At 44.0% G+C, this 576,716-nt stretch overlaps 2 protein-coding genes across 2 annotated transcripts; one reads left to right on the top strand and one right to left on the bottom strand.

Moving 5' to 3' along the window:
- Positions 1–137,187: 137,187 nt before the first annotated feature.
- Positions 137,188–381,620, top strand: LOC140467037 (metabotropic glutamate receptor 3-like). Its single transcript, XM_072563086.1, has 7 exons — positions 137,188–137,255; positions 137,927–138,078; positions 289,388–289,981; positions 298,496–299,354; positions 350,453–351,519; positions 376,324–376,498; positions 380,897–381,620. Exons 3-7 carry the CDS (start codon positions 289,508–289,510, stop codon positions 380,971–380,973), a joined length of 2,652 nt encoding a protein of 883 aa, XP_072419187.1. The 5' UTR covers positions 137,188–137,255; positions 137,927–138,078; positions 289,388–289,507; the 3' UTR covers positions 380,974–381,620.
- Positions 381,621–396,336: 14,716 nt separating this feature from the next.
- On the bottom strand, positions 396,337–522,785 carry elapor2b (endosome-lysosome associated apoptosis and autophagy regulator family member 2b). The gene is made up of 22 exons (XM_072563084.1): positions 522,525–522,785; positions 460,131–460,251; positions 456,032–456,224; positions 453,753–453,900; positions 451,626–451,712; positions 449,771–449,876; positions 446,119–446,271; positions 440,242–440,330; positions 435,224–435,404; positions 433,920–434,048; positions 432,144–432,234; positions 431,938–432,040; positions 428,200–428,337; positions 427,852–428,115; positions 422,731–422,904; positions 421,118–421,307; positions 416,113–416,209; positions 415,165–415,266; positions 413,628–413,754; positions 410,763–410,941; positions 407,642–407,807; positions 396,337–400,760 (listed from the first exon to the last, which is right to left on the bottom strand). The coding sequence occupies exons 1-22, from the start codon at positions 522,627–522,629 to the stop codon at positions 400,701–400,703; spliced, it is 3,003 nt and encodes a 1,000-aa protein (XP_072419185.1). The 5' UTR covers positions 522,630–522,785; the 3' UTR covers positions 396,337–400,700.
- Between the last annotated feature and the right edge of the window lie 53,931 nt (positions 522,786–576,716).

The following is a 576,716-nucleotide window of genomic DNA, read 5'->3' as shown; positions in this document are numbered from 1 at the left end:
ACTATCTGCTCCACCCTCCACTCTGATCTGTCACTATCACCCTCCGACCTCCATCTACCTATTGCACTCTCAGTTACTTTCCCCCAGCCCTAGCCCCTCTTCCTTTTTATCTCTCAGCCCCCTCGTGTCCACCTAACCCCCACACATTCCTGATGAAGGGCTTTTGCCCGAAGTATCGATTCTCCTGCTCCTCGGATGCTGCCTGACCTGCTGTGTTTTTCCAGCACCACACTTCTTGACTCCAAAACAGTTGATGGCATTCCATTCACTGAGGAGACACTTTGAAGGTCAAGCCTCAATGAATTCACCAAAAGCCTCACTCTCCCAGTAGCCACCTCACTGTGAAGTGTATTGTTTTATTCTTCACAGTCTCTACTGAAGTTACATATAACTATTTTTGTACTTCAATCCTATTTTCATCACCATAATCTGATACATTCAAGGACAGTGTAAAGTAAGGCAGTAACCAAAGTGGCAGTTCATTAGTTTTTTTCATATGATATTATTGTGTGATGAGTGTGCTCATAACATGAATAAGATAAAATAAGATTCAAAGGACAAGGAGTGTAATCACATTATCACAGGTACACAAGATCTAGAGCTTCTAAAACGCAGAAACAAATCTCTGTGAATTTTCATACCTCATAAAATAATAACTGATTTTTTTTCCTCTTTAAATGATATTTACAGGCAAGTTAAACATCTGTGTGTCACCAGCTCAGCACAGAGGATCATGGTATAGGGGAGGTGTTTACTTGGGAGTCTCACATGATTTCTGGGCTATCTGTTCGCTGGGCACAGTGAGAAAATCTTATAGGTTAGCTTTGTCCTCTCTTAACAGATCCTAGGGTTATTTTCTTTCCATTTTAATATCCTGCTCGCAAATTCTCACTCCAACCAGGGGCTTCATATTTTTAAGATGACTTTACACTCATTTTATCATTTTTGCCAAAAGCAATGTGATAAAACTCTCAAACTGAGTTTTCTTTCACATTCAGAGCTGCAAGAAATCATTCTTACTCACTGCCAGCTCAGTTCAGACAGATATCGTTCCTGAACCTTCTGGCTAATTAGCTGAAAGTTTCCCAGTATGAGCTCAAACCTGAAAGAAAGCTTTTGTTTGTTGTGTAAGTTGAGCTCACAATTCAGACTCAAAGCCAAACATCACCAACTTGAGATTATTTAAAATTCAGTAGAACGAACTGGAAAATTGAAACTCTGGATCTGACTTTACCTATGGATCCTTTCGAATTACAACTGATCACAGTAGCTCCTTCCTGCTTTCCTCTGTTCATGTTGTTTTTGGGGTAGGGAACATGCATCAAATTTTTGTGTCCTCAATATGGCTAGTCGGAGTTGGGGGCTTTCAAAGATGTGTAGGTTAGGTTGATTGGTCATGCTAAATTGAGCACAGGCTAGGTGGGTTAGTCATGGGGAATGCAGGGGTAGGGGGTGGCTCTGTGTGGGATGCTCTTTGAAGGGTCTTTGTGGACTTGATGGGCCAAATGGTCTGCTTCCACACTGTAGGGATTCTATGATTGCCTGGCCTGGCATCCGGACCTCTGGCAAAGTCCCCCAGTGGGATGGGATTATCCCAGTTGGGATGGTGGGAGCAGTTACCAGAAAGTTTCAGGCAAGCCAATCCCTGGAAGTTTCAGAGACAGCCACAGTGGGCTGTCTAAAATTTCCGTCCATGCGTTATGGGACTATGTCCCATGCAAAAAGATCCTCCAGCCCTCCACCATTACAACCACCTACACACTCCCCAAACCACCTCATCACAACCACCCACATACTCCCCAAACCACCTCATCACAACCACCCACACACACCCCAAATCACCTCATGACAATCACCCCACATACTCCCCAAACCACCTCATCACAATCACCCCACATATTCCCCACAAACCACTTCATCACAACCACCCCACATATTCCCCAAACCACCTCATTACAACCATCCCACATACTCCATAAACCACCTCAACACGATCACCCCACATACTCCCCACACCATCTCATCACTATCACTACACATATTCCCCAAATCATTTCATCAATCACTACACATACTCCCCAAACCACTTCATCACAATCACCCCATATACTCCCCAAACCACCTCATCACAACCACCCACACACACCCCAAACCACTTCATTACAATAACCCCACACACTCCCCAAACCACTTCATTACAATCACCCCACATACTCCCCTAATCACTTCATCACAATCACCCCACAGACTCCCCAAACCACCTCATCTCAATCACACCACATACTCCCCAAACCACTTCATTACAATCACCCCATATACTCCCCAAACCACTTCATCACAATCACCCACACACTCCCCAAACCACCTCATCACAACCACCCCACATACTCCCCAAACCACTTCATCACAACCACACCACATACTCCCCAAACACCTCATCACAATCATCCCACACACTCCCCAAACCACTTCATTACAACCACCCCACATACTCCCCAAACCACCTCATCACAACCCCCACACCACATACTCCCCAAAACACCTCATCACAATCACCGCATATACGCCCCAAACCATTTCATCACAATCACCCACACACTCCCCAAACTACTTCATTACAATCACCCCACATACTCCCCAAACCAGCTCATTACAACCACCCTACATACTACCCAAACCACCTCCTTACAACGACTCCACATACTCCCCAAACCACCTCATCCCAACCACCCCACATACTCCCCAAACCACCTCATCACAACCACCCACACACTCCCCAAACCATTTCATTACAATCACCCCATACACTCCCCAAACCACCTCATCAAAACCACCCCACATACTCCACAAACTACCTCATCAAAATCATCCCACACACTCCCCAAACCACTTCATCACAACCACCCCACATGTTCCCCAAATCACTTCATCACAATCAACACACAAACTCCCCAAACCACCTCATCACAATCACCACATATACTCCCCAAACCACTTCATCACAACCACTGCACATACTTCCCAAAACACCTCATCACAATCACTCCACATACTCCCAAAACACATCATCACATTCACTCCACATACTCCCCAATCCACTTCATTACAACCACCTCAAATACTCCATAAATCACTACATCACAATCACCCCACACACTCCCCATACCACCTCACCGCAACCGCCCGACATACTCCCCAAATCACCTCATCTCAATCACACCACACACTCCCCAAACCATTTCATTACAATCACCCCATACACTCCCCAAACCACCTCATCAAAACCACCCCACATACTCCACAAACTACCTCATCAAAATCATCCCACACACTCCCCAAACCACTTCATCACAACCACCCCACATGTTCCCCAAATCACTTCATCACAATCAACACACAAACTCCCCAAACCACCTCATCACAATCACCACATATACTCCCCAAACCACTTCATCACAACCACTGCACATACTTCCCAAAACACCTCATCACAATCACTCCACATACTCCCAAAACACATCATCACATTCACTCCACATACTCCCCAATCCACTTCATTACAACCACCTCAAATACTCCATAAATCACTACATCACAATCACCCCACACACTCCCCATACCACCTCACCGCAACCGCCCGACATACTCCCCAAATCACCTCATCTCAATCACACCACACACTCCCCAAACCATTTCATTACAATCACCCCATACACTCCCCAAACCACCTCATCAAAACCACCCCACATACTCCACAAACTACCTCATCAAAATCATCCCACACACTCCCCAAACCACTTCATCACAACCACCCCACATGTTCCCCAAATCACTTCATCACAATCAACACACAAACTCCCCAAACCACCTCATCACAATCACCACATATACTCCCCAAACCACTTCATCACAACCACTGCACATACTTCCCAAAACACCTCATCACAATCACTCCACATACTCCCAAAACACATCATCACATTCACTCCACATACTCCCCAATCCACTTCATTACAACCACCTCAAATACTCCATAAATCACTACATCACAATCACCCCACACACTCCCCATACCACCTCACCGCAACCGCCCGACATACTCCCCAAATCACCTCATCTCAATCACACCACACACTCCCCAAACCATTTCATTACAATCACCCCATACACTCCCCAAACCACCTCATCAAAACCACCCCACATACTCCACAAACTACCTCATCAAAATCATCCCACACACTCCCCAAACCACTTCATCACAACCACCCCACATGTTCCCCAAATCACTTCATCACAATCAACACACAAACTCCCCAAACCACCTCATCACAATCACCACATATACTCCCCAAACCACTTCATCACAACCACTGCACATACTTCCCAAAACACCTCATCACAATCACTCCACATACTCCCAAAACACATCATCACATTCACTCCACATACTCCCCAAACCACCTCATCACAACCAGCCCACATACTCCACAAACCACATCATCACAACCACCCACATACTCCCCAAACAACCTCATCAAAACCACCCCAAATAATCCCCAAACTACCTCAACACAACCATCCGACATACTCCCCAAACCACTTCATTACACTCACCCCACATACTCCCCAAACCATCTCATCACAATCACCCACACACTCCCCAAACCACTTCATTACAATTACTCCACATACTCGCCAAACCATCTCATTACAACCACCCCACATACTCCCCAGAATAACTCATCACAACCACCCCACACACTCCCCAAATCACATCAGCACAACAACCCCACATAGTCCCCAAACCACCTCAACACAACCACCCCACATATTCCCCAAACCACCTCATCACAATCACCCCACATACTTCCCAAACCACCTCATTACAATTACCCCACATACTCCCCTAATCACTTCATCACAATCATCCCACATACTCCCCAAACCATCTCATCACTATCACAACACATATTCCCCAAATCATTTCATCAACCACTACACATACTCCCTAAACCACTTTATCATAACCACCCACACTATCCCCAAACCACTTCAGCACAATCACCCCATATACTCCCCAAACCACCTCATCACAATCACCCCACATACTCCACACACACTCCCCAAGCCACTTCATTACAATCACCCCACATACTCCCCACACACTCCGCAATCCACTTCATTAAAACCACCTCACATACTTCTAAATCACTTCATCACAATCACCCCACACACTCCCCAAACCACCTCACCTCAACCACCCGACATACTCCCAAACCACCTCATCTCAATCACACCACACACTTCCCAAACCACTTCATTACAATCACCCCATATACTCCCCAAACCACCTCATCACAATCACCCCACATACTCCCCAAACCACTTCATCACAACCACACCACATACTCCCCAAACCACCGCATCACAATCACCCCATATACTCCCCAAACCACCTCATCACAACCACACCACATCCCCAAACCACCTCATCAAAACCACCCCACATACTCCCCCAAACCACCTCATCAAAATCACCCCATATACTTCCCAAAACACCTCATCACAATCAACCCACATACTTCCCAAACCACTTTATCACAATCACCCCACACACTCCCCAAACCACCTCATTACAATCACCCCACATACTCCCCACATACTCCCCAAACCACTTCATCACAACCACCCCACATGTTCCCCAAATCACTTCAGCACAATCAACACACAAACTCCCCAAGCCACCTCATCACAATCACCACATATACTCCCCCAAACCACTTCATCACAACCACCCCACATACTCCCAAACCACTTCATCACAACCACACCACATACTCCCCAAACCACCGCATCACAATCACCCCACACACTCCCCAAACCACCGCATCACAACCACCCCACATACTCCCCAAACCACCTCATCACAATAACCCCAGACACTGCCATAAACCACCTCATTACAACCACCCCACGTAATCACCAAACCACTTCATAACAATCACCCAAACACTCCCCAAACTACTTCAAAACAATCACCCAAACACTCCCCAAACTACTTCAAAACAATCACCCCACATGCTACCCACATACTCCCCAAACCACTTCATCACAATCACCCCACATACTCCCCAAACCACTTCATCACAATCACCCCACATACTCCCCAAATCACTTCATTACAATCACCTACACACTCCCCAAACCACTTCATTACAATCACCCCACATACTCCCCAAACCACTTCATCACAATCACCCCATGTACTCCCCAAACCACTACATCACAATCACCCACACACTCCCCAAACCAATTCATTACAATCACCCCATATACTCCCCAAACTAACTCATCACAATCACCCCACATACTCCCAAAACCACCTCATCGCAACCACCCGACATACTCCCCAAACCACCTCATCTCAATCACACCACATACACCCCAAACCACTTCATCACAATCACCCACACACTCCCCAAACCACTTCATTACAATCACCCCACATACTCCCCAAACCACCTCGTTACCATTACACCATATACGCCCAAAACCACTTCATCAAAACCATACCACATACTCCCCAAACCACCTCATCACAATCACCACACGTACTGCCCAAACCACCTCATCACCATCACCCCAAACACTACCCAACATACTCCCCAAACCACCTTATCACAATCACCCACACATACTCCCAAAACCACCTCATCACAATCACCCCACATATTCCTCAAACCACCTCATCACAACCACCTGACATACTCCCCAAACCACTCCATTACAACCACCCAAACACTCCCCAAACTACTTCATTACAATCACCCCACATACTCCCCAAACCACTTCATCACAATCACCCCACATACTCCCCAAACCACTTCATCACAATCACCCCACATACTCCCCAAACCACTTCATCACAAACACGCCACATACCCCCAACCCACCTCATCACAACCACCTTCACACTCCCCAAACCACATCATTACAACCACCCCACATACTCCCCAAACCACCTCATAACAGTCACCTTATATACGCCCCAAACCACCTCATTACAACCACCCTACATAAACCCCACACTACCTCAACACAACCATCCGACATACTCCCCAAATTACTTCATTACAATCACCTACACACTCCCCAAACCACTTCATTACAATCACCACACCTACTCCCCAAACCATCTCATCACAATCACCCCATATACTCCCCAAACCACTTCATCACAACCACACCACATACTCCCCAAACCACCTCATCACAACCACCCTCACACTCCCCAAACCACTTCATTACAACCACCCCATATACTCCCCAAACCTCCTCATCACAATCACCCCACATACTCCCCTAATCACTTCATCACAATCATCCCACATACTCCCCAAACCATCTCATCACTATCACAACACATATTCCCCAAATCATTTCATCAACCACTACACATACTCCCTAAACCACTTTATCATAATCACCCACACTATCCCCAAACCACTTCATCACAATCACCCCATATACTCCCCAAACCACCTCATCACAATCACCCCACATACTCCACACACACTCCCCAAGCCACTTCATCACAATCACCCCACATACTCCCCACACACTCCGCAATCCACTTCATTAAAACCACCTCACATACTTCTAAATCACTTCATCACAATCACCCCACACACTCCCCAAACCACCTCACCTCAACCACCCGACATACTCCCAAACCACCTCATCTCAATCACACCACACACTTCCCAAACCAGTTCATTACAATCACCCCATATACTCCCCAAACCACCTCATCACAATCACCCCACATACTCCCCAAACCACTTCATCACAACCACACCACATACTCCCCAAACCACCGCATCACAATCACCCCATATACTCCCCAAACCACCTCATCACAACCACACCACATACTCCCCAAACCACCTCATCAAAACCACCCCACATACTCCCCAAACCACCTCATCACAACCACCCCACATGTTCCCCAAATCACTTCAGCACAATCAACACACAAACTCCCCAAGCCACCTCATCACAATCACCACATATACTCCCCAAACCACTTCATCACAACCACCCCACATACTCCCAAACCACTTCATCACAACCACACCACATACTCCCCAAACCACCGCATCACAATCACCCCACACACTCCCCAAACCACCGCATCACAACCACCCCACATACTCCCCAAACCACCTCATCACAATAACCCCAGACACTGCCATAAACCACCTCATTACAACCACCCCACGTAATCACCAAACCACTTCATAACAATCACCCAAACACTCCCCAAACTACTTCAAAACAATCACCCAAACACTCCCCAAACTACTTCATTACAATCACCCCACATGCTACCCACATACTCCCCAAACCACTTCATCACAATCACCCCACATACTCCCCAAACCACTTCATCACAATCACCCCACATACTCCCCAAATCACTTCATTACAATCACCTACACACTCCCCAAACCACTTCATTATAATCACCCCACATACTCCACAAACCATCTCATCACAAACACCCCACATACTCCCCAAACCACTTCATCACAATCACCCCACATACTCCCCAAACCACTACATCACAATCACCCACACACTCCCCAAACCAATTCATTACAATCACCCCATATACTCCCCAAACTAACTCATCACAATCACCCCACATACTCCCAAAACCACCTCATCGCAACCACCCGACATACTCCCCAAACCACCTCATCTCAATCACACCACATACACCCCAAACCACTTCATCACAATCACCCACACACTCCCCAAACCACTTCATTACAATCACCCCACATACTCCCCAAACCACCTCGTTACCATTACACCATATACGCCCAAAACCACTTCATCAAAACCATACCACATACTCCCCAAACCACCTCATCACAATCACCACACGTACTGCCCAAACCACCTCATCACCATCACCCCAAACACTACCCAACATACTCCCCAAACCACCTTATCACAATCACCCACACATACTCCCAAAACCACCTCATCACAATCACCCCACATATTCCTCAAACCACCTCATCACAACCACCTGACATACTCCCCAAACCACTTCATTACAACCACCCAAACACTCCCCAAACTACTTCATTACAATCACCCCACATACTCCCCAAACCACTTCATCACAATCACCCCACATACTCCCCAAACCATCTCATCACAATCACCCCACATACTCCCCAAACCACTTCATCACAAACACGCCACATACCCCCAACCCACCTCATCACAACCACCTTCACACTCCCCAAACCACATCATTACAACCACCCCACATACTCCCCAAACCACCTCATAACAATCACCTTATATACGCCCCAAACCACCTCATTACAACCACCCTACATAAACACTACCTCAACACAACCATCCCACATACTCCCCAAATTACTTCATTACAATCACCTACACACTCCCCAAACCACTTCAATACAATCACCCCACATACTCCACAAACCATCTCATCACAAACACCCCACATACTCCCCAAACCACTTAATCACAATCAAACCACATACTCCCCAAACCACTTCATTACAATCACCACACCTACTCCCCAAACCATCTCATCACAATCACCCCATATACTCCCCAAACCACTTCATCACAACCACACCACATACTCCCCAAACCACCTCATCACAACCACCCTCACACTCCCCAAACCACTTCATTACAACCACCCCACATACTCCCCAAACCTCCTCATCACAATCACCCCACATACTCCCTAAACCACTTCATCACAATCACCAACAGACTCCCAAAACCAATTCATTACAATCACCCCACATACTCCCCAAACTAACTCATCACAATCACATCACATAGACCCCAAACCACTTCATCACAATCACCCACACACTCCCCAAACCACTTCATTACAATCACCCCACATACTCCCCAAACCACCTCATTACAATCACACCATATACGCCCAAAACCACTTCATCAAAACCACCCCACAAACTACCCAAACCACCTCATCACAATCACACCACATATTCCTCAAATCACCTCATCATAACCACCTGACATACTCCCCAAACCACCTCATCACAATCACCCCAGACACTCCCATAAACCACCTCATTACAACCACCCCACATAATCACCAAACCACTTCATAACAATCACCCAAACACTCCCCAAACTACTTCATCACAACCACACCACATACCCCCCAAACCACCTCATCACAACCACCCTCACACTCCCCAAACCACTTCATTTCAACCACCCGACATACTCCCCAAACCACCTGATCACAACCACACCACATACACCCCAAACCACTTCATCACAACCACCCTCACACTCCCCAAACCACTTCATTTCAACCACCCCACATACTCCCCAAACCACCTGATCACAACCACACCACATACTCCCCAAACCAATTCATTACAATCACCCCACATACTCCCCAAACAATTTCATCATAATTACCCCACATACTCCCCAAACCATCTCAGCACAATCACTCCACATACTCTCCAACCAAAGCTTTACCATCACCACACATACTCCCCAAACCACCTCATCACAACCACACCACATACTCCCCAAACTACTTCATCACAATCACCGCACACACTCCCCATACCACCTCATTGCAGACACCCGAAATACTCCCCAAACTTCCTCATCTCAATCACACCAGATACTCCCCAAACCACTTCATTACAATCACCCACACACTTCACAAACCAATTCATTACAATCACCCCACATACTCCCCAAAGTAACTCATCACAATCACCCCAAATACGCCCATAACCACTTCATCAAAACCACCCCACATACTCCCCAAGCCACCTCATCACAATCACCACACGTACTCCCCAAACCACCTCATCACAATCACCCCACATGCTCCCAAAACCACCTAATCACAATCACCCCACATACTCCCCAACATTCTCCCCAAACCACTTCATCACAATCACCCCACATACTCCCCAAACCACTTCATCACAATCACCCACACATTCCCAAACCAGTTCATTCCAATCACCCCACATACTCCCCAAATCACTTCATCACAATCACCCACACACTCCCCAAACCACTTCATTACAATCACCACACATACTCCCCAAACTACTTCATCACAATCACCCACACACTCCCCATACCACCTCATTGCAGACACCCGAAATACTCCCCAAACTTCCTCATCTCAATCACACCAGATACTCCCCAAACCACTTCATTACAATCACCCACACACTTCACAAACCAATTCATTACAATCACCCCACATACTCCCCAAAGTAACTCATCACAATCACCCCAAATACACCCATAACCACTTCATCAAAACCACCCCACATACTCCCCAAGCCACCTCATCACAATCACCACACGTACTCCCCAAACCACCTCATCACAATCACCCCACATGCTCCCAAAACCACCTAATCACAATCACCCCACATACTCCCCAACATTCTCCCCAAACCACTTCATCACAATCACCCCACATACTCCCCAAACCACTTCATCACAATCACCCACACATTCCCAAACCAGTTCATTCCAATCACCCCACATACTCCCCAAATCACTTCATCACAATCACCCACACACTCCCCAAACCACTTCATTACAATCACCACACATACTCCCCAAACTACTTCATCACAATCACCCACACACTCCCCAAACCACTTCATTACAATCACCACACATACTCCCCAACCCACCTCACCACAATCACCCCACATGCTCCCAAAACCACCTCATCACCATTACCCCACATACTCTCCAACATACTCCCCAAACCACCTCATCAAAATCACCACACATACTCCCAAATCCACATCATCACAATCACCCCACATATTCCTCAAACCACCTCTTCACAACCACCTGACATACTCCCCAAACCACCACATCACAACCACCCACACACACCCCAAACCACTTCATTACAACCACCCCACATACTTCCCAAACCACCTCATTTCAACCACCCCACACACTCCCCAAACCACCGCATCACAACCACCCACACATACTCCCCAAACCAACTCATCACAATCACCCCAGACATTGCCATAAACCACCTCATTACAACTACCCCACGTAATTACCAAACCACTTCATAACAATCACCCAAACACTCCCCAAACTACTTCATTACAATCACCCCACATATTCCCCAAACCACTTCATCGCAATCACCCCACATGCTCCCCACATACTCCCCAAACCATCTCATCACAATCATCCCACATACTCCACAAACCAACTCAGCACAAACACCCCACATACTCCCACACCAATTAATCACAACCACCCCACATACTCCCCAAACCAATTCATTACAATCACCCACATACTCCCCAAACTAACTCATCACAATCACACCACATAGACCCCAAACCACTTCATCACAATCACCCACACACTCCCCAAACCACTTCATTACAATCACCCCACATACTCTCCAAACCACCTCATTACAATCACACCATATACGCCCAAAACCACCTCATCACAACCACCTGACATACTCCCCAAACCACCTCATTACAACCACCCCACACACTCCCCAAACCACCGCATCACAACCACCCCACATACTCCCCAAACCACCTCATCACAATCACCCCAGACACTCCCATAAACCACCTCATTACAACCACCCCACGTAATCACCAAACCACTTCATAACAATCACCCAAACACTCCCCAAACTACTTCATTACAATCACCCCACATACTCCCCAAACAACTTCATCACAATCACCCCACATACTCCCTAAACCACTTCATCACAATCACACCACATACTCCCCAAACCACTTCATCACAATCACCCACACACTCCCCAAACCAATTCATTACAATCACCCACATACTCCCCAAACTAACTCATCACAATCACACCACATAGACCCCAAACCACTTCATCACAATCACCCACACACTCCCCAAACCACTTCATTACAATCATTACACAAACTCCCCAAACCACCTCATCACAATCACCCCATATACTCCCCAAACCACCTTATCACAATCACCCCACACACTCCCCAAATCACTTCATCACAATCACCTCACATACTCCCCAAACCACCTCATCACATTCACTCAACATACTACTCAAACCACCTCATCACAACCACCGCACATACTCCCCAAATTACCTCAACACAGCCACCCGACATACTCCCCAAACCACTTCATCACAATCACCCTACATACTCCACACATACTCCTCAAACCACCTCATTACAATCACCGCAAATACTCCCCACATACTTCCCAAATCATCTCAGCACAATCACTCCACATACTCCCCAACCAACTCATTACAATCACCCTACATACTCCCCAAACCATTTCATCACAACCACCCCAGATACTCCCCAACCCACCTCATCACAATCACTCCACATACTCCTCAAACCACCTCATCACTATCACTACACATATTCCCCAAACCACCTCATTACAACCACCTCACATACTCCCCAAACCACTTCATCACAACCACACCACATACTCCCCAGACCACTTCATCACAATCACCTCACATACTCCCCAAACTAGTTCATCACAATCACCCCACACATTCCCCATACCACCTCATCGCAACCAACCGGCATACTCCCCAAACCACCTCATCTCAATCACACCACATACTCCCCAAATCACTTCATTACAATCAATACACATACTCCCCAAACAACCTCATCACAGTCACCCCATATATGCCTCAAACCACTTCATCACAACCACACCACATACCCCCCAAACCACCTCATCACAACCACCCTCACACTCCCCAAACCACTTCATTAGAATCACCCCACATACTCCCCAAACCACCTTATCACAATCACCACATGTATTCCCCAAACCACCTCATCACAACCACACCACATACTCCCCAAACCACCTCATCACAACCACCCACACACACCCCAAACCACTTCATTAGAACCACCCCACATACTCCCCAAACCACCTCATTACAACCACCCCACACACTCCCCAAACCACCGCATCACAACCACCCAACATACTCCCCAAACCACCTCATCACAATCACCCCAGACACTCCCATAAACCATCTCATTACAACCACCCCACGTAATCACCAAACCACTTCATAACAATCACCCAAACACTCCCCAAACTACTTCATTACAATCACCCCACGTACTCCCCACATACTCCCAAACCATCTCATCACAAACACCCCACATACTCCTCAAACCATTTCATCATAATCACCCCACATACTCCCCAAACCATCTCATCACAATCACCCCATATATGCCCCAAACCACTTCATCACAACCACACCACATACCCCCCAAACCACCTCATCACAACCACCCTCACACTCCCCAAACCACTTCTTTAGAATCACACCACATACTCCCCAAACCACCTCATTACAATCACACCATATACGCCCAAAACCACCTCATCACCATCACCCCACATACTACCCAACATAATCCCCAAACCACCTCATCACAATCACCCCACATACTCCCCAACATACTCCCCAAACCACCTCATCACAATCACCACACATACTCCCAAAACCACCTGATCACAAACACACCACATACTCACCAAACCACTTCATCACAATCACCCTATATATGCCCCAAACCACCTCATTACAACCACCCTACATAAACCCCACACTACCTCAATACAACCACCCCACGTAATCACCAAACCACTTCATAACAATCACCCAAACACTCCCCAAACCACTTTATTACAATCACCACACATGTTCCCCAATCCACCTTATCACAATCACCCCATATACTCCTCAAACCACCTCATCACATTCACTTCACATACTACTCAAACCACCTCAACACAACCACCCCACATACTCCCCAAACCACTTCATTACAATTACACCACATACTCCCCAAACCATTTCATCACAATCACCCTACATACTCCCCACGTACTCCCCAAATCATCTCAGCACAATCACTCCACATACTCCCCAACCACCTCATCACAATCACCCTACATACTCCCCAAACCACCTCATTACAACCACCCCACATACTCCCCAAACCACTTCATCGGAACCACACCACATACTCTGCAGACCACTTTATCACAATCACCCCACATACTCCCCAAACTACTTCATCACAATCACCCCACACATTCCCCATACCACCTCATCACAACCACCCGGCATACTCCCCAAACCACCTCATCTCAATCACACCACATACTCCCCAAACCACTTCATCACAATCACTACACATACTCCCCAAACAACCTCATCACAATCACCCCATATATGCCCCAAACCACTTCATCAAAACCACCCCACATACACCCCAAACCACCTCATCACAACCACCTCACATACTCCCCAAGCCACATTATCACAACCACCCCACATACTCCCCAAACCACCTCATCACAACCACCTCACATATTCCCCAAGCCACATCATCACAACCACCCCACATACTCCATAAACCACCTCATCTCAATCACACCACATACACCCAAAACCACTTCATCACAATCACCCACACACTCCCCAAACCACTTCATTACAATCACCACACATACTCCCCAAACCACCTCATTACAATCACACCATATACGCCCAAAACCTCTTCATCAAAACCACCCAACATACTCCCCAAACCACCTCGTTACAATCACACCATATACGCCCAAAACCACCTCATCACCATCACCCCACATACTACCCAACACACTCCCCAAACCACCTCATCACAATCACCACACATACTCCCACAACCACCTCATCACAATCACCCCACATATTCCTCAAACCATCTCATCACAACCACCTGACATACTCCCCAAACCACCTCATCAGAACCACCCACACACGCCCCAAACCACTTCATTAAAACCACCCCACATACTCCCTAAACCACCTCATTACAACCACCCCACACACTCCCCAAACCACCGCATCATAACCACCCCACATACTCCCCAAACCACTTCATAACAATCACCCAAACACTCCCCAAACTACTTCATTACAATCACCCCACATACTCCCCACATGCTCCCCACATACTCCCCAAACCATCTCATCACAATCACCCCACATACTCCACAAACCATTTCATGATAATCACCCGACATACTCCCTAAAAACCTCATCACAACCACCCTCACACTCCCCAAACCACTTCATTTCAACCACCCCACATACTCCCCAAACCACTTCATCACAACCACACCACATACCCCCCAAACCACCTCATCACAACCACCCTCACACTCCCCAAACCACTTCATTTCAACCACCCCACATACTCCCCAAACCACCTCATCACAATCACCCGATATACTCCCCAAACCACCTCATCACAATCACCCTATATATGCCCCAAACCACCTCATCACATTCACTCCACATACTACTCAAACCGCCTCATCACAACCACACCACATACTCCCCAAACCACTTCATCACAATCACCCTACATGCTCCCCACATACTTCTCAAACCACCTCATTACAATCACCGCAAATACTCCCCACATACTCCCCAAATCATCTCAGCACAATCACTCCACATACACCCCAACCAACTCATTACAATCACCCTACATACTCCCCAAACCATTTCATCACAACCACCCCACATACTCCCCAACCCACCTCATCACAATCACTCCACATACTCCTCAAACCACCTCATCACTATCACTACACATATTCCCCAAACCACCTCATTACAACCACCTCACATACTCCCCAAACCACTTCATCGCAACCACACCACATACTCTGCAGACCACTTTATCACAATCACCCCACATACTCCCCAAACTACTTCATCACAATCACCCCACACATTCCCCATACCACCTCATCACAACCACCCGGCATACTCCCCAAACCACCTCATCTCAATCACACCACATACTCCCCAAACCACTTCATCACAATCACTACACATACTCCCCAAACAACCTCATCACAATCACCCCATATATGCCCCAAACCACTTCATCAAAACCACCCCACATACTCCCCAAACCACCTCATCACAACCACCTCACATACTCCCCAAGCCACATTATCACAACCACCCCACATATTCCCCAAGCCACATCATCACAACCACCCCACATACTCCTCAAACCACCTCATCACAACCACCCACACACACCCCAAACCACTTCATTACAATCATCCCACATACTCCCCAAACCACTTCAGCACATTCACTCCACATACTACTCAAACCACCTCATTTCAATCACACCACATACACCCAAAACCACTTCATCACAATCACCCACACACTCCCCAAACCACTTCATTACAATCACCACACATACTCCCCAAACCACCTCATTACAATCACACCATATACGCCCAAAACCTCTTCATCAAAACCACCCAACATACTCCCCAAACCACCTCGTTACAATCACACCATATACGCCCAAAACCTCTTCATCAAAACCACCCAACATACTCCCCAAACCACCTCGTTACAATCACACCATATACGCCCAAAACCACCTCATCACCATCACCCCACATACTACCCAACATAATCCCCAAACCACCTCATCACAATCACCACACATACTCCCAAAACCACCTCATCACCTTCACCCCACACACTACCCAACATAATCCCCAAACCACCTCATCACAATCACCACACATACTCCCACAACCACCTCATCACAATCACCCCACATACTCCCCAAACCACCTCATCAGAACCACCCACACACGCCCCAAACCACTTCATTAAAACCACCCCACATACTCCCTAAACCACCTCATTACAACCACCCCACACACTCCCCAAACCACCGCATCACAACCACCCCACATTCTCCCCAAACCACTTCATAACAATCACCCAAACACTCCCCAAACTACTTCATTACAATCACCCCACATACCCCCCACATGCTCCCCACATACTCCCCAAACCATCTCATCACAATCACCCACACACTTCCCAAACTACCTCATCTCAACCACCCCACATCCTCCCCAAACGACCTCATTACAACCACACCACATACTCCCCAAACCACCTCATTACTGCCACTCCACCTACTCCCCAAACTACTTCCACACTTCATTTCAACCACCCCACATACTCCCCAAACCACTTCATTTCAACCACCCCACATACTCCCCAAACCACTTCATCACAACCACACCACATACCCCCCAAACCACCTCATCACAACCACCCTCACACTCCCCAAACCACTTCATTTCAACCACCCCACACACTCCCCAAACTACCTCATCACAATCACCCTATATACTCCCCAAACCACCTCATCACAATCACCCTATATATGCCCCAAACCACCTCATCACATTCACTCCACATACTACTCAAACCGCCTCATCACAACCACCCCACATACTCCCCAAACCTCTTCATTACAGTCACACCACATACTCCCCAAACCACTTCATCACAATCACCCTACATGCTCCCCACATACTTCTCAAACCACCTCATTACAATCACCGCAAATACTCCCCACATACTCCCCAAATCATCTCAGCACAATCACTCCACATACTCCCCAACCAACTCATTACAATCACCCTACATACTCCCCAAACCATTTCATCACAACCACCCCACATACTCCCCAACCCACCTCATCACAATCACTCCACATACTCCCCAAACCACCTCATTACAACCACCTCACATACTCCCCAAACCACTTCATCACAATCACCCCACATACTCCCCAAACTAGTTCATCACAATCACACCACACATTCCCCATACCACCTCATCGCAACCACCCGGCATAGTCCCCAAACCACCTCATCACAATCACATCACATACTCCCCAAACCACTTCATTACAATCACTACATATACTCCCCAAACAACCTCATCACCATCACACCATATATGCCGCAAACCACTTCATCAAAACCACCCCACAAACTCCCCAAACCACCTCATCACAACCACCCCACATACTCCCCAAGCCACCTCATCACAACCACCCCACATATTCCCCAAACCACCTCATCACAACCACCCCACATACTCTCCAAACTATCTCATCACAACCACCCCACATACTCCCCAACCACCTCATCACAATCACCCCAGACACTCCCATAAACCAACTCATTACAACCACCGCACGTAATCCCCAAACCACTTCATTACAATCACCCAAACACTCCCCAAACAACTTCATCACAATCACACTACATAATCCCCACACTACCTCAACACAACCATCCCACATACTCCCCAAATCACTTCATTACAATCACCTACACACTCCACAAACCACTTCATTACAATCACCCCACATACTCCCCAAACCACTTCACACATTCACTCCACATACTCCCCAAACCACCTCATCACAATCATCCCACATATTCCTCAAACTACCTCATCACAACCACCTGACATACTCCCCTAACCACTTCATCACAATCACCCCACGTAATCCCCAAACCACTTCATCACCATCACCCGACATACTCCCCAAACCACCTCATCACAACCACTGACACACTCCCCAAACCACTTCATTACAAACATCCCACATACTCTCCAAACCACCTCATTACAACCACCCCACATACTCCCCAAACAGTCTCATTACAACCACCCCATACACTCCCCAAACCACCTCATTACCATCACCCCACGTACACCCCACATACTCCCCAAACCATCTCATCACAATCCCCCCACATATTCCCCAAACCATCTCATCACAATCACCCACACACTCCACACTTCCGAAACCACCTCATCACAATCACCCCACATACTCCCTGAACCACTTCATCACAATCACCCCACGTACTCCCCAAACCACTTCATCACAACCTCCCCACATACTCCCCAAACCACCTCATCACAATCACCCCACATACTCCCTGAACCACCTCATCACAATCACCCCACGAACTCCCCAAACCACTTCATCACAACCACCCCACATACTCCCCAAACCACCTCAGCACAATCACACCACATACTCCCCAAACCACATCACAATCACCCCACATACTCCCCCAAACCACCTCATCACAATTACCCCACATACTCCCCAAACCACCTCATCATAATCACCCCACATACTCCCCAAACCACCTCATCACAATCACCCCACATACTCCCCAAACCACTTCATCACAACCACTCCACATACTCCCCAAACCACCTCATCACAATCACCCCACATACTCCCCACATACTCCCCAAACCACCTCATCTCAACCACCCCACATACTCCCCAAACCATCTCATCACAATCACCCACACACTTCCCAAACCACCTCATCTCAACCACCCCACATCCTCCCCAAACCACCTCATTACAACCACACCACATACTCCCCAAACCACCTCATTACTGCCACTCCACCTACTCCCCAAACCACTTCCACTCAACCACCCCACATACTCCCCAAAACACCTTAACACAATCTCTCACATCTCCAATGGTCCGTCATGCTCCCGTGCCAAAGTACAAAATGTGCAAAACCCCACCCTACCCCAAACACCTGCAAGAATCTTCTGGATCCTATTCCAGGCTATCCAATTGCCCGCACTCCCATAACAACCCCTGTGGCCCCGTCATACTCTCAACGCCAGCCATGGGATTTCTGTGACCATAATAGTTTGACTTCAGTGGTTATGAGGACAGTTAATATTAATTTGGCTTGCTCTCTCTAGACCTTAAAAGGTTGAAGACTGATCTGATTAAAATCTTCAAGATATTAACAGGAAAGATTAGGGTAGATAAAGATAAACTATTCCCACTGGCTGGGGACTCTAGAACATGGGCACAGTCTGAGAATTAGGGCCAGAGCATCCAGGAGAGGTGTTAGGAAGTACCTCTACACACATGGTGGGAGAGGTTGGGAAACGGAAGTCGATGCCAGATAGAGTCATAGAGTCTTAGAGATGGACAGCATGGAAACAGACCCTTCGATCCAACCCGTCAAAGGGTAACTAGGGAGAGAATAGGACCCTTCAAAGATCAGCAAGGCGGCCATTGTGTGGAGCTGCAGAAAATGGGGGAGATACTAAATGAGTATTTTGCATCAGTATTTACTGTGGAAAGCAATATGGAAGGTATAGACTGTAGGGAAATAGATGGTGACATCGTGTAAAATGTCCATATTACAGAGGAGGAAGTGCTGGATGTCTTGAAATGGCAAAAGGTTGATAAATCCCCAGAACCTGATCAGGTGTACCCTAGAACTCTGTGGGAAGCTAGAGAAGTAATTGCTGGGCCTCTTGCTGAGATATTTGTATCATCGATAGTCACAGGTGAGGTGCCAGAAGATTGGAGGTTGGCTAACATTGTGTCACTGTTTAAGAAGGGCGGTAAGGACAAGCCAGGGAACTATAGACCAGTGAGCCTAATGTCAGTGGTGGGCAAGTTGTTGGAGGGAATCCTGAGGGACAGGATGTACATGTATTTGGAAAGGCATGGACTGATTAGTGATAGTCAACATGGCTTTGTGCGCGGGAAATCATGTCTCACAAACTTGATTGAGTTTTTTGAGGAAGTAACAAAGAGGATTGATGAGGGCAGAGCAGTAGATGTGATCTATATGGACTTCAGTAAGGCATTCTACAAGGTTCCCTATGAGAGACTGATTAGCAAGGTTAGATCTCATGGAATACAGGGAGAACTAGCCATTTGGATACAGAACTGGATCAAAGGTAGAAGACAGAGGGTGGTGGTGAAGGGTTGTTTTTCAGACTGGAGGCCTGTGACCAGTGGAGTACCACAAGGATCGGTGCTGGGTCCTCTACCTTTTGTCATTTACATAAATGATTTGGATGCAAGCATAAGAGGTACAGTTGGTAAGTTTGCAGATGACGCCAAAATTGGAGGTGTAGTGGACAGCGAAGAGGGTTACCTCAGATTACAACAGGATCTGGACCAGATGGGCCAATGGGCTGAGAAGTGGCAGAGGGAGTTTAATTCAGATAAAGGCGAGGTGCTGCATTTGGGAAAGCAAATCTTAGCAGGACTTAGACATTTAATGGTAATGTCCTAGGGAGTGTTGCTCAACAAAGAGACCTTGGAGTGCAGGTTCATAGCTTCATGAAAATGGGGTCGCAGGTAGATAGGATAGTGAAGAAGGTGTTTGGTATGCTTTCTTTTATCGGTCAGAGTATTGAGTAGAGGGGTTGGGAGGTCATGTTGCGGCTGCACAGGACATTGGTTAGGACACTGTTGGAATATTGCATGCAATTCTGGTCTCCTTCCTATCAGGAGGATGTTAGAACATAGAACATAGAAAATAGAACAATACAGCACAGAACAGGCCCTTCGGCCCACGATGTTGTGCCGAACCTCTATCCTAGATTAAGCACCCATCCATGTACCTATCCAAATGCCGCTTTAAGGTCGTCAATGATTCTGACTCTACCACTCCCACGGGCAGCGCATTCCATGCCCCCACCACTCTCTGGGTAAAGAACCTACCCCTGACATCTCCCCTATACCTTCCACCCTTCACCTTAAATTTATGTCCCCTTGTAACACTCTGTTGTACCCGGAGAAAAAGTTTCTGACTGTCTACTCTATCTATTCCTCTGATCATCTTATAAACCTCTATCAAGTCACCCCTCATCCTTCGCCGTTCCAACGAGAAAAGGCCGAGAACTCTCAACCTATCCTCGTACGACCTATTCTCCATTCCAGGCAACATCCTGGTAAATCTTCTCTGCACCCTCTCCAAAGCTTCCACATCTTTCCTAAAGTGAGGCAACCAGAACTGCACACAGTACTCCAAATGTGGCCTAACTAAAGTCCTGTACAGCTGCAACATCACTTCACGACTCTTGAATTCAATCCCTCTGCTAATGAACGATAATACTCCATAGGCCTTCTTACAAACTCTATCCACCTGAGTGGCAACTTTCAAAGATCTATGTACATCGACCCCAAGATCCCTCTATTCCTCCACCTGACTAAGAACCTTACCATTAACCCTGTATTCCGTATTTTTATTTGTTCTTCCAAAATGGACAACCTCACACTTGGCAGGGTTGAACTCCATCTGCCACTCCTCAGCCCAGCTCTGCATCATATCTAAGTCCCTTTGCAAATGACAAATGCCCTCCTCACTGTCCACAACTCCACCTATCTTCGTATCATCTGCAAATTTCCTGACCCACCCTTCGACTCCCTCATCCAAGTCATTAATAAATGATGTTGTGAAACTTGAAAGGGTTCAGAAAAAAATTACAAGGATGTTGCCAGGGTTGGAGGAATTGAGCTATAGAGAGAGGCTGAACAGGCTGGGGCTGTTTTCCCTGGAGCGTCAGTGGCTGAGGGGGTGACCTTATAGAGGTTTACAAAATTATGAAGGGCATGGATAGGATAAATAGACAAAGTCTTTTCCCTGGGGTGGGGGAGTCCAGAACTAGAGGGCATAGGTTTAGGGTGAGAGGGGAAAGATATAAAAGAGACGTAAGGGGCAACTTTTTTCACACAGAGAGTGGTACATGTATGGAATGAGCTGTCAGAGGAAGTGGTGGAGGTTGGTACAATTACAACATTTAAGAGGCATATGGATGGGTATATGAACAGGAAGGGTTTGGAGGGATATGGGCCAGATGCTGGCAGGTGGGACTATATTGGGTTGGGATATCTGGTCAGCATGGATGGGTTGGACCGAAGGGTCTATTTCCATGCTATACATCTCTTTGACTTAAATGTTAATTTTACATCTGAGATAGATAACTTCTTTGCAAGGCAAAGGTATTAAGGGATATGGGCCAAAGGCTGATATATGGAGTTAGGCCATAGATCAGCCATGATTCCTTTGAATGGTGGAACTAGCTCAAGGGGCTGAATGGCCTGCTCCTGTTCCTATGTTCTTTGTCACCCACTGTATATTGCATAAAAGCAATGAACCCTAAAGTGACAAATGTGTGTGAAAAACGAGAAACATTTTAGAAGAGACACTCAGTCATTGTTATTAAGTTAACTCCTTTTCACTGCATGTGAATAAATGTCAATCATTCAGGCCCGTGGAAGTTTCAATAGCTGAAACTGCAGGCACTTGAAATCATTTAAACTTGTGTAACTAACCATAATGAAACAGACAGAGATCAGACAGCCAGAGCTGTCAATCAAGGAGGATCTCAGAAGTTTCCGAAGAATAAGAAATGCATAGTGAAGCTAATAATTCCGATTTATATTTGAAGCTTGAATGAAGACTCTCTGGCTGCTGAGTATACAGGAATAACAAGCAAAAATGTCGCTATTTTTACAACTTCGGCTGTATGAGCTCTCAGGCTGCTTTGAAATCCGAGCTGAAACAAATACTGCCTGTCCTGAGTTACAAATGTCTCCTCCCTCTTCACAGGACCCAATCTGAGTGAAAAATTAATTAGAAAGTTTTCAGGCAGCAAATCTGTAGCTAATTTTAAGAAGTAGCCAATGAGAGGGGAGACAATCGCCTTGTGTTACCATCGCCAGACTGTCAGTGCAGAGACTCAGGTAATGCTCCAGAGACCTGGTTACAAATCCTGCTGTATCAGATGTTGAATTTGAGTTCAATAAAAATCTGCAATTCGGAGTTGAATGATGGCTATGAAACTACTGTTGATTTGTCAGGACTCTCCCCCCTCCCTCTTCCATCTGATTGATTAATGTCCTTTCGGGAAGGAAACTGCCATCCTTACCTGGTCTGGCTGACGTGCGACTCCAGACCCACAGCGACATCGTTGACTCTTAACTGCCCCATGGGCAATTAGGGATGGACAGTAATTGCTGGTCTAGATACTGGGGCTCACATCCTGTGAATTAACTTTGGAAAAAGCATTTTTTTCCCTCAAGACTGCAAGTAAGTAAATCTTTGTACTTTTAATCACCTTTGAAAAGAATTCACCACAACTGAAAATTCAAAACTTTGATTTTAATTCAATTTCTATTCTTTGTACTCCAACTTTCTGAACTTTGCCACAACAATACATTGAATGACACAGTACTAATTATTCAATAAGCTTTAGCTATGATGTTGATTTTTTTCGTTTAGATGTTAATCTGAGTCATAGCCATGTGAACAAAGGTATAGATGATCTGGCAAAGGCAGTATTGATGACAATTCTGTCAGTTAAATTGATGAGTATTCTGATTTTCCAGTGGCAATGTCATAAGAAAGTTGTCTTATGAAGTGTTTGGGATATGGTGCTGCAGAGATCTCAGCAAATCAGAAACCTGGTAGCCAAGAGCAGTACTCACTCATGTGAAAGCAAATACATAGAAAGGATTCTATCAGCTTGGTACGGCAACTGCTCTGCCCAGGATGGTAAGAGCCTACAGAGAGTTGTGAACACAGCCCGGCCCATCACTGAAGCCAGCCTTCCATCCACTGACTCCGTCTGCCCTTCTTGCACCCACAGGAAGGCAGCCAACATCATCAGCGACTCCTCCCCCCCAGATATACTCTCTTCCACCCTCTCCCCCCCAGATATACTCTCTTCCACCCTCTCCCCCCCAGATATACTCTCTTCCACCCTCTCCCACCCAGATATATTCTCTTCCACCCTCTCCCCCCCAGATATATTCTCTTCCACCCTCTCCCCCCCAGATATACTCTCTTCCACCCTCTCCCCCCCAGATATACTCTCTTCCACCCTCTCCCCCCCAGATATATTCTCTTCCACCCTCTTCCATCGAGCAGAAGGGACAAAACACATGTACCAACAGGTTCAAGGAGCAGTTTCTTTCCCACTGTTGTTAGATTTCTGAATGGACCTCTCAAATTTCCAATCTAATGTTGATCTTGCCTTTTGTGCACCTTTTTTGCAGCTGTAACTCTGTATTCCTCTGTTCAACCAGCCCATGATCTTTGTATGTTATGATCTGCCTGTACTGCACGCTGTTACAACACGGCAATGAACCCCCCTGTCAATTAAACTAAACACCCAGAAAAGCTCACCTCGCCCCGTAATCTATTAGAACATAGAACATAGAAAAGTACAGCACAGAACAGGCCTTTAGGCCCATGATGTTGTGCTGAGGTTTAATCCTAATGTAAAATATAGTAACTTAACCTACACACCCCTCAACTCACTGCTCTCCATGTGCATGTCCAGCAGTCGCTTAAATATCCCCAATGACTCTGCTTCCACCACCACCGCTGGCAACGCATTCCATGCATTCAACACTCTCTGCACAAAGAACCTACCTCGGACATCTCCTCTATATCTTCCTCCTACTATCTTAAAACTATGACTCCTCATGCCAGTCAATCCTGCCCTGGGGAAAAGTCTCTGGCTATTGACTCTATCTATTCCATTCATTATTTTGTACACCTCGATCAGGTCTCCTCTCTTCCTCCTTCACTCCAGAGAGAAAAGTCCGAGCTTATTCAACCTCTCTTCATAAGGCAAACCCTCCAGTCCAGGCAGCATCCTGGTAAACCTTCTTTGCACCCTCTCCAAAGCCTCTGTATCTTTCCTATAGGAGGGCGACCAGAACTGGACACAATATTCCAAGTGTAGTCTCACCAGGGTCTTGTAGAGCTGCAGCAAAACCTCGCAGCTCTTAAACTCGATACCTCTGATAATGAAAGCCAAAATACCATATACTTTCTTAACAACCCTATCCACTTGGGTGGCAACTTTGAGGGATCTATGTACTTGCACACCCAGATCCCTCTGTTCCTCCACTCTGCCAAGAATCCTGTCTTTAACCCCATAGTCAGCATTCGAGTTCGACCTTCCAAAACACATCACTTCACATTTATCCAGGTTGAACTCAGTCTGCCATTTCTCAGCCCAGCTCTGCATCCTGTCTGTGTCACGCTGCAGCCTGCAATAGCCCTCGATGCTATCAACGGCACCTCCAACCTTTGTGTCATCCACAAATTTACTAACCCACCCCTCAGCCTCCTCATCCAAGTCATTTATAAAAACTACAAAGAGCAGAGGCCCAAGAACAGAGCCCTGTGGGACCCCACTCAACACTGACCTCCAGGCAGCATACTTTCCATCTACAACCACTCTCTGCCTTCTGTCAGCCAAGCAATTCTGAATCCAGATAGCCAAATATCCCTGTATCCCATACATCCTGACTCTATGAATGAGCCTACCATGGGGAACCCTATCAAATGCCTTGCTGAAGTCCATATACACCACATCTACTGTTTGACCATCATTGACCTGTCTTGACACCTCCTCAAAGAACTCAATAACCTGCCCCTCACAAAGCCACGCTGACTGCCTGTAATCACACTATGCTTTTCCAAATAGTCATCAATTGTATCCCTCAGAATTCTTTCCAAATCTTTGCTGACCACAGACATAAGACTGACTGGTCTATAATTGCCAGGGATTTCCCTATTCCTCTTTTTGAAAAGAGGAACAACATTCACCTCCTTCCAATCCTCTGGTATGACTCCTGTGGAGAGTGAGGAGGCAAATATCCTCACCAATGGCTTAGCAACCTCCTTTCTCACTTCCCTGAGCAGCCTGGGATAAATCTGGTCTGGCCCTGGGGACTTATCAATCTTAATGTTTGCCAAAATTTCCAGCACATCAACTTCATCAATAGTAAGTAAGGAAACCCTCTTGAACACAGCCGACAAAAATGGCTACATTTTTCCAGAATCTGCCTGCCTATGAGTTCTTCAATCTTTCTACTGTGATTAGGTGGTCTGTAGAAAACCCCCAGTGCGGTGGCTGTTCCCTTGCTGTTCCTAACTCCCACCCATACTGACTCAGTAGACAAACCTTCCTCAATAACCTTCGTTTCTGTAGCCATGATGCACTCTCTTATTAGCAATACTACACCCCCTCCTCTTTTTCCACCCGACTTGTTCTTTTTGAATGTTCTAAACCCTGGAACATCAAGCAACTATTTCTGCCCCGGTGAAACCCACATCTCCGTTATCGCCACAACATCGTAGTCCCAAGTACTGATCCATGCTGTAAGTTCATCATTCTTATTTCTGTCACGTCTTGCGTTAAAGCAGAAACACTTTAACTGATCCCTTTGTTTCATCACGTGAGAAACCTTCCCAATAGATTCACTACATCCTGTCACTGTCCCATCTGCAACTATTCCCCTCTCAGACATGTGGCTTTGATTCCCAACCCCCTGCCAAACTAGTTTAAACCCTCCTGAATCACACAGGCAAATCTCCCACCCAGGACATTTGTGCCCCTCCAGTTCAGGTGCAACCCCTCCTTCATGTACATGTCCCACCTTCCCCAGAAGGTATCCCAATGGTCTAGGTATCTGAAGCCGTCCCTCCTGCTCCAGGCTCGCAGCCATGTGTTAAGCTGCATTCACTGACTGTTCCTCACCTCACTATCTCGTGGCACTGGCAGCAAACCTGAGATCATTATTCTACTCGTCCCACTCTTCAGTTTCCAACCTAATTCCTCCCTCACACCTCTCAGCAAATGGAGACCCCAATTCCTGAGGTAAGTGTTTTAAACAGTTAGATTCACCTTCCCAGAAGTCCTTCACTCCTCCTTCACACCTCTTGGCAAATGGAGGCCCCAACTCTTACGATGTGAGTGACAGAGAACTCCCAAATTCCACTATTTAAAGATTCCTCTCTCTCTCTCTCTCTCTTTCTCTCATATATATATATATATATATATATGTATCGCTGTCTCTCTATCTCTCTCTATACATATCTCTATCTCTTGCTCTCTCTCTCTCTATCTTTGTCTCTCTCTCTATCTCTCTCGATGGTAGTTACTCTCTCTGAATTTCAAAATGCCTGTCTTTTTCATATCCCCAACATCAGATCGTCTCATTGGTTCAACGTTAGCAAAATAATAAATTCAAACTCTGTTGGGTTTTTGTATCCTGGGGCATAATTTCAATTGATTGGATATATTTGAATTGTTGTCAAAACAACAACCAACTCAGGTATCCATTTCACAGCCAAATGTTACATATTTCAATTTACCAGTACACTCTGAGACTGCCATCTAGTCATATCACACAGAAACCTTTAATCTCTCAGTTCAGAACAGCATTCATTCTCTCTTAAAGATACAATAAAAGCCTTCAACTTCATCACAACGCAAAACAAAACTTTTCACTGTACGTAATTACATGTGACAATAATAAGTCAAATCAAATCAAATGAAAATATTGTGCATGCTGGAAATCTGAAATAAGCACACAAAATGCTGGAAAAACACAGCAGCTCTGGCAGTGTCTGCACAGAGTTTAAGAGAGTTGACATTTGGTCAAGAAGAGTCATTTCAGACTCAAAATATAAACTCAGTTTCTCTCTCCACAGATGCTGGAAGTCCTCCTGAGTTTCTCCAGCATTCTCTGGTTTGTCATCACATCAATTCCTTGTTACCTGTAGCCAAGACTAGTCTAAAACATTCACAGTCAGCACTGCAATCTCCTCTCCTAAACCGCAGGTCATCCAAATGTTTCTGTCCATATCCTAACTCAGCGCAAGTCCCATTCATCTGTCACCACCAAGCTCACTGAGTAAGCAATGCCTCAGTATCACAGTTCACAAAATGGATTTTTTCAAATCTTGCCATGATCTCTTCCTCCCCTCTGTCTGTAATCCCCTCCAGGTGTACAAACCTTCAATATAAAATAAAACAAAGACCTGCAGATAATGGAGATTTGAAGCAAAAACAGAAATTGCTGGAGAAACTCAGCAGGTCTGGCAGCATACACAGACAGAGAAACAGTTAATGTTTTGATTCCAGTGACTCTTTCTCAGAGCTAAAAGCAGTTGGGAAAAGGGTGGTCTTTATGTTAATAAAGGGGCATGGGGTTATGGATGGGGTAATGAAGGAGTGCCAAAGAGAGATACAAAAAAGCAAAAGCAGACAGAGGAATTGCTGTTAATATCCTTCTCAATAGCATCCATTCAGCATTCTCTCCCATCTTATCATCAGCAATCCCTTTGTCTCTTTCACTTTCTGTCCTCTCTCTCTCTCCGAGGATGCCTGACCTGTTATAGGAAGGATATTATTAAGCAGAAGAGGGTTCAGAAGAGATTTACCAGGATGTTGCCAGCAATGGAGGGTTTGAGTTATGTGGAGGGGCTGGATAGGCTGACTTTTTTTTCCCTGCAGTGTAGGCAGTTGAGGGGTGATCTTATAGAGGTTTATAAAATCATGAGGGAGATAGATAAGGTGAATGGCAAGTATCTTTTCCCCAGGGTGGGAGATTTCAAGGCTACTGGGCACATTTTTAAGGTGAGAGGAGGAAGATTTTAAGTCATGAGGGATTTATTTTGTACAGAGAGTGGATCACGTGTGCAATGAACTTCAAGAGGAAGGAGCAGTTGAGGGTATAGTTACAACATTTAAAAGACACTTGGATAAGTTCATGAATAAAACATTATTGGAGGGATATGGGCCAGGAGCAGGCAGGTGGGACTAGTTTAGTTTGGGATTATGGTCAGCATGGAGTGTTTGGACTGAGGGGCCTGGTTCTGTGCTGCCTGACTGTATGACCCTGTATATAAAACCAGACCAGCTTATATACATAAGGTCAGTTGCTAAATTTTACACTCTATCGAGTGACAGAATTGCCAACTGTTTTAAAAGCAAAACTAAAAGGAATTGCAGCCAGTGATGAGTGGCAGGAAGACTAGTGTACTCAAGTCAATTCCAGCATCAAGTTGCTCCTGGAAATAACCCTGCCTATTGGTAACCATGGCAATGCGCTTTTCAAAGAAAGATGTTGACAATAAGGGAAGTGTAAGGTCTCTTCTGGCAAACTTGAATGCTCAGACTGGACAGAGCGGGGAGGGGTGGGGGTGGGTAGGCGTGCCCTCTGTCAGCTGGTGAGAGCTTATTGTAGGAGAAAGTGAGGACTGCAGATGCTGGAGATCAGAGTCTAGATTAGAGTGGTGCTGGAAAAGCACAGCAGGTCAGGCAGCATCCAAGGAGCAGGAGAATTGACGTTTCGGGCATGAGCCCTTCTTCAGGAATGAGCAAAGTGTGTCCAGCAGGCTAAGATAAAAGGTAGGGAGGAGGGACTTGGGGGAGGGGCGTTGGGAATACGATAGGTGGAAGGAGGTTAAGGTGAGGGTGTTAGGCCGGAGAGGGGGTGGGGACGGAGAGGTCGGGAAGAAGATTGCAGGTTAGGAAGGTGGTGCTGAGTTCGAGGGTTGGGACTGAGACAAGGTGGGGGGTGGGGAAATGAGGAAACTGGAGAAATCTGAGTTCATCCCTTGTGGTTGAAGGGTTCCTAGGCGGAATATGAGGCGCTCTTCCTCCAGCCGTCATGTTGCTATGGTCTGGCGATGGAGGAGTCCAAGGACCTGCATGTCCTTGGTGGAGTGGGAGGGGGAATTGAAGTGTTGAGCCACGGGGTGGTTGGGTTGGTTGGTCCGGGTGTCCCAGAGGTGTTCTCTGAAACATTCCGCAAGTAGGCGGCCTGTCTCCCCAATATAGAGGAGGCCACATCGGGTGCAACGGATGCAGTAAATGATGTGTGTGGAGGTGCAGGTGAATTTATGGTGGATATGGAACGATCCCTTGGGGCCTTGGAGGGAAGTGAGGGGGGAGGTGTGGGCGCAAGTTTTGCATTTCTTGCGGTTGCAGGGGAAGGTGCCAGCAGTGGAGGTTGGGTGGATGGGAGATCCCCTGATCTTACCTGCCCTCAATCTCTTCATAGCCAACTGCCGCCATGACATTAACCGCCTCAACCTCTCCACCCCACTCACCCACTCCAACCTCTCACCCTGAGAACGTGCAGCCCTCCACGCCCTCCGTTCCAACCCCAACCTCACTATCAAACCGGCAAACAAGGGAGGCGCGGTAGTAGTTTGGCGCACCAACCTTTACACCACTGAGGCTAAACGCCAGCTCGCGGACACCTCCTCCTACTGCCCCCTTGACCATGACCCCACCTCCCACCACCAAACCATCATCTCCCAGACCATCCATAACCTCATCACCTCAGGGGATCTCCCATCCACTGCCTCCAACCTCAGTCCCACAACCCCGCACTGCCCGTTTCTTCCTCCTGCCCAAAATCCACAAACCTGACTGCCCCGGCCGACCCATTGTCTCAGCCTGCTCCTGCCCCACCAAACTCATCTCTGCCTACCTCGACACGGTCCTGTTCCCCTCAGTCCAAGAACTCCCCACCTACGTTCGGGACACCACCCACGCCCTCCACCTCTTCCATGATTTTATCTTCCCTGGCCCCCAACACCTTATCTTCACCATGGACATCCAGTCCCTGTACACCTCCATCCCCCATCCCCTCAAAGCCCTCCGCTTCTTCCTTTCCCGTCGTACCAACCAGTACCCTTCCACTGACACCCTCCTTCGACTGACTGAACTGGTCCTCACCCTGAACAACTTCTCTTTCCAATCCTCCCACTTCCTCCAAACCAAAGGAGTAGCCATGGGCACCCACATGGGCCCCAGCTATGCCTGCCTCTTCGTCGGATATGTGGAACAGTCCATCTTCCGCAGCTACACTGACACACCCCCCACCTTTTCCTCCGCTACATCGATGACTATATCGGCGCTGCCTCGTGTTCCCACGAGGCGGTTGAACAGTTCATCCACTTTACCAACACCTTCCACCCTGACCTCAAATTTACCTGGACCGTCTCAGACTCCTCCCTCCCCTTCCTAGACCTCTCCATTTCTATCTCGGGCAACCGAATCAACACGGACATTTACTATAAACCTACCGACTCCCACAGCTACCTAGATTACATCTCCTGCCACCCTGCCCCCTGTAAAAACACCATCCCATATTCCCAATTCCTTCGTCTCCACCGCATCTGCTCCCAGGAGGACCAATTCCAATATCGTACAACCCAGGTGGCCTCGTTCTTCAAAGACCGCAATTTCCCCCCAGACGTGATCAACGATGCTCTCCACCGCATCTCCTCCACTTCCCGCTCCTCTGCCCTTGAGCCCCGCCCCTCCAGTCGTCACCAGGATAGAACCCCACTGGTCCTCACCTACTACCCCCCCAACCTCCATAAACATCATATCATCCGTCGTCATTTCTGCCACCTCCAAACAGACCCCACCACCAGGGCTATATTTCCCTCCCCTCCCCTATCAGCGTTCCGAAAAGATCACTCCCTCCGTGACTCTCTCATCAGGTCCACACCCCCCACCAACTGGCACACCTTCCTCATTCCTGAAGAAGGTCTCATGCCCGAAACGTCGATTCTCCTGTTCCTTTGATGCTGCCTGACCTGCTGTGCTTTTCCAGCAACACATTTTTAAGCATAGAGCAGGTCAGAATGGTTTGGGACTATGTGTGTACAATAGTAGTGCAAACATATTCTTGAAACCTAAGCTACAACTATACTGTAAAACTGTATTATTAAAAATAACACAGCTTTTTTTTTAGATTAGATTACTTACAGTGTGGAAACAGGCCCTTCGGCCCAACAAGTCCACACCGCCCCGCCGAAGCGTAACCCACCCGTACCCCTACATCTACATTTACCCCTTACCTAACACTACGGGCAATTTAGCATGGCCAATTCACCTGACCTGCACATTTTTGGACTGTGGGAGGAAACCGGAGCACCCAGAGGAAACCCATGCAGACACGGGGAGAACGTGCAAACTCCACACAGTCAGTTGCCTGAGGCGGGAATTGAACCCGGGTCTCAGGCGCTGTGAGGCAGCAGTGCTAACCACTGTGCCACCGTGCCGCCCACAGCTGCTGGGAATCTGAAACAGAAACTGAAATTGCTGGAGAAACTCGGCAAGTCTGGCAGCATCTGAGAACAGAAAACAGAGTTAATGTTCTGAATCCACTAACCCGTCTAACTCTGCAAAACCATACTGATGCATTGAATAAAGCACATTTATACCAATGTAGGCAGTGTGCTCCTTTACCTGCTTTAATGTTTTTTTCTTCACTCATGGGATGAGGGTGTCTCTGGCTGGCCAGCATTTACTGCCCATCCCTAGCTGCCCATCCCTAGCTGCCCATCCCTAGCTGCCCATGAACTGAGTGGCTTGCCAGGGCATTTCAGAGGGCAGCTGAGAGTTGACTACACAAGAATAACTGGGAGCAGGAGTAGGCCGTCTGGCCCTTTGAGCACGCTCCACCATTCAATATGATCATGGCTGATCTTTTTGTGGACTCAGCTCCACTTACCCGCCCTCTCACGTTAACCCTTAACTCCTTTCCTGTTCAAAAAATTATCTATCTTAGCTTTAAAAACATTTCCTGAGGAAGCCTCAACCGTTTCTCTGGACAGGGAATTCCACAGATTCACAGCCCTCAGTCCTAAATCTGTCCCTCTATTTCTGAAGCTATTCCCTCTTGTCCTAGTTTGACATACCAGTGGTAACATCCTCTCTACTTCTATCCTATCTATTCCCTTCATAATCCCCCCTCATTCTTCTAAATTCCAATGAATATAATCCCAGTCTACTCAGTCTCTCCTCATAAGCCAACCCCCTCAACTCCAGAATTAACTGAGTGAACCTCCTCCACACCCCCTCCAGTGCCAGTATATCCTTTCTCAAGTAAGGACACCAAAACTGCACACAGTACTCCAGGTAGGCCTCAGCAGCACCCTATATCTGATGAAGGGCTTTTGCCCGAAACATTGACTCCCCTGTTCCTTGGATGCTGCCTGACCTGCTGTGCTTTTCCAGCATCACCCTCTCCACTCTGATCTCCAGCATCTGCAGTCCTCACTTTCTCCCACACTGTTTAAACCGCAGCATTACCTCTCTGCTTTTAAACTCATTCCCTTTAGCAATGAAGGACAAAATTCCATTTGTCTTCTTAATTACCTGCTGCACCTGGAGAACAACCCTCTGTGATTCATGCACAAGGACACCCAGGTCCCTCTGCACAGTAGCCTGCTGCAATTTCTTACTGTTCAAGTAATAGTCCTTTTTCCTGCTCTTCCTACCGAAATGGATGACTTCACATTTATTCACATTGTACTCCATTTGCCAGACCTTTGATGACTCACTTAAATTATCTATGCTCCTCTGCAAAATTTCACAGTCCTCTGCACACTTTGTTCTGCCACACATCTTAGTGTTATCCGCAAACAATGACACACTACACATGTACCCAACTCCAAATCATCCATATAAATTGTAAATAACTGCGGTCCCAACACTGACCCCTGAGGCACACCACTAGTCACTCATTCCGGCCAGAATAGCACTCATTTATTCCCACTCTTTGCTTCCTGTTGGTTAACCAATCCTGTACCCTTGCTAATACTTTACCCATAACACCATGCATCTTTATCTTATATAGCAGCCTTTTCTGCAACACCTTGTCAAATGCCTTTTGGAAATCCAGATATACCACATCTACTGGGTCACCGTTGTCCACTGTGCTCGTAATGTCTTCATAGAATTCCAATAAGTCTGGAGTCACATGTAGGCCAGACCAGGTAAGGAAGACATCTTCCTTCCCTAAAGGGCATTAGTGAATCAAATAGCCTTTTCCAACTTTCGACAATAGTTTCAGGGTCATCAGTAGGTTCTTCAGTCCAGGCACTTTTTTATTGAATTCTAATTCCACCATCTCCTGTGGCAGGATTCAAACCCAAGTGCCCAGAACATTATATGAGTTTGTGGATTAAGTACATTATTCCTGAAGAAAAGCTTATGCTTAAAATGTTGACTCTCTTTCTCCTCAGATGCTGTCTGACCAGCTGTGCTTTCCAGCACCACACTCTCAAACTCTGGATTAATAGTCTCGCGATAATACCATGAGACCATCACCTCCCCTATAAATGATTTCCTTTGCTTTCACAATCAGTTTGCACTGGATTCGCAACCAGAAGAAATAGGAGCAGGAGGAAGAAATCTGGCCTTTTCAACCTGGTCTGTAAATCAACAGGATCATGAAGATGGTTGATGGATCTGTTTCAATTTTCCAAAATTCCCTAGATTCAGATAAATTTCCATAAGAATGGAAACTACAAAAAACAAAGAAAATGTGCAGCCCAGGAACAGGCCCTTCAGTCTCCCAAGCCTGAGGCGATCCAAATGTACTGTCTAAACCTGTCGCCCAATTCCTAAGCATCTGTATCCCTCTGCTCCCCACCGACTCATGCATCTGTCCAGACGCATCTTAAAATGAATCTACCGTGCCTGCCTCTACCACCTTTGCTGGCAACACATTCCAGACACCCACCACCCTCTGTGTGAAGTCCTTGGCACGTGTAACCCCCTTAAACCTTTCATCTCTCACCTTGAAAGCGTGACGTCTCGTTATTGAATCCTTCACCCTGGGAAAAAGCTTATCTCTGTACCCTGTCAATACCCTTCATGGTTTTGTAGACCTCAATCAGGTTTCCCCTCAATCTCCTTTTTCTAATGAAAGCAACCTACTCAACTAGTGAATGTAACTCCTCTATTCAAATAAGGAGATGGAATTCAAGTAACTACAGGCCAGTATTCATAGAGAGGATGTTAGAAATTATTATTCAAATACATTACAGCTGGGGATTTGTTGTCCATCCCTAGCTGCCCTTGAACAGAATTTCTCAGAAACCACTGCAGAGACTTAAGGGTCATCCACATTATAGCAAGTCTGGAGTCACCTATAGATCAGACCAGATCTAGACAACAGATTTCCTTCCCTAAAGGACATTAGTCTTCATGATACATTTTTACACCAATTGCTGATAGTTTCATGGTCACCTTTACTGGAACAAACTTCAATTCCAAATGTATTAATTCAATTTAAATTCTAACAGCTGCCATGGTAGGATTTGTATCTGGTTCCAGTGTTTTGTAATCCAGTGGCCTCTGGATTACAAGTCTAGTGAGTTAACCTCAATTGTGAAGACAGTTACAAAATAATTCCAAATCTCTCTCATTTTCCTTTTTCTCATTTTATTAATTCTCAAGTCTCAACTTCTAAATGGCCAATTATCACTTCCATTAATCTTTCTTTTTCAATCATTGCAGAAGCTTGATTGTCTGTTATATACTTCTTGCTATTTTTTCTATCATATCTTAACTTTGTCCTCTTTGTTTTTTCCTCATCATCCTTTACTGATTTCTAAAAATGTTCTTATTTTCTGGCCTACTATAATCTATGTAGCATTGTGCATCTTTTCTTACAACTTGATAACATCCTTAGAAAGTCACAGACGATGCAGCCCTCTTATAGATTGTTTTCTTTTCAATGGAATAAATTGTTGTTGAGAGTTATGCATTGTTTCCTTAAACGTCTCGCACTCTTTCTCTATCATCTTAGTTTTTAACATATCCTCCTGGTCCATTTTAGCCAAATCCATTTTTGTATTCGTGAAATTGTCTTTATTTAAGATTAAGACATTTGTTTCAAATGCCCATTTCTCGCTCTCAAACTGAATATGAAATTCTTTCCTCCTATGATCACTCTTTACAGAGGATCCTTTACCATAAGATAATTAATTAATCTTCTTGCATTACAAATTATGAAGTTTAATATAACCTGTTTGTTATCCGATTCCTGAATGTGTTGTTTAAATAAATAGTCTGAAATATACTCTATGAACTTACCCTCTTCAAAACTACTTTTGGCAATTTAGTTGTCCTAACTATAAGAAGTTTAAAATCACCCACAATAATTGCGTTATCTTTCTTACAAGCCCAGTTAATTCTTGATTGACAGTCCGTGTTAGATTACAGTTACTGTCAGGGCCGATGAACAGTCCTACTAGTGACTCCCTTCTTTTACTACTTGTTATTGTCATCCAAACTGATTCGACATCTGGAATTGCAGAACTAAGATACATGCTCACTGCTCTGTTGATCTCATCCTTTACTAACAGAGCTTTTCAACCTCCTTTTCCTTTCTTCCTGTTCTGAAATATCCAAGTTCCAACCTCACTCACTTTACAAATTTTGTACAGGACATTGGTGAGGCCTCTTCTGGAATAATGCATCTTGTTCTGGTCATCCTGTTATAGGAAGGATACTATCAGGCTGAAGAGGGTTCAGAAGAGATTTACCAGGATGTTGCCGGGTACAGAAGGATTGAGTTACAAAGAAAGGCTGGATAGGCTGGGATTTTTTCACTGGAGCAGAGGAGATTGAGAGGTGACCTTAAGGAAGTTTATAAAATAATGAGGGGTATGGATAGAGTTAATGGTAGTTGCCTTTTCCCTAGGATGGGGGATTCAAGACTAGGAGGCACAGTTTTAAGGCTAGAGGGGAGAGATTTTAAAAAGACATGAAGGACAATGTTTTTATACAAAGGGTGTATCGCATGTGAAATGAACTTGCTGAGGAAGTGGCAGATGCGGGTACAGTTGCAATGTTTAAAAGACATTTGGATAAATCATGAATAGGAGAAGTTTAGAGGGATATTGGCCAGGAGCAGGCAGGTGGGACAGGGTTAGTTTGGGATTATGTTCGGCATGGACTGGTTGGACCAAAGGATCTGTTTCCATGCTGTATGACTCTATGACTCTATGACTCTATGACTCCATGACTCTATGACTCTATGACTCTGTGACTTGATGACTCTATGACTCTATAACTCTATGACTCTATGACTTGATGACTCGATGACTCTGTGACTGACTGTGTGACTCAATGAAACTATGACTCAATAACTCTATGGTTTGATGACTCGATGACTCGGTGACTCGATGACTCTGTGTCTTTGAAATGGCTGTTAAGTTGTACTCATTTATTTCTGGTTGCACTTAGAGATGTGACTGTCACTGGGAGCAAAGTACCCAGGTAAATCTCTCTTGAGTGATACATTGGAGTTTCAGAAATGTGACTCATCAATTCAGAGCCAAAATCCTTCATATTGCAGACACTGACTGTGGATGTGGTTGGTTTCGATCCCAGCAGTGGTCAGCAGCTTCCACATGTTACACCTGCCCTGACATTTTCATTGTGTTTTATTTAGTTAGTTTTTAAGTTTTGGATGATCACTGAACAATTATTTGCAGTTATATTAAGCACCTTAGTTAAACAATCAAATTAATACAATATGTAAATCCTCCCCCTTCCAGATAAACCTACTGCCCAGTAAAATAGTCACTCCCAACTTGCTTGCCTCTTCTTTTATTCATATACTTGCTGCTTTTTATTATCTACCTGAATTTTTAAATTTTTCATCTTTGAATTTAGAGAAAGAGCAGGAAAATTATTCACCAAACATTTACTGGTTTCTCTTTGACATTGCCAATTTATTTTCTAAAAATACCCATCCATTCTAACCTATACATTTTCCTTCACCTCTCTCAACTCTGGCACTCTCTGCTACTGCTTTTTAACGCTTCCCAGTCATTTTGCTTTGCTTTCACTTGGCAATTGTGCATCGATCTTGAACAATACTTTGTCTTGTACACCTGAAACCTATTTCCCAGTAAGATGTGTAAATATTGTAATATTCGTTCATGCCTCAGGTGAGTTCCCAGCTGATCTGGCAGCATCTGTGGGGAGAGAAACACAGTTAATGCTTCACATCCAATAACTCTTCCATGGTACTGAGGGGGTTAATTTAAAAGGGGATAGATTCCCCTCTCCTTACCTTGTTGTAACAACTATGAACAAAGTAATTCGTGAACAAATGACTGACAACTTCAGGCACAGGAGTTGTGAATTCCCACAGGGTAAAAACAATGACTGCAGATGCTGAAAACCAAATACTGGATTAGTGGTGCTGGAAGAGCACAGCAGTTCAGGCTGCTCGTTGGATGCTGCCTGAACTGCTGTGCTCTTCCAGCACCACTAATCCAGTATTGTGAATTCCCACAGCCAACTTTTCAGAAAAGAGTTTCAAAGAAGTGTTACTGGACTCAAAAAATTATCTGTGTTGCTTTCGTCACAGAAAATGAAAAATTGCTGAGCTCCTCCAGCACTTTCTGTTTTTATTTAAGGGAATCATGTACGTTCACTGTTACAAACAAACTGTACTTTCCTGCTTTGTGTTCAATTTCAGTGACACAATGTCTCAGTGGTTAGCACTGGACCCTGGTTCTATTCCAGCCTCAGGAGACTTTCTGTGTGGAATTTGCACATTCTCCACGTGTCTGTGTGGGTTTCCTCCGGGTGCTCCAGTTTCCTCTCATAGTCAAAAGATGTTCAGGTTAGGTGGATTGTTCACACTAAATGTGCATAGTGTGCGGGAAAGGGCAGGCTCGGTAGATTAGTGATTGGATAGGGTAGAGGGAGTGAGTCTGGATGGAAGCTCTTCAAAGGGTTGGTGTGGACTCGATGGGCTGAATGGCCTGCTTCCATACTGTAAGGATTCTAAGACTTCAAATTCAATGTGAAAATAGTACTACAAAGGCTGAAGTAGGATTAGTGAAAAGAATTAACTAACAAAAATCCCCTAACAAACTATGGGGATTCACAACATGTTTCCTTTGAGTGGTGTCGCTGGTAAGTTGTTCATTAATAGGATTGTTACAACTAGATGGGGAGAGGGAAACTGCTCCCCGTCTTTAGTTAACCCCATCTTGGTCAGTCATAACAAATGGTGTAATTTTGTTTTTAGCACACAGTTATCACACTTCATTTAAAACATAATTAACTACATCAAAGTGAAGGAGGCAAATTACAAGGATTTCTTGAATGTGGTAAGGAAATATTTAATTATTCACTGAACCCCTCAAAAAACTAAAATGCAACATCAAACACATGGACACAAACATAGTTCATAAGTTCAAAAAGGAGAGTGCATCTGGTATTGGCAGAAAAAAACAGGCTCTCTGTTTTTAAAACAAAATGTTCTTCGAATCTTTAAACTTAAGGTCTGTCATTTCATTCTTGGCACATATTCTGCAGCAGTGGCAAAGTTTGTAGATTTTAAGTCCTCAGAGAGTGATTTTGTTGCTTTTTCACCAGGAACTGACTTCAAGTTGGATGAGGCAGGGTAAGAGAAACTTCAGTATCTTGGCTTTTACCAGGAGATTCTCTTTTCTCTCTCTGCTTTCCTGCTCAAAGCAACTGCACATATTGGTCCATTTATACATTCCTGAGTCTGTTCCATTGTCTTTCTAAGCTGAATACTCCACAGGCAACCTTTCATTCTCCAATACAAGAATTTATCAGGCAAATGGAAATTAAACAAGAGATAACGACATTACTAACACTGACTCAGGTGGCAGTCTTTAGATAACGTGTCATCTCAATGTAATCAGTTTCCAAATATGATTCCTGAGCTTGCTTCCATTTGCAGTCAGAGTTCCCAACAGCTATTTTTGGTCAATACTTGTCCTTTTTAAAACCATGGTTCAGCCCATGAATGATCTAGCATTTAACAATCAGATGTTGAATTCCTAATAGTGCATTTTTACTATGATTCTAATGTGCACTCACTATTAGTTTCTAGAAAGATTTGTTCTATTTTTCTGGAAATACTGCTGTAGAATAAGGTTTAAAATCTGCATTCAGCAAGAAATACTCAAAAATGTTTAAGACGAAAGGACTGAAGGAAGAGTGGCATTTTAACTTAGGAAATAGGATCATTTTGACTTCAAGACGGATAATAATGAGATCATAATTGGTAGCATTAGCATATCTACTGACCCGTCCCCAACCCCACTCTACCGGGTAAAGGTCCTGAATGAATTAATATTGATTTTGCATTAAGCATTACACAATCCTGTAATATTACACAGTCTTTGGGTGGTTCTGCCCCACTAACTGAAAGGTCCAAATGTATTTTGTACAGCTTATGAGAATCCGCAGTAATTGTGCTTGACTACTAATGTAAAGTGTACTTCCTGCTATCATGTCATTGGCCATCTTGCAATCACAGATACATGTCATCTCTGATAAGACTCACCAGTGATCCATCTTCTACAGCTGATAAACAGGCACTAGTCACAGTGTAGACAAGGGAGGATTGGTCACAGTGAACCACCTCAATCAGTCACAAACAAAATCTTAAACTGAAGGGGCAAAAATGTCCTGGGCAGGATGTTAGAGCACTAAGGGAGGTTTAAACTAGTCTGGCAGGGGGATGGGAACCAGAGCTACAGATCAGAGGAGAGGGTGGCTGTTGAACGGGCAGAAATAGAATGCAGAGAGTCTGTCAGGAAAGATAGACAGTTGATAGGGCAAAGGGATGAGTTAAAGTGTTTCTGTTTCAATGCAAGGAGTGTCAAGAATAAGAGTGATGAACTTAGAGCATGGATCAGTACTTAGAACTACAATGTTGTGGCTATACAGAGACATGGATTTCACAGGGGCAGGAATGGGGGCTGGATGTTCCAGGGTTTAGAACATTTAAAAAGAACAGGGAGGGGGTAAAAGAGGAGGGGGAGTAGCATTGTTAATTAGAGAGTGCATCACAGCTTCAAAAAAGAAAGTCGTTGAGGAGAATTTGTCTACTGAGTCAGTATGTGAGGAAGTCAGTAACAGGAACACTTTATTGGGTGTTTTCTATAGATTCCCCCAGTAGCAGCAGAAAGGGAGAAGAACAGATTGGACAACAGATCTTAGAAAGGTGCAGATGTAACAGAGGTGTCCCCAATATCGATCGGAACTTCCTTAGTGCAGATGGTCTGGATGGAGCCGATATTGTCAGATGTGTCCAGGAAGGATTCCTGACTTGATATGTAGATAGGTCAACTGTGAGAAGGCCACATTGGATTTGATGAGAGACAACGAGACAGGCCAAGTTTCAGATCAAGAGCATTTCGGTGACAGTGACCACAGCTGCCTCACCTTTATCATCGGAACAGACAGTATGGGAGGTATTTAATTGTGGGAGGGAAATTATACTGCTATTAGACAGGAAGTATAAATTGGGAAGAATTGTTCTATGGGAAATGCAAAACAGAAATGTGGGAATGTTTAAGGAGCAATTGTTGCGAGTGTTGGATAATTTTGTCTCACTGAGACAGGCAAAGAATGGTCAGGTGAAGGAGCCTTGGGTGACAAGAGAAGAGGAGCTTCTCATCAAGAGGAAGAAGGAAGCTTACTTAAGGTTGAGGAAGCAAGAGTCTGGCACAGCTTTAGAGGATTACAGGATAGCTAGGAAAGAACTCAAAAATGGACTGAGGAGACTTAGGAAGGGGCAGGAAAAAGCCTTGGCAAGAAAGATTGGGAAAACCCAAAGGAGTTCTATACATACGTGAGGAATAAGAGAAGGATCAGAGAGAGAGTAGGGGTGATCAGGGATAGTGGAGAAAACTTGTCCCTGGAGTCTGAAGATGTAGGGGAGTTTTTGCTTCAGTATTCATGAGAGAGAGGGACCTTGTTGATAGTGAGAACACCATGGACCAGGTTAATAGGCTTGAACAGATTGATATTAAGGAAGTGGATGTGCTGGAAATTCTGGGAAGCATCAAGATAGATAAGTCCCCAGGGTCATATCAGATATATCCAAGGTTACTATGGGAAGCGAGGAATGAGATTGTTGTGCCTGTGGCGATGATACTGGGAAATTTGGCTGTCTGAATACGGAATTGGCTGGCTGAAAGAAGACAGTGAGTAGTAGTGGATGGAAAGCGTTCTGCCTGGAGGCTGGTGACCATGGTGTCCCGCGGGGATCTGCTCTTGGGCCTGTGCTCTTTGTAGTTTTTATAAATGACTTGGGTGGGGTAGTATATTTGCCAATGACACAGAGGTCGGTGGTGTTGTAGATAGTGTCGAGGACTGTTGCAGGCTACAACAAGACAGGATGCAGAGCTGGGCTGAGAAGTGGCAGATGGAGTTTAACCTGCATAAATGCGAAGTGATTCATTTTGGAAGGTCGAATTTGAATGCTGAATACAGGCTTAAAGACAGGATTCTTGGCAGTGTGGAGGAACACTGCGATCTTGGGGTCTACATATATACATCCCTCAAAGTTGCCATCCAAGTTGATAGGGTTGTTAAGAAGGCGTATGGTGTGTTGGCTTTCATTAGCAGGGGGTTTGAGTGTAAGAGCCACAAGACTTTGCTGCAGCTCCATAAAACCCGGGTTAGACCACACTTGGAATATTGTATTCAGCTCTGGTCGCCTCATAATAGGGAGGATGTGGAAGCTTTAAAGAGGGTGCAGAGGAGATTTACCAGAATGCTGCCCTGATTGGAAGGGCTTGTCTTATGAAGAGAGGTTGAGTGAACTAGGGCTTTTCACACTGGAGAGAAGAAGGAAGAGAGGTGACTTGATAGAGGTGGACAAGGTAATGAGAGGCATAGATAGATACCTTTCCCCAGGGCAGAAATGGCTGTCATGAACGGTAAACATTTTAAGATGATTGGAGGAAGGTTTAGGGGAGATGTCAGAGGTAGGTTCTTTACACAGAGAGTGGTGGGTGTGTGGAATGCACTGCCAGTGGTGGTAGGAGAGTCAGAGACATTAGGGACATTTAAGCGACTGCTGGACCAGCACATGGACGGCAGAAAATTGAGGGGTGTGTAGGTTAGGTTGATCTTGGATTAAGATGAATGCTCAGCACAACATTGTGGGCCAAAGGGCCTGTACTGTGCTGGACTGTTCTATGTTCTATGTTCTATGTTCTAAAACAGAAATTGCAGAAAAAGCTCAGGAGGTCTGGTAACATCTGTGAAGAGAAATCAAAGTTAACACTTTGGGTCAAGACTCTTCCTCAGAACTGTCAATCAATATCTGAATCACTCCGAGCCCAGTACCAAATACTCACAGTGGTGGCAAATACCATTAACCCCTGCATAACACTACATCTTGGAGGGGCAACATGTAAATTAAACTATAACTGGAGAGCAGTGCAGGAAGAAAGGCAACAATTAGCAATGACGTTTACACTCACTCTCTTAAACAATGCTGGAGCAGTTGCAGACAGTTCACAAGGCAATAGATCTGGTCCTGATGAATTGACAGGACTAAAGCTTCCTCAGGATATGCAACTAAAGGCCCATATTTATATCTCTCCACGTCACTAGAGAAATCAATTAACAACTACAGGGACATTATTGTGTCCCATTGTGTAATTGGGATTTATTTTTAAACTGTACAATAAATACTGTCTGTCTTTTGAAGACCAGTGGATGTAATGTGCTCAGTTGGAATCAGAACTCCAATAGTTGTTCAAAACATTTCTAAAGGAATTAATGCTGAGGTTGCTCTCAACAAGACAAACTCTTTTGCCATGTCCGATTCAAACCTTCTGTATTTTAATATGGAGCACAGTTTCAGTTCTATACAGGTAAAGGACATGCTCAATCTAACCAAGGTTTACTATAAGATAATAAATCTTGGCAAATAGGATTAAAAGCCTTGTATGGACGAGATGGAAGCTGTGCTATTAACAGATTGATGCTCTGCATGAGGGGAAGTCTGGAGAAAACAAACATTGACGTAAAGAATAGTGGAATCAGTCGGATCTCGGACTTGTAAAGAGTTGGCCTACAGACTCTGACTGCCTTCTTTCACAGGAACATTCATCCTTGAACTAATGGGAAATTTTAGATCTTTTGCCTTCTCAGCATGTGGTAGGTTTGCAGACTGGATTTGTTCTCAATGGAATTGATTCCAGTGTCAGTGCCTGTGACAGAATCACGTTGAACTCTAGCAGGCTGACTGCTCGAGAGCCACACAAAGGATTCTTTATCTGAGCAGCCAAGTCTCAGCAGTTCACAGATGACAGGAATGCATCTTGAAGAGCAAATTCAATTTCATAGGGGCCTTGGAAAAGAAAAATATGAGGCATTGAGCTTAATAGAACATCCAACTACAATCACCTTATACAACGTATTTGTAACCTGCTTTGTTCTGTTTTTGTTAAGCTTCAAGTAGCGCCACACAGGAAGAGGTTGTGAGATTCTCTATAATTACTGCAGCTGGATTGTGGCAGAAAGGGGACATCCGCTTCCAGGCCTGACCCGACATTCACCCCAATGAATGTTTCCAGCTTGTTTACTAAGCGCGGGCTATCAGCCATGCACTGGAGCTGAGCTGCTAAATGGGGAGGGGACAGATTAAAAAACTCTGCCACACAGCTGGGGGGACGATAACAGCAGCAACTGCATCTGGTTTCAGTCTCTCAGAGCAGCAGTCAGACCCAACACACAGTCAATGGTCATGCCAACCTCACACCCATCAAAGAACATCTAATGCCACTGCACCATTCCTTATTCAAGTACATCAGATGGTACATTTGGCAGAAAATTCCACTCTTCTGAATCTTGGAGGGCGTCCCATAACAGCTCATTCTGCTAAGGTCTCTGTCATTGATGGTTAAGGACTGTTTCGGAGTCAGAGATGGAAGTTGTGTTTTCAATCTCCTCATCATCAATAACTCAATGACAATCCACCATGTAATGGTGATGATTATAGCTTCATAGCAGAACAGTTCAAACTTGGTCCCTTTTCAATAAGATCTTGACTGTGCTAATTCCTTGCTCAGCTTTCCATTGGCTTGGGGATATTGCACTCAACCTGTGATATGAGTAAAATCATGTTCACGTGTGAATCCCTTCCAGTGTTCATTGTCAACCACAGACCATTATTACAACAGCCAGAATACTGTGAACTGAGGAGACTATGCTCAGTGATTCTAGCACTGTTTCTGCTGGATATCTTTATAAACAGTTTACCTCCATCTACGAGTAGTAATCAATGATAATAATGAAGATCTTGCATTTGCACTTGAATAAATCCATTTACAAGTGCTTCCACAGTCTTGATGCATTGGATATAGAAGTTGGGAGGTCATGTTGTAGCTGTACTATTGTTTAGGCCACTTTTGGAATACTGTGTTCAATTCTGGTCTCCCTTCTATAGGAAGGATATTGTGAAACTTGAAAGGATTCAGAAAATATTTACAAGGATGTTGTCAGGGTTGGAGGATTTGAGCTATAGGGAGAGACTGAATAGGCTGGAGCTATTTTACCTGGAGCGTCAGAGGATGAGGTTTAAAAGGTTATGAGGGGCATGCATAGGGTAAGTAGACAAGCTCTTTTCCATAGGGTGGGGGAGTCCAAAACTAGGAGGCATAGATTTAAGGTGAGAGGAGAAAGATTTAAATGGGGCCTAAGTGCAACATTTTCACACAGAGGGTGGTACGTGTATGGAATGAGCTGCCAGAGGAAGTGGTGGAGGCTGGTACAATTACAACATTTAAAAGGCATTTGGATGGGTATATGAATAGGATGGGTTCAGAAGAATATGGCTTAATATTGGCAAATGGGACTAGATAGATTTAGAATATCTGATTGGCATGGATGAGTTAGACCAAAGGGTCTGTTTCCATGCTGATGATTCCTGCTTTTTATTCATATGTTTGGGTTTCTTTGGGTTGGTGATGTCATTCCCTGCTCTTTTTCTCAGGGAGTGGTAAATTGGATCCAAGTCAATGTGTTTGTTGATAGAGTTCTAGTTGGAATGCCATGCTTCTAGGAATTCTCATGTGTGTCTCTGTTTGGCTTGTCCTAGGATGGGTGTATTGTCCAATCGAAGTGGTGTCCTTCCTTATCCATATGTGAGGATACTAGTGAGAGAGGGTCATGTCTTTTTGTGGCTAGTTGCTGTTCATGTATCCTGGTGACTAGTTTTCTGCCTGTTTGTCCAATGTAGTGTTTGTTACAGTCCTTGCACGGTATTTTGTAAATGACATTAGGGTTTGCTTGTTGTCTGTGTCGGGTCTTTCAAGTTCATTAGCTGCTGTTTTCGTGTGTTGGTGGGTTTGTGGCCTACTATGATGCCAAGGGGTCTGAGTAGTCTGGCAGTTATTCCCAAGATGTCTTTGATGTAGGGGAGAGTGGTCAGGGTTTCTGGATGCTTTTTGTCTGCTTTTTTGGGTTTGTTGCTGAGGAATCAGTGGACTGTATTCATTGGGAACCCGTTCTTTTTGAATACACTGTATAGGTGGTTTTTCTCTGCTCTGCGTAGTTCCTCTGTGCTGCAGCGTGGAGTGGCTTATTGGAATAATGTTCTGATGCAGCTTCGTTTGTAGGTGTTGGGGTGATTGCTTCTGTAGTTCAATATTTGTTCTATGATGGTCTCTTTTTTAAGTGTTCACCACTCAAAAGTGCAGTTATTGATCACTTCTTGTATGGAGTTTGTAATCCCTAGCCATCACACTGACTGTTGCATCCTCACAAGTCACTTTGTCATGTCTAATTAACCTTGATGAAATCTCAGAAGAACCTTAGGTCTAAGTGCTCTTGGTAGTACTTATCTCTGACTGAAAACTCATGAGTCATCAATAACAGAGAGCTGTCTATGCTACTCTCACTTTGATGTACCTTGGCATTATTTAGTGTACAGTCTGACCATTATTTACTTATCTGATTATATTCTGCATCTCACTGTTGTGCCTACTGGACGTTTTGCAGTTCTCTCTCTGTCACCATTAAAAACTTTGCTTCATCTGACATGTTCAGCTTCAATCTCTTCAATGGAGTTGAAATCTGTTCTCTCTGCTGGACTCACTGACATTTTTGATAGCGTGTCTGCTGTCATCTGGCAATTCCCCTACATCGATGCTGTTTTTGAGTCATACCTCATTCACCTCAATTTGAACTGAAATCCTGGGCAATGTTTGAGCTATTTCTCAAGTTAAAATTCTGCCCTAGGTCCCGCTGCAATGTTCTGATGAAGTTCAACATGTGCTGGAGGAAGAGCATCACATTTTCCAAAATCTGCAAACAACCTCACTTCAAGATTCATTTCTTAGTCAGCATCTGCAATCTCATCAGCTTCGTAAATCAGGTTTAAACATGCATTCCTGCTTCATCCAGAAAACTCTTGATTCTGGATGGCGAATTTACAACTTCTCATCCCTTGTCTTTTGATGGGAATTGCACTGATTTTCCTCCAGTTTCATTGAGGATGGTTGTAACTGAATCTTTTTAAGCCATTTTTTCTGGTCTGGTAACACTGAGACATTTGCTCCAGTGTGTAGTTCTATCTCCACGGTGATCCCATACACTACTTGGTTCACTCTCCAATATTCATTCCCGGAACCATTGATTTCTCCCAGAACTGAATTTTCTGCTGCTCAGGTCTCTGCTTTCTTCAACTGTTGCATGGTCAATATTAATTATTTGCGCCACATTGAAGTATGTTTTGAATATCAAGTCCCTCAACACTTTTCATATAATAAATAATTTACAGTGAGTCCCCGTCTCGCAACTATATCATTCATAACGATTCCCATCATATAGGATAAAGGGCTGACCTGGCTCTCTTGCCCTTTCTTGTCCAAGCTTGAAACTGTTTGAAACTTCACAAATCCTTTTCTCCAAGAAATGAAGCAAGAACTAGCCTCTATGCCTCATTTCTACCCAAGAACTGCTCCTCCATTTCCAGCTTCTCCCTACAGCTCTGCCTGCGTTCCCCCTGCTCTCTGGTCTCTGGGTTGGGTTTTTCTCAGCCTTCTTATGCTCCCACAATGTCTTAGTTAGCTTTGAAAAGTTTCTTTTTCCCTATTGACCACAGATTCAATGGGTGCATTCAACATTTGTAAAAAAAACACAGAAACTAGGAGCAGGCATAGGCCATTCAACCCTTCAAGCCTGTGCCACCATTCAATATGACCATGGCTGATCCTCTATCTCAATGCCACATTCCCATGTTCTCCCCATGCCCTTTGATGCCTTTTTTTTTGCCATTTTACCACGTTTCTAGGATCGAACTACCTTTAGATTTTCAACTGCAGCTTTTGAATCCAATATGCTTTCCTTAAAACTTGCTATTTACAGCAGTATCAGTACACCCATTCTCTTCGTCTCTGGTATATCTTATGCCTCCTTGCAGATCTTCTTACATATTCATGCATTACTACATCTTCTTTTCACTGTTGGACACCACCACCAGTGTACATTCTGCATTACCTCATTATTCATTACAGGAATGAGGACCACGAGTGTGAGATGGACTGCATCAACTTCCCCCCAAACCGTTTCTCACCCCACCCCCCATTCCCCCACTCCCCCTACTCATCCCACTCCCACCACCAAGCACAGGACTATCCATGGTCTCCCTCTACCAATCTGAGATCCTTTGTGCCCTCTCTACTGGTCCCCATTCCATCCTGAAACATTTCATTATGTGTCAGTCAGCTCAATCTACAACATCAATTATTTCCAAACAGGGATTGAGCATTAATACAAAGGTTTCTCATTTAGCATCTCCTAATTTACAGGCTCAATCCCAAATTTCAAAGAGGAGTATATTATTATAGCATTTACTCTTTGCCTGTTTTCGCAGCCTCTCCAAAATAACACTCAGTGAGTCTAACAATCCTAATGAGTTTACAATGAGTAATTTTCGACCATGCCTTAATTAAAAGTGGTCAGCCAAGTGACTAAAGCAATGTGAGATTTTTTCTCCCAACTATGGTTGTAAAGGTACCACCCAATGCAGTAGTAAGGCAGACAGACAGGAGAGTTTCAAATGTAACCACTGGACCTTTATATCTGATTATTGGGTATCAGATCTGTCTTTTTTTGTTCTTGTAGTTTTCCCTCAATTCCATCTCCTCCCCTTTTATTTTTGTTTTCCTCCATTGCTCTTTAAAGGCTTCCCAATCCTCTCGCTTCCTACTAATGTTCACCACATTATATGCTTTTCCTTTCGCTTTTCTGCTGTCCCTGACTCCCTTTGTCAGCCACCTTTGCCTCATCCTCCCCTTGGTATGTTTTTTCTTCCTCAGGATGAATTTCTGTTGTGCCTCTTGGAATTACCCCCAGAAACTCCTGCCATTGCTGCTCCACCATCTTCCCTGCTCAGCTCCCCTTCCAATCCACTCTGGCCAGCTCCTCCCTCTCGTGTCTCGATAATTCCCTTTACTCAATTGTAATCCCATTACATCTGATTCCAGCTTCTCCCTCTCAAACTGCAGGCTGAATTCTATCATACTGTGATCACTGCCCCCTAGGGGTTCCTTCACCTTCAGCTTCCTAACCAAGTCTGCCTCATTACACATCATCAAATCCAGAATTACCTGTTACCTATTGGGCTATATTGCCACCTGTTCAAAAAAAATGTCATAGGCATTCCACAAATTCCTTTTCTTGGATGCGCTACCAATGTGATTTTCCAAGTCCACCCTTTCACAGACATTAGACAACTTAACCAAATGCACACCAGCATGAAAAGCACAGAAAGGGAAGCATATGTACTTGACAGTCTCTTATGTATTACTTTAATGGCAATGAAACTTACAAAGTAATTGTGAAAATTACAGCTGTGTGACAAAAGTAATCACACACAAAGCAAATTGAATTCACTTTACTTCCATTTTAGCAATGACATTATTTATATGCATTTAATTATTGCTGGAATTATTGGGACCAGCATCATAAAACTGCTCACTTTAAATTAAAAATGTGTATTTTATACTCATTAAAGAGAGAAATGTTAGTGCTGAATTATGGAACAACTTCAGGCATCAAGTCACCCCCCGTTAATTACAGCCTGGTTAAGGCAAAGTGAGGCCAATCATAACAATGCCGAGTGAGTGTTCATTACATTGAGCATTTCAACCACATCGCTCCAAATTTACCAGGTCTGAAGATTACTTTCATCCTGCCTGCAACATCGTTCTCAAATTCATGAGGTTGGGCATTTCTGTGGGAGGTTTACTTCAGTTTCATACAGCACTGCCCTCCTGTGCCTTACACTGTGAGTGGTACAGTGGCTCAGTGGTTAGCCCTGCTACTTCACATCGCCAGGGACCCACGTTTGAATCCAGCTTTGGATGACTTTGTGAAGTTGGCACATTCTCCCCATGTCTGTGTGGGTTTCTGCCAGGTGCATTGCTTTCCTCTCATATTGGAAAGGTGTGTAGATTAGGTAGGTTAGCAGTGGTTAATACAGGGATGGGGGTCTGGGGAAAGGATGCTCTTGTTAAATGGTCTTTCTGCACTGTAGGGATTATACAAGACTCTATGATCAAAGCTCACTGTTGATTCTTATTCATTCACGGGACATAGTTGTCACTGGCCACACCATTATTTATTGTCCATCCCCAGTTGCCTCTTGAGAAGGTGGGGATGAGCTGCCTTCTTGAAACACTGCAGTCCAGGTGCAGTAAGTTAACCCACGATGCCCTTAGGGAGGGAATTCCAGGATTTTGACCTGGTGACAGTGAAGAAACAGGGATATAATTTCAAGTCAGGATAGTGAGTAGCTCGGAGGAGAACTTGCAGGGAGCAGTGTTCCCAGGTATCTGCTGCCCTTGTCCTTCTATATGATGGCTGCTGATAGAATTGGAGTTCAGTTAAAAATCTGGAATTACGAGTCTAATGGTAGCGATTGTCGATTGTGTTTTAATGAACTGCTGCTTAAGGGGCGTAGCCCACTGCCCTCTGGAATTATCCTAGTCTCAAGTGGACCAGCCAATATGTAGCCCCTTGGAGGGGGAATGAGTACAAGCTGCTTGCTGGTTTGAGCATGGGGTGGTGATTGGACTCAATAAACTGCAGACAGCGTCTGATTGTGGCCATGTCCATAGACTAGGAGGACAGCTACAGTTAGGTGCACCCCTGCCCCTTGTTTCTGGCTCCTGTTTCCTGCCATTTCCCCACCCTCACCCTGGAATCCATTTCCATTCCCAAACATGGCACCTTGCTCCAGGAACCAGCTTCAGGACAGTGTGATAATAGAACGGCTTTAAGAGGTGCGTCTTGTTCATTTTTTTATGAAGAGAGGTGCCAAGCAGTATACTCAGAGTCAATAAAGTAAACAGCTTGTGAGGCCATGATTTTTTTTTAAATAGAAGCAGCATGAAGAGGTGAGGTCCCACAGAGCCAGGATTTTTAGTTTGTGTTTTCAGTAGCAGTTGTTGCTGAGGTCTTGCAGCTGGATGTGGAAGCGACTTTTCCTCTCTCTGTTAAAGCTAATGGCTGGGAGTCCTGTTCCTGCTGCTAGAATTACATGTGAGACAATCTAATTTACTGAAGTTGCCTTTGTCAAAGGTGTGTTTATGGGCTGTCACTATATTGGAGCAGTTACTGTTTGGTCATTAAATAATCGATTGATCTGTTAAGTTACTCAAATTCTTTCTTTTGTTATATCTAACATAGAACACAGAACATAGAACAATACAGCACAGAACATGCCCTTTGGCCCACGATGTTGTGCCGAACATTTGTCCTAGCTTAAGCACCTATCCATGTACCTATCCAATTGCCGCTTAAAGGTCACCAATGATTCTGACTCTGCCACTCCCACAGGCAACGCATTCCATGCCCCCACCACTCTCTGGGTAAAGAACCTACCCCTGACATCCCCCCATACCTTCCACCCTTCACCTTAAATTTACGTCCCCTTATAACACTCTGTTGTACCCAAGGAAAATGTCTCTAACTGTCTACTCTATCTATTCTCCTGATCATCTTATAAATCTCGATCAAGTCACCCCTCATCCTTCGCCATTCCAATGAGAAAAGGCCTAGCACTCTCAACCTATCCTCGTACGACCTATTCTCCATTCCAGGCAACATCCTTGTAAATCTCCTCTGCACCCTCTCCAGAGCTTCCACATCTTTCCTAAAGTGAGGCGACCAGAACTGCACACAGTACTCAAAATGTGGCCTAACCAAGGTCCTATACAGCTGCAACATCACCTCACAACTCTTGAAATAAATCCCTCTGCTAATGAACGCTAATACACCATAGGCCTTCCTACAAGCTCTGTCCACCTGAGTGGAAACTTTCAAAGATCTATGAACATAGACCCCAAGATCCCTCTGCTCCTCCACCTTACTAAGAACCCTACCGTTAACCCTGTATTCCGCATTCTTATTTGTCCTTCCAAAATGGACAGCCTCACACTTGACAGGGTTGAACTCCATCTGCCTCTCCTCAGCCCAGCTCTGAATCATATTGAAGTCCCTTTGCAGCCGTCAACAGCCATCCTCACTAACCACAGCTCCTCCAATCTTCGTATCATCTGCAAATTTACTGACCCACCCTTCGACTCCTTCTTCCAAGTCATTAATAAAAATTACAAACAGCAGAGGACCCAGAACTGATCCCTGCGGAACTCCACTTGTAACTGGGCTCCAGGCTGAATATTTACCATCTACCACCACTCTCTGACTTCGACCGGTTAGCCAGTTCTCTATCCAACTGGCCAAACGTCCCACTATCCCATGCTTCCTGACTTTCCGCATAATCCTACCATGAGGAACCTTATCAAATGCCTTACTAAAATCCATGTACACTACATCCACTGCTCTACCCTTATCCACATGCTTTGTCACCTCCTCAAAGACTTCAATAAGACTTGTAAGGCAAGACCTACCCCTCACAAATCCGTGCTGGCTGTCCCTAATCAAGCAGTGTCTTTCCAGATAGTCATAAATCTTATCCCTCAGTACCCTTTCCATTACTTTGCCTACCACAGAAGTAAGACTAACTGGCCTGTAATTCCCGGGGTTATCCCTATTCCCTTTTTTGAACAGGGGCACAACATTTACCACTCTCCAGTCCCCTGGTACCACCCCCGTTGACAGTGAAGACGAAAAGATCATTGCCAACGGCTCTGCAATTTCCTCTCTTGCTTCCCACATAATCCTAGGATATATCCCGTCAGGCCCGGGGGGACTTGTCTATCCTCAAGTTGTTCAAAATGCCCAACACATCGTCCTTCCTAACAAGTATCTCCTCTAGCTTCCCAGTCCATTTCATACTCTCCTCTTCAACAATGTGGTCCCTCTCATTTGTAAATACAAATCTTTACCATAGTAAATTAATGAAGTGTGTTTTGCTTCAAGATTGATGGCTTGACCAATCAAATTGCATCCAGAACGCAAGACCTGGCACTTGCCTTTAAAAATAAGAGGAAGTTAGGGTCTAGGTGATCTTCTTCATATATCTTGAGGGGGTTTGATCTGGATCATAACACAGTGCCCTGTCCATGCTCTTTCCACTGTCTGAAGGCCAGGTGATAGAGCAAGCCTTCCTTTGAACAGTCATCCTGGGCAGCTGGATGCTGAGACAGCCACCACCCTCAGAAGACTGTGTCCACGTGGGTGCTCTCTCTTTAGTAAAATCAGATTCGTTGTACTACCTGTTCCATTCAGAGAAATCAAAGTGAACATAAGAACAGGAGTAGGCCATTCGGTCCATCAAGTCTGTTCCACCATTTTATGAAAACATGGCTGATTCATGGCTTAACTCTCTTGACCTGCCTTTGGTCCATATTCCTTAATGCCTTTGCTTAACAAGAGTATATCATTCTCCGGTATAAAGATAAGGATTAATAAATATTAAGACATCTCACGGCCACTATTTTTCAGTCCTCTGATCAGAAGGTACATGTTGGAAATTCCCCCACACACCATAAAACAGACTAATGGTGTAAATGTCTTATTTAATCGCTGAAAGGGATTTTTTTTTCTTTTTATGACAGTAATATCTGTAAGAATAGTAGGGTGGTTATGGTAGGGGATTTTAACTTTCAAAACATCAACTGGGACTGCCATTGTGTTAAAGGTTTAGAAGGAGAGGAATTTCTTAAGTGTGTACAAGACAATTTTCTGATTCAGTATGTGGATGTACCTATTAGAGAAAGTGCAACACTTGACCTACTCTTGGGAAATAAGGCAGGGCAGGCGACTGAGGTGTCAGTGAGGGAGCAGTTCGGGGACAGCGACCATAATTCTATTCGTTTTAAAATAGTGAGGGAAAAGGATAGACCAGATCGAAAAGTTGAAGTTCTAAATTGGAGAAAGGCCAATTTTGACGGTATTGGGCAAGAACGTTCAAAAGCTGATTGGAGGCAGATGTTCGCAGGTAAAGGGATGGCTGGAAAATGGGAAGCCTTCAGAAATGAGATAACAAGAATCCAGAGAAAGTATATTCCTGTCAGAGTGAAAGGGAAGGCTGGTAGCTATTGGGAATGCTGGATGACTAAAGAAATTGAGGATTTGGTTAAGAAAAAGAAGGAAGCATATGTCAGGTACAGACAGGATAGATCGAGTGAATCCTTAGAAGAGTATAAAGAAAGTAGGAGTATACTTAAGAGGGAAATCAGGAGGGCAAAACAGGGACATGAGATAGCTTTGGCAAATAGAATTAAGGAGAATCCAAAGGGTTTTTACAAATATATTAAGGACAAAAGGGTAACAAGGGCGAGAATAGGGCCCCTCAAAGATCAGCAAGGCGGCCTTTGTGTGGAGCCACAGAAAATGGGGGAGATACTAAATGAATATTTTGCATCAGTATTTACTGTGGAAAAGGATATGGAAGATATAGTCTGTAGGGAAATAGATGGTGACATCTTGCAAAATGTCCATATTACAGAGGAGGAAGTGCTGGATGTCTTGAAACGGTTAAAGGTGGATAAATCCCCAGGACCTGATCAGGTGTACCCGAGAACTCTGTGGGAAGCTAGAGAAGTGATTGCTGGGTCTCTTGCTGAGATATTTGTATCATCGATAGTCACAGGTGAGATGCCGGAAGACTGGAGGTTGGCAAACGTGGTGCCACTGTTTAAGAAGGGCGGTAAGGACAAGCCAGGGAACTATAGACCAGTGAGCCTGACGTCAGTGCTGGGCAAGTTGTTGGAGGGAATCCTGAGGGACAGGATGAACATGTTCAAAGTTTGGGAGAAGATTTGTAGCTCGGGTGCTCGTTGTTGTGGTTCTGTTTGCCGAGCTGGGAATTTGTGTTGCAGACGTTTCGTCCCCTTTCTAGGTGACATCCTCAGTGCTTGGGAGCCTCTTGTGAAGCGCTTCTGTGATGTTTCCTCCGGCATTTGTAGTGGTTTGTACCTGCTGCTTCTGGTTGTCAGTTCCAGCTGTCCGCTGCAGTGGCCGGTATATGTACATGTACATGTATTTGGAAAGGCAAGGACTGATTAGAGATAGTCAACATGGCTTTGTGCGTGGGAAATCATGTCTCACAAACATGATTGAGTTTTTTGATGAAGTAACAAAGAAGATTAATGAGGGCAGAGCAGTAGATGTGATCAATATGGACTTCAGTAAGGCGTTCGACAAGGTTCCCCCTGGGAGACTGATTAGCAAGGTTGGATTTCATGGAATACAGGGAGAACTAGCCATTTGGATACAGAACTGGCTCAAAGGTAGAAGACAGTGGGTGGTGGTAGAGGGTTGTTTTTCACACTGGAGGCCTGTGACCAGTGGAGTGCCACAAGGGTCGGTGCTGGGCCCTCTACTTTTTGTAATTTACATAAATAATTTGGATGCGAGCATAAGAGATACAGTTAGTAAGTTTGCAGATGACACCAAAATTGGAGGTGTAGTGGACAGCGAAGAGGGTTACCTCAGGTTACAACAGGATCTGGACCAAATGGGCCAATGGGCTGAGAAGTGGCAGATAGAGTTTAATTTAAATAAATGCGAGGTGCTGCATTTTGGGAAAGCAAATCTTCGCAGGACTTATACACTTAATGGTAAGGTCCTAGGGAGTGTTGCTGAACAAAGAGACCTTGGAGTGCAGGTTCATAGCTCCTTGAAAGTGGAGTCACAGGTAAATAGGATAGTGAAGAAGGCGTTTGGTATGCTTTCCTTTATTGGTCAGAGTATTGAGTACAGGAGTTGGGAGGTCATGTTGTGGCTGTACAGGACATTGGTTAGGCCACTGTTGGAATATTGTGTACAATTCTGGTCTCCTTCCTATTGGAAAGATGTTGTGAAACTTGAAAGGGTTCACAAAAGATTTACAAGGATGTTGCCAGGGTTGGAGGATCTGACCTACAGGGAGAGGCTGAACAGGCTGGGGCTGTTTTCCCTGGAGCGTTGGAGGCTGAGGGGTGACCTTATAAAGGTTTACAAAATATGAGGGTCATGGATAGGGTAAATAGGCAAAGTCTTTCCCCTGGGGTCAGGGAGTCCAGAACTAGAGGGCATAGGTTTAGGGTGAGAGGGGAAAGATATAAAAGAGACCTAAGAGGCAACTTTCTCACGCAGAGGGTGGTACGGGTATGGAATGAGCTGCCAGAGGATGTGGTGGATGGAGGCTGGTACAATTGCAACATTTAAGAGGCATTTGGATGAGTATATGAATAGGAAGGGTTAGGAGGGATATGGGCTGGGTATAGGCAGGTGGGACTAGATTGGGTTGGGATATCTGGTCAGCATGGATGGGTTGGACTGAAGGGTCTGTTTCCATGCTGTACATTTCTATGACTCTATGAGTCTAACTGGAACACGAGACTTTCCGTAGGCTTCTTAATAATCCCATGTGTAACATTCATGACTCAGTAAAAACAATGACTGCAGATGCTGGAAACCAGATTCTGGATTAGTGGTGCTGGAAGAGCACAGCAGTTCAGGCACCTGCTCCTCGGATGCTGCCTGAACTGCTGTGCTCTTCCAGCACCACTAATCCAGAATAACATTCATGACAGGCAAAAGTATTCTTCAAGCAAGTGGAAAACTAATTATCACTTGAGATACTACACACACACACACATATATACACACACACACACACACACACACCGTCACGCACAGTCAGGACGAGACACATGCACACAGCTCTGCAGAGCAATTACAATTGGAAACAAAAGGAAGATCCCATGGATCAAAGGTCCAAACTAAAAGAGTAGAATGCGGTGACTTTCTCCTGTTAGTCAGTTTGCAGATGACACCAAGATTGCAGGTGTCATGGACCACGAAGAAGGTTACATCAGATTACAACGGAATCTTGATCAGATGGGCCAATGAGCTGAGGAGTGGCAGTTGAAGTTTAATTTAGATAAATGCGAGGTGCTGCATTTTGGAAAATCAAATCAGAGCAGGACTTATACACTTAATGGTAAGGTCCTAGTGAGTGTTGCTGAACAAAGAGACCTTGGAGTGCAGATTCATAGCTCGTCACAGGTAGATAGTGAAGAAGGCATTTGGTATGCTTTCCTTTATTGTCAGAGCATTGAGTACAGGCGTTGGGAGGTCATGTTGTAGCTGTACAGGACATTGGTTCGGCTTTTGGAATATTGCGTTCAATTCTGGCCTCCTTCCTATCGGAAGGATGTTGTGAAACTTGAAAGGGTTCACAAAAGATTTACAAGAATGTTGCCAGTGTTGGAAGATTTGAGCCAAAGGGACAGGCTGAATAGGGAGACTGTTGAAGGCCGAGGGGTGACCTTATAGAGGTTTATAAAATCATGAGGGACTTGGATAAGATAAATAGATATGGTCTTTTCCCTGGGGTCGGGGAGTCCAGAACAAGATGCCATAGGTTTAGGGTGAGAGGGGAAAGATATAAAAGAGACAAAAGGGGCAACTTTTTCACGCAGAGGGTGGTACGTGTATGGAATGGGCTGCCAGAGGAAGTGGTGGAGGTTGGTATAATTGCAGCATTTAAAGGGCGTCTGGATGAGTATATGAAGAATTTGGAGGGATATGGGCCAAATGTTGGAAAATGGGACAAAATTAGGTTGGGATATCTGGTTGGCATGGACGAGCTGGACCGAAGGGTCTGTTTGCAATATGGTCTGGTCATAGATACTTTATGTCTGTATGACCAGACCATACTGCTGCTGGCCACAGAATGCGAGGAAACTTTCAGGCAAGATTTCAAATTCAGATAAGAAACAGGAGATTTGATGCTTCAAATTTTATGAGGTTTTTCTCAAAGTAATTCCCTGAGGGAGATATAGATAGTGCTACTTTCAATTCCTAACACTGAAGCTTGCATACTAACAGAGAGAGAGAGAGAGAGAGAGAGACATAGTGCTGTATGTCCTTGCAATTCTCTCAAGTGACTGCCCGCAGCTTCTCGATGTGGACTGAGAGAAAACAAATGCTCTGTTACTCAGCAAGGACAGCATTGACCTATTCGGGTTTTCCAGGTCCGTTTGCTCAACAGTTAAAGGACAAAACCTCTATCATTATCTCTCTCCAAAAAGCTTTGCTGGACATTACTTTACAATAACACTTTTTATTGTAAGCAACAGATAAACTACAATTTCCTTTTATCTTTTGATTTAGCAGTTTCAAGTAATCATGGGATAAATAATTTTACACAGAGTAATGTCTAAATGTCCATTTTCTTGTTTTTATAATCCATCGATGTACATGTTCCCTACATCATATAGCATCAACTCTTCATTACTCTTTTACATCAGTAAGAATGCCTGGCTGGACCAACATTCATTCTCCATCCCTAATTGCCCCTTGAGAAGGTGGTGGTGAGTTGTCCTCTGAAATCGCTACTGTTGACGAGGTCCTGCCCAAAACTTTGACTCTCCTGCTCCTCAGATGCTGCCCGGGCTGCTGTGCTTTTTCCAGCACAACATTTTATCAACTCTGACCTTTCCGCATTTGCAGTCCTCACTATCTCCATGGAGGCACATCACAGAGGTATTAGGAAGGGAGTTTCTTCATTTTAGCCTCTTGAGACTAAAGGAATGCATATCCCAGATGGTGTGTGGCTTGGAAGGGACCGTGCAGGTTTACAGAATGTTGTCAGAATGTTCTGACTATGATGGGAGGAATGCACTGGTTACCAAGCTCATTATTACACTCTATTTGCATACATTCAAAATCAAAATAGCTAATGTTTTTCCCTTTTATACTGCTATTCACAACACGAGTGATTTTTTTTAACTAGGTGTCTTTAATGAACTTAAGATAATCTTTTTATTGTCAAACAAAACTCACTTTTGAAAACAAGTGGCAAAACCTGGTTAACATTTAAACTATAATCTCGAATTAGAACTATATCCAGTTTTACTCCCAATGCAGACATATTCACACAACACAAAAGACTTTAGTTGCAGAGGGACCTGGGTGTCCCTTTGCATGAATCGTAGCAGGTTGGTCTGCAGGTGCAACAAGTAATTAGGAAGGCAAATGGAATTTTGTCCTTCATTGCTAAAGGGATTGAGTTTAAAAGCAGAGAGGTAATGTTACAGCTGTACAAGATGCTGGCGAGGCCACCCTGGAGTATGGTGTGCGGATTTGGTCTCTTTACTTGAGAAAGGATGTACTGGCACCAGAGGGAGTGCAGAGGAGATTCACTCAGTTGATTCTGGAGTTGAGGGAGTTGGCCTATGAGGAGAGACTGAGTAGACTGGGAGTATATTCATAGGAATGGAGAAGAATGAGGGGGCGTATCATACAGAAAAATATGAAATTATGAAGGGAATCGATTGGATAGAAATAGAGAGGATGTTTCTACCGATAGGTGAAACTATAATGAGAGGGCATGGCCTCAAAATTAGAGGGAACAGATTTCGAACTGAACTGAGAAGGAACTTCTTCACCTAGAGGGTTGTTAGTCTGTGGAATTCCTTGCCCAGGGAGGTAGTTGACACAACTTCAGTAATCGCTTTTAAACCTAAGGTAGATACTTTTTTGAAAGATAAAGGTGATAAGGGATATGGTGAAAACATGGGTACATAGAACATAGAAAAATACAGCACAGTACAGGCCCTTTGGCCCTCGATGTTGCGCCGATCCAAGCCCACCTAACCTACACTAGCCCACTATCCTCTAGCCCACTAGCCCACTAGCCCACTAGCCTATCCAATGCCCGTTTAAATGCCCATAAAGAGGGAGAGTCCACCACTGCTACTGGCAGGGCATTCCATGAACTCACGACTCGCTGACTAAAGAATCTACCCCTAACATCTGTCCTATACCTACCACCCCTTAATTTAAAGCTATGCCCCCTCGTAACAGCTGACTCCATATGTGGAAAAAGGTTCTCATGGTCAACCCTATCTAAATCCCTAATCATCTTGTACACCTCTATCAAGTCACCCCTAAACCTTCTTTTCTCCAATGAAAACAGCCCCAAGTGCCTTAGCCTTTCCTCATACGATCTTCCTACCATACCAGGCAACATCCTGGTAAACCTCCTCTGCACCCGTTCCAGTGCCTCCACATCCTTCCTGTAGTCTGGCGACCAAAACTGCACACAATACTCCAGATGCGGCCGCACCAGAGTCTTATACAACTGCAACATGACCTCAGGACTCCGGAACTCAATTCCTCTACCAATAAAAGCCAGTACGCCATATGCCTTCTTCACCCCACTATGTATCTGGGTGGCAACTTTCAGAGATCGGTGTACATGGACACCAAGATCCCTCTGCTCATCCACACTACCAAGTATCCGACCATTAGCCCAGTACCCCATCCTCTTGTTACTCTTACCAAAGTGAATCACTTCACACTTACCTACATTGAACTCCATTTGCCACCTTTCTGCCCAGCTCTGCAGCTTATCTATATCCCGCTGTAACCTGAAACATCCTTCCTCACTGTCAACAACTCCACCGACTTTCGTATCATCTGCAAACTTGCTCACCCAACCTTCTAGCCCCTCCTCCAGGTCATTTATAAAAATGACAAACAGCAATGGTCCCAAAACAGATCCTTGCGGAACACCGCTAGTAACTACACTCCAAGATGAACCTTTACCATCAACTACTACCCTCTGTCTTCTTCCACCCAGCCAATTCCTAATCCGAACCTCCAACTCACCCTCAATCCCATACCTCCGTATTTTTTGCAGTAGCCTACCATGGGGAACCTTATCAAACGCCTTACTAAAATCCATATACACCACATCTTCCGCTTTACCCTCGTCCACCTCCTTAGTCACCTTCTCAAAGAATTCAATAAGGTTTGTTAGGCACGACCTGCGCTTCACAAAACCATGCTGACTATCCTTGATCACATTATTCCTCTCCAGATGTTCATAAATCCTATCCCTTACAATTCTCTCTAAGACTTTGCCCACAACAGAAGTGAGACTCACCAGCCTATAGTTACTAGGGTTATCCCTACTCCCCTTCTTGAACAAGGGAACCACATTTGCTATCCTCCAGTCTTCTGGCACTACTCCTGTAGACAACGAGGACATAAAAATCAAGGCCAATGGCTCTGCAATCTCCTCCCTTGCTTCCCAGAGAATCCTAGGATAAATGCCATCAGGCCCAGGGGACTTATCTATTTTCACCCTTTCCAGAATTTCCAACACCTCTTCCCTACATACCTCAAAGCCGTTCATTCTAATTAATTGTGACTCAATATTCACATCGGCAACAATGTCCTGTTCCTGAGTGAATACTGACGAAAAGTATTCATTCAGTGTCTCCCCAATCTCTTCAGCCTCCACACGCAACTTCCCACTACTATCCTTGACTGGACCTATTCCTACCCTAGTCATTCTTTTATTCCTGACATACCTATAGAAAGCCTTTGGGTTTTCCCTAATCCTACCAACTAAGGACTTTTCATGTCCCCTCCTTGCTGCTCTTAGCTCTCTCTTCAGATCCTTCCTGGCTACCTTATAACACTCAATCGCCCCAACTGAACCTTCACGCCTCATCTTTACATAGGCCGCCCTTTTCCCTTTAACAAGGGATTCCAATTCCTTATTAAACCACGGCTCCCTCACACGACCCTTTCCTCCCTGCCTGACAGGTACATACTTATCAAGGACACTCAATAGTTGCTCCTTGAACAAGCTTCACATATCGATTGCGCCCTTGCCTTGAAGCCTACTTTTCCAAGCCACGCATCCTAAGTCATGCCTCACCGCATCATAATTTCCCTGCCCCCAGCTATAACTCTTGCCCTGCAGTGCACACTTATCCCTCTCCATCACTAGAGTAAAAGTCACCAAATTGTGGTCACTGTCCCCAAAGTGCTCACCTACATCCAATTCTAACACCTGGCCTGGTTTGTTACCCAGAACCAAATCCAGTATAGCCTCACCTCTTGTTGGCCTGTCTACATATTGTGTCAGGAAACCCTCCTGTACACATTGGACAAACATCGACCCATCTAACGAACTCGAGCTATAGCTTTCCCAGTCAATATCAGGAAAGTTAAAGACCCCCATAACAGCCACCCTATTACTTTCACTCTTCTCCTGAACCATCCTCGCAATCCTTTCTTCTATGTCTCTCGGACTATTAGGAGGCCTGTAGAAAACTCCTAACAGGGTGACCTCACCTTTCCTATTTCTAACCTCAGCCCAAACTACCTCAGATGGCGAGTCTTCATCCATCGTCCTTTCCACCACTTTAATACTATCTTTGACAAGCAATGCCACACCTCCCCCTCTTTTACCCCCACCTCTGACCCTACTAAAACATTTAAACCCTGGAACCTGCAACAGCCAATCCTGTCCCTGTTCTACCCATGTCTCCGTAATAGCCACAACATCGAAATCCCAGGTACAAACCCACGCTACAAGTTCACCTACCTTATTTCGTATACTTCTTGCATTGAAGTATACACACTTCAAGCCACTTTCCTGTTTACAGGCACCCTCCTTCGAGATCGATGCCATGTTCCTAACCTCCCTACACTCCAGGTCCTGCCCCCTAAAGCTACAGTCTAGGTTCCCATGCCCCTGCAGAGTTAGTTTAACCCCCCCCCAAGAGCACTAGCAAACCTCCCCCCAAGGATTCTGGTGCCCCTCAGGCTCAGGTGTAGACCATCCTGTTTATAGAGGTCCCACCTTCCCCAGAAAGAACCCCAGTTGTCCAGAAACTGGAATCCCTCCCTCCTGCACCATCCCTGTAGCCACGCATTTAACTGCTCTCTCTCCCTATTCCTCGACTCTCTATCACGTGGCACGGGTAACAAACCAGAGACAACAACTCTGTTTGTTCTAACTCTGAGCTTCCAACCTAGCTCCCTGAAAGCCTGCCTAACATCCTCAGCACTCCTCCTACCTATGTCGTTGGTGCCAATGTGGACCACGACTTTGGGCTGCTCCCCCTCCCCCTTAAGGACCTGGAAAACACGATCAGAGACATCACGTACCCTTGCACCTGGGAGGCAACGTACCAATCGTGAGTCTCTGTCGCCCCCACAAAACCGCCTATCTGTGCCCCTCACTATTGAGTCCCCAATAACTATTGCTCTGCTCTTCACCACCCTTCCCTTCTGAGCAATGGGGACAGGCTCCGTGCCAGAGGCCTGAACCTCGTTGCTTACCCCGGTAAGTCATCCCCCCCACAAGTATCCAAAACGGTATACTTGTTCTTGAGGGGAATGGCCTGCACTGGCTGCTTCCTCCCAGTCCCCCTCACTGTCACCCATCTGTCTGCAATCTTTGGAGTTACTACTTCCCTAAAGCTCCGATCTATGACCCCCCCCCCGCCTCCCGAATGATCCTAAGTTCATCCAGCTCCAGCTCCAGTTCCCTAACACGGTCTTGGAGGAGCTGGAGATGGGTGCACTTCCTGCAAGTGTAATCAGCAGGGACGTCCATGGCATCCCTCACCTCATACATGTTGCAAGAGGAACATTGCACTGCCTTCACTGTCATCCCTCTAAAAGTAACCTTTTAAAAAAAAACTAGGTCTAAAGAATAGAACAAGCAAAATGCAGCACTTACCTGCTTACCACAACGGGTCTTATTATTAGGTTAGAGGAGGAGGGCGGGTGGGAGGCACTACCTCAGGTTCCTCTCCTGTGCACTTTTATAGGGAACAAAACCTACCCAGGTAAGCTTGCGCTACACCAGCTTCCGGGTCCGTTCTGGGTAAGTGGAGTTGAGTCCATGAAAAGATCAGCCATGATCTTATTGAATGGCGGAGCAGACTCGAGGGACCAGGCGGCCTACTCCTGCTCCGAGTTATGTGCTTATGTTCTTTTGTTAATATGTTCTTAATTGGTCTACCTTTAAAAAGGGCAAATGAAAGAGCACCTTAATTGGCCAATTGTCTGAAAAACACAGACCAGAACCTTATGAATTCTCAAGGTTCCCTTGGCTTCTTGTTGATAAAATTGAATCATTGAGAGCCATAGGCCACAGGAAGATCTTCAAAACCAGGTGACAGTTCATTTGGAGATCAAGCTGGAAAACCTTTGGCTAGTGAACACAATTTCACTTTTGAGGGAGTAGAAGGTACTCAACCTATTGAGACGTGCTGACCCTATTCAACTGAAAGCAGAAGAGAAGCAACCTTATAGCAGTTATAGAGTCATACAGTCAGACAACACAGAAACAGGCCCTTTGGTCAACCAATCCATGCTGACCATAATCCCAAACTAAATTAATCCAACCTGCCTGCACTTGGCCCATATTCCTCTAAACATTTCTTATTCATTGCAAGGTTTGTGAAGGTTTGTAGCTCAGGTTGAGGTTTAGGGTGTAGGTTTGCTCGCTGAGCTGTCGGTTTGATATCCAGACGCTTCATTACCTGGCTTGGTAACATCATCAGTGGCGACCTCCAAGTGAAGCGAAGCTGTTGTCTCCTGCTTTCTATTTATATGTTTGTCCTGGATGGGGTTCCTGGGGTTTGTGATGATGTCATTTCCTGTTCGTTTTTCTGAGGGGTTGATAGATGGTATCTAAATCTATGTGTTTGTTTATGGTGTTGTAGTTGGAGTGCCAGGCCTCTAAGAATTCTCTGGCATGTCTTTACTTAGCCTGTCCCAGGATAGATGTGTTGTCCCAGTCGAAATGGTGTTTTTTTTTCATCCATGTGTAGGGCTACGAGGGAGAGAGGGTCGTATCTTTTTGTGGCTAGCTGGTGTTCGTGTATCCTGGTGGCTAACTTTCTTCCTGTTTGTCCTACGTAGTGTTTGTGGCAGTCCTTGCATGGACAAAACCAACGTCATCTACAAAATTCCATGCAAGGACAGGCTAAGCAAAGACATGCCAGAGAATTCCTAGAGGCCTGGCACTCCAACCACAACGCCATAAACAGACACATAGATCTAGATACCATCTATCAACCCCTCAGAAAATGAACAGGAAATGACATCACCACAAACCCCAGGAACCCCATTCAGGAGAAAGATATAAATAGAAAGCAGGAGACAACAGCTTCGCTTCACTTGGAGGTCGCCACTGATGATGTTACCTAGCCAGGTAATGAAACGTCTGGATATCAAACCTACAGCTCAGTGAGCAAACCTACACCCTAAATTTCTTGTTCATATATTTATCTAAATGCCTTTTAAACATTGTAACTCTATCCACATCCACCACTTCCTCTGCAGGTTCATTTCACAGTCAAACCACTCTTTGTATATAAAATTGCCACTCATGTCCTTTTTTAAATCTTTCTCCTTGTGCCTTAAAAATACGCCTTGAAATCCTTCACCGTAGGGGAAAGACACCAGCCATTCACCATATCTATAACCCTCATGATTTTATAAACCTCGATAAGGTCGCTCCTCAACCTACTATCCTACAGTGGAAATTGTCCCAGCCGATCCAGCTTCTAATAATAACTCAAACCCTCCATTCCTGGCAATATTCTGGTAAGCCTCTTCTGAACCCTCTCCAGCTTAACCCTCTCCTTCCTAATACAGGGCGACCAGAACTGGACACAATACTCCAAAAAAGGCCTCACCAATGTCCTGTGCAATCTCAGCTTAACATCCTATTGATTCGGTTGATCTCAGTTCTGCTGATTTTGGAGTTTTTCTTCCTTCTTCTTTGGTGTCTTTGGTTTCTAAGACCAGAAACCAAGTCCAGAGAGTGGTGCTAGGCAACCATCATTATAGGGATACCAAATGTCTCTTCTAAAACCTGATTTCCCAGAAACTAAGGGCCATAAAACCCCATCCCTTATCTCCCTAAAAGTTTGCTTGACTACTTTCCAAAGTTATTTGACTGTCTGTAATCATCGTGTGGATTATAGCCGACATTAAACTGTTGACCTTATTTCCTTCCAAACTCTTGGTTGAAAAAGAAAATCTTTTCTCAATCCAGAGAATATCCAAACAGTTCAAAATCTTCCTATTCTCTATGTAATCCAAAAATATAAGTATCTATTGCTAACATTGGGCATGTTGTTGAGTTGAAAATGTGTTGCTGGAAAAGCGCAGCAGGTCAGGCAGCATCCAAGGAGCAGGAGAATCGACGTTTCAGGCATGAGCCCTTCTTCAGGATTCCTGAAGAAGGGCTCATGCCCGAAACGTCGATTCTCCTGCTCCTTGGATGCTGCCTGACCTGCTGCGCTTTTCCAGCAACACATTTTCAGCTCTGATCTCCAGCATCTGCAGTCCTCACTTTCTCCATGGTGTTGAGTTGTTACAGTACATTCTGCAATTGTTCTTCTGGCTATAGTGTCCAGATATAATGCATGGTTATAAATTACTGTATGCAGTGTATCAAAATGCTGAGTTTAAAGAAACTGTTAATTAAGTAGCCTCCACTGGTTAGAAAGAAAGGAAGAGAGGATGAAGGAATTTGTGTTTCCACAGGAGAAGCACCTGGGAAACCAAAAGTAAATCTCTTTGCTATCGGTATTCCGTGTCTGTGTCCATAGTAACAGGTGCCATATTGACAATTCCCCTGGAGAAGAATCATAGAGATTGAGAAATAATACCTTTGTTGATGGAAGATAAAAATAGTGACCATGTTACAAGGGGGGCTCGGATCATTCCCTCTTCTCCCATTTCTATTTCACCAGAACAGACTTTTTAACAAAGAAATTTGTTTGCCAATTCAGTAAGTGTCTAACAGTTTACAATGCTTTGTTGATAAAAACACACCCTGACAGGTTTCCTGAGTGTGAAAAGGATAAAATAGCATTTATTGTGCTTTATCCAGTCTGAGTAAAATGCTCCAACTTTCATACATCCACACACATAATGTTCACACACAGACAGAAATAGGTTACACAGTGCAGGAAGGATCAACGAGCTTTAAGTCCAATAAAGTTAGAAGGTGAAAACCAAAATAACTGCGGATACTGGAAGTCAGAGGCAAAACCGGAACTTGCTAGAAAAGCTCAGCAGGTTTGGCAGCATCTGTGGAGAGAAATCAGAGTTAATGTTTTGGGTCCAGTGACCCTTCTGAGTGACAGTTCTGAGGAAGGGACCCAAAACATTAACTCTGGTTCCTCTCCAAAGTTAGAATGGGATTGGCTCTTAAAAGTTGATGATTTCCCTGCTATCAGGATGGATTTGGTGGCCTGGCTGGGTCAGCATTGAGTTTAAAGGTCTAGGCAGATGATTTATCTGTTTTTCTGGTGACAACATCTGCTAGACTGAGTTCAAAATGTTCGCTGAGCTTTCAGTGACAAAGGGTTAGCTGGTCTGTTATCTGATCCTTTCTGTCAAACTGCTGAGATACCCCAAGTACGTCTGTGACAAAGAAAGGTCTAGGTACATTGCTTACACAGGGAGATATTAACTTACATGTCAGGAGTAAGTGGGATTTGAACACAGACCTCCTGTGGCAGGAGTGGGGACATTACTACTGTGTTATAAGAGTCTTCATGTATCTAATTCGATGATATCCAGACAAGTCCCTTTCACAGTCTGAGTAACTTTGTTCAAATAATTGTGTCTAGTTCTTTGCCTCCATCCAGTTGAGTACCAGCTCATTAGTGAGGAGCTCTGCAATTGAATGTGGAAGATAGAGTAATGCAATTGTTTGGCCAGCTTTGATTGTGATCGCAATCATTGGAATGTGGCTTTAGACTTTTCAATCAGTTGTTTCCAGCCAATAAGTTCATAAATTCATCTTCATAGAGCATGGCTTAATGACAGGGAGAAAGATGCCTCAAAATCAGTAAGACTGTGGTTTGAAAATGACAAAAAACATCTTTATCCTACATTAATGAAGCAGTAAATTTAATTTCAGCTAGGAAGAAGAATAACTAAATTTGGTTACAGCGAAAGCAAAGATTTGGCATATTTTTATGCACAGATGATAAAAATAAGTGCTATCCATTGACCATGTTGATATACTCCATTTGTGAATGAGATGAGGTCCAATTTTTTCAATCAGAGGAAACTGACTTTACACAATGACTCACTGCTGGATATGAAATGTTAGTGAGCTGAGCTCATTAATGTGTTTGTAACAGACTCACAGTACATCTTGCAAGAGGAAAGTCTGAAAAATCTGAAAATCTGAAAAACACCTCCTCTAATAAAGCTGGTGTTACCTCTTTTTTCTCATGCAGAGCGATGTGGCTAAATGTGGAAAAGGAAATGCGTGTGAGAGCTGATTCCATCAATGTGGTGACAGGGGATATGCTGCCAGGGGTGAGACAGCTACAGAGGAGTCTCCAAACAAAGGCAACATTTAACACCCTTGCAAAGACAGACAGAGAAATGAAATGGTCATCTGGACCAGAGGACAATCACTGGATACAGTTGGTGAAAATGCATCCATTGAAATGAAAGGAATGCATGTTCCATCTATCTCTTATTCCTTGTTTATTTGGGGATGTGAGCATCACTGATTACTCCAACATTTGTTGCTCATCCCTAACTGACCTTGGTAGAATCAAAGAAACACCTTCAACTGTTACAGAATGCATGGCACACATAGAAACATATTGAACAGCTGCAGACTGTGTGTCACACACAGAAACACCTTGAACTGCAACAGACTGTGTGGCACACACAGAAACACATTAAACTTTTAGAGGCTATGTGTCACACACAGAAACACCTTGAACTGTTAGAGACTATGTGGCACACGCAGAAACAACTTGAACTGTTGAAGATTGTGTGGCACACACAGAAAAACCTTCAACACCTTGAGCTGTTACACACTGTGTGACACACACACAAACATCTTGACCTGATACAGACAGTGTGGCACATACACAAACACCTTCAACTGTTAGAGACTGTGTGGAACACACAGAAACACCTTGAACTGTTGCAGACTGTGTGGCACACACAGAAACACCTTGAACTGTTACAGACTGTGTGGCACACAAAGAAACACCTTGAACTATTGCAGACTGTGTGGCACACACAGAAACACCTTGAACTGTTGCAGACTGTGTGACACACACAGAAACACCTTGAACTGTTGCAGACTGTGTGACACACACAGAAACACCTTGAACTGGTACACACTGTGTGGCACACACAGAAACACCTTGATCTGTTACAGACTGTGTCACACACAGAAACACCTTCAACTGTTACAGACTGTGTGGCACACACAGAAACACCTTGAACTGCTGAAGACTGTGTGGCACACACAGAAACACCTTGAACTGTTACAGACTCTGTGGCACACACAGAAACACCTTGAACTGCTGAAGACTGTGGCACACACAGAAACACCTTGAACTGTGAGAGACTGTGTGGCACACACACAAACATCTTGTTGAACTGTTAGAGACTGTGTGGCACACACACAAACACCTTGAACTGTTACAGACTGTGTGGCACACACAGAAACACCTTGAACTGTTGCAGACTGTGTGACACACACAGAAACACCTTGAACTGGTACACACTGTGTGGCACACACAGAAACACCTTGATCTGTTATAGACTGTGTCACACACAGAAACACCTTCAACTGTTACAGACTGTGTGGCACACACAGAAACACCTTGAACTGCTGAAGACTGTGTGGCACACACAGAAACACCTTGAACTGTTGCAGACTGTGTGACACACACAGAAACACCTTGAACTGGTACACACTGTGTGGCACACACAGAAACACCTTGATCTGTTACAGACTGTGTCACACACAGAAACACCTTCAACTGTTACAGACTGTGTGGCACACACAGAAACACCTTGAACTGTTGCAGACTGTGTGACACACACAGAAACACCTTGAACTGGTACACACTGTGTGGCACACACAGAAACACCTTGATCTGTTACAGACTGTGTCACACACAGAAACACCTTCAACTGTTACAGACTGTGTGGCACACACAGAAACACCTTGAACTGTTACAGACTCTGTGGCACACACAGAAACACCTTGAACTGCTGAAGATTGTGGCACACACAGAAACACCTTGAACTGTTAGAGACTGTGTGGCACACACACAAACATCTTGTTGAACTGTTAGAGACTGTGTGGCACACACACAAACACCTTGAACTGTTACAGACTGTGTGGCACACACAGAAACACCTTGAACTGTTGCAGACTGTGTGACACACACAGAAACACCTTGAACTGGTACACACTGTGTGGCACACACAGAAACACCTTGATCTGTTACAGACTGTGTCACACACAGAAACACCTTCAACTGTTACAGACTGTGTGGCACACACAGAAACACCTTGAACTGCTGAAGACTGTGGCACACACAGAAACAGCTTGAACTGTTAGAGACTGTGTGGCACACACACAAACATCTTGTTGAACTGTTAGAGACTGTGTGGCACACACACAAACACCTTGAACTGTTACAGACTGTGTGGCACACACAGAAACACCTTGAAAACCTTGAACTGTTGCAGACTGTGTGTCACACACAGAAACACCTTGAACACCTTGAACTGTTACAGACGGTGTGGCACACATATAAACACTTTGAACTGTTACACACTGTGTGACACACACAGAAACACCTTGAAGTGTTACAGACTGTGTGGCACACACAGAAACACCTTGAACTGTTGCAGACTGTGTGACACACACAGAAACACCTTGAACTGGTACACACTGTGTGGCACACACAGAAACACCTTGATCTGTTACAGACTGTGTCACACACAGAAACACCTTCAACTGTTACAGACTGTGTGGCACACACAGAAACACCTTGAACTGTTGCAGACTGTGTGACACACACAGAAACACCTTGAACTGGTACACACTGTGTGGCACACACAGAAACACCTTGATCTGTTACAGACTGTGTCACACACAGAAACACCTTCAACTGTTACAGACTGTGTGGCACACACAGAAACACCTTGAACTGTTACAGACTCTGTGGCACACACAGAAACACCTTGAACTGCTGAAGATTGTGGCACACACAGAAACACCTTGAACTGTAACAGACTGTGTGGCACACATATAAACACTTTGAACTGTTACACACTGTGTGACACACACAGAAACACCTTGAAGTGTTACAGACTGTGTGGCACACACAGAAACAACTTGAAATGTTACTGACAGTGTGACACACACAGAAACACCTTGACCAGCTCCAGACGGTGTGGCACAGACAGAAACACCTTGAAGTGTTACCCACTGTGGGGAACACACAGAAACACCTTGAACTGATACAGGCTGTGTGGCACACACACAAACATCTTGAAATGTTAGACACTGTGTGTCACACACAGAAACACCTTGAGGTGTTACACAATGTGGGGAACAAACAGAAATGCCTTCAACTGTTACAGACTGTGCACCCGCACACAGACACACCTTGAACACTTTCAACTGTTACAGACTGTGTGGCACACACAGAAACACCTTGAATTGTTGGAGACTGTGTGCCTGACAGACAGAAAAACCTTGAACTGTTACACACTGTGTTGCTCACATACGGAAACAACCTGACCTACTGCAGACTGTGTGACACACACAGAAACACCTTCAACTGTTACACACTGTGTGGCACACATAAAAACACCTAGATCTGTTTCAGACTGTGCGACACACACAGAAACACCTTGAAATGTTGCAGACTGTGTGGCACACACAGAAACAACTTGAAACGTTACAGATGGTGTGACACACACAGAAACATCTTGAACACTTTGAACTGATACAGAATGTGTGACACACAGAGAAACTCCTTGATCTGTTACAGACTGTGTGACACACACAGAAACACGTTGAACTGATGCAAACTGTGTGTCACACACAGAAACACTTTGAACACCTTGAACTGTTACAGACTGTGTGGCACACACAGAAACAACTTGAAATGTTACAGACGGTGTGACACACACAGAAACACCTTGAAGTGTTACACACTGTGGGGAACACACAGGAACACCTTCAACTGTTGCAGACTGTGTGGCACACACAGAAACACCTTGAAATGTTACACATGGTGTGGCACACACAGACACACTTTGACCTGCTACACAGTGTGTGGTACACACAGAAACACCTTGAACTGTTGGAGACTGTGTGGCACACGCAGAAAAAACGTGAACTGTTTCAGACTGTGTAGTACACACAGAAACACCTTGAATTGTTGCAGACTGTGTGGCACACACAGAAACACCTTGAACTGATACAGAATGTGTGGCACACACAGAAACACCTTGGTCCACTGAGATGGTGTGGCACACACAGAAACACCTTGAAATGTTAAACACTGTGTGCGTGACAGACAGAAAAACCTTGAACTGTTACACACTGTTTTGCTCACATACGGAAACAACTTGGCCTACGGCAGACTGTGTGACACACACAGAAACACCTTCAACTGTTACACACTGTGTGGCACACATAAAAACAACTAGATCTGTTTCAGACTGTGCGACACACACAGAAACACCTTGAAATGTTGCAGATTGTGTGACACACACAGAAACACCTTCAACTGTTACACACTGTGGGGCACACATAAAAACACCGAGATCTGTTTCAGACTGTGTGACACACACAGAAACACCTTGAACTGTTACAGACTGTGTGTCACACACAGAAACACCTTGAACTGTTACAGACTGTGTGTCACACACAGAAACACCTTGAACTGCTACACACTGTGGCACACACACAGAAACACCTTGAAATGTTACAGATGGTGTGGCACACACAGAAACACCTTGAACTGTTACAGACTGTGTGTCACACACAGAAACACCTTGAACTGCTACACACTGTGGCACACACACAGAAACACCTTGAAATGTTACAGATGGTGTGGCACACACAGAAACACCTTGAACTGTTGGAGACTGTGTGGCACACACAGAAAAAAATTGAACTGTTTCAGACTATGCGGCACACACAGAAACACCTTGAAATGTTACAGACAGTGTGACACACACAGAAACACCTTGAAGTGTTACACACTGTGGGGAACACACAGAAACACCTTGAAATGTTTGAGATTGTGTGGCACACACAGAAACTCCTTGAACAGTTACACATGGTGTGGCACACATATAAACACCTTCAACTGTTACAGACTGTGCGTCACACAGAGAAACACCTTGAACACCTTGAACTGCTACAGACTGTGTGACACACACAGAAACACCTTGATCTGTTACAGACTGTGTGACACACACAGAAACACCTTGAACTGCTACAGACTGTGTGACACACACAGAAAAAGCTTGAACTGTTACACACGGTGTGGCTCACACTCAGAAACACCTTGAACTGTTGGAGACTGTGTGGAACACACAGAAACGCCTTGAACTGTAACAGACTGTGTGGCACACACAGAAACACCTTGAACGGATACAGACTGTGTGGCACACACAGAAACACCTTGAACTGTTACAGACTGTGTGGCACACACAGAAACACCATGCAGGTTGAGTCTGTGATTAAGTAAACATGCAGGTTGAGTCTGTGATTAAGAAAGCGAATGCAATGTTGTCTCTTATCTCAAGAGGGTTGGAATATAAAAGCAGAGATGTACTACTAAGACTTTATAAAGCTCTGGTTAGGCCCCATTTGGAGTACTGTGTCCAGTTTTGGTCCCCACACCTCAGGAAGGACATACTGGCACTGGAACGTGTCCAGCGGAGATTCACACGGATGATCCCTGGAATGACAGGTCTAGCATATGAGGAACGGCTGAGGATACTGGGATTGTATTCGTTGGAGTTTAGAAGATTAAGGGGAGATCTAATAGAGACGTACAAAATAATACATGGCTTTGAAAAGGTGGATGCTAGAAAATTGTTTCTGTTAGGCGAGGAGACTAGGACCCGTGGACACAGCCTTAGAATTAGAGGGGGTCATTTCAGAACGGAAATGCGGAGACATTTCTTCAGCCAGAGAGTGGTGGGCCTGTGGAATTCATTGCCACGGAGTGCAGTGGAAGCCGGGACGCTAAATGTCTTCAAGGCCGAGATTGATAGGTTCTTGTTGTCTAGAGGAATTAAGGGCTACGGGGAGAACGCTGGCAAGTGGAGCTGAAATGCGCATCAGCCATGATTGAATGGCGGAGTGGACTCGATGGGCCGAATGGCCTTACTTCCACTCCTATGTCTTATGGTCTTAACTGTTACAGACTGTGTGGCGCACTCAGAAATACCTTGAACTGTAACAGACTGTGTGGCACACACAGAAACGCCTTGAACTGTTACAGACTGTGTGGCACACACAGAAACACCTTGAACGGATACAGACTGTGTGGCACACACAGAAACACCTTGAACTGTAACAGACTGTGTGGCACACACGGAAACACCTTGAACTGTTACAGACTGTGTGGCACACACAGAAACACCTTGAACGGATACAGACTGTGTGTCACACAGAGAAACACCTTGAAGTGTTACACACTGTGGGAAATACACAGAAACACCGTCAACTGTTACAGACTCTATGGCACACACAGAAACACCTTGAACACCTTCAACTGTTACAGACTGTGTGACACACACAGAAACACCTTGAACTGTTACATACTGTGTGGCACACACAGAAACACCTTGAAGACCTTGAACTGTTACAGACTGTGTGTCACAAGCAGAAACACCTTGAAATGTTACAGACTGTGTCGTACTCACAGAAACAACTTGAACTGTTATGCACTGTGTGGCACACACAGAAACACCTTGAAATATTACACATGGTGTGGCACACACAAACACATTGTGACCTGCTACACAGTGTGTGGCACACACAGAAACACCTTGAACTGTTGGAGACTGTGTGGCACACACAGAAAAAATGTGAACTGTTTCAGACTGTGTGGCACACATAGAAACACCTTGAATTGTTCCAGACTGTGTGGCACACACAGAAACACCTTGAACTGCTGAAGACTGTGTGACACACACAGAAACACCTTGAACTGTTACAGACTGTGTGGCACACATATAAACACTTGGAACTGTTACACACTGTGTGTCACACACAGAAACACCTTGAAATGTTACAGACTGTGTGACACACACAGAAACACCTTGAACTGTTACAGACTGTGTGGCACACATATAAACACTTGGAACTGTTACACACTGTGTGTCACACACAGAAACACCTTGAAGTGTTACACACTGTGTGTCACACACAGAAACACCTTGAAGTATTACACACTGTGTGGCACACAGAGAAACACCTTGAACTGATACAGACTGTGTGGCACACACAGAAACACCTTGAACTGTTACAGACTGTATGTCACATTCAGAAACACCTTGAAGTGTTACACAATGTGGGGAACACACAGAAACCCCTTGAACTGTTACAGACTGTGTGGCACACACAGAAACACCTTGGCCCACTGAGATGGTGTGGCACACACAGAAACACCTTGAAATGTTAAACACTGTGTGCCTGACAGACAGAAAAACCTTGAACTGTTACACACTGTGTTGCTCACATACGGAAACAACCTGACCTACTGTAGACTGTGTGACACACACAGAAACACCTTCAACTGTTACACACTGTGTGGCACACATAAAAACACCTAGATCTGTTTCAGACTGTGCGACACACACAGAAAGACCATGAAATGTTACAGACTGTGTGACACACACAGAAACACCTAGACCCGCTGCAGATGGTGTGGCGCACATAGAAACACCTTGAACTGCTACACACTGTGGGGAACACACAGAAACACCTTGAAGAATTAAATACTAGGTGGCACACACAGAAACACCTTGAACTATTGCCGACTGTGTGACACACACAGAAACACCTTGAAATGTTACATAATGTGGGGAACTCACAGAAACCCCTTGAACTGTTACAGACTGTGTGGCACACACAGAAACACCTTGGCCCACTGAGATGGTGTGGCACATACAGAAACACCTTGAAATGTTAAACACTGTGTGCCTGACAGACAGAAAAACCTTGAATTGTTACACACTGTGTTGCTCACATTCGGAAACAATTGACCTACTGCAGACTGTGTGACACACACAGAAACACCTTCAACTGTTACACACTGTGTGGCACACATAAAAACACCTAGATCTGTTTCAGACTGTGCGACACACACAGAAACACCTTGAAATGTTGCAGACTGTGTGACACACACAGAAACACCTAGACCCGCTGCAGATGGTGTGGCGCACATAGAAACACCTTGAACTGCTACACACTGTGGGAAACAGACAGAAACACCTTCAACTGGTACAGACTGTGTGGCACACACACAGAAACACCTTGAAATGTTACAGATGGTGTGACACACACGGAAACACCTTGAACTGTTACAGACAGTGAGGCACACACAGAAGCACCTTGAAGTGTTACACACTGTGTGACACACACAGAAACACCTTGAACTGTTAAACACTGTGTGGCACACACAGAAACACCTTGAACTGTTGCAGACTGTGTGACACACACAGAAACGCCTTGAACTGTTGCAGACTGTGTGGAAACACTGAAACACCTTGAACTGCTGAAGGTTGTGTGGCACACACAGAAACACCTTGAAAAATTACAGACTGTGTGGCACAAACTGAAGCACCTTGAACTGTTGCAGACTGTGTGAGACACACAGAAACACCTTGAACTGTTGCAGACTGTGTGGCGCACACAGAAACACCTTGAACTGTTGCAGACTGTGTTGCACACACAGAAACACCTTGAACTGCTACAGACTGTGTGACACACACAGAAACACCTTGAACCGTTGCAGACTGCGTGGCACACACAAAAACACCTTGAACTGCTACAGACTGTGTGGCGCACACAGACACACCTTGAACTGTTGCAGGCTGCGTGGCACACACAGAAACACCTTGAACTGCTACAGACTGTGTGACACACACAGAAAAAGCTTGAGCTGTTACACATGGTGTGGCTCACACTCAGAAACACCTTGAACTGTTGGACAATGTGTGGCACACACAGAAACACCTTGAACTGTTACAGACTGTGTGACACACACAGAAACACCTTGAACTGTTGCAGACTGTGTGACACACACAGAAACACCTTGAACTGTTGCAGACTGTGTGACACACACAGAAACACCTTGAACTGTTGCAGACTGTGTGACACACACAGAAACACCTTGAACTGTTGCAGACTGTGTGGCACACACAGAAACACCTTGAACTGTTGCAGACTGTGTGACACACACAGAAACACCTTGAACTGTTGCAGACTGTGTGACACACACAGAAACACCTTGAACTGCTACAGACTGTGTGACACACACAGAAACACCTTGAACTGTTGCAGACTGTGTGACACACACAGAAACACCTTGAACTGTTGCATACTGTGTGACACACACAGAAACACCTTGAACTATTACAGACTGTGTGACACACACAGAAACACCTTGAACTGTTGCAGACTGTGTGGCACACACAGAAACACCTTGAACTGTTACAGACTGTGTGGTACACACAGAAACACCTTGAACTGTTACAGACTGTGTGGCACACACTGAAACACCTTGAACTGTTGCAGACTGTGTGGCACACACAGAAACACCTTGAACTGTTGCAGACTGTGTGACACACACAGAAACACCTTGAACTGTTGCAGACTGTGCGGCAACACAAAAACAACTTGAAATGTTACAGACTGCGTGGCACACACAGAAACATCTTGAACTGTTGCAGACTGTGTGGCACACACAGAAACACCTTGAACTGTTGCAGACTGTGTGGCACGAACAGACACACCTTCAACTATTACAAACTGTGTCAAACACACAGAAACACCTTGAACTGTTGGAGATTGTGTGGCACACACAGAAACACCTTGAACTGTTGCAGACTGTGTGACACACACAGAAACACCTTGAACTGTGACAGACTGTGTGGCACACACAGAAACACCTTGAACTGCTAAAGACTGTGTAACACACACATAAACACCTTGAACTGTTACGGACTGTGTGGCACACACAGAAACACCTGGAACTGTTACAGACTGTGTGACACACACGGAAACACCTTGAAATGCCGAAGACTGTGTGGCACACACATAAACAACTTGAACTGTTGCAGACTGTGTGACACACACAGAAACTCTTTGAACTGTTGCCGACTGTGTGGCACAAACATAAACACCTTGAACAGTGACACACTGTGTGACATACACAGAAACACCTTGAACTGCTAAAGACTGTGTAACACACACATAAACACCTTGAACTGTTACGGACTGTGTGGCACACACAGAAACACCTGGAACTGTTACAGACTGTGTGACACACACGGAAACACCTTGAAATGCCGAAGACTGTGTGGCACACACATAAACAACTTGAACTGTTGCAGACTGTGTGACACACACAGAAACTCTTTGAACTGTTGCCGACTGTGTGACACAAACATAAACACCTTGAACAGTGACACACTGTGTGACATACACAGAAACACCTTGAACTGTTACAGACTGTGGAACACACACATAAACACCTGGAACTGTTACAGACTGTGTGGCACACACAGAAACACCTTGAACATTACAGACTGTGTGGCACACACATAAACACCTTGAACTGTTGTAGACTGTGTGGCAACACAGAAACCCCTTGAACTGCTGAAGACTGTGTGGCACACACAGAAACACCTTGAAAACCTTGAACTGTTGCAGACTGTGTGTCACACACAGAAACACCTTGAACACCTTGAACTGTTACAGACGGTGTGACACACACAGAAACACCTTGAACTGTAACAGACTGTGTGGCACACATATAAACACTTTGAACTGTTACACACTGTGTGACACACACAGAAACACCTTGAAGTGTTACAGACTGTGTGGCACACACAGAAACAACTTGAAATGTTACTGACAGTGTGACACACACAGAAACACCTTGACCAGCTCCAGACGGTGTGGCACAGACAGAAACACCTTGAAGTGTTACCCACTGTGGGGAACACACAGAAACACCTTGAACTGATACAGGCTGTGTGGCACACACACAAACATCTTGAAATGTTAGACACTGTGTGTCACACACAGAAACACCTTGAGGTGTTACACAATGTGGGGAACAAACAGAAATGCCTTCAACTGTTACAGACTGTGCACCCGCACACAGACACACCTTGAACACTTTCAACTGTTACAGACTGTGTGGCACACACAGAAACACCTTGAATTGTTGGAGACTGTGTGCCTGACAGACAGAAAAACCTTGAACTGTTACACACTGTGTTGCTCACATACGGAAACAACCTGACCTACTGCAGACTGTGTGACACACAGAGAAAAAGCTTGAGCTGTTACACATGGTGTGGCTCACACTCAGAAACACCTTGAACTGTTGGACAATGTGTGGCACACACAGAAACACCTTGAACTGTTACAGACTGTGTGACACACACAGAAACACCTTGAACTGTTGCAGACTGTGTGACACACACAGAAACACCTTGAACTGTTGCAGACTGTGTGACACACACAGAAACACCTTGAACTGTTGCAGACTGTGTGACACACACAGAAACACCTTGAACTGTTGCAGACTGTATGGCACACACAGAAACACCTTGAACTGTTGCAGACTGTGTGACACACACAGAAACACCTTGAACTGTTGCAGACTGTGTGACACACACAGAAACACCTTGAACTGCTACAGACTGTGTGACACACACAGAAACACCTTGAACTGTTGCAGACTGTGTGACACACACAGAAACACCTTGAACTGTTGCATACTGTGTGACACACACAGAAACACCTTGAACTGTTACAGACTGTGTGGCACACACTGAAACACCTTGAACTGTTGCAGACTGTGTGGCACACACAGAAACACCTTGAACTGTTGCAGACTGTGTGACACACACAGAAACACCTTGAACTGTTGCAGACTGTGCGGCAACACAAAAACAACTTGAAATGTTACAGACTGCGTGGCACACACAGAAACATCTTGAACTGTTGCAGACTGTGTGGCACACACAGAAACACCTTGAACTGTTGCAGACTGTGCTGCAACTCAAAAACACCTTGAACTGTTACAGACTGTGTGGCACACTCGGAAACACCTTGAACTGTTGCAGACTGTGTGGCACGAACAGACACACCTTCAACTATTACAAACTGTGTCAAACACACAGAAACACCTTGAACTGTTGGAGATTGTGTGGCACACACAGAAACACCTTGAACTGTTGCAGACTGTGTGACACACACAGAAACACCTTGAACTGTTGCAGACTGTGTGACACACACAGAAACACCTTGAACTGTGACAGACTGTGTGGCACACACAGAAACACCTTGAACTGCTAAAGACTGTGTAACACACACATAAACACCTTGAACTGTTACGGACTGTGTGGCACACACAGAAACACCTGGAACTGTTACAGACTGTGTGACACACACGGAAACACCTTGAAATGCCGAAGACTGTGTGGCACACACATAAACAACTTGAACTGTTGCAGACTGTGTGACACACACAGAAACTCTTTGAACTGTTGCCGACTGTGTGACACAAACATAAACACCTTGAACAGTGACACACTGTGTGACATACACAGAAACACCTTGAACTGTTACAGACTGTGGAACACACACATAAACACCTGGAACTGTTACAGACTGTGTGGCACACACAGAAACACCTTGAACATTACAGACTGTGTGGCACACACATAAACACCTTGAACTGTTGTAGACTGTGTGGCAACACAGAAACCCCTTGAACTGCTGAAGACTGTGTGGCACACACAGAAACACCTTGAAAACCTTGAACTGTTGCAGACTGTGTGTCACACACAGAAACACCTTGAACACCTTGAACTGTTACAGACGGTGTGACACACACAGAAACACCTTGAACTGTAACAGACTGTGTGGCACACATATAAACACTTTGAACTGTTACACACTGTGTGACACACACAGAAACACCTTGAAGTGTTACAGACTGTGTGGCACACACAGAAACAACTTGAAATGTTACTGACAGTGTGACACACACAGAAACACCTTGACCAGCTCCAGACGGTGTGGCACAGACAGAAACACCTTGAAGTGTTACCCACTGTGGGGAACACACAGAAACACCTTGAACTGATACAGGCTGTGTGGCACACACACAAACATCTTGAAATGTTAGACACTGTGTGTCACACACAGAAACACCTTGAGGTGTTACACAATGTGGGGAACAAACAGAAATGCCTTCAACTGTTACAGACTGTGCACCCGCACACAGACACACCTTGAACACTTTCAACTGTTACAGACTGTGTGGCACACACAGAAACACCTTGAATTGTTGGAGACTGTGTGCCTGACAGACAGAAAAACCTTGAACTGTTACACACTGTGTTGCTCACATACGGAAACAACCTGACCTACTGCAGACTGTGTGACACACAGAGAAACACCTTCAACTGTTACACACTGTGTGGCACACATAAAAACACCTAGATCTGTTTCAGACTGTGCGACACACACAGAAACACCTTGAAATGTTGCAGACTGTGTGGCACACACAGAAACACCTTGAACTGTTACACACTCTGTGGCACACACAGAAACACCTTGAACTTTTACAGACTGTGTGGCACACAGGGAAACACCTTGGCCCACTGAGATGGTGTGGCACACACAGAAACACCTTGAAATGTTAAACACTGTGTGCGTGACAGACAGAAAAACCTTGAACTGTTACACACTGTTTTGCTCACATACGGAAACAACTTGGCCTATGGCAGACTGTGTGACACACACAGAAACACCTTCAACTGTTACACACTGTGTGGCACACATAAAAACAACTAGATCTGTTTCAGACTGTGCGACACACACAGAAACACCTTGAAATGTTGCAGATTGTGTGACACACACAGAAACACCTTCAACTGTTACACACTGTGGGGCACACATAAAAACACCGAGATCTGTTTCAGACTGTGTGACACACACAGAAACACCTTGAACTGTTACAGACTGTGTGTCACACACAGAAACACCTTGAACTGTTACAGACTGTGTGTCACACACAGAAACACCTTGAACTGCTACACACTGTGGCACACACACAGAAACACCTTGAAATGTTACAGATGGTGTGGCACACACAGAAACACCTTGAACTGTTACAGACTGTGTGTCACACACAGAAACACCTTGAACTGCTACACACTGTGGCACACACACAGAAACACCTTGAAATGTTACAGATGGTGTGGCACACACAGAAACACCTTGAACTGTTGGAGACTGTGTGGCACACACAGAAAAAAATTGAACTGTTTCAGACTATGCGGCACACACAGAAACACCTTGAAATGTTACAGACAGTGTGACACACACAGAAACACCTTGAAGTGTTACACACTGTGGGGAACACACAGAAACAACTTGAACACCTTCAAATGTTACAGACTGTGTGGCACACACAGAAACACCTTGAAATGTTTGAGATTGTGTGGCACACACAGAAACTCCTTGAACAGTTACACATGGTGTGGCACACATATAAACACCTTCAACTGTTACAGACTGTGCGTCACACAGAGAAACACCTTGAACACCTTGAACTGCTACAGACTGTGTGACACACACAGAAACACCTTGATCTGTTACAGACTGTGTGACACACACAGAAACACCTTGAACTGCTACAGACTGTGTGACAAACACAGAAAAAGCTTGAACTGTTACACACGGTGTGGCTCACACTCAGAAACACCTTGAACTGTTGGAGACTGTGTGGAACACACAGAAACGCCTTGAACTGTAACAGACTGTGTGGCACACACAGAAACACCTTGAACGGATACAGACTGTGTGGCACACACAGAAACGCCTTGAACTGTTGCAGACTGTGTGGAAACACTGAAACACCTTGAACTGCTGAGGGTTGTGTGGCACACACAGAAACACCTTGCAATATTACAGACTGTGTGGCACAAACTGAAGCACCTTGAACTGTTGCAGACTGTGTGAGACACACAGAAACACCTTGAACTGTTGCAGATTGTGTTGCACACACAGAAACACCTTGAACTGCTACAGACTGTGTGACACACACAGAAACACCTTGAACCGTTGCAGACTGCGTGGCACACACAAAAACACCTTGAACTGCTACAGACTGTGTGGCGCACACAGACACACCTTAAACTGTTGCAGGCTGTGTGGCACACACAGAAACACCTTGAACTGCTACAGACTGTGTGACACACACAGAAAAAGCTTGAGCTGTTACACATGGTGTGGCTCACACTCAGAAACACCTTGAACTGTTGGACAATGTGTGGCACACACAGAAACACCTTGAACTGTTACAGACTGTGTGACACACACAGAAACACCTTGAACTGTTGCAGACTGTGTGACACACACAGAAACACCTTGAACTGTTGCAGACTGTGTGACACACACAGAAACACCTTGAACTGTTGCAGACTGTGTGACACACACAGAAACACCTTGAACTGTTGCAGACTGTATGGCACACACAGAAACACCTTGAACTGTTGCAGACTGTGTGACACACACAGAAACACCTTGAACTGTTGCAGACTGTGTGACACACACAGAAACACCTTGAACTGCTACAGACTGTGTGACACACACAGAAACACCTTGAACTGTTGCAGACTGTGTGACACACACAGAAACACCTTGAACTGTTGCATACTGTGTGACACACACAGAAACACCTTGAACTATTACAGACTGTGTGACACACACAGAAACACCTTGAACTGTTGCAGACTGTGTGGCACACACAGAAACACCTTGAACTGTTACAGACTGTGTGGTACACACAGAAACACCTTGAACTGTTGCAGACTGTGTGGCACACACAGAAACACCTTGAAATGTTACAGACTGTGTAGCACACACAGAAACACTTTGAACTGCTGAAGACTGTTTGATGCGCACAGAAACACCTTCAACTGTTACAGACTGTGCGGCAACACAAAAACAACTTGAAATGTTACAGACTGTGTGGCACACACAGAAACACCTTGAACTGTTACAGACTGGGTGGTACACACAGAAACACCTTGAACTGTTACAGACTGTGTGGCACACACTGAAACACCTTGAACTGTTGCAGACTGTGTGGCACACACAGAAACACCTTGAACTGTTGCAGACTGTGTGACACACACAGAAACACCTTGAACTGTTGCAGACTGTGCGGCAACACAAAAACAACTTGAAATGTTACAGACTGTGTGGCACACACAGAAACACCTTGAACTGTTGCAGACTGTGCTGCAACTCAAAAACACCTTGAACTGTTACAGACTGTGTGGCACACTCGGAAACACCTTGAACTGTTGCAGACTGTGTGGCACGAACAGACACACCTTCAACTATTACAAACTGTGTCAAACACACAGAAACACCTTGAACTGTTGGAGATTGTGTGGCACACACAGAAACACCTTGAACTGTTGCAGACTGTGTGACACACACAGAAACACCTTGAACTGTTGCAGACTGTGTGACACACACAGAAACACCTTGAACTGTGACAGACTGTGTGGCACACACAGAAACACCTTGAACTGCTAAAGACTGTGTAACACACACATAAACACCTTGAACTGTTACGGACTGTGTGGCACACACAGAAACACCTGGAACTGTTACAGACTGTGTGACACACACGGAAACACCTTGAAATGCCGAAGACTGTGTGGCACACACATAAACAACTTGAACTGTTGCAGACTGTGTGACACACACAGAAACTCTTTGAACTGTTGCCGACTGTGTGACACAAACATAAACACCTTGAACAGTGACACACTGTGTGACATACACAGAAACACCTTGAACTGTTACAGACTGTGGAACACACACATAAACACCTGGAACTGTTACAGACTGTTTGGCACACACAGAAACACCTTGAACATTACAGACTGTGTGGCACACACATAAACACCTTGAACTGTTGTAGACTGTGTGGCAACACAGAAACCCCTTGAACTGCTGAAGACTGTGTGACACACACAGAAACACCTTCAACTGCTGAAGACTGTTTGACACACACAGAAACACCTTGAATTGTTGCAGACTGTGTGGCACACACAGAAACACCTTCAACTGCTGAAGACTGTTTGACACACACAGAAACACCTTGAACTGCTGAAGGCTGTGTGGCACACACAGAAACACCTTGAAAAATTACAGACTCTATGGCACACATAGAAACGCCTTGAACTGTTGCAGATTGTGTGGCACACACAGAAACACCTTGAACTATTGCAGATTGTGTGGCACACACAGAAACACCTTGAACTATTGCAGACTGTGTGACACACACAGATACACCTTGAAATGTTGCAGATTGTGTGGCACACACAGAAACACCTTGAACTGCTGAAGACTATGTGGAACACACTGAAACACCTTGAACTGTTACAGACTGTGTGGCACACACAGAAACACCTTGAACTGTTGCAGACTGTGTGACACACACAGAAACACCTTGAACTGCTGAAGACTATGTGGCACACACTGAAACACCTTGAACTGTTGCAGACTGTGTGACACACACAGAAACACCTTGAACTGTTGCAGACTGTGTGACACACACAGAAACACCTTGAACTGTTGCAGACTATGTGACACACACAGAAACACCTTGAACTGTTGCAGACTGTGTGACACACACAGAAACACCTTGAACTGTTACAGACTATGTGACACACAGAGAAACACGTTGCACTGCTGAAGACTGTCTGGCACACACAGAAACACCTTGAACTGTTGAAGACTGCGTGGCAACACAAAAACACCTTGAAATGTTACAAACTGTGTAGCACACACAGAAACACGTTGCACTGCTGAAGACTGTGTGGCACACACAGAAACACCTTGAACTGTTACATACTGTGTGACACACAGAAAAACACCTTGAACCGTTACAGACTGTGTGGCACACACAGAAACACCTTGAAGTGTTGCAGACTGTGTGACACAAACAGAAACACCTGGAACTGTTACAGATTGTGTGGCACACTCGGAAACACCTTGAACTGTTGGAGATTGTGTGGCACACACAGAAACACTTTGAACTGTTATGCACTGAGTGGCACACACAGAAACACCTTGAACAGTTACAGACTGTGTGGCACACACAGAAACACCTTGAACTGTTAAACACTGTCTGGCACACACAGAAACACCTTGAACAGTTGCAGACTGTGTGGCAACACAAAAACACCTTGAAATGTTACAGACTGCGTGGCACACACAGAAACACGTTGCACTGTTACAGACTGTGTGGCACACACAGAAACACCTTGAACTGTTACAGACTGTTTGGCACACACAGAAACACCTTGAACTGCTGAAGACTGTGTGGCACACACTGAAACAACTTGAACTCTTACACACTGTGTGACATACACAGAGACTCTTTGAACTGTTGCAGACTGTGTGACACAAACAAAAACACCTTGAACTGTGACACACTGTGTGACACACACAGAAACACCTTGAACTGTTACAGACTGTGCGACACACACATAAACACCTTGAACTGTTACAGACTGTGTGGCACACACAGAAACACCTTGAAAATTACAGACTGTGTGGCACACACATAAACACCTTGAACTGTTGCAGACTGTGTGGCAACACAGAAACCCCTTGAACTGCTGAAGACTGTGTGGCACACACTGAAACAACTTGAACTGTTGCAGACTGTGTGACACTCACAGAAACTCTTTGAACTGTTGCAGACTGTGTGACACAAACAGAAACACCTTGAAACGTTGCAGACTTTGTGACACACACAGAAACACCTTGAAATGTTACAGACTGTGTGACACACACAGAAATACCTTGATCTGTAACTGTGTGGCACACACAGAAACACCATGAACTGTTACTGTGTGGCACACACAGAAACACCTTGAACTGTTGCAGACTGTGTGGCAACACAGAAACACCTTCAACTGCTGAAGACTGTGCGACACACACAGAAACACCTTGAAATGTTGCAGACTGTGTGACACACACAGAAACACCTTGAACTGTTGAAGACTGTGTGGCAACACAGAAACACCTTAAACTGTTGCTGACTGCGAGGCACACACAGAAACGCCTTGAACTGTTACAGACTGTGTGGCCCACACAGAAACACCTTGAACTGCTGAAGACTGTGTGACACACACAGAAACACCTTGAAGTGTTACACACTGTGAGGAACACACAGAAACACCTTGAACTGATACAGACTGTGTGGCACACACAGAAACATCTTGAAATGTTAGACACTGTGTGGCACACACAGGAACACCTTGAACTGTTACACACTGTGTGGCACACACAGAAACGCCTTGAAGACCTTGAACTGTTACAGACTGTGTATCACAAGCAGAAACACCTTGAAATGTTACAGACTCTGTCGTACTCACAGAAACAACTTGAACTGTTATGCACTGTGTGGCACACACAGAATCACCTTGAAATGTTACACACTGTGGGGAACACACAGATACACCGTCAACTGTTCCAGACTGTGTGGCACACACAGAAACACCTTGAACACCTTCAACTGTTACAGACTGTGTGGAACACACAGAAACACCTAGACCCGCTGCAGATGGTGTGGCACACACAGAAACACCTTGAACTGTTGCAGACTGTGCGGCAACACAAAAACACCTTGAAATGTTACAGACTGCGTGGCACACACAGAAACACGTTGCACTGTTACAGACTGTGCGGCACACACAGAAACACCTTGAACTGTTACACACTGTGCAGCACACACAGAAACACCTTGAACTGTTACAGACTGTGTGGCACACACAGAAATACTTTGAACTGTTGCAGACTGCGAGGCACACATAGAAACACCTTGACCTTTTGCAGACTATGTGGCACACACAGAAACACCTTGAAATGTTACACACTCTGAGGCACACACATAAACACCTTGAACTGTTGAAGACTGTGTGACACACACAGAAACACCTTGAACTGTGACAGACTGTGTGGCACACACAGAAACACCTTGAACTGTGACAGACTGTGTGGCACACACAGAAACACCTTGAACTGCTAAAGACTGTGTAACACACACATAAACACCTTGAACTGTTACGGACTGTGTGGCACACACAGAAACACCTGGAACTGTTACAGACTGTGTGACACACACGGAAACACCTTGAAATGCCGAAGACTGTGTGGCACACACATAAACAACTTGAACTGTTGCAGACTGTGTGACACACACAGAAACTCTTTGAACTGTTGCCGACTGTGTGACACAAACATAAACACCTTGAACAGTGACACACTGTGTGACATACACAGAAACACCTTGAACTGTTACAGACTGTGGAACACACACATAAACACCTGGAACTGTTACAGACTGTGTGGCACACACAGAAACACCTTGAACATTACAGACTGTGTGGCACACACATAAACACCTTGAACTGTTGTAGACTGTGTGGCAACACAGAAACCCCTTGAACTGCTGAAGACTGTGTGACACACACAGAAACACCTTCAACTGCTGAAGACTGTTTGACACACACAGAAACACCTTGAATTGTTGCAGACTGTGTGGCACACACAGAAACACCTTCAACTGCTGAAGACTGTTTGACACACACAGAAACACCTTGAACTGCTGAAGGCTGTGTGGCACACACAGAAACACCTTGAAAAATTACAGACTCTATGGCACACATAGAAACGCCTTGAACTGTTGCAGATTGTGTGGCACACACAGAAACACCTTGAACTATTGCAGATTGTGTGGCACACACAGAAACACCTTGAACTATTGCAGACTGTGTGACACACACAGAAACACCTTGAACTGTTGCAGACTGTGTGACACACACAGAAACACCTTGAACTGTTACAGACTGTGTGAGACACCCAGAAACACCTTGAAATGTTACACACTCTGAGGCACACACAGAAACGCCTTTAACTGTTACAGACTGTGTGGCACACACAGAAACACCTTGAACTGCTGAAGACTGTGTGACACAAACAGAAACACCTTGAACTGTGACAGACTCTGTAGCACACACAGAAACACCTTGAACTGTTGCAGATTGTGTGGCACACACAGAAACACCTTCAACTATTGCAGATTGTGTGGCACACACAGAAACACCTTGAACTGCTGAAGACTATGTGGCACACACTGAAACACCTTGAACTGTTGCAGACTGTGTGACACACACAGAAACACCTTGAACTGTTGCAGACTGTGTGACACACACAGAAACACCTTGAACTGTTGCAGACTATGTGACACACACAGAAACACCTTGAACTGTTGCAGACTGTGTGACACACACAGAAACACCTTGAACTGTTACAGACTATGTGACACACAGAGAAACACGTTGCACTGCTGAAGACTGTCTGGCACACACAGAAACACCTTGAACTGTTGAAGACTGCGTGGCAACACAAAAACACCTTGAAATGTTACAAACTGTGTAGCACACACAGAAACACGTTGCACTGCTGAAGACTGTGTGGCACACACAGAAACACCTTGAACTGTTACATACTGTGTGACACACACAAAAACACCTTGAACCGTTACAGACTGTGTGGCACACACAGAAACACCTTGAAGTGTTGCAGACAGTGTGACACAAACAGAAACACCTGGAACTGTTACAGATTGTGTGGCACACTCGGAAACACCTTGAACTGTTGGAGATTGTGTGGCACACACAGAAACACTTTGAACTGTTATGCACTGAGTGGCACACACAGAAACACCTTGAACAGTTACAGACTGTGTGGCACACACAGAAACACCTTGAACTGTTAAACACTGTCTGGCACACACAGAAACACCTTGAACAGTTGCAGACTGTGTGGCAACACAAAAACACCTTGAAATGTTACAGACTGCGTGGCACACACAGAAACACGTTGCACTGTTACAGACTGTGCGGCACACACAGAAACACCTTGAACTGTTACAGACTGTTTGGCACACACAGAAACACCTTGAACTGCTGAAGACTGTGTGGCACACACTGAAACAACTTGAACTGTTACAGACTGTGTGACACACACAGAGACTCTTTGAACTGTTGCAGACTGTGTGACACAAACAAAAACACCTTGAACTGTGACACACTGTGTGACACACACAGAAACACCTTGAACTGTTACAGACTGTGCGACACACACATAAACACCTTGAACTGTTACAGACTGTGTGGCACACACAGAAACACCTTGAACTGTAACAGACTGTGTGGCACACACAGAAACACCTTGAACTGTTGCAGACTGTGTGGCAACACAGAAACCCCTTGAACTGCTGAAGACTGTGTGGCACACACTGAAACAACTTGAACTGTTGCAGACTGTGTGACACTCACAGAAACTCTTTGAACTGTTGCAGACTGTGTGACACAAACAGAAACACCTTGAAACGTTGCAGACTTTGTGACACACACAGAAACACCTTGAAATGTTACAGACTGTGTGACACACACAGAAACACCTTGATCTGTAACTGTGTGGCACACACAGAAACACCATGAACTGTTACTGTGTGGCACACACAGAAACACCTTGAACTGTTGCAGACTGTGTGGCAACACAGAAACACCTTCAACTGCTGAAGACTGTGCGACACACACAGAAACACCTTGAAATGTTGCAGACTGTGTGACACACACAGAAACACCTTGAACTGTTGAAGACTGTGTGGCAACACAGAAACACCTTAAACTGTTGCTGACTGCGAGGCACACACAGAAACGCCTTGAACTGTTACAGACTGTGTTGCCCACACAGAAACACCTTGAACTGCTGAAGACTGTGTGACACACACAGAAACACCTTGAAGTGTTACACACTGTGGGGAACACACAGAAACACCTTGAACTGATACAGACTGTGTGGCACACACAGAAACATCTTGAAATGTTAGACACTGTGTGGCACACACAGGAACACCTTGAACTGTTACACACTGTGTGGCACACACAGAAACGCCTTGAAGACCTTGAACTGTTACAGACTGTGTATCACAAGCAGAAACACCTTGAAATGTTACAGACTCTGTCGTACTCACAGAAACAACTTGAACTGTTATGCACTGTGTGGCACACACAGAAACACCTTGAAATGTTACACACTGTGGGGAACACACAGATACACCGTCAACTGTTCCAGACTGTGTGGCACACACAGAAACACCTTGAACACCTTCAACTGTTACAGACTGTGTGGAACACACAGAAACACCTAGACCCGCTGCAGATGGTGTGGCACACACAGAAACACCTTGAACTGTTGCAGACTGTGCGGCAACACAAAAACACCTTGAAATGTTACAGACTGCGTGGCACACACAGAAACACGTTGCACTGTTACAGACTGTGCGGCACACACAGAAACACCTTGAACTGTTACACACTGTGCAGCACACACAGAAACACCTTGAACTGTTACAGACTGTGTGGCACACACAGAAATACTTTGAACTGTTGCAGACTGCGAGGCACACATAGAAACACCTTGACCTTTTGCAGACTATGTGGCACACACAGAAACACCTTGAAATGTTACACACTCTGAGGCACACACATAAACACCTTGAACTGTTGAAGACTGTGTGGCACACACTGAAACACCTTGAACTGTTACAGACTGTGTGGCACACACAGAAACACCTTGAACTGTTGCAGACTGTGTGACACACACAGAAACACCTTGAACTGTTGCAGACTGTGTGACACACACAGAAACACCTTGAACTGTTACAGACTGTGTGAGACACCCAGAAACACCTTGAAATGTTACACACTCTGAGGCACACACAGAAACGCCTTTAACTGTTACAGACTGTGTGGCACACACAGAAACACCTTGTTCTGCTGAAGACTGTGTGACACAAACAGAAACACCTTGAACTGTGACAGACTCTGTAGCACACACAGAAACACCTTGAACTGTTGCAGATTGTGTGGCACACACAGAAACACCTTCAACTATTGCAGATTGTGTGGCACACACAGAAACACCTTGAACTGCTGAAGACTATGTGGCACACACTGAAACACCTTGAACTGTTGCAGACTGTGTGACACACACAGAAACACCTTGAACTGTTGCAGACTGTGTGACACACACAGAAACACCTTGAACTGTTGCAGACTATGTGACACACACAGAAACACCTTGAACTGTTGCAGACTGTGTGACACACACAGAAACACCTTGAACTGTTACAGACTATGTGACACACAGAGAAACACGTTGCACTGCTGAAGACTGTCTGGCACACACAGAAACACCTTGAACTGTTGAAGACTGCGTGGCAACACAAAAACACCTTGAAATGTTACAAACTGTGCAGCACACACAGAAACACGTTGCACTGCTGAAGACTGTGTGGCACACACAGAAACACCTTGAACTGTTACATACTGTGTGACACACACAAAAACACCTTGAACCGTTACAGACTGTGTGGCACACACAGAAACACCTTGAAGTGTTGCAGACTGTGTGACACAAACAGAAACACCTGGAACTGTTACAGATTGTGTGGCACACTCGGAAACACCTTGAACTGTTGGAGATTGTGTGGCACACACAGAAACACTTTGAACTGTTATGCACTGAGTGGCACACACAGAAACACCTTGAACAGTTACAGACTGTGTGGCACACACAGAAACACCTTGAACTGTTAAACACTGTCTGGCACACACAGAAACACCTTGAACAGTTGCAGACTGTGTGGCAACACAAAAACACCTTGAAATGTTACAGACTGTGTGGCACACTCAGAAACATCTTGAAATGTTAGACACTGTGTGGCACACACAGGAACACCTTGAACTGTTACACACTGTGTGGCACACACAGAAACGCCTTGAAGACCTTGAACTGTTACAGACTGTGTATCACAAGCAGAAACACCTTGAAATGTTACAGACTCTGTCGTACTCACAGAAACAACTTGAACTGTTATGCACTGTGTGGCACACACAGAAACACCTTGAAATGTTACACACTGTGGGGAACACACAGATACACCGTCAACTGTTCCAGACTGTGTGGCACACACAGAAACACCTTGAACACCTTCAACTGTTACAGACTGTGTGGAACACACAGAAACACCTAGACCCGCTGCAGATGGTGTGGCACACACAGAAACACCTTGAACTGTTGCAGACTGTGCGGCAACACAAAAACACCTTGAAATGTTACAGACTGCGTGGCACACACAGAAACACGTTGCACTGTTACAGACTGTGCAGCACACACAGAAACACCTTGAACTGTTACAGACTGTGTGGCACACACAGAAATACTTTGAACTGTTGCAGACTGCGAGGCACACGTAGAAACACCTTGACCTTTTGCAGACTATGTGGCACACACAGAAACACCTTGAAATGTTACACACTCTGAGGCACACACATAAACACCTTGAACTGTTGAAGACTGTGTGGCACACACAGAAACACCTTGAACTGTTACAGACTGTGTGGCACACACATAAACACCTTGAACTGTTGAAGACTGTGTGGCACACACTGAAACACCTTGAACTGTTACAGACTGTGTGGCACACACAGAAACACCTTGAACTGTTGCAGACTGTGTGACACACACAGAAACACCTTGAACTGTTGCAGACTGTGTGACACACACAGAAACACCTTGAACTGTTACAGACTGTGTGAGACACCCAGAAACACCTTGAAATGTTACACACTCTGAGGCACACACAGAAACGCCTTTAACTGTTACAGACTGTGTGGCACACACAGAAACACCTTGAACTGCTGAAGACTGTGTGACACAAACAGAAACACCTTGAACTGTGACAGACTCTGTAGCACACACAGAAACACCTTGAACTGTTGCAGATTGTGTGGCACACACAGAAACACCTTCAACTATTGCAGATTGTGTGGCACACACAGAAACACCTTGAACTGCTGAAGACTATGTGGCACACACTGAAACACCTTGAACTGTTGCAGACTGTGTGACACACACAGAAACACCTTGAACTGTTGCAGACTGTGTGACACACACAGAAACACCTTGAACTGTTGCAGACTATGTGACACACACAGAAACACCTTGAACTGTTGCAGACTGTGTGACACACACAGAAACACCTTGAACTGTTACAGACTATGTGACACACAGAGAAACACGTTGCACTGCTGAAGACTGTCTGGCACACACAGAAACACCTTGAACTGTTGAAGACTGCGTGGCAACACAAAAACACCTTGAAATGTTACAAACTGTGTAGCACACACAGAAACACGTTGCACTGCTGAAGACTGTATGGCACACACAGAAACACCTTGAACTGTTACATACTGTGTGACACACACAAAAACACCTTGAACCGTTACAGACTGTGTGGCACACACAGAAACACCTTGAACTGTTGCAGACTGTGTGACACAAACAGAAACACCTGGAACTGTTACAGATTGTGTGGCACACTCGGAAACACCTTGAACTGTTGGAGATTGTGTGGCACACACAGAAACACTTTGAACAGTTATGCACTGAGTGGCACACACAGAAACACCTTGAACAGTTACAGACTGTGTGGCACACACAGAAACACCTTGAACTGTTAAACACTGTCTGGCACACACAGAAACACCTTGAACAGTTGCAGACTGTGTGGCAACACAAAAACACCTTGAAATGTTACAGACTGCGTGGCACACACAGAAACACGTTGCACTGTTACAGACTGTGCGGCACACACAGAAACACCTTGAACTGTTACAGACTGTTTGGCACACACAGAAACACCTTGAACTGCTGAAGACTGTGTGGCACACACTGAAAAAACTTGAACTGTTACAGACTGTGTGACACACACAGAGACTCTTTGAACTGTTGCAGACTGTGTGACACAAACAAAAACACCTTGAACTGTGACACACTGTGTGACACACACAGAAACACCTTGAACTGTTACAGACTGTGCGACACACACATAAACACCTTGAACTGTTACAGACTGTTTGGCACACACAGAAACACCTTGAACATTACAGACTGTGTGGCACACACATAAACACCTTGAACTGTTGCAGACTGTGTGGCAACACAGAAACCCCTTGAACTGCTGAAGACTGTGTGGCACACACTGAAACAACTTGAACTGTTGCAGACTGTGTGACACACACAGAAACTCTTTGAACTGTTGCAGACTTTGTGACACACACAGAAACACCTTGAAATGTTACAGACTGTGTGACACACACAGAAACACCTTGATCTGTAACTGTGTGGCACACACAGAAACACCATGAACTGTTACTGTGTGGCACACAGAGAAACACCTTGAACTGTTGCAGACTGTGTGGCAACACAGAAACACCTTCAACTGCTGAAGACTGTGCGACACACACAGAAACACCTTGAAATGTTGCAGACTGTGTGACACACACAGAAACACCTTGAACTGTTGAAGACTGTGTGGCAACACAGAAACACCTTAAACTGTTGCTGACTGCGAGGCACACACAGAAACGCCTTGAACTGTTACAGACTGTGTGGCCCACACAGAAACACCTTGAACTGCTGAAGACTGTGTGACACACACAGAAACACCTTGAAGTGTTACACACTGTGGGGAACACACAGAAACACCTTGAACTGATACAGACTGTGTGGCACACACAGAAACATCTTGAAATGTTAGACACTGTGTGGCACACACAGGAACACCTTGAACTGTTACACACTGTGTGGCACACACAGAAACGCCTTGAAGACCTTGAACTGTTACAGACTGTGTATCACAAGCAGAAACACCTTGAAATGTTACAGACTCTGTCGTACTCACAGAAACAACTTGAACTGTTATGCACTGTGTGGCACACACAGAAACACCTTGAAATGTTACACACTGTGGGGAACACACAGATACACCGTCAACTGTTCCAGACTGTGTGGCACACACAGAAACACCTTGAACACCTTCAACTGTTACAGACTGTGTGGAACACACAGAAACACCTAGACCCGCTGCAGATGGTGTGGCGCACATAGAAACACCTTGTACTGCTACACACTGTGGGGAACACACAGAAACACCTTCAACTGGTACAGACTGTGTGGCACACACACAGAAACACCTTGAAATGTTACAGATGGTGTGACACACACGGAAACACCTTGAACTGTTACAGACAGTGAGGCACACACAGAAACACCTTGAAGTATTACACACTGTGTGACACACACAGAAACACCTTGAACTGTTAAACACTGTGTGGCACACACAGAAACACCTTGAACTGTTGCAGACTGTGTGACAGACACAGAAACACCTTGAACTGTTGCAGACTGTGTGAGACACCCAGAAACACCTTGAAATGTTACACACTCTGAGGCACACACAGAAACGCCTTTAACTGTTACAGACTGTGTGGCACACACAGAAACACCTTGAACTGTGACAGACTGTGTGGCACACACGGAAACACCTTGAACTGCCGAAGACTGTGAGGCACATACAGAAACACCTTGAACTGTTGCTGACTGTGTGATACACACAGAAACAACTTGAACTGTTAAACACTATGTGGCACACACAGAAACGCCTTGAAAAATTAAATACTGTGTGGCACACACAGAAACACCTTGAACTGTTGCCGACTGTGTGACACACACAGAAACACCTTGAACTGTTGCAGACAGTGTGACACACACAGAAACGCCTTGAACTGTTGCCGACTGTGTGACACACACAGAAACACCTTGAACTGTTGCAGACTGTGTGGCAACACAGAAACACGTTGAAGACCTTGTACTGTTACAGACTGTGTGTCACAAGCAGAAACACCTTAAAATGTTACAGACTGTGACGTACTCACAGAAACAACTTGAACTGTTATGCACTGTGTGGCACACACAGAAACAGCTTGAATAGTACAGACAGTGTGGCACACTCGGAAACACTTTGAACTGTTGCAGATTGTGTGGCACGAACAGACACACCTTTAACGGTTGCAGACTGTGTGGCGCACACAGAAACCCCTTGAACTGCTGAAGACTGTGTGACACACACAGAAACACCTTGAACTGCTACAAACTGTGTGACACACACAGAAAAAGCTTGAACTGTTACACACGGTGTGGCTCACAATCAGAAACACGTTGAACTGTTGGACAATGTGTGGCACACACAGAAACACCTTGAACTGTTACAGACTGTGTGGCACACAGAGAAACACCTTGTAAAATTACAGACTGTGTGGCACACATAGAAACGCCTTGAACTGTTGCAGATTGTGTGGCACACACAGAAACACCTTGAACTGTTGCAAACTGTGTGACACACACAGAAACACCTTGAACTGTTACAGACTGTGTGGCACACATAGAAACACCTTGTAAAATTACAGACTGTGTGGCACACATAGAAACGCCTTGAACTGTTGCAGATTGTGTGGCACACACAGAAACACCTTGAACTGTTGCAGACTGTGTGACACACACAGAAACACCTTGAACTGTTGCAGACTGTGTGACACACACAGAAACACCTTGAACTGTTGCAGACTGTGTGGCACACACAGAAACACCTTGAACTGTTGCAGACTGTGTGACACACACAGAAACACTTTGAACTGTTGCCGACTGTGTGACACACACAGAAACACCTTGAACTGTTGCAGACTGTGTGGCAACACAGAAACACGTTGAAGACCTTGTACTGTTACAGACTGTGTGTCACAAGCAGAAACACCTTAAAATGTTACAGACTGTGACGTACTCACAGAAACAACTTGAACTGTTATGCACTGTGTGGCACACACAGAAACAGCTTGAATAGTACAGACAGTGTGGCACACTCGGAAACACTTTGAACTGTTGCAGATTGTGTGGCACGAACAGACACACCTTTAACGGTTGCAGACTGTGTGGCGCACACAGAAACCCCTTGAACTGCTGAAGACTGTGTGACACACACAGAAACACCTTGAACTGCTACAAACTGTGTGACACACACAGAAAAAGCTTGAACTGTTACACACGGTGTGGCTCACAATCAGAAACACGTTGAACTGTTGGACAATGTGTGGCACACACAGAAACACCTTGAACTGTTACAGACTGTGTGGCACACAGAGAAACACCTTGTAAAATTACAGACTGTGTGGCACACATAGAAACGCCTTGAACTGTTGCAGATTGTGTGGCACACACAGAAACACCTTGAACTGTTGCAAACTGTGTGACACACACAGAAACACCTTGAACTGTTACAGACTGTGTGGCACACATAGAAACACCTTGTAAAATTACAGACTGTGTGGCACACATAGAAACGCCTTGAACTGTTGCAGATTGTGTGGCACACACAGAAACACCTTGAACTGTTGCAGACTGTGTGACACACACAGAAACACCTTGAACTGTTGCAGACTGTGTGACACACACAGAAACACCTTGAACTGTTGCAGACTGTGTGGCACACACAGAAACACCTTGAACTGTTGCAGACTGTGTGGCACACATAGAAACACCTTGTAAAATTACAGACTGTGTGGCACACATAGAAACGCCTTGAACTGTTGCAGATTGTGTGGCACACACAGAAACACCTTGAACTGTTGCAGACTGTGTGACACACACAGAAACACCTTGAACTGTTGCAGACTGTGTGACACACACAGAAACACCTTGAACTGTTGCAGACTGTGTGGCACACACAGAAACACCTTGAACTGTTGCAGACTGTGTGACACACACAGAAACACCTTGAACTGTTGCAGACTGTGTGGCACACACAGAAACACCTTGAACTGTTGCAGACTGTGTGACACACACAGAAACACCTTGAACTGTTGCAGACTGTGCGGCAACACAAAAACACCTTGAACTGTTACAGACTGTGTGGCACACTCGGAAACACCTTGAACTGTTGCAGACTGTGTGGCATGAACAGACACACCTTCAACTGTTACAAACTGTGTAAAACACACAGAAACACCCTGAACTGTTGGAGATTGTGTGGCACACACAGAAACACTTTGAACTGTTATGCACTGTGTGGCACACACAGAAACACCTTGAACAGTTACAGACAGTGTGGCACACTCGGAAACACTTTGAACTGTTGCAGATTGTGTGGCACAAACAGTCACACCTTGAACTGTTACAGACTGTGTGGCAACACAGAAACCCCTTGAACTGTTACACACTGTGTTACACACACAGAAACACCTTGAACAGTTACAGACTGTGTGGCACACACAGAAACACCTTGAACTGTTACAGACTGTGTCACACACACAGAAACACCTTGAACAGTTACAGACTGTGTGGCACACACAGAAACACCTTGAACTGTTAAACACTGTCTGGCACACACAGAAACACCTTGAACTGTTGCAGACTGTGCGGCAACACAAAAACACCTTGAAATGTTACAGACTGCGTGGCACACATAGAAACACCTTGAACTGTTGCAGACTGCGCGGCAGCACAAAAACACCTTGAAATGTTACAGACTGTGTGGCACACACAGAAACACGTTGTACTGTTACAGACTGTGCGGCACACACAGAAACACCTTGAACTGTTACAGACTGTGTGGCACACACAGAAACACCTTGAAATGTTACAGACTGCGTGGCACACATAGAAACACCTTGAACTGTTGCAGACTGTGTGGCACACACAGAAACACCTTGAAATGTTACACACTCTGAGGCACAAACAGAAACGCCTTTAACTGTTACAGACTGTGTGGCACACACAGAAACACCTTGAACTGCTGAAGACTGTGTGACACACACAGAAACACCTTGAACTGTGACAGACTGTGTGGCACACACAGAAACACCTTGAACTGTGACAGACTGTGTGGCACACTCAGAAACACCTTGAACTGCTAAAGACTGTGTGACACACACAGAAACACCTTGAAATGCCGAAGACTGTGTGGCACACACTGAAACAACTTGAACTGTTGCAGACTGTGTGACACACGCAGAAACTCTTTGCACTGTTGCAGACTGTCCGACACAAACATAAACACCTTGAACTGTGACACACTGTGTGACACACACAGAAACACCTCGAACTGTTACAGATTGTGCGACACACACATAAACACCTTGAACTGTTACAGACTGTGTGGCACACACAGAAACACCTTGAACATTACAAACTGTGTGGCACACACATAAACACCTTGAACTGTTACAGACAGTGAGGCACACACAGAAACACCGTGAAGTATTACACACTGTGTGACACACACAGAAACACCTTGAACTGTTAAACACTGTGTGGCACACACAGAAACACCTTGAAAAATTACAGACTGTGTGGCACACACAGAAACGCCTTGAACTGTTGCAGACTGTGTGACACACACAGAAACACCTTGAACTGTTGCAGACAGTGAGGCACACACGGAAACACCTTGAAGTGTTACACACTGTGTGACACACACAGAAACACCTTGAACTGTTAAACACTGTGTGACAGAAACAGAAACACCTTGAACTGTTGCAGACTGTGTGAGACACCCAGAAACACCTTGAAATGTTACACACTCTGAGGCACACACAGAAACGCCTTTAACTGTGACAGACTGTGTGGCACACACGGAAACACCTTGAACTGCCGAAGACTGTGAGGCACACACAGAAATACCTTGAACTGTTGCTGACTGTGTGATACACACAGAAACAACTTGAACTGTTAAACACTATGTGGCACACACAGAAACGCCTTGAAAAATTAAATACTGTGTGGCACACACAGAAACACCTTGAACTGTTGCCGACTGTGTGACACACACAGAAACACCTTGAACTGTTGCAGACAGTGTGACACACACAGAAACGCCTTGAACTGTTGCCGACTGTGTGACACACACAGAAACACCTTGAACTGTTGCAGACTGTGTGGCAACACAGAAACACGTTGAAGACCTTGTACTGTTACAGACTGTGTGTCACAAGCAGAAACACCTTAAAATGTTACAGACTGTGACGTACTCACAGAAACAACTTGAACTGTTATGCACTGTGTGGCACACACAGAAACAGCTTGAACAGTACAGACAGTGTGGCACACTCGGAAACACTTTGAACTGTTGCAGATTGTGTGGCACGAACAGACACACCTTTAACGGTTGCAGACTGTGTGGCGCACACAGAAACCCCTTGAACTGCTGAAGACTGTGTGACACACACAGAAACACCTTGAACTGCTACAAACTGTGTGACACACACAGAAAAAGCTTGAACTGTTACACACGGTGTGGCTCACAATCAGAAACACGTTGAACTGTTGGACAATGTGTGGCACACACAGAAACACCTTGAACTGTTACAGACTGTGTGGCACACAGAGAAACACCTTGTAAAATAACAGACTGTGTGGCACACATAGAAACGCCTTGAACTGTTGCAGATTGTGTGGCACACACAGAAACACCTTGAACTGTTGCAAACTGTGTGACACACACAGAAACACTTTGAACTGCTGAAGACTGTTTGATGCGCACAGAAACACCTTCAACTGTTACAGACTGTGCGGCAACACAAAAACACCTTGAACTGTTACAGACTGTGTGACACACACAGAAACACCTTGTAAAATTACAGACTGTGTGGCACACATAGAAACGCCTTGAACTGTTGCAGATTGTGTGGCACACACAGAAACACCTTGAACTGTTGCAGACTGTGTGACACACACAGAAACACCTTGAACTGTTGCAGACTGTGTGACACACACAGAAACACCTTGAACTGTTGCAGACTGTGTGGCACACACAGAAACACCTTGAACTGTTGCAAACTGTGTGACACACACAGAAAACCTTGAACTGTTGCAGACTGTGTGACACACACAGAAACACTTTGAACTGTTGCAGACTGTGTGACACACACAGAAACACCTTGAACTGTTGCAGACTGTGTGACACACACAGAAACACCTTGAACTGTTGGAGACTGTGTGGCACACACAGAAACACCTTGAACTGTTGCAGACTGTGTGACACACACAGAAACACCTTGAACTGTTGCAGACTGTGCGGCAACACAAAAACACCTTGAACTGTTACAGACTGTGTGGCACACTCGGAAACACCTTGAACTGTTGCAGACTGTGTGGCATGAACAGACACACCTTCAACTGTTACAAACTGTGTAAAACACACAGAAACACCCTGAACTGTTGGAGATTGTGTGGCACACACATAAACACTTTGAACTGTTATGCACTGTGTGGCACACACAGAAACACCTTGAACAGTTACAGACAGTGTGGCACACTCGGAAACACTTTGAACTGTTGCAGATTGTGTGGCACAAACAGTCACACCTTGAACTGTTACAGACTGTGTGGCAACACAGAAACCCCTTGAACTGTTACACACTGTGTCACACACACAGAAACACCTTGAACAGTTACAGACTGTGTGGCACACACAGAAACACCTTGAACTGTTACAGACTGTGTCACACACACAGAAACACCTTGAACAGTTACAGACTGTGTGGCACACACAGAAACACCTTGAACTGTTAAACACTGTCTGGCACACACAGAAACACCTTGAACTGTTGCAGACTGTGCGGCAGCACAAAAACACCTTGAAATGTTACAGACTGTGGGGCACACACAGAAACACGTTGTACTGTTACAGACTGTGCGGCACACACAGAAACACCTTGAACTGTTACAGACTGCGTGGCACACACAGAAACACCTTGAAATGTTACAGACTGCGCGGCACACATAGAAACACCTTGAACTGTTGCAGACTGTGTGGCACACACAGAAACACCTTGAAATGTTACACACTCTGAGGCACAAACAGAAACGCCTTTAACTGTTACAGACTGTGTGGCACACACAGAAACACCTTGAACTGTGACAGACTGTGTGGCACACACAGAAACACCTTGAACTGTGACAGACTGTGTGGCACACTCAGAAACACCTTGAACTGCTAAAGACTGTGTGACACACACAGAAACACCTTGAAATGCCGAAGACTGTGTGGCACACACTGAAACAACTTGAACTGTTGCAGACTGTGTGACACACACAGAAACTCTTTGCACTTTTGCAGACTGTCTGACACAAACATAAACACCTTGAACTGTGACACACTGTGTGACACACACAGAAACACCTTGAACTGTTACAGATTGTGCGACACACACATAAACACCTTGAACTGTTACAGACTGTGTGGCACACACAGAAACACCTTGAACATTACACACTGTGTGGCACACACATAAACACCTTGAACTGTTACAGACTGTGCGAAACACACATAAACACCTTGAACTGTTACAGACTGTGTGGCACACACAGAAACACCTTGAACATTACAGACTGTGTGGCACACACATAAACACCTTGAACTGTTGCAGACTGTGTGGCAACACAGAAACCCCTTGAACTGCTGAAGACTGTGTGGCACACACAGAAACACCTTCAACTGCTGAAGACTGTTTGACACACACAGAAACACCTTGAACTGTTGCAGACTGTGTGGCACACACAGAAACATCTTGAACTGCTGAAGGCTGTGTGGCACACACAGAAACACCTTGAAAAATTACAGACTCTATGGCACACATAGAAACGCCTTGAACTGTTGCAGATTGTGTGGCACACACAGAAACACCTTGAACTATTGCAGACTGTGTGGCACACACAGAAACACCTTGAACTGTTGCAGACTGTGTGGAACACACTGAAACACCTTGAACTGTTGCAGACTGTGTGACACACCCAGAAACACCTTGAACTGTTGCAGACTGTGTGACACACACAGAAACACCTTGAACTATTACAGACTGTGTGAGACACCCAGAAACACAGTGAAATGTTACACACTCTGAGGCACACACAGAAACACCTTGAACTGTTGCAGACTGCACGGCAACACAAAAACACCTTGAACTGTTACAGACTGTGTGACACAAACAAAAACACCTGGAACAGTTACAGATTGTATGGCACACTCGGAAACACCTTGAACTGTTGCAGACTGTGTGGCACGAACAGACACACCTTCAACTGTTACAAACTGTGTAAAACACACAGAAACACCTTGAACTGTTGGAGATTGTGTGGCACACACAGAAACACTTTGAACTGTTAAACACTGTGTGGCAACACAAAAACACCTTGAACTGTTACAGATTGTGTGGCACACTCGGAAACACCTTGAACTGTTGCAGACTGTGTGGCACGAACAGACACACCTTCAACTGTTACAAACTGTGTAAAACACACAGAAACACCTTGAACTGTTGCAGACTGTGTGGCAACACAAAAACACCTTGAAAGGTTACAGACTGCGTGGCACACACAGAAACACGTTGCACTGTTACAGACTGTGTGGCACACACAGAAACACCTTGAAATGTTACAGACTGCGTGGCACACATAGAAACACCTTGAACTGTTGCAGACTGTGTGGCACACACAGAAACACCTTGAACTGCTGAAGACTGTGTGACACACACAGAAACACCTTGAACTGTGACAGACTGTGTGGCACACACAGAAACACCTTGAACTGTGACAGACTGTGTGGCACACTCAGAAACACCTTGAACTGCTAAAGACTGTGTGACACACACAGAAACACCTTGAAATGCCGAAGACTGTGTGGCACACACTGAAACAACTTGAACTGTTGCAGACTGTGTGACACACGCAGAAACTCTTTGCACTGTTGCAGACTGTCCGACACAAACATAAACACCTTGAACTGTGACACACTGTGTGACACACACAGAAACACCTCGAACTGTTACAGATTGTGCGACACACACATAAACACCTTGAACTGTTACAGACTGTGTGGCACACACAGAAACACCTTGAACATTACAAACTGTGTGGCACACACATAAACACCTTGAACTGTTACAGACAGTGAGGCACACACAGAAACACCGTGAAGTATTACACACTGTGTGACACACACAGAAACGCCTTGAACTGTTGCAGACTGTGTGACACACACAGAAACACCTTGAACTGTTGCAGACAGTGAGGCACACACGGAAACACCTTGAAGTGTAACACACTGTGTGACACACACAGAAACACCTTGAACTGTTAAACACTGTGTGGCACACACAGAAACACCTTGAACTGTTGCAGACTGTGTGACAGACACAGAAACACCTTGAACTGTTGCAGACTGTGTGAGACACCCAGAAACACCTTGAAATGTTACACACTCTGAGGCACACACAGAAACGCCTTTAACTGTTACAGACTGTGTGGCACACACAGAAACACCTTGAACTGTGACAGACTGTGTGGCACACACGGAAACACCTTGAACTGCCGAAGACTGTGAGGCACACACAGAAACACCTTGAACTGTTGCTGACTGTGTGATACACACAGAAACAACTTGAACTGTTAAACACTATGTGGCACACACAGAAACGCCTTGAAAAATTAAATACTGTGTGGCACACACAGAAACACCTTGAACTGTTGCCGACTGTGTGACACACACAGAAACACCTTGAACTGTTGCAGACAGTGTGACACACACAGAAATGCCTTGAACTGTTGCCGACTGTGTGACACACACAGAAACACCTTGAACTGTTGCAGACTATGTGGCAACACAGAAACACGTTGAAGACCTTGTACTGTTACAGACTGTGTGTCACAAGCAGAAACACCTTAAAATGTTACAGACTGTGACGTACTCACAGAAACAACTTGAACTGTTATGCACTGTGTGGCACACACAGAAACAGCTTGAACAGTACAGACAGTGTGGCACACTCGGAAACACTTTGAACTGTTGCAGATTGTGTGGCACGAACAGACACACCTTTAACGGTTGCAGACTGTGTGGCGCACACAGAAACCCCTTGAACTGCTGAAGACTGTGTGACACACACAGAAACACCTTGAACTGCTACAAACTGTGTGACACACACAGAAAAAGCTTGAACTGTTACACGCGGTGTGGCTCACAATCAGAAACACGTTGAACTGTTGGACAATGTGTGGCACACACAGAAACACCTTGAACTGTTACAGACTGTGTGGCACACAGAGAAACACCTTGTAAAATTACAGACTGTGTGGCACACATAGACACGCCTTGAACTGTTGCAGATTGTGTGGCACACACAGAAACAACTTGAACTGTTGCAAACTGTGTGACACACACAGAAACACCTTGAACTGTTACAGACTGTGTGGCACACATAGAAACACCTTGTAAAATTACAGACTGTGTGGCACACATAGAAACGCCTTGAACTGTTGCAGATTGTGTGGCACACACAGAAACACCTTGAACTGTTGCAGACTGTGTGACACACACAGAAACACCTTGAACTGTTGCAGACTGTGTGACACACACAGAAACACCTTGAACTGTTGCAGACTGTGTGGCACACACAGAAACACCTTGAACTGTTGCAAACTGTGTGACACACACAGAAAACCTTGAACTGTTGCAGACTGTGTGACACACACAGAAACACTTTGAACTGTTGCAGACTGTGTGACACACACAGAAACACCTTGAACTGTTGCAGACTGTGTGACACACACAGAAACACCTTGAACTGTTGCAGACTGTGTGGCACACACAGAAACACCTTGAACTGTTGCAGACTGTGTGACACACACAGAAACACCTTGAACTGTTGCAGACTGTGCGGCAACACAAAAACACCTTGAACTGTTACAGACTGTGTGGCACACTCGGAAACACCTTGAACTGTTGCAGACTGTGTGGCATGAACAGACACACCTTCAACTGTTACAAACTGTGTAAAACACACAGAAACACCCTGAACTGTTGGAGATTGTGTGGCACACACAGAAACACTTTGAACTGTTATGCACTGTGTGGCACACACAGAAACACCTTGAACAGTTACAGACAGTGTGGCACACTCGGAAACACTTTGAACTGTTGCAGATTGTGTGGCACAAACAGTCACACCTTGAACTGTTACAGACTGTGTGGCAACACAGAAACCCCTTGAACTGTTACACACTGTGTCACACACACAGAAACACCTTGAACAGTTACAGACTGTGTGGCACACACAGAAACACCTTGAACTGTTACAGACTGTGTCACACACACAGAAACACCTTGAACAGTTACAGACTGTGTGGCACACACAGAAACACCTTGAACTGTTAAACACTGTCTGGCACACACAGAAACACCTTGAACTGTTGCAGACTGTGCGGCAACACAAAAACACCTTGAAATGTTACAGACTGCGTGGCACACATAGAAACACCTTGAACTGTTGCAGACTGTGCGGCAGCACAAAAACACCTTGAAATGTTACAGACTGTGTGGCGCACACAGAAACACGTTGTACTGTTACAGACTGTGCGGCACACACAGAAACACCTTGAACTGTTACAGACTGTGTGGCACACACAGAAACACCTTGAAATGTTACAGACTGCGTGGCACACATAGAAACACCTTGAACTGTTGCAGACTGTGTGGCACACACAGAAACACCTTGAAATGTTACACACTCTGAGGCACAAACAGAAACGCCTTTAACTGTTACAGACTGTGTGGCACACACAGAAACACCTTGAACTGTGACAGACTGTGTGGCACACACAGAAACACCTTGAACTGTGACAGACTGTGTGGCACACTCAGAAACACCTTGAACTGCTAAAGACTGTGTGACACACACAGAAACACCTTGAAATGCCGAAGACTGTGTGGCACACACTGAAACAACTTGAACTGTTGCAGACTGTGTGACACACACAGAAACTCTTTGCACTTTTGCAGACTGTCTGACACAAACATAAACACCTTGAACTGTGACACACTGTGTGACACACACAGAAACACCTTGAACTGTTACAGATTGTGCGACACACACATAAACACCTTGAACTGTTACAGACTGTGTGGCACACACAGAAACACCTTGAACATTACAAACTGTGTGGCACACACATAAACACCTTGAACTGTTACAGACTGTGCGAAACACACATAAACACCTTGAACTGTTACAGACTGTGTGGCACACACAGAAACACCTTGAACATTACAGACTGTGTGGCACACACATAAACACCTTGAACTGTTGCAGACTGTGTGGCAACACAGAAACCCCTTGAACTGCTGAAGACTGTGTGGCACACACAGAAACACCTTCAACTGCTGAAGACTGTTTGACACACACAGAAACACCTTGAACTGTTGCAGACTGTGTGGCACACACAGAAACACCTTGAAAAATTACAGACTCTATGGCACACATAGAAACGCCTTGAACTGTTGCAGATTGTGTGGCACACACAGAAACACCTTGAACTATTGCAGACTGTGTGGCACACACAGAAACACCTTGAACTGTTGCAGACTGTGTGGCACACACTGAAACACCTTGAACTGTTGCAGACTGTGTGACACACACAGAAACACCTTGAACTGTTGCAGACTGTGTGACACACACAGAAACACCTTGAACTATTACAGACTGTGTGAGACACCCAGAAACACAGTGAAATGTTACACACTCTGAGGCACACACAGAAACACCTTGAACTGTTGCAGACTGCGCGGCAACACAAAAACACCTTGAACTGTTACAGACTGTGTGGCACACACAGAAACACCTTGAACTGTTGCAGACTGTGTGACACAAACAGAAACACCTGGAACAGTTACAGATTGTATGGCACACTCGGAAACACCTTGAACTGTTGCAGACTGTGTGGCACGAACAGACACACCTTCAACTGTTACAAACTGTGTAAAACACACAGAAACACCTTGAACTGTTGCAGACTGTGTGGCAACACAAAAACACCTTGAAAGGTTACAGACTGCGTGGCACACACAGAAACACCTTCAACTGTTACAGACTGTGTGGCACACACAGAAACACCTTGAAGTGCTGAAGACTGTGTGGCAACACAGAAACACCTTAAATTGTTGCTGACTGCGAGGCACACACAGAAACGCCTTGAACTGCTGAAGACTTTGTGACACACACAGAAACACCTTGAACTGTTTCAGACTGTGCGGCTCACACACTGTAACTGCCAATGGCATTTCATAGACAGAGCTGAATATGTGTTGCTGGAAAAGCGCAGCAGGTCAGGCAGCATCCAAGGAGCAGGAGAATCGACGTTTCGGGCATAAGCCCTGACAGTTAAGGACTGACGATATATTTCCAGGTCTGGGTGGTGAGTCGCTTGGAGACAAACCTGTACGTGACAGTGTTCCCATCTATTTACTGCTCCTGTCCTTCCAGGTTGTAACATATCTGTTCTGACTCACCGACCATTTTGAGTCCATTTCCAACTCCTTCCATTTCCCTCCTGGGCCCAAGGCTTGTCAAATCTATCTGCTTATATTTACCTGTTTTATTTTTTCCTTTTTTTTCGTGATTTTTGGCAGAAGGCGATAGGAGGGCAGCTTTGTCAGGGTCCAGTGGGTGGTGGTATCTGGGGTGAGCCCACAGCAGGATTCAGGCAGCAACATCATGGAGGGGGCTGGTGGACGGGTGAGCATGGGTACTCGGTATTGGCTGTTACTTTGGCGAGATGGGGGTGGGGTGGACATCGGGGACTGTTTTGGGTAGCTGCAGTAGGAGCAGTGGCCGGTCCTCATAACCATTGCAGTCATGTCAGATGGTGATCTGCTTCAGCTATCTTCAGCGGCATTGCCTTAGAGTCCAGCAGCATGAACCAGCAGCAGCAACACAGTGAGGTGGGTTCAGCCCAACATCCAGCAGCCCAGGATTCCTTTGGGTGGCTGTTGTGATGTCTCCCTTCCCGGGATCAGTGTCGAGATTGACCCTTGATGTAGCTTCAGCAGCAGCTTGCGAACCAGTGTTCTCGGGACCCAGTATTCCAGTGTTCCCGTATTCCAACAGCCCAATATTCCAACAGCCCACTATTCCAGCAGCTCAGTGTTCCAGTGGCCCAGTATTCCTGCAGCCTGGTATTCCAACAGCCCGATATTCCAGCAGCCCAGTATTCTAGCATCCTGCTCTTCCAGCAGTCTGGTCTTCCAACAGCCTGGTCTTCCAGCATCCCAGTATTCTTGGGGCCCAGCAAGGTGGGTGTACAGCGAAATTGGATTCTCCTAAACCCAGGACCCATGAATTGAACTTGGTGGACTTTGCTTTATTTTTTTTTCTTGCCTTCTGTTATTAATATAGGTGCCATGTTTTTATTGTAAAAAGTACAAGTGATAATAAATAATAATTCTAGTCTACTACAATCCTGCACATTGTTTTTGTGTAAATTACCATCCAATGCCCTTCTTGAATGCATCACCTGAATCTGCCTCCACTCTTTTCTGTTCAGTGTATTCTATTCACTAAGTTTTCATTAATTTTCCCACTCTGTGACAAAGTTTATTTCTGGCTTTCAACAGTGCATTGTGTGTATTATTTTCATTCCCTTGTGGAATGGAGGTTCCTCAGGTGAGGAGAGTGTTTACCTTCAAGAGCACAGTGAGGACAAGCCTTCTTGAGCCAATGCTCCCAAAGTGCTGTCTGGACATTTCTGTCACATGTTGCTTCAACTAAGTGGCTTTGCCAGGGCCATTACAGAGGGTAGGAAAGAATCAACCACACCGCTGTGGGACAGGAAATAGTGTAGGCCCCATTACATACTTTCTGCCAGTTTACTCTTACAGGATTAACCCCATCTGAAGAAATTAATAAACATCAGGCTCCAGGAAGAAAGAAAGAGACAGAATCATCTGTCCTATTCTTTCAGTGATGCACTCTAGACAGGCTCCAACATCAAAGGCCCCAGAGGTGTTAGGCCCTACTACTGTTATCATTAGACTATTAATCCAGAGACTCAGCACTTGGGTTCAATTCTTACTCGGCAGATGATGGAATTTAAGTAAAGAAATTAGAGTCAAACAATGACCATGAAAGTGTTGCCAGTTGTCATGTGGTTCACTAATATCCTTTAGGAAAAGAAACTGCCATCCTTACCACTAACTCTTTCCCTGGTTGGGCCTACATGTGATTCCATACCCATAGCAATGTGGCCAATACTTAACTGCCCTATGGGCAATTAGGGATGGTCATAAACATTGGTCTAACAAGCAATGCTCAATCCTGTGAATGAAGTTTAAAAATGCTGTTTGAAAGCATCAAATTGTGGCACCAATTACTTTGATTGTTCGCCTTGTCGCCTGACTGAACCATCAGTAATCTCTGAGTCATTGTCCTGTGAGAGTCTGACATGCAGAGAAAGATATGCAACATTTTCCTGGACTGTAATCTACAGTGAATGGGTATTTATATGTAAGGAATATTCTCTGATGCCCCCAAACTTATCTCCTCTTTCTCTTCTCCCACCTCCTCCTTCCCAATTAGGAATAAAATAATTCCCATTGGGAAATCGATATTCCCCAGAGGACAATAACAATGTCTGAAAATATGATGTGGAGATGCCAGTGTTGGACTGAGGTGGACAAAGTTAACAATCACACAACACCAGGTTATAGTCCAATAGGTTTATTTGGAAGCATTAGCTTTCGGAGTGCTGCTCCTTCATTAGGTAGTTAGTGGGGCAGGATCATAGGACACAGAATTTATAACAAAAGATCAAAGTGTCACACAACTGATGTGATGTGTTGAACAAATCTAGATTGCTGTTAAGTCTTTAATTAGAATAGTTTGTCAGTTTCGATTGATTAATATGAAATCCCAAAACTACTTTCAAGTCACAGTCTCAGGATAACTTAAGGTTTTATATTAAAAAAGTGACATCTCAGCTCAGAAAATGCATTAAAGGTAGCTGTTATCCATTTGAGAGGGGAATCCTGGCTGACAGATATAACCAGGAGAGAGCCCATTTCACTGGGGGTCCCGTTATGCAGGTTCCTTTCCAGGCACTCTCTTTTGGCTGTTTGCTGTGTGTACTTTTGGAGGATGCTCATCTATTTTACTGCTTCTGTGTATTGTTTCCTTTCCCATTGGTTACCGGAGATTTGAGGTATCTAGTTTTCGTGACCCCATTTCTCTGTAGTTCATTGGTGGTTAAATGTTACTGTGTGTCACGTGAAATGTTAACTTATATAATTTTGAATTAGAAAAGATATAACCAGGAGATTAGAATCTGCTCAGTTCAGGGACTGACTCTGAACTGGCTGGCCACAGGCAGGGTACTGTTCACAGTCAAATGAAGGGTGACTTGGTGATGGAATACCAGCCTCTATGCAGTTATTTTACAGAGAAAATTATTTAATGACCAACTCCTGGCCAAAGTAGCCAGTAATTGGAAAATATCTGGTATTTATTAAGCCACTCTTTCCTCTGATTGGAGCAGAATGCTTCTCCATCCAAACCAAAGCCAGGGAGAGAGTTATTGGGATAGTGCAGACATTCTGATAGAGATGGTCATTGCTGAATTGTGACCTGGCGTTGCATGTCAGGAACATGAGGAAGTCCCAATAAAGCTAACTCTGTGGGAATTATCCCAGAAGTTAAAATCTCCTTGAGACAAGTATCTGGCATGAGGAACACTCTGTAAAAGTCCCTGACACTGGAGATTGTGGATGGTTCTGTCTCACCTACTTAGACCACAAGACATAGGAAGAGAAATCAGGTCATTCAGCCCATCAATTTGCTCTGCCATTCAATCATGGCTGATAAGTTTCTCAACCCCATTCTCCCCATAACCCTTGCTAAGAAGGGACAGGACAAAACACCATGCATTGGTCGGGAATCAAGCCTGGACCTTCTACTTGGCAGGCAAGATTTCTGCCACTGAGCCACCAATCATACAGGAAAGGCAAGAGGAATTAAAACCAAAAGCAATGCCCAGCTAACTTTAATAAGGTCTCCCATCCAACACTCATCACTAACACCCTCCATCACCCCCCCAACCCCCCTCCCCACCCCCATCTGAACTCCAACCCTTGACAAATGGACACATGCCTATCCCTGAAGGAGACCCAGACTTTACACACCATCCCCGGACCCAACCCTCCATGGGTCCAACCAGTCCTCAGCTACTTGATGACTCTCATTCCCTAAATGCTGCCCTGACCTCTGACAGCCTGTGTCCCAACACATCCAGCTGTCAAAGTGCCTTTGGACCTTTATAAATGTAATACAGCAGCTCCTGCTGTAAAAAGGGGCATATGGTTTCAGCACTGATTCTCTCCGCTGCTATCCGTGTGGATTCCACAATTCAATCAACACTGCTTCCATGAAGGTTCCTGGTCTCCAGATTCACCCAGAAAACGCCTCCAGAAAACGCCTCCGCAACTTCTCGCCTGCTGAAGGGCTTTTTCCTGAAACATTAATTCTCCTGCTCCTCAGATGCTGCCTGACCTGCTGTGCTTTTCCAGCACCACTCTAATCTTGACTCTAACCTCCAGCATCTGCAGTACCCCCTTCCGCCTAACTTCTCGCCTGAACTGACTGGAAACCGAGAATGTGATCCAGACCAGAAGATGTGGACCATTATAAACAATCCTGACTCTATCAAAATTATTCTGTAACAATTTTGCAGCAAATAAACTGCATTCCAACAGAATCATCTATCAATAAAAAAATATGAATTGGTAAAGTATCTTTATGAAAGTGAAGCATTACAATTAATTTCTTCTTGCAGTAGTGAACAGGGTGTTTGTAAGCTTTAAGTTACTTTGAGATGACCTTTTGGGTGGTCCTTAAAGAATAAAGAAGCACCAGCAATCTGGTTTTACAATGTGTATCATTTTATGTAGCAGATGCTTATGACATACTGTGGCCCATCCAGCAATAGCTCAATCCTCCTGTGCCAATCCGATTTCAGGATATTTGCAATAAAAGAGTAGAGAAGATGAGAAAGAATCAAATTATAAGCAATCTGATTCACGCAAGGAGCACTCAGAGAGATACTGGCTAATTCAGGCATTCATTTTTGATTAGAAAGTTTGAGTGATTCTGTCAGAAGCTGGAGGCCTTGTGAATCAATCTAACTGCCTTCATAAGGAAAATCTCCTGCGTCTCCACATTTGTTGGTGTAACATTATAAAAACGGGTAATAATCAGAATACAGAGTCCAAATATCCCTAATAAAAGCAGTGGAACAGGCCGAAGGGTAAATTTAATGAAAGCTAACTTTGTAGTAAGCTGCTTGTATAATTCATTGCCATGCAGATTCAAAGTATAAAATATATTACGAAACAAGGTGCCATGGTAACCAAAACAGGAAAGCAGTAGAATGTATGTTAACACAAGATGATCCAGTTTAAATTGTACTCTTATGACAGTGTAGTACAGAGCTACCACATAATGAGGATGAGGCAGCAAGTGTCAATGTGGTGTTTATACTGATACAAACAGCATAGTTTACATGTGGGATGGTCACTCAGTGGTTAGCCCTGCTGCCTCACAGCGCCAGGGACCCAGATTCGATTCCTGCCTCAGGTGACTGTCTGTGTAGAGTTTTGCACATTCTCCCCATGTCTGTGTGAGTTTCCTACAGGTGCTCTGGTTTCCTCCCACAGTCCAAGGATGTGTCGGTTGGGGTGAATTGGCCATGCTAAATTACCTGTAGTGTCCAGAGGTGTGCAGGCTAGGTGGGTTAGCCACGGGGAATGCAGCGTTATAAGAATAGGGGAATGGGTCTGGTTGGGATGTTGTTTGGTATGGACTCCTTGGGCCAAATGGCCTGCTTCCACACTGTGGGGATTCTAAGATTCTAAGAGTGAGCGTAAGGCACTGGAGAGAAGATGATGGCACTTATCCTGGCAGAGTGGAGAAGGTCATTGAGTTCCTTCCTCCAGCACTGGGCATTCCTCCAGATGGGATGACTGCACTGACCCAGTGCCAACCTCTGACCATGGTCTGGCCAAGTCAAATGGAATAACATCCTCTCCCAGTCCTGGGGCAAGAGGACGTTCCTCCTCTGCATTTCCCTCTCCATTTGGATCTCCAGATGACTGTCTGTGAAGTGAAGCACCAATTTCCCCTTTTCTGTCACATCCGAGACAAATATCACAAAGCATTCAGGGTCGGCTCCAGACAGACAGAGTTTATCCAGGTGCACCATGGCTTTTTAAGGACAGATGCCAGTCTATTCCAGGATATGCTAGTGGTGGTGAGTTCTTCTGGGCACTGTGAGAGGTTGATTTCTGCTAGTATTGGGCAAGTGGGCTGTCACAGGGACATGGTTGGTAGTTAATGAGGTTACAATGTGACAAAACCCATGTGGCTTCACATTGAGGAATTTTCTCTGAAACTCAAAAAAAAGACACATAGCCAAAAATCATAAGATTCAGCCCAAAGATTTTTATTCCTGACATTTGTCAGAGACTGGAGGTCTGACCCAAGCACAATTTCATCTTTCTGTCATTTTTACGATATCTTAAGCAAGTTGTTTGCAATACAAAATCTGACTTTGTATTAACAACTAACTACTCCTTTATTCTCTTCAAGAACTGGACGTAGTTATGCTTGCTGAGCTAGAAGGTTCATTTTTCAGATGTTTCATCACCATACTAGGTCATATCTTCAGTGAGCCTCTGGATGAAGCACTGGTGGTATAGCCCGCTTTCTATTTATGTGTTTGGGTTTCCTTAGGTTGGTGATGTCATTTCCTGCGGTGACATCTTTCCTATGGTGATGCCATTTCCTGTTCTTTTTTTCGGGGGCTGTAAATGGGATCCAAGTCAATATGTTTGTTGATAGAGTTCCAGTTGGAATGCCATGCTTCTAGAACTCTTCAAGAATTGTTTAAACTGTTAGCTGAACCAATCACTACTGACCTATCTATCCCTGCTCATCTGGTAACACATTTCCAATGGGACCAAAGCACAGAATATTGTAAAAACTTGAGGTTCTCAGTATTTCTCAAATTATTTAAATGTACTAAAAAGTAAAGAATAATTCGTAAAAGTGACGGTCAGAGCAACATTTTACCTAGTGTTGAAATAGTGGCATTGGTCGAGAAACTACAAAATTATCGATGTTTGTGATCTGCTTCTGCACAAATTAAATGACTCACAGAACAAGGCAGATGTGCAACTAAGTGAGGGTATGACTATTATGTTACATGAAATTACAGCAGATAATTCTTCAAAGTCAGGGGGAGAAAAAAATTGACTGTGAGGGCGCTGTTAGTGTGAGGATTCAAGATGGTCAGACAATTACTCCAGTTTGTTGTTATATTTATATATTTTGAAGTAAATTCACCCAAAATAAAGTTGTACAGAGTTTTTTACTTTGATGCAATCAGCAATCTGGGCTCACATTATGCTTGAAAACACATTCATTTCTCAAAGCTCAACTTTCTACCTAAACACTTTTGCATAATCACAAAAGTGAAATCTGTATAACAGTGATCGGGCAGTGTTGTTGACATCGTCATTTATTCTTTTCCTGATGTTAGAAAGTATCCTTTCATGTATCTAATATGGCAACCTGACAGGTTTTTATTAAAGCAATTGAAAATGGGTTTATCACAAAGTACAGGTATAAGCATTTTTAATAAAAGAATCTCGCCCACCAGCTGTGAGTAGCTTAATTTTGAAAAGCTGAAAATAACTGAAAGAAATTGCACAGAACCATCTATCGGGTACTGTTATTAGTTTCTTAGCAAATTGAATACTTCTTAATGTTTAAAAAGTTTTAGAACGTGCCAGTGAGAAAAATTGCGCCTAAAATCCTCAGCTTGATTGGAAGACCGTCCTCCAAAGGCACAATTCAGTGGACATCTACCACACTCATTTATTCCCCCTGAAATCATAGCTAGCCATATGTGCCAGGCCAGTTTGCAGTATGTTATACTCCGTTGTCAAGAGATTGCAGAATTACAACTTACCCCCAATGCAATCTGCACTTAAAATTCTGCAGTTCACAGGTTGTTTTGGTCAATTTCATGCCTATTCCCTTTGGAAATGCTGGACCAGTGATTATGAAAGTTGCTTTGACCCTGGAAACAGGGTGAAAAGAAATCTTGAACAGTTATTAGATAAGACATTAAAAATAATTTCTTCAATTAGCATGTGTTCTATGAGATCTAATCCATGTTCGTTAAAAAAAGGTTTCTAAATGGGGCGTGGCATCATTAGTAAACTGACCATAATATATTACCATGACAAATTACCCTGAATGACATTTCAGAGGGCAATTAAGAGTCAACACAATTGCTGTGGGCCTGAAGTCACATATAGACCAGACCAGGTCAGGATTACAGATTCCCTTCCAAAAGAACATTAGTGATAGATAGGTTTTTATAACAATTGGGAATAGGTTTAGGATCACCATGAATTAATAACTGAATTTAAATTCTGACAGCAGTTGTAGTGGGACTTAAACTCATGTCCTCAGAACATTATCCAGGGACTTTAAATTATTCATGCCCATTAACACTAACACTATCTCCCGCTAATACCTCATCCAATGCATACACCTGTCACGAACATTATCACAGAGCAATGCTTGTATATGCATTGGACACCCAGATACACAGAGTTTTCATGCAGAAGGGATACTATAAAATTTTGTGTGATTCATGACAATAATGATGGTTTTTACTTTTTTGCTAAATTTCTGGTAAAGGTTGTTGCAGCTCACTGACTACAAGCGCCTGCTGGGAATATGTCCCAACTTGCCGGTGTGGGTTCACCTCCAGCAGTGTTTTAGCTGCTGGAGTAATGTTAATGCTATCTCCTGTAACATATTGCAGTATTGAGGAATTCAACAGATTTTTATTACAACTGATGTTATACACACAAACATTGCATTTCTCAGGCACATAGGTAATGGGCTGATATTAAGATATTAGGTGAGTAGGTTGGTTTTGGGACTTGGTTGTATGGCTGATTGTATAATGATATGTTCCCTCAGTTAGTTCTATGGCTGATTTGCAACATGTAGTGACACTAAAGTTCAACACCTGCTCTGGCTGAGATCACTGGGAAGCTCCTGCCTTGACAATCTCTCCCCTCACCTGAGGCATGGTGACTCTCAGGTTAAGCTCACCACCAGTTATCTCTGTTTCTCTAATGAGAGGGCCGTTATAAGAGACTCTGAGACTACTAGCTCTGCCTTTACCTAGGTTATTAGGGGAGATGGTAACTTCACTGGACAAGTAATGATAAACACTAGGTCAATATTTTGGTGACATGGTTCAAATCCCACCACTACAGGGATGAAATCTGAATTCAATACGTTTAAAGAAATCTGGAATAAAATGCTAGCCTAATGGCAACTCTGTTGAGTCCAGTAAAAACCCATCTGATTCACTGGAGTCCTTTAGAGAAGGAAATGTGCCATCCTTAACTGGTCTGGCCTACATGTGACTCCAGACCTACAGCAATATAGTTGATTCTTAATAACCCTCTGGGCAATTAGGAATGCATAGTAAATGCTGTTCTAGTCCGTGATGCCCTCATCCAATTAACAAATTAAAAAAGAGGAGAACATGCATCCATTGGAGTGTCATGCTTCAAGTCACTTCACCTGATGAAGGGGCATTACTCCGAAAACTCGTGATTTCAAATAAACCTGTCAGACTATAACCTTATGTCATGTGACTTCTGACCTTGTCCAACACTGGGACCTCCACATCATGCTTCAAGTGATTCGAGGCAAGATGGAGTAAAAGATCTCCATACTTTCAGATCAATACCATGAGCATATCTTTTAAAGGTATACTGACCATGAGACAGAACCACTATCTATTAAATAAAGTTAACTGTTTGGTGTCATTATGTAGAAGATCCATGGTCAGGCATTCAAGCTGCTAAGTAACGTAAATATCCATTATACTAATGGAACTGCCTAAAACTCAGCCACAAACCATTATGTAGAATTATTCTTCTAGCAGCATCTTATGTAACAAATAAATTGTATGGTATATTAGTGTAATAATTATCACATTTAAATTGTGTAAAAACAAGGGAACTTTACAAAAGACTGATTAAAAATACCTTCAGGGTTGTGGGAATAAAGTGGGGAAAGGAGACTGACTAGGTTGGTGTGCTCGGCCACATTCATCCTATCAGCCAAATGCTCTTCCACTGGGCTACATTACCTTTCTAATTCTCTGTCTTACTCTCTTCTAGTGCTTCATGTGATCCAAGGTGTGTAATTTATTTATAGCTTAACTTCATTTATTTTATATTTTGAATTTTGAACTGTGTAGGTTTTACTCTGCATGTATGAAAGGTTTCAATGACTAACCTGTCAGTATTTCTGGAACAGTGAACTTTCTAAACTTTTTTTCTACTCACTCATGAGATGTGGGTGTCACTGGCTGGGCCCCTGGTTGCCCTTGAGAAGGTGGTGATGAGCTGCCTTCTTGAACCACGACAATCCATGTGCTGTAGGTTGCCATTAGGTAGAGAATTCCAGGATTTTGACAGTGAAGGAACAGGGATATATTTCCAAGTCAGAATGGTGAGTGGCTTGGAAGGGAACTTGCAGGTGATGGTTTTTCCATATACAGTCTGTTCCACTGTAACACGCGTTTCTTCATCGCAAATTGGCTTTAACAATATTGAAGAATTTACACAGTTATTTGTCAAATGTGAACGTTCCTTACCAATTGGCTATACCACGTGGCAATTACCACGTATTGGCTATAACGTGATTCTGATCCAATTAGTTTAAATGGTGCAGCTATTGCACGATTTTCTTATAACAAGAGATCACACGAGAACAGAACTATCACGTTAGTTTGGAACCAACTGTGTGCTATCCATATTTTTCTGGATGGTGGTGGTATAGGTTTGGAAAGTGGCATTGAAGGAGCCTTAGTCAGTTTCTGTAGTGCATTTTGTAGATAGTACACACTGCTGCTACTGAGCGTCAGTGGTGGACGGAGTGGATACTTCTGGATGTGCTGCCAATCAAGCCGATCTGCTTTGTCCTGGATGTTATCGAACTTCTTGAGTGTTATTAGAGCTTCACCCATCCAGGTAAGTGGGAATTATTCCATCACACTCCTGACTTGTCCCTTGTAGATGATGGACCAGGCTTTACGGAGTCAGGAGATGAGCTACTCATCACAGAATTCATCACAACCATCTCCCTATGTGTCAGGTATGACTCCAACCAGCAGAGAGTGTGCCCCAAAATTCCTATTGATTCCAGTTTTGCCAGGGCTCCTTGATGCCACACTCAGTCAAATGCAGCCTTGATGTCAAGGCTGTCCCTCTCCCCTCCCCTCTGGAATTCAGCTCTTCTGTCCATGTTTGAACCAAGGCTGTAATGAGGTCAGGAGCTGAATGGCCCTGGGGGAACCCAAACTGGGCGTCGCTGAGCAGGTTCTGCTTTATAGCTCTGTTGATGGCACCTTCCATCACTTTACTGATGACTAACTGGATTGAATTTATCCTGCTTTTTGGACATACCTGGGCAACTTAATGCATTTGACAATAAATAAATCAAATCAAAGATGTCAGTGTTGTAGTTGTGCTGGAACAGCTTGGCTAGGTGTGTGGAACATTCTGGAGCACATCTTCAGTAATATTGCTCAAATGTTGTCAAACCCATAGCCTTTGCAGTACCCAATGAATTCAGCCATTTCTTGATATCACGTGAAGTGAATCAAATTGGCTGGAATCTGGTATCTGTGATGTTGGGGATCACTGAAGGAAGCTGAGCTGGTCATCCATCACTTCTGGCTGAAGGGTGTTTCGAATGCTTCAGCCTTATCTTTTGCACTGATGTGCTAGGCTCTTACATCATTGAGGATGAGGATATTTGTGGAGCTTCCTCCTCCAGTGAGTTAGTTATCCATTATCATTTGCAGTTGAATGTGGCAGGAATGTAGAGCTTAGATCTGATCCATTTATGGGATCACTTAACTCTGTCTGTCACTTGCTGCTTATGCTGTTTCACATGCCAGTAGCCCTGGCTTGTAGCCTTCATCTATGACAGCGGGAGTAACTGAAGTAATAATGGGGATGTGTTTGCATTGGGGCAATTTTACAAGCAACAGAATAAACATTGAGGAGCATAATCTTGTTTTCTATTTTGAAGACTCAGGAATATTCTTTTGAAAAAAATCCATAGATTGGAAAGGTTGCGTTTGTCAGTTCAAATAAGACCTGATCAAAGTTAAATGGACAAAACTGTTTCTCCTAGAGAAAAGAGCTGGTTCAGAAACAAAGCTCCAAACCAGAAGTGTTTGGATTTCAACCTATATGGAGCTATTATAAGCTGAGAGAGTTTAAGGTCATCAAGATGTATTCATCAAGGAGGAGGCTACAAAACTCTCAAGACTGGAATTAAAAGAAACAGTTAAGTGAAATCTATAGATGTGATAAACAAGTAAACTCTCTTTGGTATTTCAATCCTGGAAAGTGATAGTGTTGGTCAAATAAGAATGGGCAATAAATGCTAGCCTAGCCAGCAACATCCACATCTCATGAATTAAATTTAAAAATTATAGTTAAATAGATAGGGTTATTCTATTTTATCATCTTTGCTTTTGAGTAATAAACTTCTATTTCATTGTTAAAACCAAATCTTAAACATGGCAAGCTTCAGTGAAACACCAGCTTGTTAAATAAAAAAAAACAAAATATGATTAAGCCAGATTTGGTCAGTAATATTATCAGCAGGGAAGGGATACACTTATTTCTTTCCACTTATTCTCCCCAGTTTGTCTTTCTGTCCCACCAGCCTTTCTTTGTGATTTCTTGATGGCAGTTTCAGAAACTGTCTCTTATCTAAGTGTAATCAATTTCAATCTGTTCTGACTTACTCTGATTACCCATGTTGACACAATTTGCACAGACATGTGATTAGGAGTCTCTGGGAATGGCAGTTCTTTCCTTCTTCAGTGTTGGTATATAAGCCAAATGATTATTCATCTACTTGATGGTACTAATCATGTTTAACTGCAAATAATGGTAATTGTATTAAACAGCAGAGTTCAAGTTAATCTCTTGGCAGCCTCTGCTTCAAAGATAGCATCAGCTTGAAAGGAATGGAATGTATCTTTATAACAGACAATTGAGGGTATAGCTGTGGGGGATGTTCTAACAGATCCTTTTGAATGAGTATTTCAAACAAAAATACAAAATTGCAACAGGTGAAAACAATTTTGACTCTCTCGGAATTTGCTGAATTCCAATCCAAAGATATCCCATGCTACGATCTCAACAGGTAGAAATTACAGAGTGAACCTTGGCTTGATAGGCCATAATTTTGAAACCAAAATATTTTCATTCCTGTGATGGTCAGTCATTGAATATATTTACAAGAGGATGTCAATATTCTTTGGAGTAATAACAAAAGAATATCAATGTTTATTACACACAAACAGAACAAAACGTGAAATATTTTACACTATATGAAACATTTGAAAAAGTCTTATTTCAAAAATCAGAAATAATGATTCAATCTTCTTACCTTCAACAGCCTGACACATACTCACACCTCAGTGAAGGATCATCCTATTTCCACATTAAAGTTTCTTGTTCAATAGACACAGCTATACTTGGTTTCCTTCTGGAAAACGTATGCATTCAATCAATGTCATCTTGTTTAGTTAATGTTTTATTATGACACTTAAACAAACTGCTAACAAAGCTTACTTACTCCTTAACATGTGCTCTTTAAACTCAAGCATTCAGCAGCCTCATACAATATAATCGTCTCTGAGACCTTAAATCCTTTTCTTCTGCCCTGACTGTTTGGAAACAACAAAAGATTACTAAGCTACACCACTGCTCATAAATATTTTCTTTCTGAATACCCTGCTTTCATCAGAGAGAAACAAACCCACTCATTAACCTTTCAGATTTTATTTTACATTCAACAGGCAAGGACTTTGCAAAATACTCATATTCAATACAAGCCTTCATGACGTCATGGGGGTGTCATTGAGGTGGCAGTGCTTGGAGGGGGGAATCCTGGCTGTAGTAGGCCCGGAGCCTGGGCTTTGTCGGCAGCGGCAGTGAGGTGTGGCCTGGAGCGGTGGCAGAGTGGGTACTCAAGGCTGAAGTAAGCCCAGAACGGGTGGTGTTGGCAAGACGGGCAGGGGGTGGGGGGTTGCTAGAATCTCCTGGGGCATCGGCGATATCGTTGCTGTACCTAGTGTGGGGACTCCTTGAGGTCAACTTTGGAGAGATGGAGCAGACCCAATTGGCTAAATTACTTCATTTCTGCTCCTATGTCTTATCTGGAGACATTGCAGAAGCTCAGGAGCTGTGTTTGGGACAGCAATGAAGATGAACTCTATTTCCGTACTCTCTTTTTATTCTTTATTAACTTAAAATGGTGCCAGATTGTGAAGACAAAACACTTTTCATTGTATCTCTCTAGATATATGTGACAATAACCCATTCCTTGATTCATTCAAGTCCATCTTGATTGGGACATTTGTTTATTTCCATATTTACAGTTGATAGTGTATTCACTCAGATATTTTCTCTTCTGGCTACATGAATCATTTTCACATTGCATGGTTATAGCATTAAATCTAATGAAACGTCTCAAATTCTCGGTATGAAATCTTGATAGAAATGTTATGTGCCATATAAATAACACCTCTGCAGAATTATTGGATATATGGATTTCAGAATGTTATAAATCCAAAATCAAACACAAAATACCTTTTTCCACAGATGAATGTTTTTGTTGACATGCATTCAGTTGTGTGAATAATAACTGACTAGTCATTCAATCCCCATCTCATCGTCCCGTAATAAAACTGCACCAACACCAATTTTGTTGCTATAAGTAGCCATTTTAAATGGTGTGGAATCATGTGGTGTTGCTAAGACCAGTGCAGCAGTCAGTACAGCTTTCAAGTTGTCAAAGGTACTCTGACACTTTTAGTCCACTCAAATTTCTTTCCTCTTCTTATCAGACTTGAGGTCCTGAAATTTGGACTGAACATTGATAAAATCCATTCCTACTAGTAGACTCCAAAATTTCACATTTTGTCTGAGGCATGAACAATTCCAAAATAGACCTTACTTTTGTTTTTCTAGTTGCTATTTAATTTTATCCCATAATGTGGCCCAAATAAGTGAAAACACTATTCTTATTCACATGTGGGACATGGGTATCACTCACTTGACCAGTGTTTATTAACCCGGAGAAGGTAGTGGGGAGCTGCCTTGCTGAACCACTGCTGTGGGTAGACCCACAATGCACTTAGGAAGGGAATTCCAGGATTGTGACCCAGCCACAGTGAAGGAACAACAATATATTTCCAAGTCAAAATGGTGAGTAGCTTGAATCTTAGAATCCCTACAGTGTGGAAGCAGGACATTTGGCCCGAGTCCACACTGACACTCCAAAAAGCATCCCACCCAGACCCTGTAAGCCTGTATTTCCCATGTTTAACCCACTTAACATACACATCCTGGACCTATGGGCAATTTAGCATGGCCAAGCCACCTGACCTGCACATCTTTGGACTGTGGGAGGAAACTGGAGCACCCAGAAGAAATCCACACAGACACAGGGAGAATGTGCAAACTCCACACAGACAGTTGCTCAAAGCTGGAACCAAACCTGTAGGGCAGCATTGCCAACCAGTGAGCCACTCTGCCACACTGAATGTTGGAGAGTTACTTGCAGGTAGTGTTGTTCCCATGTATCTGTTGTCCTTGTCCTTCTAGATGGAAGTGGTCATGGTTTAGATGGTGCTGTTTAAGGAGCCATAGTGAATTCTAGTACTTTCACTACAAGATGATAGTCCAATAATATGCACATTATTCAATATGTACCTATCTTAGCCTTTTCTGTTTCAGATGCCCTTCGAGTGCACCAACTTTATCACTTCCACCAGCTTGTATGAACACTGATATTAAAAGTTAACATGTTATTTTTTATAGACTATCACATCCACATCTTGATCCTCCATAGCCGAGCTCTCAAAAATAGCTGTGCACTTTTAACAATCTAACAAAAACTCTTAGCCTAGAACTTGCTCTCATGGTGCTGAAATGTGTAATAGCAGGATTGTTTGAATTTTCATGAGTTACAACACATGTATTCAAACATAGCCCTGAGTGGAATGGTCATTCAAAGATACAGGCTGCATTCTAAAAGATGACAACCAATATCCATTCATAATTAGAGCTGCAATAACACTGCAGAATCTTTCTCTAATAAGAAACAACTGAAGAAACTAGGATGGCACTTTCAAATTGTTCTTTTAATTAGTAACTCATCAGATTTAGTGACAGTGAACAAAAACAAGCAGGGATGTTGTCATCAGTCATAAACTCTGTCACTGCTGACATTGTCCGACGTGAAAGTCAAAGACAGAAAGAAGCGAGAAGGGTACGTTTTATTGTCTGGGTCCTTAAGTTTATGAAAGGTATTTTAGAGCTCAAATCAATTGGGATTGGATTAAAAACAAATTACATGTTTTATTCAGATAACACTTTAACTTAAATTTTCTCATCTAGTGCAAGCTAGTATTCCATATGACTCTCATTGTTTATGATATTAATTTCAGTAATTTGGTAAGTTCAGCATTTCCCATATTTTACTGGTCTTGATATCCCATTTGGTTTTACAGACAGTTTTTTTCTAGAACATGATGGTTGTGTTCTTGTGCAACCCACACTATAGAAAAATCCCACTTTAGAAACAGCGCTTAAACTGTTGGTAATGTAATTGCGCCACAGCCAAAACACATTTTAAAAGTTTGCGCTTTAGAAACAGTGCCCCAATTCATCAATTGCCTCACAGCGAACTTGCATTAACGAAACATGCATTGTAGCAGAACAACTATTGAAACTTCACATAACTTCATGATGGAGCCCTGAATATAAAAGTTGGCACATCATGTTGCAGCTGTACAAAACTTTAGTGAGGCCACACTTAGAGTACTGTGTGAAGTTTCGGTCAGCGCACTACAAAGAAGGATGTGGAGGCTTTAGAAAAGGTGCAAAAAAATGTTTACCAGGATGTTGCCTAGATTAGAGGGCTTTAGCTATAAGGAGAGATTGGATAAACGTGGATTGTTGTTGCTGGAGTGTCAGAGGCTGAGGGGGCGACCTGAAAAAGTATATAAGATTATGAGGGGCATGGATAGAGTGGATATTTAGTCTTTTTCCCAGGGTAGATATGTCAAACAGTAAGGGTTAGGTTTAAGGTGAAAAGGGGGTAAGTTTAAAGGAACAAAGACAGAAATTGCTGGAAAGGCTCAGCAGACATGACAGCTTCTGTGGAGAGAAATCAAAGTTCACGCTTTGGGTTCAGTGACCCTTCCTCAGAAGTTTAAGGAAGGTGTGCGAGACAAGATTTTTTACAGAGATAGTGGTAGGTGACTGGAATGTGCTGCTGAGGGAGATGGTAGAAGCAGATACAGTAGCTACAATTAAGGGGCATTTCGGCAGACTCAAGAATAGGGGGGGAATAGAGAGATACAGTCCATGTTCAGACAGATGGGATTAGTTTGGAATGCATCATGGTTGGTACAGACACGGTGCTCCCGTACTGTATTGTTCTATGTTCTATATTTTCCTCCCTTTTCCATGCATGTGTCAGCCACGAGGTCATTGGTAGCACTCTCCTTTCTTACTCAGAAAGATGCAAATTTAAGTCCCATTCCTCAGGTGCGTTTCAGTGCAAAACTGAGAAAGTGCTGAATTCATGAAAATGCCATCTTTCAAATGGACCTTAACATCCTTTGTTTTCCCATCTGGCCATTAATGGTCCAGAGTGCCATTTTGAGAAGAACATGCAAGTTATTCCTGGTGTCTTGATATATTTACTCCTTAAAAGCAACTTGAAAACAGGTCTCTGGTCATTATCATATTGCTGTTTGGAGGAGTTGTGTGGAAATTGACTGTTATGTGTCTTATGACGTAACTGTGTGTACACTTCAAGATTATTTAATTCGCTAGAAAGTATTCTGTGAGTTCATGAGAGAGTGAATGTGCGACATAAATGCTGCTTATTTGTTATCGTTGTAATAGCACAGTGAATTTTTAACAGAATGCTGGCTGATCACCTTTTACCACAAGAACTGATGGGGTCTTGTGGTATAGTGGCAATATCCCTATCTTCTTGATCGGGAAACCCAGGTTCAAATCCCACCTACACCAGAGGTGTGTTTAATATCTCTGAACAAGTCAGCTCAAATCCAAAGGAATGCTAAATAGTAGATTACTTGCACATGTTTCTTCAAATGTAACATTTGACTTTAGAATATTAGTTGCAAACCATGCAATTTGCTCCAATCTGATGAGAGTTGCAGTTTAGTTTGAATTGAGCACGTTCAGTTTCTGCCAGGGAGCTGGGGAAGGGTCATTAATCTACAGCACAGTTACACACAGATGCACACAAAACATCAAGCAAATATATGTTAAGCCTTTTTTACCCTGTCCACGATATCAACAGGTCTTAAGCTCGCATTATGGTAGACACATGCACACTGTCATTAAACCTGCCAGCGTTGACAATAACAACTTGCATTCATATCGCAGTATTAACGTCATTGAAAATACCAAAGCATTGATATGCATGGTCATTCCCACATATTATACCTCTCTGAGATGTCATAGCTTCCGCAGCCATTGGAACATTGGATGATGAGGGCACTCCACAATGTAGCATAAAAAGTGTGTTCCATTACTACCTAACACAGAAAGTCAGTAATGTATAGACCCTTGGGATCCCAATCTTTACACCAGTAGGGGTCCTCAGGCCCCCTAAGTGGAACCCATTAAACAAACTTTCAGCGAGGAATGAGGAACCTATCAACAGTCAGTTCCTATTGACTCTGTGCAGGAAGTGTTTTTTTCTTCAACAGGAATAGAAAACATTTGCGTTACCTGACACACGTTTTAAAATAAAAATAGCAAATGGACTGCTCGATAATGTGTGAGACCAAACAAAGCAGTTGGCTGTGTTTTAAGGAGGTAAAACTGGGGAGAGGGAAGGGGAGACAAGGCAAGGTTTAATTAGTATTGTGCACTGCATGTGAATTTTAGTGCTCAATATTGTTCTGTCTGTGGCTCACACAGAAAAAGGAACCTGCATTTATATCATGTCCTATCATTTTTTTTTCAGGCATACCTTAATTTGTTTCCAAATCATTGAGTTACTTTTGAATCGTAGACAGTTTAGCAGCAAGCAAGAAAGGGTGGCAGTATTGATTAAAAAGAGCATTAAAATGCTAAGAGTGAAACAATGTCCTGGAGGGGGCAATATCTGAGTCTATTTGGTTAAAATTAAGAAACAACATAAAAGGTATATTACACTATTGGGTGTATTCTATACACCAACAACAATTAGGAAAGATACAGAGGATCACATTTGCAAAGGTATTATGGCGAGGTACAAAAATTATATAGAGTGTGATAATGAGACATATCAATAAACTTTTTTAAAATTCATTCTTGTGATGCAAGCAACACTGATAAACGCAACATCTATTACCCATCCCTGTGTCCTTGAGATCACTGGAGTGAGCCATCTTCTTGAAAAATTGAATACAACTTGCTAGGCTATTCCAGAGGACAGGTAAGATTAGACCACAAGACATAGGAGAAGAAATTAGGTAGTCAGACCATCCAATCTGCTTAGCCATTATGGCTGATAAGTTTCTCAACCCATTCTCCCACTTCCTCCCCAGAACCCTTGACCCCCTTGATACTCAAGAACCTGTCTATCTCTGTCTTAAATATACTCAATGACCTGGCCTCCACAGCCTTCTGTGGGAATGAATTCCATAGATTCCTCACTCTCTGGCTGAAGAAGTTTCTCCTTATCTCCATTCTAAAAGGTTTTCCCTTTACTCTAAGGCTGTGCCTCGAGTCCTAGTCTCTCCTACCAATGGAAGCATCTTCCCAACATTCACTCTGACCAGGCCATTCAGTATTCTGTAAGTTTCAATTAGACCCCCCCTCATCCTTCGATTATAAAACCAAACACATTACTATAGATCTGGAGTCACATATAAGCCAAACCATCAAGAATGCTAGATTTTGTTCCCCTGAGGAGTATTACTGAACCAGATAAGTTTTTAACATAAATCTGACTGCTTCATTGCCATTATCAATGAAACTGGCATTTCCATTCCTGATTTAGGTATTGGATGTATGTTTCCCAGCTGCCCGGGAGGTGGGGGGGGGGGGGGGGGGGGGGGGGGGGGGGGGGTGGGGTGGGGGTGGGTGGCGGAGGGGGGTCGAGCCCATGACTCTCAAGTATGAGTCCAGGTGTCTGAATCACTAATATTAGCTTCTCACTACATCCCCCTGATATAAAATGGGATGATAATAATAATAATTAGGGCAGGGTCGGGGAAGAGTTTACAAAGCATTTCAGGAAAATTTTCAAAATCAGCATGTTTTCAATTCAATGAAGAGGGAGCTTTGCTGGTTCTGAGGAAGGAGATCAGTCATGTACCAGTTTGGGAACAGTGATCATATTACCACAGTATTTAGGTTGGGTATTGTAAAGACAAGGAAAAATCCAAAGCAAAATTTCAAGGGTGGAAAATGGATAGTTTGTGTGGGATGGAAGCAGATTCAGCCAGGCAACTTGGAATAAAGTTGGTCAGACGAGAATATAATGCAACATTGGACAGCCCTTAAAGAGATAAAGTTAAAAATCACACAACACCAGTTTATAGTGATCAGGTTTATTTTCCCGTTTCATCTAACTCTCTATTTCTTTCCTCGTCCTGGGACTTCTGACTTTGACTACCCTACCCTTCTCCCCACTTGGCAATTTACCTTCACTGTACCTGTATCATCTGTAAGCCATGATGAGGAGATGCTGGTGTTGGACTGGGGTGGACAAAGTTAAAAATCACACAACCCGAGGTTGATTTGGAAGCACTAGCTTTCAGAGCATTGTTCTGTCATCAGGTAGCTAGTGGGGCATAATCATAAGACACAGAATTCTGTTCAATACCAGCACCTCTTCATCATGGCTTACAGAGATAGTTCAGGTACAGTGAAGGTAAATTGCCAAGTCAGGAAGAGTAGGGTAGTCAAAGCCAAAAGTCCCTGGATGAGGAAAGAAGTAGAGAGTTAGGTGAAACAAGAAAAGGGATGTTAGGATACATTATCAGGTGAATAATATCAATGAGAATCAAGTTGAATATAAATAATGATGAGGAAGGTGATCAAGAAAATATGAGAAGCAAAGATGAGCTTGAGAAGACACTGGCAGCTAACATAACGGGGAATCAAAAAGACTTCTTTCAGCATGTAAATACCACAAAGGTAGGTAGAAATAGGTTGTTTAGGAACCATTAAAGAGCATCTACACGTGAAGGCAGAGGGTATGGATGAGGTATTAAAATAAGTACTTTATATCTTTACCACGGAAGAAAGTGCTTCAGAGTTATAATGAAAAAGGAGATTCTTTTCTCGAATGTATTCTTTCAAGGGATATGGTTGTCCCTGGGCTGGCCAACGTTTGTAATCCACCAGGAACTGCCCTTCAAATGAATGAGTTGCTCAGGCAGTTCAAAGGGTCAGTTAAAATTTAACCACATTGCTGGAGGTCTGGAGTCACATGTAGACCAGACACCAAAAGGATGACAGGTTTCTTTCCATCAGGATGTTAATGAACCAAATGTTATCAGTGATAGTTTCATAGTCACCAACACAGACCAGCTTTCAAAACCAGACTTATTATTTGAAATCATGTTCCATCAGCTGTCGTGACCCGAGAGCATTAGCCTGGGCCTCTGAGTTACTAGCGCAGTCATAGAAAGACTGGCTAGACCTAAGGCTGATGGCAACTGTTATGATCCCAGCTAATAGTATTGAACAAGCCAGATCCTAGAATGAAACTTATTGCTTGTTTTTTGTGGTTAGTTAATGTGGTGGTTAGACACTGAAACATTTCTTCATGATGCTGCTGATGTAATTTAACATCAGTACATATATTTAATGCACAAAGGAAAGAAAATTAACAGCCTGTATATAAAATAAAGATAAAATCACCATAATCCTACTGAACTATAGGGCTGCTCCCTCATTAGAGAGGAAGACATCACGTGACGGATTAACTTGAGGGTCACCATTCCTCAGGTGAGGGGAGAGGCTACAAAAGTGGGGTCTCCATAGTAACATAGAATCCCCTCAGCGTGGAAGCAGGACCTTTGGCCCAACAAGTCCACACTGACCCTCTAACCCACCCTGATCCATTCCCCTACCCTATATTTACCCCTGACTAATGCACCCAACCTACACATCCCTGAAGCTATGGGCAATTTAGCATGGCCAGTTCACCTGGCCTGCACATGCTTGGACTGTGGGAGGAAACCAGAGCACCCAGAGGAAACTCACACAGACACAGGGAGATTGTGCAAAACTCCACACAGACAGTCGCCTGAGACTGAAATCAAACCTGGGTCCCTGGCGCTGTGAGGTAGCAGTGCTAACCACTGAGCCACTGTACCACCCACGACCAACAGTGGAATTGAATCCCTACATTTCACATACACGTATCACAAACTACCCATTGAGCCAAGTGAGCTAACCAACCTCCCATCTTATATTGCAGTTAGAAAGATCTTACACAATCATCATATCAAAGTTTTGGACTGTATCCCTACACCAACCATCACAGAAGCTCAACTCAATTGCAATACATCTCAACTTTAAGGTTTCTACTTCACCCACTCCTTCCAGCTTCTTTCCCATGGACCGTGGAGTCAATTTGATCACTCCTTTGCTGGTCTCCTGATGTGGACTCATCACAAATTGGTGAACTTATACTTTCTCAGTTCCAATAAGCTGCAAATTTCTCTCCAAACTCTCATGTCTGGAAGCTACACAAAGCAACACTTCAATTAAGGCCTTTCTTTCAACAGAACTAAAAAGTATATTTCCAAACTCAATCCCTGATCCCTCCAAACTGAACTGTTTCCAAATACCCCTTCCCCCCACCTCATCCCAGATCCAACTTTCCAGCTCAGCACCACCCTTTTAAACTGCCCCGCTGTCCATCTTCCCTCCCACCTGTCCACTCCACCCTCCCCATCAACCTGTCACAATCACCCCCACCTGCATCCACCTATCGCCTTCCCACCTACCTCATCCCCAGCCCCACCCCCATCCCTCTATTTATCCCCCTTTGCCCACCCCACATTCCTGATGAAAGGCTTATGCCTGAAAAGGTGATTCTCCTGCTCCTCAGATGCTGCCTGACCTACTGTGCTTTTCCAGCGCCACTCTTTATCGACTCTGAACTGAAAACAAAGCCTGTGCCTTAAATCTTTTCAGACCACCTGAACATTGGGGAACTGCATTGTTTGAACATGTCAAATGGAAACTATGTCTGTAACACTCTCTCAATCAGAGATAAGTGTCAGTCAGGATTATGAATTTGAAGTCTTGGTTCATGATTTAATCATGATTTGACCCTAAGTGATGGGGGCAGTAGGAAGCCATTTGGCCCATCAAATCGGCTCCTCCATTCAATAAGATTGTGGGTGATGTGGCAAATTGTCACCTAGAGAGTTGTATCTGATTCATTAATCCATATTGTGACTGTGAATGTTCAACCATTTCCCTTCAGATAGAGTCATGGAGCACAGCAAAAGGCCACTCAAAATCATGTCAGTCAAAAACAACCGTCTAACTATTCCAACCCCATTCCCCAGCACTTACCCCATCACCTTGTGTGCCTTGGCATTGCACCTGCGTATTGACATACAGCTTTGATGTGATGGGGGTTCCTGCCTCTCCCACTCTCACAGGCAGTCAGTTCCAGATTCCCACCAGCCTCTGGATGATTTTGTTTTCCTCACATTCCCCTCTAAACCATCTTGACCCTTACTTTAAATCCATGCTCCCCTGATCATGGATCCCTCCATCAAGAGGAATGCTTTCTTCCTGTCTACCCTATCTATGTCCCTCACCATTTTATTTAACTCAATCATATCCCCCCCCCAATCTGCTCTGCTCTAAGGAAAGCAACGAGGAGAAAGTGAGGACTGCAGATGCTGGAGATCAGAGCTAAAAATGTGTTGCTGGAAAAGCGCAGCAGGTCAGGCAGCATCCAAGGAGCAGGAGAATCGACGTTTTGGGCCTGAAGAAGGGCTAATGCCCGAAACGTCGATTCTCCTGCTCCTCGGATGCTGCCTGACTTGCTGCGCTTTTCCAGCAACACATATTGAGCTCTACGGAAAGCAACCCCAAGCTGTCCAATCTCTCTTTGTAACTGAAACTCTCCAGCCCAGGCAACATCCTGGTAAATCTCCCCTGTGCCCTCTCCTGTGCTGTCACATCCATCCTAGAATATAGATTCCAGAACTGGACACAATACTCTGTACAATTCCAGCAGAACCCTCCTGCAATTAAGCTCTATTCCTTGCTAAAAGAGATAAGTATCTCATACCTCTTCCTCATCACTTTGCCCACCTGTCCTGCTATCTTAAGGGACAGTATACTTGCACAGTAAGGTCTCTCTGATCCCAGGGTCCTAGTGTTCATCCTGTACTTCCTTGCCTTGTTTGTCCTGCCCAGGTGTATCACCTCACATTTTTATTCTATTTGCCACTGATCAGTCCATCTGACCGGTGGAAGTGTGTACTGCAGATGCTGGAGATCAGAGTGTAGATTAGAGTGGTGCTGGAAAAGTTCAGCAGGACAGGCAGCATCCGAGGAGCAGGAAAATCGACGTTTCAGGCAAAAGTCCCCATAGATTTTACTGCTCCTGGATGCTGCCTGACCTGATGTGCTTTTCCAGCACCACACGCGTCCATCTGACCAAGCCATCTAGACCCTTCTGTAATCTTAAGGCTATCCTCTTCATTACTTACCACGCCACCAATTTTCATACCAGCTGCAAACTTACTGATCAATCCTCCTACATTGAAATCGGCATCGTTTAGATATTCCACAAACAACAAGGGCTGCTGGATCATTAATCCCTGTGGAACTCCGTGGACACACACTCCCAATCACAAACATCACCCACCGGTTCTGGCCAGTGTGTTAGTCCTGGATAGTTGCTGCTGTGCTGTGACACTGTTCAGTGTTACTGACCTCCCTCTTGACCTGGTTACAGTACCGCCCTGTGTCTGACCTTGGTCATCACGAGCTCAATGTGTGTAGATGCTCAAATTATTGTTAAACCCTCGCCTTTGATTTTAATTGCGCACAGATTGATTGTCCATTTTAATTGTAGATGTCTGTGTTTTATTTTTAAAGTTCACGCAATCCACTGAATATTGTATTTCGATCTTTTTTTGTCGGTCACCTCGGAGTGATTTCTGTCCGAGAACCTGGAGCCTTCTGTAAGAATTGCCCGGGTCAAACAAATCCTTGCCCCTCCCTCTGGCTGCGATGTCACGGGCCAATCAATCCTTCAGGAACTCTCCCACAATCCAGCCGCTCCCCCCCAACAAGGCCATGGGGCCAAAGCCTCGACTTGAGGCGCTATATAAATGCACGATGTTGGGTCGGTCTGCGGGTTTGGCTCCAAAACCCTTCCAGGAATTTACATTGCGTCGACCATTTCCTCTCTGTGTCACTGCCTGAAGCCGAGTGACCGTTCGGCCCCTCGAGTCCGTGCTAGAAATGTTTCAAATATTTGGGGGGTATTGGGGGTGAGAGGGAGGGTATAATATTTAAGACGGGAAGTATCAAAACACACCATTAAAGACAGATCCCATTGAAATATTAAAACTGAGAACTGCGTCGGAGCTAAACTGATTTGAAATTTGTTTTCACAGAGAATTTCATGGCCGTGACGAGAAATACTTGGGGACAGACTCTGACCCTCCGCAGCTTTACTCCCGGAGTTAGTTTTTGTTTGTAATTGGACTCACAAAGTACCTGGTTCAGCCCTGGCCGGTTGTTCGCAACTCACCGGTGACGAAAAGGCGGGTTTGTGTGCGCGAAGGTACCAATGGGCTTGATCATCTCTGATTCAATCCCTGAACAATCCTGCCCCAACACCCCCCACCTCCCCCCCCCCGGGCGGGGGGCAAGCTGCCCTGAGAGGGGTCAGAGAGCAGTGATGCTGCTATCCCGTGTGGGTGAGAGAAAGCGGGGGCTGAGCTCCCAGAGCAGCGCCAGGGGCAGGGGTTGGGGCTGGGGGGTGGTCTGAGAGTGTCCCGGAGACTGTGTGAATGAGAGTGTGTGGGGGCATGTCTCGGTATGTCCCCTACACACATACCCAGCATGCACACTCTCACACTCGTGCACACACTCCGACATACACACACTTACTCACACACTCTCACAGAAACTGTCTCACACACAGATTCTCACTCACTCACTCACTCTCACACAGAGACTTACACACACACACTCTCATTGTGTCTCTGGGGGACCCTGTCCCGGCCGGGGCAAATACTGTGCCTGACTCAGTGTGAGCGTGTCCCGGACCCTGACACAGACACAGACACAGACAGAGAGACTGACGGAGACACCTCCCTATCTCTGTCTGTGTGTGTGTGAGAGAGAGAGAGACAGAGAGAGGCGGGAAAGACGCTATAACACTCAGCCTTGGCCAATCAGATCGTGGTTTCCCAGGTAACCAGCTGCAGATTGATGCCGGTATCCAGGAGACGGCAGCATCCCCAGCTCCAATGGCCATTCCCCAAATCCATAAAGCTCCGGGTGAACCGCTCCAGCCGCCACTCAGCTCCAGCACAGCCAGGACCCGCTCCCGGTCCGAGCAGGTCAGTCACACCCCCCACCCCCTTCACTCCCCATTCCCCCCACCCCCAACCCTCTCACTCCCCATTCCCCCCACCCCCAACCCTCTCACTCCTCATTCCCCCCAACCCCCACCCCCTCACTCCCTATTCCCCACAACGCCCACCCCCTCATTCCCCCCACCCCCTCATTCCCCATTCCCCCCACCCCTCACTCCCATTCCCCACCCCGGGGGATGCTCACTGAGACACCCCTCTCACTCCCGGGACTGGCCCCATCACCCAACAGCCTGCCCTTAGCCCAGGAGCTACTTCAACAGCTCCCCCTTCTCCCCCTCCTACCCCCTTCTCCCCCGCCTTCTCTCCCTCTCCTTTCCCTTCTACCCCCTCCTACCCCTTTACCCCATCCTGTTCCCTTCTCCCCTCCTTTCCTCTCCTCTCCCCTCCTTTCCCATCTCCCTCCCCTCTTTTTCCTTCTCCCCTCCTTTCCCCTCTCCTCCATCCTGTTCCCCATCCCCTCCCCTCCCTTTCCCTTCTCCCCCTCCCCTCCTTTCCCCTCTCCCCCTCCCCTCTTTTCCCATCTGCCCCCTCCTTTCTCCTCTGCCCCCTCCCCTCTGTCCCCCGGTAAGTTACTGTTGCGAGTGAGCGGAGGAGACGGGGCTGAGTTGAATTGATGTTCTTGTGTGATGTCCCAGGGCGGAGGGTCCGCACCGAGATCAGGAATTCGCTCCGAGTTGGCTTTGGCGAACCGGGGATCGGACTGTGCGCTCAGCCATTCCCAATAAGGAGCTACAGAGTAACCGCAGGAACACCGGGCTCCTAGCACAACCAGCAGAATGAATAATCGGTAAGACCTTACAACTTTAATATGTAACAGAGTTTGCATTTGTCCTGAACAATCTGAATGTTAATAATGACAAGTGCTGAAGCTGAACAATACACTCAATTTCAAACCTATGCAGAAGACCTGACAATCCCCTGTTAAAGATGCTTTCTTTATTAGACTTAGAGACATTTGGAGATTGATTCTCGAGCATTAGCAATGCAATACTCCTTTGATGTCTTCAGCGAACGCTGCAAATGTCTTTGTAGAATCTCGTGGTTAAAATTTTCTGATATTTGAACGATCCTTACATTTCAATTCCGCGCAACGTGAAGCCAAATCAACGGGACATCAAGCGACTAGAGCGGGTTACCTTCTGAACTCTGTCGCTTTGTCCAGTAATATCTCAGGGCGATATTAACATTACGAGGTGAAAGAGTTACCCTCGATTTCGAGCTCATCCCTGTTTAATAACTGACATCTCATATTGCTAAAGACATTCTTTGTTAGCAGTTGCCTGTACTAATGGCTAAATTTATATCATTTTTACAATGTCTGCTTCCGTTGCTGTATTATAACACTCTGAAACCTGTGCCCCTAAGGGGGCAGGGCAACTGAAATTGCTTATTAAAATGAGCACTTCGCTTCTGGTTTATTTGACTGATTAATTAATAAATCAAGGTAATTTGGTCCTGGTAGATGCGAGTTACTTTCAGTGATTACTTGACATGTTGTGCAAATAGGCAAATTGAGACATTGAACATGTTTCGTTCAATTATTTTACCCTGAAAATAAAACATGATCGGCCAGGAATATCTGGGACTTCTGGGACTAAGAATCAGGAATTCTAAGCAAATACTGGCTTGCTGTTGCTCTGTTATTCTATCTGGATGTAAAGGCAGGAATACAAGACTCCCTCTGGTTGCTGTCTATAATATCAGAAAGCCTGGATAATAAAACATTGTTGTTATAAAGGGGTATGATCAGGATCCTAAAAGTGTTTCACAAACATCATTCTGTAACGCCGGACTCTATCCATTTTAGTGTTTAAATCTTCTCAGGAATGCAGCATCTCCAATCAGTTCATTTCCAATCCTTATACCTTTAACAACATTTTCATTACCCGACCAGCCCCTGTTTCAGAAACTTCTGCTGGTCTGATCTTGGATTTCTTTGATCTCAGAGTGGTTCAGTGCCAGCATGATAAGCAGTGAATGCTCTCTCTACCGCAGCAGTGGAGAATGAGGGAAAAGCATTGAAACAAAGGTTTAGGATGAGTTAAGGAATGTATAATTTGTATAGCATTCTCAAAGCATTTGAATCTTTTATCATTCTTCAAAATCAATATTCAGTTTGGTTTAGATTATGGAATGTGCTTTTCTATTCTGCTGCTCCGATTTATGAAGAACTTGAGGCAGCATATTATTAGAATCTTCGGCAGTGAAGATAATGAACTAGTCACTACATTTTTCTTTACATCTACATTGTCATGTTAAATTGTGGTTTCTATCTATTTGTACAGTGCTTTGACTGTTTCACAGAAGCACTAACCTTTCAATGTTCCTTTCTCATTCATGGAGCTACAGCGGGTGCAGTTCCCTCATGTTGTTATCCATTGGATACTATATAAAAGAGTGACAGAGATAGCACTGTAACAATAACTCACTGCACAGAATGTGTTTGTCAAAGATTTGGTCAGGCTACGATTTGTGAAAAGAGCCTGGGTTAGAATAGGATCTGAATAAAATGATCATTTACTTTTATTTCAGTGACAGATGTCACTGGATAACGTGCAATTAACTCTCATCTTACGCAATATAACACATTAGTACATGTGGATTTATTGATTTTAAGACAGCTTCATCAAAGTCTAAACCTTGTAGGCATGACCTGAACTGCCTTGCATGAAAAGAAACTCTTCTGCTTCTACTAATGTGACTAAGGTGGGCTTAACGAAATGGTTAGGAAATCAACAAGCTGTGTGTACTTACCTTCTGAGCTATATAAATTAAGAAGACACAAGGTTTGAATCTTAATTAGTGCTGAATAAGCTTCCATCAGTTAGGAATCCAGCCTCAAGTGACTGTCTGTGCACATTCTCCCAGTGTCTGCGTGGGTTTCCTCCGGGTGCTCCGGTTCCTCCCACAGTCCAAAGATGTGCAGTTAGGTGAATTGGCCATGCTAAATTGCCCGTAGTGTTCAGGGATGCATGGGTTAAGTGGATTAGTCATGGGAAATGCAGGGTTATAGGGTAGGGAGTAGGAGGGTTGGAGTGGATTTGTTGGGCTGAATGGCCTGTTTCCACACTGAAGGGGTTCTATAAAAAACAGTGACTGCAAAGAGGAAATGACTGACCTCAGTGAGTGTTTTGCTGAGAGGCAAATGGATCAGAATTCCTCTCGGATTGCTATCCCAGTTGGAAAGTAATCTGTGCATAGAAGGGGAGGACAACTTGGGCTTAGCTCTGATGCCTCACAAGTCAAATAGACTGGACCTGATTGTGTATGAATAGTAATCACTTGGCTGATTTAGCAAGATGGCTGGGGTCGGCGGGGTGCTGGCCCCTGGGACAACAATAGAGCAGGGAGAACTGGATGCTGCTGAACTAGGTAAGTTGAAGAGAAATTAATGACAGAAACAGCTCTGGTCACACAGTGCATTAGAACAGCCTGGTAAAGACATGGAGCGCACGGCCCTCTGAAAAACATGCAGCATTCCTTCCAAAGACGACAGAACATCTTGTCCAAAAAAAAAACAAAGAACTGCGGATTCTGGAAATCTGAAACAAGAACAGAAATTGCTGGAGAAACTCAGCAGGTCTGGCAGCATCTGTGGAGAGAAAGAGTTAAAGTTTTGGATCTAAAGATCCTTCATCAGAATGTGTTCTATGCTTCTCCTAATGGAGCTTTCTTCAAATTTAGTTCTTTATTCCTGAATATGTGTTAAGACAAAATCCAAATGCCTAAATCTTCAGACCCTGATTGTCTGCAGTATGTATATGCATTGGGCTGTGGTTCCCTATGTGTTTAAATACAGTATCAAAAATCCCCAAGTCACAGGGACTGGCAGGATAGAAGGTCTCGGGGTCTGGCCATATATTATGATGACCTCTCTCCCTTCTTTGTACAGCCCTATGTCCAGCCCTTCAATGTCTTTAAACCTGTTATCAACACAGACAACGCTGGACATTCATGATGGGTCTGTCAGCAATTGTGGAGAGAAAGAGAACTAATGGTTTAGTTCTAGATGTTTTTCTGCTGTGTATTTCCAGGATTTTCTGTTTATTTCAGATTCCCAGCATCCAAAATATTTTGCCTTTTATCTTTGAAAGTGCAGTTCCTCCCAAATCCGTTCTCATCTTTCCTGGAGTTGGTTAAACCCTTCTAATCCAAACTTCAGGACTTGTCAGAGTGTCGAGGTACCTCTGATCAACATCCTAGATGATGATGATGGATAGTGTGATGGTGGTAACCCATTCCCCCTTCATCCTTCTCAACCTTCTTGCAGTCTTTGACATGGTGAGCACACAATCGTCTTCCAATATCTCTCCACTGTAGCTGTGTCTGGGACTGGGGCAGTTCCATTCTTATCCATCTGATCATGGCCAGAGAATGATTTGTGATGGTTTTTCTTCCAGCCCCTGCACTGTTTCTGCTGGTGTCCCCTAAAAGGTGATCCTTGGCCCCACCATTCTACCCTTGTTGGTATTATCTGAAAAGCACAGTGAGAATCTTCACTTGTTCCCGATGATAACCAGCTCTGCTCAGTAGTATCTCTCTCTGTCCCTCCACTGTTGCTAAAATATCAGACTGATTACCCAGCATCTACTACTGGCTGAGCACAAATTTTCTTTTGTTAAATATTAACACAGTGTTTCATATTCAAGACCTCACAACTGTTTCTTTCTACCACCCCAACTCGTCATCCGCTGATTAGATTACTTACAGTGTGGAAACAGGCCCTTCGGCCCAACAAGTCCACACCGCCCCGCCGAAGCACAACCCACCCATACCCCTACATTTACCCCTTACCTAACACTACGGGCAATTTAGCATGGCCAATTCACCTGACCTGCACATCTTTGGAATGTGGGAGGAAACCGGAGCACCCGGAGAAAACCCACGCAGACACAGGGAGAATGTGCAAACTGAGGCAGGAATTGAACCCAGGTCTCTGGTGCTGTGAGGCAGCAGTGCTAACCACTGTGCCACCGTGCCGCTGCTTAAACCCTTATTCATAGCTGCACAAAGTCTTAACTAGATTATTCCAAAACACTCCAAAAATCTCTCACATTTTACCCTCCGTAAACTTGAGGTCATCCAAAAGTATGTCGCCCTTGCCTGAATTGACAGCAAGCCCTTTCACCTTCGTGCTCTGCTACATTGGCTTCTGGTTGTAATTTTGAAGTTTTCTTCCTTGTTTTCAAATCCCCCTATCACCTCACTTCTTCCCAAAGTCTGTTACAACCAGACAACAGGTAAGGTTTCCAACTTTTTACACTTCCAGAAGGGCACCCAAATTGTTAAGGTCTAGGTGAGGAGGGATGAATTGTCTCCCCTTTCTTATACACCTGTCCCTTGGTTGGTTATAACATGATTAACTTGACAAAGATTCCTCCATTGTATTTGTCTTTATCCCAGAACAAATATGTTTTAAAAAGAAACCAGTTCAACCAGCTTTCTAGAGTTACTGTTAAGAGTGATTTTTAGCTATCAGGCAGGGAGGAAAGGGTCGTGTGAAGGAGCCGTGGTTTAATAAGGAGTTGGAATCCCTTGTTAAATGGAAGAGGGCGGCCTTTGTAAAGATGAGGCGTGAAGGTTCAATAGGGGCGATTGAGAGTTATAAGGTAGCCCGGAAGGACCTGAAGAGAGAGCTAAGAGCAGCAAGGAGGGGACATGAAAGGTCCTTAGTTGGTAGGATTAGGGAAAACCCTAAGGCTTTCTATAGGTATGTTAGGAATAAAAGAATGACTAGGGAAGGAATAGGTCCAATCAAGGATAGTAATGGGAAGTTGCGTGTGGAGGCTGAAGAGATTGGGGAGGCGCTGAATGAATACTTTTCGTCAGTATTCACTCAGGAACAGGACATTGTTGTCGATATGAATACTGAGGCACGAATAAGTAGAATGGATGGCTTTGAGATATGTAGAGAAGAGGTGTTGGAAATTCTGGCAAGGGTGAAAATAGATAAGTCCCCTGGGCCTGATTGCATTTATCCTAGGATTCTCTGGGAAGCAAGGGAGGAGATTGCAGAGCCATTGGCCTTGATTTTTGTGTCCTCTTTGTCTACAGGAGTAGTGCCAGAGGACTGGAGGCTAGCAAACGTGGTTCCCTTGTTCAAGAAGGGGAGTAGGGATAATCCTAGTAACTATAGGCCAGTGAGTCTCACTTCTGTTGTGGGCAAAGTCTTAGAGAGAATTATAAGGGATAGGATTTATGCACATCTGGATAAGAATGATGTGATCAAGGATAGTCAGCATGGTTTTGTGAAGGGCAGGTCGTGCCTCACAAACCTTATTGAATTCTTTGAGAAGGTGACGAAGGAGGTAGATGAGGGGAAAGCGGTAGATGTAGTATATATGGATTTTAGTAAGGCGTTTGATAAGGTCCCCCATGGTAGGCTACTGCAGAAAATACAGAGATATGGCATTGAGGGTGAGTTGGAGGTTTGGATTAGGAATTGGCTCTCTGGAAGAAGACAGAGGGTAGTAGTTGATGGCAAAGATTCATCTTGGAGTGCCGTCACTAGTGGTGTTCCGCAAGGATCTGTTTTGGGACCATTGCTGTTTGTCATTTTTATAAATGACCTGGAGGAAGGGTTAGAAGGTTGGGTGAGCAAGTTTGCGGATGATACGAAAGTCGGAGGAGTTGTAGACAGTGAGGAAGGATATGGCAGGTTACAGCGGGATATAGAGAAGCTGCAGAGCTGGGCAGAAAGGTGGCAAATGGAGTTCAATGTAGCTAAGTGTGAAGTGATTCACTTTGGTAAGAGTAATAAAAAGATGGATTACTGGGCTAATGGTAGACTACTTGGTAGTGTGGAAGAGCAGAGGGATCTTGGTGTCCATGTACACAGATCTCTGAAAGTTGCCACCCAGGTAAATAGTGCAGTGAAGAAGGCATATGGCGTACTGGCTTTTATTGGTAGAGGAATTGAGTTCCGGAGTCCTGAGGTCATGCTGCAGTTGTATAAGACTCTGGTGCGGCCGCTTCTGGAATATTGTGTGCAGTTTTGGTCGCCATACTATAGGAAGGATGTGGAGGCACTGGAACGGGTGCAGAGGAAGTTTACCAGGATGTTGCCTGGTATGGTAGGAAGATCCTATGAGGAAAGGCTGAGGCACTTGGGGTTGTTTTCTTTGGAGAAAAGAAGGTTTAGGGGTGATTTGATAGAGGTGTACAAGATGATTAGGGGGTTAGATAGGGTTGACAGTGAGAACCTTTTTCCGCGTATGGAGTCAGCTATTACAAGGGGGCATAGCTTTAAATTAAGGGGGGGTAGATATAGGACTGATGTTAGGGGTAGGTTCTTCACTCAGCGAGTCGTAAGATCATGGAATGCCCTGCCAGTAGCAGTAGTGGACTCTCCCTCTTTATGGGTATTTAAGCGGGCATTGGATAGGTATATGGAGGATAGTGGGTTAGTGTAGGTTAGGTGGGCTTTGATCGGCGCAACATCGAGGGCCGAAGGGCCTGTACTGCGCTGTATTGTTCTATGTTCTATGTTCTATGTTCTAAAGCATATAATGAAATAACATTGTACACACACACATGCACATACTACAAAACAAATCCTAAAAAGATAAAAGAGGTACAGATCAGCTATTAGGGTGGTATGTGAAGAGTAAATAGTGAACTAGTGACATTTGAACAGTTGATTTTGGGATTCTTCACGTTGCTGTTTGTTGGAATCCTTTAACATTTGTTTCTTCCTGAGGCTGGTTAGCTGGCAGCACTCAACTCACTTCTTTTGCCCTTTTTCCTTGATTTGTTGATTGGTTTCTAGTGAGAGGATCCTTTTGCCTGCAATGCAGGGTGACATGTGGCCAGTTCTTTGTCTGTGACCAATTCGGTACACAAGCACTTGAAACCCCTTTAGTACACGATGGTACTCCCTAAATCTAATGCTGCCCCTTTCTCTACCTCTGCCCCTGTCTTTCTCACTCTCTTCCTTTAAGACATAAAACAGACTTCTATGACCAAGGTTTTGTCCATCTGATCTCACAATTTTGTTTTTCTGTGGCTCTGTGTCGTACTGTTTTATCATAGTCCTAAGAAAAAGATTCTGGAATTATGTTATATTAAAGACATTACAGGAGTTGTTAAATTGTTGAGACTAACATGTTAAACTAAACATGGGATTAGGAGTAGTGTGCTTTCATGGATGGGGAACTGATTAGCAGACAGGAAACAAAAGGTAGGGATGAACGGGTCCTTTTCCAAATGGCAAGCAGTAGCTAGTGGGGCACTGCAAAGATGATCCAACTATTGACAATATTTATCACTGGGAGAAAGTGAGGACTGCAGATGCTGGAGATCAGAGCTGAAAAATGTGTTGCTGGAAAAGCACAGCAGGTCAGGCAGCATCTAAGGAACAGGAGCTGCAATCTTCTTCCCAACCTCTCCACCCCCACACCCTCTCCGGCCTATCACCCTCACCTTAACCTCCTTCCACCTATCGCATTCCCAACGCCCCTCCCCCAAGTCCTTCCTCCCTACCTTTTATCTTAGCCTGCTTGGCACACCTTCCTCATTCCTGAAAAAGGGCTTATGCCCGAAACGTCGATTCTGCTGCTCCTTGGATGCTGCCTGACCTGCTGCGCTTTTCCAGCAACACACTTTTCAGCAATATTTATCATTGATTTAGATGTATGAACCAAATGTAGTGTCTCCAAGTTTGGAGACTACACAAAGCTGGGTGGGAGAATGGAGTGGAATGGCACAGTGGCTCCATGGTTAGCACTGCTGCCTCATAGCACAGGGCTTCTCCTGCTCCATAACAATTCTGAGAGTTCCTCTGCTTGACACACTAATTGATTTTGTTTTTACTGAGGTCAATTCTTGGAAATCAGTTGTTCAGTTTGACAATCCAAAAGAGATCTCCATGTGCTGGACTGATTGTAGAATTGACGAAGCTGCCTAATTCACAATCAAACGTGGATATGGCAGTAAATTCACTTCAAACGTTGTAAAGATCTCGTGCAAGAGCAATTTCTTTTTTAGCTCCTGTTTCAACCAAGTCTTTCCAGTTCTGTGATTTCAAAGCTATCATATATAGTTGTAATGTCTCATCTTGTTTTATTACCACTTCGACAGTTAGTTTTAATGATTTTAAGCACTGGATTTTGATTGGTGCAGTTAAGATGTTTTTAGCCAATTTTTTTCCTCACAACAAGAAGTGAGTGTTGGCAACAGATGTCATGAAAGATAATCTGTGGGTTGAGCTGATACTTAACGTGGAGCTTGTATTCCTGTAATGTGAGTTTCTAACACTCAGTTTGTGTAGATGTGGATTAACAAGCTCACTCATGATCTGTGATCGGTTAGGATTTCAAACTCGCATCATTATAAATAGACAAAAATCTAAAATACCCTTTTGCAATTGAGAATTCTTCTTCCTCTGTTTGTGAATAAGGTTACTCCAAGTGCACTACCAATCTGCTTACTATTGTGACAATTGTTTTAGCCATTCATGGGATATTGGCACCACTTGCTGGGCCAGCAATTATTGCCCATTCCAAATTACCCAGAGGGCAATTAAGAGTCACCACATTGCTGTGGGTCTGGAGTCACATGTAGACCAGGCCAGGTAAGGATGGCAGATTCCCTCCGTGAAGATATTAATAATCATCACAGGTATTGTTTATGAGACCAGATTTAATTCCAGATTTATCAATTGAGTTTAAAATTCAGCAGCTGCCATAGTGAGATTTGAACCCATATTCCACAAGCACTAGCCTTGGCCTCTGAGTTACCAGTCAAGGTTAGAGTGATGCTGGAAAAGCACAGCAGGTCATGCAGCATCTGAGGAGCAGAAAAGCAGAAGGCCTTCATCAGGAATCTCCAGCATCTCCTTACTTTCACCTCTGATTTACCAGTCTAATGTGCCTCTGAGTCTGCAACTTAGAAGGTAGTTATTTCTGCAGAAGGTAGACACAATCCTCCGAAAGGATTTATATTTGAAGCCTAGGTTTCTTATTTTGTATTATCGTCATCATCATTGTGAGGTTCTTGGGACAGAAATACCTAGGACTGTATCTTACAGCTTTGTTCGCTAAGTATCAGTTTTATTGAGTTCACCCTGGAGATCTCTATGACTCTCTGAGGCCAGGTGAGACCTCTTGAAGTATGTTACAAACTCATCTCACCAACAATTGACCTTGCCCCTATGGCACCACTCCTGTAGGATTCTCGAGCCATTGTACTACCTGTCATTCCTGGAAATACTCTCTCCACTGCTGAGATTTCCTGGAATTCACCGAATCCTGGTGCCAAGTTTAACAGCCCATCATGCACCTGGACAAGCACTGTCAGTCAGGAACTGCCCAGCATGGTTCCTGGCATTTACCCAGAACATGGCAGACCAGGAGAAATATGGTCCTTGCCTTGTGGTCAGGGACCTGGAGATCCTCATGGACGGGTGGCATTCTCTTTTCCCAAGACAAGATCACAACACCAGACCATGCCCACCTGAACCAAGGTTGCCATCCTGGGTGCCACGATGGTTCAGTGGTTAGCACTGCTGCTTCACAGCACCAGGGTCCCAGGTTCAATTCCAGCCTTGGGCGACTGACTGTGTGGAGTTTGCACATTCTCTCTGTGTCTGCGTGGGTTTCCTCCAGGTGCTCCGGTTACCTCCCACAGTCACAAAGATGTGCAAGTCAGGTGAATTGGCCATGGTAAATCGCCTGTAGTGCTAGGTGCATTCGTAAGAGGGAAATGTGTCTGGGTGGGTTACTCTTCAGAGGGTCGGTGTGGACTGGTTGGGCCGATGAGCCTGTTTCCACACTGTAGGGAATCTAATGTAGTCAGTCCAATCCCAGTCTTTAGGAGGAATGTCCATCAGTCGAGGAGTAAGGTCAATGATCTTCAGTCCACCTACGTAAATACCACTACATTCTCATGATACCTTACATTTTCTTCATAACTACCATTGTACCCAACTCCCAACATGGCATATGCTCTACTGCTGTTGCTGGCAACATCTTTCCCACTCGCCCTCACCCACCCCAAACCCGAACACCACTAACCCTCCTTGCCTGTCTTTGTGGTCCACTTACTCACTCAGGACCTCTCCCTCACCTGTACCAACAGTAACACCTGTGTCACCTACTTTCAGCCCACTCATTACCTGCCTTCTCACAGTCTCTGAAGAAAACGGCCCCCAGGAGGGGGAGAGAGTCAAGACACAAGCTGACCTGCCTGACATTTGGCTTCTCCCTTATCATGTGAACAGCGTCCTGACTCGGGCCACCCACAGTACTTTACCAACCAAGATCCAGCCTCCAGACTGACCGTGTACTAACCCCCAGACTGACCATGTCCTAGTTCCAGACTGACCGTGTTCCATACCCCAGACTGACCATGTCCCCACCTCCAGACTGACCATGTCCCAGCCCCCAGACTGACCATGTCCCAGCCCCCAGACTGACCGTATCCCATACCCCAGACTGACCGTGTTCCATACCCCAGACTGACCATGTCCCCACCTCCAGACTGACCATGTCCCAGCCCCCAGACTGACCATGTCCCAGCCCCCAGACTGACCGTATCCCATACCCCAGACTGACCGTATCCCATACCCCAGACTGACCGTGTTCCATACCCCAGACTGACCATGTCCCCACCTCCAGACTGACCATGTCCCAGCCCCCAGACTGACCATGTCCCAGCCCCCAGACTGACCGTATCCCATACCCCAGGCTGACCGTATCCCATACCCCAGGCTGACCGTGTCCCTACCCCAGACTGACCATGTCCCCCCCTCCAGACTGACCATGTCCCAGCCCCAGACTGACCATGTCCCCAACTCCAGACTGACCATGTCCCAGCCCCAGATTGACCATGTCCCAGCCCCCAGACTGACCGTATCCCATACCCAAGGCTGACCGTGTCCATACCCCAGGCTGATCGTATCCCAGCCCCAGGCTGACCGTATCCCAGCCCCAGACTGACTGTATCCCAGCCCTAGACTGACTGTATCCCAGCCCTAGACTGACTGTGTCCCAGCTCCAGACTGACCGTGTCACATACCCCAGACTGACTGTGTCCATATCCCAGATTGACCATGTCCCAGCATCAGACTGAATGTGTCCATACCCCAGACTGATCATGTCCATACCCCAGGCTGACCGTATCCCAGCCCCAGACTAAACATGTCCCAGCCCCCAGACTGACCGTATCCCAGCCCCCAGACTGACCGTATCCGATCCCCAGACTGACCGTGTCCCAGCCCCCAGACTGACCGTGTCCCAGCCCCCAGACTGACCGTGTCCCAGTCCCCAGACTGACCGTGTCCCATACCCTAGACTAACCATATCCCAATCCCCAGACTTACCATGTCCCAGCCCCCAGACTGACCATGTACCAGTCCCCAGACTGACCGCATTGGAGCCACAGACTGACCGTGTCCCAGCCCCCAGACTGACTGTGTCCCAGCCCCCAGACTGACCGTGTCCCAGCCCCCAGACTGACCATGTCCCAGCCCCCAGACTGACCGTGTCCCAGTCCCCAAACTGACCATGTCCATACCCCAAGCTGACCATGTCCATATCCCAGGCTGACCGTGTCCCAGCCCCCAGACTTACCGTGTCCCAGCCCCCAGACTGACCATGTACCAGTCCCCAGACTGACCGCATTGGAGCCACAGACTGACTGTGTCCCAGCCCCCAGACTGACTGTGTCCCAGCCCCCAGACTGACTGTGTCCCAGCCCCCAGACTGACCGTGTCCCAGCCCCCAGACTGACCGTGTCCCAGCCCCCAGACTGACCGTGTCCCAGCCCCCAGACTGACCGTGTCCCAGTCCCCAGACTGACCGTGTCCCATACCCTAGACTAACCGTATCCCAATCCCCAGACTTACCGTGTCCCAGTCCCCAGACTGACCATGTACCAGTCCCCAGACTGACCGCATTGGAGCCACAGACTGACCGTGTCCCATCTCCAGACTGACCGTGTCCATACCCCAGACTGACAATGTCCCAGCACCAGACTGACAATGTCCCAGCACCAGACTGACCATGTCCCAGACCCCAGACTGACCGTGTCCATACCCCAGACTGAATGTATCCCAGCCCCAGACTGACCATATCCCAGCCCCAGACTAACAGTGTTCCGTACCCCAGACTGACCGTATCCCAGCCCCAGACTGACCGTATCCCAGCCCCCAGACAGACCGTGTCCCAGCCCCCAGACTGACCGTATCCCAGCCCCCAGACAGACCGTGTCCCAGCCCCCAGACTGACCGTATCCCAGCCCCCAGACAGACCGTGTCCCAGCCCCCAGACTGACCGTGTCCCATACCCCAGACTGACCGTGTCCCATACCCCAGACTGACCGTGTCCCAGCCCCCAGACTGACCGTGTCCTTACCCCAGACTGACCGTGTCCATACCCCAGACTGACCATGTCCTTACCCCAGACTGATCGTGTCCCTACCCCAGGCTGACTGTGTCCATACCCCAGACTGACCGTATCCCAGCCCCCAGACTGACCGTGTCCCTACCCCAGGCTGACTGTGTCCATACCCCAGACTGACCGTATCCCAGCCCCAGACTAACCATGTCCATACACCAGACTGACCATGTCCATACCCCAGACTGACCGTGTCCCAGCCCCCAGACTGAACATATCTCAGCCCCAGACTGACCGTATCCCAGCCCCAGACTAACCATGTCCCATACCCCAGACTGACTTTGTCCATACACCAGACTGACCATGTCCATACCCCAGACTGACCGTGTCCCTACCCCAGACTGACCGTGTCCCTACCCCAGACTGACAGTGTCCCAAACCCCAGACTGACCATGTCCCATACCCCAGACTGACTTTGTCCATACACCAGACTGACCGTGTCCCAAACCCCAGACTGACCATGTCCATGCCCCAGATTGACTGTATCCCAGCCCCCAGATTGACCATATCCCAGACCCCAGACTGACCGTGTCCCAGCCCCCAGACTGACCATGTCCATACCCTAGACTGACCGTGTCCCAAACCCCAGACTGACCATGTCCATACCCCAGATTGACCATATCCCAGTCCCAAGACTGGCCATGTCCCAGCATCCAGGCTGACCATGTCCAAACTCCAGACTGACCCTGTCCATACCCCAGACTGACCGTATCCCAGCCCCAAACTGACCGTGTCCCTGCCCCCAGACTGACCATGTCCATTCCCCAGACTGACCATGTCCATACCCCAGACTGACCATATCCCAGTCCCAGACTGACCGTATCCCAGCCCAAACTAACCATGTCCCATACCCTAGACTGACCTTGTCCTTACCCCAGACTGACCGTGTCCATACTCCAGACTGACCATGTCCATACCCCAGATTGACCATATCCCAGACCCCAGACTGGCCATGTCCCAGCATCCAGGCTGACCATGTCCAAACTCCAGACTGACCCTGTCCATACCCCAGACTGACCGTATCCTAGTCCCCAGACTGACCGTGTCCATACCCCAGACTGACCGTGTACCAGAATCCAGGCTGACCATGTCCATACTCCAGACTAACCATGTCCCAGTCCCCAGACTGTCCGTGTCCCAGCCCCATGACTGACCGTGTCCTTTACTCCACACAGACTGTGTCCCAGCCCCAGAACGATCATGTCCCAGCCCCAGACTGACTGTGTTCCAGCCCCCAGACTGACTGTGTTCCAGCCCCCAGACTGACCGTGTCCATACCCCAGACTGACCGTGCCCCAGCCCCCAGACTGACCGTATCCATACCCCAGACTGACCGTGTCCCAAACCCCAGACTGACCGTATCCATACCCCAGACTGACCGTGTCCCAAACCCCAGACTGACCGTATCCATACCCCAGACTGACCGTGTCCCAAACCCCAGACTGACCATGTCCATGCCCCAGATTGACCATGTCCATACCCTAGACTGACCGTGTCCCAAACCCCAGACTGACCATGTCCATGCCCCAGATTGACCATATCCCAGTCCCAAGACTGGCCATGTCCCAGCATCCAGGCTGACCATGTCCAAACTCCAGACTGACCCTGTCCATACCCCAGACTGACCGTGTCCCAACCCCAGACTGACCGTGTTCCAGCCCCCAGACTGACTGTGTTCCAGCCCCCAGACTGACCGTGTCCATACCCCAGACTGACCGTGCCCCAGCCCCCAGACTGACCGTATCCATACTCCAGACTGACCGTGTCCCAGCCCCCAGACTGACTACGTCCATACCCCAGACTGACCGTGTTCCAGCCCACAGACTGATCGTGTCCCATACTCCAGACTGACCGTGTTCCAGCCCACAGACTGATCGTGTCCCATACTCCAGACTGACCGTGTCCCAGCCTCCAGACTGACCGTGTCCCAGCCTCCAGACTGACCGTGTCCTAGCCCCCAGGCTGACCGTGTCCATACTCCAGACTGACCGTGTCCCAGCCCCCAGGCTGACCGTGTCCATACCCCAGACTGACCGTGTCCCAGCCCCAAACTGACCATGCCTCAGCCCCCAGACTGACCATATCCTAGCCCCTGGACTTGTATTGGAAGCTGCCCATGACTGACTGAGGGGGTGGGGAGCTGCTGACCGGTTTCATTGCTGCACTTCTGTGGTAATAGTCACATGGCAATAGAATACAGTGAGCATTGTATCTCTGGCTGAGGGGCAAGGCACAAGAGTCACAACAAGGTATCCAGTCGGTTCAAACAGATCCTTCCTGGAGTTTCCCCTTTTGGGGAATGCCATATCTTAGATGGACAATTCTAAGAAATAATTTCCAAAACTTAGGACGAAGGAATTAAAGCATCAAGTCATGCCACATGTGGCACTACATTTGACAGTAATTTAGGAACATATCCGTTTTTTCAATCATCATAAGACCTTAAGACACAGGAGCAGAAATTAGACCATTCAGCCCATCAAGTCTGCTCTGCCATTCAGTCATGGCTGATTATTGTATCCGTTGCTCCCGATGAGGTCTCCTCTACGCTGGGGAGACTGGGCGCCTCCTAGCAGAGTGCTTTAGGGAACATCTCCGGGACACCCGCACCAATCAACCACACCGCCCCGTGGCCCAACATTTCAACTCCCCCTCCCACTCTGCCGAGGACATGGAGGTCCTGGGCCTCCTTCACTGCCGTTCCCTCACCACCAGACGCCTGGAGGAAGAACGCCTCATCTTCCACCTCGGGCATCAATGTGGACTTCAACAGTTTCCTCATTTCTCCTTCCTCCACCTCACCCTCGTTCTAAACTTCCAGCTCAGCACTGTCCCCATGACTTGTCCGGACTTGTCCGACCTGCCTATCTCCTTTTCCACCTATCCACTCCACCCTCTCCTCCTTGACCTATCACCTTCATCTCCTCCCCCACCCACCCATTGTACTCTATGCTACTCTCTCCCCACCCCCACCCTCCTCTAGCTTATCTCTCCACGCTTCAGGCTCACTGCCTTTATTCCTGATGAAGGGCTTTTGCCCGAAATGTCGATTTCGAACTGCTGTGCTCTTCCAGCACCACTAATCCAGAATCTGGTTTCCAGCATCTGCAGTCATTGTTTTTACCTTTGTGATAAGTTTCTCAACCCCATTCTCCCGCTTTTTCTCTGTAACCCTTGATCCTCTTGATAATCATGAACCTCTCTATCTCAGACTTAAATGTACTCAATGATCCAGCCTCTATAGCCTTCTGTGGCAATGAATTCTATAGATTCCCCACTCTCTGGGTGAAGAAGTTTCTCCTTATCTCCATTCTAAAAGGTTTTCCCTTTACTCAAAGGCTGTGCTCTCTAGTCCTAGATTCTCCTACCAATGGAAACCTCTTCTCAACATCCACTCTATCCAGGCTGTTCAGTATTCTTTATGTTTCAATTAGAAAACCCCTCATCCTTCTAAACTCAATCGAGTATACACCCAGAGTCCTCTAATATTCCTCATATGTTAAACTGTTCATTCCTGGGACCATTGTTGTGAACCTCCTCTGAACACGCCCCAGGGCCAGTACATCCTTGCTGAGATATGGGACCCAAAACTGAGCACAATACTCCAAATGTGTTCTGACCAGAGCCTTATAGAGCCTCAGAAGTACATCCCTGCTTTTTTATTCAAGACCTCTCAAAATAAATGCCATCATTGTATTTGCTTTTTTAACTACTGACTTAACCTGCAAGCTTACCTTGAGAGAATCCTGGACTAGAACTCCCAAATCTCTTTGCATTTTAGATTTCTGAATTTTCTCCCCATTTAGAAAATAGTCCATGCCTGAATTCTTCCCCCCGAAGTGCATGACCTCACACTTTCCCATGTGATACTCCACCTGTCACTTCTTTGCCCACTTCCTAACCTGTCCAAATCCTGCTGCAGTCACCCCACCTCCTCAATGCTACCTATTCCTTTACCTATCTTTATATCATCTGCAAACTTAGCCAGAATGCCCTCAGTTCCTTCATCTAGATCATTAGTGTCTAAAGTGAAAGGTTATGGTCCCAACACTGATCCTTGTGGATCACCACTTGTGGTGATCAGGCTGCTATCCTGAGAGGGACCCTTTTATCCCCATTCTCTGCTTTCTGCCAGACAGCCAAGTTTCTACCCATGCTAGCACCTTGCTCTCACACCATAGGCCCTTATCTTACTCAGTAGACTCCTGTGTGGCACCTTGTCAAAGGACTCTAGAAGTCCAAGTAGATAATATCTATTGGTTCTCCTTGGTCTAACCTGTTGTTACTTCCTCAAAGGATTCCAGCAGATTTGTCAAGCATGACCTCCCCTTGATGAAACCATGCTGACTTTTCCCTATTTTACCACACACTTGAGTATTCAGAAATCTCATCCTTCACAATGGAGTCCAAGATCTTACCCACGGCCAAGATTTTGCTAATCGATCTGTAATTTTCCATCTTTTGCCTCAGTCCCTTTTTCAGCAAGGGTGTCACTTTTGCGGTTTTCCAGCCCTCTGGAACCCTCCATGATGCCGGCAATTCCTGAAAGATCACCACTAATGCCACCTCAATCTCTTCAGCTATGTCCCTTAGAGCTCTGGGGTGTAGTCCATCTGGTCCAGGAAATTTTTCTAGCACCTTCTCCCTGGTGATGGCCACCATACTCAGCTCTGCTCCCTCACTCTTTTGAATATTTGGGATATTACTTGTGTCTTCTACCATGAAGACTGACGCAAAGTAATTATTCAGTGTCTCAGCCATTTCCTTGTTACCTACAACTATCTCTCAGTGTCATTTTCCAGCAGCCCAATGTTCACTTTTGCCTCTCTTTTCCCCTTTACGTATCTAAAGATACTCTTACAGCCTTCCTTTATATTACTGGCTAGATTACCCTCATATTTAATCTTCTCCCACCTTATTTCTTTTTTTGTTGCCCTCTGTTAGTCTTTGTAAGCTTCCCAATCCTCTGGTTTCCCACTGCACTTCGCCACATTATATGCTTTCTCTTTAGCCTTTTTGCTCTCCGTGACTTCCCTAGTCAGCCATGATTGCCTCACCCTCCCTTTATCATCTTTTTCCTGGGATGAATTGCTGCTCTGCCTCCTGAATTACTCCCAAAAACTCCTGTCATTGCTGTTCCACTATCTTTCTTGCTAGGCTCCTCTCTCAGCCAATTCTACCCAGCTCCTCCCTCATGCCTTTATTCAGCTGTAATACTGTTACCTCTGATTCTATCTTCTCCCTCTCAAATTGCAGACTAAATTTGATCATGTTATGATCACTGCTTCCTAAGGGTTCCTTCACCTTAAACTCCCTTATCTAAGAGGAGGCAGGGGTGGCCGTGGCTGATGAGGGAAGTTAAGAAACATATAAAGTTAAAAGAGAAAAAGTATAACGTAGCAAAGGTCGGTGGGAAAATGGAGGACTGGGAAGCTTTTAAAGAACAACAGAGGATTACTAAGAAGGAAATACGCAGGGAATAAATGAGGCACGAAGGTAAACTGGCCAAAAATATAAATGAGGATAGTAAAAGCTTTTTTTAGGTATGTGAAATGGAAAAAAATGGTTAAGACGAACATTGAACCCTTGAAGACAGAAACAGGGGAATATATTACAGGGAACAAAGAAATGGCAGAAGAATTGAATTGGTACTTTAGATCTGTGTTCACTGGGGAAGACACTGCAATCTCCCTGAGGTAACAGTGGCTGAAGGACCTGAACTGAAGGGAATTTATATTAGGCAGGAATTGGTGTTGGAGAGACTGTTAGGTCTGAAGGTTGATAAGTCCCCGGGGCCTGATGGTCTACATCCCATGGTACTGAAGGAGGTGGCTCTAGAAATCGTGGATGCGTTGCTGATTATTTTCCCGAGTTCGATAGATTCGGGATCAGTTCCTGCAGATTCGAGGGTTGCTAATGTTGTCCCACTTTTTAAGAAAGGAGGGAGAGAGAAAGCAGGGAATTATAGATCAGGTAGTCTGACCTCAGTGGTGGGAAAAATGCTCGAGTCAATTATAAAGGACGAAATTACAACACATCTGGATAGCAGTAACAGGATAGGTCAGAGTCAGCATGGATTTATGAAGGGGAAATCATGCTTGACTAATCTTCTGGAATTTTTTGAGGATGTAACTCTGAAGATGGACCAAGGGAGATCCAGTGGATGTAGTGTACCTGGACTTTCAGAAAGCCTTTGATAAAGTCCCACATAGGAGGTTAGTGAGTAAAATTAGGGCACATGGTATTGGGGACAAAATACTGACATGGATTGAAAATTGGTCGGCTGACAGGAAACAAAGAGTATTGATAAACAGCTCCCTTTCGGAATGGCAGATGGTGACCAGTGGGGTACTGCAGGGATCCGTGCTGGGACCACAGCTTTTTACAATATACATTAATGATATAGATGAAGGTATTAAAAGTAATATTAGCAAATTTGCCGATGACACAACGCTGTGTGGCAGAGTGAAATGTGAGGAGGATGTTAGGTGAATACAGGGTGATCTGGGCAGGTTAGGTGAGTGGACAGATGCATGGCAGATGCAGTTTAATCTGGATAAATGTCTGGTTATCCACTTTGGTGGCAAGAACAGGAAGGCAGATTACTACCTCAATGGAGTCAAGTTAGGTAAAGGGGCAGTACAACGAGATCTAGGTGTTCTTGTACATCAGTCAATGAAAGCAAGCATGCAGGTACAGCAGGTAGTGAAGAAAGCTAATAGCATGCTGGCCTTCATAACAAGAGGAATTGAGTATAGAAGCAAAGAGGTTCTTCTGCAGCTGTACAGGGCCCTGGTGAGACCGCACCTGGAATATTGTGTGCAGTTTTGGTCTCCAAATTTGAGGAAAGACATTCTAGCTGTTGAGGGAGTACAGTGTAGGTTCACAAGGTCAATTCCCGGAATGGCGGAACTATCTTACGTTGAAAGATTTTTGACCTGTGCAGTTCCTCAATTCTATCCACGCAGATTTTATACCATCTGACCCTATTTTGTTTCTTACTATTGATTTAGTTTTATTTCTTAATAATAAGGCAACCCCACCCCCTCTGCCCACCTGCAGGATGTATATCCTTGAATTTTAAGCTCCCAATCCTGATCCCCTTGCAGCCATGTCTCTGTGATGCCCACCACGTCATACCTGCTAATTACGACCTGCGCCGCAAGCTCATTTACCTTCGGCCTTATACTGCGTGTATTCCGATATAACACCTTCAGTCGTGTATTAACCGTCCCTCTTCTCATTGTCATTCATTTGTCCAGTGTGCTTGAAGTTTCATTGTTAATCCTTTACAGATACTTTGTCCTATTTGTGTCTGTGCTGGGGATTTTAATAACCTCTCCAGAGTTCTACACTCTTACCTCCTCCTTTAATTCAGGTTTTGTCATTTCCCCTATAACTGAGCACTCCCCCACCCTCCCCCATTTAGTTTAAAGCCCTGTCCTCAGCCCTGGTTATGCGACTCGCTAGGATTCTGATCCCAGCGTGGTTCAGATGAAGACCATCCGATCGGAACAGGTTGCTTCATCCCCAGTACTGGTGCCAATGTCCCATGAACTCAAATCCATTTCTACCACACTAGTCTTTGAGCCAGGCATTTTTCTGCTTAATCTTATTGACCCTGTGCCAATTAGCTCAAGGCTCAGGTAGTAATCCAGAGATTATTACTTTTTTGGTTTTGCTTTTTAATTTAGCACGTAGCTGTTCATACTCCTTTAGCAGAACTTTCTGCCCTAGTTTTATTGATGTCGTTGGTACCTACATGAACTATGATCACTGGATCTTTACCCTCCCACTCCAAACTCCTCTGCTGCCCAGCTGATATCTCGAACCTGAACACTGGGCAGGCAACACAACCTTCAGGACTCTTGGTTCTGCTCACAAGGATCAGTGTCTATACCTCTAACTAGACTATCCCCAATTACAACAAAGTTTCTCTTCTCTCCCCCGACTTGAACGGCTCCCCGCACAACGGTGCTGTGGTCAGTTGGCTCATTCTCCCTGCAGTCCCCATTCCTGTCCACAGAGGGAGCAGAATTCTTGAACCTGTTGGACAAGGACAGAGGCTGAGACTCCTGTAACTCTACCTCCTGGATCCCTCTACCTGCCTCACTCACAGCCACACCTTCCTGTCCCTGACCTCGGACCAAATTAGAGTCAGTTAGTCTAATAGGCATGACTGTCCCCTGAACACAGCATCTAGGTAACTCTCCCCGCCCCTAATGTTTTGCAATGTTTGAAGCTCAGACTCCAGCTCCTAGACTTTGAGCCAGAGTTCTTCCAGTAACCAACATTTACTACAGACATGGTCAATAGACAATAGACAATAGATGCAGGAGTAGGCCATTCTGCCCTTCGAGCCTGCACCGCCATTCAATATGATCATGGCTGATCATTCCTAATCAGTATCCTGTTCCAGCCTTATCTCCATACCCCTTGACTCCACTATCTTTAAGAGCTCTATCCAATTCTTTCTTAAATGAATCCAGAGACTGGGCCTCCGCTGCCCTCTGGGGCAGAGCATTCCACACAGCCACCACTCTCTGGGTGAAGTAGTTTCTCCTCATCTCTGTCCTAAATGGTCTACCCCGTATTTTTAAGTTGTGTCGTCTGGTTCGGCACTCCCCCATCAACGGAAATATGTTCCCTCCTGCCAGAGTGTCCAGTCCTTTCATAATCCTATACGTTTCAATCAGATCCCCTCTCAGTCTTCTAAACTCAAGGGTATACAAGCCCAGTCGCTTCAGTCTTTCCGTGTAAGGCAATCCTGCCATTCCAGGAATTGACCTCGTGAACCTACGCTGCACTCCCTCAATAGCCAGAATGTCTTTCCTCAAATTTGGAGACCAGAACTGTACACAGTACTCCAGGTGTGGTCTCACCAGGGCCCTGTACAGCTGCAGAAGCACCTCTTTGCTTCTATACTCAATCCCTCTTGTTATGAAGGCCAGCATGCTATTAGCCTTCTTCACGACCTGCTGTACCTGCATGCTTGCCTTCATTGACTGGTGGACAAGAACACCCAGATCTCTCTGAACAGCCCCTTTACCTAATTTGATACCATTGAGGTAGTAATCTGCCTTCCTGTTCTTGCCACCAAAGTGGATAACCAGACATTTATCCACATTAAACTGCATCTGCCATGCATCTGCCCACTCACCTAACTTGTCCAGGTCACCCTGTAATCCCCTAACATCCTCATCACATTTCACCCTACCACCTAGCTTTGTGTCATCAGCAAATTTGCTAATGTTATTGCTGATACCATCTTCTATATCATTTACATATATTGTAAAAAGCTGCGGTCCCAGCACGGATCCCTGCGGTACCCCACTGGTCACTGCCTGCCATTTTGAAATGGAGCCGTTAATCACTACCCTTTGTTTCCTATTAGCCAACCAATTCTCTATCCAATCTAGTACTTTGCCCCCAATCCCATGCGCCCTAATTTTACTCACTAACCTCTTGTGTGGGACTTTATCAAAAGCTTTCTGAAAGTCCAGGTACACTACATCCACTGGATCTCCCTCGTCCATCTTCCGAGTTACATCCTCAAAAAATTCAAGAAGATTAGTCAAGCATGATTTCCCCTTCATAAATCCATGCTGACTCTGTCCTATCCTGTTACTATTATCCAGATGTGCCGTAATTTCATCCTTTATAATAGACTCCAGCATCTTTCCCACCACTGAGGTCAGACTAACTGGTCTATAATTTCCTGCTTTCTCCCGCCCACCCTTCTTAAAAAGTGGCACAACATTAGCCGCCCTCCAATCCTCAGGAACCGACCCCGATTCTATTGAACTCTGGAAAATAATCACCAGCGCATCCACGATTTCCCGAGCCACCTCCTTCAGTACCCTGGAATGCAGGCCATCAGGTCCCGGAGACTTATCAACCTTCAGACCTAACAGTCTCTCCAACACCAAATCCTGGCAAATAGAAATTCCCTTAAGTTCAGGTCCTTCAGCCACTGTTACCTCAGGGAGATTGCTTGTGTCTTCCCCAGTGAACACAGATCTGAAGTACCCATTTAATTCCTCTGCCATTTCTTCGTTCCCAGTAATATATTCCCCTGCTTCTGTCTTCAAGGGCCCAATTTTTGTCCTAACCATTTTTTTGCCTTGGACATACCTAAAAAAGCTTTTACTATCCTCCTTTATATTCTTGGCCAGTTTACCTTCGTACCTCATTTTTTCTCTGCGTACTTCCTTCTTACTAATCCTCTGTTGTTCTTTAAAAGCTTCCCAGTCCTCCGTTTTCCCGCTTATCTTCACTAAGTTATACTTTTTCTCTTTTAACCTTATATGTTTCTTTACTTCCCTCGTCAGCCACGGCCGCCCATGTCTCCTCCTGGGATCTTTCTTCCTTTTAGGAATGAACTGATCCTGCATCTTCTGCATTATACACAGAAATATCCGCCATTGTTCCTCCACGGTCTTCCCTGTTAAGGTATTGAACCATTGAACTTTGGCCAGTTGCTCCCTCATAGCTCCATATTTCCCTTTATTCAACTGAAATATTGTCACATCAGATTGTACCCACTTCCTCTCAAATTGCAGATTGAAGCTTATTGTATTATGGTCACTACTTCCCAATGGCTCCTTCACTTCGAGGTCACTGACCAATTCTGGTTCGTTACACAATACCAGATCCAGAATCGCCTTATCCCTGGTCGGCTCCAGCACCAGCTGCTCTAAAAATCCATCTCTGAGGCACTCCACAAAGTCTCTTTCTTGAAGCCCGATACCATCCTGATTCTCCCAGTCTACCTGCATGTTAAAATCCCCCATAACAACTGTAGTAACATCTTTGCGACAAGCCAATTTCAGCTCCTGATTCAACTTACCTCCAACATCCAGACTACTGTTTGGGGGCCTGTAGATGACTCCCATGAGGGTCTTTTTACCCTTAGTGTTTCGAAGCTCTATCCACACTGACTCTACATCCCCTGACTCTAGGTCCGCCCGCGCAAGGGACTGAATATCCTCCCTTACCAACAAGGCCACCCCACCCCCTCTGCCCGTCAGTCTATCCTTACGATAGCACGTGTAGCCTTGAATATTCATTTCCCAGGCCCTGTCCCCATGAAGCCACGTCTCAGTTATCCCCACAATATCGTATCTGCCAATTTCCAAAAGAGCCTCAAGCTCATCCACCTTGTGTCTAATGCTTCGTGCATTCATATATAGAATTTTTAATTTGTTACTGCTCTCACCCTTCCCCTCAACCCTTATTTCACTCAACTTTACAGCATGATGCCTTTTCCAGTTTTCTGCCTCCTTGATACAGTTGTCTTTCTTGACTTCTCTTGTTCTAACTACCCCTTCAATTTCCTTTTTAAACATCCAGCTTGTCCCCTCCCCCCCGCTACTTAGTTTAAATGTAGCGGTGTTGCAGCAGAAAACCTGCCTGCCAGAATGCCGATCCCTGTTCTATTAAGGTGCAAGCCGTCTCTCTTGTAGAATTTATGGTTACCATAAAATATACCCCAGTGATCCAAGAACTTGAAACCTTGCTTCCTGCACCAGTTCCCCAACCACACGTTCAAGTCCATTATCTCCCTGTTTCTGGCCACACTAGCCCGAGGAACTGGAAGCAAACTGGAGATAACCACCTTGGACGTCCTGCTTTTTAGCCTTCTTCCTAGTTCTGCGAAGTCTCGCTGTAGTATGTTCCTCCTCTTCTTCCCGACATCATTTGTGCCGACGTGTACCACCACCTCGGGCTCTTCACCCTCGTCCTTGAGGATGTCCTGCACTCTGTCCGCGATGTCTTTCACTCTAGCACCAGGAAAGCAACACACCATCCTTAAATCCTGTCTGCTGCCACAAAAACCCCGGTCAGTTCCTCTCACGATGGAGTCACTGCGAACTACAATGGGGTCCACCAGTTCCCATATCATGTAGAAACAACACATCACCTGACCATCCATCCTTATTGTGTTTAATTAGTTTTGAATTTTTTTTTATTTTTAACTGTTTTACTGTCTCTGCTTATTCAAGTTGTAACCAATAAGTTAACAAGATTCAATTTAGCACAGATTCAAATTTAGCAGACCCCTTCTTAGCCAATCGAATCAGAGGCCTCCTGTAATGTCACCTTTCAGTTTCCCACTCAGGTTCAGAAACAAAGTCATCCTGCTTCCCAGGCTGCTCTCTGCTCCGTCCCGCTCAGCTCCAGTCCCAAACTGAAGGCCCCAAGCACACCTGGTGAGTTTTTATACCACTCACCTTCCCAGTGCTCTCCGCTCACCTCCTCTCCCAAAGTTGTACCAATAAGGTACAAATAGCAAAAGGAACAAAAATCAATCAGTTCATTGGAATTGTGGAAGCTATTAAATGACATCCAAAAATCTTACATCAAATATTATGTTCTGGGACAACTGCAATTCACGATTCATCCAACTGTGAGAAAAATTAAATCAATATATCATTTAAAAGTAATACATTATCATCAAGTCTTATGCTGTATTGAGAGGATAAGAGGGTAAGGAGTCACCCATTTAAAATGGAAAAGAATGAATTTCATCTGTCAGAGGGGAGTGAATCTGGAATTCTTTACCACAGAGAGCTGTTAAGGCTGGGTTAAAGCTGAGAGAGATTTTAAATCAGGAAGGGGTAAAGCAGGAAATGTGCAGCTGTGATCTCATGGAGTGGCAGAATGGACTATGTGGGTTTAATAGCTGACTTTGGATCCTACATCTTAAGGTCTTACAAAGGCAAATATACCCCAAGAAAACCCTATCCCTCGTACTGTAATCTAGGTGGGTACTACCTTTACTATAACCCCAAACCCAATGTGACCTCACAGGAATTTGTGTCTGTCTTGAAATGGTCAGTTATGAACCACATCTTTCGCAGATTGTTTCTAAAAAAAACAATCTATAAACTGAAACCTTCTTGGCAATAAGTGCTGTGGAAGAATCGCTGTACCTTGTGTAAATAGGGTATTTGACTGACCTATTATGATCATGATAAGATAATTTCTAGTCACTTAAAATTAGAACTACAAGAATAAACTTGTCAAGCATCTAAATCCATGGAGATATAAATAGATGCAAAGAATATTCAGGGTGAAAATTAGTGATTATTTACAGAAAAATTCAATTCATAATTATACTCCAGCATAAATGAGAAGTGCCCAAACTGTATAGCACTTACATTGAGGGATACTTCAAATGATTTCATTGTCTAGGTTTTTTTGACAGCAGAATATACTTAGGTTGTTTTTCTAAAGTGATACAAAAGCTGCTTCAGTCTGGTATGATTATGTTCAATTCAATACTGTCAATGGGAATACTGTCGATGCCCGACTGATTATTTACTGGAATCAAAATCTAGGGGCTGATTTGAGCCCCTAGATCTGAGCTGATGATTCAGAGAGATGAGTTCAAATTCCACCAGGTCACCTGAGGAATTCAAATTTGATTCATTAAATACATCTAGGATATAAAGCTCATACCAGTATTTTATTAATGACCTGAAGCACTTCATGAGGCACAAGCAACAGACTTTGACCCTAAGCCACAGGAGAGATATTGAGGAAAATCAAGTAATTGTTGGGTAAAGAACTAGATTTTAAAGGCACCCAGGGGGCAAAGAAGGTTTCAGGGGAGAATTCTCCAACTTAATGTTTTTGGAAGCTGAAGACATGGCTCCTAATGATAGAGAGATAAAAATCAAGGATGCACAAGAGGCCAGAATTAGAGAACACTGTTATCTCATTTGCTGGGGAATGGTTGCTGCAGTAAGGATGGGTGAAGCCAAGGAGGGATTTGTAATCAAAGATGAAACTAGTAATTCAGCACTTCATAACTTGCATATTACTTAAAAATAATCATTTTGTCAAAGCTTTCCATTTTGCACTCATCAAGACAATTTGCAAGAATACCAATTTAAGGGGGAAAAAAAACAAAATGTATACTGCATGAGAGGACATTTCTGAATGGTTGGCAAGAAGACTTTAATTGGAGAAGAATTGCCATTGGGATTATGATGATTGACAGTTAACTCTTTATTTACATTTGAAACCAGGCAGACTGACTCTGATTAGTAAAGGCATTGCTTTGAAAAATTAACCCAAAGTGGCTGTCACATATTTTGTTGAGTTGAAACAGGGACAGTGCATGTGCGTTATTCCCGTCTGTGAAATGTATGACTTTGTGTGTGAATGGATGCAATAGGGGAACAGGATTGGGTCTAGTCAAGGCAGAAACAGCAGAGTTTAGGATGACCTTAGGCAATGAATTTCAGGATTTCCTGGAATAATGAGACCACAATAGATTAGATACAATTCAGGATGGTGCATGACTTGGAGGGAAAATTCGCAGATAATGCTGTTCTCATGAGTTTTCCGCATTTGTCTTTCGGAACAAACTTGACGTTGGTATAGGAGAGCATGAATATTGAACTCTGTGAGGAGGACATTGATAAAACATTCTCCTCTCTTATGCGCTATTATTTTAAATTTGATGCTAACTTTTAAAATACTGTTTTGTGATTCTAGAGATGTGATGCCAATCAGTAAAGAATATTAGGCCACACAGGTTCACTGCGCCCACACCCTGCCAGCCTAATGTTCACATTAATGAGGTGTCTCTGAGCACCCAGTGGGTTACAGTTCACAAGTTACATGCTGTTTGAGTAGTCTCTCTGATCATTCCAATTGCAATATCATGCAAATGGTAACATGTAAGCAAGTTCGTCTTTATTCTGGGATAAAGATGAGAAGATTCAGAAATGATCAAAAGTGCTAGAATGCCTGGAGGACAAAAATTGGAAAAGGGAGATGAAAGGTTAGCTGGGTGGTTGTTTTGGATTGGCGTGTACATGATGGCCTTTTAGCAATGCTGTAGACCTCTATGAATCAATCCTGACTCCAAATAAGAGTGGGATGATAGAGTGTGGCTGTAGTTTGTAAAAAGGAGGTTTGAGAGATTAAAATGAAAAGAAAAAGCAGGAGCAAGTGGCTCATTTGACTTCAAGGTTGGTTCCATACTCTCTTTACTTTGCCATCCATCTTGGTCCAGAATTCACAAGATGGCTTCCATAGTTTCCCGGAAAGAAAAGCCATTAAAACCTGTCAATGATGACACAGTGTTTAGCGCCATTTGCAACTGAAGCAAATACAGCAAGGCCTGGAAATTATCGTGGTTTAGTCTGACAAGTGATATGTAAAACATTCATGCCACATGAAGGCCAAGAAATGACTGCCGTTAATGAGAGAATGTAGTCATCAGTCCCTTGACATTCAATGGTATCACCATCACCGAGAACCCTGCTTTCCACTTCCTGAGAGTCACTGTTAAGGAGAAACTGATCTGGTCTGCCAATTAAACACAGTGTCTACAAGAGTAGGTCAGAGGCTGGGAATCCGACAGCGAGTAACTAACTTCCTGACTCCCCAACACCTGTCCACCATCTACAAAGCACAAGTTAGGGAGTGTAATGGAATAGTCCTCACTTACCTGGATGGGTGCAGCTCCAACAACACTCAAGAAGCCTGACACCAACCAGGACAAAGCAGCCCGCTTGATTGGCACCACATCCAGAAACATCCACTCCCTCCACCACTGACGCTCAGTCGCAGAAGAGTGTACTATCTACAAGATGCACTGCAGAAATTCACCAAATCTCCTTCGACAGCATCTTCCAAACCCATGACCATTTCCATCCAAAAGGACAAGGGCAGCAGATACATGGGAACACCACCCTCGGCAAGTTCCCCTCCAAGCCATTCACCATCCTGACTTGGAAATATATTGCCGTTTCTTCACTGTCACTGGCTTGAAATCCTGGAATTCCCTCCCTAACAATATTATGGATCTACCTACAGCACATGGACTGCAGCAGTTCAAGAAGTCAGCTCACCACCACCTTCTCAAGGGGCAACTAGGGACGGGCAATAAATACTGGTCTACCCGGCAATGCCTACATTCCATGAATGAATGTAAAAAAGAAATAAAACATAAGGCCAGAACAAAGGAAAAAACTTTTCAGAAGAGCCAGAAGAAAGACAAGGTGGCACTGTGGCTCAGTGGTTCACACTGCTGCCTCCCAGCACCAGGGACCTAGGTTCGATTCCAGCCTCGGGCGACTGTCTGTGTGGAGTTTGCTCATTCTCCGCGTGTCTGCGTGGGTTTCCTCCAGGTGCTCCGGTTTCCATGGGGAATACAGTACAGGGATCAGGTTGGGGGGGGCGGGGGGATGGTTTGGTTGGGCTGCTGTTCATAGGGTTAGTGTGGGCTGAATGGCCTGCTTCCACACTGTAGGCATTCTATGAAAGATGAAGGACAGGGGGAAGGATGGAAATATTGTGGACCCACATTGATGAGGAAGTGTGGGTAGAGCAGAGCTCTAACTACAAGATGAAGAATCACTTTGTACATAAACTTTTAGCAAGAAGGAAGTAAAAGAAACCAATAGAAATGACTGTTGGAGAGGGGCCAGTCTATGATCCTGACAAACTGCTGGTATCTTATTCAACAGATTGGTGTCACTCAGACTGGAAGTGTTAAGTGGTTTGTGACTGTTGGAATGATAACTGTAGAATGAGAGCATCAAATGAAAGTGAAATGTCAGAGAGACTCCGGTGCTTGGAACAAACATGAGCCTAGCACATCCCTGTGAAGTTGCTCAGGGTGATGACCCAATAAGAAAGCCCTCGAGAGTAAGCTTGAAGCGAAATGATGGAATGATTCTCCTCACAGAAAAGCATAAAAACAGGAACTAGGATAGGAATAGGCCATTCAGCCCCTTGAGCCTGCTCCCTCATTCGATATGATTGTAGCTGGCCATCCAACTCCTTTCACTGTTCCCTTTTTTTGTCCTATAACCTTTTGATGTCTTTTGTCCTGTGAACTCCTAACTCATAGAGCCATAGAGTCATAGAGGTGTACAGCACAGAAACAGATCTTTCGGTCCAACCCGTCCATGCCGACCAGATATCCCAACCCAATCTAGTCCCACTTGCCAGCACCCAGCCCATATCCCTCCAAATCCTTCCTATTCATATACCCATCCAAATGCCTCTTAAATGCGCAATTGTACCAGCCTCCTCCACTTCCTCTGGCAGCTCATTCCATACACGTACCACCCTCTGTGTGAAAACGTTGCCCCTTAGGCCTCTTTTATACCTTTCCCCTCTCACCCTAAATCTATGCCCTTTAGTTCTGGACTCCCCAACTCCAGGGAGAAGACTTTGCCTATTTACCCTATTCATGCCCCTCATAATTTTGTAAACCTCGATAAGGTCACCCCTCAGCCTCCATTCAATGTTTTGGCCTCAGCTACATTCCACAAGCTCACTACTCTCTGGGTGAATACATTTCTCCCCATCTCAATCCTCAATGGCCTACCCCAATATCCTTTAGACCAAATCCCTTGGTTCTAGACTTCCTGATTATCAGAACATCCTTCCTACATTTACTCTCTCTAGTCCTGTTAGAATTTTATAGCTTTCTATAAGGTCAGCCCTCAATCACTAGAGTTTAGAAGAATATGGTCCTAACTGATCCAAACTTTCTTCTTACATCAGTCCTGCCAACTCAGGAATCAGTCTGGTAAAGCTTTTTACTCCCTCCATAGCCAGAACATCCTTCCTCAGACAAGGAGACCAAATTAGTGCACAAAAACTCCAAGTATAGTCTTACTAATCCCCCATATTAGTAACCCTGCTTCTGTATGCCAATCCTCTCTCGATGAAAGCTGATACACACTTGCCTCCTTCACTGTCTGCTGCTCCTGCATGCTTACTTTCAGCAACATGTACAAGGGCATCCAGGTATCATTGCACCTCCCCTTTTCCCAGTCTGTCCCCATTCAAAGCTGAGAGTTCAATGCAATGCAGAGAATCAAGATATGGAATTGCAGATAATAGATATGAAGCCAGATCCACTTATTTCAGCTGAGATGAGTCTAAGACTTTGAATAGTAACAGTGAATGTGCCAGAACAGACTTGCAGCATTTCACAAGCCAGAAGCCATTAACTGTTGAACGGATTCTAAAAGATTGCAAAGATATTTTTATACAGGTCTTGGATACCTTCCCAGTCAGTATCACTGTGGAATGGGATAAATGCTGCTGAGCAGCATTCCAGCTAACCTCCAGTCCATCCTGAAAGACCAGATCAAAGAACTGGCAAGTGTGGAAGTGACAACTCCTACAAAATGGGAGCACAAGAAAACCCAGAAAACTGTGCGTCAACGCAAAGGATCTCAATAAAACATTGAAGCTTTTGAAGCTAATCCCATGCCAACCTCTGAAAAAAAATTCGTCACAACTTGGTGAAGCAAATGTGAAAGATGGTGACCAGCAAGTAAAGCTAGATGACAGCAGCAATTTTCTAATTACATTCTGGACACCATTTGTGGGAGACAGATGGTTGCAAGTGACATTTGACTTGTCCATTGCTCCACTTTTTTCCACAATAAGCACGAACAGCATGAGAGAAAGTGAGTGACCGTCCCAGTGTGGAAGCTATCGTAAAGGATCTGTTTGCCTACACATGTGGAGACATAATGGAAGATTCTGATCATAAGGTTTTGGCATTGTAAGACAGAGTTCACCAGATGAAGCTGAATGAAAGAAAGGTTGAATTTGGAGTCAGCTGATATTAGTCACGTTCTGACAGTGAAATGACTTCACCTAGATCCTAACAAGGTAAGATCTGTAAGAGATGCAACAATCTACAGATGTGAAAGCAGTGCAACGATTTGTCGGATTTGTGAACTATTTAGCAAAGTTCTTGTTAATTTGTCATCAGAGTGTGAACCTCTACACAAGCTGAAAGCTAAACATGCCACAATGATGTTAGGACACAGAACAAGAAGCAGACTTCACCGGAATTAAACAACTAGTGATGGAAACACCAGTGCAGAGGTACCCAATGTCAGTGATGGAGTCACCTTGCAGTGTGATGCCAGTGATTAGAGTGGAATAGCAAGGACCAATCTGTTGTATCTGTATCCAGGGTGCTAACACAAACTGTACAATGCTGTTCTCAATTAGAAACCGAGTGCCTAGCTATTGTCTCCCTTTGAGCATTTCAATCTGTTCTGTTTGGGAGAGACAGAATGATATGGAGAATGACTGACAGATTAACAGCAAAAACACTTCAGAGCATCTTTCTCAATCTGCTTCTATCTGCTCCAAAACGTTTTCACAGAATATTACATTGCTTACAAAGGTATCATCTGGATGTGACAGACAAACAAGAGAAACAGCTGTAGACTGTGGAAGATGCTGTTGTGAGCAACACTCCCTATGATCACTGTACTAGTCAAATCTAGGTGAATCTAGCATCACCTCACTTCTGATTGGAAAAGTGAAGCTTTTGCATTGCTACAAAGATTTTAACCAGTAACCCAAAATTATCACACCAGCCAGAAAGCTATCATCGTGAGCTGAGGTCAACCCTGAGAAAAGGCCATAGAGTCATACAGATCAGAAACAGACCCTTGGGTCCAACCAGTTCATGCCAATCATAACCCCAAACTAAACTAGTCCCACCTTCCTGCTCCTGGCCCATATCCCTCCAAACCTTTCCTATTCATGTACCTATCCAAATGTCTTTTAAATGTTGTGACTGTGCCCACATTCATCACTTCTTCTGACAGTTCATTCCACACACAAACCACTCTCTGTGTAAAAATAATTGCCCTTCATGTCTTTTTTAAATCTTCTTCCTCTCACTTTAAACATACTCTTCTTCAAATCCCACATTCTAGGGAAAAGACCTTTGCTATTCACTTTATCTATGCCCCTCATGATTTTATAAACCTCTATAAGGTCACTCCTCAACCTCCCACACTCCAGTGAAAAAAAATCCCAGCCTTGCTTTATAACTCAAATTTTCCATTCCTGGCAACATCCTGGTAAATCTCTTCTGAACCCTCTTCAGCTTAATAATATCTTTCCTGTAACAGGGAGATCTTGATGATATAAGAAATAACTACCTCTGTGTGCACTTGCATCATCTATAACTACAGGTGAGGTGCCTGATAACTGAAGGGTGATTAATGTTGTATCTTTGTTGAAGAAAGGTTGTAAGGAGAAACCAAGAAACTATAGACCTGCGAGTCTGGCTTCAGGTGTGGGTAAATTGTTGGAGGTGATTATAATAGATAGGATTTTATGAACACTTAGAGAGGTAAAATGGATTAGGGATAGTCAACATGGTTTTGTGCAAGGAAAATCGTGTCTCTCAAACTTGACTGATCTTTTTCAGATTGAGGGCATAGCAGTAGAAGTTGTTTACTTAGACTTTAGTAAAGCCTTTGGCAAGGTTCTGCATGGTAGACTAATTAGTAAAATTAGGTCACATGGGATTCAGGGTGAGCTTGCCAATTGGATACATAATTGGCTTTACAGTAGGAGACAGAGGGGGGTGGTGGAAGGTTGCTTTTCAGACTGGAGACCTGTCACCAGCCATGTTCGACAGGGATTGATGCTGGGTCCTCTTTTGTTTGTCATTTATATCAATGATTTAGATGCAAATATAGAAGGCACGGTTGGTAAATTGAGGACAACACCAAAATTGGTAGTGAAGATGGGTTTTCAAAGATTAAAAAGGGATGTTGATCACATGGGTCAATGGGTTGAGTTTGGGAAGATGCAGGAGAAATCTCGCAGCGCCTTATGGAGAGAAACGCTCCGTGAATCTTGGCAAAGCTAGAACTTTATCAAAAATATGTAACATTCCATGTCAGTGGCTATTCTCTGTTAATGGCTATTCCCTGTCAATGGCTACTCCATGTCAATGGCTACTCCCTGTCAATGGCTACTCCCTGTCAATGGCTATTTTCTCTCAATGGCTATTTTCTCTCAATGGCTATTTCCTGTCAATGGCTATTCCCTGTCATTGGCTATTCCCTGTCAATGGCTATCCCATGTCAATGGCTAATCCCTGTCAATGGCTATTCCATATCAATGGCTATTCCCTGTCAATGGCTATTTCCTGTCAATGGCTATTCCCTGTCAATGGCTATTTCCTGTCAATGGCTATTTCCTGTCATTGGCTATTTCCTGTCAATGGCTACTCCCTGTCAATGGCTATTCCATGTCAATGGCTATTCCCTGTCAATGGCTATTTCCTGTCAATGGCTATTTCCTGTCAATGGCTGCTCCCTGTCAATGGCTATTTCCTGTCAATGGCTAATCCCTATCAATGGCAACTCCCATTCCTAGACGTGAAGTTACAGAGAACACCTAACGAAGAATTCACCACAAAGGTATACAGGAAAGCCACACACACAGACCAAGTCCTGAACTACAAAAGCAACCACCCCAACACACACAAAAGAAGTTGCATCAAGACACTATTCAAAAGGGCCACAACACACTGCAGTACACCAGAACTGCAAAAAGAGGAAGAGGAACACCTATACAATGTATTCGCCAAAAACGGATACCCCTGCAATTTCATCAACAGATGCCTAAGGGAAAGACAACGGGATGAGGGCATGCCACAACCCAAAGGACTAGCCACACTACCATACATCAGGAGCATTTCCAACTGACAACCAGACTACTACGACCACTAGGACTCATAACAGCACACAAACCAACAGCCACTCTCAGACAACAACTCACCAGAACGAAGGACCCGATACCCAACATGAGCAAAACCAATGTAGTGTACAAAATCCCATGCAAGGACTGCACAAAACACTACATAAGACAAACAGGAAGACAGCTAACGATCCGCATCCATGAACACCAACTAGCCATAAAACAACACGACCAGCCACACACGCAGATGACAAGCAACATGAATCCGACTGGGACAACACTACTATTATAGGGCAAGCCAAAAAGAGAACAGCCAGGGAATTCCTAGAGGCATGGCACTCATCCACAGATTCAATCAATAATCACATCGATCTGGACCCAATATACCGGCCACTGCAACGGACAGCTGGAACTGACAACCGGAAGCGGCAGATTCAAACCACTATAAATGCCGGAGGAAAGATCACAGAAGCACTTCACAGGAGGCTCCCAAGCACTGAGGATGTCACCTAGACAGGGGACGAAACGTCTGCAACACAAATTCCCAACTCGGCGAATAAAAGCTGTACTGCCTGTGGTGAATGTCCAAAGCTGAGAGTTTGGATTTTGAGGAGAGAATGTTTTTATTTTTAACCATTTTGCCTGAGGTGTGCAGTGAATTATTCTCATCAGGTCCCCAAGTTGTAAACCCAACTGAAGGAGCCTCTTCAAGTATTTCATATTAACTATCGATCAGTAGTTCTGTCCTACACCTATTGTTGAACCTTTACAGCTTCTGTGAGGACATTATTCCTGAGATTCAGGTGACAGCACAGTGTTATATCTGATTGAGGTGGGTTGTCTTTTGCAGTGGGTTGAGAATATCAAGATAATGGGCATTTTCCGAACTCCTTGTGCATCATCTTTCATTCTTCACATCTGTCATTCTAGAGGAACATCACATTGGTAGGAAGAGCATGGGGGAATAATATGAGATAAACAGCACTACTCTAAAGGTTGTGCAGGACTAGAGGAGCCTGTGCATGTATGTGCATAAGTCATGAAAAGTGACAGGACAGATTGCAAAGGCAAGTGATAAAACACAGTACCCTAGGGTGTATTACGAGGAGCTTGGAATGCAAAAGCAAGGAGGTGAGAGCTCAGCAATATTATTGCCAGACTGTTAATCCAGAGACCATGTAACATTCTGGGGACCTGGGTTCAAATCCTGCCATGGCAGATAATGGAATTTGAATTTAATAAAAATCTGGAATTAGGACTCTAATGATGACCATGAAACTGTTGTAAATTGTCAAGCAAAGCCCATCTGATTCTCTAATGTCCTTTTTCCTCAGATGGTGATGGCGAGCACGAGGGGACATAGCTTTAAATTGCGGGGAGATAGATATAGGACAGATGTCAGAGGTCGTTTCTTTACTCAGAGAGTAGTAGTGGGCGTGGAACACACTGCCTGCAACAGTGTTGGACTCGCCAACTTTAAGGGTATTTAAATGGTCATTGGATAAACATATGGATGAAAATGGAATAGTGTAGGATAGAAGCTTCAGATTGGTTCCACAGGTCGGCGCAACATCAAAGGCCAAAGGGCATGTACTGCACTGTAATGTTTTATATTCTATGTTCTTTACATGGTCAGACCTATGTGTGACTCCAGACCTACAGTAATGTGATTGACACTTAACAGCCTTCTGGGTAATTAGGGATAAGCAATAAATTCACATACAGTGAATGAATTTTTCACAAAAGATACTAGTTCAGCCTTTGGCTTATTTCTAGAGTTCTGGGGATCACATTTTAAGAAACATATGAAGATTTTGGAGAAAGTGCAGAAAGGATTCATGAAAATGGTTCCAAGGATGAGAATTTTCACTTACATGAGAGAGATTGAGACAGATTTCCTTGGAGCAAGCAAAGCCAAAAGGAAATTTAGATACAAGTATTCAAAACAATCGAGGCGTTTAGACGGAGAAGGTAGAGAGAAACTCTTACAACTCTGGAAAGGATTAAGAGCTAGCATGCATGGCCTGACAGTGTGTTAGAAGCAGATTCCGAGCTAAGCATTGAACAAGAATCGGAATGCTACCTGTAAAGGAAGAATGTACAGGGTTGCACACAGGCAGAAAGCAAGAGAATGGCACTGAGTGGAAGCTCTTCAGAGAGCCAGCCTAGACATGATGGGCCGAATGATCTCTTTCTACGCTGTAACAATCCTGTAAAAACCCCACTGGTTTTCTTGAAAGAAAAAATGCAAGGAAAAAATGGATTTTATGTATTCTTTCATTTTGTTTATATCCCAGTTATCTATCCTGTATTGCTGCTGAGTTTGTAAATTTATTATTGCAAATATGAAGCAGTTTGGGCAGGTGAATCCCCATTGGTATTATTGCTCGATGATTAATCCAGAAATTGCATGAAAGTTCTGGGGACCCGGGTTCGACTCCCATCTTGGCTAATGGCAGAGTTTGATTTCAACAAAAAACATCTGGAATTAAAGAATCTACTGATGACCATGAGACCATTGGTGATGGGCAGAAAAGCCCATCTTGCTCGCTGATGTTCTTTAGGGAAGGAAATCTGCCATCCTTACCTGATCTGGTCCACGTGTTGTGGTTGACTCTGAGATGTCTAAGCGATCCACTCAGTTGTATCAATTGCTACAAAGTCTCAATAAAGGAATGAAACCAGATGAACCACACAGCATTGATCTGGGCACCAGAAACAGCCCCATCAATCCTGCAAAGGTCTCTTCACTAACATCTGGTGGCTAGTGTCAACATTGGGAGAGCTGTCTCACAGACTAATCAAGCAACAGTCTGATGTAGTCATATTCACGGAATCATACCTTACAGACAATGTCCCAGACACCACCATAACCATCCCTGGTTATGTACTGTCCAACCAACAGGACAGACCCTGCAGAGGGGGCAGCACAGTGGGATACAATCAGGAGGGAGTTGCCCTGGGAGTGCTCAACTTTGACTCGAGACCCCATGAAGTCTCCTTCAGCTGATGAATCAATACTCGTTCATGTTGAACAATCAATAGTCATAGGTGAGGTACTGGAAAACTGGAAGTTGGCTAACGTGGTGCCACTGTTTAAGAAAGATAGTAAGGACAAGCCAGGAAACTATAGACCAGTGAGCCTGACCTCAGTGGTGGGCAAGTTGTTGCAGGGAATCCTGAGGGACTGGATGTACATGTATTTAGAAAGGCAAGGACTGGTTAGGGGTCTCAGTCAAATTCCATAGCAACACGACAGTTGGAGAAAGAGCACCTCATCTTCCGCCTAGGAACCCTCCAACCATAAGGGATGAACTCAGATTTCTCCAGTTTCCTCATTTCCCCTCCGCCCAACCTTGTCTCAGTCAAATCCCTCGAACTCAGCACCGCCTTCCTAACCTGCAATCTTCTTCCTGACCTCTCCGCCCCCACCCCACTCCGGCCTATCACCCTCACCTTGACCTCCTTCCACCTATCGCATTTCTAATGCCCCTCCCCCAAGTCTCTCCTCCCTACCATTTATCTTAGCCTGCTGGACACACTTTCCTCATTCCTGAAGAAGGGCTTATGTCCGAAGCATCGATTCTCCTGTTCCTTGGATGCTGCCTGACCTGCTGCGCTTTTCCAGCAACACATTTTCAGCTCTGATCTCCAGCATCTGCAGTCCTCACTTTCTCCTGGTTAGGGGTAGTCAGCAATGCTTTGTGTGTGGGAAATCAAACTTGATTGAGTTTTTTGAAGAAGTAACAAAGAGGATTGATGATGGCAGAGTGGTAGATGTGATCTATATGGACTTCGGTAAAGTATTTGACAAGGTTCCCCATGGGAGACTGGTTCTCAAGGTTAGATCTCATGGAATACAGGGAGAACTAGCCATTTGGATACAGAACTGGCTTGAAAGTAGAAGAGAGAGCGTGGTGGTGGAGGGTTGCTTTTTAGACCGGAGGCCTGTGACCAGTGGAGTGCCACAAGGATCGGTGCTGGGTTCATTACTTTTCATCGTTTACATAAATGACTTGGATGTGAGCATAAGAGGTACAGTTAGTAAGTTTGCAGATGACATCAAAATTGGAGGTGTAGTGGACAATGAAGAAGGTTACCTCAGATTACAACAGGATCTTGACCAGATGGGCCAATGGGCTGAGAAGTGGTAGATGGAGTTTAATTCAGATAAATGCGAGGTGCTGCAGTTTGGGAAAGCAAATCTTAGCAGGATTTATACACTTAATGGTAAGGTCCTAGGGAGTGTTGCTGAACAAAGAGACCTTGGAGTGCAGGTTCATAGCTCCTTGAAAGTGGAGTCGCAGGTAGATAAGATAGTGAAGAAGGTGTTTGGTATGCTTTCCTTTATTGGTCAGAGTATTGAGTACAGGAGTTGGGAGGTCATGTTGCGGCTGTACAGGACATTGGTTAGGCCACTGTTGGAATATTGTATACAATTCTGGTCTCCTTCCTATCGGAAAGATGTTGTGAAACTTGAAAGGGTTCAGAAAAGATTTACAAGGATTTTGCCAGGGTTAGAGGATTTGAAAACAGGCTGGGTTGTTTTCCCTGGAGCATCGGAGAGTGAGGGGTGAGAGGTTCATAAAATAATGAGGGGCATGGATAGGATAAATAGACAAGGTCTTTTCCCTGAGATGGGTGAGTCCAGAACTAGAGGGCATAGGTTTAGGGTGAGAGGGGAAAGATATAGAAGAGACCTAAGGGGCAACTTTTTCACGCAGAGATTGATGTGTGTGAGCTGCCAGAGGAAGTGCTGGAGGCTGGTACAATTGCAATATTTAAAAGGCATCTGGATGGGCACATGAATAGGAAGGGTTTGGAGGGATATGGGCTGAGTCTAGATTAGAGTGGTGCTGGAAAAACACAGCAGTTCAGGCAGCATCCAAGGAGCAGGAAAATCGACATTTCGGGCAAAAGCCCTTCATCAGGAATACAGGCAGAGAGCCTGAAGGGTGGAGAGATAAATGAGAGGAGGGTGGGGATGGGGAGAAAGTAGCATATAATACAATAGGTAAGTGGGGAGGGAATGAAGGTGATAGGTCGGGGGTTGAGGGTGGAGTGGATAGGTGGAAAAGAAAATAGGCAGGTAGGACAAGTCATGGGGACAGTGCTGAACTGGAAGTTTGGAACTGGGGTGAGGTGGGGGAAGGGGAAATGAGGAAACTGTTGAAGTCCACATTGATGCCCTGGGGTTGTAGTGTTCCAAGGCAGAAGATGAGGCGTTCTTCCTCCAGGCGTCTGGTGGTAAGGGAGCGGCGGTGAAGGAGGCCCAGGACCTCCATGTCCTCGGCAGAGTGGGAGGGGGAGTTGAAATGTTGGGCCACAGGGCGGAGTGGTTGATTGGTGCGGGTGTCCTGGAGATGTTCCCTAAAGCACTCTGCTAGGAGGTGTCCAGTCTCCCCAGTGTAGAGGAGACCGCATCGGGAGCAACAGATACAATAAATGATATTGGTGGATGTGCAGGTAAAACTTTGATGGATGTGGAAGGCTCCTTTAGGGCCTTGGATGGAGGGAGGAGGTGTGGGCGCAGGTTTTGAAATTCCTGCGGTGGCAGGGGAAGGTGCCAGGATTGGAAGGTGGGTTGTCGGGGGGGGTGGACCTGACCAGGTAGTCATGGAGGGAACGGTGTTTGCAGAAGGTGGAAAGGAGTGGGGAGGGAAATATATCCCTGGTGGTGGGGTCAGTTTGGAGGTGGCGGAAATGTCGGCGGATGATTTGGTTTATGCAAAGGTTGGTAGGGTGGAAGGTGAGCACCAGGGGCGTTCTGTCCTTGTTACGTTTGGATGGGTGGGGTCTGAGGACAGAGGTGCGGGATGTGGACGAGATGCATTGAAGGGCATCTTTAACCACGTGGGAAGGGAAATCGCAGTCTCTAAAGAAAGAGGCCATCTGGTGTGTTCTGTGGTGGAATTGGTCCTCTTGGGAGCAGATACGGCAGAGGTGGAGGAATTGGGAATACGGGATGGCATTTTTGCAGGAGGTAGGGTGGGAAAAGGTGTAATCCAGGTAGCTGTGGGAGTCGGTGGGTTTGTAAAAAATGTCAGTGTCAAGTCGGTCATCATTAATGGAGATGCAGAGGTCCAGGAAGGGGAGGGAGGTGTCAGAGATGGTCCAGGTAAATTTAAGGTCAGGGTGGAATGTGTTGGTGAAGTTGATGAATTGCTCAACTCCTTGTGGGAGCACGAGGTGGCGCCAATGCAGTTATCAATGTAGCGGAAGAAGAGGTGGGGAGTGGTGCCGGTGTAATTACGGAAGATCGACTGTTCTATGTAGCCAACAAAGAGACAGGCATAGCTAGGGCCCATACGTGTGCACATGGTCTGGAGGAAGTGGGAGGATTCGAAGGAGAAATTGTTAAAGGTGAGGACCAGTTCGGCCAAACGAATGAGAGTGTCGGTGGAAGGGTACTGTTGGGGACATCGGAAGAGGAAAAAGAGGAGGGCTTGGAGGCCCTGGTCATGGCGGATGGAGGTGTAGAGGGATTGGATATCCATGGTGAAGATGAGGCGTTGGGGGCCGGGGAAACGGAAATCTTGGAGGAGGTGGAAGGTGTGGGTGGTACCTAGAATATATGTGGGGAGTTCCTGGACTAGGGGGGAATAGGACAGTGTCGAGGTAGGTAGAAATGAGTTCAGTGGGGCAGGGGCAGGCTGAGACAATGGGGTGGCCATGGTGGTCAGGCTTGTGGATCTTGGGAAGGAGATAGAACCGGGCAGTGCCAGGTTCCCGGACTATGAGGTTGGAAGCTGTGGGTGAGAAATCTCCTGAGGTGATGAGGTTCTGTATGGTCTGGGAGATGATGGTTTGGTGATGGGGGCGGTAGGTGGAGGTGTCCTCGAGTTGACGTTTGGCTTCAGCGGTGTAGAGGTCAGTGCGCCAGACTACCACTGCACCCTCTTTATCCGCTGGCTTGATGGTGAGGTTGGGATTGGAGCAGAGGGATTGGAGGGCTGCGCGTTGTGAGGGTGAGAGGTTGGAGTGTGGGGGGGGTGGGGGGTAGACAGATTGAGGCGGATAATGTCCTGGCGGCAGTTGGAAATGAAGAGGTCAAGGGCGGGTAATAGGCCAACACGGGGTGTCCAGGTGGATGCAGTGTGTTGGAGGTGGGTGAAGGGGTCCTCGGAAGGTGGGCGGGAGTCCTGATTGTGAAAGTAAGCTCGGAGGCGGAGGCAGCGGAAGAAGTGTTCAACGTCACGTCGTGTATTAAATTCATTGATGCGTGGATGGAGGGGGATGAAGGTGAGTCCTTTGCTGAGGACTGATCGTTCATCCTCGGTGAGGGGGAGGTCTGGGGGGATGGTGAAAACTCGGCAGGGCTGGGAGCTGGGACCCGGTGTGGGTGTGGAGCTGGGAGTGGGGGCGGAGCCTGTAACTGGAGTGGGTGTGATGGTGGGGGAATGGGGGTGGAGTCATGAGCAGGGGTAGTGTTCCCCTCAGGGTTCTGAGGAGCGGGGATGGTGACAGTGGGATCTTTGGGGGGGGGCGTGTCAGCAGAATGCAGGTGAGTGGCGCTGGTGGGGGTTGAAGTGATGGTGACCACAGCAGTAGGGGTGGTGAAGTGCTGGCAAATGGGACTAGTTTGGGTTGGAATATCTGGTTGCATGGACGGGTTGGACTGTAGAATTCGTTTCCATTCTGTACATCTCAATGACTCTATGACTCTATAACACTTGGAGGAAGCATTCAGGTTGGAGAGGGCACAAAATGTACTTTGGGTGGGGGATTTCAGTGAGCACCACCAAGAGTGGCTCAGCAGAGGTGCTACTGATTGAGCTGGTGGTAAAGGACATAGCTGCTGGACTGTGTCTGTGGCAGGTGATGAGGAACCAACAAGGGACAACAATATACCTGACCTCATCCTTACCAATCTGCTGGCTGCTGATGCATCTGTCCATGACAGTATTGGTAAGAGTAAACACCGCACAGTCTCCTTGTGGAGACTAAGTCTCACCTTCACATTGAGAATACCCTTCATCGTGTTGTGCGGAACAATCACCTTGCTAAATTGGACAGACTTCAAATAGATCGAGCAACTGGGCATCGATGAGTTGCTGTAGGCCATCAGCAGTAGCAGAATTATACTCCAGCACAATCTGTAACCTGATGGTCCAGCATTTCCCCAATCAACCATTACCATCAAGCCAGGGGATCAATCCTGATTCAATGGAGAGTGCAGGAGGACATGGCAGGAGCAGTATCCTGCATACCTAAAGATGAAGAGTCAACCATTCTACCATGCCAAACAGCATAAACAGCAAATGATAGAGGTGGAGCTCAGTGATCCCACAATCACCAGGTCAGGTCCAAGCTCTGCAGTCCTGCCACATCCAGTCATGAATGGTGGTGGACAATTAAAAAACTCACTGGAGGAGGAATCTCCACAAATATCCCCATCCTCAATGATGGAGGAGCCCAGCACATCAGTGTAAATGACAAGGCTGAAGCTTTCCCAGCAATTTTCACCCAGAAGTGCTGAATGGATGACCCATCTCGGCCTGCTCCAGTGGTCCCCAGCATCACAGATACCAGTCTGCAGCCAATTCCATTCACTCCACGTGATATCAGGAAACGGTTGGAGACATTAGATACTGCAATGGCTACAGGTTCTGGCAATATTCCAGCAATAGGACTGAAGACTTGTACTCCAGAATGTGCTGCTCCTCTAGACCAGCTGCAACACTGACATCTACCCAACAATGTGAAAAATTGCCCAGGTATGTCCTGTTCATAAAAAGCAGGATAAATCCATCCCAGCCAATTGCTGCTCCATCAGCCTACTCTCAATCATCAGTAAAGTGATGGAAGGTGTCATCAACAGAGCTATCAAGCAGCACCTTCTCAGCAATAGCCTGCTCAGTCACACCCAGTTTGGGTCCTGCCAGGGCCACTCAGCTCCTGACCTCATTACAGCCTTGGTTCAAACATGGACAAAAGAGCTGGATTCCAGAGGGGAGGGGAGAGTTACAGCCCGTGACATCAAAGCTGCATTCAACTGAGCATGGCATCCAGGAGCCCTGGCAAAACTGTAATTGCTGGTCATCAGGGAAATCTCTCTGGTGGTTGGCATCATAACTGGCACATAGAAAGATGGTCATGGTTTTGGAGGTCAGTCATCTCAAGTCCAGGACATCTCTGCAGGAGTTCCTCAGGGCAGTGTCCTAGGCCCAACCATCTTCAGCTGCTTCATTAATAACCTTCCCTTCATCATAAGATCAGAAGTGGTGATGTTTGCTAATCATTGTGCAATGTATATCAACATTTGTGACTCTTCACATACTGAAGCAGCCCATGTTCAACTGCAGCTGGACCTGGACTGTTTGCAGGCTTGGGCTGACAAGTAGTAAGTAACATTCACACCACACAGATGCTGGACAATGACCATCTCCAATAAGTGACAATTTAGTCACTGCCCCTTGATATTCAATGGTGTTACCATCACCAAATCCCCCGCAAATGGCATTCTTGAGGTTACCAACTGGACTTGTCACATAAACACAGAGGCTGCAAGAGCAGGTCAGAAGCTGGGAATACCGCAGCGATTAACTCATCTCCTGACTCCCCAAAACCTGTCCACCACCTTCAAGGCACAGGTCAAGAGTGTGACAGAATACTCCCCGCTCACCTGGATTGGTACAGACCCAACAACACTGAAAAGGCTTGAAAATATCCAGTTAAAGCTGCCTGTCTGATTGGCACCAGATCCACAAACAGCCACTCCCTCCATCACTGACTCTCAGTACCAGCAGTGTGTACCATCTACAAGATGCACTGCAGAAATTCACCAAAGATCGTCAGACAGCACCTTCCAAACCCACGGCCACTTCTATCTAGAATGACGAGGTCAGCTGTTACATGAGAACATCACCACCTTCAAGTTCCCCTCCAAGTCACACATGATCCTAACTTGGAAATATATCACTGTTCCTTCACTGTTGCTGGGTCAAACTCCAGAATTCCCTCCCTCAGGGCATTGTGGGTCTAACTACAGCACATGAACTGCAGCGGTTCAATAAGGTAGCTCACTCCCACCTTCTCAAGAGCAAATACAGGCTGCAATAAATGCTAGTCCAGCCAGTTGCATTAACATTCCACAAGTGAATTATAAACAAAAAGTTAGCCCTTGCATTGTATCTACTTCATGCTTCCTTGGATTTTCAACACATCAACATAATTCTAGCTCCACACAGATATTGCATAAATTTTAGAATCTGCCCTGGATTCAGGGGTCATATAGTCTTCGTGTGTGCTGTATCATATCTAAGAATCTATTTTATTGTTATACAGAATACATTAAAAACCCAAACCTGACTTCATGGCTTTGATATCGAAAACCTAAGCCCTTTTGTAGCCGTTCAGATCTTTGTCAGAATACGCCTCTTTCCACTGGTTAGAGATGAAAGCTGAACACAATACTATGATCGTGGTCTGAATGTCATTTCATTGGACGTGCATTCTTTTCAATTAATTTGCTTGGCTCAAGAATCTTTCGTCTTTGTAACTGCTGAATTGTTCAGTGATGGTACATGAGAGCAGTTAATTTCCACAGCCTGACCTGTTTTAATGATGTACCCTTTTCATAGCATATCCCTCATGTTGAATTATGTGACATCTTAATACCATTTTCTGAAACCTTACACTTGTGAATACAAAGTATCCGCTATGCATCTGCCAAATTCCACTCCCTTTGAAAATCTTGTGTTCCCACAAAGCAAGATATGATCTACAAACATAATTTTATTTCACATTGCACTCATCAATTATTTATGAGCCTGAGGGATCCCCTGTAGTGCTGCTTGGTTGTACTGGGTCTGCATTGCAGTTTCTGAGTTCTCTGCAGCTTCTTTCCACATTTCAGTCCTTGCAGTGATGCAGTAACCCAAGAGGCAGTATTGCTTCCCCGAGCCTGTCTAGCATCTCAGCTAATGAGAAGGAAAGGATACTTAACTAATGATAAGGAAAATGACACAGAGGCTGTGAAGGAGATAGTGGAAGAGAGCACCATGAGTTTGATCAGAGCTGGTTTCTTCCAAGAAGGAAGAGAGGAAAGTGAGGAGGTGAAGTAGTTTATTAGAGATTTCCTTGGGAGGAGGCCTGGAGAAGTCAAAACACATTAACAGACTGAAAGGGGGAGGATGCTCAACAGGCTAGTTTCAAAAATGATACTGATAATCAATTTAGGGTTGTCAATCAAGCTCATAGTATGGTGCTCTTGCGTGTACAGTAATACAAGTTTCATTAATTAATACACAGAGCCCTATTCTTTACAGACACAAAGACCATGTATGTGTTCTGTGCCTGTTCCAACAAAACAAATGACAATTCCCAAAGCAAAGCCTGGACTAATCAAATTAACTGGTTTAAACTTTGGTAACTAACTGTCAGTCATCATTCACTAGTGTACTGCCCATATCAATGCATCTACTGTGAAGTATTGACCTCTCATACAATATAAATATTGTTTCCCCGTGTATTCTTGTGATTTGTCCTGTTGAGTGCAAATGAGAAGCTTCAAAAAAGTATTTTTTTCACCAATACTTGAATCATACTGTTCTTTTCTGATTTGTTCCAATAATAACATATCTTTATCTTCCTTCCCCATATCGTGTCAGTAGCATTTTGCAATTCTTCTTTCTCTTGTTAGTGGCTGGATTTTTGTTCAAATTGACTTGGACTGAAACATACAATTGGAAATAATTATTTCTCAGATGGTCAAAACATCCCGGGCCTTGCATGCAATTTAAAGTAGTGTTTGAGAACCATTGACCCACAGCATTAGAAAAGTGACTTAGATTGTGTTGTTTGAAGCCAGTGAATGCTCTAGGCTCTTGCTGTATCTCTAAGATGTTTACTGTCACCCAAGAGGCAGTAGTTTACCTTTCAAACTGTAAGCTGCTGTTTATTTCGGACACCTGGGTACATCAGGTACACATAGTAACAGATGAACCTTTGGCACTTTCTACTTGTCTTTGTTTTTGGCTAGCCTTCCAACATTCATTTGCTCAGGTTTATGATTTCCAATAAAACAGCTAACAAATGTAGAATCATATGAATGTAGTAACCCAGATTTTGCTGTAAATGCGTGTGTGAACATTACAAACAGTTACTAATGGGAAAATTAGCCAGCAGCTTTTGAGGAGGTTGGGAGTTCGCCATGAATTGTGAATCACCACAAGTTGCTGATCAGATTATGCCGATCAGTCTTGTCAAAACAGTGTTTTGTCTTAAACCCCAGTGATTATCATAAAGTTGTATTTGTACTTTAATTACCGATTCAACTCACTATAGAAACTTAATTTGTGTAATTAGTAAAGTAAGTGCCTTTTTAATGATAGGACAATTGATGACAATTTGCAATCGACCTCTGTTGCCCAGCAAGTAAACAATGATATGTGTGGAGTGTCAATCCTTCAATCCAAAATTTAAAAGGCACCTAAGGGGCAACTTTTTCACACAGAGGGTGGTGCATGTATGGAATGAGCTGCCAGAGGAAGTGGTGGAGCTTGTACAATTACAACATTTAAAAGGCATCTGGGTGGGTTTATGAATGGGAAGGGTTTAGAGGGATGTGGGCCAAATGCTGGCAAATGGGACTAGATTAATTTAGGATATCGGGTCGGCGTGAATGGGTAGAACCAAAGGGTCTGTTTCCGTGCTGTCTAACTCCATGACACGAAGTTGGTCAGACACCATTTCCACGTTCAAAATCTGCGCTGACTCTTCCTAATCAACCCTCTTTTTTTCCATGTGATCACTGAGTCTTACTCAAAGATTTCTTTCCATAAAACCCTCCACTGTTGAAATTAAACAAATTGATCTCTAACTGCTGAGATTATCTTTCCAACCCTTTTTGAACAAAACCATAAATTCCAACAAGCCAGTCACCAGCCCTCACTCTGTTTCTTTTTCTGCAACTGATTCAACAGTGGATTTACTGTCATTCTCAGTGTTTCCTGTCTGTTTCTCAATCCTTAAATCTCATTCAGTTAGAAGGATACAGTGAGGGCAAGTATGCATTTTACCGTGTAGTTGTCATTGTGCTGTTTGTAATTCGCATTTCTAACATTTGTGTAGGTAAAAATCGAAAGCAAGGTGGTTGTGACCACTGATGGATTAACCCCCATAGTAACTCACATCTTTCAACACTCTATCATTACCCCCTCTCAATTATTGCACCTCTGCATCTATATTATTCTACCTTCAATCCCCACAATTGATTTCCATAGCCTCCCTTACAGTTAGCTCAGTTGGTTGGATGACTGGTCTGCAATGCAGATTGGTGCCAACAGCATGGATTCATTTCCCACACCAGCTGAGGTCTCCATAAAGCACCCTCTCTTTGCCTGAGGTATAGTGACCCTCAGCTTAAACCCCCACTCGTGAGAGAGCAGCCCTATGGTTTGGTAACTTTGCATTACCTTTACCAAACCAGTGGCCCCTGAAAAACCATTCCCCTGTCCTTCGAGTCTCATTAGGCTGGCCCCTACATTAAATCAGATGGCAACACCAAACAATACTCTTGCCTGATTTCTGTGCAGCTCCCTGACTGTGTTTTCCCATGACTCCTGGACTGGATAAACTAGAGCTGCAGAACAGAATATGGCACATTCACTGGAGTGCAGATTATACAAATTCTGACCACCCTGAGCAGCTAAGAGACCATGTCTAAGCCCTGGATTGATATTGGATGATACCTTTGATGCATTGTTCTGGGAGCTCCTTCCTGAACGCTGCCTCTCTTGGCCTGACTGAGGATGACTCTCCTTACACTGGGAGACGTAGCTGCTTGGTTAAAGTGATGTTGCCGCCAATACTGCTGACACATGATGCAGGTGTGAAGTTGCCAGAGCACAATATTATACAACAAACATGTCCACCCCTTTGAGTGATCACTGCCCACCATGCTTAGCTACCTGGCACTGTGTCTGTGCAAAACTGAAAGACAGGACAGAAGGACTGTGAGCCATAAGGTCAGGCAGAGGGCATCAAATTGGACACAAAGTGAGTGAGCTGTTGGGAAGTAAGCAGAGAGCCTTGAGTGCTACCTGATCCAATCCATGGGTTGGAGCCTGACCTTGCAGCAGCATCCCAGTGAAAGGTGCTAGAGTGCTCCAGAGAGCAGCGTTGATGTGTAAGTGCATGAGAGATGTGCTGTGAGAGTACAGTGAGGGTGGTACCTGCCCAATGTCAATGTCTGTGAACAAGGTGAGGGAGCAGGGAGTTATAGGCAGTCACTGCCGACAGAGCAGGTCCTGAGGTGTCAGTAACTGCTGACAAGGTTGGAGGCTCACAGGAGAAAGGGGCAGGCTACAGTCACCAGGTCAGGGACTCAGACCATCAAGCTTCTATCCTGGGAGGAATATGGCCAGCAGGATGTTACTGAAGCAAGATTAGTGAATGAAGCCAAGCTAAAGCATGCAGACAGATGCTAATAGGCTCCTTGCTGCTCACTCACGAGATTCTCATCTCACTGTTCAATAGGCAGTTGGAGAATGGGATTGTTTGCCCTCGATGTCATTATTGCCAAACCCAACCTATTTCCCCAACTTTCTTGCCAAGCTCATTCATTCAGGAGTTGGGAAATCAACAGGATGAGCCTAGCTGCAGTGAAATCTGAGCCAGTGTTTGTTGAGGGATGTTACTACAATATTCATTTTACAACAAGAACTATTTCTACTATTTTCATGGGATTATGTCCCATCTTTTGTGAAGCAATCAAGCATCAATCTTCATGTTGTTGCTAACCAATGTAATTTACTTTGCAAATTGCAAATATTGTTCCACATGTATCAACACTTCAATCAATAATTTCTTGTGTTTGAGTCAAGGATATGCAAACAAAACTCATGACAGATTAATGCAGATTATACAAAAAGCCATTTAAAAACTTTGCCTACACAGTAAATTAAATAGCAGTTATTGCACATCATGCAAAATATAAACTGTAATCCTGCCACGTGTTTATTTTCCAACAGGTCAGTTTAATTAAAGGAATTTATAGTAAATAAACAAAGCAGCGTACAGCAAATTGTGTCAAAAATAAATGAGATTCCCAACATGTCCATCTTTGTAAGGTTTACATTCCAGGCTTTTGTTTCAAAATGAAACTGGTAGCAGCCCTAATTATGCAGTAAAATGTTCTGAATAATTTATGATAAAGGTCAAACATAACAAAAACTTAACCATTCAGAATTGGTGAGGGGGAAGGATCATCTACAATTTCACAAATAGCGTCTGCCAGGGGATAGAGTTCTGGAATGACAATGTAGCACATCATCAAATGTTGGCAAGAGTATTTAATACAGAGGGATAAATCTCTTGACAAGCAATTTTGAATTGAAATGGCAAGCATTTATTTTTTCAACAATATGATTAATTGCCAGCATTCTGTTTTGAGCTCATATTGATGTATTTGTGTTTTTTATTCCCCTGAGATGAGATATTTCTTGTGTAATTTGTTACTATAGCAGTCCATGTTGGTCAAACAATTTACTGCAGGCAACTTAGTCACTTTCACTCTTTGCACAGATCACAATCATGTGTTTGCCCAGCCTCTTACCTATAAGTGAAAAAATACACACGACCATACCTCCTGGTATGGACAACAAGAGCCATTTCTGGACAATTTGCTTAAGCACATGTTGAGGTGGTGAGTGTGTGACAGCACAATTGAAAGTTGGTACTGGTTTGCAATATTGAGGAATGGCTAGGTTCAATTCCCACACGGACTGTTTTCCATATTGGACATTGTTTCTCAATCTCTCTCCTTACCTGAGGTGCATGACCCTCAGGTTAAACTAACACCACTCAACTCTCTCGAATGAGATAGCAGCCCTTTGGTCTGGTAAAGCGAGAACAACTTTACCTTTTGTTTGCATTAAAAACTAAATCCTCTACAACTACCAGAAGGTACAATCTAGCGTGTATTTGTGCTGAGAGGTTAGAGGTTGGACAAATACTTGGCTGTGATCTTTATCCGTGCAAAGAGTGGAATCCCCAAAGCATAAGATAGTATCTGACAACTCCAGTTCATTGTTTGTTCCTCTGGACCTCCGCCTTGGACATCTGGCACCAACCTCTCAGACCACACTCTGTGAGCAGTGACTGGACACAGCCTGCATCCACAGTCATTGACATCTAGCGTTTACCAGCCTCATCAGATCATCATTGGCACATCTCTGATCCCCTTACAGTTGTGGTTTGCACTCCTGGCACCTTTCATTGGGATACAGCCAGAATTCAGGGCCCAGGTAACCAGCTGAGAAACCGGAGGAGGGATCATCACAGGGCACCTCATCTGTGCTCTCTCAGTGCTCACTCACTTTGTACCAACATCAGTCTTCGCTACATCCCTGCCTTGTCTTGCATTGCTTTGTTTTTTTTTGGCACTTTACCCACTCAGCCTGAGATTAAAGGCTCACGGTATTTGTATCCTGACTTCCCTTTCAGTGGAGACATTGAGCTGAACAGCTTGTCACGGTTGTCAGCAGTAATCAGGGCAGGGAGAGGACATGCAGCAAAGTGCCATTGAGCTACATCAATCTCAGACTTGCAGCTTTTGCCAGCAGCATGTGTAGCAATCACACTCAATGTCCTTTACCCATTGCCCAGGCCTCAGTCTAAGGGGAGCAGTCTCTGTCAAGTCCAGAGGGACCCTCTTCAGACAGGGAGCTTGGGCACAGGAGCATCATCCCACACCGATCCAGAGGCTTGGTCACAGTCGGTCAATCATTGAGGACAGTCAGGCTGAGGGAGTCGATACCTCTGCACTCTGCTCTGTTGGTGCACTCCAGTGTAAGCAGGCCAGGGAAGGGGAGGCAGTCCGGGATTTGTACAGTTATCAGTTAGGGGCTCCAGTCACTCATCCTTCAGGCCTGGTAATCCAAGTTGCTCAAAGGGGGTGGGCCATGGTCTGGCCTTGGGAGGGGGTCTGTCCACTAAATTCAAGTAGGTTTATGAGGGACCAATGCTGTGAGAGGGAAGTCCATTGTGGAGATAAGAGGCATCGTGCTGGGATGCAGAAAGGATTGTGATGGGGACAACTAAATCTATAAAGGTAGGGAGATGATAGAGCAATGCAGAAATGTTGTGAGAGGATGTGTCAGCAATGCCAAGGCCTCCATGAGGAGACAGGCCACTCCCATTGCTGGGGTCTGCCACTTTTATTCGATATGCCTGAAGCTGAGCTGGTCAAGTGGGCAGCTGAAGACCCTGCAAACTGGGTGGGAACTTGGGGAAGTTCAAAGTCTTTGTGATTGACAGGCAGATGGTGCCAAAGGGTGAACGTGTACGTTTCGGGATTCACCGATGGTAAGAGGCTGATCCTGAGACTCACTGTCTGAGGAATGACCACTATTTCCTTCCATCATGTTGTAATTAAGATGCGCAATGGAGCTCGAAATGGCAGCGACCTGCCCCAGAATGAGCGAGGTAAATGTTTTGTGCTGTGAGGTAGAGGCTTCACTTCTGATCATTGAGAAGCCCTTCAAAACAGCAAAACATTGTAATTGTACACACAGTCAGGCACACACACACACACACACACACAGTCACACAGATACAGACACAGACACACAGACACACACACACACATACACGCACACACAGACACACACACACAGACACACACAGACACACACATACACACACAGACACACAGACACACACAGACACACACACACAGACACAGACACACACAGACACACAGGCACACAGGCACACACACACACAGTCACACAGACACATACACACACAGACACACACATACAGACACAGACACACACAAACATACACACACACAGACACACACACAGACACATACACAGTCGCACACACAGACACACACAGAGACAGACACAGACTCACACACACACATAGAGACAGACACAGACTCATACACACACAGACACACACTCACACAGTCACACAGACACACAAACATACACACACAGACACACACACAGACACACAGAGACAGACAGACTCACACACACGCACACAGTCAGACACACACACAGACATACACACAGACACACAGAGACAGAGACAGACACAGACTCACACACACAGTCACACAGACACACAAACATACACACACAGACACACACACATACACAGAGACAGACACAGACTCACACAGACACAGACTCACACACACACATAGTCACACAGACACACAAACATACACATACAGACACACACACATACACAGAGACAGACACAGACTCACACACACACACAGACACACACACACAGACACACACACACTGACACACCGAGACAGACACAGACTCTCACACACACACACACAGTCAGGCACACACACTTACACACATACACTCACACACACAACACATACACACACACACACAGACACACAGAGACAGACACAGACTCGCACACACACATACAGTCAGGCACACACACACACATACACACACACACAGACTCACACACACAGGCACACAGAGACAGACACAGACTCACATATACACACAGTCAGACACACAAACATACACACAGGCACACACACAGACACACAGAGACAGACACAGACTCACACACACACAGATACACAGAGGCAGACACAGACTCTCACACACACACAGACTCACACACACACAGACACACAGAGACAGGCACAGACTCACACACAGACACACAGATATACACAGACAGACAGGCACACACACATATACACACACACACAGATATACACAGACAGACACAGACATACACACTCACATAGCCACAGACCCACACACTTACACACACAGACATACACAGACAGGCAGACACAGACCCACATAGTCACACAGACACATACATACACACACACACACACACACACACACAGGCACCCACTCACACACAGATATACACAGACAGACACAGACACACACACACTCACACAGCCACAGACCCACACACTTACACAACAGACATACACAGACACACACACACAGACATACACACACACATGGATATATACACACAGACACAGATAGACAAACACACAAATATACACACAGACACAGACAGACACACAAACTCACACAGATAGACACAGATACATACACACACTCATGCAGCCACAGACCCACACACTTACACACACAGACATACACAGACAGACACACACTCACACACATACACTCGCTGATATACGTACAGAATTGGTGAGAGATACCTATGAGTTATGTACTGAATGTGAACCTCAGGCATTAGCCTACTCTGTGCAGGGTGAATCCTTGCCCCTGGCTCTCTCCTCTACATCATGCAGCATCAAGGATCAAACTCAGTCATGGCTGTTTCCAAAGTTCCATTGCCTGCACGTGGTGCAGAGGCAGCTCACTCTACACCCTGCACCACCAAACCTCATGTAGCACCATGGCTTCATCCCTTCGATGTTGTAGTTGTTTATGCTGGATGAACATTCACTCTCACAGTTGATGAGAAAAAAGTGACATACATTTACAAAATTGGAGTATATTTACAATGAAGTGTCACCAGTGTGGCCTCAGAAAGTCACCTTCTTTCTTTACCTCCGAGTACATCTCAGAGCAGTCCTGGGTCCGACAGGGAGCCTGCCCCACAGTGGAAACTGTTGCCCTTGGTGTCTTGGTCACGTGACTCTCAGGGTATTTCTGTCCAGAGGGCCCAGGTATGTTCCACTTACTGTCCTGATCTTGTAGTTAGGTTGACCGCAGTTTGTCTGAGCCTAAGTAGCTTGTAGTTAGGCTGATCGGCATTTGTCCGGGCCTAGCTAACTTGTAGTTAGGCTGATCGCAGTTTGTCTGGGCCTAGGTACCTTGTAGTTAGGCTGATCACAGTTTGTCCAGGCCTTGGTACCTTGTAGTTAGGCTGACCGCAGTTTGTCTGGGCCTAGGTGCCTTGTAGTTAGGCTGATCACAGTTTGTCCAGGCCTTGGTACCTTGTAGTTAGGCTGACCACAGTTTGTTCAGGCCTAGATAACTTGACTGTTCTGTCCATGCGAGCAACAAAAATTAAGAAAAAGTTTGTGATCAAACAATAACACAGCAAGGTAGAATCTGAAATATGTGCTGCGGCTCAGTGAGTTTGCATTTATAGAGTTACAAAGTGGGGGGTTGAGGGGTGTCTAAAGTGGGCAGCATTTACCACATCCACTAAGATTTTCCTGGAGACTTTCACCATCCACTTCATTGTGACCCTCCGTGGCCCAAAACAAAATGAATGTATTTATATGAGCTTCTCCAAAACAATAAAACAGTCTGGGGCAAAATTGTGGTCATTCAATTTCAGAACAGGCTATTGAAGGCAGGTAGAGGTGTGATTTAATTAGAGCCAGTATAAAGACAGTGGGATAACTTGGATGTGACAATATGTAAAAGGAAGGTATCTGCTGCCTTATTGACCAGACAGCTGCCCTCTCCTTCAGAGAGAGAAACACTGGTGGGCGGGTGGTTTAAACTGAGGGTCACTACACCTTGGGTGAGAGGAGGGGTTGAGAAGGAGAGTCCGTCATACCAACCTCAGCCAGTGTGGGCATTGAATCCATGTTGTTGGCATGTCAATCTGCATGCAAACGTGCTGTCCAGCCAACTGAACTAACCAAACTCTCCCCTATCCCCAGCAATAGAGTGATTCCTAACCCTGACCACCAGCTCCCCTCCATCCCTACTCTCCCTGTAGCCAATCTCCCCTCCCTCCACTACCCAGCATCAATATGATAATACTGTTGATTATTTAAAGCAGACAAGAACAAGGTATCTTGGAAGAGAATTGACTTTGAGCTGTTGAATTGCTACTTCAAGAGGTACTTAACACTGACAATACAATGTCATAAACGAATCCTGTACTTCTTACATACAAACACAAAAGACCTTATGCTGCTGCTGCTGCTGCTTTGCTATTGAACACTCCAGTTATTTTTCCTTCTCTTTGTTCCATTTTGCCTTGGATGAAATTTCATTGCTGCTCGAGTTCCAGACACTTTCTTCGGTTCAGAGTATCCAGGCTGACAGATGGAAGGAGAAATGAGAAACTCTGTCACTGCAGTGAAGCCCAATGTTTGTACAGGTTCAGTGTAACTCATACAAGGGGCAGCGCAGGAGGAAGGTGAGGGCCCATTGCTATTATCACTGGACTGTTAATCCATAGACTCAGATAATGTTCTGGGGACTTGGGTTTGAATCCCACTACGGCAGATGGTGGAATTTGAGTTCAATAAATATCTGGAATTAAGAGTCTAATGATGACCAGAAATCCATCGTTGATTGTTGGAAAACCCCACCTGGTTCATTAATGTCCTTTAGGGAAGGAAATTTCCCGTCCTTACCTGGTCTGGCCTATATGCGACTCCAGACTCACAGCAATGCAGTTGACTCTCAACTGTCCTCTGGGCAATTAGGGATGGGCAATAAATGCTGCCTTGGCCAATGACACCCTCATCCCCTGAATAAATAATTTAAATAAATTGATTTTGAGCAGTCAGTTGTTTGCAAAACTTCCCATGCCAAACAATTACACAATCTACAAAATTATTGTTAAAAATATACTGATGTTTGTTAGCCAGCATTTTAAACAGCATTGACCTCAAGTTCTGCTGCAAACGCAGCCCTCCCACACACCTCGCAGAAAATGCAGATCCCAGTCCCGATACTGAACCAATTCAGATGAGGGAGGTTTGTGACCCTGGACAAGGTCTCTCCCCTGTAATAGAACACAGGTGAACATCAAAGCTTTATTCACTAACCAATCATTCTCTGGTCAAAGGGGCAAGTTAGCAATCAGCAACAAACAAAATGGAAGCAATGTTAACCTTTCCGATATTACTTTGAATTTCTACCTCTAAGCGTTCTGAAGCTAATATCAGCAGAAGGGGTGAACTCTCTGGTCAGAGTAAGTATTGGAAATCATCGTAGCCAAATATATTACTATCGAAGTCATAGTGATGCTGAAAGTATTTAGTTAACAAAGTGAGTTTATCAAACTAAAACTGTAAGCATTGAGGTTATATTACCAAACAATACTGTTCCCTTGCAGATTATTTGTATACTCGTATTAAAAGCCTGTGTGCTTTTTAGTACCAAGGTAAACGAATAGAAAATAGTTTTTCACGTGAAAGGATTATGTGCACACTGTCTACAATTTTCTGATCAACTAATCATTAAGTGCAAACTCAGTGGCGTAAGATCTTGGAAAATTATCACATGGGCACTTGCACAAAATGTGAGTTATTTGCTGAGTTTTTTTGAAGTTAAGTATCCACCCGTGTAGAAAGTGAGCACTGCAGATGCTGGAGGTCAGAGTCGAGAGTGTGGTGCAGATTAGGCAGCATCAGAGGAGCAGGAGAATCGACGTTTCGGGCATATGGCCTTCATCAGGAATTAGTATCGAAGTTTCAGGCATAAGCCCTGCTCCTTGGATGCTGCCTGACCTGCTGTGCTTTTCCAGCACTGCAGTGTCAAAGTATCCACCCCTATTTAGCAGGTCTCTCCAGAAGTTAGAATTGGGATTTGTACTACACTGGTCATATGAGCATTTTCTGAAATAGTGTTCCGCCACCGTCACCAATTCCAAGTAATTGGTGTCCTGCAGAGAGTTTCCAGGTGAGAGACAAACTGGCAGGTTTTACAGATCGAGCGCACATGCTCCAATGCATACAATTCTGCCAACAAAATGAGGCAAGCCCAAATTGTGATCATTGGCACTGTCTTAAAACACATTCTCAAGGCTTTGTCAGCTGTGCTTGTATCTCTTGCCCACTTTCTGATACATCTCCTCCTTTTCTGTACTGCCAAGATCCAGACCGGCATATCCTTGTGCCCATATTCAGAACATTGCTCTGTTTAAGGTTCTAGCTGTCCCCGAATTTGATCAAGGGTTGGGGTCTGGGGTGAATATTCAAGTTGAACTTCCACATCTTAATAATTTCAACCCATTATGTTTTCTCTCAGTGTTTCAACCTTGCATTACAGGAATAGAGCTCTCCCCTCAATGATCCTGGCAGATTCCTATTCTCCACAGCTGTTGAGTGGTTCCAATCCTCATTGGCCCATTTTCCTCCAGAAGACCATAAGATACTGGAGCAGAATTAGGCCATTCGACCCATTGAGGCTGCTACGCCATTAGATCATGGCTGATATGTTTCTCAAATCCATTCTTCTGCTGTCTCCTTGTAATCCCGAACCCCATTACCAAACAAGAGCCTATCTATCTCAGTCTTGAATACATCAATGACTTGGCCTCCACAGACCTCCGCGACAATGAGTTCCACAGATTCCCAACCCTCTGGCTGAAGAAATTCCTCCTCATCTCAATTCTAAAGGGTCATCTCTTCACTCTGAGGCTGTGTCTTCTCATCAAAGTTTCTCCTACTAGTGGAAACATCGTCTCCACGTCCATGCTATCCAGACCTCTCAGTGTTCTGTAAGTTTCAGTCAGAGCCGCCCCTTCATCTTTCTAACCTCTATCGAGTACAAACTCAGAGTCCTCAATCAATCCTCGTATTGACAAGCCCTTCATCCCCAGGATCAGACTTACAAACCCCCTCTAAAACCAGCACGTCCTTCCTTAGATACAGGGTATAAAACTGCTCACAATATTCCAAATGTGCTCTGACCAGAGCCTTATAAAGCCTCAGCAATACATCCCTGCTCTTGTATTATCGCTCTCTCAAAATAAATGCTCACGTTGCATTTCCTTTCCTAACTACCAACTGAACCTGTGTGTTGACCTGAACTAGAACTCCCAAGTCCCTTTGTGCTTAAGATTTCCGGAGCCTTTCCCCATTTAGAAAATAATCTATGCTTCTATTCTTCCACCCAAAATGCATATCTTCACACTTCTTTACATTGGGCAAAAAAGTGGCAGATGGACGAGTTTGTCTAAGTCCTTCTACAGCCTCCCTACTTCCTCAACACTTATTTTTGTGTCATCTGAAAACCTAACAACAGTACCCTCTGTTCCTTTGCCTTTAATGTTTAATGTGAATAGCTGTTATCCCAATATGGACCCATGCAGAACTCCATTAATTACTGACTGTCATCCTGAAAAGTCCCTTTATCTCCAATCTCTGCTTGCTGCCAGTCAGCCAATCCTCTATCCATGCCAGTACCTTGTCCCGAACACCATGGACTCATCTTATTTGCGATGTAGAGGTGATGGTGTTTGACTGGGGTGGACAAAGTCAGAAGTCACGTGACACCAGATTAGAGTCCAACAGGTTTATTTAAAATCACAAGCTTTCGGAGCGTTGCCCCTTCATCAGGTGAAGTCAGAAGAAGGAACAGTGCTCTGAAAGCTTGTGATTTTAAATAAACCTGTTGGACTATATTAGCTGTTGTCATGTGACTTCTGACTTTGTCTTGTTTAGCAGCTTCCTGTACGGCACCTTGTCAAAGGCTTTCTGGAAATCCAAGTGGATCACGACTACTGGCTCTTCTTTGGCTAACTTGCTTGTTACCTCCTCTAATTCTAACAGATTTATCAGGCATGACCAACCCTTGACAAAACCACATTGACTCACCCTATTTTACCATGCAGTTCCTTCATAATGGAGTCTACAATCTTACAGCCAAGGGTCAGGTTAATTGGCCAATAATTTTGGCTTCTATTGCTTCTTAAACAGAGTCATAGAATCATAGAATTATCGAGATGTACAGCACAGAAACAGACCATTCAGTCCAACCCATCCATGCCAACCAGATATCCCAACCCAATCTAGTCCCACTGCCAGCACCCGGCCCATATCCCTCCAAACCCTTCCTACTCATATACCCATCCAAATGCCTTCAAATGTTGCAATTGTACCAGCCTCCACTACTTTCTCTGACAGCTCATTCCATACACGTACCACCCTCTGTGTGAAAACGTTGGCCCTTACGTCTCTTCTATATCTTTCCCGTCTCACCCTAAACCTATGCCCTCTAGTTCTGGACTTCCCTACCCCAGGGAAAAGACTTTGTCTATTAATCCTATCCATGCCCCTCACAATTTTGTAAACCTCTATAAGGTCACCCCTCAGCCTCCGACGCTCAGGGAAAACAGCCCCAGCCTGTTCAGCCTCTCCCTATAGCTCAAATCATCCAACCCTGGCAACATCTTTGTGAGTCTTTTCTGAACCTTTTCAAGTTTCACATCATCTTTCTGATAGGAAGGAGGACAGAATTGCGCACAATATTCCAAAAGTAGCCAAGCCAATGTCCTATACAGCTGCAACATCACCTCCCAACTCCTGTACTCAATACTCTGACCAATAAAGGAAAGCATACCAAACGCCTTCTTCACTATCCTATCTACCTGCAACCTCACTTTCAAGGAGCTATGAACCTACACTCCAAGGTCTCTTTGTTCAGCAACACTCCCTAGGACCTTACCATTAAGTGTATAAGTCCTGCTAAGATTTGCTTTCCCAAAATGCAGCACCTCGCATTTATCTAAATTAAACTCCATCTGCCACTTCTCAGCCCATCTGGTCCAGATCCTGTTGTAATCTGAGGTAATCCTCTTTGCTGTCCACTACACCTCCAATTTTGGCGTCATCTGCAAACTTACTAACTGTACCTCTTATGCTCGCATTCAAATCATTTATGTAAATGACGAAATGTAATGGACCCAGCACCGATCCTTGTGACACTCCACTGGTCACAGGCCTCCAGTCTGAAAAACAACCCTCCACCACCACCCTTTGTCTTCTACCTTTGAGCCAGTTCTGTATCCAAATGGCTAGTTCTCCCTGCATTCCATGAGATCTAACCTTGCTAATCAGTCTCCCATGGGGAACCTTGTTGAACACCTTACTGAGTCCAGATAGATCACGTCCACTGCTCTGCCCTCATCAATCCTCTTTATTACTTCTTCAAAAAACTCAATCAAGTTTGTGAGACATGATTTCCCACGCACAAAGCCATGTTGACTATCACTAATCAGTCCTCGCCTTTCCAAATGCATGGTATTAAGTTAGCCATTTTCCAGTCCTCTGATACCCTCCCTGACTCCTTTATTCCTAAAAAAATCACCACCTGTGCCTCTACAGTCTCCTCAACTATCTTGGTCAGAACTCTGGAGTGAAGTCTACCTTCAGAATTTCCAGTTCTCCAGCACCTTCTCCTTAGTAATGACCACTTCACTTACCTCCTCTCCTGACTCTCTTGAAGTTCTAATACGTTGCTAGTCTCTTCCATGATGAAAACTGATGCAAAATACCTATTCAGTCCCTCCACCATTTCTTTGTTTCCCCATTACTACTTCTCCAGCCTCATTATCCAGTAGTCCAATGTCCACTCCCTTGCCTTTCTCTTAGCGTTTAGATATCTAAATAAAATTCTTGCCATCTTTCTTTATAATACTAACTAGCTTACTCACATTTCATCTTCCCCTCCTGTATTGCTTTTTTCAGTTATCCTCTGCTAGTTTTTAAAGGCTTCCCAATCCTATAGCTTCTCACTAACTTCTTAGGATCATAGAATCCCTATAGTGTGGAAGCAGGCAATTTGGTATATCGAGTCCATACTGTCCTCCCTCAAAGAGCTTTCATCCAGAACCTGTCACTGTCACCCTGCGTTTCCCATGGCCAATCTGCCTAACGTGCACATAGAATATTGAACATAGAACTTAGAACAGTCCAGCACAGTACAGGCCCTTCAGCCCATGATGTTGTGCCGAGCATTAATCTCAGATAACCTAACCTACACACCCCTCAATTTATTGCCATCCATGTGCTTGTCCCTAACGTCTCTGACTCTCCTACCACCACTGGCAGTGCATTCCACACACCCACCACTCTCTGTGTAAAGAACCTACCTCTGACATCTCCCCTATATCTTCCTCCAATCACCTTAAAAGTATGACACCCCATGACAGCCATTTCTGCCCTGGGGAAAGGTCTCTGGCTATCTCCTCTATCTATGCCTCTCATTACCTTGACCACCTCCATCAAGTCACCTCTCTTCCTTCTTCTCTCCAGTGTGAAAAGCCTGAGCTCACACAACCTCACTTCATAAGGCATGCCCTTCCAATCCGGGCAGCATCCTGGTAAATCTCCTCTACACCCTCTTTAAAGCTTCCACATCCTTCCCATAATGAATTGAATGAATTGAATTGAATTGAATTTATTGTCACGTGTACTGAGGCACAGTGAAAAGCTTTGTCTGATGCACCCAGAACTGGACACAATATTCCAAGTGTGGTCTCACCAGGGTTTTTTAGAGCTGCAGCAAAACCTCACAGCTGTTAAACTCAAGCCCCCTGCTAATGAAAGCCAAAACACCATACGCCTTCTTAACAATCTTATCAGCTTGGGTGGCAACTTTGAGGCATCTATGTGTGTGGCTCCCAAGATCCTGCTGTTCCTCCACACTGCGAAGAATCCTGTCTTTAGCCCTGTATTCAGCATTCAAATTTGACCTTCCAAAATGAATCATTTCGCAAATAATCCAGCCCAACCCTCTCTCTGATCATTCTCTTATTCCTCACGTGAATGCCTTTGGGTTTTCCCTATCCTTCCCGCGAAGGCTTTCTCATGACCCCACCTCCCCCCCTCCCCTCCCCCCCCCCCCCAACCCCCCCCCACCCCCAGCTCTCCTCAGTCCATTTTTGATTTCTTTCCTAGCTAACCTGTAATCCTCTAAAGTTGTGCCAGATCCTTGCTACCTCAACCTTAAATAAGCTTCTTTCTTCTCTTGATGAGAAGCTCCTCTTCTCTTGTCATCCAACACTCCTTCACCTTCCCATTCCTTGCCTGTCTCAGTGGGACAAAGTTATCCAACACTTGCAACAAGTGCTCCTTAAACAGCCTCCATATTTCTGTTGTTTGGACTATGGGAGGAAACCGGAGTACCCATAGGAAACCCAGACAGACATGGGGAGAATGTGGTAAAAACAATGACTGCAGATGCTGGAAACCAGATTCTGGATTAGTGGTGCTGGAAGAGCACAGCAGTTCAGCCAGCATCCAAGTAGCTTCGAAATCGACGTTTCAGGCAAAAGCCCTTCATCAGGAATAAAAAGGGCTTTTGCCCGAAACGTCGATTTCGAAGCTACTTGGATGTTGCCTGAACTGCTGTGCTCTTCCAGCACCACTAATCCAGAATGGGGTGAATGTGCAAATTCCACACAGTTAGTCGCCTGAGGCTGGAATTGAACCTGGGTCCCTGGCGCTGTGAGGCAGCACATGGCACAGTGACTCTTCACCACAGTCCTCTTGCTGCATTCTGTATTGCAATCATTGCACAGAGAACCTTATTTACTAAAGGAAAGATAATGCTTTGCAAACTAAAGGGGCTGAACCTTGGAGAAGATGGTTGTTATTCAAATTGCAATAAGATTGAATTAAATAAATGAATGAACTTTGACAAAAGTAATAAACTGTTTTCATTACTAAGTTTTTTTTTAATTTTCTTATGTTTAAAACAGGTCTATCATATAAGATGGCGTACTAACCAGTCTCTACCTGTAACAGTTATACAATATTTACATTTTTCCATCAGTTTAAAATATTAAGATCAAACAGTGAGTGCATGAAATACTGAAAGAGAAATGAACATTCCATGCACAATATCTAAATAATTATTGGACATCAAATTGTAACCTTGTGTCCCTGAAACTGCAACATGTCCAATGCTTGATCCATTTAGTGTAAGGTTCTCCCTTATCTATCTTAAAATAACATCCAAACCCCTCTTAAATATCAAGAACAGGAATTTCAGACAAACGTATTAACATTTTGCTGCATAATTTCAGGACTTGTGTTCAGAATCAAAAGCCTATCCTCATCTGCTGGTTCCAGTTTGATTTTAAATCATTGTCCATTGCCTTTAGTATCCTTTCCTGAGTTCAGACAATTTGTTGCAAATTTCTACCTCCAGGGTTCTGTTGCGTTTATTTTTACACTCAGTCAATCATTTCCAGCTTTTGCTTCCTTCTCTGAGCTGTTACATTATAATTCTAGTCTGATTATCCCGCCCCCATTCCACCAACTCAATTCCACCTCACACATTGAACACCCACAGAGTAAACTGTTCAGCTTCGAAACCACCGCATATGATCCTCCAGAAAGCCCGGGCTGCTAACCAGCTTGGACACTGCTGCTGCCACTGAAAAGAAATCAAAGGTTCTTGAAAAACATTATCTTCAAACCACTAGCTGGCTATTTCTGTTGTCTGAAGATATTCTCACACAACTACTACCGTATTTTATACTTGAATATGAGTATCTATCTTTTCCCTTTATTCCTGAGATTGTTACAGATAAACAATCACATTTAGAAATAAGGAGCGATCTTTAGTAGGACACGCTCTCTGTGTGTATGTAATTTGGGATTGCATCAGAAAAGCATCTCAACTTGGGAGGTGAACCCTATCTTTTTCTTTCACAGATGCTATGCATTTATAACTTCCTTGATTATACCTCTTTTTGGTTACTTAGAAAGATAGAATATAGGAGAAAAAGTAGGCCATTCAGCCCATTAAACCTGCTTCACCATTCATCTAAGTCAGTGCCAGAGAACATTGAGCAGTACAGCACAGTACAGGCCCTCCAGCCCTAGATTTTGTACCAACCTTTTATCGTACTCGAATATCAACCTACATACCCTTCATTGTACTATCATCCATGTGCCTATCCAAGAGTCACTTAAATGTCCCTAAAGTATCTGACTTTACTCCCACCGCCGGCAGTGCATCCCACACACCCACCACTCTGTATAAAGAACCGACCTCTGACATCTCCTCTAAACCTTCCTCCAATCACCTTAAAATTATATCTCCTCATGATAGCCATTTCCACCCTGGGAAAAAGTCTCTGGCTATCCACTCTGTCTATGCCTCTCATCATCTTGTACACCTCTGTCAAGTCATCTCCCAACCTTCTTTGTTCCAATAAGAAAAGCCCATCTCCCTCAACTTTTCCCCATAAGACACACCCTCCAATCCAGGCAGCATCTTGGTAAATCTCCTCTGCACCCTCTCTGAAGCTTTCACATCCTTCCTATATTGAGGTGATCAGAACTGAGCACAATATTCCAAGGGTGGTCTAATCAGGGCTTTATAGAGCTGCAGCATAACCTTGCTGCTGTTAAACTCAATCCCCGCTAATGAAAGCCAACACCTTGTATGCCTTCTTAACAACTCTATCAACTTGGCTGGCAACTTTGAGGGATCTATGGACATGGACCCCAAGATCTATCTGTTTCTCCACACTATCAGGAATACTGCCTTTAACCCTGTACTCTGCATTCAAATTCAACCTTCCAAACTGAATCACTTTTCACTTTTCCAGTTTGAACTCCATCTGCCACTTATCAACCCAGCTCTACCATCCTGTCAATGTCTCCTTGCAACCTACAACAGCCCTCCAAATTATCCATAACTCCACCAACCTTTGTGTCATCTGCAAACTTATTAACCCACCCTTCCACTTCCTCATCCAGGTCACGTATAAAGGTCAGCAAGAGCAGAGGTCCCAGAACAGATCCCTGTGGAACACCACTGCTCACTGAGCTCCAGGCTGAATAATTTCCATCTTCTATCGGCCAACCAGTTCTGTATCCAGACAGCCAGATTTCCCTGTATCCCATGCCTCCTTAGTTTCTGAATTAGCCTACCATGGGGAACCTTATCAAATCTTTCTGCAGCTGTGATACTATCCCTGATTAGCAATGCTACTCGCTCACCTCTTTTACCTCCCCCCATTCCTTTTGAATCATCCAACAACCATTCCTGTCCCTGTGATATCCAAGTCTCTGTAATGGCCACAACCTCATAGCTCCAAGTACTGATCCATGTTCTACGTTCATCGCCCTTATTCCTGATACTTCTTGCATTAAAATAGACATACTTCAATCCATTGCACTAACTGCTATCTTTGCCCTAACTGTCTATCTTTCCTCACAGACTCTCTGTATGCTGTATCTGCCTGTTCACCAGCTACCCCATCCTCTGATCTGTGGCTCTGGTTCCCATCTCCCTGCCAAACCAGTTTAAACTCTGTCAAAGAACTGTAGCAAACCTCCCATCCAGGATTTTGATACCCCTTCATTTCAGGTGCAACCCGTCCTCCTTGTAGAGGTCCTACCTTCCCCAGAATAGACAATAGACAAGAGGTGCAGGAGTCGGCCATTCTGCCCTTCGAGCCTGCACCACCATTCAATATGATCATGGCTGATCATCCTTATTCAGTATCCTGTTCCTACCTTATCTCCATAACCCTTGATTCCACTATCCTTGAGAGCTCTATTCAACTCTTCCTTAAATTAATCCAGAGACTGGGCCTCCACTGCCCTCTGGGGCAGAGCATTCTACACAGCCACCACTCTCTGGGTGAAGAAGTTTCTCCTCATCTCTGTCCTAAATGACCTACCCCGTATTTTTAAGCTGTGTCCTCTGGTTCGGCACTCACCCATCAGCGGAAACATGTTTCCTGCCTCCAGAGTGTCCAATCCTTTAATAATCTTATATGTCTCAATCAGATCTCCTCTCAGTCTTCTAAACTCAAGGATATACAAGCCCAGTCGCTCCAGTCTATCAGCGTAAGGTAGTCCCGCCAATCCAGGAATTGACCTCGTGAATCTACGCTGCACTCCCTCAATAGCCAGAATGTCTTTCCTCAAATTTGGAGACCAGAACTGCACACAATACTCTAGGTGTGGTCTCAGCAGGGCCCTGTACAGCTGCAGAATAACCTCTTTGCTTCTGCACTCAATCCCTCTTGTTATGAAGGCCAGCATACTATTAGCCTTCTTCACTACCTGCTGTACCTGCATGCTTACTTTCATTGACTGGTGTACAAGAGCACCCAGATCTCTTTGTTCTACCGCAAATAAAAAATACAAAGCAGAAAAACCTGACAAAAAAATTGCTGTGTTGGACAAAACTCTGCTAAATCCATAAGGTCTGTTCAGGAAAAGCTGCATGTCTCAATGTTTAAATCTTCTTTATTTTAAGAAAAGATTAGTCGAGAGGATTGGTACCTCTATGCCCAAGAAACTGGATGCAAGGCAAGTATTTACTGCCCCTGAATATCAGCTGTTGTACACCATTTCTACACTGGATAATCTAAAATGTGCTGATACTCATAACATATGCAGGCTGGATGTTACCAACCCACAGCCAATTATTCATTAATGTTTCATGTACAATAGAGAACCGTTTGGTATGCAACAAGAGCTAGAGAATGTACACTTGGCTGGTTTTCTTGCCAAAATAGAGCATTGAATACAACTTTTAATGGATTCAGCTCTGGATGGCATCATGGGAGGTCAGGTCGCTCATTGGCCAAAAGAAAAACAGATCCAAGTTGAAACTGGGCCATTGCGAGTCAGGTTTGAAAGAAAATAGTGGAAATGTTGGATGAAAACTTCTACCTATTCGAGTGCCACAATAACAGCTTGCAAAATGTCCCAAAGTGCTTCACAGAGGCAGTTTCCAGCAAGATTTGACAGCGAGCCACATGAGAAAGGTGTTCAGGCAAATGACCAAACACTTTGTCAAAGAGGTAGATTTTAATGAGTAACATCTTAAATAGGGAAGAAGAACAGAGATTTAGGAACAGAAGTCCTGGCCCAAGCCCAGGCAAATGAAGGCATAGCTAGCAATGATGGAGCATAGAGTCATAGAGATGTACAGCATGGAAACAGACCCTGCGGTCCAACCCATCCATGCCAACCAGATATCCCAATCCAATCTAGTCCCACCTGCCAGCACCCGGCCCATGTCCCTCCAAACCCTTCCTATTCATATACCCATCCAAATGCCTCTTAACTGTTGCAATTGTACCAGCTTCCACCAGTTCCTTTGGCAGCTCATTCCATACACGTACCACCCTTTGTGTGAACAAGTTGAGCAATTGATTTTATTTGTTTTTTTTATTCATTCAGAGGATGTGGGCATCATTTATTGCTCATCCATCATTTCCCAGAGTGCAGCTAACAGACCAACATATTACTGTAGATCTGGAGTCGCATATAGGCCAGAGCAGATAAGGACAACAGTTTCCCTCCATAAAGGACATTATTGAACCAGATTGGTTTTTGCGATGAAAGGCACAATTAGCCTTGTAACTTCAGATTCTTTACTGAATTCAAATTCTACCCTCTGATACAACAGGATTTGAACCCAGGTCCCCAGGACATTAATTGGGTCTCTGGATAAATAGTCCAATGATAATACCTGTAGGCCATCACCTTAAAGACACTCAGGAAGCCAGAAGTGGAGGGGCACAAATACCTGAGAGGGTTATAGTTTTGCAGGAGATGGGAATGAGTGAGGCAGAAGTGAGATTTGAAAATGAAGGTGAGAATTTTAAAATTGGGAGGTTATTTCTAGCCAAGAACCAGTGTAGGTTAACAAGCTAAAGGCTAATAACCAAATGGGACTTAGTGAAAACTATGAGCTTTGAATGACCTCATATTCATGGAAGCTTGGAGATGTTAAAATGAACAATTATTTCTCCGAACTGTTTACAAATAGAGGAGTTTAATGAAGAGCAGCAGGGCTGAAGCACATGTGAACATAACTTCAGTAATGCTAATGGTAAACAAGTAACTCATTTCTGCTTTCATTCAGGTCCAAGAAATATAAGCACATAACAATTCAATCATGTCGTCGTGATGTATCAGTTTAGATTTTGATGTGAGGCCCAACGTATCAATGTGAATGATAGTCTTTAATGAAAGCTGAATTCCCCAACTTTCTGCATCAGGAAACAACACTTCTTGTCAACTGAGGCAAGTTGACATTGAAGCTGCATTTATTCACCGAGTCTCTGAGGGAGGCTCATTGGTGAATAATTGTTTCAATCATGAATTAGTATTGGAATTTCAACAAAATAGTGTCTCTCATAGTCTTCCCTATTTTTATATCCTCCAGCCTACAAACAACCGTGAAATATTTGCAATAGAGAATAGTCTGAAGGTAAATATACTCAAACAAAGTCCTCTACCAATTGTTTCAATGGTTTTGATGTTGGGAATGCTAATTTGATAGAATGTCAAACAGGAGATGAGATTCATTACAGACACGTCTATGATGATTGTAACAAGGTCAGTTAGGTGGACCTTGTAGAATATGAATTCCCTGATTGGGACTGTTAATCTGGGCCAATCAGGGAGCCCTGGCTGACAGATATAAACAGGAGTGTCTGAAGTTCTGTTCACTCTGAGGAAACCAGACCAGTGTCATGTACTATACATGTGTAAATAAAAGGTGCCTTTCAGATGGGATACCAGCCTCAATGAAGTTATTTCACTGTCCTTCTCACTTTCTGGCAGTACTGGTTAGCCATACTAGCTCCCCCACACAAGGTCTGGTTGCAGAGGGTGGGACATGCAAGCTTCTGCTTGGCTTTGGAACAAAAGGGGAATATTGTTGATGCTAGAAATCCTTGATTCAGAAGCAGAAAGTGCTGGGGAGAGAGGATTCCAAAGTGGAGTCGTACTCTAATTGAAATGTTAGCTCTGTTTCTCTGGGTTGATAAAGCGTGGCGCTGGAAAAAAGCACAGCTGGTCAGGCAGCATCCGAGGAGCAGGAGAGTCAATGTTGTGGGCAGGACCCTTCTGGACTGAAGATAGACCATGCCTGAAATGTTGACTCGCCTGCCCCTCGGATGCTGCCTGACCTGCCGTGCTTTTCCAGCATCACACTTTTTGACTCTGACTCTCCAGCATCTGCAGTCCTCACTTTCTCCTACTCTGTTTCTCTGCCCACAGATAACATCAGACTGGCTGAGTTTCTCCAGCAATTTCACTTTTTTAATGTTTGATTTAGGAATGTCTTGTTTTCCAACAGAAGCTTTTAAAAATCAAGCCTCAGCTTGGAGCACATCTTTTGTACTTCTCATTGGACAAATTAAATGGTAAAACACAAACCTTTGCACTTCAGTACTGTGCTTTGTTTATTCCTTATCCTTCCATTTTGGTATTTTACCTTTTAATCCAGTTCCTGACCCACCATACATGGGCAACTGATCCTCAATGTCTTTCATATATAAATTCAGCATATTTACACATCCCACAACTTCCTTGAAAAATGTTTCAGACTGAATCACAACCAAGATCAAATGCAAGAGCTTTTGTTAAATAATGAATTGTTTCTAGATACCTTACTACTGTTAACAATTCACTGGCATCTCCTTAATTCCTGAATAAACTAAATCTCTCATGAATAACTTAACTTGAAATCAGTAGTTCAAAGGTTACCAATATCTCCTGAGATGACAAGGTAACATGGTAAATATTTCATGAGCGTGATGAATTAATGTGAGCATTTTATTTAATGATGTTACTTTCTGCCTTAAATATGAGTCCCTCAACCTTTATCTTCCTTTGGGGAATCAGAGCATTTGGAATCGCCCTGGTTTCTTCAGTGGCTTTCATCATTAACACAACAGGGAGTTTTAGAAGCCGGAATTAACATTACCTCCTTCTTCTATGGTAATGTGCATGGCAACTCTGAGAGAATCCACAATAGACTCACCCCGACAGGGAGCAATACCTTAACGCTACACTATATCTAATTTGCTGTCTGTTTTTTAATGTTTCCTCCAAAGTAGCAACAAAACAGAATCAGATTTAATGGAGTAGCACATCGTAAATGATGTATTTCAGTTAATCAGAATTGCATTGATTTATTAAATTAACAATTTTCAAGCAGAATCCAACAACAAAGTGCATAATTGGCTAAGGATGTTCAGTAGTGTTTCACACCTACTTCCATGTCTCATAAGAACTAACTTGTGCATTTATTATTCATTCATAGCAAGGGCATCATTTATTGCCTGTAACGTGCTAGACAATTTCACAAGGCAATTAAGTATCAGCCACATTATTGTGGATCTAGAATCATAAACAGATCAGATAGAGAGAGACAGCCGATTTTTTCCCTCAAGGACACCAGTCTACCAGATGAGCTTAACAACAACTTGGTTGTTGCTGGATCACCATTTATGAAAATAGCTTTTTATTCCAGATTTACCTAAGCAGTCAAACTTACATTTCCCACTTGTATGATGAGATTTGAACTTGGCCAGGCTGACTCAATTACTTGCCCAGTAACATAATTATAATGCTACTATATTTTAAGACATTTCTGGGTCAGGTGTTTCCAGTTCAAATGCAACTTCTTCCTTTTCAGTGTTATGTTTTTTGCATTCTCTCATTTCACAATTTTCTATCATCATACATCGCACTCTGCCCCATCCCCCCCACAGGCCAGGCTTTAACTCCCAGAATGAGTTGAAAAGTGTGGCACTGGAAAAGCACAGCAGGTCAGGCAGCATCCAAGAAGCAGGAGAGTCAATGTTTCAGGCATAAGCTTTTCATCAGAAATGTTTGGGGGGGGGGGGGTGGATGGTGGAAGGGAGCTGATGCATAGATAGGAGAGTGGAGCTGGGGCTGGGGAGAAGGTAGTTGGGAAGACAATTGGTAGGTGAAGGTGGAGATGATGGTGATAGGTTGGAGGGGAGGGTGGAGCAGATAGGAGGGAAGGAAAATGGACCGATATGACAGTTCAAGAGGGTGGTGCCGAATTGAAGAGTTGGATCTGGTATAAGGTGGGGGGAGGAGAAATGAGGAAACTGGTGAACTCAATGTTGATGCCATGGGGTTGGAGGGTCTCAAGGAGGAAGATGAGGCGTTCTTCCTCCAGGTGTTGGGTGGCTTTGATTTGGCAGTGGAGGAGGCCCAGGACTTGCATGTCTTTGGGGGAGAGGGAGGGGGAGTTGAAGTGGTTGGCTACAGGGCAGTGGGGTTGTTTGGTGCATGGGTCCCAGAGATGTTCCCTGAAACATTCCGTGAGTTGGTGTCCTGTCTCCACAATGTAGGGGAGACCACTTTGAGAGCAACAAACACAGTAGATGAGGTGTTTGGATGTGCAGAAAAATCTCTGCCGAATGTGGAAGGATCCTAGGAATCCAGATTGATCCAATCACATTGTCTTCTGTATTCCAGATACGGGCAGATACATCTTACAAACACCAGCAACTCCCAGCCCCACCCATAAGGGGCATAGTCTGAGAATGAGTGCCAGACCATTCAGGAGAGATGTTAGGAAGCACTGCTAAACACAAAAGTTGGGGTAGAGGTTTAAAATTGCAGTGGATGCTGATCAGTTGTTAATTTTAAATCTGAGATTTTTTGTTAAAGGCGTTCAGGGATATGGGCTAAATGCAGGTATATTGAGTTAGGCCACAGATCAATCATCATCTCATTGAACGGCAGATCTGACACGAGGGGCTGATTGGCCTCCTGCTGTTCCTATGTTCCACCTGAACAAAATTCCCCTGTTGAACCCTGCTACCTGGTGCAGATCAACAGCAATCTGCATCCCCAGCACATTTAGCAGCAGACAAGTCAAATCTATCTTCAGTTATGAAGGAGCACTATTCAACTACAAATTGTTGGAATTTCAAGAAAATATGTATACTAATGTTAGCAGTACACCCATCTTGTATCATCACACACTGAGGCATCCGCTTTTTGACACTTATGGATGAGTAATAAATGGATGGGTTCCCTCCCACAGTCCAACAATGTGCGTGTCAGGTGAATTGGACATGCTAAATTGCCCATTGTGTTAGGTGCATTAGTCAGAGGGAAATGGGTCTGGGTGGGTTACTCTTCAGAGGGTCGGTGTGGACTGGTTGGGCCAAAGGGCCTGTTTCCACACTGTAGGGAATCTCATCTAAACAATGCTGCATTCTCGCTTGGTCTCCAGGATTGTTGTAACAATTCCACAGCACCAGAGTTTTTGATGACATCTTTCAATATCCGTTACTTCCTAGTGCCTTCCTACAACTGTAATCTTTACATTTTAAATGTCCTTTTTCTGATCTGTGTAATAAGTCCCCACAGTCTTTTGGCCTTATTTATGCTGGTTTCTCTGTTCTCAAAGCACTGTTCGGGTGATAGTATTTTAAATTAAATCTTCCAGGCGCCTATCCTTTCTGTTTTTTAATAATATCATCTGACTGAGTGGTCACATTTGTCAGGACGTAACGGGAGAAAACCCTACTCTGCAAGCTAGACTTTGCAGAATCGTTGCCACACATCCCATTTTTAACCTGAGGGGATGGCACAGAGGGTCAAGGGGGGGGGGTGGGAGGAGGGTGGTGTCAGGCCTGATCGTCCAAGAAGTGTAGAGGATCCTACTGGTTCCTGAGGATGCAGAGTAGGAAGCTTTCTTTCTAGCTTTGGCACCAGGACCAAGAATCAAAATAAAAGAATGCAATATAAAACATTCCTCTAGCCCTTCCTCACTCCTTCACTCCCGATCATGTTGGGAGAACGTGAGGACTGCAAATGCTAGAAATCAGAGTCAAGAGTGCACTGCTGGAAAAGCATATTGGTCAGGCAGAATCCGAGGAGGAGGAGAATTGATGTTCAGGCATAAGCCTATCATGTTGCTCAAACCAACAACCTCTTACAAACTCTCTGTGTCTTGTCCTTTCCATCTCATGGCCCTTTACCCATTCACATGATCTCTCAAACCCACTATGCCTCCTCCCCCATACCCCTTTATGTATACCCCATAGCCCGGTATAGCTTCAATACCAACACATGGAAATGTTTTCAACCAATCTGAAAGGTAAATAGACATTTCACTGAGCTTCATATCTCTAGCAATCAGTTTCATACTGGGGTGTTTACCAAATGAGCCTTTTTATGGCAGATGGAGTTCAACCTGAATAAATGTGAAGTGATGCATTTTGGAAGGTCGAACTCGAATGCTGAATGTAGGATTAAAGACAGAATTCTTGACAGTGTGGACGAACGGAGGGATCTGGGTGTGCAAGTACATAGATCCCTCAAAGTTGCCACCCAAGTGGATAGAGTTGTTAAGGAGCATATGGTGTTTTGGCTTTCATTAACAGGAGGCTAGAGCTTAAGAGCCGCGAGGTTTTGCTGCACCTCTACAAGTCACTGGTGAGGCCACACTTGGAATATTGTATCCAGTTCTGGTCGCCCTACTATAGGAAAGATACAGAGGCTTTGGAGAGGGTGCAAAGAAGGTTTACCAGGATGCTGCCTGGACTGGAGGGCTTGCCTTATGAAGAAAGGTTGAATAAGCTCGGACTTTTCTCTCTGGAGAGAAAGAGGAAGAGAGGAGACCTGATCGAGGTGTACAAAATAATGAGTGGAATAGATAGAGACAATAACCAGAGACTTTTCCCCAGGGCAGGGTTGACTGGTAGGAGGAGTCATAGTTTGAAGATATTAGGAGGAAGGTATAAAGGAGACATCAGAGGTAGGTTCTTTACGCAGAGAGTTATAATGCATGGAATGCGTTGCCAGCGGTGGTGGTGGAAGCAGAGTCATTGGGACATTTAAGTGACAGCTGGACATGCACATGGATAGCAGTGAGTTGAGGGGTGTGTAGGTTAAGTTACTATATTTTACGTTAGGATTAAACTTCGGCACAACGTCAATTGGCCAATCGGGCCTGTTCTGTGCTGTACTTTTCTATGTTCTATCTATGTTCTATGTAGAGCTCGTACTGCTTATAGAATGAAATGTTTGTTTAAGGGATTAGTTGAAGGCACTTAATTTTTGTATTCACTCATGGATGTGGGTGTCGCTAACACAGCTAGTATCTATTACCCATCCTTAATTGCCCCAGGTGCAGTTAAGAATCAGGCACGTTGCTGTGGATCTGCAGTTGTATGTAGACTAGACCAGGCAAGAATGGCAGGTTCCATTCCCTAAAGAACATGAGTGAGCCTGATCAGTTTTTGTGATAACTGTGACAGTTACATTTTCACCATTTGGCTAGCTTTTCATTCCAGATGTTTAATTCTGTGTGATGCGGAACAATTAATTTCCTGGATGTTTTGGCACTAAGTCTGTCCCACCTGTCCCACCCTATAGGCAAAAGTGAGGACTGCAGATGCTGGAGATCAGAGTCAAGATTAGAGTGGTGCTGGAAAAGCACAGCAGGTCAGGCAGCATCCGAGGAGCAGGATGTGCTGCCAAAGTTATGCCAGGAATATTCCAGATCAGCTTCCAATTTCAAGCTCTTCATTTTTCAATCAGACGGGGATACGTATCACTGCAGACAAAACCTAAATAAATGTCAAACAAGTTCCAGGTCTGCTCCTAATGCTACAATAAGTCAGCAATTAAATGATCTTGCTTTGTTTTATTTCGAGAGCCTCACAAACCTCTTGAAGTCCTCCAAACCTGTTTGTTATTCAGACTGGATCAGCACTGTCCGCAGGCTGGTAAACGCTGACCACGCTTGCTTACTGGAGTAGTTCTCCAATGGTACATATTGATAAGTTGTTGCTCATGTGCTTATGGTAATAGAATTTCAATCAAAATAATACCTGTTTGATTATTCAGGGTCAGAACACATTCAAAGCAGTGGGCATGACAGAACTGACAAATAGTGCATGTGATGTTAGAGACCTTATCCCATCCAGTGTACAAGAATAACAGATGGGTTTGCTTCCTCTTTACAGGCAAGACAGCACGCATCAAGAAAATCAAATAGCCGTGTTGCTGCTGTCTGCCATTAAATCCCTCTGCCATTCCAAGTCAGTAGCGTTAACTCTTTGAACTCTGAACTCACATCTGATTAAAAAAAAGTCCTGAAACTAAAGGCTGTTCTGATATACTCTTTGACAGAAATATGCTGACACTTTATGCCAGGAGTGTCACCTGGAGTCTCTGCCTGTTCCACACAAGGTCATTAACCTACAGAATGGAGTGAAGGATTTGGAATGCCACAATCCAGTCACAAACAAAGCTATGAATGAAGAGAGGGAGCAGGACATTCAGCCCCTTGAGTCTGCCTGCACTGCTCCAAAAGCTTGTGATTTAAAATAGACCTGTTGTAATAGAACCTGGTGTTGTGTGACCTCTGACCTTGTCCATCCCAGTCCAAAACCAGCATCTCCACAGCCTGCCTTTAATAAGGATGTGGTTGGTCTGTTTGAGTTTCAAATTCCCCATTCCCACCATCCGTTTCCAGTCTGTGTCTGGCACAGGAACTCCTATGGATACAGGTCAACATGGGGTCCAGTCCAGGGGCAATACTAGCCATTCCTGTCAAATGCCAGAAAACCAGACAAGACCTTTCCACTGGGCTGTTAGTGAACTCAACAATCTAAGTGTTGTTCCCTAATAACCTGGTGTGTCATCGATGTACAGATTCAACATTGACAGAACCACTGTTTAATTTGTGTCACCTGTTTGACACAGTTTGCAGGGCAGAGTCGAGACAATCTGAGGCTAGATTCCCCTCTTTATTTGATCTTTAATTCCCCAGTTAGGTTGTCACTTGGTTTTGATTCAGATTAACTCTTGAGTTGCTGGTGTCTCCTGACTGCCTCAACATGACGAAAGCAAAGAGCTTATGGCTGCAATGACCGTTACTGATCTAGTAAAACAACAGCATCCGAAACAGACATTGGTACATTTGACTATCTTCAGTTGGGAGGGCAGGGTTGGATGAGATACAGGACAATTTTACTGGCACTCTCTCGTTTATTCTGCAGTTTTCTTTGTCAGGGTATCTAAATAGAGAGGGGCCCCCATTTTTCAAAGAATCACAGAACTTTCAAAAATGGGATTACTAAAATTTCCCTTTCAAATTTCCCTCCCCTGCCCCCACAACCTCTCAGTCTCACGGACACCCGCATTCATCATAGAAGTCTTCTGTAATGGATTTTAATAAAAGAAGTGAAAACATCTGCGCAACACAAAACCTATCCTTTTAAATGCATTTAAACTGAAGTGCAAAGGCAAATATTTTTGAATGTCTGGTGAATTAAGTGAATTTGAGCTTATCTGTAGGTTGTGGGTTCATAGTCACACCCCACAGAGCCAAGTGTTTAACCCAGGACACCCCCTTGGTTTCACTCTGAGACTGTGATGTACTGTCAGAGCTGTTGACTTTAGAATAACATCTTCAGCAGAGATTCTGCCTTCCCTTCCAGGTGAGTACAGAAGGTCACACAGCAATCTTTGAAGGAGATATCCCTCATGTCTCAGTTAACATTCCTTCCTTACCATTAAAGCAGAGAATCTGTGCTGATTTATTTCCTGCTGTCAGTGTATCGCCTGCTAGTTGTGTTCCTTACATCACAATGATCACTTCACTTCACTGTTAAAGATTGTAAACATTTTGGGACATGGAAAGAAAAAATCCAGCAGGTCAAGCAGCATCAGAAGAGCAGGATACTGCCTGTCCCACTGCGCTTTCCCCAGCTCCACATTTTATCAACTCTGATTTTCCAGCATCTGTGATTCTCACTGTCTCCAAGTTGGGACATGGAAAGCATTAATAGAATTGGGCATGGGTTTAAGAAAGGGAAATCATACTTAACTAATCTGCTGGCGTTTTTAGAGGATGTAACAAATAGAATAGATAAGGGACAATCAGTGAATGCGGTGTATTTTGATTTTCAGAGGCTTTCAATAAAGTCCCACAGAAGAAGCCTGTGGGCAAGATTAAAGCATATGGGAATGAATTAGCATCCACTGGTGTGGATCGAAAATTACTTGACAGAGTGGAAGTATAAACTGGGAAAGAATGAGTCTATTTCCTCACTAAATGTTTCTATTTTACTTAGCTATTAAAGGTTTTGCAGTCTGTTTATCAGTTTTATGTTTCATTTTGTTTTCATAAGCTCATTGTGGGTTTTATTAATATTTCTGAAATGGTTTCACTCAGAAGAGGAGTTTGGTTTGCCAAGTCGTTTTTACTGAAAGGCCAAGCTGAGATGTGACACCATATCTCACACAGAAATTTCAAAACACTATCATTTATTGTATTGGTTTTAAGATCTATGTCATGATTTCAAAGTCATGAAATGTATAAACAGACATATTAGGGACAAATGACTCCCACTTGTGAAGGGATTGAGAGAGAGGGCACAGATTAAAAACAGTTGGTGTAAAAACACAAAAGCAACATGAGGAAAACAAGACAATAAAATGACAAACTGTGGATGTGAAAGATCTGAAACAAAAACAGAGATTACTGGAGGAACTCAGCAGGTTTGGCAACCCCTGCTTTCTCTGCACAGGCACTGCCAGACCTGCTGAGTTTCTCCAGCAATTCTGTTTTGTTTGTAATGAGGACAAGAAATCTTCATGCAGTGGGTGTTAGGGTCTAGAATGCACTGCCTGAGAGTGTGATGAAGGTAGAGCCAATCGATGTATCCTAAAAGAAATCAGTGTTACCCACAAATGAAGAATGGACAGGAGTTCAAGGAAAAGATCCGGTAATGGCAATAAGGGAATTGTTCATTCCAAGGATCAGTGTAAGTACAATGGGCTCCTTCTGCTCTGTAACACTTCTGTGATATTGATTTGCTACATACTGATCAAAGACCTGCCCATCTCTTGAACACCTTGTCCAAAAAATATTTTCCAAAGCATTTTTTTCTCACTTCAGGGATTGCTGTGTATTTTAAGAGTCTCACTTGCAGTATTAGATTAGATTACTTACAGTGTGGAAACAGGCCCTTCGGCCCAACATGTCCACACTGATCTGCTGAAAAGCAACCCACCCAGACCCATTCCCCTACATTTACCCCTTCACCTAACACTGGGTAATTTACCATGGCCAATTCACCTAACCTGCACATCTTTGGACTGTGGGAGGAAACCCACGCAGACATGGGGAGAATGTGCAAACTCCACACAGTCAGTCGCCTGAAGCGGGAATTGAACCCAGATCTCTGGCACTGTGAGGCAGCAGTGCTAACCACTGAGCCACCATGCCACCCATTCTGCTTTGACTATTGCCCATTTTTGAGCTATTTTCACTGATCCCATCCAAATTAGAAACTTCCACTTGATCTTTCCCTATTTGTCTTTTGGATAAATGCAATTTGTGACATATTCACTTAGCTGGGTAGCATATTGCAAATACCCTTACTACTGACACTGTAGGTGAGATTTTAATTCATTCCATCTTGACGGACAGGGCAAAAGATACATAGGAACACCACCCCCTGCAAGTCCCCCTCTAAGCTACTCACCATCCTGATGTGGAAATATGTCACCATTTGTTGCTGGGTCAAAATGCTGGAAATATGATCCCGTTCCTTCACTGTCACTGGGTCAAAATCCTGGAATTCCCTCCCTCAGGGCATTGTGGGTCTACCTACAGCACATGGATTGCAGCTGTTCAAGAAGGCAGCTCACCCCACCTTCTCAAAGGGCAACTAGGGACAGGCAACAAATATTTACCTAGCTAGTGACACCCACATCCCACGAGTGAATAAAATATATTTCCAAACCCATATGCTTGCACAGATTCTCAATTGAGCTGTGTATTGCAGGCACCGGATCGCCACGTGTTTCCAGTTTCAATTTTCAATACACTCCAGCCTGTTACTGCTAACACCATCCGTAGTGAATCTTTCACTTCCTAACACTGCTAATGAATAGTCACTGTTTATTAGGGTGATGCAGAGTTCACAGCCTCTGTACGTGCTGCTAATCAAGACAAGCAGAGTTGTACAGACATGCAATACTTTACACTGATTGTGCATGGATGGGGAAAACGTTTGTGTAGATCTCTCTAGCAGATATTCTTAAGTAGCTTATTAAAGGGACACGGTCACTTAATTGACGAAAATTCTCAGCCAAAGACACCAGTTGTGTTCTGTCCAAATCAGAAGGTTATGGGTTTGAATATCAATGTTGGATTTGAGTGTATTACACGTTGAAGGTTCAGTGCAGGATAAAGGGAGGGTTACAGGGTTAGAGATGTGATTTTATTAACGAGGCAATCCATTGAGTACTGCTCTCAGATAGGGGCAACTTCCATAGAAAGTGCTTACACAGAATGAGGTAAACACACAGCACAGTAGCAGATCGCTTGGCCCAAACATGCTGTGCTGGTGTTTATTCCCCATTTGAGTCTTCTCCCATCTTTATGTTCTGAATTCCCGGTCAAAACCATTCCTTCCTCCCACAAGTGCGTGTCTAGCTTCCCCTTTAATACATCTCCATTATTGATGTCATTGAGAGAGTAGATGTGTTGTGCTGGTCTCTTCACTACCATTCTCTCTCAGCTGCCATCACTGTAAAATATGAATTAATTATTGCGCTCATTGCTCTTTGTCCAAATTTGCAGTGAGCAGATTGGCTGCACTGCTTGGCTATGCGATAATAATGACGGCCTTTAAAATTAGTTCACTGGTTGCAAAATGTTTTGAGAAACTTGATGTTTCTTGCACCTATGAATTGTAAAATCGTATCAGATTCTTAAGGGACTTGACAGGGTCAATGCTGAGCGAATGTTTCCCTTCATGGGAGAGTCTAGGGCCAGAGGGCACAGCCTCAGAATATAGTGGTACCAATTTAAGGTGGAGATGAGGAGGAATTTCTTCTCTTACAGGGTTGAAAGTCTTTGGAACTCCTTGCCCCACAGAGCTCTGGAGGCAGAGGCCTTGAAGTCTGAGATGGATAGATTCCTGATCAATCGAGGAAATCAAGGGTTACCAGGAAAGGGCAGGAAACTGGACATAAGGAATGTCAGATCAACCAAGATCCTATTGAATGATAGAACAGGCTTGAAGGGCCAAATAATCTGCTCCTGTTCCTATTATGGTCTTTTAAATTCTGCAAAGTATATTTGAATGATGTTACACATGAGAGTCAAAGTATCTCCCTAAACACACTCAATCTGCTCTAATCCACAGAGACACACACTACGTGGGGGGTATGTTCCTGTGCTGTTCTATGTTCTCTATTCTATGATATTTGCACCTGCAGTCTACGCTGTGGAGCACCTGTCGCCCAAATGGAAGCCGCAGTCTCCAGCCTACACTGAGGTTTTAGTCTTGATTAAGCTGCCAGAGGGATTGTTCACAGGGGCTGCATACATTATTGTGGGAGGTGCAGTAAAATTGCTTTGGCTGCTGCCTGCTGTCGCTCACTCATAAAATCTCATTGACATTCAGCACAGTGCTGTCTGTGGCCTAGAAAATTAAGGTTTTTTTTGTTTAAGTAAGATCACCTTTGTGAACTTTTCTTTTGAGAATTCTGGAGATGCTGGTGTTGCATTTACATAATATCATAAAACTGACCTGGTCTTGAAAGAAGAATTCTTGACTAGATTTATAGAAGGAAAGACCATTCAGCCCACACTGTTTCCACTACTCAAGTTTCTCAGTTAGTCTCACTCCTCTGCTCTTTCACTATAGCCTTACAAATATTTGGTTTTTAAACACATTTGAAAGTTGCTGATCAATCGGCTCCTATAACACTTTTGACCCATTTGTTTCAGATCAGAATAACTCACTGTATTAAAGAAAGCAAAGGCAATGTGATTTCCTCTCTGGTTGTTGGCCAGTTATCTAATTGTGTGTCCTCTGGCTGCCTATCTTTGAGGATATAGAATCACAGAAGGTTTTCAGAACAGGAGGACAGCATTTGGGCTGTCATCTGTAAGAGCCACTCAGCAAGTCCCAATGCCCCTCCATTTCCCTGTAATACTGTCAAGGCCAATCCTCAACACAACCCATCAGAGTGTGAGATCCATCAAGTAGATTTGCTGCTGTCATCCACTTTCTTGGTTTGACTCTACAGGTGGTTTAGTGAGGTGTGGAAGAAAGCTCTCGATCATCTAATGGGAAGAGGTTCTGTCTTAACTACTATGCAGGAGAGCACCACGTACAAGTTACAAGTTACAAAACTTACAAAAGTTCCAAAAGGGGGATACACGCAGAAAGTACTTTACACAGAGGGTGGTAGGTGCCTGATATGCATAAATGATCTAGAAGAGGACATTGTTGGTCTAGTCAGTAAGTTTGCTGATGACATGAAGATTGATGGAATAGCAGAAAGCATAGGGGACTGTCAAAGAATACAGGACAATATAGATAGACTGGAGAGTTGGGCAGAGAAGTGGCAGATGGAGTTCAATCCAGACAAATGTGAGGTGATGCATTTTGAGAAGTCTAATTTTAGAGTGAACTATACAGTAAAAGGAAGAGCCTTGGGAAAAGTTGATGGGCAGAGAGATCTGGGAGTTCAGGTCCATTGTACCCTGAAGGTGGCTGCACAGGTGGATAGAATGGTCAAGAAGGCATATGGTGTGCTTGCCTTCATCGGACGGGTTATTGAGTATAAGAGCTGGCAAGTCATGTTAAAATTGTACAAGTCATTGGTTCGGCTGCATTTAGGATACAGTGTACAGTTCTGGTCACCACATTACCAAAAGGATGTGGATGCTTTGGAGAGGGTGCAGAGAAGGTTTACGAGGATGTTGCCTGGTATGGAAGGTGCTAGCTATGAAGAGAGGTTGAGTAGGTTAGGATTGTTTTCATTAGAAAAAAGGAGATTGAGGGGGGACCTGATTGTGGTCTACAAAATCATGAAGGGTATAGACAGGGTGGATAGAGAGAAGCTTTTTCCCAGGGTGAAGGATCCAATAACAGGAGGTCACGTGTTCAAGGTGAGAGGTAAAAAGTTTAAGGGGGATACACGCGACAAGGACTTCACACAGAGAGTGGTGGGCGTTTGGAACGCGTTGCCAGCAGAGGTGGTAGAGGCAGGCACGGTAGATTCATTTAAGATGCATCTGGACTGATGCATGAGTAGGTGGGGAGCAGAGGGATACAGATGCTTAGGAATTGACCGACAGGTTTAGACAGTACATTTGGATCGGCTCAGGCTTGGAGGGCCGAAGGGCATGTTCCTGGGCTATATATTTTCTTTGATCTTTCTTTATCTCCTACAAGGATAGACATTGCAACAAAGCCCAAGGGCAAACTCAGCTGGTGGGACTCACTCCTTCTCAGTCCTAAGCTATTCTCCATTTGATATCATATTGGGCAATACTTCAGGCACTCCTCAGTATTAACCTTTTCAGATGCTTATACTTTTAAACAACAGGCAAATCTGTATTTTACTTCAGGTCCTCATCCAATTCTTCTCAGAAAGTCACAGTTGAGTTAGTTTCCTGATGCTCACAGGCAGACCAGATCCTAACACGCACTGTGCTACTCCTATTAATACAAGCAATACATTACAAATCCTAAAAATCTGAAACAGAGATTGCTGGAGAAACTCATTATGTTCAGCACCATCTGTGGAGAGAGAAACAGTGTTGATGTGTTGAGTCTAGCTTTTTCTATGCTTGTTCCTACTTCATGGTGTTTTTTGTTCAGTTCCCTTGCCCATTCTGTCCAGACCTTTTTACTGTTTTGAGCACCAACGAAACTTCCGGTTAAATAAGAGATAAGCTTCATGAGGTGTGGCTGGGAGGGTGGTGTCTTGCTGGACTACTCTGGGAGTCAGGTCCACTAGCCTCCACATAGAATCCTTCTTTAAAACTTGGGCGAGGCAGCAATTGGAGCAATTTGTTTTGATGAGATCAGTGTAATGGCATTTTTTTTTGTCTACCTTTGTTACACACTTGCTATCACATGTCAAAGAAAATTGCTGCTCCATGAACTATTTTCTAAGGAAAATGATTTGAATAACGGTCAAATTGATGCAACTTATAAAAGATGATGAATAATAACACTATAAGCATTTGGAACAGGAGGAGGCCATTTGGCCCCTCGAGCTTACTCCACTATTCAATATAATCATGGCTGATCCAACACTCTGAACATCCACTTTCCTGCCTTTTCCTTGTTACTCCTGATTCTTGATTGATCAAAAATCTATTTCATCTTTAAATATACACAAGGACTCTGCCCTCACAACTCTCTGTGGCAAGGAGTTCCAAAGACTCCCAAACTCTCTAAGAAAAGAATTTGTAGACCCCAGTCCAACACCGGCTCCTCCAAATCATGACTCCTTGTCTCAGGCTGCATTCGACCAGGTGTGGCATCAAGTAGCCCTAGCAAAACTGGAATGAATTGGTTTCATGGGCAAACTGTCCACTGGTTAGAGTTATACCTGACACATAGTAAGATGGTTGTGGTTGTTGGAGGTCAGTCATCTCAGCTCCAGAACATCTCTGCAGGAATTCCTCAGGATAGTGTCCTAGGCCCAACCATCTTCAGCTGCTTCAGCAATGACCTTCCCTCCATCATAAGGTCAGAAGTGGGATGTTTCCTGATGATTGCACAATATTCAGTGCCATTTGGTGCTCAGATACTGAAGCAGTCTTTGTTCAAATATAGCAAAATGCAAGTTTGGGTTGACAAATGCCAGGCTACAACCATCACCAAAACGAAACAATCTAACCACTGCCCCTTGACCATTTAATGATGTTACCATCACTGAATCCCCCACTATCAACATCCTTGGGGGTTATCATTGACCACCAACTCAACTGGATTCATCACATAATCACAGTGACTACAAGAGCAGATCTGAGGTTAGGAATACTGTGGTAAGTTAACTTACCTCCTGACTCCTCAGAGCTTGTCCACCATCTACAAGGCACAAGTCAGGAGTGTGATGGAATATTCCCGTCTGGATAAGTGCAGCTCCAACAACACTCAAGAAGCTTGACACCATCCAGGACAAGGCAAAAGTGAGAACTGCAGATGCTGGAAACCAGATTTTAGATTAGAGTGTTGCTGGAAAAGCACAGCAGGTCAGGCAGCATCCGAGGAGCAGGAAAATCAACGTTTCAGGCAAAAGCCCTTCATCAGGAATGGAGGCAGGGAGCCTCCAGGATGGAGAGATAAATGGCGGGTTGGGGAGAAGGTAGCAAAGAGTACAATAGGTGAATGGGGGTGGGGATGGAGGTGATAGGTCAGAGGGGAGGGTGGAGTGGATAGGTGGGAAGGGAGATTGGCAGGTAGGACAGGTCATGGGGACGGTGCTGAGCTGGAAGGTTGGAACTGGGGTAAGGTGGGGGGAGGGGAAATGAGGAAACTGGTCATGTCCACATTGATGCCCTGGGGCCGAAGTGTTCCGAGGCGGAAGATGAGGCGTTCTTCCTCCAGGCGTCGGGGATTGAGGGAGTGGTGGTGGAGGAGGCCCAGGACCTGCATGTCCTCAGCAGAGTGGGAGGGAGAGTTGAAATGTTGGGACACGGGGCTGTGGGGTTGATTGGTGCAAGTATCCCAGAGATGTTCCCTGAAGCGCTCTGCGAGGAGGTGTCCAGTCTCCCCAGTGTAGAGGGGACCACATCGAGAGCAACGGATACAATAAATGACATTGGTGGATGTGCAGGTGAAGGTCCAGGACAAAGCAGCCTATGGGCATCACATCCACAAACATCCACTTCCTCCACCAGTGACACTCAGTAGCAGCAATGTCTACTATCTACAAGATACACTGAAGAAATTTGCCAAAGATCCTCAGACAGCACATTTCAAATCCACAACCACTTTCACCTAGAAGGACAAGAACAGCAGATACATGGGAACACCACCCCCTGCATGTTCCCCTCCAAGCCACTCACCATCCTGACTTAGGAATATATCGCTGTTTCTTCAGTGTCACTGGATCAAAATCCTGGAATTCCCTTCCTAAGGGCATTGTGAGTCAACCTTGCTTAAGAAAGGTAGCAGGGATAATCCAAATAATTACAGGCCTGTGAGCCTGACATCAGTGATAGAAAAGCTGCTGGAGAAAATACTGATCGATAGGATATGTCAAGTTTTGAGAAAATTTGTAGCTCAGGTTGAGGTTCTGGATGTAGATTTGCTCACTGAGCAGGAAGGTTCATTTCCAGACGTTTTGTCCCCCTACTAGATGACATCTTCAGTGGGCCTCAGGTGAAGCACTGTTGACAATTCCTGCTTTCTATTTATTTGTTGTGGATCGGTGATGTCATTTCCTGTGGTGGAGGCACTTTCTGTTCTTTTTCTTAGGGATAGTAGATGGGGTCTAACTCGATGTGTTTGTTGATAGTGTTCCGATTAGAATGCCATGCTTCTAGAAGTGACTCCACCACAGGAAATGACATCACCACTGGAAATGACATCACCAACCCAAAGAAACCCAAACATATGAATAGGAATTATCAGCAGTGCTGATACAGAGAGTAGTAGTGGAAGGGAGTTTCCCAACATGGAGACCTGTGACCAGTGGTGTCCCACAGGGATCCGTGCTGGGGCCACTGTTGTTTGTGGTATACATAAATGATTTGGGGGAAGGTGTAGGCTGCCTCATTAGCAAATCTGCAGATGACACTAAGATTGGTGGAGGAGCAGATCATGAAGGGGACTGTCAGAGAATACAGCAGAATATAGACAGATTGGAGAGTTGGGCAGAGAAATGACAGATGGACTTCAATCCGGACAAATGCGAGGTGATGCATTTTGGAAGATGCAATTCAAGAGCGAACTATACAGTAAATGGAAAATTGATGTACAGAGAGATCTGGGTGTTCAGGTCCATTTTTTTCTGAAGGTGGCAACGCAGGTCAGTAGAGTGGTCAAGAAGGCACACAGCATGCTTTCCTTCATTGGACAGGGTATTGAGTACAAGAGTTGGCTGATCATGTTACAGTTGTATAAGACTTTGGTTTGGCCACATTTGGAATACTGCATACAGTTCTGGTCACCACGTTACCAAAAGGAAGTGGATGTTTTGGAGAGGGTGCAGAGGAGGTTCACCAGGATGTTGCCTGGTATGGAGGGTGCTGGCTATGAAGAGAGGTTGAGTAGATTAGGATAATTTTCATTCCAAAGATGGAGGTTGAGGGGGGACCTGATTGAGGTCTCCAAAACCATGAGAGGTATAGACAGGGTGGATAGCAAGGAGCTTTTCCCCAGAGTGGGGGAATCAGTTACTAGGGGTCACAAGTTTAAAATGAGAGGGGAAAGTTTCGGGGAGATATGTGAGGAAAGTTCTTTATACAGAGGGCGGTGGGGGCCTGGAATGCGTTGCCAGTGAAGGTGGTAGGAGCAGAAACGATAGTGTCATTTAAGATGTATCTAGACACGGTGGCACGGTGGTTAGCACTGCTGCCTCACAGCGCGAGAGACCCGGGTTCAATTCCCGCCTCAGGCGACTCTCTGTGTGGAGTTTGCACATTCTCCCCGTGTCTGCGTGGGTTTCCTCCGGGTGCTCCGGTTTCCTCCCACAATCCAAAGATGTGCAGGTCAGGTGAATTGGCCATGCTAAATTGCCCATAGTGTTCGGTAAGGGGTAGATGTAGGGGTATGGGTGGGTTGCGCTTCGGCGGGGCGGTGTGGACTTGTTGGGCCGAAGGGCCTGTTTCCACACTGTACGTAATCTAATCTAATCTAATCTAATCTAGACAGATACATGAATGGGCAGGGAGCAAAGGGCTGATGAAGGGCTCTGGCCTGAAACATCGATTCTCCTGCTCCTTGGATGCTGCTGACATGCTGTGCTTTTCCAGCATCACACTCTCAACTTTGATCTCCAACATCTGCATACCTCACTGTCTCCCAGGGAGCAAAGGGATACAGATCCTTCGAAAATAGGGGACAGCTTTAGATAGAGGGGCTGGATCAGTGCAGGCTTGGAGGGCCGAAGGGCCTGTTCCTGGCCTGTGAGGTTCTTTGTTCTTTGCCCTTACAGCACATGGACTTCAGGGATTGAAGAAGGCAGCTCACCACCACCTTCTCAGGGAGGCAATTAGCGAAAGGGCAATAAATGCTGGCCAGCCAGTGACACCCATACCCCATGAATGAATTTTAAAGAAGGCTAAATGGGTTGGGAGTCGACTCACTAGGGTTTAGAAGAATGAGGTGATCTCATTGAAACATTCAGGACTGGTGTAGCCTTGATGTCAAGGGCTGTCACTCTCCCCTTCCCTATGCTCACAAGACAATCCCTCCAACACCAGCTGTCATCCTAGTGAACCTTCTGTAAACTGCCTCCTATCAAATAATATCTTTCCTTAAATCAGAGGACAAAATGTGTTCACAGTACTCCAGATGTGGTCACACATGCACTTTGTACAGTTGCAGTAATGTTTCTGTCTGCATGTTCATACAAATAGATATTACTTCATTGGCATGAAAATGCCAGCTTGGAAAACAAAGTTAATTTAGTTACATAAATTATACTTCAATTTAATTGTAAAATTATTACAAGAGACCTCTCAGGGATTAAACACTACCAGAAGAGAGATTGTGTCTAATCTATAATTTATTTGTCATTTGCAAACTGATATATATAGAGATCAGAGCCTTCAATATCAATTTTTGTACATAACAGTTAGACATTTGTTCACTTCGATCAATAGGAATTTATCATTGTCTAACAAATGAAAATACTAGATAATAACTAAGCGCTGTGGAAACTCAGTCATTTAGCAACTTCAAGACAAGAATTAATTGATTTCTGAAGAGTAAAGACATCAAAAGATCTGGAGATACAGCAGGAAAGAGGCATTGAGACAGATGGTCAGCCAGCAACTATTTGTGGAGCTGGCTCGGTTGGCTGAGTGACCTCCTATGTTCCTAATAAAATTAACTGGAAAAATACACAACCACTGCAGTTCAGGAGGGAGAGCCCTTGTTAGACATTGGACAATGAAGATTTAATGGAATGAAGGGTGCAGCAATGAGTAAGTGATCCACTCTGCCCCTTCTTATGCTGAACAGAAACATTTCTTTTGTGTTTCTAATGTTATATCAGAATGTTATTTTAATGTTTTCATATTTTCTTAAATTAAGAGTTCTAGTCTCCAATTATTGTAATTTATTTCATTTTATGTGACTTAACAGTATTTCCTGCAATTTGGAATTTGCAAAATGTCTCATTGATATGAATGCACCTGATCTTTGCTTTCCCCATTAGTATATTGGAGACACAGGAAAGCAGTTGATGCCGCATTTGTCCTGGAGCAATGAGCCTTTCCAACTTCTGTTGGTGAAATTCATCTTTCCTCAATTTGACCTTGACTTATCACTGCAATGCACCTTTTTGTCAGCAAATACAACTTTGAAGAAAATGTCACAAAGTAACATATTCTCATTCATTCCAAGGATACAGAAAAGAAATAATTGTTCCTGTGAAGTGGCAGGTTTTCCTGCTTTATACTCAGAGCTTGAAACCTGCAAAAAGATCATAAGTCATGATTTTTGATAGCTGCAGGAGAAATGCAAAAGTGCTACTTTATTGGTTTAAACACAACAAAATTGATCTTAGTCAAGTTTTTTAAAGAAGCTATTGATTTAAAATCAAGACAAAAGACCAGCCTAACATTGATAAATTCTGCCATTACTTTTGGGTTAGTGAAGCCTTCTGTAATAATGGATAAAAATGTATCTGAAACAGAGCAGCCATTGGTCTTTCCAGCAGATGTTGGTCCCGACACTTGTGAAAGGAAACTGTCTGACTGTTTATAGATTAGACAAAGTAACTCAGGTTCATTTGCAGATTTAGTCAATGTACAAAACACAAGGGTAAGTAAAAGTTGGCTTTTCAGCCTTGATATGTTTTACAAGCGTATTAGCAAGTTTCAAAATGCAAGCACCAAAGCCTAGCCAATGGCTCAGTTTGTAAACTTGCAGCCAAATATAAACTGAGATAGGAAGACCAGGAAGATATCAGTCAACAAAAACAACAGAAACAAAAAAACAGAAACAAAGACAGAAATTGCTGGAGAAATGCAGCAGGTCTGGTGACATCTGTGAAGAGAGAAAATAGAGATAATGTTTCAGGTCTGGTTCAGATTCTGATGAAGGGTTGCTGGACCCAAAACATTAACACGGTGGCACAGTGGTTAGCACTGCTGCCTCACAGCGCCAGAGACCCAGGATCAATTTCCGCCTCAGGCGACTGTGTGGAGTTTGCACGTTCTCCCCGTGTCTGTGTGGGTTTCCTCCGGGTGCTCCGGTTTCCTCCCACAGTCCAAAGATGTGCAGGTCAGGTGAATTGGCCATGCTAAATTGCCCGTAGTGTTAGGTAAGGGGTAAATGTAGGGGCATGGGTGGGTTGCGCTTCGGCGGGGCGGTGTGGACTTGTTGGGCCGAAGGGCCTGTTTCCACACTGTAAGTAATGTAAAAAAACCTCTACTTTCTCTCTCCACAGATGCTGCCAAACCTGCTGAGTTTCTCCAGCAATTTCTGTCTTCGTTTCTGATTTCCAACATCTGCAATTCTTTTTGTTTGGGAAGATCACAGTATTTGATGCTGGCTTGAGTTTTTTAATTCATTCATAGGTTGGGAGTGTCGCTAACTGGGCCAGTATTTATTGTCCATCCCTATCTATCCCTTGAGAAGGTGATGGTGAGCTGCCTTCTTGAACTGCTGCAGTCCATGTGCTGTAGGTTGACTCACAATGCAGTGAGTGAAGGAATGCCAGGGGTTTGGACCCAGCGACAGTGAAGGAACGGTGGGATATTTCTAGGTCAGGATGGTGAGTGGCTTGGATGAGAGATTGTAGATGGTGGTGGTCCCATGTATCTGCTGTCCTTGACCTTCGAGATGGTAGTGGTTGTGGGTTTGGAAGGGGCTATTGAAGGATATTTGGTGAATTTCTGTAGTGCATCTTGTAGATAGTAAACACTGCTGCTACCGAGTGTTGGTGGTGGAGGGAATGGATGTTTGTGGATGTGGTGCCAAACAAGCCGACTGCTTTGTCCTGGATGGTGTCGAGCTTCTTGAGCGTTCTTGGTGCTGCACCCATTTATTAGATCAATAGTAGGTTTGTGAGGGATAAAGAGGAAGCTGTTCCCCCTCACCAGTGTTATCTCACAAAGTGTGTGAGTGCTAAGAAATGAGGCTAAGAGCAGTGTTTGCTGTGTCAGTGCATGAGCTGGGTGTATGTGCCAGTGTGCAGAGTCACCTACTAAGAGGCTGTAAGACCAGGATACCCCTGAGCCCCAAAGTGAAAGCTGGAGTGGATTTTGAGTTCATCTGCGAGTAGCCATGGTGATGTGGTGAGGCAGTTGGCTTGCTGACTGATTTAAGTGGATGAAGGAGGGAGGAGGACCCTGTCCTTGGCAAAGAAACATTCGAATGAAGAACCAGAAAAGAAAGCAGCAAGCTGCACCTGCCAGGTGACAGCTTTGATTTCAAAGGGGGGCACTTAGAGAAATGTGTAGAAATGAGGCAAAGTTAGCTAATTATAGGCAAGGATGGCTAATAAATGAATAGCTAATAATAAACGAGCCAAGGCTCCCTCATAATGAAATGCAAGCTCAGGGAAAAAGATAATCACCACTGATTAGTGTGATTCAGAACTCGCTATTTGCAATGAAAGTGGAAAATACAGATTTTTGTTAATGTCGCCATATTTTCCCATGTTTCTTACCATTGCCTACACCATATAAAGGCTGAGAAAACCCACACATCATTCCTGAATCTACGCTATCAAACCTTGTAATTACTTTGGTAAGTTTCAAGGAGCTCTCATTCTTCTCAATTCGAGGGAAAACAGGCAGGGCTTCTTCAATCTTTTCACCTGTAAGTTGAAAGTCTGGTGGAACACAATGGCGACACTTGTTGATGCCTTTCTGATTTTTATGACCTCTAGTGTTAGTCTTAGCAATAACCAGAAATAACTGAACCACCTGTCACACAATGCCAGGTGCATTCAATGTGATGCAACACGGAAAGTTACAATGCAGCCCATCAACATTTCCCAAAGAGGTGCCCTACAGGAAGGAGAGAAAGGGAGGCAAGAGAGGAGGGGAGTGGCATTTTTAATAAGGGATAGTATTACAGCTGTGCTGAGGGAGGATATTCCCGGAAATACATCCAGGGAAGTTATTTGGGTGGAACTGAGAAATAAGAAAGGGATGATCACCTTATTGGGATTATATTATAGACCCCCTAATAGTCAGAGGGAAATTGAGAAACAAACTTGTAAGGAGATCTCAGCTATCTGTAAGAATAATAGGGTGGTTATGGTAGGGGATTTTAACTTTCCAAACAGAGACTGGGACTGCCATAGTGTTAAAGGTTTAGAAGGAGAGGAATTTATTAAGTGTGCACAAGACAATTTTCTGGTTCAGTATGTGGATGTACCTACTAGAGAAGGTACAAAACTTGACCTACTCTTGGGAAATAAGGCAGAGCAGGTGACTGAGGTGTCAGTGGGGGAGCACTTTGGGGCCAGTGACCATATTCTATTAGATTTAAAATCATGATGGAAAGGGATAGACCAGATCGAAAAGTTGAAGTTCTAAATTGGAGAAAGGCCAATTTTGATGGTATTAGGTAAGAACTTTCGAAAGCTGATTGGGGGCAGATGTTCACAGGTAAAGGGATAGCTGTAAAATGGGAAGCCTTCAGAAATGAGATAACAAGAATCCAGAGAAAGTATATTCCTGTCAGGGTGAAAGGAAAGGCTGGTAGCTATTGGGAATGGTGGATGACTAAAGAAATTGAGGGTTTGGTTAAGAAAAAGAAGGAAGCATATGTCAGGTAGAGACAGGATAGATCGAGTGAATCCTTAGAAGAGTATAAAGGAAGTAGGAGTATACTTAAGAGGGAAATCAGGAGGGCAAAAAGGAGACATGAGATAGCTTTGTCAAATAGAGTTAAGGAGAATCCAAAGAGTTTTACAAATACATAAAGGAGAAAAGGGGAACTAGGGAGAGAATAGGGCCCCTCAAACATCAGCAAGGCGGCCTTTGTGTGGAGCCACAGAAATTGGGGGAGATACTGAATGAGTATTTTGCATCAGTATTTCAAATGGAAAAGGATATGGAAGATATAGACTGTAGGGAAATAGATGGTGACATCCTCCAAAATGTCCAGATTACAGAGGAGGAAGTGCTGGATGTCTTGAAACAGGTAAAAGTGGATAAATCCCCATGACCTGATCAGGTGTACCCGAGAGCTCTGTGGGAAGCTAGAGAAGTGATTGCTGGGCCTCTTGCTGAGATATTTGTATCATCGATAGTCACAGGTGAGGTGCCAGAAGACTGGAGGTTGGCAAACATGGTGCCACTGTTTAAGAGCAGTGGTAAGGACAAGCCAGGGAACTATAGACCGGTGAGCCTGACCTCGGTGGTGGGCAAGTTGTTGGAGGGAATCCTGAGGGACAGGATGTACATGTATTTGGAAAGGCAAGGACTGATTCGGGATAGTCAACATGGCTTTTTGCATGGGAAATCATATCTCATAAACATGATTGAGTATTTTGAGGAAGTAACAAAGAGGATTGATGAGGGCAGAGCAGAAGATGTGATCTGTATGGACTTCAGTAAGGTGTTCGACAAGGTTAGATCTCATGGAATACAGGGAGAACTAGCCATTTGAATACAGAACTGTAGAAGACAGAGAGTGATGGTGGAGGATTGTTTTTCAGACTGGAGGCCTGTGACCAGTGGATTGTCACAAGAATCAGTGCTGGATCCTCTTACTTTTTGTCATTTACATAAATGATTTGGATGCGAGCATAAGAGGTACAGTTAGTAAGTTTGCAGATGACTCCAAAATTGGAGGTGTAGTGGACAGCGAAGAGGGTTACCTCAGCTTACAACAGGATCTTGATCAGATGGGCCAATGGGCTGAGAAGTGGCAGATGGAGTTTAATTCAGATAAATGTGAGGTGCTGCATTTTGGGAAAGGAAATCTTAGCAGGACTTATACACTTAATGGTAATGTCCTAGGGAGTGTTGCTGAACAAAGAGACCTTGGAGTGCAGGTTCATCGTTCCTTGAAAGTGGAGTCGCAGGTAGATAGGATAGTGAAGAAGGTGTTTGGTATGCTTTCCTTTAATGGTCAGAGTATTGAGTACAGGAGTTGGGAGGTCATGTTGCAGCTGTACAGGACATTGGTTAAGCCACTGTTGGAATATTACATGCAATTCTGGTCTCCTTCCTGTTGGAAAAATGTTGTGAAACTTGAAAGGGTTCAGAAAAGATTCACAAGGATGTTGCCAGGGTTGGAGGATTTGAGCTACAGGGAGAGGCTGAACAGGCTGGGGCTCTTTTCCCTGGAGCGTCGGAGGCTGAGGGGTGACATTATAGAGGTTTATAAAATCATGAGGGTCATGAATAGGGTAAATAGACAAAAGCTTTTCCCTGGGGTTGGGGAGTCCAGAACTAGAGGGCATAGGTTTAGGGTGAGAGGGGAAAGATATAAAAGAGACCTATGGGGCAACTTTTTCAAACAGAGGGTGGTATGTGTATGGAATGAGCTGCCAGAGGAAGTGGTGGAGGCTGGCACAATTGCAACATTTAATAGGCATTTGGACGGGTATATGAATAGGAAGGTTTTGGAGGGATATGGGCTGGGTGCTGGCAGGTGGGACTGGATTGGGTTGGGATATCTGGATGGGTTGGACTGAAGGGTCTGTTTCCATGCTGTAAATCTCTCTGACTTTATCACTCTATGACTCTAATTAGAAAGAAGAGAATAGTTAGCTGCACTTTCCTGTTACTTGGCATGAAGGAGTAAAAGACAAGAGCCATCATTTTTAGAAAAAGAAACTCCTCTATTTTTAAAAATAAAGAGACGTTGGCTGGGCCACACGGTACACGGTCAAAGTGAAACACAAGCAATTACTTATATGTGAGGGAAGTAGGTTCCAGTGGGAGGGAAATACGTTCCAGTGTGAGGGAAATAGGATCCAGTGGAAGAGACGTAGGTTCCAGTGGGAGGGAAATAGGTTCCAGTGGGAGGGAAATAGGTTCCAGTGGGAGGGAAGTAAGTTCCAGTGTGAGGAAAGTAGGTTCCAATGGGAGGGAAATAGATTCCAGTGTGTGGGAAGTAGATTCCAGTGTGAGTGAGGTAGATTCCAGTGGGAGGGAAATAGGTTCCAGCGGGAGGGAAGTAGGTTCCAGTGGGAGGGAAATAGGTTCCAGTGGGAGGGAAATAAGTTCCAGTGGGAGGGAAGTAGGTTCCAGTGGGAGGGAAATAGGTTTCAGTGTGAAGGAAATAAGTTCCAGTGTGAGGGAAATAAGTTCCAGTGGGAGGGAAGTATGTTCCAGTGGGAAGGCAGTAGGCTCCAGTGGGAGGGATATTGGTTCCAGTGTGAGGGAAGTAAGTTCCAGTGGGAAGGAAATAGGTTCCATTGGGAGGGAAATAGGGTCCAGTGGGAGAGAAATAGATTCCAGTGGGCGGGACATAGGTTCCAGTGGGAAGGAAATAGGTTCCAGTGGGAGGGAAGTAGGTTCCAATGGGAGGGAAATAGGTTCCAGTGTGTGGGAAGTAGATTCCAATGTGAGTGCGGTAGATTCCAGTGGTTGGGAAATAGGTTCCAGTGGGAGGGAAGTAGGTTCCAGTGGGAGGAAAGTAGGTTCCAGTGGGAGGGAAATAGGTTCCATTGGGAGGGAAATAGGGTCCAATGTGAGGGAAATAAGTTCCAGTGGGAGGGAAATAGATTCCAGTGGGAAGGAAATGGGTTCCAGTGGGAGGGAAGTAGGTTCCAGTGGGAGGGACATAGGTTCCAGTGGGAGGGACATAGGTTCCAGTGGGAGGGAAATAGGTTCCAGTGGGAAGGAAATAAGTTCCAGTGGGAGGGAAATAGGTTCCAGTGGGAGGGAAATAAGTTCCAGTGGGAGGGAAGTAGGTTCCAGTGGGAGGGAAATAAGTTCCAGTGGGAGGCACATAGGTTCCCGTGGGAGGGAAATAAGTTCCAATGTGAGGGAAATAGGATCCAGTGGAAGAGAAGTAGGTTCCAGTGGGAGGGAAAAAGGTTCCAGTGTGAGGGAAATAAGTTCCAGTGGGAGGGAAATAGGTTCCAGTGGGAGGGAAATAGGTTCCAGTGGGAGGGAAATAAGTTCCAGTGTGAGGGAAGTAGGTTCCAATGGGAGGGAAATAGGTTCCAGTGTGTGGGTAGTAGATTCCAGTGTGAGGGAGGTAGATTCCAGTGGGAGGGAAATAGGTTCCAGAGCGAGGGACGTAGGATCCAGTGGGAGGGAAATAAGTTACAGTGGGAGGGAAGTAGGTTCCAGTGGGAGGGAAGTAGGTTTCAGTGTGAGGGAGGTAGATTCCAGTGGGAGGGAAATAGGTTCCAGAGCGAGGGAGGTAGGATCCAGTGGGAGGGAAATAAGTTACAGTGGGAGGGAAGTAGGTTCCAGTGGGAGGGAAGTAGGTTTCAGTGTGAGGGAGGTAGATTCCAGTGGGAGGGAAATAGGTTCCAGAGCGAGGGAGGTAGGATCCAGTGGGAGGGAAATAAGTTACAGTGGGAGGGAAGTAGGTTCCAGTGGGAGGGAAGTAGGTTTCAGTGTGAAGGAAATAAGTTCCAGTGTGAGGGAAATAAGTTCCAGTGGGAGGGAAATCGGTTCCAGTGGGAGGGACATAGGTTCCAGTGGGAGGGAAATAAGTTCCAGTGGGAGGGAAGTATGTTTCAGTGGGAAGGCAGTAGGCTCCAGTGGGAGGGATATCGGTTCCAGTGTGAGGGAAGTAAGTTCCAGTGGGAAGGAAATAGGTTCCATTGGGAGGGAAATAGGGTCCAGTGTGAGGGAACTAAGTTCCAGTGGGAGGGAAATAGGTTCCAGTGGGTGAGACATAGGTTCCAGTGGGAAGGAAATAGGTTCCAGTGGGAGGGAAGTAGGTTCCAGTGGGAGGGAAGTAGGTTCCAGTGTGAGGGAAATAAGTTCCAGTGGGAGGAAACTGGTTCCAGTGTGAGGGAAATAAGTTCCAGTGGGAGGGAAATCGGTTCCAGTGGGAGGGACATAGGTTCCAGTGGGAGGGACATTAGGTTCCAGTGGGAGGGAAATAGGTTCCAGTGGGAGGGAAATAGGTTCCAGTGGGAGGGAAGTAAGTTCCAGTGTGAGGAAAGTAGGTTCCAATGGGAGGGAAATAGATTCCAGTGTGTGGGAAGTAGATTCCAGTGTGAGTGAGGTAGATTCCAGTGGGAGGGAAATAGGTTCCAGCGGGAGGGAAGTAGGTTCCAGTGGGAGGGAAATAGGTTCCAGTGGGAGGGAAATAAGTTCCAGTGGGAGGGAAGTAGGTTCCAGTGGGAGGGAAATAGGTTTCAGTGTGAAGGAAATAAGTTCCAGTGTGAGGGAAATAAGTTCCAGTGGGAGGGAAGTATGTTCCAGTGGGAAGGCAGTAGGCTCCAGTGGGAGGGATATTGGTTCCAGTGTGAGGGAAGTAAGTTCCAGTGGGAAGGAAATAGGTTCCATTGGGAGGGAAATAGGGTCCAGTGGGAGAGAAATAGATTCCAGTGGGCGGGACATAGGTTCCAGTGGGAAGGAAATAGGTTCCAGTGGGAGGGAAGTAGGTTCCAATGGGAGGGAAATAGGTTCCAGTGTGTGGGAAGTAGATTCCAATGTGAGTGCGGTAGATTCCAGTGGTTGGGAAATAGGTTCCAGTGGGAGGGAAGTAGGTTCCAGTGGGAGGAAAGTAGGTTCCAGTGGGAGGGAAATAGGTTCCATTGGGAGGGAAATAGGGTCCAATGTGAGGGAAATAAGTTCCAGTGGGAGGGAAATAGATTCCAGTGGGAAGGAAATGGGTTCCAGTGGGAGGGAAGTAGGTTCCAGTGGGAGGGACATAGGTTCCAGTGGGAGGGACATAGGTTCCAGTGGGAGGGAAATAGGTTCCAGTGGGAAGGAAATAAGTTCCAGTGGGAGGGAAATAGGTTCCAGTGGGAGGGAAATAAGTTCCAGTGGGAGGGAAGTAGGTTCCAGTGGGAGGGAAATAAGTTCCAGTGGGAGGCACATAGGTTCCCGTGGGAGGGAAATAAGTTCCAATGTGAGGGAAATAGGATCCAGTGGAAGAGAAGTAGGTTCCAGTGGGAGGGAAAAAGGTTCCAGTGTGAGGGAAATAAGTTCCAGTGGGAGGGAAATAGGTTCCAGTGGGAGGGAAATAGGTTCCAGTGGGAGGGAAATAAGTTCCAGTGTGAGGGAAGTAGGTTCCAATGGGAGGGAAATAGGTTCCAGTGTGTGGGTAGTAGATTCCAGTGTGAGGGAGGTAGATTCCAGTGGGAGGGAAATAGGTTCCAGAGCGAGGGACGTAGGATCCAGTGGGAGGGAAATAAGTTACAGTGGGAGGGAAGTAGGTTCCAGTGGGAGGGAAGTAGGTTTCAGTGTGAGGGAGGTAGATTCCAGTGGGAGGGAAATAGGTTCCAGAGCGAGGGAGGTAGGATCCAGTGGGAGGGAAATAAGTTACAGTGGGAGGGAAGTAGGTTCCAGTGGGAGGGAAGTAGGTTTCAGTGTGAGGGAGGTAGATTCCAGTGGGAGGGAAATAGGTTCCAGAGCGAGGGAGGTAGGATCCAGTGGGAGGGAAATAAGTTACAGTGGGAGGGAAGTAGGTTCCAGTGGGAGGGAAGTAGGTTTCAGTGTGAAGGAAATAAGTTCCAGTGTGAGGGAAATAAGTTCCAGTGGGAGGGAAATCGGTTCCAGTGGGAGGGACATAGGTTCCAGTGGGAGGCACATTAGGTTCCAGTGGGAGGGAAATAAGTTCCAGTGGGAGGGAAGTATGTTTCAGTGGGAAGGCAGTAGGCTCCAGTGGGAGGGATATCGGTTCCAGTGTGAGGGAAGTAAGTTCCAGTGGGAAGGAAATAGGTTCCATTGGGAGGGAAATAGGGTCCAGTGTGAGGGAACTAAGTTCCAGTGGGAGGGAAATAGGTTCCAGTGGGTGAGACATAGGTTCCAGTGGGAAGGAAATAGGTTCCAGTGGGAGGGAAGTAGGTTCCAGTGGGAGGGAAGTAGGTTCCAGTGTGAGGGAAATAAGTTCCAGTGGGAGGAAACTGGTTCCAGTGTGAGGGAATTAAGTTCCAGTGGAAGGGAAATAAGTTCCAGTGTGTGGGAAGTAGATTCCAGTGTGAGGGAGGTAGATTCTAGTGGGAGGGAAATAGGTTCGAGAGCGAGGGAGGTAGGATCCATTGGGAGGGAAATAGGTTCCAGTGGGAGGGAAATAAATTCCAGTGGGATGGAGGTAGGTTCCAGTGGGAGGGAAATAGGTTTCAGTGTGAAGGAAATATGTTCCAGTGTGAGGGAAATAAGTTCCAGTGGGAAGGAAATAGGTTCCAGTGGGAGGGAAATAGGTTCCAGTTGGAGGGAAATAGGTTCCAGTGGGAGGGAAATAAGTTCCAGTGTGAGGGAGATAGGTTCCAGTGGGAGAGAAATAAGTTCCAGTGGGAGGGACATAGGTTCCAGTGGGAGAGAAATAAGTTCCAGTGGGAGGGCCATAGGTTCCAGTGGGAGGGAAATAAGTTCCAGTGGGAGGGCCATAGGTTCCAGTGGGAGGGAAATAAGTTCCAGTGGGAGGGAATTATGTTCCAGTGGGAGGGCAGTAGTTTCCAGTGGGAGGGAAATAGGTTCCAGTGGGAGGGAAGTAGGTTCCAGTGTGAGGGAAATAAGTTCCAGTGGGACGGAACTGGTTCCAGTGTGAGGAAACTGGTTCCAGTGTGAAGGAATTATGTTCCATTGAGAGGGAAATAAGTTCCAGTGGGAGGGAAATAGGTTCCAGTGTGAAGGAAATAAGTTCCAGTGGGAGGGAAATAGGTTCCAGTGGGAGGGAAATAGGTTCCAGTGGGAGGGAAATAGGTTCCAGTGTGAAGGAAATAAGTTCCAGTGGGAGGGAAATAGGTTCCAGTGGAAGGGAAATTAGTTCCAGCGGGACGGAAATAAGTTCCAGCGGGAGGGAAATAGGTTCCAGTGGGAGGGAAATAAGTTCCAGTGTGAGGGAGATAGGTTCCAGTGGGAGAGAAATAAGTTCCAGTGGGAGGGACATAGGTTCCAGTGGGAGAGAAATAAGTTCCAGTGGGAGGGCCATAGGTTCCAGTGGGAGGGAAATAAGTTCCAGTGGGAGGGCCATAGGTTCCAGTGGGAGGGAAATAAGTTCCAGTGGGAGGGAATTATGTTCCAGTGGGAGGGCAGTAGTTTCCAGTGGGAGGGAAATAGGTTCCAGTGGGAGGGAAATAGGTTCCAGTGGGAGGGAAGTAGGTTCCAGTGTGAGGGAAATAAGTTCCAGTGGGACGGAACTGGTTCCAGTGTGAGGAAACTGGTTCCAGTGTGAAGGAATTATGTTCCATTGAGAGGGAAATAAGTTCCAGTGGGAGGGAAATAGGTTCCAGTGTGAAGGAAATAAGTTCCAGTGGGAGGGAAATAGGTTCCAGTGGGAGGGAAATAGGTTCCAGTGGGAGGGAAATAAGTTCCAGCGGGAGGGAAATAAGTTCCAGTGGGAGGGAAATAGGTTCCAGTGTGAAGGAAATAAGTTCCAGTGGGAGGGAAATAGGTTCCAGTGGAAGGGAAATTAGTTCCAGCGGGACGGAAATAAGTTCCAGCGGGAGGGAAATAGGTTCCAGTGGGAGGGAAATGCCTCATAATGGAGCAGTTACCCAAAAACAAAATCCTTGAGCACTCCCTTTTTTCCAGACCAGAATTTACAAACAAATTATCAGAATAATGCTATACTGAAGTAGGAATACAAAATCCTGGTTCCTACTGCAATCCTGCATATCCCTAATTACTGAAAAACTGTCTTCAAGATTAATTTATGTAGCAGTTATGATTGCTTCTGCTGCTTGTTCATCAATTGATTGGAAAATATATCTTAAAAATGAACATTCGCTTGAATGCCCATTTGAGAATACTGAGTGCATTCAAAACAGCTCCCTTGCTTTCACCTCCTGTTTTTCATGCAAGACAATCTATCCCTTACCTCTTGGTCCAGCAACTGAACTGGACCATCCATATAAATAAAGTGGCTACAAGAGCAGGTCAGTCTCTAGGAATCCTGCAGCAAGTCGCTCACCTCTCAACTCGGCAAAGCCTGTCCACTATCTACAAGTCTCAAGTGAAGAATGTGATGGAATATTCCTCATTTGCCTGGATGAAGAACACTCATGAAGCTTGACACCAGCCAGGGCAAAACAGCTTCTTTGATCGGCACCACATGCAGAATCATCCACTCCCTCCACCACCGACGCTCAGTAGCAACAGTGTGTACTATCTACCTGATGCACTGCAGAAATTCACCATATATCCTTTGACAGCACCCTCCAAACCCATGACCATTTCCATCAATAAGGACAGGGGCAGCAAATACATGGAAACACCAAACACTGCAAATTGCCTTCCAAACCCCTCACCATCCTGACTCAGAAATATATCACCATTCCTCCAGTGTCACTGGGTCAGAATCCTGGAATTCCCTCCCTAGGGGCATCGTGGGTCTACCTACAGCACATGGACTGCAGCGGTTCAAGAAAGCAGCTCACCCCCACCTTCTCAAAGGCAACCGGGGACAGGGAATAAATGCTAACCCTGCCAGAGATTCCGACATCCCCAGAATATTTTTTTTTAAATAACATCTTGTCATTGATTTTCTACCTATACTCAGAAAACACTTCCAAAGATCTGGAATACAGACAAAATCTGCACATTTCTAGAGATTACCTGTCCTGAATAATTGTGACCACACTAGATTAGTCAGACAGGACCAAATGCTCACAACTCTATGATGACTCTGATCAGTTCATGCTTGTTGAAATACAGCAGGTCTAGAAATATAACTAGGTGATGGTATAGTGGTAATGGACTAATCCAAATCTAGAATAGGAGAAAGTGAGAACTGCAGATGCTGGAGAGTCAGAGTCAAAAAGTGTGTTGCTGGAAAAGCACAGCAGGTCAGACAGCATCCAAGGGGCAGGAGAATCGACGTTTTGGGCATCAACCCTTCACCAGGAATGATAAAGGGCTTATGCCCAAACCATCAGACTCTCCCACTCCTCAGCTACCGCCTGACCTGAAGTGCTTTGCCAGCGCGACACATTTCAGCTCTAATAATTTAGAATCCCAGGTTAATGTTCTGGGGACATGGGCTTGAATCCCACCATGGCAAAAGGTGAAATTTGCATAAAATGTCTGGAATTAAAAAAACTTGCTTGATGGTTACTGCATAACTAGTACCAATTATTGTAAAAAGACCATCTAGATCTGACCCTAGATCCACAGCAATATGATTGACAATTCAGAGGCAATAAACTCTAACCTAGCCGGTGATGTGTCATACCATGAATGGACAAAAATAAAAGTAATAGAATTTAACTGAGGGAGGCTATTTGGCCCATTGTTTCTGTACCGGCCGCTAAAAGAGCTGCCTAGCTAGTCCTATTATCCAGCACTATCTCTGTAGCCCTCTAAATTTAACATTTTAAATATGTCTCCAGCTCTCTTTTTAAACCTCCCATTGAATCTGTCTCTACCACTTTCCCAGACAGCACATTCCAAATCCTATCAATTCCCTGAGTAAAGAGATTTCTTCTTATCTCACTCCTAGCTCTCTTGCTGACAATCTTGAAATTGTGCTCCCTAGTTCCTGACATACCAGTTAGCAGAACCAGAATATCCTTGTTTACCCTGTCAACATTGTTCACTTTAACTACCGGATATTGGTTATCAATTTAAATAATGATATTTATCACAGAGGCCAAACAATTAAACGATAAATCTGTATGCGCCACTGATAAATATCGTGTAGTATGCTTCCATGCTCTTCTGAAGTGGAGAAATATGTTTTACAATCCTTTATACACATATTTAGTAATTTGAAAGACTGAAGCTAATGCGACAGCCCTTTCCAAACTTCCCATTTGAAGTCATAACACTTTCAATTCTGGTGTGATATCTTGTTTATTTTTATCCCATTTGTGTTCAAAAACTCCAGAATAAACTCCAAAATACTCCTGAAAACTGTATTAACGATTGCATTTTCTAAGTGGCAGTGTTTCACACCAATGACTAATAGTTTTGAACAAAAATTCCCTGTAGTCATTTTTAAAGTTGTAAAATGCAGAGGGAATTGAACACAGTCATGTTAAGCATTCATTCTCAAGCAGTAGTCAGAATATGAAACCAAAAGACTTTCACACGAGAAATGGCAGCGGATGGTGAATTATAGCCATTGAGTTACCAGACGGACTCCCAACAGCAATCACCAGGAAGGGTCAGCTTCCATCTCTCACCAGGGCAGGCCTGAGAACTGAATCCCTGCCTCATCTCCAAGAAATCATGGTGCTGGTGAGAACCTCATGAGAGAACACAAAGGGACTGAAATATCTCTCCACAATCAGGAAAGAGCTCTTAGAAAACAAAGCAGTGATGCGAAACAGATATTATAAGAAAGTAGAAAGCAGTCAAGATGATAAAATGCGTTTTCAACAATGCCAAGAGCATGACAAAAAATGACGAACAATAGTCAAAGCCTAATACACTGTCCTTTTGCCTTAAAACTTCCATTTAAGATTAGCCCAGATGAATGGGATGAATGTTTTTGCTCTATTCTGCAGGAATTGGTTTTGATTTTGATAATCTGTCATAAACCATGCATTGGAGTTTGACCTCTTGGTATAGAAAGTGCCCAATTTTTCATTTCAAAGCAACAGTAGGGGGTGAATGGCATAGAGGTAATATCACTCGACTAATATTCCTGATGAAGGGTTTTTTTGCCCGAAACGTCAATATTCCTCAGATGCTGTCTGACCTGTTGTGCTTTTCCAGCACCACACTGCCGACTAATAATCCAGCACCCAGGCTAATGTTTCAAGGACGTGGTTTCAAATCCCACCACGATAAATAATGAAATTCAAATGGAACTATGTAAAAGCCTATCAGGGTCACGAATGTTCTTTAGGGAAGGAAATCTGCCATCCTTACCTGGTCTGGCCTACATGTGACTCCAGGCCAACAGCAACGTGGTTGGTTCTTAACTGCCCTCTGGGTAATTAAGGATGGGCAATAAATACTGGAATAGCCAGTGATGCCTATGTCCCATGATTAAATGAAAGGAAAACAGACCTTTTGTTGACTTGATGTATAAGATAACAGAATAGTGTGATATTTCCAGTACTCATGAATGTGGGTCATAAATTTTGATGTCTCTTGAAATCATTATGTCACCTGTTTGTAAATGTTTTAAACTATTTTTGTGGGAATGGTATTAGATTTGTTAGGGCAGCTCTATCTTCATTCTCAAAGCTCATGAATACAGAACCACAACTGCATTTGACTGAAAACAGCCAACTTATCACTGGCATTTTCAGACATTAACCAAACAGGTAAAAGTAAAGTTGCAAGGTAAAACCATTAGAGAGAGAGAGAGAGAGAGAGAAAGAGACTGCTGAGGGTCACACACCTCAGGTGAGGGGAGAACTTTGAAAGAAATGACCTTCATGGTAACCTCCACTGGTATGGGAATATATGTTGTTGGCATCACTTTTCATTGTCCCACTCACAGCTGACCAATGCCATTTGATCAAACAGACCAGAGGATGTGGAGAATGGAAAATGACCACTGTACAATATACAGCAATTGAGATTGAACTAAGTTGAGGGTAACATTGTTGTCAGGGGTATGGAGACCAAAAAGAAAATCACATTGGTTTAATGTTACTTGATATACTGAAACATTTTTTATTCCAATTTGTATTAAAATGGGTGCCAAGAGTGGAAAACTATTGATTGCAAAGCATGGAAGCCTTTCATCATAAACTGTAAATATATGTGCAAAATAGACCTAAAAACACAGTCCAAACTCACTAATTTCTCAAATATTCTGATTTATCATGCAATTAAAGCATCCATTTGTTAAATTGACAACAATTGCAGTCTGCAGTGAAAGTTCTAATTTTACATTCAAACTAAATTAATAGTAAGATTTTGGGAAAGTTCAAAAAGACACCACAAATTTTACCTACTAGCTCAACAGGACAAAATCCTTGCTCAGAGATTATGGGGAGCAATAGTACAGAATTGCAGAACATTTAACCTTAATTAGAACATTCACTACTGTTTCTTATTCACACATCTGGGATTCTGAGGAGCTTGGAAATTGGAACTGGCCCATTTCATATCGAGAAGAGATGCTCTCTCCACGTCTTCAAGTACTAGACTGGGATTTGAACTCTCATCTCTTTCAGGCACAACAATCAAAAACCAGGATGACACTCAGTACTAAATGCAGCCTTGCCAGAACAATATGAATTACATGATAACAAAAGCCCTGAAGGAATTAGCTTGTTAATTCTAATTATAGCAGTTTATTATCACTTCAAATCCCGAATACCGACAGTTTCAAACTGGCTCAAAGATGTATGGTTATTCTTGCTAAATGTAACTGTAATGCTGGGAGCTGGATAGTCTAAAACATATTGGATATCACATATAAAAAATGAATATCAAAATTCAAAGTAATCATTTTGAGTAACTCAGACAAAATTTAAATGTACTTGATGAATTCCTCATGTTTGGGGGGAGATTTTAGCAAAAGCATTTATTTGTTTTATACCTGAGTTTGTTTTCTTTTTAACCGTGGATGTGAGTCTATTTTCAGTTCAATCCTTGACACAATTTTAATCAGGAAACATTGATGCTCCTACAAACAATCCAGAACTCCATAATTTAATAGTATAACGGGAACTCTGCTGTGAAAAACTGTAATTACTGAATTTGCCACAAGATATTGGAAGCAAAAACCAAATGTCATAGCAAAAGTAAATATGTATTTGAGGCATGATAATGCACAAGTCTACATTATTACAAGTTAAGGTGACTGCAAGGGAGTACTTTTAATAACTAAACTTCCCCTATAGCTAAGCAATATAAAAATGATTAGAAAAAGTTTGATTTGCCTTTCATCTTCCTTCTAGGAAAACCATTAGACATGTTTAGATACAGTGAGTAGCCATTTAATAGCTGTGTGGGAGTTCGGGGAAACTTACATTTCTATCATATCTTAACATGTCCTGAAGTTGTCCCGAAGTATATTGCAACCCAATGGGTTACTTTTGAAATGCTTGCGTCGCTATCAAACGAACAAGGACAGAAACCAATTTCCACATTGTTAGAACCCCCAACAACCAATGGATGAACAATGTTAATGGAATAATTAGTCATAATCCATGGGGGACCAGAGGCATCTCTCTCCATGAGAGAGACAGAAAACAGATAAAGAGCTTAAGAGGCATCATTTGACATCAATGAGGTAACGAGGCAGGTCTCCTCAACTGTCAGAATCCAGCCAGGAACTGAACCACACGATAAGCATCATCCTGTCTTACATACTTCACAGTTTCAATACCCAATATACTTCAAGAATTTCCGTTTGCAGATGTAAACTGTGAGGAGGATAGTTTTGAAATCAAAAAGGACCTACAATGGGTGGACGTGTGACAGATGAAACTGAATTCAGAGAAGTATGAAGCGGTGCGTTTAAAAAATGGGGCAGCATGGTTAGCTCAATGGTTAGCACTGCTGCCTCAGAGCGCCAGAAATCCGGGTTCAATACCACCCTTGGGCAAAAGTCTGTGTGGAGTTTGCATGTTCTCCCTGTGTCTGTGTGGATTTTCTCCGGGTGCTCCAGTTTCCCCTCACAGTCAAAAGATGTGCATGCCAGGTAGAATGGATGCTAAGTTGCCCATAGTGTCTGGGGATGTACAGACTGGGAGGTTTGCCCATGTAAATTTCAGGGTAGGGGGATAGGACACTCTTTGGCAAAGTAGTCTCAATGGTTATCAGTGTGGTCTTGATGGGCAGAATGGCCACCTCTACACTATAGGATTCTGTCATTATAATTCTATACTAGCCCTCCATCTGCCACAGCTAACCAACTCCCAGCAGTGCTATTGACAGAAGATAAAGCCTACTAATCAGGGATTCCAGTGAAATTCACAAATGGACATCTGAGCCAATTTCTGATCACAATGAAGAAGGACTGTTGCTAGAACTGTTCGCAGGCAGCTCAGTGAATGATGAAATGTTAAACCTATCCTTTCGGTAACATAGGTGATTCTATGGAGAAATTGAGGACTGCAGATGCTGGAGATCGGAGTCGAAAAGTGTGGTGATGGAAAAGCACAGCAGGTCAGGCAGCATTCCTAATGAAGGGCTTACACACGAAACATCAATTTTCCTGCTCCTCAGATGCTGCCTGACCTGCTGTGCTTTTACAGCACCACATTTTTCAACGTAAGAGATTCCATGACATTCATTGGAGCATAACACGAGAGTTTACGCAGCATTTTAGCCAATATTTATCCCAGCATCAAGCAGGTCATTGTCAACAGATGTGAAGCTGGAAGAACGCAGCAGGTCAGACAGCATCCGAGAAGCAGCAAAGTCAATGTTTCAGGCTAAAACTGGCCTGAAATGTTGACTTTTCTGCTCTTCGGACACTGTCTGACCAGCTGCTTTCTTCCAGCTTCACTATTGACTCTGACTCCCAGCATCTGCAGTCCTTACTGTCTCAAGCTTGTTATTGTTTATGGGACTTTGCTGTATACAAATTGACTCCTGTATTTTTTGTATTGAAACATTGACTGTATTTCAAGAGTATTCCATTGCTATAAAGCACTTTGGGATGTATTGAGGAAATGAATGGAACTTTATAAACAAAAGTTCTTCGACACTTTCCCTTCTAAGCGATTTCCCCTTTGGTGAATCCCAACAGCAATTCAGACTCAAGCTCAGATGTAAACCATTAGGGTTTCAAGTAAAGCAATTTGTCAGTTCATTTTGTTTTGCTAATTAGCAATTGGGTCCCAATTGTAGGATATTTTTAAACGACTTGTTTAGATGTGTTTTGTCATGTCTCCCATTCAGATGGGACTTTCCACACTAGCCAAAGGAACACTACCATTGCATCACAAGAGCCTTTTCCCAATTGTGACATGAAGTGTTATGTATTGACAAAGATCAGAATAAATTTTGAACAACATGAGTATTCAATGTCATTTTTTACAGCACCTTAGAATGAGGGTTAATGTGCAAGCAAGTTAATTCTCCCAACTTCTCTTTTCATTACATGTACAGAAACTACTTTTGAGAATGTTTCCATGGATGGGGTGAGCTGGATAGATTGGTAGAAGCCGGGATTGTTCTTCCAAGAGAAGAGAAGGCTGAGTGGACATTTGATGGAAATGATCAATCATGAGGGTCTGGACAGATAGCAAGAAACAGTTCCCATTGGTGGAAAGGTCGAGAATCAGATGACACAGCTTTAAGGTGAATGGGAAAGATACTAAACGTGAAATAAAGAAGAACATTTTTTAAGTAGCAACTGCTTAGGGTTTGGACTAAGCAAAAAGCCAAAATGTGATAAGGCCAGATTCAGTCATGGCTTTCAGAAGAGAATTGGATAATTATACTAATTATGCAAAAAAAAGATTAGCGTGTGTACAGGGAAAAGGCAGGGTAGTGAAACTAGCTGAAGTCCTCTTGCAATGAGCTGGCAGAGACACATTGGGCCAAATGGACTCCTTCAGTACTGTAACCATCCTTTGATTCTATGATTGTTAGGTCAGAGACCCAAGAAATGTTCTAGGGATCCAGGTTCGAATCATGCCTGGCAGATGGTGGAATTTGAATTCAATAAATCTAGAATAAACAGTCCAACGATGACCATGGAACCATTGTTGACTGCTGGGAAACACCATTTGGTTTATGGATATCCTTTAGGGAAAGAGACTGTCATCCTCTTCTGGTCTGGACGGTATGTGACTCCAGACCCACTGTGGTGTGGTTGACTCCTAACTGCCCTCTGGATGGGCAATAAATGCTGGCCTAGCCAGCAACGTCCTCATCCCATGAATGAAATTTGAAAAAATGATGCACTTCATAATTGTTTGGGGCAATATGATATATTAATGAGCATATAAATAAAAAATACTCAATGATAGTTAGTTCCCAATGTGATTTTGGAAATATGCTTCTATTATTTCCAACTTTCAGGTCCCATGGTTTGCATTTTTCAAGAATTACTTTCTGAAAAACCTATGATTAATCGCAACAACACCTAACCCCACAACAACAGATTGTATCACTGAATTTCCAGATCCATCATGTGCTAATCATGTACACGGTTCTCATCCTTCTGCTTAAATGAGTGATCGTTCTTTACAATCTTTCTGGAAACAAAACAATTCAAACTAGTGATATTAACACTAACAAATCTGTAAATGGTGTTTCATTATAAATAACATCTTTGATTTGAGCCATACTTCTTGCTGGTAACTTGAGTTACTCAGCATATCTTTATTTCATATTACAACAGCTTCTTAACTACCTAAAGAACATGAGGCGAATCCTGATGTCTGACCACATGGTTTGACACTTGGCTACCAACCAACAAACATTCTCAATCTTTGCCAAATTTGTTTAAAGCAAGCTTCTAACAGAATCAGGCAGAGTTCCCAGGCAATCAGTTTCTCAGGAAAAAGCACTGCATACATTTTTAGATGACTAGCTGCATGGAAGAATCAAGTATGATCTGGCTGGATGAGTATTCAATATCTGATGGATCTGGTTAATGGAGGGTCAGACACCTCAAGACAAACTGATATAAAATTGTTCACTGGATGTTGCATATTGACTCAAGACAAAGTAGTAATTCAAGAGATTTTTACTCAGGTGTACAATACAGAAAGCAAGGTATAGTTTCTGATGGAGAAAGTCATCATCATCTTATTGGACCACTCATTAGAGAGGGAGCAATGAAGGTTTAACCTGAGGGTCACAATGCCTCAGGTGAGGCAGGAGTTTCAGAGGGAGACTCTTTCATGGTAACCTCAGCTGATGTGGGAATTGAACCCATGCTGTTGCTATGAACTCTGTATCTCAACCAGCCATCCATCCAATGGACCAAACCAACCCCTCTCATTTAAGTGTAATGAATATCTGAAAAATAACCAAAAGACACTAAGAGATAGGAGCAGAATTAAGCCATTCAGCCCATCGAGGATGCTCTGCCATGCAATCATGGCTGATGTGTTTCTCAATCTCATTCTCCTGCCTTCCCCTCATGACACTTGATCCCCTGAATAATCTGTCTTTATCTTCGATACACTCAATGACTTGATTCCCCACCCTTAGGCTGAAGAAATTCCTCCTCACCTCAGTTCTAAAGGATTGTCCCTTCACTCGAAGGCTATACACTCAGGTCCTAGTCTCTTCAAATTGTGAAAATATCTTCTCCACGTCCACTCAAAACACGCCCCTCAGTAGTCTGTAAGTTCCAATCCTTCTAAAATCCATAAAGTATAGACCCAGAGTCCTTAGCCACTCTGCATATCACAAACTCTTCATCCCTGGGATCACATGTATGAACCTTCTCTGGACTCCCTCCAATGCCATCACATCCTTCCTTAGACACAGGACTCAAAACTGCTCACAATATTCCAAATGCAGGAATATGTGACCAAATATCTGACCAAAACCTTAAACAGCCTCAGCAGTACATCCCTGCTCTTGTATTCTAGCCCACTGGAAAAGAATCAGGGCCACTCAGCGTATCGTTGCATTTGCCTTCCTGACTGACTGCCAACGGAACCTGTATGATAACCTTAAGAGAAACCTGAACTGGGACTCTCAAGTTCCTTTATGCTTCAGATTTTTGAATCCTTTCTCCATTTAGAAAATAGACTCAGCCTTTATTCTTCCCAACAAAGTGCATTACCTCACACTATCCCATGTTGTATTCCATCTGCCAATTCTCTACCCACTGTCCTAGCTGTCCAAGTCTTTCTGCAGCCTTCTTCAGCACTGCCTGTCCCTCCATCTGTCTTTGGTTAATCTGCAAATTTAACAACAATGCCCTCAGTTCTTTTATCCAGATCATTCATGTATAACAGATCTAACTTGCTCGTTATCTCCTCTAAAGAATCCTAATGGATTTATCAGGCTTTACTTTCCGTTGATGAAGCTGTGGTGACTCAGCCCTTATGTTACCATGTACTTCCAAGTTCTCTGCAAGTTTATCCTTAACAATAGACTCTAAAATCTTACCAACAACTGAGGTCAGGCTAACCAGCCTATAGTTTCCTGTCTTCTGCTCCCTTTCCTTCTGAACCAGCAGTGCTAAATAAGCCGTTCTCCAGTGATTCCTGCAAGATCACCATGACTGCCTTTACAGTCTCCTTCTGAACGCTGGGATGTAGTCCATCTGGTCTGAGTCATTGACCTACCTTCAGACTTTTCAGTTCCCCAGCACTTTCACCTTATTGATGGCTACTACACTCACCTCGGCCTCTGACTCTATTGAAGTCCTGGTATATTACTGGTGTCTTCCACTGTGAAAACTAATGCAAAATACCGAGTCAGTTCCTCCACCATTTCTTTGATTCCCCATTACTACTTCTCCATCCTCATTTCCCAGTGGTCCAATAGCCACTCTTGCCTCTCTCTTACCTTTTAATATATCTAAAAACAAACTTCACAATTTTTTAATATTATTATTGCTTATTCTCAAATTTCATCTTCTCCCTCCTTATTTTATTTTAAATTATTCTCTGGTGGTTTTTAAAGGCTTCCCAATCCTCTCGCTTCCCACTAATATTCACCACATCATATGCTTTTCCTTTCGCTTTTCTGTTGTCCCTGACTCCCTTTGTCAGCCACCTTTGCCTCATCCTCCCCTTGGTATGTTTTTTCTTCCGCGGGATGAATTTCTGTTGTGCCTCTTGAAATACCCCCAGAAGCTCCTGCCATTGCTGCTCCACCATCTTCCCTGCTCAGCTCCCCTTCCAATTAACTCTGGCCAGCTCCTCCCTCTCGTGTCTCGATAATTCCCTTTACTCAATTGTAATCCCATTACATCTGATTCCAGCTTCTCCCTCTCAAACTGCAGGCTGAATTCTATCATACTGTGATCACTGCCCCCTAGGGATTCCTTCATCTCAAGCTTCCGAATCAAGTCTACCTCATTACACATCATCAAATCCAGAATTGCCTGTTCCCTATTGGGCTCTACCACAAGCTGCTCCAAAAGAACCAAAGCAAACCAAATTATTGAAATTCCTTAGTGCACTCCAGTGACTCTTCAGTATTGCAGTATTCCATGAGTGCTGCGCTGTCAAAGGTGCTTTGAAATGAGATGTTAAACAAAGGTCCCACTTCAGATGGGTATAATAACATCCGTTACTTTATCTGAGAAAAAGACAAAAGTATTTTTCACAATATCTTGCCCAACATTTATCTCTCAACTTTGTCAGTATCATAACAGCAAAATACTGACCATTATCGTGCTGCTTTCTACCCTGCTGTGTTTTTCTCATTATCACAGGAACTGCAACTCAAAAGCACTTGGAGACAGTATGTGGTATAAATATAAGCTCTATTTTTTTGACACCACACTATCCAATCCCATGCAAAGTAGCAAGGTCCATGATATGAGCCATATGGAACAGGAATGGTGACATGTTTTTCCCCTTGAGCCATGTTGAATACAGTGACCCGGGTTCAATTGATAATGCCAACTGTTGTCCCTTTCACCGAAGTCAAAGCAGACACACACATGTGGGAGGGCTCCAGTCCACTGACCCAAGGAGGTCAAACCCAGAATGAGCTGACTCCTGCAGAAGAAGAGAGGAAAAAAATGGAAAAAAAAGTTCTTAAAAAATCCAAATCTATCCATCTACTAAAGTTAAAATTTTAAAATATTGGAAATCTGATACTGTACTTTAATCAAGATCAGAGTGGTGCTGGAAAAGCACAGCAGGTCAGGCAGCATCCGAGGAACAAGAAAATTGACGTTTCAGGCAGGAGTCCTTCATCAGGAATCATTCGGATTCCCTCGGATCTCTTGGATGCTGCCTGACCTGCTGTGCTTTTCCAGCACCACTCTAATTGTGACTCTAATCTCCAGCATCTGCAGTCCTCACTTTCATCTGTACTTTCAACATTTGAAGGATTACATTCTTAAACTTAAAGAATATTCGATACACCGTGATATTATTAATACAGAGAAAGAATGCAAGTGTTGGTGAAAATACCTTTTAGTTTCTTTATATGACCTTTAGAATATTTTATGTTTTTATCCTTTGCCATCATTTATTTGTGGCTGTTGATGCCCCTTGTTCAGTGTCTCTCATTTTGACATTATGGAATGCCAGGAGGACCATGGGATTGATTAGAATTAGAATCCCTACAGTGTGGGAACAGGCTCTTCGGCCCAACAAGTCCACACCAAACCTCTAAAGAGTAACCCACCCAGACACATTCCTGTACTACCTATATTTACCCCTGACCAATTCACCTAACCTGCACATCTGTGGGAGGAAACCGGAGCACCCGGAGGAAACCCACGCAGACATGGGGAGGATGTGCAAACTCCACACAGACAGTTGCCCGAGGCTGGAATCAAACCTGGGACCCTGGCACTGTGAGGCAGCAGTGCTAATCACTGAGCCACCGTGCCACCCGTTTATCAGATCAAACTGTAGCAGCCATCTACTCCCAATCCAGAGAGGAGGTAAGTTCAGAAGGAATTGGAGATAAATGGTTATGGGAATCAAGCAGAAATTAGCAAAGCGCATTCCACAGTAAGAGCGAACCAGAGGGAGATCAGATCAGAGTCGAGAGTGTGGTGCTAGAAAAGCACAGCAGGTCAGGCAGCATCCGAGGATCAGGAGAGTCTATGTTTTTGCCATAAGCCCTTCATCAGGAATGAGCCCAAAACATTGATTCCCCTGCTCTTCGAATGCTGCCTGACCTACTGTGCTTTTCCAGCACCACTCTCTCGACTCTAATGTCCAGCATCTGCAATCCTCACTTTCTTCCAGTAGATCAGAACAGAGTCAAAATGTATCTCAGCAGAGGAGGAAAAGCTCAAGGTGCAGAAGAGAGTCTGTCCGGTGACATCTCTGGCCAGTAGCACTAATAGTGGTCACCGTTAGACCCAGAGGACACAGACCTGACTGTGATAGCTACAATAAATTTCAGCACAGCACCCAGAGAAAGAGCAATAACGTGACTGAGCTTCACCTCCAAAACAAACAGTTGCTTTGAACCCAACTGATGTTCTAAGCAGATAGTAATTATGATGATACGATGAATAACAGTCAAAGCTTTCCGTTGTCACAATGGATTTCTCTGGAGCCATCTGTTTGGTGGAGACCATCCCTTGGCATAGCAGAGGCATTGAATACTGCAGCGAGTAACTCACCTCCTGACTCCCCAAGGTCTGTCCTCCATCTACAAGGTACATGTCAGGAGTGTGATGGAATACTCCTCACTTGCCTGGATGGATGCAGCTCTAACAACACTCAGTAAGCTCAACACCATCCAGGACAAAGCAGCCCGCTCTGATTGGCATCACATCCACAAATGTTTCCCTCCCTCCACCACTGATGCTCAGTAGCAGCAGTGTGTGCTATCTATAAGATGCATGGAAGAAACTCACCAAGGCTCCTCAGACAGCACCTTCCAAACCCATGACCACTTCCATCTGGAGGGACAAGCAGATACCTGGGAACACCATCCCCTGCAAGTTCTCCTCCAAGTCACTCACCATCCTGACTTGGAAATATCACTGGGTCAAAATCCTGGAATTCTGTCTCTCTGTAAGGGAATTATGGGAGTGCCTACACTGCTTGGACTGCAGTAGTTCAAGAGGAAGCTCACTAATACCTTCTCAAGGGCAACTAGGTCAATTTCTTTTTCTTTTATTCATGGGATGTGGCCATCTCTGGCTAGGCCAGCATTTATTGCCCATCCCTAATTTTCCAGAGGGTCATTAAAAATCAACAATATTGCTGTGGGTCTGGAGTCACACATTGGCCAGACCAGTTAAGGATGGCAGATTTCCTTCCCTGAATAACTTCACTAATGTTGGTTTTTCCCAATAATGATCGTCATTAATTCCAGATTCTTTATTAAATTCACCTTCCACAATCTGCAATGGTGGGATTCAAACCCAGGTCCCAAAAGCATTAGCTGAATAGAAATTAATATTCTAGCGATAATACCATTGGGCCTTTACCTCCCCAGTAGCACGCGCACACACACACACACAATGGTAGGTTGCTTATCAAGTTCCATCACAAAAGCCAAAAGCTCCCTCCATGGCCAACAAGTCCTGAACTGGGATTGAAATGTGGAATGTCTAGCTCAGAGACAAGATCATTACCCATTGTACCATAAGATGGACTATTGTTTAGGGAGCCCACTATAGAAAGGATAAATTGCAGATGATGACCCCATTTTATCTTGATATACCCCAACCACTTCTAGCAGTTCCATATGATTGTAATCTGAAACAATAATAACCTTGGTATGTTTGTAATGGTTAAAAAAATGTCATGTGAAGGATATGCTTTAAGCTGTTATTGAAGCAAGTGTCGTGCACCGATCACCTCTAAATGACTGCTGCAGAATGTAATGTTTCAGGCTACTTGCCAGAATAGATCTCCGGAATAACAAGAACTGATAGAGTAACATATGCAAAGAAGAATCCTCAATTAGCATATTGCATGACTTATTAATGTTACACTGCTTCCTGTAATGAGCACTATTAGCCTGACCATTCGAATGCACCAACACTGTTGTTTATGACATCTCCTGTGCATCCTTATGAAGGAGGGTGATTCTAAACATCCTGACTATTCTCACATGACAGGTTTACTGCAGCTGTTAATTTCACACAACATAAGTTATTCAGTACTGTTGACATCTGTGTGGTTTTATGGCCAAATGAAAACTCAGAATTACCTTCAATAAATATGAATCAGATCACTCTGCAAACAATCTTATTGCATCTTGCTCCTCAATGCTCAAGACTTGGAGAAATGGGCTGAGACATTAGACCCACATAACATCGACACCATACTGCACACTTCAGATGTTCAAATAACTGCTTTGTCTTGTCCTGCAGTAACACATTTAGTTTAAAGCAACAATTCTTTGGATGTGTGCAATATTGCAAAGGTAGTGATCAATACCTGTCTACAGTCACTGAACAAGCATCATGTATCCAGCTACACAGACAGCTCATATGGGCCACACCTGTCAAATGCTGTTCCTGAACGAGACTAAGTGACCAGGGAGGATTTTTAATAACAATCTGGCTGCTTCTGTGATTATTATTTTGGTACCAGCTCATAAATTATGATTTATTTAACCCTTCATTGACCAAATATGTTTTTCCAATTATGTACAGCTCACTGCTAGACACACTGTCAGTGAAACTGCACATGCTTCATTCTGATTATTTCAATATTAGTAAGAAAACAAATTGTTCTCATTTTACAAGTAGAGAACAAGTGGTTCAGGAGGCAGACTTTGAGATGTCCAGTCGAACCATACAATCCATTAAATCATTGATTTAATCTCTGGGTCATGCTCAATCATCCACTGTCAATTGGAAGGGTTTACAATTACTTTCAATGTCCAAAAGAAGAAATAAAAACCACAACTATTGCTGAATCCCAGGCCAAGTGTCTGTGATGGTAGGAGTGGGAGGTCACAGGGTCAGGTTACACTAGTGGTATCAGCAGCAATGCTCAGGACCTGGCTCCTCCCCTTCACAAAATCAGCTTCCTCACTCTGAGCCTGAATGCCTTTGTCCGAGGGAACCCCCTGCCCGGGGTTTTAGTCATCATGCTCCCTGCACAGTGCCCTACTGTACACAGCTGGATGAACACCTCCAGTGGTAGGATATTGCCCTTAAATTGACATTAACTGCACACTCATGACCTTTAACCAGTGGCAAGGTTCATGACTTGATCAGGGTGGAGACAGGGAGGTGGCAGGAAGTTTTCCACCAGTAACCCCCACTACCTCATTATTTGCCCCCGGCAGCAGTCTCACTCTGGGGAAGGTCACAACTTTCCAGCTGTGAGGACAGAAACACTCCATTTACATCACTGTCAGCACAAGCCAGATCAAGTTATTAATGATATTTCATGTGTCTGTATAAAGAAGGTGGCTTGTTGATGACATACCAAAATCACAAAATGCTGAGGAATTATACCTGTTTACTCTCATGTTACATGAAGTCAGTTTTAGATTTGTATTGAGGAATCCATTGCTCTCGATGATTGAACTCTCTGCGAATGATTCAGAATGATTAGATTAGATTCCCTACTGTGTGGAAACAGGCCCTTTGGCCCAACCAGTCCACACCAAACCTCCAAAGAGTAACCTACTCAGACCCATCTCCCTTGACTAATGCACCTAACACTACGGGCAATTTACCATGACCAATTCACCTGACCCGCACATCTATGGACTGTGGGAGGAAACCGGAGCACCCGGAGGAAACCCACGCAGACACGGGGAGAATGTGCAAACTCCACACAGACAGTCGCCCAAGGCTGGAATCGAACCTGGGACCTGGTGCTGTGAGGCAGCAGTGCTGACCACCATGCCGCCCTCTTCCAATGTGTTCTCCTCTTCTAACTCCCTACACAAACAGGTTAGTTACTCTCATGCAATGTTCCAACACACTGCTCCCTGCTGAGGTGAAAGGTCAGTCCCATGAGGAGACAGCACTGCTCCCAGCAGAATCTCTCAATCAAAGCATCTTCCCCTCCTAGAGTACCTCAACGCGAGAATGGACGAGCACCATGAGGCACAGCCCTCCTACTTCGAGGATCATGGCCTGGGAGAGTGAAATGTAGACAGACAGAGAGTGAGCTTTGCTGCTTTCTTGCTTTGCTTAGCTATCACCTTTTTTCGGAACAAGCCATGTCACAAGATGTCCCAGATACACCCAAGGTTAGCATATTGGCACCAGCTGAACCTTAACATCACCAGACACATAACTCGACAAACAGCTTTCACAACACACACAGTTCCCACATCTCTGACAGTGATATAGGTCACACCGTGGACTGTACCCAGATGAGGATGTGACTGTTGTTTTTTTCAGTTAAGGCCATCGTCACATAATCCCGGGTCATACAGCCTTCCCAGAAAACACAACAGTTCCTCAACTCAATTGAACCAAAGGTCTCCAGTGTTCCCACACTGAATGCAGAAGTGAAGTGGAACATACATCAAGACACAATCTCCAATTCCACGCTTCCAACATATGGGAAAGAAGACTGGGAAACGCTAACTGACCCAGGCTAACACAGGAAGCTCTCTGTGAAGCCAAACACCCTGACCTCAGGAATTACAAGAAAGCTCCAACAGACAAGGCCGTGGATGCATTCCAAGCTACTCAAAGTAAAGGCCAACTGACAACTGGGCAGTGTGCCAATGGGTACTGGCTACAACTCTGCTGGAACACCCAGGTCCCCTTCAATACAGGTAATGTGAGGAGCATGAGCAAAGGGTACATAGAGGCAACAGGTCCATTTGCAAAGAAAATAGCTCAATTGAAAACAAAGACAGGGGGTCATTGCCGATGGCAATGAACAGTTGGAGAGATGGATGGATGGGACATGAATTGCTTTTGACTCCAGGGAGAACAATGTCCCAGTGGAAGTTGTAGACACGTGAGAATGCCTTCCTATTGACCGAGTTGGCTATTAAACACACAGTGCAGAAGTTTCAATTTGCTGTTAACTCACTTGCCATGCGCAAAGTTTCAGGTGATGTGTCTATATCATCTGAACTCAGAGAGCATGGGGAAGTAGCAATGTCGCATTTCACTCTGCCCCCTGCTGGAGGAAAGGGGTGGTGCCCCAATAAAGGTGTGAATAGAGTCATGCTCAGCAGGGAGCAGTGTGTTGGAACATTGCATGAGAGTAACTGACCTGTTTGTGTAGGGAGTTAGAAGAGGAGAACACATTGGAAGAGGGTGGCATGGTGGTCAGCACTGCTGCCTCATAGCACCAGGTCCCAGGTTCGATTCCAGCCTTGGGCGATTGTCTGTGTGGACTTTGCACATTCTCCCTGTGGCTGATTGAGTTTCCTCCGGGTGCTCTGGTTTCCTCCCACAGTCCATAGAGACGTACAGCATGGAAACAGACCCTTCAGTCCAACCCGTCCATGCCAACCAGATATCGCAACCCAATCTAGTCCCACCTGCCAGCACCTGGCCCATATCCCTCCAAACCCTTCCTATTCATATACAAAGACAGATGCCTTTTAAATGTTGTAATTGTACCAGCCTCCACCACTTCCTCTAGCAGCTCATTCCATACACGTACCAAACTGTGTGTGAAAAAGTTGCCCCTTGGGTCTCCTTTATATCTTTCCCCTCTCATCCTAAACCTATGCCCTCTAGTTCTGGACTTCGCCACCCCAGGGAAGAGACTTTGTCTATTTATCCAATCCCCCTGATTTTATAAACCTCTATAAGATCACCCCTCAGCCTCCGACGCTCCAGAGAAAACAGCCCCAGCCTGTTCAGCCTCCATCTATAGCTCAAATCCTCTAACCGTGGCAACATCCTTGTAAATCTTTTCTGAACCCTTTCAAGTTTCACAACATCTTTCCAATAGGAAGGAGACCAGAATTGCATGCAATAGTCCAACAGTGGCCTAACCAATGTCCTGTACAGCCACAACATGACCTCCCAACTCCTGTACTCAATACTCTGACCAATAAAGGAAAGCATACTAAACGCCTTCTTCACTATCCTATCTACCTGCAACTCCACTTTCAAGGAGCAATGAACCTGTACTCCAAGGTCTCTTTGTTCAGCAACACTCCCTAGGACCTTACCATTAAGTGTATAAGCCCTGATAAGATTTGCTTTCCCAAAATGCAGCACCTCGCATTTATCTGAATTAAACTCCATCTGCCACTTCTCAGCCCATTGGCCCATCTGGTCAAGATCCTGTTGTAATCTGAGGTAACCTTCTTCGCTGTCCACTACACCTCCAATTTTGGTGTCATCTGCAAACTTACTAACTATACCTCTTATGCTCATATCCAAATCATTTATATAAATGATGAAAAAAGTGGACTCAGCATAGATTCTTGTGGCACTCCACTGGTCACAGGCCTCCAGTCTGAAAAACAACCCTCCACCACCACCCTCTGTCTTCTACCTTTGAGCCAATTCTGTATCCAAATGGCTAATTGTCCATGTATTCCATAAGATCTAACCTTGCTAACCAGTCTCCCATGGGGAACCTTGTCAAACACCTTACTGAAGTCCACATAGATCACATTTAGCGCTCTGCCCTCATCAATCCTCTTTGTTAATTCTTCAAAAAACTCAGTCAAGTTTGAGAGACATGATTTCCCACGCACAAAGCCATGTTGACTATCCTTAATCAGTCCTTGCCTTTCCAAATACATGTGCATCCTGTTCCTCAGGATTCCCTCCAACAACTTGCCCACCACTGCGGTCAGGCTCATTGGTCTATAGTTCCCTGGCTTGTCCTTACCGCCCTTCTTAAACAGTGGCACCACGTTTGCCAACCTCCAGTCTTCCGGCACCTCACCTGTGACTGTCGATGATACAAATATCTCAGCAAGAGGCCCAGCAGTCACTTCTGTAGCATCCCAGAGTTCTGTGATACACCTGATCAGATCCTGGGGATTTATCCACTTTTATGTGTTTCAGGACATCCAGCAATTCCTCCTCTGTAATATGGACATTTTTCAAGATGTCACCATCTATTTCCCTACATTCTATATCTTCCATGTCCTTTTCCATAGTAAATACTGATGTAAAATACTCGTTTTGTACCTCCCCCATCTCCTGTGGCTCCACACAAAGGCCGCTTTGCTGATCTTTGAGGGACCCTATTCTCTCCCTAGTTACCCTTTTGTCCTTTATGTATTTGTAAACTACAAAGATTGTGATCCTGCACAAAAACAAGGGTGAATACCATGAGATTGTAAGAATAATCAACGCTGAGTATCTCGAGTTAAATGTTAGCCTGTGTTGGCTTTAGAACAGACAGGATCTTGTCAAAGTGGCCAGTACATCAGAAATACTGTGCTCCAAGGGACCCCTTCACCTTCATCGATTTCAACTAGATGGTCCACCAAGTGAGCACAGCCAATCTGTTTAAACTGCTGGAGAAAACTAGCTACCTGTCAAAGCTGCTCAGGGTGAGGGGGGAAATATTTAAAAGGGACCTAAGGGGCAACGTTATCACAAAGAAGGTGGTACGTGTATGGAACGAGCTGCCAGAGGAAGTGGTGAAGGCTGGTACATTTACAGCATTGAAAAGGCATTGGATGGGTACATGAATAAGAAGGGTTTAGAGGGATATGGGCCAACTGCTGGCAAAAGGAACTAGATTAAGTTAAGATATCTGGTCAGCATGGACAGGTTGAACCAAAGGATCTGTTTCTGTGCTGTATAACTGTATGATTCTCTGACTCCATAACGTGACGGGTCAGGCCAGCTGTGACAGACCAACATCAGAATCCTTGGGATCCACCCTGGGATCAAACAGGTTTGTGCTCTGCAGCCAACACTTTTTCTCATTGACAAAAAGCAAGGAACTGTGAATGCTGGAGATCTGAATCAAAAACAGAAATTGCTGGAGAAACTCAGCAGGTCTGGCAGCATCTGTGGAGAGAAAACAGAGTTAAAATTTTTATTCCAGTGACCCTCCTTCAGGACTGAGCCAGGGAGAAAGAGAAGATGATAATAGGGAACATGAGTGGGTGAAAATGGGTTGGCTGTGCTGAAAGCAGCTGATGGGATGATTGGGCCTGGAATGCGGGGGGTGCGATGGGGGAGGGGGGGTGGGGTGGGGGGGCTGGGTGAAGAACGTGGAAGAAGATGCTCAGGTTCTAAAATTATGCAACTTGACTTTCTGTCATATTGGTCAAAACAATGACTGCAGATGCTGGAAACCAGATTCTGGATTAGTGGTGCTGGAAGAGCACAGCAGTTCAGGCAGCATCCAAGGCTCTTTCTGCCATATTGTCTTTGCCGTTATCGTCTACAAACATCCTGGAACTGACAGAAAGCTGTTCATCCTGGCTTAGCTGAGGTCCCAGCCAAAGGTGAAGACAAAAGTGGGAAGGTAGCTGAACCATTCTAAAGTTATGGGGAGCCCTGGCTAGAATTGAGTCGAGGTCTGATTGTCGCATTTTCAGAAAGGTGTGAAGGTCTTCGAAAGAAAGGCATATAGAAGATCATGCCAGATTTGGATCAGGTAGACAAGGAAAATTGTTCTCATTAGCTGTTGGTACACGGATGACAGGACACTAATTTAAGATGTTGGGCTAGAGATGATAGTGGCGGAGAGTGGTGGGGGGGGTGGGGGGGGAGGGGGGGGGAGGGGGGGGGAGGTGGGGGGGGAGGGGGGGGGAGGGGGAGTTGGTGGAAGCATGTGAGGTTGAACCTTTTTCCTCAGCAAGTGGTAATGACCAGGAACTCACTGAAGGGTGGGGGGGGGGGGTGGAAATGGAAAACAATCAATGACTTCAGAAGGAAGCTGGACAGGCATTTGAAGGAAATAAACTCACAAGGGTCTATGAGGATTGAGTAAGGGAGATGGAGCAACTAGATTGCTTTGCAGAGAGCCAGTAGTTACCTCCTATGCCATGAATGACAATCGAGTGCTCAAACTCAGCTTTCAAAATTCACTCCATTGTTTTACCTTAAAAGGAATTTCTATCTGTATTTTGACCGGAGAAGAATTATTTGACAGAGTTTTGATTACGTGGGATCAATATCACATTAAAGCCAAATTCTAATTGGTGGAAGCTTGAGTACATTTGGAGAAAATAGTGAATATTTTCTTTAGGAAATGTTAGGAGTAATAAATTAATAAATTAACAGCAGATTGTGGGCTTGGATTACAGATGATGCATCAGTTCTTTCGTGAAAAAGTGAATGATTTACATGCCTTTTACCTGTCAGGACGCCAAGAGTAAAACAATGACTTCCAATGTGGTTCCACTAAAATATTTTTGGGATAAATGTCTTTGGTTCAGCTGGATAACTGTACAAACCATATTGTAGCAAAACTAACAGATGGCTAATGGGGACCAAAGAGAGGAATAAATGAGGTCATTACGAAGAACTCAAGCATAATAAAATGGTGCTTTGTGGAATGGGAATTATACCACTTGATCCAAATTAAGGTGAATGAAAAGACTGCTTATTAATTTATAAATAACTCACTTTCAGAACTGAGGAGCAAATTGTGGGCTTGGATTAAAGTACAGATGATGCATCAGCTCTTCAGTGAAAAAGGAAAAATAATGATAGACTTGTAAACATCTATCCTTACAAAATAAACAGAGTATTTCTCTTCTTTAATCCCCTCACTGATAATTTCTAGTCTTTTAATCACTCCTAGGATATGGGCCATCATGACTGAGTTGGCATTTGTTACTGGGTGGCACGATGGCACAGCAGTTAGCACTGCTGCCTCACAGTGCCAGAGACCTGGGTTCAATTCCCACCTCAGGCGACTGACTGTGTGGAGTTTGCACGTTCTCCCCGTGTCTGCGTGGGTTTCCTCCGGGTGCTCCGGTTTCCTCCCACAGTCCAAAGATGTGCAGGTTAGGTGAATTGGCCATGCTAAATTGTCCGTAGTGTTAGGTGAAGGTGTAAATGTAGGGGAATAGGTCTGGGTGGATTGCTCTTCGAAGGGTCGGTATGGACTTGTTGGGCCGAAGGGCCTGTTTCCACACTGTCAGTAATCTAATCATATCACTAATTACCCCTTGGGAAGGTGGTGGTGAGCTACCTATTTCAACCACTGCAGTCTATTTGATGCAGAGTCACCTGAGGGAAGGAATGCCAGGATTTTGACCCACCAGCTCTGAAGGAATGACGATATATTTCCAAGTCAGGATTTCCAAGTGACTGGCTTGTTGGGGAACTTGCAGGTAGTATTCCGGAATTGGATAGATGGTCTAATCATAGAATAAATCATGATGGCTTCATGCCTGAGGAATAACATTCTTAATTGTCTCTAGCTCAGTAAGTGGCAGTGTTGGAAGGTGTGATATTATCTAAACAGACTGGAAAGTTACAAGTTCTATTCCTAGTGTGTGCTGCTATTACCGTAATTTGGAGGAAGGCTAATATCAAGTTTGAGATGACACAGCAATCGGCAGGAGACAAAAGCAGAAATCTGAAGAAGGGTCACTGGACCCAAAATATTAACTCTGCTTTCTCTCCACAGATGCTGTCAGACCTGCTCAGTGTTTCCAGAATTTCTGTTTTTATTTCTGATTTCCAGCATCCGCAGAGCTTTCAGTTTTTGATTGGTGAGGGATGCTGACGTGGGTACCTCTCATGTGAGAACAGTCTTATACTCAGCTGTGATGCTTCCTCAGTAAATATCCCCTAAAACATTCAGTCCACTGTGGCTCACTGGGAAAATCTGACACCTCTCAGTTAGCAGCTTGTGAGACACGATTCCTGCTCCAGGAATCAAGTACAAAAAACACTGGCTGCTGAGACCTGAGGGAGAGCTGCCAGTATTTAGGTGGGTGTTCAACAGAACATTTGTCTGGCCTGTCATAGAATCCCTAGAGTGTAGAAAGAGGCCATTTGGCCCACCAAGTCTGCACCAACCCATTGCTCACCCACCCAGCCTGCACATCTCTGGACATTATGTGCAATTTCCCATGGCCAATCCACCTAACATGCACATCTTTGGACTATGGGAGGAAACCAGAGCGCCCAGAGGAAACCCACGCTGATACAGAGAGAACATGCAAACTCCATGCAGTCACCCGCGGGTGGAATTGAACCCAGTTCCCTGGTGCTGTGAGGCAGCAGCACTAATTACTGAGAAACTGTGCCACCCTCACCATCATTGGGGTGCATAAGATACCATGGCCACTCCTGAGAAGGAGAGCAGAGACTTGTCCCTGAAGCCCTCTGCCAATATTTATCTCTTAATCAACATCAGGAAACAGATGACCTCATCACGTTGATATTGGTGTTAATAGATGCTTGTTGTGTGCAAAAGGAGAAGGAAAGAGAAGGGTAAAGAATGAAGAAACGGGACTAAAAGAAGAAAAGAGAGAGGGCAATGACAAGGAGAAATAAATAGCAAAGGCAAAGAGTTTGCTGGCTTTAATTAAAATGAAGAGTTTAACATGTCAATACAAACAGTAATTGATATGACTGCACCAACACACTATCATCTCAATTTAAAAGGTTTTTTTGGTAAACTGCATATAATGTCAAAGTTCCAGCAACTTTGGCAAAGCCTCCTCCCCAGCAGGTCAACGGAGGAAATAATCATTTGTCTTCCAGCTGAAGTAAGTAAAGGCAGCAGGTACCCCTGAGGCTGCTCTCTGAGAGAGGGAGACAACTGGTGGTGGTTTAACTGAGAGGTCACCACACCTCAGACAAGGAGTGAGGCTGAGAAGGTGAGACCTTCATTGTACGGGAATTGAATCCATACTATTCGCATCACAAACCAGCTATCCAGCCAGCTGAGCTAACTGACCCCCTAGGTTTGCAGGAGTAACAGCCAGGATGTTGGTGAATCCCTGCATAGTTGCTGGAAGTAAATCTTTATAGTATAGTGGCGGAGCATTTGACAGCTGGGTATTGATGTGCTCTTTGCAAGTTAAGGATTCTGGACAGTCTAATTGATTTACAAACTTGACCTTATTCCATTAATCTTCCAGCCACAAAACAAAGCGATGGCTTGTCCATATTTCTTTATTGAAATTTACTGTAGTGGGTGTATCAAATCTCAACATTAACCCTCATTAACGTTGGATTCTATGTGAAAGTAGTCATCCTTAAAATGAATAACATGTTGTAACACCAGCAATGATGCCATCATTTAGATTACCAGATCATTCCTCAGGCGCACTGCCACACCACCCCCCATTCCCCCGCCCCCCCCCAGTCAATCAAATAGAAATTTACATAATGGACTATCCAACAACATTTACTCATGGCCCTTCATGGCTCCTGACTTGCTTTCCTACTCACCAATCAAAGTGATTAAAACTTTTTCCACACAAATTCACAACTTAGCTTTAGTTCAAGTAATCGTTATTTCATGTGGACTTGTGTCAAACTTGTTATTCATGTCTTTGGAACATAACTTTGAAGTAACAGAAGCAAAAATGACTACTCTGATGATAAAAAGGTTTGTTAGATTTTAACTTCCTGCCTTTTGTGGGGGTGGGGGGAGCACAAAAATGAACAGAAAGTTGAGAGTGATGTTGATCACCTGCTCCTTCTCATTGTACTTTACGATCTCAAAAAATATAGGTTATCAAGATATAGATGAATCAGTGTTAGGGATAAATAACATCTCCAAAACAAAAGAACACTGATTAATATTTGTATGAACATGCAAACATACAAATTAGTTTCTGGCTAGCTTTCTCTCATGCTCTGACTTTTCTTCCCTTATCAATCTTTTCATCATTCTTTGAATTTTGTCCAATCCTCTTACCCACCACCATCTTTACAGTATATGCCTTTTTAACTTAGATATTATCTTAAACCTATTTGGTTAACAAAGGTCTTTCTTTGGCATTTTTCTTTCTCATTTGGATTATACTTGTTCCCTGTATTATGAGCTAACCTCTAAATATCTGCCAGCATATCTCTATTGACAAAACCCTTAGTTTAATTTGCCCATTCACTTTAGTGAGAGGTTCATTCTTCCTCATGTCCTCATTATTGCTTTTATTTAAATGTAAAGTACTAATCTCAGACCCATTCTTCTCTCCCTCAAACTGAATGTATCTGATGCTTTGGGGTGCCTTGGCTGTGAGGTCATCAAATGGTTCAAACTTGTTGCATTATGTTAGGTCCAGTACAGCCTGCTTGCTTGTTGACTCCAGAGTGTGCTGGTCTGCAAAATAATCCTGAAATTATTCCAAGAACTCCTCAGGTAGACTATCTTTTCCCATATTTTTACACTCTCATGTGAATTAAAATCATGAATATTACTGAACCTTTCCAACCAGCACCTATTATTCCTTCCTTTCTACTCCGTCCTGCGATGTGGTAACTGTTGAGGGGACTGTAAACCACTCCCATAAGTGACTTCTTGCCTTTAATCCTTTCTTATCTCTATTCAAACTATTCCCACATTCTAATTCTCTGAACGTAAGTTATTCTGTTCTATTATTCTAGTGTCATTATTAATTAACAGACCCTAAGTAACATATACTTTTCAATATCCAGGTCCCAATTAATATTAGCCTGCAACATTTTTTTCTCTCATTGCTGTCATATCATAATTACTTGTTTCCATTTCCTTCCATCCAGATTTGGAGATGCTGGTGTTGGATTGGGATGTACAAAGTTAAAAATCACACCACACCTGATTGGTTGTGCCACCTGATGAAGGAGCGGCGCTCCGAAATCTGGTGCTTCCAAATAAACCTATTGGACTATAACCTGGTGTTGTGTGATTTTTATCCTTCTATCCAGAGATTGATACCTTTTGAGGTTTTGTTTCTTAATGTAGTGTCTCAATCCTCAGACTGACTATGTCTGTCCTAGGAGAAACAGGGGACTGCAGAGTTGAAAAATGTGGCACTGGAAAAGCACAACAGGTCAGGCAGCAAGTGAGGAGCAGGAGAGTCAACCTTTCAGCCATTCCTGATGAAGACCTTATGCCTGAAACATTGACTCGTTTGCTCCCCGGATGCTGTCTGACCTGCTGTGCTTTTCCAGCACCATCCTTTTCAATTATGCCTGTCCTAAATCTATTCATAACATTAGTACCTCCATGGACCATGAAAACTGGGTCTTTCCCCTCCCACTGTATGTTCCTCTCCAGCCCTGAAGAGATGCCCTGAATGGTGGCCCAGGGCAGACGACAAGGATTCTCATTCTCTGCTGCAGAGAACAGTGTCAGACCCCCTCACCATACGGTCCCCTGCTACCACTACATTCCTTTATGCTTTCTCCATTTCAATGGCTACCTCCACCATGGAGCCATGGCCATTTAGCCTATCCACCCTGCAACTCTCACTCTCATGCAAACAAGCTGAACAAAACTCCAACCTATTGGACAATTTCACAGACTGACACTCCTGCCCTCCTGTGCTCTGAGACCCCTACGTGCCTCACGTACAGTCACAACCTCCTTCTCTGACCAGTAACCAAATCCCCGACCCAATCCTGTGGCTGTGCTGAAATGAAGTATCCAGGTCACTTCTTTCTGGCCAGAGGTGTCACAATGTCTGTAGTTCAACCTCCGCATCATAAAACTCTGAGCTAAAGCTGCCTGAACCTCAAACATACAATGCAAATGGATCTGCCATGGATCCAGCTTTGACAAAGGGTCAGTTAGACTCGAAACATCAGCTCTTTTCTCTCCTTACAGATGCTGCTAGACTTGCTGAGATTTTCCAGCATTTTCTCCTTTTTGGTTTCAGATTCCAACATCCGCAGTAATTTGCTATTATCTGCCATGGATCACATTGACATGTTGAAGCTCCGAGATGCTACAGCCATGACACATCACTTTTCCTACCATTCTTTAGGTGTTTTATAGAATCACAGAATCATGGAATTTTGCAGGACAGACAGAGGCTGTTTGATCCATCATGTCAAAACAGACTTCTGAAAGAGCTAGCCAGTTAGTCCCATTCTCCAGCTCTATCTCCAAAGCCCTCTAAATTTATCAGTTTCAAATATATATTCAACTCTCTTTTGAAAGTTCCTGTGGAATCCACCTGCACCACTCTCCCATGCAGCACATACCAAGTCCTAACAACTCTTTGAGTAAGGAAGTTTCTTCTCATCTCACTCCTAGCTGTCTTGCTGACAATCTTGGAATTGTGACCGCTAGTTACTGACATGCCAATTGGTGGAATCAGAATATCCTTTATCCTGTCAAAATTGTTCACAATTTTGAGTACCTCAATGTGGTCACCTCTTAATCCTCTCTGCTCCAAGGAGAATAAGCCCAATCTCTCTAATCTTCCCTTGTATCTAAAATCCCTCATTCTTGATATCATTCTTGCAAATCTCCTTTCCACTCTCTGCAAGGCTTTAACATCTTTAAATAAGGTGCCCAAAATCGAACACAATGCTCCAAATGTGGTCTGATTTGTAAAAGTGTAGCATCAATTCCTTGATTTTATACTCTATGCCTTTATTTATAAGATTAGAGTGGTGCTGGAAATGCACAGCAGGTCAGGCATTTCCTGATGAAGGGCTCCTGCCCGAAACGTCGATCTTCCTGCTCCTCGGATGCTGCCTGACCTGCTGTGCATTTCCAGCACCACTCTAATCTTGACTCTAACCTCCAGCATCTGCAGTCTTCATTTTCACCTCTATTTATAAGCCCAAGGATCCTGTAAACCATCTTAACAACTGTTTCAACTTGTCTGGTCAACTTCAGAGAAGTATGCACATAAACCCTGAGGTCCCCCTGCTCCTGTACTCCCCTCAAACTTGTACCATTGAGCCTGTATTGTCTCCTTGTGTTACTTCTACCATAAGACATTGCCTTGCATTTCTCTGCATTGAAATCCATCTGCCCATTTCCGTCCATTTGGCCAACTTGTCCATGTCTCTCTGAATTCACTCGGCGCAATCACCACAATTTACTACTCTCCCTAGCTTAGTACCATCTGCAAATTTAGAGACTTTGCCCTCAACACAATTTCCAAATCATTTATATAAATCAGAAAAAGCAAGGGTCCCAACACCAATCCTTGGAGAACACCGTTCAACTCATCTACAATCTGAGAAATACTCATCTACACCTACCCTCTGTTTCCTATCTTTTAGCCAACGTCTAATCTATGCTGTCAAAGATCATCAATCCCAAATATTTCTATTTTGATAATCAATCCACTATGTGGTTTTGAATCAAGTACTTTCTGAAATACCAAATATATAACACCTACAGTACTACCCTCATCCACTGCTTGTGTCACCTCAACAAAGAACTCAATTACATTTGTCGGATATGACCTACCCTTGACAAAGCCATGTTGACTGCCCAATATTATTTCTAAATAAATATTTACCTTATCCTGTAATATAGCCTCCATAGTTTCCAATTGTTGATGTCCAGCTGACAGGTCTGAAGCTTCCTGAGTTATCTTTTGCCCCTTTCTTAAACAACAATGTCACATTTCAATCCTCCAATCCCCTGGGACTAACCCTGTGTTCAGAGAAAGGTCTGGAAAATGTCTGTCCAAGGCTCTGCAATTTACTTCCTTACCTCTCTAAGCAATCTGGGATGCATCCCAATGTCTCCACAGGCGTTAGAACTAAAAAAAACACAGAAATGGCACAGCACAGACAAGGTTATTTGGCCCACCTTGTCCATGCCAACCCAAAGATATCCAGATGCCCTTTCTGATCACATCTTCCTGCACATGGCCCATAGCCCATACAGCAGCTTACAGCACTTAAGGTGCAGATCTAGGAACTTTTTAAAAAAGCTTAGAGTCTCTGCCTCCACCACCAACTCAGGCAGTGAATTCCAGACACCCACCACCCTCTGTGGAAAAGTGTTCTTCCTCACGTCCCCTCTAATCCTTCTGCCACTTCATTTGAATCGATGAGCCCTGGTTTTTGAACTCTCTGCCAAGGGAAACAGTTCCTCCTGTCTACTCTCTCTGTCTCCCCTTCACAATGTTGCATATCTCAATCACGTAACCCCGTCAGCTTGCTCTGTTCCAAGGAAAATACCCACAACTTCTCCAATCTCTCCCCCTAGCTACAATTAGCTGTAGGAACATTCTAATCAATATTGTCTGCACTCCCTCCAGAACAATTATATCCCTCCAGTAATATGGTGACCAGAACTCCAGTTGTGGCCTCACCAGTGCCTTGTACAGTTTCACCATTATATCCCTACTTTGTATTCTATCCCTCTGCCAATAAAGGATAGAATTCCATATGCCTTCTTTACAACTTTATCTGCCTGTACTGCTACCTTTAGGGAGCTGTGCACTTGCGCATCAAGATCTCTCCTACCATCTCCCCTTTCAGTTTATGCCGGTTTATTGTGTATTCCCTTTCACTGTTTGACCTCCCTAAATGCACTACCTCACACTTATCAGAGTTGAACTCTATCTGTCACTTTCCTGCCCTCTCCACCAATCCACCTCTATGTCACTTTGAAGTTTATGCTATCCAATAAACTATTCACAACACGACTAACTCTTGTGTCATCTGCACATTTCCCAATTGCGCCCTCTCGATGTTGAAGTCCAAATCATTAATATATAAAACAAACAGCATACTGTCAGACCTGCTGAGTTTTCCCAGCAATTTCTGTTTTGTTTTTGTTTTCCAACAGCTTCAGACCTTTGTTTTTTTTTCAGACACATCCCATCTGGGCCTGGTGATTTCTCTATCTGGAGTGCTGCCAATATTTTCAGCTCTTTTTCATCTATCACTATAACATAATAAACTCCTTCCTTGTTTTATTCAAATATTTATTTTCCTTCTGTGTATATATTTTGTTAATCTTGCCATCATTTCCTCTACTATTTTAAACTTTGGGGACAGAATTCGACTTTAACCTTTTGCCAGATTCTCATTAAACAGCTCATTTCTTCCCCTGTAATTGAGGAAGAATTTCTGCATAGCGTCATAGAGCACGGAAACAGATCCTTTGGACCAACCAGTCATTGCCGAACATAATCCCAAACTAAACTAGTCCCACCTGCCTGCTCCTGGCCCATATTCCTCCAAACCCTTCCTTTTCCAATATCGATCCAAGTGTCTTTTAAACATAATTATACCATATCCACCACTTCCTCAGGAAGTTAATTCCACGTGCAAACCACCCTCTGCATAAAAAAAGTACTTTTTTTTAAATCTCTTTCCTCTCGCCTTAAAAATGTGACACTCATCTTGAAATTCCCCATCTTTGGGAAAAGATAGCTACCATCAACTCTATCTATACCCCTCATTATTTTCTAAACTTCTCTCAGTTCACCTCTCAACCTCCTACACTCCAGTGAAAAAAATTCCCAGCCTACCCAGCCTTTCTTTATAACTCAAACCCTCCATACCCGGCAACATCTCTTCTGAACCTTCTCCAGCTTAATAATGTCCTTCCTATAACAGGGAGGCCAGAACTGAACACAGTATTCCTTTCATCACCAAATTGCCTTCCTCATCTTAAAAGTGACCCTGAGCAATAAATCACACATACATGCCTCTTTTTGTATGCTTTGAGTAGATGAACCCCAATTACAGAAAAAAAAACAGTTCCAGCTAATTTCCTTAATTAACTTACTTTGATTTTCTTAAGTAGAGAGCTTCAATATCTCTGCTAAAGCAGGAATTGAAGTTAGAATTCAAACAGTAAAATACAGTTAGAGTCTTGGAGTCGTACAGCACAGAGACAAGCCCTTTGGCCCAAACTGGTCCATGCCGACCAACATGTCCATCCACTCTCACCTCATTTCTCTGCACTTGGCCTATATTCTTCTAAACTTTTCCTATCCATATATCTGTCCAAATGCCTTTTAAATGTTGTTAATGTACCCACCTCAACCACTTTTGCTGGCAGCTCATTCCATATGTGTACCACCCTCTGTGTAAAATCGTTGCCCCTCAAGTTCCCTTTTATTCTTTCCCCTCTTACCTTAAACTGATGCCCTTTAGTTGTTAATTCCCCAAACCTGGGAAAAAAACTGAATGCATTCACCATATCCATGCCTCTCATGATCTTATACACCTCTATCGGGTAGCCTCTTCAGTCTCTTATGCTCTAAAGAGATAAGTCCCAGCTTGTCCAACCTCTTCCCCTAACTCAGATCATTGACTCCTGGCAGCATCCTTGTAAATTTCTGTCTATCTGTAACTCCACTTTCAGAGAACAATGCACCTGAACTCCAAGGTCCCTCTGTTCCACTACACAGGCTCTACCATTCATCATGAAACCTCTCCCTTGATTTGACATTCCAAAATGCAAGACCTTATCAATTTTAAACTCCATTTGCCATTTCTCAGCCCACTTCCACAGCTGATCAACGTCCCGCTGCAGTTTCTGAGAACCTTCCTCACTGACCACGATACTACCTATTTTAGTGTCATCAACAAACTTGCTAATCATGCCTCATACATTCTCATAAACATTAGAGTATTAGTCATTGAGGTTGACAGCACCGATAAAGGGCCCTTCAGCTTTCATATGGTCTTCTGGCCCACTGAGTCTGCTCCAGTCAAGACCAACTATTAACTATTCGAATCCCTTTTTCCAGCAGATAGCCTACAGCCTTGTATTCCTTAGCAGTGCAATGTGAGATAAAAACAAAATTAGATTTTTAGGAAGACGTTAAGACCTCCCTTACTCACCCGACTGCCAGCACTCTCTTCAAAATTGACAACAGGATTGTAGCTCAGAAATAATAGTAAGAAGAATCACAGGCTAGCGCTTAGAAAGTGAACTGTTTGGGCAAGTTAGATATTGAAAACAGCAGAAATTCAGAAGATGAAAATGATAGATAATTTCAAAATTCCAGGGTTAAGCAGAGAACTGAAAGGTAAGAGGCCAAATACCTCTTGATAGATTTCAGAGTCGATGGGTAATTGTTTCTTAATGTAACATGATAGAGCAAATGTTACCTGGTTGCTATAGATTTTGTTTTTGAGAAATCTGCCAAAAATTACTGGTAACTTGGAACAATGGGTTCTGGTGACAATTGTTTTGATGTTGTCATGTCCATGGGAAGGGTTCCACAAAGTATTAGGAAAAGAGAAATCATACCTGGAAAATCAGATGGAAATGTTACAGCTGCTTTCAAGATGGGAACAGGAAACAGATCTCAATGGCACACACACAGAAATGTAGCAAAATCAACAAACAATGTATAAATAATAAAGCAGTAAAAAGAATTTTAAAAGATTGAAGAATCAAATATTGATGATTGAACAAGAGGTCACTTGAGAATAATATGATAAATACTGCAGGAAAATAGACAACTAGGTTATAACTAACAAATTGGTCCAAAGGTAATCCATAGTTAATCCAGAAGACCTTAAGAAATAAGAGGAGTAGGCCACTTGGCCCCTCAAGCCTGCTCTACCATTCAATAGAATCACGGCTGATTCAACATTCCCCAAATCAATTTTATAGAACATAGAACACAGAAAAATACAGTGCAGTACAGACCCTTCGGCCCTCGATATTGCACTGACCAAAGCCTACCTAACCTACACTAGCCCAATAACCTCCATATGCTTATCCAATGCCCACTTGAATGACCATAAAGAGGGAGAGTCCACCACTGCTATTGGCAGGGCATTCCATGAACTCACAACCTGCTGAGTAAAGAATCTACCCCTAACATCTGTCCTATACCAACCTCCCCTTAATTTAAAGCTGTGTCCCCTAGTAACAGCTGACTTCATTAGCGGAAAAAGGTTCTCACTGTCAACCCTATCTAAACCCCTAATCATCTTGTACACCTCTATCAAATCTCCCCAAACCTTCTTTTATCCAATGAGAACAGCCCCAAGTGCCTCAGCCTTTCCTCATACGATCTTCCTACCATGCCAGGCAACATCCTGGTAAACCTCCTCTGCACCCGTTCCAGTGCCTCCACATCCTTCCTATAGTATGGCGACCAGAACTGTACACAATACTCCAGATAAGGCCGCACCAGAGTCTTATGCAACTGCAACATGACCTCAGGAATCCGGAACTCAATTCCTCTACCAATAAAGCCCAGTACGCCATATGCCTTCTTCACAGCACTATTTACCTGGGTGGCAACTTTCAGAGATCTGTGTACATGGACACCAAGATCTCTCTGCTCATCCACACTACCAAGTAGCCTACCATTAGCCCAGTAATCCATCTTCTTGTTACTCCTACCAAAGTGAATGACTTCACACTTAGCTACATTGAACTCCATTTGCCACCTTTCTGCCCAGCTCTGCAACTTATCTATATCCCGCTGTAACCTGCCACATCCTTCTTCGCTGTCCACCACTCCACCGACTTTCGTGTCATCTGCAAACTTGCTCACCCAGCCGTCAAGCCCCTCCTCCAGGTCATTTATAAAAATGACAAACAGCAATGGTCCCAAAACATATCCTTGTGGAACACCGCTAGTAACTGCACTCCAAGATGAACCTTTACCATCAACTACTACCCTGTGTCTCCTTCCAGCCAGCCAATTCCTAATCCAAACCTCTAATGCACCCTCAATGCCATACCTCTGTAATTTTTGCAGTAGCCTACCATGGGGTACCTTATCGAACGCCTTGCTAAAATCCATATACACCACATCTACTGCTTTACCCTCGTCCACTTCCTTGGTCACCTTCTCGAAGAACTCAATAAGGTTTGTGAGGCACGACCTGCCCTTCACAAAACCATGCTGACTATCCTTGATCACATTATTCCTATCCAAATGTTCATAAATCTTATCCCTTACAATTCTCTCTAAGACTTTGCCCACAACAGAAGTGAGACTCACTGGCCTATAGTTACTAGGGCTGTCCCTACTCCCCTTCTTGAACAAGGGGACCACATTCGCTATCCTCCAGTCTTCTGGCACTATTCCTGTACAATTTTCCTACCCTTTACCCCTAATCTTTGACTCCCCTCCTGATTGAGAATTTATCAATCTCAGCCTTAACTGTACACTAGGACCCTACTCCCACAGCTCTCTTTATCAAGAAGTTCCAAGGATTCTCAACCATCTGAGAGAAGAATGTCTCCTCATCTCAGTCTCAAATTGGCCCTCTTCATTGTGAGACTATGCCCACTGGTCCGAGATTCTCCCATGAGGGAACAAGTTCTCTCAGCATTTACCCTGTCGCAAGAATTTTATATGTTTCAATGTGACCGTCTCTCATTCTTCTAAGCTCGTGAATACTGTCGCAGTCTGTTTAACCTTTGCTCATAATACAATCTCTCCATATCAAGGATAATCCTCGTGAACTTTCTCCAGTGAAATATTTTCTTAAATAAGGGAATCAAAACCATTCACAGTGCTCCAGCACCTTGTACATTTGCAGTAAGACTTCTCTACTCTTATACTCCAACTGCTTCAAATGAGGACTAATTTTCCATTGGCCTTCCTGATTCCCTGGGTGCTAGTCTTCTTGCTTCATGCACAAGTTCCCCAAAGTCCCTTTGTGTTGCAGTATTCTACAGTTTTTCGCTGTTTTAATATTACTCCATTCCTTTCTTCTCCAAAGTGAGCAACTTCACGTTTCCCCATATTATACTCCATTTGCCAACTTTTGTATCCTATCAATATCTCTGTATAAACTGTTTGTATCCTTCTCACAACCTGTCTGGCCAACTACTTTTGTGCTATCTGCAAATTTGGCTACATTTCCTTCCTCCATGAATGGAGATATCATAGAATCCCTACAGTATGGAAACAGCCATCTGGCCCGACAGGTCTACAACAACCTCCTGAAGAGTATTCCACGCAGACCCATTCCCCAACACTCTATTTCCCCTGACTAATACACCTAGCCTGCACATCTCTGAATGCAATGGGCAATTTAGCATGGCCAATTCACCTAACCTGCACATCTTCAGATTGTGGGAGGAAACTGGAACACCCAGAGGAAACTCACACAGACACGGGGAGAATGTGCAAACTCCACACAGTCAGTCAACTGAGGCTGGAATCGAACCTGTGGCCCTAGTGCTGTGAGGCAGCAGTACTGACCACTGAGCTACTGTGCAGCCCTTAGATAGATAAAGTATTAAACACCATTTGGTTTTACAGATGAGGGATCTATCCATCTTAGTGATCTGACAAATCTATGATGGTTAATAAAGTGTGAATATCGAGAAAATCCAAAAATTAAATAGTTACATGTCACCTGATCTGAACAACATAAAGCCTAAAGTTTTCAAAGAATTAATTAGGAAATAGGGTTCATGTTATATGAATGGTTTCAATGTCTGAGAATTATGAGTATCATGAAAAGACAGCATTCATGATTTTAAAATAAACAGATTCTCATGCACAACTTTAAACTTTAATTAGATATTTGAATTAGTATCTAAGGATTTTTATATAGATTTTCAGGAAATTATTTGCTTATTGTGCCTCACATTAAACTCTTCCCTTGGTGGAGGATTTCATGACTACAGACCATGTTTTTAAGTTGAGATGGGAAAGATTTAATAAAGATATGAGGGGGCAACATTCTTTATCCAGAGAGTGGTTTGTGTGTGGAATGAAGTTCCAGAGGAAGTGGTAGATGAAGGCACAGTTGCAACATTTAAAGGATATTTGAATAAGTTCATGAATAGAAAATGTTTGGAGGGATAGGGGCCGATCGCAGGCAGGTGGGTCTGGTTTGGTTTAGGATTATGGTCGGCATGGTTGGAATGAAGGGTCTGTTTCTGACCTAAAAAAGACAAAGGTTAGTAACATTCATAGCAACATGAATGTCTAAGTGACTTATCTCAGAAGATTGGTTAACATTTGAAAGAACTTTGAAAAGGTTAATTTTAAAAGGTTTAAGTTATGTTCCTCACGGTCCCTTTTCCTGAATTCCATACCTATGTTCTCTTTTTCCAGAGAGAAGATCCTTCATTTGACCTCTTCCACTACCCTGCAGCTTCACACACAGATTGCCTTCTTTGTCCCTAATGGGTCCTACTCTTCTCTGGTTAACCTCTTCCTTCTATGTATTTGTAGAGTTTCATAGATATTTATTAGATAAAGTTATCAAAAGATATAAAACAAAGACTCCTGCTTCCAAATACATCAAATCCAGTTAATTTAATTCTGTACAATTCATTGCTAATGGTACACTATACTCATTCCAAAAGGAAAATTATTAATCGGTAGTTACAATATAGTAACAGTGCTTTCGACTCGTTACTTTGAAAATCAGAGCCTTAACTAAAATATAAAAATCTTGTTGTAATCTCCACCATGTTCATTATGTTCCAAAGAAATCTCCATGGAACTGCTGGTGTAGCTCAATGCCTCACTAAAGAGTAGTTTTATGATCAGTAGGTTCTGTAGAACTGAACTCTTAGCATTATTCTGTGCTGTTGCTCAGCAACACAAGGGACCATTCTTTACTGGAATAAAAATCTAATGAATATTTTCATCAATCAACACCCAAAGAAGGCCTTCTATTTTACTATGGTAGTTTTTCTTAGCAGTACAAGGACAAGATCAGCCGACATCTTACATTAATTTTATATGTGTCTACATGTAAATTCAGATGTGAATTCTGCCTAATGTGTTAAAATCTAAAGGGAACATTAACTGTTTCGTCTTGTTCCACTGCAGTGTTTCAAAGATTTAGCTGCTATTTTAATGCTCAGCTTTAAGTCGCTAAAGATAATACCTGATGCATAATAATGCAAACTGACCTTCATACAAATGTACAAATAGGTCTATTTACTAACATAATCATGAAATATGTCAAGGCTGTTGTGCAGTATCTGTAGGGCAATAGGGGGTTGGGTAGCTCAGTTGGCTGGACAGCTGGGGTTCACAATGCAGAGGGATGCCAATAGTACAGGTTCAATTCCTACACTGGCTGAGGTCACCACAAAGGACTATCCTTCTCAATGTCGCCCCTTGCCTGAGGTGTGGTGACCCTGCTGTTAAATTTACTGCCAGTTAGCACTTTGTTGGGAGAGTGGGACTGTGGCCACTTCACTTTGCAATGCAATGAAATTAATTTACAAATGAAACATATTATTGAGCTTTTGGATTGAAGTAAAGCTCTGATGAAGTCTATGGAGCATCAGTCAACACAGATTCAGCAATGTGCTTTTATTGTTTATCTGACTATGGTCAGGCGTTCTCTCTTCATTAGAAATAAACACTTACACAATTAATTGTAATTTAATGCCTCATTAAATATCCAGGACTTATACCAACATTCCTGTCCCACTATTATTTAAACATTAACTGGTTCTAATTAGGTGTTATTGAATGCCAATAAAGATTACAATAGCTGTAGTTCTATTTATGGCATCTACAGCCAGAACATCTCATTTTTAGTCCACTTAAATAGATGTTATTGTCTGTTTAAAATTCAGTTAAACTGAACCATGCATTTTAACTCATTCCAACTCTCACAGGAAATTGCAAGTACTTTAATTAATTCAAATATCTCTAACCCCCTTTCCCAGTCTCTTGTTTATCATTTTAAGGTCAGTAAAACCTAATTTCACACTGAACTTTATTTTGAATTTTAATTAAGTTAAATCCAACTAATTTGAAATTAAAATTTATACAATATAATAATGAATATATAATTTAAATTTTATATATATATAAAAATGGATTAGAGACTCTAAATCTTTGCACAGTAGAATATATACAACTGGCTTCTGATTTTCCTCATCATCAAACAATAATTCAATTTTATTGATAAATACAGTAGGATTGCCTGGAGGATATAAACACGATATAAACAATGGCCATCAGGGTAAAGGAGGGACTTAGTAGAAGAAGCCAAAAGTTTACTTAAAACGATATAACATGCGTCAGAAAGGAATTTGGAGAGACAAAGAGATTGCACTGGACTGATCATTGATCCAAATAATAGAACATAGAATATTACAGCGCAGTACAGGCCCTTTAGTCCTCGATGTTGTGCCTACCTGTGGAACCAATCTGAAGCCCATCTAACCTACACTATTTCATTCTCATCCATATGCCTATCCAATGACCATTTAAATGCCCTTAAAGTTGATGAATCTACTACTGTTGCAGGCAGTACATTCCACACCGTATTACTCTCTGAGTAAAGAAACTATCTCTGACATCCCTCAATATAAACCTATGTCCCTTCATGCTAGCCATCACCATCCGAGGAAAAGGGCTCTCATTGTCCACCCTATCCAACCCTCTGATAATCTTATATGTCTCAATTGAGTCACCTCTCAACCTTCTTCTCTCTAATGATAACAGCCTCAAGTCCCTCAGCCTTTCCTCATAAGACCTTCCCTCCATACCAGGCAACATCCTGGTAAATCTCCTCTGAACCCTTTCCAAAGCTTCCACGTCCTTCTTATAATGTGGTGACCAAAACTATGCACAATACTCCAAGTGCAGCCACACCAGAGTTTTGTACAGCTGCAGCATGATCTCATGGTTCTGAAACTCAGTGCCTCTCCCAATAAAAGCTAACACACCATATGCCTTCTTAACAACCCTATCAACTTGGGTGGCAACTTTCAGGGACCCATGTACCTGGACACTGAAATCTCTCTGCTCATTTACACTACCAAGAATCTTACCATTAGCCCAGTAATCTGCATTCCTTCCAAAGTGAATCACCTCACACTTTTCCACATTAAACTTCATTTACCACTTCTTAACCCAGCTCTGCATCTTATCTATGTCTCTCTATAACCTGCAACATTCTTCATCACTATTCACAACTCTACTGACCTCTGTGTAATCAGCAAATTTACTAACTCATCCTTCTATTCCCTCATCCAGGTCATTTATAAAAATGACAAACAATAGCAGAAGCAAAACAGATCCTTGGGGTACCCCACTAGTAACTGAACCCCAGGATGAATATTTCCCATCAACCACCACCTTCTGTCTTCTTTCAGCTAGCCAATTTCTGATCCAAACTATTAAATCACCCTCAATCCCATGTATTTTGTGCAATAGCATACCATGGGGAACCTTATGAAAGTCCATATACATCACATCAACTGCTTTACCTTCATCCACCTGTTTGGTCACCTTCTCAAAGAACTCAGTAAGGTTTGTGAGGCATGGCCTACCCTTCACAAAACCGTGTTGACTATCCCTAATCAACCTATTTCTTTCTAGGTGATTATAAATCGTATCTCTTATAACCTTTTCCAATACTTTAGCCACACCGAAATAAGGCTCACAGGTCTATAATTACCAGGGTTGTCTCTACTCCCCTTCTTGAACCAGGGAACAAAATTTGCTATCTGTCAGTCTTTTGGCACTATTGCTGGAGACAATGATGACATAAAGATCAAAGCCAAAGGCTCGGCAATCTCCTCCCTGGCGTCCCAGAGAATCCAGGGATACATCCCATCCAGCCCAGGGGATTTATGTATTTTTACACTTTCCAGAATTTCTAACACCTCCTCCTTGTGAACCACAATTCCATCTCATCTCGTAGCCTGTATCTCAGTATTCTCCTCAACAACATTGTCTTTTTTCAGTGTGAGTACTGATGAAAAGTATTCATTTAGCACTTCCCCTATCTCCTCTGACTCCACGCACAACTTCCCACTATAATGCTGGATTGGTCCTAATCTTACTCTCACCATTCTTTTATTCCTGATATATCTATAGAAAGCCATAGGGTTTTCCTTGATCCTATTCATCAATGGCTTCTCATGTCGCCTCCTGGCTCTTCTTAGCTCTCTCTTTAGGTCCTTCCTGGCTAAGTTGTAACTCTCAAGTGCCCTAACTAGCCTTCATCTCTCATCCTAACATAAGCCTTCTTCTTCCTCTTGACAAGACATTCAGCTTCCTTAGTAAATCACAGCTCCTGCACTCGACAACTTCCTCCCTGCATGACAGGTACATACTTATCAAGGACATACAGTAGCTGTTCCTTAAATAAGCTCTACATTTCAATTGTGCCCATCCCCTGCAGTTTCCTTCCCCATCCTATGCATCCTAAATTTTGTCTAATCACATCATAATTGCCTTTCTCCCAGCTATAACTTTTGCCCTGTAAGATATACCTATCCCTTTCCTTCGCTAAAGTAAACATAACTGAAAACTGTGGTCACTATCACCAAAATGCTCACCTACCTCCAAATCTAACACCTGGCCAGGTTCATTACCCAGCACCAAATGTAATGTGGCCTCGCCCCTTGTTGGCCTGTCTACACACTGTGTCAGGAAACCCTCCTGCACACATTGGACAAAAACTGACCCATCTAAACTACTTGAACTACAGTATTCCCAGTCAATATTTAGAAAGCTAAAGTCCCCCATAACAACTACCCTGTTACTCTCGCTCCTATAAAGAATCATCTTTGCTATCGTTTCCTCTACATCCCTGGAACAATTTGGAGGCCTATAGAAAACTCCCATCAGGGTGACCTCCTTTCCTGTTTCTAATCTCAGCCATACTACCTCAGTAGATGAGTCCTCAATTGTCCTTTCTGCCATCGTAATAAGCTCCTGGACTAACAGTGCCAAACCACCCCCTCTTTTACCATTTTCTCTGTTCTTATTGAAACATCTAAATCCTGGAACCTGCAATAACTATTCCTGTCCATGCTCTATCCATGTCTCTGAAATGACCACAGCATCAAAATCCCAGGTACCAACCCATGCTGAAAGTTCATCTACCTTATTCCGGATGTTCCTGGCGTTGAAGTCGACATACTTCAAACCAACCTCTTGCTTGTCAGTGCCTTCTTGCAATCTTGAATTCTTAGTTCTGACTTCACCATTCTCATCCTCCCGTATATTTGAACTACAATTTCCGTTCCCATCCCCCTGCTGAATTAGTTTAAACACACCTGAACAGCATTGGCAAATCTCCCCACCAGGATATTGGTACCCCTCTGGTTCAGGTGAAGACCATCCTGTTTGTAGAGGCCCCACCTACCCCAGAAAGAGCCCCAATTATCCAAGAATCCAAAACCCTCCCTCCTACACCATGCCTGTGGCCACATGTTCAACTCCTCTCTCTCCCAGTTCCTCGCTTCGCTAGCACATGGCATGGGCAACAAACCAAAGACAACAACTCTGTTTGTTATAGCTCTAAGCTTCCATCCTAGCTCCCTGAATTTCTGCCTTAGATCCCCATCTCTCTTCTTACCTATGTCATTGGTGCCTACATGGACCACGACTTGGGGCTGCTCCCCCTCCACCTCAAGGATCCTGAAAGCACAATCAGAGATATCATGAACCCTGGCATCTAGGAGGCAACATACCAACCATGAGTCTCTCTCATTCCCAAAGAACCTCCTATCTGTCCCCCTAACTATGGAGTCCCCAATGACTAATACTCTGCTCCTCTCCCCCCTTCCCTTCTGAGCAACAGGGACAGACTCTGGGCCAGAGACCTGTGCCCCATTGCTTACCCCTGGTAGGTCATTGCCCCCAACAGTATCCAAAACAGTATTCTTGTAGTTGATGGGAATAGCCACAAGGGACCCCTGCACTGCCTGGAATTCCCTTTCCGCCCCCTGATGGTAACATATCTAACTTCTTCTTTTACCTGAGGTGTGACTACCTCCCTGTAACTCCTCACAATAACCCTCTCCACCTCCTGAATGATCCGAAGTTCATCCAGCTCCAGCTCCAGCTCCAGTTTTCAAGGAGCTGGAGTTGGGTGCACTTCCCACAGATGAAGTCAGCAGGGACACTAGTGTTGACCCTTACCTCTCACATTCTGCAGGAGGAACATTCAACTGCCCTAAACTCCATCCCCACTATTCTAAGTTTCCAATGAGACAACTGAAAACTAGAAAAAAAGAAACTGGTCACTCTTTGCTTTCCATTCCATAATATGTTGGTCATATATCATGAAGTTAAGACTACAAAGTAAAAACTGTAAAACTCCCAACACTTTCTGAATAACCTCAACAGGCTGGAATTTTCATTGCCAATCAGAAAGGGGAGAGTTGACGACACAGTTTGAAAACTGTATACGTAGTGGTCGACAGTGTTTCTTGCAACCTCCAGGGCACTTTTCAGTTCTCAACGGGCTTGAAATTGGGAGGGAACAGGACAGCAGCAATGAATATTCATTTAACTTAAGGAGCTGGTTCATGGCTCTATCCAAAATAGAATAGGATTTTCAATCATTTTCCCAAACAAAGCTGACTATTAAAGTGCACAGAGCTGCTGGAGATGTCCTGGGCCAAAGGAAGTTTGTTTCCATCAGTGTTCATTATGAAATGCGGGTGGTTAGCTTGAGTTGGGTCACATATCCTTGGCCACATTGCCAAGTGTATTTATCCACTTGACCCTGCAGCGAGCTATCCGCGCACCCTCACTGTCTTCCACCACCATAGCAAGGCAGCAGCAGACCCCAATATGGCTGCCAACTGCCTTTGCCATCAGCACTAGATAGGCAGTTCCCACTGCTGCGGGCTTGTGGAGCCTCTGATTGGCTGCTGGACATTCTTCCAGCCCAATCAATCCATTTATACTTGACAAGAGCATTGTGAGAGCTATGAAGTTCAGGGATCAAGACCCAGAACTCACCCATTCTCACATTCATAATCTCACTTCAAAACTCCTGCCCCTATGATTTGGCTCCATCTACATTTGACAAGAACATTTGGTGCTAAGGTGATGTAGAATTTCAGATGTATGTGATGGTGCCATTATAAATACACATTCATTAACATTTTGCATTTCTCAGTCTGTGGTTTTATTTCTAGTTCATGATGTTGGCTTAAAATCCTGGAACTCTCTCCATAGTAGCATGAGAGTTGTACTTACACAACTCACAGATTATAACCATTCAACAAGGTGGTTATCGGCACCTTCTCAACAGCAATAAGGCAATGCATTCAGGCCACGCCAGTGATTTCATATTTTCTGTAATGAGCATAGCACATTTCTCAGCAATGATAAAACAAAGGATTGGTCTCCATTAGTATTAAAATTGGTACTAATTAAAAGATTGTTATTATGGTACTTGAGTTCTGTGTCTGTAATTGAGATGCAAAATAGCTACAATTTTTTGTTCATGTGAATGAATGTACACTAGCCCATCCTGCAAAATTTGTATTCTGCTTTAGTCAGGAAATGGCCACAAATAAGCAATTACTAAATTATCATCTCCGTCCAGTGTAACTGTCAAGAAACAGAAACCAAGCCCAATTCCTTTATTCGATGCATAAGAGCAAAAATACATCTCACATTATTTTGGGAACGCATAGTGAAAATTCCACAAGGAGAATAAGATTGATTTTTTTTTAAATTATGTAACCCTCTCCTTTATCATTCTGACTGCTGACTCATAGTCCACTCACTCACTCATCAGTTGCCAACCCAGATATTGTTTGAAAAATTAACTAAGCATTCCATGCATAGGAGACAACAGATCATTCTGTGCTGCACTGTATTGGTACCACTTTCTATAAAGTGGTTTAAATTGACCTGAAGCATGAGGAAATGTATATTGCCAAACTACACATTCCAGCCAAAGATTAAAATCAGTGTTTAATTGGCTGGAAACAGATGACACACCAGAATTACAGAAGTAGAATTTTACACTTCATTCAGCTCAGAATCTGAATGAGAACATAGTTTATTCAAACTCAACATGAATTCAGCACATACCTATTGTAGCCAACAGTGCAGAATATAATGGGATCACTATCACCTTACAAACATAGAGTTCATAGAGTCATAGAGATGTACAGCACGGAAACAGCTCATCCATGCCACCCACATATCCTAAATTTATCCAGTTCCATTTGCCAGCCTCTGGCCCACATCCCTCTGAACCCTTGCTATTCATATAACCATTCAAATGGCTTTTAAATGCTGTAATTGTACCAGCCTCCATCACTTCCTCTGGCAGCTCATTCCATACACGTACCACCCTCTGCGTGAAAACATTGCCCCTTTGGTCCCTTTTATATCTTTCCCCTCTCACCCTAAACCTATGACCTCTGGTTTTGGATTGCACTACCCTAGGGAAAATAGCTTGTCTATTCATGCTAGCCATGCCCCTCATGATTTTATAAACTTCTGTGAAGTTACTACTCAGCCTCCGATGCTCCGGACAAAACAGCTCCAGATAGAAATTAAATAGGAGCAGAAGTAGACCACTCAGTCCCTTGAACCAGCTCTGCCATTCATCAAGGTCATTGCTAGTATATTTATGTACTGAATTCCACGTTTCCATTTACTTCTGATAATTCTTGGCCTCTCAACCCACAAGAATCTCTCCACCTCTGCCTTAAAAATATTTTGAATGGCCTGTCCCCCACTGTCTTCTGAATCAACAAGTTTCAAAGTCACACACCCCTCTGAGAGAAAGCATTTCTCCTTATCTATGTCTTGAAAGGATGACTCCTAGTTTTAAATCAGTGTGGGCTGACTCACAAGAGGAAATATCCTTTCCTGACCCACCCTGTCGAGACCATTCGGAATGTAATTAGTATTTGTTCAGGTGATGTGAATGTCATTGGGAAGGTTAGCATGTATTTCTCATTCTCATCCTGAATTTCTCCGAACAAGCTGGTGGTGAGCTGTCTTCTTAAACTGTCAGAAATCCCACAACTCCAGATTATAGTTCAATAAGTTTATTTGAAATCACAAGCTTTTGAAGCATTGTCCCTTCATCAGGGAGTCACTTAACGAAGGAGCAGTGCTCTGAAAGCGTATATTTTCAAATAAACCTGTCTGTCTCTAACCTGGTGTCATTTGATTTCTGACTTTGTCCGCCCCACCTCCACATCACTCTTAAACTATGACAGTACTTGGAATGTGGGTGCACCCACAATGCTCTTAGGGGAGGGTGTTCCAGGATTTTTGACCCAGTGATGATGAAGGAATGGCGATAGAGTTCCAAATCAGATTGGTGTGTGACGTGGAGGGTACTCACTGTTCCAAGCTGCTGGCTGTCCTTCTAGCTGATGGAGGTTGTGGGTTTTGCAGTTATTGCCAAAGGAGCCTTGATGATTTGTGAAATAATTCCACAGAAACCAGTGTCCCATCACCAAGTCCCCCTTTATTTACACATGAAGAGTCCTTGACACTGATCCAGCTCCCTTAGAGCCAGCTCTGGCAGCAGAGTGAGCAGAACCTCAGACACCCCTGTTTATATCTGTCAGCCAGGGCTCTTTGATTGAACCAGATTAACAGCCCCAACCAGGGAACTCATATTTCATGGTTCCCTCTGACTGATCTCATTACAATCACTACAAATTGCTACAGTACACCTTGTAGATGTAATGCACTGCTGCTACTGAGCCTCAGTAATGGAGGATGTGATTGTTTAAGATGGTGGATAGGTGCCAATCCAATGATCTGCTTTGTCTTGGATGGTTTCGAGTGTCTTAAATGTTGATGGAGTTGGATCCCATCCAAGCAAGAGGGGCATATTCCTTCACACTCCTGGCTCATGCCTTGTAAATAGCTGATAGGTTCTGGGAGACAGAGATGAATCACTTGCTGCAGAACGCCTAGTCTCCGACCTGTTCTTGTGGCCATAATATTTATGTGGCAATTTATTTTCTGTTCAGTGGATGGTGATCGTGGGAGATTCAGTGGTGGCTTCATTGAATGTCGACAGGAGGTCGTCAGATTTTCTCTTGTTGGATGTGATCATTACCTGGCATCTGTGTGGCACAAATGTTATCAGTTTACACCCCAGTTTTCACAACTTGGCAATATGCCAATGTTAGTGAAAACCCGAAATGGAAGTTTGTTACATATCCTGTTTAACATTTTATAGGTGAAAGTATGAATCTTGATAATTTTACTACAGTAATTTTGAAAACACACTCTGCATATAATTATCACGTCATTTATGCAGCTTGTATTTTTGTTAAGATGGTTGTAACCACAGAGATATGTCGTACAGTGTATAGATCCTCCAGTGCAAGAGCTTGTCTCAACATGCTGTTTGTGTTATTCCTCTAACACAAGAACAATTCAATTAATTTGAAAGGTCCACAATGGGACCACTAAACCTAATTTGCAGTTTTGTTATATTTTAAAATATAACTGGCAAGTTATGACTTTTTTGTGTCCAGACACTGAAATACAAGAAGACCACAGAGAATAGAGCAGCAAAATTTAACAAGTTCATGAGAACATGTGGTTTGTTCTAACCTCTCCTGTTCATATGTTTGTAAGATTAATGGCGTTGTAATGGAAGCCCTGGATTTTGCTCAGCTGCTGTCAGTTTATCATTAGCCAACTTTGGTTGGGCACAGCTGGATGTAACAAAGGTAGTTTATCAAGACATAGAAAAAGAGGGTTATATACTATATTGGAAGAAATGTTGACAATAATACATAATTAGGCCTGTTTGAACAGCCTGGACTGGGTGTACAGCTGAGCAAGGCAACATGAGTCAAATGCATATTCTCATTCTCAGGACAGCCAGTTTATAAGTTACAGGCACACAGGGACAAATGTCACATTAGACACCCCTTTTGAGGCCAGATTGCTTCACTAACAAGTTATCTGAGTTTTGGTACTTAGTCAGCTTCTCATCTGCTTTCAGTTATCCTGGCTACATTTCTAAACGATTGTTTCAGTGTGTAATTGTGAACATTCATCAACCACTGACATTTTCATTGATGAACATTCCACCCCTACTTGCCTGGTTCTGCCTCTAAACTTTTCCCCAAAACATTTCATCCTCATCTCAAATATTTTCATCGTACAAGAATGTTGGGACTTGGAGAGCGGAAGCAGAGGCTGTCAATAATTCCAAAAGGAAGTTGGATTGTGCTTGAAGAAAATAAACTTAAATGATTATGGGGATAGAGTGGGAGAATGGAGCTGACTCCGTTGCTCTGTGGAGAACCCGCATGAAATTAATGGACTGAATAAACTCCTTCTGTGCCATATTGATTCTAACAATCTTAATTTTAAATCAAACACTCAAACATAAGAATTAGCTGCAAGAGTAGTCCATTCAGCCCCTTGAGTCATGCTATTTCATTCAATTTGTTCACAGCTTCAAATCTACATTTCCATCTATGTTCAATGGCCTTTTACTCCCTTGTTTGTCCACAATCTATTTACATATTCCTTAAACATATTCGATAACCTATCCAGAAGTGCAGAAGGAAGTTCCAAAGACTGTTGGCACTCTGAGAGATAAACAACTCCCTTCTCTAATTCAGGGACCTGATCAAATGTAGCCTAGAGCTCGGTGGAAAGTTCCCAGCGAAGTTATTGCTGGACCACTTACTGAAATATTTGTATCATCGATAGCCACAAGTGATGTGCAGGAAAACTGGAAATTGGCTAACATTGGTGCCCCATTTAGGTCAGTTGGTAAGGAAAAGCCAGGAAGCTATCAACTGGTGATCCTGATATCAGTGGTGGGCAGGTTGTTGGAGGGAATCCTGAGGGACAGGATTTAATTACATTTGGAAAGGCAAGGACAAATTAGACATAGTCAACATGGCTTTTTCTGTGGGAAATCATGTCACACTAACTTGACTAAGTTTTCTGAAGAAGTAACAAAGAAGATTGATGAAGGCAGAGCAGTTGACGTGATCTATATGGACTTCAGTAAGGCATTGGTTAGCAAGGTTTGATCTCTTGGAACACAGGGAGAACTAGCCATTTGGATACAGACTGACTTGAGGGAAGAAGACAGAGGGTGGTGGTGGAGGGTTGCTTTTCAGAGTGGAGGCCAGTGCCACAAGGATCGATGCTGGGTCCGCTACTTTTCATCATTTATGTAAATGATTTGAATGTGCACACAGGAGGTATTGTTAGTAAATTTGTAGATGACAATGAAATTGAAAGTGTAGTGAACAGCAAAGAAGGTTACCTCAGGGTCCAATGAGATCTTGATCAGATGGGCCAATGGGCCAAAGAGTGGCAGATGGAGTTTAATTTAGCTAAGGGTGAGGTGCTGCATTTTGGGAAAGTAAATCTTAGCAGGGCTTATACACTTAATGGTAATGTCCTGAGTTTGCTTTAATAATGCAAGATCGTTACAAAATGATGTAGATAAAATAGAATAATCCAAACTATACTGACAATAGAAATTCACGGACTTCAAATACACAATAAAAGTATAATTCCACTAATCTCAAATAAGAAGGAACAAAACAACTTTCACTGTACTTGGTACTGTTTCCGAAACCACTTGGATAATACCCACACCAGAATCCTTGTATCTAATAACGTGATAAGCTTAAGTCACTTGTTCCTTCAACTTTTAAATTGAAAATGCTGATAGCTTCTTATCTCAACATTTCTGGACTGGAATTAATGCTAATGTTTCACTCCAAAGTAATTTAATTCACTAAATTCATCATTGCTTTATCAGGAGCCCAACAGCGATCCTATTCCAAGGTCTTCACAGGATTAACCCTGCCCAAAGTTTAAAAAAGTGAAGTTAAACGTCTCTGTCCCTCAGCTATACCTTAAGTTTAAAACAGAACAGATTCTAGGACACTCTAGCAAATCTTTGAGACTCAATTATTCAATGTGGTGGATCACAAACACTCTCAAATAAATAAAGTGCATGCACGTACAAAACTCAGTAACTCTCCAGCCTGGTTTCTAAACTGTTTTTTTTAAAAGAAACTGCCATGGTTTCAGAAATGATTACAAGTTAATTTTTAACTTCATACACACAGATAATCCATCAGTTACTAGCTCAAAACCAAAATTCAAAGTTACAGTAGCTAGCATTAAAAATTATACCAGGAGAAAGTGAGGACTGCAGATGCTGGAGATCAGAGCTGAAAATGTGATGCTGGAAAAGCGCAGCAGGTCAGGCAGCATCCAAGGAGCAGGAGAATCGATGTTTCGGGCATGAGCCCTTCTTCAGGAATGAGGAAAGTGTGTCCAGCAGGCTAAGATAAAAGGTAGGGAGGAGGGACTTGGGGGAGGGGCGGCAGGCTAAAATAAGCTTTTATCTTAGCCTGCTGGACACACTTTCCTCATTCCTGAAGAAGGGCTCATGCCCAAAACGTCGATTCTCCTGCTCCTTGGATGCTGCCCGACCTGCTGCGCTTTTCCAGCAACACATTTTCAGCTTAAAAATTATACCTACAACTGCCAGAGTTTACATCACAACTGTCGCCCTGTCATGTGATAATCTTTGGACAAGCCAAGAAACTATTTGAATGAGCTAGTCTTCCATCATCGTGATTGTCACGGGAGGCCAACTCAGTGAAGGACAGTGGTTTCTTTATCTTCCCCATCAATTTCAAACCAAACACTGAAGCATCCAAATACTTTGTATGAGTAATCCTGAGTGAACATGAGAAGTTAATATTTAATATCCACTGTTGCCAGTATTCACTATTGAATCATTATTATCATCATCATTGTATGGGCTCCACCTTGATTCAGCCTAGAATCTCCATGTCTTTCTATCTTAGGTCAACCTTTTGATTTGCCCGAAATTTCCTTCACTTTTCAAGCTGTCGTACATTGATATTCTCTTTTTCCCTCTTTCTGATTTTCCTGGAAATCTTCCCTGCTTAACATCTCTTACAGACTTTTTCTGAAAATATGGCATGCCCAATCTTTCAGCCTTTCTCCTCCTTATGTACAACAAATGTCTTTAGTACTCCCACTCTCCATAGCACTTCTTCGTTTGTTACTTTGTCTGGCTAGCCGACCCTTCCCACTCTCTGTCAAAGCCTCTTTTCAAAGCTATTTAGTAAGTTGTCTCATCTGTCTGTAAGGCTACAAGTTGCTTTTTGAACCAGATTTATAATCAATAAAAAGCTTTTGTTACCAAATATGGTCTTTTCCATTGTTGTCCTTGGTCTTACTGTTTTGCTGAATCTTCCATAATCTGGTTCCTGTTCTGGTTCTCTTCCTTCTGTCAATGTCTGAACATTTCTTGTCATTTTGAGACATGCAGCACTTTGCTTTTGTCAATGTTCACTTTCATTCCAAAGTCCATGGTTGCTGTCACAAATCCATTTACTAGTTCTTGTCATTCTCCTTTGCTTGGCACAAATGCCTTGTCATCTCAAATCTAACTGAAGTTATCATTCCAATCCCCTGCTCACCCCAATCTTGATACCAGACCTTCAAACACTTCTTTGATCATTGTTTCTGTGTGGACATTGGAGAGCACTGATGGTAAACAACTCCATTGAAAATGGGACTAGAATAGAATAGTCAGGTGGTTGCTTTTGACCAGCGCAGACTCAATGGGCTGAAGGGTCTTTTTCTGTGCTGTAAACCTCTATGACTCTATGACCCTTGTTGATCTCCACTTCCCATTACAAATAGCTCTAGGTGCCCATTGGCTACTTTCACTATTACTGATGGCTCCACCTTTTATGAGTTGTGTAACTCTCCCATCTACTCCAATATCGAGAGTGTGATGCTGGAAAAGCACAGCAGGTCAGGCAGCGTCCGAGGAGCACAAGAATCAATGTTTCGAGCATAAGCCCTTCATCTGGAAGCCTGATGTCAGGCTTATGCCCAAAACGTCGACTCTCCTGCTCCTCGGATGCTGCCTGACCTGCTGTACTTTTCCAGCACCACACTCTCGACTCTGATCTCCAGCATCTGCAGTCCTCACTTTCTCCATCTACTCCAATGATCAACTACCATTTCACAACCTATCAAAACAAAGCATTATTTCTGTCCTAATTCTAAACAATTAACATTAACATTTTGACACGACATACATTTCTACAGTGATTATTCCATAGCAGTGATTGAGATAAAGGAATTTTATTGATCCAAATGAGGAATATCTCCGTTGGTTAAAATACCTGTTTGGGCTCCAAGCTACTTTGAAATGAATTGTCAAAACGTCAGCAGAGCTTAACTTTATTGGTTGCATTTTGGCAATAACAGAGTTAAATAAAGACCTTTCAGTCTATGCGACCTGGCCAAACTTGCACGTTACACACCACTCAAAAGTGAACCTCTCCAGGATCAGCACGAACAAAGTCCTGTTGGAAATCCAGCACAAGGGTAATCGATCTGATTATTATTATCAGATGTTGTGGAAAGTTTCAGTACCATCACACTGCAAGAGAAGAAAGTCTCTGAAATAAGAGCGGAATTGTAAACAATTATTTAAAGTTACACTATTTGGTGTTGGCTATTGTTCACAGAATTGAAGAATTCTTACAGCATGAAAAGAGACTGTTCATCCCAACATATTTGACCTGGCTCTGCAAATGTGTCCTATGATGTCACAGCTGATCCTGCCTCTGAGATATTTGCAGGGTGTGGATCCTAAGCACATGTTGTATGAGTGATATTTAAGATGTCTGAATGGGTTATCTGTTTTCACAGGAAAATTAAAGAAAAGACAGCTAACTTTAAAAACAAAATTCTAACTGTTCAATTAATTTATTTATTCTTTTAGGAATCAGATCCAGAATGCTTTACAAAATTCACAACTGCTCACAAGAATAACAGCTTTGACATGGCAGCGGATAAAACATGAGTTTTAGCTGTTCCCTGATCTTCCCTCCAGTCAAAGAAAATGCTGAAGATGTCTTCAAAGCTCCAAACAGTTGCCCTGATTCTAATTTCCAAAGGATTTCTGTTATTTTCTTATGGAGAGAGTAATTTTGGCAAGAAGGAAATCAAAATCGAAGGAGATTTGGTCCTGGGTGGACTGTTTCCTGTACATGAGAAAGGCTCAGGAGCAGAAGATTGTGGCAGAGTGAATGAAGATCGAGGTATCCAGCGTTTGGAAGCCATGCTGTTTGCAATAGATGAGATCAATCGAGACACTTACTTACTTCCTGGTGTGAAACTTGGAGTTCATATATTGGACACATGCTCAAGAGACACATATGCTTTAGAACAATCACTTGAATTTGTAAGAGCTTCTTTGACAAAAGTAGATGAAACAGAATATATCTGCCCTGATGGATCATATGCAATTCAAGACAACAATCCCTTAGTGATTGCAGGTGTGGTAGGTGGCTCATACAGTAGTGTTTCTATACAGGTAAGTGGCATATTATTTCAGTCAAACTTAAAATGGATTGCTGGAAGGTCTATATTTGCCAATTGTTTTTCTATAGTGGTTTAAACTCAATGGTAGCTGCATGTGATTTCCAATGCAGAGTCTGTATTTGTTAAATATTCCAGTAATTATTGGATGAGGAAGTGGTGCAGTCGTAATGTTACTGGACTAGTAATCCAGAACGGAGGTAAGAACAATGACTGCAGATGCTGGAAAGCAAATACTGGATTAGTGGTGCTGGAAGAGCACAGCAGTTCAGGCAGCATCCAATGAGCAGCGAAATCGATGTTTCGGGCAAAAGCCCTTCATATTCCTGATGAAGGGCTTTTGCCCGAAACATCGATTTCGCTGCTCATTGGATGCTGCCTGAACTGCTGTGCTCTTCCAGCACCACTAATCTAGTAATCCAGAACCCCAGGTTCATATTCTGTGTTCATACCCCAACATGGCAGATGGTGGAATTTGAATTCAATCAAAATAGCCTAATTATAAACACGAACCCATCTGGTTCACTAATCCTCTTTAAGGAAGAAAATCTACCATCCTTACTTGATCTGGCCTACCTATGACTCTAGACTCACAGCAAAGTGTTTGACTCCTAACTGCTCTCTGGGCAATTAGGAATGGTCAATAAATGCTGGCCCATTTTCTCATGAAAATAAAACATAACCATAGTGTTTTGGATTCCATGCTTCAGGTATTGGTCATAAATCATATTCCCTGTGGTGAATGTTTGAAATTCTCTCCAGAATAATTTGAGTTTGGAAAAGAAATGAAAAAAGAATATTTGGCTTTGTTAAACAAATGCACCTTTCACAGCAGTGATTAATGAAATACCTGATCACAGTGAAATACAGCATGTGATCCAAAGTTACAATTATAATAGCAATTACATTAATAATGATAACAAAATACTTATTTGTACATTGTAGAAGATATCCTGGTTGAAAGGCATATTACTGACTAGCACTTTAACATCTTTATTAGCTTGTTGGAGAATTTTATAAAATCAACCAATGTGAATGAATTATGTTCAGTAAATTTGGATAAAGAACAAAAGACTTGCATTTATATAGCACCTTGACTTGTATAGGACATGTCAGATATTGTTCAGCCAATGAAATACTTGTAAAGTGTAGTCACAGTTATAATGTACAAAATATGGCGTCCAGTTTGGATGCTGCAAGGTCCTACAAACAGAAGTGTAGCAATGGCCAGATGATTTTTCTTTAGCAATGTTGACCGAGAGGTAAGTATTGGCCAGAACATCAGGAGAACTCTCCTCTTTTTTGAAATAAGAACACAGAATATTTTGGGTTGATCTGACAATACAGATGGAATGTTGAATTAATGCCTCAGCTAAAAGACAGCATATCCAATAATGCAACAGTCCCTCAGTCTACACTGGTGCATCAGCCTTGATGTTTGTGTTCCATTTCTGCAGTGGGTCTTGAACCCAAGACCTTTCAACTTCAGAGTAGCAGTGCTACCCATTGAGTTATGCCTAATAAATTGCATTCCTGACCTCAGAACTGGTGTTGACACACAGTTGGTAAATGGGCAATTACACTCCTGTTTGACAATGAACAATCTGGTATTACATTTGGTCACAGCTGATTGAATACTACAAAATGAGAAAGTGATTTTGATTCCTGAGAAGAAATTCAAAGCAAATGAATCTCATTAACCACCTCTTGGATTTGATGTATTGTGAGACTGCTTGAGAGGAATATGAATAAAAGTTGGAACTTTCAATCTTCCCTGTCTCTTTTGTTTCAGAATAAAAGTAATTATTAAGTTGGATTTACTCACATTTTGAGGGTTCTAACTGGTTTTATAGCTTTTTCATTTCTTGTACAAACCTTTTTCAGTTTACACAGATTCCCACACTCACTAAGATTCAACTAACCAGAACATCACAATTTCAAAAGATATCCTTAATCAACCTCAACTAAGTTTCTTTCAGATTTGAATTGATTTGCTTTAATATTGTCATGTGTCCTGAGATTCTATACATGTGCAGTGGGGTAGTGGAACAGATGCAGGATACACTGTTACAGTTGCCAAGAAGGTGCAAAGAGAGATCAACATTAACATTGAAGAAATTCATTCAGAAATCTGATAAGAGTAGTGAAGAAGCTGGTCTTGAACCTGTTGGTACGCTTATTCAAATTTTTATATCTTCTGCCCAACAGAAGAGGGTGAAGGACAATATAACCAGGGTAGGAAGGATCTTTGATGATTTTGACTGTTTTTTTCAATGCAGTAGGAGGTATAGATGGAGCCAGTGGGTGGAAGACTGGTTTGTCTGATGGACTGGGCTGTGTTCACAACTCTCTGTAGTTACTTGTGGTCTTGGGCACAGCAGTTGTGATACCTCACTCTGATGCACCCAGATAGGATGTTTTCTATGGTGCATCTATAAGCGTTATTGTGGACATGCTGCATTTCCGTAGACTCCTGAGGAAGTAGAGATGTTGTTGTGCTTTCTTGACCGTCAACATGGGTGGACCAGGAGAGATTGTGGGTGATGATCACTCCCAGGAACCTGACCCTATCGACCATCTCCCCCTCAGCCCCACTGATACAGACAGGGATGTGGCCTCCACTCCACTTCCTGAAATTAATGACCAGCTCCTTCATTTTGCTGACGTTGAGGGAGAGATTGTTGTCTTTGCACAATGCTGATAGGCACGCTATGTCCTTCCTGTACTCCATGTCATCATTGAGATCTGACCTGCAACAGTGGTGTCATCAGCAAACTTGAAATTGGAGTTGGTGAGAAATTTGGCCATGCAGTCATGAGTGTATAAGGAGTATATTAGGAGCTGAGTATCCTGCATTGTGGGGTGCCTGTGTTGGGGATTATCATGGAGAAGATGTTGTCACCTATCCTTACTGACTGCGAGCTGTTTGTCAGGAAGTCAGGAATCTGATTACAGTGGGGGGGGAGGGGGGGAGCCAAGACCAGGTCTCAGAGTTTAGAGATGAGTTTGGAATTATGTTGAAGATGGAGCTGTAGTCAGTAAGTCAGAGCCTGATGTACGTATCCTTTGTATCCAGATGTTCTAGGGCTGAGTGTAGGGCCAGGGAGATGGTGTCTGCTGTATCAGGAGATGAATTGCAAAGGATCAAGGCACTTTGAGAGGCTGGAGTTGCTGTGGACCATGAGCAACCTCTTGAAGCATTTTCTAAAAGTGAAGGTCAGAGCCACCGGGTGGTAGTCTTTGAGGCACCCTGCATGATTTTTCCTTGACGCCGGGGTGATGGTGGTCTTCTTGAAGCAGGTGGGGACTTCAGATCATTGTAAGGAGAGGTTAAAGATGTCAGTGAATACTCCCGCCAGCTGGCCCATGCAGGATCTGAGTGCATGGCAGTGGACCCCATCCAGACCGGTCACTTTCCATGGGTTCAACCTCAAGAAATCGATCTGACATCTGTGATGGTGACCATGGGTGCGGGGCACCCGAAGCTGTTGGGATAGGTGATATCATTTCACTGACCCTGTGTTCAAAGCAAATGTAGAATGCATTGAGGCTCGTTGGGTAGGGATGTATTGTTGCCTGTAATTCTGTTTGACCTCGCTTTGTAACCTGTTATGTCATGTAAGCCTTGCCACAAATGACATGGTGTCCGTGCGGTTGGTTGGCCTGAGTCTCAAGCTGAGTTTAGTTTTGCTTCTTGGTGTCTCTAATGGCCTTACAAAAGTCGGACCTTGATTTCATATGTATGTCAGGATCATTCCTGATGAAGGGCTTATGCTTGAAATGTCAATTCTCCTGCTCCTCGGATGCTGCCTGGCCTGCTGTGCTTTTCCAGCACTACACTCTCGACTCTGACCTCCAGAATCTGCAGTCCTCACTTTCTCCTAGGTCAGAATCATCCAATATGTACACCTCAGAGCCAAACTTCAGTAAGGAGTGGATCTCCCAGTTCATCCATGGTTTCTGTTTGGAGATAACATCTTTGGCACATGGTCTTCTGCAAGCTTACTGATGAACTCATTTAGGTTGGCTGCTGAGTGCTTGAATAGTGACCAGTCCACGGACTCTAAGCTGTCCAGAAGAAGCCCTTCCATTGCCTGAGACTGAACCTGCACCCCATTCTCTACTGGGTCCTCACACTTCAGTTTCTGCCTGTAAGTGGGGAGGAGGAGCACAGAGTGGTGATCTGATTTGCCAAAATGCGGACTGGAGATGGAGTGGTAGCTGGCTTTGAAGGTTGTGTAACTGTAGTCAAGCATGTTGGGACCTGTGGCAGGGGGAACCGGAGACATGTCGACGGTATTTTGGGAGCATGTTCTTGAGGTTGACCTGGTTGAAGTCACGGGGTACGATGAACAAGACCTCAGGGTATTCTGTTTCATAACTGTTTGTAGCATTATATACTTTCACCAAGTGCACTCTTCACTTCCACATGAGATGGGATGAAGACCGTTGTCAGGATAGTTGACGTGAACTCATGAAGTAGGTAGTACTTTACTGCAAGATATTCTAGATCCAGGGAGCAGTAACTCTCCAAGGTCGCTATGTCTGTGTGCTAGGAAGTGTTCATTAGGAGGCAGACCCCGCTGTCTCTTGCCTTGCCCAAGGATGTCGAACATTCCATCTGGTGAACTGAGAAACTGTCAGGTTGTAAGGCACAGTCTGGTGTAGTGGGAGTGAGCCATGTCTGTCTGAGACAGAGCACACAGCAGTCTCTCAATTCCCATTGGAAGCTGCGTCTAGCTTTGAGGTCATCCATTTTGTGCTCAATGGCTTGGACATTTGCCAGGAGTATACTGGGGAAGGAAGGGACCTGAGGTTTCAGTCTCACCTGAAGCCCAGCATATGTTTACTGGGTAGGTAATTGCTCTCAGTCGATCCTGGGCGTCAGTGAGGGACATCTGCTGCTCCGAGAGGGATGTACACGCAATTGATGGGGTTTTGGGCACCACTCAATCTGGTGTGGTCAATCTGGTCAGGCTTCCTCAATGTCGGGTCACTGTGAGGTCAGCTCTTATTCGTTCGCTGGACAGGCCTCAGTTCCAGGTTTCTGTGGGGAGATGAGATTTGTGGTTCCAGAATCTGTAATCGGGCTACATTAGATAATCAAAGCTCAGCGTTTCCTATCAGTTGAAACTCAGCAAGATTTATATAGATAGTTCATGGTGAAATAATGAGCGGCACGGTGGCTCAGTGGTTAGCACTGCTGCCTCACAGCGCCAGGGACCCGGGTTTGATTCCCGCCTCAGGCGACTGACTGTGTGGAGTTTGCACATTCTCCCCGTGTCTGCATGGGTTTCCTCCGGGTGCTCCGGTTTCCTCCCAAAGTCCAAAGATGTGCAGGTCAGGTGAATTGGCCATGCTAAATTGCCTGTAGTGTTAGGTAAGGGGTAAATGTAGGGGTATGGGTGGTTTGTGCTTCGGCGGGTCGGTGTGGACTTGTTGGGCCGAAGGGCCTGTTTCCACACTGTAAGGTAATCTAATCTATAATCACGTCTAATTCACTACATTATGTTGATATTAGAACTCCTACATGTTAAGAATACCATAAAGAAGTCTGTGTTGCAGAAAGATGAAAAATTGTGATGGGCACAAATCTAGGAATCTTGGATGGAAACATACAGAAACTTTACTATCTCATTCCCAAGTCACTCTCTATTAATACAATATTCATGGAGATTGTGAAAGTAATTTGTTTGATCAAGTAGATGTTTTAGATTTCTGGAGGTGGCTCTTCCATTTACTGTTTAGATTGCCTACAGCATGGAAACAGGCCATTTGGCCCAACAAATCCACACCAACCCTCCAAAGAGTAACCCATCCAGACCCATTTCCCTCTGATTAATGCACCTAACTTACACATCCCTGATGGCCAATTCACCTAACCTGCACATCTTTGGACTATGGGAGGAAACTCATGCAGACACAGGAGGGAATGTGCAAACTCCACACAGTCACCCAAGGCTGGAATTGAACCCTGGTCCCTGGTGTTGTGAGGTAGCAGTGCTAACCACTGAGCCACCGGGGGAAGTATATGAGGTTGGAGCTCCCACTTGCTGTGTGGTTTTTCAGGCAGAATTTGGAGGCAGGGACAGCAACATGGGGTGATCATCCCTCAAACTGTAGCTTCATCCACATTGATGCCTGCCCAATTTTTCTTCATCATTTCCTGCAGTCAATGGAAGCCACCATCTTAAAGTGTCAGGTTGGTGGGTACCATTCTCAGCCTTCAATCAAGAGGAAGTGGGTTAAACATTGGTTCCAGGTGTGAACACAAATCTCAAGGCTAACACTCCACGTGCAGGACTGAGGGGGTGCTGCACTACCTGAGGTGCCACCTTTCAGACAAGATGGTAAAAGGAAGGTCTCTCTACCCTTTAGGAGGATGTAAAAGATCCCATGGAATTATTCAAAGAAGACAAGGGCATGTATTCCCAATATCCTGACTTGTATTTATCCCTCAGTTAAGAGAACAGATTACGTGATCATTATCACATTACCCTTCATGGGAGCACAATTGTGCAAATTGACTGTCTGTCTCCTACATTACAGGGGTGACTATACTTTTAAAGATATTTCATCACCTGTGAAGTGCTGTGAGATGTTCTGAGGTTGTAAGAATAAATGCAAATCTTTCTCTCTTGCCACCCTGAACTGTTTCAATTTATTAAGTGCAGGGGTAATTGGATGGTAATGGTCTATGCCTTGTTATTATGGTCTCCATGCTGGTTACTGATAATCTCACCAGTATAGAAGGGCCATCTGGGGTCTCTTGTGATGCAGTGGTAGTATCCTTACCTCTAGACTAGGAGGTTCAGGTACAGGTTCCACTGGGTCCGGAAGTGGCTAATAGCATCTGTGACAGGTTTCCTTTTGTACGCTGGTGTGGGTGCACTGACCGAGCTAGTATTTACTGCCCTTGAGCAGTGGTAAACTGCCTGACCCTAACCCTATCTCTGTGGCCCATGTTTGACTCACATTACCCTTCGGGAGGGAATTCCACAATTTTGATCCAGCAGCATTGAAGGGAAAATGCTTGGAAAATATCTACAACGGGGATCCAAGCTTGTAAGGCACTGGGGAAAGGGGGAAAATCAATTGAAAGGGCCAAGAACAGACAAACTAGTCCTCCGCCCCACTTTCCCAACCATAGTGACCCGGAGAGTTTTGTTTGGTGTTTCTTTTGGTCCCCATAATAAATTTGCCATCTTCCTTTCTACTATAAAGTGATGGGCTTCTTTGCATACCCCACCACCTCCCCCAACAGGGAACAAGTTGCTGGGAATTTCTGTTCCATATTTGTTTCCTGGAAGAGGAGAGAGGGAATGTGACCAGAGTGATATGTTGTAGTGCCAGAGACAGACAGCACCAATCCCCCTGCCACCTAAGGGTGCAGCCAGACTGCAAGGTGAACCTGGGTGGGGGGGGGGGGGGAGGAGCTGATGATTTGCTGCAGTAGAAAGGTGTTGGTGTGATTGATGGGTGGGCTTTGCAATAGGCAGTCGGTGCTCCCGAAAGAACCTTATTTACTATTCATTGCTGAACTGTTTCTGGAAGCCAGAGGCACACTGTCACTTCATCAAGAACATCCAGACAATATTGACTTTATTTTCAGCCGTGTGAAAAGCAGGAATATTTCTCACTCAAATCATTTCCCACACAGTCCCCCACTGACTCCACACCTGTCCTCTCAATCTGAACCTATCAGTTTAGCTCAGAGTAGGAGCAAACCAATTTGCTAACCTGTGAAACTGTCTGACAAAGATCCCCTTGGTGACTGCTGCACTCAGCCTGATCTTAATGAGACTCTACCACCAGGATGGTTTGGTTTGAACTTCTCCTTTATGTTATGGGGGTGATGAGTGTGTTCACCATCTGCTCCAGAGCAAACAAACATCGTCCAGCCCACCCCCCAGGTTCTGTGACCTCTTAGAGGACCATCCCTTTCTGGCCTCCCATTAGCAGGCAGACCTGCAGCATTCCAGTCTCCATATTCCGAACACTCGTTCCACCTCTGCAATTCCTGGCTCCTCCTTGAAACCAACCCTTTCAACCAAGTGGGAGCGAATTACTGCACAGGCTGGAATCTGAACTGAAAATCAAAAATGCCGGAGATCACAGTGGGTCAGGCAGTATTCATGGAGAGAGAGAGCAAGCTAACACTTCCTCATAGGCCTCCATGGATGCTGCCTGACTCACTGTAATCTCCGGCATTTTTTGTTTTCAGTCTTTGACCAAGTAGTTGGTCATTTGTGCTGAGGAAGGGTCACTGGACCCGAAATTTTAATTCTGATTTCTCTCCACAGATGCTGCCTGACCTGCTGAGCTTTTCCAGCAATTTCAGTTTTTGTATTTTCTCTCCTAATGTTTCCTCCTTTAACTTGACATCCATTTTTAAGCCTTGATAAAAGTAACATTAAAGATGCTGCAGAAATGCAGGTTATTTTTAATGATTTAAAACCATTAAGCACAAATGGTTTGTATTTAATTTATATTTTAATATCATCTACAGGTAGCAAATTTGCTTCGACTCTTCCAGATCCCCCAGATCAGCTATGCTTCAACAAGTGCAAAGCTCAGTGATAAAAGCCGCTATGATTACTTTGCGAGAACAGTCCCTCCTGACTTTTATCAGGCCAAGGCTATGGTAGAAATTTTGCAGTTCTTTAATTGGACTTACGTGTCAACCATCGCTTCCGAGGGCGATTATGGAGAGACTGGAATTGAAGCCTTTGAGCATGAGGCACGTCTTCGAAACATTTGCATCGCTACTTCGGAGAAAGTTGGCCGCTCCACCACAAAGAAGTCCTACGATGGTGTGATCCAGGAGCTGCTGAACAAAGCCAACGCGAGGATCGTGGTACTTTTCACACGGGGCGACGATGCCCGGGAGCTTCTCGCTGCGGCTAGCCGAATGAACGTTTCTGGCTTCACCTGGGTGGCCAGTGATGGATGGGGAGCTCAAGAAATCGTGGTGAAGGGGAACGAGCAGGTTGCCAACGGTGCGATAACCCTAGAGCTTGCCTCTTACCCCATCAAGCAGTTTGACAAGTACTTTCAAAGCCTCCACCCTCGCACCAACAAGCGGAACCCGTGGTTTAAAGCCTTTTGGCAGCAGAAATTTCAGTGTCTGCTCCAGAACAGTCGGTCACATCAAAGGGTGTGCGACAGGCGGCTCTCCATCAACAACTCTAACTACGAGCAAGAGACAAAGATAATGTTTGTTGTCAATGCGGTGTACTCAATGGCACATGCTTTACACAAGATGCAGCGTGTAATGTGTCCAAATACCACCAGACTCTGTGATGCCATTATGCCACTGGATGGGAAGAAGTTATACAAAGAATACTTAATCAAAATTAATTTCAGCGGTAAGAACTTTATCTGTGTCACTGTGAATGTGAGAAATGATTAGACAAAAGTTTATTGTTATTATGCTTTCTTGATCCACTACACTTTTCTGTGCTCTAGATATTGTTTCAAACCACAGTGAGTTGGAGCTTCTAATGCCCTGGGAACAGTATTTCACAGTATTTCATGCTTCGATATCTCTTAGAGTCATAGAGATGTACAGCATGGAAACAGACCCTTCTGTCCAACCTGTCCATGCCGACCAGATATCCCAACCCAATCTAGTCCCAGCCTGCCAGCACCCGGCCCATATCCCTCCAAACCCTTCCTATTCATATATCCATCCAAATGCCTCTTAAATGTTGCATGTTTGGCTCATTATTGCTGCAGGAATGTTACTTGCCTCTTGTCAGCATGGACTGGTTCACTTAGAATCATAGTAATAGAGTCATGCAACACAGAAGGGGCCCTTCAGTCCATTGAGTCTATACCGCCCTATCTACACTAATCCCACTTTGCTGCACTGGGCCCATAGCCTTGAGTGTTATGACATTTCAAGTGCCTCATTCAATTATTTTTTAAAGATTGTGAGGGTTCCCACCTCAACTACCCTCCGAGGCAGAGTATTCCACATCCCACCACCAACCCATCGAGTCTGACCTGCCATTCAATGAGATCATGATTGATCTGATTACTCTCAACTTCACTTTCCTCTATTTTCTCTATCACCCTTGATTCCCATAATGATTAAAAATGATTCCACTTCTGCCTTGAATTTCTTAATGACCCAGCCTCAACAGCCCCATCTGGTAAAGAATTCCACATATTCACTGGCCTCTGGGAGAAGGCATTCAATAGACAAGAGACAATAGGTGCAGGAGTAGGCCATTCTGCCCTTCGAGCCTACACCACCATTAAATATAATCATGGCTGATCATCCTTATTCAGTATCCTGTTCCTGCCTTATCTCTGTAACCCTTGATTCCACAATCCTTGAGAGCTCTATCCAACTCTTTCTTAAATGAATCCAGATACTGGGCCTCCACTGCCCTCTGGGGCAGAGCATTCCACACAGCCACCACTCTCTGGGTGAAGAAGTTTCTCCTCATCTCTGTCCTAAATGGTCTATCCCGTATCTTTAAGCTGTGTCCTCTGGTTCGGCACTCACCCATCAGCGGAAACATGTTTCCTGCCTCCAGATTGACCAGATTCCTCTTCATCTCTGTCTTAAATGTGCAACCCCTTATTCTGAGATGATATCCTCTGGTCCTAGACTGTCCCAGAAAGGGAAACAACCGTTCCCCATCTACCCCGTCAAATCATCGAAGGAGTTTGTATATTTCAATGAGGTCATCTCACAATGTTCTAAATTCAATGAGTATAGGCCCAACTTACTCCAATCTCTCCTCCTAAGGCAATCCCTCTCCATTCCTGGTATTAGCTGAGTGCACCTTGCCTGAGTGCTTCTAATCCCAGTTTATTGTAGGATCTATAACCTTTGGTGACCATGGGGTCTCGTAGTGACAGGAGAACGGTCTGGTGACCCTCACTCAGAAATATAAAAATCTTCAATGAAAACAAATATTACTGAGAAAACTTTGCAGGTCTGGCAGCATCTGTGGAGAGAAATCAGGGTTCATGTTTCAGGTCCCATGACCCTTTGTCAGAATCCTTCCCTGAAGCCAAAGTATTAACGACTCTGTCTTCCTGCAGATGCCGTCAGACCTGCTGAGCTTTTCCAGCAACTTCTGTTTTGTTTCTGATTTCCAACTGTTTCTGACCCAGTTCCTTGGGTCTTTTTTAATATGAAAACCTTTCTCTTTTGGTTGTCCTGCTCAGTACTGGAGGCAGCAACCTTGATTTCTCCCTGCAGTGCCAGCCTCTGAGTGAGGCTGCTTCCTCACAATCTAACAGAGGAACATTAGATTCAGCTGCCACCAACACCAATCTCAAACAAACTTTGGCTCAGAGCATATCCACATATGGTCAATGAACAGGGAACATCAAGCACTGAAACAATTTACCCACAAGGGGCACCACGCCATTGACCACTGCTGAAGGCCACTGACCAACTGTATGCACCTTAGGGTGAGGATGATATTACAAGCCAACAATTTGAGAGATTACAGGGTTCCAGGACTAGGGATCATGGTCTAAAGATAAAAACGAGCCTTCTTAGGACTGAGATGAGGAGAAGCATCTTCACCCAGAGAGTAGGAAGCCTGTGGAAATCGCTACCATAGATAGTGGTTGAGGCCAAAGCATTACATATTTTCAAGAAGGAGGAGATATAGCTCCTGTGGCTAGAGGGATCAAGGGATCTCGGCGGGATTAGGGTATAGAGCTCGATGATCAACCATGATCGTATTGAATGGGAGAGTAAGCTTGAAGGGCTGAATGGCTCCCTCCTGCTCCTGTGTTCTGTGTTTCTGTATAACTCTGTAATCCAGCACTCCATGCCCTGGCAACCTCCTGTGCTCCAGCACCCACAGTATTTTCAGACCTCCCTGAAGAGGCTCCACATCGATCTATATTAATAGTATTTTTTGTCACAGCTTGGACACTCAACTTCCTGGTTTGTTAATCTCCAATTGGAACATATTTCATCATTAGATATGTGATTGGCACAAGTCAAAGTGAGGTCTTTACTGAATTGTGGAATAAAGGAATAAAGGATGTGTGTTACCTTGTGTGGTCCAGCAAATCCTTTGATCAAAAATGTGCTCCATCCTAAAGCTGTGGATTAGGCTGGTGCAGGCTGAGAGCCACAGAAACATAACCTTCTAAACTTCCAGATCTTGTGACTCATTCCAACCTGGAATTCCTCCTTACAGAATTACACTGGACATGAGGGTGGCTCCGTGGTTAGAACCACTGCCTCTAGCACCAGGGACCTGGGTTTGATTCTACCTTTGGGTGATTGTCTGTGTGGAGTTTACACATTCTCCCCATGTCTGTGTGGATATCCTCCAGGTGCTCTGGTTTCCTCCCACAGTCGAAAGATGTGCAGGTTAGGGTGGATTGGCCATGCTAAATTGACCCCATAATATGCAGGTTAGGTGGGATAGCTGTGGGAAATGCAGGGTTTGAGGGTTCTTGAGGGATGCTACTCAGAGGAGTGTTGTGGAGTTAATGGGCAGAACGGCCCACTTCCACATTGTAGGGATTCTATCTGTGAGTGTTCTATCTGACAAAACAGTCAGTTTGATCATTAATAATGGCAGGCAGCAGATTGAGCAACAGCATTGGTTGTATAATTGCAACAGCATCTGGATCAGAAGCACTTTAAAGGACGGATAAAACTATCTGGCATAAAATATAAAAATACATTGCTTATCAGTGGTGATTGGTATCAATCTGTCTGTTGCCATCTTTGATGATGCTCAAGTGACCACTTCCTTTGCAGCTTACCTCGTAATGATATTTTGTCTGTCAGAATTCCTGGTTTCTATGGTGATATAATGCTGTTGCTATCTGGGTTTAATCTGGATTATGAGATCTTTTTGTTAAGAGATGATAAGAGATCAAATCCAATCCTCAAGCTAAGTGGTTAATGGCATCTCTCTTAACTAATACCATAATATTGATAGGTTAGTGTAGATTTTGTTCTGCACGAACTTCATTGTTCCTCTGCTACTGAACAAATTGTCAATGACATAACTGTGATAAATTGTTATGGAAACAGCACAGCCCCAGTTAGAACACGTGCTGCACATCTTGTGTTAACCTGACACCACCCATATAATGTATCACTATGTCTCCTTTTCAAAAGCTTATTTTTCTGTGACCTCTAGACTGAGTAGTTCCTTAACTTTCTCAAATCTTCCACATTCATACAATCTAAAGGTTATTAAATCACAATTCAGCTGCTCTTGATTGATTTTCATTTTATTTCTACCTGTTTCAACCTTCATGGTCTCCTGCACTATGGGTCATGACCCTTGCCCTGGAATCACAAATCCAATCTTTACTCTACTGGAGTACTGCGTCCAGTTCTGGTTGCCCTGTTATAGGAAATATATTATTAAGCTGGAGAGGGTTCTGAAAAAAAATTAAAAGGATTTTGCCAGGAATGGGAGTTATCAGGAGAGGCTGAGACTTTTTTCACTGGAGTAGAGCAGGTTGAGGACTTTATGGAGGATTAAAGAATCACGGAGGGGCATAGATAAGGTGAATGACAGATGTCTTTTTCCCAGGGCAGGGGATTTTAAGACTAGAGGGTATATTTTTAAGGTGAATGGAGAAAGATTTAGGAAAGACATTAGGGGCAATTTCTTTACACAGAGAGTGGTTCATGTGTGGACTGAACTTCCAGAGGAAGTGGTGGATGTGGGTACAGTTACAACATAAAAGACTTTAAAGCACGTGAATGAGAAATGGTTGGAGGTATATGGGCCAAGTGCAGGCAGGTGGGCCGAGTTTAGTTTGCGATTATGATCGGCATGGACTGGTTGGACCGAAGGGTCTGTTTCCGTACTGTATGATGCTAAATAAACTGCTAGAACCTGACAGTACCCAGGAACATTGAATGTACAAACTGTGAGAGAGAGCCTGCTGAGCACTTTCCCCCGAGAATGCAAAAGAACCATGAAATTCAAAACACAAATGATTGTGGTTAGCCAAATGACAAGTACAAACCAAGAGAATTACTTATTACAAGATTTGCTGCCATTCTTTTCAAAGGGTCCAGAATGTTACAAGAGAATTGTGTTTTTTTTAATTACTGGATTTAAAAGCTTAATGTAGTCTGACACAATGCAAGCTGAATACGTTGTGGAAGATGTTGTCAATACCTGTCAAGCCAACTATACATATCTCGATCTTCCCACGACATTTCAAGCAGTCTTTTATCATTGTGCATTCAGCTGGTGGCAGTACCAGTGAGAATTAAAGGGACTAGAACAGTTTCTATGGGAAATTGTGTGTGGCACATTAAAAGTTTATTTTAGTCATCGTTACTGATCCTGATTATTAAGTACGGAGCTAAATTTTAAACAGATTTGTCAATACAATCCTCTCTGAAAGCAATCTGCATTTTATCTTCAATTGCTTTTAGCTTTATTCCACTTCGTGTTTGGTACAAAAGCCGTGTTGAATTTAGATTTACACCACTAAACAATATGCCAACTTTGTTGACAATGTATCTAGTGTGTAGATCCAGTGTTAAAAAAAGTGTCAAATTTTCTCATTACCAACATCATTGTTGCCTATCACATCTACCCTAAGTCACTTATTTTCAGCAACTGCGCCATCTAACAATAAAGGATCTCATTTATTTATACACTATTTGTTGCTTCTGGAATACTGTGTCCAGTTCCGGTCCCCCAGTTATAGAAAGGATATTATTAAGCTGGAAGGGGTGTACAAGAGATTTACCAGGATGTTACCAAGTGTGAAAGGCTTGAGTTATAAAGAAAGGTTGGATAGGCTGGGATTTATTTCATTGGAGCCTAAGAGGTTGCAGGATTACCTTTTAGAAGTTTATAGAATCATGAGAGGTTTAGACAGAGTTAATAATAGTTGTCTTTTCCCTACGATGGGGAATTTCAAGACTAGGGGGCACTGGATGTAAGTTTGCTCACTGATCTAGAAGGTTCATTTTCAGACATTTTGTCACCACTAGTGAGTCACTAACACCAGTGCTTCACTGGAGGCTCACTGATGATGTTATCCAGTATGGGGACAAAATGTCAGAAAATGAACCTTCCAGCTCAGCGAGCAAACCTACATCCCGAACCTCAATCTGAGCTACAAATATTCTCAAAACCCGCCACTGGGGGGGCACATTTTTAACATGACAGGAGAGAGATTTTAAAAAGATATATCAGGCAATTTTTTTTACACAGCGGGTGGTACGTGTGTGGAATGAGCTTCCTGAGGATGTGGAGGCTGTGGGTACAATTTCAGTGTTTATAAGACATTTGGATAAGTACATGAATAGGAAAAATCTGGAGAGATCTGGGCCAGGAGCAGGCAGGTGGGTCTAGTTAACTTTGAAATTATGTTCAACATGGATTGGTTAGACCGAAGGGTCTGTTTCTGTGCTGTATGACTCTATGACAAGCAACATCATCTTTTCCTCAGTTACATTTCATTTATTATTTTACTGATATCAGTAGATTTTGCTTCTTTCTTTTATTTTCTACTTTTTCAAAGTGCCCAAACATAATATCTGACCTCTTCTGTCTTCATCGTGAAGCTGCACAGTTGTAAAATCAACTTGTCCTTCATAGTGGTTCACTGGTTAGCACTGCTGCCTTACAGCACCAGGGATCCAGGTTCAATTCCATCCTCGGGCGACTGTCTGTGTGGAGTTTGCACATTCTCCCAGTGTCTGTGTGGGTTTCCTCCGGGTGCTCCAGTTTCCTCCCACAGCCCAAAGATGTGCAGGTCAGATGGATTGGCTATGGGAAATGTTGTGTCAGGGATGTCTTGGCTAGATGGATAAACCATGGGAAATACAGGGTTGGAATGTGGGATGCTTTTTGGAGGTTCGGTGCGAACGCAATGGGCCAAATGGCCTCTATCTGCATATAGAATCAATGATTTAATGATTCCTTTTCAGATGTGCAGAATTGTGACTCTTTACTTCCCTGAATCGACCTTTGCAGATGAACAAAGAGTAAGATTAGGTCACTCAGCTGTTCAAGCCTGTTCCTCCGTTCAATAAGATATGTCTGATCTGATTGTGATCACAGATCCACATTCCTGCCTTATAGAGAAGCATAGAAATATAGAAGGTAGGAGCAGGAGTTGGCCATTCAATTCCCTAGCCTGCTGTGCCATTGAATATGAGCATGGTTAATCATCGAGTTCGATGCCTTAATCCTGCCCTCCCCCATCTCCCTTGATCCATTTAGCCATAAGAGCTATATCTACCTCCTTCCTGAAAGCACAAAGTTTTGGCCTTAACCACCTCTTGAATTCCACAGGTTCACAACTCTCTGGGTGAAGAAATTTCTCCTCATCTCAGTCCCAAAAGGTTTACCCTTTATCCTTAATCTATGATGCCTGGTTCGGGAATCTCCCACCATTACGAACATTCTTTCTGCACCTAATCTGTCTAATTCTGTTCAAATTTTACAGATTTCTATTAGATTCTCTTCAATCTTCTAAGCTCCATGGAATAATAATCCTAATGTCTCAAACTCTCCTCATACATCAGTCCTGCCATCCCTGGTAAACCTTTGCTGCACTCCCTCGAGAGCAAGAACATCCTTCTTCAAATAAGGAAACCAAAACTGTACACAATATTCCAGGTGTGGCCTGACCACTGACCTGTAGAACTACAGCAAAACACCCTTGTTCCTGTCCTCCAATCCTCTCACTGTGAAGGCCAACATACCGTTTACCTTCTTTACCACTTGCTGCACTTACTTTCAGCGACTGGTGTACAAGGATACCCAGGTGTCGTAGAATATTCCTTTCTCAGTTTATAGCCATTCAAGTCATAATTGTCCATGCTACTTTTGAAACCAAAGAGGATAGCCTCACAACTGTCTATGTTATATTTCAGCTGTCATGCATTTTGCCCACTCAGTCAGCTTGTCCAAATAACACCCCAATAACCTTTCAATCCCTTGTTTAACAAGATTTGGAGATACCGGTGTTGGACTGGGGTGTACAAAGTTAAAAATCATACAACACCAGGTTATAGTCCAACAGGTTTAATTGGAAGCACTAGCTTTCGGAGCGCTGCTCCTTCATCAGGTGGTTTAACAAGAATCGATCTACTTCTGTCTTAAAAAGATTTAAAGACTCTGCATCCAACGTGTTTTGAGGAAGAGACGTCCTCTGTGAGAAATTAAAACTTCTTATCTCTGTCTTGAATGTGTGGCCACTTATATTTAAGTGGTGACCCTTGGTTCTAGATTCTCCCTGAAGAGGAAACATCTTCTCTACATCTTCTAACCCCTCAGGATCTTGTATGTTTCTTTTCCCACTACAATCCACAGATTCTTAACTCTCAGGCATGATGTCACCAACCACATCTCTCTCTGTAACTTGTCATCACTGCTTCTCTTTTCTCACTTCATGCTTTGTCATGTTTCAGGAAAATGACACTTGCCCCTCAAAGAGACTAGCTGCCAGTTATATTTAAGATAGAAATAAATTGAGGCAATGTTTTATTGCTGACAACCACTAGCATTTTATATTTTATTTATGTTGGGTTTATTCAAAGAGAAATATATTGTATGGATTTGTTCTAATCATGAATTTGCTAATCATAGAAAAAGTCATGATTCAAATGACGGAAGGAAGTGTTGTAAATGGAGACAATATGACATCAAAAGTCCATTTTTAAAAAAGTCAGCACAAGACCATACAGAACCTTCAGAAGAAATGACAATATATGCTGTACAACCAAAGGTGACAACTAATCCATATAGTGTAAGCTGTCTAATAAATTTGAATACTATAAAATACAATAAGCTACCAATATTTGTTTTCATTCTATATTTTCTGCTAGCATTGTACTTTCTTTTTCTTAAGTCGATTGCAACAAAGTAATACTGCCTCTCACCGTGTGATGTTATTCAATTTGCATGAGTGGTCATAGGGTCATACAGCATGGAATTTTTAAAATTAGAATCCCTACAGTGTGGAAACAGGCCCTTTAGCCCAACAAGTCCACACCGACCCTCCAAAGAGTAACCCACCCAGACCCATTCCCCTACATTTACCCCAACTAATGCACCTAATCTACACATCCCTAAACACTATGGGTAATTTAGCATGGCCAATTCACCGAACCTGCACATCTTTGGAGTGTGGGAGGAAACCGGAGGAAACCCACACAGACACGGGGAGAATGTGCAAACTCCACACAGACAGTTACCCAAGGCTGGAATTGAACCCTAGCACTGTGAGGCAGCAGTGCTAACCACCGAGCTACCATGCTGCCCAGAAACAGGCCCTTCAGCCCAACCAATCCATGCCGAACATAAACTAAACTTGTCCCACCTGCTTGCTCTTGGCCCATATCCCTCCAAACCCTTTCCTATTCATGTACTCACTCAAGTATCTTTTAAATGTTGTAATTTCACCCACATCCACCACTTCCTCGGAAAGTTCATTCCCTCACAAACCAACCTCTGTGTAAAAGAAATTGTCCCCTCAGGTCTTTTTTAAATCTCTCTCCTCTCACCTTAAAAATGTACCCCCTAGTCTTGAAATTCCCTACCCTAAGGAAAAGACACCTACCATTAACTCTGTCTATACTTCATTATTTTATAAACTTCAATAACATCGCCTTTTAACTTCCTGCACTTTGGTGAAAAAGCCTTTCTCTGAAACACAAACCTTTCATACCCAGCAACATGCTGGTTTGTTGAAGATCTAGTGTCAAAAACACTTTTGGTAACCCTGGATAAGTGCCTTAATGTCTCAGTTATGAGTGTTTATACTTACAAACACAATCCCATACAGTGTTTAAAGTTAAAGATCAAATGTTTCCTGTACCTGTAAAAGGCTGTTTTATTTTGTCCTGCATTGCATTCTGACGTGTGTATAAATCAGCTTGCAAACTGACTCAGGATCAGAACATCTCAGCAATCCAGGGACAGCGTATATATTTTTTTCAACTCATCTGTGGGATGTAGGCATCACTGGTTGACCTGCATTTATTGTCCGTCCCTAGTTGCCCCTTGAGAAGGTGGGGGTGAGCTGCCTTCTTGAACCGCTGCAGTCCATGTGCTGTGGGTAGACCCACAATGCCCTTAGGGAGGGAATTCCAGGATTGTATATTTGCATTGTATAATCATGTCCAATTGTTTGATGATTTAGTAAAAAATCATCAGCATGTGCATAACAGGAGATCACTGAAAAGTAGTACATTTGATTTCTTCTTTACCAGAAAGTTTTACAGTTAAGATGAGGCCCTTTGGCCCATCAAATCTACACTGACTATCTACACTTATCCCACTTCTAGTTCTTGGTCCATGGCATTGAATGTGCTCATCCATGTACATTTGAACATGTTAAGAGGTATAGACTTCAACTACCGTCTCAGGCAGTGCATTCCAAATTCCCACCATCCTCTGGGTGAAAAACCTTCTCCTCAAATCTCCTCCAAATCTTCTGCCCCTCACCTTAAAATGATGCCCCCTCATTACTGACCCTTTCCCGTGGGGTAAGTGGAGCCACAGTATTGATGTGACCGCTCCAGATAAGTTGATATTGAATGGTAAACTCCTGGAGATATTGTTAGTTTCAGAGGCACTGAATCTAGCATCTTCCAGCAGGTGAAATTCAAAACATTGAATGTTTTCAAGCAGGAGGTAGATATAATTCTTAAGGCTAAAGGAATCAAAGTTTATGGGTGGAAGATGGGGAATAGGGGATTGTGTTGGATGATCAGCCATGATCAGGTTGAATGACAGAGCAGGCTGGAAGGGCGTATGGTCCTATTCCTCCTCCAGTATTTTCTATGTCTTAATTCTGATTGTCATAAAACATAAAATATTTACAAAACTTGGTAAGTCCCAGTTTTCTTTCTGACCGAGGGTGTGTAACTCCCTGCCCCCGTTCAGTCTTGCTGGAGTGATGGACCAAGGACCTGGATCTATATTTCCTTGTTAGCCTCAATATGTAGCCACAGCTTCTGTCTTAATCTTTCTCTGTGCATCGGGCCTTGCTCTGTGATGAAGACAAAAAGACTCAAGAAAATGTTGGAGCAACATTATGATGTAATATGCAAACAAGCAACAAGACTATATCATTCTCACAATTTGCATCATCAAATGTGACATCATTTGACTCCTGCATAAAGAGTGGGGGAAAGCCTTTTCAACCACTTTCTCACATGTATGCCAGCTCGATCGCTCAAAGTCGACTAGATTTGGGATGTTATTGTCTTCATTTGGAAAGATTTCAATAGATACTACCGCCTTGACAATATTGTAGTCTAGTCCGATACAACATATTCCCTTGAAGAGATTTTCCAGTTGTTCTTAACGTATCTGCTTCTTAAATTGTTAAATTTATGTGCTTGAAGCCCTCTGACTGATAGAAATGGGAAAACATTGAGTTGTTATCACACTTCCGAATACTCAGAGTAATTATCCTCAACCAGCTGAGTTCTTGTAGATAGAAATATTATGTACATCTTTATTTGTGCCTTTTAAAACATCCTTCTTAAGTCTTCGAATCCAAAATCCTCCACTAGTAATTACTATTAATTTAAGTTTGCTGGTTTCCTTCATTATCCATTGTTCAGAATAGTTTTAGAATGTTCATTTGTCTTTTTCTTGAATTCACATTTTTTTGTGTAATTCTTCTCTTTTACTAACTATTACTTTTCATTTAACCTCCTCCCCCATTTCTAAGATTTGCTCCTCTCTTGTCTTGTAAATCCACACTCATTTCAGGTCTTACTTGTTGCTTACCCTGTAGAGGAGGTGATAGCTCAGAGATATTATCGCTGGACCAGAGATCTGGATAATGTTCTGGGGACCTGAGTTTGAATCCTGCAAATGCAGATTGTGGAATTTGAATTCAATAAGTATCTGGAATTAAGACATTAATGGTGAACATGAATCCATTGTCAAGGAAAACACATAGACTATACAATAGGAAGATGCGGCAAACTGTTGAGTGATTTATTTTGTATTTAAAATAACCTGGGATGAGAAAAAAGATAGCAATCTATATTGACATGTTCTCAGAGCACCATAGAGTCATAGAGTCATAGAGATGTACAGCACGGAAACAGACCCTTTGGTCCAACCCGTCCATGCAGACCAGCTATCCCAACCCAATCTAGTCGCACCTGCCAGCACCCGACACATATCCCTCCAAACCCTTCCTATTCATATACCCATCCAAATGCCTGTTAAATATTGCAATTGTACCAGCCTCCAACACATCCTCTGGCAGCTCATTCCATACACGTACCACCCTCTACGTGAAAAAGTTGCCCCTTCGGCCTCTTTTATATCTTTCCCCTCTCACCCTAAACCTATGCCCTCTAGTTCTGGACTCCGCGACCCCAGGGAAAAGACTTTGTCTATTTATCCTATCCATTCCCCTCATAATTTGTTAACTTCTATAAGGTCTTTTCTGAATCTTTTCTGAACCATTTCAAGTTTCACAACATCTTTCCAATAGGAAGGAGACCAGAATTGCACGTAATATTCTAACAGTGGCCTAACCAATGTCCTGTACAGCCACAACATGACCTCCCAACTCCTGTACTCAATATTTTGACCAACAAAGGAAAGCATACCAAATGCCTTCTTCACTATCTTATCTACCTGCAACTCCACTTTCGAGGAGTGATGAACCTGTACTCCAAGGTCTCTTTGTTCAGCAACACTCCCTAGGACCTTACCATTAAGTGTATAAATCCTGCTAAGATTTGCTTTCCCAAAATGCAGCACCTCGCATTTATCTGACTTAAACTCCATCTGCCACTTCTCAGCCCATTGGCCCATCTGTTCAAGATCCTGTTGTAATCTGAGGTAACTCACTTCGCTGTCCACTGCACCTCCAATTTTGGTGTCATCCACAAACTTACTAACTGTACCTCTTATGCTCGCATCCAAATCATTATGTAAATGACCAAAAGTAGATGACCCAGCACCGATCCTTGTGGCACTCCACTGGTCACAGGCCTCCAGTCTGAAAAACAACCCTCCACCACCACCCTCTGTCTTCTACCTTTGAGCCAGTTCTGTCTCCAAATGGCTAGTTCTCCCTGTATTCCATGAGATCTAACCTTGCTAACCAGTCTCCCATGGGGAACCTTGTCGAATGCCTTACTGAAGTCCATATCGATCACATTTACTGCTCTGCCCTCATCAACCCTCTTTGTTACTTCTTCAAAAAACTCAATCAAGTTTGTGAGACAAGATTTCCCACACACAAAGCCATGTTGACTATCCTTAATCAGTCCTTGCCTTTCCAAATACATGTACATCCTGTCCCTCAGGATTCCCTCCAACAACTTGCCCAGCACTGACGTCAGGCTCACTGGTCTATAGTTCCCTGGCTTGTCTTTACCGCCCTTCTTAAACAGTGGCACCACGTTTGCCAACCTCCAGTCTTCCGGCACCTCACCTGTGACAATCGATGATATAAATATCTCAGCAAGAGGCCCAGCAATCACTTCTCTAGCTTCCCACAGAGTTCTCGGGTACGCCTGATCAGGTCCTGGGGATTTATCCACCTTTATGTGTTTCAAGATATCCAGCACTTCCTCCTCTGTTATATGGACATTTTTCAAGATGTCACTATCTATTTCCCTACAGTCTATATCTTCCATAATCCTTTTCCACAGTAAATACTGATGCAAAATGCTCATTTAGTGTCTCCCCCATTTTCTGTGGCTCCACACAAAGGCTGCCTTGCTGATCTTTGAGGGGCCCTATTCTCTCCCGAGTTACCCTTTTGTTCTCAATGTATTTGTAAAAACCCTTTGGATTCTCCTTAATTCTATTTGCCAAAGCTATCTCCTGATTTCCCTCCTGATTTCCCTCTTAAGTATACTCCTACTTTCTTTATACTCTTCTAAGATTCACTCGATCTATCCTGTCTATACCTTACATATGCTTCCTTCTTTTCCTTAACCAAACCCTCAATTTCTTTAGTCATCCAGCATTCCCTATACCTACCAGCCTTCCCTTTTACCCTGACAGGAATATACTTTCTCTGGATTCTTGTTATCTCATTTCTGAAGGCTTCCCATTTTCTAGCCGTCCCTTTACCTGTGAACATCTGCCTCCAATCAGCTTTTGAAAGTTCTTGCCTAATACCATCAAAATTGGCCTTTCCCCAATTTAGAACTTCAACTTTTCGATCTGGTCTATCCTTTTCCATCACTATTTTAAATCTAATAGAATTATGGTCGTTGGCCCCAAAGTGCTCCCCCACTGACACCTCAGTCACCTGCCCTGCCTTATTTCCCAAGAGTAGGTCAAGTTTTGCACCTTCTCTAGTAGGTACATCCACATACTGAATCAGAAAATTGTCTTATACATACTTAACAAATTCCTCTCCATCTAAACCCTTAACACTATGGCAGTCCCAGTCAATGTTTGGAATGTTAAAATCCCCTACCATAACCACCCTATTATTCTTACAGATAGCTGACATCTCCTTACAAGTTTGTTTCTCAATTTCCCTCTGACTATTAGGGGGTCTATAATACAATCCCAATAAGGTGATCATCCCTTTCTTATTTCTCAGTTCCACCCAAATAACTTCCCTGGATGTATTTCTGGGAATATCCTCCCTCAGCACAGCTGTAATGCTATCCCTTATCAAAAATGCCACTCCCCCTCCTCTCTCGCCTCCCTTTCTATCCTTCCTGTAGCATTTGTATCCTGGAACATTAAGCTGCCAATCCTGCCCATCCCTGAGCCATGTTTCTGTAATTGCTATGATATCCCAGTCCCATGTTCCTAACCATGCCCTGAGTTCATCTGCCTTCCCTGTTAGGCCCCTTGCATTGAAATAAATGCAGTTTAATTTATTAGTCCTACCTTGTCCCTACTTGCCCTGACTGTTTGACTGGCTTCTGTTCTCAACTGTACTAGTCTCAGGTTGATCTCTTTCCTCACTATTGCCCTCGGTCCCACTCCCCCACCTTATTAGTTTAAATCATCCCAAGCAGTTCTAGCAAATCTCCCTGTCAGTATATTAGTCCCCATCCAATTTAGGTGCAATCCGTCCTTCTAGTACAGGTCACTTCTACACCAGAAGAGATTCCAATGATCCAAAAATGTGAATCCTTCTCCCATACACCAGCTCCTCAGCCATGCATTCATCTGCTCTATCTCCTATTCCTGCCCTCACGAGCTCATAGCACCAGGAGTAATCCAGATATTACTACTCTCGAGGATCTCCTTTTCAAATTTCTGCCTCACTCTCTGTAATCTCCCTTCAGAATCTCAACCTTTTCCCTTCCTATATCATTGGCTCCAATGTGGACAATGACCTCTTGCTGGCCTTTCTCCCCTTGAGAACATTCTGCACCCTCTCTGAGACAACACACCATTCTGCTTTTTCGCTGCTGGCCACAGAAACTAGAGAGTCCCCTAACACAATTGATCTCTTGGAAGCCGACGTACCCCTCGTTGCATTAGAGCCAGTCTCAATACCAGAAACTTGGCTGATTGTGCTACATTCCCCTGAGAGTCCATCACCCCTTACATTTTCCAAAACAGCATACCTGTTTGAAATGGGTATATCCACAAAAGACTCCTGCACTAGCTGCCAATCTCTCTTACCCTTCCTGGAGTTAACCCATCGATGTGACTATATCTGAGGCTTTCAACCCCCCTTCCTATAACATCCATCACATACTGTTGCTGTTGCAAATTCCTAATTGCTTCTGTCTCTCCGACCAATGTAGGGATTGTGGCAAAATCAAAGTTCAACAAGGGTATAGGATAGCAGAATGGGCAGTTAGGTGGCAGATACAGTTTAATGTGAAAAAACAGCTGAAGAACTTAAATCTGATTTTTAATGTACATCAGAAATAACATTTCTTTGTTCACATGTGAGACGTGAGTGCTTCTGACCAGCATTTATCGCCCATCCAAAGCTGTTCTTGAACTGAGTGGCTTGCTAGGCCATTGCAGTGAAGAGTCAACCATATTGCTGTGGGTCTGGAGTCACATGTAGGCCAGACCAGGAGAGGATGACAGATTCCTTCCCTCGAGGACATTAATGAACCAGATGGATTTTTCTCACCCTGACAATTTACAATTGTTTTATGATTATTAGTAAATTCTTAATGAGATATTTTTATTGAACTCAAATGTTACCATCTGGCAAGGCAGGATTCAAACCCGAGTCCCTAGAGCATTAGTTCAGTTTCTGGATTAATAGTCTGGCAATAATACCACGACGCAATCACTTTCTCCAACGTGATTAAGTTTACCTGCCTCTTACTGGTGAGGCATAGGATAGGGGAGAACAGAATGGAAGGGAACCTGAGAAGTCTTCATAAATGTGAGATAATGCTCTTGGGCAGACAAACAGGCAAGGCCACAGATGATGAACAGTCAGACCCTGAGAAACCTGGAGGATCAGAGAGACCTTGGTGCGCAAGTATACCGGTCCCTTATCAGGACAGGCCAATAAAGTAGTTTAGAAGTATATGAGATACTAGCCTTTACTAGTCAAGGCATAGAGTTTAAGAACAGGGAAATTATGCAAGAACTAAGTAAAATGTCAGTTAGGCCACACAGCTAGAGTATTATAGGGAGTAAAGGGAGGTCATGCCTGACAAACCTGTTGGAATTTTTTGAAGAGGTAACAAGTAGGTTAGACCAGGGAAACCCAGTGGATGTGGTCTATCTAGACTTTCAAAAGGCCTTTGATAAGGTGCCACACGGGAGGCTGCTGAGCAAGGTGAGGGCCCATGGTGTTCGAGGTGAGCTGCTGGGATGGATTGAGGATTGGCTGTCTAACAGAAGGCAGAGAGTTGGGATAAAAGGTTCTTTTTCAGAATGGCAGCCGGTGACGATCAGTGTCCCGCAGGGTTCGGTGCTGAGGCCACAGCTGTTCGCATTATATATTAATGATTTGGATGAGGGAACCGGGGGCATTCTAGCGAAGTTTGCCGATGATACGAAGTTAGGTGGACAGGCAGGTAGTACTGAGGAAGTGGGGAGGCTACAGAAGGATCTAGACAGGTTGGGAGAGTGGTCCAGGAAATGGCTGATGGAATTTAATGTGAGCAAGTGCAAGGTCTTGCACTTTGGCAAAAAGAATAAAAGCATGGACTACTTTCTAAATGGTGAGAAAATTAATAAAGCCAAAGCACAAAGGGATCTGGGAGTGCTAGTTGAGGATTCTCTAAAGGTAAACATGCAGGTTGAGTCTGTGATTAAGAAAGCAAATGCAATGTTGTCTCTTATCTCAAGAGGGTTGGAATATAAAAGCAGAGATGTACTACTAAGACTTTATAAAGCTCTGGTTAGGCCCCATTTGGAGTACTGTGTCCAGTTTTGGTCCCCACACCTCAGGAAGGAGATACTGGCACTGGAACGTGTCCAGCGGAGATTCACACGGATGATCCCTGGAATGACAGGTCTAGCATATGAGGAACGGCTGAGGATACTGGGATTGTATTCGTTGGAGTTTAGAAGATTAAGGGGAGACTTAATAGAGACGTACAAAATGATACATGGCTTGGAAAAGGTGGATGCTAGGAAATTGTTTCTGTTCGGTGAGGAGACTAGGACCCGTGGACACAGCCTTAGAATTAGAGGGGGTCATTTCAGAACAGAAATGCGGAGACATTTCTTCAGCCAGAGAGTGGTGGGCCTGTGGAATTCATTGCCACGGAGTGCAGTGGAAGCCAGGACGCTAAATGTCTTCAAGGCCGAGATTGATAGATTCTTGTTGTCTAGAGGAATTAAGGGCTACGGGGAGAACGCTGTTAAGTGGAGCTGAAATGCGCATCAGCCATGATTGAATGGCGGAGTGGACTCGATGGGCCGAATGGCCTTACTTCCACTCCTATGTCTTATGGTCTTATATTCAGTTTTGGAATCCACATTATAGGAGGGATGTAATAGCACAGGAGAGTGTGCAGAGAAGATTTCCCAGGTGGCCTGGGCTGGGAAGTTTTCATAATAAAGAGAGATTGGACAGACTGGAGTTGTTTTCCTTGGAACAGAGGAGACTGAGAGGGGACATGATTGAGATGGATAAAATTCTGATGGGAATAGAGAGGGTAGACAGGAAGGAAATTTTACTCTGAGTGGATGGATCAATAATCGAGGTGGGGAGGCATAGATTTAAGAAAAGGGACATGAGATTTGGAGGGGACATAAAGAAAATGTTTTCACTCAGAGAGTGGTGGGGCATCTGGAATTCACTGCCTGTAAGGATGGGAGAGGCAGAAACCCTTGTCACATCGACAAAGTGTTTCGACCTGCAATGTCAAGGCTGTTGGCCAAGTGCTGGATAATGGGATCAGAATAGTTAGTTGGCTGTTTTGACCAGCACAGACATGATGGGCTAAAGGGCCTTTTTCTGCATTGTAGTCCTCTGTGACACTGTGAGTAAGAAGAGTTAAGGAAGTGTGGATGGTGAAATGAAAGAAAGGAGAAGTGAGAAATGAAAGGGTTTGGGGCAAGAAGACCGAAGTGTAATTTGAGGTGAAATTGAGGGGTGATTTGAGTGAAAATGGGAAGGATGTAAGGGAAGCTGCGAGAATGTGTAAACTAATGCAGAGATTCTCGGCTGGGATGGCTATAGGCATAATGGTGATGGAAGGGTGTGTCTTGGCTCAAATGAAGGTGAATTGTTTCCATTATTCTCTCCTCTGTTGGCCAGACTGTCCCCTCCCCTCTCTGCCTGTGTACACCCCAATACCATTTCATGGGGTAGGTGGCACCAGTCAACAACAGAGTAAAATGATTGTAATAGATGATCAGAGAATCAGGGCGGCGCAAAGTTCAGACTGCCAGGGAGCAGAAATCTCGGGTTAGCTGTGTGTTACAAGAGATGCCTGGTCAGGTCAATAGCTGCAGTTGGAGGTGGTTGCAATTTTCCACAAGTTTACCATGGGAGCCTTCACAAGAGCTCTTTTACAGAACTATACATGCATTTAGTACAAATCAATCCTATTCCTCACTTCACAGGAAACCATAAGACAATATGAGATGGGGACAAGAGTAGGCCATTCAGCCCCTCAAGCCTGGTCCACCATTCAATAGGAGCATGTGACATTCCTCACATTCACTTCCCTGACCTTTCTCTGTAACCCTTGATTCTCCAAGTGATCCAGAGTTTATCAATCTCAGCCTGAAACAGGTGCAAGGGCTCTGCTCCCACAGCTGTCTGTTCCAAAGAATGACAACCCTCTGAAATAAGAAATCTCTCCTCATCTCAGTCTTAAATTGGCGCCCCTTTATTCTGGGGCCTTCCCATGAGGGGAAACATCTGCTCAGTATTTTCCCTGTCAAGTTCCTTAAGGATCCTGTACATTTCAGTGAGATCACCTCACATTCTTCCAAACTCTGGTGAGTGGAGTGCCAATCTATTTAGCCGTTGCTCATAAGACGATCCCTCCACACTAGGGATCATCCAAGTGAACTGTCTCTGAACCACCTCCAATGAAATGACAACTTTCTTAAGTAAGGCCACCATTGATGCAGTTGCCCCTTGAAAGACTTCTTTGTTCACCAGCTGAGTACACATGGTCAGACAGAAAGCAACCCTGTCTCCATCCACTGTGAATGTGACCACAGTATATGGTTCCTTTCCACTGAGGATGGAAGCCAATGCAGTTTGTGTGTAACATAGTGAACCTCAGACTTAGCCAGGTCATCAAACAACCCCCTTCCCTTCACTGAAGCCCCATGATCCTTTGCTCACAGCACTCCCTGTCAACTGTGGGCAGTTTTTGCTCATGGGCATAACCTGAGACTTTGGTGCTGGATTTCCAAGGCAGAGAGCTCTGTGGTGATCATGTAGAGCATCTAGTGAGAACCTTTATGCATGGCCCAGGTAGTAGCTGCTATTTCTCTTGTTCTCTGAGCAGAGAAAGGAAATGTCTGACCTGTTCGTGATGCTTTTGAAAGGCTGTGTTGCTTTTAAAAAACAATTTTTGGAAGCAGCATAAAGTATCTCTAATATTTTCAGTTATAATTCGATAAGTTTAATTTGAGATGGAGTGTTAGGCATGCCGCCTGTCACCCTGTGCACTGTGAAGGACAGCTTTGGATTGGTTGGGATTAACCTGGTACATGGCCAGATTTTAAATATGTAGCCAGCATCAGGAATCCGGGAGGCTTGGGCCATGGTGAGGACTTTAAGAGCTGGGCACTATGAAGACTCAAAGTGTATCAATGGAGGCAAGGAATGGAGAACAGAGTGAGAAAACTCAGCAGTACTCATGGAGAGAACACTTCAGGTAACTCACCGAAATTGACACTTAGCTCATTTATGGTAAAATTCAGCCTCTCATCGAAACATAGAAATAGGAGCGGGGTAGGCCATTCGGCCTTTTGAGCCTGTTTTCCATTCAATAGGGTCATGGCTTGCTCAATACCCCATTCCCACTTCCTCACCAAAACCCTTTGATGCCTTTCGCCTTATAAACTCTATCCAACTCCCTGGAAATGTTCAATGTTTTGGCCTTGACCACTTTCTGTGGCATTTTTCCGATCCCACCATATTTGCCCAATGACTCGTCCCTGACCACATTGTTCAGGGATTGGGGAACCTCAGTGTGGAGAAAGCCAGTAAAAATTGAAGTCTATAAACAGTAACTCATGCTTGACCAATCAGTAATGTTTAGTTATCTTCTGTCTGTATGTCTCCTGTCAGTGTAGAAGATCTCTCCCTTTTCAGGCAGAACCGATGAGACTTGTTTTCTGGTCTCAGACAATTGTGTTTTTAGATTAGATTCCCTACAGTGTGGAAACAGGCCCTTTGGCCCAACAAATCCACACTGAACCTCCAAAGAGTAACTCACCCCCCCCTACTCCCTTCTAATATACCTACCACTACAGGCAATTTACCATGGCAAATTCACCTGACCTGCACATCTTTAAGCTGTGGGAGGAAACTGGAGCACCTGGAGGAAACCCACGCAGGCACAGGGAGAATGCACAAACTCCACACAGACACAGTCACACGAGGCTGGAATCAAACCTTGGACCCTGGTGCTGCGAGGCAGCAGTGCTAACCACTGAGCCACTGTTGTTGATCTGTGTAATTCTCATCCCGAGAAACAAATGGGAGCTGGATCACAGAATCAATTCAAGGCTGAGATTGATTGATTGTTGATGAATGATGGAATTTGCAGCCACGTGAAGCAAACAGGGCAATAGAGCTGACAGCAGTGACCTTTCTGAATAAAGGATGTGCAGCCTACAGCCCACAGGGCATTTATGGAGCATTTCAAACAGCCTAACTGGTGGAAGAACTTACAATTCATTCATAGAGTTTCCAGAATTAATCATCTCATAACCTTACACAAGAAGGATTGTAGACCAGGAAAACTAATGGAAAGTTTAAAATGTATTGTTTCTTGAAGTCTTTTTTGTTTTGTTTGTGTTTTTTTTAATCTGGATATTTAACTACAGGTAAATCATAAGTGGAATATATTACAAAAAGCTGGCTCCTTCAATCAGATGCCCATGGGTGCTGCTGCAGGCTTAACAATGAGCCAATGAGCTGCAAATGTGGGAGAGAGTCTGTCTGTGGTTAGAACCACAAGAAGCCTGAGGCCCAGAGCCACAAGGACGTCAAGGCCAGGAGCCATGAGGAGGCAAAGGCTTGGGGGCCATGACGAGGCAGAGGCCTGAAGCCTGATGAAAGTCTGCAGCCAGGTCTTGGGATAGGAACCTTTCAGGGAGTCTCTGGTTTAGAGAGGAGAGGAAGGAGATAAGAGTCGGCGAGAAGCTGATGAGAGTCAGATGGAGGAGGGAATCTGTGAGCCATGTTGTGACACTGAGGGAGTGATAGTTGGGTTGCTGCTGCCAATTTCTTTCTCAATTCATTTTTAAAAGACTTTTAGTCATAGAGTCATAGAGATCAATAGCACAGAAAGAGAACCTTCAGCCCATTGAGTCTGTGCCAGTTAAAAACAACACCTAACTATTCTAAACCCCCTTTCAACCATCTGGCCCATGAAGGGCTTTTGCCCGAAACGTCGATTTTCCTGCTCCTCTGATGCTGCCTGACCTGCTATGCTTTTCCAGCACCACTCTAACCTAGACTCGATTTCCAGCATCTGCAGTCCTCACTTTTGTCATAACCTTGTGTGCCTTGAACATCGAAATCCCTCTTCAATCTGATGGGGGTTCCTGCCTCTCCCACCCTCACAGGCAGTCAGTTCCAGATTCCCCACCATTCCCTGGGTGAAAAGACTTCTCCTCACATCTCCCAAACCTTTGCCCATTACCTTCAGTCTCTGCCTCCTGGTCATTTATTCCTCCATCAAGGGAAAGGTTTCTTCCTGTCCACCCTAGCGATGTCCTTCATCATTTTATCTATCCCAATCCTGTCCTCCCTCAGTTACCTCTGCTCCACTTAGCAAAGTGTATTTAAAACTCTCTGGAAAAGAAAGCTTGCATTTCAGCACAAAATGTTTGCTGATGGGGTAATGGAGCTGGTCGAAAGCTTTGGAGACCAGTGCTCTGTGGATCATTTTCCTGAAGTTATATGGTGCAGAGTATAACAGAGTGAGAGGGGTCAGAGAGAGGGGGAACAAAGGGTAAAGGGCACAGGGAGAGGGTTAGAAAAGAATGAGAAAGAGAGAAAGGGATTAGAGTGTGGGAGAAAGCCAGGGAAAGGCAGGCTGTTACAGGAGGAAACCCCAGAAAGACATAAGAACATAAAAACTAGGAGCTTGGAGGAGGCCATTCAGCCCCTTGAGACTGCTGTCATTTAGTATGACCATGGCTGATCTCAGCTCAGCCTTAACTCCGCTTTCCTGCCCACTCTCCAAAGCCCATCAACCTATTAGTCAGTACAAACCTGTCTATCTCCTCTTTAACTTTACTCAATGTCCCAACATCCACCGCACTGTGAGGGGAGTGAATAACACAGATTCACAATTCTTTGAGAGAACTAATTTCTCTTCATCTCAGTTTTAAGTCAGCCAGCACTTATCCTAAAATTATGTCCTCTCGTTCCAGATTGCTCCACAGGAGGAACCATCCTCTCTACATCTACTTTGTCAATCCCCTTTAGCATCTTACATCCCTCAATTATTCTACTCTCATTCTTCTAAACTCAAGAGAGTATCAGCCCAAACTGCTCAATCTCTCTTCGTAAAACCAACCCTTCATCTGTGGGATCAATCTAGTGAAGCTCCTCTGAACTGCCTCCAATACAAATTCATCCCTCCTCAAGTAAAGGGACAAAAACAGTGCATAATACTCTAGACACAGTCTCACTAATGCCACATATCATTGCAGCAGCTCTTCCCTATTTTTTATACTCCACTTCCTCACAATAAATGACCAGGCTGAAATTGAACTCACTTCTGAGCTCCACTATTGTGTGAAGCTTGCCAAGGCCAGCTCAGGTTCTGTCTGACCAAATTAGAAGTGGAAGAGTTTACAAGGAGCTGGCTCCTCCAATCAGAGGCCCATTTGTGCTGCTGCAGACCTTAACAATCACCCAATGAACTGCAACTGTGAGAGAGAGAGCCTGTCTGTGACTGGAACCACAAGAAGCCTGAGGCCCAAGCCATGAGGAAGTCAAGGCCTGGGGCAATGAGGAGGCCGGGTCCTGGAGCCATGAGGGGGCCGAGACCTGGGGCCTTGAGGAGACATGTCCTGGCACAATGAGGAGACCGGGTCCTGGAGCCATGAGAAGGCCTAGACCTGGTGCCACGCCATGAGGAGGCCAAGTCCTGGGGCCCCGAGGAGGCAGAGACCTGGACCCATGAGGAGACATGTCCTGGGGCCTTGAGGGGGCCTAGTCGTGGGGCCTTGAGGAGGCTGAGTCCTGGGGCCATGAGGATGCCGAGTCCTGGGGCCATGAGGAGGCTGAGTCCTGGGGCCATGAGGAGGCAGAGGCCTGGAGCCATGAGGAGGCAGAGACCTGGGTCCATGAGTAGGCCGAGTCCCGGGGCCATGAGGAGACATGTCCTGGGGTTATGAGGAGACATGTCCTGGGGCCATGAGGAGGCCGAGTTCTGGAGCCATGAGGAGACATGTCCTGGGGCCTTGAGGGACCCTGGTCCTGGGGCCTTGAGGAGGCTGAGTCCTGCGGCCATGAGGAGGCCAAGTCCTGGGGCCATGAGGAGGCCAAGTCCTGGGGCCATGTGGAGGCAGAGACTTGGGAGCCATGAGGAGGCCACGTCCTGGAGCTATGAGGAGGCCTAGACCTGGGGCCATGAGGAGGCCGAGTCCTGGAGCCATGAGGAGGCCGAGTCCTGGGGCCATGAGCAGGCCAAGTCCTGGAGCCATGAGGAGGCCTAGACCTGGGGCCATGAGGAGTCATGACCTGGGGCCATGAGGAGGCCTAGACTTGGGGCCATGAGGAGGCCGAGTCCTGGAGCCATGAGGAGGCCGAGCCCTGGGGCCATGAGGAGGCCTAGACCTGGGGCCATGAGGAGGCCGAGTCCTGGGGCGATGAGGAGGCCTAGACCTGGGGCCATGCGGAGGCATGTCCTGGGGCGATGAGGAGGCCTAGACCTGGGGCCATGCGGAGGCCAAGACCTGGGGCCATGAGGAAGCCGAGACATGGGGCCATGAGGAGGCATGTCCTGGGGCCATGAGGAGGCCTAGACCTGGGGCCATGAGGAGGCCGAGACATGGGGCCATGAGGAGGCCGAGACCTGGGGCCATGAGGAGGCATGACCTGGGGCCATGAGGAGGCCTAGACCTGGGGCCATGAGGAGGCCTAGACCTGGGGCCATGAGGAGGCATATCCTGGGGCCAGGATCAGTGTTAGTTAAACCCAACACCTCACTCAGCCCCAGTCACCACCTTTTCCTCCCCCAGCCGTTACCATGACACAATTTCTTTATCTCTCTCGAGCTCTGCTTCTTAATCAAGAAAGTATAGATTAACTGTTAACTGTATTATTATTTGCTTTAAGTTTGGAACTCATTGATGGTCACTTGTGTTAATTGCTCATCCAAATAATCAAATTACTGCTTTTGAATTTTTTTTTGATGAAGTTCACATTTACTATCTCACCTTTCTGAAACATTCTCACCGGCTTCTGAGGAAGACAGAAATTGAAATGTGTCCTGTCCCCACTCCCCATGTGAAAGGCTGACCCCCACCCCACCCCCCAGTCCTGAATGACAAACAGACTGAAGGCTTTATGTCTGTTCCTCAGTCCTATGTTGCCATCCTCATACCTCTGAAAATTCCTCTAACAGGTCACGACAGTGCAATTTGAGGCATTTTGTAGAGGAACCGTTCAAATTTACACGTCGATTTTGAGTTCCTAAACCTCCCTTCGAGCAATAGAATTAATTAAATTCTAAAGTCAAGCTGCTGGAGATTTCCTCAAATGGGAAATGCATGGACATTCTATATGTGTTTCCCGCTGGTTTGGAGTTACTGAACTGTTTAAAATGCATGAATTAGGTATGGAATTATCAAGGTTTACATTTTTACAATGTTAAATTCACAATGTTACCCTAAAAATAGGGTTAGCACTGCTGCCTCACAGCGCCGGAAACCTGGGTTCAATTCCCGCCTCAGGTGACTGACTGTGAGGAGTTTGCACGTTCTCCCCGTGTCTGCGTGGGTTTCCTCCGGGTGCTCCGGTTTCCTCCCACACTCCAAAGATGTGCAGGTCAGGTGAATTGGCCATGCTAAATTGCACATAGTGTTAGGTTAGGGGTAAATGTAGGGGTATGGGTGGGTTACACTTCGGCGGGTCGGTGTGGACTTGTTGGGCCGAAGGGCCTGTTTCCACACTGTAATGTAATCTAAATCTAAAAAAATACGAAAGGTCAGTATCATTCTCTTAGGAATAATTTCATCATCCATAATGATTATGACAGTAATATTGATGATTTGGAGGAGCTGGTGTTGGACTGGGATGGACAAAGTTAGACATCACACACCAGGTTATAGTCCAACAGATTTATTTGGAAGCACTAGCTTTCGGTACGCTGCTCCTTCATCAGGTGGTTGTGTACCACCTGGTGAAGGAGCAGCACTCTGAAAGCTAGTGCTTCCAAATAAATCTGTTGGACAATAACCTGGTGCTGTGTGATTTTTAACAGTGACATTTACCTTGATTTTAAGCTACTTTCCTTCATTCAGTTTTGCTCATCTCGCTAAGCATAAATATTCAAAGAAAAATGAATGGAAACAAATAAACAATTAAGTCAACAGGCAAAATTCATCCAAAATAGGTTTTGGGACAGAATTAGACTGCTGTGATAGTGAGGATTAATCTATACTTCTGAAGTAAATTCAGAGGGCACGTGCACATTTGTTACTGCTAATGATAACGATGGTGATGTATAGAACATTGCTTAAAGACTGACTCTTGAGTAACTGTAAACCTCAGCAGAATAACAAAGCTGTCAGTGCTTAAAAGCTCACCATAAACTACTTAACAGGAAGCATCAACTCCACTCCTCTCACTGCAGATGCTGCCTGACCTATTAAGTAATTGTTTTTGTGTCTTAAAGCCAGTCTGACACCCTTGAGCATGACTGCGTCTGACTGCGTTGAAGCAAGTGCAGTACATGTACAGACTGAAATAGGTGACACCCATTCCTCAGGGCAATGCCTTACCCAATTAGATTCAACCTGTCTGACATATAGTTTTAAACTAAACTTGGTGATTACCGTCAGTCGTCATTACATTGAACATTCCCCATGGCAATTCCTGGCGTAAACCAGAGTCCATTTTCCAATCAGTTAGCACTCTCCCCTTGTACAGTACAAATGTCATTTTCCTGTTCCTTTGCTATTCTTGTGAATTGTCCTGTTGAGTACAAGACAAAATGTATATCTTTTCGACAATACCGAGGTTCTAAGCTATTGATTATAACTGTCTTAAATGCTAATAATAATGAATGCTGCAAACTGTTTTTTTAATACCACACAGGGTCAGAAACTCCATCCAAGTGTGAGTCTCTGGCTGACTCCTCCAATTACTGAGAGATTTCCTACCTTACCCAGAAACCCCAGATCATTAATCATTACTGTGAACATCAGACTGTAGCAGCTTCACAAACAGGAGGTGTCTGACATTAGGACTTGCCTTTGCTGTAGTTTGCTGAACATATGTTAAACTATTTTAACTGCCTTGCAGTCAATAAATTCAAATGGGAAAGAAATTGCAAGTTAAAGCATTCATTTGATTGATAATCAAATGTATTAACTTTTACTTCGTCTTGTATTTTAGGAATTTTAAATGGAATATAGTTACTTTCAAATCAGTGGTGATTAAAGAGAGAATGATGACAGAAAACAGGTTAATAACGTGGCAAATTCTTTTCAAGTTTGCATTTAAGACACTCAGAATGATTAGAGGGCCCCAGTGCAGCCTGAGGGGGTAATGTGAGGGGTTGTGTGAGGGATACTGTGAGGGGCTGTGTGACAGAGTAGTTTGAGGAATATTGTGAGGGGTTGAGTGAGGGGTGATGTGAGGGGCTGTTGACGGGGTAGTCTGAGGGATATTGTGAGAGTTTGTGTGAGGGGTAATGTGAAAGGTTGTGTGAGGGATATTGTGAGGGTTTGTGTGAGGGATATTGTGAGAGGATGTGTGAGGGAATAGTGTGAGGGATATGTGAGGGGTTGTGAGAGGGGTGATGTGAGGGGTTGTGTCAGGGAATAGTGTGAGGAATATTGTGTGAGGTGCTATGAGGGACTGTGTGAGGGGTTAAATGTGGGGTAATCTGCAGGACAGACAGCATGTACCAAGGTCCCAGGAGTAACTGTAAATGGGACTATATCGACAGACAAAGGGAGTGCCCGAGTGACATTCATAAAGAACATTTGAGCCCCGCTCTGCCTTTCAATAACATCTTGGCTGATTCTCCATCTCACACCATAATCCTGCTTTCTCCCTCTTGACGTTTTGAATATCTCAAAATTTAATAAGCTTTTTCTTGTATATGCTCAGTGACCGTCTCAGCCTCCACAGCTTCCTGTGGTGGAGAATTCCACAGGTTCACTACCCTCTGATTGAAGGAACGTTTCCTCATCTCAGTCCTAATGGGTTCACCCTGTATCCCCTGGGACAGTGACTCTGGTTCGAGACACCCCCACCCAAGGGAAACATCTTCACTGCATGTAGTCTGTCTCACCCTGTTGGAGTGTGATACATTATAATCAGATCCTCCTCATCCTTCTAAACACCAGAGAATACAGACCTAGTCAAATCAATCTCTCCTCATGGGACAGTCCTGCCATCCCTATTAGCAGCTGAGCGAACCTCCACTGCACCCTCTCAATGGCAGATATAACCTTTCTTAGGTAGGGACACCCAAACAGCACAAGGGATGTACGTGTGTTTGGAAAGGCAAGGAATGATTTGGGATAGTCAACATGGCTTTGTGCGTGGGAAATCCTGTCTCACAAACTTGATTGAGTTTTTTGAAAAAGTAGCAAAGAATATTGATGAGGGCAGAGCAGTAGATGTGATCTATATGGACTTCAGTAAGGCGTTCAACAAGGTTCCCCATGGGAGACTGGTTAGCAAGGTTAGATCTCACAGAATACAGGGAGAACTAGCCATTTGGAGACAGAACTGGCTCGAAGACAGAGGGTGGTGGTGGAAGGTTGTTTTTCAGACTGGAGGCCTGTGACCAGTGGAGTGCCACAAGGATCAGTGCTGGGTCCTCTACTTTTCATCATTTACATAAATGATTTGAATGTCAGCATAAGAGGTATAGTTAGAAAGTTTGCAGATGACATCAAAATTGGAGGTGTAGTGGACAGCGAAGAAGGTTACCTCGGATTACAACAGGATCTTGACCAGATGGGCCAATGGGCTGAGAAGTGGCAGATGGAGTTTAATTCAGATAAATGTGAGGTGCTGCATTTTGGGAAAGCAAATCTTAGCAGGACTTATACACTTAATGGTAAGGTCCTGGGGAATGTTGCTGAACAAAGAGACCTTGGAGTGCAGGTTCATAGCTCCTTGAAAGTGGGGTCGCAGGTAAATAGGTGTTTGGTATGCTTTCCTTTGTTGGTCAGAGTATTGAGTACAGGAGTTGGGAGGTCATGTGGCGGCTGTACAGGACATTGGTTAGGCCACTGTTGGAATATTGCGTGCAATTCTGGTCTCTTGCCTATTGGAAAGATGTTGTGAAACTTGAAAGAGTTCAGAAAAGATTTACAAGGATGTTGCTAGGTTTGGAGGATTTGAACTATAGGGAGAAGCTGAACAGGCTGGGGCTGTTTTCTCTGGAGCGTCTGAGGCTGAGGGGTGACCTTATAGATGTTTATAAAATCATGAGGGTCATGGATAGGATAAATTGACAAAGTTTTTCCCTGGAGTCGGGGAGTCCAGAACTAGAGGGCATAGGTTTATGGTGAGAGGGGAAAGATATAAAAGAGACCTAAGAGGCAACTGTTTCACACAGAGGGCGGTACATGTATGGAATGAGCTGCCAGAGGAAGTGGTGGAGGCTGGTACAATTGCAACATTTAAGAGGCATTTGGATGGGTATATGAATAGGAAAGGGTTGGAGGGATATGGGCCGGGTGCTGGCAGGTGGGACTAGATTGGTTTGGGAAGCTGGATGGCATGGACGGGTTGGACCGAAGAGTCTGTTTCTGTGCTGTATATCTCTATGATTCTATGACAATACCCCAGGTATAGTTTCACCAAGGCCCTCAGACCACACAGGAGAGGCCAACTGATAATATCACTGGACTCCAGGTTAACGTTCTGGGGACAACGATTCGAATCCCACAATGGCAGATGGCGAAATCTGAATTCAGGAAGAATCCAGCCTGAAGGTAACCATGTAACATTGTGGATTGTTGGAAATACCCATCTGGTTCCCTACAATAGAATAGAATAGAATAGCCTTTATTGTCATATGTATCCAAAGAGTATAGTGAAAGGTTTATATATTGCCAATTACAGCACAGATACGAGGTACAGCTTCTTTTGTTACAAGGTTTTAGATAACACAGAAATAAAACGTCCAGCATTGAAGAAAAGAGTTCAGTACTTCAGACCACACTGGCACCTAGCTTCCAGTCTACATCGGGTCCTGGCTCCACACCACGCCGGCAACACGCCACGCTGGGAGGCCAGTACACCAGGCCGGGATTGTCACTCATCAGGCACCAGGGATCATTGCTCATCACCGGGGATCATTGCTCCTCACCGGGATCATCGCTCCTCACCGGGATCATCGCTCCTCACCGGGGATCATCGCTCATCACTGAGATCATCGCTCCTCACCGGGGATCATTGCTCCTCACCGGGATCATCGCTCCTCACCGGGATCATCGCTCCTCACCAGGATCATCGCTCATCACCGGGATCATCGCTCCTCACCGGAGATCATCGCTCATCACCAGGATCATCGCTCATCACTGAGATAATCGCTCATCACCAGGATCATCACTCCTCACCAGGATCATCGCTCCTCATTGGAGATCATCGCTCCTCACCGGGATCATCGCTCCTCACCGGGGGTCATTGCTCTCACCGGGATCATTGCTCCATACCAGAGATCATCGCTCATCACCGGGATCATCGCTCCTCACCAGAAGTCATAACTCCTCATCTGGGGGTCATCGCTCCTCACCGGGATCATCGCTCCTCACCGGGATCATCGCTCCTCATCGGGATCTCGCTCCTCACCGGGATCATCGCTCCACACCAGAGATCATCGCTCCTCACCGGGATCATCGCTCCTCACCAGAATCATCGCTCCTCACCGGGATCATCGCTCCTCACCGGGGATCATCGCTCCTCACCGGGATCATCGCTCCTCACTGGGGATCATCGCTCCTCACCGGGATCATCACTCCACACCAGAGATCATCGCTCCTCACCGGGATCATCGCTCCTCACCAGAATCATCGCTCCTCACCGGGATCATCGCTCCTCACCAGAATCATCGCTCCTCACCGGGATCATCGCTCCTCACCGGGATCATCGCTCCTCACCAGAATCATCGCTCCTCACCGGGATCATTGCATCTCACCAGAGATCATCGCTCCTCACCGGGATCATCGCTCCTCACTGGAGAACATCGCTCCTCACCGGAGAACATCGTTCCTCACCGGGGGCAATTGCTCTCACCGGGGGTCATCGCTCCTCACCAGGGAAGATTGCTCCTAACCGGGATGATCGCTCCTCACCGGGGATCACCACTCCTCACTGGAGAATATCGCTCCTCACCGGAGAACATCACTCCTCACCGGGGGTCATTGCTCTCACCGGGATCATCGCTCCATACCAGAGATCATCGCTCATCGCCCATCGCCGAGATCATTGCACCTCGCCAGAGATCTTCGCTCCTTACCGGGGGTCATCGCTCATCACCAGAGATCATCATTCCTCACCAGGGATCATCGCTCGTCACCAGAAGTCATCACTCCTCATCCGGGGGTCATCGGTCTTCACCAGAGATCATCGCTCATCACCGGGATCATCACTCCTCACCGGGATCATCGCTCTCACCGGGGTTCATCACTCATCACCGGGATCATCGCTCCTCACCAGAAATCATCACTCCTTACCGGTATATTAGCTCCTCACCAGGATTATCACTCTTCACTGGGGTCATCGGTCCTCACCAGAGATCATTGCTCATCACCGGGGGTCATCGCTCCCATTGGGGATCATCACTCATCACCAGAGATCATCGCTCCTCACCGGGGGTCATCGCTCATCACCGGGGTCATCGCTCCTCACCGGGGATCATCGCTCATCACCGGGGGTCATCGCTCCCATCGGGGATCATTGCTCCTCAATGGTATTATCGCTCCTCACCGGGATTATCGCTCCTCACCAGGATTATCACTCCTCACCGGGGTCATCAGTCCTCACCAGGGATCATCGCTCCTCACCAATATCATCACTCCTCACCGGAGATCATCGCTCCTCACCGGGATCATCCCTCCTCATCGGGGGGGTCATCGCTCCCCACCGGGGATCATCGCACCTCACCAGAGATCATGGCTCCTCGCCAGAGATCATCGCTCCTTACCAAGGGTCATCGCTCCTCACCGGGATCATCGCTCCTCACTGCGATCATCGCTCCTCACTGGGGATCATCGCTCCTCACCTGAGATCATCACTCATCACCAGGATCATTGCTCCTCACCTGGATCATCGCTCCTCACCGATATCATCGCTCCTCACTGGAGATCATTGCTCCTCACCGATATCATCGCTCCTCACTGGGGATCATCACCCCTCAGCGGGGGTCATCGCTCTTCACCGGGGGTCATCGCTCTTCACCGGGGGTCATCGCTCTTCACCGGGGGGGTCATCAATCCTCACCAGAGATCATTGCTCCTCACCGGGGATCATCACCACTCACTGGGATCAACGCTCTCACCGGATATCATCGCTCCTCACTGGGATCATCGCTCCTCACTGGGGATCATCACCCCTCAGCGGGGGTCATCGCTCTTCACCGGGGTCATCGCTCCTCACCGGAGATCATCACCCCTCACCGGAGATCATCACCCCTCACCGGGGATTATCGCCCCTCACCGGGGATTATCACCCCTCACCGGGGATTATCGCCCCTCACCGGGGATCATCACGCATCACCGGGGGTCATCGCTCCTCGCCAGAGATCATCGTTCCTCACCTGGGATCATCATTCCTCACTGGGGATCATCACTCCTCACCAAACATCATCACTCCTCATCCGGGGGTCATCGGTCCTCACCGGGATCATCGCTCCTCACCCGTCTCATCGCTCCTCACCGGGGATCATCGCTCCTCACCAGGGATCATTGCGCTTCACCGAGGATCATCGCTCCTCACCAGAGATCGTCGCTCCTCACCGGAGACCGGAGATCATCGCTGTTCACCGGGGATCATCGCTCCTCACCGGGGATCATCGCTCCTCACAGGGGATCATCGCTCCTCACCGAGAACATTGCTCCTCACCGGGGATCATCGCTCCTCACCAGAGATCATCGCTGTTCACCAGAGACTGGAAGTTGTCATCACAGGCTGGGACTTGAAGGGGGAGCAAAAAGAGCAAAGAAGAAAAAAAAAGCACTAGGAGAAAGAAAAAGAGGAGGGAAAGAAGGAAAGACAAAGATCGAGTGGAGTGACCATCTCCATCTGGTGGATCCTACTCTACCACCATCTTGTAGCGAACAAATATCCTTTAGGAATGGAAATCTGCTGTCGTTACCTGGTCTGGCTGACATTTGACTCCAGACCCACAGTGATGTGGTTAACTACCCTCTGGGTAATCATTCCTGGTCTAGCCAGTGATACTAATGTTGCATGAATAACTTTTTTTGATGAAGTCAGTTTGGATGTATGTCAGTCATCTGTCCCAGGTCCTTTACTTAACTGCATCCTCCCTTGAAAATACAGTATTGCCTGTCATAGCCCGTTTCCTTGACTATTGAAGTACAAAATACACTAGTACATTAGTCCTGTTAATAAGTTCACACTTGAGGTGATTACCAGCAGAACCAGGAGCAGGATCCAGGCTCAACATTAGAGTGGTGCTGGAAAAGCACAGCAGTTCAGGCAGCATCCAAGGAGCAGGAAAATCGATGTTTCAGGCAAAAACCCTTTATCAGGAATTGCTGATGAAGGGCTTTTGCCCAAAACCTCAATTCTGCTGCTCATCGGATGCTGCCTGACCTGCTGTAGTTTTCCAGCACCGCAGTCTCGACTTTGGTCTTTATAGCCCTAAGAACTGTATCTAACTCCTTCTTGATAACGTTCAATGTTTTGACCTCACCACTTTCTGTGTCCGAGAATTCCACAGGCTCCCCACTCTCAGGGTGAACACATTTCACCTCCTCTCAGTTCTCATCGGGTTATCCCTTGTCCTTAGATAGTTCTGGACTCCCTGCCATCAGGAACATCCTTCTTTCAGTTGCAACAACAAAACAGAAGTTGCTGTAAAAGCTCAGCAGGTCTGGCAGCATCTGTGAAAAGAAATCAGAGAAAATGTTCCGTGTCCAGTGACTCTTTCTCACAGGGTCACTGAACCCGAAACATTAACTCTGATTTCTCTTCTGAGATTCTGCCAGACCTGTTGAGCTTTTACAGCAACTTCTGTTTTCGTGCCCTTTAGAGAGGTCAGGTACTCCTGGGGAAATGCTCCCAGCACACCTTGTGGTGGGGGTGGGGGGTGGGGGGATTGGGGGGGGGGGGAGTTCAGGTCCTCTTTGTGAAAAGTACAGAAGAATGTGCCTGAAGATTGCATACTCCTCCTGGAACTGCCAAAGATGTCAAAACATTGTGTGGAGTAAAAACTTACAGAATTGGACATTTCAGTGTGACATAGCTCTGAGAGGGTTTGTGGTGAATGACTGATTTCTCAATGAATCATTTTCACAACTGGGTGTCTGACAAGTGAGCATTCACTTGGACGTCTACAACTGCTGAGTCAGCATTTGTCTCAAAGAGATTGATTGAAGGAATTTCAATGTATTGAATTATTTTGCAAGTGGAAGATTTTTAATCGCGATGTTTTCAACAGGTCCGTAACTTTAAATTCTTCCTTTTTACTTTTCTAAGATCCAGGCAACAATGGTGGGCCAAATATATTGTGCGTCCCTGATTGTCCATGAGATAGTGGCATTAAATGCTTTCTTCGACTGTTGGTGACCTTGAGGTGTGGGAATACCCATAGTGCTGTCAATGAGGGAATTCCAGGTTAGCCACTGATTCTCAGGAAAGGCAGTGCACCATTCATGCAATGCACTGCAGAAATTCACCAAGGCTCCTTCTACAACACTTTCCAATAGCCCTCTATCATATAGGAGGACAAGGGCAGCAGATACATGGGAACACCACCCCTTGCAAGTTCCCCTCCAAGCCACTCACCATCCTGACTTAGAAATACATTGCTGTTCCTTCAGTGTCACTGGGTCAAAATCCTGGGATTCCTTCCCTAAGGACATTGTGAGTCAACCCGCTGCACATGGACTGCAGCGATTCAAGAAGGCAGCTCACCCCCACCTTCTCAAGGGGCAACTAGGCTCAGACAATAAACGCTTACCCAGCCAGCAAAGCTTAAGTACCAACACTGGATTAAAAAGAACTCCGGGCATGATACCTACAATAAAACTGAGACCCAGGAATAAACTCTCTGAGATATCTATAAATCTACAAGGGTGTATCTCCTATGGGACTATGGTCATAAGCAATGTGGCATCTACAGAATCAGTCACTGTTTCATTTCCCTGTGATTATTCAATTCCTGTTCAAGGTCAATCAGAGGGCAGTTTTGGGCTCCATTTGCCTTTTTTTTGCTTTGTTTCTTAAAGAATGGTTGTTGCATGTGGAGAATTGTCTGAGGAAGGGCCTGTCAGTGTGAGGTTGATGTGTGTTATCCTGCTTTTCATTGGATATGTCTGATCCTGGAATGAAATGTTTGGCTTTGTTCCTTCAATCCGATGATTTGCATAAATGATGGCTGAGAGTTTCATTGTGCATTCAAATGATCAGCTCGCTTCCTGATTTTTAATAAAGATTGTTTGAGTGACTTTAAGCCAAATTGCTGTGAGAAATTTGACTGAAATATATTTGTCTATAATTAAATGTGACAGGGCAATACGGTACTGGAGATGGAAGCTGATTAGCGTTGTGACATTTATTACGAGCAGAATGAAGCTGATTCCACTTATACATTCAACTGTAACAGGGCAGGGATTTAAGCGAGTCGCTAGTATCAGCATGGTAGGAGTATTGTAACCAACATTAATGGCTTCAAACTCCATGCGTTTGAACTCAGAAGGTAGGGTTCTGTATAAATGTAGATTCCCCTGAATTGATCTCCCAAGGAACAACAGAATGGGAATAAGGATTAATTGTAACCTTAAACCATGGGGCTAAAGACCAGGGATGATTGGACCAGAACGTGCAAAGATCATTCCAACTCCATTGTAAAGTTAATTGTTATGTCCTTACTGATATTTTGGAGTGGAACTTTACTTTTAGAGCCACTGGGCAGAATCTAAGAGGAGTCAGAGTGACACAGACTGGTCCAAGGTTGGTTCCAGAATCAGTTGAGAAGTTGGGTGAGGCCCATCTCAATATTGAGAGAATTTCACTCACCAACTTTACTGTTTTTGACAAGTGGTGAGGTGAGTTTCTCACTAGATAGCAGCAAGTTGCCAATTAAAGAAGATTATCAACAACCAGACAGCCACATTAATATTCAATATCCTATTTTACCAAGTCGCTTGTTGAGAAAAATCAACATGGAAGCAAAGAATGGGAACCTGGTGAATTCAGCTCATCATTTGCCCTGAACAACTTCCATGTTGGACATTAAGCACCAAAATCCCAGGACAAGCTTCAAAGGGCACAAGATACAAACACACACACACACACACAAATAAACTATCATGTCAAAGTATAAAGAACAAAGAAAATATACAGTCCAGGAACAGGCCCTTCAGCCCTCCAAGCCTGAGGCGATCCAAATCTACTGTCTAAACCTGTCTCCCAATTCCTGAGCATCTGTGTCCCTCTGCTCCCCACCTACTCATGCATCAGTCCAGACGCATCTTAAATGAATCTACCGTGCCTGCCTCTACCACCTCTGCTGGCAACGCGTTCCAGACACCCACCACCCTCTGTGTGGTGTACTTGTCACGTGTATCCCCCTTAAACTTTCCACCTCTCACCTTGAAAGCATGACCTCTCATTATTGAATCCTTCACCCTGGGAAAAAGCTTGTCTCTCCACCCTGTCTATACCCTTCATGATTTTGTAAACCTCAATCAGGTCCCCCCTCAATCTCCTTTTCTCTAATGAAAACAATCCTAACCTACTCAACCTTTCTTCATAGCTAGCACCTTCCATACCAGGCAACATCCTCGTAAACCTTCTCTGCACCCTCTCCAAAGCGTCCACGTCCTTTTGGTAATGTGGCGACCAGAACTGTACATAGTATTCGAAATGCGACTGAATCAATGTCTTGTACAATTTTAACATGACCTGCCAGCTCCTATACTCAATACCCCATCCAATGAAGGCAAGCATACTATATGCCTTCTTGACCATTCTATCCACCTGTGCAGCAACCTTCAGGGTATAATGGACCTGTACTCCCAGATCTCTCTGCCCATCAACTTTTCCGAAGGCTCTTCCGTTCATTCTATAATTCCGTCTAGAATTAGTCTTGCCTAAATGCATCACCTCACGTTTCTCTGGATTGAAAACCATCTGCCACTTCTCCGCCCAACTCTCCAGTCTATCTATATCCTCCTGTATTCTCTGACAGTCCCTTATGCTTTCTGCTACTCCACCAATCTTCCTGTCATCTGCAAACTTGCTGATCAGACAACAGTGCCCTCTTCCAGATCATTTATGTATATTACAAACAACAGTGGTCCCAATACTGACCCCTGTGGAACACCACTGGTCACCCTTCTCCATTTCGAGAAATTCCCTTCAACTACTACTGTCTGTCTCCTGTTGCTCGACCAGTCCTTTATCCACCTCGCTAGAACACCCTGCACATCATGTGACTTCACTTTCTCCATTAGTCTGCCATGGGGATCCTTATCAAACATCTTACTAAAGTCCATGTATATGACATCAACAGCCCTTCCTTCATCTATCAACTTGGTCACTTCCTCAAAGAACTCTATTAAGTTGGTAAGGCACAATCTCCCCCGCACAAAATCATGTTGCCCATCACTGATAAGCCCATTATTTTCTAAATATAAATAGATCCTATCCCTCCGTACCCTGTCCAGCAACTTTCCCACCACCGACGTCAGGCTCACTGGTCTGTAGTTACCCGGAATATCCCTACTACCCTTCTTTTACAGGGGGACAACATGAGCAACCCTCCAGTCCTCTGGCACCTCACCTGTGTTTAAGGATGCTGCAAAGATATCTGTCAGGGTCCCAGCTATTTCCTCTCTCACCTCCCTCAGCAACCTGGGATAGATCCCATCCAGTCCTGGGGATTTGTCCACCCTAATAACCTCTAACCTACCCAATACATCTTCCCCACTTATGTCAACGTGATCCAGACTAATCAAACTTCTATCTCTAATCTCAACATTCATCATGTCCCTCTCCTCAGTGAACACTGATGCAAAGTAATCATTCAGAATCTCACCCATTCTCTCAGGTTCGACACACAGTCTTCCTTCATTATCCTATAGTGGACCAATCCTTTCTCTAGTTACCCACTTGCTTCTTATATAAGAATAAAATGCTTTGGGATTCTCCTTAATTCTGCTCATTAAAGCTATTTCATGACCCCTTTTCACCCGCTTGATTGCTTGTTTAAGACTGGTCCTACTCTTCCGATATTCCTCCAGGGCCCATTCTGTTCTTAGCTGCCTAGACCTTATGTACGCTTCCCTTTTCCTCTTGGCTAGTCGTACAATTTCTCCTGTCATTCACAGTTCACGAATCTTGCCCTTCCCATCCTTTGCCTTCAACAGGACATGTCTACCCTGCACTGCCGTTAACCTATCTTTGAAAGCCTCCCACATCTCAAATGTGGACTTCCCTTCAAATAGCTGTGTCCAATCCACATTTCTGAGCTCCTGCCTAATTTTGATATAATTGGCCTTAACCCAGTTTAGTATTCTTCCCTTAGGACCACTCTCTTCTTTATCTACGAGTATTCTAAACCTCACAGAATTGTGGTCACTGTTCCCAAAGAAATCCCCCACCGCAACTTTTACCACCTGGCTTGGCTCGTTCCCCAGTACCAGGTCCAATATGGCCCCTTCCCTCGTCAGACTATGGACGCTTCTTACAAATTCTACCCCATTCAGACCTCTGATGCTAAGTGTATCCTAGTCAATGTTGGGAAAATTAAAATCTCCCATCACCACTACCCTATTGCCTCTACATCTTTCCATAATCTGTTTCCCTATTTGTTCTTCTACCTCATGCTCACTGTTGGGAGGCCTGTAATACAGCCCCAACAGTGTAACTGCACCCTTCTTATTTCTCAGCTCCACCCATAATGCCTCATTACCCAAGACCGCCATAGTGTGCTCCTTTAGCACAGCCGTGATATCGTCCCTGACCAGCAATGCAACTCCACCCCACCTTTTACTTCCCTCCCTGTCCCTGAAGCGTCTATATCCTGGAACATTTAGTTGCCAATCATCATGCCCTTCCTTCAACCAAGTAAGTCTCTGTGATTGCTATAACATCATACTCCCAGGTACCAATCCAAGCCCTAAGTTCATCTGCCTTACCCACTATACTCCTTGCATTAAAGTAGATGCATTTCAGACCACCTTTTTTTTTTGCGCTCATCTGCTCCCTGCGTGGGTGACATGGTGGCACAGTGGTTAGCACTGCTGCCTCACAGCGCCAGAGACCCAGGTTCAATTCCTGTCTCAGGCAACTGTCTTTGTGGAGTTTGCACGTTCTCCCTGTATCTGTGTGGGTTTTCTCCGGGTGCTCTGGTTTCCTCCCACAGTCCAAAAATGTGCAGGTGAGGTGAATTGGCCATGCTAAAATTGCCCGTAGTGTTAGGGGAATGGGTCTGGGTGGGTTACTCTTCAGAGGGTCGGTATGGACTTGTTGGGCTGAAGGGCCTGTTTCCACACTGTAAGTAATCTAATCTACTCTTCCCTTTATTAATGTTATCTTCATAATTCTTACAGTCTCCAGTCTCCTCACTGCCTACTTGTTTTCTCTTCTGCTTCCCAGCCCCCTGCCACATTAGTTTAAAACCTCCCCAACAGCAGTAGCAAAAACTCCCCCAAGGACATTGGTTCCAGTCTGGTTCAGATGTAGACCGTCCATTTTGTAATCGTCCCACCTTCCCCAGAACTGTGAATCCAATGTCAGTTGTCAGAAAAACCCATCTGGTTCACTCATGTCCCTTAGGGAAGGAACCTGCCAAGCTTACCTGGTATGGCCTACATGTGACTCCAGAACAACAGAAATGGGGTTGACTCTTAAATGCCCTCTGGGATATTAGGGATGGGCAATAAATGCTGGGAATAACCAGCGATACTCTCAGCCTGTGAATGAATAAAAGAAAGCCTTAGATTGTCACGGTAATTCCAATTGTAATGCCACAGCAAGGATATTGTGTGCCACCCCTCATCCACCAGCTCAGGGACATCACTGGGCTGTATCTCCAGGCTCCTCACTCACTGCCGTAACATACACTTACTCTGAGCCTTCCCCAATGCCCTCACCATCCCTGCATTGCCTTGCCTACCAGACTCACTGTTGTCTCACCTTTAGATCAAACATTAATGGCTTCAAATCATTTAGCACCAACACTTACAAAGTGTTATTCAAAAATAATGATGCAAGGAGTATATGGCTGGATGGAAATATACAACCATTCTCCAGGTTATCCAACAGCATCTATAAGACCTATCATTTTCGAAATCTGATTTGATAAAACTTGTGGCTTATTATTCTCTTAACTAATACCAGTTCCTAGTTCCTGATTGTATAACCATATATAAAGCAATTAGGAGAAAGTGAGGACTGCAGATGCTGGAGATCAGAGTTGAGAGGGGGTACTGGAAAAGCGCAGACAGTCCGGTAGCACCTAAGGAGTAGCAGACAATTGCCTGATGCTGGAATTGAATCCTGGTCTCTGATGCTGCATGGCAGCAGTACCAACCACTGAGCCACCATGTCATTCAATAAGCTCTTAAAACTCTGACCTCCACGTGACTCCAGACCCAAAATAATGGGGTTGACTCTTAACTGCCTTCTGAAAGGGCTCAGTAAGTCACTGAGATCAAACACATTTGGGAATAGGTGATAACTACTGACTTTGCATCACCTCCCACAACCCAAGAAAGGCTTTTAAACATTAGTGTTGTCAGTGTCAACTTTATTCTCAATACAACCTACGGACAGTTATATTACACACCCAAAAAAGACAAGCCCAGTGTCCAATTTCACTCCAGCTCAGACAAAAGGTGGGAGAATATTTAAAGGCTAGTGATCACAATATATTGAGATTTACAGTCAGATTAGCTGTCAAAAACATTTTTGGGCAGAAAAAGGTCGCAAATTTCAGAGAAAAGGAAGGAGACCTATTCCAAACATAATCAGTTGCTTCATAAAGAGACTGACAATGAGAAATCACGAAATAAGTGATGGATACAAATATTCTAATCAATAAGAATGGATTTATTGTAAAAGTCATAGATAAATAAATAATTACTTCTGCAATCTTACAGCAGAAAATGGAGCAAAAGGTGACACATGATTAATGAGTTCCACTCTCTATATTTACAAAAGGTGAGGAAATAATTATGCTTTCTGAGTGAATTTCTTACACTAACGGCCTCTAGTTTTCTCATAAGAGGAAACGTTTTCTCTGCCTCCACGCTGACAAAACCTTTCTCAATTTTAAAGAGTTCTATTAGATAGCCCCTCAGCCTCCTTTTTGCAAGAGAGTAAAACGATCTGTCAAACCTTTCCCGATATTTAAGCCACACATTTATGGTATTGAAAAATTCTCAATATTCTGCTCCTCCTTGAGCTGGCCAATCTCACAGTAAATTTTTCTATCATGTAATATAGAAGCTAATTTCAATTTAATTTTTATTTTGAGCTACGCAAGATAAATATTGTGAAACCTGACCTGTGGTCTATTTTAATTAATTTCACAGGTTCATTATCCATAGAGCAGCAATTCCTTTGTTTTTAATCTATCCAAATCTGCAAATCAAACTTTGGAAATGAAGGAACTGTAATGAGAGTGAGCAAGTGGCTCAAAGTCAATGTTTGATTGATGACCTTAGAGTTTCATATCAAAGTACAAATCAGGAGCAGGAGCAGGTCTCTCAGCCCTTCAAGCGTGCTCTGACATGTCTGACTGCAACTTTCAATCTGCATTCTCAACAGCTTTTTCACTCCCTTGCTTAATAAGAAGCTATCCACCTCTGTCTTTAGATGCTGCTGCCACCAGCTCATAGTCATAGAGTCATAAAGCATGGAAGCAGACCTTTCGTTCCACACACACACACACACACACACACTCACACAGACACACACACACACACACTCACACAGACACACACACACACACACACACATACACTCACACAGACACACATACACACAGACACACACACACACTCACACAGACACACACACACACACCCACAGACACACACACAGACACACACACGCACTCACACAGACACACACACACACACAAACACACATGCACATCCACACCGACTATGTTTCCCAAACTAAAATAGTTCCATTCGCCTGTGTTTGACCCATATCCCTCCAAACCTTTCCTACTCAAGTACCCATCCAAATGTCAGAGTTCCAAAGACTTGGGACCTCTGAGAGAAAGATTCCATCCAGAGTCTGGTCCAAGTGGTTGACCTTATACAGTGATCCTTCTGCCTAGTACCACACTCAATTCTTTCGCCATTTGGCTAATTAAATGGCCTCAAAGGGAAACGTACACTGCGACAGTGAGAAAGATATTTGCAACTTCCCTTACTGGCTAAGTGCATAAAGCTAACAAAATCATATCAGATTGACCAATGGAATTAGTTGTCATGTAAAATTTAAAACAAATGTGAGAAATAACTCCACAGAGGCTGGTACACATGGATAATACATGACACTGACCCAGCTAGTTCGGAGCCAGAGTGATCACAACCCCTGAAACTTCTATTTGTATCTGTCAGCCTGAATGGACCAGGTTATCAGCCCCAATCAGGGAACTCATATTCTATGACATCTACCTGACTGACTTCATTACAATCATTACAAGACCAACATATACAGTTATATTCTATTAACAGTATGGCATGCAATGCACTAGCTGGAAATGTGGTGGAGATAGTTTCGGTTGAGGCATTGAGTGGTTATTGGGATAGAATTGGTGTGCAGGGATATGCAGATAAACAGGAGATTGGTACTCAGTAATACCGCTTGAGTGAAGAACCATTGCAGGCACAATGGGTCAAATGGCCTCCTTCTGTGCCAAACAGTTCTGTGATTTTGTAGCATGGTCAGGTACAAAGTAAAGATGATTCCATATGTTTGCTATCCCAGTGTGAGGACAGTTTCTACAGTTACCCTCCCCACACAGACCCAAATGTTGTGCTGAGCCCACGAGTCAGCATTCGCTCCACAGACAACAGACTCAATATCAGTTTGAATATCGTTAAAGTAAAATCCCCACATGATAAATCATCATCTTCCAGAAATGTGCCTCAGAGAAATGTCATTTCTGCCACAACAGAAAGATAGATTGCTGCAGGTGAATGCCAACATAAGGATTTTTGTTTAAGCCATACTCACTGTTCTTTGAAAGATTCAGGAACGCTTAAGTATTTTAGTTAATTTACAAATATTAAAATAGTCTTTTCATTACAAAATATATTTGTGTTGACTTGAATATGGTGTCATTGTCAGTTCACCTGCAAATGTGAGCACTTTAATTTGCATTATAAAATGAAAGAATTTCTGAAAAAGGGCGCAGTCTTCAGGACAGTATGAAAATCTCTCTGGCTTTTTGCTGTTGCAATTGCCCTGGCCCACTGGGATACTGAGCTTGAAATTCCCAGAATATGACAACATGAAAATTGTATGAAACTATCATCCATCCCAATTTGCCCCTGACAGTATGCTGTCCAGGATAAAAAACAAACCACACCAGATTCATTCAGTAACAATTTAAAAAAAACAATTTATTGTAACACTTTTAACTTTAACATGAGCGAAAAAAAAAGAATTTCTAATTTATATATCCTTCACTTTAACCTTTGTATAAAACACACGTGAGCGCGCGCGCACACATGCACTCACGCAGACACACACACACAAACACCACTCACCCACACATGCACATGCACACGCGCACATGCACACATACGCACACACACCCACACGCACACACACACACGCATGCGCGCACACACCCACACACACGTACCCACACACACGCACCCACACACACACACTCACCCACACATGCACACACACATGCACACAAACACACCTACACATGTACCCACACACAAGCACACACACACACAATCACCCACACACACACACAAACACACACACGTGCACATGCACACACACACAGACACACACGCATGTGCACACACACCCACACACATCCACACACACACATACCCACACACACGCACACACACACACCCACACATGTACCCACACACACGCACCCACACATACACTCACCCACACACGCACACACACACACACAAACGCACCCACACACGTACCCACACACACGCACCCACACATGCACACACACATGCACACACTCACACACACGCACACACACAACCACACACTCACCCACACACGCACACACACACCCACACACACACACACGCACGCACACTCATGCACACACTCACACAAACACACACTCACCCACACACGCACACAAATGCACACAAACACACACTCACCCAGAAACGCACACAAACACACACACACACACACACACACACACATGATAGAGTGGAAAGTATGAGACTTTTTCCTCAGGTGGAGGGGTCAATTACTAGCGGACATAGTTTCAAGGTGCAAGGGAGATGTTTAAAAGAGATGTGCGAGTCAGGTTTTTCACACAAAGGGTGGTAGGTGACTGGAACCTGCTGCCAGAGGAGGTGGTGGAAGCAGATACAATAGCAACATTCACAATGCACCTGGACAAATACAGGAATAGGAAGGCAAGTGAAGACAGTTTTAACATAGAAGGGCAAAATGTGTCAGCGCAGGCTTGGAGGGCCGAAGGGCCTGCTCTTGTGCTGCATTGTTCTATGTTCTTTGATTCCCATTAGGTCTGGGTTGGGAAGGGGGACCTGTATCTCTGAAAAAAAGATCAAATTCCCCCCTCCACCCCATTTCTCTTTAAAAAAGGAACTGAATGTTTTATCACACTGTTTCTGCAGTGCTTTAAAAACATTCAATGACTGTATATTTTGTCATTGCAAAAGATGATGAGTTGACTTTGTTGCTTATAAACAAGCTCCATTATTGACAACATTGAACAACATGCCCTACATTTTGCAGGTGTTAATGGGATTGGACTTTCTAAATTGATCTCGGCCATTCCAATTGGAATCTGGAATTGCTTTTATAAATGTTGTCGTTTGGTAATGTAAGTGTCGCAATGCTCAGCTGTTGATGCCAGATAATATAGATATGAACAATGAGGCTTCTTGTCCATCTGCTTTCATTTATCAAAGAAATAGAAAATAAAAGCAAGACAGGAATTTTCCAATTACGCACAAAGTGTTGACTTTTGTTGAGATGCTCATTCATTATATTTCCAACATGATGTGCAGATATACAAATCACTACTGTCTTACTGTGACTCCTGCAAAAAATATAAATCATCTTTTGAAACTAATCATCCAGACTTCACAGAGCATACACAACTTGATTATTCACAAATATCATTGGGATTCCCCACTGCCTCTATATATCCGGATAGTTAAATTAATCAGAAAACCAGAAGAGTTTACAAAGATAGTGTCAGCAAGAAGCCACATTTATCAGCTCAGTTTATCAAGAAGTAATTATTGCCAGTGGCAACCACCACTCCAGTCTGTAATTTGGGCCATATAACATCAATTAAAGTCTAACAATCTTCCATACGATGAGGCTTTTGCAGCGTTTTATAAATGTTGCTGTGAGCTTATTGCTCCTCGTAGAATCATAGAGTCATAGAGATGTCCAGCACGGAAATGGACCATTCGGTCCAACTCATCCATGCTCACCAGATATCCCAACCCAATCTAGTCCCATTTGCCAGCAATTGGCCCATATCCCTCTAAACTCTTCCTATTAATATACCCATCCAGATGCCTTTTAAATATTGTAATTGTGTCAGCCTCCACCACTTCCTCCGGCAGCTGATTCCATACACACACCACCCTCTGCCTGAAAAGGTCGCCCACCAGGTCCCTTTTATATCTTTCCCCTCTCACCCTAAACCATTGCCCTCTAGTTCTAGACTCCCCATCCCTGAGAAAATACCTTGTCTATTTATCTTAACCATGCCCTTCATGATTTTATAAATCACAAAGGATGTAGACATATTCCTGTGACTTCCCCAACTCCATAGCAGTCAGCCTGAGACACTGCTGACATTGTCAACGCTCAGCTTAAAATCTACCCAGTGCCTTTCTTTCTTCTTGTCAGTGAGTTTCTTAAAGGCTTTTCTGGAAGGTGAATGTGCTATTCTAATCTTCCTGTTGTGATTTCCTTTCAAACTGAACTCTTTGAGGTGTTGTTTCTTCTATGGCAGTAATGATTTTCATGTAATGATTTTCTGTCCTACCAACCAAGGCTGCTATTTTGTTGTCCTGACTGGGTGATAACTGAGTGACTCTGCCTCCTTTTCTTTATGTTCAGCAAGTGTTAAGGATAAGTCTGTCTCATTGATCCTGTTTCTAAAATGCTTTTATTGGCAGGGGTTTAACAGGTCACAGTATTTATAGAAGATCCACCACAAAGTCTGCAGAAGGTCAGCCAACAACCAATGGGATGGTTTAAATAACTGATGATAACATGATGATTGCAGTGGAGAGAAAATGATTGGTCAAATTATATGAGGTTAACATATGAGGTTAACACCTTTACATTCAGCATTTCATGTCTTCTAAAGACAATCTCCTGAAGGGAAATGGACTTGTTGAATTTTACACCCAATATTCTTTGGTTAATCACCTCCATCTTTATCCAATGCAGGAAACAACAAATTACAATCAACAAATAAATTGTTGTTAGTTTTGGAACCAATCCATCTGTTCCAGGTTAATAAGTGTTGTACATACACTATTTGTTACAATGATTATGTCTTGGACTGTCTTTTTAATTCAATGTAAAATGGACTAGTGAAGAGGGTCATGTGATCTGCTATGCATTCACCCAACAGCAAGCATTGTGATTTGGGCCCAGGATGAGAATTACTGACATCAAGGTGTAAGATTGTTTTGTTTTATTCACTTGTGGAATATGTGGGCAGCACAGTGGCACAGTAGTTAGCACTGCTGCCTCACAGTGCCAGGGACACAGGTTCAATTCCAGCCTTGAGTGACTGTCTGTGTGGAGTTTGCACATTCTCCCCTTGTCCACATGGGTTTCCTCCCACGATGCAAATACATGCTAAATTGTCCCATAGTGTTCCGGGATGTGTAGGTTAGGGGTAAATTTAGAGCAGTGGGTCTGGGTGGGTTGCTCTTCAGAGGGTTGGTGTGAACCTGTTGGGCTGAATGGCCTGTTTCCACGCTGCAGGGATTATGTGATTTATACAAGAAAATGGGAACGTGGACATGGCTGGCTGGCCAGCATGTTTATTAACCATCCCTATATTCACACCTGAAAGGAGGACAGAAGCAGCTGGCCTGTCTATGGACAGAGAGGTCACACAGACACTGAAAAGCACTGGTGTGGTCAGCAGTCAGGGAGTGACTGTGAGTCACTCTGTGAGTGACCAGGAAGAATATTGCCAGACAGATGGTCTCTGGTGCAAGGGATTCACCAAATGGCCATCTGAAAACTCTAAAAGATTGTTCTTGCTGTAGCCAGAAGAAAGAATTCTTGGAATGGGCCTTACTGCTGCTAGTCAGTTCAGGAATCCTCTGCTATTCATGTCTGCAGTTTAGAGTATTAGTTGATTTGTTACAGTAAAAGCCTTAAAACTTCAAATCTTATTATACGATTCCTTTAAGTTGGTCTTTGGAAATTCAAAGCTCTTGTTTAAAGATATCTCCACAGATATTGAGTCATAGAGATGTATAGGACTGAAACAGACCCTTCAGTCCAACTCGTCCATGCCTACGAGATATCCTAACCTAAACTAATCTCATTTGCCAGCATCCCGCCCATATCCCTCTAAACCCTTCCTATTCATGTACCCATCCAGACACCTTTTAAATGTGATTGTGTCACCCTCCACCATTTCCGTCCAACAAAGGAAAACGTACCAAATGTCCTCCCCAACATCCCACCCACCCACAACTCCACCCTCAAGGAACCGCCAACCTGCACTCCAAGGACTCTTAGGGTGAAATGCAAGGCTGGTAGATGTAGGGAATGCTGGATGACTCATAACAGAAAATTTGAAACAAAGAGATGTTTTTGAGCTATATTACTAAGATGGGATGATATGTATGGTGCCAAAACATTGCAAATATTCCACTCAGCTATCCTTAAAAGAGGCAAATCAGAAATCCTACTTTCCAAATCATCGTCCTTCAGATCATTGTGGTTTCCAAAAACCAGAAGTTTCTCTCAGATGTAAATGTACCATTCAGCCACTGGTAAACACAGAGACATAGCAAAGACACACAGATGTAGGCCATTCAGTCCTTCAAGCCTGCTCTACCATTCAATCTGGTCATGGCTGATCATCTAGCTCAGTCCTCTGTTCCTGCTTCCTCCCCATTCCCTTTGATCCCTTTCGCCCGAAGAACTATATTCAACTCCTTCTTGAAAACATTCAATGTTTTGTTCTCTGGGGCAGAGAATTCCATAGGCTCCCCACTCTCTGAGTGAAGATATTTCTCCTCCTCTCAGACCTAAACGGCCCACCCCCCCTCTCCCCTGCCCACCTCCATCCCTGCCCCAGTTGTGGACTCCCTGGTCATTGAGACCATTCTTCTTGCATTTATCTGAAAGTGGTTAAGGAATGGTGAAAGAACAATGCAGGTTCATTATTTGAAGATAAGATTCAGTACAGATAATGTTCACTTTGAGACTGTGTGCAGTATATCTGAATACTACCACTGCTGCTTCAGACTGACTGACAAATCATGAGACTAACATTTCATATCCTGTTGAGATGGGTAGTGATTGACAGTAGTTTTAAGATGTGTCCCTTACAGGTATATGCACAGCATCTCACTACATTCTGCAGTTATCTTCTTTCACCAAGTCACATTATATTTTGGAATGTACTTTTCATAGAGTTCAATATCATAAGCTCAGAGTGCCATCTACAGTTACTGCAGTCATTTTCATTCCTGATGCTTCACTACAATTTCTGGAATATATATTATCAACACTTTATGATCAGAGGTGTAAAGTGCTCTTAAAATGGAAAGATCAGCAGATGCTGTAGTTTTCCTCCAATTGGGAAACATAGACAGATCAGCATCTTGTTCACATTTGCTTACATGTCTGTAAAAGTAGAAGGCCAATGAAAAGTAAACATCAATCAAAGCAGATTAAGAAAAATGAAGGATTGCTCCGATGCTAGATCTGAGAATTTACAGACTGTCCAACTGAAATGTAACTCTCATTATGACAGCACTCTGACATCCCAGTGCAGAGGGTCTGATACCAGCCCCTCGGGCAACTGCTTACTACAAGTCTTCACAATCTCCAAATCACTTCGACCCAAACAGTGACCTAAGATATAATCAGGAGCTGAAGAGAATGGAAAATGGAAAGATCTTCAGATACTGGAAATCAGAAACAAAAACAGAATTTGCTGGAAAAACTCAGTAGCTCTAGCAGCATCTGTGGAGAGAGAAACAGAGTCAATGTTTTGAGTTCAGTGACCTTTTCTCAGAATGGTTCTGAAGATGGGTCATGGATCCAGAACACTAACTCTGCTTTCTCTCTCCAGATGCTGCCAAAGCTGCTGAGATTTTCCTGCAATTTCTTTTACTAAAAAGAATGGTCTTGCTTTGCACATGCTTCACTGTTTGCAATGACCATCGTGATATTGCCACCCCATGACAGTCTGATCTCGCTTCCCATCTTCTCAAATATTTACTCCCGCTCACTTCTAATGACTCAGTTCAATGACAGGAAAGAAACTAATTTCTGAATTCGATCTTCATCTGCCACTTATCTCTCTTCTTTGTCCTGGTGATTTGTTCCTGAGAAATTCTAAAAAAATGTTGTTACATTGACTACCAGGCGGTGAATAAACTTGGAGGTAAAGGTGGACCATTCTCACTCACCCTGGACACGACACCAGAAAACAGGGTGACTGTCCTTTAATCTGGCTATTCCTCCCAATATTTAAAGAGGCAACATTTGCCCTGTGCTTCAAGGAAACCCTGTTAGAGATTGAGCTGGAGGCTCAGCTGAATAACTTTAATGGTAATCATAGTCCCCCCACAGCATGAAGACAGGCTATTTGGTCCATCGAGTCCACATGGTCCCTCTGAAGAGCATCCCACCTGGACTCCCTGTAACCCCGCATTTCCCATGGCCAATCCATCTTGCCCAGACTGTGGGAGCATGCTGGGGCACCTGGAGGAAACCCCCGCAGACAAGGAGAGAATGTGCAAGCTCCACACAGACAGTCGACGATGGAATTGATCCCAGGTCCATGGCACTGTGAGGCAGCAATGCTAACCGCTGAGCCGCCGTGCCACCCAATATTAAATTTGATGTATTGGTATAACATCCATTCACTGCCACACCTTGATGTTACAGTCTGAAGGCCCAGAACCCACTCTCATGCTCACTGACTCCCCTCCCCACTCTCCCTAACCCCACTCTCCCCACACTCACCAAACCCCTTCCTCCCACTGTCACTAATCACCCTCCCCTCCCCCCACACTCTCATTAACTGCCCTTCACCCACTCTCACATACTCCCCTCCCCCGATGTTCACCCACTCTCCTCCCCCTCAACTCACCAGCCCCTCCCTGACACTCACCCACTCCCCTCCCCCCACACTCACAGACTCCATTCCCCCACACTCACCGTCACCCCTCCCCCTCACCTACCAACCCCCCTCCCCCCACACTCACTGACGCCCCCCCCCCACACACTCAGTGTCCCCCCTCACTAACTAGCAAACTCCAGTCAGAAGAGGGCTTTGTGGCTGGTTAATGGGGGAAGAGATTGACTGTATGACCACGTAATCCAAATCAGAGCAAAATGGAACTTAGGCTGTGTGTGTATGTAGAACATAGACCAGTACAGCACAGGAACAGACCCTTCAGCCCACAATGTTGTGCCAAACATGATGCCAAATTAAACTAATCCCTACAGCCAGTCTTTGGTCCATATCCCTCCATTCCTGGTATATCCATGAGCTTATCTAAAAGCCTCTTAAATGCCCCGATTGTATCTGTCTCCACCACCACCCCTGGCAGTGTGTTCCACACTCCTACCACTCTCTGGGTAAAACATCTGCCCCTCACACCTCCTTTGAACTTTCCCCCCTCACCTTAAATACATGATCCCTAGTATTAGACATTCCGACTCTGGGAAAATGACTCTGACTGTAAACCCGATTCATGCCTCTCATGATTTTACAGACTTCTATCAAGCCTCCCCCTCAGCCTCCAGAGAAAACAACCTGAGTTTTTCTAGCCTCTCCTTCTAGCTGATACTCTCTAATCCAGGCAGCATCCTGGTAAACCTCTTCTACACCCTCTCCAAAGCCTCCACATCCTTCCTATAGTGTGGAGACCAGAATTGAACATAATAGTCTAAGTGTTGCCTAATCAAAGTTTTATAAAGCTGCAACATGACATCCTGACACCTGTGCAGGAAGTTTCTCCACTATCTTTGAACAATTACTGTATAAAGGATCATCATGTAGGCTGACCTTTTTAATGTTGTCATTTTGCAGCCCCATTCCGTCCGCCCGGTGATATGGACAGTGAAGTCAAGTTTGATGAGAATGGAGATGGGATTGGTCGTTACAATGTCTTCAATTTCCAGAAGATTGCAGGAAAATACACCTACATCAAGGTGGGCCAGTGGGCAAAGTCTTTGTCTCTGAACACAGCCTTAATTCACTGGCCCAGGCATCATATCCCCACGTCACAGTGCAGCGATCCGTGTGCCCGGAACGAGATCAAGAACATGCAGCCGGGGGATGTGTGCTGCTGGATCTGTGTACCCTGTGACCCCTATGCGTACCTGGAGGATGAGTTCACATGCAAGGACTGTGGGCCGGGCAGATGGCCCAATGAGGACCTCACAGGTTGCTATGACCTACCGGAGGAGTATATCCGATGGGGAGATGCCTGGGCTGTGGGACCAATCACCATCTCGTGCGCTGGGATTGTCACTACACTGATGGTTGCCACTATCTTTGTAAAGCACAACAACACACCTCTTATCAAAGCATCAGGGCGTGAGCTCTGCTACATTTTGTTGTTCGGGGTCTTCTTTTCCTACTGCATGACCTTTTTCTTCATCGCAAAGCCCTCACCTGCCATATGCACTTTGCGCCGATTGGGACTGGGCACCTCATTTGCTGTGTGCTATGCAGCACTGCTTACGAAGACTAACCGCATTGCCAGGATATTTAACGGTGTGAAGGAAGGGGCTCAGAGACCCAGATTCATCAGCCCTAGTTCCCAGGTCTTCATCTGTCTGAGTCTCATCTCTGTTCAGATTATCATTGTCTCAGTCTGGCTCATGCTGGAGGCTCCTGGTACAAGAAGATACACTGTCCCTGAAAAAAGAGAGACAGTCATTCTGAAATGTAATGTAAAAGACTCCAGTATGCTAATGTCTTTGACATACGATGTGGTGCTGGTGACCCTATGCACTGTCTATGCCTTTAAGACTAGAAAATGTCCGGAAAATTTCAACGAAGCAAAATTTATTGGATTTACCATGTACACAACTTGTATTATCTGGCTTGCCTTTCTGCCTATATTTTACGTGACTTCCAGCGATTATAGGGTAAGTGATGAACTCTTTGTATGTTATCACCAGGTTTTAAGATCCAAATGTGTTCAGTCGTATTTATATTTCATTTTATTCACTCATGGGGCATGGGTGTCGCTGGCTGGTTCACATTTATTGCCCGTCCCTAGTTGCCCTTGAGAAGGTGAGCTACCGTCTTGAACTGCTGTAGTCCATGTGCTCCTTGTGATTTTCATAAATGACTAGGATGAGGAAGGGGAAGGGTGGGTTAATGGGTTTGCCAATGACACGAAGGTTGGTGGAGTTGTGGATAGTGTGGAGGGCTGTTGTAGGTTGCAATGGGACATTGACAGGATGCAGAGCTGGGCTGAGAAGTGACAGATGGGAATACAACCTGGAAAAGTGTGAAGTTATTCATTTTGGAAGGTTAAATTTGAATGCAGGTTACAGGGTTAAAAACAGGATTCTTGGCAGTATGGAGGAACAGAAGGATCTTGGGTCCATGTCCATCGAACCTTCAAAGTTGCCACCCAAGTTGATAGGGTTGTTCAGAAGGCGTATGGTGTATTGACTTTCATTAGCAGGGGGCTTGAGTTTAAGAGCCGCGAGGTGATGCTGCAGCTTTATAGGACCCTAATTAGACCACACTTGGAATATTGTGTTCAGTTCTCATTGCCTCAGTATAGGAAGGACGTGAAAACGTTAGAGAAGGTGCAGAGGAGACTTACCAAGATGCTGCCTGGACTGGAGGGCAGGTCTTATGAAGAAAGGTTCAGGGAGCTGGGGCTTTCCTCATTGGAGCGAAGAAGGATGAGAGGATGATAGAGGTGTACAAGGTGATGAGAGGCATAGATAGAATCATAGCCATAGACTTTTCCCAGGGCAGAAATGGCTATCACAAGGGGCATAATTTTACGGTGATTGGAGGAAGGTTCATGGAAGATGTCAGAGGTCGGTTCTTTACACAGAGAGAGAGGTGGGTGCATGGAATGCACTGTCAGCAGTGGTCGTGGAGTCAGATACATTAGGGACATTTAAGTGACTCTTAGATAGGCACATGGATGATAGTACAATGAAGAGTATATAGGTTAGTTTGATCTTAGAGTAGGATAAAAGGTCATTGAGGGATGAAGGGCCTGTAATGTGCTGTTCTATGTTCCATGTGCTGTAGGTAGACCCATAATACCTTTATGGAGAGTTTTCCAGGATTTGATCCAGAATTACTGAAGGAACGGTAATATATTTCCAAGTCAGGATGGTGAGGAACTCAGAGGGGAACTTGAAGCAGGTGGTATTCCCATGAATCTGCTGCCCTTGACCTTCTAATTGGAAGTGGTCGTAGATCTTGAAGGTGCTGTCTAAGGATCTTTGTTGAATTTCTGCGGTGCATCTTGTAAATAGTACACACTGCTGCTCCTAGGTGTCGCTGGTGAAAGGAGTGGTTGTTTGTGGATGCAGTGCCAATCAAGCACATTGTTTTGTCCTGAACCCCCAGGATGTTGACGGTGGGGAATTCAGGGATGGTAACACCATTGATGGTCTGAATGTCTCTTATTAGAGGTGCTCATTCTTTGGCATTAGTCTGATATTTACTTGAATGTTACTTGCCATTTGTCAGCCCAAGATCAATTTTGCCCAGATGTTGTTGCATATGAACATGGGCTGCTTCAGGAGCTGAAGAGTTTCTGATAACTCTAAATACTGGCAATATTATAATAGGTGTTTAATCGAAACAAAATAATTTAAAGGTCCAGATGAAAAAGCCCCAAAAAGATGTAAACTTATTTGTAAAGCCTGACCTGCTATGTCCTTTCAGATTGAGTGTCAAATTTGTGGCGTTTGCCATTGGTCACATATCTCCAATAGCATGTAGAAAATAGTATCAGCTCCCAGTGTTACTCTTTGTGCAGAGAGTATTGATTTGATTTCTCATCTCAGTTTGCATATCTGATCTGATAAAACGTTTTGTTTCCCTCACTATTGGATACGAGGATGATGTAAACCTCGACCTTAAATTAAATATGGATTTTAAATTCATTCACCAAATGATGACAATGGTGTCTGAAACTTTCTACATCATTCTGCATTCTCTCTGTATTACCCGCAAAGATTGTGTAGGAGGCATTAGTTTAATGGTATTATCATTATAGACTGTTAATCCCGAGACCCAGATAATGTTCTGGGGTCCCAGGGAAGATGGTGAAATTTGAATTCAATTTTAAAACATCTGGAATTAAGAGTCTAATGGTAACCAGGAATCCATCGTCAATTATTGGAAAAATCCATCTGGTTCACTAATGTCCTTTAGGGAAGGAAACTGTCACCCTTACTCGAGTTGAGTGCTAACCAATGTCTTTTTTACTGTCACCCTTACCTGGTCAAGATATGACTCCAGACCCACAGCCATGGGGTTGACTCGTAACTGCCCTCTGTACAATTAGGGTTGGGTATAAAATGCTGCCTCGCTGGTGAAGCCCTCATCCCATGAATGAATAAATAAATAATTCATAATCATAGAGATCTACAGCACAGAAAAAGGCACATCTGGGCTGGTCAAAAACAAGCACCTAACCATTCTAATCCCATTTCCCAGCACTCAGCCTATCGCCTTGTCTTCACAAAAGCACATCTAAATATGTCTTCAATGTGCTAAGGGTTTCTGTCTCTATCTCACTTACAGGGAGAGAGTTTCACATTCCCCACCACCCTCTGGCTGAAAAGCTTTATCCATTCCCCCCCCTCTAAACCTACTCCTGCCCCTTACATTCAATCTATGGCCCCTGGACATTGAACCCTCCATCACGGGGGCAAGTTTCTTCCTGTTTACCCTGTCTATGCCCCTTATCACTTTATACCTCTCAATCATGTCCCCTCTCAATCTCATCTGCTCCCAATGGACAGAGATCCCAGTCTGTCCAATCTCTCTGTGAGAGAGTCACACAGTCGGTCCAACTCGTCCATGTCGACCAGATTTCCCAAACCTGTCTGCTTTTGGCCCATTGCCCTGTTAACCTTTCCTAGTCATGTACCTGCCCAAATGTCTTTTAAATGTTGTAACTGTACCTGCATCCACCACTTCCTCTGGCAATTCATTCCACATACAAACCAGCCTCTGTGTGAAAAGTTTGCCCTTAAATCTTTCTCCTCTCACCTTAAAAATATGTCCCCTAATTTTGAACTCCCCCACCCTAGGGAAAAGATTCTTTTCTACTCACCTTATCTACATCCCTCCTGGTTTTACAAACCTTTATAAGGTCACCCCTCAACCTTCTATGCTCCAATGAAAAGAAGTCTCAGCCTATTCAACCTCTCCTTATAACTCAAACCCTCCAGTTCCAGCAACATCCTGATAAATCTTTTCTGCACCCTCTCCAATTTAGTAATATCCTTCCTAAAGGGAGAAAGTGAGGACTGCAGATGTTGGAGACCAGAGTTGAAAAATGTGGTGCTGGAAAAGTACAGCAGGCCAGGCAGCATCCGAGGAGCAGGAGAATCGATGTTTCGGGCATAAGCCCTTCTTAAGGAAGAAGAAGAATTCCTGAAGAAGGGCTTATGCCCGAAACATCGATTCTCCTGCTCCTCAGATGCTGCCTGGCTTGCTTTGTCATATCCTTCCTAAAGCAGGGTGACCAGAACTATACACAATACTCCAAAAGTGGCCTCACCAATGTTCTGTTCTACTGCAAATTCCAACTCCTATATTCAATGGTCTGAACAATGAAGGCAAGCGTGCCAAACATCATCTTCCCCACCCTGTCTATCTGTGGCACAATGTTCGAAGAACTGCTAAATGTACCTGAACCTTTAGGTCTCTCTGTTCAGCAATATTGTCCAAGCCTTACCATTAACTGCATAAGTCCTGCCCTTGTTTGTTTTACCAAAATGCAATGCCTCACATTTATCCAAATTAAACTCCATCTGCCACTCCTCAGCCCATTGATCCAATTGATCAAATTCTCATTGTAATCTTACTCAACTTTCTTCACTGTTGACTATATCACCAATTTTGGTGTCATCCACAAGCTACAAACCATGTCTCTTAAATTCTCATGAAAATCATTTATATAAAACACAAACAAAAATGGACCCAACTTTCCAGTCCAGGCAACATCTTGGTAAATCATTTCTCCACTCTCTCCAATGCAATTGCTGGACTCCAGAGCTGCACATGATACTCGAGTTGAGTGCTAACCAATGTCTTTTTTACAGTTCCAGCCTAACCTCAGTGCTCTTAAACTCTGTGCCTTGACTAAAAATAAGAATACCATATGGCTTCTTAGCCACTTTATCTACCTGTTCTGATAACTGAAGAGAAAGGTGTATAATCTCCCCCAGGTCCCAATGATCCTTGGTGTTTCCCAGGGTCCTGCTGTTCAGTATTCTCTTGTTTGTTTGTCCTGTCCACATACATCTCACCTTTATCTAGACTGCATTCAATTGCCAATGATCAGCCCATCTGACTAACCATCTATATCTGTTTCTACTCTGATATCCCCCTCCATTGATTACCACCCCACTGATTTTTGTTTCGTGTGCAAACTTACTCATGGACCCTCCTACATTCAAATCTAAATCATTTATATAAACCACAAGTTGCAAGGGACCCAACACTGATCCCTGTGGAACCCCACTGGACATAGACTACCAGTTAGAAAAATACCCCTCAACCATCAGCATCTGCTTCTTACTACTCAGCCAATTGTGGATCCAATTTGACAAATTTCATTGGCTATTAAAAACAATGACTGCAGATGCTGGAAACCAGACTCTGGATTAGTGGTGCTGGAAGAGCACAGCAGTTCAGGCAGCATCCAAGTAGCTTCGAAATCGACGTTTCGGGCAAAAGCCCTTCATCAAGAATAAAGGCAGTGAGCCTGAAGCGTGGAGAGATAAGCTAGAGGAGGGTGGGGGTGGGGAGAAAGTAGCATAGAGTACAATGGGCGAGTGGGGGAGGGGATGAAGGTGATAGGTCAAGGAGGAGAGGGTGGAGTGGATAGGTGGAAAAGAAGATAGGCAGGTAGGACAAGTCCGGACAAGTCAAGAGGACAGTTACTGAGCTGGAAGTTTAGAACTAGGGTGAGGTGGGGGAAGGGGAAATGAGGAAACTGTTGAAGTCCACATTGATGCCCTGGGGTTGAAGTGTTCCAAGGCGGAAGATGAGGCGTTCTTCCTCCAGGCGTCTGGTGGTGAGGGAGCGGCGGTGAAGGAGGCCCAGGACCTCCATGTCCTCAGTGGAGTGGGAGGGGGAGTTGAAATGTTGGACCATGGGGCGGTGTGTTTGATTGGTGCGGGTGTCCCGGAGATGTTCCCTAAAGCGCTCTGCTAGGAGGGGCCCAGTCTCCCCAATGTAGAGGAGACCGCATCGGGAGCAATGGATACAATAAATGATATTAGTGGATGTGCAAGTAAAACTTTGATGGATGTGGAAGGCTCCTTTAGGGCCTTGGATAGAGGTGAGGGAGGAGGTGTGGGCGCAGGTTTTACAGTTCCCGCGGTGGCAGGGGAAAGTGCCAGGATGGGAGGGTGGGTTGTAGGGGGGGCGTGGACCTGACCCGGTAGTCGTGGAGGGAACAGTCTTTGCGGAAGGCGGAAAGGGGTGGGGAGGGAAATATATCCCTGCTAGTGGGGTCTGTTTGGAGATGGCGGAAATTTCGGTGGGTGATTTGGTTTATGTGAAGGTTGGTAGGGTGGAAGGTGAGCACCAGGGGCGTTCTGTCTTTGTTACGGTTGGAGGGGTGGGGTCTGAGGGCGGAGGTGGGGGATGTGGACGAGATGCGTTGGAGGGCATCTTTAACCACGTGGGAAGGGAAATTGCGGTCTCTAAAGAAGGAGGCCATCTGGTGTGTTCTGTGGTGGAACTGGTCCTCCTGGGAGCAGATACGGCGGAGGCAGAGGAATTGGGAATACGGGATGGCATTTTTGCAAGAGATAGGGTGGGAAGAGGTGTAATCCAGGTAGCTGTAGGAGTCGGTGGGTTTGTAAAAAATGTCACTGTCAAGTCGGTCGTCATTAATGGAGATGGAGAGGTCCAGGAAGGGGAGGGAGGTGTCAGAGATGGTCCAGGTAAATTTAAGGTCAGGGTGGAATGTGTTGGTGAAGTTGATGAATTGCTCAACCTCCTCGCGGGAGCACGAGGTGGCGCCAATGCAGTCATCAATGTAGCGGAGGAAGAGGTGGGGAGTGGTGCCGGTGTAATTACGGAAGATCAACTGCTCTACGTAGTCAACAAAGAGACAGGCATAGCTGGGGCCCATACGTGTGCCCATGGCTACCCCTTTTGTCTGGAGGAAGTGGGAGAATTCAAAGGAGAAATTGTTAAGGATGAGGACCAGTTCGGCCAAACGAATGAGAGTGTCGGTGGAAGGGTACCATTGGGGACGTCTGGAGAGGAAAAAACTGAGGGCTCGGAGGCCCTGGTCATGGTGGATGGAGGTGTAGAGGGATTGGATATCCATGGTGAAGATAAGGCGTTGGGAGCCAGGGAAACGGAAGTCTTGGAGGAGGTGGAGGGCATGGGTGGTGTCTCGAACGTATGTGGGGAGTTCCTGGACTAGGGGGGATAGGACAGTGTTGAGGTAGGTAGAGATGAGTTCAGTGGGGCAGGAGCATGCTGAGACAATGGGTCGGCCAGGGTGGTCAGGCTTGTGGATCTTGGGAAGGAGGTAGAACCGGGCAGTGCGGGGTTCCCGGACTATGAGGTTGGAAGCTGTGGGTGGGAGATCTCCTGAGGTGATGAGGTTCTGTATGGTCTGGGAGATGATGGTTTGGTGATGGGGGGTGGGGTCAGGGTCGAGGGTGCGGTAGGAAGAGGTGTCCTCGAGTTGACGTTTGGCTTCAGCGGTGTAGAGGTCAGTGCGCCAGACTACCACTGCGCCCCCTTTATCTGCTGGCTTAATGGTGAGGTTGGGATTGGAGCAGAGGGATTGGAGGGCTGCGCGTTGTGAGGGTGAGAGGTTGGAGTGGGGGAGTGGGGACAACAGGTTGAGGCGGTTAATGTCCCGGCGGCAGTTGGAAATGAAGGGGTCGAGGGCAGGTAATAGGCCAGCGCGGGGTGTCCAGGTGGATGCAGTGTGTTGGAGGTGGGCGAAGGGGTCCTCGGGAGGTGGGCGGGAATCCTGATTGTGAAAGTAAGCTCGGAGGCGGAGGCGGCGGAAGAAGTGTTCGATGTCACGTCGTGTATTAAATTCATTGATGCGTGGACGGAGGGGGATGAAGGTGAGTCCTTTGCTGAGGACTGATCGTTCGTCCTCAGTGAGGGGGAGGTCTGGGGGGATGGTGAAAACTCGGCAGGGCCGGGAGCTGGGATCTGGTGTGGGTATGGAGCTGGGAGTGGGGGCAGAGCCAGTAACTGGAGTGGGTGTGATGGTGGGGGGAATGGGGGTGGAGTCATGAGCAGGGGTAGTGTTCCCTTTGGGGTTCTGGGGGGTGGGGATAGTGACAGTGGGGTCTGTGGGGGGCATGTCAGCAGAATGCAGGTAAGTGGCGCTGGTGGGGGTGGAAGTGGTGGTGACCACGGCAGTAGGGGGGACGGAAGTCACTGAGCATGTGGCATCAGTGATGATGTGAAGGGCGGAAGTGATGTCAGGTGTGATGCATGAGGAATTGTGAGGGGCGGAAGTGGTTGTGGGAGTGGCCATGATGGGGGCGGAAGTGACATCATCAATCAGCGTGGGGGTGGTAGCTGCAGCAGCCGCATGGCTAATGGTGAAATAGGTTCCGAGGCCAGGGGAATCTTCTGGAATGTTTGAGGAGCACTGGTTATGGAGGTGGGTGGATAAAAGTTTGTTGTACTTACACTTTTTGATGTTTGAGATGGAGTTGAAATAGAACGTAGAACATAGAACATAGAAGAATACAGCGCAGTACAGGCCCTTCAGCCCTCGATGTTGCGCCGATCAAAGTCCACCTAACCTACACTAACCCACTATCCTCCATATACCTATCCAATGCCCGCTTAAATACCCATAAAGAGGGAGAGTCCACTACTGCTACTGGCAGGGCATTCCATGAACTTACGACTCGCTGAGTGAAGAACCTACCCCTAACATCAGTCCTATATCTACCCCCCCTTAATTTAAAGCTATGCCCCCTTGTAATAGCTGACTCCATACATGGAAAAAGGTTCTCACTGTCAACCCGATCTAACCCCCTAATCATCTTGTACACCTCTATCAAATCACCCCTAAACCTTCTTTTCTCCAATGAAAACAACCCCAAGTGCCTCAGCCTTTCCTCATAGGATTTTCCTACCATACCAGGCAACATCCTGGTAAACTTCCTCTGCACCCGTTCCAGTGCCTCCACATCCTTCCTATAGTATGGCGACCAAAACTGCACACAATATTCCAGATGCGGCCGCACCAGAGTCTTATACAACTGCAGCATAACCTCAGGACTCCGGAACTCAATTCCTCTACCAATAAAAGCCAGTGCGCCATATGCCTTCTTCACTGCACTATTTACCTGGGTGGCAACTTTCAGAGATCTGTGTACATGGACACCAAGATCCCTCTGCTCTTCCACACTACCAAGTAGTCTACCATTAGCCCAGTAATCCATCTTTTTATTACTCTTACCAAAGTGAATCACTTCACACTTAGCTACATTGAACTCCATTTGCCACCTTTCTACCCAGCTCTGCAGCTTCTCTATATCCCGCTGTAACCTGCCATATCCTTCCTCACTGTCTACAACTCCTCCGACTTTCGTATCATCCGCAAACTTGCTCACCCAACCTTCTAACCCTTCCTCCAGGTCATTTATAAAAATGACAAACAGCAATGGTCCCAAAACAGATCCTTGCGGAACACCGCTAGTGACGGCACTCCAAGATGAACCTTTGCCATCAACTACTACCCTCTGTCTTCTTCCAGAGAGCCAATTCCTAATCCAAACCTCCAACTCACCCTCAATGCCATATCTCTGTATTTTCTGCAGTAGCCTACCATGGGGGACCTTATCAAACGCCTTACTAAAATCCATATACACCACATCTACCGCTTTCCCCTCATCTACCTCCTTAGTCACCTTCTCAAAGAATTCAATAAGGTTTGTGAGGCATGACCTGCCCTTCACAAAACCATGCTGACTATCCTTGATCACATCATTCTTATCCAGATGTGCATAAATCCTATCCCTTACAATTCTCTCTAAGACTTTGCCCATAACAGAAGTGAGACTCACTGGCCTATAGTTACTAGGATTATCCCGACTCCCCTTCTTGAACAAGGGAACCACGTTTGCTAGCCTCCAGTCCTCTGGCACTACTCCTGTCGACAAAGAGGACACAAAAATCAAGGCCAATGGCTCTGCAATCTCCTCCCTTGCTTCCCAGAGAATCCTAGGATAAATGCCATCAGGCCCAGGGGACTTATCTATTTTCACCCTTGCCAGAATTTCCAACACCTCTTCTCTACATATCTCAAAGCCATCCATTCTACTTATTCGTGCCTCAGTATTTATATCGACAACAATGTCCTGTTCCTGAGTGAATACTGACGAAAAGTATTCATTCAGCGCCTCCCCAATCTCTTCAGCCTCCACACGCAACTTCCCATTACTATCCTTGATTGGACCTATTCCAACCCTAGTCATTCTTTTATTCCTAACATCCCTATAGAAAGCCTTAGGGTTTTCCCTAATCCTACCAACTAAGGACCTTTCATGTCCCCTCCTTGCTGCTCTTAGCTCTCTCTTCAGGTCCTTCCGGGCTACCTTATAACTCTCAATTGCCCCTATTGAACCTTCACGCCTCATCTTTACAAAGGCCGCCCTCTTCCATTTAACCAGGGATTCCAACTCCTTATTAAACCACAGCTCCCTCACACGACCCTTTCCTCCCTGCCTGATAGGTACGTACTTATCAAGGACACTCAATAGTTGCTCCTTGAACAAGTTCCACATATCAATTACGCTCTTGCCTTGGAATCTACTTTTCCAATCCACACATCCTAAGTCATGCCTCAACGCATCATAATTTCCCTGCCCCCAGCTATAACTCTTGCCCTGTAGTACAGACTTATCCCTCTCCATCACTAGAGTAAAAATCACCGAATTGTGGTCACTGTCCCCAAAGTGCTCACCTACCTCTAGTTCTAATACCTGGCCTGGTTCGTTACCCAGAACCAAATCCAGTATGGCCTCACCTCTTGTTGGCTTATCTACATATTGTGTCAGGAAACTCTCCTGCACACATTGCACAAACACTGACCCATCTAACGAACTTGAGCTATAGCTTTCCCAATCAATATCAGGAAAGTTAAAGTCTCCCATAACAATCACCCTATTACTGTCACTCTTCTCCTGAATCATCTTCGCAATCCTTTCTTCAACGATTCTAGGACTATTAGGAGGCCTGTAAAAGACTCCTAACAGGGTGACCTCACCTCTTCTATTCCTAACCTCAACCCAAACTACCTCAGATGGCAAATCTTCGTCCATCTTCCTTTCCACCGCTGTAATACTATCTTTGACAAGCAAAGCCACACCCCCCCCTCTTTTGCCCCCACCTCTGACCCTACTAAAACATTTAAACCCTGGAACCTGCAACAGCCAATCCTGTCCCTGATCTAGCCATGTCTCCGTAATAGCCACAACATCGAAGTCCCAGGTACCAACCCACGCTGCGAGTTCACCTACCTTATTTCGTATACTTCTGGCATTAAAGTACACACACTTCAAGCCACTCTTCTGTTTACAGGCACCCTCCTTTAAGATTGATGCCATATTCCTAACCTCCCTACACTCCAGGTCCTGCACCCTAAAGCTACAATACTGTTTGTTGAGAGTATGAATTCTCCTGAGGATGTAGTACAGAGTGGGTCCTTTGCAATTCTGAGAGAGTGTGGCCCTCAGCTGAGGCAGGGCTGACTGTAGAGAGGTCAGGTGCCGGCGCATTGCTGCGAGCGTGGAGCGGAGGATCTTGAAGGAGAACTGTTGCTGGTGTTTTTGAAATTTCATTGGCTGCCAAGGGCCCTACTTTTGCTATCAGTCTCCCAGGTGGAACCTTATCAAAAGCCAAGCTAAAGTCCGAGTAGATGACATCAAATGCATTGCCCTCATCTACACATCTGGTTACCTGTTCGAAAAATTTAATCAAATTGGTCAGACATGAGCTCCCCTTAACAAAACCGTGCTGACTGGAATTGATTAATCCCTGCCTCTCCAAATGCAGATTAATTCTGTCCCTCAGAATTGCTTCCAATAGTTGCCCACCAGAGGTTAGACTGACTGGTCTGTAGTTTCCTGACGTACCCTTGCTCCCTTCTTGAACAGGACCCCCATTGGCTGTCCTCCTGTCCTCTGGAGCCTCCCTGTGGTCAGAGAGGAATTGAACTTTATTGCTCGTATCCCTGTTATTTCCTCCCTTGCCTCACTCAACAGTCTGGACACATTTCAACTGCCCCTGGAGATTTATCTACTTTTAAGACTGTCAGACCAATCAGAGCTTCCTCTCCCTCTCTATCTATGCTAATTTCCTAAATTGTATCATTGATCTTCTTCATTGCTATGATTTACTGTAAACTAACAGTGAGCATGAGATGGTTTAGTGCTTTATTCCTCAAACTTTCCAAATATCTTTTATTACCTTCATGCATTTCCAGCAACCTTTCCTCACTATTCCTATTTGCTAAAGTCTCTCTTTCTAGCTGGTAAATGTTGTCTCATGATAAGCAGAAAGCACTATTTGGTGACAGGAACACAACAGTGAGTCTATGGTTTTAGGCCAGGAACATTATTTCTTTTACAGCCTTCCACTGAGATTCAGAAACTTTTCATAAAAACACTTCCTTTTTGTACTTCAGGTTTTGAATGAATTCTGGAGGGTGAGAAGTTTAGTCTGAGTTTGAGTTCCTATTTTATACAGGTCAATTCTTCTACTAAAGTAGTCAAAAGACTGTATGTTGGCATTTCTTCCCCATGATCCAAAAGCAATGTTTACAGCAAAACAGTTTTGAGGTCAGAGCTGCTTTACTGCATTTCCTATTGATATATTATTTGAGTAATCACAGAAGTGATATTTCAAATAAGATCAAAGAAAATCCCACACCCATTTTTAAATAATTAATTCATGCAGTGCAGGTATCACTGGCTGGACCAGCATTTATTATCAAGCCTTAAGTGACCTTGAACTGAGTGACCTATTGGTGCAATTTAGAGGGTTCTTAGGAATCAACCAGATTGCAGTGGGTCTGGAGTCAGATATCGGCCAGACCAGGTAAGGGCAGCAGATTTCATTTCCTAAAGGACATTTGTGAACCACCTTGGTTCCTACATATAGCCACCATTAATTCCACATCTTTTTATTGAATTCGAATCTCACCAATCCCTGCCCTGCAGTGATTCATCCCCCATCCCAGATCATTAGCCTTAGGTTCCAGATTACTGGCCCAGTGATATGATTACTAAACTGCACCATCTCTTCAGTGTTAGCGAGACTTTGTCCCCACTACTCAGAGACAGAATAGTTTGTTTTTTTATTATTATTTACAGAAAGAAATGTTGTATTGATTGAGATCAATAAGTGATCAGAAATGTTCCATTGCAATGTTCACTAAAAAAAATAATCAAAACAGGTTTAGTTCTGCTTTGTTCTGGACTTTCTCACTGCAGAAAAATATTGAGCTGACTGCAAGTTTGGGTGGCATACTTATCCAAAATACAAAGAGAAAGTGCTGGTGAAATTCAGTAGGTCTAGCAATAACCGTGGAGAGAAAAGCAGAGTTAATGTTTGGAGTAAGACTCATCTTTGGGACTATATCCAGTTTGAATGAGAGACATATTATCATGTCCTCAGGGGGGGGGGTGCTTTAGCTGCAGTTGACATTATTCAGAGAAAATCAATTTCAAAATGGTAATAGATGTGGAATCCTGTTACATGAGTTACTGATGCCACTGAACAGAAAACCTACTTTAGCCTCAAATTTGTAGCAATATTTTGTTGACTTCATCAAAAAGGTGTAAAATGATTCAATTATTCTGCCTGATGAGGTACAATGTTGGTTTTGTCCCTGTCTGGTTCCTGAAAGTTGATCGTGGTCTGCTCAAGTCAACTAGAGACCATGTTGAACAGCTTTTCATTACCAACAAGACCAAAATTCACAATTAGTTATAATGAGTCCAATAAGCCACTTGGAAACCAGGTACCATTCCTGATACATGAACTCTAACTTCTATTAATGAAAGCTGATGTCAGATTCCATCAGTTGTTCTTTCCTATGACGCCAGTAATCCCACCATATGTGATGGCTGATACCATGTGACAACATGAATAAGATTTAAAATCACGGTGATTATAAGTAACACCCCTCTAAGTGCTCTAAACAGAAGAGATTGAGTTGTTACTGCTTGTTCATCCCAAAGCATCTCCAAGCCCCAATGTATTTATGCCAGTGGAGATATTGTCCTACCCAAACTACGTTAAGTCCTGTGACAAAAATGAAATGATCCTAATTCTGGTTCACTTCAACATTACAGCATTTACGAATGTCACTCAGAAATTAACTTTTAATAAGTAGGTGATGCAAATGCATCTGAATGCTACAAAGTAAAAGAATGCGGATCCAATCAACTGTTTAAATTGCTCAAAATTGACAGTCCCCGGTAATGGAGAGTAGTTAGCTCCATTTGCCCAGAACAGTTAGCTGCCTGGGTTCGGAGGAGACAGTGTATGTGAACCATATCCAAAGTGGGAACAAATGCTTTAAAATCACAGCATGACAACAGTGACTAATGTATCGGTACATTGTTATACTTTTCCTTTGTTTGAAATTTGAATGTAGGTGTTATTTCCATTTGTTAAAGTGGTGAACCGAGGGATTTTACAGGATCAACACTTTACAGAGTAGTGGGAGCGCGTGAATCCTAGGTCACCAGAACTCAATTGTCTCACTCTATTGCAACTCCTACTGAGGTGAGATAACTCAGTAAAATACAGTAATTAAACCTGTGAGCTTCTAATTTGTACAACTCTATATCACACCTTTCAATAGATTCTAGGTCAAGGGGAATGAAAGTTACTTATTCGCTGAAATCTGTGTCCTTTCCCTTTTGTGTGGGTTTACCCAACAGTGCCTGAGTTTGCAGACGGACTATCAAATACTGAGCAATCCACTTCACCTTTCTTTACAACAGAGATACGTCTCCATTATGTTTCAATAACATTTTGTTCTCGTGGTAAGTTATTCACAGGTAAATGGTTGAATCACCCAAGCCTCCAACACAGTACCAGCATTGTACATACAAATAGAATTCAGCACTTTCTTTTGCTCCTTCATGGGATGTGGGTGTCGGCATTTATCTCCAAGCCGTGATTACTCAAGAAGGTGGTAGTGAGCTGCCTTCTTCACCAACAACATTCGATTATTTCAGTTTTATTTTAGACCTTTTGTACAGTTTTGATTCAATGTGAGGTGCTGCATTTTGAAAAAGCAAATCAGAGCAGGACTTATACATTTAATGAAAAGGTTCTGGGGAATGTTGCTGAACAAAGAGATCTTGGAGTACAGGTTTGTCATTCCTTGAAAGTGGAGTCACAGTTAGAATAGGATAGTAAAGAATGTGTTTGGTACAATTTCTTTTATTGGTCAGTGCATTGAGGACAGGAGTTGGGAGGTCATGATGCAACTGTACAGGACATTGGTTAGGCCACTTTTGGAATACTCCATTCAGTTCTGGTATCCCTGCTATAGATACGATGTTAGCAAGTTTTGAGAAGATTTGTAGCTCAGGTTGAGGTTCTGGATGTAGGTTTGCTTGCTGAACTGGAAGGTTCATTTTCAGACATTTCGTCTCCATACTAGATAACATCTTCAGTGAGCCTCTGAATGCAGCACTGATGGCATGACCTGCTTTCTATTTATATGTTTGAGTTTCTTAGGGTTGATGATGTCATTTCCTGTGGCAATGTCATTTCCTGTGTTGATGTCATTTCCTGTTCTTTTTCTCAGAAGGTGGTAAATGGGATCCAAGACAATGTGTTTGATGATAGAGTTCGGGTTGGAATGCCATGCTTCGAGGAATTCTCATGCATGTTTCTGTTTGGCTTGTCCTAGGATGGATGTGTTGTCCCAGTCAAAGTGGTGTCCTGTATGTGTTCATGTATGCTGGTGGCTAGTTTTCTGCTTGTTTGTCCAATGTAGTGTTTGTTATAGTTCTTGCAAGGTATTTTATAAATGACATTAGTTTTGCTTGTTGTCTGTATAGGGTCTTTCAAGTTCATTAGCTGCTGTTTTATTGTGTTGGTGGGTTTGTGGGCAACCATGATTCCAAGGGGTCTGTGTAGTCTGGCAGTTATTTCCAAGATGTCTTTGATGCAGGCGAGAGTGGCTAGGGTATCTGGACGTGTTTTGTCTGTTTATTGGTTTGTTGCTCAGAAATCGGCGGACTGTGTTCATTGGGTACCCATTCTTTTTAAAGGACTCTATACAGACAGCAAGCAAAATTAATGCCATTTACATTACATGAAATCAACTAGCCACAAAAACGACATTACCCACTCTCAGTAGTTTCTTTACAAACGGATGAGGAAGGACACCACTTCGACTGGGACAACACATCGATCCTAAGCCAAACAGAGACACGCACAAGAATTCCTAGAAGCATGGCATTCCAACCAAAACTCTATCATCAAACACATTGACTTGGATCCCATTTAGCACCCCCTGAGAAAAAGTACAGGAAATGACATCGCTATAGGAAATGATGTCAGCACAGGAAATGAAATCACCAACCATAGGAAACTCAAACATATAAATAGAAAGCGGGCTATACCACCTGTGCTTCATTCAGACGCTCACTGAAAATGTTACCTAGTATGGTGACGAAACATCTGAAAATGATCCTTCTAGCTCAGCGAGCAAACCTATATCCAGATCAGCTGTTATTAAATTTGAAAGGATTCAGAAACGACTTATAAAGGTGTTTCCAAGGTTGGAGGGTTTGAGCTATAGGGAGAGGCTGAATAGGTTGGGACTGTTTTCCCTGGAGCATCGGAGGTTGAAGGATCATGTTGCAGCTATACAGGACATAGCTTATAGAGGCTTATAAAATCGTGAGGGGCATGGATAGGGTGAATAGGTCTTTTTGCTAGGGTAGGGGAATCCTTAACTAGATGGCATAGGTTTAAGGTGAAAGGGAAAAACTTAAAAGGGACCTGAGGGACAACTTTCTCCCACAGAGGATGGTGTGTGTATGGAATGTGCTGTCAGAGAAAGTGGTGGAGGCTGGTACAATGACAGCATTTAAAAGGCATCTGGATTGATATATGAATAGGAAGGGTTTAGAGGGATATGGGCCAAATGCTGTCAATGGGACTACATTTATTTAGGATATCTGGTCAGCATGGATTAGTTGAAACAGGATCTGTTTTCATGCTGTACAGCTCTATGACTCTGACTGAGTTGCTTTCTGGATCATTTCAGAGAGCAATCGAGAGTCAGCCACATGGCTATGGGCCTGGAGTCACATGTAGGCCAGATTGGGTAAGGATGGAAGTTTCCTTCCTTGAAAAGTTTCACTGAGCTAACTGTTTTCATGACCATCTGGTAGTCACCATTACTGGCTGGTGACTATTACACTATTAGCTTTCTATTCAAGAACTGTTTCATCTGAATTCTCCAGATAGCACTGTAGGATATAAACCCATCTGGATCATTCGTCAAGGCTTCTGAACTCTTTTAATTAGAACAAAACCTGGAAAAGCTCAGCAAGTCTGGTGGCAGCTAGAGAGAGAGAGAGAGAGACAAGTCAAAGTAAAATACTGAGGCTGCTGGAAATCTAAAACAATCTCAGAAAATGCTAGAGAAGCTCAGCAGGTCTGTCAGCACCTATGGACATTGAAAGAGAGTTCACATTCTGAGTCCAATATGACATTTTAGAACAGTTCAGAAGTGGAAAATGAGGTGTTGTTCTTCCAGCCTGCACTGAGCTTCCCTGGAGCACTGCAGCAAAACCGGGACAGAGATGTTGGCCAGGGGACAGGGTAGGGGGTTAAAGTGGCAGGCAACTGGAAGCTCAGGGTCATTTTTTTTTGCAAAAAGAACACAAGTGTTCTGCAAAGCTTTCACCCAATCTATGCTTTGTCTCCCCAATGCAGAGGAGACCACATTGGGAGCAGCGAATGCAGCAGACTAGATTGTGGGGAGTGCAGGTAAAGTGCTGCTTCACTGGAAGGTGTTCATGGGCCCTTGGATACTGAGGAAGGAGGAGGAAAATGGGCAGGTGTTATACATCAATTATACGGGTCATTCTCTATCTCTCTCTCTATCTCTCTCGGCTCCACCTTCGCCCATGCACTCGCTGTCTTCCCCCCACCCCTGACTTTAGCATATAAGTGACCTTTTCCTAGGTATAATCAGTTCTGAGGAGGGTCACTTGAAACATTCACTCTGTTTCTGTCTCCACAGATGTTTCCAGACCTGCTGAGTTCCTCCAGCACTTCCTGCTTTGGTTTGCCCTTACTTGATTGATTGATTTATTGTTGTCGCATGTACCAAGATACAGTGAAAAGGGTTGTTTTGTGTGTTCTGCAAGCAGACCGGACCATACATAGTGCATCAGGGTAACAGAACCGAGTGCAGAATACAGTGTTACAGCTACAGAGAAGGTGCGGAGAGAGATCATCACTAACATTTGAGAGGTCCATTGTAAAGTCTGATAATAGTGGGGAAGAAGCTGTTCTTGAAGTTGTTCATTCGTGTATTCAAACTTTTATATTTTCTGCCTAGCAGAAGAGGTTGGAAGAGAGTATAACCAGGATGGGAGGGGTCTTTGATGATGTTAGTTGTTTTCCCGAGGCACTGGGAAGTGTAGATGGAGTCAATGGGTGTAAGGCTGGTTTGTCTGATGGACTGGGCTGTGTTCACAACTCTCTGTAGTTTCTAGCGGCCTTAGGCAGAGCAGAGACCAAACTGCGCTGTGACACATCCACACAGGATGCACTGTCCTTTATTAAGTTCCCCTGCTTTTTCTCCCTCCCTAGTGTGAACCATATTCTGTTCCACGTCCTCAACATGCAGCTCCTGCCCTTCCCTGTCCCAGTGACTCTTGCCTCTACATGCTAGTTTGCTCCCTTCCTTCCTCCTGCCCATTTCTGTGCCCCCCAACCACCACATCCTTGATTTTCCATTGCCAGCCAATCAATCCACCTAGCCCGCTTTTCTGTCCACCTTTTGAGTAGATCTTCACTTGCCTGGCCCAATCAAGTCTGATGGAATCAACCAGGATGGGCCGGGCTAGCCTTCACCCTGAACAAAGCAGAGAGCTGATGACTCAGGCATGTCATGGGCTGGTGGATCTGTGAGGCTTCAGTCCTTACATTGAAAGTCTTTGAGCAAATAAATGGTTTGTTTACATTAGAATCATAGAATCCCTACAGTGTGGAAGCAGACCATCCATCCCATCAAGTCACACCAACCCTCTGAAGATCATCCACCCAACTCTGTAACCCTGCATTTACCATGGATAATCCATCTAATCTGCACAATCATGGACTGTGAGAGGAAGTCCAGACAGAGGTTTGGAGAATGTACAATCCCTACACACAACAGGGGCAGGGGTCACCTGAGACTGGAATTGAACCCAGGTCCCTGGTGCTGTGAAGCAGCAGTGCTAACCACTGTGCTACCATGCTGCCCACGTTAGTGAGGATGTTTCTATTCACCCAATCCTGGTGGGAGCAGTCTGCCTCAGCAGTTAAACACCTCAAAGCTATGAGGTGCATAAGCATATGTTTCCCATTCCTGACTGACAACCATTGTACCTGTTAACACAGTTCCACTCAGTTGAAGAGTTAATAAGCTTTATGACATTATCACCCTATTACAAAACTGCTTCCCAACTATTGGGAGACCTGACCCAACTGAAAAGTTGTGAAAATTAAACCAAAGCACTTGAACCTGTCATCGGGAAACGACATTTTTGTCTCCTTCCCATTAATGTTCCTGAGGCACCGTTCAGAAAGTATGAAGAATTCCAACCATTAACTCTGTTTCTCTCTCTCTTCAAAGATGCTGTCTGATTTTTTTTCTGTTCTTTTTTCAGATTTCTGGCATTCATAGTATTTAGTTTTTTTCCTGTACAATATTGGCCCAGTAACATAGCCACTATGTTGCTGAAACATACAATTAGCACATTAGAATAAAACTGTTTTGCACATTGTCATCAACTTAGTTTGACAAGTGATTTCAGACACTACATAATACAGTAAGCTCAGAGTCAAATTATACTTGGATCAGTTGGTATCTCCATGTAACATTACGAAGTGAAAATGTCACAGAGTCAATTTCAAGCCAAAATTCTAACATGAATTTGATTTCTTATGTCACAAAGCTGCTCCCTTTTTTTTCTAAAAGCTGTTCCTTGGCTCAAGGAGACTCTGTCCTTGATTATTTTCAGAGGGGTAATAAACCGGGCTGGGCTCCGATCAGTCTGGTTTGGTACAGAGATGGAATGGATTGAGAGGCCTTTTGTTTATATGTAAACAGATGAGATTTCAGGGCAAAGTGGTCATGTTTTAGAAGTGACCTGTATAATGAAAGGGGACTGGTCAGCTCTCTAGCTGAGCTGAGCAGTTTTAGTTCAGTCTTAAACTGGGAAATTCAACAGGGAGCTGTGTGGAAACTCTCGCGCTCTCTTTTCTGTCCTTTAACTTTAACCCGTAAGCATGTGTTCTATTTATACTGGTTTTTAAAGGGAGTTTGCTTATTGGGACTGTTGTGTATATTTGGAACAGAATAATTCAGTCTAATTGGATAGGCTGAATTCTGTAGGGGTTCTTTATTCTGTTCTTTGTGTTTCATTGTGTAATTTTGTGAATAAATTTTTGTCTGTTTTAAAATCTAGTAGTCTACCTAGCTATCTTACTCCGGGTAATTTTCACTGTACACTTACCGAAACAAATTGCAAAGTTAGGTCTAGGGCTGCGTGCTTTGAGTGGTCTGGCCTAGTCCATTACAGATTGGGGGCTCTTTGCGGGATTTTAAACAGTGAGTGGTCAGTGCTTGTGTCTTTATTTCAGGTGTTGGTTTGGTTGGTTAGACAAAGCTTGGAATAGTAAAGGCTCTTTCAGTCGCCAGAGGTTTTCTGGATGTGGATGCCGTGATTTTGGAAAGTTTTGCAAAAAGTGAATAAGACCAAGTTGCAAAAATAGGCAGAGAAGCTTCATTTGGAACTGCCTGCTTCTGTGAGGAAATGAGAGATAATTACAGCAGTAGCTCAATGTTTAAACTTGCTGGAGAAACCATCAGAATCTATAACGATGGCAAGAATTCAATTGTAAATGAAGCAGCTTGAGCAAGAGGTGAGGGGTAAGGAAAGGGCAGCAGAAATGAAACAGTTTGAGTGACGATTAAAAGCAGAACAGACAGAAAAAGATCAGCAGAAGAGAGGGAAAAAGAGAGAGCAGAGAAAGAAAAAGAAAGCTTTTGAACTTCAAAGACTGATACTTGAAAAGGCAAATCAGCTTAAAAGGCTGTCGATAAAGGCTGAGAGTCGGCTCAGTGAGGAAGTAGTGCAAACTTATGGGGAAGAGCAGAGAGTTAAAACAGCAAGGTTAGCAGCTGAAGGGGATGATGATTCTGAGCTGGTCCATAAAACACAGTTTGGCTTCCAGAATCAATCTCAGTCCATGAGGGATAGAAACTGCGGCAAAGAGAGATCCTCATGTGGAAAGGGAAAGGTAGATCTCAGTGATGATCAAAAGGAGAACTTACCACAGGGTGAAAAAGAAACTCTTGAGGGGGACAAAGAAGTTAAAAAAGCGCCTGTGTTTTCATTGTTATAAAGTGGGCCACACAAAACCACAGTGTTGGTGGGCTAGGAGAAAGCCAGATGTAGGTAAACCAGACAAGCCTGGGAGTTTTGTTGGACTAGTAATAAAAAGCACAAGGGAAGTTAGACAACTGCCTCAGAGTGTACAAATGATCAGAGGTTGGTTAAGGAGGAAGTGCCAGATCTGCTGAAAAAATGTACATGCAAGAGTAAAGTTTACTCACATAGGCCAAGAGCAGTAGATAAGGAGGTTACAATATGAAGGGACACAGGATATGTACTCCTGAGGGACTATTGCCAGGAAGGGTGCTGGTAACAGGAATTCATGGTGAGACAAAAAGTGCTCAATTATGTAAAGTGAGGCTAGAGAGTCCAGAGAAGAGTGCAGAATCTGTGGTAGGAGTACTGGACAAACCCTCAGCTCAAGGAATATAATCTGTCCTTGCAAATGATAGAGCTGATTCACCAATAGGTGGGCTGCCTACTCTAGTTGAAAAGCCAGTGGAGACATGGGCAACTGAAGACCTAGAGAATGTTTATCCAGGAATTTTCCTTGATTATATGATCACAGCATCGCAGAGACACAAGTTGAAGCAGGAGAGATCAAAAGGCACAGATAAGGAAGCTGATGTATTGTTACCTGAAACTTTCTTTGATCAGATAAGTGGAGCAGAGAAGATGCAAATAGGTAAACATGCCAATATTTTTAGCTCTGATTGAATTACAGTAGAAAGATGAGGAATAAAAACAGTTATATCAAAAGACATTTACAAAGAAAGAAAGTGAATGCATTCCTGTGTGTTATTACTTAACAAATGATGTCTTAATAAGGAAATGGAGACCATCACACATTCAAGTAGATCAGAAATGGGTAGAGATTCATCAAATTGTTTTGCCAGTAGGGTATAGAAAGGAGGTGCTATGAGCCGTGCATGAGCTACCACTTAGAGGTCATTTTGGGGTGAGGAAAACACAAGCTAAAATACAAAGATATTTTTTACTGGCCTGGATTACACAAGGATGTAATTGAGTTTTGTCAGACGTGTCATCCATGTCAGCTAATCGGAAAACCACAGGCAGTAATAACACCTGCACCTTTAATACCTACTCCAGCATTTGAGGAACCTTTCACAAGAGTCTTTATCAATTGTGTAGGTCCCCTACCTCAAACAAAAAGTGGGAATAAGGATTTATTAACAATAATGGATGTGTCGACTAGATTTCCATAGGCTATCCCATTATGCAACATCACAGCTAAAAGGGATGTAGAAGAATTACTTAATTTTTGTTATTAGATACAGACTACCAATAGTGATCCTGTCAGATCAAGGATCAAACTTCACATCCAAACAATTCAAGGAGGTTATGGATAACTTGGGAATAAAGCAATTCAAATCTACTGCGTACCATCCAGAATCACAGGGAGCGCTAGAGAGATGACATCAAACACTGAAGACCACTTGAGGGCTTATGGTCAGGATTATCTAGGCGATTGGGATAAGGGAGTTCCATTTGTACTTTTTGTGATCAGAGATGCACCGAATGAATCGACCAAGTTCAGTACATTTGAATTAATTTTGGGGCATGAAGTAAAAGGACCATTAAAATTGATTAAGGAGAAATTAATTAGTCAGCATTTAGAGACCACCCATTTGGACTATGTGTCAAATTTTAGAGAATGATTAAATAGAGTTGGAGAACTGGTTAGGCAACATTTAAAGGTATCACAGCACACAATAAAACAGGAAGCCAATAAAAAATCACATTCGCAATTTTGTAATTGGGGAATAAGAAATTGGTGTTACTTCCAGTAATAGGTGAGCCTTTAAAAGCAAGGTTTAGTGGACCTTGTCAAATTGAGAGGGAATTGAGTGAGGTGAACTACTTGATAAGGATTCCAGACAGGAAGAAATCTCACAGACTGTGTCATGTGAATACGCTGAAAAGGTATTTTGATTGGGAAGGAAAGCAAGAGGAGAAGGTATTAATGATTACAGCACAGAAGGAAGAGCCATGTTCAGAGGATTTTGAGTTATTTATTCCTCAAATCAAATCGGACAATGGGGAAGTTGCCAAAAATTGGGATAAATTTTTCAGTTACCTTCGACAAGAAAATCAAAATGACCTGAAAGACTTATTGCTATCTCATGGGAAGATAAGTGGAAATAAACTGGGAAGTACTAAGATAATTGTGCATGATGTAGAGATAGGAAATGCTATTCTGATTAAGCAACATCCTTATAGGCGTAACCCTCTAAAGTTGGCACAGGTTCAGAAGGAGATGCCAGTGATGTGGGTGCCGGTGCGGTGCTCCTGCAGGAGGATGACGAGGGAATAGAAAGACCCATCGGGTATTTTTCCAGGAATTTGAACGTTCATTAACAGAAATATTCAACAGTGAAGAGACTTTAAACTTGATGTTGACATTACAACATTTCAGTGTTTATATTACCAGCAATGCACCTGAGACAAACATATACACTGATCACAACCATTGACATTTGTGGAAACATTTAAGGACAAAAATACCAGACTGTTTGGATGGAGCTTGTTGTTGCAGCCGTTCAATTTGACAATTGTGCAGGTGGCAGGTCACGGAAACGTGATTGGCGATACGTTATCGAGTTTCAAATGAGATACGGAGGCATTCGGTGGTGGGTGTACCGCGGCCTGAATTTGCACAGGGTTGTGCATGTTTGCATGTTTATAGTTAGTATAGTGTATATGTGTGTTTAGACTACTAACAGGGTTTTACAGGGTTAAAGGTGAAGCCATCTTTTGGTATTGACGGTTCATTTTTCTTAAGGGAGGGGAAATGTCACAAAGTTAGTCCCTTTTTTTCTAAAAACTGTCCTTGGCTCAAGGAGACTCTGTCCTTGATTATTTTCAGGGGGGTAATAAACCGGGCCGAGCTCCGATCAGTCTGGTTTGGTACAGAGATGGAATGGATTGAGAGGCCTTTTGTTTGTATGAGACTTCAGGCCGAAGTGGTCATGTTTTAGAAGTGACCTGTATAAAGAAAGGGAAGTGGTCAGGTATTTAGCTGAGCTGAGGAGTTTTAGTTCAGTCCTGAACTGGTGAGAAATTCAACAGGGAGCTGTGTGGAAACTCTCTCTCTCTCTCTCTTTTCTGCCCTTCAACTTCAACCTGTAAGCATATGTTCCATTGAAAGGGAGTTTGTTTATTGGGATTGTTGTGTATATTCAGAACAGCATAATTAAGTCTCGCTGGATAGGTTGAGTTCTGTAGGGATTCTTTATTCTGTTCTTTGTGTTTCACTGTGTAATTTTGTGAATAAACTTTTGTCTGTTTTAAAATCTAGTAGTCAACCTCGCTATCTTACTCCAGGAATTTTCACTGTACACTTAGCAAATCAAATTGCAAAGTTATGGTCTGGGGCTGCCTGCTTAAGAATGTTTTGAGTGGTCTGGCCTAGTCCATAAAACTTTGAAAACAAAGGCAAAAATTACCATTAACATTGTAGCCATTGTAAATATCGCAACACAATCGTCAAACTGCTTGAGAATTGTTACAATTCAGACGGAGGCCATTCAGCCCACCGTGATTGCACCGTTTGTCTGAGCATTGACTCAGTGGCAAACTCCTGTCTTTTCCCCGTAACCATGCACATTATTCTATTTAAACAATCAGCCAATACCCTTTTGAACACCTTAATTGAACAAACACATTGGCTGTTCCAAAGATAGCAATATCAACAGTAATTTATACTCTATGGCTTTTTGAAAAGTGAGATTGATTTCAGAACACCTTGATTCCTGGATTCCCAATCCATGGAATTCCCTCCCTAATGGCATTATGGATATACCCACAGCATCTGGACTGCAGTAGTTCAAGAAGGCAGCTCACCCCCACCTCCTCAAGACACAACTAGGGATGGGCAATCAATGCTGGGCCCAGCCAGCAAAACCCACATCCCCTGAATGAAAACCATGTCAGGAAAACTAACTCTTGATTTTGATCTGGAACAAGCACCTTTATAATTTGGGGTTAGTTTTATCTCCAAGCTATAAGAATGAGTTCAAAAGTTTAATACTTGCTTTTGTTCTGCAGGTTCAGACGACGACCATGTGCATCTCCGTCAGTCTGAGCGGCTTTGTGGTGTTAGGCTGTCTCTTTGCACCAAAGGTGCACATTATTGTGTTTCAACCACAGAAGAATGTAACCAGCCACAGACTGACCATGAACAGGTTCAGTGTCAGCGGAACTGTCACTAGTCACTCACATTGTAAGTAAATAAAGGGGGATAATTCCATTGCTTTTCTGTTTGTTACCTGCACCTTTGGCAGCAGAACATGTGAAACCCTGAAATAACAGACATCAATGCTGCAGCCACCACCACTCAGAAGTTTTTAACCTGTATAAATTACCATGAAACCTTCTTCAATCATCCTCACCACACACAAGGTTTTAGATCAGAGTGGTGCTGGAAAAGGACATCAGGTCAGGCAGCATCCGAGGAGCAGGAGAATCAACATTTTGGGCAGAATACCTTCATCAGGAATAGAGGCAGGGAGTCTCTGGGGTGGATAGAGAAATGAGAGGGGGGTGGGGTGGGGGAAGATAGCAAAGAGTACAATAGGTGAATGGGGGTGGGGATGGAGGTGATAGGTCAGAGGGGAAGGTGGAGTGGATAGGTGAGAAGGAAGGTTGGCAGGTAGGACAGGTCTTGGGGACGGTGCTGAGCTGGAAGGTTGGAACTGGGTAAGGTGGGGGGAGGGGAAATGAGGAAACTGGTCACGTCCACATTGATGCCCTGGGGTTGAAGTGTTCCGCGGGGGAAGATGAGGCGTTCTTCCTCCAGGCATCGGGTGGTGAGGGAGCGGCAGTGGAGGAGGCCCAGGACCTGCATGTCCTCGGCAGAGTGGGAGGGGGAGTTGATCTTTGGGGCACGGGGCAGTGGGTTGATTGGTGCGGGTGTCCCAGAGATGTTCCCTAAAGTGCTCTGCGAGGAGGCGTCCAGTCTCCCCAATGTAGAGGAGACCGTATCGGGAGCAACAGATACAACAAATGACATTGGTGAATGTGCGGCTGAAACTTTGATGGATGTGGAAGGCTCCTTTGGGGCCTTGGATGGTGGTGAGGCACCGTCCCCATGATCTGTCCTAGCTGTCAATCTCCCTTCCCACCTATCCACTCCACCCTCCTCTCTGACCTATCACCTACATCCCCACCCCCATTCACCTATTGTACTCTTTGCTACCTTCCCCCACCGTCCCCTCTGACCTATCACCTCCATCCCCACCCCCATTCACCTATTGTACTCTTTGCTATCTTCTCCCCAGCCCCACCCCCCCCCACCCCCCCCATTTATCTCTCCACCCTGGAGGCTTTCTGCCTCTATTCCTGATGAAGGGCTTTTGCCCAAAACATCGATTTTCCTGCTCCTCGGATGCTGCCTGACCTGCTGTGCTTTTCCAGCAACACTCTGAACTAAACTCTGGTTTCCAGTATCTGCAGTACCCACTTTTGCCTAGTTGATCCTCCCCATTCACAATCCCACCGACATTTGTGTCCTCAGTTAAGTTGTAAATATTATATTTTATGCCCTCATTCTAATTGTTGATATCCATGATGAATAATTGGGGCGCAGTACTAATCTCTCCAGCATCCCAGAAATCCATTCCGAAAATGAACCATTTATTACAAATCCCTGTTTCCTATCCATGAACAAGTTCTTAATTCATGTCAGTATTTTACCGCCCATCCTATATGCTTTGATTTTATACCATAATTTCTTCATGTGAATAACTTTCCGAAAATCAAAATATATCACATCTTCATGATTCACCCTCATCTACTCATTATCCTCAAACAACCCCAGTAGATTTGTCAAACATGATTTCTCTTTCGTAAACCAAAGCTGACTCTATGTGACACCATTGATTTTTTTTTAAGTCTCCTGTTATTTCATCCCTTTATAATAGACTCCAGCATTTTCCCGACACTGATATTAGGCTAAAGGTTATGTAATTCCTGTTATTCTCCATTCCTCCCTTTTTAAATAGTATTTACATGTGCAATGCTCCAAACTATGGGGATTATTACAGAATCTACAGAATTTTGAAAGATGACAACCAATGCGAACAATATTTCCAGGGCCACCTCCTTTATTACCCTGGGATGTAGACTACCAGACCCTGGAGATTTATCAGCTTCCAGTCACATTAATTTCTTGGCACTGCTTTTTACTAATTTCCTTCGATTCTTCCTTCACAAAAACCTTTGCTTTCTGTGGGAAGGTTTTTTTTTACTTCTTCTGTGTAGACAGATCAGAAGTTACTGTTTAATTACTCACATGTTCCCTTTATTCTCCATTATCGATTCTGTAATGGGTTGACATATGTCTTCAATAATCTTTTTATTTTTACAAATTTATAGATGTTTTTACAGTCTGATTTTATGTTCCTTACACGTTTACTGTCATATTCTACTGTTCCTCATAATCAACACCTTGATCCTCCTTTGCTGAATTCTAAACTGCTCCTAGTCTTCAGGCTTGCTACATTTTTGAGCAACATTATCGATCTCCTCTTTGGATCTGATACTATTTTTAAGTTTCTTTGTTAGCCATGGCCATTGTGGGGTTTTTTGCCTGAAGTGGATGTATAAAAGCTGGAGTGCCTGCAATTATTGCTTAAATACTAACCATTGCCCTTAGGTAATATTATCTAGTTTATTGTGATATCAATCATGATTGGATGTTGGACCAGACTCAATGAGCCAATGGCCTAATTCTGCTCCTATATTTTATCGTCCAACTCACCCTCCATACCTTTGAAATGTCCTTGTTTAAATTTAAGGATCCTAATTTTGGAATGAACGACTTGACTTTCAATTCCAGTGAAATCATGTTATGATCACTTTTTCCTAAAGGACCTCTCACTTGAAGATTTAGCCTTCTCATAGCACAAAACCAAATCTAGAAATGTCTGTTCTTGAGTTAGTTCCACAATCTACTGACATAAAAAAAACATTGTATACACTCCAAGAATTCATCTGCTACTGTTTTATTACTAATGTGGTCTCTCCAGTTTCTATGTACATGAAAGTCACCCATGATCACTATGGCTTGCTTGTTGCATGTGTCTCTACTTTCCTGTTTAATGCCTTCCCCTAGCTCTCCATTATTATTTGGAGATCTGTAGATAACACCCATGAATGCTTTCCATCCCTGTTACTTCTTAGCTCCACACAAATTGATTTCCACACCCAATTGACCTATGTCAAGAACCTTTCTCATTACTGAAGGTGTTTCCATTTGTAGGAGAGACTAGGACCCAAGGCCTTAGAAGACCTTTTCAAATGGAGACAAGAAGAATTGTCTTCAGCCAGAGAGCGGCGAATCTGTGGAATTCATTGTTACAGAAGGCTGTGGAGGCCAGGTCATTCAGCATACTTAAAATGGAGATAGATAGGTTCTTGAGTATCAAGGGGATCAAGGGTAATGGGGAGAAAGCAGGAGAATGGGATGAGAAACTTATCATTCAATGGAAAAAGACTTGCTGGGTTGAATGGCCTAATTTCTGCCTTTGTAATTTCTGGTCTTTATGGTCTTATTGCAGTAACTTAATCTTCAACCTCACCTCCATTTCTGTTCTTGGCATTGGTCACCCTACAGCCATAAAGATAAGGGCATCATGGTACCAAAATGCTGCACCCCCAGCACAGAGAGATACCTGGGAATGTGATGTAACCTGGGGGTTGCCACGCCCCCTAGTGAGGGGATGGGTTGAGAAGGACCAGCCTTCATGGTCACCTCAGCTGGTGTGGAAATTGAGCCCACATTGTTGGCATCACTCTGCATTGCAAAGCAGAGAATCCAGCCACCTGAGCTAACTGACCACCATCCCTACAGCTTGGTCTCGATAATTGTAACCACATCATATCCATATTCGTGCTGTAAATACATCTACCCTATTGTGAATGTTCTGTCCTTGCAAGTTTTCTGTCATACTCTATTGCTCCTCTTAATCAACCCTTTGGTCCTGCTTTGCTGAATTCTAAACTGTTCCTAGTCTTCAGGCTTACTACAATTTTGAGCAACTTTATCTCTCTCCTCTATGGATCTGATACAATCTTTAATTTCCTTTGTTAGCCATGGCTGTTGTCCTTTTGCCTGAAGTGAATGTATAACTACTTGAGAGCATGCATTTGTTCCTTAAATATTAACCATTGCCTTTTAGCGATGTTATCTAGACTAATCATTATAATTGAATTAATGTAATTATTATATATGAGAGAGGGAGAGCTATGGCATAAATAGTTGATATGAGTTTTGGCCATTACACTGTTGAAAGTCTGGAGTTGACCTCATCACCATTGAGTCAGACTGAGAAAACTGACCAATATTCAAGCCCCTCATCAGTGCACCTGGGAAACACCTGATTGTGGACTTGTGCATGAGGATGGGATTGGACTCAGCTGTGATGCCTGTCTGAGTTGAACAGCCTCTGACACATGTAGCCTTGGCTGACATCAAGAAAGGACATTAATGCTGAGGAGTCAAACAGCGAGAAGAACCAGATCAAACAGGAACGAAAGCAGTGGAAGTATAGAATTTTATTTGAATGATTGTGTATTGCTACACTCGGAGTAACTTGTCTTGATGCTCTTGCTTTTACAGCATCTGCCAGTGCCCATTATGTTCCTACTGTTTGCAATGGAAGAGAAATTCTAGACTCAACTACGTCATCTTTGTGAGATTGTTTCCTAATACAGCTGTCAAACTGTTGTACTGTTGAATCTGCGCACACTGTGCTATGGTGAACCAGTAACCTGTTTTTGTAGAAACAGCGTAATAAATTATTTTTAAGGGCTGTAAATAACTAATAGTACTCTTGGATTTTTTGGTTAATAGTATTTTATCCTGTAAATAACTATTATTTACATACATTGTTATAAACTGTTTACTTAGGACAAGTACTGTATGAAATATGACAAACTGACTATTATAAAGTTTTGAGGTTTTATTATCACTTGATGTATTTGCAATAGAATGCTTAGTAATTTTTATGTTGTATATATAAATAGTTACATTATGTAACTTATGGTTCTAACAGCACAAAACAAGACTTCATTGTAAAATAAATTGAATAAAAACCTGACTACTGATAGGACTGATTTAGTACTCAGTATTTTTAATTTATGTAGCAACTTTCTCTCAATGGAGTTGTCCGAGATTTTTATAAGACTCAGTAGAAATCATTGCAAAACTATGCCTTGTTCTCCTGCCTAACCACTTCTCTGTAAACAAAAAGGTGTTAAATAACTTATTACAATGATTTTTCCCCAACATGTCGTGCAACCACCCTCCCCCTCCCCCACCTCGGTCATATACAATAAACAGCTATTTTGTTTGACAAATCTCAGTTGTTTCCTTTTTTAACTCTGAAAATGATTTTATTATATTGATGAATGCAGCAGCAATTTTTCTCGCAAGGTGTGAAGGTAATGGTCTGGATCTTTTGAAATAACTGGTTGAACCAAAGTATAATTAAATGGTTCTTATTTGGATTAGGTTGGAAGTTGAATCTGTTATTCCTCTCCAGTCAGAAGTCACACCACACCAAGTCATACTCCAATAGGTTTATTTGAAATCACAAGCTTTCAGGTTTACCTAACGAAGGAGCAGTGCTTTGGAAGTTTGTGATTTCAGATAAACCTGTTGGAAACACCCTGGAGTTGTTCAGGGAGAGGTGGGCACTGCAGGGAGTGGAGTGTTTTATTTCCCCCTCCAACTCTATTTTGATTTAATCCCTGCCCTCCCCTTCACTTTTTTGGTCACACAGCATTTCCCATTGATGAGAAGGCTTGTCACTGGCCACTCGGGTGTTTCTTCCTGCTGGTGGAAAATGAATAAAGATTTGTACCCCTTATGTCTCTCACTGTGTCTCACACCTGCACACACACAGCATGGGTGCTGGGGAAAAAATAAGCACTACTGCTGCGAGGTGGTAGTGTGGAGGATGGGTAAAACCAGGAGATTTAGAATCTCCTTAGTTAAAAAAATTAAACTGGGAGATTGAGTCTCCTCAGTTTAGGGGACTGACTCTGTGAAAAAAAAACCTGTTGGACTATAACCTGGTGCAGTGTGACTTCTGACATTGTCCACCTCAGTCCAACACCAGCCTCTCCACATCACTCTCTCCAAGTTAATTTCCTTAGATATTTTACAACCACAGTTATCACTAACATTGCTTCTCTCCCTAACCCCATGCAAACCTTGAAGTCCCATGAAGATTGATCTGGCTTCCTTCTTTTCCTCATTTTCATACAGCATTTTTGGCGATATGGGGCAGCTGCTGTGTGATGCCATCTCTCTCCCATTTCTTTCAACCCTCCTACTGGGCTCTATTGAACAGACTGCTCCAAACAGGCAGTCTTGGGGATGTCATATCTTATTCAGGCAGATCTAAGCCATAATCTTCGGTTTAAACACAAATCCAGGTTCAGATCACCCTCCCATCACCCAATCAATGGTTGGCATTTTAAGCACACCCTCTCACTGGGGTGGAGTGACATGGAGAGAAATTGGAGCACTGTGTGGTACAGAGTGATCAGGGAGACCTCACCATGAAATACAAAAATAGGTCAAATGTAGCTTCAGCAAGTGATCAGGGAAGCAAATGGATTGTAGGTTAGTTACAGCTATACATGGCCTTGGGGGAGACCACATCCAGTTCCATCTCCTCTTTGAGAAACCAATTTAATTGCTTCAGAAGAAGTTCAGAGAAAGTTCAATCAACTCCTTTTTGGGGTGAAAGGCTTATTAAAGGGTCTGTATCTGTTGTAATTTAGAAGAACACAAGTCAGTCTTTTTAAAACAAAATAGGATCCTGAGGGGTTTGGATACAAGGGGGAAGTTTCCTCTTGTGAAGAAGAATAATAACAATTTCAGGCACAGTTTAAGAATAAGAGGTCTCCTTTTTGTAATGCAGATGAAGAGATATTCTTTTCCCTGACGATGCTGAACTATTGAATTCTCTTCCCCAGAAGGAGGCTGTGTATTTACATTTGTTCAAGATTGAGTCAGATTATTAACTGACAAAGGTGTCAAGGGTTATAGCTGCAGACAGGAACATGGAACTAAGACACCAATCAAATCAGCCATGATCTTACTGCATGGCAGAGGAGGATTGAAGGGCTGAACGGCCTCCTACAGGAAAGGGGAGGGAGGTGTAACTAAGTAACAATACAGAGGTTATCATACCTATATTCCAGCTGCCTCACCTGAAGATTTCTGTACCTGTGTCTGTGTGTGTGTGAGTGAGTGAGTGAGTGAATGAGTGAGTGAAAGAGAGACAGAGAGAAGTGGGAGGGGGGGGGGAAATGGAGAACAGTTCTGATCAGAAATCTAGTGCCCAACAAATGTCTCCCACCTCATGGTTCTACCCAACCTGGTGTGCTGCCCCACCTTCTCTCCTCTTCAGATCCAAGAGATCCAAGCCCCCCCCCCCTCCCTAAACCCCCATACTGGTCCTGCCTGCCAGCTGCCAACAATATTCCCCAACCACCTTCCAAGGGGGCAGCACTGAGATTTTCTGGGACTGAAGAACTGGCAACCATTTGATTGAGGGAAGAGGTAACTGTCAAGGGCAGAACCTGCTCCCAAATAAGGGCAGAAATCGTGACTACAATCACAATTAGTGGTCATGTTGATGGGGGCAATATAATTGGTGGTAGAGATTACTGAGTGCAGACATGAACATGACACCAGAAGGCTGTAGGGCTGCTTGATACCAGCATGCAGGACCTCTCCACAGAGCTGCTGAGGAACCTGGAGCGGGAGCAGATTGATTGAATTGTCATCATCCACCAATGACATTCGCAGGACTAGAAAAGATTTAAACAGATAGGATCAGAAACTACAAGTTAACATTCCATTAGCCCTTCCTGGTTGCCTGCTGTCCCTGTGTGCTAGTTTTCAGTGCACAAGTCCTTTTGCGTTGTAGCTTTCTGCAATTTCTCTCCATTTAAATAATTCTCTGTTCTTCCGTTCTCCCTTCCAAAATGAACAACTTCATATTTTCCCGCATTACAAACCATTTGCCAACTTTTTGCCCACTTACTTAACCTACCAATATCTCTCTCTAATCTGTTCATATCCCTCTCACACCCTGCCTTTCCACCTATTTTTGTATTGGCTGCAAGCCAGTCGCTTCCTTCCAAGTCATTAATGTATATTGTAAACAGACATGGTCCCAGCACTGATCCCTGTGGAACTCTATGGCTCACAGGTTTCCAACCTCAAAAACAAACCCTAATCCCACTCACTGTTCACTGTCTATTTGTGAATTCTCTATCCAGGCTAATATACAACATCCAAAACAGTGGGCTCTTACCTTAGCACATGAACATAGAATATTGAATATTACTGTAATATTCAATGTTGCACCGACCTATGGAATCAATCTGAAGCCCATCTATCCAACACTATTCCATTTCCATCCATATATTTATCCAATTACAATTTTAATTCCCTTAAAGTTGGTTAGTCTGCTATTGTTACAGATAGTGTGTTCCATGCCCCTACTATTCTGAGTAAAGAAACTACCTCTGACATCTGTCTTATATCTATCACCCCTCAATTTAAAGCTATGTCCCTTTGTGAAAGTCATCACCATCTGAGGAAAAAGGTTGTCACTGTCCACCCTATCTAACCCTCTGATTATCTTATATGTCTCAATTAAGTCATCTCTCAACCTTCTTCTCAACCAACGAAAACAGCCTCAAGGCCCTCAGCCTTTCCTCATAAGACCTTCCCTCCAGACCAGTAAATCTCCTAGTAAATCTCCTCTGAACCCTTTCCAAAGCTTCCCCATCCTTCCTATAATGTGGTGACCAGAACTGTACACAATACTCCAAGTGTGGCCACACCAGAGTTTTACAACTGCAGCATGGCTCCAAAATTCAAGCCCTCTACCAATAAAAGCTAACACACCTTATGCCTTCTTAACAACCCTCTGAACTTAGGTGGTAGGTTTCAAGGATCTATGTGCATGGACACCGAGATCTCTCTCTGCTCTTCTACACTATCAAGAATCTTACCATGAGTTCAGTATCTTCATTTCTGTTACTCCTTCGAGAGTGAATCACCTCACACTTTTCGACATTAAACTCCATTTGCCACCTCTCAGCCCAACTCTGCAGTTTTTCTATGTCCCTCTGTAACCTGCAACATCCTTCAGCACTATTCATAACTCCATTGTAAATTTACTAACCCATCCGTCTACGCCCTCATCCAGATCATCTATAAAATGACAAACACCAGTGGCCCCAAAACAGATCCTTGCGGTACACCACTAGTAACTGAACTCCAGGATGAACATTTCCCATCAACCACCACCCTCCGTCTTCTTCCAGCTAGCCAATTTCTGATCCAAACCACTAAATCACCCTCAATCCTGTTATAACACAGGGTAAACCCTCCTGCTCAATTTAACACACAACACAGAAAAGATTTATCCCATGCAGTAATCTGCGAAAATTCGAGAAGCCAAGAACTATTTAAAGTAAAAATTAACAACTTTATTTCTTAAAATATAACTGAGAATAATAAACTAACAACTATTTACAACTCCTTCCTCTAACCTAACTTTTACCTTGCCTTCTACAATACTAGTCCAATAAAACTCCCGATTAAGATTTACAAAACAAACTTCTTATCTCAAAACCAGGCAGCTTTCGGTTCTTGTCCGTATCCCAGTCTTCTTTTTCCCTCCCAACTGTTCAAATTTTCCCTGGTCTTATACCCCCAAAGCATTGAATTGTGACATTGGCTTTTAAGATTGTCAATGTACTAAATTCAAACTGGATTGGCAGGTGGCATTTTTGAGGTATAATATAAACTGATTGGCCGAATTCAAATTTGTTTTTTTTGTTTCATAGCAACTCAGCCAGTGCTATCTGTTCTGAACCAAATGTAAATTCTCCAGCACTCAGTATGCTTGACAAGTCCTTCAGTCTCTTAAAGGTACAGTACACTTCTACACCTTCATAACATCTCCCTCCCTTAAGAAAAAATGAACCACCATATTAAAAAGATGGCTTTTTTTCTTTTTGTTTTAGCACGTTATCCTAACATACAAATAACTTTAATATAAGCTCACCTTAACTTTGTCTCATATATAATTAAATAAATACAAATCTCATCTAAACTCTATCAGTTAAATCCACGATAACGAATCTGCAAGTACATGTTGCAGGTTGTAAGAATGTATGATTTTCAAATTAAAAGTCTGTAACAGAAGACTCCAATGAAATAGTCTCATATTCTTGTCTTTAAAGCATTCTAAGAATGTAAGCATATTGTATGAAACCATCTCTGACACATTGTTCATGACATACAGATTAAAATGGTGTAAGGCCAGCACCAATTTCAATAGTTCCTTTTCAATTGTGGAGTATTTCCTCTGGTGGATGTTGATCTTCTTCGAAAAGTAACCAACTGGCAGTTCAATCCCATCCTCATCTTCCTGCAGGAGTACAGCTCCAACTACAATGTCACTAGCATCGATGGCAACTTTAAAAGGTTTGAAAAGTTTGATGTAGCTAAAACTGGATTGGTGGTTAATATTGATTTCAAATGGTCGAATCCCTCCTGGCATTGGTCTGTCCAGCAAAACTTTGTGTTCTTCTTCAGCAAGTCGGTTAACAGTGTCACTACACTGCTGAGGTTTGGAACAAACTTCCGACAGAATCTGTTGAGGCCTAAGAATGGAAGTACCTCTTTCTTCAAGGTTGGTTGTGGAAATTCCTTGATGGCCTTCGTCTTTGTGATCTGTGGGGTCAACCTTCCACCACCAGTGTTATGTCTAAAAACATCACCTCTACTTTCGCGACTTCCATTTTATTTAAATTTATCACCAGTTTTACTTCTCGTGGTTGTTCAAAGAGCTCTGCCAACTGTACCATGTGACCTTTCCAGGACTTACTAAAGATCACTACATCGTCCAAATAGACTGCACAGTTTGTTAACGCAGCCACAGCTCTGTTCATGAGTCTTTAGAATGTGGTATTCCAAAGGGCATCACTTTAAACTAAAACAGCCCATTTGGGGTTACAAGGACAGAAATTTCTTTTCCCGACTCTGGTAAAGGTACCTGACAGTAACTACGGATTAAGTCCAACTTGGTGACGTAACTGGGTAAAAACAATGACTTACAGATGCTGGAAACCAGAGTCCTGATTAGAGCGGTGCTGGAAAAACACAGCAGTTCAGGCAGCATCCGAGGAGCAGTAAAATCGACGTTTCGGTCAAACGCCCTTCATCAGGAAAGGTGATGTAACTGGTTTGTCTGACTTTCCTGATACAGTCCTCCAATCTAGGAATTGGACAGGAGTCTGATTTTGTAATGGTGCTGATCTTCCAATGATCTATGCAGAATCATTGAGTCCCGCCCAGTTTGGGAACTAAGACAATCGGTGAACTCCACTCACTCGGGATTGGTTCGATGATATCCTCATCGAGCATAGCCTCCACCTCCACCTGGACCTGTCTGGCTTTGAAAGGGTTAAGCTGATAGGGCTGTTGTTGTATCAGAGCAGTATTCCCTTCATCTACTTCATGTACAATAGCACTGATTCTTACAGATGTCCTGAAACTGCAGTAACTAATCTTTCAACTGTGTTCTATACCCCTGAGACAGATAGCTTACTAACCTATCCCACTCCTCAAGACTTCCTCATTTTTTAATCCATTTTGAGGCATATCAAAATCCACATCATCTGGATTTGATTCCTCACCTTGCGGGACAGTAACTAACACCTGTTTCTCCAGTTCTTTCTCTGTAGAGTAATACAGTTTCAACATGTTCACATGACATACAGGAAACCTTTTTCTCTCTCTGACATCTTTATTAAATAGTTCACCTGAATCAACTTTTTCTTGAATTTGATAGGGACCACTAAACCTGGCTTTGAAGGGATCTCCTATCATTGGTAACCGCACCAACACGTCATCCCCTCGGGAAAACGTCCGAGTCTCAGAGCTTTTATCTGCCACCTGTTTCATTCTACACTGTGCCCTCTTTAGGTGCTAGGTGAAAATGAGGACTGCAGCTGCTAGATTAGAGTGGTGCTGGAAAAGCACAGCAAGTCAAGCAGCATCCGAGGAACAGGAACATCAACGCTTCAGACAAAAGCCCTTCATCAGCTCTTTAGGTGCTGTTTAGCTAACTCACCTACTTGATTTAATCTCTCCCCCACCTCCAATACATATTCTAAGTGTGAGATCTCTGACTTTGGTCCTGTAAATTTTTCTTCAATTTATTTCAAAGGATCCCTCACTTCCTGACTGAATATTAACTCAAAGGGAGTAAACTGAGTAGATCTGTTTGGGGCATCTCTAATGGCAAACAATATGAAAGGAATACCTTTATCCCAATCAAAGAACAAAGAACAAAGAAATTTTGCAGCCCAGGAACAGGCCCTTCAGCCCTCCAAGCCTGAGCTGATCCAAATCCACTGTCTAAACCTGTTGCCCAATCCCTAACCATCTGTATCCCTCTGCTCCCCACCTACTCATGCATCTGTCCAGACGCACCTTAAATGAATCTACCGTACCTGCCTCTACCACCTCTGCTGGCAATGCGTTCCAGGCACCTACCACCCTCTGTGTAAAGTACTTGCCAAGTATATTCCCCTTAAACTTTTCACCTCTCACATTGAATGCGTGACCTCTTGTTATTGAATCCCTCACCCTGGGACAAAGCCTATCTCTACCCACTCTGTCTATACCCTTCATGATTTTGCTGACCTCAGTCATAACCTACTCAACCTCTCTTCATAGCTAGCACCTTCCATACCAGGCAACATCCTCGTAAACCTTCTCTGCACCCTCTCCAAAGCATCCACATCCTTTTGGTAATGCGGTGACCAGAACTATACACAGTTGTCCAAATATGGCCAAAAAAATGTCTTGTACAATTTTAACATGACCTGCCAGCTCTTATACTCAATACCCCGTCCAATGAGGGCAAGCATACCATATGCCTTCTTGACCACTATATCCACCTGGTCAGCAACCTTCAGGGTACAATAGACCTGCACACCCAGATCTCTCTGCCCATCAACTTTTCTCAAGGCTCTTCCATTCATTGTATAATTCGCTCTAGAATTAGTCTTCCCAAAATGCATCACCTCACATTTGTCTGGAATGAACTCCATCTGTCACTTTTCTGTCCAACTCTCCAGTCTATCTATATCCTTCCTGTATTCCCTATTGTTTCTGCTACTCCATCAATCTTCGTGTCATCTGCAAACTTGCTGATCATACCAAAAGTGCCCTCTTCCAGATTATCTATGTATATCACAAACAACAGTGGCCCCACTGATCCCTGTGGAACACCATGGGTCACCTTTCTCCATTTTGAGAAACTCCCTTGGGTAATCCTGTCAGTATGCTCTCAACATAGTCTTCAAAGTCTGATACCATCTTTCTAAAGTTCCCTGGGATTCAGGATGATACGCACTGGATTTAAAGGGCTGTATACCTAAGCTATCCATAACCTCCCTAAACAGCCTAGCAGTAAAATTTGTCCCTTGGTCTGACCGAATCTCTCTGGGTAACCCATACTGTGTGAAGGAAGTTACTAACTCCTCTACCACCCTTTTTGCTTTGATACTCCGGAATGGAATTGCTTGTGGAAATCTGGAAGACATATCCATTCTGGTTAACAAGTGCTGGTTCCCACTTTTAGTTCTCGGGAGGGGACCTACTCCATCAATTGTAACCCCTGGGAAAGGTTCTTCAAATGTGGGAATTGGCAACAGAGGGGTTGGTTTTAATACCGTCTGTGACTTTCCTACCATTTGGCTCATATGACACATTCACCAAACGTTAACCACATCCTTGTGCATTCCAGGCCAATAAAAATCTTTTTGTACCTCAGTCTGAGTCTTTCATACCCCTAGGTGACCTCCTACAGGTAGTTCATGTGCTACCCGTAACACCACCTGTCTGTATGCTACTGGCAACACAAGCTGGTGCACTTCAGCACATTCTTCCTCTGCACTAACCTGCCGTGGTCTCCATTTCCATCTGAGGATTCTATCTTTCAGATAATAACTCTCAGGAATATTCTCTGCCTGCTTTTCAGAGTTTCCATCTACATATATATCTTTTATTGTCTTGTCTTGCCTTTCAGGACTAAACATTTCTGCCTGTTCAGGTTTTTCCTGCACCATTATGTCAACAGGGTGTTCACTAACTGAACCTCAACCCCTTCACCTTTCTCTTTACTTTTCGCTTCGTGCTGTGATCTATGATAGTAGGATCTGGTTACCACACAGTCTGGGAAAATACCAGGATATTTCTGTTTTTACTCCTCAGTTTCTTGGTCTTCCCTGGGTTTCTCCACAACAAGGGGTGTCACTCCCACCTTGGATCCTACCAAATCATTGTCAAGAACAAACTGAATTCCTGGAACTGACACTCTGTCAATCACTCCCACCGTAACTTCCCCAGACTTGAGTTGGCACTCCAAGCTGATCTTACATAGGGGAATGCTCAATTTCTGTCCAGCTATCCCTCAAATTACCACACTCTCGGGTAACAGATCAGAAATAGTTCATGTTTGCTCATCCCTTACTATCAGCGACTGGTTAGATCCTGTATCTCTCAAAATTATAACTTCTTGTCCTTCTCCCCCTGTTCTTTCTGAGTAAACTTCACCCCCAGAGGTGAATTCTTTGTAGAGATCAGGCACCAACTCCATACCCAGCCCCTGCCTCGGCTGTGCACTCTCCTGCAACTCTTCTTGGGGTCTCCTTTACTCCCTTCACCAATGCCACTGGTTTAGCTTCTTTTACCATATCTTTTCGCACAGTGTATTTCTTTAACGACTAGTTCTGTGACTTTACGAGTCCCCCTTTACCACAGGGGAAGCACCTGAGGCCTGTCACCTCCTTTCCATCCTCTTGGGCTTCTTTTTTATCCTGTGGTAAATTCTTATCAGTGCTCTCTACTCTTGGTTTAGTAGTGTAGGGTCTCCCCTTCTATCCCTCACATGATGGAAAATTATAGGCCAATCCCCTTCTATCCCTCACAAGATGGAAAATTATAGGCCAATCAGCTTAACCTCGGTTGTTGGTAAAATTCTAGAATCCATCATTAAGGATGAGGTTTCTAAATTCTTGGAAGAGCAGAGTCTGATTAGAACAAGTCAACATGGATTTAGTAAAGGGAGGTCATGCCTGACAAACCTGTTGGAATTTTTTGAAGAGGTAACAAGTAGGTTAGACCAGGGGAACCCAGTGGATGTGGTCTATCTGGACTTTCAAAAGGCCTTTGGTAAGGTGCCACACGGGAGACTGCTGAGCAAGGTGAGGGCCCATGGTGTTCGAGGTGAGCTGCTGGGTTGGATTGAGGATTGGCTATCTAACAGAAGGCAGAGAGTTGGGATAAAAGGTTCTTTTTCAGAATGGCAGCCGGTGACGAGCGGTGTCCCGCAGGGTTCGGTGCTGGGGCCACAGCTGTTCGCATTATATATTAATGATTTGGATGAGGGAACCGGGGGCATTCTAGCGAAGTTTGCCGATGATACAAAGTTAGGTAGACAGGCAGGTAGTACTGAGGAAGTGGGGAGGCTACAGAAGGATCTAGACAGGTTGGGAGAGTGGTCCAGGAAATGGCTGATGGAATTTAACGTGAGCAAGTGCGAGGTCTTGCACTTTGGCAAAAAGAATATAGGAATGGACTACTTTCTAAATGGTGAGAAACTTAATAAAGCCAAAGCACAAAGGGATCTGGGAGTGCTAGTCGAGGATTCTCTAAAGGTAAACATGCAGGTTGAGTCTGTGATTAAGAAAGCAAATGCAATGTTGTCTCTTATCTCAAGAGGGTTGGAATATAAAAGCAGAGATGTACTACTAAGACTTTATAAAGCTCTGGTTAGGCCCCATTTGGAGTACTGTGTCCAGTTTTGGTCCCCACACCTCAGGAAGGACATACTGGCACTGGAACGTGTCCAGCGGAGATTCACACGGATGATCCCTGGAATGACAGGTCTAGCATATGAGGAACGGCTGAGGATACTGGGATTGTATTCGTTGGAGTTTAGAAGATTAAGGGGAGATCTAATAGAGACGTACAAAATAATACATGGCTTTGAAAAGGTGGATGCTAGAAAATTGTTTCTGTTAGGCGAGGAGACTAGGACCCGTGGACACAGCCTTAGAATTAGAGGGGGTCATTTCAGAACGGAAATGCGGAGACATTTCTTCAGCCAGAGAGTGGTGGGCCTGTGGAATTCATTGCCACGGAGTGCAGTGGAAGCCGGGACGCTAAATGTCTTCAAGGCCGAGATTGATAGGTTCTTGTTGTCTAGAGGAATTAAGGGCTACGGGGAGAACGCTGGCAAGTGGAGCTGAAATGCGCATCAGCCATGATTGAATGGCGGAGTGGACTCGATGGGCCGAATGGCCTTACTTCCACTCCTATGTCTTATGGTCTTATGATGAAATTCTGGCTGGAAGCTTGTCTTCAGCACCAACCTGTATTTATCTGCGAACTCTGTTGTCCTTCTCACTTCCTGAACTTTCTGTTCCTCCACGTGAATTCATACCATCTCTGGAAGTGAGTTTTTAAACTCCTCCAGCAGAATAATCTCTCTTAGAGCCTCAAAGGTCTTATCTATTTTCAAAGCATGCACCCACCGATAAAAATGACTATGTTTAATTCTTTCAAACTCAACATAAGTCTGATCTGGTTCCTTCTTTGTGTTTCTGAACTGCTGTCTTTATGCTTCTGGTACCAATTCATAAGCACTTAAAAATAGCCTGTTTAACGTCTTCATAGGCCAATAAAACCCCCAATTACGATTTACAAAACAAAACAGCTTATCTCAAAACCAGGCAGCTTTTGGTTCTTCTCTGTATTCTGGTCTTTTTTTCTTCTTCAAGATTCTGCTTCACAGGTCACTGATTGATAAAGGTACCTTTAAGAGAACTATCTTTCAGGCAATCCTGACATGCTGGCTTGGCAGTTCTTTCGCAATTGTTCAGGTTTTCTTGGTCTTATACCTCCAAAGCATCGGATTGTGTCACTGGCTTTTAAGATTGTCAATATACTCAATTCAAACTGGATTGGGATTTGGTATTTTTGAGGTATAATTTAAACTGATTGGCCGAACTTGATTTTTTTTTTATCTCATAGCAACTCAGCCAGCGCGATCTGTTCTGAACCAAATGTTACTTTGTAAATTCTCCAGCACTCGGTGTGTTTGTCAAGTCCTTCACTTTCTTAAAGGTACAATACACTTCTACACCTTCATAACAATCCAATGCCTCCATATTTTGTGCAATAGCCTACTGTGGCAAACCTTATCAAACACCTTACTGAAATCCATATACACCACATCAACCGCTTTACCCTCATCTACCTGTTTGGTCACTTTCTCAAAGAACTCTAAGGTTTGTGAGACACAACCTACCCTTCACAAAACCATGCTGACTATCCCTAATCAAGTTATTCCCCTCTGGATGATTATAAATCCTATCTCTTATAACCTTTTCCAACACTCTACCCGAAACCGAAGTCAGACTCACTGGTCTATAATTACCAGGGTTGTCTCTACTCCCCTTCTTGAACATGGGAACAACATTTGCTACCCTCCAGTCTTCTGGCACTATTCCTGTAGACAATGACAACATAAAGATCAAAGTCAAAGGCTCGGCAATCTCATCCCTGGCTTCCCAGAGAATCCTAGGATAAATCCTATCTGGCCCAGGAATACTGAGGAAAAATATTCATTTGGTGCTTCCCCATCTCCTTGGACTCCATGCATAACTTCCCACTACTATCCTTGATTGGCCCTAATCTTACTATAGTCATTCTTTTATTCCTGATATACCTATGGAAAGCTTTGAGGTTTTCCTTAACTCTATCTGCCAATGACTTCTCATGTCCTCTCCCAGCTCCTCTTAGTTCTCTATTTAGATCTTTCCTGGCTAACTTGTAACTCTCAAGCCCCCTGAGCCTTCATGTCTCATCCTAACATAAGTCTTCTTCTTCGTCTTGACCTTATGACTTAAGATTCTGTGAGATACCTTGTCGAATGCCTTCTCCAAATCTTTTGGTTCCCCTCTATCCACTCTGGTTGAGACTTCCTTGAAAAACTCTCGGAAGTTAGTCAGACATGCTTTCCCTTTCATGCACCCATTAAGACCCTGGTTCTGCAGCCTCCAGTCATTTGGAATGTCCTTCATGCATTTATCCTGTACAGTCCTAGTCGAGTTCTTTCAGTTTCTATGTGATAGGAATATAGACGATAGGAGCAGGAGTAGGCCATTCAGCTCCTCGAGCCTGTTCCACCATTCCATAAGATCATAAGAAGTAGGAGTGGAAGGAAGGCCATTCAACCTATTCAGCCATTCAATCATGGCCATTGAGCATTTCAACGTCACTTACCCACATTCTCCCCACATCCCTTAATTCCGTGTGGGATTAAGAATCCATCAATCTCTGCCTTGAAGACATTTAATGCCACGACCTCCACTGTGCTACGTGGCATTGACTGGAAGCAGAGCCCAGTGGCTGATGAAATTCAACTTGAGCAAAGGTGAAGTCTTGCACTTTGGAAAAAAGAACACAGGCATGGAGTATTTTCTGAACTGTGGGAAAATTCATAAAGCCAAAGTAGAAAGGAATCTGGGAGTGCTAGTCCAGGATTCTTTCAAGGTTAACTTACAGGTTGAGTCCATGATTAAGAAAGTGGCACTGTAGCTCAGTGGTTAGCCTCACAGCGCCAGGGACCCGGGTTAGATTTCTATCTTGGGTGACTGTCTGTGTGGAGTTTGCATATTCTCCCCGTGTCTTCAGGTTCCTCCCACAATCCAAAGATGTGCAGGTTAAGTGGATTAGCCATGCTAAATTGCCCATAGTGTAAGGTGCATTAGTCAGGGGGACATGTAGAGAAAAAAGGGAATGGATCTTGGTGGGTTACTCTTTGGAGGGTCAGTGTGGACTTGCTGGGCTGTATGGCCTGTTTCCACACTGTAGAGATTTGAAGTAACTAAGTAAAAGCGAATGTAATGTAGTCATTTATCTCGAGAGGGTTGGCATGTAAAAGCAGCGATGTACTTCTGAGAGTTTATAGAGCTGTGGTTAGGCCCCATTTGGAGTACTGTGTCCAAATTTGGGCCCCACACCTCAGGAAGGACATACTGGCACTGGAGTGTGTTCAGTGGAGATTCACACGGATGATCCCTGGAATGGTTGGTCTAACATATGATGAACAGCTGAGGATCCTGGGATTGTATTCATTAGAGTTGAGAAAGTTAAGGGGAGATCTAATAGAAACTTAGAAGATAATGCATGGCTTAGAAAGGGTGGACACTGGGAAGTTGTTTCCATTAAGCAGGGAGACTAGGACCCGTGGGTACAGCCTTAAAATTAGAGGGGGTCAATTTAAACAGAAAAGAGGAGATATTTCTTCAGCCAGAGAGTGGTGGACCTGTGCAATTCATTGCCACGGAGCGCAGTGGAGACCGGGACGTTAAATGTCTTCAAGGCAGAGATTAATAAATTCTTGACCTTGCAAGGAATTAAGGGCTATGAGTAAGTGGAATTGAAATGCCCATTAGCCATGATGAAATGGTGGAGTGGACTCAATGGGCCAAATGGCCTTACTTCCACTCCTATGTCGTATGATCTTATGGTCTAAAATCCACGACCATTTCTATCTAGAAGTTCAAGGGCAGCAGATACATTGAAACACCCTGCAAGTTTCCCTCCAAGCCACTCACCATCCTGACTTGGAAATATCTCACCATTGCTTCAGTGTCGCTGGGTCAAAACCTTAGAATTGCCACCTCAAGGGCATTGTGGGTCACCCCATAGCAAGTGGACTGCAGCAGTTCAAGAAGGCAGCTCACCCCCACCTTCTCAAGGGGCAACTAGGGATGGGCAATAAACACTGGGCCCAGCCAGGACATCCCATGAAAGTATTTTAAAAATCCGTTCTATTGGGCCTTTTCATTGTGGGTCATAGAGAGAAAGTGTGATATCGGTCACTCTCCATTTTGCACTCCTTTCAACTTAAAGAACAGAATATGAGACACCAGAAAGTCCCAAAACTGCTCACATTTATTTAAGAAAGGTGACAGCAAAGACCATGACCATTGTGGTTAACAAAGACTGTACAACTTGGCAGAAAAAAAAACACATAATGCATGACTCCAAAATACACAAACAATGCACACATTCTCAAAAAGAACTCAAATGTACAACACGTGGAAGGAATTTTAAATGGTGTAACCTCTGTCTCTAAACATCGCATCATACATTTGTACTTCAGAAAAATTTCTTTCTTTATATCTTTATGCTTCACTGTGTTTGGAGAAATTGACCAGCAGTGGACGTAAAGCAACAAATATCGAACAGTGCAAGTAATATTCAGAAAAAACTCATTTATTATAACTAAGCACACAATTTTAAAAAAAATTAAAATGATACAGAGTTTTATGTTGACTTGGACTCCCCAGCTAACCTCATCACTTTTCTCGGTGCTATTCTCTGCAATATCTGCACAAACTAGCATAAAGCATTGAGAAATTTTAAGTTAAAAATCACACAATACCAGGTTACAGTCCAATAATTAGTGCAAGCTTTCAAAGTGCTGCTTCTTTGTCAGGTAACTAGTGGAGTCAGATCATTACTCCATCACATCCCTACTCCACTAGCTACCTGATAAAATAGCAGCGCTCTGAAAGCTGGTTACTTCCAAATAAATCTGTTGGACTGTAGCCTGATCTTTAACTTTGTCCACTCAGTCCAACACCAGCACCTCCACATCAGAAAAGTTTAAAGTGTAACTTAAGTTTCCCCAAAATATTGTGCTAGTTTTTAAAAAAGCACCACATTGGACCAAGACATGGCCCAAAAGAAGGACCATGTCCCCAGTCTGAGTTAAATCACCATGCCCAAGGTTCCAGCCACCGCATCTTTCAGCAAGGTCCAATCTCCAGAATCTTTGGGAGTAAAGGGACTGTTAGGTAAGTCATGAAAGGGTTTGAATTTTAAAAAAGAATTTAAAAACAACCGATTACCCCAATTTACAAAATAGCTCTGTATGTGTTTAAAAAGTACGCATAGATATTTAAAATCACAGATGGTGAACTGATGTTGAGAGTCAAAATGCTATTTTTTGCAATAAATCTATTTTTAAGTGTAATCAATCAAAGTCTTCAAAATTATCAAGCACATTAAGGAATATTGTTTAAAATCAATATTTCTAAAAATTGAACCATGTTTTAAAAATGTTGCCCAGCTGCTGATTCTGTGCAGATCTTACACATATCAAAATGAAAATAGGTTTGAACAGAAACTCAAGGAGAAAGTGGGGACAGAGGGACCAATTAGCCAAAAGGATATAGTCTTAGTCACAGTATACTGTACCAATCACCTCCACCGTGGAAACACTGCCCTCTTGTGTCAAAATACGGTTATGCACAGATCAAAAGTATCTTTTGTAAAAGGGTAAAGTCACCAGAGTCCTACTGGACCATAGGGCTACTCCCTCAGAGAGAGAGAGAGAGAGAGAGAAGGGACTGATTTAACCTGAGGCTCACCATGCTTCAGGTGAAGGGAGAGATTGAGAAGGAGAGTCCTTTATAGTAACATTAGCCAGTGTAGGAATCAAACCTATGCTGTCACTCTATTGTAAACTTGTTATCCTACCAACTGAGCTTTACATTTTGCAATTAATGTCTAACTAAAACTAGTAACTGCTTTACTAGAAGTTAAATATGTGCATTAGAGAAGTAATCCACGAACTTAATCAAAATATCATTCTTCATTTCCAGTTCTCTAAGTGTGCTGAGATGTTTGTTCATTAGTTTCAAATCATTTTTCTAAACTCTGAATCTTCCAGTTCTATTTTACAGCCAAATTAGCATGTTATTAAATAACAAACAAAACACCTCTCCCCTTAGTCAAAAGACATTCATTGAACTAAAATATCTTTATATATATAATTTTCGAACTCACTGTAATACCTAAATTAACTGTCCCTTGATTTAATTTAATGGGTGTCCTCAGTGTGCTCCATCTACAACTGCAACAAACACAAAATTACAAAGAAACATTTCACCCTCATATTTATATCAAAAATTGCACCCCCACTTCACAATTTCAAAAATTCAAATCACTAAATCATTTATTATCATAATCATTTATTATCATAAACATTGCACACTTCAGAACTGAGGATCAAAAGTCACAGTCACTCCTTCCGATTATACAAAACAGCACTGCCATGGAAAGGATTTCTGACCTGGCTAGCTGAGTTTGTATTTTTTTATATATAAAAGCGAAAGGTATCTGTGGTCACCTGAAGGGTGGGCTGTGACTATTCTGCCTTGCTCATGAGTGAAGCAAAATTTTGATTCGGTTGACAAGTTTGTGACACGATAAGCTTGACTGCTAAATATAACATCACCAAGATCTAGAGGAAAAGGGGTAATGTTGATTAGTTACTTTGATGAAGTAAAACTTGTTTAATACATTCACTCACCGACATTTGCAAATGGTTTTAATGAGACTTGCTGCCACTTGATGGTTGGTGGAAGGAACAATCTGTGTAGAAGATCTTTCCTGGGCACATAGTGTTATTAATTAAATAAAAGCAAATCAGTGCTGTAAAATATGAAACTAAAACAGAAATTGTTGGAGAAACTCAGCAGATCTGGTAGCAGCTGTGGAGAGAAAACGAGGTTAAGTTTTTGAGTCTGATACAACTTCTTCAGAATCTTTCTTCAGTTATTAAGCAGTTCCCTGTTGTAGCAAAACTATCTACTAAACTTTCCGTCATGTTTATTTCATGCACAGATCAATTCTTACACAGCCTGTACAGAAATCAATTAATTCATTATGCACTTTATACACTGAATTTTAAAAATGTGACAATGTTTTTCTGCTCCCTTTGGTAACACAGTCCAATGCCTGTTTCATCCTAGCAACATCCTGCCCCAACCCTTAGTGATTTCTGACAGTGATCACAGTTACAACAGACAACGCATTAAAAATTGGGTCCTTGTTTCAGTAACTTTTCTCAAAGAGCTACAAGCCTGTGTTTCTGTGCAGTTACTAAAAACAAGTCAGTCTTCGACTGATACATTGAATGTGGTCAACTCTGCAGCATTATTTTCTCCATTGTCAACAATTGAAAATAATGAAGCATTAGTAAACATTACCGAAATAACGTATAAAATGTCATAAAGGATGGTGATCAAAGTAACAGGCTGCAAATGACTTTCAGGGAACACCATGGACCGGCTATACCTTGCATCAGCCACAAGAGGGCACAATGAGCAAGTGTCAACTAAAACCATTGGAAGTGAAGAAATTATTTAGCATCAGCTCTCACAGCCCAACACCAACACTTTAAACAGTCTGTTAGGTATTTGCAACAAATGTTCAATTTCTGCAATAACATACAGACTGAATCATGTTCAATGCACACTCCAGGAAGTTTAACCTTCCCAATACAAAGAGTTTTATCAAATCAAGACAAGATGAGATAGTGTTAGAGGGTTTTTCACAGAATCCTTCATAGAATCATAGAATCCCTACAGTGTGGAAGCAGACCATTTGACCCATCAAGTCCACACCAACCCTGCGAACAGCATCCCACCCAGACCCCAAACATCCCTGCACTATCCCTGTAACCACACCTTTCCTACAGTTAACCCCAACTCCCCTAGCCTGCACATCCCTGCACAGTATTGTCAATTTCCCATGGCCAATCCACCTGACCTGCACATCTTTGGACTGTGGGAGGAAACTGGAGCACCCGGAGGAAACCCACGCAGACACGGGGAGAATGTGCAAACTCCATAGAGACGGTCTCCTGAGGTGGAATCAAACTCTGATCCCTGGACTTTTAGAAAACAATGTGATGTTCACTGTCTTGTAAACATGACAAGGTTATTTTCATCATTGAGACACTGACTTACCTGCTGCTTTGTACATTATAAACATAATCCAGAGTTTAAATCCATCACTTTAAATTATGGAACTTACTGTTGCAGTATACAGCTATACTGAAAATTTGGGAAATAAAGTAATGCTGTTAACTGCAAGGAGAAACCAGGGAATAAAGAAAAATAACTTAGCAAACCACACAAATGGTAAAAGAAAAATAACATGTCCAATTATATTGGTGACATAGTAAAAAGAACGAATATAAGCTCTTCCTGAGATTTATGTTGTCAGTTTGGCAACCAGCAGCGTCTATCACATTTGGCAACTTACATCTGATACTCCCTACAATTACCACAATAAGGCAATCACACAGTTCCTATTTGCAAACGTTTCTTTTCAGTAGTATTTCAGGTACAGTAGTACTTGTGATGTCTTCATGGTTCAAGCTGGTACACACGCTTGCATTTTGTTGTAGGGATTATTGCCAACATTTCCGTAGCCATCTTCATATATTGCGAGCTCTTGGTGACTTGAGTTGAACAGACTCAAAAATATCTTCTTTGTCCTTGTGTGAGAAAAGTCGTAAAAGATTTATCGATCAGATTTAGTTCCTGATAATTTAATTAAGGCAAATGTTGCCATGTGATTAAAGCAATACCAAATTAAAATTAATCGTAACTAATTGGAAGAAAGAGTTTGACTTTCTTCACGTTAAAACTGTGGATTTGCTCATGCCTCGTGCTATATGACTAGTGCCATGTTGTCAGTTTGCTCCCCCCACTCCCCTTCCCCATTTCCCATTCGGGATTACCACACCATCCTCCTGCTTTATACCACCACTCTTCCATCCTTACTGATTCTAAACCTTCATTCACTGGCTCCCGATCCTCTCCTGCACCTTCCTTCGTCCCTTACATGACCCTCGGTTCAAATATCCTCACACCCTCTGATCCTGCTCTCAACCCCATACGTGTAAAACATAAGAGACTAAGTAAAAGATATTGTAAAATAAAATGCCATTTATTGTCACACAAGATAATAACATAATAAAGAGCAGGAGGAGAACATTCAGTCTCTCAACCCTGCTCCATCATTTAATATAATCACTGCTGATCTAACCATGGCCTCAATGCCAAATTCTGGATTAGTGGTGCTGGAAGAGCACAACAGTTCAGGCAGGATCCGAGGAGCAGTAAAATCGACGTTTTGGGCAAAAGCCCTTCATCAGGAATAAAGGCAGAGACCCAAAGAGATAAGCTAGAGGAGGGTGGAGGTGGGGAGAAAGTAGCATAGAATACAATAGGTGAGTGGGGGAGGGGATGAAGGTGATAGGTCGGGGGGGGCAGGGTGGAGTGGATAGGTGGGAAAGGAAATAGGCAGGTAGGACAGGTCATGGGGCAGTGCTAAGCTAGAAGTTTGGAACTAGGATGAGGTGGGGAAAGGGGAAATGAGGAAACTGTTGAAGTTCACATTGATGGCCTGGGGTTGAAGTGTTCCGAGCCGGAAGATGAGGCGTTCTTCCTCCAGGCGTCTGGTGGTGAGGGAGCAGCGGTGAAGGAGGCCCAGGACCTCCATGTCCTCGGCAGAGTGGGAGGGGGAGTTGAAATGATGGGCCGCGGGGCGGTGTGGTTGATTGGTGTGGGTGTCCCGGAGATGTTCCCTAAAGCGCTCTGCTAGGAGGCGCCCAGTCTCCCCAATGTAGAGGAGACCGCATCGGGAGCAACGGATACAATAAATGATATTGGTGGATGTGCAGGTAAAACTTTGATGGATGTGGAAGGCTCCTTTAGGGCCTTGGATAGAGGTGAGGGAGGAGGTGTGGGCGCAGGTTTTGCAGTTCCTGCGGTGGCAGGGGAAGTTGCCAGGATGGGAGGGTGGGTCGTAGGGGGGCGTGGACCTGACCAGGTAGTCACGGAGGGAACGGTCTTTGTGGAAGGCAGAAAGGGGTGGGGAGGGAAAATTTATCCCTGGTGGTGGGGTCTTTTTGGAGGTGGTGGAAATGTCGGTGGATGATTTGGTTGATGCGAAGGTTTGTAGGGTGGAAGGTGAGCACCAGGGGTGTTCTGTCCTTGTTACGTTTGGATGGGTGGGGTCTGAGGACAGAGGTGCGGGATGTGGACGAGATGCGTTGGAGGGCATCTTTAACCACGTGGGAAGGGAAATTGCAGTCTCTAAAGAAGGAGGCCATCTGGTGTGTTCTGTGGTGGAACTGGTCCTCCTGGGAGCAGATCCGGCGGAGGCGGAGGAATTGGTAATATGGGATGGCATTTTTGCAAGAGGTAGGGTGGGAAGAGGTGTAATCCAGGTAGCTGTGGGAGTTGGTGGGTTTGTAAAAAATGTCGGTGTCAAGTCGGTTGTCATTAATGGAGATGGAGAGGTCCAGGAAGGGGAGGGAGATGTCAGAGATGATCCAGGTAAATTTAAGGTCAGGGTGGAATGTGTTGGTCAAGTTGATGAATTGCTCAACCTCCTCACGGGAGCACGAGGTGGCGCCAATGCAGTCATCAATGTAGCGGAGGAAGAGGTGGGGCGTGGTGCCAATGTAACTACAGAAGATGGACTGTTCTACGTAGCCAACAAAGAGACAGGCATAGCTGGGGCCCATACGTGTGCCCATGGCTACCCCTTTGGTCTGGAGGAAGTGGGAGGATTCGAAGGAGAAATTGTTAAGGGTGAGGACCAGTTTAGCCAAACGAATGAGAGTGTCGGTGGAAGGGTACAGGTGGGGACATCTGGAGAGGAAAAAACGGAGGGCTTGGAGGCCCTGGTCATGGCGGATGGAGGTGTAGAGGGATTGGATATCCATGGTGAAGATGAGGCATTGGGGGCCGGGGAAACGGAAGTCTTGGAGGAGGTGGAGGGCGTGGGTGGTGTCTCGAACGTATGTGGGGAGTTCCTGAACTAGGGGGGATAGGACAGTGTCGAGGTAGGCAGAGATGAGTTCAGTGGGGCAGGAGCTTGCTGAGACAATGGGTCGGCCAGGGTGGTCAGGCTTGTGGATCTTGGGAAGGAGGTAGAACCGGGCAGTGCGGGGTTCCTGGACTATGAGGTTGGAAGCTGTAGGTGGGAGATCTCCTGAGGTGATGAGGTTCTGTATGGTCTTGGCCTAAACTACTCAACCTCTCTTCATAAGCCAAAACCCTCACCTCTAGGATCAATCAGGGAAAGCTCCTTTGAACTGCCTCTAATACAACTTCATCCTTCCTCAAGTAAAGGGATGTACAATACTTCAGGGGAACCTTAGAGTAGCTTTTAATTCCAAGATTTTATTGAGTTGGAGTTGGATGAACTGCGGATCATTCGGGAGGCAGAGGTGGTCATAGATCAGAGCTTTAGGGAAGTAGTTACTCCGAAAGTTATAGAGAGATGGGTGACAGTGAGGGGGAGTGGGAGGAAGCAGCCAGTGCAGGGAACCCCTGCGGTCATTCCCCTCAATAACAAGTATACCGTTTTGGATACTTGTGGGGGGGATGACTTACCAGGGGTAAGCAACGAGGTTCAGGCCTCTGGCACGGAGCCTGTCCCCGTTGCTCAGAAGGGAAGGGTGGTGAAAGGTAGAGCGATAGTTATTGGGGACTCAATAGTGAGGGGCACAGATAGGCGGTTTTGCGGGGGCGACAGAGACTCACGATTGATATGTTGCCTCCCCGGTGCAAGGGTACGTGATGTCTCTGATCGTGTTTTCTGGGTCCTTAAGGGGGAGGGGGAGCAGCCCCAGGTCGTGGTCCACGTTGGAACCAACGACATAGGTAGGAAGAGGAGTGAGGATGTTAGGCAGGCTTTCAGGGAGCTAGGTTGGAAGCTCAGAGCTAGAACGAACAGAGTTGTTGTCTCTGGTCTGTTACCCATGCCATGTGATAGAGAGTCGAGGAATAGGGAGAGAGAAGAGTTAAATGCGTGGCTACAGGGATGGTGCAGGAGGGAGGGATTCCAGTTTCTGGACAACTGGGGTTCTTTCTGGGGAAGGTGGGACCTCTATAAACAGGATGGTCTACACCTGAACCTGAGGGGCACCAGTATCCTTGGGGGGAGGTTTGCTAGTGCTCTTTGGGAGGGTTTAAACTAACTCTGCAGGGGCATGGGAACCTGGACTGTAGCTTTAGGGTACAGGACCTTGAGTGTAGGGAGGTTAGGAACATGGCATCGATCTCGAAGGAGGGTGCCTGTAAACAGGAAGGTGGCTTGAAGTGTGTATACTTTAATGCCAGAAGTATAAGAAATAAGGTAGGTGAGCTTGCAGCATGGGTTGGTACCTGGGATTTCGATGTTGTGGCCATTACAGAGACGTGGGTAGAACAGGGACAGGATTGGCTGTTGCAGGTTTCAGGGTTTAAATGTTTTAGTAGGGTCAGAGATGGGGGTAAAAGAGGGGGAGGTGTGGCATTGCTTGTCAAGGATAGTATTACAGCAGTAGAAAGGGTGATGGAGGAAGACTTGTCATCTGAGGTAGTTTGGGCGGAGGTTAGAAATAGGAAAGGTGAGGTCACCCTGTTAGGAGTTTTCTACAGGCCTCCTAATAGTCTGAGAGAAGTAGAGGAAAGTATTGCGAGGATGATTCAGGAGAAGAGTGAAAGTAGCAGGGTGGTTGTTATGGGGGACTTTAACTTCCCAGATATTGACTGGGAAAGCTATAGCTCAAGTTCGTTAGATGGGTCGGTGTTTGTCCAATGTGTGCAGGAGGGTTTCCTGACACAATATGTAGACAGGCCAACAAGAGGTGAGGCTATACTGGATTTGGTTCTAGGTAATGAACCAGGCCAGGTGTTAGACTTGGAGGTAGGTGAGCACTTCAGGGGCGGTGACCACAACTCGGTGACTTTTACTCTAGTGATGGAGAGGGATAAGTGTGCACTGCAGGGTAACAGTTATAGCTGGGGGCAGGGAAATTATGATGCGGTGAGGCATGACTTAGGATGCGTGGATTGGAAAAATAGGCTTCAAGGGAAGAACACAAATGATATGTGGAGATTGTTCAAGGAACAGCTAATGGGTGTCCTTGATAAGTATGTACCAGTCAGGCAGGGAGTAAAGGGTCTTGTGAGGGAGCCGTGGTTTAACAAGGAATTGGAATCCCTTGTGAAAGGGAAGAGGGCGGCCTATGTAAAGATGAGGCGTGAAGATTCAGTTGGGGCGATTGAGAGTCATAAGGTAGCCAGGAAGGATCTAAAGAGAGAGGTAAGAGCAGCAAGGAGGGGACATGAAAAGTCCTTGGTTGGTAGGATTAGGGAAAACCCAAAGGCTTTCTATAGGTATGTCAGGAATAAAAGTATGACTAGGGTAGGTATCGGTCCAGTCAAGGATAGTAGTGGGAAGTTATGTGTGGAGGCGGAGGAGATTGGTGAGACACTAAATCAATACTTTTCATCAGTATTCACTCAGGAACAGGACACTGTTGCTGATGTGAATATTGAGTCACAAGTGATTAGAATGGATGACCTTGAGGTACGTAGGGAAGAGGTCTGGGGAATACTGGAAAGGATGAAAATAGATAAGTCCCTGGGCCTGATGGCATTTATCCTAGGATCCTCTGGGAAGCTAGGGAGGAGATAGCGGAGCCATTGGCCTTGATTTTTATGTCGTCGTTGTCTACGGGAATAGTGCCAGAAGACTGGAGGATAGCGAATGTGGTTCCCTTGTTCAAGAAGGGGAGTAGGGATAACCCGAGTAACTATAGGCCAGTGAGTCTCACTTCTGTTGTGGGCAAAGTCTTAGAGAGAATTGTAAGGGATAGGATTTATGAACATCTGGATAGGAATAATGTGATCAAGGATAGTCAGCATGGTTTGTGAAGGGCAGGTCGTGCCTCACAAACCTTATTGAATTCTTTGAGAAGGTGACCAAGGAAGTGGATGAGGGTAAAGCAGTAGATGTGGTGTATATGGATTTTAGCAAGGCGTTCGATAAGGTACCCCATGGCAGGCTAATGCAAAAACTACAGAGGTATGGCATTGAGGGTGCATTAGAGGTTTGGATTAGGAATTGGCTGGCTGGAAGGAGACAGAGGGTAGTAGTTGATGGTATAGGTTCATCTTGGAGTGCAGTTACTAGCGGTGTTCCACAAGGATCTGTTTTGGGACCATTGCTGTTTGTCATTTTTATAAATGACCTGGAGGAGGGGCTTGAAGGCTGGGTGAGCAAGTTTGCAGATGATACGAAAGTCGGTGGAGTTGTTGACAGTGAGGAAGGATGTGGCAGGTTACAGTGGGATATAGATAAGTTGCAGAGCTGGGCAGTAAGGTGGCAAATGGAATTCAATGTAGCTAAGTGTGAAGTCATTCACTTTGGTAGGAGTAACAAGAAGATGGATTACTGGGCTAATGGTAGACTACTTGGTAGTGTGGATGAGCAGAGGGATCTTGGTGTCCATGTACACAGATCTCTGAAAGTTGCCACCCAGGTAAATAGTGCTGTGAAGAAGGCATATGGTGTACTGGGCTTTATTGGTAGAGGAATTGAGTTCCGGAGTCCTGAGGTCATGTTGCAGTTGTATAAGACTCTGGTGCGGCCTCATCTGGAGTATTGTGTGCAGTTTTGGTCGCCATACTATAGGAAGGATGTGGAGGCACTGGAACGGGTGCAGAGGAGGTTTACCAGGATGTTGCCTGGCATGGTAGGAAGATCGTATGAGGAAAGGCTGAGGCACTTGGGACTTTTCTCATTGGAGAAAAGAAGGTTTAGGGGAGATTTGATAGAGGTGTACAAGATGATTAGGGGTTAAGATAGGGTTGACAGTGAGAACCTTTTTCCGCGTATGGAGTCAGCTGTTACTAGGGGACACAGCTTTAAATTAAGGGGAGGTTGGTATAGGACAGATGTTAGGGGTAGATTCTTTACTCAGCGAGTCGTGAGTTCATGGAATGCCCTGCCAGTATCAGTGGTGGACTCTCTCTCTTTATGGTCATTTAAGCGGGCATCGGACAAGCATATGGAGGTTATTGGGCTAGTGTAGGTTAGGTAGGCTTCGGTCGGCGCAACATCGAGGGCCGAAGGGCCTGTACTGCGCTGTATTTTTCTATGTTCTATGTTCTAGTTTAAATACCATTGGCCTGGGGTTCTGGATTACTAACCCAAGGATATTAGTGCTCGTCCCCCACACCCGTATATTGAACTAACTGTAAAATGAATCAAAATGTGTGGCGCTGGAAAAGCACAGCCAGTCAGAGAGCATCAGAGGAGCAGGAGAGTCAATGTTTCAAGCATATGGTCTTCATCAGGAGCTTATGCCCGAAAAGTCGACTCTCCTGCTCCTCGGATACTGCCTGACCAGCTGTGTTTTTCCAGCGCCACACGTTTTGACTCTGATCTCCAGCATCTGCAGTCCTCACTTTCTCCTCACTGTAAAATGGATCAATCCTTTTACTACATTTTGCATTATGTCCACAAGGCCTGCACAAGTAGCAGCCAGAGAAACCTACTGCACGAGAGAGAGAAACGGATATTTCTCACCTTTGAAGTTAATGATTTCAGTTTCCCCAGTAAGGAAGGTTTATTGGAATAAACAATTTCATCTTCGTTATCTTCACCTTCCATTATAGCACAACTGTCAGCTGCAGGCAGTTCCACTTCCCTCGAGTTTGTGTTCATCACCAGTCTCGAGTATTTGTACTCTAACCTAAAAGGAAAAAGCAAATCGAGCCTGAGAACGAGGAGGGGCTGGTGGAACACACAAATCTCTCACAAGGACACAAATCCAAAAGAAGTGTGGACGCTGGAAATCAGAAACAAAAACAGAAGTTGCTGGAAAATCTCAGCAGGTCTGGCAGCATCTGTGGAGAGAAATTAGAGTTAATATTTTGGGTCCAGTGACCCTTCCTCAGAACTGATGGTAGCTAGGGAAAGGATGGATTTGTACAGAAGATGGGGTGGAGTGAGGGGGAGGGGTAAGGTGGAGCTGGAGCCCAAATAGAGAAAAAATCCATTGGACAGATGAAAGACTGGTTAAAGGTCATTGTGGGGGAAGGTGGCACCATCAGAATAGATGCAACAGAGATGGAGGAACTGGGAGAATGGAATAGAGTCTTTACAGGGAGCAGGGTGAGAGGATGTGTAGTCAGACCTACTGTGGGAGTTGGTGGGTTTGTAGTGGATATTAGCGGCTAGTCTATCTCCAGAAATGGGAATACAGATGTCGAGGAAGGGAAGTCGGGGGGTGGGGGAAGTGGGGGTGGAGAGATGGACCTAAAGATGGAGGTGAGTCCTCCTTCTCCCTCAACCAAGGATTCTCCAACACCATGGCTGACAGGGTCCTCAGTCGGTTCTGACCCACCTCCCACACTCTGGCCCTCACCCCCCTCTCTCCCCTCCCACAACTGTGATAGGATACTCCTTGCCCTTACCTACCATCCCACCAGCATTCACATCCAGAGGACCATTAGCCGCCATTCTCACCATCTCCAATGGGATTCCACCACCACCAGGCACACATTCCTCTCCCCTCCCTTGTCCACCTTCCACAGCGACTCCCATCGGGGCACCCTAGTCCACTCTTCCTTCACTCCCAACAACCCCGACAGCCCTGCTACTGCTGAAGGTGTAACACCCGCCCATTTCCCTCCTCCCTCCTCAGTATCCAAGGGCCCAGACACACCTTCCAGGTGAAGCAGCACTTTACCTGCACTCCCCACAATCTAGTCTGCTGCATTCACTGCTCCCAATGTGGTCTCCTCTACACTGGGGAATCAAAGCACAGACTGGGTGACTGTTTCACAGAATATCTACATTCTGTCTGTGAAAAAAGACTGAGCTTCCAGTTGCCTGCTACTTTAACACCCCATCCTGTTTCCTGGCCAACGTCTCTGTCTGAGATTTGCTGCAGGGCTCCAGTGAAGCTCAGTGTAAGCTGGAAGAACAGCACCTCATCTTCCACTTGGGGACCCTACAGCGTCTAAGACTCAATACAGAGTTCAACTGTTTTCAGCCCTGAGAACCTTTCCCCACAATTTCCCCCAACCCCACACTCTCGGCCTTGTCATCACATTGGCTGCTGCCACTGGTCACATACTCCGTTTAAGGGAATGAATAAAAGGGAACTTAGGGGCAAGTTTTTTTTTTACACAGAGGGTGGTACGCATATGGAATGAGCTGCCAGCAGAAGTGGTTGAGGCGGGTGCATTAACAACATTTAAAAGGCATTTGGACAAATACATGGAAAGGAAAAGTATAGAAGGATATGGACCAAGTGCAGGGAAATGGGGTTAGGTTTGATGGACATTTTGGTTGGAATGGACCAGTTGGACAAAAGGGCCTGTCTCCGTGCTGTAGGACACTATGATACACAGCCCACTGTCAGCCACTAATAGTTCCCCATTAGTAGCTATTGATTCCCCCAGACTGACCTTTAACCACCCCTTTATCTGTCCAACTGTTTTTCTCTCTCTTTGGGCTCTATCTGCACCTATTGGTTTCTCTCCCCACCCTATTTTCTGTATAAAAACCTAGTTTTTCTCTAGCTACCATTGGTTCTGAGGTAGGGTTACTGAACCTGAAACTATAACGCTAATTTCACTCCACAGATGCTGTCAGACCTGCTGAGATTTTCCAACAATTTCTGTTTTTGTGCCTTCACAAGTCCATTTTGTTGCCAAATTTCTTATGAATGTAAACAACATAAACAAGTATTTATATCCCACCTGTAACTGAATAAAAACTCCGTGATTGACAGGAGTATAAGGTATCAGCATAGACAGTCAAACTCTTGGTCAGAGTGTTCAAAAGGGGGAAAGCAATGTAGAAAGGTTTGATGCAGGAATTCCAGCGTTTAGGGTCTGGGCAACAGAAAGTACAATCACCAATGGGCCAGTGATTAAGATTGGGAATGTCCACGAGGCTAAAATTAAACCAGGTCAAAATGCTGATATAACACCCATGTAGCATTTAACTTTTGAATACTCTCTCTCAGTGCTTAAAATTCCTATATCATTGACACAAGGAGGTCAAAAGCGCAGAAGAAGGCCCTTTGATCCATCAAGTCTGTGCTGGTAAAAACACCACTTCACCATTCTAATCCGGTTTTCCAGCATTTGGCCCAATGCCTTGTCTGTCTTGGTATTGCAAGTGCATGTCTAAATACATCTTAGTGTGATGGGGGTTCCTGCCTCTCCCACCCTGACAGGCAGTCAGTTCCAGATTTCCACCAGCCTCTGGGTGAAAAAGGTTTCCTTACATTGCCTCTAAACCCTTAAATAAGTGTGCCATGGTCATTAATCCCTCCACTAGATTCTGCCTGTCTATCCTATATCTCTCATAATTTTATATAACTCAATCACGTCTCCCCTCAGTCTCCTCTGCTCTAAGGAAAGCAACCCCAGTCTGTCCAATCTCTCTCCAACACTGAAACTCTCCAGCCTGGGCAACATCTTGGTAAATCTCCCCTGGACCTTCTCCCAGTGATATCCCATTCCTCCTTTAAGGTGGGTTCCAGAACTGCACACAATAACTCTAGCTGTGGCCCAACCAACATCATACAATTCTAGCAAAACGTCCTTACGAAAACCGAATCAAATGACATTTGTTTGGAAACAAATACCACGTATTCTCAAACATTCAGACCATTTCTCTGTGAACTTACTTCTTGTTCTTTTTCCAGAAATAACAGGTTAATATCACCAGCAGCACTGCAGTAAAAGCTCCAATTCCGACAACAACTTTCAGCCAAAAATCTATCATCTCACAGTTGGCGATGCTTTTCGCAGGAAGTTTGACACCTTTGTTGCACACTTTCGGCTCCTTCCATACGTACGTGGTTTCCTAAAATGAGAAGTTATTAAGTTTCATGATTAAAACAACTGCAGCAAAATGTGGGATCGCTTACCACGGGTGGTCTTCCTCATTCCTGAAAAAACATGTCCCAGCCCTACCGACTGAGAATTTATAACAAGGGAACACCATTCCTGACTATCGAGTTTACATTGGTTCAAGGGTTGGATAAATGGGTTGGCCAGAAGCATGAGAGCAGAGTAGGCCAGTCAGCCCATTGACACCACTTCGCCATTCAATAAGATCACGGCTAATCTGATCATTCTCAACTCCTGCCTCTTCCCTGAGGATAACAAGAATGACCCTAGGCAATTTATTCAGAGCGAAGGGATGACCCTTTTGGAATGAGATGAGGAGGAATTCTCTCAGCCAGAGGCTGGTTAATGTGTGGAACACATTGTGACAGAAAGGCTATGGAGGTCACGTCAGTGAGTGCAGTAAGACAGAGATAGATAGGTTTTTGACTAGCAAGCAGATCAAGAGTTATGGGAAAAAGGCAGGAAAATGGGGGCAAGAAACATATCAGCTATGATTAAATGGCGGAACAAACTCGATGGGCCGAATGCCCTCATTTTGCTCCTCTCTCTTAAGGCCTTATAACTTCTGCAAAGGGTGTATGACAAGGGCTCTGGAATAATTATATGCAAAATATTATCGCTAAGGTGGGGACAGTAAAGTTATATTACACTGAGTAGCCATTTGATGAACCAGCTTTGGGTGCAATGATGGTTTAACAGTTAATTTGTAATGAGGACACATTGAGGTTCAGATGGAACATATGGATTCCCTCATCTCTGCCCTCCATCTTCATCAAGCCCTTTCCTCCTCATATTCATTTAGTCTTGACTTTTTTTTTATCAGGCCTGTACGAGGCTGGTAAGGCCAGCATTTGTTTACCATCCTTACTTGCCCTTGGAATTGGTTTGCTCATCCATTTCAAAGGGTAGTTAAGAGTTAACCACACTGCAGTGGGTCTAGAGCCACACGTACTCAGACCAGGTAGAAACAGTAAATATTATTCCCAAAAGGACATTAGCAAACCAGGTGGCTTTACAACAATCAATGATAGTGTTGTTGCTGATGATGAGCCGAAGTTAAATACTACTAATGGCACTTCAACCCATCAGTGCAGACCACTAGCCTGGCCCTCTGGGTAATTAACCCAATAACATTACCTTAAAGCTGCTCTGCACAATTCCTGACATTTGACCTGGACGGAGGGTAGCTGTGCCCTGCTTTGGGGCAGGAGCTGGAGCTCCTTCTGGACAGGGGACATCCCCCCCCCCAGTGGGACCAGCAAAGGAGGTTACAATACCAGACCCTAACCGTCCTGGAGCCAGGCTTCCACCCGGGCCAGAACAGTCTAATCGTCTGGACGAATGTCCAATGCTATAGGAAGAAGGTCCACACTGCCATTCTCTGTCTGCGGCCTCACCCTCACCCTCTCTCTCTCTCTCTCTTTGCTACTGCACCAACCTCCCACCAAGGCTCATGCTCTACCACTCTCACTACTTCTTGCAACACCTCCCCCCTCACCCATCCCAAACACTAACCCCACTAACCCTGCCTGCCCTCTATGCTTCACCTGTGCCAACAGTAACATCTGCCATCTCCCTAAATACCTGTCCCTCTCTCAGTCCAGGAGGAAAACAGCCCCCAACAGCGCACAAAGATCAAGGCGGGATGTGGGGTGTGTGACATCTATCGCCTCACTCCCTCTGTGCACAGCATCCTGACTCCAACCGCTCTGAGCTGCTGACTAACCGTATCTAAACCCCTGGACCGGTATCAGAGGCTGCCCTTGACCTTCAGTGCCGGGACTCCCTGAACCAAGGCTTGACAGAGGACTAATGACAACTACGACAAAATTCCTGACTCTGTGCCTGCATTAAACAGCAAGGCCAGGCAGGGGCACCGTGAGCATCGGGGTCAGCTCAGACTGAGTGAGCACTCTGACAGGGTCCCTGAGCTGGGCGGCAGGGGGGTGGGGGTCGTGGTCTCCCTGAGCTGGGGTGGGATGTGGGGTTTGTCCTGAGCACACAGTGTCTTTGCTACAGCGTTACAATGAGTGTTCCTTGGGTAGCCCGAGGGGCACCACTGAAGGGCAGAGTGGCCTTTAAGTGGATTGGAGAGGTGCCATAGGGTTCCTAGAGACTGGCAGATGTCGAATACCAATGTCCATTGATATGCAGTGGGTGTGTGTGATCAATACCCACAGAGAACACCCATTCTGATTTCCATGTTGAGAATTCTAATTGTCGAGTCTGTTTGGTGTGCTTGTTAAGATGAGAAGCTGAATATTAATTGTGTTTAACATGCACTCATCCTTATCAATTGGCATCCTTATCACGTTGCCTTGTGAAAATCTCACCACACTGATTGGCATAAGCAAAAACGTTGGAGCGAGATGCTCCCGATGTTGAGATGGGCTTTGCCAGAATTCTCATCTGATTCTGCCATCAACGTCACTACCGCCCCCTTCAATTAGAGCCCTGTAAGATTCTGCCTTAAGGTTCTAACCCAGTACTTTACTCGTTAAATCTAATTATGCCCATTCTTGAGATAATGAACAATAAATATTTGAGAAATGACCACTGCCTTATGAACATGCAACGCTGCTAAATATAGGATTCATCTCGACGATGTAATATTCTGCCAGCTCTCTCCTCCAGCTTACCTGAAGACCCCCTTTACAAGCTCCCTCGATTGCATGGTAGTCAGCTGATGTGCAGAGTGGACAGGCTTGGAGAGTTTCCCACAGGAAGAGGAATGTGCATCCATCACATGTCCCACCCGGACAGCCACTGGATCAGAAAGAGAAACTGCAGTCAGACAAACAGCTCCTGCAACGGAGAAAACTGGGAGGACGTTTCTCTAACAAAAATGAAAAGATGCTGTAAAAGTCAGTAACAAAAGTAGAAATTGTTGGAAATGCTCAGAAGGTCTGGCAGGATCTGTAGACAGAAATCAAAGTTAATGTTGCAGATCGAGTGGCCCTTTCTCAGTAACATTCTCTCCCTGATTAACCTTCCCGTCTCCTGAAGTCTCCCAGCAGGTGATGATAAAACAAGGAAGCAATGTTTAAAAAATAAATCACTCCAGTGCAGTAGGGAGATCTGAGCAGGTTTACATTCAAAAGGAATCCATCCTTTAGAACGGGGAAATAAAATCCATCAAGTGGTCATTCACAGGGTGAGGGCATCACTGGCTAGACCAGCATTTACTGTCCATCCCTAATTGCCCAGAGGGCAGTTAAGAATCAACCGCATTGCTGTGAGTCTGGAGTCACATGTAGACCAGACCAAGTAAGGATGGCAGTTTCCTTCCCTAAAGGACATTAGTTACCCAGATGGATTTTTCATGATTACAGGAAATTGGCAGGAGTCTGGGCTGCTCATTAAGAGGGCTAGCACAAACATAGCAGACCAAATGGTCTCCCGCTGTGCTGCCACCATTCCATGGTTCTAGAATTCTCAATTGTATGACTCTAAGTAACCCCAATGGGGGGGTAACAATGGGGTTCCCCAAATGAAGGACAAAATAACAGTGCTGTCTCCTAGGAATCTACCAGCAAACATATTTCTGTACATTTAGTTCCAGTGATTATGTTAAATTTAAAGCTGTAATGAATCCAGTGGATAGATTAAACATTCTGTTATAGGCAAAGGAATTGGCCAGTTGGAGAATAAGGATGTGTGGATACAGGAATAACTACACATCCTATCAGTTCTGAAGCCAATGGCCAAGAATCTCATCAACTGAACTAATCCGCAAAAGCAGGAAAGAGAAAGCAAGGAGAAACAGAAAGAAGTATAGGAAGAGATGAAAGACACCAGAGTGAGAGGGAAGAGAAAGAAAGGAGAATGGGAGCTTGCATGTTTTTACTATTAAAAGACAGCAACTTTAATATGAGTAAATTGATATATACAAATTGTCTCATTGTCATATGTCACGATATTAACATTACAACATGTCATAAGATGTATGTTAGATTCAGCAATAGAAGTCAGTTAGCTGAGTTGGCTGGATGGCTGGTTTGGTGATGCCAGCAGCGTGGGCTTGATTCCCATTGCCATGGCTACCATGAAGGTAACCTCTCCCCTCACCTGAGGCATGGTGACCCTCAGATTAAGCTGTACGATAAATTAGGCCATTCCATGAGAGAGTGGGAACTACGGCAACGTTACTTTTCATTCAGTGAATGTAATGAATACCTTGGTACAGAGATTTCTCCTTTCCCATCCTTTCCTGGATCACATCTTATTGTTATGACTGTTCCACGGCCATTTTCACATGATGCTGTTGACAGAGATGACCTGCAGTGATAAATCAGACAATAAAATCCTTTAGGCTTCACCTCAAAATCCTCCATGTGTGAACCAGTCAAAACCTGATTCAGAGTCTGCAAAAGAACATCAGAGAAAAAAAACAATCTGCGAGTTTCACAATAATTGGAAATCTGGTATGAAATGACAGGGACATAGGGTCACAAACAGCATGGTCAAAGGTTAGAATCCAGCCTCATATTTCAATCAGAGAGCATAAGGATCAGATTGCATATGGTTGGGTCAAGTTTGGGGGAAGCTTATGATGGGGGATGAAAATGATTTTGTTATGGCAGTAATCACATTGCTCTACCTAGTTATAAACATTTACTGTAACACAATCAAAAGTGATAACCGTCATGTTTAAAAAGATTGTTCACGGGATGTGGGTATCACTGGTTGGACCCGGCATTCATTGCCTGTCCCTAGTTGCCCCCTGAGAAGTTGGGAGTGAGCTGCCTTCTTGGCCCACAATGCCGTGAGGGAGGGAGTTCCAGGATTTTGACCCAGTGACAGTGAAGGAACGGCGATATATTTCCAAGTCAGCATTGTGTTTAACTCACACCCTTTTCATTACAACTCTTACAATGCCTTTGAACAATCAAACTGCTCAAGTCAAAACATGATACAAATAACAGCTAGCAAATGAATAAAGTGGGGATTGAGCCACCGTACTATCCTAGGTCTGTACATTGGGAACACTCAGCTGCTATTGTCCTTGCAGGGTTCAGAAAGGCAGTGTGTGGGGAATCATCCACTGGTCATGTTCCACATGCCACCAAAAATTATCAAGCTGCACAAATTGATTAGTGCTCCCAACACACCCTGTCCACTTACATGTAGAAGAAATGGATGTCAGGTAGGTGGTTTGTAGGGGCAGGAAAGAACTCTGGTCTCGCAGTAATATTTTGAATGGATGCTTCAACAGTTGCTCCTGACAAAACACAAATTCCAAAACAAAATATCTAAGTGCAAAGTATGAGAAAACATTGGTTTACTAATTTTCAGTGTTACTGAAGAAGCGATCCGTAATCTCCAGTGAGTAAACATTCCCAGATAAACCTGGAGTCAGATACAGTAGTGGTTTTAGGTTACACAGCTCGTTCAGTCCACAATAATCAGCCTATAAAAAACATACCCTGGCCTCGAAACATATGGAACAGGATAAAGTTACTGCGTTTACCTGAAAAGTACATGCTAAATTCACAGGAAAAATTAACATGTATCCATTCTAGAATTTGTATTGGCATATTAAGTCTTAATGACTATCAAACAACAAACTAACTTCTAACAAGTATAGAATTTCATTCCTTCAGATTTTAATTATTGCTAGAGATGTTCTAAACATGTCATTTCATTTTACATTGACTTCTTTTTCAATTCAGAATTCCATCTTTCTTTCCCCCTCTTTTGTTAAAGACTTTTTTTTAAAGTTTTGGTCCATTGACTGGAAAAAAATGGACCCTGCCTTTAAAAGGCAGAGAAAGTACAGGAGCTGTTTGTAACTTTGGAAAAACAAGTGAGTGATGCATACTTTGGGGGACATTGAGTCCAAAAAGCTCAGTCATCATTTGTTGTGGGACCAGAAGGGCTCAGCGTAGTAACAACCCTCTGATTGGTCAGACTGCAGTTTAACACTGATCCTGTGAACAGTGGAAGAGAGGGAAGCAAGGATACCTCCAGACACTATCCGTGTTGATCTCCCTCTCCTCTTTCTCTGTAAAGTTTCATCCTTTAACTTTCTGCTGAAAGAGCAGAACAACTACATGCAGAGAAACTGCAAGAAATAATTCTAAAACCCAACCAAAGTCCAACCAACAACCAGTGAACTACAGACTGACTGTCGCTGTGTAATAACCATTGAGGCATTGTCAAAGGATTGAGAATTGGGAAACACACGAATCCAGATGAGTTATTTTGGACTGGTGGTCCAGAACTGTGCTATCCTGAATATCGTGTCTATTCACTCATAAAATTTTGATTCTGATTTTTTTTTCTGTTATGTTTGTTAGTTTATCAGTGTGTGTGTGTGTGTGTCTGTGCTTGTATGCATATGTATGTGTGTGTATTTGTCAAAAGAACATAGAACAGTACAGTACACTACAGACCCTTCGGCCCTCAATGTTGTGCCGACATTTTATACTACTCTAAGATCAGACTAACCTGGATGGCACAGTGGCTCAGTGGTTAGCACTGCTGCCTCACAGCACCAGGGTCCCATGTTTGATTCCAGCCTTGGGTGACTGTCTGTGTGGAGTTTACACATTCTCCCCATGTTTGCATGGGTTTCCTCCCACAGTCCAAAGATGTGCAGGTTAGGTGAATTGGCCATGATAAATTGCCCAAAGTGTTAGGTGCATTAGTCAGAGGGAAATGGGTCTGGTTGGGTTACTCTTCGGAGGGTCGGTGTGGACTGGTTGGGCCAAAGGGCCTGTTTCCACACTGTAGGGAATCTAATCTAACCTACATACCCTTCATTTTACTATCATCCATATGCCTATCCAAAAGTCGCTTAAATGTCCCTAATGTATCGAACTCTACTACCACCGCTGACAGAGCATCCCACACACCCACCACTCTCTGTGTAAAGAACCAATCTCTGACATCTCCCCTAACCCTTCCTCCAATCACCTTAAAGTTATACCCCTTGTGGTAGCCATTTTCACCCTGGGAAAAAGTCTTTGGCTATCCACTCTATCTAAGCCTCTCATCATCTTGTACACCTCTATCAAGTCACCTCTCATTCTTCTTTGGTATTGTTTAAGATATATAAGTTAGAAATCTCATTCTTGTTCATTTCAAAGTATCACAATAAATGTTGTTATTGTTTATTGTTACTGAAGGAACCTATTTTGGTTTGTTTTTATCATGGGGAATTAGAATTAGATTTTATTGTCATGTGTACTCAAGTACAGAGATAATGGAGTGTAGTGAAAAGTGTACAATGTCACCATTCCCTGGGCCATCTTAGGTACAAAGGTATAAAACCTTAGGTATAAAGCAGAAAAATAAAGAAATAAAGTTAAAAGTTCAATGTTATGGTCCTTTTTAAGTGTTTAGCCATGGGCCTGGATCTTTCACCATGAATCTGTAGACCATCACCAGCACAAAGCAATCTGCCTGCCTGGAGTCCCTCCACCATACCACCCCCACAGAACCATGTCACCATTCTGAGGCATAATCTTGCCTCTACTGATGACCTCGCTGTCACAACGTCCATGCTGGGCCAATCTCAGCAAGGCCTCCACTGCCTGAAGCTACCGGATCCCCATATCGGGCACTCAGCCCAACCTTGCCTCCCTCCGCCACCGTCATTACATTTACATTTTTTACATTACATTTACATTACATTATTACACTACATTACAGAGTGGAAACAGGCCCTTCGGCCCAACAAGTCCACACCGCCCAGCCGAAGCGCAATCCACCCATTCCCCTACATTTACCCCTTACCTAACACTATGGAAATTTAGCATGGCCAATTCACCTAACCTGCACATCTTTGGACTGTGGGAGGAAACCGGAGCACCCGGAGGAAACCCACGCAGACACGGGGAGAAGGTGCAAACTCCACACAGTCAGTCGCCTGAGGCGAGAATTGAACCCGGGTTTCTGGCGCTGTGAGGCAGCAGTGCTAACCACTGTGCCACCGTACCGCCCACCGCCCATTACCATGAGCACTAACACGGTGCCCTCTGCCACAGGGAAGAACCCTCACATCAAACACGCTGAAACCGCCGAGCCCACCAGGGAAGAAAGAAAAAGCAGGGACAGACAGAATAAAGTAAAAGGGAATGGGGAAGACAGGCTCCATGCAGGAGGCCAGATGTTGCACTGCTACTCCCTACCATCTTGAACCCGGAGCAGTCAGTGTGCGGTAAATTAAGGTATTTTTAGGTACTAACTCATCATGCTGTCATAAATCTAGGAGGAGTGGGGCCTGACTTCCAGCTCAAAATCTCAGTGGGTCAGGACACTTCACATAATTTTCTCTTTGTGTAATTTGGCACTCAATTAAAATGTTGTCCTTCACCTCCCTGCCCGCCATAAGATTTTGTCAATCTGACGGGTTGAGGTGAAAAGCTAGTGTGAATTTTGCATCTCCTCCACATCCCCACCCCCTGATACACATATAAAATAAAACCAGTGGCCAGAACAGTGCTGCTGCACACAACTCTGAGGAGTGTCAATGTTGCAGGAAATGAGCCACATTTAGGCCTATTCGGGCCTTGAAATTACCAGCTAAAGACTATTTAAGGACCTCATTCCCCTCTGTCACCTGAACATAGGGTGAGGAAGAAAACATAACTCCCAGCCTTCACCTCTACCAGCTCAGGGAAAGATGGGAAGGGAGGAGGTGTGAATTGGTGGGGGTGGGGCGGGGAGGAACTAAAGAGCTGCCCCCTGTGCCCTCATCCACCCCACGAGATGGAAACCACTCCTGTTGTGCCTCCCAAATCTCAGGAACACCATCCTCCACCCTCCCCTTGCCAGGATCCCCGACAGAAATCTCCAGGCTTGGATGGAAGTCCAGAATCCTTCCTTCTCTTGGGGCTCCTTTGGGTCCCAGCAAGGATCACCACCTGCTTCTGCTGTTGCTGGGGCAACTCCACAGCCGGGCAACCAAATTGACTGGCTGCTGTCTGAGGGAGGGACTTCCTGTGCCTGTGGGCGGGACTAGTCCCAGAAACTCTATTGAGTGTCTAAGTACAATAAATGACCGCTGACTGTGAATCATTGCTAATCACGGAAATACAAACCATGCTGAAAAAAAATATTTCACTCAGTGTGGTACCCAGCTGTTGTTTACACTTTCATCATATGCTGCATGTCTAATTTTATAGCTAAAAAAAGAGAGAACGCAACAGTATGGAGGGATGTGGTGGTTTCTACATAATTACAAGAAGTCATTAAGCACTTACACCAACTAATAGGAAGATAAATAGGAAACTGGCCTTTATTACAAGAAGTTGAAATACAAAGTAATGAAATCTTGGTATAACTGTGCTTGGTCATGGTGAGAGGAAATCTACAATACTGTGTACAGTTTTAGTCTCCTTATTTAAGGAGGGATACACTTGCAGTAGTTCAAGAAAGGTTCATTCTGGCTCAAGAGATTGTAAATCAGTCTTAGCAATTTTTCTAGCTGCACCATTCTATCAGGATGCATCACAGCGTGCTACTGCAGCTGTTCTGCCCAGGACCGTCAGAAACTACAGAGAGTTGTGAACACCTTCCATCCACTGACTCCATCGTCACTTATCGCTGCTTTAGAAAGGCAGCCAACATCATCAAAGATTCTTCCTACCCTGGTTATAATTTCTCCCAACCGCTTCCTTCAGGCAGAAGATACAAAAGCTTAAACAAACGCACCAACAGATTCAAGAACAGTTTCTTCCCCTCTGTTATCTGAATTCTGAATGGAACTCTCAAATTTTAAATTTAATGTTGACCTTGTTGTTTGTGCACCTTCACTGCAGCCGTAACATTGTATTCCTCACCTTGTTCTATCACCCAATGATTTTAATATGGTATGATTGGCTGTACCACATGCAAAACAAAACTTTTCACTGCACCTAGGCACAGGTAACAATAATAAATCAAATTTTAAAAAAGACAGAGGGTTCCTGATGCTCGATAACTGTCCATCGGAAATTTTAACTTCCAAGGAAATTCCTACATAGCCAGTGCACCAGGACTGATATGGTATGTCCCACCTCAGAGTATCCAGAGACCAGAAGATCTGGACTATCACCTATTAAGAATGACATGTGACATTTTCTAACATTCAGGTAAAGAAGCTTCTCTAAATCTGTTCTAAAATTACATGACTGTCACTGACCTAGAAAGGCATCAGCCAGACTGATAGACTGAGATGACAGTGCAGTTCGGAAACTCCTCCCATCTGAGGGAATGATCGTCGATTGACAGACAAAAGAAGCAACAGAATTGCTCAATTCATTGGGATCGCTGTGTACATCCTGGACCGTTACATCAGTTACATTATCAGAGCAAATGGCTATCTTTTTCCCCTGCAAGGAGAGAGAGGAATTCAAACAGTTCAGCATTAATACTTACAACCAATGACTTTATGGAAAATGCCCTTTTACAGGCTGCATGTAACATCAGGGATTGAGAAATTGAGAATCATTGAGAAATTAATACACTGAAATCTTTTAAAAACCTGTAATCCAAATACACGCTGTGACACTCAAGTAACTTTAACAATGGTTAGGATAAAATGATCAAAGCCTTTGGATCGGTTTAGGCTCTATAATTTCTGATGTTCCTCAGATATTACAGACCCTAATGTGTTGCATTAAAGGGGGTAAGAATTTGCAATCAAATAGCAAGCAGGGGACATTCCAAAGTGCTTCACAGCTAATAGAGTACTTCTGAAGACAAGGGAGTACTCAAGAACAGTTTCTTCCCCTCTGTTTTCCGAATTCTGATGCTTGTCCACAAATCATGGGAGACATGATTGTCCACAAATCCCTGATGGTGGCAGGACAGGTTAAAAGGGAAGTTAAGAAGGCATATGAGACGTGTCTTTATCAGTCGACACATAGTTTAAATGAGTAGGAAGGTTCGGTCAGAGCTGTACAGGACTTTGAGGGCACAGCTGGAGGACTGTGTGTCATTCTGGTGTCCCGCTATAGGAGGGATGCGATTACCCTGGATGGGGTGCAGAGGAAATTCACCTGGGATGGAGCAGTTTAGCAATGAAGAGAGGCTCTTGGGCTGTTTTCTTCATAGCAGAGAAGGCTGAGGGGGTATAAAAGATTATGAGGAGAATGTCTGGGAGGGTAGCTGAGGCGGGAAACCTCACAATTTACAAAGTACTGGGGTGAGCACATGATGTATTCAATGCTATGGGCCATGTGCTGGAAAGTAAGAGTAATGTAGATTCAATGTGTCTTTGACAGTATAGACATGATGTTCTAAAGGGCATCTTCAGTACTGTGTGATTCTATGATTCAATAAATTCTAGTTATTGTATCACATTGAAAATGTGGGAATAAAACTGTAACATTGCAAGCTCCAACAAACAGGAAAAGTCCAAAACTCAAAATCAGAATGTAGTCCCATAAAATGTAAAACACTCTTTAATCAAGAAAGAGTAAAATTCTGCACATCATAATCTGATGACCTCATTCAGATTGCAATTCCCTTGCACAGTTCAGTGCGAAACCAATTTTAACACAGAAATATACAAAATACAAGCGTCTAAACTCACTGTTTTGTTTAATAAGAATTGAGCACCTTATGTTTAAATTTACTTTGGGTGTGCGATTTAGTGAATTTATTACGAATGAATAACCAACATCAGCAAAATGCTCTGGATTTTACATTTCCCATGCTCCCAATCAGAAATCTCTCTTTGTTTCAACAAATCTGCATCATCACAGATGAGATCGAAGTGAAATATTCATGGAGAGATAAACAAAAACTTACCTCATTCCCACATAAGCTAATGTTAAAAAAATGGTAATACTTTGTTCCTCTTGAGGTGAAACTGGGTCCATTCATGAAGGAAGCCACACCACTGATATTGCTGAGCTCAAATGTTAGAGTCCGATTCCCCAACATGTGTCTAAGTGAACAATCGCTGAAACAAATAGAGTGATCCTGTTTTAAAGAGAGGGTGAAGACAAATCAGCTTTGAAGTCAAATTACAGCATCGCCCTCCACACACTTACACACAAATCCTGTGGCATTTGCTGGTTGTTGAGAAATATTTCCAGAACTTGTAGGCCACATCTGGTGTGGAACAGTTAAATTGCATTGGCAACATCCAAGTCAGAACCAATCAAACCAAAACACCTGGTTAAATGGTCACTTGGTTCTCATGGAGGTCAGTACTGGTGCGGCTGTTACAGTGATTGCAGAACCAGGCTTTTAACAAAATTCACTCTGGACTCCAACTCTTCCATTTGTGCAAGACTTTGACTAGACTGAGAATCTATATTGGGGAACTTTTACAGATTAAGGGTACAACTTCAGTTCCAGTCTCTTATGACAAAGCAGCTGGTTCAGTTCCCACTGATTGTAGTAAAAGGCTCGGGCCCAAGCTTGATGGGACAGAACTGGTTGAGCACGGTTCACCTTGATTGGCTGAACATTTTTCCATTAGAACATGGTTGCCTGAGTGAAGTCCTAATTAAATAGCCAGAGGTTTTTCAGGAATGGTTAGGGAGTATCAAAAGAGACAAGACTACCTTGCACATTGGCCAGGAAGCAATTCCACGATCCTGCAAGGCCCACCAGTGCCATTTTTAGATTAGATTAGATTCCCTACAGTATAGAAAAAGGCCCTTTGGCCCAACAAGTCCACACCGACCCTCCGAAGAGTAACCCACCCCCTCTGACTAATGCACCTAACAAATTTGGACAATCAAGCATGGCAAATTCACCTAACCTGCACATCTTTGGAATGTGGGAGGAGACCGGAGCACTCGGAGGAAACCCACGCAGACACGGGGAGAATGTGCAAACTCCACGCAGACAGTCGCACAAGGCCCTTACAGGCAAATCAGGAGGCTGGAGAGGGAACAAATCATCAAACCAATCCAGTTTGTGGCAGCTCCAGTCATACCAATTGTGAAGCCCAGCAACTCAATTTGCCTTTGCCTGGATTTTAAGCAAACGGTAAACTGCTTCTGGCAGCTGGATAAATACCCAGTCCCTCACACAGCGGATTTAGACACAAAGCTGGCGTGGGGGGGGGGGGGGGGGGGGGGGGGTGTCCTGCACAAAGCTGGACATGAGCCACATGTACCTACAATTGCTGTTGGTTGATGATTGTAATTTTTCAGTGGACAGCGGAAAACATTTTACAAGGTCTACCCCAGGTCACTATTTACCTAGATGATGTGCTAATAATAGGGGAAGACCAATAAGTAGCACTTAGAGAACTTAAAAATAGTCCTTAGATGTTCCTCCTACTGGACATATGCCTTAGAAAGGGAAAATGTGTGTTTAGGTCACTGCAAGTGACTTGCCTGCAGAGTTGCCAAGACCAAGTTACACTCATTAAAAGATAAAGGGGAACCAAAGGTACCCCAGCTCCCAGCGGAGCTTAGGCCTTTCCTTGGGCTGGTGAATTGTGACATAAAGTTAATTCATAACCTGACCTCCATCCTAGCACCTTCACACCAACTCCTAAACAAGGGTCAGCCTTGGGAATGGTCGTGTAGCTGCCATAGCTTTCAGTGAAGTGAAGAAATAGCTATCATCTTCGAAGGTGTTGGATCACTATGCTCCCAAGCGAGATCTGATATTGGCACATGAAGCCTCCCTGTATGGCATTAGGATGGTATTAGCTCACAGCAACCCAATAGAGAGGAACGCCCAAAAGCCTGTGCATCCAGGACCTTGGCTAATACAGACCATAAGTACGCCCAGACAGACGAGGAAGGTTAGGTGGGGGTCATACTTGGAGTCAGAAAGTTCCACCAACACCTTTATGAATGTAAGTTATGAATGCAATAATAACTGACCATAAACCCTTGCAGTGTCACCCATAGCTTCAGACTGTATTCAGCAGTGGGCTCCAATACCAAGTGCATATAATCACAAGTTGGAACACTGTCCAGGAGACCAAGTAGCAAATGCACTTGCATTGAGTTGCCTCCTGCGAGTACAGCTGCATATGTCCCAGGAAGAGTCCGTAAGTTTTAAATTTTCTGGACACACTTCCAGTCACAGCCGACAATTTCAGACTTTGGACACAAAGATCCGGTCCTGGCAAAACTGAACCAGCTGGTGATGATGGAGGAAACCAAAGGGCCATCACAACCAGAACTGAAACCTTTTTGGACCCAGAGAGACCAGATCACTGTGGTGGACGGCGTATTATTACAGGGAGCACAAGTGATTGTCCTGAGCAAAGGTCACCGTCAGATACTGGCTAAACTCCACCAGGATCATCCAGGGGTTTCCAAAATGATGGTGTCGGTGAGAAGTTATGCCTGGTAGCCAGGACTGGATACAGATAGTCGATTTGGTGTGGCAGTGCCCAGAGTGCCAACAAGGACACAAATTACTGCCAGCAGCCCCTTAAGTTCATGGGAATGGCTGGATAAATCTAATCATCCCGGACTTGAGGCAGAGGGTGAAATGGCACCAGGAACCCCAATGCCAAACCCAAGACTCCACTAAGCACGAGAGGAAGTTTACTTCAGGGGATGATGTTTGGAGTAGAAACCCCAGGAATGGCCCTGCTTGGATGAGAGGCATGGTCAACACAAGATCAGGTCCCGTGATGTATAAACTTCGGATCATTACGATGGTCCTGAACAAGCACGTGAACCACAAACAGCTGCAAACGCACAAACAGTGCAGGAACAAAACACATCCAGCCCCTTGATTGCCTTCCTGACTGTGCTGGAACCTGTGGAATGTTGTTTGTGATGGACTGAAGTGGGAAGGCAGCAAGAGGTTTGAATCGGGGTTTCACTGGGAGTAATGAGGGTGATATTGTGGAGGTAGGAATTGATGCATTTGTTCGTGGTTAGCACATGGACTTAAAGCTGTGCCCAGAGTTATATAGAATTTTTTGGCAGCAGATGAAGGTTTGATACAGAATTGTCAAAATTATGTTGAAGGAAATGGTTGCTCATGATGGCAACTAATCAGCCGGCCGGTACAGTGTCAGTTATTCAGGATGGTGACAGCAAGGTCAACCCATCTGTTTTCAGAATCAGTAAAAACTGTCATATTAAATGGCCTAATAATTACTCAATTGTCAGGGATTAACTTTATGGGTTAGTTTATATAAAACAGAGAAATACATAGCAAGTTATAAAGCAGACATTGCAGGCTGTGGTAGAGTAAAACCAAGTAAGCTATAGCTATGGGTACAACAGACAATAGGTGCAGGAGTAGGCCATTCTGCCCTTTGAGCCTGTACCACCATTCAATATGATCATGGCTGATCATCCTTATTCAGTATCCTGTTCCTGCCTTATCTCTGTAACCCTTGACTCCAAAATCCTTGAGAGCTCTATCCAACTCTTTCTTAAATGAATCCAGAGACTGGGCCTCCACTGCCCTCTGGGACAGAGCATTCCACACAGCCACCACTCTCTGGGTGAAGACGTTTCTTCTCATCTCTATCCTAAATGGTCTACCCTGTATCTTTAAGCTGTGTCCTCTGGTTCGGCACTCACCCATCAGCGGAAACCTGTTTCCTGCCTCCAGAGTGTCCAATCCTTTAATAATCTTATATGTCTCAATCAGATCCCCTCTTAGTCTTCTAAACTCAAGGGTATACAAGCCCAGCCACTCCAGTCTATCAGCGTAAGGTAGTCCCGCCATTCCAGGAATTGACCTTGTGAACATACGCTGCACTCCCTCAATAGCCAGAATGCCTTTCCTCAAATTTGGAGACCAGAACTGCACACAATACTCTAGGTGTGGTCTCACCAGGGCCCTGTACAGCTGCAGAAGAACCTCTTTGCTTCTATACTCAATCCCTCTTGTTATGAAGGCCAGCATGCTATTAGCCTTCTTCACTACCTGCTGTACCTGCATGCTTACCTTCATTGACTGGTGTACAAGAACACCCAGATCTCTCTGTACTGCCCCTTTACCTAAATTGATTCCATTTAGGTAGTAATCTGCCTTCCTGTTCTTGCCACCAAAGTGGATAACCATACACTTATCCACATTAAACTGCATCTGCCATCCATCTGACCACTCACCTAACGTGTCCAGGTCACCCTGTAATCTCCTAACATCCTCCTCACATTTCATCCTGCCACCCAGCTTAGTATCATCAGCAAATTTGCTAATGTTATTACTAATACCATCTTCTATATTATTAATATATATTATGAAAATCTGCGGTCCCAGTACTGATCCCTGCGGTACCCCACTGGTCACTGCCTGCCATTCCGAAATACAGCCGTTTATCACTACTCTTTGTTTCCTGTCAGCCAACCAACTTTCAATCCAAGTTAGTACTTTGCCCCCAAAACCATGCGCCCTAATTATGCTCACTAACCTCCTACGTGGGACTTTATCAAAAGCTTTCTGCAAGTCCAGGTACACTACATCTACTGGATATCCCTCGTCCATCTTCAGAGTTACATCCTCAAAAAAGTCCAGAAGATTAGTCAAGCATGATTTCCCCTTCATAAATCCATGCTGACTCTGACCTATCCTGTTACTACTATCCAGATGTGTCATAATTTCATCCTTTATAATAGACTCCAGCATCTTTCCCACCACTGAGGTCAGACTAACTGGTCTATAATTTCCTGCTTTCTCTCTCCCACCTTTCTTAAAAAGTGGTACAACATTAGCCACCCTCCAATCTGCAGGAACTGATCCTGAATCTATCAAACTCTGGAAAATAATCACCAACGCCTCCATGATATCTCAAGCCACCTCCTTCAGTGCCCTGGGATGTAGACCATCAGGCCCCGAGGACTTATCAACCTTCAAACCTAACAGTCTCTCCAACACTAATTCCTGGCAAATATACAGGTGAATGGAGGTAATATCTGTGTCCAACACAGCACCATTTTTAACTGCTCAGTCTATAAGATGGTAATGTAAGCACATACAGACCTTGTCACTTTTGCTGCCCGGTCCACAGGGGATGCATGCCTCTATACCATACGCGTGATGAGCTGAGAGATAGGTATCTGGAGGACATTCCTTGCACTGATTTGTCTCTTTCTCAATATAGTGTCCAACTGGACAAGGCACACAGGAAGAACTTTGCTGATCAGGTCCAAGGGCACAAGGCCGGCAATGTGAAGACACACCATTTTCCGCATTGCTCACCGTGATGGAGTAGATCTTTACATTATCATTCACAAACTTTCTGATCTGAAACATTAATTTGACAAATTAAAATATGCCTTCATGTGTTCCATTCAGAATGAAGACCTAGAAAAACAAATACTGATTTACCTCTTGAGGAGAACTTGATCGTTGGAAAGCCCAAGTGTAAGTAATTGGTACATTCTTCGTTAAGACATGAGAGTATGATTGTCGCTCTTTAGTACCTTCCCAAGATTCAACAACACTTGTCGTCTTTCTGTTTATATCCTGAAAGTTAAAAGGAGTTCATTTCTGCTGGTACTTTTCATGGATTCACTGCAATAATGTTACTGATTATTCCTCTGAGAAATCTCCCCATAGAGATTTGCCAAGAACACAATCACCCTATAGAACAAGAACAATCATCCTATAGAACAAGAACAATCTCCCTATAGAACAAGAACAATCACCCTATAGGACAAGAACAATCTCCCTATAGAACAAGAACAGTCACCCTATAGAACAAGAACAATCTCCCTATAGAACAAGAAGAATCACCCTATAGAACAAGAACAATCTCCCTATAGGACAAGAACAATCTCCCTATAGAACAAGAACAGTCACCCTACAGAACAAGAACAATCTCCCTATAGAACAAGAACAATCTCCCTATAGAACAAGAACAATCACCCTATAGGACAAGAACAATCTCCCTATAGAACAAGAACAATCTCCCTATAGAACAAGAACAGTCACCCTATAGAACAAGAACAATCTCCCTATAGGACAAGAACAATCTCCCTATAAAACAAGAACAATCTCCCTATAGAACGGACTCCTCTTTAACTAATTGTGAGAAACGGGGAGATTATCCACAACGCGCTCATGACCCCTGGACATGTGCAGAGCTGCCCTGTGATGTTAGTGACTGTGACAGGTCACAGGAAGAAGCTGCACAGGTATTGCTGACATCACCAAGCTCTGTGCACGGCCATCAACAACAATGCATGCACTACTGGCCAGGGGCTGAGGGGGGAACGTGAGGCTGGGGAGAGTGAGGGGTTGGGAGTGTGGGCGAGGTGGAGGTGGGGGTTGGCATGAGGGTTTGGAGCTGAAGGGTGGGGGGAGTGAGGGGCTGTGGGGGAGGTGGAGCTGGAGCATGGAAGGAGTGAGGGAGAGGTAGAGCTAAAAAGAGTGAGGGTGTGGGGAAGGTGGAGCTAGGGAGGGGTGGGGGAGTTATATCTGGGGGTTGAGGGGAATGTGTGGGGGGGAAAGCTGAGGGTGTTGGGGAGGTGGAGCTGAAGGGTGGGGAGGTGGAGGGGGAGGTGGAGCTAGGGAGGGGTGGGGGAGTTATATCTGGGGGTTGAGGGGAATGTGTGGGGGAGAAAGCTGAGGGTGTTGGGGAGGTGGAGCTGAAGGGTGGGGAGGTGGAGGGGGAGGTGGAGCTGAGGAAGTACAGGAAGCACACAAAGGCTGGGAGTGAGAGAGAGTGGAGACTTTGACTAGGAGCTGGCCTGCACTGTGGGCAGCAGATGATGTGGGTCGCTGCGGGGTGGAGAGGGAGGAGGATTGGAAGGCGGTTGGCATGAGATGGGGGTGGCACTGAGCTGCTTGTTCTGTGGTGAGGAAGACAAATCAGAATGGAATGCATTACTTATATTAAACAATAATAAATCCGAGGCATGTTTCTCAACACACATTCTGCAGTGCCATCTTTGAGATTGCTGTCTCCCATTCACTGACCAATGACATTGGCTTCTCTTAGTACCACCATTTATCACAGCCGTGGTGGGAATCAAACCCAATTAATATTCTGGCGGCTACATTCATGTTAGTTTGCTTTCGTCGATGTATCTCCCTCGCCATCCTGATGACACTGATGTTGGAGAGAAAAGTGGTTCCTCACCACCTCACCAAATTAGCATCGAGTTAATGGTAGAGAGCACCAGAATTGATAATAATCCCATCTCGGACCTAACTGTTTTCCAACACTGGCCCCTGTCCAGTCATCAGGAATGGGAATTCTGGCTGGTTTCACTGCCAAGGCCTGGGAAGCTGGGGTCCCTTTTTCCAATCCAAGCTGGGATCATTCAGCCCAGAAATACTCAGAAGACATTTGAAACTCTCAGGGTCGGTCTGGGTGGGCACTACACTGGGGAAGTTCACAGATCTTAAGAAAACTCTTAGCTTTCAGTTTGGTTATGGCTGACCAGTCTAATTATAAACAGACACTGAAACAGAACCTGGGACCCTGGTGCTGTCAGGCAGCAGTGCTAACCACTGAGCCACCATGTCATCACTGAACTAATAATCTAGAACCCCAGATTCATCTTAACGGCTGGGTTCAAATAGCAGATGGTAGAATTTGAATTCAGTAAAAATCTGGTATTAAGAGTCTACTGATGTCCATTAATCCATTATAGATTGTTAGAAAGAGAAGCCACCTCTTCATTAATGTCCTTTAAGGGAGGAAATCTGCCATCCTTGCCCAGTCTGGCCTACATGTGATCCAGACCCACAGCAATGTGGCTGATTCTTAACTGACCCCTGGCAGTAAACACTGGAATAGCCAGTGAAGCCCACAATCTGAAGCTGAGCAATAAGAGAACAACTTTTTTTTTAATGATTTAATACAGACAGTATAGTACCAGGAAGTGTAGTACATTTAGCCCTGACCTATTTATTAAAGTTAAAATTTTATATTTGCTTCCGCAGTCTCAAGAGTAAAGCAAAAACCTACAAGGACTAGTGAAAGGATTCAGAAAAGATTTACAAGGATGTTGCCAGGGTTGTGGAGGGTTTGAGCTATAGGGAGAGGTTGAACAGGCTGAGGCTGTTTTCCCTGGAGCATCGGAGGCTGAGGGGTGACCTTATAGAGGTTTATAAAATCATGAAGGGCATGGGATAGGATAAATAGACAAAAGTCTTTTCCCTGGGGTGAGCGGAGTCTAGAACTAGAGGGCATGGGTTTAAGGTGAGAGGGAAAAGATTTGCCCCAGAGGGCACTGGAGGCCCAGTCTCTGGATTCATTTAAGAAAGAGTTGGATAGAGCTCTCAAGGATTGTGGAATCAAACGTTATGGAGATAAGGCAGGAACAGGATACTGATTAAGGATGATCAGCCATGATCATATTGAATGGTGGTGCAGGCTCAAAGGGCAGAATGGCCTACTCCTGCACCTATTGTCTATTGTCTATTGTCTATTTAAGAGGGACCTAAGGGGCAACATTTTCACCCGGGGGGTGGTGCATGTATCGAATGAACTGCCAGAGGAAGTGGTGGAGGCTTCAACATTTTAAAGGCATCTGGATGGGTATATGAATAGGAAGGGATAGAGGCCAAATACTGGCATATGGAACTAGATCAGTTTGGGATATCTGGTTGGCATGTACAAATTGGACCAAAGGGTCTGTTTCTGTGCTGCATAATTCCACTACTTTATGACCTCAAAGGGGAAATGTACAGTTGGGAAGGGTTGTACTAAGACTGGTGCTCACTGTCCCACACTGTAATGTTGTTTGTTGGACTTGCATCTCACACAAGGTGAGCCCATCACCAAATGGCAATGTTCCAGAACCCAGGTCAATAAAAGTAAATAATGGAACACCAGGAGTAGATCATATAGCAAAGGACTGTCGGACATTTCAGAAACAATCCTGCAATCCAGAGCAAATTGACTGGAGGCAGACAAAGGACAATATCAGGATCAACACTTCTAGAGAATATGGAATAATCTATCAGCAACAGAAACAAGGTAATGGATGAAAATATGTATCAGATGAACAGACAAGAGGAATGTAGCAGAGTTGATAACTCAATGGGTCAGCCTACGTGTAATGGGTCAAAGGGTCTCTCATGCTGTGAAATGGTTTCACGCGAAGCACTTACCACCATGAAGTATAACTGACAGTCTCCAGTACAGCGGGTCTCAAAAATAAAGGTCATCCTCCCCACTTCCATCCCATTGGAGTGTGCTGATGAAGTCGGTGGGCTAAACACAAGGGCAGAACTAACGTCAGAAACGTCCATGAAAATTTTAGCAAGGCTTTCAAATAATTTTTGAATTAAGTCAGCAAAAACTACGCAAGTCAAACCTGAAGCTGGGAATGTGGAGATTTAAGATCAGGTAGTCATTATCAGAGCCTCCGACCGCACTGTGAATGTGATCACCTGCTACCTCCCACCCTACAAACAAACAGCAAGAATAAAGGTCAACTTTATTTCCTCAAACTCATTCTTCACCAAACATTTAGTTTTCACTTTCTTGCACATTGCTTTGGCAGCTTGATGGTGCTTTCAATTAAAAGCTTCTCTTATTGCTGTTGTACCCTGGTCAAATACTTCACAGAACCTTGGAAACCATCCCTTTCCCAACTGCATGTAAGAGTCTTCCAAAACAACAATTATTCTGGAAATCAACTCAATCCCCACCAGAACAAAATGGACCAGAATCCAGTGATGTGAGCTACAGTGTTGCTCTGGGGTGACGGCTGACTGAAGTACACACACTCACTTTGGAGCGAAAACACTTTGGGAAGACAGAATGAGTAGAGCTTCACTCCACAGACAAACATGTGATAGCAGATTTCAAAATATATTACCCTCACTTTCAATGACTAAAGTAACATTTATGTTAATTCTCAAACACTAACATAAACTGATGACAAAAGTATCATTAATGACTTATTACATAATTAACTGCAGTATCTATAGACCAGAGCCAGTATTAATCCCAAATAAATGTGAATTAAATGTCATTATTGCAGGCAGCTTTCCACATTGATTTAGATTCATACCATCACAGCATCCAGTTCCATTTCTAATTTGTTCCTTCAACCCAAAGTTATTGCCCTGGATGCAGTCACAAATTTTATAATTATTCTTAAGAGAATTAATAAAAACATATGAACAAGGAACAACAGTTAGCCACTCAGCCCTTGGAACTTGCTCTCCCATTCAATAAGATCATGGCCGATCTAATTCTAACCTGAACTCTACATCCCTCTATATCCCCCAGTAATCTTCTATCCCCCTGCTCATCAAGAATCTATCTCCCTCTACCTTCAGAATATTTAAACATTCTGCACCCAATGCCTTTTGAGGAAGGGAATTCCAAAGACTCACAAACGTCTGAGAACATTTTTCCATCATGTCTGTCTTAAATGGGCACCCCTTTATATTTAAACTATGACCCCAATTCTAGATTCTTCTAGGAGAGGAAACATCCATTCAATATTCAGAAAAACATAAAAACTTGGAGCAGGAGGAGGCCATTCAGCCCCTCGAGCCTGCTCCACCATTTAACACAATCATAACTGATCTCATCTCAGCCTCAATTCCACTTTCTATCCGTTCTCCATGACCCTTCAACCCATTGCTAATTAAAAATCTCTGTTCTTTAAATTTATTCAATGTCCCAGCATCTATTACACTCTCGGGTACTGAATTTCACAGACTCACCACTCTTTCAGAGAATTAATTCAATCAGTAAATTTCCCTCAGGATCTTTTAAGTTTCAATTAAGTCACCTCTGACTCCTCCAAACTCCAGCAGATACAAGCCCAGCCTGTCCAACTTCACCTCATCCGGCAGTCAACTCGTTCCAGATATTAGTTGAGTAAATCGTCTCTGAACTGCTTCCAAGTAATGTATGCTAAAACAAACACTGCACTTTTTGAATTCTATCAATCCTCAAATAGTTATGTTTGTAACTTTCAAATGAGAAGTTTCTCATTTGCAAATATTTGTAAAAGCAACCACATGCACTGAAATCGAACACTCTGACCCAGTCATTTCAATGTGAACTTACTGCTAGAGACTCTGCTAGCACTGACAATCAAACTACGAGATTATCCTTAATGAAAACTTACCATTCATTCTGTCACACTTAGAATTTCCAACATTGAAGCATGAGGTTTTCATATTCACTGGTAAAGTGTTCCACCATTTATACTCAAAGCCCAGCGTGGGCTCTGTACCAGCTGGGCACTGTTTACATGCTGTATTAAAATAAATTTAGAGAAACAATTTGAAACACCCAGGAACATCTCGTGCATTTAAGCCTGCTGGTTTTCTCTATTTCTCAATATTACCCATACCACACTTACCAACCTGTCCAGCTATGTCACTTTGAACATTACCCCTGACCCTGTTACACTATTTCCATTTATGAGATACTGCCGCTGATTAATGGCACTGTGTAGTTATACACACTAGGGGACCAGGGTGGTTACTATTCACTTTACAAATGACAGAAATCACAGTCACTTCAGCTTGTTTTTTCACTTCCTTGATTCCACAAACTTCTAAAAGTTTACCTTTGTGGAACTGAAAGTCCACAGAGAAAGGAGATTCCAAGCATTTTGTTGCAGAAACTCAGCACAAAGTGCATCCAAATCACCAACAGAACAGCTTAGAGCCTTAAACCATCACTGATGTAAAGATACAAAACCAAATTCCAGCAAAGGCAGGTAATTTCCTTTCCTCAATCTCCAAAGTAAATACTGATTAGCACTGCTGCCTCATGGCGCGAGGGACACAGGTTCGATTCCACCCGCAGGTGACTGTCTGCGTGGAGTTTGCACCTTCTCCCTATGTCTGCCTGGATGTCCTCCAGGTGCTCTAGCTTCCTCCCACAGTCCAATGATCTGCAGGTTGAGTGAATTGGCCATGGGAAATGCAGGGTTACAGGGATAGGGTAGTAAGGTGAGTCTGGGTGGGATGCTCTTCAGAGAATTGGTGTTGGGCCAACTGGCCTGTTTCCACACTGTGGGCATTCTGTGATTCTTTCCTCCCTGTAATATCTCTTATTGGGGTTGACCTGCAACCCTCCAGTTCACCCCCCAGCTAACCATCCCTTACACCCACAACTTCACAATCAGTATCTACAAGCTATTCAATCACAAATGCTATCATAACTCAAGCCAACATCCCACTTTCCAAAGTCAAACTAATTGAAAAGCGGTAGAGATTTTGAACTTTACCCTCTATAACCCCATTGGAGTATCTCCTGATACCAATCAACATATTCATCATAAACTGGGAATGAAACATTGGATCGTTCGATCTAAGTGACGGTGAATTACAACAGCATAGTCACCACATGCTCAACAACTGTGCATTTATAAAGCTGGTTACAAAATAAAGTCAATAAATCAAACTCCAGGATACTTACGACTCATTCCATCTGAGAATGTACCCGTAGGGCAGGGGGCACAGACTGAAGTCTCATTGTTGTAGAAACCAGGGTTACATGGTGGACAAGGTTTCTTCTCTCCAGACGGAAGGAGCTGGACGGCATTTTTCATATCCTCCCTACACAGCTTCGGTGTAATCCACTTATACATGATCTGAGTCTGAAAGACAAGGAGAAAACACTCTACTTTCCATCAATCCAAAGATGTGCAGGTTGGGTGAATTAGCTATGCTAAATTGCCCATTGTCTTCAGGGATGTGTAAGTTAGGTGCATTAGTCAGGGGTAAATGAAGGAGATAGGGCAGGGAAATGGGTGTTGGTGGATTAGTCTTCCTAGGGTCAGTGTGGACATGTTGGGCTGAAGCGCCTGTTTCCACACTGGAGGGAGTCTATGATTCAAGGTTCAAGCATGTAATGTACTAATAGTGGAACCATATGAACACACTACATGAACAACGTAATCTCTGATTTCTTTTTACTCATTCATTGGATCTGGGCCAACAGTGCGGTTGTTTGGGCCAATATTGAATGTCCATCCTGAATTTCTCCTTGAACTCAGTTGCTTGTTAGGCCATTTCAGAGAGCAGTTAGGAGTCAACTGCATTACTATGGGTCTGGACCAAGTAAGGACAACAGATTTCCTTCTTTGAAGAACATTAATGTCAGGGCTTTTACAACAACTGAAAACAGTGACCTGGCTGCCATTAGACTCACTTTTCATTTCATGACTTTGATTTCCATTTTTATGCACACCAACTGCAATGGGCAGCACAGTGACACAGTGGTTAGCACTGCTGCCTCACAGCACCAGGGTCCCAGGTTCAATTCCAGCCATGGGTGACTGTCGTGTGGAGTTTGCACACTCTCCCCGTGCCTGCGTGGGTTTCCTCCGGGTGCTCCAGTTTCCTCCCACAGTCCAAAGATGTGCAGGTTAGGTGAATTGGCCATGCTAAATTGCCCATAGTGTTAGCTGCAATAGTCAGAGGGAAATGGGTCTGGATGGGTTACTCTTTAGAGGGTTGGTGTGGACTTGTTGGGCCGAAGGGCCTGTTTCCACACTGTACGGAATCTAATTTAATCATTCCTCCCACAGTCTAAAGATGTGAGGTTAGGGTGAATTAGCTGTGGAAACTGCAGGGATAAGGTAGGGGGGTGGGTCTAGTTGGGATACTCTTCAGAGACTTGCTTTCACATTAAAGGGATTTTGTGAACTCTTAGTCTGAAGACATCAGTAGACAGAACTTCTGCCCATCTTCCCAACCTAACTCACACCACTGATTTTCCAAAAACCAAAAGCAATATTTACAGCAAAACAAATTAGAGCTCAGAGCTTTTTTTTGTGTTTGTGACTGAAATAGTTAAATGTTATTTGTGTAATCCTGAGTAGCATTTTAAATATAATCAATGAAAAACTCCTATCCATTTATCTTTCATTCATTCACAAGGTGGAGATATCATTGGCTGGGCCAGTATGGCCAGTATAGCCAGTATGGCCAGTATAGCCAGTATAGCCAGAATGGCCAGTATAGCTTTAGTTATCTTTAAACTATTTGGGTCTGTAGGGTCTTTCAGAAGGTTATTAAGAGTCAACCACATCACTGTGGGTCCCAGTCACATGTAGACCAGAACAGGTAAGGACAGCAGATTGCCTTCCTTTAAGAACATCAGTGATCTAGATGGAATATTACAACAATTGATGACAGTTACATTGTTATTAGGCTTTCCGTTAGTTCTAGACGCTATTGAATTCAAATTTCACCAGCTGCAATCAAAGGATTTGAACCCATGTCCCCCCAGAACATTAGCTTGCCTGGTTTAGCTTTTTGAATCCAGCCATATTCACAGCATGTCACCACCTCTCCAGGACAGGAGGGGAAGAATTGCAGGTTGCATAGAAATTAGGTAAACTGGGTAGTAATGAAATGCAAATACATGGAAATAAGGTACTAGGAAGATTATCATCCTGCTGTTGAAATCTTAAAGAAAATCAATTTTAAGCAACAGATTTTTTTGATTCCTGACATATTTTCCCTAACCAAAAGAGAAAGTGCTGGAAAATCTCAGCAGGTCTGGCAGCATCTGTAAGGAGAGAGAAGAGCTGATGTTTCGAGTCTAACTGACCCTTTGGTTTCAGATTCCAGCAACCGCAGTAATTTGCTTTTATATTTTCCCTATTACCCACATCAATCAAGGAACAGGGAACTTCTGCCCATGATAACAATCTTGTATATAAAACAGGAGGAAACACAATGTCTCTGCCTGGGAAATTGCATCACACATTGAGTAGGTTAGCAGCTCTGACTGATTTCACAACGAGACCTGGAGGCAATATTCCCTGGAATCCTTCACCGTAATTACAGACTAGTGAGTAATTTTATGGTGATATCAAAACCACCCGGTGGCTCAGTGGTTAGCACTGCTGCCTCACGGTGCCAGGAACCTGGATCCAATTCCAGCCTCGGGCAACTGCCTGTGTGGAGCTTGCACATTCTCCCTGTGGGTTTCCTCTGGGTGCTCTGGTTTCCTCCCACTGTGTGCAGGTCAGGTGGCTTGACCATGCTAAATTGTTCAGTGTCCAGGGATGTGCAGGTTAAGAGAATTAGCCATGGGAACTGCAGGGTTATTAGGTGTGGGTGGGGCTCTTCAAAGGGTCAGTGTGGACTTGATGGGCTAAATGGCTTCCTTCCATACTGCAGGGATTCTACGGTATCACCTCTTGAAATCTGGGTTGAGCAGTTGGCAGAGTCACGTGATGACAGTTAAATCACTGCTTCCATTCTACCTTAGTAACGTCTCATTCAATGCAACTTAATCAGGTGATTTTCTGCCAACACATATTCCTTCTTAGTATTAAAAAAATGACTTTACTGCTACACGTAATTTATTTTTGCACAAAATGTACAGAGGTTGCAGAGAGGAAGCAATAATGCCACTGGACCAGTATCCCAGGCTAATTATCTGGAGGAGAATGTGAGGACTGCAGATGCGGGAGATCAGAGCTGAAAATGTGTTGCTGGAAAAGCGCTGCAGGTCAGGCAGCATCCAAGGAACAGGAGAATCGATGTTTCAGGCATAAGCCCTTCTTCGGGTTCATGCCCGAAACGTCGATTCTCCTGCTCCTTGGATGCTGCCTGACCTGCTGCACTTTTCCAGCAACACATAATCATCTGGAGGACATGGGTTCAAATCCAATGGTGGTATATTGTGTAAATATCAATCCAATTTTAGAATGTTTGGAATAGGGAACGGGACTAAAAATAACTATGTAACAACAGTTGATCGTTGTACACACCCATGTGGTTCACTAGTGTCCTTTAGAGACAATACCCTTCCTTCAGGGAAGGAAATCTGCCATCCTTATCTGCTCTGGCCTATATGTGACTCCAGACCCACAGGAATATGGTTGACTCTTGACTGCACTCGCGGTAAATTGGTTTGGGCAATATATACTGGACCAGCTACATCCCATAAATTAATAATTGATTTTAATTAAAATGCAAGTAATAAAACTAATAACATTAAAAACAAAACAAACAAAATCCTAGAAAAAAGCCAAGCCTTCTCAAGAGGAGCAGCAATATCCTACAAATGCTGATTTCATGTCAGAAATTTTATGAATGGGGGATAGAGCAAATGTAGCTATATTTATGTCATAGAGTCATAGCGCTGTACAGCATGGAAACAGACTCTTCAATCCAACTTGTCCATGCTGACCAGATATCCTAAATTAATCTGCTTCCATTTGCCAGCATTTGACCTGTATCCCTCTAAACCCTTCCTATTCATATACCCAACCAGATGCCTTTTAAATGTTGTAATTGTACCAGCCTCCACCACTTCCTCTGGCAACTCGTTCCATACACGTACCACCATCTGTGTGAAAAAGGTGCCCCTAGGGTTCCTTTTAAATCTTTGCCCTCTCACCCTAAACCTATGCCCTCTAGTTATGGACTCCCTACCCTGGGGAAAAGACGTTGGCTATTCATCCTCATGATTTTACAAATCTCTATGAGGTCACCACTCAGCCCCCAAAATTGCAGGGAAAACAGCCCCAGCCTGTTCACCCTCTCCCTATAGCTTAAACCCTCCAACCCTGGCAACATCCTTGTAAATCTTTTCTGAACGCTTTCAAGTTTGACAACATCCTTCCTATAGGAAGGAGGCCAGAATCGCACACAATGTTCCAGAAGTGGTCTAAGCAACGTGCTGGAGAACTGCAACATGACCCCCTAATTCCTAACGTAATTAATGAAAAATTACACAGACATCAGACAAGACAACTGAAGGTCAATGTCTACATTAAAGAATGCAGCACTTCGCTGTAACACCTCACCAAGGTTCATATCAATGTTTTCCAAACCAACGACCACTTCCACCCAGAAGGACAAGGGCTGCAGATACATGAGAACACCACCCCCTACAAGGTCCCCTCCAAGCCACTCCCCATCATGACCTGGAAATATAGCGCTATTCCTTCAGTGTCACTGGGTTAAAATCCTGGAATTCCTTTCCTAAGGACATTGTGGGTCAACTTACAGCACATGAACTACAGCAGTTCAAGAATGCAGCTCACCAATGTGATCACTCTCTCTCTCTGTCTCTCTCTCTCCATCTCTCTCTGTCTCTCTGTGTGTCTCTCTGTCTCTCTCACTCTGTGTCTCTCTCTCTTCGTCTCTGTAGCTGTAACACTGCATTCTGCATTCTGTTCTGCTACCATGATCACTGTGTATGGTGCAATCTGCCTGTATAGCATGCAAAACAATACTTTTCACTCTATCTTGATACATGTGACATCAATAAGTCAAACTCCAACAGGGGATGGGCAATAAATGCTGACCCAGCCAGCAACACTTACATCTCGTAAATTAATTAAAAACATTGTACATTTTTATCAAGAGTCCATTACTTGGTGGTTGTAAAGGTATACTTGCAGATAACATTCATATGTGTAGAAAAATTAATGTTTATACTTAAGTGCTATTAGAAAGACTACAAACCTTTCTCTCATTGTCACATCGTGTATGTATCTGAAAATAGTCTTTCTCTGTACACGGTGGGCGATCTTTGCACTCACTGGATCCTTCTTCTAGAAAAACAGCAATGAGGTAAAAAAGTGTAGTTTAGCAACATTAGACCTCTTATTTATTTAAGCAATGGAAATTAACTGCTAAAGGATCCATTTGGAAAACACACAATTCCAGAAATCTTCTTGTTTCTATCATTAAATCATGAAACCTCTCAGTGATTTTAATGAAAAACCATGTCAAACATATCACAATCAATTGTATCATGATATATCATCTCTTAATCTATCAATGAAGAGAAATCTCACTGACTCCCCACCCCCCACACCACATCTACCCTTTAGGAACTAGACATTGTCTCTACACACTAACAGGAAGTGCTGGAGAATCTCAGCAGGTCTCCAATATCACGCTTCATTCAAACTGCTCTGAAGAAGTCATGCCAGACTCAAAATGTAGCCTGTTTTCTCTCTGCAGATGCTGTCAGACCTGCCTGCCAAGGTTTCCAGCATTCTCTGTATTTGTTTTGGATTTCCAGCATCCCCAGTATTCTGCCTTTGTCATCTTTGCAAATTCCTGTATCAAAGCAGTTGACAGCCCCTACTCAGCATGGATTGGGAAGGAGGTCAGACCACTATGCGCTTGTGTTTCAATGTTTACTATAACCTCAAGCATCACCCCACCAGATCACAGATCCTGTTAAGCTAAAAGGTGGCAGAGAATTATGTGATTTACCTTATTTGATTTATACATGTTTTGTGCCATAAAATCCACTTTGGTTAAACAGCAGCATCATTATACAGAGCCTGACTTTAGTCAGAAGGAGATGGCTGTCAGAAATCAGCAGTGAGCTGTCACAATCCAGTTCAAAACATTGTCAACTTCATTAACAATCATGTGGCCGTTTGCCCTGATATCACCTTACACAGCACTATGTCAAATTATGTTTGAGAACACTCTTGTGAAGCATCTTGTGACATGTTACTGCATTAAAGGCACTATATAAATGCAACTTGTTGCAACCTCCATGGGCAGGATTGTGAGATTAGTGTTAATGCCATGGTGCAAACTGTTGACATTGGGGACACCTCCCGCAAGGAACCCGCAATCTCTGTCGCTGCATTTTCAATTCCCTGGCAGTAATGTATATCTGATGCTCACGGTGTCCAACAGCAGTCAAACTGTTGGGGAGGTAGTGGTGTCAATGGACTCATAATCCAGAAACCCAGGCAATGTTCTGGACCACAAGGTTCAAATCCCACCATGGTGCAATCTGTATTTTTGTAAAGATCTATAATTAAGACTCTACTGATGACCATGAAATGATTGTTAATTTTCATAAACCTGCCATCCTTACCCGGTCTGGTCTACATGTGACTCCAGGCCCACAACAACATCATTGATTTGTATCTGCCCTAACAAACAACTCATCTGCATCAAACATTAAGAAATCTCAAAATTAGGATTGCTACTGGAAGGACAAACTAGAATCAAAACAATGACAGAGACATCCTAGTACCAAACTTGGGAGAGCTATCTCACAGACTGGTCTAACAACAGCCTGACATAGCCATATTCATGGAATCATACCTTTTAGACAATGTCCCAGACACCACTATCACCATCCCTGGATACGACTGGATACGTCCTGTCTCACCAACAGGACAGACCCAGCCGGTTAGGGGGGGGGCGGAGAGGCAGCAGCACAATGGGATACAGTCAGGAGGGAGTTGATCTGGGAATCCTCAACATTGACTCTGGACCTCATGAAGTCTCATGGCTTCAGGTTAAACATGGGCAAGGAAACCTCCTGCTGATTACCATGTACCATTTTCCCTCGGCTCATGAATCAGTACTCCTCCATGTAGAACAACATGGAAGATGCACCGAGGGTGGCGAGGGCATTGAATGTACTCTGGGTAGGGGATTTCAATGATCACCACTAAGAGTGGCTCAGCAATACTATTGATCAAGCTGGTCAAGTCCTAAAGGACATAGCTGCTAGACTGGGTCTGCAGCATGTGGTGAGAGAACCAACAAGAGGGAAAACATACTTGACCTCATCCTTACCAATGTGCTGCCTGCAGATGCATCTGTCCATGACAGTATCGGTAAGAATGACTACCACACAGTCCTTGTGGAGACAAAGTCCCACCTTCACATTCAGAATACCCTCCATCGTGTTGTGTGGCATTTTCACCGTGCCATATGGGGACAGACTTCAAACAGATCGAGCAACTCGAGAGTGAGCATCCATGAGGCACTGAGACCTTCAACAGCAACAGAACTGTACTCCAGCACAATCTGTAACCTGATGGCCCGGCATATCCCTCACACAACCATTACCATCAAGCCAACGGATCAATCTTGGTTCAACAGAAAGTGCTAGGAGCAGACAATTCACAGGAGACGGCAGCTCCACAAATACCCCCATCCTCAATGATGAAAGTGCCCAGCACATCAAGGCAAAAGATAAGGCTGAAGCTTTTGCAGAAATCCTAAGCCAGAAGTGCAAAGTGGATGATCCATCTCAGCCTCCTCCAGTGGTTCCCAGCATCACAGATACCAAACTTCAGCTAATTTGTTTCACTCCATGAGGCACTGGATACTGCAGAGGCTATGGGCCCTGACAGAGGTGTGCTTCAGAATTTGCTGCTCCCCTAAGCAAGCTGTTCCAGTACAGTTACAACTCTGGCATAGAGTCATTGAGTCACACAGCATCTGCAAAGTAATGTGGAAAATTGTCGAGGGTGCAATTGACCACATTGATGGCTGCAGAAACCTCATGTTGAATGAAGGAATGTTGGTAAGTAAAGGGAATCAAGGGTTACAGTGAGAAAGCAGGTAAATGAAGCTGAGAAATATATCAGCCATGAATGAATGGCAGAGCACTCAATGGACTGAATGGCCTCATTCTGCTCCGTGGTCATATGGACCTCAAATAGTAACTCTGCTTTCTCACCTGCTGCTAGATCTGCTGAGTTTCTTCAGCAATTTCAACTTTTTATTCAGATTTCAAGCATCCACAGTATTTTATTTTCAAATGAAATATAAGTTGTCTGCAATTATGGGTAATGGCCACTGGGTGCCACCATCAATCAAAGACTTTGGTGCACTAATTTCTCTAATTTTCCCTGAGTCACTTGTGAGGTAACATTTTAATATACATATATGCAAGTTTCATGTTTAACTTCCCCAGATCACTTTGTACCTGTAATACAGACTCACCCAATACTTGGGTATGCTTCATTAATACACTTTGGGTCCTATTCTGACCCACTCTGTTTTAATGAAAACAGCATCTTTTCAATAACTTGTTGCATTGTCTGTAAAGAACTAGGTGTTAATTAATGAGGAACCCATTTATGTTCTAATAGCTCCCATGGACAATATTCATAACAGCATTGGATTGCCAATAACATAGAAGACCAGTCTGACAGCCTGTTAGAATTAAACAAATACAACTGTCATGTTTACAAACCAAAGGTATGATTAACTAAATGACAACCAAAAGATCAAACAGCCACTGACACAACTCCAGCACTTTACGATACTGCTTTCGATTGTCCTAACGTGGTCTTCCTTCAGCTACCATTGCTTGTGCAGGTACTGTACCAGAACTCAGTTTAAAAGGATGAGGAAAGATCTGATTGAAGCTTAAAAATGACTGAGAAGCTTGGATAGAGTGGACGTGGAGATGGTTCCATCAGTAGAAGAGACTAGGATCCAAGGGCACAGCCTCAGAGTGAAGCAACAACCCTTTAAACCGAGATGAGGAGGAACTCCTTCAGTCAGAGGGAGGGGAATCTGTGGAACACATTGCTGCAGACAGCTGCGGAGACCAAGTCACTGAGTGTATTTAAGACAGAGATAGGTAGGTTCTTGATTAGTAAGGGAATCAAGGGTAATGGGGAGAAGGCAGGAGAATGGGTTTGAGGAACATATCAGCCATGATTGAAGGGAGGAGCAGGGCTAAATGGCTTAATTCTGTTCCTATCTCTGAAGGTCTTGTGACCTGCTGCCATCTCCATCTAGGGAAGGATCCTTTCTGACTGGGGGAAAGAAAAGTGAGCGGGGAAAATAAGGATCAGTTTTTTTTTGCCAACATCAGAAGTGAAGGGAAAAAAACAGGACACCAGTAAATAAAAAATACCAAATCTACAATTGTGTTGTTTTGCAGTTTACAGTACTGCAGCAAGATGAAATGGTTCCTGGGTGGTGAGAGATACACAATAATTACACAGTACTATCACTGGCACTTGGCTGGAGGAAGAGTCCCATTCAATTTGTGGAACAGACGCAAAGAAAGGAAATGTAAAGATTTTCAGCTTTTCAACATTATTGATTTTAAATTTTAATGGTATAAAATGATGAAGGGAATTAAAGTTTTTTTATGATGCAACAATGGTTTATTTATTGTGACATAGGTAACATAATTTGATTGGATATTTATACATTATAAAGGTCACTGTTGTAATTTGAACTGAACAGAACTAAACTGAATGTACTATCCGAATGCATGAGTTAGATACTTCTCCTGACCCCAATTTCACAAACTCTTTAATAACTTCATAATTCGTACATTGCACATGACACTTTTTGTAAATATGTATCAAACTTAAATGCTAGGAGCAGGAATTGGCTATTCAATCCCTCAAGCCAGCTGACCATTTGATAAGATCATGGCTGATCTGATTGTGGTCTCTACTCTAGTTTTCTCCCAATTCCCCCATAACCTGTGATCTCCCTGATAATCAATCATCTATTTGTCTCTGCCTTTAAACTATCCCATGACTTGTCTGTCCTCCATCATTCTTTGGGAAACAGAATTCCATGGACTCAACAGCCTCTGAGGGGGAAAACAGTATCCTCATCTACACTTCAATAAGAAGTCCATCCCTTTGAAACTATTGCCCCCATCTCTGGCCTTTCCCACAAGATGGAACATCCATCCAGCACCCACCCTGTCAAGTCGTCTCAGGGTCTTATTGGTCTCAAACATATTACCTTCTAAATTACAATGGATAGAGCCAGGCATGACCAACTTTTCTCTATAAGATAATCCATCCATCCAACCTGGTATCAGTTCAGTGAACCTTCTCTCAGATGCAACTGTAGTTATATCCTTTGCTAAGCAAGGACACCGATACTGTACACATTACTCCAGATGTGGCCTCACTAATGCTATGAGTAACTATGGAAAGCCTTCTGTACCTTTACCTTCCTTGCTACAAACACCATTCCTTCTCCCTTTCTAATCCCATGCTATACATGTAGGAACAGCCTTTCATAAATAGATAGTTGAGTTTCTGCAGTATGCTGTGATGTTGCTGTGACCTCAGTAGTCATGCGGTAAGACTCTGCTCGAAGGTTGGAGCTCGTACAGCTCTGAACATGGAGCTCTGAAGCTTTGTCGTCATGTGCAGATTCTTAATAAATGTCATTCAAGACAAACCTAGAGGTCTGAACTGAATTTCAATAAAGAACAGAAGAATCCATAGTAAATCTGTATCTGCATGTTAGCTGTTTATGATTTATGTTCCAGGACACCCAGATCCCTCTGCACTGCAGCATTCGGCAATCTCTCTCTAATTAAATAAAATACTGCTTTTCTATCCTTTCTGCCAAAGTGAGTAAGTTTGTATTTTCCCATATAATCATGTTGTGAGTACAATGCATCTCAGAGTCAGTGGAAACTACAAAGCGTTCAGAATTCTTCACATAGTAAACAACTCAGAATACTTTCACAATCCATAGATTCATGGAAACCCCAGGAATTTGCATTGAGGAATTGGTTAAAAATAAATTGAGTTACGCCCATTCAAACAACGTAATACAAACCAGCTATACCTGAAAACTGTTTGGTTTCATCACATTTCTGACAGGAACTGGCTCCTCTTCCAGAAAACATATTTCGAGGACAGGGCTTACAGACTGAGGAACCAGCAGTATCACTAAACGTTCCCGGTTTACACAGGAAGCATTCTGAAGTATAGGCTACACCTGTTCAAAATAACATAAGACATCCAATGTATGTACTTTCACATGAGACTTTGTGGTTAAACTCGAAGTAAACAGTTAAGACTTTCACCAGGTAAAGGAAAAAATGACGTTCAGGCTTATTTATGTCTCATGGGTTTCTAAGGGAAGTCTAACAATGAACTGTAGATTGTTGAAAAAGCCACTCTCTTTTGTACCCCCCCACCCCAATCTGAACATTTCAGGCTAATGTTTTGGACCACCAGCAAAACAGGTTTATCAATGAGCAACTCAACCTTATTAGAATCAAGAAAGTTAAAGAACAACACGAACTCCAGAGATTCAATGACGCTGATCTAGTTGTCATTAGGTACCAGTTAGAACAACTCTGACATTTCATGATGACAGCTTGCACTGAATACATAGCAACAGGAGGGATTAATGAAATATTCCTGAATAAGCATTCCTATCGAGGATCCAACGTGGTCTTGAGAGGTCTAATAAGGGAGGGATATACATATTGAATGGCAGATCCTAGGGAGAACTGAGGCACAAAGGGACTGAAGGTGTTGGCATGGGGAGACAGGGTTGGCATATGGGATGCTTGCCTTCATTAAACAGGGCATAGAATACAGGAGCAAGGAAGCCTTGATACAACTTTATAAAACATTGGTTATGGATGGAATATCGCGGATGAGCGGTTAAACTGGCACAGCATAGTAAGCTATGGACTAAGAGCAGGTTAATGGAAGAGAGAGAGAGAGAGAGTCTGTGTGCATGTGTACATTTGTGTTTGCGTGTGTGTATAGTCTCTGTGCGTGTCTGTGTGTATATAACAGGGAATGGGTCTTCTTTAGCTTCGCAAGTTGTAACGAATAGGTTGCCACAGGGATCTGTGCTGAGACCTCAACTGTTTCCACTTTACATGAAGGATCAGAAGGCACAGTGGACAAATTTTGAAAAACGATACAGAGACAGAGAGTTGGGAAGGCAGTTGTGAAGAGGACACAAGGTGTTTACAGAAAGATATTATTGGTTAAATGATTTGGCAAAGAGACTGCAAAAGAAGCATAATGTGGGAAAATGTGAAATTTTCCATTGGAAAGAAAGGATTTAAAAGAAACAAGTTATCAAAATGGCGAGAGATTACAGAGCTCTATGATGCAGAGGGATCTGGGTGTCCATGTGCAGGAAACTCTAAAGGTTAGTATACAGGTACAAGTAGGAAAGCTAGAAGAATGTTATCATTTAGCACAATCAGAGAATCCCTACAATGTAGAGGCAGTCCATTCCACCCAAATCCACAGCTTTCCATCCAGATCTCCCATGACCTAACCTGCACATCTTTGGACTGTGGGAGGAAACTGGAGCACCCGGAGGAAACCCACGCAGACACAGGGAGATTGTGCAAACTCCACACAGACAGTCACCTGATGGATTTGAACCGGGGTCTCTGGCGCTGTGAGCCACCATGCCACCCTGAAGGGGGCTATGCTCCAGTTAAGCAAAGTTTTGCTGAATTGCCTTTGTAAAACTGTGAACAATATTGGTCACGTTATTTAAGGAAAGATATAAATGCGATGCATGCAGCTTAGAGAACTCTTATTAAAGTAATGCTTGGAATGGACAGGAGGAAAGGGTGGACAGGTTGGGACTGGTGTGTAAAAGAGGAAGAGCTGACTTCATTGAAACAGAGAAATCCTGAGCAGTTTCAATGGGGAGCTTCCAATGGTCCAAATACAGGGGCATTTTTATGTACAGATAGGGAGCAAATGGGTAGCCTCCAAAACCATCCCTCCCCCATACCGCCAATTCCCCTCTCCTCACCCCATAAGATTGAAAACAACTTGTTTCCTCATCACTGGGTCCCCACAAGGACTAAGTCATCCTTTAGTATCCAGAATTTGAAGGCCTCTGATTGGCCTGCAGCTTCTGGCACTGCAGGTCACGAGTGTCCAGGCCTATGAGAGGGTGAGATGCTCACTCTCACTCATCAACCAGCTCCTAATAATCCAGTTGGTGAGCACCAGCTGAGTTCTCTCATCAATGGGAATGGTGTGTCAATCACTAGCTAACACGACAGAGTCTTAGTCAGCAAAGCTGCATAGTATAAATCCTCTGAATTGTACTTAAAATAAACATTAAGCCACAACACTGAGCAAGTTTCAGGCAGGCTCTGAATCCAAACCAGAGGAATTGAGAACAATAAACAGTCAAACCGTGAGTTGAATCAATTTTCAGATTGGTCACTGTCACTATATGAATGACACAATCTTCACATTAATAACTAATTAATTGGTTAATTGATGGATTTTGGAACATATCCTACTTCTTTTAAGTTTATACATCAGACTGGGACGTTTTTCACTGGAGCGTGGGAGGTTGAGGAGTGACCTTATCGAGGTTTATAAAATCACAAGCAGTATAGATAAGGTGATTGGCAGGTGTCTTTTCCACAGGGTAGGGGATTTCAAGACTAGGAGATGTATGTTTAAGGTGAGAGGAGAAAGACTTTAAAAAGACTTGGGGGTAACTTATTTTTAACACAGTGAATGGTTCATCGGTGGAATGAACTTCCAGAGCAAGTGGTGGATGTGGGTACAATTACAACATTTAAAAAGGCATTCGGATCGATAGATGAGTAGGAAAGGTTTGGAGGAATATGGACCAGGAGCAAGCAAGTGGGACTAGTTTAGTTTCAGATTATAGTTGGTATGGACTAGTTGGACTGAAAGGTCGGTTTGCGTGCTGTGTGACTCTATAAATGAGCAATGCAGGCTGACCCGCAATTATTGGCCAACGTTAATTTTCCATCAGTAGGGAGTGACAAGCCACTTTCTTGAGTAATACAAGTGGTGTGCGGGGTCACTTCAGAGGGCAATTAAGAATTGACCACATTGCTCTGAGTCTGAAGTCAGTCATACGTCGCTAGACTGGGTGAGGATAATAGACTTCCTTCCCTAAAGAATGTTAGTAAATCAGATGGATTTTCATAACAATCTGGCCATAGCTTGGTTACCATTCTCAGGTACTAGCATTTACTTTTAGATACATTAAACTCATTCAATTTACATTCCTCAGCTGCCTTGCTTGGATTTGAACTCATGCCCCTGGACTACCTGTTAAATAACCTAAACACTTTGCTCCCACACCCAGAAACAGAAGAAAAAGATTTATTGATTATGAAAGGAGAGAGAATGTGGAGTTATTACTTACAGGCAAATTGAAACTAAGACCCATAAGAAAGATTTTCTTACCAATGCTTCCTGAGCTGGGATTGTCATAAGGCAAAACACAAGGTTGGAAATTGAGAAAATGCTTAAAAATAACATTAAACAGTTCAAAATAACCAAAAATGGAACAAAACTTGCACTAAATTCAGTTTGTTGAAATCTATAAATTGTGCAATGATTGCCAGTACATATTGGTGAACAAAATACTAATCTGAACAATGCTTTAAAAATAGAATAACTCAGCTTGTTATATACAAAAAAATTTCAGTCAAGGATCTTGCAAACCTTACCTTCAATATGGATGTTTTTCACGAGAACTGGATTGGTTATTTTCGTACCCAACATAATTCCTGTGGTCCTCCAGTATAGGACATTTGTCCCAGTATTCAAATTCATCTATACAAACAATTATTCAAGGAATTAGTGTACCTTTTCGTTATCATAATTTACTTTCTTCAAGGATAGGTTTCTAAGCCTCAGAATGTTTGAAGCATAACAAAAAGATTTTAAGTACCAGTTTTACTTTTAGGAAAGGTACCAATTAAGTTTAAACATCAATAGGATTAACTCGAAAGTTACAGGTAAAATGGGTAGTAATGAGACCAACTGTTCATCAGTTACAAGACAGGATGACTTTTCCAATTCCAGTAGCATAACTGCACTTAACCTTCCAATGACAATTTAAGACTTCCAATCAGAACCCAGCTTGTAATCATGATGTACACTATCTAAACTTAGCTGAGACAAATATCACTAAAACTAATCAGTCCTGAAGTCACATACCTATACTGGCTCCCAATCCATCTGAAATCAACCAGTCAGTCAGTGATGGACTTGCTTGTCTTCATCCCTAACCTCTACAAACTCACTACTCCAATTGTAGTTCTTCCCTCTTCTATCAACTCTCTGTTTCCCTTCATTCTGCCATACGCCTGGCCCCATGTTCTCTGTAAACTCCTCTCTCTTTCTGCACTTGTATCAATCTCCTTAAATTCCACCTCCTTTAGGAAGTTTTTGATTACTTTTTCTGGTCTTTCAGTCACTAGCCATTCATCCTTACAGCTTTGTGAATTTGGTTTCTAGGTTAAAGATGTGATATGAATGCACATATTATTTCCAAAATGATAAACTGCCATTTTGAATGTTAGTGAACCCATCATGATTGAGAAGTGGTATCTGCTATCCCAGGTAAATTCAGAACAGAGAGAAACCCAAAGAAGTTCATTCTTGCTTATTTAGAAACATTTCCTGAAGATCTATAAAGTTTGTCAATTTGTCTGAGTAGATACAAATAATTTCACATTTAGAGGGATCAAGTCTGCACATAGCAGGAGAAGACATTACACAGAAAATGTCCCTTCATCTCATAGAGATGTACAGCACAGAAATAGACCATTCGGTCCAACTTGTCAATACTGACCAGATATCCCAAACCAATCTAGTCCCACTTGCCAGCACTTATCCCTCCAAACTCTTCCTATTCATATACCCATCCAGATGCCTTTTAAATGTTGCAATTGTACCAGCCTCCACCTTTTCCTCTGGCAGCTCATTCCATACATGCATCATCACCTGTGTGAAAAAGTTGCCCCTTAGGTCTCTTTCATATCTTTCCCCTCTCACCCTAAACCTATGTCCTCTAGTTCTGGACTCTCCCACCCCAGGGAAAACATTTTATCTATTTATCCTATTCGTGCCCCTTATGATTTTATAAACCTCTATAAGGTCGCCCCTCAGCCTCCGACACTCCAGGGAAAACAGCCCCAGCCTATTCAACCTCTCCCTATAGCTTAAATCCTCCAATCGCTTTATAAATATCTTTAAACTTATCAGTCCAAGTATGTCTCTTAACTATTTCAGCATTTTGAGCTATTTACTTAGAAGTAATTTCAATGTTTTTCACTCCACAACTGTTTTTCTACTCACTGAAATATATTCCCATTTTATACTGAACTTTCTGTACTAAATAATGTGTTTTAATTTGCAAGCTCTGAAAAGGATCAGGTAGCATCTTCTATTCCAAACAGAATGGAGTTCAGCTTTATTCACAGCAACGTTTCTTTTACCATGCCATTCCTGACCATTGTCGGAGCTTTCCTCTTGCAATCATGTATTTTGAACAGTCAGGTGCTATATCCCACTTACTGAATAATTTTTCCATTCATCCCTGTCTGTTTTAGGCATCCATTTTTGTTCTGTCATTTCTGTATCCTGACACCGATCATTTTGTACCTGGAAATAACGGATTTGGAATAAAGAATCATGAAAAAACAATTGCATATTTCTTTTCATTACTTGAAGCAAAAAAGAAATCTTTTTCAGATAATATTAACATAACTTCATCAACTTATAACAAAATAACATTTGGGTCCTCACAATGATTTGGTTATTGCTTACATAGAGTTTTGTTTTGTTATGACCACACGAGGTGTGTCTGAGGAGAGGTCCATGAACAGTACATTTGTTCAGCTCATTTCATTCCTCCCTTCATTTCTGATGTATTTCAATTTAAAGAACTTAGCTACACTTCCTGTTCATATTGCACTCCAGAAGTGCATCTTCACCAACATTAGTAAAGGACAGTCATACACCAAGAGCCATCACTTGACTAAGCCACAGTTACAGGTGCCAAAGAATAAACCAACACCTTCAGTGAATGCTGAAGGTGTTCACCCATTTTTGGGCAAAAAAGGCGAGGGGATAATGAGTTTATATCATTCTAAAACACCTACCTTCACTTTCTAGCATGACACTTCTGGTCTAATCTTTCATTTATCCATCAAGTGGATTCAGATCAAGTTACTGCACGTCTTAATCCAGGTGGAAGTATACTACCAGGTGGTACCTTGCTGTCATGTTAAAAGTCTAGTCATTCTGACTGAAGGTGACATTACCCCACCCCACCCCCCCCACCCCCCCCACCCCCACAGTAACCAGCGTCTTCCCCACCAGCACCAATCTCACCTCCCCCCAACAAAATAACTCCAGTTCTAGAAAGATCAAGATTACCACGGATTGGCCAAATCTTTTCCCAGTGATACTTCCTGTGCATTTTTCTCATTACTGTGTAGGTGCTGTGTAACTACGTCAGCTTGTCCACTTTTGAAAGTTACGGTCCTGAAGAAGCTACAAAATACAAATCGATACTCCACTGCCTTTACTCTTCCTTCTCTACTTACATCACAAAAGCAATAAAGATATCACTTGGCTCCTCATGGCATAGCAGGGAGAAAGTGAGGACTGTAGATGGCTGGAGATCAGAGTCAAAAAGTGGGACGCTGGAAAAGCGCAGCAGGTCAGGCAGCAGCCAAGGAGCAGGACAGTCAACGTTTTGGGCATAAGCTCCTCATCAGGAATTCCTGAAGAGCTTATGCTCAAAATGTTGACTCTCCTGCTTCTCAGATGCTGCCTGACCTGTGCCACACTTTTTGACACCTCATTGCATAGCAACCTAACATAGAAATGTTAACAACTTAATACAAGCAATTTTTAAAAACTGAAATGGTCATTCTACAAAAAACTGCTCTTTCCAATAGCTGAACATACAAATTATGGCAATTACATCGTACTAGATTCAGCTTAACTCAGTGAGAGTCTTCAGAGACACAGCAGTTTCAAGCCCTATTCCAGATAATAGAACATAGAATCCCTACAGTGTGGAAGCAGGCCATTCAGCCCATCAAACCCCCATCAACCCTCCAACAGCATCCCACCATATCCCTGCATTTCCCATGGCTAATCCATCGAACCTACATACCTTTGGACTGTGGAGCAATCCCACACAGACACAGGGAAAACATGCAAACTCCACATAGCCAGTCACCCAAGGCTGGAATGGAACCCAGGTCCCTGGCACTGTGAGGCAGCAGTGCTAACCACTGAGTCACTGTGATACTTCAGTATATTGTTAAAGGTGCCAACTTTCAGATGAGACACAGAATGTGATGACTAAATCAATTCAGATTAGCATAAACCACAACGTTGCAGTTCTCCCTGTCCGGTCCATCATTTATTATTAACAAAACAGATCAACTGTCATCAACCTCATTCCCATTTGTGTGATCTTAATGTGGATGAATGACCTGCTTTTGTTTTTTTCAGAAAACTATATTTCAAAATAATCCACTAGTAGTGATGTCTGTAGGAATATTCTGCGCACAACAATGGCACTATTTAAATTCAACTTCTCTCTTTGTCTCACAGAATGTTGGCCCTGTGGTAATTTATGTCTTTTATTAACTCAAGAGAAATATTTAATTGAAATGCACTTACAAAAAATTCAAAGAAGATAGAGTTATCCAGATATTGATAATCAAATGTAACACTTCCTGATTTCTTCAGGTGTACGGAGTAGATGAGGGAAACTGTGCAATCATCCCTGTTTGAAGCAATATAACGTCCTCGGGGAACCCAGGAGGATCTGTCAAAGCAATAGTTAATTGCAAGCAAAATTACTCCAAATGATGCAAGATATAAAAATCAGGTCTCGCTTTCTCTCGGAAGTTTCACTGAGATGATAACAAGGTGAGTATGCATTTTTTTTTAAAGAAAGGCATTTTCTTTAGGGAGGGGCTGTGTACTTTCTCCTCAGCTTATTTCCAATGGCAAATTGTAAATACTGGACAGTTGCCAGCAGACTGCTGGTTTCCTCAAACTCAGTAATAGCAAACTTCAATTATTCAATAAAACCAGCCAATGCACTTATTAGGTGAGCAAGTTGCAATATCATTCAGAGTTCTGGATTCTAACCTCAGGCATGTCAATTTCAAAATACAATTTATTATATTCTAGTTTCTTGCTTGCACACTGGAAGCTATGGCTTTTGGAATATTTTCTGGAGATTTAAGTGTTAGATATTGTAAATGCTGCCCGTTAACCATTTTCAAATGGTGTGTGTTCAGTTTGAATTTCCTTTTCTGTATCTGATTGTAATATGGCCACACCCATCAACTGGATTTCATGACACAGTGATTGTGCAAGAAGGCAGGGAGGTAGTGGTGTAGCTGTAATGTCAAATTCCTCCACAATAGCTGCTGGAATGTAAATTCACGTAATAATGTTAGAATGTAGGGCTAATCCAGAACTCACATGCTTCTCCTGACCTTATACCTGATCCAAATGCAATTACCTCCTGGAGCACTGGACCCTGATGTACACCCCAAAACACACACAGACCATGGTGCACATGTGACACACACACACACACACACACACACACACACATGCAAACAGACAGTCCTGATGGTGACTTTGACAGGTACTAATTGTGGTAAAAACTCACCTGGTTCGCTAATGGAAGAAAGTGCACTGTCCGTATCTCACGCACATGACTCCAGAGCCACAGTAATGTAGCTGACTCAGACCATATAGAAACAAATCCTGTCTGCTCCCAAAGTTACATATGAAAACACACTTGGTAATAAGCGTCTTTAAACATTCATTTTGATAATAAGCAAATTGGCTGCAGGCACACTGATTAGTTTCTACACAAATTACAGCAAAAATGTTGGTTTCTAATCAAGAAATAACACACAATACAGAAGAACTGATTATCAAAGCAAAACGAAGCTCAGTGAAGGTTTACTTGACTAAGCCCTGGGGAGTGGATAAATTGTTTAACGAGGAAATGTTGGACAGACGGGGCTTGCATCTGCTGGTCTTTCAAACAGTAAGAGGCCATTTGATTGAAATATAAGATCCTAAGGTGTTTTGACACAGAGGATGTGGAGATGATGCTTCCATTTGTGTGAGAATCTAGAAGTAAGGATTACAGTTTAAAAATGAGAGTTTGCCCATTTTAGACAGAGACAGGGAACACTTTCTTTCCCTCAAAGAAGGTTGAGAGACTTTGGAACTCTCTTCTGCAAAGGTAGTGGAGGCAAGTCTTTCATTATTTTAAGGCAGAGGTGAAAAGACTCTTAGGGTTGACACATCATCGGGGTGGACGGGAATATGGAGTAATCAGATCAGTCACAATCGTACAGAATGACGGAGCATGCCTTAGCGCTGAATGGCCTACTTCAAACTTATTTTTAATCATTTTTTGGACTTGGGTGCCACTGACTGCCCAGCATTTATAGCCCATCCCTAGTTGCCCCTTGAGAAGGTGGTGGTGAGCTGCCTTCTTGTATCACTGCAGTCCACTTACTATGGGTTGACCCACAATGCCAGTAGGGAGGGAATTCCAGGATTTTGGCCCAACGACTGTGAAGGAATGGTGGTATATTCCCAAGTCAGGATGGCTTGGAGGGGAACTTGCAGGTGGTGGTGTTCCCAAGTACCTGCTGCCCTTGTCCTTCTAGATGGGTCATGGGTTTGGAAGGTGCTATCTAAGGATACTGATTCTTATAAAAAAAAAGAAAGATCCAGTTCTAAGGAATGATTTCTTGTCCAGAAACATTAACTCTGATTTCTGTCCACAGATGCTGCCAGACCTGTTGAGATTTTCCAGCAATTTCTGCTTTTGTCCCCAATTCTTCTATTTGTGAGTAGCTTATATAAACTCTCAGCATAGACAGAATGGAACAATAATCTGTTGCTGGGTTACTTACAATTTGCAATTGTCACTACCGGTAATACTCTTTCCAAACTCATCAACAAAGGCTGCTGCAGTTGAGAATCCAACTGGCATTGTATCCCAGTCGTCAAATCGAATGCCACTCCCCAGTGAGTAACTCCCTGCTGCACATTTACTGCAGCTCTGGTTTTGTAGTTCCAGAAACTCCCCAGATCCACAAGAAAAGGCTGGAAAACAGGGAAAAGATTAAGACCATAAGACACAGGAGCAGAAATTAGGCTATTCGACCTATTACGTCTGCTCCACCATTCAATCATGGCTAATAGATTTTTCAATCCCATTTTCCCACTTTCGCCCCATAACCTTTGATCCCCTTTGCAATCAAGAACTTATCTATCTCCGTCTTAAATAAACTCAATGCCCCGGCCTCCACAGCCTTCTGTGGCAGTGAATTCCATCGATTCCCCACTCTCTGGGTGAAGAAGTTTCTCCTTATCTCCATTCTAAAAAGCCTTCCCTTTAATCGAAAGCTGTTCCCTCGGGTCCTAGTCTCTCCTACCAATGGAAACATCTTCCCAATGTCCACTCTGTCCAGGCCATTCAGTATTCTGTAAGTTTCAATTAGATCCCCCTCATCCTTCTAAACTCCATCGAGTATAGTCCCAGAGTCCTCAAGCGTTCCTCATAGGCATGATTGCAAGTCACACAGATTGCAGTCTTTTTTTTTTGATTCAGTGAGACATGTTCAAATCCCCAAGTTTGAAAGCTGGTTAACTCCTAGGACCACTAATGCATTTTGCATAGAGATTTTACAGCATGAAAAAGGCCCTTCAGTCCATTGTGAAATATGCTTTTTTTTAATGAAACTGGTAGGGTTGATAAGGGTGAGCCCGTGGATATGGTTTACTTGGACTTTCAGAAGGCTTTTGATGAAGACCCACAAATGAGACTAGGGTGTAAAATTAAAGCACATGGGATTGGGGGTTGGGATAGTGTACTGATGTAATTTGAGAAATGATCAGCAGACAGGAAACAAGGAATAAACAAGTTTTTTTCCAAGTGGCAGACAGTGAGTAGTGGGGGGCCGCAGTAATGAGTGCTCGGACCCCAGCTATTAATGATATTTATTAATGGCTTAAATGAGTGAACTTGTATTTCTAGGTTTGCTAACAACAGAAAGTTGGTTGAGGGGGTAAACTGTGAGGAAGATGTGGAGATGCTGCAGTGTGATTTAGACAAATTGAGAGAATGGGAAAATGCAAGGCACATGGAATATGTGTATAAATGTGTGGTTATCCAATTTGGTAGCAAAATCAGGAAGGAAGATTATTGTCTAAATAGAAATAGATTGGGAAAGGGAGTAGGGCAATGAAACCTACTTACATGGAAAGTAAGTGCACATGTGCTGTAGGTGTCATTGAAGGGAAGTGATTTGTTGGTCTTCATAGTGAGGGGGTTTGAGTCCAAGAGCAGAGATGTCTTGCTGCAATTATCCAGGGCCACGTGAGACCACATCTTGACTATCGTGTGCAGCTAGGGTCTCCTTATCTGAGGAAGGATGTTCTGGTGTTGGAGGGAGTGCAGCAAAGGTTTACCAGATGAATGGAATAGCAGGATTGACTCAGAGTGGTGAGCCTGTGGAATTCTCTGCCACAGAAAACATTGATTGTCTTAAAGAAGTTAGATATAGCTCTTGGGTCTGAAGAAATCAAAGGGTATGGGGAGAAAGCAGGAACAGGGGATTAACTTGAATGATCAGCCATGATCAGATTGAAAGTTCAGAAGGCTAAAATGGCTGAATAGCCTTCTCCTGCATTTATTTTATATATTTCCATATTTTTATTTATGGTAAGAGGAAAATCTACATCAACTTGTAATGTTAACTCGCCCTTTTGACAGACCTTATCAAACCTATTGATGACTTCTACAACATTCTATTTGGCAAGTCTGGCATCAGCTTTGAACAATTGTTAATTAATTTTGTGCTCAGTTTTCCAGTAGATGATTTAACTACAACAATGTCTATTCCAATATCTATTAATCTGCGAATTAATCATTCTGACACTAACATTCATTCAATTCTGACAGAAGCAGATTAACAAAAGATATATTCTGACTATTGGATCTCAGGCGCATCCAGCTGCTTCTCTATTCCCATAAAATGTTAAAAATGAATTTTTAATATCTAAACTAATATTTAAAAGATTAAAACAAAATATATTCTTGACCAATAGACTAATTGGCAATATTATTTGAGTGCCAGTGTCTTCTTCCTGTTCTAATACATCCAATCAACATCTAACAAAGGAAGGAGCATGTACAATCCTGGTCACCCTGCTGTAGGAGGGGTGTTGTTAAACTTGATGGAGGGAAGAAAAGATTTACAAGGATGTTGATTGGACTGGAAGATTTGAGCAATTGGAAGAAGCTGAACAGGTTGGGGTTTTTTTCCTGCGTCAGAGGTTGAGGGGTGACCTTATAGAGGTTTTTAAAGTCACAAAGGGCATGGATAGGGTGAACAGACAAGGTGTTTTTCCTAGAATTGGGGAGTCCAAAACTAAAAGGGATAGATTTAAGGTGAGAGGGGAAAGATTAAAAAAAAACCTGACCTGTAATTTTTTCATACAGAACTGCCAAAGGAAGTGGTGAAGACTGGTATATTTGTAACATTTAATATGATGGGTACATGAATAGCAAGGGTTTAGAGGGATATGGGCCAAGTGCTGGCAAATGGGACTAGGTCAGATTGGGATATCTGTTTGTTGCGGACAAATTGGACAGAAGGATCTGTTTCTGTCCTGTATGACTATATGAGTACAGACTGATTTCATGTCATTTCCAAATTTTGTCATTTCTTATCATTTAATCTCTCGTTTTTGGTTTGTTTGTCCCATAATATTGCACTTTCACTACGTTACTGTCCAAACCAACAGACTGGCGATGTTAGTTTGTAACATCAACTTCCTCTTTCCAATTGCCTCATTTTAAAAGTGCCAAATACGGCAGACACTTGAAATCAGAAACAAAAACAGAAAATGCTGGAAATACTCAGCAGGTCTGGCAGTGTCGCTGGACAAAGTTCACAATTCAGCTTCCTGACTGTCAGAATTTGTCGGTTAGATTCTGGTTTTCATTCAAAAAAGAATGACTTTTTGGGGTAAGATACTAGGATCTTCAGTGTTGGAGTAAACCATTCCAATGTCACAAACAAATACAGGAAACACTGGAGAGATTCAGCAGGTCTGGCAATGTCTATACAGAGAAAAACAGAGTTCATGTTTCGAGTCCAATGAACCTTTATCAGAACTCAGTGAATTCAAAACATTAACTCGGTTTTTCTCTCTCCACAGATCCTGCCAGGCCTCCTGAGTTTCTCCTGAAATTTCTTAATTTTATTTCAGATTACCAGCACCTGCAGTTCTTTATTTTAAACTCAACATCCCAAAGTCAATTAATTCAATTCAAATTTCTCAAGTCTGGAGAGACTTGCACATGTCCCTCCTGGTGATTAGTACAGGCCTGGGATTTACTAATCCAGCAAAATCACCATGATGCCACTATACCCTCTATTGAGAATAACCTGGAAATGGGATGGCTCAGTTGGCTGAATTGCAATGGAGAGTGATGCCAATAGTAAAGGTTCAATTCCCTTGCCAAGTGGGGTCACCATGATGGCCCTGCCTTATCATTGATCATACAGCACACAAACAGGCCCTTCGGTTCAGTTCATCCATGCCAACCAGGTTTCCTAAACTGATCGAGTCCCATTTGCCTGTATTTGACCCATATCCCTCTAAACCTTCCTCATCCATGGATCTGCCCAAATGTATCAACCTTGCCCTTAGCTGAAGCACAGTGACCTTCATGTTAAACCCACCAGCAGCTGTCACTTCCACCCTTTCTCTCTCTCTGAGAGTAGATCATTCTACAGCCCTCTAGGACTATGTCAACTTTCACTTCACAAATAATAAGCTACAATATAAAAATTGCTTTGGTTTAAATAAAATGCATTTTTTTGTATTAAATGCCTATGTGATTGTAGAAAAAGCAACAGTTGATAGGGAGCTCGACAGGACAAGGTTGCTTAAATACTTTGGTTTTATGCCAAAAAACAGTTTTAAACAGTAACTTACAGCATTCTCTGCCTTTGATTGGTTCAGGCAATCCAGTGCACGTCCCTGGAGATTTAGGAATGGCAACTCTCCATCGGGACCCAGTGTTGTCACATTCTGTGTACTCATAGTGGTAATCATTCTGTATAAAAAAATACAAAAGGAACGTCTATCACATTAAAGAAAGGAATTGACCTGGGACAGCACAACAGCTGCCAAAAGTGAAGTGTGGGGATAGGAGTTTCCAAATCTCAAACATAATTATCTCCAAACTGCCAGATGTAGATGTTCACAGGGTTGTGCTATTTCTGCACAATGAAGAGTTAGATGGAATTAACCCTTCAATGTTTTTAGAAAATTTAATCACGCTACAGGAAAGGAAAACATTATTGGGAAACAGACAACACTTATTCCTCAACCATCGACGTGATAAAGCTAAAAATCACACAACACCAGGTTAAAGTCCAACCGGTATTTATTTGGAAGTACAAGTTTTCAGAGCACTGCTCCTTCATCAGGTAGCTAGTGGGCAGGATCAGAAGACACAGAATTAATATTTAAAAAATCAAAAAGTGTCATACAACTGATGCGATGACATTTTGAAGGAGCAGAGCTCCGAAAGCTAGTGTTTCCAAATAAACCTGTTGGACTATATCCTGGTGTTGTGTGATTTTTAGCTTTGTCCACCTCAGCTCAACACTGGCTCCTCCACATCATCGATATGATAGACTGTCCAATCACCTTCCATTTCCCATTGCTGTTTGTGGGATCTTACTGTGCACAGCTCAGTTACAAAACTTCTAGCAGCAGCACAACCTCTGTACTTCTAAAGTACGTTCATCAACTTTACAGCTCTTTTGGGCTTCTGAGCCAGAAAAGACATATAAATAGATGACTTACTTTCTGAAAATCTGGTATTAATGGTGTGTTTTTGTCATCGACTATATTTGTCCTTTGCCTGCCATTTATGTTGATGCTAAGCCACTCCCAGAAACAAAATTTAACACAGTGTAGAATTTTAGATGAGTACTAGTGATTTTTTTAGGATTTGAAATACACCAAATGTAAAACCAGGGAAAGGGGGAATCTAGAAATAAGATCAAAGCCTGGCCAAAGAGGAGGGTTTTTGGGAGATTATTTTGAGGAAGACTGCATGGTAGAGACTTTGGAAGGAACATCTAGAAGCAGGTAGTTGAATGAGGTTGCTACCATTTGCCACTTTAATTTACCAGGCGAAAGTGAGGACTGCAGATGCTGGAGATTAGAGTCAAGATTAGAGTGGTGCTGGAAAAGCACAGCAGGTCAGGCAGCATCCGAGGAGCAGGAGAGTCGATGTTTCGGGCAAGAGCTCTTCCTGATGAAGGGTTTCTGCCCGAAACATTGATCTTCCTGCTCCTTGGATGCTACCTGACCTGCTGTGCTTTTCCAGCACCACTCTAACTTTGGTTTTAATTTACCAGCCCATGCTAACATCGATATCGTGTGCCGAATATAATTTTCAACTGAAGCTCAACACAAGCTCAAGGAACAGCTATTCATCTTGTAATTCAGGACTTCACAGCCTTCAGGCCACATCACTGAGTTCAACCGTTTCAAACAATGAACTCTGTGGTCGGTTTTGATTTTTTTTGCCATGCGCGAATCTCAATTTAGTTTCTTCATGCTTTTGTTTTTGGACAAAGGCTGTTCATTATGCTGTCACTAACACTCACTTCAGACTAGTGCTTAGTTTCCTTATTATAATCATTACCACTCCCTCTGCCTTCTCATCCACGACATCTTTGTGACTTCATCTCTCCCACCCTCTACTCTATCCCAGATCTCCCAGTTCTAAAGAGGTTATGCTTAACTCAAAACAATAACTCTATTTCTCTCTCCACAGGGGCAGCCAGACCTGCTGGGTACTTACTTTGCGTTATTATTTAAGGAGAGAGTAGGAGAAGGTGAGGACTGCAGATGCTGGAGAAGTCAGAGTAGTGTTGGAAAAAGCACAACAGGTCAGGCAGCATCTGAGCAGCAAAGGAGTCAACGTTTCATCCTGAGGATTATTTCCAAAACATTGACTCTCTTGCTGCTCAAGTGCTGCCTGACCTGCTGTGTTTCTTTGTTCCAGTGCCACACTTTATTGACTCTTATTAAGGGGAGAGGAAAGGCAGTCATATTTATAGGTGGATGAGGCACATATGACAAAGAAAGGCAATATTACAAGAGGAGAATTAGGTAGTCATCATGATGAAAATGTATCCAGTTTTGTTTGCTGCTACCTTGGTAAATTTTATTCCCATGGTAATGGAATCTCTTTCACCATGTTGAACAAATTGTATGGATAAACTCCTTCATCCCTGTCGTAATCTTGAAAATTTAAATTCTATCAGCTGAACTATCAACCTTCCTTCAAAACCATACATTTCCAAGGCTGAGAATTACTTAGGAACAGGAGTAGGCCATTCAAATCCTTGAAGCATTCAGCGAGATCAACGACTGATCTATGACCTATCTCCATATAACTGCCTTTGGCCCACATCCCTTCATACCACTCTCTCAGACTTAAAATTAACTACTGATACAGCATCCACTGCTATTTGTGGGAGAAAGTTCCCAACCTCTCCCACCTTTTGTATATGGAGGTGCTTCCTAACATCTCCCCTGAATCGACTGGCCCTAATTCTGAGACTATGTCCCCTAGTTCTAGAATCCACAACCAATGGAACTAGTTTATCTTTATCTACCATCTTTTCCTGTTAATATCTTGAAGACTTTGATCAGATCACTCCTTAACCTTCGAAATTCCAGAGAAAACAGGCCTAACTTTTATAATCCCTCCTAATGACTTAACCTCTGAAGACCAGGTATCATTCTTGTAACTGTTGTAGTCCCTCCAAGGCCAAACCATCTTTTACAGTACTCCAAGTGGGTCTAACCAAGGTTTTGTATAACTGCATCATAACCTCTACATCCTCGTATTCCATTCCTTGAGAAATAAAGGCCAGCATTGTATTAGCTTTCTTGATTCTTTTCAGTACCAGCTGTTTGTGACATTTTAAAGATCTATGCACCTCATCCCCCAAGTCTCACTGATATCCAAGATGGAGGACGGGAAAAATATCTGGCTGTAACAGCTGCTCCTTTTTTGAAGTATTTTAGGTGTTGGTGGTGATTTCCTTGAATTCCAGGAGCAGCAATTCCTGTTTTAGATGCTGTTGCATTGTTTTGGAACTTTGGAGAAAAAAAAAGTCAAAACAATAACAGTTTTAAAAGGGAGAAGAACAGACAAAGGAAGCACATGGAGAGGTCATTGCAGGAGAGAGAGAGAGAGCAAGAACCTGCACAGTTACTGCCTTTGCTGTTTGAATTCATGTATCGCTGGACATCGGAGTGCATCTGGGAAAATTAACAGTGAAATTCACAACTGATCTTGGAGGAACTGTTGGGTGAAGTTCACAGCACAGAATCAGATAAGTTAATTGTTGTTTTAAGTGTGGCCTACAGAGAATCTGCACTAGTGAGTAGAGTGGGTTATTTGTTGATTATATGTTTTTGGAGATATGTCTCTTGATTAAACTTAAAATGTAAGCCATAACTATGAATTTAACCTGGGACAGTGTTTGTAGAGGAATAAGACAGTGTTATTTTCTGGGTTGTGGATTGTGAAGGAGCAAAAATGGCCTTTACAGTGATATGTACTTCTTGTCAGATGTGGGAGTTTAAAGAGAGTTTAAGGGTTACTGCAGATTATATCTGCCATAAGTGCTGCTGGCTGCGAATCTTATCAGATCAAATGGATCGGTTGGAGAGACAGATAGAAGCAATGAGGAATTTGCAACAGTATGTGATGGATGGCAGTTATCAGAAGGGGGGAAAGTCTCACATATGGTCAAACAGATGGGTTAACTCCAGGAAGGGTAAGAGAGGTAGGCAGCTAGTGCAAGAGTCTTCTGTGGATATACCCATTTCAAACAGATATACTGTTTTGGAAAATGTAGGGGGTGATGGATTCTCAGGGGAACGTAGCACAAACAGCCAAGTCTCTGGTATTGAGACTGGCTGTAATGCAATGAGGGGTACGTCGGGTTCCAGAGATCAGCTGTGTTAGGAGATTCTGTAGTCAGAGGTACAGACAGACGTTTCTGTGGCGAGCAGAGAAAAAGCAGAATGGTGCATTGCTTCCCTGGTGCCAGGATCAAAGATGTCTCAGAGAGGGTGCAGAACGTTCTCACGGGGGAGAGGTGCCAGCAGGAGGTCACTGTCCACATTGGAACCAATGACATAGTGAGGGGAAAGGTTGAGATTCTGAAGGGAGATTACATGGAGTTAGACAGAAATTTAAAAAGGAGGTCCTCGAGAGTAGTAATATCTGGATTACTCCTGGTGCTACAAGCTAGTGAGGGCAGGAATAGGAGGATAGAGCAGACGAATGCATGGCTGAGGAGCTGGTGCATGGGAGAAGGATTCACATTTTTGGATCATTGGAATCTCTTTTGGGGTAGAAATGATTGGTACAAAAAGGGCAGATTGCACCTAAATTGGAAGGGGACTAATATACTGGCAGGGAAATTTGCTAAAGCTGCTCGGGAGGATTTAAACTAGTAAGATGGGGGAATGGGACCGAGGGCGATAGTGAGGAAAGAGATCAATCTGAGACTGGTACAGTTAAGAACAGAAGCCAGTCAAACAGTCAGGGCAAGCAGGGACAAGGTAGGACTAATAAATTAAACTGCATTTATTCCAATGCAAGGGGCCTAACAGGGAAGGCAGATGAACTCAGGGCATGGTTAGGAACATGGGACTGGGATATCATAGCAATTACAGAAACATGGCTCAGGGATGGGCAGGACTGGCAGCTTAATGTTCCAGGATACAAATGCTACAGGAAGGTTAGGAAGGGAGGCGGGAGGAGGGGGAGCGGCATTTTTGATAAGGGATAGAATTACAGCTGTGCTGAGGGAGGATATTCCCGCAAATACATCCAGGCAAGTTATTTGGGTGGAAGTGAGGAATACGAAAGGGATGATAACCTTATTGGGATTGTATTATAGACACCCCAATAGTCAGAGGGAAATTGAGAAACAAACTTGTAAGGAGATCTCAGTTATCTGTAAGAATAATAGGATGGTTATGGTCGGGGATTCTAACTTTCCAAACATCGACTGGGACTGCCATAGTGTTAAAGGTTTAGAAGGAGAGGAATTTCTTAAGTGTGTACAAGACAATTTTCTGATTCAGTATGTGGATGTAACTACTAGAGAAGGTGCAACACTTGACCTACTCTTGGGAAATAAGGCAGGGCAGGTGACTGAGGTATCAGTGGGGGAGCACTTTGGGGCCAGCGACCATAATTCTATTAGATTTAAAATAGTGATGGAAAAGGATAGACCAGATCGAAAAGTTGAAGTTCTAAATTGGAGAAAGGCCAATTTTGACAGTATTAAGCAAGAACTTTCGAAAGCTGATTGGAGGCAGATGTTCGCAGGTAAAGGGACAGCTGGAAAATGGGAAGCCTTCAGAAATGAGATAGTGAGAATCCAGAGAAAGTATATTCCTGTCAGGGTGAAAGGGAAGGCTGGTACATATAGGGAATGCTGGATGACTAAAGAAATTGAGGGTTTGGTTTTAAAAAGAAGAAAGCATATGTCAGGTACAGACAGGATAGACTGAGTGAATCCTTAGAAGAGTATAAAGGAAGTAGGAGTATACTTAAGAGGGAAATCAGGAGGGCAAAACGGGGACATGAGATAGCTTTGGCAAATAGAATTAAGGAGAATCCAAAGGGTTTTACAAATACATTAAGGACAAAACGATAACTAGGGAGAGAATAGGGCCGCTCAAAGATCAGCAAGGCAGCCTTTGTGTGGAGCCACAGAAAATGGGTGAAGATATGAAATGAGTATTTAGCATCAGTATTTACTGTGGAAAAGGATATGGAAGATATAGACTGTAGGGAAATAGATGGTGACATCTTGAAAATGTCCATATTACAGAGGAGGAAGTGCTGGATGTCTTGAAATGGGGAAAAGTGGATAAATCCCCATGAACTGATCAGGTGTACTCTAGAACTCTGTGGGAAGCTAGAGAATTGATTGCTGGCCCTCTTGCTGAGATATTTATATCATCGATAGTCACAGGTGAGGTGCCGAAAGACTGCAGGTTGGCAAATGTGGTGCTACTATTTAAGAAGGGTGGTAAGGACAAGCCAGGGAACTATAGACCGGTGAGCCTGACATCGGTGGTGGCAGGTTGTTGGAGTGAATCCTGAGGGACAGGACGTACATGTATTTGGAAAGGCAAGGACTGATTAGGGATAGTCAACATGGCTTTGTGCGTGGGAAATCATGTCTCACAAACTGATTGAGTTTTTTGAGGAAGTAGCAAAGAAGATTAATGAGGGCAGAGCAGTAGATGTGATCTATATGGACTTCAGTAAGGTGTTCGACAAGGTTACCCATGGGAGACTGATTAGCAAGGTTAGATCTCATGGAATACAGGGAGAACTAGCCATTATGATACAGAACTGGCTCAAAGGTAGAAGAGAGAGGGTGGTGGTGGAGGGTTGTTTTTCAGACTGGAGGCCTGTGACCAGTGGAGTGCCACAAAGATCGGTGCTGGGTCCTCTACTTTTTGTCATTTACATAAATGATTTGGATGCAAGCATAAGAGGTACAGTTAGTAAGTTTGAAGATGACACCAAAATTGGAGGTGTAGTGGACAGCAAAGAGGGTTAGAGCTGAAAATGTGTTGCTGGAAAAGCGCAGCAGGTCAGGCAGCATTCAAGGAACAGGAGAATCGACGTTTCGGGCATAAGCCCTTCTTCAGGAAACTTTCAGCAAAGAGGGTTACCTCAGATTACAACAGGATCTTGATCAGATGGGCCAATGGGCTGAGAAGTGGCAGATGGAGTTTAATTCAGACAAATGCAAGGTGCTGTATTTTGGGAAAGTAAATCTTAGCAGGACTTATACACTTAATGGTAAGGTCCGAGGGAGTGTTGCTGAACAAAGAGACCTTGGAGTGCAGGTTCATAGCTCCTTGAAAGTGGAGTCACAGGTAGATAGGATAGTGAAGAAGGCGTTTGGTATGTTTTCCGTTACTGGTCAGAGTATTGAGTACAGGAGTTGGGAGGTCATGTTGCGGCTGTACAGGACATTGGTTCAGCTACTGTTGGAATATTTCCCATGGAAAAGATGTTGTGAAACTTGAAAGGGTTCAGAATGTTGCCAGGGTTGGAGGATTTGAGCTACAGGGAGAGGGTCAACAGGCTGGGGCTGTTTTCCCTGGAGCGTCGGAGGCTGAGGGGTAACCTTATAGGGTAAATAGGCAAAGCCTTTTCCCTGGGGTCAGGGAGTCCAGAACTGGGGGGAATAAGTTTAGGGTGAGAGGGGAAAGATATAAAATAGACCTACGTGGTAACTTTTTCACGCAGAGGGTGGTATGTGTATGGAATGAGCTGCCAGAGGAAGTGGTGCAATTGCTGGTACAATTGCAACATTTAAGAGGCATTTGGATGGGTATATGAATAGGAAGGGTTTGGAGGGATTTTGGCCGGATGCTGGCAGGTGGGACTACATTGGGTTGGGATATCTGGTTGGCATGGACGGGTTGGACTGAAGGGTCTGTTTCCATGCTGTACATCTCTATGACTCTATAAAATCAATTGTACTTAACTACATATCATCAGGAAAGTATCCTGCTTTATCTTTTCTTGGACCATACACTCCCTCTTTCACTTCGTATAAAGCTACAAAGGAATACCAGTAGGCGATCACCTGCCCTCTCTCATAATAATGATTTGCTCTCCATGGTCAAGTGACCAAATTCCTGATGGGATCTGATACCAATGTTGATTGCAGCAATAATACCTTTGGATATGTAATCTTACTAAACTGCACTTAAGTACTTTCGCACTTACCTTCTGTAAAGCCCACAGCCAAGCACGAGATTATTACATAGCTTTAACTGCAATAAATTGTGTTTAAATAGCACCCTTGACACAGCAATCAGTACCAAGGCACTTTATGGGAGTATTCCATTATAAAATATGCCACTGAAGGATAGAAGGATTTACTCAGTCAGACACCAAAAGAGAAGAACAGCATTTCGCTTCAATTATTTTTTTGGCAAACTTATACCACAAGCTGAACTACCGTATGCATGAGCCAAATCTTCTTGGGAAAGGCACCAGGCTAAAGATGGTGGAAATAAACATTTCCTGCTATTATTAAAAAGCTCCATGGAGTGCAATGGTTATTCGAGCAGAACAAGGAAGCCAGGCTGTGATAGTCCCAGATTTGATCAAATAATCCACAGGATGTAATCACCCAGCCCCTGATGTAAATGTCAGATATTCAGAGGAGGGGTCAAAGCAGCAATGGCATCTGGGATACAGTAAGCAAGAGCCCTCAGAGGAGAAACAAAAAGAGAAAGTTGTGCATTTTTCATATTTTAAAAACATTAAGCACTGTCACACTGAAGAACAATGATGAGTTCTTACCAGTCTTTCATTCTGCTAATAGCCCCATGGCTCTTTTGTTTGTGACAGCAGTTCACCAATAAATATGAGCACACTGAGTGATAAGGAGTCACTGACAGGATTTGTTTTCATTTTATCCCAGCCCCTCCCTCTTCCTAGAACCATTTGGCTCTCATTCTGTTAAACAGGAATCCAACACAGGGCACTAACCACCAACAATCAGCACAAGGGACGACAACTTTGCAAGGATCAGAAAGGCAGTCCAAACAAATATTTTCTTCCCCAAGACATTGTTCAGAAGTTTGAAAGTCATCCAAAAATAGGTGCTGAAGGGTACACATTACAAATTCTACTGATCAGAGTTTAACAACTCATCCTCAAAAAGTGGAAAATGCCAAAATGTTTCAAATTTTTAAAGAGTTATTCTGTCCCTCCCATAAATATCAGCAACCCAACCCTTACCCGACTGAGCCCAGGCAAAACTGACAGGATGATATTTGATTAAGCTAACAGTATTTGCTTTTTAAAAAAAGTAAATTATATTCTCACTTAAATATTGTTTCTCCCACGCACAAGGACAAAGAAAATTAGTTAAGCCATCAGACATGATGATCTGTAGCTTCCTGAAAGAAAAGTTGGCAGGCTTGTTTAAAAGAAGAGGCACTTTCAAGATTACAAGTGTACCTCTTTCCTTCAGTTAAAAATCACTCCGTGTGGAAATTTATACACAGGGCTCTCTTTGGCTACGAATCAAGAATAAAGTCATATTTGCTAACATTATTCACTCAACAAATTAAGACTTGAGACATTATCTTAAGGCAGAACTTACCATAAATGTAGTTTCTGGCATGTGATCACCTTAAATCATTGAGAATTTCTTTCACGATACTAGGGAAACAAAGAAATTGTCAAGCAGCCATTCACTTGAGGAATAACATTCACTCAGTGGATAGCTTTGATATCGACACATCACCAATGCCAGCTTCACTCAGGCCACCAGGTCAGTAACCTGTTGCCAATCCCTGAAATCTATTTAAGTTTGTTTGAGCTTCATATCCAAATACTGCACTGCACCACAATGATCGACTTCACCTCCAGATTATCACACATTCCGGCTTCTACCTCACACAGGTTGCTGTTGAATCCATGGTAAAATCACCTCTCAAACTGACAATTGCACAATATTCAGCACCATTCACAATCCCTCAATAAGTGAAGCAGTCCATGGTCACACACAGCAAGACTGGATCATAATCATGCTACTGGCTAAAACAGCAACTCAGATCTAGGAACACTGTGATAACTTACTTCCTGACTCCTCAAAACCTTTTCACCATCTACAAGGCACAAGTCACGAGAGAGAGGAAGTGAGGACTGTTGAATCCCATTCCTGATGAAGGGCTTATACCCGAAACGTTGACTCTCCTGTTCCTTGGATGCTGCCTGACCTACTGTGCTTTCCCAGTGCCACATGTTTTGACCCTGATTTTCAGCATCTGTAGTCCTCACTTTCTCCTGGATGAGTGCAGCTCCAACAACACTAAAGAGGCTTGACACCATCCAGGACAAAGCAGTCCACTTAATTGGCGCCACATCCACCAACATCCACTCCATCCACCACTGACGCTCAGTAGCAGCAATGTGCACTATCTACAAGACACACCACAGCAACTCACCAAGACTCTGTAGACAACACCTTCCAAATCCATGACCACTTTCCATCTAGAAGGACAAGGAAAACCCCATCAGCCCTCCAAAGTCACTCACCATCTAATGTGAAAATATATCACCATTTCTTTTGAGTTTCAGGATTTTAACTTGGTGACACTTTCTCCTAACACCAAGGTTGTGCCCCTACCACATAGTTTGCAGCAGTTCTAGGTGATAGCTCCCCACCACCTCCTGAAGAAAATCTAGGCGTGAGCAATAGACGTCCACATCCATAATTGAAAAAAATAAATAAAAACTTCCAATGCTGACTCCCATCAATCTCAAACAATTACTCTGCTCCACATCCTATTCTATGCAATGCGCGTTACCCTTAACTTTGGTATTTATTGGTGTAAAGAGGTTTCCAGTCTTCCTTTGTCAGAAGTTAAAATTCTCATCCACATAGGTCATAATTTCCCACAGCCGGATAACTGCTACCAGCTCTCCCACGTCATCTCTCTGCATTCACTGGTTTGTCTGACTCTGACATTAATGCTTCACCACCTCCCTTCCCTTCCCCATTGATAGCTATTCAAGAGTTAAGACCCCACACTCTCGGACCCCCTTCCTGAAGCCCTATACCTTTCTATTCACTTTTACGTTCTGTTTAAGAACCATCTCTTCAACCAGCTTTCAGTCATCCCTCTTTATTATGGAATCCATTTTTGATGGAGTCGCACATCTTCACCGTAGGTGTTCATCGATGCTAAAGACATGACACATAAAAAAATTGTTGTAGTTGCTCCTTTAAACGTTGATGTTCAGCTTCAAACTATTTTAATCCACACATTTTATTAATCGCAGTTAGATTAGGGCACAGATGAACAAACAAAATCTTCAAGATTTGACTCCAACCTCTTGGCCATCTTTCATATACAGAACTCACACTTTCCATTCAAGAGTCAGATCCTTAGCTCTTAAATTCAGCATCAAACTGACACTCAACCCACAGCACAATACAAGAGCAGTCAGTGTGATAAAACCACTGAGGTCGAGGGCAACAAACAGGGAACTTTGCTTTGCATCTTACCAGTGCCATGCAGTGTTTGATCAGATTAATTGGTACTAAATAGGTACAGCGTTCAATTCCCACAACGGCTGAAGTTACCAGGAGGAATTCTCCTTCTTAGCCTCTCCCCTTCCCTAAGGCATGGAGACCCTCAAGGTTAAACCCCCACCACCTGTCTCCTTCTGATGAGAGAGTAGTCCCATGGTCGGGTAGGACCACAGCAACTTTACCTTTCATTTTGTTTTGTGAAAAAGTAAACATACTTCCAGCATTGACATCGACCACTAAAGTAACCAGGAGAAAAAGGCTTTAAAACTATCAAGAGCATTCTTTAATTTTTAAAAGGCTAGAAATGATTGGTACTAGCCCATATATTTGTTTTAAATCTTTTGCTTAGCTGTCATATCCTGAGGGGCCTGTCCTGTAATAGCTATTAATTCACTGGGCACAACCCAAGTTAATGTGAGCAGGCATTAGCTAAGTAATGGTATTCATTAACGACTTTGCTTAAGCTCTGTATATTTAAATGGAGCTCAACTTCATCAAAAGTTGTTTCAGGAAGATACCTGCATCAACTTGACAGCGATGTTCACATTTGACAAAACAATTTGCTCAGCTTTTCTCTGTGCAGAATCATTTTTTTTTCCCAGGGAGAAAGAATAAACCTTTTAACAGCCCCACTGATTGAATTGAGTTCACTGTTTACAATCACCCTGTTTTTAAAACAGAGGCAGCAATGGCCCTAGTGCTATTATTGCTCGGCTATTAGTCCAGGCAGCAGGTAATGTTCTGCATACCCAGGTTCAAATCCTGCCATGGCAGAAGGTAGAATTTGAATTCAATGAAATATCTGGAATTAAGAGTCTAATGATGTCTATGAAATTGTTGTTGACAGTCCAGAAAAAAAACATCCGTATCTAGTCTAGCGCTACAAGTGATCCACGCAGTAATGTGATTGGCTGTTTAATTCCTATTTCCATACAGGATGGGCAATAAACACTGGCCTGGCCAGCAATACCCATGTCCAGTGAACAAATAAAGAACAACAAAAAAAAAGAGGATGAAGCATAATCCCGGAATAATGAGTTCAAATATCCTTCTTAGAACTTAGTCCAGCACAGTACAGGCCCTTCGGCCCACAATGTTGTGCTGAGCATTCATCTTAATCCAAGATCAACCTAATCTCCACACCCCTCAATTTTCTGCCGTCCATGTGCTGGTCCAGCAGTCGCTTAAATGTCCCTAATGTCTCTGACTCTCCTACCACCACTGGCAGTGCATTCCACACACCCACCACTCTCTGTGTAAAGAACCTACCTCTGACATCTCCCCTAAACCTTCCTCCAATCACCTTAAAATGTTTACCGTCATGACAGCCATTTCTGCCCTGGGGAAAGGTATCTACTCTATCTGAGCCTCTCATTACCTTGTCCACCTCCATCAAGTCACCTCTCTTCTTCTCTCCAGTGTGAAAAGCCCTAGTTCACACAACCTCTCTTCATAAGACATGCCCTTCCAATCCAGGCAGCATCCTGGTAAATCTCCTCTACACCCTCTTTAAAGCTTCCACAGCCTTCCTATTATAAGGCAACCAGAACTGGACACAATATTCCAAGGGTGGTCTAACCCGGATTTTATGGAGCTGCAGCAAAACCTTGCAGCTCTTACACTCAAACCCCCTGCTAATGAAAGCCCACACACCATACGCCTTCTTAACAACTCTATCAACTTGAGTGGCAACTTTGAGGGAATCTATGTATGTGGACCCCAAAGTCCCACTGTTCCTCCACACTGCCTGTATTCAGCATTCAAATTCGACCTTCCAAAATGAATCACTTCGCATTTATGCAGGTTAAACTCCATCTGCCACTTCTCAGCCCAGCTCTGCATCCTGTCAATGTCTTGTTGTAGCCTGCAACAGCCTTCAACACTATCTACAACACCACCGACCTCTGTGTCATCGGCAAATATACTAACCCACTCAAGTCATTTATAAAAACTACAAAGAGCACAGGCCCAAGAGCAGATCCCCGCGGGACACCACTAGTCACTGACCTCCTGACAGAATATTTTCCATCCACTACCATTCACTGTCTTCTTTCGACCAGCCAATTCTGTATCTAGACAGCCAAATGTCTCTGTATCCCATACCTCCTAACTTTCTGAATAAGCCTACCTTGGGGAACCATATCAAATGCCTTACTGAAATCCATATACACCATATCCACTGCTTGACCTTCGTCATCTTTCTCATCACATCCTCAAGGAACCTAATAAGGCTTGCGAGGCATGACCTACCCCTCACAAAGTCACGCTGACTATCTTTAATCAAACTATGTTTTTCCAAATAGTCATAAATTCTATCTCTCAGAATCCTTTCCAGTACCTTGTTTACCACAGACGTAAGAAAGACTGACTGGACTGTAATTTCCAGGGATTTCGCTATTCCCTTCCCTGAACAGAGGAACAACATTCGCCTCCTTCCAATTATCTGGTACTACTCCCGTGTCATCATATAGGCGCAGCAATCTCATTCCTCAATTCCTGTAGTAACCTTGGATATGCCTGGTCTGATCCTGGGGACCTATCTATCTTGATGCTTCCCAGAATTTCCAGCGCATCCATTTTCTTAATCTGTTCAAGACTATTAACTTGGTCCACAGTGTTTTCACTATCAACAAGTTCCCTCTCTTGAGTGAATACTGAAGCAAAAAACTCATTTATGGCCTCCCCTAATCGGTCCAATCCTCTCTCTGATCATTCTCTTATTCCTAGTATGGTAGCAAAACGTCTGAAAATGAACCTTCCAGCTCAGCAAGCAAACCTATATTCAGATTCTCTTATTCCTCACGTGAACACCTTTGGGTTTTCCCTACTCCTACCTGCCAAGGCTTTTTCCTGCCCCCTCCTAGCTCTCCTCAGTCCATTTTTGAGTTCTTTCCTAGCAACCCTGTAATCCTGTAAAGCTGTGCCAGATCCTTGCTTCCTCAACCTTAAGTAAGCTTCCTTCTTCTTCTTGATGAGAAGCTCCTGTTCTCTTGTTACCCAAGGCTACTTCCCTTTACCATTCCTTGCCTGTTTCAGTGCGACAAAGTTATCCAACATTCGCAACAAATGCTTCTTAAACAGCCTCCACATTTCAGATATGCATTTCCCATTGAACAATTGGTCCCAATTTATACCCCACAGCTCCTGTCTAATAGCAGTATAACGTCCTCTCCCCCAATTAAATACCTTCCCATTCTCCGCTGAGGGATGTGAATCTGTGGAATTCCTAACCACACAGAGCTATTGAGAGTGGATTATTAAGTATGTTCAAGGCTGAGATAGACAGATTTTTAATCAGGAAGGGGATCAAGGGTCACAGGGAAAAAGCAGCAAGGTGGAGTCGAAGGTTATTAGATCAGTCATGACCTCATTGAATCAGACAGAAACTCAATGGGTTGAATGGCCTACTTCTGCTCCCAATAGACTGAACAGAAACAAAATACGGTAGATGCTGGAAATCAAATCAAGTCATAGTCTGGGTTACTCTTCGGAGGGTCGGTGTGGACTGGTTGGGCTGAAGGGCCTGTTTCCACACTGTAGGGAATCTAATCTAAGGAAATTGGTGCAAAAATTCAGCAAGTCAGGCAGCAACTGGAGAGTTCAATTGTGATGGAGTGTCACTTTGACTCTCCAGCATTCTCAGTTTAATTTTACACAATAAGCTGGCAATGATTTTTGGTGGAGGTTAATAATCACAGGTAAATGCCACTAATGAACGTGAAAGCTGTCTGCAATGATTTATTTACCTGCAGTGTTCCAATGGAAATACTATGCATGCTCTATCCCTCCCCCCAATCCATCCCTTTAATCTTATTGTTTTCTGCTACTTCTCTTTAAGAGTATTCTTACAAACTAGGAACAGGAGTAGGCCAATCAGCCCCTTGAGCCTGTTCAATGGGACAATTGCTAATCCTTGGCCTAAACTCTATATCACTACCTTTGATCCATATCCCTTAATATCTTTGCTTACTAAAAAAATCTGAGATTTAAACTTAACTACTGATCTAGCATCAATTGCCATTTGTGAAGACAGTTCTAAACATCTACCGCTCTGCTTGGCATGAAGCTAAACAAACGCAAACTGTCCAATCATACAGTCGGAACAAAAGTTGAAGTTATAAGCCACTGGAGAAAAGTGAAATCCTGACCTTTTTCTAAACTGCATTGCACCATTCAAATAAACCTGCACATCCATTGCCAAGTTTCCATTTGCTTCACAATTCAACTGAAATCAACCAAATTAGTGGAAAAGAATGAGGAATTGTAGACTTGCCCATCAAGTTCAAGAAACTGCTCTTAAAAAATCCTTGCTTGATATTTGATTAATAACTGATGGATTTGGATCAATTCAGGAGTCTTACCGGACTCGTATTCTAAATTGCGATATGCTATTCTGTTTTATTTGGAGCCAGGACATATCCAGCATAATTACCACAATCTTTATTTGGTTTAAAAATAGATCAAATTGGAATCTGGCCCCAACCTGCATTGATAAAACGAGCATGGCAAGTTTCCACTGGTTACACATGTTTACCACTGTTTAAGAAGGCCAATGTCAGAGGATCATAGGCCCATCAGCCCATCAAGTCTGTGTTGGTTAAAACAAACACCTAACCATTCTAATCTTCTTTTAATATGTTAAGGCACTGCTTAGCACATTTTTAAAGAAGTTATTTAATATAAGGAATCAGACATTAGCAGACCAAAGGATTATCTGGACAATGCTATTCTGGTTGCAACCAGCAGCCAGCAGCCAGGACCCTTAAATCTCCATCCATTATAAGGATTACTGTTATTATCATAACACTAAGACAAACCACCTGGAAGCTCAGTCTTCAGCAATACAGAAGAGAAATTGAGCAGTACTTACATCAATATAGCGCAATATCAGACTAAAGAGCTGGCTCCAAATAAAACAGAATAGCATATCACAATTTAGAATAAGAATCAGCTCAGACTATTGACTCCTGAATTGATCCAAACCCATCAGTTATTAATCAAATATCAAGCAAGATTTTTTTAAGCAGTTTCTTGAACTTGATTGACAAGTGGACTATTTGTACACTCCTGTATATGTACTTTGAAATATTTGCCACAATGGCAATTCAATAACCTGCTAGACCAGTTTCTCTCCCTGGAGAAATCAGAACCTGTTTAAAAATAGCTGAATTACCACAACAAATTGACACAAGGTAGAAATGCAACACTTATTTTCTGATTCAAAATGAAACACTAAAAACTTTCATTTAATAAAAACAGAAAGTGCTGGAGAAACTCAGGAGATCTGACAGCATCTGTGGAGAGAAAGCGGAGTTTACATTGAGAGTCCAACATTTCTCTTCTTCACAACTTAATTTATACATGACCTCATTCATGACCTCAGGGTGACCCAAGGTACTTAGCAACTAATTAAAGTTAATCCCTGCTGCAGTGGTGGAAATGCAGCAGCCGAATTGTGCACAGCAAGCTCCCAAAAACAGCAACAAAGTTCAACAATGAGATTATTGGTTCGAGATATTGTCTGAGTATTGGATGTTGACCAAAATACCATGTGAAATACTCTGCTCTCCTGTGAATGGTGCAATGTAGCTCCAAACGGCACTTGAGTTCTCATTTTAACATCCCATCCAAAAGCCAGCTCCTTCAACACTACAGTACTCCATTAGTAGTGCACTGAAGCACTTACCTGAATTAGGTGTTAAATTGGAGTGATATTTGAATTGGCAAACCTCTGATTTGGAGATAAGAATATTCAGCCAAGACTGACATTGAACAAATATTAAAGGAAGAAGTACCTATTCAACTTAATTAAGACCAAAGTTTGGGAGAAGATTTGTAGCTCGGGTGTTCGTTGTTGTGGTTCTGTTCGCCGAGCTGGGAATTTGTCTTGCAAACGTTTCGTCCCCTGTCTAGGTGACATCCTCAGTGCTTGGGAGCCTCCTGTGAAGCGCTTCTGTGATCTTTCCTCCGGCATTTATAGTGGCCTGTCTCTGCCGCTTCCGGTTGTCAGTTCCAGCTGTCCGCTGTAGTGGCCGGTATATTGGGTCCAGGTCGATGTGTTTGTTGATAGAGTCTGTGGATGAGTGCCATGCCTCTAGGAATTCCCTGGCTGTTCTCTGTTTGGCTTGCCCTATAATGGTAGTGTTGTCCCAGTCGAATTCATGTTGCTTGTCTTCTGCGTGTGTGGCTACTAAGGATAGCTGGTCGTGTCGTTTTGTGGCTAGTTGGTGTTCATGGATACGGATCGTTAGCTATCTTCCTGTTTGTCCTATGTAGTGTTTTGTGCAGTCCTTGCATGGGATTTTGTACACTACATTGGTTTTGCTCATGTTGGGTATTGGGTCCTTTGTTCTGGTGAGTTGTCTGAGAGTGGCTGTTGGTTTGTGTGCTGTTATGAGTCCTAGTGGTCGCAGTAGTCTGGCTGTCAGTTCAGAAATGCTCCTGATGTATGGTAGTGTGGCTAGTCCTTTGGGTTGCGGCATGTCCTCATTCTGTTGTCTCTCTCTTAGGCATCTGTTGATGAAATTGCAGGGGTATCCGTTTTTGGCGAATACCTTGTACAGGTGTTCCTCTTCCTCTTTTTGCAGTTCTGGTGTGCTGCAGTGTGTTGTGGCCCTTTTGAATAGTGTCTTGATGCAACTTCGTTTGTGTGTGTTGGGGTGGTTGCTTTCGTAGTTTAGGACTTGGTCTGTGTGTGTGACTTTCCAGTAAACCTTTGTGGTGAATTCTCCGTTCGGTGTTCTCTGTACCATCACGTCTAGGAATGGGAGTTGGTTGTCCTTTTCTTCTTCTCTAGTGAATCGGATTCTCTCTATTTCTGTGTTTTTAATTATTACAAAGGTGTCGTCTACATATCTGACCCAGAGTTTGGGGTGAATTTGCGGTAAGACTGTTTGTTCTAACTTTTGCATTACTGCTTCTGCTATGAGTCCAGAGATCGGTGAGCCCATGGGTGTTCCGTTGATTTGTTCATATATCTGGTTGTTGAATGTGAAGTGTGTTGTGAGGCACAAGTCCAGTAGTTTGAGTATGCCGTCTTTGTTGATAGGTTCACTGTCCTGTTGTCTGTTCTGTACGTCCAGCAGTTTGGCTATTGTTTCTCTGGCTAGGATTTTGTTGATAGAGGTGAACAGTGCCGTTACATCGAATGAGACCATAGATTCTTGCTTGTCTATGTGTATATTTCTGATGATGTCCAAGAATTAATTAAGACCATAAGAAATAGGAACAGGAGTAGGCCATTCAGCCCGTCAGGTGTGCTCTGCCCTTTAATGACTGATCTGATAATTATTCGCTGCAAATTCCTGCCTTATTCCCCTAGCGTTTGATTCACTTACTGATTAAATATCTATCTCCGCTCTTATTATACTTAAAGTCTCTTTTTATTCATTCTTAAGACAGTGGTCACTGACAAGGCGAAAGTAAGGAATGCAGATGCTGGAAATTAGAGTTAAGAGTTTGGTGCTGGAAAAGCACAGCAGGTCAGGTAGCATCCGAGGAGCAGGCGAATCGATATTTCAGGCAAAAGCCCTTCATCAGGAATGATCTAGGGCTTGACTTTTCGGGCATAAGCCCTAGATCATTCCCGATGAAGGGCTTTTGCCTGAAATGTTGACTCTCCTGCTCCTCAGATGCTGCCTGACCTGTTGCGCTTTTCCAGCACCACACTCTCGACTCTGAACTCCAGTACCTGCAGTCCTCACTTTCTTCCAGTTGATTTTAACCTCACTGCGAAGTCTCTTCCAAAGATGCCTCCCTTGAAGAAGTTCTCCTCCTCTCTCTCTACAAGGATCTCAGTGAGTCCATCTCTCACTGCAACCCCCCGATTCATCACCTCTGCCCTGAAGCTCTTCAGTCATGTCTCACTGACAAGGCTGACAATTCTTACCCATCCCACTTTCCTGAGAAGCAGGTGATACACTGAGAGTCTCAGTAACCTCGGAATGCAGTCCGGTTAGGAGATGGCAACATTGTGGGAATAGTTACTCATCAGCTAGATTTAGGGAGATTCAGCAGATGCCCTTTCAGTGAAGGGATCAGATATCCAGTTAGCTTTTTATGATAATTTGATACCTTCACTTCCTTTCCTAATCAATACCAGTATTTTATCTCAGATTTATTTATTTGTTTTCAACTGAAAATAAATATTCAAGCTATCACAATGGAAACTGCACACTCTCAACTACAAGTTCAGAAGCATAATGATCACAGTGCCACACCCTTCAATCCAAATCTCAAAATGAAGAAAGTAGATTTTTTTTCCCTATATTTGCCAATTTATTGGAATCCATATATAAATATGTCCATTAACAACCAGCCAATGAGTATATATTTTATAGATTACTTACAGTGTGGAAACAGGCCCTTCGGCCCAACAAGTCCACACCGACCTGCCGAAGCGCAAACCACCCAGACCCATTCCCCTACATTTATCCCTTCACCGAACACTACGGGCAATTTAGCATGGCCAATTCACCTAATCTGCACATTTTTGGACTGTGGGAGGAAACCGGAGCAAACCCACGCCGACACGGGGAGAATGTGCAAACTCCACACAGTCAGTCAGTCACCTGAGGCGGGAATTGAACCCAGGTCTCTGACGCTGTGAGGCAGCAGTGCTAAGCACTGTGCCGCCCATAATGAATCACCTTCAAGCTGGAATTGAACCAGCAACCTAAGGATGTCGCTGTTAACTCTACAGTCTGACGGTCTACCAGCTGAGCTATCGAAGGAGAACTATATATTCTACACATCCAGTTCTATCAATATTCACAATGCTTTTTGCATCTTCCTCATGTGAATAAAGCATATTTCCTTTGTTCTAGTGAGAGTTCCAACCAGAATCACAAGAAACACTATGAATATTTTAATACAGTTTTCAAATTGGAAACAATGTAAAGCATGTTAATTCCATGTCTTAGTACATTACATGGCAAAACCTGTAACATTACCCAAGCAAGATCAGATATCACATGACACCAGGTTATTGTCCAACAGATTTATTTGAAATCACAACCTTCATCAGGTAATGAAGGAGCAGCGCTCCGAAAACTTGCGACTTTAAATAATTCTTTGGACTATAACCTGGTGTTGTGTGACTTCTGACATTGCCCACCCCAGGAGAAAGTGAGGACTGCAGATGCTGGAGGTCAGAGCTGAAAAATGTGTTGCTGGAAAAGCGCAGCAGGTCAGGCAGCATCCAAGGAGCAGGAGAATCGATGTTTCGGGGTTCTGTCCTGGTGGCGATTGGAGGGGTGGGGTTCAAGGGCGGAGGAGCGGGAAGTGGAGGAGATGCGGTGGAGAGCATCGTCAACTACGTCTGAGGGGAAATTGCGGTCTTTGAAGAAGGAGACCATCTGGGTTGTTCGGTATTGGAATTGGTCCTCCTGGGAGCAGATGCGGCGGTGGTGAAGGAATCGCCACCAGAACAGAACCCCACTGGTCCTCACCTCCCACCCCACCAACCTCCAGATACATTGTATCATCCTTCATCATTTCCGCCACCTCCAAACAGATCCCACCACCAAGGATATATTTCCCTCCCCTCCCCTATCAACGTTCCGGAAAGACCACTCCCTCCACAACTCCCTCGTCAGGTTCACACCCCCCACCAACCTAACCTTTCCCTGCAACCGCAAGAAATGCAAGACTTGCGCCCACACCTCCCCCCTCACTTCCCTCTAAGACCCCAAGGGATCCTTCCATATCCATCACAAATTCACCTGCACCTCCACACACATCATTTATTGCATCCGCTGCACCCGATGTGGCCTCCTCTACATTGGGGAGACAGGCCGCCTACTTGCGGAATGTTTCAGAGAACACTTCTGGGACACCCGCACCAACCAACCGAACCGCCCCGTGGCTGAACACTTTAACTCCCCCTCCTACTCCGCCAAGGACATGCAGGTCCTTGGCCTCCTCCATCGCCAGACCATGGCAACACGATGCCTGGAGGAAGAGCGCCTCAGCTTCCACCTGGGAACCCTCCAACCACAAGGGACGAATGCAGATTTCTCCAGTTTCCTCATTTCCCCTCCCCCCACCTTATCTCAGTGCCAACCCTCGGACTCAGCACCGCCTCTTGACTTGCAATCTTCTTCCTGACCTCTCCACCCCCACCCCTTCTCCAGCCTATCACCCTCACCTTAACCTCCTTCTACCTATCGTATTCCCAACGCCCCTCCCCCAAGTCCCTCCTCCCTACCTTTTATCTTAGCCTGCTTGGCACACCTTCCTCATTCCTGAAGCAGGGCTTATGCCCGAAACGTCGATTCTCCTGCTCCTTGGATGCTGCCTGACCTGCTGCGCTTTTCTAGCAACACATTTTTCAGTATTGTCCACCCCAGTCCAACACTGGCACCTCCACATCATAACCCAAATAGATATTCAAATATGAATTATTGCCTTTATTTGATCTTTATTTATAGCTCACCCAAATTCAAACACAACCAGGTCGACAGATTGCTCTGTGAAGCTTTGAACAGACGGCTTTATATTATGTAAATGTTTACAGCTTTCATCTCTTTGCTACAGGACTCTCCACTAGATATTTCCTTAGAATTTCCTGCTATCTCAGGAAATTTAAATATAATTATTCATGTTTAACACGGAGGTGTATTTCCATCCAGTAAGTACATGTTTGAACATCGTGTCATTGTTCTGATTAAATCGATCAGTCAGCAGTTCTTAGTCATGCACTGTTTTAAAAATTGGATTTTGCATTTAATTAAAATAAGGAACTTACAAACACCTAAGAAACATATTCATTTAAATAATTTTAGCTCATATCAGTCTTAAACCATTCTAAAACTGACTTCATCAATTCTTTCAGTTAAGCACTTTCGGATTTTAACATCCTGGATCTGAGGTAAATTTGAAACGTCCATGAGGAGGGCTCTTGTAGTGCAGTGGTAGTGTTCCTACCTATAGCCAAGGGGCCTAAGTTCAGGTCCCATCAGCTATCTAATAACAACTCTAAACAGGTTGATTACAAGCTATCTAGAAAGTCCACAATTCAAGAACAAGTGTAGCACTGAGCTACTTTTGAAGCAGAGTTTTTCCCATAGTATTGCTTCTCACCAGCACTGCACTGCGAGATCCACTCTGTCATTTTGTTCCCAGCTTCTGGCGCCAATAACTGCTTCGTTCAGACCTTTTTAAGGCTCTTGGTTAGTGTTTGCTCAGTTTCTTGGTTGCAATGCATGGGATAAAATCTGTACTGCAGAGTTTACAAGTAAAGTGACATGGTGCAAGTACCAATTTAGATCCAGTGTGATCTCAATCTGCTAATTACTGCCAGGCTAGCTACACCTGCCTCTTTGTCCACAGGTACCTGCCCCAATTCCATACATCAACGACTGTATCGGTGCTACATCCTGCACCCAGGCTGAACTGAGGCAGTTCATCGGCTTCACCCACAACTTCCACCCTGCCCTTAAATTCACTTGGTCTATCTCAGACACCTCCCTCTACTTTCTTAACCTCTGTTTCCATCTCTGACAAAAGTTTACAGACTGACATTTACTATCAACCCACAGACTCTCAACCAGATCATACCCATCACAGAATCAGGACTACATCTCCTCCCACCCTGTATCCTGCAAGAACTCCATCCTGTTTTCCCAATTCCTCCAGCTCTGTCACATCTGCTCTGGCAAGGAGACATTCCACACCCAAGCAACACAGATGTCCACCTATATTGAACAATGTGCTTTCTCTCCCCAACATCATCCAGATAGCACTCTACCACACCTCCTCTATTCACCGCTCCACTGCTCTAAACTACCCGTCCCTCCAAACTTAATAAAGACAGGAGGCCTCTTGTCCTTACTTTCCACCTCACCAGTCTCTGTATCCAACTCATCATCCTTAGACACTTCCAACAACTCCAAGTAGACCCCACCACCAAGAACATCTTCCCCTCCCCTCCTCTCTCTCCCTTCTGCAAGAACCATTCCCTTCGCCAATCCCTGGTTTGTGCCACTGTCCCCACCGACTCCCCCCACCACCGCCCCCCCAAACCCCCAGGTACCTTCCCCTCCAACCTGAAAAGATGCAAAACCCGCTGGTACACCACCTATCTCACCTCCAACCAGGGCCCCAAACAGACCCTTTCAGGTGAGACAGAGGTTCACCTGCCTCTCTTCCATCTTAGTTTACTGCATCAGGTTTTCCTGGGAACATCAGGGAGACCAAACATAAACTAAGGGAATATTTCACGGCATCTCAGCCGGGCCCATAGGGGCCGATCAGACCTCCCAGCCACCGCCCATTTTAATTCCCCAACCACTCCCTCTCCGACATGTCCACCCTTGGCCTCCTCCATTGCCACAATGAATCAGACTGCAAACACCTCATCTTCTGCCTGGGCAGCCTACAGGCATTGAGCCTACAACATTGAGTTCTCCAATTTCAAATAATCTTTCCATTTATCCCCCAACTCTCTTTCCAACCCTGCCTCCTCCCTTCCATTCTCCTACCAATCCTTCCTTCGAGCTACCAACCAGATTCATCCCTCCCATCGACAAGAAGATCCCACCACCTGTGTTCACCTAACACTACCTCACCACATCCCCCTACTCTTTATCCATAACTCCCCCTACACCCACCCCCAGTCCTGAAGAAGGATTATACCTGAAACATTGACTTCTCCAGCTCCTGATAAAGGGCTTATGCCCGAAACATCAACTCTCGTGCTCCTCAGATGTTGCCTGACCTGTTGTACTTTTCCAGCAACACACCTTTTGGCTCCACCTCCTGATGTTACCTGGTTTGCTGTGTTCTTCCAGCCTCCTGTTTGTCTACTTTGGATTCCAGCATTTGCAGGATTTTTTTGTCTCTAATTACTGCCAGGCGGCTTCATTATGTTTTATTCGATAGAGTGATGAAAGTAAATGGTCCTGGCCAGACAGTGGGTAGTGATTCTGATTCAATAAAATTATAGCTGAAGAGGGAAATAAATGAAGCCTTTATTTTCAATACATTGTACAAAATGAAACGTCAACCTCGGAGCATGTAGACCATTCTGCCCATCGAGTCCCCTCCATCATTCAGTGAGATATCGCCTGATCTGATAGTCCTCAACTCCACTTTCCTGCCTTTTCCCCATGACCCTTGATTCCCTTTCCAGTTAAAAATCTGTCAGAAGATTGGGTACATTGGGGAAATAAAATTGTGATGATGGGATCAACAATCATGTACAGAGACTGAACAAACTGAATGAGTTCTAGTCCTTCAAAATATCAAATTCCAGTGCATTCAGCTTTGATCATTAGCTGTTAAATTGCTGATTTCTGTCAAAATTTGAAACACATTTTATTTTAATAGGCAACATAATTAAAATTATTGACATAATTTCCTCTCCAAATAGTGTTGTTTTAACATTGTGCAAATTAGAAGTTAACTTCATCAATTGCATTTTGAATTTAGCAAATGCAAATGTGAACATCAGACAATAAAAAATTCTTCTTACTAAGTAATAATATTGATTTATTCAACACTTAATAAAGTACATTCAGGAGTAATCTCACTAGCAGCAATACCTAATGTAATGAGGTAGCCTTATTGTTATAGTTGTCTCATTACTCCTAATCTTAACACTCCAATCAGATTCTCTTGTATTAATGAGCAGTGGCAACTTGCATTTTTTTCCATTGCCTCACACAATTTAATTGGGATTTTCTGGCAAAATACACTAAGCTTATAAAATCAAACATTATGCAATAAGTTATGCAGTACCCTTTTAGCTTCACATCAATCAGCAACATGGGAGCATCTTCATCACAGAGACTGCAGCAGTTCAAGAAGGCAGACCATCACCACTTAAGAATAAGCAATAAATCCCAGCCTTATCCCAAACCTTAAGTTTTAAAATTATTTTATCACATTATTTGGAAGCAATATCCAACAAATTACTAAAAACCTCGATTACTAGACAACTGTCTAATAATTACTCATTCTTCAAAGGAGAAATTCTCCAAGTCACCTGTCATTCTGACCTGAAACCATAATACCGTTCTTTCACTGTTGTTGGATCAAAATTCTGGAACTGCCTCCCTAATAACGCTGCAATGGATCAAGGTAGTAGCTCACCACCACCTTCACCAAGCTAATTAAAGCTGACCAAAGCCAGCACCACCCACTCCAGTGAATAAATCAAAAGGAAAATGAATTCCTTCATTCAAAAGGTTGTGAATCGTTTCAATTCTCTTCCCTGGTGATTGTGGATGCTCAACTTTTGAAAATATTCAAGCTTGAGATAGAGAGAATCTTTGCCTGTAGGCATGAGGGATATGGGGAATGGAAAGTGAAGTTCAGGCTGAAGATCAATCATGTTCTACATAAACAGCACAGCAGGTTGAAGGGGCCTAAAGCTCTAACACTGCTCCTGTTTCTTGACATCCAATTTTCTTTATAACCTAATAACTAATTTTCCAAACCCCTTTAGTTCTGAAGAAGTCATATTGGACTCAAAATGTTAACTTTATCAGTACATTTCTACTTTTATTTCAGATTTCCAGGATTTACACTACTTTGCTTTTGTTTTATTACAATTTATTCATACGCTGCAGTACCACACACACCCATTACCTCAGCTCTTCAAGGACAGCTGGGTCAATGTGCTACAATATTTCTTTGATACTTTCAAACCCCTTTAGGGAATCACCACATCCTACCTTAACAATCTTCTCAAGAACAAAGTTCCAACAAGCACCTTTTAACACCAATTTATTTCCCAGTCCCTTGCACCAGGGGTTAGAGTCATGACCTATTTTAATTCCATTCTCGAGATTGCTCCTCACTTAGAAAAATTTCCTTCAAAAAGTCAGCAGTCAAATAAACATTTTCTCCCTTCTCAGTCTTTCCTACCTTTTCAGCCAGGTTCGATTCCCGCCTCAGGTGACTGTCTGTGTGGAGTTTGCACATTCTCCCCGTGTCTGCATTGGTTTCCTCCGGGTGCTCCGGTTTCCTCCCACAATCCAAAGATGTGCAGGTCAGGTGAATTGGCTAAGCTAAATTGCCCATAGTGTCAGATGCATTAGTCAGGAGTAAGTATGGGGTGCGTAATGGGTCTGGGTGGGTTGCTCTTGAGGGTTGGTGTGGACTGGTTGAGCCAGTGGGAATTGAAAGGCCTTTTTCCACACTGTAGGGAATCTAATCTAATCAGCTTTTCCACTGCACAATACAACTAAGCCATTTCCCTCTAACGTTAGAGTGGGTGCTGTGGAAAGGTTAATGCATCACTGCAATTCCCAGTCATGTGTGAATCTGGCAGCAGGTGATTCTACATTACAGCAAAAGACATAGGAGCAGACGTAGGCCAGTCAGCCCATTAACCTGCTCTGCCATTCAATGAGCGAATGGCTGGTCGGATAATCCTCAACTCTACTGTCTAGCCGTTTCCTTATAAATGTTGACTATTTACTGATTGAAAATCTCAGCCTTGAATACACTTAATGGCCAAATGTCAACAGCCCTCTGCAGTAAAGAATTCCAGAGATTCACAACTCTCTTAAGAGATGAAATTCCTCTTCATTTCTGCCTTAAATGTGTGACCCTTTATTCCGAGATAAATGTTCTCAAGTCCAAGATTCACTCACAAGGAAAAATAACCTATCCACATCTACCCTGTCAAATCCCTAAGAATCTTAAATGTTTCAATAAGGTATCCTCTTATTCTGCTAAACTCCAAAAGTAAAAGGCGCAATCAACTCAATCTGTCCTCATAAGACAGTCCCTCTATACCCAGTATCAGCCGAGAGGATCTTCTCTGAATTGCTTCCAATGCCAGTATATCTTTCCTTAGGCAAGGGTCCCCAAAACTAGAATTAGAATCCCTACTGTATAGAAGCAGGCCCTTCGGTCCAAAAAGTCCACACCAACCCTCCAAAGAGTATCCCACCCAGACCCATTCCCCTATATTTATCCCTGACTCATGCCCCAAACTGACACATCTCTGAACACTGTGGGTAATTTAGTTTGGCCGATTCACCTAAACTGTATATCTTTGGATTCTGGGAGGAAACCCACACAGACACAGGGAGAATATGCAAATTCCACCCAAGACTGGAATGGAACCCAGGTCCCTGGCGCTGTGAGGCACAGTGCTAACCACTGAGTCACCGTGCTGCCCTAACTGTGTACAGTCTCCCAGCTGTGGTCTGATACCTTTCACCAGTAATTGCTGGGTTCTCAGCAGTGTTGGAAGGCAGGAAATCTCTCCCGGCTGCTACACTCTCTCTCTGAGATTTCTCTGGATACCTTTAGCAAAACATCCCTGGCTTTTTGTGATTCATGAACATGACTCCCAAATCCCTCTATAACATAGCTTTCTGTAATCTTTTTCCATTTAAATGATATTCAGCTCCTCTATTCTTCCTGCCAAAGTGCATAACCTCACATTTTCCCACGGTATATTCCATTTGCCATATGTTTGCCTATTTACGTAACTTGTCTCTATCCCTCTGCAGATTTTGTACCACCCTGACCATTTGTCCTCCCACCTATTTTTGTGACATCCACAAACCTGGTGATAGTACATTCACAGTCCTCGTTAGAAAAGGTGGGTAGAGGGTATTGCACCAAAAAGAAATCTGAACCCAACTTCACTGCTGCCTTTTTAACTGGATTCAGTGATGAGAGTAAGAATTCAAATTGAATACTGGGCCATTTGAATCTGCTATGGCCATCTAGACCAAAATCTCACTTAGCGCAAAGCAAAGATATAACATCAGAAAGTATAAAGTGCTGGAGAAACTCTGCTGGAAGAGAAACAGCATTAACATGGTGTGACCAACATTAGTCTTCTTCAGAATTTCAAAACAGTTCCAAATAAGAGTCACACCTGACTCGAAATTTTAACTCCATTTCTCTCTCCACACACGGTGCCAAAACTGGAGAGTTTCTCCAGCACTTTCTGTTTTTATTTCAGATCTCCAGTACCTGCAGTACTTTGTTTCTGAGCAAGAACACAGAAATTCCTGATTTGGGTATCTCTGCAACTCACCCAATATATCCACTTCACTGCTACAGGAGTTTATGATCTATACTTTGGAGGTTTCTTGACTAGCTATGGGCCAAATTGGCAAACATGTGATGACCTAAGGAACTTGGAACTCCCCATAACCAGAAGATGAAGCCCATTTACAAGGTGTGGGATGGTGAAGGAGCACAGAGCAGGACTGTAGCAGCAGAGAAGGAAAAGTTGGATTCTCTTTAAGTTACCTATCCTTATTTTTCATTTTATTTTTAGTTAATGAGAATGGCAACAGTGAGAACGTTTTACTATATTTTATATTGAATACATGTGATAATAAATGATTCAAGCTTCACTATTCAATGCAAGGGTAAATTTAGATTGGATTGCCACAGACTATGAGTGCACTCCGGATTAGTGGTGCTGGAAGAGCACAGCAGCTCAGGCAGCATCCAAGGAGCAGTAAAATCGACGTTTCGGGCAAAAGCCCTTCATCAGGAATAAAGGCAGTGAGCCTGAAGCGTGGAGAGATAAGCTAGAGGAGGGTGGGGGTGGGGAGAGAGTAGCATAGAGTACAATAGGTGAGTGGGGGAGGGGATGAAGGTGATAGGTCGGGGGCGGGGGGAGGGTGGAGTGGATAGGGTGGAAAAGAAGATAGGCAGGTAGGACAAGTCATAGGGACAGTGCTGAGATGGAAGTTTGATTAGATTAGATTACTTACAGTGTGGAAACAGGCCCTTCAGCCCAACAAGTCCACACCGCCCCGCCGAAGTGCAACCCAACCATACCCCTAACCTAACACTACAGGCAATTTAGCATGGCCAATTCACCTGGCCTGCGGGAGGAAACCGGAGCACCCGGAGGAAACCCACGCAGACACAGGGAGAACGTGCAAACTCCACACAGTCAGTTGCCTGAGGCGGGAATTGAACCCTGGTCTCTGGCACTGTGAGGCAGCAGTGCTAACCACCGTGCCACCTTTGGAACTAAGGTGAGGTGGGGGAAGGGGAAATGAGGAAACTGTTGAAGTCCACATTGATGCCCTGGGGTTGAAGTGTTCCGAGGCGGAAGGTGAGGCGTTCTTCCTTCAGGCGTCTGGTGGTGAGGGAGTGGCGGTGAAGGAGGCCCAAGACCTACATGTGGGAGGGGGAGTTGAAATGTTGGGCCACGGGGCCTGATGAAGGGCTTTTGCCCGAAACGTCAGTTTCGCTGCTCCTTGGATGCTGTCTGAACTGCTGTGCTCTTCCAGCACCACTAATCCAGAATCTGGATTCCAGCATCTGCAGTCATTGTTTTTACCTATAGTGCACTCTTCTCTATTATCGGTAAAATGCCATCAAACTGACACTAGTTAATATCCCAACTTTCCATTTTGACAATATGCATTCAGGGAATATTTATCCTTCTGTCTACAAATGTATGAATTCACTCAACTCTTTCTGGCAACCCCCACATTGGACTGTAATATGTCATGCTTATCTATAGTCGACACCGTGCCCAAAAATGTAAATTTGTTTAAATTCACACATAGTAACCCAAAAATCAAAGAAAACTCAAGTCTTACATCTTGTTGCCAGTTACCAATTCTCACAAGCACAGAAAGATTAAAATTTAACTTTGAAACAGAGCAGGAAGACCAACCAATACTCTTCAATCATTCGTGAGTCACAAAGAACTGCCCAACAGAGGAATTTTCAGGCTCCTTTGTGCAACGTGGCAATTCAGCAGTTTATGAATCCTGAGCAGAAAAATCTGGCAGAACCCGCTTCAACCACATTATTCAGAATGCACACAGTGCTCAGAGAATGGCAGGCATGACTTTAATCAAATCTACCATTGTGCAAGCACATCACTGATAAATCAAATTAAGAGATACACTGATGAATATGAAAACAAAATCACTGATCTGTGAGAAATATGTAAATATATTAAATATAAACATGCAATAGAACATAGAACATAGAACAATACAGCACAGAACAGGCCCTTCGGCCCACGATCTTGTGCCGAACTTCTAACCTAGATTAAGCACCCATCCATGTACCTATCCAAATGCCGCTTAAAGGTCGCCAATGATTCTGACTCTACCACTCCCACGGGCAGCGCATTCCATGCCCCCACCACTCTCTGGGTAAAGAACCCACCCCTGACATCTCCCCGAAACCTTCCACCCTTCACCTTAAATTTATGTCCCCTTGTTACACTCTGTTGGACCCGGGGAAAAAGTTTCTGACTGTCTACTCTATCTATTCCTCTGATCATCTTATAAACCTCTATCAAGTCACCCCTCATCCTTCGCCGTTCCAACGAGAAAAGGCCGAGAACTCTCAACCTATCCTCGTACGACCTACTCTCCATTCCAGGCAACATCCTGGTAAATCTTCTCTGCACCCTCTCCAAAGCTTCCACATCTTTCCTAAAGTGAGGCGACCAGAACTGCACACAGTACTCCAAATGTGGCCTAACCAAAGTCCTGTACAGCTGCAACATCACTTCACGACTCTTGAATTCAATCCCTCTGCTAATGAACGATAATACTCCATAGGCCTTCTTACAAACTCTATCCACCTGAGTGGCAACCTTCAAAGATCTATGTACATAGACCCCAAGATCCCTCTGTTCCTCCACCTGACTAAGAACCCAACCATTAACCCTGTATTCCGCATTCTTATTTGTTCTTCTGAAATGGACAACCTCACACTTGGCAGGGTTGAACTCCATCTGCCACTCCTCAGCCCAGCTCTGCATCATATCTAAGTCCCTCTGTAGCCGACAACAGCCCTCCTCACTGTCCACAACTCCACCTATCTTCGTATCATCTGCAAATTTACTGACCCACCCTTCGACTCCCTCATCTAAGTCATTAATAAAAATTACAAACAGCAGAGGACCCAGAACTGATCCCTGCGGAACTCCACTTGTAACTGGGCTCCAGGCTGAATATTTACCATCTACCACCACTCTCTGCCTTCGACCGGTTAGCCAGTTTTCTATCCAATTGGCCAAATTTCCCTCTATCCCATGCCTCCTGACTTTCCGCATAAGCCTACCATGGGGAACCTTATCAAATGCCTTACTAAAATCCATGTACACTACATCCACTGCTCTACCCTCATCCACATGCTTGGTCACCTCCTCGAAGAATTCAATTAGACTTGTAAGGCAAGACCTACCCTTCACAAATCCGTGCTGGCTGTCCCTAATCAAGCAGTGTCTTTCCAGATACAATGTGCCTGCGTTGACGGAATTTTCCCGGTCCCTGAACGACAGGGGTAATGGTGATAAAGTATGGCTAGTTTGGAAAGATGAGATTCTCAACGTCAAGAAATCGGTCCAACTTTCCACCTAAGGTTTGAACAGTAGACTAAGCAATGGCAAGAGGCCGATCTACAAACATTACCAACTCATTGCTACCTGCATTCACATCAGTTAATGCAGTTTGCTGCTCTCCCAGGCAGGGGAGACAGATTAGATAGTGACAATTCCTGACAAAGTTCTGAGCAGATACCTGGCAATTCTGGCTCGCTGCTCGCTCTTTCTGAACCGGCAATATCTCAGGGTACGCTCTATGGGCAGTCGGTGTTTGTACCCAGCCCTCGCCCACACAAGTCAGCATTAGATACACAACACTGCACCATGTCATCACGGCATATCTCTAACCCACAGTTCACCACTGCGGAGTGCACTGGCACTTTCTGTGGCAATGCCAGTGTCAGGTTGGTATAGGGCCACCCAGTTCATCCATCGGAGCAGCTCACTCACAGGTCTTTGTTTTCTTAGCACTCACTCACTCACTCACTCACTCACTCAATATTACTTGGATGCTCACAGTGTCTCTGTGTTGCCTTGACTTTCTTTTTGCTTTTATACGCTTTGCCACATCAGAACTTATACCTTAGTGTTATTTCTGTCTCGCCTTGCCTTTTGGCACAATGAAAGGCAGTTTGTCATGGCTGTTAGCAGCGGACAGTGAAGGAGTGAATGTGTTGCCGTGCTACGTCAGTGTTGCACCTGCAATACATATCAGCTACAAACTCAGCAAACACACAGCACCTACTTCAAACAAAAGGCCATGTCTCAAAGTCTGAGGGGTGTAGTCCTCAGACAACTCCAGAAAGGTACTCGTCAGGCAGGAATCCCAGTCTCTGTAATTAGTGCAAGGGTTTGGGCACTCGGGAGGGTCACAGCATCCATACCTGAACAATCTGGGGAGGGGTCAATGGTCAATCCTGTACACCCAGTCAAGAGTCACAAGAACACAGTTTTGAAGCTGTACAAACATTAGTCAGGGGTCTGGTCATTTGGGATGAAGTTGCCCAAATGGGTGGACCATGGTCAGTGCTGAGGGGCTGACCACCAAGAAGTCAAAAAGAGGTTATCAAAGACCACTGCTAAGGGAAGGAAATCAGGGAATCATTTCAGGGATTGGAAGTGGATTGCTGGGCTGCAGAGGGAATTATGATGTTGAAGGGGACAGCTCAATATATACCAAGGGGAGAGATGTCAGAGCATTGAGGGGAAGAAGATGAATTCACTAAGTGTAAGCAGTACCCTGGCATTAAAGGGGTCAGACAGAATCATAGAAGCCCCTCACAGTGCAGAACTAGGCTATTCAACCCATTGAGGAGAAAGTGAGGACAGCAGATGCTGGAGATCAGAGCTGAAAATGTGTTGCTGGAAAAGCGCAGCAGATCAGGCAGCATCCAAGGAGCAGGAGAATTGACGTTTCGGGCATGAGCCCTTCTTCAAGATTCCTGAAGAAGGGCTCATGCCCGAAACGTCGATTCTCCTGCTCCTTGGATGCTGCCTGACCTGCTGCGCTTTTCATTCAACCCATTGAGCCCACATTAACCTTCCAAAGACCATTCTGCCGAGACCCACTCCATTATCCTATCCCTGTAGCTCTGCATTTCCTATGGTTAATCCACATAACCTGTACACCTTTGGACTGTGGGTGGAAAGTAGCAGAATGCACAAACCACACAGACAGTCCAAGGTTGGAATTGAACCCTGGCTCTGTGAGGCAACAGTGCTATCCACTGAGCCACTGTGCCAAAACACAGAGCCAATGAGATTGAGGGTTAACAGGAAGAAAATGTGTACATTTGGACATTCACCAAAAGGGAGAGGATGAGCCTGAGACTCACTGTAGGAGGAGGAGTGACCACTGTCTCCTTCCATCACAATGACAATAACAAGTGTTGCAATGGAGCTGAACATAGCTGCCATCACACCCAGAGTCAGTGGGGTGAGTGTTTCATTCTGTGATGGAGGGAACTTCAATTTCAAAGAGATATGAAGCTCTTCTTTACACAGATCAGCCCAACACACACACACACACAGACACACACACACACACAGACACGCACACAGACACACACACACACACACACACACACACACAGACACACACACACGCACACAGACACACACACACAGACACACACACACACACACACAGACACACACACGCACACACAGACACACGCACACACAGACACACACACACACAGACACACACACACAGACACACACACGCACACACACACACACACACACACACACACACGCACACAGACACACACACAGACACACACACACGCACACAGACACACACGCACACAGACACACACACACACACACACACAGACACACACACACACACACACACACACAGACACACACACACACACACAGGCACACACACGCATACACACACACACACACACATACACACACACACACACACACACACAAAGTCAATCACACTTGTTAGTGCTGGTACAGCTGAGGGAAAGTTGGAGAAGCACAGTGTATTGCAATGCCACTTTACACACTGGGCCAAGCATCCACTTCCTGCATCAGAACAGGGTGTTTCTCAGGACTCTTAGTTTGTTTTCTTAATGTTCACTCATTATGGCCCTACTTGGAGATTAACAACACTTGTCTTGCCTTGCATTTAGCCTGGAGAGGAAATCAGGCTACTTGTCAGGTTTTGCAACATGATCAATGCAAGGAGATACTGGTCAGTCAGGGGCTGGTAATGTTTTAGTCAGGAAAGGAGTGGAGCAAGTTGTCTCAAGTGAAGACAGCAACAGTGAGTAGCTTGATGGGGGGGGAAGGAGGGGGTAGGAGGTGGTGCAGGGTCATTGTGGGAAGGTAGTGCAGGCAATAGGGAGACAGGTAGAACATGAGCCTCAGCATGAGCTGGGTGCAATGGCAGAGATAGAGTGAGTGTGAAGTAGCAGAAGGAAGAGTGTGGCACTTACACTGACAGAGACTGAGAGAGAAGGTCATTGACCTTCTTGTGACACTGCTGTGCACTCCTCCAGCCCACAGACATTGTATTAAAACAACATTCAACTCATTGATTAGGTCTGATATTGAAAACAATGCAGGGGAGAATCAGTGAATCCAACACTGAGGAAGCACACCATTTGGCCCATCAAGTCCCACCAACCCTCTGAACAGCATGCTACCCAGATCCACTCCCCTTAACTGTAACCCCACATTTAGCATGGCCAATACACCTAATTTGTACATCTTGGATTGTGGAGGAAACCTACGTAGACATGGAGAGAACATGCAGACTCAACACAGTCACCCAAGGCCTGAATCGAACCTAGGTCCATGGTGCGATCAGGCAGCAGAGCTAACTACTGAGCCTCAACTTCCAAAACATCTATACATCAGACTAGAGCTGGGTAGTAGCTTCAGACCAGGTGGCAAAGATTGATATGGTGTGCAACTGGTGTTTACATGGCATGAACATCAATAGGTTCTGACACTAGCAAGCATTTTGCCGCTGCTGAGCACAAGATATCGCAAGAGCAGCGCCTGCAGGACTTAATGAGATGAACACTGGCAAATGAACAGCATGACATAACTCACTAGAGCTCAGACAGAAACCCTCCATGCAACTCCATGAAATTGTCATTTAGTCAATTTTTAGTAAAATCCAGCCTGTAATACCATCGACCCAATCGGGCAGGCTTCAAAAAATAAGGTCCTCGACTCACAACAGTTCAAAGTCATTAAGGCAGGGTTGCCCGTTCTGCATAATGTTTTATTCAGGCAAAATAGGAAATTTGAAATTGGAGAAAAAACACAGAAAGTGCTGACACACTTAGCAGGTCAGGCAGCATCTGTGGAGAGAGAAAAGGACTCAATAACATTACAAAAGCAGCATAACTTAGAGCTCTGTATTTCTGGCAGAACATAAAAGTTGCAGCTCCAACTCGAATTTATTTATCAAGCTAAAACTCTCCTAAGAACAGCTAGTGGGGAAGCCCAATAAGACCAGAAGACATAGGAGTGGAAGCAAGGCCATTCGGCCCATCGAGTCCACTTTGCCTTTTAATCATGGCTGATGGGCATTTCAATTCCACTTATCTGCACTCTCCCCGTAGCCCTCAATTTCTTACAAGATCAAGAATTTATCAATCTATGCCTTGAAGACATTTAACATCCCGGCCTCCACTGCGCTCCAAGGCAATGAATTCCGCAGGTTCACCACTCTCTGGTTGAAGAAATGTCTCCTCATTTCCGTTCCATATTGACCGCCTCTAATTCTAAGGCTGTGCCTATGAGACCTAGTCTCTCCGCCTAACGGAAACAAATTCCCAGCATCCACCTTTTCAAAGCCACGCATTATCTTGAAAGTTTCTATTAAATTTCCCCTCAACCTTCTAAACTCTAATGAATACAATCCCAGGATCCTCAGCTATTCATCGTATGTTAGGCCTACCAATCCAGGGATCATCCGTGTGAATCTCCACTGGACACGCTCCAGTGCAAGTATGTCCTTCCTGAGGTGTGGGGCCCAATATTGGACACAGTACTCCAAATGGGGCCTAACCAGAGCTTTATAAAGTCTCAGAAGTACATCACTGCTTTTACATTCCAACCCCCTTGAGATAAATGACAACATTACATTTGCTTTCTTAATCAAGGACTGAATCTGCAAGTCAACCTTTAGAGAATCCTGCACTAGCACTCCCAGATCCCTTTGTACTTTGGCTTTATGAATTTTCTCACCATTTAGAAAATAGTCCATGCTTGTATTCTTTTTTCCAAAGTGCAAGACCTTGCATTTGCTCACATTGAATTTCATCAGCCATTTCTTGGACCACTCCCCTAAAATGTCTAAATCTTTCTGCAGCCTCTCCACCTCCTCAGTACTACCTGCCTGTTTGCCTAACTTCGTATCATCAGCAAATTTCGCCAGAATGCCCCCAGTCGCTTTATCCAGATCATTAATATATAAAGTGAACAGCTGCGGCCCCAACACAGAACCCTGCGGGATCCCCACTTGTCAACGGCTACCATTCCAAAAAGGAACCTTTTATCCCAACTCTCTGCCTTCTGTCAGACAGCCAATCCTCAATCCATGCCAGTAGCTCACCTCGAACACCATGGGCCCTCCCCTTACTCAGCAACCTCCCGTGAAGCACCTTATCAAAGACCTTTTGGAAGTCTAGATAGAGAACACCCACTGGGTTTTCCTGGTCTAACCTACTTGTTACTTCAAAGAATTCTAGCAGGTTTATCAAGCATGACTTCCCCTTACTAAATCCATGCTGACTTGTTCTAATCCGACCCTGGACTTCCAAGAATTTAGAAATCTCATCCTTAACAATGGATTCTAGAATTTTACCTACAACCGAGGTTAGGCTAATCGACCTATAATTTTCCATCTTTTGTCTTGATCCTTTCTTGAGCAAGGGGGTTACAACAGCGATTTTCCAATCATCTGGGACTTTCCCTGACTCTAGTGATTTTTGAAAGATCACAACCCCCAATGCCTCCGTTATTTCCTCAGCCACCTCCCTCAGAACTCTAGGGTGTAGCCCATCAGGGCCAGGAGATTTATCAATTTTTAGACCTTTTAGCTTTTCTAGCATTTTCTCTTTTGTAATGGCCACCATACTCAACTCTGCCCCCTGACTCTCCTTAATTGTTGGGATATTACTCATGTCTCCCACTGTGAAGACTGATACAAAGTACTTATTAAGTTCTTCAGCTGTTTCCTTATCTCCCATCACTAGCCTTCCTGCATCAATTTGGAGCAGCCCAATTTCTACTTTTGCCTCTCGTTTGTTTCTTTTGTATTGAAAGAAACTTTTACTGTCATTTCTAATATTACTGGCTAGCTCACCTTCATATTTGATCCTCCCCTTCCTTATTTCTCCTTGTATTCCTCTGTTTATTTTTGTAGTCTTCCCAATTTTCTGATTTCCTAATGCACTTGGCCACTTTAAAGGCTCTCTCTTTTCCCATGATACCTTTCCTGACTTCCTTTGTCAGCCATGGCTGTCTAATCTCAGGAAATGGCTGATGAAATTCAACGTGAGCAAATGCAAAGTCTTGCACTTTGGAAAAAAGAATACAAGCGTGGACTATTTTCTAAAGGGTGAGAAAATTCATAAAACGCAAGTACATAGGAATCTGGGAGTGCTAGTCCAGGATTCTCTAAAGGTTGACTTGCAGTTTGAGTCCATGGTTAAGAAAGCACATGTAATGTTGTTGTTTACCTCAAGAGGGTTGGAATATAAAAGCAGCGATATGCTTCTGAGACCTGAGAAAGCTTTAATTCAGCCCCATTTAGAATACTGTGTTCAGTTTTGGGTGCCACTCCTCAGGAAGGACACACTGGCACTGGAGCGTGTCCAGCGGAGATTCACACGGATGAATGTTGCCTCTGAATTATCCAGATAATCATTCTTTTCTTTGGGATGAACCTCTGTACTGTGTCCTCAATTATACCAAGAAACTCCTGCAATTGTTGCTTTACTGTCTTCCCCACTAGGCTCTGCTTCCAGTCGATTTTCATCAGTTCCTCTCTCATGGCCCTGTAATTACCTTTATTTAACTGTAACACCATTACAACCAATTTTGCCTTCTCTCTTTCAAACTGCAGACTGAACTCGACCATATTATGATCTCTGCCTCCCAAGTGTTCCTGACTTGAAAGTCTGGCTCATTTCTTAGCACTAAGTCCAGAATACCCTGTTCCCTTTATAGAGTTTCTCTCTTTGTTGAACTCTCCCAGTGAAAAGCCAAATTAATCCCTCAAAAACAGAAATTGAAACTACCAAATAACTTGTTAATCCAAGGTTGTTGAAGCAAGTACTAGGTTATGGGAAATCAGTGATTTCCGGTTTCATACTCCATTGCAATACATTCAAATCTGTGCTCTGAATAGTCACATCGAATACATTAAAAAAATGAAGTTGCTGCATGCACCTGACTGGTTCCTATCTGTCAATACAGATGCATTGGTGAAAAATGCAAGTTTTGCTGCTGTTTTCTCTCAGGCTTAACACCACTGGCCACCCTTGTAATTGGATCTCGTGGTCTCTATAATTTGAAGCATAATTATTTTCTGCCCAGATAAACAATTCAAAGGCACAAGATCCAAGGAGACAACCTTTAATCTGTGTACAAAATATTTAAATAGGCAGAATACCAATGAATAATTCAAAACACAGAATAATGTACATTCCAAGCAAATCAAACTTCAGGCTCCAAATCAACAAATTGTGTATTTAAGCAAGGTCAGTCTGCAAGTAAAATGATGAGTCATACATTTCCATAAATATCTTAAACACTCTCTCTCTAAACTAAGGTGTTAATGCAGACATACACTTGCTCCATGGAACCAGCTGCTGTTTCAGTTGACAGAGCTGTTTGCTGTAAAGATGAAATCACCTTTTTGGTAAAACATCTTTGCTACAGAAATACAATATTAACCTCCTTTGACGTTGTACTGAAACAAAGTAAAACAACAAGCATATTCTCTAGCTACACTGGATTAACAGGAATCCAACAGCACCTCGTCTTCTGCTTGGGAACTCTGCAGCTTCTGGACATAATATTGAATTCAACAATTTTAGGGCTCAAGGCCATGTCCTCACTCTCACACACCAGACCTTTTCACCACATGGGTTGCTACCACACACAACCAATTGTCAGCTCCTAATTGCCCTCATTCATAGGGCAATTATTAATTGCCCTCAGACGATTAGGTGGACAGGCAGGTAGTACTGAGGAAGTGGGGAGGCTACAGAAGGATCTAGACAGGTTGGGAGAGTGGTCCAGGAAATGGCTGATGGAATTTAACGTGAGCAAGTGCGAGGTCTTGCACTTTGGCAAAAAGAATAAAAGCATGGACTACTTTCTAAACGGTGAGAAAATTAATAAAGCCAAAGCACAAAGGGATCTGGGAGTGCTAGTCGAGGATTCTCTAAAGGTAAACATGCAGGTTGAGTCCGTGATTAAGAAAGCGAATGCAATGTTGTCTCTTATCTCAAGAGGGTTGGAATATAAAAGCAGAGATGTACTACTAAGACTTGAAAAGGCTCTGGTTAGGCCCCATTTGGAGTACTGTGTCCAGTTTTGGTCCCCACACCTCAGGAAGGACATACTGGCACTGGAACATGTCCAGCGGAGATTCACACCGATGATCCCTGGAATGACAGGTCTAGCATATGAGGAACGGCTGAGGATACTGGGATTGTATTCGTTGGAGTTTATAAGATTAAGGGGAGACTTAATAGAGACGTACAAAATAATATATGGCTTGGAAAAGGTGGATGCTAGGAAATTGTTTGCGTTAGACGAGGAGACTAGGACCCGTGGACACAGCCTTAGAATTAGAGGGGGTCATTTCAGAACGGAAATGCGGAGACATTTCTTCAGCCAGAGAGTGGTGGGCCTGTGGAATTCATTGCCACGGAGTGCAGTGGAAGCCGGGACGCTAAATGTCTTCAAGGCCGAGATTGATAGATTCTTGTTGTCTAGAGGAATTAAGGGCTACGGGGAGAACGCTGGTAAGTGGAGCTGAAATGCCCATCAGCCATGATTGAACGGCGGAGTGGACTCGATGGGCCGAATGGCCTTACTTCCACTCCTATGTCTTATGGTCTTATGGTCTTAAGTGTTGCCTGTGGATTGTCCTGCTTGGATGGATAATGACTTGAGAATATACAATGGAACCATATTTCAGCATCTGCTTTTGAACAGCAGGAGGGACAGAGAAATGTGGATTGGTAACATCAAGGACTGGAAGTCCCTCATCTCTAAAGTATTGTCTGGTAAGAAAAACAATGTAGAAAAACAAACATTAACCACAAAGATATCCATAAATTTTGCTACTGCTAAGGATTCTGATCAACCAATAAACAACTGTGGTCTCAGGTTAAAGTCTAGCAACTCAGGGGACTCCGAATATTTTAAATTGTATCGGCTTTATTTTTACTGTCTGTATTCGACAGTCTGCTTTTTAAACTTTATACCTGTGTTAGAGTGTGCACCTCTAGTATTGCACCTCTAATTGAAGTGTGATTGCTTCATGATAAATAGGAATTATTGTGACTAACCAAAAGGCTGTTAGAAAGAGGGGAACCAAATTAACAGTCATCTGGTTGTAACACAAAATATACTAAAACATGTAAAAAGAAACAAAGCATTTCAATACTTGAAAACAGAATCAGAAAGGTTACTTGTGAAGGCCTAAAAAGCTCACTGAAGATTATCTTCTGATCTCCTGCAAAGCTTGTAATCATGACCTTCTCCTGTAAAAGTTGCTTTGTCTACGCATTAATCGGTTTTATTTTGTCGCATAGCAGAACTTGGAAAAGAATTCAACTGGATACTTCTTTAAAGTACTTAGTAAGAGGCTGGAGCAGTGCTATTGGAAACAAACAGTAAAAACTGAAGCACATTATCTGACGGCTGCTTTAGTGAATCCATTTGGAAGGTGGTTTGCAAAAAATAAGGAATACCAAAATGTTTCCAAGAACCTGATGAACTAATGGGTTAGAAAGCTGAAACGACAGGAAATTGGTTATTTCTTAAATCACTGCCAATGCTGCTTTGAGCTCTCCAGCAACATTTTGATAAATTGGAACATTATAGCAGGCTGTGTTCCAACAGGATAGTTGGCCCTCTCAGCTATTAATCGGATCTGCCCCTGCACTTTTCAGGTCCAGTACAATTTACTTAAAGTGTGAGCTGATACAAATACTGAGGAAACAGGACATCTCCTTAACAAGTGAAATGTAAGGATTAAGAAATAACCATCAGTTGGGAAGGGGCAAATTGAACAGCAGGTTCAGAAAGATAAATCAAAAAAGTTTGGGTTTAGAGACAGAAGTTGACAGGTATTTATGCTATTAATTACCAGACTTAACATGTTGAGGTGAATTTACTGAATATTTAAGGTATAAATTCAGAAATTTCAAAATGATGGATAATTGATGGTGAAATCTTATTTTGATAAAGCAAACAGCACAAATTGATCAGCGTTTTATGCCCATTCAGAGAAATTTCTCCCTCATCATACGTTGCAGCTGATTTACGTGAGAATAGGCAAATCACTGATATTTTAAGTAAATTCAGGGTAAAATCATTGATATTATTTCCATCATAGGCATTCTCAAAAAAATAACAAACTTTCTGACAATTACAATGTTTAAAAAGCATCTGGATGTGTATATGAATAGAAAGGGTTTAGAGGAATATACATCAAGTGCCTTTAACATGGGACTAGAATAATGGAGAATCTCTGGTCAGCATGGACACGTTGGACTAAAGGATCTGTTTCTGTACTGTACAACTCCATGACTCTAAGTGATTTTCATTAAAAACAAAGAACAAAACGTTTAGGTTTAGGGATGGTTTTTTTCATGCAATCATGAAGACTCTAACAGTTTCCTATAATGATATAAAATATAAAGCCACTCAAAAATTTCAGCAATTCCAGATTTTGTTGACAGAGAGCTTAGGTTCAGCAGTCACATGAAGGTCTGCTTTTCCTGGCAAATAATCAATTGCTTTGAGCTAAAGAACCAGGGAAATCAGTGATGGTTATTGTGCTGTTGAGATTTTGATTAGTTTTGAAGGGTTTTAACACTCAACAGCCTATAAACATTTCATAAACGACCTACACGTTTACAACCTGAAAAACAGACTTATCACTTTATTCCCTTGCAGAGTGCATAGGCTTCAGGACTACCCTATTTTTACTAAAATAAAGCACAGAACTGGAAATCTGAAACAAAAACAGAGAGCGCTAGAGAAATTCAGCAGGTCATAGAGTCATGTACAGCATAAAAACAGACCCTTCAGTCCAACCTGTCCACACTGACCAGTTATCCCAACCCAATCTAGTCCCACGTGCCAGCGCCTGGCCCATATCCCTCCAAACCCTTCCTATTCATATACCCATCCAAATGCCTCTTAAATGTTGCAATTGTACCTGCCTCCCCCACATCCTCTGGCAGCTCATTCCATACATGTACCACCCTCTGCGTGAAAAAGTTGCCCCTTAGGTCCCTTTTATATCCTTCCCCTCTCACCCTAAACCTATACCCTCTAGTTCTGGACTCCCCCACCCCAGGGAAAAGACTTTGTCTATTTATCCTATCCATGCCCCTTGTAATTGTGTAAACATCTTTAAGGTCACCCCTCAGCCTCTGATGCTCCAGGGAAAACAGACCCAGCCTGTTCAGCCTCTCCCTGTAGCTCAGATCCTCCAACCCGGGCAACATCACTGTGAATCTTTTCTGAACCCTTTCAAGTTTCACAACATCTTTCCGATAGGAAGGAGACCAGAATTGCACGTAATATTCCAACAGTGGCCTAACCAATGTCCTGTACAGCCGCAACATGACCTCCCAACTCCTGTACTCAATACGCTGACCAATAAAGGAAAGCATACCTTCTTCACTATCCTATCTACCTGCGACTCCACTTTCAAGGAGCTATGAACCTGCACCCCAAGGTCTCTTTGTTCAGCAACACTCCCTAGGACCTTACCATTAAGTGTATAAGTCCTGCGAAGATTTGCTTTCCCAAATGCAGCACCTCGCATTTATCTAAATTAAACTTCATCTGCCACTTCTCAGCCCATTGGACAATCTGGTCAAGATTCTGTTGTAATCTGAGGTAACCCTCTTCGCTGTCCACTACACCTCCAATTTTGGTGTCATCTGCATACTTATTAAATGTACCTCTTATGCTCGCATCCAAATCATTTATGTAAATGACAAAAGGTAGAGGGCCGAGCACCGACCCTTGTGGCACTCCACTGGTCACAGGCCTCCAGTCTGAAAAACAACCCTCCACCACCACCCACTGTCTTCTACCTTTGAGCCAGTTCTGTATCGAAATGGCTAGTTCTCCCTGTATTCCATGAGATCTAACCTTGCTAATCAGTCTCCCATGGGGAACCTTGTCGAACGCCTTACTGGAATCCATATAGATCACATCTACTGCTCTGCCCTCATCAATCTTCTTTGTTACTTCTTCAAAAAACTCAATCATGTTTGTGAGACATGATTTCCCATGCACAAAGCCATGTTGACTATCTCTAATCAGTCCTTGCCTTTCCAAATACATGTACTAGCATTTTTGGAGAGAAAGACATTTCGAGTCCAGTGACCCTTTGTCTCTTGACTCTCAAAAGCTTCACCCTGTTTCTGTCTCCACAGATGCTGCTAAACCTGCTGCATTCTTTGTATTTGTTTCAGATTTCCAGCATCTGCAATGTTTTGCTTTTAAACACTTTATTGAAAGCCTTTTGAAAGTTCAAATATATTACATCTAACATATCTGCCTTATTTATTCTCTCTGTTAATTCTTTGAAATAATTCAGTAGGATTAGTTACCTTTTGGAAGCTGACCAAGTCACTAAAATTCAGCTGCATTTTAAAGTTCCTGGGAAGTGGGGGTTGATGGGTAGGAGGTGTAAATTGGTCTGAAATTCTTGGGTAAACCTTTTTAAGCTTCCTTTTTATACCTAAGAATCAAATGAGCTGTCTGCCTGTTGCTGTATTGGTGGTAATGTAATACTCTATAGTTAGGCGGCTGTTTGTGATCAGCACAGACTCAAATCAGACAAAAGATCTTTTTCTGTTGAAGTGCTTATGCCCAAAATGTCGACTCTCCTGCTCCTCGAATGCTGCCTGACCTGCTGTGCTTTTCCAGCACCGCTCTAATCTTGACTCTAATTTCCAGCATCTGCAGTACCCACCTATACCTCTAAGACTATGTTAATTTTCTTTTGTTTTTTATGTTTGAGAATATTTACTTAATTTTTATATTCCTTGATAATTTAAGTCCACCATTTGTCTTTGCCTGTCTGATTGTTCTTTGGATTCTTTATTTCCCAGTCAATATTCTACATTACCTGTTACCATCCTTTCCTTTATGGTATATGCACTTAATGGATATCTTTCTGTTTAGTTTCACTTTTTCTCTTGTATCGGAATTCCTCCATGATCTGCTATTACTGTTTAGTTTCACTTGCTTTAGCAGGAAATATTTTACCAAAACTGTATTGTTCACTGTTTTTAATGTTCCCACACCTCTTCAATTTGCTTTGCCAGTACATCTTTCCCAGTTTTGTTTATTTACCTCGATTAATTCTCATCCTTTACAATCGTTTCTTTCCTTTGATTTTTGTCTTATTTTTGTCATTTGCAATCGTTTAAAACTTTGTCATTTTGTGACCACTATTGCAAAGTCATTCTCCTGCACTCACTTCCCTTATATACTCTGGTTCATTTCCTATCATTCCATTCAGCAATGTTGTTTTGAAGAAGAATTGTTTTGGACTCAAAACATTAATTCGGTTTCTCTCTCCACTGATGCTGCCAGACATGCTGACTTTGTGCAGCACTTTCTGTTTTGCTTCAATGTTCCCTCTTGGGTTGGTCATTTTACAAACAGGGTCAGAAGGAAATCTGTACGTACTTGTGAAATCTTTTGTTCATTTTCCTTGTTCTACTTTTTATCTGAATTCATTTGCTATTAAATAAATATCTCACATGATTTTAATCAAAGTCCTTTAGTCATTTCTTTACTCCTTACTCTTTTCTAACATTAGCTCAACTATAGTATACTTTGACTAATGTGATTGATCTTGTCTTTTATTTCAATCCATATGATTCTGTTTTTAATCTTCTGCTAGTTAAGTGTCTTTTTGCCTTCTGCATTATGTAATTTCTAACGAGTACAGCTACCCTATGTGATTCGTCTGCACTGACCTTCCTAATTAGGCTGTAACCTGCAACAATTTTACTATCAGTCTTGTTCTTTGACAGCGATCTTTCATAGTGATTCCTATTACACCTGATTCCTGATTCTAGATTATTATTTCCAGCCCTCTTATATTATTCCAGATGCTATATGTATTAAATATGAGACATATGAGCCTGCCCACTACCTACGGGTGACACGATGGCTCAATGGTTAGCACTGCTGTCTCACAACGCCAGGAACCTAGGTTCAATTCCAATCTTGGGTGACTGAGTGGAGTTTGTACAATCTCCCCGTGTGGGTTCTCTCTGGGTGCTCTGGTTTCGTCCCACAGTCCAAAGATGTGTAGGTTAGGTGCATTGGCCATGGGAAATTATCCCTAGTGTTCAGGGGATGTGTAGGTTAGGTGCATTAATCACAGGGAATGGATCTGGGTGGGATACTCTTCAGAGGGTTGGTGTGGGCTTGGTTGGCCAAATAGCCTGTTTCCACAGGGGTTATATGACTCTTCTGTAGGGATTTTCTGACAAGTGAATACAATCAGAGCTGATCTGATTTCGCGTTGACACCTACTATCCAAAATTCATTGATTAGATTAGATTAGATTACTTACAGTGTGGAAACAGGCCCTTCATTTGTGAGATGGGAGTGTTGCCAGCAAGGCCATCATTTATTGCCCATCCCATATTGTCCTGGACATATTGAAGTGCTGCAGTCATTTGGGTGGCACAGTGGCTCAGTGGTTAGCACTGCTACCTCACAGTGCCAGGGACCTGGGTTTGATTCCTGCCACGGGTGACTGTCTGTGTGGACTTTGCACATTCTCACTGCATGTGCATGGGTTTTCTCTGAGTGCTCTGGTTTCCTTCCACAGTCGAAAGATACGCAGGTTAGGTGGATTAGGCAAAAGTGAGGACTGCAGATGCTGGAAATCAGCGTTTAGATTAGAGTGGTGCTTGAAAAGCACATCAGGTCAGGCAGCACCCGAGGAGCAGGAAAATCAACGTTTCAGGCAAAAGCCCTTCATCAGGAATGGAAGCAGGGAGCCTCCGGGGTGGAGAGATAAGTTGGGTGGGTGGATTAGGTTAGGTGGATTGTCCATGGGAAATGTAGGGATAGAGTAGATCTGGGTGGGATGTTCTTTGAAGACTTGATGGGCTGAATGGCCTGCTTCTACACTTTAGGGATTCTGTGATTCATTCAGCTACAGGTAGATTCACAACATTAAGCTGGAGGATTATAGGATTTTAGAGTCATAGAGATGTACAGCATGGAAACAGACCCTTCAGTCCAACCCATCCATGCCGCCCAGATATCCCAACCCAATCTAGTCCCACCTGCCAACACCAGCCCATATCCCTCCAAACCCTTCCTATTCATATACCCATCCAGGCGCCTTTTAAATGTTGCCATTGTATTCGCCTCCACCACTTCCTCTGGCAGCTCATTCCATACACGTACCACCCTCTGCGTGAAAAAGTTGCCCCTTAGGTCCCTTTTAAATCCTTCCCGTCACCCTAAACCTATGCCCCTCTATTTCTGGATTACCCCACTCCAGAAAAGAGACTTTGTCTATTTATCCTATCCACGCCCCTCATGATTTTATAAATCTCTATAAAGTCACCTCTCAGCCTCTGACACTCCAGGGAAAACAGCCCCAGCCTGTTCAGCCTCTCCCTCTAGCTCAAATCCTCCAACCCTGTCAACATCCTTGTAAATCTTTTCTGAACCCTTTCAAGTTTCACAACATTTTTCCGATTGGAAGGAGACCGAATTGCACGCAATATTCCAACAGTGGCCTAACCAATGTCCTGTACAGCCGCAACATGACCTCCCAACCCCTGTACCCAATACTCTGACCAATAAAGGAAAGCATACCAAACGCCTTCTTCACTATCCTATCTACCTGCAACTCCACTTTCAAGGAGCAATAAACCTGCACTCCAAGGTCTCTTTGTTCAGCAACACTCCCTAGGACCTTCCCATTAAGTGTATAAGTCCCGCTAAGATTTGCTTTCCCAAAATGCAGCACCTCGCATTTATCTGAATTAAACTCCATCTGCCATGAATGATCAATTATGAATGATCATAACTTATTAAGTTAAAGTATGAGCTTGTTGAGCTTTTTAAACTGACTAACTGAGTATGAAAGTTATGTAAAGCTCCAAATTGTTCTATTGTCTTGTCTTGCTTGGCTGTGCCTTAAAGTTCAACTTACTCCCCCCAAAAAAAATAAATTAGACAGTTAAAGACAGGGCCTACCCACAAGTTCAAAGCAGTAAGTGATACTTAATATCAGAAATAAGGTTAGATAAACAGAAAATGCTGGAGATAAAGGTAAGAAGATTCTTTAAAGTACAGTCATATTGGAATCAAATGTTAACTCTCTTTCTCTCTCCACAGATGCTGCCACACCTGCTGAATTTCTCCAGTATTGCCTGTGTTTGTTACAATAATGTGTTTTGCTAGCTTGCTGTAATTTTTAACATACTTCAGAGCAATGCAGACACAACACTAGTTTCTAATTGTGTAAGATTTATTCACAAGTATTTTAAAATATTGATCCAGTCATTCTATGTCTGCACCACATTTATCCCAGCTCTAGATCATTTGTGTATACTTCAGCTCTGTGTCTACATCCAGGGTTAACCGTCCGAGTAAAGAAGATAAAGATCAGTTACCAGCCTCGCATAATCGAACACTGAACCAATTGAACATGACAGATAATAAAACGACACAGTAGACTCATAACACAGGTCAAAACATGTGGAGCCAGAGAACGATCATTATTCCTGCCATTATTAGGGCAAAGGTAGGATGTTCACTGATGATTGCACAGTGTTCAATGCCATTCACAAATCTACCGATACTGAAGCAGTTCATTTCCATATTCAATAAGGCATGGACACATCCCCGGGCTTGTGCTAATAAGAGGCAAATAACGTGCACTTAGCTAATGCAAAGCAAATGAGCATCTCCCTTACCATTACCATTGCTGAATTCCGCTACCCATTAGCAACTCAGTGCTCACCACTGATCAGAAACCAAACAAGGTCAGTCATACAAAAACAATATAAGAGCACATCAGCAGCTGAGATCTACGTGAAGAGATATTCACCTCTTGCCTCCCTGGTTTTCCTTAGTGCCTAGCTATAATGATACTTGTTTGAAATATAAAGTTAAAAATCACACAACACCAGGTTATAGTCCAACAGGTTTAATTGGAAGCACACTAGCTTTTGGAGAGCTTTTGAAAGCTAGTGTGCTTCCAATTAAACCTGTTTGACTATAACCTGGTGTTGTGTGATTTTTAACTTTGTACACCCCAGTCCAACACCAGCATCTCCAAATCATGTTTGAAATATAGGTTTGGTTGAGAAATAATTATAACTAATAAGGTAGGATATACACAAATGTTAAAATAATGTAAAAGATAAAGATTCACGTTGGAATTAACCACAAAAGCTCCATCCCAGCTCTCAGGGAAAGAATGTACCTGTTATACCAGAAAGGGGATATAAAGATGGCACATATATGCTATTAATTAAATTAGCGCTCAGTACAAAGAATACAAATGTATAAACAAAAGGTTAGTCACTGAAAAGACACATGGTAAAATCATTCCTGGGCATGAAAGCAAAATGTTAATTACAGGAGAAAGGCAGGAACCATTTAACTGTCAAGAATAGCAAAAATGCTATCACACAAATACCATTAGAGACTAGGGTAAGAGAACACATAAACACAGAATTGTTTTTTAACTGATAAATCTTTATCAAAGCATTTTTTTAAGATTGAAAGATTAGGGAAGAGATGTAAGAAATAAAGTGTATGAAACATTACAAATACATTGATTTGATAAAAACTCAAAACTTCATAAAGGAGACTTTATCAAATAGTTAAGGAATAATGTGAAAAATAATGCAGCATTGTTGGCTAGTAGTAGACGGAAAGTATTCAGCCTGGAGCTCGGTGACCAGTGGTTTTCTACAGGGATCTGTTCTAAGACCTATGCTCTCTGTGATTTTTATAAATGACTTGGGTGAGGGAGTGGAAGGGTGGGTTAGTAAGTTTGCCAACACAAAGGTAGTGGAGTCATAGAATCCCTACATAGAATCATAAAATCCCTATCGCGTGGAAACAGGCCCTTCAAACAGGCCTAACGAGATCACACCAACCCTTCAAAGAGTAACCCAGCCAGACCCAATTCCCTTCCCTATTACTCTACATTTACCTCTGACCAACGCATCTAACCAACATATCCCTGAACACTATGGGCAATTTAGCATGGTTAATTCACCTAACCTGCACATCTTTGGATTGTGGGAGGAAACCAGAGCACCTGGAGGAAACCCACACAGACACAGGGAGAATGTCTGTGTGGAATTTGCAGTCACCCGAAGCTGGATTTCAACTCAGGTCCCTGGCACTGTGAGGCAGCAGTACTAACTACTGAGCCACTGTATGGAGGGCAGTTGTAGGTTGCAGCGGGACATTGACGGGATGCAGAACTGGACTGATAAGTGGCAGATGGAGTTCAACCTGGAAGCATGTGAAGTGATTCATTTTGGAAGGTCGAATTTAAATGCAGATTACAGGTTAAAGCCAGGACTCTTGTGGAGGAACAGAGGGATCTTGGGTCCATGTCCATAGATCCCTCAAAGTTAACAACCCTATCAACTTGGAGAAAGTGAGGTCTGCAGATGCTGAGATCAGAGTCGAGAGTGTGTTGCTGGAAAAGCACAGGAGGTCAGGCGGCATCCGAGCAGCAGGAGAATTGATGTTTCTGGCCAGAGCCCGTCATCAGGAATCATTCCTGTGTCGATTCTCCTGCTCCTCGGATGCTGCCTGACCTGCTGTGCTTTTCCAGCACCACACTCTCAACCCTATCAACTTGGATGGCAAGAAGGCATATGGTGTGTTGACTTTCATTCGCAGGGAAGATTGAGTTTAAGAGCCATGAGGTTATGCTGCAGCTCTATAGAGTCCTGGTTAGACCCCACAGAATATTGTGTTCAGTTCTGGTCGCCTCATTATAGCAGGGATAGAGTGCAGAGGAGATTTACCAGGATGCTGCCCGGACAGGAGGGCATGTCTTATGAAGAAAGATTGAGGGAGCTAAGACTTTTCTCACTGGAGTAAAGAAGGGTGAGAGGTGACTTGATGGAGGTGTACAAGATGATGAGAGGCGTAGAGAGAGTGGATTATCAAAAGACTTTCTCCCAGGGTGAAAATGGCTATCATGAGGGGCCATAATTTTAAGGTGATTGGAGGAAGGTTTAGGGGAGATGTCACAGATAGGTTCTTTGCACAGAGATAAGAGTGTGGTGCTGGAAGAGCACAGCAGGTCAGGCAGCATCCGAGAAGCAGGAAAATCGACATTTTGGGCAAAAGACCTTCATTAGGGGTTGTGGGTGCACGGGATGCACTGCCAGCAATGGTAGGTAGTAGAGTCAGATACATTAGGGACATTTAAGTGACTCTTGGATAGGCGCACAGATCATAGTAAAATGAAGGGTATGTAGGTTAGTTTGATCTTAGAGTAGGATACAAGGTTGGCACAACATCGAGGGCTGAAGGGCCTGTACTGTGCTGTACTGTTCTATGTCTACGTTTTATTACCTGTAAGTGGAGGAACACATACCCACATTTGCAAAGTAGGAACTGTGCAAATATTATAAAAGTAAGACTGCTTCATTGAAATTTGCAAATTATTGGGGACCCTTACAGAACACTTCTCTGAAGATATTTTCTTCAACTGGGAAAAGATCTCTCACACTCAGGCCTTTCAAGTAAAATTTTAAATATCGATGGGCATTTTATTCCAACATCTTCTCAGATATTCTTGAATAGTTGCAAGCAACATTAAATTGGATTCTGTTAGGTTGGTATTCCAGCTTTTGCTAATTTTGGTACAGCAATATACTAATCCACTTGAAGTATATTGCTTGTTAATTTCTGTTAATAAAATTGTAAAATTAGCAAATTGGCTCATTTAGGTTTTTTGTAATAATCAAGTCAAACCCTAATATAGAACATAGAACATTTCAGCACAGAACAGGCCCGTTGACCCTCAATGTTGCACCAACTTGTGGAACCAATCTGAAGCCCATCAAACCTACACTAATCCATTCTCGTCCATATGCCTGTCCAATGACCATTAAAATGTCCTTAATGTTGGCGGGTCTACTACCATTTCAGGCAGTGTGTTCCACGCCCCTGCTACTCTGAGTAAAGAAACTGCTTCTGACATCTGTCCTGTATCTATCACCCCTCAATTTAAAGCTATGTCCCCTCATGCTAACCATCACCATCTGAGGAAAAAGGCTCTCCCTATCCACCCAATCTAACCCTCTGATTATCTTATATGTCTTAATTAAGTCACCTCTCAACCTTCCTCTCCCCAACAAAAACAGCTTCAAGTCCCTCAGCCTTTCCTCGTAGGTCCTTCCCTCCATACCAGGCAACATCCTTGAGTAAATCTCCTCTAAACCCTTTCCAAAGCTTCCACATCCTTCCTATAATGAGGTGACCAGAACTATATGCAGTACTCCAAGTGCGGCCGCACCAGAGTTTCGTACAGCTGCAGCATGACCTCATGGTTCCAAAACTCACTCCATCTACTAACAGAAACTAACACACCGTATGTCTCCTTAACAACCCTATCAACCTGGTGGCAACTTTCAGGGATCTATGTACCTGGACACCAAGATCTCTCTGCTCATCTACACTACCGGGAATCTTACCATTAGCCCAGTGCTCTGCATTCCTGTTGATCCTTCCAAAGTGAATCAGCTCACACTTTTCTGCATCTTAGACACTTTTATATACTTATACACTTCCTTATGTGTTTCCTGAAGAGAAATCCCAAATCCAGAAAATATCTAGGAAGTTTGTTGCATACCTGAGGCTTATTAAAATTAAACAAACTATTTGGATGAAAGGAACATTTGCAGTCAGCTGGTTCTCCTGTGGGATAGTTACCTAAATCCCACTAACAATCCCAAAACTAAGCATTTGTGGAATTAACTAGGTCAAATGCAGCAGGTGAGTATTATCAGGGGAATACTCCTTGCGTAAGTTAACTTTAAAGGAGAATAAAAAGTTATAAATCATTTCATGTCCACCATCTACAAGGCATTAATCAGAAGTGTGATAGAATATTCCCCACTTGCCTGAATAAGTGCAGCTCTAATATTTAAGAAGCTTGACACCATCTAAGACAAAGCAGCCTGCATGACTGAAACCCAATTCACTACCTTTAAACACAAGACCATAAAACCATAAGATATATTAGCAAATTAGGCCATTCAGCCCATCAAGCCTGCTGCATCATTTAATCATAGATAATATGTTTTTCAATCCCCATTCTCCTGCCTTTTCCCCATAACACTCCATCCCCTTACCACTCAAGAACCTATCTATTTCTGTCTTAAATACACTCACTGACTTGGTCTCCACAGTCCTCTGTAGCAATGAATTCCACAGATTTCCCACTCTCTGGCTGAAGAAATTCCTGCTCATCTCAGTGTTAAAGGGTCATCCCTTCACTCTTTCTACTGGTGGAAACATCTTCTCAATGTCCACTCTATCCAGGCTTCTAAGTATTCTGTAAGTTTCAATATAATCCCCCCTCATCTTTTTGAACTCCATCAAGTACTGACCTGGAGTCCTCAACTGCTTCTTGTATGACAAGCCTTTATTGCGGGATCAATCTTGTAAACCTCCTCTGGACTCCCTACAATGGCAGCACATCCTTCCTTAGATGTGGGGCCCAAAACTGCTTGCAATATTCCAAATGCAGTCTGACCAGAGATTATACAGCCTTAGCAGTACCTCGCAGCTTGTGTGCTCGCCATCTTGAAATGAATGCTTATATTGCATTTGCCTTCCTAATTACCATCCAACCCCGAATTGAATTGAATTGAATTCATTGTCACGTGTACCAAGGCACAGTGTAAAGCTTTGTCTTGTAACCAATACAGGCAGATCACAGAGTTAAGTAGCATTGATAGTAAATAATAGGTAAACAGCGGCAAAATCAAAAACGCAGGTGCAAGTTATCCTTAAGAGAATCCTGTACTAGGACCTCCAAGTCCCTTAGTGCTTCAGATTTCTGAAGCCTTTCCCCATATAGAAAATAGTCTACATCTCTATTCTCCCCAGCAAAGTGCAAAACCTCACACTTTCCCACGCTGTATTCCATCAGTCACTTCTTTGCCCATCTCCTAGCGTGTCCAAGTCCTTCTGCAACCTTCCTGCTTCCTCAACACGACCTCTCCCTCTATCAACCTGGTATCATCTGCAAACTTAACAACAATCCCCACATCTGCAAACTGAGCAATAAGCCCCTCATTAATGTATAATGTGAATAATTGTGGTCTCAATGCTCAACCCTGAGGAACCCCACTGGTCATCAGCTGCCATCCTGAACAATGACCCCTTTATCTTAATCTCTGCCTTCTACAAATCAGCAAATCCTCTATCCACCTTCCTACTAACACAATGGACTCTTACCTTATTTACCAGCTTCCTGTGTGACACCTTGTGAAATACCTTCTAGAAATCCAAATAGATCACGTCCACTTGCTTTCCTTTGTCCAACTTGGTTGTTAGTGCCTCAAAGAACTCTAACAGATTAGCCAGGCATGACCTCCCCTTGAAGTTGTGCTGACTGAGCCCTATTTTAATGTGAACATCCAAGTACTGTTTGATGTCATCTCTAAAAATGGACTCTCAAATCTAACCAATGACTGAAGTCAGGCTAACTAGTCTATAGTTTCCTGTCTTCTGCCTCTGTCCTTTCTTAAACATGGATGATCACCATTTTCCAATCCTCTGGGACCCTTCCTGACTCCAGTGATTCCTGAAAGATCACCACCAATGCTTCCAAAGTCTCCACAGCTGTCTCCTTCAGATTGCTGGTGTGTAGCCCATCTCTTCCACAAGATTTATCTTCCTTCAGACCTTTTAACTTCCCTAGCACCTTTGCCTTAGAGATGGCCACCCCGACTCTCTTGAAGTTCTGATATGCTACAGTGTATATATATTCAGTACCTAATCAGTTCCTCTGCCATTTCTTTGTTTCCCCATTACTACTTCTCCAGCCTTATTTTCCAGTACTCCAATGTCTGCTCTTTTCTCTGTCATCCTTATCTAATACAAAAATCTCTTGCAATCTTCTTTTATATTAGCAATTGGCTTGCCCTCCTACTTCACACTGCCACTACCCCCTGACCCTTTTGCTTTTGTTTATGTGCTGTCCCTGATGTCCCTTGTCAGCCATGATTACCTAGCCCTCCCCTCAGGATGTTTCTTCTTTTTGGGATTAATTTCTGCTGCAATTCCTGAATTATCCCCCAGAAACTCCTGCCATTGCTGCTCCATCGTTTCCCCTGCTAGGCTCCCCTTTCCAATCAACTCTGGCCAGCTCCTCCCTCCAGCTTTATAGTTCCCCTTTACTCAATTGTAATCCCGTTACATCTGAATCCAGCTTCTCCCTCTCAACTGCAGGATGAATTCTATCGTGTTATGGTCACCAACCCCCAGAGGTTCCTTCACCTTAAGGTAGAGTAACCAGATCAGCCATGATGTTGTTTAATGGCAGAACAGGTTTGAGGGACTGAGTGCCCCACTCCAGTTCCTATGTTTATGCCTGAATTTATAAAGGGTCTCAAACATTATAACAGCTCTCAGCAATGTTATTACTCATTGAGAATATACAACAGTGACAGAGAAAGAGGGGGCATTATGGAACCTAACATGAGAATTAGAAATCTGTTTCTGTCCAACACTGAGCTACTGGAACTAAATCAAAACTACAGCAGACTATGACAACTCACCATAGTCCCTTACCACCCTTATACAACATGGCACTGATTTATAAAACATGGACTCTAGGTTTATGAGCTGTTGGAGACCATTCAGCCCTTCGAGCTGGTGCCACCGTTCAACAAAGGTATTCATTTACCTCAATCCCATCTTCCAGATCCTATGATTCCTTCAATGCCCAATTAATCTCTGTCTGGAATACAACCAGGATCTAAGCGTCCACAGCTCTCTGAGGGAGGGATTCCAAAATTTACTGCTCTCTGACTGAAGACATTTCTCTCCATCTCAGACCAACATAGCCGATCCTTCAGAGTGAGATTGTGAACTTGTGTTCTCAATTCCCCAACCAGTAAGCGATTTGTGGTAGCTCCACATGAAAAAAAATCAAGCAAACCTTCTAGAATATTAGAGATGGTGTTAATGCAATCTAGAACCTCAGGCTAGTGTTCTGAGGACATGGGTTCAAATCTCAGCATGGACGGATGACGAAAATTTGAATTCAACAAAAATCTGGAATTATGAAGCAAGCTGATGGGTGTCCATATTATCATTGTTTTTAAAAACCATCTGGTTCACTGATGTCCTTGAGGGAAGGAAACTTTATCTGGTCTGGTCTACACGTGACTCCAGACCCGCAGTGATTCTTAGCAACCCTCTGTCATTTTCCATCTACAGAATGAAATGAAGCACGTACACCCAGGGTCCTTCGAAAGCATTTTCCAAACCTGTAACCTTTACCACTTGGAATGACAGAGGCACCAGGTGCATGGGGGCATCATGCCTGCAAGTGCCCCTTTGAGCCACACACCATCCTGACTTGGAGCTATCTCTGTTCCTTCATTGTCACTGGGTCAAAATTCTAGGACTCCTTCTCTACAGTACCATGGTACCATGTGGTACCTACATCACATGGACAATAGCTGGTTAAGAGAGCAGCTCATCACCAAGGCAGTTTCTCGTGGACAATTAGGAATCGCCAATAAATGCTAGCAGAATGGAGAGCAAGCAGGTTCCAAATTAATATAGAATTCAGACTAAAAGTGCCTGGTCAGATTGACAATGATGGGTATGGCACTCCATAAGGATCAACACTGGTTGTTTACTATTCATATAAATGATCTGCACTTTGAAATGGTTAATTATATTCAAGTGATTTTTCCACTGATCGGAGTCCTGTATTGCTTACTGCAGAATGGAAACAGTGTGCTGGGCTAGATGGAGTTCTTTGTCATAAAAATTCTTCTGAAATAATATTAACTGTTATTTCAAGTAAAGGCCATCTCCTAGGAAACATGACCTTAAATTCAGTTGTTTTGGCTGCAATTAATATTGATAGTAGGGTAATTGTACAAACAAAACAAGCAATTTTGCTGCTTTGGTGCAATTCATAAACTTTGTTCTATTTTGAGACAAACAAATTACAGTAGGGTGTGTGGAAGAGATGCTACCCAATTAAACATCACAAGCCTGAGAACATGGTAAAAGCACTTGTTTTATGATGTGGAGCTGCTGGTTTTGGACTGGGGTGGACAAAGTTAAAAATCACACAACACCAGGTTGTAGTCCAACAGGTTTAATTGGAGGCACTAGCTTTCAGAGCGCTGGTCCTTCATCAGCTCCAAATGAGTGTGCTTCCAAATGAACCTGTTGGACTATTACCTGACAGTTTTTTTGTGTCACCAGTAAGCACCAGAGGAAACCTAATTCTCATCAGTGAAATCATTTAACAAAAATAATCAATCTGTTCATTTTTATGAAACCCTCAAAAGACAAAACAAAAGGAAGGTGTTGTTCTTTTCTCCAGAAGTAGGGCTGATGAAGGGCTTTTTCCTCAAAACATCGATTTTCCTGCTCCTTGGATGCTGTCTGGCCTGCTGTGCTTTTCCAGCACCACTCTAATCTTGAATGTGAAATACATGACAATGTGGTAACAATGGGTTTATTCTACTTACAGACATTAAGATTATAAGATAGAGGAGCACAAACAGGCCATTCAGTCCATCAAGCCCACTCCACCACTCACTGAGTTCATGGCTGATCTAATAATCTTAAACATCAACTTTCCTGTCTTTTGCTTATAACCTTTGATTCTTTTACTGATTAAAATTTGTCTATCGCAGCTGTGAATATACTTAATGAACCAGCTCTACAGCTTTTGCCAAAAAAACTTCCACAGATTCACTAATCTGACCCATTACATTGAGATTCTACCCACTGGTCCAAGGCTCTCCCACAAAGGGAAATCAACCTCTCAGTGTCTGCCCCATCAAGCCCCCGAAGTAAACAAAAGGTCATGCCTCAATCTTCTAAACTCCACTGAGGACAGGCCCAACATACTCAACCTCTCCTCATAAGAATATCCTTCCAAAGCCAGAATCATTATGGTGAACCTCCTTGGAACTGTCCCCAATGGCAGTATACCTTCCCTCAGATATAGAAAAAATACTTTTCTCTCAAGAATAATTAACTTTTCAAAAATAACTTTTCTCTTTAAAAATGTTCTTCTTAACGAGCGGAAGAGAACTTTTACAGTATTCTAGGCATGGTCTAACTTGTGCCGTGTATAGTTTTGAATGAAATGCAAACATTCCAATTCCCTGGTGAACTTGGATGTGAGCATTTTGACATTTGTGCACAAAGCCTCCAAATTCTTCTGTGCTGTAGCTTTCTGTAGTCTTTCTCCACTTAAATAATATTCAAGTCCTCTACATTTCCTCCCAAAATGCACAGCCTCACATTTTTCCACATTATATTACATGCACTAAGTTTATGCCAACTTGTTTAACCTGTCTATAATCCCTCTGCAGACTCTTTGAGTCATCCTCACCACTTGCCTTCCCATCTATTATTCTGTCAATTGCAAACCTGGTAACAGTATCTTCACTTTCCTCATCCAAGTTATTATACATATTATAAATAAGATAGCCTTTACAGTAATCCCTCCGGCACTCCAGGAGCTAAATTACATCTGATACCTTTGGCTAATTGATTTCCATTATCATAACTCAGAACTTAAAATTAAATTTGCTCATCCACCTGCCTCTGCCATGCACTAGATATTTTGTTATTGTTTCCTTTACCAAATTACAAAGGACTACATAAAATTTTCAAATAAAATAAAATATTGCAGATGTTGAAAATATGAAATTAAAAACAGAAAGTGCTAGAAATACTCAGCAGGTCTGGCAGCATCAGAGATGAGAGATCAATCCTGACTTGGAAATACATCACCATTCCTTCACTGTCACTGAGTCAAAACCCTGGAATTCCCTCCCTAAGGGCATTGTGGGTCAACCCACAGCAGACGGACTGTAGCGATTCAAGAAGGCAGCTCACTACCACTTTCTTAAGAGCAACTAGGAATAGGCAATAAATACCAGTCCAGCCATAAACACCCACGGCCCACAAATGAATTTTTAAAAATAGTGTTAACATTTGAGAGATGAGTAATGTGTCTTGTTCAGTGTGAAACAAGACATTGGTGTCTAAATGGTATGCTTCACCATTGTCTCAAAAACATTGAAAGTAGAACATCATATCTGTCTTTGGCCATTCCTCCACATAAGCTTAACCTCAACAATTCTCCACCATTTTAGGTTGGCTTATGTCTTGTTTGTCAATCACACAGCACACCTGGGCCCAACCAAATTCCCTAAAGTATGCTGGCTGAGGTGAAGGAGAGGTAAACAACACAAGATTGACGAGATGAAAATAGCAACAGCCAATCTGAATGCATCACATGTTGTGTCTGCTGCAGTGAAACCAGCTCTATGGGTCAATATGACAGGCATGGAAATTCAATTTTAACATCAAAATGTTCGTGGTCATTCCACAAACTAAAAATAACTAAAATGAAATAAGGACTTTTCTAATACATTTGATATATAATGCAAATTATATATACCAAAGTATTTCTGATAATAAGTATTGTCGTGTTCCTTATTAAATTTTACAATTGAAAATTACTTTTCACCATAATTAAGCCAAAGAGCCCTTTTCCAGCATGTAATTAAGAATCCTCAAATTTTGGTCATACACTTAAAGTACTATAAACCTTTTCAACATACCAACAAGAGGAGCATTATGCAATTCTATTCAGAAGAAAATTACAAATACAAATGACAAAAGGTGATATATAATGTGACCATGTCTTGTGCAAGGCTTTGTTCTGTTAAAACTCTGCTAAATAATAGAAGGGTGGATAGTGTATGATCCATTGGACATTTGTATCTCAATCCTGTACATTAACAAACAGAAGAAGACATGAATGTTGGTTTAACAAAGAGGCTATTCACACATAATGGGCACTCAATTCAAAATGGATAAAGTCTTTACAAAAAAATAAACTTTGTTGTAAACAAACATTGCTCCATGATGAATCACAATGAAACATGATATCACTTGCACATGACAGTGACCCAAATGTCATGCTGCATTTACGTATAAAGACAGTATCCCGTTTATCAAGCTTATTTCAATTAAAATCCAGGCATAGGACACTAAAACAAATCAGGATAGAGAACTGTGAATAGATTAAATGAGAGTTGTGGTAGAAATAATGCATACAGAATATATCTTTCAAATGTAATTTCAACAATATTAAGTTCCCAGACATTGGAATATATCGATATGCTCCTTCAGCATGTTCGGTCATTGAGCAAGATTAAAGGTTTTTCCTCTCCCTGCTTTCACAGGATAAGGGCATTGCTGGCAAGGCTACCTTTTGTCACCAGTCATTAATTGCTAGATCAGTTCATAGAGCAGTTAAGAATCACCCACATTACTGTAGATCCACACACACAAAGGTCAGACCAAGTAAGGATAGTAGATTGACTTCCTGAAAGGATATTAACAAACCAACTGGGTTTTTGCAACAATTACCAATGACTGCAGAGTCACCATTGGAGTAGCTTTTGAGTCTCTTTTATTAAATTAAAATTTCTGCCACGGTTGGATTTTAAACCATGCCCCTATAGAAATAGTCTCAGGTGCTGGATTATTAGGTCAGTGATATTACCACTACACACCACTTCCACTAAATGCAGTGCCATGTGAAAAACATCTTTGTTCTATCCTTTTCGTGTCAAAACTCGATCAGTCAAGTCTCCTTCAAGTCGAGTATTGCTCCCATCTGTAGGAATCGCACTTTAAAAGGGGACATGTAGGTGATAAAGTGCAGAAAGTATTCACAAGCATTGTTCCAAGAAGAACTTTAGCTATACAGATAGATTGCATGGGTTGAGTCTAGCACTAGGTGAGGATGGGTGAATTGGTTCCCCTCTGAACAATTGCAGATGTGAACAGAACATGCCTGGAGCTTTATTCAATTTTGAGATGGCCCTTTCAACAAATCGGGGCTGGACTTTATTGAAAGTATTTATCATGAACCACATAGTTAAATCCATAGAAATGCATTGTGGTGATAACTGAGGTCAGAAATTAAGATTGGACAATTGCATATGTATGCAAACTGTTTAGGTAGGGTTTGTGCTTTTTGAAAACCAACCTGTTCAGAGATGCAACTACAAACCACTGGAGCAGATAGGACTTGAACCTAGGACTCTTGGCTCAGGGGAAAGGACACTACCACTCCACCATAACAGCCCTCATATGCAATTACCATTCCAGGTGCATGGTCAAGCCTTACACCAATGCTTACTCGCAGGAAAGTCGTCAAGTCTATTCCACAGGAGACAAGTAGAGCACACGTGTATCCAAACTCAATTTGTACTTCTCCTACCAAGCCGAGACCATAAGAAATAGGAACAGGTGTCGGCCTTTTGGCCCTTCAAGCCTGCTCCACCAATCAACAGGATCATGGCTGATCTGCAATTCCTCATGTCCACTTTCCTACTCTTCCCCATAACCCTTCGTTCCCCTGGTTGATCGAGAATCTATCGCAGCCTTAAATATACACAAGAACTCTGTCCCCACAGTTCTATGTAGCAAGACTCATTAATCTCTGAGAGGAGAAACTCCTCCTCATCTCAGTCTTAAATTGGCACCACATTATCCTGTGATTATACCCTCTGATCCTAGGCTCTGCCCTGAGGGGAAACATCCTCTCAGCATTCACTCTGTTAAGCCCCTGAAGAATCCCATACGCTTCAATGAGATCACCTCTCATTTTTCAAAACTCCAGTGAGTAGAGTCCCTACTATGTAGCCTTTGTTCATCAGACAATCCCTCCATCCCAGGGATCATCCCAGTGAACCTTCTCTGAACTGCCTCCAATGAAATGAGATTTTTCCTTAAATAAGGGGACCAAAACTGCTCACCTGTTAGTCATGAGATGAATATGAATTGCATAGGTGATGGTTTAGCCATTTGGGTGTTATTATAGGATAATATAAAATCATTAAATATCCATTGCAAATAACAAATAGATTGATAACAGTAGGTGTCACGCGAGGGTTACAGGGGAGCAGTGCCCCCGGTTTCTCCAGGGAATGTACTTGAGTCAGTATTTACCACAACTGCTTTCAGATCGCCTCTGCCCCGAACTTAAAACGCCGTTCAATTTCTTAAAGGTTAGCTCAAATAAAAATACCTGCGTACACGAAAACGGAGTCTCAATTATTTAAAGATCCCCAAAAGCTGTTTGAATAGTTTGAAAGGCATTCGTTTGGTTTCAAGTGAATGGTAATTGACTTTCACCTGTCCGGTGAACTGCACTGTAGTTTAGTCCCTGGTGACTGCTTTAAACAGGTAAGATTCGTGTTACAGATCTGTGCTTCTAGCGCTGCTGTGTACCCATGGTGTTGTCAGCGAGGTGACCGGGGCAATTAAAAAGGGCTTAAAGTGATAGGCAGGCAGTTCCAATTCAGTGGCTTCAATCCTTGGCCACTGATTTCCAGATTTGTTTGTTCACCAGCCCCGGGAATCCCTCAGAACTCCCAACTTCACGCTTTGTAAAGAGGGAGGAAATGGCATTAGTTTATCGCATCGCAGCGTTGAAAATGACTCCGATGGTTCAGTGCACCGCCCCAGAGGATTAAGCGTTTACCCAAAACACAACAATTGCTACCCGACGCGATGAGGCAAGCTTCTGCAAACTGCTGGAACACAGCAAATGCAGAATCAGGAGGCCAGCCCTGGAGAGGGGCAACGCAACCTCATTTTGAAAGGATTCTTATGAATGCAATAAGATACACAGAAATAATGATCAGCCCCTTATGAATGGGAAGGGGGGTGATGTTGCCTGGAAGATACATTGATGCTGTGCATTCACCGTCACATTCTCACCCCACCGCGATCAAACCCTGGATACAGAGCCCCTCTTCATTAAATCATGGCAGACAGAGGCGATAGGGAGCTGTCTCTGGGACTTACCTTGCCACACACTCGGAGATCTGAAGCCACAGCAGAGACCAGCAGCGCACTCAGGATGAAGGCTTTCGGAACCCAGGAGGAAGGGGCAAGCTCTGGCCAAGACATCTGGCTGCTGGCTGTGCACGGAATCACCAAGAGGCAGCTCACTCACTCACTCACTCACTCACACAGGCAGACAGTCTGCCTTTCACCCCCTCTCTCTCCCTGTGCCACAAATAAATCCAATCCCTTTCCTCCTCCTCCACCCAGGCTGCGCGTGCACCTCGCAGGGACCAGCCGGCACGTCATGCGCGCACCCGCCCTCAGGCGCGCGCCCTGTGCCTGGCGGGCGCGCGCGCCAGTTCTTCAGAGCTCTCTGCACATCCTTGTGTGTGTTTAGTAAATACATCCTCTGCCATCATCACCTTCCAGGTTCCTCAGTCTGGATCGCTTGAAATCCTTCGAGGGTCATTCAGTCTTCCTTCCTAAACCAGTCCTTCCCAGAATATCAAATCACTCTGACTTCCTCTAACCCGACAAGTTCAACCTCTCCAGCCTGGAAATGTAACTCGTCACTTTTTCTTTCCACTTTAAATAAAGCTGAAAATTAAAATTTGCTGTTCAGCCCTGCTATTTCAATGTCCTGTGTCAAAATTTGAAATATCCCAGAATTTGTAGTAACTAATATAAATGACCAATTTAAATGTTGAGTAGGCAAAAGTGAGGACTGCAGATGCTGGAAACCAGAGTCTAGATTAGAGTGGTGCTGGAAAAGCACAGCAGGTCAGGCAGCATCCGAGGAGCAGGAGAATCGACGTTTCGGGCAAAAGCCCTTCATCAGGATGCTTTTCCAGCATCACTCTAATCTAAAATTTAAATGTTGAGTCCACTAGGCCAGTATCGTCCAGAGTTTAGACAAATGAAAAGTAATCCAAATTGGAATGGATAAAGTTCTTAAGGGACAGAGCAGGTTAGATGCTCAGAGATTGCATTCTCTGGCAGTATTTCAGATGACAATAAACTAGGAAGAATTGTAAATTGTGAGGAGGGCAGTGTGGAACTCCGAAAGGACAAAGAGAAGTTGGTGAAGTGCTCAGATAGGTGACAGATGGGGCTCAATACAGAGGAGTGTGAGGTGATCCATTTTAGTGGGAAGAATATTTGAAAGACAATATAACTAGGAATATAAGTCTACAGGGATGCAGGAGCAAAGGGTCCTGGGTGTATATGTACACAGGTGGAAAGAGTAGTTAATAAGACATACATAGAGGGGCTGAAAATGTGTTGCTGGAAAAGCGCAGCAGGTCAGGCAGCATCCAAAGAGAAGGAGAATCGACGTTTCGGGCATGAGCCCTTCCTGAAGAAGGGCTCATGCCTGAAACGTCGATTCTCCTGCTCCTTGGATGCTGCCTGACCTGCTGCGCTTTTCCAGCAACACATTTTCAGCTCTGATCGCCAGCATCTGCAGTCCTCACTTTCTCCTATACATAGAGGGGCACAGAGTACACCAGCAGGGAGGTGATGTTGAACTTGTATAAGACACATGTTAGACCTCAGCTGGAGTATTGTAAAGATGTGTAGGCACCACATTACAGGAAAAATATGAATGCGTTTGTAAGAGTGCAGAATTGATTTATCGGCATGGTTTCGGGAGTGAGAAACCTCAATGCTGAGGATAGATTGAAGAAGTTGGGACTGTTCTCCTTCGAGAGAAAAGACTGAGAGGAGATCTGTTAGCAATTTTCAAAATCATGAGAATCTGGATAGAGTAGCGAGGGAGAAGCTGTTCCTGCTAGGAAGAAAAAAAAGAGAGGGCATACATTAAAGTGACGTACAAAAACAGCAAGGGTGATGTGCAAACAAGTGTTTTCACACAGCCAGGGGTTAGGGTGTGGAACACATTGCCTAGAATTGTGGTGGAGGCAGGTTCAATTGAAGCATCCAAGAGGGGCATAGGATGATTCAATTGGAATTGTTGTGCAGGAATATAGAGGGGAAAGGCAAGAGATTGGCATAGGTATTTGAAACTGTGCAGGAATGATGGGCTGAACAGTCTCCTTCTGTGATGTTTTACACTGGAGGGCACAGTCTCTGAAAAAAAGCTCAGCCATTTTGGAATGGGATACAGAGAAGTTTCTTCCTTCAAAGAATTAATAATTGTGCAATTGTCTGTCTCAGACTGTTGTGGCTGTTTGGTCACTGAATATAGACAAGACGAAGATTGATGATTTTTGGGCACACATATAGAATCAAGAGAAATGGGGAGAATGTAGGAGTTGAGGAAGAAAAGCTAGACACGTCAGCTCCTCATGGGTATGCCCACACGAGCAGTTCTGCTCAGTGACAGACTTTTGATTGGTTTTTCAAACAGGTCCAGTTGCAAATCTTCAGGTGTACTCAGCACAGTAACAACTTCTTGATTGGTTCCTGGGTGAGTGGATATAGCTGTGTGTTTTGACAACACAACAGAAACGTTCGTGAAGGAGAAACCATCTCCCTCTGTCTCCTTTCCATGAGTGGAGCAGCCGAAGTGAATGCTGAGCAGCTCATCACTCACTCACTCTGTCTCTCTCTGCAAGTTCTCTTCTTGAAAGACAAAGGGATAAACCAACTTCAAAAGTGGTTTTGGAAAAGCAAATCTGCAACCAGTGAATGCAATGTCGAGAATCAATGTGACCACAAACTTGTACCCTTGTCATTGAGTCATAGAGATGTACAGCATGGAAACAGACCCTTGGGTCCAACCTGTCCATGCCGACCAGATATCCCAATCCAATGTAGTCCCACCTGCCAGCACCCGGCCCATATCCCTCCAAACCCTTCCTATTCATATACCCATCCAAATGCATCTTAAATGTTGCAATTCTACCAGCCTCCACCACTTCCTCTGGCAGCTCATTCCATACACGTACCACCCTCTGTGTGAAAAAGTTGCACCTTAGGTATCTTTCATCTTTCCCCTCTCATTCTAAACTTATGCCCTCTAGTTCTGGACCACCTCCCCCCACCCCGACCCCAGCCCCAGGGAAAATACTTTGTCTATTTACCCTATCCATCCCCCTCATAATTTTGTAAACCTCGAGAAGGTCACCCCTCAGCCTCTGATGCTCCAGTGAAAACAGCCCTAGCCTGTTCAGCCTCTCCCTATAGCACAAATCATCCAACCCTGGCAACATCCTTGTAAATCTTTTCTGAACCCTTTCAAGTTTCACAACATCTTTCCGATAGAAAGGAGACTAGAATTGCATACAATATTCCAACAGTGGCCTAACCAATGTCCTGTACAGCCGCAACATGACCTCCCAACTCCTGTACTCAATACTCTGACCAATAAGGGAAAGCATACCAGATGCCTTCTTCACTATCCTATCTACCTGTGACTCCACTTTCAAGGAGCTATGAAACTGCACTCCAAGGTCTCTTTGTTCAGCAATACTCCCTAGGACCTTATGATTAAGGGTATAAGTCCTGCTAAGATTTGCTTTCCCAAAATGCAACACCTCGCATTTATCTGAATTAAACTCCATCTGCCACTTCTCAGCCCATTGGTCCATCTGGTCTAGATCCTGTTGTAATCTGAGGTAACCCTCTTCGCTGTCCACTACACCTCCAATTTTGGGGTCATCTGCAAACTTACTAACTGTACCTCTTATGCTCGCATCCAAATCATTTATGTAAATGACAAAAAGTAGAGGGCCCAGCACCGATCTTTGTGGCACACCACTGGTCACAGGCCTCCGGTCTGAAAAACAACACTCCACCACCACCCTCTGTCTTCGACCTTTGAGCCAGTTCTGTATCCAAATGGCTCATTCTCCCTTTATTCCGTGAGATTTAACCTTGCTAACCAGTCTCCCATGGGGAACCTTGTCGAACGCCTTACTGAAGTCCATATAGATCACATCTACTGCTCTGCCCTCATCAATCCTCTTTGTTACTTCTTCAAAAAATAAATCAAGTGATTTATGTGAGATATGATTTCCCATGCATAAAGCCATATTGACTATCCCTAATCAGTCCTTGCCTTTCCAAATACATATACATCCAGTCCCTCAGGATTCCCTCCAACAACTTGCCCACCACTGATGTCAGGCTCACTGGTCTACAGTTCCCTGGGGGTTTGTCTTTACCGCCCTTCTTAAACAGTGGCATCATGTTAGCCAACCTCCAGTCTTCCGGCACCTCACCTGTGAACATCAATGATACAAATATCTCAGCAAGAGGTCCAGCAATCACTTCTCTCGCTTCCCACAGAGTTCTAGAGTACACCTGATCAGGTCCTGGGGATTTATCCATCTATATGCGTTTCAAGACATCCAATACCTCCTCCTCTGTAATATGGACATTTTGCAAGGTGTCACCATCCATGTCCCCACAGTCTATATCTTCCATATCCTTTTCCACAGTAAATACTGATGCTAAATACTTGTTTAGTATCTCCCCCATTTTCTGTGGCTCCACACGAAGGCCACATTGCTGATCTTTGAGGGCCCTATTCTCTCCCTAGTTATCGTTTTGTCCTTAATGTACTTGTAAAAACCCTTTGGATTCTCCTTAATTCTATTTGCCAAAGCTATCTCATGTCCCCTTTTTGCCCTCCTGATTTCCCTCTTAAGTATACTTCTACTTCCTTTATACTCTTCTAAGGATTCACTCGATCTATCCTGTCTACACCTTACAAATGCTTCCTTCTTTTTCTCAACCAAACCTTCAATTTCTTTAGTCATCCAGCATTCCCTATATGTACCAGCCTTCCCTTTCACCCTGACAGGAATATACTTTCTCTGGATTCTCGTATCTCATTTCTGAAGGCTTCCCATTTTCCAGCCGTCACTTTACCTAAGAACATCTGCCCCCAATCAACTTTCAAAAGTTCTGGCCTAATACCTTCAAAATTGGCCTTTCTCCAATTTAGAACTTCAACTTTTAGATCTGGTCTATCCTTTTCCATCACTATTTTAAATCTAATAGAATTATGGTTGCTGGCCCCAAAGTGCTCCCCCACTGATACCTCAGTCACCTGCCCTGCCTTATTTCCCAAGAGTAGGTCAAGTTTTGCACCTTCTCTAGTAGGTACATCCACATACTGCATCAGAAAATTGTCTTGTACACACTTAACAAATTCCTCTCCGTCTAAACCCTTAACACTATGGCAGTCCCAGTCTATGTTTGGAAAGTTAAAATCTCCTACAATCACCGTGTTTTTCTTACAAATAGCTGAGATCTCCTTACAAGTTTGTTTCTCAATTTCCCTCTGACTATTGGGGGGTCTATAATACAATCCCAATACGGTGATCATCCCTTTCTTATTTCTCAGTTCCACCCAAATAACATCCCTGGATGTATTTCCAGGAATATCCTCCCTCAACACAGCTGTGATGCTATCCCTTATCAAAAATGCCACTCCCCCTCCTCTCGCCTCCCTTTCTATCCTTCCTGTAGCATGTGTGTCCTGGAACATTAAGCTGCCAGTCCTGCCCATCCCTGAGCCATGTTTCTGTAATTGCTATGATATCCCAGTCCCATGTTCCTAACCATGCCCTGAGTTCATCTGCCTTCCCTGTTAGGCCCCTTGCATTGAAATAAATGCAGTTGAATTTATTAGTCCTACCTTGTCCCTGCCGGCCCTGACTGTTTGACTTGATTCTGTTCTCAACTGTACCAGTCTCAGATTGATCGCTTTGACTACATGTTTTTCACATTCATGGTAACAGTCACGTTCAGTGTTCAAACCTGAGTAATAGTTCAGTTGGTCAAGGTGCCAGAGCATGACCAGCATTTGTGGAAACACAGTCTTGACAAAGAATCAATGTCTTTGGGAAAGAAAGGGAGGACATGGAATGGGAGAAAAGTACTAACAAACTAAAACAAAAATATTCTAACACAAAACATGTAGTTCCCTTGTTCAAGAAGGGGAGTAGGGATAACCCTAGTAACTATAGGCCGGTGAGCCTCTCTTCTGTTGTGGGCAAAGTCTTAGAGAGAATTGTAAGGGATAGGATTTATGAACATCTGGCTCGGAATAATGTGATCAGGGATAGTCAGCATGGTTTTGTGAAGGGCAGGTCGTGCCTCACAAACCTTATTGAATTCTTCGAGAAAGTGACTAAGGAGGTGGACGAGGGTAAAGCGGTAGATGTGGTGCATATGGATTTTAGTAAGGCGTTTGATAAGGTGCCCCATGGTAGGCTACTGCAAAAAATACGGAGGTATGGCATTGAGGGTGAGTTGGAGGTTTGGATTAGGAATTGGCTGGCTGGAAGAAGACAGAGGGTAGTAGTTGATGGTAAAGGTTCATCTTGGAGTGCAGCTACTAGCGGTGTTCTGCAAGGATCTGTCTTGGGACCATTGCTGTTTGTCATTTTTATAAATGACCTGGAGGAGGGGCTAGAAGGTTGGATGAGCAAGTTTGCGGATGATACGAAAGTCAGTGGAGTTGTTGACACTGAGGAAGGATGTGTCAGGTTACAGCGGGATATAAATAAGCTGCAGAGCTGGGCAGAAAGGTGACAAATGGAGTTCAATGCAGGTAAGTGTGAGGTGATTCACTTTGGTAAGAGTAACAAAAAGATGGGGTACTGGGCTAATAGTCGGATACTTGGTAGTGTGGATGAGCAGAGGGATCTTGGTGTCCATGTACACAGATCTTTGAAAGTTGCCACCCAGGTAAATAGTGGTCTGAAGAAGGCATATGGTGTACTGGCTTTTATTGGTAGAGGAATTGAGTTCCGGAGTCCTGAGGTCATGCTGCAGTTGTATAAGACTCTGGTGCGGCCGCATCTGGAGTATTGTGTGCAGTTTTGGTCGCCATACTATAGGAAGGATGTGGAGGCACTGGAACGGGTGCAGAGGAGGTTTACCAGGATGTTGCCTGGTATGGTAGAAAGATCGTATGAGGAAAGGCTGAGGCACTTGGGGCTGTTTTCATTGGAGAAAAGAAGGTTTGGGGTGACTTGATAGAGGTGTACAAGATGATTAGGGGTTTAGATAGGGTTGACCATGAGAACCTTTTTCCACATATGGAGTCAGCTATTACGAGGGGGCATAGCTTTAAATTAAGGAGTGGTAGGTATAGGACAGATGTTCGGGGTAGATTCTTTACTCAGCGAGTCGTGAGTTCATGGAATGCCCTGCCAGTAGCAGTGGTGGACTCTCCCTCTTTATGGGCATTTAAACGGGCATTGGATAGGCATATGGAGGATAGTGGGCTAGTGTAGGTTAGGTGGGCTTGGATCAGCGCAACATCGAGGGCCAAAGGGCCTGTACTGCGTTGTATTCTTCTATGTTCTATGTTCTATGTAAAACAGTTAAAGTGACCTAATTAAAGCACAGAAGATCATAGTAGGTTACTTGGGGTTACAAACATAACATAAACAATTAGTAACCCCTAGTTTAAATTGAAATTGAAATGTTTTATGATTTTATTAAGATCAATTAAAAATCCTTATTGTAAGGAATCTGGTGGTGTTGTGGGTGAGATAGTCAGTTTGTTCCTCTCAGACCGGAGGGTAAATTCAATTTAGGTTGATATGATGAATGTCTCTTTGTTCTCCTGGCTACAAGAGAGCCAGTATGAAAAATGGAAATAAATCACTCTGATATGGCAGTAGCTTCTTTTCTCAGTTTGAGTACATGCACACTAATTGGTATGATGTCTATTTGCATCTAACCAATGTTTAACAGATGCAATGGCTGAGTTTGGAAAGTGCACTCTCTCTCTCTTACTGGCATTTTCTATCTCCTGATTTATCTTCTGCCCCACATCCTGACTACTGCTAGGAGACCTGAACATAACTCCATCCTTTATATCTTTGTAGTTCCTCAACTGTATCCACACAGAATTGATGCCTTTCAACCCTATATTGTCTCTTATTATTGATTTATTTCATTCCTTACTAACAAGGCAATCCCGCTTTCTCTGCCCATCTGCCTGACCTTTCAAAGGGATGCTAATCCTTGGAAATTTAGTTCCCAGTGCTCATTCCTTTGCAGCCATATCTCAGTGATGCTCACAACATCAAATCTATTCATTTCAATCTGCACAACAAGCTTATTTATCTTATTTTGTATACTATGTGCATTTATGTATAATACCCTCAGCCCTGTGTTGACTGCACTGTTTCTCATAGCTGTCCCCTTATCTTCTGTACTGTAAATTAGATTCCTGACCCTTTCCACACTCTGTTATTACTTGCTCTGGAAACTTTAATAAGCTGTGCCAAATCCTCCTCCTCTTTAACTTTTTCCATATTTTTCCACGCAGCTGAACCCACACCCCCACTATTTAGTTTAAAGCTCTGTCCACTTATGTTTGGTCCATGTGTATTGCTGAAAAGGATTGGGAGTCAGGCTCACAGCATACTGCACTTGTATGTACTGGAAGCTACAGTCATTAATACATAGAGCTCTGTTCCTTACAGACTGAAAGAACATGCACATGCTCTGCATCAGCTTCAATTTGACAAATTATGTGACAGCCATTTGCTGGATAATTTCTCAGGGCAATACCCTGATCAACCTGCTGATTTAAAATTGAACAAAGCCTGGCCATTAACTGTCAATCAACATTAATACTGTCCATGACAGCACCAATACCAATCAGAGTCCTTTTCTCAACCAATCAACATCATCCTCTTGTGCAGTATAAATGTTGGTTTCCCCTTGAATTTGTATTCTTGTAAAACATGCTAATGAGTTCAAGGTTAAAAAAACTTTAATAAAATTTGTCTTTTTTAGCAATAATAAATGTAATTGCTTTGCCCAGTTTCCAATATGGCCAATTTTACACTTTAGAAGTAACAAAGAGGATTGATGAGGGCAGAGCAGTAGATGTGATCTATATGGACCTCAGTAAGGCGTTTGACAAGGTTCTCATGGGAGACTCGTTAGTAAAGTTAGATCTCACGGATTACAGGGGGAACTAGCCATTTGGAGACAGAACTGGCTCAAAGGTGGTGGTAGAGGGTTGTTTTTCAGACTGGAGGCGGCTGACCAGTGGAGTGCCACAAGGATCGGTGCTGGGGCCTCTACTTTTTGTCATTTACATAAATGATTTGGATACGAGCATAAGAGGTACAGTTAGTAAGTTTGCAGATAAAATTAGAGGTGCAGTGGACAGCAAAGTGGGTTACCTCAGGATCTTGACCAGATGGGCCAATGGGCTGAGAGGTGGCAGATGAAGTTTAATTCAGATAAATGCGAGGTGCTGCATTTTGGGAAAACAAATCTTAGTAGGACTTATTCACTTAATAGTAAGGTCCTAGGGAGTGTTGCGGAATGAAGAGACCTTGGAGTGCAGGTTCATAGCTCCTTGAAAGTGGAGTCACAGGTAAATAGGATAGTGAAGAAGGCGTTTGGTATGCATTCTTTTATTGGTCAGAGTATTGAGAACAGGAGTTGGGAGGTCATGTTGTGGCTGTACAGGACATTGGTTAGGCCACTGTTGGAATATTGTATGCAATTCTGGTCTCCTTCCTATCGGAAAGATGTTGTGAAACTTGAAAGGGTTCAAAAAAGACTTACAAGGATGTTGCCAGGGTTGGAGGATTTGAGCTACAGGGAGAGGCTGAACAGGCTGGGGCTGTTTTCCCTGGAGCGTCGGAGGCTGAGGGGTGACCTTATAGAGGTTTACAAAATTATGAGGGGCATGGATAGGGTAAATAGACAAAGTATTTTCCCTGGGGTCAGGGAGTCCAGAACTAGAGGGCATAGGTTTAGGGTGAGAGGGGAAAGATATAAAAGAGACCTAAGGGGCAACCTTTTCACACAGAGGGTGGTATGTGTATGGAATGAGCTGCCAGAGGAAGTGGTGGAGGCTGGTAAAACTGCAACATTTAAAAGACATTTGGATGGGTATATGAATGGGAAGGGTTTGGAGAGATATGGGCCAGGTGCTGGCAGGTGGGACTGGATTGGGTTGGGATATCTGGTCAGCATGGATGGGTTGGACCGAAGGGTCTGTTTCCATGCTGTACATCTCTATGACTCGATGAGTCTCTGTATGTTATAGTTAAAATTTAAAAAGAGACATCAACCATGTTTCTTTACTAAGCAATTATGAATTTATTGGGAATACATGATTTACTTGGTGATAATGTAAAGGTGGTTAACGTACAGTTGGAAATGTGAAGTATAAACAGCTAGCCATCTAAGTTAATTACACATACACATGCACACACCATTTATAGAGCTATAGAGTCAAAGAAAAGAAAAACATAACTATGTCTGCAGAGATTTTTTTTAATGAAACACTTTGGATAGTCCTTGAAAGAAAGAGGAAAATGTGTGAAATGGTAAAGATGGTTTTCAGTCAACATCCTGGCACATGAAATGTCACTCAACACATATTATATTATTTTACCAATTAAAAGCAAAGATTTTGTGTTAATTAATTTCTGTGCTAGTGAATCTGGTATTTTCTATCTTGGATAGTCTTCTGTCAACATCAAGTACTTCTGGATCAGTGCTATGGAGATGCATCGTTTTTTAATGCTTTTTTTGGGAACTCATACCTTGAGGATTGTGAAAATTGGTTGATTTGGAGTGCTGAGAAGATAATTGAAAGAAACCATCTAAAACAAGTCAGTAAAAGATCACAATGGGAGTATTTTTAAAGACAGCTCTTGGAAGTCACAAAGCTGAACCTAATTGCTTGAACATATTTGATGGAAATTACATGCCTGGGTTTATGTCTGTCAGAGTTGATTTCACACAGAACAAGAGATGTTATGCTGTAGAAGAAGGCCATTTTACCCATTGTGTCGGCATCAGCTTTCCTAATGAGCAGCACAACTTACTGCAAGTCTTCTGTCTTTTCCCCAAAAACCTGCACGTTGCTTTTATTAAAAAAAAATCATCCAATGCCCTCTTTTAATGATAAGGTCCTGAGGAGTGTTGCTAAACAAAGACAACTTGGAGTGCAGGTTCAGTGTTCCTTGAAAGTGGAGTCACAGGTAGATAGGATAGTGAAGAAGGCTTTCCTTTATTGGACAGAGCATTGAGTATATGAGTTGGGAGGTCATGTTGTGGCTGTACAGGACTTTGGTTAGGCCACTTTTGGAATATTGTGTGCAATTCTGACCTCTCTCCTGTAAGAAGGATGTTGTGAAACTTGAAAGGGTTCAGAAAAGATTTACAAGGATGTTGCTAAGGTTGGAGGATTTGACCTATAGGGAGAGGCTGAACAGGCTGGGGCTGTTTTCACTGGAGCATCAGAGGCTGAGGGGGTGACCTTCTAGAGGTTTACAAAATCATGAGGGGCATGGATAGGGTAAATAAGGTAGGGGTGTCCAGAACTAGAGGGCATAGGTTTAGGGTGAGAGCGGAAAGACATAGAAGAGACATAGGGGGCAACGTTTTCATGCAGAGGGTGGTATGTGAATGAGCTGCCAGCCAATGTGGTGACGGCTGATACAATTACAACATTTAAAAGGCATCTGGATGGGTATATGAATAGGAAGGGTTTAGAGTGATTTGGGCCAAGTGCTGGCAAATGGGACTAGACTGTGTTAGGATGTTAGGATATTGTTACGTCGCGCGGTAAACCCGCCTGCTTAATTTAAATCAGCAACACAGAAAAGGTCTATCCCGTGCAGTAATTTGTGAAAATTCGAGACGCCAAGAACTAGTTACTTTATTTCTTAAAGTATAACAGAGAATAATTAACTAACAACTATTTACAATTCCTTTCTCTAACCTATCTTTTACTTTCGCCTTCTATAATACTAGTCTGAAAAATCCCCTGATTAAGATTTACCAAAATATTCAAATTTCAAACCAGCCAGCTGTCAAGTCTTCTCTTTATATCTTCCTCTGTAGCTGTGCTCTCCAGGTCAGTGTTGATGGTTTTTCCCACTGTGCAAGCTCCTTCTTTAGACAGGTACCTCTCAGAGAGCTCTCACCAGCAGCCTACATCTGTTGGTCTTTTGGCAGTTCCCTCTCAACTGTTCAGATTTCCTGATCTTTTACCCCCAAAGCATCAGATTGTGTCATTGGCTTTTAAAGTTGCCAATATACTAAATTCCACTTGATTAGAGTTTGATTGCTTTTGGGGTATAATTTAACCTGACTGGCTAAATTTGAATTTGTTTTGTCATCTCCAGGCAACCCAGTTAATCTAGCTGTTAGACCAAATGTTACACTGTTACCTTATTCAGAACGTGTGGTGTTGTGTCAGGTAGTTCTGCTGGCTTTTAACTCTCTTAAAGGTACAGTACTCCTTACACCTTCATAACACCTCCCCCTTAAGAAAAAAAATGAACCATCATAATGAAAAGATGGCTTCAGTTTTTTTTCTATTCTTTAAACATACAGTCATAGAGTCATAGAGATGTACAGCATGGAAACAGACCCTTCAGTCCAACCCGTCCATGCCAACCAGATATCCCAACCCAATCTAGTCCCACCTGCCAGTACCCAGCCCATATCCCTCCAAACCCTTCCTATTCATATACCCATCCAAATGCCTCTTAAATGTTGCAATTCCACCAGCCTCCACCACTTCCTCTGACAGCTCATTCCATACACGTACCATCCTCTGTGTGAAAAAGTTGCCCCTTAGGTCTCTTTTATATTGTTTCCCCTCTCACCCTGAACCTGTGCCCTCTAGTTCTGGACTCCCCGACCCCAGGGAAAGGACTTTGTCTATTTATCCTATCCATGCCCTTCATAATTTTGTAAACCTCTATAAGGTCAACCCTCAGCCTCCAACACGACAGGAAAAACAACCCCAGCCTGTTCAGCCTCTCCCTGTAGCTCAGTGGGGCATAATTGTGCAGCAGCACTCCAACATGCTGAAATTGAACCAATGTCAGCCCTTTAAACGTCCCACATCCCAGCTTTTCTATCAGAGGGCTGCAGAGTAGCCCCCTTCAAAAACACAGCCTTTTGAAAGTTACTGTGAAAACAGATCAGGTAGCGTAGTGCGGACATGACAACTCTCTATATGAACAAGAGTCTTTTGTATTTCACCCTAACATACATATAACGTTACTATAAGTTCACCTTAACTTCTTCCTATATACCATTAAATAAATGGAATATCAGGAATAAAAGTGATGAACATGTATCAGTACCTGGTGCTATGATGTTGTGGCCATAACAGAGACATGGGTTTCTCAGGGGCAGGAATGGTTGCTGGATGTTCCAGGGTTTAGAGCATTTAAAAAGAATAGGGAGGGGGGAAAAAAGAGGAGGGGGTGTAGCACTACTAATCAGAGAGAGTATCACAGCTACAGAAGCTTCCATTATCGATGAAGATCTGCCTACCGAGGCAGTATGGGTGGAAATTAGGAACAGTTAGGTAGCAGTCACCTCGCTAGGGGTTTACTACAGGCTCCCCAATAGCAACAGGGAGATTGAAGAAAGCATAGGTCGGCAGATTTTGGAAAAGTGTGGACGTAGTAGGGTTGTTGTAATGGGTGACTTTAACTTTCCCAATATTGATTGTAACCTCCTTCGAGCAGAAGATTTGAATGGAGCTGTTTTTGTAAGGTGTGTTCAGGAGGGTTTCCTAACTCAGTACGTTGACAGGCCGACGAGGAAACGAGCTGGGGCAGGTGACAGATCTTGTGGTGGGAGAGCATTTTGGTGATAGTGACCACAACTGCCTCACATTCTACATAGCTATGGAGAAGGAGAGGATTAGGTAAAATGGGAGGATATTTAATTGGGGAAGAGGAAACTATGATGCAATTAGACATGAGTTAGGAAGCATGGACTGGGAGCAATTGTTCCATGGTAAAGGCACTATAGACATGTGGAGACTGTTTAAGGAACAGTTGTTGCAAGTGATGAATAATTATGTCCCTCTGAGACAGGCAAGAAGGGGTAAGATAAAGGAACCTTGGATGACGAGAGCAGTGGAGCTTCTCATCAAAAGGAAGAAGGTAGCTTACATAAGGTGGAGGAAGCTAGGGCCAAGCTCAGCTCTAGAGGATTACAGGCAGGCGAGAAAGGAGCTCAAAAATGGTCTGAGGAGAGCCAGGAGGGGGCACGAGAAAGGCTTGGCAGAACTGACCGGGAGAACACAAAGACATTTTACACTTATGTGAGGAATAAGAAAATGGTCAAAGAAAGAGTAGGGCCGATCAGGGATAGCATAGGGAACTTGTGTGTGGAGTCTGAGGAGGTAGGGGAAGCCCTAAATGAGTTTTTTGCTTCTGTCTTTACGAAAGAAATGAACTTTTTAGTGAATGAAACCTTTGAAGAGCAGGTGTACATGCTGGAATGGATAGAGATAGAGGAAGCTTGATGTGCTGAAAATTTTGTCAAACATTAAGATTGACAAGTCGCCAGGCCCGGACCAGATTTGTCTTCGGCTGCTTTGGGAAACAAGAAATGCAATTGCTTCACCACTTGCAAAGATCTTTGCATCCTCGCTCTCCACTGGAGTTGTACCTGAGGACTGGAGAGAGGCAAATGCAATTCCTCTCTTCAAGAAAGGAAATAGGGAAATCCCCGGCAATTACAGACCATTCAGACTCACGTCTGTCATCTGCAAGGTGTTAGAAAGGATTCTGAGGGATAGGATTTATGACCATCTGGAAGAACATGGCTTGATTAAATGCAGTCAACACGGCTTTGTGAGGGGCAGGTCATGCCTCACAAACCTTATCGAGTTCTTTGAGGATGTGACTAGAAACGTTAATGAGGGTCAAGCTATGGATGTGGTGTATATGGATTTCAGCAAGGCATTTGATAAGGTTCCCCATGGTAGGCTCATTCAGAAGGTCAGGAGGAATGGGATACAGGGGAACTTAGCTGTCTGGATACAGAATTGGCTGGCCAACAGAAGACAGCGAGTGGTAGTAGAAGGAAAACATTCTGCCTGGAAGTCAGTGATGAGTGGTGTTCCACAGGACTCTGTCCTTGAACCTCTACTGTTTGTAATCTTTATTAATGACTTGGATGAGGGGATTGAAGGATGGGTCAGCAAGTTTGCAGACGACACAAAGGTTGGAGGTGTCGTTGACAGTATAGAGAGCTGTTGTAAGCTGCAGCGGGACATTGACAGGATGCAGAGATGGGCTGAGAGATGGCAGATGGAGTTCAACCTGGATAAATGCGAGGTGATGCATTTTGGAAAGTCGAATTTGAAAGCTGAGTACAGGATTAAGGATAGGATTCTTGGCAGTGTGGAGGAACAGAGGGATCTTGGTGTGCAGGTACATAGAACTCTTAAAATGGTCACCCAGGTGGACAAGGTTGTTAAGAAAGCATATGGTGTTTTGGCTTTCATTAACAGGGGGATTGAGTTTAAGAGCCGTGAGATCTTGTTGCAGCTCGATAAAACTTTGGTTAGACCGCACTCGGAATACTGCGTCCAGTTCTGGTCGCCCTATTATAGGAAAGATGTGGATGCTTTGGAGCTGGTTCAGAGGAGGTTTACCAGGATGCTGCCTGGACTGGAGGGCTTATCTTATGAAGAGAGGTTGACTGAGCTCGGACTTTTTTCATTGGAGAAGAGGAGGAGGGGGGACCTAATTGAGGTGTACAAGATAATGAGAGGCATAGATAGAATCGATAGCCAGAGACTATTTCCCAGGGCAGAAATGGCTAACATGAGAGGTCATAGTTTTAAGCTGGTTGGAGGAAAGTATAGAGGGGATGTCAGAGGCGGGTTCTTTACACAGAGTTGTGAGAGCATGGAATGCATTGCCAGCAGCAGTTGTGGAAGCAAGGTCATTGGGGACATTTAAGAGACTGCTGGACATGCATATGGTCACAGAAATTTGAGGGTGCATACATGAGGATCAATGGTCGGCACAACATCGTGGGCTGAAGGGCCTGTTCTGTGCTGTACTGTTCTGTGTTCTACATTCTAAATACAAATCTCATCTAACCTTTATCAGTTAAATTCACGATAACACATCTGCATTACATTCTTACGATCCGCAGCATGTACGATGTTTAAATTAAAAGTTTGTAGCATAAGACTCCAAAAAAAGTCTCATATTCTTGTCTTTTAAGCATTCTAAGAATGTAAGAGGATTGTGATCATGTACACAACCTCTCCGACACATTGTTACACATACATATTAAAATGTTGCAAGGTCAGTATCAAACTCCATAGTTTTTTTTTGATTGTGGAGTATTTTCTCTGATGGATTTTGATCTTCTTCGAAAAGTAACCAACTGGCAGTTCAATTCCATCCTCATCTTCCTGCAGGAGTACCGCTCCAACTCCAATGCCACTAGTATCAATGGCAACTTTAAAAGGTTTTGAAAAGTTTGATGTAACTAAAACTGCTTTGGTGGTTAATATTGATTTCAAATGGTCGAACGCCTCCTGGCATTGGTCTGTCCAGCAAAACTTTGTGTTCTTCTTCAGCAAATCGGTTAACAGTGCCACTACACTGCTGAGGTTTGGAACAAACTTCCAATAGAATCCGCTGAGTCCTAAGAATGGAAGCACCTCTTTCTTCGAGGTTGGTCATGGAAATTCCTCGATGGCCTTCGTCTTTGTGCTCTGTGGGGTCAACCTTCCATGATCGATGTTAAGTCCCATGAACATCATTCAGTTTTATTTAAGTTTATCACCAGTTTTGCTTCTCGTAGTCGTTCAAAGAGCTCTGCCAACTGTACCACGTGATCTTTCCAGGACTTATTAAAGATCACTACATCGTCCAAATAGACTGCCCAGTTTGTTAACGCAGCTTTGAAATGTAGCAGGTGTGTTCTTTATTCCAAAGGGCATCACTTTAAATTGATACAGCCATTTGGGGTTGCAAACGCAGAAATTTCTTTTGCCGTCTATGATAAAGGTACCTGACAGTAACCACACATTAAGTCCAATTTGGTGATGTAAGTCTTGGTTTCATAGTGTAGGATCTCCCCTTCTGCCAACTTCTATCCCCCACAGGATGAAATTCTGGCTGGAAGCTTGTCTTGTGCACCAACATGTATTTATCTGTTAATTCTGCTGTCCTTCTCACTTCCTGAATTTTCTGTTCCTCCATGTGAATTCTTACAATCTCTGGAAGTGAGTTTTTAAATTCCTCCAGCAAAACAATCTCTCTTAGAGCCTCAAAGATCCTATCTATTTTCAAAGCATGCACCCAACTATCAAAATTATGGTGTTTAAGTCTTTTGAATTCAATGTGAGTCTGACTTGGTTCCTTCTTTGTGTTTTTCAACCACTGTCTATATGCTTCTGGTACCAATTTATAGGCACTCTAAATAGCCTGTTTAATATCTTCATAATCTCTCGACCCCTCATCTGACAGTGCGGCAAATGCCTCACTAACTCTGCCTACCAATTTAGTCTGAACTAGCATTATCCATAAATCCTCGGACAACTCCGTCTGCCTAACCAATTTTTCAAATAAAATAAAGAAGGCTTCAGCATCTTTCTCATAAAAATAGAACATAGAACATAGAACATAGAACAATACAGCGCAGTACAGGCCCTTCGGCCCTCGATGTTGCGCCGATCAAAGCCCACCTAACCTACACTAACCCACTATCCTCCATATACCTATCCAATGCCCGCTTAAATACCCATAAAGAGGGAGAGTCCACTACTGCTACTGGCAGGGCATTCCATGATCTTACGACTCGCTGAGTGAAGAACCTACCCCTAACATCAGTCCTATATCTACCCCCCCTTAATTTAAAGCTATGCCCCCTTGTAATAGCTGACTCCATACGCGGAAAAAGGTTCTCACTGTCAACCCTATCTAACCCCCTAATCATCTTGTACACCTCTATCAAATCACCCCTAAACCTTCTTTTCTCCAAAGAAAACAACCCCAAGTGCCTCAGCCTTTCCTCATAGGATCTTCCTACCATACCAGGCAACATCCTGGTAAACTTCCTCTGCACCCATTCCAGTGCCTCCACATCCTTCCTATAGTATGGCGACCAAAACTGCACACAATATTCCAGAAGCGGCCGCACCAGAGTCTTATACAACTGCAGCATGACCTCAGGACTCCGGAACTCAATTCCTCTACCAATAAAAGCCAGTACGCCATATGCCTTCTTCACTGCACTATTTACCTGGGTGGCAACTTTCAGAGATCTGTGTACATGGACACCAAGATGTGGCAGTCCAAAAATGTGGCAGAGTTTTGACATATTTGTTTTTATCACTACTTTCTCTTTTAATCTCCATCCTGTTAACTTGACTTAGCTAAGTTGCACCTTTTCAACGTCAAATTCTCTCTTTTTTTTATCTTTCCCTTTCTTCTTTCCCTCTTTGCTCAGCTAAGAATCTTCTCTCTCTCTCTTTACTCTCTCTCCCTCTCTTCTTTCTCTCTTTCCCCTCTCTCTCTTTGCTTATTTTCTTACTCCATTTTCATCAATTGTCATTTAAGTTTTTCTATCTCTACTGCACTTGTCTGTTCCTCTGACACACCAAAGTGTTTGAGTAATTCCCTTACAATTTCAGCTTTTCTTTTGTCCTTGGTTAAACCCTAATCTAATTTCTTGGCCTTTTTTTTTCCTTCTAAGCTTCCTTGGCAAATTTGAGAATCATCTTCAAAATACAGAACCTCTTTAGCAATTTTAAGAGCTATTTCTCTCACTTTTAATTTAATCAACCACAAGTCACTAAAAGTAAACAAATAGCCTCACCTACATTTCATTTAAATGTCTAGGCCATTAACCTGCAAGTGTTTAAATCTGCTGGGACATTTCATACCCCAAATCTATTCAAATCCCAGACAATCCCCCAGACTGTTACATCATGGGGTAAACCCTCCTGCTTAGTTTCAACCAGCAACACAGTCCCAGGTTCGATTCCAACCTCGGGCGACTGACTGTGTGGAGTTTGCACATTCTCACTGTGTCTGTGTGGGTTTCCTCTGGGTTCTCTGGTTTCCTCCCACAGTCCAAAGATGTGCAGGTTAGGTGAATTGGCCATGCTAAATTGCCCATAGTGTTAGCTGCAGTAGTCAGAGGGAAATGGGTCTGGGTGGGTTAGTCTTCGGAGGGTCGGTGTGGACTGGTTGGGCCAAAGGGCCTGTTTCCACACTGTAGGGAATTTAAAAAAAATCTATCCCATGCAGTAATTTGTGAAAAGTCGAGACACCAAGAACTAGTTAAAGTAAAAAGTAACAACTTTATTTCTTAAAGTATAACAGAAAATAATTAACTAACAACTGTTTACAATTCCTTTCTCTAACCTATCTTTTACTTTCGCCTTCTATAATACTAGTCTGAAAAATCCCCTGATTAAGATTTACCAAAATATTCAAATTTCAAACCAGCCAGCTGTCAAGTCTTCTCTTTATATCTTCCTCTGTAGCTGTGCTCTCCAGGTCAGTGTTGATGGTTTTTTCCCTCTGTGCAAACTCCTTCTTTAGACAGGTACCTCTCAGAGAGCTCTCACCAGCAGCCTACATCTGTTGGTCTTTTGGCAGTTCCCTCTCAACTGTTTGGATTTCCCTGATCTTATACCCCCAAAGCATCAGATTGTATGATTGGCTTTTAAAATTGCCAATATACTAAATTCAAACATGATTGGAGCTTGATAAGTTTTGGGGTATAATTTAAACTGGTTGGCTGAATTTGAATTTGTTTTGTCGTCTCCAGGCAACCCAGTTAATCTAGCTGTTAGACCAAATGTTACATTGTTACCTTATTCAGAACGTGTGGTGTTGTGTCAGGTAGTTCTGCTGGCTTTTAACTCTCTTAAAGGTACAGTACTCCTTACACCTTCATAACAACATCTGGTTGGCATGGATGTGTGGACCACAGGGTCTATACCGTGCTGTACATCTCTATGACTCTAACTGAATTCTTGTTTGGGTATTGCTGGAAGTTCAGTGTGCATTGAGAGAGAGAAGCTGTCAAATTCATTATCTGCCTTTCTGTGAAGAAATCTAGTCCCACCTCCCAGCACCTGGTCCATGCCCCTCATGATTTTATAAACCTCTAGAAGGTCACCCCTCAGCCTCCGACGCTCCAGGGAAAACAGCCCTAGCCTGTTCAACCTCTCCCTATAGCTTAAATCCTCCAACCCTGGCAACATCCTTGTAAATCTTTTCTGAACCCTTTCAAGTTTCACAGCATCTTTCCTCAAAGAAGGAGACCAGAATTGCACGCAATATTCCAACAGTGGCCTAACCAATGTCCTGTACAAGCACAACATGACCTCCCAATTCCTCTGCTCAATACTCTGACCAATAAAGGAAAGCATACCAAACACCTTCTTCACTATCCTATCTACCTGCGACTCCACTATCAAGGAGCTATGAACCTGCACTCCAAGGTCTCTTTGTTCAGCAACATAAACTGCTGCAGCCCATGTGCTGTGGCTAGACCCACATTGTTGTTTGGGAAAGAGTTCCAGGATGTTTTCCAAACTACACTGAAGGGATGGTGATATATTTCCCAATCAGGATGAGAGTGACTTAGAGAGGAACTAGTCTAGGGTACAGCTATTACGCACATTATTATGCAAATATACAGTGGGAAACACACTTGGTAGACTTCACCCAAGGGGACTCCCCAATACACAGTCAACAGAAAAATCTATGGTCTTAATTTTTACATGTCATCACAAAACTCTTAGAAGGAATTTCTTCAGCCAGAGGGTTGTGAATCTGTAGAGTTTATTGCCGCAAAAGGCTGTGGAGAGACCAAGTCATTGACTGCATTTAAGACAAAGATAGATGGGTTCTTGATTAATAAGGGAATTAAGGGTTACGGGGAGTTGGCAGGAGAAATGGGGTTGAAAAAACATATCAGCCAGGAATGGCAGAGCAAATGCAAAAGGCTGAATAGCCTAATTCTTCCCCTATATCTCATGCTCTTATGGTTTTCTCATCACAGCTCACTTGTCATTAACTATCTTAGCACTTGCACCAATAAACAGGGTATAGCTGCCCTATAGATGCCCCTTTCACTTTCTCATTAGCCCTGGGATTTTTGTTTTCACTATGTGACTAAAGACATCCTCCTGCCCATTTGCTTATCACCCTAAAACTGATGTTTAAGTTGTTCAACTTACATTATGAGCCAGGCTCCTGCAAGAATGGTTTGATACACCTTGCAGCCCCACGTATTGGCTACTTTCTTATCTCCCTAAGAAAAAAATGCTCATTGCTACATTTCTCTATACCATTGTTATTAAAATATCAATCAGTCAATTGTTACAAATAGTCTGACTTCAGGTCCAAATATCAAACTGCATGCTAGGGGAGGTACATTCAGTTCAGAATACTCAGTGAATGCTTCTCATTGATCTTTGAACACTCCCAAATGACTGCCCTATTTCCGTTTCACTGGTCAATGATTAGCCAATGAGGATAGTAGGGTGGAAAACTCAAAACATTTTCATAGTGACTCACTTGTTCAATTTAATTGTGAAGCCCCAAGAAATTCTGCAGCAGCACCTTGGAGATTGAGGGGCTTGGCCTAACAAATATCCACTCATCTTTGCTGTTGCTACATCTGGGAAATTGATGATCTCTAAATGCAACAAAGAGGAAGACTGACTTGAATTCATTTCTATTTTTAGGTAGAATTCTTGAGGCAATTTTAACCCAGGATAAAATGAGTGAAAATTTTAAAAAGCACAGTTACTGAAGCTCTGAAATAAAAAGACAAGTGCAGCTCTTTGTGGAAATTCGGCAAGTCTGGTAATATCTCTGGAGAGAGAAACAGAGTTAAAGTTTCAAATCCAGTGACTCTCCGATGGAACTGCAGTTCTGAAGGAGTGTGAAACTGAATGATTGGCTACAGGTCACTTTGTTGTTTAAAAGGCATGTGCAGATCAAACAATGCCTCTCGATGTGGGGCAAAATTAATTACTATATATTATTTAGTGAAACACAGTGGTTATAACCAAAACCAGAAATTGCAGGAGAAACTCAGCAGGTCTGGCACAACCTGTGGGAGATATAGTAGAGTTAACATTTCAGGTCCCGTGATCCTTCTTCAGAACTGAGTGGAAATAAGACTTGGTGCAGATTTTCCAATCCCTGTTGTGGCATAAGGGCAACAAAGGTAGGAAAATATAGTGAGTTTTTGTTTAAATCAGGTTTCTGACTTTGTAATCTTGCCATTGAGTGGCAGATACCTTATTTTCATGCACTTGCAAGTCATCAAAGCTCCAAACCCACTCCTATGTCACTTCCTGTTCTCTCCTTTCCTGATAAACTAGGGGGTGCAAACTCCCACCATGTTAATCAGAGACAGGTGTCTGGAGGCTTTAGCTGATTGAGTGCTTATCCCAGCCATCATCTAACTGCTCCTTCAGCATAACATCCCAATGTGCTCCATCCTCCCTCAACCCCTCACCCATGTGTCAACATCGACAAATCCCCAGCCTCACCACATTATCATGCCATGAAGAACGTACAACAGTACAGCACAGTACCAGCCCTTTGGCCCTTAATGTTGTGCTGACCTTTTATCCTATTCGAAGATCAAGCTAACTTACATGCTGTAAAGGACCAGACCAGACCCCCTCAAAATATTTCAAGAAAGTAGCCCAGACCCTAACTTTGCTAGTTGTTTTAAGCAGGTGTAACATGGATATTCCAGGAGAGATGCAGCTGATCAAACCACTTAATTTTAAACAAAACAGCATTTACGAGATTCCTGAAGGAAACACAAACAAAAGAGAACAGAATACCGAAAAATGTCACCTATCCGAAAACCGAACAGATTATCTCAACTTAATGATGCTGTTCTCAATACTTGCAACAATCCCCATAAACACCCCTTGGCACAAAAGGTAAAATAAACCCCAGGGTCTTACTGGAAAGAAGCCAGAGAGAGAGGAGGATAAGCCCGGACCTGCTTCTTTGGGGTCCAGCAGCTTTTTCAACTCTATTGTGCTAAAACCAAACCAAACTAGAAAAAGGCTGAGCTGGGAGAACTGGCCACTTGCCTTTCATTGCAGAAGTTTTTTTTCCCCCAAACACTTGAAAGCATGTTTCCTGAGGCAGTATCTGTTCGCTATAATCAAATTGGCCCTAATATCCTTCAACCTAGATTTTTTGGAGTCTATGTCTTTTACGAACTCTCTGAAAGAAAAATAAGAACAGCATAACCTTGTTAAAGGAGCAGCATCATTCCAATAACCTTCATTTTACTCTCATCCATGCGCCTATCTAAGAGTCACTTAAATGTCCCTAATGTATCTGACTCTACTACCACTGCTGGCAGTGCATTCCATGCACCCACCATTCACCACAGAGGTAGATACCTCTGATATCTCCCTTAAACCTTCCTCCAATCACCTTAAAATTATGCACATTTCTGATAGCCATTTCTGCCCTAGAAAAAAGTCTCTGACTATTCACTCTATCTATGCCTCTCATCATCGTGTACAACTCTATCAAGTTGCCTCTTACCCTTCTTTGTTCCAATGAGAAAAGCTTTAGCTCCCTCAACCTTTCTTCATAAGATATGCCATCCAGTTCAGGCAGCATCTTGGTAAATCTCCTCTGAAGCTTCCACATACTTCCTATAATGTGGTGACCAAAACTAAACACAATATTCCAAGTGTGGTCTAAACAGGGCTCTATAGTGCTGCAGCGTAACCTCATGGCTCTTAAACTCAATCCCCCTGCTAATGAAAGCCAACATACCTTATGCTGTCTTAACAATCCTATCAACCTGGGTGGTAACTTTGAGGGATCCATGGACATGAACCCTAAGATCCCCCTGTTCCTCCATTCTGCCAAGAATCCTGCCTTTAACCCTGTATTCTGCATTCAAATTCAACTTTCCAAAATGAATCACTTCACACTTTTCCAGATTGAACTCCATCTGCCACTTATCAGCCCATTTCAGCATCCTGTCAATGTCCCATTGCAACCTACAACAGCCCTCCACACTAGCCACATCTTCACCAATCTTCATGTCATCGGCAAACTTACTAACCCATCCTTCCATTTACTCATCCAAGTCATTTATAAAAATCATAAAGAGCAGAGGTCTGAGAACAGATCCCTTTGAAACCCCACTGGTCACCGAGCTCCAGGCTAAATACTTTCCATCAACTACCACCCTCTGTCTTCTATGGACCAGCCAATTCTGTATCCAGACAGCCAGATTTCTCTGTATCCCATGCCCCCTTACTTTCTGAATGAATAAAAACTGGGGAACCTTATCAAATGCTTTGCTATAATCCATGCACAGCACATTCACTGCTCTACCTTCATCAATGTGTTTTGTCACACCCTTAAAGAATTCAATAAGGCTTGTGAGGCATGACCTGCCCCTCAATGCCATGCTGACTATCCTTAATCAAACTATAGTTTTCTAAGCAATCATAAATCCTGTCTCTTAGAATCTCTCCAATAATTTGCCTACCACAGACATAAGACTGATTGATCTGTAATTCCAGGATTATCCATATTCCCTTTCTTGAGCGATTCTCACTATTTCAGCCCTTCAACCCTTCAGGGACCACCTACAACTGGCATGAATCTGCGGAGTCTCTTTGTGTGCAGGATCACACACACATATCCAAGCAGATGCAGTTTGGGGCTCTCAGATTGTATTCATGGTGCTCACTTACTTTACGCCTACTTGGAGGTTGTCAGTCCCAGGATACTTCACATTGCTTTCTTCATGCACTCACTGACTTAGAGGCTGCTAGCCTCTGAGTGGCTGTCATTGCTTTCTTAGTGCAATTTTTTTTTAAACTCAGATACAAGTTGCCTCTGTGGTTTGCACTGCTATTTGGTACCAAGAAAGAGAGGAGGACAGATTGCCATTGTGAGCAATTCTGAACAGTCAAGGGGGATGGACATGTTGTTGTGCAGCTCTACACTGTGCCACTGTCACACCTGCAGCATGTGCCACATCTTACACGGTAAACACACTCCATGTGCATCAAGCTGCAAGTGAACATCAAAGGACAGCAGTTCTTAATAGGGTGTAGCAGGAACTATGGTCAGTCAGGGAGTATTGCCACAATGAAAGCATTCACCTAATTCCAGTCCAGAGGTTGCCTTTGGTCCTCCCAGAGTCTGGAGAACCATGTCTTTGCAGTTAAATGGGTTGGACAACTCTCAGTCTTTTAGGTCATGTGCAACTAGTCTGACTGTACATCAGTTAGAGCTTGGGGAGTGGACCAGTTTTTCCTGCAATGAGACAAATGGAGGCTTGAAGATGGTGGAAACTAAGCGGTGATGTACAAGTAGGAGAGGTAAGCTGTCCCAGTGAGTGAGCAGGAAATGAAAAGATCAGGAAGGATTAGCAGTTTGGGAGCATGAAGTGGGTGAGAGCTGTTGGAAGGACATAATGTGTACAACATGGAGAATTATGATCAATGAGCCAGGTGAGATATGTATGTTTGCAATAGCAGGGTTAGCGTGAGTAGTGACCTTGAAGTGTGAGGTAGCAGAGAAAGAATATAGTGGCACTTCACTTTATGTGCAGATCCATGACCTTCTTCCTTCTTGCCTTATGTTGGACACAATGTGTGCTCATGTTGGCTAGGTCTGGTGGCATGGCATCCTCTAGAGGTCAGCTGGAAAAAGGACCACTCTCCTTTCCACTACCCAGTCCACCAACACCTTTAGGTCCTTAAGTGCAAAGCAGTGAGTAAACTTGCCTTTTCACTGGGCCATATCCTGGATGGTATGTTGTGTCCGGGGTGCCAGAGTCAGAGATGTCTTGGATCTAGTCTGTGACATTCTTAAAGGGGAGGGTGAGCAGCCAGACGTTGTGGTACATGTCGGTACCAATGACATAGCCAGGAAAGGGATGAGGTCATGAAAAGTGAATTTAAAGAGTTAGGAAGAAAGTTAAAAAGAAGGACCTCAAGGCCAGGAATCTCTGGGTTGCTGCCTGTGCCACACATTTACTGAGGGCAAAAATAGGAAGATATGGCAGACAAATGCGTGACTGAAGAGTTGGTGCAAGGGGCAAGGTTTCAGATCTGTGGATCATTGTATTCTCTTCTGAGGAAGGCCTTGAATAACTATTTTGTGTCAGTCTTCACAGTGGACAAAGTGTCTAACATGCCAAAGAATGACATTAAGGATACGAAGGGAGGTGAGGACCTCAACTTAATTATTATCAGTAAAGGGGTAGTTTTGAGCAAACTTGAGGGTCTAAAGGTAGACAAGTCCCCTGGTTCCGATAGAATGCACCCTAGAGTGCTGAAAGAAATGGCAGAAGTTATAGTAGATGTGTTAAGCGGTAATTTACCAAAATTCAGTTAACTCTGGGCAGGTCCTGGGGGACTGAAAGACAGTGAATGTCACACCACTGTTTAAAAAAGGGTATAGGCAAAAGGCAGGTAACAATTGGCCAGTTGGCTTAGCATGTGTAGTCGGGAAAATGCTGGAGGCTATCATTAAAGAAGGGATAGTAAGACATCTGGATGGAGAGGAATCCATCAGGCAGTCACAGCATGGCTTTAGGAAGGTTGTGTTTGACAAACTTCCTGGAGTTCTTTGAGGATGTAACAAGCGTGGTGAGTGGATGGGTGTTGTATACTGAGACTTCCAGAAGGCATTCCATCAGGTGCTGCATAAAAGACTCCTCCATAAGATAAGAATGCATGGAGTTGCAGGGAATGTACTTCATGGGTAGAGGACTGATTAACCAATAGAAAGTAGAAATTTGGGATAAATGGGTGTTTCTCTGGTTGGAGATCAGTGGTGAGCAAGGTGTCACAGAGGTCGGTGTTGAGCCCGCAACTATTAATGATATATGTGTAAATGATTTGAGAGAGGAGACTGAGAGTAACGTAGTTGCGAGTGTGGTGCACCACAATCGCGACTCTGATCTCCAGCATCTGCAGTCCTCACTTTCGACTGAGTGTAATGTATCCAAGTTTGCTGGGGACGCTAAATTAAGTGGAAAGGCAAACTATGCAGAGGATGTGGAGGGTGAAGATTGTGTGAGAAATGTTGTTCCAAGCCACAGCATCATGGAACACCAAGAATCTCAGTCCATTAAATACTTCAGATGAAAAAGGGAAAATGCTACTTTTAAATTTTCAATGTTATTGTGCAGCTTTCAGTTGCATTTGAATGTATAAGTAGAAAAAAAAAGTTTAAAATCAGCTGCAAAAATGTTCTTTCCCTGGAGCATCCAAAGCTGAGAGGCAACCTTATAGAGGTTTATAAAATCACGACGGGCATAGACAGGGTGAAAAGCCAGGGTTTCTCCCCGAGGATAAGGGAGTCCAAAACTAGAGGGCATATGTTTAAGGTGAGAGGGAAAAGATTTAAAAAGGGACCTGAAGGGCAGCTTTTTCACAAAGAGAACAGTGCGTATATAGAATGAGCTGCCAGAGGAAGTGGTAGAGACAGGTACAATTACAACATTTTAAAGACATTTGACAGCTACATGGTTAGTAAAGGTTTAGAGGGATATGGGCCAATCACAACTGGACTAGTTCAATCTGGGAAACCTGATTGGCATGGACAAGTTGGGTCAAAGGCCCTGTTTCTGTGCTATATGACTATGACTCTACATGTGGCTAAAAGGATGTTAATCGTTCTTTAATCAGAGTTTTAATTTAAACAAAGACTCATCAAAACTACTTATTTTCTCTTTAGAAAGGAAGATTGAAGGCAACATGACTCACACACCTATAAAATGCTAAGCAACACGGGAGCTGCTGGTGTAAACAGACAACTTTATTTGGATTGTGAGCATAAAATTTCAAATTAACAGATTTAAATGGGCAAGCTTCTAACAAAACCTGAGGTGAGATCATTATATTCAACACAAAAGTGGAGATGAGGCATAGACAGCAAACATAAAGAGACAACATTCATTTTCTTGGCCAATTCTTCAAAAAAAGAGCAAGGGTAAATACCTAGTGTGAGATGAAAATGCATAAAATTAGGTATTTCCAAAGAAAATCAATTACTCCATGGGGCATGATAGTCCTGAGTTCCTGAATAGAGATGGTGTGTGAGAAGCAGAACAAGATTGCCTGTTACAGTTTGATAGTGGCTGACAGTTTTGCCTTTGATTGCATTTGAGGGCTATATAGATAAGTATGCATGTGGGAGGCATTCAGTCTGTTTCACTCATCTTTCTCTAGAAATCCAACACTAGCTCATAGCATCCAACTAACCCTTTAAGTAATCTATGATTTTTGCCTGCACTGACCTATTCAGAAGACCACTATAGATTATCAGCATTTGAAAACATGCTCGTTGATTCAATCCTCGATCTCTTTGTAGATTTTTACTGGCAGGAGTGAGGGACTTCAATTACATGTACAAACTAGTAAAGCTGGAGTCAGTATCAAGATAGCACAGATTTAACGGGGAGATTGACAAAATGACTCTTTCTCATCTTGATGTTAATGTTATGTCAAGATTTATAACTGAAGCCAACACTTCAGTGCAAAACCGAGAATGTTTTGTCAAAAGTCCAGTAATTTAGCTAACCCATTATCATTGGCAGTGAGGAATAGGGAGTTATCTCCTCCCAAGAGGTTGTTGGGCAAGTGAAGCAGAAAGGGAAAATAATTAGGCAGGTTGGTTCTGCTGAAATACCCACTCCCATCCACAACCTCAGCAATTAAGATTGGGCAGGGAGGCCCATGGATGACCTTCTTGACCTGCTGTCAACGAGACAGCTTAATATTCAGCCATTAATGGCCTCAACTACCACCAGCCATTATGTGCCTTCTCAAGTAGTGAGAAAAATAGAAACCAGGGCATCCTGCTTTCCTGGTTGGGTGGGGTCTCTATTTGCCTCAGCCTGAGGGCAATTGGAGGTGGCAACAGGTTGGCCATGAAAGCCATTTCCTTGCCATTGCCAGCAACGCTCCTGACACCTTTCTCCTCATGGCCCCTACCCCATGATTCCCTTCAAAGAAACCAACTACACTCACAAAAACAGATCTTCATGGCTGCGCAGCTTATGTCAAAGGGTGGAACTTTAGTCGTCATCGAATCTCTCCAGTGCGGAAGCAGGCCATTTGGCCCAATGAGTCTACACCAACCCTCCACACAGCATCCCACCCAGACCCACCCCCATAACCTATCTCTGGAACCTTGCATTTCCCATGGCTAATCCACCTAACCTGCACATCTTTGGACAGTGGGAGGAAACCAGAGCACCCAGCGGAAACCCACTCAGTCATGGGGAGAATGTTCAAACTCCACCCAGTCAACCAAGGGTAGAATCTAACTGGGTCCCTGGCACTGTGAAGCAGCTGTGCTAATCACTGAGCCACTGAGATGCAGTGTCGAGGCTTCTGATAGATTAAGAATCTGCCAGATGGCTGGTTAGAGGCGTTTCCAGTGGGTTTTCGAACTGGTGTGGTGAGGGGGGGGGTTTAGTCTCCCCGAAGATGCCTTCTACTACACATAAATCAACACTATGGCCCCAAACCTGTGCTTCAGGTGAACATCTGTGGGCGGCACGGTGGCACAGTGGTTAGCACTGCTGCCTCACAGCGCCAGAGACCCGGGTTCAATTCCCGCCTCAGGCGACTGACTGTGTGGAGTTTGCACGTTCTCCCCGTGTCTGCGTGGGTTTCCTCCGGGTGCTCCGGTTTCCTCCCACACTCCAAAGATGTGCAGGTCAGGTGAATTGGCCATGCTAAATTGCCTGTAGTGTTAGGTAAGGGGTAGATGCAGATGTAGGGGTAAGGGTGGGTTACGCTTCGGCGGGGCGGTGTGGACTTGTTGGGCCGAAGGGCCTGTTTCCACACTGTAAGTAATCTAATCTAATCTAATCTAATCTCTGAACTCATGGCATTGGTGAAGAACAGCAGTTAATTCTCATCAAAATTCTTCCCTTAATAAAAAGAGATTAACTAGTCATTTATTGTTTACAAAGTATTACTATGTGTACTGACTGGGTGTACTACATAACTACACTGACTTCTTTTCAAAGGAATTCATTGAATTTGAAACATGATTGAAATGATTCCGAGAGATGTGAAAACATCCTACATAAACACATGATCATTCTGTGACTTATGCCATCTTGTCCTGAAGATAAAGTTTAACTGAAAATGTGTTTTGGGTGAACATTTTCTAATCTATTTAATACCTTAATATCGCTGATAAATTATCTTTCATTCATCTCTTTTGAAAGCCAAGAAATGATTTGTTTTGTCGGAATTCATCATTTACTGACTTCCTGAAAGTAAGTCTTATATTTCTGTGGTGCCTTTCATGATCTCAAGACATCTCAAAACGGTTAAGACTTAAAACAAAGTACCTTTGAAGGGTACTTTAAATGAACAACTAACATACACACAGCAAGCTCCCATAAACAGTCATGGGACTATGATCAGATAATCTGCTGCTCAGGGATGCTAGTTGTGGGATAAATACTGATCACATCAGGGATCACGAGTATTTGTATTTAAATGCCTATGGAGTTTTTAAATCATATCACAATATGTTAAACTACAGCAAGATTCAACTAACGTTATCAGGAAAAAAAAATCTTGTAAGTCTTATAACAGTCAGAAAATATCAAGTTTGCTTGGAGTAATCTCCTAGCAATGAATAATAATGTGTTTCTCTTATCATGATTTATTTTATACAACATTTTTTCAAAAAATGATGTGGTGAAATTGATATCTTCTGTCCAAATTGAGATGTCCTACAGCATCTGATATATGTACGTGCATATATAACAGATTGGGTTGTCTTAGACAAACCTGACCAATTATATTACTTTGCCATTATTTTTGAAAACAAAATCTTCCCAGCCAAAGCTTTATTTTTTAAAACTAGGAAGTCAAATCTACTCCACCTGTGACCTCACAGGCAGTCCTTCCAGCTTAAAAGGGAAAGTTTATGTAAAGTTGCCATTTCTTGGCCACCATCCCTACTGCATAATGCACAGAGTAGACTTCAGAGTAGGATCCAATATAAAAGGAGGTTGAAATAGAAAAATAGAGAGTCCTGGGCAGGCAATGGCCTACTGGGATTATCAGTCGAGAGTGTGGTGCTAGAAAAGTACAGCAGGTCAGGCAGCATCAGAGGATCAGGAAAGTCAGGGGTATTATCACTACAGTGTTAATCTAGAGACCCAGATAATGTTCCAGGGGCCCAGGTTCAAATCCTGCCACAGCTGATGGTGTAATTTGAATTAAATAAATATCTGGAATTAAGATTCAAATGATGACCATGAATCCAATGATTGTTGGAAAAACCCACCTAGTTCACCAATGCCCTTTAGGGAAGGAATCTGCCATTCTTACTTAGTCTGGCCCTCTGGGCAATAAATGCTGACCCAGCCAGCGACACTCTCATCCTGTGAATTAATGCATTTTTAAAAATCCCAGCAAGTCTGGCAGCATCTGTGGAGTGTGAAACAGAGTTAACAGTTCAATTCCAATGGGGCTTCTTCAGAACTGGTAGCTTCTGAAAAACAAGGTGGTATTTATCTTGATAATAAAGAGGTGGGGGAGAAGGAATTAGCTGATAGGAGCTGAGTCCAGAGATAGAAAAAGACAGAAACAAAGGTATTGTTGATAGGAAACCAGGGAAAAATGTAAGTTAGATAGGTGGAGACTAAGAGTGGGTAAAAATGACTTGGCTGCGCTGAAAGCAGCCATTGAACTTGATATAGAGCCCCGAAAGCTGCCACAGAGAATGAGATGTTGTTGCTCCAGCTTGCACTGAGCCTTACTGGAGCACTGCAGCAAGCTCCAGACAGAAGTGTTGGCACGGGAATATGGTGGTACATTGAAGTGCAATTGTAATATTGCCTGCCAATATTTACCATCTAGGGCTAAATTAGAAAGAACAGGAACTTGCTTGAAGAATGCAAGGCTTATTAGAATAATACAGCAGCAAAATTAGTGCCTATAAGAAAGTAGATATTAACTCAGAAAGTGAGAAGTATCTGTTTAATTTAAAGTGCCTTTGAAATGCAATATTAAAACAATACCAGCTTGAACAGAATTTTCAAATCTGTGCCCTTTAAACCACTCCTTTCATTAAATTGTTTTGATTAAGTTCTACCAGGATATTGTAAGTCTCCAAGATCTGAATGTTTGTTTGATCTACAAATAAGTGACATGACATATAGAGAGAATGTGGGATGGACCATATATCATGCCTGTTATATGTTCCATGTTTGAAGTGGCAGAGTTAAACAGGTTTGAAATCTGTTGTAACAAGGAAATCAAGATTTATAAATACAGAAATGTTAGTCACTGTTTTCACTGGAGCTGCCAAGAAAAGAAAATAAGTTTCATTTCCTGGATGACTCGTGAAATAACTCCACAGAAGCCAGTATCTTGTAATCAAGTTACCCTTTATCTACTATGCACAGCCAACTCTCAAAAGTGACCAGAATTTCTGACACACCTGTTTATTTTTTCTTTTTTTTAAATTAGAAAGGTGTGTAAATTGAAATAACTCCATTCAGGCCAGTATCCTGTCACCATGTCATCCTTTATGGACACGTACATAGTTCTTGGCACTGATTCAGCTCCCTCAGAGTCAGCTCTCGTAGTGAACAGAACCTCTGTCACTCCTGTGTGTGCAGGTGTGAGACTGTGAAAGAGATGTACAACTCTTTATTTGATTTCCACCACCAGGAAGAAAGGAAACACCCAAGTGGCCAGGGACAAGCAGTGCCTTTCTTACAGCGCAATGCTGCGTGATCAAACAGTGAAGGGGAGGTCAGGGATTAAATCAAAATAGACACTCCTGTTTATTTTTTTTAGAGTGAACAGGACGTCTGACCCTCCTTTTTTTTTAACCCCCACACTACCGCTGTGTGATCAAACAGTGAAGGGAAGGGCAGGGGTTAACTCAAAATAGAGATTCCTGCTGCCTCAACTCCGGCCCCTGGGGAGGACTTTAATAATCACACGGGCCACAGTGCGGACAACGACGGAGGACCCTCTGCTGGGTCGTCGAGCGATGGAGGGGAGGAAGGTGTTATCCTTGCTCCTCCCTCCCAGACTGTTTCTCTGGGGGCCTTGGCCCTGGGGGAGGACCTTTTCCCCGAGGAGCCGGGCGTCCTGGTGTCGGGAGAGGAGCGGGGCCCCGAGCCTCTATCGCCCGACGACCCGAACTCGGGGCGTTCCGGGACGGAGTGCGCTGAGGAAGGTACCGCCGGTGACCCTGGGGGTGGGGTCGCCGAGGGTTTGAGGCCAGTTGGCGGCGCCAGACCAGCCCCCATCCACTCGGTGGGGGAGGGGTCGGTGACCGAGGGCAACCTCCCGGAGGAGGGTTCGGGATCGGTGGCGGACACCGGGGACGACTCGGACTCTGCAGTGACATTTTCGAGTCGCAGGTGCCCCCCACCGATCTCTCCTTCATCCCCCTCGAGGAACTCTGGGAATTTGTCGAGGAAACTCGGAGTCGCCGGGATAGAGCCCAACTGGCGCTCGACCGCTGGAGCTCCTTTGAAAGAGTTTACTAGTCGGCCCACGCTGCTCGCCAGGCGCCTGGGCTCGACGCGAATGAGCGAAAGCGTGTCAGGAACTTCCTGGGGGCACTCCTGGTGAGGGCGAGGGACTTCTGTGCCCCTCCCCATCCTCCCAGTAAATGTGTATACAGGTTTTTAACTGTACTGGTGGTGGTTGCACAACGCTTCTGACATGGAGACAACTATAGCCAGCCTCAACATCAACAGCAGCAGGGAGTCACAGCGCAGATTCCAGACACTCTTGGTCCTCTGGGACGGGAGGTATGCGGTGTGCTTCCTACAAGAAACCCACACTACCCCGGGAGACGAAGCTACCTGGCTACTGGTGTGACGAGGTGGGGGGGGTGGTAGCGGTCTACATGAGTCACCTCACCCTCAGATCTGGCGGGGTGGCTATCCTGTTGGCCCCGCATTTTCAGCCGGAGATCTTGGGGGTCAGGGAGCCGGTGCCAGGCCGTTTGCTTCACCTGACGGTTCGGCTGGGGGGCGCGGTGCTTCACTTGGTGAACGTCTACGCTCCCCTGGCCAGGCCGAGGCAAGCGTGCTTCTTTGAAGAAGTGTCCGCTCATCTCACTTCCATCAACGAGAACCAATGCGTCATCCTTGGGGGAGATTTTAACTGCGTCCTTGAGGGCAGGTACCATGGCGGTGCCCGCACTGGCTGGGCGTCGGGGAAGAGGTTGGGGGACTTGGTCAAGTCCTTCGACCTGGTGGACGTCTGGCGGAATCTCCATCCCGACTCCATCGCCTTCACCTTCATGAGGCCTGGGGTCGGAGTGTCCAGAATCGACCGCCTGTACGTTCCGCGGGCGTACGCCTCCTGTTTTCCGAAGGCCTCCACGCGGCAGGTGTCGTGCACGGACCATCACCTGGTGTGGGTGGAACTCCTTCCGTTCGGCGCCAGGCTCGGCTCCGCGTACTGGCACTTTAACAACCTGCTGCTGGAGGACGAGCGGTTCCGGGACTCGTTTCGTCGTTTCTTGGCCGGCTGGAGAAGGAAGCGGGGAAGCTTCCCCTCCCTGAGGCTATGGTGGGACGTGGGCAAGGCTCACGTCCACGTCTTCTGTCAGGAGTACGCAAGGGGGTCGACGAAGAGGCGGAAATCCAGGATCGGGGAGTTGGAAAGGGAGATGCTCGACCTGGAGTCACGCCTCGGTCAGCCCGACGCGGACCCGGCCCTGCGCGGGGCGTACGAAGAGAAGAAGGCCGTGCTCCAGGACCTGCAGCTCGTCGGGGCTCGGGCCGCGTACGTGAGGTCGCGGATCCAGCTCCTCCAGGACCTGGACCGCGGCTCCCCCTTCTTCTACTCACTGGAAAAAAGGCGTGGCACCCGTCAGCAGCTCCCTGTGCTGCTGGCCGACGACGGGTCCCTCGTCTCGGATCCGGAGGGCGTCAGGGCCCACGTCCGAAACTATTACACGGCTCTGTTCTCTCCGGATCCGTCCAGCGAGGATGCTCGCAGAGTTCTGTGGGAGGACCTGCCGCAGCTCGGCCCGGAGGACGCCGGAAGGCTCGATGCTCCCATCACTTTAGAGGGGCTGACCGGCGCCCTCGACCGGCTCTCGAGGGGCAAAACCCCGGGGCTGGACGGGCTGACTGTGGAGTTCTTCAGGGCATTCTGGGACGTCCTGGGGAGCGACTACGCACAGGTCCTGGGGGAGTGTCTAAATGCCGGACAGCTGCCCCTTTCTTGGCGCAGGGTGGTCATCGTCCTGCTGCCAAAGAAGGGGGACCTTCGTTCTTTGAAGAACTGTCATCCGGTCTCCCTCCTCAGCACGGACTACAAAATCTTCGCCAGGGTGTTGTCTTCTCGCCTGGCCTCCGTGCTGGCCCACATGATTCACCCGGACCAGTCCTACACGGTCCCGGGCCGGAGGATACACGACAACGTCCACCTGGTCCGGGACCTGATCCATTTCTGTCGACGGGCTGGTCTGCGAGCACCTTCCTGTCTCTCGACAAGGAGAAGGTGTTCGACAGGGTCGATCACGAGTACCTGCTCGGGACTCTGCGGGCATTCGGGTTCGGGACGCGGTTCGTCGCCCGGATCCGACTTTTGTACGCCACCACAGAGTGTCTGGTTAAAGTTAACGGGTCCCTGACGGCGCCCCTTCACTTCGGGAGAGGAGTGCGTCAAGGCTGCCCCCTGTCCGGCCAGCTGTATTCCCTGTACATGGAGCCTTTCTTGCGCCTCTTGCGGAGGAGGTTGTCGGGGCTGGTTCTGCACGGCGCGGGCACGGGGGTGGTCCTCTCGGCCTACGCCGACGACGTGCTCCTCACTTTCACCGACCCGGCTGACCTGGGGAGGATGCGCGAGTGCCAGACCGTGTACTCGGCGGCGTCTTCCGCCAGGATCAACTGGGCCAAGTGTTCCGGACTACTGGTCGGTCCGTGGCGGGTGGACTCTCTGCCGGAGGAGTTACGGGGGTTCAGCTGGAGTACCACCCATCTCCTCTACCTGGGGGTCTACCTCAGCCCGGCTGAGGAATCCTGGCCGGCCAACTGGCAGGAGCTGGAGGCCAAAGTCTCGGCTCGCCTAGGCCGCTGGACAGGACTGCTCCGAGTGCTATCTTACAGGAGTCGAGTGCTGGTCATAAACCAGCTGGTGGCCGCCATGCTGTGGTACCGGCTGGTCACTTTGGTCCCTCCTCCTGGCTTTGTCGCTGACATCCAGAGAACGTTGGTCGACTTCTTCTGGGACAAAAAGATGCACTGGGTCGCCGCGCAGGTTCTGAGCCTCCCTATCGAGGAGGGCGGTCAGTCGCTGGTGTGCGTCCGCACCCAGGTCGCGACGTTCCGCCTTCAGACCTTGCGGCGATACCTTTACGTCGAGCCTCCTCCTAGGTGGTGCGCCCTGGCGACGTATTTTTTCCGCCAGGTGCGTAACCTCAACTACGACACGCAGCTCCTGTTCGTCGACCGTGACGGTTTGGAGGTCGCCCTCAAGGTGCTGCCTGTCTTTTACCAGGACCTGATCACTGTCTGGAACATGGTCGAATCGCGTCGCGCCTACCCTCCGGCTGGAGTAGCGGCTGTCGTCAGGGAGCCGTTGCTCAGGAATCCGCACCTCCGTACTCGCGGGTTCGAGTGGCTGTCGGAGGGGAGGGCCGTGGCGGCGAGGGCGACCAGGGTCGGGGACGTGCTGGGTGCCGGGGGCCTGGGCTGGACGCTGCCGCAGGACATAGCTAGCAGGGCAGCGGTAGACGTCCGGTACGTGGCCACCGCCATCCGACGCCTTAAAACGGCGGTGCTCGGACCCGACGTAGTGCACCGGTTGGAGGACGCTCAGGTGTGCGGTGGGATCCCGTCCGCGCTCACCCCGGCCCGGACGGAATTTCACATTGGTCCCAAGGTCCCGTACTTCCCGCGGGAGCCTGTGCCCCACAACCTGAGCCGCCTCCGGAATTTTTGTTTTGTTCCTTTCAAAGATATAAAAAGGAAGGCCCTGTATCGACTGCTGCTGCACACCGTCCACCTCTTCTCCCTCATCCACCGTCCAGACACGCCTTGGCGTGCCCATTTGCCACCGGGCGGTGGAGATCCCCAGTGGAGGGCTCTCTACGCGGGAGTCCTCCCCCTTTCTCTCGGGGATCTGGGGTGGAGGGTGCTGCACGCAGCAGTCCCCTGCAACTGCAGATTGCGGTGGTTCACGGACTCCCAGCCCAACTGCTTGTTCTGTGGCGCTGTGGAGTCCGTGGACCATGTATATATTGGGTGTGGGCATTTGCACTCCCTTTTTGATTTCCTCAAAAACCTTCTCCTCTGCTTTTGGCTGCACTTCAGTCCCACGCTCCTGATCTTCGGGCACCCGGTACGGAGGAGGGAGGGCAGGTCCGAGGACCTCCTCGTGGGTCTGCTCCTGGGCCTGGCCAAACTGGCCATCAACAGGTCCAGGCAGCGGGCCGTGGAGGGGGTCGTTAGGGCCCGGGTGTCCTTGGAGAAGGAGCACGCGGTGTCCACCAACACCCTGGAGTCGTTCAGGGAGAGGTGGGCGCCGCAGGGAGTGGAGTGTATTATTTCCCCGTCCAACTCTATTTTGATTTAGTCCCTACCCTCCCCTTCACTGTTTTGATCACACAGCATTGCCCTTTGACGTGAAGGGCAGTGCTTGTCACTGGCCACCCGGGTGAAAAAAAAACGGCGGTGCTCGGACCCGACGTAGTGCACCAGTTGGAGGACGCTCAGGTGTGCGGTGGGATCCCGTTCGTGCTCACCCCGGCCCGGACGGAATTTCACATTGGCCCCAAGGTCCCGTACTTCCCGCGGGAGCCTGTACCCCACAACCTGAGCCGCCTCCGGAATTTTAATTTTGTTCCTTTCAAAGATGTAAAAAGGAGGGCCCTGTATAGACTGCTGCTGCACACCGTCCACCTCTTCTCCCTCATCCACCGCCCAGACACGCCTTGGCGTGCCCATTTGCCACCGGGCGGTGGGGATCCCCAGTGGAGGGCTCTCTACGCGGGAGTCCTCCCCCTTTCTCTCGGGGATCTGGGGTGGAGGGTGCTGCACGCAGCAGTCCCCTGCAACCGCAGATTGCGGTGGTTCATGGACTCCCAGCCCAACTGCTTGTTCTGTGGCGCTGTGGAGTCCGTGGACCATGTATATATTGGGTGTGGGCATTTGCACTCCCTTTTTGATTTTCTGAAAAACCTCCTCCTCTGTTTTTGGTTGCACTTCAGTCCCACGCTCCTGATCTTCGGGCACCCGGTACAGACGAGGGAGGGTAGGTCTGAAGACCTCCTCGTGGGTCTGCTCCTGGGCCTGGCCAAACTGGCCATCAACAGGTCCAGGCAGCGGGCCGTGGAGGGGGTCGTTAGGGCCAACTGCCTGACCCTCTTCCACGGTTACGTTAGAGCCCGGGTGTCCTTGGAGAAGGAGTACGCAGTGTCCACCTGCACCCTGGAGTTGTTCAGGGACTGGAGTGCATTATTTCCCCCTCCAACTCTATTTTGATTTAGTCCCTACCCTCCCCTTCACTGTTTTGATCACACAGTATTGCCCTTTGATGTGAAGGGCAGTGCTTGTCACTGGCCACTCGGGTGTTTTCCTTTCTTCCTGGTGGTGGAAACTGAATAAAGATTCAATAGACAATAGGTGCAGGAGTAGGCCATTCTGTCCTTCGAGCCTGCACCACCATTCAATATGATCATGGCTGATCATTCCCAATCAGTATCCTGTTCCTGCCTTATCTCTGTAACCCTTGATTCCACAATCCTTGAGAGCTCTATCCAACTTTTTCTTAAATGAATCCAGAGACTGGGCCTCCACTGCCCTCTGGGGCAGAGCATTCCACACAGCCACCACTCTCTGGGTGAAGAGGTTTCTCCTCATCTCTGTCCTAAATAGTCTACCCCGTATTTTTAAGCTGTGTCCTCTGGTTCGGCACTCGTCCATCAGCGGAAACATGTTTCCTGCCTCCAGAGTGTCCAATCCTTTAATAATCTTATGTCTCAATCAGATCCCCTCTCAGTCTTCTAAACTCAAGGGTATACAAGCCCAGTCGCTCCAATCTTTCAGTGTAAGGTAATCCCGCCATTCCAGGAATTGACCTCGTGAACCTACGCTGCACTCCCTCAATAGCCAGAATGTCTTTCCTCAAATTTGGAGACCAGAACTGCACACAGTACTCCAGGTGTGGTCTCACCAGGGCCCTGTACAGCTGCAGAAGAACCTCTTTGCTTCTATACTCAATCCCTCGTTATGAAGGCCAGCATACTATTAGCCTTCTTCACTACCTGCTGTACCTACATGCTTACCTTCATTGACTGGTGTACAAGACCACCCAGATCTCTTTGTACTGCCCCTTTACCTAAATTGATTCCATTTAGGTAGTAATCTGCCTTCCTGTTCTTGCCACCAAAGTGGATAACCACACATTTATCCAGATTAAACTGCATCTGCTATGCATCTGACCACTCACCTAACTTGTCCAGGTCACCCTGTATTCTCCTAACATCCTCCTCACATTTTACCCTGCCACCCAGCTTAGTATCATCAGCAAATTTGCTAATGTTACTATTAATACCATCATCTATATCATTAATATATATTGTAAAAAGCTGCGGTCCCAGCACTGATCCCTGCGGTACCTCACTGGTCACTGCCTGCCATTCCGAAATGGAGTCGTTTATCAATACTCTTTGTTTCCTGTCAGCGAACCAACTTTCAATCCAAGTTAGTACTTTGCCCCCAATACCATGCGCCCTAATTTTGCTCACTAACCTCCTATGTGGGACTTTATCAAAAGCTTTCTGAAAGTCCAGGTACACTACATCTACTGGATCTCCCTCATCCATCTTCAGAGTTACATCCTCAAAAAATTCCAGAAGATTAGTCAAGTGTGATTTCCCCTTCACAAATCCATGCTGACTCTGACCTATCCTGTTACTACTATCCAGATGTATCGTAATTTCATCCTTTATAATAGACTCCAGTATTTTTCCCACCACTGAGGTCAGACTAACTGGTCTATAATTTCCTGCTTTCTCTCTCCCACCTTTCTTAAAAAGTGGTACAACATTAGCCACCCTCCAATCCGCAGGAACTGATCCCGAATCTATCGAACTCTGGAAAATAATCACCAACGCATCCATGATTTCTCGAGCCATCTCCTTCAGTACCCTGGGATGTAGACCATCAGGCTCTGGGGACTTATCAACCTTCAGACCTAACAGTCTCTCCAACACCAATTCCTGGCAAATATAAATTCCCTTCAGTTCAGGTCCTTCAGCCACTGCTACCTCAGGGAGATTGCTTGTGTCTTCCCCAGTGAACACAGATCTGAAGTACCAATTCAATTCTTCTGCCATTTCTTTGTTCCCAAAATATATTCCCCTGTTTCTGTCTTCAAGGGCCCAATTTTAGTCTTAACTTTTTTTTTGCCTTTCACATACCTAAAAAAGCTTTTACTATCTGCGTACTGCGCTGTATTCTTCTATGTTCTATGTTCTATCCTCCTTTATATTTTTGGCCAGTTTATCTTCGTACCTCATTTTTTCTCTGCGTATTTCCTTCTTAGTAATCCTCTGTTGTTCTTTAAAAGCTTCCCAGTCCTCCGTCTTCCCACTCCTCTTTGCTATGTTATACTTTTTCTCTTTTAATTTTATGTTTCTTCACTTCCATCATCAGCCACGGCCACCCATGCGTCCTCCTAGGATCTTTCTTCCTTTTTGATCCTGCGTCTTCTGCATTATACACAGAAATATCTGGTATTGTTCCTCCACTGTCATTCCTGTTAAGGTATTGCACCATTGAACTTTAGCCAGCTCCTCCCTCATAGCTCCATAGTTCCCTTTATTCAACAGAAATATTGTCACTTCCAATTGTACCCTCTCCCTCTCAAATTGCAGATTGAAGCTTATTGTATTATGGTCACTACCTCCCAATGGCTCCTTCATTTCGAGGTCCCTGATCAATTCTGGTTTGTTGCACAATACCAGATCCAGAATTGCCTTCTCCCTAGTAGGCTCCAGCACCAGCTGTCTTTCAGTGTGTCTCACACCTGCACACACATGGGTGCTGTGGGGAAAAAAATAAGCACTACCGCAGTTAGGTGGTAGTGTGGGGGTTAAAAAAAGATTTTTTTTTTAAATAAACAGGAGTCAAAGGCACCTGGTACGGAGGAGGGAGGGGGGAGGGCAGGTCTGAAGACCTTGTGGGTCTGTTCCTGGGCCTGGCCAAACTAGCCATAAATAGGTCGAGGCAGCGGGCCGTGGAGGGGGTCGTTAGGGCTGACTGCACACCGCTCTTCTGCGGTTACGTTAGAGCCCGGGTGTCTCTGGAAAAGGAGCATGCGGTAACCACCAACACCCTGGGGTTGTTCAGGGAAAGGTGGGCACCGCAGGGAGTGGAGTGTATTATTTCCCTGTGCAATTCTATTTCATTCTGACAAAAAAAATTAAACAGGAGTCAAAGGCACCCAGTTACAGAGCAGGGAGGGTAAGGTGGAGGATCTCCGCGTGGATCTGCTCCTGGGCCTGGCCAAACTGGCCATAAATAGGTCCAGACTACGGGCCGTGGAGGGGGTCATTAGGGCTGACTGCCTGCCCCTCTTCCGCGGTTACGTTAGGAGCCCGGGTGTCCTTGGAGAAGGAGCACACGGTGTCCACCAACACCCTGAAGTTGTTCAGGGAGAGGTGGGCGCTGCAGGGAGTGGAGTGCATTATTTCCCCCTCCAACTCTATTTTGATTTAATCCCCGCCCTCCCCTTCACTGTTTTGATCACACAGTATTGCCCTTTGATGTGAAGGACAGTGCTTGTCACTGGTCACTCGGGTGTTTCCTTTCTTCCTGGTGGTGGAAATTGAATAAAGATTTGTGCACCTTGTGTCTCTCACTGTGTCTCACACCTGCACACACACACACAACATGGGTGTGGGGAATAAATAAGCACTACCACAATTAGGTGGTAGTGTGGAGGTAATTAAAAAAAAGAGAAAAATTAAACAAATAAACAGGAGTTAAAGGCACCCGGTTGCAGAGCAGGGAGGGTAAGTTGGAGGATCTCCTCATGGGTCTGCTCCAGGGCCTGGTCAACCTGGCCATAAACAGGTCCAGGCAGCGGGCTGTGGAGGGGGTGGTGAGGGCCAATTGCCTGCCCCTCTACTGCTTTTATATCAGAGCCTGGGTGTCTCTGGAGAAGAAGCACACGGTGTCCACCAACACCCTCGAGATTTTCAGGGAGGGGTGGGCACTGCAGGGAGTGGAGTGTATTATTTCCCCTGCAACCATATTTTGGTTTAATCCCTGCCCTCTCATTCACTGTTTGATCATGCAGCATTGCCCCACTGCTTATCACTGGCCACTCGAGTGTTTTCGTTTTTCCTGGTGGTGAAATATAAATAAAGATTTACACACTTGTTGTTTTTCATTGTGTCTGACACCTGCACACACACAACATGGGTGCTGGGGAAAAATAAGCACTACCACTACTAGGTGGTAGTGTGGGGGAAAATAAAGAGAAAAAAAATAGGAATGTCAGGAGAAGAGAAAGAAAAAAAGAAAAGAAGGTGTATCAGACATCCTGTTCACTCTGAGAGGTGGCTTTGTGGGAGCTGGATCAATGTCAACAACTCTCCATTTGTGGAAGAAAAATAAACAGGAGTCAAAAAGGGTGGTGCTGGAAAAGCAGTGGTCAGGCAGCATCCGAGGAGCAGGAGAGTCGACATTTCAAGTAGGTATAAACAGGAGATACAGTAGGCCTCCTAAATCTAGGGACTGGCTTTGAACTAGTCAGAGCCCATGTACTGCACACATGTAAATAAAGGAGGACTTGGTAACAGGCTATGGGCTCTGTGCATATATTTCAAACTCCAAGCTGTCCCTCTCTATGTTGTTGGTTCCCACATGAACCATTAGCACTGGTTGTTCACTTTCCCTTCTAAAAGTTAATCTGGCTGTCCCATTATGTCCTAAACTCTTGCACCCAGGAGGCATCAGTTCATATGGGACTCATGATCTCGGCTGCAAACCAGACTGTCTATCTTCAAACTACTGAGTCACATGAAGTGGAAATGGTTAATTTACATACCCTGGTTTAGACATTGTTTGGTTCTGAGGATATTTAAATTTGGTTGGAGAGTCATGTTGCTGCTTGCCCCACCACAGATCCCCCAATGAGCAAACTGTACTAACAGTATCTTCAGTCATCATAAAGTGCCACTTAAAATCCCATCTGTGGGTATCTGTAAACATAATGAATAGTGAGCAACACTCCACTGCTGACTGCAAATTCTGAGCCATATTACTGATTACAATACAGTCATGTGCATCTCATTAGAATGTTATTGAGGCTTGTAATGAAGTAAACTTTAGCAAGTGACATTTTGTTGGTGATTCAGTCATTTTTATGAACTTGTTTTCTCCAGCTTGCGTAAATTCAGTCAGTGGCAAAAATTGGTCTCCAGATTAACTGGAGATACAATCACATAATAGTTAAACAGCAGCATGACATGCTTCTGCTTTCTCAATTTTACAAAGGCAGTTTTGGAAATAGCTCATTGCGATGTGCTGACTTTGAACAATTAGCTTTGCATGGATTTATTTTACCAATATCAAAATTCAATGTGACTTTGCTAATGTTGTTGATTTCTCACGCATTGTTAATTTCATGAAGCAGATAGCAGGCACTTCTTTCATTTGCACAGTTATTGTACTTGTTGAAAACAAAGCTTAGACATTTGCTTGTGGGACCTGAATTTGTTTACAATGAATGATCTGTGCCTGAACAGGTCGATCAATTCATGGAATATATATGCTTTTGATTTATATTATGTTCTTAACTGTCACATCGCACAGAGAATTTACATGATTTTTTAAAAATGTAGGAGCTTATTGAAAGAATAGCTCACGTGATCATTCCCCATTTAGCACTTTAATCAGCCATTCCCTTCATCACGGACACACTACAGTTATACCATCACAGGATGTAGAAGACACCAAGACTCAAAGCCACAGCTTCAACCACTGAGATGGCAATGGAAGCATGTGCACAAGAACTCAGTCACTTCCCAGGTCTTCACAAAGTGAAATACCAGATAGAAGGGTACAAGACCTACAGCAAGGGATTTGAACAGACTAGCTTACAGGATAATGGACAGTCACCTGCACAATGCACCGCCTGTGTTCATACACTGGCTGTACATTGAGGGAATGAGATCACTATCTACTGATAAGGATGAAAGGCTGATGATAAGAACACTAAACGGGTGCAGTCTATAGTACTCTTCAGCCTAAGGAAGCCTGTCGCACAAGCAAGAGCTAAAACTCTTTTGTCTTACTTCACTGTGCCCATGGAAAGGAGATGTAGGTATTATTCCTGGGGCAGGGCAGAGAACCTCAATGAGCTCCCTGTTATAGCAGTTGCTGCAGTCTGAAAGGAGATGGAGTCATAAATGTTAAGAGATCCTGTCCCATATTCTTGTGCGAGGCTTAAGCAGCTGACATTACTCAGAACAGTCTTGTTTGTAAATAAAAGATGGCTCAAAGATTTATGGGGAAAATGCTTCCTGAATAATCACTATTGATGTGACCTATAACTGATTATGCAATGACTTGCTCCTTCTTTTGGCCACACTCCAAGATGGTGGTAGTTAAGCATCAACATTCTTGCGCCTGTTTTTCTTTTCTTCTTTTACTTTTCTCCATTTTTCTTTTAAAAATTTCTCTTACATTTTCACCTGAGCTGTAGCAGCATTGACGACAGCATCGAAAACAGCAGGCCCTATGTGGAATGGCAGATGAAGATGGTAGTGCAGGGCAGAGGAATGGCAAGGCCAAGTAAGTGTTAAAGGAGGAGGCGTCCCACCAGGGCAGCAGTGCCAGGACAAGGCGAATGCAGCTCCACCCCAATTCAAGGTCTCCCAAAAAGTGAGGAGCAGGTCCCAGGCATAATCTCCTGGTCCAGACTCACAGACTGAGCCAAGGCTTCAAGTCAACGACCAGGCCCAGGCATCTGATGGCAGAGGTGGTGAGTTTGGTCCAAGTGCAGAACCCTGCAACACCAGCTGCATTGACAAGGTCGGTACAGCTTGGACACATGGCGGCGGCAAGATGGCACCAAACAGTGGCAACACTTTGTTCCAGTGCTGTTTACAGCCGTGTAGTCAGTTTAGCAGCAGCGATTCAAGGTGTGGAGTGGAGGTGATCCAGGCCCAAGGCTGAGCTTGAAGCAGGAGCTGTTCCAAAGACCATCTAACTTTATTGAGATAAGACTATAAGATGAATCTTATTATTTTATTTTTCTGGCTCTACTTTCCATGGTTTATTTTCTGGTGTTTTAAGATGGCACTGGAAAGTGGCGACACAAAACAACACTTTTCACTGTATTCTTAATAAATGCAAGGGACGATGAATTATTTTGATCATTCAACTCTCTACTATCTTCCTTCTCATCCTCCAGCCTCAAATACTGTCAACTAGGCCATCCGTGATGACAGTCAAACGATCTATGAGGAAGCCAACAACAATGCAACAACAGTAAAATCATGTTCTTGGCAGAGAGAATTCGATAAAACACACCTTGAATCTCCCTGTTACCTGCAGCCTCAAAGGCCAAAGCAAACTAGAGACTTTTTAAAATACATTGGTGAGGGATCCCTTTTGGAGGGTAGTCCTACATGTTGCTGTGGCATTGGGATATAGGAAGTCTGACACTGGTGCTAACTAAGATCAGAAAATGGTTTTATTTTGTCTGTTGGGATAAGGGCGTCACTTGCTGGGTCATGATTTATTGCCAAGCCCTAACTGCCCTCAAGAAGAGTTAACTACCTTTCTAAACCACTGCAGTCCATTGGTGTAGGCACCCAAGGTGCTAATAAGAAAGGAGTTCCAGGATTTTCACCCAGCAATAGTGAAGGAACATGGATACCTCATGGCTTGGAGGGGATGCTGCAGATTATGGTGCTCCCATGCATCTGCTGCCTTTGTCCCTCTAGATGGTAGAGGTGTGTAAGACCCTAGTAAAAGAACTTACTGAGTCTTTTAAATGCAGGTGGTGCTCTTGGTGGATTAAACTTTCAACTGGAAATCTGCATTACCTGACTAGCATATTGATGCTTAGCAAACTGTTTTTAGAAGCTGAGAAGCAACCAATCAAGAATTTTCAAATCCATTCTAAATCATGCAGTACTCTGACACAGTAATTTATTTTAGCTCTGGTTTACAAAGAGCTCCATTACAACACCAATGCAAATCATTCCCTTTCTATGCCTTCTCTGAATGAGGCTCCAATTTATTTATATATTGGAAATTTTGACTTAAAATTATCTTCCTGCTGAGCTATGCTCCATGGTGAGTCATTTGCACAACCAGGGGAAGGTTCCGCTGACTTTAATGTCAGCAAGGGTCTGTAACGAGACAAGGTCAGCATTAGAGATGCATGGAAATGGCCCTCACCACTTGTGATGGTGAGGCATCAAGAAGGTAGGAAGCGCACATGAGTGTGCCTAGGGTGACATAATGTTCATGTGAGGTTTGGAAGAATACTCATCTTCTTTATCATAGAAGAAACTTAAGAATCATCATAAATATACCAACTCTAGTTTAAGTTCCAATTGCTGACAGGGGTTAGAAAATTAGCATTGATGAATAGGGTAATGGTACCAAAGAGGTTAATGTTAATGTTAAATCAACACCACCTATTCTGCTGATACTACAATTAGCCTGTGGGTTAGCTTTCAGAGGGAGCAGATGTATTTGTACCAGCAACCTAAGGTCCTAGTAGTTATTCCTGAGCAAATGCAGTTGTATTTCTTACTGTCGTACATTAAACCTTCTTGTTTTTAAGAACAGTGACTCTTTTGTCGATATGGTGTGGGTGTTGGACTGGAGTGGACAAAGTTAAAAATCACACAACACCAGGTTATAGTCCAACAGGTTTATTTGAAAGCTTGTTCTTTCAAATAAACCTTTTGGACTATAACCTGGTCTTTTGTAGATACTCTACTCTGGTATATGGTCTATCAGTAATCACTTAATAGTCCCAATCTAAAGTAAAACTAAAGGAGAACTGGGGTTGCCAAACTACCTCTAATAACTTATACCCGGTATCATACACTAGTGACGGTGGTGTATACCACAGGCACCATGAGAGATAATCTGGTAAAGTATCACATGGTTGAAACAGTGTGTATCTGACATGCACATGAGCTGATGATTTCCAGAAGTCCCAGATTAAAAAGAACTAAAGCAAATGAGTTTACCATTTGAAGAGCATTATTGCTTTAAGAAGACAGTCATCAGTTGAAATACAATATAAAAAGAGACAGCAGCAAACAGGCAAGCTCAGTATTCCAAATGCACAACTTCATTTAGAAACTGATAAAAAGGAATGAGGCAAGAGAGTGGGTGATGTAAAGAGAGAAAAGGCAACCATATTTAGAAAATACACAGGCCTCTTAGTGATGGTGGTCTATAAAGAACAAATGAAAGGTCAGAAGTTAGAGAACCCTAAAAGCAAAAGGAATCATTTTATGGATAGACAACACAAAAACCAGCAAGAGAAGGCAAACAGCCGTATAAGAAAATTCACAGCTGCACCACAGGCATCACAGTCATCAACACTAAGGTCCACTAGGCTCATTTAAAATAAACAGTGAAAAGGCCACAAAATAAATTTTGTTTGAGGCTATAGAATCCAGAAGGCCTCACAATTTTTATGCAGCTGAACAAATTTAAAGAAATCTAGTAGAAGTATCTAGCAGAAGAAATATCTGGAAAAATGAAAGATTTAAAAGGACTGGGACTTGTTAATAAGTTGTGATTTCAGTTGTAAAATATATAAAGGCTACAGCTAGAGAATTTAGCTTTAAAACTTGTGTAGAAGGAAGTGTTTGATGTTTAAATTGTGAAAGGTGGGGAAGCGACCATTTCACCTGGGAAGAAGAAAAAGAATTCCATCTTGGATACAGAAGGTGGGAAACCCTGAGATGAAGCAGCACTGTGAATGTTCAAGAAAGGTGTGAAAATCCTGAAAAGGACAGGAAACCCAGTAAGCAGTACAGAGATACAGTATTTGAGGACTGCTGAGAAAAAAAGACATATTTTGTCAAAGTTTTTCATCTTGCTCTCATCAGGACAATTCACAAAAATACCAATTCAAGGAAAAACAAACATGTTTATTGCCTGGGAGGAGTGTTGGTTCATTTCTTATGAGACAAGAAGATGCACTGGATCACTGCAGAGGTTTGGAATCTCTCCATTGAGGAGGACGGTCAGTTGCTAGTGTGCCTCAGCACGTGGATGATGACTTTCTGTCTTCGGACCATGCAGCGATACCTTTACATTGAGCCTTCCAGATGGTGTGCCCTGGCAACATCCTTTTTCTGCCAGGTGTGCAACCTCAATTACAACACACAACTGTTTATTAACTGCAAGGATCCTGAGCAAGTCTCTGTCAGGATACAGCCTGTCTTCTACCAGGACCGGGTCAATGTTTGGAACATGGTCAATCCGCGCTGGGTCTTCCCGCCGTCAGGAGCAGCGGCTATTGTCAGAGAGCAGCTGTTGAGGAATCCGCGCTGCACCCTCATGGGTTCGAGTAGTTGATGGAGGGGAGGTTGTGGCTGCAGTGGTGACAAGAATCAGGGACCTGCTGGGTGGCGGAGGCCTGGGCTGGATGCTGCCGCAGGAACTGGCAAGCAGGGTGGCAGTGGTCACAGCCAAAGCCATCCATCGCCTGAAAATGATGGTGCTTGGACCCGATGTTGTTCACCAGATGGAGGATGGTCAAGAGTATGGTGGAATCCTGTTTGCACATACCCCCGCTCGGACAGAATTTCACATTGGCACCCCAAGTCTTGAACCTCACTCAGGAGCGTGTGTCTCACAATCTGAGCCACCTCCTTAATATGTACAGTGTGTCATTTCACCTTGTGAAGAAACGGTTTTTGTTCAGGCTGCTGCAGACCATCCACCTCAGTTCTTCAGTCCACTGTCCAGACAAGTCTTGGCATGCTTATCTGGCACCCGGCAATAGGGATCCCCAGTGGAGGGTTCACTACACGGGTGTTCTCCCTCTTTCTATCAGAGACCTGGGGTCGAGGGCGTTGCACACATCAGCCCCTGACAACTGCAGAATGCGGTAGCTCACCAACTCCCAGCCCAAATGTTTATTTTGCCCGCTGTGGAGTCTGTGGATCATGTATATATCAGTGGTGGGCATTCGCACTCCCTTTTTGTTATTCTATTGCATTTTTTGTTGCACTTCAGTCCCATGCTCCTGATCTTTGGACACCCAGTGCAGTGATGTGGGCAGATCAAAGGACATCCTTATGGGTCTCCTCCTGAGCCTGGCAAAGCTGGCTATTAATATGTCCAGGCAGAAGCCTGTGACAGGGTTTAATCTGCTGGCTGCTTTTCTGCGGTTACATTTGAGTTGGGTGTCATTGGACAGAGGCCACACAGCGTCTACCAACGCTCTCGATGCTTTTAGAGAGAGATGAGAACAACGGGGGTTAGAGTACTTTAATTCCCCCTCCAACTCCGTTTTGATTTATTTCCCCCCCCCCGCCACCACCACCTGTTTTTACGTCAGCATTGCCCTTAACGGGCTTTGATTGTTAATTCACAACTGGCCACAAGGGTGGTTTCCTGGTGATAGAAAAAAAATTGATAAAATCCAACAGGCTTTGGGATATACAACCAACATTCTTAGCATCACACTGGTACTGAAATTTGAGGAGTTCTCTTAAAAGCCTGAGCAACAGGTTGGCTATCTTCCCAGAACAGGTTACCTGTCCAACAAGTGGCGGGCGGTTAATTAAGGGAAATAAGTGGTTTATTAAAGCCTACAATCAAATACCAATTGAAAGCCAAGGTTTAGGGACACCCTCCCCATCTGCTTGAGTCTAGCTGCAACCTCAGGCTATCTTCATGGAGGGGGTTTGATCCTGGTCCAGGCATTTTTAAATTCAAAAGTTTCAAAAGTTGGACAGAACAGGCTTCTTTCTCGATATGAACTGCTCCTTCAGTGGTAGAGAGTCCCCTGCTGGCCCATCAGTGGTAAACAACCCCTTAATGGCGCTTCATTCATAGAATCCCTACAGTGAGAAAACAGGCCATTTGGCCCAACAAGTCCACACCAACCCTCCGAAGTAATCCCACCCAGACTCATTCCTCTACCCTTTTACTCTACATTTCCCCTTTGCATCTAACAGTGCAGCTAACCTCTACATCCCCGAACACAATGGGCAATTTAACATTCCTGTTGAAGGGCTTTTGCCCGAAACGTCGATTTTACTGCTCCTCGGATGCTGCCTGAACTGCTGTGCTCTTCCAGCACCACTAATCCAGAATCTAGTTTCCAGCATCTGCAGTCATTGTTTTTACCTGGGCAATTTAACATGGCCAATTCACCTAACCTGCACATCTTTGGACTGCGGGAGGAAACTGGAGCACACGGAGGAAAGCCACACAGACACAGGGAGAATGTGCAAATTCCACACAGTCACCTAAAGCTGGAATCAAAGCCAGGTCCCTGGTGCTGTGAGACAGTAGTGCTAACCATTGAGCCACCATGCCACCCGAAAGACAGCTTCATTGCTACAGTGCTTCCTATCCTTCGGTTTTTGAGGGCTTCTTATTGGCCCTTCAGTGCTGTAGGATTCCCTACTGATCCTCAAGAGGATCCTCCCATCCCCATTGTCATTGGTTTTCTGGAATGGCCTCCTCTAACCATTGAACCTTCTGGTGGATTCCTCAGCCAGTATTGGTTTTTCTGACACCCCCAGCAACACACTGTCCCAACACCGACCCTTCAATTTCCAGAGTCCACTCGTCACCTTAAATTTGATGCCAATCTCTCCTCTCATCACTAACGGTCCAATTTTGAAGAAATCACTACCAAATTAGATAGATTTCAGATCTGCACAAAGTCAAGGGTTATGGGGACAGGCAGGAAAGTAGAAATAGACCACAATAAGAGCAGCCACAGTCTAACTGAATGGCGGAACAGTCTGAAAAATCTAAAAGGCTAAGTCTCATTTCCTCTTCATATGTTCTTACATGACAGTTTACCCAATGTCAGTATCTGACCCAAACCCTTGTCTGATCAAACCCAAAGCCTGTCTAAAATTAGGACACTTTTATTTATCGGTTGTGGTGAATCTTTTCTGCTAAGAAGATAAACGAAATACTTTGTAGAAGAGTCACAGAAAAGTTAACATTTCCAAATGTAAAAGATTTCCTGCCCTTAGTGCTACTTAGCCATTTAAAGAGCGATTGAAAGCATGTAGTCCAGTTTATGTTTAGCATTTATGTATTTTTAGCATAAACTTTTAACAATCTTTCAGTGGTATGAAACTAAATAGAATTGACATTTTTACTGGAGTTCATTTCAGATAGTGGATTGAAGGTTGGAGGAGTAGTAAATTAATGGTTTATCAATCAGTAGATTAAATCCCCAGTAAACCTCATATAGCCCAATGCACCTAATCATCAATAGGTCAACTTAATTTAATTAAAGTTCAAATAAAGACAGTTAAGTGTCAATACCTCAGAACCATCAACCCTTTCTTGTTCAATACTCGGAATCAGTACTTACACATTTTGAGCCCTTTAATCATTTTATATAATGAATTTTGCTTAGATTATTGGCAATTTTGTTAGTCACGTTACTGAATAGATAGAGCAAATAATTGTTAATTAACCGTGATATATTTATCCTGACTCTCAGACCATTTACCAACCTTTTGTCTGTCTCTTTCCTCCTTTAAAATGTTTTTCAAAAACTACCTGATGGATTATAGGCTTTAGATCACCTATGTTAATACATAAATTGGTTTCATTTTGCTCTCCTCTGCTGAAGCAGTTTGGGATATTTTACTAAATTAAAGATATTGAAATTGCTAAGGATAAAGTCAAAAGAAACTTAAGAAATTCAGTAGATTCAATATGTCCAAATAATGCAGAGCAGCAATCAACTAAGATCCCAGGGCTCTGAATTTTTTGTTATTCTTGCATGAAATGTGGATGACTTTGACAAGGCCACCATTTATTGCCTCTGAATTGACTCTCTAGGCCACACTGCTGTAGATATGGAGACACATCAGTAGATTGGATGAGGATGGCGGATTTCCTCCATAAAGGATATTAGTGAATCAGCTGGATTCTTAGAACAATTAATAGTGGCTACATGCTTGCTGTTAAATTTGCCTGTAACTCCAGATTTGTTTTAATTTAATGTAAAGTCTGCCACGGTGGGATTTCAAACCAATATTCAAACCAGAACATTATCCTGGTACTCTGGATTACTAGTCCAGTGACACTACTACTGTTATGTATGTAGTTGGGTGTGTGTTTAAGAGAATGGTCAGGTGATCCAGAGGCAGGAGCTAGAAGGGCAGTCTAAAACCGACTGTGGAGGTAAAAGGATGCACAATGAAATATTCCCTGTTCAAGTTTACCCTCTGTCTACCTTATGTTCTATTTCTGGTTCTCGTGAACCACCAACATAACAACCACTATATTACCACCTGTAAACCCTTCCAGAAAATCTTTAACGGGTCAGATTAAGGAAAATTTATATGAGGAACAAGAGAATGGCCAGAGTGAGGGTAGGGCTGAATAGGGATAATGGAGAGAACTTTGTGCCTGGAGTCAGAGGATGTAGGGGAGGTCTTTAATGAATACTTTCCTTCAGTTTTCACTAGTAGAGGGACCTTGAGGTTTGTGAGGACAGCATGAAACAGACTGCTATGCTCGAACAGGTTGATATTAAGAAGGAGGATGTGCTGAAAATTTTGAAAAACGTAAGGATATATAAATCCCCTGGGCTAGACAGGATGTACCCAAGGGTACTAAAAGGAAGCGGGGGGAGAGATCGCTGTGTCTTTGGCGATGATCTTTGCATCCTCACTGTCCACTGGAGTAGTGCCGGATGATTGGAGGATGGCAAATGTTATTCCCTTGTTCAAGAAAGGAAATAGGGATAATCCTGGGAGCTACTGACCAATTAGTCTTACATCTATGATGGGGAAATTACTGGAAAGGATTCTGAGAGACAGGATTTATGATTACTTGGAAAACCATTGTTTGATTAGACACAGTCAGCATGGCTTTGTGAGGGGCATGTCATGCATCACAAACATTATTGAATTCTTTGAGGATGTGACAAATTACATTGATGAAGGTAGAGGAATGGATGTGGCGTACATGGATTTTACCAAGGCGTTTGATAAGATTGACCATTTTAGGCTCATTCAGAAAGTAAGAAGGCATGGGATACAGGGAAATCTGGCTGTCTGGATACAGAATTGGCTGGCCCATAGAAGACAGAGGGTGGTAGTAGATGGAAAGTATTCAGCCTGGAACTTGGTGACCAGTGGTGTTCTGTCGGGATCGGTTCTCGGACCTCTGCTCTTTGTGAGTTTTAAGATTTGGATGAGAAAGTGGAAGTGTCGGTTAGTACGCTTGCCGATGACACAAAGGTCGGTGGATAGTGTGGAAGGCAGTTGTAAGTTACAACAGAACATTGATAGGATGCAGAGCTGTGGTGATAAGTGGCAGGTGGAGTTCAACCTGGAAAAGTGTGAAGTGGTTCATTTTGGAAGATCAAATTTGAATGTAGAATATCAGGTTAAAGGCAGGATTCTTAGCAATGTGGAGGAGCAGAGGGGTTTTGGAGTCCATGTCCATATATCCCTCAAAGTTGTCACCCAAATTGATAGGCTTGTTAAGAAGGTATATGTTGTGTTGGGTTTCGTTATCAGTGGGATTGATTTTAACAGCCGCGAGGTTATACTGCAACTCTGTAGAGCCCTGGTTAGACCACACTTGAAATATTATGTTCAGTTCTGGTCACCTCACTATAGCAAGTTTTAGAGAGTGTGCAGAGGAGGTTTACAAGGATGCTGCTTGGACTGGTGGGCATGTCTTATGAAGGAAGATTGAGGGAGCTAAGGCTTTTCTCATTGGAGCAAAGAAGGATGAAAGGTGATTTGATAGAGGTGTACAAGATGACGAGAGGCATAGATAGAGTGGATAGCCAGAGATTATTTCCCATGGCGGAAATGGCTATCACAAGGGGTTATAATTTTAAGCAGATAGGAGGAAGGTTTAGGATAGATGTTAGAGGTTGGTTCTTTACAGAGAGTGGTCGGTGAACAGAAAGTACTGCCAGCGGTGGGAGTAGAGTCAGATACATTAGGAACATCTAAGCGACACTTAGATAGCCAGATGGAAGATAATACAATGAAGGGTATGTAAGTTAGTTTGATCTTAGAGTAGGGTAAAAGGTCAGCGTGACATTAAGGGCTGAAGTGCTGTACTGTTGTTTGTTTTCGATAAATTATAACAATAAACTAAGGTTTTTTCTTGGGGAGGAAAGCATCTGCTGGGGGATGTGTATGAGATTGTTACACATATAAACAAGTTATGCTGTAATATTACTTTAAATCTTGGAAGTAGAATTAGTAGGAA

Source organism: Chiloscyllium punctatum, chromosome 44 (genome assembly GCF_047496795.1).
Source record: "Chiloscyllium punctatum isolate Juve2018m chromosome 44, sChiPun1.3, whole genome shotgun sequence".
NCBI lineage: Eukaryota > Metazoa > Chordata > Chondrichthyes > Orectolobiformes > Hemiscylliidae > Chiloscyllium > Chiloscyllium punctatum.
This window is presented reverse-complemented; position numbering and strand designations above follow the sequence as displayed.

Bases quoted from the DNA above. Each gene is read 5' to 3' on its own strand.
- LOC140467037 (XM_072563086.1), top strand. From the start codon at position 289,508: ATGCTGAAGATGTCTTCAAAGCTCCAAACAGTTGCCCTGATTCTAATT. The intron at 299,355-350,452 runs GTAAGAACTTTA...GTCATTTTGCAG, and splicing joins AATCAAAATTAATTTCAGCG to CCCCATTCCGTCCGCCCGGT. The intron at 351,520-376,323 runs GTAAGTGATGAA...TTTGTTCTGCAG, and splicing joins TGACTTCCAGCGATTATAGG to GTTCAGACGACGACCATGTG.
- elapor2b (XM_072563084.1), bottom strand. From the start codon at position 522,629: ATGTCTTGGCCAGAGCTTGCCCCTTCCTCCTGGGTTCCGAAAGCCTTC. The intron at 413,755-415,164 runs GTATTCATTACA...TTTCTGATCCAG, and splicing joins GGAGAAATCTCTGTACCAAG to TGGCTGTCCGGGTGGGACAT. The intron at 400,761-407,641 runs GTGAGAAATATC...TTCTCACACAAG, and splicing joins TGAAATCATTAACTTCAAAG to GACAAAGAAGATATTTTTGA.